We start from the raw sequence: 576,716 nt of genomic DNA, 5'->3' as shown, positions 1-576,716 counted from the left end.
CAAAACTTCTTTGGAGTACAAGAGTTTTGAGGAAATCTGGCTAATGAGACCAGAGCACAGGAAGCATGCATGAGTTTTCCTTTCTTTTTACCTGCAAATAAATGCAGAATAAGTAATCAAACAAACAACAACAAAACGGGCATGAATTCACCAGGAAGGATGATATGCACACTTGTCTTGGCTTCTGTGTCAAGGGGAATGCAAGGCCTTTTGTAATGCAATTATGTGCAAGAACCAGGATATTGTAAATCTAAAGTAGAAAGTATGATAAGCATCGCTGCATGGGTTTATCGGCTTTGCCTCACATTTAATGTCTAACCATTACAGTTGTGTATGGTCCACACTCTTTTTCAATCCTTTTTTAAGGTAGAACTGCCGTTCTTCTCTCTGCAGGTGTGCTAAATCAAAATGTAGCTGTATTCACCCCTGTGAAAGTCACTATACCTACACTCTTCAATCCTGCTTCAGCTTGAAGATCTTTTCGATGGCAGAGATAAAACAAGTTACTCCCCAAACAAATTCTAAAAACTACCATTAAAACATCGGCTACACAGAGTACTCTGTAGCTGAGGGATACCTCTCGTGAGGGCCTGGTTCATCAAAATCCTGAGCTCCCAGCTCCACATGCAGCAGCTCCAGGAGGAGCCTGCAGAGTGCAAGACTTCCAAGTTATTCCTGTTTTAGAATAGCGAGGTGAGGTGTGTCATTTTGAATGCGAGTTTTCAAAACAGAGCAATGTTGGCCTGAATCAGTGGTAAATCTTTTCTTAATTTCTGCAAGCACAGACTAGAGAACACAATCAGGCACTTTCCAGGTTTTCTATTTCATGTTTTTACAAATTCCACAAATAAGCAAATCTTCTATACACAGTTACACCAGTAACGACTTTTTGGGCTTCAAGTCTGCTGCATACTTCCCACTGCTGCTCAGCCATCTGTGACTGAATGAGCTCTTTCTTCCCCACCCCTTCTCCACCCTCATTGTAGTGAACAGAAACATTGGGATACACGCAGTGCTATGTAATGCACAGCATGCCAAGTTTCCACTGAAGCATTCACACCCAGCCAAGGACTTGATTCTTCTGACCCTCCTCAGGCAAGGAAAGCTGCTGTGGGATCACAGCTTGTCATTTGCAGTATGTAACACTCCATTTATTCCCAATACCCAAGTATAAATGGGTTGGGACTTCAGTACCACTTCAGGGTTGCCATGTTGGACCTAAAGATGCTTTGCTTCTGCTGTGTTCAGTTTCTAGACTTCTTATTCCTTTGTTCAGATATAGGTGAAGTGGCAGAGAGGAGAGAAAAAACAAAGCCTCATAAACTTCTTGGACTAGTGGTCAATGATTAGTCAAGCAATTAGTTGAGACACCGTAACTTACAGTACATGAGAACAAAAGGCACAATTGGTTCTCAACAGAACAAGGATCAGAGGAATACTTATACCTTCTGTATCCTATCAATTTACTCGACCTTTCCTTTTACAAATACTATTCAGACAAAAACGTCAGTATTGCCAACAGCACTTTGACTGTGGATAGATAAATGTGTTTAAATGTTAAAATTAGAAGAAAATTATATATGGAAAGCATATATTGCTAAGTGGGCAAGCCCCACAAAATAGCACTTAGGGAGAGAAGGCTTTTAACATAAGAACTGAGAGACTGGCTGTGTCCAAGAACTGTGACTCTTGAGCTTGTATATTCCACAGGAGGTACCTTCCATCCTTCCCTGACTTCAGAGATTACAAGGTGGAGAGGCATCTAGAAATCACTCAATACTCTTGATCTTGAATGCATTATATGTATTCACAAAGTGCCAGGCAAAACAGAAAATTCTTCTTCTTTCTCTCCAAACACATATCTAGCTTACCACCCTGCAATTTCTCATATTTATACTCCACCTTGTGTAATCAAAGGACATGAGAACTTGCGTGAAGAACCATCATAGAAAAAATGAGTGTTTCAAGATGTGCTGGTGGCTACAAGAGTTATCTTGTGGTTTGAAGCCTTCCAAATGAAATATGACTGACAGTATTAGTCAGCTAACAGATTTATCTGGGGGGAGAGAATCAACAGAAAACCTACGTAGCACATTTATGCAGTATCTCTCCTTTTTGAATTTTCCTTAGAGGTTACTTTTTCATCTAACAAAGACTGCTTTAAAAGCTTCTATGTGGTCTAAGGGAAAATTTTAACAGAAATTCAAATTGGTGGTATTTCAGGTTGTTGGATTAGCAGAAGTAAATCAAATGTGTTGAAAACAAACACAAATAGTCATATATAAGAGCTGTCTGCATTGCAGCCCTTACAGTGAAGACTGAGTCTTGGTTTGGGCTCTTGTGCATACACCTGTAACATAAAGTTGCATCATGTTTTAAACTAAACTTCCCAGGAAGGGCAAATGCTAACAAAAATAAGAAGGAGGCACTTTTCATTCCTGTGCTGTTAAAGCCTGTAAAAAATTTAACCATCCCAGTTGGTTACCACATCCCTAACCTGAAAAATCAAAGCTTTGTTTTAAATGAATGAAACCACTTTGGCACACAACCATATTATAGCAGTATGATACATGCCTGAATATTCCTAAGAACGCCCTCAGAGGTACTCTGTGAGCAGAAATATTCTGCAGAGGGGAAGATGAGGGAGTACAAAGGCCCATTGTGCACACTAATGCAGAAAAATGAAATCAAATACCATTCTTAGCAAAAGCAGAGTGTCTTCTGAGCAAAGGCTATTAAGTGTGTCAGACTGCAGGATATTTTCTGGACATGGCTATTATGTTAAAACATACTGAACATGTGTCACTTATAACCCTGCCCTGGCTGTAACATCACAGCTTGAGAGGAAAAATAATCTGGTGTATCAATTCTTTGTATCAAATACTCAGACACACTTTTCTTCTCACTAAGCCGTCACTTCTCATTTTTAAGGAAGGTTATAGTAAGTTATAATTAGTATTTGCTGCCCTGTCAACTAATTAAATATAATAAAAAGCTTTCTGTGAGTTTAATGCTAACACAGTACAATTATAGCAGTTTTGAATGCACAGTGCCTGAACTACAGGTTTTGGTATGTACTCCCCACCTTTTACGACCTAAATTCTCAGGTTCAATGTATCATATGAGTAGTGAGCAGACACTGCCAAAGACAACTATTTCAGACCTGAGTATATGTCAACACCAACACAGTCCTGTACTTTTTGAGAGGCCTCTACATCAGCCTCTGTGGGGAGGGTGGAAGGAAGGAAAGCCATCCAGTTTCTTGCTTCCACTTTTCTTCCCCTTCCCTTCAGGATGAACCCTTGGTCAACTTTTCCCATTCATTAGGCTTGGCTGCTCTGAGCATTTTTTGTAAAAAAAGATGGCTGATATTCCAAAGCCAGTTCCAACCTCATCTCTTTGCCAGTATGAGAGACATCTTGAGGAGAGGGGGCAGACTGCAACTGCCCTGTTTGCACAGCTCTGGGACTGATTCTGCTCTTCAAGAAGCAAGAGTTGCACCCTACAAGCGTTTGTTACCCAGGGAAGGAAGATTGCTTGTGAGGCCCAGAGCAGGGCAAAGTGATGATGGAAAACATGTAATGCACCAGCACTTGGCTGATATAGCTCCTTACCCTCTTAAGTATGTGGAAGAGCTTTAAACACATTAAAAAGGGTGAAGGGCAGAGATCTGCTAGGATATTGGTAGTTACAGCTCTAGGCACTCAGTTGTTGTGCCCATGGCGCACATTTTTCACCCTTTCCCACTCATACTCCTCTCATTGCCTGTCGTGCCCCTGGAAACATTCAAGGTCAGCTTGGATGGGGCTCTGAGAAACCTGATCTAGTGGAAGATATCCCTGCTCGTTATAGGGGCATTGGACTAGAGACCTTGAAAGGACCCTTCCAACCCCAACCATTCTATGCTTCTGGGTAAGGTAGAAACTAAAAAACAGCCCACAAAATGAAAAGACAGTTAATTAAACAAAAATGTAGTCTAAAAGAACCAATTAAAATGATGAAAATCTTTAATTTTATTTAAGTATAATTGTACGGACACGTGTATATACAAATACAGATCTTATGGGGCAGGGGGTTTGGGTGGGTTTTTTTTAACATTTTCTTTTAAGTTTATATAATGTAAGCATTTCAAAAACAGCACTCAATGAATAAGTGCAAAGAAACTGCAAAGCAGGGCAGTACAAGCACAGGACCACACTGAGCTGGACTTTCATACCCAGATGCATACACAATGAGTGTCTTCAATGGGGTGTCAAGAGTAAGCATGGTAAGCGGATTTCGCACACTCATGGGTAACCTCCAACATGCCAGCATCTATTAAACTGTACAGACAATGGCAGCAAGCCTATTGTAGGGAGATTTGTCTCACATCTGAGAAGCTTGAGGGCAAATGCATGGGAAAAACTCAGTGATGCCAGACCAGAAACAGATCTGCCCATTCACAGCTCCAAATTAAAAAAGGAGGAGGGTGGGGGAGGAGGCAGGGCAGGAAGAGGGAAGAGAAGTGTGGAGGGTTGTACATTAAAACTGGTGATTACAAAATCCAAGTGTAATGAAAAGAGGGGAAGAGTTAACACTCTAAACCTCTGAAAGTGACTGAACCACTGCACTCGTAAGGCAATGGATTAAGTTCGGTTTTGAGGGCTAGGGGTGGGAATCAACAGGTACAAATACAACCATTTTCCTTCCACAATTATAGAGGAAAGGAAACAATCTACTCAACTACTCTCAGTACCTCCCAAATTTGTTTCTAGTTCTTTTGGAACCAAGTACATACATATATCGCACATGACACTGGCAAGATCCTTTCTGGAAAAAACTATTAATGGAAACAAATCCAGAAGGAAAGCAGGAGGAAAAAAAATACAAATTAAAAAGAAAGAAACAAACAAAATAACAGAAAAGTTGTTATATCCCCAAAGTCTTTTTAGAAACAAACATGATACAAAAGAACAAAACTAACACAGAAATCACAGGGCTCCAACATAAGACCTTTAAACACTGAGGACAAAACACTGATCATCAAAAGTCATGTTGTTCCAGGTCTTGACATTGTGAAGTCTTGCAACAGATGAACAATTTTCAAAGATGAGTCCTGTATGCTGCAGTGTCATGGCCACTTGTCTCTCAGTTCTCAGCCATGATCACACTTGATGCTTCAAAGCTCTGTCTTGTAATCAACATGTGATTTTAATATCCTGAAAGTCTATTGTTCTCACTTACAAAAGACATAAGAATCAAATTAATACTTTATTATCAAACACTATATACAACAGAGGTTGCTAATAATACAGAATTTAAAGAACATAGCTTTAAGTTTTACTTGTCTTTCCTTTGCCATCCAGGTAGGTACAGTACAAAACAATATTCTAAACTAACACGAAATGTAACCTTGTCTATTGAAGGATACACAGTATCCACTAAACTGACTGATCCCTATTTTGCCTGCTTCACATTGCAATGCCCTTGGCAGCCAGAAGTGCAGGTCATGGGCATAAGTAACCCACCTAGACTGGGGAGAATCTGTACCTCAGACTTGAGCTGAGGCAGATGAAGGGTAAGGGAGCAAAAATCTTAATTTTCAGCAACATCTGCATTTAAAGTATCCAGAGGTTTGCAACACAACACAAAGCCCACCATTTATGTACTTGGTATGACTGGGATTGCCTAATGCCATCAAGTATCCAACTGGCAGTGCCTGGAACGCTACTCCCAGCCATGCTGAGCAGCCTGGGGATCATCGCTTGTGTAGTCCCTCACCTACACAGCAAGGCTCTGGGACAATATGAAGGAGTGAGTTTCACCAGGAGTAACACTAGTGACAATCCTTTACTGTAGGTGAATGTATGTCTTCAACTCCATTCAGAGACAAAGGATGACCATTTCTACATCAAATTTGCACTACTGGCATGATTGCCTGCAATTGCTATAAATTATTTTAATATGGTTACACATCATGCAATATTATCTGTACTCTGGTTAATAATCCATTTGATAAGGTGCATTCTGATTAAGTTCACCTCATCCAAAGCTTTTTTAATTCCTACCTACAAGAAGTATTAGTGTGTGTATCAAGTATATACACATTAAAGAGAGCAAAGTACCAGACAGCCTGTAATGAGATGATGACTTCCCTCACTGTTTGGACTGTGTATCTTTATTCTGTGCACTTCACACTAAGAGCAAATTTCCTGCATTCCTCCTGTAAGTATAGGCCCTGCATTCATGAACATGTATGATATCAGGCAAGCCCAGGTCATAGCTCAGAATGCATAAAACCTCCTTTTACATCTCAAATTTATTTTCCCCTCTCCTGCCTCAACTTCTGGAAGGCTTTTCTTCATTTAAAAGTAAAAAGCCTATGAAGTGCTGTCCACTAATGGCATCACTCAATTTTGTAACGACAGACAGATAATTAATATAGGAAAATCTTGTTTTGCTTGAATATGCTCCATGTTTTGGTTCACATTTAACTTAATTACCACAGTTTTTGTCAGAAAAGCTCTGTTTCAGTCTGGGTCTGAAATTTCACTTATTATGCTTAGCAGTCCAAATTTCATGGCAACCTAGCCAAAAAATACCCCAAGGCTTGCACTTCCTGGCAAATTACTTTTTAAAGTTTTGTTAGCCAAGGCTCAGATTCCTTAAACAGGGTCACTCCTAATTTCACCAAACAAGACAGTCCCATTTCCTAATTGCATCAAGGGTTACTGCTTCTCTCACATGTTTAAATAGGACAAGCATATATACTCACTCTCAGCATAAAGTATATCTAAATAATGTATTTTCTATTCTAGTGGATTTTTAAAAAAATATTTTGTTAAGTCTTTGGGAGCCCATCTAGTTTATCTCCAGTTGATAAACACGTTTCCTCTACTCTTCAAACTGTACTGGAAGGGGAAAAGATAAAAAATCAACATTGAATTCATATTCCACACTTCTTTTCTTTCCCCCCACCAAACAACGCTATTAGACTGCCCTGGCTTCTTCTACATGTGATTTATTCCCATGATTTAGGAACTTACAGGAGAGACAAATCAAGAGCACACTGGAGATCCTGTGTCCCAAACATGTTTCCTCTGGCCACCGATGTCCTCTTTTAGCATGTATTAACACCCAGAGCAGCATCCAAGGCCATCAGCTACTAAGTCAGCGCTGGGGAAGGTCACTTTATCCTCAAAAGTGCCTCTGCATTTCAAGAAAAAAATTTAGCACCACGGTGATTTGTTTTAAAATAAAATAATCCGGTGTGCATTATCCCCTTAAAACGAAATAACAGAGGCACTCACACCCCCAGTGAAGTTTCCTAAATCTGACCTTGCCTGCTGTGTGCTAACATTCCTAAATTCTAACTTTTTGCTCTCACCAAAGACAGCATTTCTATTTGTGAGCACAAACTTTACTGTCAAAGATGTTTCAAGACAGTCCTGTAAGAAACATCATCTTCCCCTTTCAGAAGCCTGTTCATTTAGAAACTTCTGGAGGAAATGGTGTTATATTACGTTTTAACATCTCCCCTCCAGTCCTGACATGGTGACACAATGCCTTGCATGACCATCTTACAGTGCTGAATGAGAAGGCATAAATATTGTATCACAGAGAAAGACTCTCCCAGGTTTTCACTCACTTTCCTCATTCCTCACTGACTGCATCTGCCACTACACTTCCTCGTCCACATATGGATGACACAGTGAGCTAACAGAGGTGACTTCTTAAAGGAGAATGCAGAGGAAAATAAGAATCACTAGTGTCACTATTATAGTTTGGCATTTTCATTTGGAGTCCTTTTATTTATATGGAGGGGTTAAGAAAGTCACAGGGTAGGTAGGGGTGGGTGCTGAAGCTAGTTATCCCCTTCAAATTTTTGCTGAGTTCAGGCTAAAAGGGAGAAGAAAAGGGAAAAATAACAATTTGACATCTGCAAAAACAATAAAGTCCCTTTCCTGGGATGAGCATTTAGGTGGATCTTTGATGTTCCAAGACCCTGATATTTTCTGTGACAGGTTGCTGGAGCATACTGTGCTATAATATCAAAAGCACTGCCAGGAGGAACAATAGAGTTGCCAAAAGCCGACTGGGTATCCTTGGTGTCTGTGCCGCATTCTCGCCACGGGAAGGCTCGGCTGACTCATGTACGGTATCATCTGTTCAAACAGAAAGCATACATTCCAATGAGATTTTGCATCCTTAATAAACTCTCACTGAGCCGACAACTGTAAGTAGATTTCAGTGCCTTTATGAAATAGGGCAATGAACCTTGTGCTGTCATTGACTTTCACAAGCGTGTAATACCTCATTATGTAACCAACTTGGGGCCAAGTCCTGCATTTCTTACTGGCAAAATTCCCATTGAAGACCAGAGGAGCAGGAAGTAAGTCTGATTTCAGCAGATTGAGGAATGAAAGATTCCTCTTCCATTAAAACATTGTGGCTCTAACTTGTGATGTCACATTAGATAGCAACATCAGTTGGGAGGTAGCTAAATAAAAACACCTGATTTTCAAAAGTGTTGCATATTCCCAGAATTAATTTTGCAGTTAATCCCCTTATTCAGCTACAGATTTTGGCTCCAGAATTTGAAATGACAGCCTGTAAGACCAAGCATAGGCCCCCCTTCCAAGCAAAAAATGTCCACTGAAGTATGTTGCATGTGGGGATGAGCAGGAGATGTAAGATCATTCCTTCTTTCTTGAAAGAAAATTTTAAAGGCTAACACATGACAATAGCCAATTTTATAGAATACATACTCAATCTGGAAAACCTCACTACCTTTTATGGTACACAAAATAAAGATTTACATATATGCTGCTAGAACTAATGAAAAAAGAACCAGCTTAGTTAGGAAAACATGCTTATGCATTAGAGGCAGAAGAAAACACAGTAGCAAATATTAAATATATGATACATAATAAAGCTCTGTTTAGTTTTTGTAAAGTTAAGATCAGCCTAAAAGCCACAGCTTGTAAAATAGAAAAGGTAGGCGAAGTCAAAATCAACTTTGGTGTTGTTATAGCTGTGGTATTTTTCTCTGCAAAGCTCTCCATATCCTCCATATCCAAAGCTATCTAATTTAGCTATTCAAAAAGCAATCAGTCTGAGGCTTGCCATAAAAAGTCAGCGCTTGTTTTTTGTTACTAAGTGAAAGAAAAAAGCCAAACCTTTTTAGGAAGCGTGAAGTGACCTCAAAATATATTTGTAAGTTTATTTTAGAATGCCTAAGTTTCCAGCAAAATTAATAGTATCTCACCTACTTATGCATAAGCTCCCCATTTTATAAGAGATGTCAATGTGTCTATGATGTTTTTGTCCCATAGTTCCCATCTTAAAAAATTGCACTGCCATGATTACACTGGGTGAGACCTCAGCAGTTCCAGCTGGAGGCACTAAGGGGAGCAGGAGTCAGGACGCTGGGATCACCATGCTGCTTTGTCACGGAGCCTTTCGTGTTACTTGGCTACAAGCAAGCTCCTTCTTTTACACGCCCTTGACATCTAGCACAAAATCAGTGGAGCACTTAGCATAATTTGGGTTAATAGGCTCTTCAGCCCCAGCTCAGTTACACAGCAAGATGCACAGTAAACTGAATTAGCAATTTATCACATGTACTTTCTCCAGCACTAATTGATGTTATAATCACATAAGGCTTATCAACAAGTTTCGCTGCTGCTCAAGACAAAAGTATGAAAAGCAAGCACTGATTAACTCTAAATTTGTTCATGTTTGTAAGAAAGGGACATCTCTTCTTAGTGGTGCCAAGCAATAGCTTAAGAGGCAGAGGGCAGAAACTGACGCACAGAAAGTTACACCTGAAGAGGTGGGGGTGGGTGTGGGTGACTATGCACTGGAACAGATTGTCCAAAGAGGGTGTGGAGTCTTCCTCACTGGAGATACTCACAAGCCATTTGGACATAATGGAATAATATGGGGACCTGCTTGGGCACTGAGGTTGGATTAGATGACCTGCAGTGGTCCCTTCCAACCTTAACCATTCTGTGATTCTGTGGCATCAGTGAGAAAGTCTGGCTGGAATGGCTTAAGTTGCAGCTCCATACCGTGCACGGCAAGGAGACCCTCCCAGGCATATTGGGCCCAAACAAGGCCCTAGTATTTTTCCTACAGAATTATTCCAAAGGAATCTAAAAATATAGTGAATGCTGGCTTCTGAAAAGTGCTGCTTTCACTGATCATCAATACCAAAAGTTGCTTCACATTTCACTTCTGAGTTACAGTCTTGTACTTTGGTGACACTGCAATGAGAATACAGTACTTCACAAAAGCTTGCTTCTCAAGTAAAACATATTTAAGAAGTAACAGGGAAAAAATACCCCTGTGTTAATTGTCAGTTCTACCTCCTTTCATATAAAGTTAGCTCTTCCCAATTTAGAAACATTTACTCACTGCTGATGAACTAAAACTACAGAGGAGAATGATGTGTATCACCTTCTATCTCTAGAATTGCAAGTAAGTCTGAATCTCCAACACTGAATGTCAACAATTTTGGCCTAATTACCTCAATGAGTCAGCACTAAAACACAATAGGGCAGAACCAGTGTGTAGCAGCAATAAATCCTCATTCTCTCTGACTATCAGATACTGCAACAACTGGAACACTGGCTACTGCTGAAAAACTCAATGAAAAAGCACTAAGCTAAAAAGATTAGTTCTCTTAAATGAAAAATATGGAGATATTCTATTATGCCATTTTTATAAAGCCATTCTTCACAGAAGAATAAATTTCCATTTAACATTAAGGGATTCCTTTCGAGCAATCACCTGGGTTTTCTCTCAATGCTGTCACAAGGTTTCTGCACTCATATATTAGAACACATGATTCATCTGCAGTTACGGAAATCACTTTACAAATATGATTTTCCTTGGAGGTGCAGAGTCATAACTGCACAGTTTTAAGGCTTGAAGAAAAGTTCATTTGAAACTTTGAAGACAAGTGATGAAGAAGAAAAGATTCCTGAGTAAAATCCAGAAAGTAACTACTAAAACTGGGAATACCAGCAATATAGAAAAAATTATTTTGACAGCCATGAATTTTTCAGATCACACAGCCTTACATGACATGCTTCAGGTATAACTTTCAGATATGCGCAGCTGCAATTTTTGTTTAAGGACTTTTTGGTTTTTATTATTAAGAAGAAAGAGACAGGGAGGAATAAGAATAGAGCAAATTACTTCCACTGCTTCTGAGAGTGAAATCATTGTAGATCTCTACAAATTTCTGAACAAAACCAGTGAAATTACAAGGGTCCAAAAATCACACAGATGGTGATTTTTACAAGAAAGATGACAGTGAGTAATCTGCTGAACATGACCCTCCTGCCTTCCGATTCTTCTGTCTACTGTGGAAGAAGACTGTGGCAGGCTAGGGGAGAGCACAGAAGCAGAAGATGCTCGTCAGAGACATGTAAATTAGTACACGACACAGAACACATGCAACAAGATCCACCAAGGCAGCAGCAACCCTAACAGGCCAATGACAGAGACATGTGACAGCAGTTGGCACATCTCAGAGTGACTGATTATCTAATGGTCACTGACCCAATTAATAATGCAAATATACATTGATGTCAGGAGTGGGAATTTTGTGGTACCAAACCTTCTCATTAAAGTTATTATTTCCTCCTGGTAACACAAACAGTATTTCATCTCAGACTGCAGGATGCTCTTTGTTTGATTTTGGTTTCCTGGTCTGCCTGGTGCTTTCTAATTATGTGCTTTTGTGATGATGTTAGCTAGGTGTAGCCATTCAGTGGGAAGTGAGCAGCAGTGCTGAAACAAAAACTTAGGAAGTTTACTAAAATGAGGCATGTATTACTCAGATGATCTCTTTTGCAAACAGTATCAGACACATTAATTAGACCATGTTCACCAAATCACAAATGTAAAAAGGTGCAGAGAGTTTCAAATTCATAGGTAGAGACAGTGAGAGAACATCCTAGTGTCTTCTGTAGAAGAGTGCTGTTAATAAATTTATAAATCTAGCCAATGTAAGTGCACTATCCTTGCATTTAGATTTACTTAGAGAACATCTTTGATTTTCAGACTCCAAATTTTTAGGAAAGATCTGAAAATTATTTTAAAGAAAAAGAATAAATTCTATTGTTTATCCATAAGTAAACCATTTAAATCAGCTAAATTGTAAAAGCTTTATAATACTTATGTATAACTAGTGAATTTTAATTAAAGGATCTGCATACAACAAAGAGCAAAAATTAATGTTATTTCATATGCAAAGAAAATGTTGCTTGATATTCAAATAGCATAAGAGAAAAAAACCTTGGTAATCTGTTCTTTGGGGTATGTACTAAACGATACGTGGGCAATATTTTCTGACATGTTTTGTTTATTTAACTGTTAATTTTAATTATTGAGGCTTTAATACAACATGTGAGCAGTCCGTAGGTACACATAAAATGAACATGTATACCACTACTGCAAATACTTTTGTTACATACCTACCTAATTTTAACTTAAGCTGTTCAGGTTATTCCTACCCCTAGATTTATATACACTTCTATCTGTCACAAGCTTGACACCAGCCACACAAACAATACACATGCACTTTCCACACAGAGACACGTTAGTTTGATTGATGGTGGAGGTTAATGTAAGTTTGCCCTGGGCAGATGAGGGGCATCCTTATTCCTAAGGCAGTGCTTTGCAAGAAAAGCCCCCCAAAACTTCAGTTTGTTTCAATAAAGTAGAAGAGAAATTTGTATTTATGTATTTATCTATATACCAGTGTTTGTAAGTGTGTGTAGATGCACATAGGTGAAATAATACTTTGCCTAACCAAGTATACACACAACTATATATAATTTTAAAGGACTAGTTTCTTTTTAAGCATAAACTCAGTTAGTTGCATACCTGTATCATGCACTGGCATTAAACAAGTGGTGGTCCTCTTTTTCTGAACATCTTTTTGAAACCACATAATACATGAAGTATGCCCACTGACCTTATTTCTAAATCTTTGGGTCCAGTTAGTAAATAGAGTGTGTTGCCAGCATGCTGGGTGCTTGGCTTGGATGGGCCAGTGGCTTCAGGATACTGGTGGAAGTTTTACACTGGCACACAGCATATTTCATTAAACCATGTCACTCCAAAAAAACAAATAAAGCAACATATTTACTTCCCTGCATTAAATAAGGATACAGGAAATATACCAAAAGCTGTATTAGCACTGCTAGAAATGTGCAAAAGCAGAGCAGTTGTACCATGCAAAGCATGCAGAGAGAAGAGGAAAAAAAGTACTGAAGCACCAGAGGGATACACGCATTTGTTAAAAGAGATTCTCTAAGCATACTAACCTGCTGGTTCTAATGAATTTTCTACTTTGTCGTTAACATCGAAAACACGATCATGAACACCTATAGTTTTCATACAGCTGTCTATAACAAAAATAGAGATAACAGCCAAATATGTTAGTGAAACACCCTTACACTCCCCACTTTCCTTTTTTCCTCTCTTTTTTTCTCTCTATTTACTATATATAATTAAGCATATTCATATTTTAAATTCCGTGGCACTTGTCCAAATGCCAGGATAAGTCTTCCATTTGTACACAGTTCAAGAAACAACAAGTTAGCAACTGCCAAGTAATTAAAACAAAGTTTTATGAAAAATGATAAGAAAATACGATGAGAATCATAACATAAACATTGCTGTATGTACAGAACAGATACAAGATTTAACAGTAAAAAAAAAAAAATCTGCTGTTTACTAGACCACATGGTAAAGCATGCACTAGAAAGGCACCCTTGAAAGCTTAATCTGAAGAACTTACTTGCTGGTCGCACAAAGACCTTAAGCTTTAGGCAGGATCTCCTTCCATTGTCCGGGATCGCAGAAGCTGTAAAATGAAGAAAAAGGAAAAATAAGTGAAAGAGTAAGAGACTGAAAATCCAAAATACCTTTTGTGCTAAAATAAAATGTTCTTTATCTTCCCTTCATCTGAAGGGCTAGACACACTTCAATCCCTGAACATAAGGAACATAAACGGACAAAGTAGCTTGCTTATCCAAAAGCATATAATAACTGCAGATTTTATTCAAACTAATTTCTTTATTATTTTACATAGAAGAAGTGAAGCACATGCCATTTTCAATATTTCATTATCTCCTTTCACCTTTCCACACCTTTTTCTTGAACGTTCGTTTAATATGGTTTTTGCTATAATGCATGTGTCCGTACCGAAAAAAATAACACTTCAGAATACAGAATACTCAGAGAAAAGCTAGCCTTGAAACACTATGCCATAGACTTCAACAACCCAAAAAGAGATGAAAAAACAAAATTACACCAAAGATGACAGTGGTAAAAATGGAACTATGTATATACATCCAGCAAAGTAGAAATATACACCATTAAATTTTACAGCACTCAGTCTCCATATGCATCTGTCTTTGTTGAGAAAACATTTATCTCATTTCAGTCAAAACATGATTCCCCACGTTATACAACTAAAAAAACCAAAATTAGTTTATTCCTTCTTTCTGCCCTCCCTCATTATTTCCCATTCAAAGTATTTAATTTTTAAGAATACTTACTGTCTTAGGAGGAAAAAAGTAAGTGGAAATATGTCTAGCCCTAATGCAAAAGTCACCCACAAAGGTCTAGTGGCAGCACCTACTTATTTTCCAGAAAAAAGTGCTGTTGTGAAAACTTCCTTTCTATAACCTTTCTTGCCTCAAAATACAAGATAATAGGGAAATATGCCTGCCTGTCACCACAGACTAGTATCTCTTGAGCATTGTCTGCCAATATTTACACACTGGTAAGTTTCCTCAATATCTGCAATTCTGAGTGTACGTTGACCCACAATTCACCACACACAACCAAGCAACTTGACTTGGGCATGAAGATTTTCACTTGTGAAAGACCATTCACATTTTTTTTCTTGAAAGTTCCTCAAGAAATATTGCTAAAAATATTACCTGAAGCACTGCAGAGTAGTTTTTATTTCATTGCATTCAAAATCTATGTATTAGGGCAAAATGAGTTGCATTTTGCATTAAATGGCCACTACTGCAAAAGATGACTGCACTGACAAGATGTTAGCTTCTTCTGCTTATCTTCATTTCATTCATTTTTATAAATTCTGTCCCTGTGTGTGACAAACAACTTAAGTGATTTATACACAGACATATGAATCTTCATGTTAAGCTCACACCTGAATGGCTCCTCAATTAAATTAAAATAAATTTCCTAAATCTTCAATTATGTGCTTGCTGGGCAGGCATCAGATTTTTCCTAGAACTTACCAAGAAGAACTAGCAAATTCAGTAGAAACACAAAAAAAGGAACAAAGAATCTAATACAGCTCATGTTGTGATTTTGCATCTTGAAAGTCCTTGAAAAATTGTTCTCTTTTAGTCCTTCTTTACTCAAAAGACAAAAGTATGTAGGAATGATGCTTTCCCTCCACAAGGCCAAGCAGTTAAGAGTTAACACCTGGCTTTGACTGTAGCATCTTACTAAGTCAGAAAATTTCCCTCTATTGACATTTACAGTAACTGGAATGTTATTTAGGGCACAATATTTGCACTTTGTGGCTATCTCCAGAAAACTGTGTCCTTTCGGTGGCCCTCATGGAATATATGCAACTGGCTAAATGCTTTGTTAAGACTAAACGGGCAGTTGGTAAATTTCTCAAAAGATAAGAATCCTATAGTCATTACCAAATTACTAGGATAGAGGTGAAAATCACATTTGCAAGATCAGACAAAACTGAATCCCAACAGTAAATTTATCACTGACTTTTTTTTCTGCCCAGAAATTATTTCAGAAGTGCATTATGGCACACATTTATTTAAAGGCAAGATTTTGCTTTGATGCTTGCTTGCTCTTGCTCATGTCCATAAAATAAGCATGTTTTGTTTATTTAAACTGCTGTTTATTAGAATACTCTGTTAGTCAGTGACTAACTAGAATAGCACTGAGTAGCTAGGATAGCTAGGAGCTAAAAATATCCCATTTGGAAACAAAATCTAGTCTTTCTGGAAAAATAGAAAATTAATGCTTTGTACTCTAAAGTTCATATGTGCACATAATATTTGGACACACTTAGAAGCAAGTAACAGCTAGTGATTTGCCATATTCTTTGGAAGAAAAATATTAAAATCCATTCACTATTGAAATATTTTCCACCAGTCTTTAAACTGGCTTGCAACTGTAGTGTATATAATGAAGAATTGTCCTATTGCAACCATAACAGTTGCACTTAAATCATCATTCCAGAAACTGACACCGTTTTAGTGAGAAATATGAAAAAGTGCTTTTATTCTTTCCAGAGATATTATGTATTGTCAATGTTTGCCATAAACTCAGAAAGATTCCTCTTTAATCAGTGTTTTACACCTTCAGAAGGAATAATAATGACTACCAAAAAAAATCAAGTATCATTTTTCAGCACTTCCATCTTCCTTAACAACCATGACCATGGTGGTGAAGAGATACATTGCAACCTCTTTGCCTTCCTGAGAAACTAAGTGCTGTTTGCCAAGATGCATGACTGCAATCAATTTTTTTCTTCCTTTCTTTTTCTTCCTCCCTGCCTCCTCTTCCTTTCTCCCTTTCATCTTAAAAGAAAAAATATACACCAATGGCAGTTTTTGTTTTGAGACCAGATGTATCACCCATTGGAAAGAGGCAGGAAAGGAGAAAGAGAACTGCTCCTTGTCAACTGGGATCTGTGAAAGCTGCTTCTCAGGTAAACCATTGCTGTTGTTACTCTATTCCACTGAAATTAGCTACAGTATAAGAAAATATGTCCTTTCTAGGTGGTACAACGAGAAATTTCACTTTCCTTCCTGAACAAAATCAGGTTAGCCCCTAAGGCTTTGCTATAAGGCTTTTATATTTGCCCATTTTAAAGGTGATATTAGCCATAAAATAGAAGCCAGTTCTGAGAGCAGGAAGACTCTGGTGCTAATGGAACCTGTCCCAAGTAACACTTTCGATTTCAAAAGCTAGAATTCCCAAGGGGGAAAAAAAGGCAATTGAATCCTTGCTGCAAAACAAAAAAGAAACCTTTGCAAAAACTACCTTATTAGGAGCAATATAGGTGATATCCACTTGTTTTATCATGTATGATATTAGACTATAAAAGATCTTACTGGTTTAGTTTGTGTCAGGAAGAATCACAATTGAAAACTGAAGAGGAGCTCTGAAGTGTTGCAAGTTCCTACACATCATTATGATTCCTGTGATACTTTCCACCTCCCCTGCCCTACCTCACCTTTACCAGCAACTTCATGAAAATCTCTTGGATCTCTCTCTTAAAGAAAATGTTTTAGACTTCATGGTTACACAAGGACTTGGGGTGAGAAGAAAGTGAACACAAAGACATGTAGTTAGAGAAAAGTGAACACTAAAATCCCCCTGAAATCACATGATACATGAAAACATCTCAATGATTATAAAAATAACCAGTTTGGTCTCTTCATTATTTTTTTAAATAGGAAAATTCCACAATTGAGGAGAAATTGAAGTCATGAGCTCTGTATTATTCTGAAGAAAATTCCATCTACATTAGTTGAACTAGGAAAAAAAACATACAATGAACTACTGCACACAGGACTAGGTCCAAGCTGGATCCAAAAATGGCCTATAAAGACAAATCAGATGGGAAAATTTCTCATCTCTGAACCACTTCTGGTTACCATTTTTATATCCTGTAAGGAAAGGAAAGAGAGAGATGAAAATTATTCTCTCCTCATCTAGAGCCAAACCATAAATATTTCAGTATTTGCTAGCTACATTTAAATATAAAAAAAAATTATACAACTCCCTGTCCCTCATCTCACTCCTAAGTAGTTCTCGGCTAGAAAACACATGGTACATTATTAATAGATAAGATATAAATAACAGGTTAGGTACTTCCTCAGCCTGGTAACAATTAGCAGAGTTATTCAATGACTGCAGAAAGCTGCAGATAGAGAACAAAAAAGTAACATATACAGAAAACAGTTAGCCAGTTCAATTTACTACCATAAATCCCAAAAACTCATTAAAGGAATCATCAAGATATGGACCAATCAGCATATAAAATAAGCTAATTAAAATGTAAACGTAGAAAAATAAATAAATTAAAATTTTGAAAGTAACTTGGTTATCAGGACCTGCTATTGATGTGACAAAAGCTGTAATTATTTGCGTTCCGAAGAGAGGCAGCAGTTTGGCTGGCAAATACCTGAGGCTAAGTTTCTAACCTAAAAGCAAGTTATCAGAATGTCACATTTAAAGTGTTTCAACCATCCTATTTACTGATACTTACATGTAGTTACCTCTGCTCACCTCCTCACTCATTCTTAACTTTCTAATTACAGGCTTTCACTTTTCCCTAAAATGCAAGTCCTGATATAGAGAAAAAAGGGAATCACAAATGCAGTTCAAATCCTCCTTTAGAACTACAATGACATTTAACATTCATGGCACAAGCCACTGTGGGCCTTATTAGACAGGGAAACTGGTTCAGTTGGAAATATCATTCCATTAATCTAAGGCACTCCGAGACCACTTTTGTTTAGAATGGGGGGACATCAGTAAAGAGCATCCTTCCCGCATGCAGAAACACAACACCCTCACTGTGCCTCTGCAGATACTCTGCAGATGGCAATTCTCTTACTATTTTGTATTTCAATTTCTATTACCAGTTCACTTGGAGTATTCTCTGAAGGATTATAAACCACAGTTTGTGAAACACAGGAGACATGTCTGTTCTGATTGCATTTTTGAAAAACCTGATGAATGTTTTGTTCTGCTCTCTGCTAGGAAGTCCAGCAACAGGGTCTCCTCAAAGGGAAGAACTGAGAAATAATGACGAGATCTCACCTCAATTCATTGCAGATGTATTACTACCAGCACCCTCTTTTACACAAACTCTGGCACTGATAAGTGCTTCCCAGCCACAACCACTGAACATGGTATTGGTATTGAAGTATTGTTTCAGACTGGGAAGCCAATAGAGGATTAATTCTGAACTTCCCAGCACAACAAATCGAGACGCCACATGCATACAGCTTAAGTAAACACACTAACACTGCCCAGTCAAAAGGGTTGCACGTATAACTTCTGTAATCACCTGGAGAAACACCTCAAAGAGAGAATCTGCAGTAACCCACTACACAGCATGCTGGGTGTCGTAGATTGGAAACTTAAGTTTACACAGTCCTTGCACTCTCTTAGGCCTGTAAGTTACAGACAATCTCTTCAGGAGAAAATATTTATAGCTGTGATTTGCCTCTAGCACTTTTAGGCACAATAGCACTCCCATTAGTCAAATCCAATACCCAGATAACCTTATGCAACCTGCAAATCGTAACTCCACCAACCTGAAGTATGTTAACATCCAGTATCCTGTATCAGCTACAGAGCTTTAGAAAGTTTTATTTTTAAAAAGAGTCATCCGCTTCTTTCTTTGTACAGAAATGAGTATGTGTGAGAGCATTAAAAATGCAGTTTTCCATTACGATTGCCACAGGCAATATTTCTCAATTTGTGCAAGTCAGAAGGAAAAAATAGCCTATTAGTTGTTAGAAGAGCTCAGCCTTTCCCCTGTAGGTTTTCATGTGATTTACCAGACAACACAAATGTATGCAAATTAGCCAGGTAAATGCAGAATTAGTTATTAATATTCTTCTCACAGTTTAGATTGAAAAAAAGTTACAAATTTGCATAAATGGTACAACTGAAAAAGTCAGCTAGAATTAAATCAATCAATAAAGCACTCCTCTGTGTGCATGCATGAAGTAAACCCGTATGTAAGGACAATAAAGAATTTTTCAAAATTATTAATCAAAAAAGAAGTTATTTGAAAAGATTTATAGGTAATTTTCTCCTGTACTTGTTTAAACAAAAAAGTATTTAAAAATAGATGAATACTGGTCCTACAGAAACCACTTCTTTCACCAATACTTTAGTTTAAATTAAAAGTCTTTGCATGCCTGGTCTTTCATTCCAACCCACCAGCAAAACTTTGTTCTGTTAGCACACATGTGACTCCATTCTGAGAAAAAATGTTGAATGACCATGACTTAGTCATTCTTCAGACCTAATAATTAAGCACAATTCCTCAATAAATCATGACTAAACTTGCTGGTAGCTTTGTTACAGCCAATTCTACCATCTCTGTATTTAGTAATAACCAAGATGAGAACACAAAAAAAAAAATTACTGAGCAACTTAAGGATTCAGAAATCTCAGGCCAACACAGAGACAATCTAAACTGAAAAACCCCTTGACCCAGGACTGCCAACAACACTCATAAACTAAAAAAAAAAAATTACTTGAAATAGAAACTAAATAAATGAACAAACAAGCACGACAGTTGACAGCTAATACTGCCCACGGCTTAATACAAGCAAAAGTACTGTAGATACTAGCATTTCCAATTGTGTATTTTAAACCCCACACCATTAATAGGACACCTAATACAAATGCATATTTTGCACCACTCTTGCATTCTCAACTACATCTGTATGAAGTGAAGGTAAAAGCACAGCACAAAAATTTCATTTTTGCACTGATCTCTGTATGTGTGTGGATACATGCCTACACACATACACAGAACTTATATTCTGCATTTCACCCAAAATATAAATGACAAAGTGTGTAGCATGGAGGAAAAGACTTGATAAAAGCCATGTCCATGATAAACAGATTGTGAAATGCTATGTTTCTTTCCTAATGTCTTATACATAATTTGCACTGGCATTGCACTGTGTAAACACACTGGATTATTATGGCCTATCTCACAAATGAATATATTTTTCAGACCTACTAAAAATAACCTAGCAAATGGAAATGAGTTGCAAGACAAATGCTATTTTAGTGAGAGTTCTTGGAAGAAAGCAACACAGAGTTACTGTTTCTGCGCTTAATGCTGAATTAACTGTCCCATTGCAACTACTTGGCCAGGAGTGATATAATTTTTCTTGCATTTTTTGATCCACTGCAGCTTATATATACGGTTGAAGGCTGCAGAGACTGAAAATATGTTTCATATCAAAGTCATACCAAAAAAATCAAGCCATGTGTGTTAAGAGATGTAAACCTTGGACTTCCAGTTTTATTAAGCCATTTGTTTAGTGTTTCCTCTTAGCATGGTCTAGCCCTATGTCTCTCTCAGGAAGGTCCCTTTTCTCCTCTAAGGGGGGATTTACTATCAAGCCTTGTCTGTTGCTGACCTGGCTGGTGTACTGGAGTCAGACTTTTTTAGTGCAGAATATCAAAGCAACCCAAGCACAGTTCTTCAGTGCTGGACACCACCAGAGGTGAGCAGCAGCTAAGGGCTCATATGAGGCATCACTTTGAATACAGTCCAAAGGCTTTTTATAGCCATACTTTTATCATCTGTCCTCCCAAGTCACTGAGTCCAGTTGAGTTCAGGAAAACCTCAGTGCAGGGCAGCCTGTACCCTTTACACCTTCAAGAGTCCGACAAAACAGATATTTCAGATGCTGCAAAATCCAACCCTGCCTGCATTGTTCCTCTGAACTGAGCATTGAACCAGTAAGAAATCAAGGCTCAAAGTTCTTTGCAAAGACTTTTTGCTTTTTTCATAAAAGCAAGAACATTTATGTTTAGAGTGAAGCTGTCATCTAGCTGCAGCTTGAGCTTCTCAGAGAATCAGTTTTACTTCTGTGGTATTTCTCTCATTAAAAAACAAACAAAGCTCAGCTGGAAATAAACGAAAGCATATTTTACTTTAAATGGACTTTTAGTTGCATGTAAGTTCCTGTAAAATATAAGGAGGTAGGAATGAAAAATAGACCCTATTGTTGCTTCCACATGAAATATTTGCAGGAATATCTTTCATATAAGAAGGTTCCTCTTTCATAAATGCAAACTGTATTACATACCTTAAAATAAGTGCTAGCATTTCTGCGCTAGCCCAATATAAATGACTGATGTCATGTTTTCTATTGCAACAAACCAACACTTATTAACTAGAATGAAATAAAAACCTCAGATCTCATTACTGATTTCTGTGGCATTAACAAAGCCAAATACAGTTATTGTACTACATTAAGACTGTATTAGAGCAAATTGCAAATAAAACAAGTTAATACTATCAAATAAAGCACTTAGAGAAAAATATATCCTCCTCTTACTTTCCATAAGCTCTTTTGTACTTTGATTTTCCATTGGTATCACTAGGAATAAAATGGTTTTCTTCAAGCAGGCTATCCATTTTGCTAATTTCCATCTCTAAGAACTAGACATAAGTAAATCCTTTGAAGAGACATTATAGTCTTGTTAGTAAAGCAAAGAAAGTAAAGATCTTTTTGATCTTTAAAGCAACATGTTCACCCACATGGAATTTGTGGGTATTGTATCATGTTACTAAACTCATATACTTTAATGGACTTCATATTATCCATTACTAGCTTTACCACTGCTGACACTATAATTAAAGCAGAGGGAAGGATTCTATTCTAGTCCATCTTCGTGGGGTTGCCACCATCTTCAAAATATTTAGAAAGTGTTCTATCTTTCCATGCTATACTTGTAAATTATGTCTCTTTATAAAACCAAAAAAAGTAATTATAAATGTATTTTTCTAGGGTTGTGAACACCTACATAGGCGTGAAATGTTACTTTTGCTATTCACCTATGCAAAGTGTTTATGTCTTGTGGAGGAGGGAGAAGATATAAAGGTAGGAAAAGATCTTCAAGAAGTTTCAAGGGAGGTTTGGGAAAAAAGCACAAAATAGGTGTTGTATTTTGTTGGTTTTTAAATTTAAACCAAACAGTGAGAATAATGCAATTTTGAATGTGTTTGAGTTCACATGAAGGCCCCAAAGTCTGCAAACATGCTCCTTAGAGATAATACCTTTGTTCAAAAGATTTCAGAAAGGATTTTTCTCTTAGCGAAGTTCTAATAGCACCTTGGCACAAGCTTCACACAGATAAACCCAAATTTGTGCAGGATGGAAACCAGGTATGAATCAGGAAAGCTAAAATTTGGAAAACACATGATAGTCCAGTGTAATTTGAGCTCGTATCCTGACATGTCAGGATTCTCAGGGAAGAGACCTTTTTCTTCATTATACCTACTACAGTGGGGTCCCAGGCCACAACTGACTACAGACACAACAGATGCCAGCACTGTGGTAATAACAGTACACCTTTATCCTGTGAATTCCCAGTTTGTTCAAGACCTGCAGAGGACATGACTACTGAACATTCAATCATTCAATCATACAAGCCAGAAATTAATATCTAGTCCTTAGAATGGATATCAACCTTCAATTTGTGACCTTTACCATGAAAAATTCAGGAACGCATCCAGCTGAAGTTTTCTCTTTAGTCAAAATTTGTCCAGTGTAGGAGGCAATAGCACTTTTATTTAGACATCTACATGCTTGCTTCTGTCTTCTACTTGTCTAGCCTATGTCCAATGCCACAGGTCTTACTCATGTTTTGAAATCCATATTTCAAAAAGTCAACTTATGTGAGAATAACCATAGGCTCTTCAAGGAGATCTTGTCAGGAATTTGACATGTCCCATCTATGCCAGAAAAGGACTGTAGTCTGTTGTTACTGTGACTGTGGGAAAGTCTAAGACACCCATGGGAGAGCTAACCTTTCATTTTATTCTGCCACAAATTATTTCCTTCTGCGCCTTTTTTTTTTTTTTTTAAGAATAATATATACCACAGGATGTTTAGCCCTATTCCCAATGATCATTCCCAGATGAACTCAAAATTAGACATATGTGTACACTTTTCCATAACTGCGACTTAAAAGCCCTGGTGGTTTGGAAACAATTTTAAAAACAATGAATAATGCATCAGACTTGAAACACACGGGTACCTCTTGAGCTTTTCTCCTCCTGAATGCTGTAACAACTGTTCTCAGAAGAGAGAACTCTACCTCTCTACCAGAAAAGGCCCTGTTTCACACTAACACCATCACCAAGCAGATTGGGAAATTCTTATCTCTATCTTCTATATGCTACTCCCTGATCTAAGCAAACACCACAGCACAGAAAGCTTATTTCTCTATTCTTTACATGTTAATCAGTTAAGGAACCAATATAACCAAACTGTGAGCAGTTTCTAATGGTGTTTTTCATATGTAGCTAAGATAATATATATGGAAAACAATACAAACAACTTACTGGAAAACACAAAACAACTTACTGGAAAACCTTGCTGACATTTATTTAACTTCAAAAGAGATGGACAAAAATTCTGCCAAATTAAGTTCTCTCAACCACACAAGTGTCCATCATTGTTCAATTTAAGTGTCTCTAATCTACTGTGTGTGGTGTCTCCACTCCTCGGAGTGCAAAGAGCTCAAGCCTCATGTTACTAGGGTAGCCCTGCCAGTCCCTATCCCACTTTCTGTGATCATGAAGATCCACTTACATTTGCATCTCAGCTCCAAGGTAATCTACTGAATATAGTTCTGGTAGCTTGGCAGGGTTTCATGACAGTGTGCACCAGTTGCTTCTTTCCTCTCACGTTTAAAAGATGGTTCCATGCCCTGAGTTTCTTCAAAAGAAATCTGGATACACTGCCATTTACCCTAGTTAGGAAAAGAGTAATTGAAATTCATGAATTTTGTCCCTGAGTTATTGCAGCTAAACCTTCAGAAACTCAGAAACTGACAATGAGACAAACAAAAAAATCCAAGTCTGAGATCACATCTCTCACTTAGGGGTGTGGGGAAGCATCATATATGCAAATACATATGTGTCATCTGATCTGGAGTCTTCAACAGCAAGGGTAGCAGATGCTTTCATACATATCTATGAATTATACAATATGGTATTGTTGGCTTAAAGGCCAAACAGACCCCTGAGTATGCCTATGCAGATGCTGCAGTATCAGCTAAAGCAGGCCAGGCATGCCTGCTGCTTGCCCATCCCACTCTGACAGCTGCCTCAGGCACCAGGCATCCCAGAGCGTAGAGGGGTGTGGACTCCAGCACACCCCAGCACAACATCCAACCAGGACAATGGTAAACCTGGGTGCCTCAAGGCCTCTTCCTGAAACTGCATTCCCAGAACCAATGACACAGAAGGTTTGTTCTTGTTCTGTGCTCCTAGTTAATTTTTAAGATCTCTATAAACTTCCAGTTCATCTCTTAGGGGTCACTGAATAACTTGTTCTTTAGCCAAGTAAAAGTGCTTGTGGTATACTCCTGCATTTTTCTCTTCTGCCCTTGTCAAATATCCTGCAGAGACAAGAATATTTTTTCTTGGATCAAGATGGATTTTTTTTTCCTGAAAACCCACAAGGTGTGTAATCAAAGCTGGCACTGGAGCATCCTAATTATGAAACCCAGCAAGGAACTTTCACACACATTTTGTGGACTTCAGATTTCTTGTTCACAGAATATTTTTTCTGAGAAAGAAGAGATCATGAGAAAAGTTCAGGAGACAGAACCCAGACTGGCAGTAAATAATTTTTCACTTATGCCTTTAATACCATGGTCAAATTAAGAAAAATTGATCTTGTATTTGTAACATGTATTTTTGAGAAAACATCCTGAACTCGTTAGACATAGAACTCACATGGGGTGGGGGTGGACAATGAATGTGGGAAGGAGGAGGACTTATGTTTTTGTTTTGTTTTATTCAGAAGAAACATGCATCTTCATAAAATCATAGAATGCTTTAGGTTGGAAGTGACCTTTAAATATCATCTGATTCCACTCTCACCACCACCCCTCCATGGGCAGGGATATCTTTCACCAGACCAGGCTGCTCAAAGCCCCATCCAACCTGGCCTTGATCACCTCCAGCAATATCCACAACTTCTCTGGCCAACTTTTTCCAGTGCCCCACCACTCCCTCTGGGTGAAGAGTTTTCTCCTAACATCTAATCTAAACTTACTCTCTTTAATTTAAAACATTTCCTGCTTGTTAGGACACTATATCCACTTGTAAAAAGTCCCTCTCGCCTTTGCTACAGGCCCTCTCTAGGTACTGGAAGGCTGCTGTAAGGGCTCCCTCCAGCCTTCTCCAGGCTGAACTACCCCTGCTCTCTCACAGGTGGGGTGCTCCAGGCCCCTTGATCATCTCTGTGGCCTCTTTTGGAATTACTCCAACATATCCTTCTCATGTTGCAGGCCACAGAGCTGGACACAGTACTCCACATGGGATCTTTCCAGCATGGAGAAGAGGAGAAGAATCACTTTCCTAAACCTGGTGGCCATGCTTCTTATGGTGAACCCAGGAAACAACTGGCTTTCTGGGCTGCAAGCATACATTGCTGGGTCATGTTGAACTTCTTATCAACCATCACTCCCAAGTCCTTCTACTCAGGGATGCTCTCAGATCCGTGACTGTATTTGTGCTGGGAATTTTCCTGACCCAGGTGCAGGCCCTTGCACTTGGCCTTGTTGAACGTGATGGTGTTGGCACAGGCCCCCTTTAGGCCTGTCACAGTCCCTCTAGATGGCATCCCTTCCCTCAAGACCATCAGCTGCAGGTGTCATCTGCAAGGTGCTGAGGCTGCTCAGGCCCCACTCTCTGTGTCACTGACAAAGATGTTAAACAGCCCCTGTCCCAACACTGAGCCCCAAGGAACACTGCTTGCCCCTGGTCTCCACCTGGATATCAGAGCCCTTGAAACAGAGCTAGAGAAAAATAGCAGGTCTGAACCGTTATCAGTGCTAGCTGCTCTCTGCTGAGCTGAAGTGACCATTTTCAGATCCTTTCAATCTGTGGTGAAAAGATCATTACCATGCTAGTCCCGGGAAGTCAGTTCACCTGCAAGTAAGCTCCTTTGTTATGAATATGGAATAGATGGAACGAAATCTATCTGCTCCATAGGAACAAAAACACTTACAACCTAGCTCTCTCTATTAAAGACTCTACTTAGCTCCTTTATAGCACTGGCTTTCTGTGCACTGCTGTGAGGTTTTGACTTTATAGAAAAAGGCACTTCATAAAAGCAATAGTTCTTAGTCCTAAACCAAAAGCAGCCTAAGAACAGTAGAAGATGAATGCTGTGTTTAACCCGCATGGCTCCTTGGAGATATGCAAATATTCAATTACTATTTTTTAAAGCTACGAAAAGGATTCTTTCTGAGGAGGAAAGCCAGCCATATGTTGCAAAGGTTGTGCATCAATGGCAGTGAAGTACATAGACAGTAATAGGCTACTTACTCTAATAAAGGTTGAATCTATGTTATTGCAAAAAATAACATGGATTCTTATTGCAGATGTGTAACTGTGGATCACGATGACACTTCTGCAAAGAAATCTGTATCAGTCTTTCAAAAATTGACCTTTTTTGGCAGGAGACAAAACACCAGGTCCCTATGAATACAAGAAAAGATTTAATGTGTCAATTTGTCTCCAAATACTGCACCATATAGGACTCTAAGACTTTAATAGAAACTATATCAATATTACAATTAACTCTGCAAACTGAAAATATGCACAAACAGTAGGTGAAATTGACGGATTTACTTACTGACTCTGCTCATTAAGCAAGTACTTGTAAAGGATCTGTCACTTCTCTTACCATCAGAACAATGACAAAAGCTTATTCCTAACCACACATACACTTAGATATTGTTTACATCAACTTCTTATAAAAACTCATACAATGAAAGTCAGAGGCCTCCTTTAGACACAGGTTAATATTTAAATACATTTACTATCTGGCTGCTTTTACAGAATAATTGAAGTAAGGAGTTCTGTGGCAGAATCCTTTGATTCTGAATAAAACAAGTCTTCAAGCAAACCTCCCCCCCACCAGCAAAGGCACAGCTTGCCTGAAGTCATAACCTTTGTTGGTGAAAGGGAACTGGCCTTGAAACAGATCATGAAGCAGATGTTTTATGCCAAATCAGAGTCTAGGGATACACAGGCGACTGCAAATAAAAGTCTTCTCCTGTCTGTTCAGTCATTTCAATTCCCTGCAGCGTGAAATATGAAGTTGCCAACAAGCGGCCAGTGCACTACGCAGCACAGCAGGGAGAGCAAGTGCCACAGATGCACCAAGGGCTGGAAAACTCCTTCATTAGCTCTGCTTTTGAGCCCAAGCCTGAGCAGTGACACACAGGCCATCCAAAGAAAGGCGATGGTGCTTGTAAAGACAAGTTTCAATCAGGTCCAATTATAGAAATTTTGTGCACTTGCTTCAGGGAGAAGGAGTCTTACATGGCTGTGCCACAGGTCACGGTCATTAGTGGCTCACAAAAAATGTGAGGTCTTTGAATTATTTTCTTAAAAATTTTCGTGCCTAAGGCACGCGAGCTGACAAAATACCCATCTACAGGCTCACAAAAAAAATCCCATCAGCTTAATGTCTGATTCAGGGTTCTGCTGAACAATTTGTGACAGAAGACCTACAGGAAAGCCTGTTGTTAAAGCAGTGGGCTCCCTCCACACCAGGAGAACGTACAAGCCCTGCTGCCACCACCTCTGTGGAGGTGGCCCTTGAGCAAAAGGCCAAGACAGGGCAGTATTCCAGCTCCTTCTACTACTGGTCCTTCCATCTAAATATTTCTATCTGATTAAAGTGTTACCTGTCTAGAGACTCATACACTAGAGAGATAGATGTTTAAAATCTATTTTTAAGACTTTTTTTCTTCTTAAAAGAAACCTTGTACTTTCAAGTCAGTTTCCATCCACATCAACATTACAATGACTCTTCTATGTGTTTCTAAGTTAAGAGATGCACTTTGTGTTTAAATGAAGGAATAGCTAACAACACAAGAAATCTTAGTCCTTGATTATGACAGATCAGAAATGGGGCTCGAGTTGATGATAATATTGTATTTCCACTTAAAACACACAAACAATACAAAAAAACTGGTAAAAATACAAACATACAATCCAAAAGAACTACTGACAAGCTTTCAAGATGTTTACAATCCACAACAGAAAACACATCTTCAGAAGAACTCTGGGCTTCATGTGCACAACATTTTAGAAATCAGGCCAACTATTTAGATACCTAAGTGACAGCTAAGTACTTCTAAAATTATGACTCAAATTGGCAGTGTTAAACACTTCTAACAGATGGCCCATGATGAAAACTATTTCTTTTACCTACTTTGGACTGCGATCAAGACTAGAGTAGAGGACACATATGTGGAATTTATACCAAAAGAATTACAGAAACTGCATTTACCCTGGGTTTACGTGGTGGGTTTAGTTGAGTTGGGATTTTTTTCTTTGTTTTACTTTGGTTTATTTTGTTGCTGTTTTTTTCTTTTAATTATGTGTTCAGGTGTATTTCAGATCAGTGTCCTAAAGTCTAGATAGAGTCCACTTAAGTACAGATGCACCAAAACCAATGTCATTTTCTGAGGTTCAAGTCAAAATAGAACACGAATATCGAAACATCTGTATGCACCGTTGTCAGAATTTTTTTTCAGAAGCCCAGTTAAAAGAAATAAAAATAATATATATTTTTTGTATCCAATATACATACACAATCTCTATTTTCTTTTCAAATCGGAAGTAAAACTGTCAGTAGGAATTTATGCCTATAAAATCAAAAATCTATTTCTTCATGAAAGGGCACAGAAAAAAAATTAACACTTTTTAGTCTTCTGTCCCTCCTTGCCTCACAGATAGTTATCATTTCAGAATCTGCTTTATTTGGCCTAAAATACATTTTATTAAGAGCTAAGGCAATTTCATGGGACCTTCTGTTACTGTTTTATTTGTGTGTCCTTCATTGCTGGTTGGTTTTGGGTTGTTTTTGTTGTTTGGGTTTTTTTAAGAATGTGCATGTGCTTATAATTTCACCTCATATTTATAAGAGTGAAGTAAATTAACATGTATATGTTAATACACAGAATACCATATGCTGTTCACAAGTACTTTGAGGAAAGGCATACATCTCTGTGAAAATCCAGCTGTATTCACACATATACTACGACTGTAACTTTAATTTACATTTCTAAAGCATAATGTTTCTCATTCTCCCAGTCAATACAGTTCCAAAAAAATTTCCTTCCTTTTCTTTCCACAACTTTAATGAGGCAGCAGGTTTCTTAAAATATTAATTTTTGGATTAAGATTATATTTCACTCAAAATATTCTGTGGTCCACTGAAATGAAAAAGTCCTAGGGAGAAATATCTCTTCTCAGATAGATTAGCATATTAAGAAATATTCTCCCTAGGCAGTCCTTTATAAGGGCTTTCCCCAACTCTTAATGTACATATTTTCAAATTAATCCACAATTTGGTTAGAAGCAATGCTATTTTCTCTGATAAGAACAAGCAGTTGGCATTTCCAGCTGGGGAAACACTAGCTCAAGGGTCTGGGAACCTCAAATCACAGCAGACACTGACCACTGCAGGTAACTGCAAAGCCACTGAAGAATTCACTTTGTCCTTCAATTAAGAAGGCAGAAATAGCATGGTATGACAGGTAGTTGGGTAAACTCCAGGGAAAATGAACATTTTATATTTTGCATCCCAAATATTTGGGTGGCAAACTTTTTAAGAAGTTTACATAACTCCTTAAGGAATCTGGATCTTATCTTGCAGAGATTGGGTCCTTCTGCCATTTTCTTTAACAGGACAGATTTCAGTGGGAATGTCTCTCTCTGAGGCACATTGATTACCACATTTGTAACCAAGAAGGGAAAGAGAACTAAGCACAGAGAGGAAGTAAAGCTAAAGACAGACACAGCTCTACCCCAAGAAGTGTCACAAACAGTCTCCTACCTCAAATAGGGCTAAATTAATCTTTAATTTTGTTTTCATTTTGTGAAAATGTGTAGTGGTAGTGGTTATGCCACTTCAAGACAAGAAACAATAGCTGGTCAGATCAGCGCACAGAGAATGATAATCTATAATAATCTTCACTGGCATTTAATATTACAAATATCTTGCGCTTGTTAAAACATCTTAGTTTGTGAAAATTAGCATTTTTATAATCACAACAGCTATAACCTTTAACACATAAAAATTATTTTTGTCAGAGATCTAACCAATATCTCCCAGAGATGTTGTGGAGTCTCCTTTACTGGAGATATTCAAGAACCAACTGGACTCCATCCTGTTTCATGTTCTCTGGGATGATCCTGTAGAGGAGTGAGGCTGGACCAGATGAACCACTGTGTTCCCTTCCAACCTTATCCTTTTTGAGATTCTGTGGCTCTATAAAATGACACTGTTTTATATTATAATTGCGTAAGTATACACGTATATATACACACACATATGTGTGTATATCCATACACACACACATGCTAAATTCATGGTAAATATAGGGAAAAAGGTCATTCAGTTGAGAAGAAAATGTTGTTACAAATATTTAGTCGTTTTGGAAGAACAGTATCTCTAAGACAACACATCCTTAGGTTAAAAAATCTAGTAACAGGTCCTATGCTTATATTAAGCCAGGAAGATAATCAAGTGTTCAGACCCAGCATATTCATCAGCTGCCCCATACTGATTTTGGGGAAAGAGAGTGCACATTAATGCTGTGACACAAGATTTCAAAACCTCCATGGATCAGAATCATCTCTTTACATTTGAGGTTGAACAGAAGCCTTCCCTATTACATTTACTATTAGCCACAGGAAGTTTCTCAGGGGAATAGTACTACCTCTACTGATTTTATCATGCCCTTTTCTTGTGAAATATTTCACTGAAAATAATTGGAACCTAATGATGCTTCAGAAAAGTCTCTACACGAAAGAAAGAAATAATAGGAAGAAATGTTATGTTTGAGACGGTACTTTCTTTTCACCGGATCCTTAGACATCCAATGGGAGCTGTCAGAGCCACCAACCAATTAATTTTCTAATCTCTTTGTAATGAGTTTTTTTCTCCTTCGACCCTTGTTTGTCTCCTTTGTAGCAAACAAAAGATTTTTCATTTATGCTTTGATTGTCTCGATTTTACACCATCCTAAAATGCAAAAGTGGAAGCAAAAATGGAAATAACCATAACAGAATAAAATATAACATGGCTCTCTTTTAATACCCTGGAACATGATAAGCTCAAAAACTAGTATGCTAGGAAATTGATTTTGTGTCGGAAACACGTGAAAGACTGAAGGTCATGTTGGCAGTCTGTCCTGCATTGCTGTTAAACCCTGAAATATTAATTTTGACCTCTTTCTTATCATACTAGTAATTTCTTCACACCCTGTACCAAGTTCATGGACTAATCCTACGGTGCTCTACAGAACTACTTGCAGAATATGAAGCGGTCACCTGCACTGCTTTTTCCTGGAGGACTCATGAAGCAATCTTAAGGAAAAAGAGGCATGATATGGGCAAAGAAAAAAGAAAGCATGAAGACAAAATGAACCAAAATGTGCTAAAACAGCAGGCAGACAGACTTCTCACTTCTCCTATTGGAAATTTGGACTTGCCAAACAATTAAGAAATGTGGATCTGGTTTGTTTTTCAACCTCATTCTGCTTTGTCGATTAGCCTGTTTCTGTTCTTAAATGAATTACACCATCTTGTGTCTCCACTGTATGATTTTATCAAGGAGGTGACGAGTCATGCTGGCAGCGATGGTCCATGTTGAAGTGGAATGCATAGTAAAATACAATTTTCCTCAAATAAATTGCCAAAACTGTTAATCTTTATCTAAATGCCCATAATAACCGTTTTGTTCTCTGTGGCAGTTAGGGAAAAAAAAAGTCTTCCAAAAATCATTCTGGCAGCCAAGCTGCTTGTTCATAAAACCTGGAGAAACATTTGTGATTAATATAAATCACTAATTTCTCTTTTAATGCCTAAACGTGACAGTGACTAATTTACACAGTTTTGCTTGAGCTGCCACTGAGTATTTCAGGTGGGACCGGAAACAAAAAAATGCAGTTGCAATGCTGGTGTATGTTTCTATGGAAAGCTACCACAGGTGCAGGCACTACAGATGAGGAACCCTATCTCTGGCAATAACTTTCAACCACACTGGCTGATCTGCTTGGGCCTAAAATCACTTGGGACTAGGGGAAAGTGCCGGCAGTGAAACCGACCCAACACTCCCCCCTATTATAAGCTGGAAGTGGCGCATTTTGTGCAGACATGGAAGTGTGTAAAAACAGAGAGGGGGCTGTTGGTTTTGCTACCTAGTCAGTAGCACTTTTCAGTGCTGCAATGAAAGACTGCTAGACGACTCCTAATTTAATTTTGATACTCAGCATTGCAACAAAGCATGTGAGCTGGAACTTGGGGTACTTTGCAGCACATCTCCAAGCAGCTGTCAAGGAGATGCTTCCTGCCTCAGAGGCAGCCTTGCACACATCATTCAAGTGAGAACCAGGTAAGAGAGGTTTCACACTGACACTGGTGAAAAATCAATAATATCCGTATTTTAAGGCTTCAGACAACTGGTTCGACAATTAATATCTATGTCTTGCTATAAATGTATTTAAAATGTATTCTTACATTAATTTGAAACTCCAGTAGCACTATAATTTACCTGCTTATACTGAACTGATAATAAAATAACTTTAGAAGTCTGGTAAAATACAAGAAAATTTCATAAAAGAGATTGCTAAACAGAAACCTACCCATATCAGTTGCTCATGTATGAACTACACAGCACTGTTATCATCATCATCCTCACTGGAACATACTTTTATTTCTTAAAAAACATGTTTTGCTTCTGAACCTCTCTCTGAGAAAGATATTTTGTACCTCACTGATATGCCTGTGGACTTCTGACCATGTCATTCCTCCCTTCTATTTTTTGATGTTGTTTACAGATAGAGCCTTAGGAAGTCAGATCCCAGCACCAAGAAGCACCAACAGGAACTGTGTGAATAACTTTATGCCCATGGGGAAAAAAAAATCATGATTTATCTGTGCATCACTAACCAGAACCAAAGGGTTGCTAAGCCCTCTTCAAGAGGACAGGCTGCATTCTTTCACAGTCCTGAAGGTCCTGGACAAAGGCACTACATTTAAGGCAGACAGCAAGCCCTGCTGCAGCTGCTGTTACAGATCCTGGCTTCAGTCCCAAAATGGGGCTCTGTGCTGTAGGATAACAGTGTAGTCTTCAATGCCTTACACCTGAACATCTCCTGCAAAATCTCAAAATATTAGAGAGAAGTAGTCCACATACAATTACAGGTATTGAGATAAAAGAAGGTGACCCAGTATTACCAAAAGCAGACGTGTCAAAAAAAACACTTAAAAAGAAACCCAAGATCATATCTTCACAATATCCTCACCTAAAACTCTTAAGACATAATGTATGTGAGTTAAGCTGTCCTGGTTTATTTTTGCCTGAACACATTTTGAACACCACTATGACTGAATTGTCAGGGCTCTTCAAATTGATTAATACATCTCCATTCTGATTATCCTTCAAATAATTAAGATCATTTCATCCCCAGAAGATCAGCAACAGAAATGTTATTCCCCAGATCCATCATAAGGAGCCCGGTTACATGTGTGTATAGAGCTATGGTACAAGTGAGATTTTGATACACCTTCAAGCCATTCTTAACTCCATAAAGTAGTGTTGTATCTAGCTTGCTATACCACTTGATACTTTAAATATTAAATATCCATGATGTAAAAGGAAAGCCAGGGAGACTTTAGAGGCAGTAAAAATCTCATTTGGCCAATAGTGTGGATGACCTACTGCTTTTCTGAGGGAAAGTGGAAACATCTGACAGGCTGAAAAGATTTTTCTGTAATTTTTCAGAATAAAGCATTTCTATGTGCTGGTAAATACTCTAGTGAAAAAAAATATTCATTCTACATGATTTATACTGACTTGCCAAGTATCTTGGAGATAGAAGTATTAACTGCATGTGCCATTTTGAGCCCAGAGTCCCAGTCACCTTGTCTGAAGGGTACACATTGCTTGGAAACAAGAAAGTTATTGAGAATTCTATAAAGTTTTCCTTTTTCACAGCCTCTTCTAATATCAGAGGGTTAGGTAGATTAGAAACAAATTTGCGTCTTTTAAATTTAAGTATTAAAGAAAATAGGGAGTTGAATGTTGAATATTGACTTGTGAAACAAGATCATCAGCCAATTGTTCAGCGTGTGGAAGCATTTTTTCATTGAGGGAGTTTGGCTTTGGTCTAGTGGTGGCAGGCATGCATATATAATCATGTTTGTATCATGACACATACAGTATCACCCAAGAAAGTGCTCCCTTGGTGATTTAGTCTGAGGAACAGGGAGGTTTAACATGCAGATGACATGGAGGCAATGAAGTACAACACTGCTATTCCAAATGTCACTGCTTTGCTATTTTCATTTCTGTTGGCATCTGCTCCATGTTACAAAATGCATACTTCCAATACAACAGCTCATTAAACACGTTTCAGTTTGCTCAGAAATCAAGTTAGAATACTGTTACAGAGTTATAAGTTCTCAGATAACTATTAATATTACTCTCCACTTCTATGAATCCTTTCATCCACAGAATCCATGTGCTTCAGCTTATTAATCTCATAACATTCCAGTGAAGTAACACTGCAATGAGTCTCACCCACCAACTAAGAGCAGCCACCTCTGAGATGTTAAGTTGTAGCTGTTGAACATCAAAACTAATTTAAAGTAAGGAATGATGAATAGTCCATCAGGATTTAAAGAGCTGTGAGCAATTAATTCAATTGTACTTCCAGCAGAACACTGAAATTTAAACAGTTACTTTTAAGAAAATTTCAATGGGATTTTTACAAGAATCACAAATGTAAAAAAGTACAGTCACCAGGAGGGAACATTTAGTCACCATTTGTCTTAAGGCAGGTGCCTCACACACAGATTCATCAAGTTCCTAATGCTCCCTAAAGGTCGTTTAACCAAGGTCTAACCAGTCTATCTTTCTAATGCTTGTGATTTGATGATCAGGTAGCATTCAATACATGCTTTATTTTTCTGCAAAATGAACTGGCCTTTGTCAATAAGCTTAGATGAGAAAGAAAAAAAGATAGGGAAAAGAATACCCTGTCATTCATTCTTTCTGTGGTCACTCCTTCACCATTTTAATGACAAAAATCAGTACTTCAGTAGAAAGTAACACGTCACTGATCTTCACAGAGGGGTGACGACCTTACAAAATATGCTACAGACAATGTTCAGAGATGCAAGGGAAGTATAACCTCGCCTCTTTTATTTTTCTGTTGCTGTCAGGACCTTAACGACACTTCAATTTTTGAAGCATGTGAATCCAAACCTCCTTTTTTAAACTTGCTTTCTGAAAGACGTTATTCCCTTTGAAAAACTCAGGCAATAGAGACCACTGCTTCCATGGGTTCTCTCTTCATTTTCTTATATGGATTTCTCCCAAGTCCCAAATTATTCAACAGCTTTTAATGTTCCCTTTGAGGATTCTAAGAGCACAACCAACGTCAAAATCTATTAGACACTGGTGATTATTTCTTCTTTCTTTTAAGTAGGACCAGTACTTAATCTTTCTGATGCTTTCTAAGAGAAGCCAGTCCTTTAATCTACACACTAGGCTAAGCATGAATCCCCTTTAAAGGTCACCTTCCTTGTCCGTCTAATGTTATCACAAAAAATATTTTTTAAAGTACACATTTATCAAACCCTTTCGATTGCTTTGATTTCATTTAGAACATCTCAAGTGATTCTAGTAAACCGGCTATCAATGCAGGATTCGTAATAGAGTGGCAAGTCTGATCCCACTGCTGTCAAAGCAGCATCAGTGTTTATGTTGATCAGGACTAGACTGAAAGGTTAATGGGGAGCCTGGCAATAAAGAATGTTTATCCAAAAGAGAAGTGCAATTAACATGCTAAAAATGTTTGTGATTCTCTCAGCATCCTTTAATAATGTTCTTTAGTTAACCTTTATTTTTCAGTTTTTGGTGCAAACCAGGATATATACAAAGAGAGAATTCCAAAAGTGATCATGTTTTCAAAAAACATTGAGGAAATGTAAGTACCAGCACTACCCAAATTAACTACCACCTGTTGAATTGAAGACAGGCTGCCTTTTCACTTACTGAAAGACAAATCCCATCTTCACTTTCAAAGCAAAATATATGCTATTTAGGTCAACCATTTGACAGATAGAAACAATTTTTAGTAAAAGTTTAGCCTACAAGTAAATAAAGTGACTTCACTCTTCCCAGTATAAGCTAAGTATGGTATGACAAGACTTAACCATCAATCTGCTCTACTCATTTCTCTAAAGCTCACAAAACTCTCTAAAGCTAAACTTTGCCCCAAGTCAAATCTTTGACTTTGACAGATTCAAGTATTTACAGATTCAAGATGGAAAAATATCCAAACCCGGTCTTTTAGAGCATGTAAGTAATTGGCATGAGAGGACAAAAAGCCCAAAGAGTTTTCTGAAAAATTTTTTCATACAAGTCTCAGTGAAAAGATGACTGCTTATTAAGAAACCATATAGTCTAAGTCCTGGATGATTTAAAAAAAAAGTAATTTCTAGAGTAATACCAGTTAAATATTACTGTGCTACCCTAGCTGGGATATGACAACAAAAGCACTGACTGGCTTCCTCTAAAAAAGTAAGTATTCTAAGTAATCTAACGGAACTGTTAGCCAAACTGCCTATAGTAACCTTTGATTGATTCTCATGATTCTCTTCAGGATGCACACGAATAGTCCCACTATTTTCTTTAAAATATCTCCTTTTCCAGCAGGAGTTTCCTCGGGTAAGTCAGGCTCAAAATCTGAGAAACAGTGTTCTTATGCCCTCAGACAGCACCTCCTACCAAAAAACCTACAGTCAGCAGCATAAAGTGTTGTGCTGATGACACCAACTGGTTCTGACAAAGCAAGATTTCCAGGTTTATAGCAGGATGATAAAAAGAACGAGAGGCATAGTTTTTTTTGGGGGAGGGGCTCACTTTTATGTTTTCTGATAAGACAAAATTACAGTTCACAGTCTTTCTGTTCCTGGTCCCACTACATCAAACTAAAGCTCTAGCAAACGTGGAGATCCCCAAATCAAATAACCATCTTACAGTGAGTTGTGCCTCTTCATGCAAAACATTGATATCCACTAATATTAAGCTGGTGCTCGAGCAAGAGCAATGAGACCTATGCAGCTATTTAATATCATTCTTTTCTGGGCACATGAAAAATACTTGTTTTAGTAACTGTTAATCAATTACAATGTAAAGATTTCTCAGTAGTTTTTCTCCCATATAGTATCACAGGCTATTAAACCTTGCTTCTGCAAAGTCATCTTTCTTAATTCTTGCTATGCTGAGTCCAATCCTAAAAGAACAATAGCAAGCTGGCAATCTGGAAGCTTCCAGGGTCTTAGTCATATTGTCAGGTCTGTGCTAATTTCCATGAAAAGTGAACACTGCACTTCCTACGTTAACTGCTGGTTTATACAGGGATATGTACAGTTCTTCCCTGTGAGTTAAGACTATTAAATTCTGTGAATAATCCTTCATTAAAAATAAATCCATAAACGTCCAGCAGTAGCTGCCAGCACTGGTAGTTTCAAGTCCTGTTGCATCCCCAGATATTCAGTGGCTAAGACACCTGGGAGAGCATTTCAGTACAAGTTCTACCACAAACATTCCAGATGGATAGCAGCGAATATGCACAAGGCAAGTCAATGATAATAATTTGAATTATGCTTACATATTGAGATAAAAAGACAGTAACCCTCCCAAAAATCAACCTGATCACGAAACATGGAATTATGCAGGACAGAAAAATTGATAGAGAATTGTAGGAGAGACTAAAGAAAAGTAATAGCACAAAAAACCACTCAACTCTTAACCACTCACAAAACATAGTAGAAGGGGGAAAACAGAGCAAGTTTAGCTTAACTGTCATCAGGGACTGCTACTGGCTCAACAAGATCTCAGTTAGGCATTTTATTAATACAACAAGCTAACCACCTAATTAATAGGCAGAAGTAAGAGGTGTAGGTATTAAACCACTTTTTTCTACTACTGTTTTTTCCTTAAAATCCTTAGAATCAGAGAAGCCTCCAGAATGATTGTCCAACCACCTGGCAGCTCTTAGAGAAAAATGACAGCAAGATTCAAACAGTTCCACAGGCTTTGGAAAATGGTGAAGACAACTTCAGAAACAGATGGAACCAGCTAACAGAAGACAGACAATTTTATATTAGAAATAATGCAAATCACAGGTTTTCCTATAGAAGAAGCAGCTACAACAGTCAGGATGGAACGTCATTTGAATAAGAACCCTCAGAATCAGAAATTTCAGGAAAAGAGGGAATTAGGTCAGAGAAGCAAGGATAATGGGGAACAAACAAAACCACCAAAAAAATCGAGGGAACAGGTAACAGCAGGTTTCTTGGGAATATATTCTGTGAGAAAAAGGACTATAGGATGGTTAGACATTATTAAGAAGCATATGTACAACTGAAAGAACAACTTTACAAACTGCTTCTTAATTTAGCCATAAACACATGAACTATTTAAAAATATTATTTATAACCATAATTAAATTAAAATCATAACAGCACCCTATCCTGATAGGGTCACAAGCAATACAATTTCACCACAGCTTTCTCAACTGACAATCAGTAGCTTCATGCAAATAAATGGTGGTAACAAAGGCACACTGATAATGACACACTAAAGGCGAGACAAAAAAACAGCATAAGCACTTTGAAATAAAATAAGAAAGACACATGCAAGAGATCAAACTAGAAAGAAACAGCAGCAAAAAAAGGTCACACAAATAAATTACAGGTTTTTAACTTTTAACAGGATTTTTAAAACATGAGGGAGCTCTTTTCTCAAGAAGAATAGAAAAAAAACCCCGCAAGTTATGTCTAGATATATAAAAAGTAAAGCCTGCTAACTGCTAGCAAATATCATCAGAATCTCGTGGAGAACAGAAGAGCAGCAAGAGATCTGTGAATAAGAGCAAACCTACCTTGTTGTTCAGTATAAGCATATATAAATGAAAAGATTCACAGTGATCAAATGACTAAATAAACCGTATACATCAAATCTTGGAGGATATGATAAAAGTATCTATGGTATTTCATCCATAGATAACGATAAATCACTCAGTTCTCATCTGAAATAACTGGACTAATGACTCAGAGAAAAGCATATCCTACACCTTAATATTAGTAAAACTTTTGACAACACATCATTGTTTTCAAGAAAAGAACTATGTGCTCTAACTTAAATAAAACAGAATAGCTTGGTTTGGCAAGTGAGGTCAGAATTCTTCAGTAATCTGTACCAGCCTGCTTCTAGCCACATCTTCCTTCTTTTTATTTCAACAGCCCTGATGCATACTTGCCAAATTGTCACTCACACTTTTACTTAAAACATTAATACATTATCTGCAATTAAGTTAAAATAATGGAAGTTATATGCTCATTTTGAAATATATAATTATGTAACATTATACATTTTGGGATTTTTCCCTTCCTAGCTTTTGAGTTCATCTCACCTTGCACAATACCTCACCTTAACCTGAATACCAAAATTTACGTTCCCTTCCAAAGGACATTAAAATCATTGTCACAACACTGTTTTGTTTCTGCTCTCTATATATTTCATTTGCTTCTGTTTTGGTAGCAATACTATTTTGTTTGTTTTCAGGCTAGCATATGCTAACCTGAGATGAGCAGCTGATAAGAACTAAGTAAAAATTTAGACTTCAGGTCAGATCTATTATTTACTTTCCCCAGCCCCACACTGTGCACACCCTAACTAAATAAAAGTTAATTTCTCTGTAAATATTTAATAACCTTTTCTTCTTTCAAAAGCAAACTCAATCAGTACTTTTTGATTGCATGACTCTAATGTTGAATTCACTCTCTCAGTGTAAATTTGGTATCAGATGGGTAAGATTTTTTTCCTTGCATTATCCTAGAATGAACATGCAAAGAATGGAGATCCAAGTTCATCTGAGCAATATGTGAAGGCAACGGCATAACAAAGAATGATGGTATTTTCCAAATGAACAGTTTAGACAAAGAGAGAGTGATTGTTCACAAATTATTTAATTTTCTGAATATAATGGAAACAAGAGAGGCAAGCCACATCCTTAAAAGGTAAACTGGGAAGATTTTTGACAAAGCACCAGACAGTAATTAAGCTAACCAGCCACTTCATATTTCTGTCTTTTCAGAGGTCTAGACTACACAGCATATTTTGTAACCCTTTGATAGAACATGCCAGACTGATCCTATACAGTCAGTTTTCCCTCTCTGCTGCAGAGGTTTCAGATCTGCTGAACAAAGGAAACCTTTCATGGCAAACCAGTAATTTCTTTAACATGCAGATGCAGAAAGGTAACAAAAGTGGTCTCCACAGCCTGAACCAGGACCTGCTTACAATTTTGATGAGGGAACAAGGAATAACACTTTACCATCTTCTATCTTCAGTATAGACTAAGAGAAAAACATTCCAGGATGGACAGCTGTGGCTTGAGGTCTTCATATTATTGTTAACTTATCGTATAGTGCTTCCCTGAAATTCCTGCAATGTCAAGCTTGTTAATGCCCTTGGCAGAGCTAAGGATGAAGGAAAAAAATATTTAAACTACAGAAAAGAAAGAAAAATGCTTTTATGTCACTAAAACACAAATTTAATTTCAGCTAAGCTTAGCTTAAACTAATACTTTACATGTCTTTGCTATTTTTTTTTATATTTTACCTTTCATTTAAAAAAAAATTCCATATGAATGCAGTTTGATACCATAAAGCTCTTTAAATTTTAAAGTTCTACAGAACAATTGTTTTGAAGGGAGCCCTTGACAATTAAATGAGTATTATAGATGTTTAAATGCAAGTTATATGATTTTTAGTGACATATTGAATTTGAGTATAAATGACGAAAACTAGGCATAAGCAACCTGGGTGCACTTAAATAACAATGTCTTGCTTGAGAGTTTAATGGATTCTGTATGTTCTAGCAATGAAACAATTAGACAGCCCAAGCTGAGGTTTCTCATATTTTTTTCCTTCACTTTCATGTTTGGATTTCACCTTTATTAAACATTTATCTTTGTTTCTTTGTTAAAAATTTAGAAAACAAATTATTTTTTTCAGGCTTGCAGCTGCTTATGCCACTCCACTGCTACATTTTATTGAAACCTTGTTATGATAGACTGCATTCCTTAGCTTAACTATTCCTGCTTTTTTGACTGATGATGCTCTGGAACTGAATTTAAAAAACTAACAAAACAAAACAAATATCCACAAAAAAATTGCACTGTTCCAAGGGAGCCTGATATCAGAATTTTGAATTACACAGAAGTGACGCAAGTAGAACTGGGCCTACACAATACAGATTTGTTTATCCTTGAACATTACCTACTTAACTCTGATATGGTTATACTATTTCTCATATCAAACCCCAGTTTTAAAAACATTATGTAAAATATTGTTGTTAGTATTAGTCTCATTATTGTGCTTCAGAAAAAGAACAAGACACAGTTTTTCTGATGAAAAAGCACCACTCATTACAGGTTTTTACTTGATGGAAGAAAGTAGTTAATGGGAAACTACTCACCAGGATTGTTATTTCCCTGTAGATTATGGAAGGGAAAACAAAAATCTCAATGTTGAAGAAACAAGGCTGAAAACAGGGATCATACATACTCAGTTTCTCTGGTGAAATGAGGTGGAATGACTGTTTCACAGTAGAAACACCAGCTACACGTATGAAAGCTATATTTATTGGGATCTACAGTGTATCTAAAGCTTTCAACTCTGTAGTCTAAAACTAAAAACAGGAAAAAAGTAAAGCTGGAGCAGTCAAAACTTGTTAGGAGTGAAAGCTACAGGTACAAAATTAATTGATGAAGTAAGATCTGTGTTGGAAGTGTTAAACACATGAGATAGTTGAAACTATATGACCTGCACAGTGGAGTCAGGGAATCCATTTGCTTAACTCACTGTGTTTTAACCTCCTGGTGTTTTCACTTCCTTAGACCCACATGACGTGTGTCTCTGGGTGCCTGGAGCAATCCTGATGCAGGTCTCCTCACCTGCTTGTGTCCTGCTCCCAGAGCACTCCTATTGCCATGCTGATGGAAAGAGCTCACCATGAAAAAGTTGTGGGGGGAAGGAAGGTAGAAGAACAGAGCCACTTGGCTAGATACTAGGATTGTTTAGCCTGAGAAATCACGGCTTTAAATACCACTGGACTACTGACATCAGCAGCATAGTATCACTTAAGAACTACACAGACCTCACTTTCCTTGGGTGATAAATACTACAGAGACAAGAATATTTCATCTAAGCAAGTAAGAAAATTGAGATATTCCACATGCAAAGGATTAATTCTTTTTCCTCATATTTGGGGACAATTTTTATCCTCTCCTTCTTTCCCCAGTTCTCCACCTCAGAGTGCTGAAATAAATGAAATGGTGCATTTTGCTTTAAAAGTCAGCTGTGGTTCAGTGAACAGGCTGGCATGCTATTTCATGTGAGAAAAGAAGCTATGACTTAGTGTCATTTTCACAAGCTAGTTTCCTAGCTAATGTATCTGGGGATAGTTTAAGCCTGCATTCACTGTAAGACATCTGCATTATATACCATTTGCCCCTCTGTATTTTCACAGAGTTTAGGTGAAAAATCAGTTGGGTTTCTTATACCTGCTGTGGAACAATAGTAAATCTCTCTATACTCACAGATGTAGAAATACTCCCGGCCTGGCCTGAACTCAAATCCCAGCGAGAAGGGTGTGAAGAGCTGAAACTTTTCTGAGAACTTCAATGGTCCATTTGGGGAATGCGGCCGATTACACTCCCACCTCTTGAACCCTTTGGAAGTGTGATCACAGGAGCTGTAGCCATCAAAGTTCACCATGTACAGAACATAGCGTTCGGTCTTATCTTCTGGCACTGAGTCTTCATAGTGAGGGCAGAACACATCCAGGTAGTCATTGATGCAGACATCAATGTGGTAGTCACCTCGCTGGAATCTGAAATCACAGGAAGAGTTCAAAAGTAAGCACGGTTATCTCAGGATGACCTTGTTGCAGGGTCACATTCTCATAAAAAGGGCATCACTAATGGCACTTCATTTCACTCCAGTCATGCAGATTCACTCTCAAAAATTACCCTTACAATTCACAAGAGCTATCAGAGTCTTATTACGCAGGAATACGATAATACAACCTTTTCGAAAAAGGTTTTGCTCTATTCTTTCACAACATAAGTCTGTTGTTATGACCCACCAAGTTACAGACTATCTTTCCCTATGACTTAGTGAACAATAAACAAAGAAAGTGTCTGTCTTACTTGGTTGAGTTATTTTTTAAACTGAAGAAACAAGAAGCAGCAAAGATGCCAAAATTGTGTCAGCCTTCCTAAATCAGTGTCTATATAAACATCTGCATATGCATGAAAATAAATAACCCAAACGTATTCTTTTCTCTGAAACAGGCAGTAACCACCCCTGTGCTGAAAGCTGATTTAACTGCACGTACTTATAGTTACTACAAGAATACAAACAGGTTACTCCTTCATCATAATAAGCAACAGTTTGCCAAGATGCAAAGAAAAGTCTGTATTGCTTTTTAAAGAGATTTAAAAATCAGAGCTTCTCCTCTGCCAAAAGTACACGTTGGAAATGTTGCTGTGTTCGAATAAAAGGATTCTGGGATACAAATTATCAGCGCTCAGCCTAATGTGACAGATCTGAATGAGTGCCAGCTGAGAAATGCAGTGCAAGGCACCAGCCCAGATGCATTTTATTATTGCTGTTATTATTACTGATGACTCCTTAGAGATGTGGGATTCTTGTTTGTTGGGGGTGGGGAGGATTTCCTTGTTTCTCCCCTGCATGTTTCACTTACATTACTTTTCTAATGCCTGCCATAGTGTCTGGAAGAAACAATGGGGACAAATTCACTGCCTTCATGGGAGCTTATACCATGATGGATTTAACGACTCCATAAACCAGGTCTGTGCATTCATTAAACTCCCTGGGGCAGCTAAAGAAACCAACCACTGACCTACTCCACTTCAGGCTGACTGGACTACTTGTAGCTTCTCTCTTTCACAGCTGAAGTTGTCAAGTGTACCACAGAGCAATAAAAAGGCCATGACAAATTTAACAATAATACTTCTTTTTAGCTGAGGGGCATATTTTAAACACCTGATGGGCTTGAAATCTGCCATCTGGATCCTTCTATCTAATTTCAGAGAAAAAGCAATGATTTGCTGGCCCTCCAAGGATAAATTCAGAGCAAACTACACGGTTTCATATCCCTACAATAATTTAACTTCAATAAAATAGCTTTTTAAAGTGGAGAAACTGAATACGCATCAAAGCATGATGTATCTGTATAATTTCAGCCAGTGCACAGCCTCACAGTTCCACTCTGTAACATGTAAAAGCCTTTTTAAACCATAGGTCTTCCAGGAGAATTTACATTTATCAAAATTGTTGGTCAAGATTTATATTTTTGTACTCCAGTGCTTTCAAAATCTGTCACCTGAACAGGTACTGTCTTAACACATTTGCAAAAATGTGTTGTTTTCAAATTGGCATCTGTTCTCTGAATCAGTTAGCAATATGCCATTTCTTATGGGTAATGAAAAAGAGTGTAAGGTACAAATAGAAAAGCTGCATTCAGGCAAAGATATCTCTATTTATTTTTTTAAATTACAATTTTAGTAAGTAAAAATTGATACATACTTATATATAAGTCTGTTTGTGTGTGGACAGTTGGTTTGTTTTAACCATGTAGGTGACAAGTAATTCAGGTTTCTCAAGAGGCTCTCAAGGTTACTTCTTTCATCAGCCTGTGCCTTCACCATAATGCCCAATTATGGTTCTGTGAGACAAACTATATGCTTCCAGAATAATACTTATGTAATACATTCAAGAGCAGACTGACCCTCTCTACTATTAGACTTTTACAACACAAATAACCCTATGTGAACTGCTTTTCCACACTATTTTAAAAGTCAATAGAGAGCAATAAGAACTTCTGAAATCCAACTCATCCAGGCTCTTTAGTACACTGTAATGAGATGAATCACACTTCCAGAAGCAGCTAATTCTCTCCTTTAACCAAAAGGAGAGTCTACAGAGACACTTCCCAGACAGTGTCTGTACTGTAAATAGCTGAATTTGAGGGGAAGAATGCAACTGCACAGCCCATGATAATGGAGATGATAAGTACAAGAAGACAAACAACTATATGTGTGATCACACATTAATACCAAGTTAGCAATGAAATCAGACTTGTAATCTGCACCAGTGAAATGGTGCAAAAAAAGAAAAATCTAACCTCATCTGACTCCATTTTGGCAAAGTTTCCTTCTGTATTCTTGTTAAATAAACAAAACCACAATGTAACTATCCTCTTTGATCACTGGTATTTTAGTAGATTCCTTCTTATTTCTTTTTTCCTAAGTGTTGAAACAGTTGTGTCTTCATTCATTCTAGTACACCCCAGACTCTTAAGTACTGCCTGCAAAGCAGGTCTGAGATGAAGTGCATAACCAAGTCCTTTTTATCCCTGCATCTTGTCCTCCCCATTCCCCTGTTCTCTCAACAGTTTCATTCCTCAGTCATCTGCCATAGCTGGAAGTGTTTACATTTATGTATCTATAAAGGGAAGGAGATTGTGCATATTTTAAGTGATCTAAACTGGCCTTTAGCCAATATTGTTGGCACAGGAGTGAACCTCCTCCAGGGAAAATACGTACTAAGGTATTTTATCAAGCAGCTCTGGGTGAAGTCTCTTTACTCCAGGTTATTAACCAACTAAGAATCAGAGAGCAGGTATTTATTTCCTGTCTTGCAATATCCTAAAGAAGTCAGTAATCAAAAACTCAGCAGGTATGTTAAAGAGATGTAGAACTAATTTTATGTTTCCAAAAGAGGCTACATCATCTCCAACTTTTCTGTTAGAGTGAACTGAGACCATTCCTGTTTCTCCAGCTACAAGCAGCATGTTGTATTTACCTCCTCAAAGAGGAAAGGTAAAGTCTCCTAATCTGAACAGAAAAGGAAGGGATGGCCATGAGTAACTCACAAAAAAATTCATCAGCTCAGCCCTCAAAACTGTTAAAGGAAATACTACATAAGCATTTCCAAGAATTTAAAACCACATTTGAGTGGAAAACACTTAACATTTCCAGGCTGAAAACCTCTTACTTAGTAGTGTAATGCCAGGTTTTAGAGTGAAATAAAAGTTCCGTTTCAAATTAAAGCACTGATCAACATTAAGCCATCTACATACATTGAGAAGCAAAACATTTAAAGGGAAGATGGAGTCCATTAACAGACATATTTGCAGATAGGACAGCAATAGCAGATGTCCTGTCCCCTTTTCCAGTTCCATTCCAAACAGAAACCTTGCTAGCAATGTTACTGCTGTACTTTCCCAGTTAAGTCTTCATCCTGTTCTGGCAGGTCCTCACCCAGACTCCCATGCCTTCTGGAACCATGTGGTTAACAGGGTCTTTATGCAAAGAAGAAACTATCTCTATCGAGATTTTGCATAACAGAACATTGTGTTGTGGTAGAAACCAACAAAAAGGCTTCTCCAATAATCAGACAGAATCTACACACCCTCTTGCAAATAAGGTCATTTGTCTCCATGCACACAGCTATTCTTCAAACATAATTAACCTTTGGTTTTTGTCAGGTGGCAGTCAAAGAGTGTCTTGGGAAGTTGCAGATTACAAAGCCAATTATTAGGCAGTAGCATTATAAAAGCAATTTTGAAGACAGAGACAGAGAGTTAAGTAGCTTCTACACCTAAATATTTCCGTAACCAACAAAGATCAGCTTGCTACACAAAACTTGAACACTGCTTCCAGTAAAGACTGTCCAAACAAAATTTCTGTGCTAAAGTGCCACTGGTGAAATATCCAGGTATTCAGGGTGCAGAGAGAGAAATTCATGGTTATTTTAACCATAGAAAAACAAGACTAACAAAACATTTTTTAAATAATTAGTGCCTTCTGTATTCTATTTATCCATTAAGAAAGGGATAGTACATGCCCTGTGTGCATGCTTCTCTTCATAATTTAAATTCTGAAGCCTAAGTGACTAATCTTGAACTTAATAACTTTGCTGGTCACTGAAACAAGAGACAATTTATTTTAACAGATATTTAAAATGCAATAACAATTTTGTTTGGTTTCTCTCTTTCTTCCTTTCTTTGTTGGAATAAACACTACAAAAATCCAGTTTAAGAACGGCACAAATAACATTAATTGCTCATTTAGATAGATAAAAAATTTCAATAGCTTCTGCTTGTTGCTTCCCCTACAAATCCTATTAGTTATATTCTATTGCCCTTCCTGTAGAATTGACATACCAGATGCTCTACTTCAAGATAAGTGTACTGGAAAATTTGCCTTTTACTATGTCAACCTTTCTTTATTTGGAATATGTTCTGTCATATGCATGAAGCAAGGCTTCACTGTGAACCGAAAAGACTCCAAATAACTTCTCTGACAATAAATGATGAAATTCTGGTTTTCAGTCAGGTATTGGAAGCGATCAGATGCAAATAGCATTTTGATGCCATATTCTGATGCCTGGAGTCTGCACAGCCTGTTAGCACCAATGTGCAGAGGACACTGCCACTGCTGAATGCCTTGCCCCTGTTGCCCTTTTCTGAAATGATAATCTGAAATGTAAAACAACATCAACAAAATTCACTGAACTGATTTATTCTTTGGGTAAATACAAACTACAGTTACCCACAATTCTTCAGAACAGCACAGCAAAACATTATTTGTCCTGTTTCCCAAGGAAAAAGGCTTCTGTGAGTAGCACATGCATACCCCTATGAATGCTGGTCACTCAACTCCTCCTTTTTTACGTTTATGGAGACTAAGCCACTTTTTAATCGAATTTAATGGAAACAGTGGGGTTTCAGGGGGAAGTCCATTCCTACAAATACCATGAAAAAAGCAGGCCAGGTGAGAAGATCCCGTAAGTATCCGATCAAAGGCTGAATCTCCAGTAGGTTAAATGTTATTAGACAACATAAACACCTCTTGCAAATGCTCTAGGCACAAGAAAAGCTTGAACTGGAAAAATACAGAAATAGATAGAAAGTTTTTTGTCAACTAGTTATGAAACTATTTGCTTAAATTATTATTAATAGAGAGATGAGTATAGGTAGTTATTTGCACACACAACAATACATAAACCCCAAACATTTTCTGGAAACTGTTATCATCATTTAAAAGGACAACATTTTAGCTGCTCTTAAGATGTGATCACGTAGTTATTTAGCATTCCACGGCACTGAGCTTGCCCATAGATTTTGTCTGTGTTTAGATGGCAATTATAGTGCACTAGGACCGTTCCAAGCTCTACTCACATGCTGTGACTGGAACACAGCAGCATAAATTGTGCCTTGTTATTCTTTTACACACTTCAAGCCCCCTTATTTCAACCAACTTAAAGCTGTTAAATGTGATGGGGGAAATCTTGTGGTTGTTAATTATCTGAGGGGTTGTGGGATTACGTGTACCATTTTACTGCAGATAATTTTAAAGATGCTATTTCTGTGCTATGGAAAAATAACCTCTTTAATGCTTTTCTGCTCTTTTTACTGGCTTTTGTCATAACATTTCATAAACTCTGTTCCCATAGCTCTGCTGACATCAACAATGATTCTGATGCACAAACAATGAAGCAATCAAAGAGCTATTTTAATTTTAGCTCTATTCAAACCAAAAGAAAATTCAACATTTTCCAGATGCTAAGAGAAGTGTGTTTGCTAACAGTAGCAAGCCAGTGACATTTTAGATCTCTAGCAGGATATTGCTACCCTGAGCAAGCAAACAAAAAAACCGTCTAATATAAAGAAGCAGTCCATGACCTTTCAGTGCTCAGGTTACAGTTTCACAAGTTAAAACAAGTTCAAGACACCATGAAAAAACACTATGTAGGACACAAAATCAAGGCTGTTGTTCAATAAAACAGTATTCAAAATTGTGCCTAGAAAAGACTGCAAGCTAAATACACAATGCAGAAAGAAACGTATTCTCTTGTCATTAAGTCCTCTATTCAATTAGCATTTATTGGAGTAATTAAATACTGGGAAAGGATGCCAGGCTAATTGTTAGATTATGATAATTACACAGCTTTGCTGTGCTACAGCTGATCAAAATAAGATGTGGTCACACGCACTCAGCTAAAGCTTCTCTGCAATCATCAGGCTTCCATGGGAAACTTATTACTATAATAAGGCCACTTATTACTAGTTCATTATCAATCAGGCAGAGAAACTTATTATTTGTACCCTTCCTTCTACTCTCCCACCCACTCTGCCGGAACAAGCCTCCCAAAAGGTTGCGCCCAGATCTCTGCCTTCATCTGGCTCCCTTCCATCATAATTACACAGCTGAGCAGAATCAGGCTCCTGCACTTGAAAGAGTTCATCAGACTTCAAATTACTGTTTCACAACCGGCTGCAAGCGCCTATCACATTTCCTGAAAGAGCCGAGTGATCTCCCTGCATTTCACTTCACAGGCATATGTGGGAGATCCACCTTCCCCTTTTAATCTTGCTATGTCCGTCTCATCTGGGAGATTTTTCACATTACTTGGGTGGGTCCAAAAGCAAAAATCAGAAAGAAGGGAGTTGTACTAAGATGGACTTAATGGAGAAAAAGCATCAGGTTTATGTGGCTTGTGTCCCTACAGAATCTCCTGCTTTTCCCCTTCTTACCAGCCAGCAGTACAAGAGAGGCATTGTGCCTTCCTGTTTGTAAGGCTGGGTTTTTTTCTTTTTAAAGAACAGGGTTCTCATCAGCTACCATTTTACCTGGTACTTCATCCTGCCTATTTAATGGAGAAAAACAAGTGATTTACTATGGGGACATGAACATGGGAAAAAACATGAAACAAATCAGTTTGACCTAGCATTCAGGTTTTTACAGAAAAGAACTCATTAAGCGCTGAGTAACTCAGAAGAGTCATAGAATGTTTGGCCAGAACGAAAGAAATACAAAAAAAAAAAAAAAAAAACCAACTAAATTCATGAAAATTATTTTTACTCTGTGCTGATTAAAAAAATAAACCTTTTGAAATGTCAGAAGCACCTACTTCTACATCAGCAATTGATCTGGAAACTTCTTAGATATGCCAGGCCAAGGTTTACAACACTGATAAAATAACTAATCAAGCTTCACTTTCTGAAGCTTCTTTTTTCACATACTTTTGAAGTTTACAGATATGCTGCAAGTGACCACTTACAAACTTTTAATTATCTTAATTTCCAGAACTAAGAAACCTCCTCAAAACAAGTCTGATAAAAGTCTTTAGGATTCTGGAGAAAAAAAAAAAATTCTTTTCTTTTTTTGTGTTTAATAAAGCCTGATTGTCAAAAACTTCCTGAAGTGCCTTGGCTGAAACACATCATTTGCAAAACAAAGAAAGCCTACATCCAGAAGGAGTCTTCTATTAGAATCATGGCAAAAAGACTGCAAAACACAGGAAGAAAGGAATAGGTTTTAATGAGAAAGGGAAATGTCCTATTTAAAATGTACAAGTTCTTTGAATGACATATCCCGTGTTAATTCCATTCACCTGAGAGACCTGAACTACCTTTTTTTCTGGTTCTATTGGTTAACAAAAATTTCAGTTGCATCATAACGGTTAACAGTGACAATTAATTTAAAATATAGTCACATATTTTATGTATTTTCATGAGTTAAAGGCTCTTTAAGAAAAAAATTCTATAGAAATGTGTTTACTCCACTTATGGTTAATAATTTCCCCTTACACTCATTACTATGTTTGTTTGTAGAGTTGGGTCCTTTACTGACGTTTTATAGCTAGCACAGCAGAAAGCTTTATTTTCAATGATAACTCAAACTTTAAAAATAGAAACTAAATGCTCTTCCATGGGTAGGTATGAGGAAGGGAATTGACAAATCAACATTTATTTCATACCTATAAATCTGAGTACTCCAGAGATTCTCAAGTACTGCAGCACCCTCCCTCACCCACTTCATATCATTCTGGACCTCCTAATCAAAGAGCTGGACAGTCTTCATGCTGTTTATTAAAACTGTTTCCTCAGACTCTGCTTTTGTAAAATTCCTTCAAAGCTGGCACACATGACTTTCACCTGATCTATAAGAACTTCTCTTCTGCTGCAACTTGTGAAGAACTTGTCGCATCTGGGGGGCAACAACAGTCATGCTGTTGATGATAAGGGTTATAAAGGGGTGCAACATGTCACAGCACTGTTCCCAATGAGGTCAAGCTTTCATCTCCCAGCTGTCCCAACTCTGATAGCTTTAAACCCCCTGGCTACAGTTTCTACCTGACTATTTATTTTCCATTGCTGTGGGCGTTTAACATGCAGAGATGGATGAAGAGAGAAGGGAAGCAAAGGTAAAGGAAAAGCTACTGTTCTGTCAAAGGCATCACTCAGATTTACAGGACAGACTTCGGTGTTGAAGCCTGGTAACATTAGCTGAAAGGTACCACACCCAACAAGGTACTACAGGCAGCCTGAGATTTGTGTTTGGAGCCGCTAACCACATTTTGAATCCAAAATATCTGGCTTGAAGCCAATCTTTGTTAAACTGATTTATGGACACAAGCTCATTACTTTCGTTCACATTAGTACTACTCTGGAGTTCACCAGCAACATTTATCCCACTTCATCTGAGGTAAAATAAGGAGATCTGGAAATTACTGCTCACATATTTTTAAATGCGCTCATCAATATCCTGCACACATGACTCTACATTTGTCTGCTTTAGGCACTAACAACATAGAAGATGTCAGCTTCATCTTTTATTCCATGATTTTGCTTGAAAACACAAAACCTACCTCAGCCACCTCTTGCCTATACCAGAAAAATTGCAGTTTGCTGATTCATTTGCTTACATACCTTTCTTAAAAAAGCAGCCAAGTTTTATCTGAGCTCTGTTGTACTGACACATACTTTACTATCAGTCACATTTGGGAGAAAATAATATTTAAGAGTTTAAATTCTTAAAAACCAAAATAAAATTAACCACAGAAACCCCCCACAGGTAGGAATACTACTGAAGTGTCTGAACTGGAATCTAGCAACATGTGTTGACCATGTGTTGACCATGTGTCTAACCCAGAAGACAGAATCTATCAGCCTTGATGGAATGTGATTCTATGAGTGGTATTTGCTAACCCTGCCTGAGGCATGTGCTGACATCTGTTAATGGATATGGAGAGCAATGCCCTATCTGCAGAAAGGTCTTGCTTCTCACACTCACGAAATGAAAGGAAAGAACATTTGCCCAACAAGCATGTTGACCTGCACACTGAATAATTGAGATAAACGGCAGTCAGTTTCCACAAGGAAGTATATGTAGCGCAAGTCAGCTTCACAAATTTTCTTTCTCACTAATACATAAAAAGCAGAGTGATGGTTAACTTGTATAAACTTAAATCTCCATCTCTTCCATACCCCCAGGGAAAAAAAAAAAAAACTGCATCAATTTGAGCCAGTCAATATATATGGGCAGCATTTGAGAAGAAACATACATTTTGATAAAATTGCTTGTCTGTTGCATATACCTACACTTGCTGTAGTATAGAAATGCTTTTCTCTGACATTAAGTTAAAACTGTTTATTATTAATCTCGCAATGTGTAAACAAAATAAATTTTAAAATATTTTGCGATCAAATTAGAATTTGGAGACTCAGACACCCTAATAACTTGTAACTGGTAAAATCTGCAACTTAATTTCCCAACATGCAAGAGTATAAAATGAAACTAACCCTTGAGATGTTTCACAGTATTTTTATGTTTAATAAACTGTGTGTATTTTAACAAGCTCTGGTCATAATCCCCATCCTTCAGCTAAAGTGAATGAATCCAGACATAATATAAAATAGCATGAGAAAAATATAGAGGAGAAAAAAGCCCCCAGATCATAACAGACCCAGGAACATAGGAAATTTCAGTATGAAACCACAATTCGCTATTAAAATTAATAAACTATACATTCAAATACATTATCAAAAGTAATTTGAACTTATTAACATAAAACCCAAGTTAGAATAGCTAAAGAGTACATAAACTTGTTAGCAGAAAATTTGCTATCCAGAAAGTGGGCTTCAATCAATTAACTTATTTTTTGCTGTGTAATTGTCTTGTGTCTATTTAAGAGGCCCATAGAAAAAGTATACTTTTTCCTGACATGGAAACAGCATTTTAGAGGAAGTTCTATGGAGAAATACAGTAATTTAACCTTGTTCCTTTTACCCTTCCATATTAGTCTCTCTTTTATGCTGGGCAAACTAGCAAAGGAACAACTGGAGTTTCAAATTACAGATTGCAGGAGCACAAAGTAGCACCTTTATTAATAATGGTAGAAATTTTTTCTTTTCATTCCTGTAATTTCTTCTAAAGACAGCATATGGATATAGAATTTTCCATCATTACTCTTGATACATACTGTCTTTAAAAACACCCAAGAAATTACAAAGATTATGATCTGATGTGAACCATTTTTTTTTAACTGAACAAGACTGAGAAACCATGGAATTCAATGCAAACTTTATATTATTCCTCCCATCCCTTTTCAAATTATGAAGCTCCCATAACATGATTCCTATTATGGAGTTTTGGAATTCTTATTCCTTCAAGAGTGACAGAAACAGTCTTTCAATATGTACTAGTAAAGATTGAATTGGTAAAATGTGCAAAACCTGCTCATTTACTTATATATATGTGTGTACCTTACTGACATAGGAGAAAAAAGAAAGAAAAAAATCCACAACTCTCAGATCAATCAGACATTTCAGAGAAGTAAAACTGAAGCTATGTTCTTAATTTCCCTGTTGCATTTTTCTTAAAACTGTTTCCAAATTAATCTTAAATGAATTCTAATCTTCAACCTGTAGTGAAATCTCCTCATTCACACCTGAATTATGATCATGTCTGCCTGAAACATTGTAACTATTTTTCAAAGCACAGACACTAAGGTTTAGGATAAGAAGCAAAGAGTATCACAGAAAAATTAAAATAAAGATTTCTTTTCCTGCCCTCCCCCCTTCTTCACCCTATTTATTATAAAGGCACCAGAAGGCAGGTGTGAAGGAGGGAGTGCACAGGTATGGCAAAACCTTCCCATATTGGGAAACCTTTACATTCTTCCCTAGATGTTAAAAATTAATTACTGAGCATACAAACGATTTCTTGCTTTCATTCTTACCCTAAAATACTAGTTCAGCATTAAAGAAACAAAACAAACTCAAGAATTTAGTGTTCACAGTTCAATCGGATAGTTAGGGCATAAACACATAATCTGGTGCTAAGGTGTACCAGATAGACAGCTTGTGTGGGCAAAATCCCAGTCAGTGCACATCAACATGAAAAGCTAGAGAGCAGTCATCCTGGGCCAGAAAAACTCACATCTAGACCAACAAAATACTCCCAACACTGGCCAACAGAAGATATCAAGACTACATTAAATAAGTCTTATGTCCTCAGCATAGTCTCACAATAGCCATCTTTTGCATAGTCAGAGATTTGGGCTCTTCATGTTTAACAAGAGTGATGGATTTTTCTTCATCCGTTGGTCTGATTATCTTGAACACCAGTAAACTGGTCTGTGAATCCTTGAGTGGTACAGGTTGATTGCCAAACAGAAAAGTATCTACTTCTGTGCATTTCTGGGCCAGAGCCCTGACAATTTCTACCAGACATTCAAATTGTGCCATAATTTTCGTGGTAAAGGAAGTAATCTATAATCTGTGACGGTGCACTGTTGAAGAACAAGTGATAATCATTGTTCAAAGGATTAACATTTGAACACTTTCACCTTTGCTACCTGCAACAGTCAGAGGCAAGAGTTTTCCTCCTGAACCCCTCGGACATAAGATTCCTTTTTGAGGAGAAATTTACTTATTAAAGAAAATGTAAATCTTGTTTTCTGTTATCCCAAATCATTGATCACAATTTAAACCAAAATAAACAGTTTATGTAAAATATGTTAAAAATCTCTGTTCAAATGCATCTAACCAGGTCTCCAGGGAGTCTTCCACATAAAAAAAAATTCCTAACAAATGAAGGCTGTCTAGTTTTCTACTGTCTGCTAATATAAGTAGCTAAGCTAATACAAGTAGCTAAGGATTGACTGAAACTGAATTCAGACCTCACGATTTGTCCTTTCATCTTGTACATTCTGACTCACAACAAAAATAATGCAGCTGAAAAATCCTGTATCACATTTCAAAGACATCTTAGACTTTTATATTGTCTAACTTGTCCTATGCTTTTACGGATGCACACTTCACAATCCATTTCTTTAGGAACACTCTTCTTTTGTTCAAGCTTTCTCTTTAAGGTTGCTGAGAGGTTATCTATGCCTAAAGATGTGTTGCAAGAAGGTTTACTCTGAAGCAAACTTGGTTTACACCTGCTTTTTCCACCACACAGCAAGAAACATCTGTAGAGAAACCAAATTCCTTTCTTCAAATAAAAAATCTTCTAAATTATGCCTTCCAAGCTCCCAGGAGTCAAAGGTAACAGAAACCTTTAAAGTTCATCAAACTTGCAAACATCATGCTGCAGATGGGGGTCATTTGCTTTTGTTTCCTAACTTTTCCCTTCATAGATTAAGCAGGGGGAAAAAATCTTAATTATTTTGTGCATTAAATGTGTCAAATTAAATACAAATCATGAGTTTAAACACATTATAAATAAGTTTTAATTTATTAAGACTCTAACTTAAGTATAATAATGCATCTATCTGCATTAGCTTTTACACCAAAGAAACAAAGCAGCCTGAATCTTCAAAATCCTTTAAAAAAAGCTTAATTGTTTCTTGAACTACAAAAATAAATAAGCCAACAAAAAAATTACTGCCTTTTGGTAAACTATTATACTGTTTTTGATGAGTTGTTAAAACAAGTTGTTTAACTGGTTTTTTTGCCATTTCATTTGAGTCATTTTGCCTTTGTTTATAAACTAGTTCTGTTAATGATCAAGCATTCTAAGCTTTTTACTGCATTTTCCCCCCTATTCACATCTTGGCATTTTTTTTAACTCTGGCATTTGAATGCCCTTAAATGTATGCTAAGAGATCTTTTGTTAGGTTACAGAATGGTCTGAGTAACAACGCATTAAAATTTATTCTTCATTTAAATCATGGCTATGACGGATGTAAAAAATACATCCTGACACAGTAGCTCCAAAGTTCCTAAAAGGTTACAGACGTGACTATTAAGGTCCTCTGTTCTAATAAGCAGCTCTCTTCAAGACAGCAATTAAGCTGATGCTTTAGAATTAAGCACACACAAAGCTGAAGGATTTAGGTAAATGATTAAATACTTTCCTGAAATGAGGCCTAACTGTACAAAAGGCACTCAACTAAGTAGTGAATCTGCATGGACTAAATGTAAAATTATTCATTATTATGCTGATGTCAGAGGAAAACTACCCCAGCCAAAGAAGAATGTGTGAACACAGCATTTTATGATATGAAACATAATAACGAAGAGCTTCATACTGAGAATCATTTATTACCAATATTATTACAGTAATTCCTCTTATGCCTTTAATACTCCATCTCCGGGAAACTGAACTACAGATATCTTAGCGGTCAATACTTGACTCTTAATCCACTGAGGGAAAGGGTTAAAAAGCTTTTACTTTAATGAGTGGGCACCTTTTATAGCACAAAAAAAAAGTTCTTACTGGGATTAACATTTTAAATATGGTTCTTCAGTCCATTAGAAGGTCATGACACTACCACCACTATCTCCACACTAAGCAAGATAACAAATGACCTGAGACTTTATCAATACTCTATCATTGATCTTTACCAGTAATCTGAATGTAGGTGGCAGCACATAATTCCTATGTGTTCAAACATTAAAGCTTAATTCACTTCACCCATGTAATTTTCTCGCTTTTACCTGTTGAGACGATGCTCTTGATTAAATACTCAGGCAGCAAAGGACTAAAACACTACTGGCTCCATTAGTATCAGCTCTGTGTGTGTGTGCTGTGTAGAAACAGACTGTTCAAATGAGTGTGCTGGTAACACATGGGGTATGGGATATCCTCTCTCGTTAACGCACTACAAATGAGTAAATTTGCGTAAAAGCTAACTGAAACCTGTTCCTCCTTTCAAAGTCAATTATTTTAAACTTCTCAACCTGAAACATAGAGATCATTTTCCAGTGCAGCAAAAAAGAGATGACTTCTTAATACGTTGGGGTTGATTGGGTAAACAGTTTTCTCATTTCTGCAGCCTTAAAATTAGATTTTTTTTTATCTGCTGAACATTGTTATTTAATTCTTCAAAATACATAAAACTCAAGAATCTTCATTCTGCTGTCTAACGCTGAAAAAAACAGCCACTGTTTCCAAAATTTTATTAAATTGCAGTGGTAGCAAGTTCACATAGCTACGAAATAGCCACTTAGCAAGCTGAGTTCTTCCATCAACAAGTACAGAAAAAGAATCATCTTGACATGACTAACTACTTTAAAAAATAAATTACATTTGGTGTAAAACTCCCAGACTGTCTCAAGAATTAATTCTTATATTGATTAATAATGGAAAGAATCTGTATTCTGAAATAAAAAAGTAAATCTTAAACCCTTTTTGTTTTTTATACTACAGAAATATTCAGAAATTTACATTATTAGTAATAACTTAGATATCAAGTAGACCACTTGGGCAGATAAACTCGAGAAGAATAGTATCAGCTGTGTGCAAAAATAATACAGGAGAACCAGAATTAATGACTGAAGGAGGCTGCAGGTAGAAGGAGCACATTGCCATTTACAAACACAAAGGCTCACGCCATGACATCTTCAAGTTGTATATTTGATTACACAGCTGACTGTTTAAATATATGTGTTTATGTATGAAAATAAATGTTACTGATAGAAATACAGAATTAGGTACACATTCACAACACATGCATGGTATACCAAAATAATGTCTACAATTTCATGCTACACACGAGGAACTAAAACTCTATTGCCTAGGCTAGTAAGCTTTCTCTTTTGAACAACAGTTCATGCCTTCCGGAATCAGAGTAATATAAATAAGCATGAGCGCAACCTACCACTTCTGTAGAAGAAAAGAGGGTCTTAATGACAACAGTGGAGCAAAACAGGTATTACTCAAATACTTGTTGATAGGATTTAAGAATGCTCAAGGCCATCTTATGCTTAGGGCCACAGGAGAAATCAGCAGAGACCTAACCTAGCTAATTGTCTGCCTTGATTGTGATCATTCTGATTAGAAGAATAATCAGCTCTCAGCAGCCCTTAGGCAAAAATGCCAGCTGAAGGTTTGTTTTTTTTTTTTCCTGTCTGATGATGGTGCACTGCAGAATGAATGCCAGATCACATCATTAAACCACTCTTCCAAATATTAAAGGCGTTCCTATATGAACAAAACCAATAATTCCTGTTGTAATTAGCTTGAACATTCTCCTTCTGTCATGTTGAGATTGCATTCATATACACCAAAAAAAAAAAAGGCTGGTCTCCAGTTTTTCTTGGATATGGAAACACAGTCACACTTTAGGACTGAAAAAGAAGAGCTGTATCATTCCAGAAGTCCTGGACCAGCAAAAGGTTATCTAAGGCTTAATTAAATTATTGAGAGTTGGCTGCATATGACACAGAAAATAATTTTAGTTCTTTTGTATTGTTGCTTTGAGTGATTTTTTCTAAATATGTTCAACCATAATAAAACATCCACTTTCTTTTCTCTCATTGACTACCATTTTTTTCAGTACATCAGGAAAACCTAAAGCCAGTCATATTCAAAACAGATTTTATACTGTGTTTTCTCAATACTGCTCTCTTCTGTATTATGGGACTTTTAGTTTCTGACTACAATAATTTTACCCTTCTATTAGTTGCTGCAAAAAAAATTGTGAGTATTCATTTGAATGCAAAGTAATAGGTATTGACAATTACATTCCCAGGCTAGTAATTTTAAGATGCACATTTTGTCACTATTTTTGTACCCTGGTAGATTAGCTGATTTAATAACTTCTAAAACAGTTAAGCATATCACACACAAAGAGCTTAAAAGCAAAGGAACAAAGGAGCTCAAAACAGCTTTTCATAATGATCTAGCTGTAACACACACAAAAGGAAAGCCTTAAGAGCAGCTTTCAGTGCTTCAGTTATGCAATAAGACCTAGGCATCCCTTCACAGAGCTGACTCAAAATGTGAACCTAAAGCATGTCTTCAAAACAATTATCTACAATGTGATACCGGCCATTTCATAAGGGAAAGCAAAGTCTGAAACAACTGATCTTTCATGTCCTCCCTTTAAGAATGTCCACATTAATAAAATTAAATATCTCATTGACAACAAGTCATAAATGTCTGAACAGCAAAAAAAATTAAAAGCAACAGTCACTAAGTACATTTGACACCTGAAGGTAATTACATGTATGGGAATCCTGACAGGAGCGATTTCTCCTGTGCCCATTTTGAGCTATCTGTCTTCTAGAAAGTTCACCGAAAGAATGTGTCAAACTGTCTATTAAAAGGACAACCAAAATATGCAATAAACACATCCATATTTTAGCCTCTGACCCTTGAAAGCCAGCACATTTTTTACATTCTTCTAGTCAGGATAAACAAGAATCAGCTAGCTGTGTGTATCTGTGCCCAGACCCGCTTGCACGGCTCACAGGTCTGGTCCAGGGGGAGATGTGCAGAACCCTTACATTTACAGCTGTCAAGTGTACTGCCAGAAATAATTTAACCAAAGAAGGAATGGGTAAATGTGTGAAAGAGCTTACTGCAGGCCTAGTTTATAGATCCTCGATGTGTCAGGAGACCATATGTCTTTGCCAAATAGAAATTTTCTTGAAATGGCAACTGTCCCCAGCACTCAGAATTCTGCACAAGTACCAAAAGACAGGCTTTTTCCCAATCCAACTTCCTCCAGCTGTCTCTCCTCAACATTGTAGTTGGGGCTCAAAGTATTCTAGAAACAGAAACTTTTTCAGATGGCTCAGTGTGAGCTGCTCATTTCACCAAGACTGCTAATGAACTGTAAACCCAACATTTTTGGTTCAGTTAACACTGGCATTCCAGCTCCCATAATATATGACAACACTGACTTACTGAAGCAAAACCTGCAGTTTTGACTCTTCTGTGTAGGCTTCACCTGCATAGTTTTGTTTTGTTAACAGGATTTTCAGTTCATTTTTAATGCATATATACGCACACTCACATCTTACACCTTACCTTGGGATAAACAAACATATGTTTATATATATTACTACAAGTACTCTTGTAGTAACTTTCCGATATGAAATCCAGTAAGCCACTCAACAATACTGTAATCAGAACTAATAGCTAATTAAATCAACTTTTGCTTGCATTATTGCATTGCTTTTTAATTTATTAACCTTGTTGATGCCTGTTGGTTTACATTGATGTGACTGACAGCAGAAGTCAAGGGAACTGTCTGTGCTCCTACAAAGCCTGGCAACTGCCAGAATCTGAGCCAGCCTTGCTGAGCCAGATCTTGCTGCTCTGTTTATCACCTGGTTCCCAGTCTCCAGAGAGGTGCTGGTGGACCACTTACGCGAAACTGTTTGTAGCCCTCTCCTCAACTCCAAAAATTGGTCTCTGGGCTAAAGGCTTTCTCCAGCCCCAAAAAAGCAGTGTGCAGTAGTAGGAGTGCACAGCAACACTACAGACAGCAGAAGAGCAAGCTGCTCACAGAACTGCCACATAGCCAGGCAAGGTTCGCATGAAGAAGCAGAGCATGAAAATGCACTACTTTCAAGGTTTGTAGCGCTCAACGTCTGTTTCAGCTGAAAGACACATCCCAGACCTTTCAGTACCCATTAAGACTGCAGAAGACTTAAACATCCTCTTGGTACAAATAGTAAAAGTCTCAGTGTAAACAAATGTTCCTATGAGCTTAACCAAACCACTTGTGACCCACAAGTAGTCTCATATAAGGGTCAGTGCAGAGGAGTTTCCTTACTCACTGACTTATTACAGCTTCAGGAAACAACTTAGGTGTTTGCACTCTAAATCCCCCTTGTCAGTAAGGCTAAGATTTACATCAGCAATAAACATTCGGCAAAAATGATTTGGATCGGGCTGGATGGGTTCCATCCAGTATCTGCAAAACTCTCACATTTTTGTTTACAGCCTGCCCTGATGGATTTTGCAGATTAACATCAAACACATTCATTGACAGCAGAACAGCTGTGCTGAGTTCTATTGTTTCGCTATTTGCAGCAAAGGCCTGTAAGATACTGTGTTCCTAATCCTAGGATAGAGACAATAGCTAGCTCTACACTCTTCTCTGTTTTAGTCTGAAGCTCTGACAAATCAAGGCTGTTATTTTCCATGCAGATGACATTCTCCAGAGCAGGGCTCATTTGACTTAAACACAGCTCCCACAGCAGGAAAGGTAAGCAACAGCAGACAGCTTTTAAGGCTTCACCCCTCTAACCTACTAACTGGGAAAGTGAACAGAAGCCCTTCACCACACCTACAGACTTCTCGGCAGGATCTTGAACAGCCAGAGGATTTTACCTCTCAGCCACTTAGTACTTGACGGGGTATTACTCTGAGTGAGACCCAGTAGGTGATGAGCACCAAGTGTCACGGCACAATGATGAGATTGCTACCACAGGGGCTCCCTGAAACCCAGTTTTCTCCTGAAAAAAACCCTAATTTCTGCACAACACTGGCATAAAGAAGCAGCTCATCAAGGCATTTTGAGACACTGGAAAAGAAAAACACATTAATAAACACATCAAGTGAGACCCTACTCTGATTATCCACCTTCTTTCCTTGTCCATTATGGCTGACAACAAAAGGCAGGTAGACAGCCTCCATGAGAGAAGACAAAGCACCAAGTGGTAGAGAAGGGACCTGAACAAACATGATCCAGTGTTGGCCACATAATAAACTTCCTGTGTGCAGTCCTACCTCAGGTTTTCTCTGCTAAAAACAGCAGTATATCACTGCTGTGGGAAAATAACCACAGATGACTGAGCCATTTGGATACTATGAGGACATATAAATATCCTATTAGGAAGATGAGAGGAGCAGTACAGCCAACTTTCAGATTTATCTGCTATTCCTACAATTTCAACATTCAGTTTTGTTTTCAGCAATGCAATTTGAACAGCTGCACCGACAGGAGACTTGCCAACATCACAAGTAGTTTCTGCCACCTGAACTTCACCCAAATCTCTTCACAGAGTCAGAAGATAGAGAGGCTCTTGCATCAGACTATTTCCTTGCTGAAGCAGTCACCACAGGTTTCAGCTGAAAAGAGCTAGCTGTATCATGTAGGATGAATAAATGTGTAAGAATTATTGTTGTGCAAGTAACTTTTCAGTTTGAACAAGAGAAGCATTTAACTCTTATAATTTAATTAATATTTTCTAAAATTTAAATTTCCTTTTTAAATGCTGAAATGACTTTCACCTCTTGCAACTGGTTTCCCTGAAACCACTCAGTGAATTGAACCTGATTTTGTGGATACCTTTAGTCCACCTGAATCCAATTATTAATTATGATTTTCATGCAAAAAAGACCAGCTGAAAAATAGTACTCTGTGAAAAAATTTGATTTTCTTCCTCTCTCAGTAAATTCGAAACAGACGTTTCAGGAGCAAACATAGTAGAAGCCAACTCTTTTCACAAGAGGCAGTAGTCCCCTCATACAAATGGAGAATGGGTGAGAATATAATATGAGAAACAACAAACTAGTGTTTGGGATGCACATTAGTGTGTGAACATAATACATAAAAGGAGAAATGAGAAGATGGAGCCTAAGATTATGTTAACAAAGGACTAGAATTTGCTGTCACAGAGATCAATTTCAGCTGGGCAAGGGCTCAGAGGTCAAAAGGAGTCCAAAGCATCCTCCTCCTCTTTCTCCACACCTGCTTCTGCACTGTGTTTCACCCCAGAAGTGATACCTGGGGCTTACATCTGCCCCAGCTGCCTTCCTGCTTCACGGCTAGTGATCCCTCCAGAGGGCAGCAGCCCTCCCTTCCGTGCCTCTTTTCCATTCCCTCCACACCCCCGGCTGTGGCTTTAGCTCGATGTCTGGGATCCAGCCGGCAGAACAGCACTGCTTGGTGGGCAGGAAGAATGGCAGGGGAATCCTTGCTGCCTCCCTGCAGACTGTATCAGGTCTCAAGGATGTGCTTGCCAAATGCACGTCACCAGGCATATGCAGCATTTGGCAGTTCTGCCTAGAAACCTGGCTGGAAGAGTTTCTTCCTCCTTTAACCTATTTTATTACTATTACTTTATTTTGTTTTTAATAACTGCATAATGTTTTGTTTAGGCACTTTACAGCCCTGCTGCCACACTGTAAAGTCTCCAGTGTGCACAGTGATGAAATGCCTCAGGGAGCTAGTTTTCAGAACATGAGGTAACATCAGCTTTGTAATTTAATTCCCAGTGCATTTAGCACCTTTGAGAATCAGAAATAAAATCAAACGAAGTTTCAGAGAGCAAGTTTCATCAGGTTATGAGAGGAAAAAAAAAGAAGGGGCAGTGAAGTCCGTGCCAGAGAAGAAATGCAACAGAGGTGGGTGACAACGGCCAGTGACAAGATATACTGGAATTTGCCCTCAATGGATACATTTATAGCATCAGCTGCCAAAGGTCAATGAATGCACCTGTGTACTTTACAAGGAAAGCAAATGGGACAAGGCAGAGAGGAACAGTCACTGCCCTGCATCTAACACACTGACATAATTACAGAAGTCCTTCTGACATCCCTTTCTGATTGATTTCATATGCTGACCTTTCAAGTTGCCATCTTAGTTCCAACTTGTGAAAAAATATTCCAGAGATCATTTAGGAAAAAGAGCTGGACATTAAGAACGTGGCATTATCACAGAGCATGCATTCTGCAATTCCTAAACACATATAATGCACCAGCGACACCTTCTAGATTTCTTTTTCTCTGTAGTTACTAGGCTTGTAACAACATACTTCTTCATTCATGTTATAAACTGCATCTCAACAGCACAAAAAATACAATAGAGTCCGGGGTCTGGCAAGACTGGCTTGCCAAGTCAATGGCTTTGAACTGAATTACATCCAATAAGCAATTACAACCAGGCATGGCCCTTTTCTGCCAATCAGACAAGATAGGACCTTTTCCTACCCTCATTTAACTTTTTACCTGTTACAAGGCAAAAGGAGTGATTTATAAAGAACTCAGAGCTTATCTGCTTTTTGACTTAGCACCTGCTTTGTAGATATTGATGAGACAAGAAAAAACCTTAAAGTGGATGAAAGAAGTCCCCACTTCTGTCACAAAGAAAGAGGTTGTGGACTCCATCCATTTTTTGCCTTGCCTTCTACTACTGCAAACTGAATATTTTTGCTCATAAGAGTATGCAAACTACCCCTAAGTGCAAAATGGATACAACACATAGATATGTTTTATGAATAATGAGCTTCAGTTGCAGCCTGTCACACAGAAGGCATATCAGCATAACCGATTTTTTGAAAAGTTGACTGAGTAAGGTATAATTCAGCGAAGGAAAAATACAAAAGAGAATATCTACACTTGGTATAACATTCCTTTGCATTTTTAATACATTGTTTGCTGGGGAAAACAGTAATTGAAGTTACATTGAATCATATTCCCCTTACAATTAACTCTGATCACTTCAAATGAAAAACTGGAGTATCTTGCCCACGTAATCTTTATTACCAGCCAAGTCCAAGTCCTTCTAAAAAGAGATTGTTTGTTGGTAAAAAACACTCCAGAAAAAGCAGTATATCCATCTAAATATATTCAGTTTTTAAATTTCCAGTTATCTAGATCATCCAAAGGTATTTTGAAACTCAGATAAGTCAGACAAGTCATTACTCAAAATGAAAACGGTAAGCAATTGTATCATTCTGTACAATTCACAGGCTGTGCACAATGGACACCAATTTATTCTCAGTCAAGAATGTAGTCCTTATACACAGTCATGGGTAGTATTTTCCTTTGACTAACCATTGAAGCTGCTCAGTAGAATCGGGTGACTACTGCCATCCCTAAATTACCTAAGGTAAGAGGTAAATACTGTGGGTAATAGAAAAGACAGGGTAGCGTACCACGTATATTTGACTTCAATATATTCACTTGGGTTCATAAAGTCCTGCTAGATATGCATTACCACAGCTTTGTCAGCCCTACGTTGGCTCCAGAGGCACTCAGCAGACACTGAGTCAATCTCTCAGGTCTTAGATGCATTAGATAAACTTGAAGGCAGGACAAGTGTCTTTTTTCTAGCTTTTAGCCCCTTGGTAGCTCATGGGTTTTAAGTACTGCCTAGCCTTTCTCCCTCTCCATTCCAGAAGAAAATTCCCAAACCAATGGGGTGACAATGGCCCATGGTGGCACAGATCCTTATCAACTCCCTGCTCTGCAGCCCAGCACAGATCTCCCATTGCCATGCACGGCTCACGGTCTGGCGCTGGGTAACTGACATGACTGGGACCCCCCAGCTTCAGCACCAGGAGACCTGCTTCCCCCTTCACCTCCTGCACCTCTCAGAGCTTCCCAGATAGGAGGGCACAGCCCAGGCCCATGCCAGGTGCTTGTAGCTATGCCTGCATCCGGGCAATGCCACAATGACTCCTTGCTCGTCGTGCGGCTGAAAAGCATAGTGACAATAGAACCCAGGATGCCTTCTTAGGCAGCAGACAACAGTAACAATCAATTTGAAGCACAACAGACATTAAACAAGTACAGCAAAAAGCTGATTAACTGATTTAATTAAGCTGATTTGTAAAAAAGTCAATTATCTAATACAGTCAATACCTTTAAATAACCATCTAACTTATTCAATGGCTCCTGCAAGATTGTATAGTAGAAAGTTAAACTAAGTTCTGAATTTCTCACCGAATACTTAGAGGTCTAAAGAAAGCCTAGAAATTGAGAAGGAACTTTCTGCTTCAGGTTACATGAATTCCAATGTGTCCTACATACTGTAACTTCTTGATCAACTATTTCCTGCAATTATTTCCTTTTCAAAACATTCTTTTTTAGGTTTGCCTTAATATACCTTGGATATATCAGGTGATCAATGAAACTACAGTAATTGTACTTCATGCTGAAGATCTTAACTGCATGCAGTTATTTGACAAGACAAAGACAGAAGCATTTTAGGTTCACGTAGTAAGCTTTTGGCTGAAGCATCAAGTCTTGAATTGAAGAATGTATCAAATAAACAGAAAACAAAACATCTGCTCCACTGACGAGTTGGTGTTAGTACTGTAAATTCAACTGCAAACTTTGTTCCAAGCATGCCACCCACAATGCTGCATGAGAAACAATTTAATACAGAAGGTCTGAACCTGTTTCCATTAATATCAGTGGGAATTCTATCACTATCTTAAACTAGATTTCACAAAACCTCTTGCTTCTTGACTGCAGATTAAGAAATAAAATAATTTTTTTAAAAAATCAACATCTGAGTAGCTAGGCTTTCAGTTGTGATTTTTCTGATGAGTCTCACATGTGCTTTTAAAGCTCTCTTTTTTTTTGCTTTTTTTTTTTTTTTTTTTTTTCAGGTTTAGAGTAGCCTTTGGTCACCTTACAAAACAGAAACATTTCTGTTTACAACAGAAAACTTTTGTTTCTACTATGACAGCTTCAAGAAATGGAAAACAGAAAACCAATATAACCTAAGAAGTTCATTTGAAACAGCTGGACACTAACACTGTGCCTAAAAAACACACAGTTTTCTTAAACAAATACAAGGAAGTATTAACATTGAATTGCTTCCCTTGCGGAGTGGTCCCCTATCTGTATGTTTGAGAGTTCGTGTTGCTTTTAACTGTATGACCTTTCTCTGAACAATCCCAAAAGCCTCTTCCCAGCCAAAAGTTTCAGAAATGGATCGAATACCTCTTAAATCACTATGTAGCAAGGAAGTAGATTAAGCTAAAAGTATGTTTTCTAAAAAAGCATTCAGAAATAAAATCACTAGGGCTTAACACTGCAGACAGTGTAAGAATGTAATATTGATATAAAACAGGACTGTAACCAATGGAATTACTAGATCTAGAGAATATGGCTGAGAAAACTCCTGCCAGAATTAATGTACAAATGATATAGCTGGGTAGGTTTCCCCACACAACAGCTGAATATATGCTTTACATAGTTTTATATAAATTCACAAACCTCTCCCCATCCCATTTTTCTCCTTTCTTTTGAGGAAGGGGGAGGGGAGCAACATGGAGAGAAAAAGGGAGCGAGAGGCTCTAATCTGAAAATGCTACAATTGTGCACAACTCATGATCTGTTTTAAAGGTATAAAGATGCAGTTATTAAGCTATATATCTGGGAATGAAGTGTTTATCTGGCAAACCTCTTCTAAGCACAGCAATAATTTTCTTATGCAAGTTCACTTTCAGTAAAGCTTCAAAACAGGAGGGAGTTTAAGTGTAAAAGAAAGTTACTCAAAGCACACATAAAATTTAAAGAGCACTGAAGAACTTTAAGTATGAAAAGCTTTTAAGATACAGTAGAAGTAATTACTTGCTGATACAGCACCAGGAGGAAATTTATTACACACGATTTCACTGAGAGACAAATAAGAGGCACTCTTGCTCTGGAGCAAGTTACCGCAAATTGTTTTGGTCCTGGCTTTGCCAATAAAATGCTGCAGCTTTCCATTCCCTGCCTGGTATGTAATTTCACTTCTTGACTGAGATAATAGAATGATACAACTCAGGTTCCCACCACACTCAAAACTTCTAAATTTGGAAAGGAAAGTTGCTGCAGGTTGCATCTCCTCAACCAAAGTGAAATAAACTTCAGCTGAAGTACACTTGCTTCAATATCTCAATTATTACTTTCTTCAACAGAACCTGGAATTAAATCAAATACTGTATATGGCAGGCAGTTGTTTCACACAAAAGAAATGTACAGCAAAGAGATAAACATCTGGAGAACAGTTTACTGTTTCTCATTCCAAGCTCTTTTGTTTAAGGGATGAGTGGCATTTCATGGCCACCTGTGTCCCCATAACTCAGATATAGTATCTGTAGAACTGTTTTTTCCATCTTTGATTTCAGTTCATGGAGTTGTGGGCAAAACAGCACCAAAAGGTTTATACTGGTGACCCAAACATAACCAACCCATGTTTTTCTTCAGTGACCATTTTATAATACACATTTTTATTTTTTCCACCAGCTGTTTTTTTCACAAGACAAGCAGGTGACATGTATCCTGTCCTAAACCAAGGAATGTTGTTGAAACTGTTGATTTTTAAAAATACGGCTCCTTTTTTTGCTTGCATTCCTTCTACTGTTTAGCATGGTCTTACACTGACTTAAGAAATGAAGTGACACTTCTCTCTATCCTGCTTCCTATTCCCTTGAAAACTTCTTCAGGTTCTTTCTCCTCCTTAAAAAGAGAGAATGAAATGCCACAGATTTAAGATTCTCTTATGATAGCTATTTAAAATTTAAAACAAAACCTTAGGCAAAGAAAATTCATTGAAGTACTCTTTCTGCGAACATGGTTTAACATGTTGGCCAAGCCCAGACAGTTCTCATGTCATAGTAACTACAGAGAGAATTCAGACTGCTCCAGTTGAGAGCACATGAAGCAGATAATCAAAATACTTATCAGAATTTGCTCCTAAGTAAATTCACTGAACTTACTTCAGAAAAAATTCATTGAACACTTAATCAAGTAAAGTTCCCATCAATTTTTATTTCTGTTTTTCTAAGGGGACTTCCACTTAACAAAATTATTTTGTCAAAACACATCAGCCTCACAGCTTGGGGACAGCAAAGAATGTAGAGAAAAGCCAGAGCAAGGTCATGGCAAAACAGTCCTCCCAGATTCCAGGGAAGGGAATGCATACCCATGCTCTTTACCCTCCCTACCTCCTACGTGGTCTGCAGGACAAAGTAGCACAGACCACATCATGTATCTTGTGACTACAATAACAGTTACAAAATTGTAACTGGGGTGCAGAAAAAGAAGTTGAGAACAAATGAATGAGCACCCACATGTACAAGCACACATTCTATAGGTAGGGAATCTCAGACTCACATCGTTGTTTAAGCGTTCATAAATATCTAGTCAAGGCCTTTGAACAAGCCTAAGCACAGCCAAAGTAAAGCTCAACATCCCAATTAGATATGTTAATTCGAATAAGGAAAGCCAAAATATGCTTGCGCTGATAATTATTTTTTAACTTTTCTTAGCAGGGCTCATGTATCTTTTTTGTCCATTAGGATATATTGCACTGACACACACAGGCACACAGAGGACATTCTTCTAGGACTTGCTGTGACAATCACCTGAACAACTGTGAAGCCAGCACAAATTATAATTTGCATGGATGTCGGAAGAGAGTATTTCAGCAGATGCAACAGTACAGCACAAATCATAAAAAATTAGGACGAAAAAGAAATGAATGCTTGTTTTACAGACACAGATTTTTTTCCAGACTGCAGAGTAGACAAGCACTTACTAGAGGATTAAATCTGGAAAAATTTATGGTGCTTGTTACTTAAATTCTTATTTGATCTCTCACGTGGTTAGCATCTACTTCTCAGCTTTTCATACATATATTCTGTAAGGTTTGCTAGGTTGTTGATATGGGATTATTTGCCTTGCCTGACTTTCTGATGAGAAGGATGTGTTTTACTATTTCTCTTCTGGTCTCTGCTGAATTGCAGTTGTGTTTGCCTTGAAACAGATAACTAATATATATGTCAGGTGCACAGCTAACATAGATTAGATGGAACAAATATATCTACATAAAATCTGTCTTGAATGATATTGAAAGGAATATTAAAACACAGATGTTTATTTATTTAAGTAGGAGAACTCTTGAAGATGTTTTTTCCCAAAGCCTAAAAGTTGAAAACCAGTTAATACCAAATAAAATGAGATTATAAAAAAGATTTAAACAGGCAAGACAGATATGATAAAAAAAAATTAAAATTTTATTTTAAACAATCTTCCTTAGGCAGAGAAGGAAAAAGTTCCTTTTAATGACAGTATTTTTAGCATGTACTTCCAAGAAAAAGAGAGGAGCAGATGTTTTTGAGAAAACAAACTAATGGTTGTATTATAAGAACAGAAGAAAATTAATTCTATAGTTTCTCACTTGTCAGTAAATTACTTCTTAAGACTTCAGCTCGTGCTAGAAGTGATCCTTTCACAGACATTCCAGAATCATAATCATGCCAATCAACATTATTTAGAGGAGTGGGCTCACGTTCCAAAGGTGCTTTTGAAATACTCCAGTATTCAACTATCACACTCCTACGTTACAAGGAGTTCCCTGGGGTCCTACAATGAAAGCCCTCCTCCACCTCCTCCACCTCCTCCTTCCTTTTGCACACACATGTATTTTGTTTTTTGGAACCAACCTTGAATCAGCAGCTCTGACAAATCTAAGAACTGAAATAATATGTTAAAAGCCAAGATTAATCATTTGTACTCCAACAAAACAGAACACAGATGTGGTGTGCTTTAGTGATTTAGTGAAAATGGACCTAAAGTATATAGTTGAAATAAAATTAAATACTAGTATGCACTGCATTATGGAGCATTGCCTCTAGACAGCTAGTAGACAAAACCATTCATTTATATGACATTAATATCCTCACAATACAATGTCTGCAAATCTCCTGCTGACAATGGAAGGAAGTGAATGGAAGGAAGTGAATAAAAGCAAGTAAGACAAGGATGGGTTTCCCCTCTCTGTTTGTCTTTCTTGTTCTGTTCTGTCCTGGAAAGCTCTGCTCCTTTTGCAGTTTCCTCATCTCATTTATGGGAGAACGTCCTAGTGAAGGAAATAAGAACACGCACAACAGAATGGAACTCTGTTCAGGGAACCTCTTGAAGCAATAGAGTAAGGCAACTTGAAGCAGAAGGAAAGAGTTTCTCCAATCAAGAAATCCCCTAGCTGTCTTTCTTTCCACTTACCTTTCCAGTCTCCCTATGGCCCTCTGTCAGGCTGGACAGAAACAGATGAAGTTTATTTTTGACAACTTTTCTTTTGAAATAGCAAATAGAAGAGGGAAATACCAGTGACTTGTCACAAATTTTTACTCAGTACTAGTTTGGCACAAAACTTCCGCCTTAGCTGGTCCAAACAACAGTAATGCACTGTCCACAGACTGGCACAATACCATGAGCAATATGCTGCTCCACTGTCACATTCTGAACATTCTCTCTACTGTATTTAGGTAGTGTTAAATATGTGTTGCTTTGCTGTGCCTCTACTTAGACTTACAGACATTTTCCTCTTTTGCTCAGTTTTACCAGACAGAATGTCACCTGAACCATCCTCAGGGTCGTTGCTAAGGTTGATGAGATGATCTTACTACTTTTAACTGTTTTAACGACCAAGCATACTCATCCCTTCAATACTTTCAAGGCAAGTATTTGCTTGCTTTGATAAAGTGATGTTGTGACCATTCTTTCTTTCTACAATACACCTGAATGCATAAATGTTGGTGCTCAGTGGACAGTCTAAGACAAAAGGTTGTCTGTTTTCATAAAGATCTCGAGTCTGATAGAAAGGAACAAGATGCAATCAAGTAACCTGGAATGGGAAAACTACAGACCACAACTGTCAGCTTGACCTTTCCCCTGTGCAATTTTTCCATTCTTCCTAATATGTCTTCCAGCACAAGACAGAATGCATAAACAAGACAAAGAAAGCCACATCCCTTCTCTGCCAGTGAACACCATTATATACTTCTATACAATAAACAATCTTGTCTGTGCAATTTAGCCTCTAAAGAAGTTTGACTAACCAAAATACAATAGAAACAATTTTCAAGGAGAAAAAGCAGTATATATCTAAATTACACCTTCCCAGCAAGAGGTCATATGTAGTTCTTCCTTTATACAGTGATTCCAAAAGCTATTTCAATGTAAGAACGTTCTCTAGTGATGAAATATGAAGAGATGATGATTTCCTCAAATTAGGAGGACATTAACAATTAAGTGTTAATGTGAACATTGTTACATTAAGCCAATTATAACTGTATTCCATGAAGAGCAATAGGAAATAATTACTCTTATTCTCAAGTGATAGATCTAAGAGAATGAGAATCCTAATCTTTAATTCATTAGAAGGGCAGTTCTCATTTCCAAGTGTAAGAAAGAATCAGCCTTTCTTTATTGGAAAGGTAACTCCTATCTTTCATTAGTGAAGTGTGCATGCACCTTCACTTCTGTTTGATAATATCAAGCAGCAAGGTGAAGACATTTTCTGGATACCCAGCCATCTCCAGGTGCAATATCCTCCTCATTAATATTGTTCACCTCTTCCAGGTGCTTTTAAATGCAAAGTTAACCCAGAATCAAGGAGCAGTCATGTTCATATAGCACAAGAGATTCCCCATGTGTGTGGAAATACTCCCCAGTTGATGGTTCTCTGTCCCAGTCTGAGAAAAAACCTTAAGTGAGAAAAGGTGCATGACATAGCACACATACCACTTAAAATCTGCTGTACAGAGAAGTTGTCTCATAATAACTGGTATGCTAATGTTTGGCTGTCAATGATCTTTTCTATCTAAATCTTCCAAGAAAAAAAGAATGTCACAGTCCTTTCCATGGGATAATGAAGCTTTGATAAATTACTGGGGGTAGAGAAATGCAGGAAATCTTATAATCTTATTTCTGACTTTAAACAGCAAAGCAAGCCTAATTGCATTGTTGGAGCCAAGCAAAACAATGCAGAAAAAAAAAAAGAAATTGGGCATAATGGCATCATCAATGCCTCTAACCACCAAACAGATACTGAAATATTTCCATCCTCAAAAGCCTGCATTCTTTGCTGACTTTTATATGCTATCACTCCACACTCTTCATATTAAACACAGAGGTACTGGTTGGCTGTAATAATTAGGAAAGCTTGCCAAAAAGATGTTAGCACAAGGAATGCGTCAGGTGACACACCAGTGCCTCCAAGGACCCTGGGACCTGTCAACCCCTGTAACTATATCCTCCTGGCCCGTCACAGTAGAGTTAATTAGAAACATCTGTAGTATAGAGATCAAGCAGAGGCAGTGGCAGCGGCTTATTTGCACAAGAAAGGTACAACTCATGTGGGAGGTAAAGAACGTGGAATCACAAACAGATACAGATCAGTTGCATGAAACTGATTGGTTATCTGAGATATATGCACTTCTGAAATAAAACTACCCAAGTAATGCAAATGCAAGACTGATGAAAAGCCTTAACTGCAACACCGGCAAACTGACTTACTGGAATCTTTACATCGAAGTCTCCACTAACATGCAAAGCGCCATTTATCTGTTCAGCCACTGTGTGTCTGCTCCACATGTTCCTCTGAAAAATGAACTATATTACCTTCACCTTATATTTTTGCTGAGGACCTTATGAAAAGCTAAAAATGGCAGTTTGCTTAATCAGAGTTCATGCTGCACTTCATGGCAAGCAAGTTCCTTTAATTATGATTCTCTCCTTCCAAAATGAGATGTACTTTGGAAAAATTCTGTTAAAGGTGAAACTACAATTTTTTGTTTGTCCCATTCCCCAAGTACAGATATTTCAGTCTATTGATAATGTACCGCAATTTGGGGCTGTATGAATAAATATTATACACCAAACAGAATTCAAAATATTCAAGTGGTAAAATAAATTTATGGCTGGAAGAGAACTTGGCAGAGTTGTGCACATGCACAAATACAACCCAGAGAACTCTGCATTCCTACAACTCCATCCTCCTACTTCCCCATTAGAAATCAAGACCTTTAAATAAATTAGTACAGGATCACTGCAGATGTTTAGGCTGATCCCTCCTCTTTCCAACTACAGAGTATTTCCATGCCTGAGCACATAAAAACTTGTCAGAGAAAACAAAAAGCGGAAAAAAAACCCCCATCAATTTTGTTTAATCTGTAGGACACATTATTAAAGAAACAGTGGGTGCAGAATCGTCAATATATGCACAAAGATTTGCATAAGGAAACCACATGATTGAAATATAAATCTGTAAACAATATTTGGCAGGCTTTTTCTGAAGCACTCGTGCTCTCCTTACTTTTAATTCAATATTCTGCTGAGCCTTGGGCCCCCAGCAGATCTTCCCCAAGCAAGCAGTTGCAGTTGTTTATGCTATTGTAGCCCCAGAATGCCTCACCCTCACGAACTGCCTGCTATGGTGCGAGTGGTGGCGCATGGAAACACTCCCCCATGAACCAAACTTGCACACTTCGGGCATCGGGCAGATCTCAGGGGCTGTCCAATGAAGTAAGCAACGGGTCTCCAGCGCATGGGCTCCTTCTCTCACCCCCACTGCTGCACCAGGGCTGGCAGAATGGTGTGACAACCAGCACTGCACAGCAACACCACAAATCCTCAAAGCTACGTTTGTTGAAGGTGGTTTGTTAGAAATACTGATTTCCCTGAGAAATTTTGTGAAAAGATGATAGCCCCCAAAGTTCCAGAGAAATGTTTTCTTGCTGGCTGTGGTTGTCCTCACTCCCCCTTGTGTCCAGCAGTCTGACTTCAGAAAGTCTTCTGTTTCAAAACTAAGTCCTAAGTCCATTTTGGACTTACTCTTTCAACTGCTCTTTCTTTTCCTTTCAATCCAAATTTCTGGTGTTCAACTACTTAGAAATTAAAAAGATTTGCATTACCACGTCCCTAAGGAACAATTTATAGTCACAGCAATTAAAAAACTAATTATCTGATTTTGACATGTATATGCTTAAAAAAAAGGAGCTATTTTTTTTTGTTTGTTTTTAATAAAAGAAAGACTGTCTGCATTTAAGAGCAATATACAGAGCTGCATGAAATAACAGCTGGAAGTAGCCATGTCAGTGGTTGGTAAAGCTGGGGAGCTAATAACTCAGGACTGCAAAGGCTTACCTGCTTTGGTTACTGATAAGTCCAAGTTTGAGTGTTACTCAATTCTGTAGCACAGCCTGCAGCAGCACAAAACTGCAGAGTGGTTGAACAGAATGCAAAGATTATGACTTCCAGTGTTTCATTTTCATCCAAGAAATGGCATCAGCAGTTCTCTGTGGGTAAAATCTCACTAGTTTATTCAAACTTGGGAGTCTGTGGCCCTAAAATCCCTGGCAGGAAGTCAAAAAGGACCTTAGTATTTGGATATTTCTTTTATATTCTATTACAGGCAAGGTACATCGTCAAAGAAATCCAATAGTGTGTGCTAAAATGTCATAAAGCTTTCTTTTTCCAGATCATTTTTGCTGATCTGAAATGTCTGTATCATATACCACTGCAAATAGACTTAAACCAGCAAGGATATCAGTGTGTGACTTAATAGGGTATCTAAACAAGACACTTGCTGATACACAGGCTACTGAAAGCGAAGATATACAAAAGCAGCAACAGATTTTTAAGGGGTTTGTTGTTCTGTGCTTTAGGTTTTTGTGTTTGCAATTTTTGGGGGGAGGACTAGAGAGGTTCCTTTTAGCAAAAAACCTCTTTCCTATGGAAGGAAAATCTCTCTTCTCTCACACCATCTGAGACTGCTGCATGCTTCAACTTCTTTCAAAACCTGCGTCTGTGCAATTACTACAAAACAAAAGAGCTACTGTTTATGTGTTTCTTCTTTAACAGTAATTAGAAAATAGGCATATAAAACATTTTCAAAACATGCAGTACAGGATGCGTTCCTGACCAGAAGAGGAATTAAAATTTTGTCAGCTGTTCAATTACACAAATTTCTAATTGCAAAAATAATTATCTAGATGTAGCCATGCTGCCTAAACATTTCTAAATCCATTCTCTTCATGTCAAGTTATGGCTGTGTCCACACAGTGTAGGTTGAGATCCCCATGGCTTCCTAACTCAGTTTAACAAGCCATCAATTAAAGGCAGATATTTAGAGGAAGCAAAAGTGATTGGTTGCAGAGGGATTTCTGGACATTTTAACTGATACCCCTTGAAAATACATGAGAAGGACTTCAAACACAGAAAAAAATGACTGCCAAAAGCCTGACAGATATATAACGCCATGATAGAAATACTACACATTATGTCATATCTAATAACCCACTTGCACCACATTACACAGCTGGTTTTGTTAAACTGCAGAGCCAAATACAGTCCCTTCCCTCTTTCCTTCTTCCTCACCTCAAACTAACAAAGAACAAAATCAAACTAGCAGTTTTGTGGACACTACCTCTATGCAGAACACAAGTTTTACCCTAACCTGGAGTTACAAAGATGAAGTAAGTAATATTCTTGAGAGGGAACTAAATGTTTAGTTGCTTTTCCAAAGCCATTGAGAAGGGGCCCAATTCCCAGAGGTTTACCCAGAATAATTAGCAGCAACAAACACTGGTATGATTCCAGTGTGCAGGTCAGCCTATGAGATTAGTCAAAAAGGTTTTGTAAATGTCAGAACATATCTACACAGATGTATGGGAAACAATAAAAATTAAAAAGACTATATAATGGATGAAGCCAGAACCATCAAGTAGTTAAAAATTTCTGAGGATCCCACAACAAATACATTTTGTGGAAAGAGTCATGGGAGTCAGATGGCAAAAAAATATATAGCACAAAAATCGCAAACTTTTAGACAGCTTGTAAAACAGCAATAATGCAGGAGGGAAATGGTAAACACACTAACAAGGGTTCATCAGTCTTAATAAATAGGACAGGGTCACACGGGTTTACTTCTGGAACCCATAAAGGTCCCTAAGTATCTAATTATATCTGAAAAAAAGCCTGAGGTTTTATTCCCTTCTATTCCTCAGTAGATTAGCTCATTCTTCACCAGATACCATTTTAAACTGAAATATATTCCTTTTAAGAAGCTACAGTTTGTTTCTTATTGACATGATAGAATACTATGTACCATATGTTCTTCCAAGGGAGTACTACTAAGCAATATTAAACACTACAACCTAATGGAAGGAACACAAAATGTGTTTCTTAGAAGTACACAACAAAATCAGTCATGGAATTGGGCCATATAGTAGCTCCAGATTTTGAAGAAAATGTCAGATTAAGACCAAGAGCTTTCACTCCTATATTTCTTTACTCCCAACTACAATCACATCTTTTCTATCACCTTTCCAGGGAAAAGATGGGGTTATATTGTCACCTTTACAGGGAGGCAATTGTGCTCCTCACTAGGCAGATACTTAGTTCATTGAGTCTAACATAAAACTGACAAGTGCTTCTTGTTCCTGTTTTTGTAAACAATGATTTTATAACAATTCTCAGGCTGGTAACTTCAGAAATTATAAGTAACAGAAGGTACCTTTGTGACCAACAAAAACAAACAATGTATAACACATCTGTAATTGCAGGGTATATATGTAAGGAAATGCGTTGTAGAGGGTAATAAAAATAGCACTTTGTTCTGACTGTGGTGCTAATTAGAATCTGATTTGCCTATTTAAAAGCCATAATTGAGCAGAACCCATGCTAGCAAGATTCCCAGGCTTGTTTTACTTTTTGGGAACTAATGTACTGACCTCGACAGCTAAAAAACAAAGGAGCAAGTGGGAATAAGAGGTCTGAAACACAAACATACCCCTGCCCTCTGTTACTTTGCCAAGAGGTGAATTGTGTTCAAGCAACATGCTTCTTTGCTGCAGATGCCACTGCAGAACTTGCTAGGTACTTCTGATGCCAAACAGGACATTACCAGGAAGCTTTAGAAAGTAGGACACGACACAGTAATCGATTTTGAGAGTGTCTCTCCCTCCTCCCTTCCTTTCCCTGGTTCCTTTTTTCCTTTCCAAACTCATCACTATGTTTTTCAAACAAACCCCTATTCCACTGAAGTATACTTAAGAAATTCAACCTGAAGCACATCAGGCAATTGCCACCTAAGACATAGCATTTGCAAGCAGATTTTATTCATGAAAAGCATTAGGAAAAAAAAAAAAAGCTAGTTAGACAAGACTTCTTTTCATAAGTAAACATTAACAGCTTCCAAAATCTACACTGGTTACATACAACCGAATGTCACGTGTGTCCCATGGAATACAAAAATCATTACAAAACCCACAGGAAAATGTCAAATCCCCTCCTCCCTTCATCTTCAGATGCTGAAGCCTCATCTAAATGATGCACCCACTATGTCCTTATTATATTATCTCTGCTATATATTCAATGCCCCTCAGACATTACTTAAAAGCCCTTGGGCTATTGTCTAAATTGAAATGTTCATTGTCCTCCGTATTTCAGTACTATTAAAAATACAACCTGTAATCACAATGGGATTTCTCTCTCCTCATTTTCTCTAAGCAAAACCATTCTTATACCTATGCAGGCACCCCCAAGCATTACTCTCTGACATTCTCATCTGAGAGTTTATGTAGTGTTCCATATGGTCATATCCCACATAGTCCTATACTCCTCAAAAAGAGGAATCTATATTGTTGTACTTTTGTAGGGTGGCAAAATCCTGGGTAGTCTGCTCGGTATCAAGAAGTATCTTCTTGCAAAGATGACAATACTGGGCACCTCTGATTAAGTGTTTAGGTATGGTGCACAACAAAAAAAATTTAACAAACTAAATATGACATATCATGTTACATTTATCAAATTATAATGATACATAATCACATTTATTAAAGCTACTAGCTTCCTAGTATAAAGCCACTTCAGCACGCAGACAAACATGTTCTAAAGAGTATCTGGAATACTTGCATGATTTGGCCTGCTACCCCATTTACGTGTCAACTGATAAAGACAGAAATCCAGAGCTTCTGAAACACTTACTATGCCTAACGCCTGTCACTGCTATTCCCCGTCCAGCCAGCTTCCCGCCACGCACACAGTCACAGCCCGTTCATTGTCCCCATTTGCCTGCCTCTCTCCAGTCACCCCAATGCTGGCTGAACTAATTAGCAACTTGTCAGCTCACTTGTGAATAGCTTAGCATGGAGCTGGGCACAGGGCAACAACAGGCATCCCTCTGGGCCTCGTCACGACATCATTTCAGCAGTGGAGCCTATGATAGCAGAAAATGAAGCTGGTATTTATACATGGCATTAGGAGGGGGCCCCCCTGTATCAGGCTTAAGATGACAAAATGTCAGCTTCAATCATCTGACAGGCTTTGGTCTCTCTCTGTAACCTCTTTCTTTTTGGCTGCTCTTTTTTTATATACACGTATGACAGTAACAGAAAAATAAATTGAAAAGAGCACTGAGGCAGGGTGTATTTCACGCACTGGTGCCAGTGTTTCATATCTCATGAACCTCGGGAAAACAATTCATTGAACTAATTAGTTTACAGTGTTTAAGCAGCTTGTTTCCCATCCTTAATCTTCTTTATGTAATACTGTGAACAAAGCCATATTATCTTCTGATTTTTTTCTTATATAGTTCAACAAATATGATCGCTTTTTTTTTTTTGTAGAGATTATGTCATTTAGACCTCAAACTACCCTCCTCTCCCTTACTTTTTTCTTTTGGACAGAACAACATAAACAGCACCTATTGTTTTCCACAGACCTTCAAAATTATTCTATCTATATGGTTGGGGTTTTTAATATTATCCAGCTAACTTAATTTCTCATTTTTAGCTATCCCTCAGAAAACAGCTGTGTTTCCCTTCCTGTGAAAATAAGATGACTTGCTCTTCTCCCTCATGGGTCCAAGAAATCACAGTGTCCATAGTTTACAATCTTTGTAGAACTTGCTTTAGAAAGTATTGGATAATAATTAGTTAAAAAATAAACCAAGTAAACTTTTAAATCTGAAGCAGGTCCATCTTTTACTTTCACCAACAGTGATTGGTTTGAATTAGAAGAAAACATACAACTAAATAAATAACCCCTATTCATGAGCCTGGAAGCATGTCTGTGTCCTAGTCTTTAAAAGCATCTTTGCTGATGTCCAGGACTGTGTGTCTGAAGCCAAATTAGAAAACAGCAGTGTGGATTATCACTCTCCCTATTTCACACTGGGGCCCAAAAAATGTGAGCAAATCCTTTGCGATGTTTGACCCAGTAGGGAAACATTAGGAAACCTGCAGGAGGACAAGACACCACTGTCCCCAACTGGTCATTCTTCCTTTTGTCATTACCAGCAAAAACCAGCCAGATGCACACTGAACTGCATCTGCATCAAGCCAGTGATGGTAACTTCAACCAATATTGAAGCTGGGTTAAGTTAACCCAAACTGAAAGCTTAGATTTTCTTAGCTAGTTATATTTTCATATATGTTCAAGTCAAAGCATATGTTCAAGTGTATTAATGGACAGCTGGGGAGAGCAGCTTTTTAAATTACTTCAACAGGGGACATGGGAGGATTAGATTTTATGCCCAACATATACAGACAGGACTGGACTTTCTGCAACAAAATAACCACTATCTTTTTAAAATATGAAAAAGGAGGCTGGGAACATGCCTTTTATCCACTAGTTTAAAGGCATGTTCTACCACTAACATACATATTACTGGAATAATTTCTCCCATGTTATTTCTGGTTTTATACAAAGGCATTGAAAACACACAAGACATTCTGGAAACAAGAAAGCCACAAGGCGAGGGAGAAAATATATTCTTCTGTACTTCTAAAGCATTTATCTCTAAGAAATATGTCAAAAGCTTCAGTGTTTAGCTGGTAAGTGCCTAAACCTTTCTTTGACATTGCTCTCTCACAAGGAGGTGTCATTTTTGAGTGATCAAATCCTCTCCTCGGACATTTATTTCGTGCAGATGGCTGAAGTCCACGTGGTCAGCACTGTTTTCCTTTCCAATTTTTGCTTGCTTTAGAACTCTCTGCTGTCCTCCCATGGTTGTCCACATTAAAGTTGATTCATGATATCTTTAGTTGTCAGATTCCCAGCAACTCTTAATTAGTATGAGAGGTGACATTGCTGCAGCTTCACAAGCACATGAACACCATTGAGAGCTCTGTTCTGTGGTACTCAAGGAACTTCTCTCTCAAGGTCAATGCTTGCAATTCCTCCGGGAGCTGGCAGCTTAATTTAAGATACCCAAAATCTCCCAGATTCTTGGGGATTTAGTAGGGACTGCAGACCACTTGTATTATTTCTGAATGCCTGAAATGTTACAGGAACAAACTTTCTAAATGAATGAAAACCATGACAAATACAAATGCTACATTAACTTCCATTAACTTTCAATTTTGATCCTAAATTACTGAATTAAAACTTTGTGGGTTGCAGTTTTCCTTAAAAATTTTCTCTTTAAGAACATGTGCCATTCCAGAACTGTCTAATGTTAAATGTATGCAGACTTTTCCAATCAATACAGACTGTGGCTGGGAGTAATGAAAGATGAAAAACTGAAAAGTTGCATTAAGCACAGAAATCTTTAACCCTTTATTTACAGGAAGATTCTGCAAGTGTCTTAATTTCTGTCCTCATTACATGGTCTTGTTTTGTACTAATTAAATGAGGAGTGAAGAGGCATGAAAGACATCTAATTGTTTCCACTTCCTTTCTCTCATTTAAAGCAAAAAAGCATTTATTTTTTCAATTTAGGTCTAATACTTAGCAATATATGAAGCAGACCTGTCATTACTCATAACAACTCATATTCATATCCATATCCATCAATGTACCCCAACATTCTCTAGAAAGTTTTAAGGGCTAGTTCACAAGGACAGAGAAGAGTATTTTTGCTAAAAAAAAAGTCTTTGTGACTCATGGAAGCAGATAAAACAGGCAAAATTTTGATGTTTGCAATACTACTTAAGAGAATTAACTGCATCAGCTAAGACTGGAAAAAAAAACAGTTTGGCAAATTTTTTTTTTCTGGTCAGCAGGAAAATACATTCTGTAGCAAAGAAGTCAATAGGGTCATCTTCACAGATGAGTCTTCAGCATATTTTTTCTGATTTTTCTGCTCCTATTATTGTGATTCACAAAAGGTTGAGGCATCATATTAAATGTATTCAAGTGGATGAAATATTCAGAATTTCATGCGTTATTTCTCATCTTCATCTCATCACACTGTTGATGAATTAAGAGTAAGTACCTACATGATTTACTGTGGCTAGAAAACCTCCACGCAGATGTAGAAGAGCTCTCCGTCCTCTTCAGTTAAAGCCTAGAAGAGACTTCTCATTAAATGGCTGTGTGACAGAAGTCTACTGTTCCTACTAAATGTAACCCCTCAACCTTAGTGATCAACCAAAAATACCGTTTAATCGACATTTGGCTCACCTCCATGTTTTGGTGGGGTTTTTGTTTGTTTTTTTTTAAATCACTATCCAAAGTCTGGATAGATTCTTTGTGTGTGATATCACTACCTTTCCTTGAAGTAGGAAAGGTTTTCCCTTTTTAAATTTTTTTTGCCTTTTTTTTTTTGTGGTTTTTATCAGATGATATCTTGCTCTGACTGCACCTGCTCTCAAAGTTTAAATCATAGCGAATGCACTGTACCTGAAATTCTCCCAGGCCAGCAACAGCCACTTCTAACACCTTCTCCTTGACAGACAGTGGTCTGCTTCAAAACTTATTCCAGTAAAACTGTAATTACTAAAAAGACCTATAAATAGAGATTAAACTGACAAATCATATTCCAAAGTGAGTTGTTAGTAAAAGAGATGCATCCACCCACAGCTACAGTATCTACTCTGATCCAATGGCGAGTTAGGAAATACAACATAAATTGAACGACGTAGAGTGCAATTTACTGACAGGATGGATTTCAGCCTGGATTACACTTGGAAAGAAAGCCCAAGTTTTTCCCTAAGAAATCCTTTACACAGCTCTGTTTTACAGATGTTGTGCTATACCTTCTTTCCCAAAGGAATTCTCACTTTCTTTTCACACTCATACACATACACACCTCTGCCTGCAAGGGCAAATACTACAAGCTCTGCTTGCCCTTCACTGGAGGAGATCTTCCCCCCAGCACTGCAGGACTCTTTCACTTTGCACATCGTCAGCAGGTGAGGCTTCTGCTGCCAATTTCAGCTCTGAATGGTTTCTTACACAACTCAATTTTTATGCACACATCAGTAAATCCCTGGTCACTAGTGGCACGAGCAAGTAAATGCAGCTCCTCAGGTGCATTATTAAAAAACACAACAGAGATATAAAAAACGTAATTGAGAAATAATTGAGAAAGACTGCAAGGAACTGTTACTTGTCCTCTCCTGATGCAGCTTTATCACAAAGCAACACCACTGGGGTTTGCACTCTGTGTTTGTGCAGATCAGATTGTTAATTACTAATCAGGCTGGCTCACAACTATTAGTCAAAGGTGCTTGTTGAACGCCAATAAAAATCTCACACTCAAAATTATCTTTAGCTTATTATAGTTTTACCCACAAGAAAAAATAGATGCTATGTATCTTCCACAAAGGATTATGGAAGCAAAACTTGTTGCAAGATGCCTTAAAAAAACTTATTTAATTTGAACACAAAAAATTCCCCTCTACTGCTGTTCATCACCTATCTATACAGCTTCATTTCAGCTTTTCACTTTGTATCCAAAAAGTATTTGCTTTTTTACAGCAATTATACAGTAAGTCTTGCTTCTCAAAGCTGTATTTTGATCTTTAGAAACATTATGAAACCCACCAGTAATATATCATCTTCCCTTTTCCATAAAGTCCCTCTACTGAAAAACATTATCACAGAGAAAAAGACCAGGATTTACTCAGATGAGAACAACTCATCGTCAAAACTGAGAGCCCAAAAGATAAAAAATTAAGTTGAAGTTGCTGCTGTGAATTGTGTTTCTGGTTGAGCTGATGCTCTGAGTTTTTTCAAACTATTCCAAAAAAGTGATGGCTGGTATTTTTCCTATCTTGGTGAAAATTATTAGGTCATAGTATCAGTGGTGGATAGTGTAGGACTATTGCATGAACCTGACTACTTTTACCTCCACAGTAGTAATTACTGTAGCTGAAAAGAGATTGTAGGTCTCAGGAGTAAAGGAACCATAAGCTAAAAATATTGAGACATAAAGAAAGTTTATCTAAAACAAACACACTAAGAAAATATATATGTCAAACACCTTACATTTCTTTGTATGATTGTGAATAAGAATAGTCTTACAAAATGTTTTAAAACTGTATGAATGGAAACAGACAATAAATAGGCAGTCTTTTTACTGGAAGTGCTTGATAGCATGAATGTAATGAGCTTAGTGCAGTAAAAATATGGCATAATTCCTTATTGTGCCAGTGAGCAAAAGCCACAAGAACAACTGTATTTCTACTAGCCATTACCTGTGGCTTCAGTCAATGATAACAATGTTCAAAAATAGTATTTCTACCTTAACAACCAATGAAATATAACATAATAATCCAATATATATTTAGATATGCATGCACTTTTGGTGTTTGATTGTAATAAACCCTCTCATTTTATTGTTAAAGTAAAACCTATTTTGTGAATCAATTTAGAATATTGTGACCTGTTTTATGACAGCAGGCACCCTGGAGTTGCTAATTCAATGTATAAATCTTTGACCAGAAAAATTCAGGAGTAGTAATTCTGCAAATTTATTTTTTATTATATTGAGTGTATCAACTGTAGACTTTGCTCTCATATTTTCCCCTTCTTGAGAACATTTTAAAAAGAAAAAAATGTATCAGTATATGAACATGCTGTTTCCCAGTTACTATAGATCCTTTTGATTCAATGAATATTCTAATCTTTCACCTTCTTTATGTCACAAAATGAATTGGAAGGATTCAGTTTGACTCCAATATTCTGTCTTGTGGTATTTCATATGATTGAATCTGAACTGTATGTCTTGCATATGATAGACAGCTGAAAAAAGAATTTTGTCTTTTGAAAATACCAAGCAAGCATGTTCTGCTTAGAATAACTTAGAACCTTTACAACGCAATTTAATTTCCAAGTTACCTCTTGAAATATCTGGACCATCTCACTCAAAAGACACTCTTGTGATATAGAAAAAATATTTGCCTTAGTATGTGAGTTAGCTCTAAGATAACTATGAAGAAATAATATTTTGTCTTTTTGTATGTGTTTCAAATATTTCAGAGAAAGGCTGAGCAGCATGCATACCAAGCAGGTATTTCTCCCAGAAGCCTGCACAGCACTTAGAAAGCGAGAGTTGATCCTTATACCACAGCCATCATCAGTAGTAAGAAACAATTGGGTGGATAGAAATTTAGCCATAGAAGCACTTGTGTGTTTCTACTGGGAATGCACAGGTGCTTGTGACAGCAGAAACCAGTTGTGAAATAAATTTTGAAACCTTATTACCCTTGATCAGTGACAGAAAATAATCCAGCTCTTCTCTGGTCCTGCCTGTTTGAAAAGGAGAGGTTAGGAGAGCAGATGTACTTATGTGGAATGCAATACCAAAGACGTGCTTTTCTTTCTAACTGCAGCTGCACAACTTATAAAATTACAGAAGGACGCAACAAGAAAAACAAAAAAATGGTGAGGAAGCAGCCATCACATCACATCATATCACATCCAAAACAGTAGGTGAAAAGGGCCAGCTAGCTGCCTTACATTTATGAATCTGTTCTCTTTCTAGAATGTAACTATTCCAACAGCTTTGCAAAAGAAAAAATAAATATCTCAACTCTTTGTGAGAGGTACAGTGTTCTCTGTGTGGTAAATTAATAAATTACGTAACTGCTTGTTAATTACATCCTTCCCCACTCATCATCCCAAGTATCCCTGCACCATCAGAAGCATCATCTCATCGTGTCATAAAGGAAGATTATATGATCACTATAATTATTATTTTCCAGCAACAATGACAAAAAAAGCTAGGTAAGTACTCTTATTTGAAGCCATCAATGTGCAAAGAATCATAATTAATCTTTATGTAGCACTGCAATTTCTCCTCAACAACTTAAGTATTGTCATAATTACAGGTCCAAAACAGGAACCTCTTGGCTCTGCTTGATGATTCTCTCCTGTGCTCTTCTCCCAAGACAAAGCACCAATCTGAGAGCAAAGTGGGGAAAAAAATTGAGTTAATACAAATGAGGGCAAGACTAAGGTAGGTACTAAGGTCTTGCCCTGAGCCAGAAAAAATGGTTAACCTTAAGTAACTCTGTACTGGGCTGTTAGAAATCAAGACAAGCCCCGTGACAGGAGCAAAGCAAGGATAGGGCCAGAGACCAAGGAATGGACATTTCAGTCTGTATTTGCTCTCACTTGTGACATTCATTTATTTAGTATGAACTTTTGGGGTTTTTAAAAGATGGTTTACAGTAAAACACTATTTAGAGTAAGCTGCCAAATTAAACCTCTCTTCCTCCTCCATTCCTCTCCTTGAAGATCAACTTTATCTACAGAATTCTTATCTTAAGTGAATACCTGATAAGAAAAATTAAAGGGCTCAGCAGCACAATGTGTTAAGTAATTGGACCAGCTCCCACATGTCTTTGTCTCTTTGCTAAATCTCCTCTGTCTCTCAGCTAAACCAACCCACTCAGAATATCAATCACACCTGAGGCTGAAAATCACTGTTGAGCAAAAGAAGTAATAGTAATAAAATTTTAAAAACCCAAACACACAACAACAACAACAAAAAAACCCCAGTTAAACAAAAACCCTAAGCCACCTGCTACAAAAAACCACACCATATATGCGAGGGCATAATTTTCTCTTTTTTCACTATTTCATTCCTTCATAGGCTTTTCAAAACCTTCTAATATATGGTAGTTCCCCCCGAAGCTCAAATTTACTTTGTGCCAACTCAGAGGTAAGTACCTAAAGGCAACCTCTTAAAAGGCATCTCTCTGTCAAGATAGCCACTGTTATAAAAGGAGTTATTTATCCAGAAAGAACATTACATTCATATTTATCTGTATGAGGATATCAAGTCACGCCACTGCACCAGAATAACCAAAGAACTATGGCTATCACAAGAAATTCCTGTACAAAGAGCTTCAGAATAGCATTAATATTTTGGGATTTGGTTCTTTTGGTGTGTTTTATACTGCTTCCAGAACAACCTGAACAGGAAAATTAAATTAACCTGTTTTATTCTGTAGTAAGAATGCATATCAGTGAGCCAAAACCCTGTAGACACTCTCACAGCTGAGCCAACAGAATGGAAAGTATGACTTCTCCTCCTGCAAAAACTCAGCTAAGTTTTCCTGAATGGCCTAAATTTGGTGCTTTTTATATCAGTAAAATTCCTTGCACAAAAAAATCTAGCAATGTCAATTGATCTTTCTCTATATATGTAAAACTGATATGCATTCTGAGTAAGAGGGGCTTATCTCATGACTACTCAGAATCCTCCACAACACTTCTTTTGTTAAAACTTTGTATCAGGTGTTTAAGAGACTGCAAAAAATGCAGAGGACCAACTGTAAAACTGTTAATATTTAGCAGGCTGTAGTACTGATTTGATACATATTTATTTTTACAACAACCCCAATCAAGTTTCCACATTTTCACAGATAGAAACCAGACCTGAAAGCTACTCCATAAGCTTCAGTTAAAATTCTCACTGAATTTCTCTGTACAAGAACTGTGTACATCTTACCTATCCCAGTTTTTTAAATGAGGGAGATATCAGTGGGGAGAGAAGAACCCCCTGGTTCATAAAAAGCTGTGTTTCAGATGACTACATTTGGAGCTTATGAGGAGTTCTCTAGTCTGCATCTGGAGCAATACTTTTAAAGAGTCTGTCCTGCACGAAGAATTCTGCAATCAAAGAAATATCTTCCTAATCGCATGGGTAAACTGAGCAGCTGCTTCTATCTTCCTTGAGTCCCGTCTACATGGAAAAATTATTCCCAAATATGACAGGTTATGAATTTGAAGTGCAATAGCTGTTCTAAAACAGCTACTCACAGGACACAGTTCCTGCAGTCTAAGAGCATTCTACATTCAAAAAGGCTTTAAATGGCAAGATTTTTCATGTCCTCCTCTGAATGCCCCATTGAGAAGCCTCAAGGGGTGTTAGACTGTGTCTTTTCTGAAGTCCAGGACTACTCATACAGACTGCCGTAATCAAGCATTACAAGGTGAAGCAGCCAATGGAAGACACTTCCAAATATATGCGAAAATGACAACATGGGGACTAAAATACCAGTTTCAGTGTCACAGAACAGACCTAGAAACAGTGACAATTACAATAGAAATACGGCACTTTTCTAATGGTATATTCCTTCTCCCTCTATTTTTCAGTGTGCTCTGTTTGGAGGAGAAAAAACTTTACTTTTTTTCTGCTGGCATATATGAATTATGTTACCACTCTAAAAGTCATACATAACAGACCTGATGTTCAGGCTTGCCAGCAGCTCCACAAAAAAACATAACAGCCATTCTAGTTTTGTAACATTTTCTCCAGGTTACAACTTCAGCCTGCAGGCTCTTTAGTAGCAGTCTAATGCTTGCATCTACTTTAAATAAATAACTGTACAGCTTATACTTCAGAATACCTGCTGACCCAACATGGTATACAGTAGTTCTCTAAATCCCATTACAAAAACCAAATGCTGTTAGTGCTGAAGAATTTTGTTTCTCACTTGCCATCTACTACTCACTTGTAGGGTCAAGCAGGATGTTGTTAGGGAGCACTCAACAGTATCCAAGTTAATTCATATCAAAAAAGATGTGGTAGATAGGAAACCAGAAATTTATATATAGCAAGAAAATGTAATCCTCTTCGCCTATTTTCTATCAGTACTTGTTTGTACTTCTCTTTTCTGAGGCATTTTCTTCACATGTTCATATCACCCATACTTTATGTCTTTTGTGGGGTAAAATTCCTGACATATTTTCACCCTGAAGCTGTGATCATTATCTTTTGAAACTAACAGGCATAGACAATGACAAAAAAGTCCATAAACTCTTTTACTTCAAGTAAATGCTTGACAAAAGTTTTAGCTCAGATGTATGCTAAATATAGAGGTATCAACTAATGAATACACCAGGAAAAACAGGGGGTTTTCTGTTTTTAATTAAAGCTTCCATAATGGGGAATTTATTTCTTCCACACTCATTCTTTTCCTGTCAGTGTAAGCCATTTTTTTTGCAATGCTTTATTTCAACACAGGAGAAAAGATATGAATGCCCTAAGGTGCAAGTACTACCAACACAGATGGATCAATCTTCAAGCACAGAATGACACACAGATCACAAAGGAGGTAAACCACAAAAAATATCTGGAGAAAGCTAAATAAACAAAAGCAGGTCAGTGACTCAGTTCTGTGGTGCTCCACAGCCATTCTGGTAGAGATAATTTGCCTGGTGAAATCATCCTGATCAATAGCTCCAAGGCAGCTGTGAGTTGGCTCTGTGACAGTCTATTGACTAAAGCCTTTCTTCTTTTCTTAATTCAAATGGCATATTTCTGCAACCTGACTCAGGCAGCAAGGTCCCATCAGCAGATGTTGACATTATCTCCTCCTGATTGTAACAGCTTATCATAAATAAGTAGTCTGCTTTTTGAGCATTGTTTTGGTTGGGTTCTTTGAAAAAAAGGCTACATAGGGGAATAGTGGGAAGAAAGAAAGATTATGATTTATAGGTTGGTACAAAATGCATGTTGACACTTCTGTCATGTGTTTCCATTATGGTGAAGAAATCAGGATGCCATTAATCGGTATTTTCCAACATGACCAAATGCCCTTATGTTTTATTGTATGTTGCCACTTCATTCAACAGACCATCTTAAGAAATGTACAAAACCAATGGGTTTGTGCTGCTGCTGTCTCCTTACATTTCTAAAGTATCTTTCTTTTCAGTATCAAACTGCCAGGCATAAAAGCTGAACTCAAATATGCTAGACCTTTACCCCTGTTTAAGGTCAATGACACATGCATTGTTTGTTTACTGTTTTACACTGTCTTAATAGTCAAGAACTTGAGAGGCAGACCTGTGCTACATCCATGATATTTAAATATGTCAAAATAAGTGCCATGCTGCACCATGCAACCTTGACGCTACTGTATCGGAAATGAAGACTGAATTGCAGTTCTCTGTCACCAAATGAGACCAGAAGAACAAAGTACTACTGAACATCTCTCTCCAACAGCCAGCTGCCATGACCTGGAAAAAAACAATTCCTTTTGATGCAGCTAAGAGTCATTTTAAGCATGGCCAGGCGCACAGATTTATTCAGATGGTTTCATGATTTAGGCTATTGCCTACAGAGACCTTCCAGAAAGCTAGTGAGCACAATTTCATAAGGATCATTAACTAGAACTGACCCCAAATACCACAGTTATATCTACAAAGAGCTCAACCAGCTCTATTCAAAAATCACATAATTTTTATGTTGACATCAATGAAAGCAGAGTGGGATTAGTGGGGACACACAAACTGAAGAGTCACATGCACAAGTGCCTTGTTTTGGAGTCAGTGAGTACAATCAAAGCCTAGTACCCAAATGAATAAAATGAACTGTTACAGAGATTTTGATTATTTCTCTATTTGCTTGAAGTACAATCTGACAGCAAAAGCACATAATCTAGCAAACTGGCATCTAGGTTTAGTGTAGTAATTTCTTTTCAAATCCCAATTTGATCGGTAACATGCTCTATGACCCAGGATGATATGCTCTGTTTTCCTCACCCCATGTCTTGTGCCTCTCCTGCACATTGCCCAGCTCTCACTTCAATGCTGCACACTAGCCACAAATTAATCCAGTTTATGATAGCAAAGAATATTGTTAAACAAACAGTTCCTAAGAATTTGTGAACATAGACTTTTTTTTTTTTTAATTACTGGCTATCATAATTAAATGTAAGATTTTATTTCATTAAGAAAAATGAAAAGGATATCAAAAAACCACCAGCACCAACCAACACATGTAACTCTCAACTCACTTCTTCTGCGGACACTATACACTTGAGCAGTTTCTGCATGGAATTACACCTTGTGTAGTGCTACTGTGTCAAAAATTGTGTTCATTTACTGGACTAGGGCAATCCTCAATGAAGATTTAATCTTGCATTTTTTAAATTCCAACATTAGAAACAGAACTGTCTTAGCCTATTCAGAAACACCAAGTACTTTCACTTCCTCCTCAATACTGAACTACTGACAGGTGATGCTGAATACAGATCAGCAAACTTTACTCTGTAGTCACCCATTTTATATTAAATATGCAGTCATAACATTTTTGTCATAAACCTACATTGAACACACATTCATTAATTTTATGATATCAGGAACTTCTGGTAGCAGCATAAGAATTAGTGACTCTCATCACTTACAGTTTCTTGAAACAAGGATACTTGGTTCTTAAATGTATGCAGTGGACATGGTACAGAAGGGTTTTGATGGATATGCAATTCCTTCCTTGTCTCTTTCTCCTGCCTTTCCTGGTTCAGAAAAGCTGAGAGCAGACTACATGGTTCATCTACAAAAACTGTAGATCAAGTGGAGCTGCCACAGCATACTCTGTTATCTGTGCAGGACAAACATCAGACTGGTAAATTTTCCTTTCACCCTTGCTGACTCAGAAAGGGATTTAAATGAAGCTGCTAACTCTAATGAGCAGCACACTGCTGGCTGTCTGAAGTGAGCTGCACACCACTTACAATCAAACTGTAAACCAGTCATTTCACTTCACTGATCTTGTTCAGGTTTCCTAGAGTTTAACAGACAACCCATTATCTAGTCCATCACACTGCCTGTCCACCTCTCCCCTCCAATTGTTTCAAGACACAGGATGAAGCAACTCCTGCTATCTTACACAACCTGTTTTCCAAACCTCCCTGCTCAGGGGAGGCTGTGGTTCACAGTGGACTGAAAAAACCTTTATAACAAAACAAAAAAACCAACACAACAGCAAACTTAGATCACCTTTGCATTGTTATCAACATCAAGCAGTTACAAATTCTCCAGCATAAAGATTTCTTAAACATGATCTCCTAAAACGGTGTATTTCTTCTGGCATCTTAAGTAAATTAACTACCGGTAACCTCAGTATAAGAAATGGTAATAAAATAACATAGCTTTGACACTTTGGGATTTACTTATTTTGGTATGAATAGCAGCTGTATCCTCTTATTTGTGATGGGAGTCTTTTGACAGCCCACTGCTGCAAAGCACACACACAGTCTTGTGCAATTTGGGTAACAGCACAGAAGAATCAGGCCTTTTATTCTGTTCATATACAAAACTGTGCCTTCAGAACTCTGTCTCTATCAGACCCCAGCAGAAAGACGTGATGAATGGGCCCCAAGAGAGCACTTCTCCTTGCCTTCGGCTCCAATGGCTTGCAGGCATATGACACTCCATCAATACCGAGAGCTGGCAGCTTGAAAGGCGGGAAGGACGTTCACTGATAGCATGCATCTGCTTAGTAACAGCATTGCTGCTCCACTCCTTTTCCCATTCATTGCCTGCAGGAACGACTCCATTGAGAGGCTCACCATCAACAGATGGTCCCAGGCTAAGGTGTAATCAGGAGCAGCTTGCTAAATTTACCCCAAACAAATAGAATTTTAGGCTTTTGTAGATTCTGGAATGATTTGGGAGCTTGGGTGGTACAGAGAGTGTTAATGTGAATACATCCCAAAACAATGATCTAAAGTTGTCAGTGAAAATCAGCTCTGCCCTGAAGTTGCATATTTATACTCATGCTGCTTAGTGCCTCAGCTTATACAATAGATGCTTATTTTGAGAGAATTTTTAGCTGCATCCTAATTAAGTCATTTACCTCCTACAGTCTTCTTTTCCCCTCAGGACATACTCTGCTGAAAATGTTTTAATGCAAAATCTACACTTCCATCACCTTCAGCTCCTGAGTATTTCATATGTTGACTTTTTACTCCATTAAGAAAATAGAAACTACTATTAAAACTGAGCAGGTCCTTACCAAGACAGAAAATAATTTATAACATAGAATTGGATGTGTATATGCCTTGAAAGCACTATTACCTCTAAGTTATTTGTTGTTTTGTTGAATGCAACATTTAAGTTTGGAATCATGCCCTCTTACAATCTACTAATAGCAATCCAAGCAGAAGCAAAGGAAAAAAGATATTAATTTCAAATACAAGTTCTGTATCAAGATTTAGTATTTTAATTTACAACTACTGTGTAGAAAACTAGTAATGTATTTTTAAACGAAAACTTATACAATTGCACCAGAGAAAAATCAGTTATATTCCACAGACTGGCAAATGCATAAAATAACACCTAGCACCCTAGCCAGCTGCACTAGTAGAATTGCGGATCTAACCCCAATGAAAGATTTCATGTGGTGACTGCATGCAAATTAATGCACGTTTGTTTGTCAAATTCATTCATAGCAAAACTGACTAGAATCTTAGGCATCAATTTGCTCACTTTCTTGTCTAGGTGACAAAAAACATGGCATATGAAATTTATGAGTGTCATTGCTGAAGATGACATGCCAGTGCTGCTTCGAGGTTAAAAACTACACATATGAAATATGTAGTTTCATGTTATCCCACCACCTTCAGATGGCAAAATACAACTTAACAGAGAAAGCATAATAAAATCTCACTTCTTCAAGCTATCTTTGAAAAAACTAAGTAACATTTGTTTACCTTGTAAAATTTAGGCCATTTATAACATTAATGAAAACAACCTCCTGAGGCTGTAGTCCTTCAGCAATGCAAGGCTTTCAGCACTTGCTTAACTAAAGGGGTCCCTATACTTCTGACACAGGATGGTGTACTGCCCCTAATTGTACCAAAATAACTGATTTTGAGGCTATGAGATGGATCCTGACACACGTAGTGATTTGGTCAAAGAAACAGCAGGTGGCCCATAGCAGAGTTGGTCTTGTCCTTGATCAACGCCTTGATCCATTTCATAGTATCCAACCTATGGATCTCCACAACACAGAATGACAAATTACAGGGAGTTCTCAGCAGTCAGCCAAGAAGCAAGAAACTAGGACTAAAACCAGAAGATCTGCCAAAACCCTTCACACCATGGAGCTGTGGTTTAGGGAAGAACTAGGCTGGCTTGTACATCACAGCCTTGAAGTTCACGTAAACGTTTGCACATCCACCTGCTTAATCCCTTTTTAGCACTGAGGGATTGCCATGAAAAGTTCCTTCTCAGTTACCATTTCTGCATGTAAAGCCTTAGGTCAGAAATTCTGTCTCTATAGACCAGAAACTCCTGCATAATTAAAATCGTAGTTGCTACACATACTTGCACTGCAAATCACTACAACTATGCATTTTTTTTAAAAGCAACCTACACAAGTTTTTTTAATCTTTGCCAAGATCACAGCTATGTTCTTCTTGAGTTTAGTTATATAATAAATAATTAGTTAGTTATACAATAAATATTTCCCAATGTCAGAAATATTCTTAAAATCAAATCAGAGGAGGTACCTAGTACCAGACTTCTTGTTATCTTATAAGATCTTTACAAAGAAGTAGCTGCAAATATTTAAAAACAGTTGAGATCTAAGTGCTATGATTTCACTGATAATTAAAGTGTATCAGTTTAAAGTCTGGGAAACGCTTAAGTACTGTGAGAGAAAAGGTGAGTTGCACGCCAAAACCCTCACAGAGCCTGAGGTCCTTCATGAATACCAGAGGCACACCTCCTACCTCCTAGTGAGCTGCTGAAAAGGAGATGCTTCCAGAAGAAGGTCCCAGATGGGCAACAACTACTACCATCCCTCACCCCACAGCTTCACTGGTGGCTATGATGGGTTACCCTGCATGTCCATTACAAACAACACATGGTTACATAGAATTCCAGCTTTGGGTAACACGACCCTCTGTGTAAAAGCAAAAAGTTTTCTATGCATTTCAAAAAATTTATTAAGAGTTACCACGATGTTAACAGCCAGTGACAAAGACAGCCCAAGTGAATGAAAAGGAACCAGGAAACAGACACTGTAGGAATGCTACAGTAATGCTTTTCAAAATAGAACAGATATATTCTAGAATAATAAAAAATAAATCTCAGAAGTACGTCTTTCCTGAGAGGTATATGTTTCAGATCATGTAACTATGTTCATTACTGTATAAGATTTTCTACATCTATCATATGTATTTTTTAATTACTATTAATGTTCTGGGTTTAGAGCAAAATTCGTTTTATATGGACAGAACTGGTGAATACCTACATTTGGAGAAGATTCTGCAAGCTGGTATCTGTCTGTACCACCAGCATTATCATACAAATTTAATGGAGCAAAGTAAAAAGACCAAGCTCTAAGTCTTACCACTTACTTGAAAAAAAAGGTAATAAAGTAATAACCTCAAGACTGCACAGAGAAGCCTGAGATGTATTGTATATAAACTGCAGCTTCTGTACTAAATCCACCTAGGGAAAGTGTAATTTGTAAACGCAAAACCTAACATCCATCCTCCTGATTACAAAATCTAGATGATAAGGCTATCCCATAAGTGACTCTTAGGTGGATTTTTCCATAACTTGTGTCATTTTTCTGTTACCAGGTCAAAAAAGGAAATTAAAGTGTGCTTAGTGATATTTACTAAATTTGGCATTGAATAATTTTCCCTCTTTCACCTTTGTAAATCTGTTAAGGCTAGCAAGCCTATGTAACTGTTAAAAACAGTTTTTACTCTTTGACTAAAGCGTATGCCAATATCCAGAAGCCAGAAAATTGCACAGTGACTTATTGAAAAGCCTTCGATTTGAGAAAGTAATTAAACAAACTGGCCTTTTCTCTGGGAAGTATGGCTTGGCTTCATAGCCTTGGATAAGGAGACTGCTTAACCTGAGGTGCTCCACTGAGCAGCTAATAACAGAGAATCTTCCAATCTGAAGTAAAATAACTATCACCAGCCTTGTATTAAGTTCCTGGTAGTGGGTCTGCCAGCAACACACTGCAGCCTCTGGCAAATTCAAAAGGCCATTCCCGTGCTAAAGGTGCAGAGGTTTCCCTTTGTCCCTTCTTAAGTCCGTGAGATAGGCGGCATTTAGGAAGATAAGGAATTGCCTAATGAAACACCAATCTCCTTTTGTTTCCTTAGTTGTGGGAAGCATTTCTTAGCAATGTCAATCTCTCCTTACTTGCATTCCCCGAGGTCTCATATGTGACAGAACCCAAAAAAGCCGGAGCGGAGCAGTTCTTCTACTCCCCTCTCCCGCCCTGCCTCCGTCCGCAAGGCTGGCCCCCGTTCTTTTGCGCGGCACAAACCCAGGATGCTCCTTATCAAAATGCAGCGTGCGAAGTGTCTCTGCGGTGTCTGGAGGACACCTCTGTCCCTGGGTGGGGGCAGATGTCCCGCTTGGGGCCCTGCGCTGAGGAGGTTCTTCCCTCCCGCGGAGTCTCTGCAGGCCCCGGGTCGTGAGGGCCCTGTGCCACGGCCGCCCCACTCCGGCACACCGACAGCTCCGCGCTGCAAGCATCAAGCACAGGCTTTACTTCTTGTTCTCTGTTATCCTGACGTCAGTGTAAAATAAAGGTAATTTAGGCCCAGGTTGTAAGCAATATAAAAACAGAAGGAGAAAGCTGGCACCAGCAGCCTGACTTCAGGCTTCAGAAAGCCTGTGAGAGCCTGCCAAAACACAATCTTAGCTGAAGGCATTAGCACATCTGAGACCCCCCCGGATGCCTAAAAACAAAAACACAGCAAAACCAAAAATGCTCTCTGGCAAAGCCACCGCCTCCATCTCCTGGTGGGGTGTGTGGGGCAGAAGCAGAGCCTACGCACGACATTTGGCTGATAATGTGGGAGAGAACAGTAACTACCAGCCCAGATGAAACCAAGTATGACAAGTTCAGCTTGCAGCAAGTCTGTGCAGCCAAGTTATAAATCCCTCAAATAGGGTCTCATAATGAAAATGTGAACACTGTCTTAATAGATGAGCACCTTGACCTGACAGAAGTTTGGCCTCCGTTCCCCTGCCAAGGCAGCCTTGAAACATAGAGACGAGCTCTCCCTCCCTCCCAGGACGACGTGTGGGGATGCAGGAGGGGGCTGACGGATGGTTTTGCGGACAAAGGAGAGAGGGGTGAAGAATAAACTGCAAATTGATCTGTGCAGCAGAATAAAAGCAGGATGTGGCAAGGTACACCTAGGTCAGTGTCACACAGGTGCAGGCTTTGGAATTAGTTTCCTGAACATCTGCAGCAAACATAAAAAACAACTGCCAGTACCAAGGAGGGAGGAAAGAACACATCTCACATTGCATGGATCAAACCAATCAAGAAAACGAGAAAAAAAGAAAAAAAAAAAAGGGTTTTTTTGTCACCATCATATTCACTGGATGCTCTGTTCCTAATTTCCTAGTTTAAGCTGTGTGTTTTGCCACATCATTAAAGAAAATAATAATCCTTCTGCTTTCCCTGAAACTGTTTGAAAACATCCCCCTGTCGAGACCTTAACAGAGCCAGTATTCCAGACCTAAACAAAGGAGGACCATTGCACAGGGCTTCTGGCATGCCCCTCCCCAGCACCCCGCCGCCAAGTGCTTTAGACTAAATACAAATTGGAGTCCCCTCCTAGGAATCCACAAAGATCCATCTTAACAAAATGTCCATGTACGTGATAGGCAAGGAGTAATTTGTGTGTTTTTCTTTGCCTAGAGAACGTCTGGAAGAAGAAGAAAAGGTTACTGTTTTGCCCATAATTATTTCTCCTCCCTCTTTTATCCTTGCTATTCCCAGGGTAAGCAGAGGGAAGCTCATACCATTACCACAAACTGAATTAATTTACAAAGCTTTAATTTTTTCACTTAGCTGTGTACAAAGCAAAAGTACTGAGGAATGACCATTCACATGTGAAGACCTAAATTAATTTGCCTAAGAACATGAGTGCCTTCAGCACTTAGAGAAATAACACAAATGATTCTCTTACCCTGACAGGAAAACAAACTCCTTGCTCTAAGAAATGAAAGAAAAAATTACATATCCTAAAAATTCTTCAAACCTGTTTATTGAACCTGATGCATCCCAAGTGACTGACTGCCTTTTAAAGTTGAGAATATTTTTTTTTAAAGTACACTGGCTTAAAATTTTGACTTTGTTACTTTTCCCCTCATATAGCTGCTTCTGCCTTTCTTAACTACTTATTTTAAATGAAAAAAATTACCTCAGTTAGAAAAATCACAAAATCCACAAGTGTTAAAAATACGTATTTAAAAAAAAAAACATAAAGAAACTGTTCTGCCAAAATGAAAGGAATCCCACAAAAGAGTGTTTTAAAAACACAAATCTGGCTTAGCTTTCCAACAGAAGCTGGTAGAAAAATTTGTACATTACTTACTATAAAACAAAACAAACCAAAAACAATTGAAGGAAGTACTAGGGATAAAATAACTGCGCTGTGGGAGGAGACTGAAAGCAAAAGTTATTCAAATTACCTAGTGGTTTGGGGAGTTGATATCATTTTCTCCTTAGAGATAAAATCCTGGGGACTGAACAACTTGGAATAGTTCACAGCTGCTCTGAACATGAGTCTTTTTACAGAAAATGTCAGGGAAAGAGCATAAAAAATTTAAAAATCCTGATGCATATAAGTCTCAATTAATAAACTCAAAGAAGCAGCAAGGACTACTGTTATGCTATAGGCACATCTCCTCCACAAACAATAGCATGCTTTGAAGAGTCCATCTCCCCAGCTTGGTTCAAGTCTCCTCCCCACTGTCAGCCTGACCACAACTTGTAACTACAGCACCCTCAAAGCACATAGCAGGTTCTTCAGAAAGTTCCCCTCTTCCTATACCAGGTGTAAACTTGCACACATATGCAAAAATATGTGTGGATGAGGCAGCCACACACTAGTTAATTTGATATTTGCCCAGTTTTGACCAGACAGTACATTTGCACTCGCCTTTCACCTTCCTTTCTCAAACCAACTAAAGGCAGCACATATTTCCTCATGCTGTAAGAAATCCAGCACTGATAGCGTACTGCAGTGACAACATGACACCACTACCGGTGGCAAAGTATCACAAGAGAAACCTGCACTAGCTCAAACAGTGCAATATGTCTGAGCAGACCAATCCAGGTGGACAAGGATCTCTCCGTTTCTGCAGCCAGAGCTGGCTCAAACATCTTACTGTATCCCAAAGATCAACCAAAGATGGTAAAGAGGGAAGGTCGCTTTGGAAACAGAGGCAACATTTCTTCGCACAAGCCTTACCCTGTTGTGCCTCCCACTTCCCTTATAACATCCTGTCTTGCATAAAAGACATTCATTTGATAGCAGTAACAGAGCTGTGGGAAAAGGCTTTTTAAGTTCAAGAGTGGAGTAAGGGTTGAAGGAAGACTGGAGACAGTGGGGGGACTTCTGCGTCATATGTCTTAGTAAATGAAGCCAGGGGACACTTCATGCTGAATTTAAGCCTGGGAAAGACTCATCTATGGCTAGATTTGTCTTAAAGGGGGTTTTGTGTGTGGGGTTTTTTTGGGTTTTCTTGGGAGAAGGGTCTAGATGGGTGGTTTTATATAATTAAAAAATGTAACTAACCAGAATGCAAAAAATGTATACAATCTGGATAAAGGAATTTTTAATGAGGGCACTGCAAATGACATTTTCCCTCTACTTTAGAATGCTGCAAATAGCAAATTAGCATATCTCAGAGTGGAATTTCTGCTATGGGAGACATGAAAGGTTAACTGTCTAAAGAGTAAAGAATATGTTTGACGTCTATTTAGAAAAGCAAGAGTCTTCTAATAAAAGTAGAGGCCCCACTTGATGCTCCTAATTCTCCTTCAGTGTTTGCATACACTTTCAAATAATTAGAGAACTCACTCCAGAAAGCCTAACTGAAAAATAAGTAAAAAAAAACCCCACTGCAGACCTCAATGCCTTGTTTGCTGGGCTTGTTAGAGGGCTGTGGAGGTCACAGTGATTGACAAGCCTTTGGTGCTTGTAGGAGAGCTGCTAATGCAAACACATCACTGGAAAGGCAAGCTCTGAGTACTGACCATGCCTAAAAAGAGATGGGCAACCGGTAGGCTGAACAATGTAACAAGCAAACCCTCATGAACTTAGGGCGGCTGAAAGACTGCCAATTACATTCTCCATCAATTAGTACCAATTAGAAAGCAGGAGGGTAAGATATATCATGCAAATAAAGATCTCCCCCCACTTCCAAGGCACTTTCATAAAGCTAGCTTTGTTGCCAGTTCTTAGCATGCACCTTTACTGCTGCACGCACACGCCTGGGCTCCCACATGGGAATTTGCTGTACTTGTTACCAGAGCAATAAAGTTGTCGAGAAAAGCAAATTGAGCAAGGGTACACAGGCTTGAGTTTCTAAATCCTTCCATAACCTAAGTGTTAAAATTGGGGTTTCATAAGGTGTGACAGAGAGAGGAAACCATAGCCTCAAGCCAGACAAGGCTCCTTCCAAGCAGATCTCACCCTGTGCGCTCACTGCAGCCATGCACAAACACGGCCCAGTGCATCACTGGAAGACCAGCAGGTCTCAGTGGCTCCCATTCAGTCCCTAGTCCCACTTGGGCAGTGGGAAGGAGAAGAAACACTACTGGGGAAGCAGATGATTCTCCCTTTTTCTAGCTCTTTCTAAACCATGTCTTGTGGAGTCAGTGGGTTCATTCTATGCATGGTAAAAGACAGCAAACTGCTTCCACAGGCATGCTTGTAACAATGGTTTATAATGTGCCTCCATGGATCTGACCTTCTGTGTGTGTGCCTGTTTACTTCTGCAGCTGTTTTAACTTTTCCTTGCAGTTTTGAAGGCATGGTGTTACTCATTAGGTCACACCTCAAGTTGAATCTAGAATCAGCTAGCACTTTAAAGACAGCTGTGTCTGTTTAGCAATGAGAAAACAGCCCTATTCAGTGTTTAAATGTATACCTTCAACAAACAGAACTATTGACCAATAATATTGACTGTGCTTTTCAAGCCTTACTGAGTGTCTACACAGGCTACAGGAATAATAATGTAAGTGTGATTAAAGCTTCAACAATGGCAAGTTGCAAGGAAAAAAGAATCATTGTTATTCTATTTTACTGAAGTCACCTTAGGCACCAGACTTGTAATAAAAATAATACTTTGATCTTAACACTTTCACTAATACTACTCAAGAGTATTTTACAAAGGAAGTGGCATCACCGTTTACATATTACATATACATACCACTACTGCACAAAGAGCTCCTGTTTGGTTTTTTTCACGCAAATTTCAAGTGCTTTTGTGACAAATTGAGAAAAAACTCAAACTACTAAAATCACAGAGCCTTGGCACAGTTATCTTCCAAAGAACTACCTCATCTTTTTCCCATTCACCAGGTGGCCTTGTCAGTCCAGAAAGGGTCTGGGGCATGGTTCAGTATTGGAGACAGTGGGAGCACTACTGCTGTGTGACTGGACTCCGTGGGTAGGGCCTCTTCTATTTCATTTCACCCACTGTTGTGAAAGACTTGTGTGTAGTTCAGGTGTGATACAGAAACAAAGCAAAGGAAAGTGCAGCAACAAAGTTCCACAAAAGAAAACATAAGTTTGATACTGTGAGAAAATTCATTCCAGAGACACCAAAGTCAGGGGTTTCTTATATACTTTTTTTAAAAAAGATATTGTCAGAAAACTTGGCCAGGTAATTATTTTTTGGCAAAACACAGGCGTTCCTGGAAAAGTATGTAACATGAAAAAAAAAAAGAATAATATATGAGTGTACCTCTTAAAAGTGAAATTAAAATCTTAAGTAAGTGCCACAGTTATTTCACAGACTTGCTAAAAATGGTTGGGGTTAAAGAAAAACAGCATCTTGCTTAAACAGAACCATTTGGATATTTTCTTTGAAAGCAAAAACAAACAAAAAAAGGCCATGCCTGAGAAGCATTCTAATATTATAGCAGCTCTGGAACCGAAACTAAATGATACCAGAGTAAGGACTGGTTTTCTCCTTTGAACTCTTAAGTACTCCTCAGCTTGTGTCAGGTGTGATAAAATGAGTGCAACTGTGACAAAGCACAGTGACTCACTTACCCAGTCGCTCCCTATTTCTCATTCATAGCTTGTTTTTTTCTTCTTGGAAAGAAAGAGGTGCCTTCCATTCATCTCCAACATGGCACGAAGTATTTCAGGAGGTAGAGGGACAGGATGCCACCAGGACAACACAAGTAAGCACAAAAGACAGATACAAAGAACAGACTTCTTCAGTGGCATATTTGTCAGATGTTTCATAAATCACAGCGTCACTGTATTACAACAATAACTGCTCTCTTGGAACGTACTCCGGGTTATCCCTCTCTGTATGGGCTAGTTGATATAGCTTGCAAATTCCACAGCTGGCTTGTCACTAACTACTATAAATGGAATAAACCAAGAGATTGTTCTTCAGTTCTTGATATGCACCAGTACAGACAGCTTTCACAGACACAGACCACATGAGGTATTACTGGCCCTGATTACCAGGTTCAAGATAATGGCTCAAATCACAAGACCTTCCCTCATGAAGGTACAAAGGCCTTTTTCCTCTGTGTGCTCCACACCACAGTGACTGCCACTGACCTGCCCCACTGTGCTACCAGGAACATTCTTGCCAAGATTACCACCTGACTCTGTTAAATTTTAAGTGGTTTAAAGCACATTTTTTTCAACCTAACTGCATCCAATCTAGTTTGACAGTGATAAACGATGGGTGGGGCTCATGATACTTCTCCTAAAAGTTCACTTTTATTTCAGCTCCATAGCATGAGTAATCATGAGGTACGGCAGGATAGTTATACAAGTAATCATAATGTTTTTATGTTTCTGAGTAAGGCCTTGGTTTCCCCTCCTCCCAAGCCTCTGGCCCACACCGTAGGCCATAGCATACACTTCAAAATATTTAACTATATTTAGCTGGTAAGCTGGTTTAAAAACTGTAGTTTATGAGGAAAACTTACCTAGATGTACTGAGGGAGCACAGAAGAAGAATTGAGACAAAAAATAAATCCTTCCCATATTGCAGTAACAAAAGACCAAACTACTTTGAGGCAAAGTCATTTTAAGAAGTCCAAACTTTCATCAATTTCTGCAAATTGCATTTTTGAGTTAATTTTTTATTTCCACTATACTTCTGTTGTTCTCCAAATCTTGGCTGCTTATTTACATATGTGGCAGTCATGTTGGTGCAGCTAATTGGATTCACCATTCCTTTTTGAGTACTTCATTTCTGGCCTGTCCATTAATCCCAGCCCTTGTATCTCTCCCTACATTTCAAGTCTTTGAGTAGCTTCAAACAACCAGAGAAATTTGTCTTTATTTCCAAATATGAAAAAAAATCATTCCACATTACTTTAGTGTTGAACCCAGCCCAACCTTGTCATGCAAAAGTAACAGATTTAAAGTCTGATTTCTTGTAACCTTTTGCAGCTAGAAATTTCCAAGGCACAGCAAAAGCATCACTTTCTAATCCCTGGATAATATAAAGATAATGGAGATTTTTTTATTATTATTTATTTATCACAAATCCAAGTACAGTAAGCTCATGAGAAACCAGGAAAACCTCTAAAATTATGTAAAATTTCTTTCACGTGACTAAAAAATACATGACTTTGTCCAATATCTGAAGCTTCTCCAGAGCCACATTATTTAATTCTGGTAGCAGTGTGGCTGACAGACATGACTAAAATATTTATAGAACATACATACACTTAAGCATACCCGTTTAAAATTAAAAACGTTAAAGTACAAATGATGCAAACTGAAATAGATATTAATGTCTCTTATTCTTCTGACATTACCAAATGACTCCTGCTTTGATGTGCAAAGTGGTTTTAGATATCATTTTATCCTATTTCTACACTTAGTAACATTTGCGCATGTATTTTATTGGGTATGTAAAGCAGGTGGACTAGCTGAAGGAGAATACAAACATATTATCTGTGAAGATGACTTGCCAGTCATCTACTTGAAAAAGAATTTTTCTTTTTAAAAAGAAAGACAGCAAAGACACACAATCAGTTATAGAAATTTCCTCAGATCACTTAACAAATGTTGGTCTGAACTAAAAATAACAGCAACTGACTGTAGCCATCATACTTTTCAAACTGAACAAGTACTGTTATATATATAAATATGTATATGTGTATATGTATATATAATTCTACATATGTAGAATTATCTTCTATGTACATATAATTCTAGGGAATGTGTTAAATGTCTAAATTAACTTTGTAACAACCTTAAGCTTGTGCAATGAACATCTTTTTGTAAAACTCATGCCAGTCTTCCTTTTTTCAGTCGCTTGGGCTAACTTATGTACCAACACGCTTAATATTACCTTCCACACTGCCATTACCCAAGCACATCCCCTCAGAAGATTCATACATTTTTCAAAAACAAAACACAAAATCCAATTGCCCCTACACAAATGCAATATCCAGAGGCTTTTTCCATTCCAAAATCAGAAAAAAAAGTTACTTTCTATATAGGGGAGGTGCAACGAGAAGAAGCTTGGTATTTTAAATTTTTCTTGGAGCTTGAAATTTAGATTTTTAGAAACATGCTCATCCTACCACAGCCACGTGAGTGACAGCAAAGGCTCATTGCACAGGTCAAATGAAGCATGTCTGATTTTGACATGGTAGAGGAAGTGAAGCATACCAGCTACAAAGTTTCTGAGACTACTATGAAAAGTCAAAAGGCATTCACATGGATTCCTTTTTTCATAAGGATCAAGCCATTAGATGTTTTTCTCAGGCACTTAAATGTGCCTACCACACAGAGAGCTTTGCAATGAAGAATTTTCCTGTAAGTCCCAAAACAAGATGCAACATTAAAAAAAAGGCCAAGTGCTTGCATGTGTATGCGTGAATGCAAAACATATGCCATGGATTACATCACTGGAAGCAGCATGTCCTTGTTTTCAAAGGTAAGCAGAAGGAAATCTCAGTTGTACACCTGCAGACCAGGCTTTCTGCAAGGATCGATGCTTCCAGAGAAGCATGAAAGTAGCCCACAGGCCAGGCCACATCGTATTTTCTCAGCAAGGCTCTATCGGCAACAAAGAAGGCAAAGCTTATCATGCTCAGTGCCCATATTCTACAAGCTTGCTGTAATGTTCCAAGGGCTTAAGTGCCCTTAATCTGCCAACCCGCTGCTTCATTTCTTCATTGAAATAAATCCCTTTGTAATAACAAACGAGACTTGCTACTTAGCCTGTATGCAGATGAGGAAGGACAGAGCTGCTTTTACATCTGGCTGCTGAATGACAATCCATACAGATAGCATGGACTGTTTAGGGATTACAGACAAAATTAACTAAATATGTCTCCCTATTTCTCCTCTTCTTTATAGTAAGAGTTTTTTAACTCTTACTATAAGAGAGTAAATCCAGTGCACAGTCATTCAAAGTTACAACTTTCTCGATTTTCAGGAACCTATGTCTGGACTCAGAATGGACAGAAACAAGGAATGAGGAGAGGGGTTTCAGATTATATAAGTAGTGCCAATTCCTACAGTCCTGACGTAGGCTGTCAAAGGCATAAGTCACTTACAGAGTTCAGGATACCCTACAGTTCAACAGCCTAGGAATGCTTTTAAAAGTTGGCTCTAAAGGGGAGTACAGATGTTCACTGTACCTATCAGAAATAAAAGGAAGAAGGAGATGAGCAAAAGCTTAACATAGAAAAAGGGATTTCCTTAGATGACCATTTATAAATTATTTCTTTTTCAGTAAACATAGAAATAAGGAAGTCACAAAAACCATATTGGAATATTTTTTAAAATATTTTTTAAGCTACAAAAATAGCCTGAGATTTCATTTGGCAAGGGTACAGAGCCCTTGACTACATCTGTGATTTCTGTCATGTGGGGCAGGTGGGGGAGAGCTGGCTGTAACTGCCTTCTATCAGAGGATACTTTCCTCCAAATTTGGCCAAACCGGCACAGGGGCTTGAAGACAAAGAAGACATTCACTTGTGCAAAGATAATAAAGAATTAGTTCCAAAATGCTAAATTGTCCACTTTGAAACAAATTACACAAGTTTCATCTGTAATTTAATAGCCCTAATATTTTGCGCACCAACAACTCAAAATTAGTGAGTCACTCTTGCATAATGTATGCAGGCTCAGAATTAAGTAACTTCAAAAGCACCGTAATTAAGAAAAGCATGAGCAAACTTGAGAGGTAAACTTGGGTTCACTTTCCTTCTCTTGAGTATTTATTAAGCATTAATATAAAGACTTACGCAGATTATCAACCCAAATTTGTGTTCTGGAATTTCTTTCCATTCCTGTCTTTTCCTACGACAGCACTCTGATTTATTATCATGTTTACAGGAAATAAAAACATAAGATTTTTAGCTTAGTCTTTATTCTTTCTTAGCAGACTTCCTAAACTGTCCTTCAGTGCACTGCCTGTGTACCAAACTTACTCCCTGCAGTCCATAAGCACTAAAAATACTTAAAGATTTTTTTTTCTTTCATGTCAAAGTTGGAAAAAACTTCACTTTCTATGTAGTGAAAAAACTTCACTTTCTATTCAGGCTTTTTTATTTTTACTTACAAGACTGTTGATTAACAAGAGTTGTGATTGCTGAGACAGATGCAAACACCTTACGCCTTTGCAGTCAAGAACAGCCCAGCTTCTGAAGAGCAAAACTGGACAGGAGAATCAAGGATGAAGGACCTATTTCCAAAGGAATCTGCTGTCCATCTTACATATACCAGTATCACTGAAACCAGGATTTACCTATCTACAAAAATAAGCACTTTAATTCAGCTTTAAGATGCCATTTTGTATATTCCAACTCAACCTGTAAACAAAATAAATTTAATCTTAAAACATTGTAACAGTATTTGTTTGCTAAGGGACTATGTAAAAAAATTGGGGGTGGTCAGCTTAACTTCTGTAGTCTAAACATAAAAGATGCAAACTGGTTCAATAATGGGCCACAGTGTTCAAAAAGAACATTTCCTCTCAGTCAAAACAACATATAAAATCTTATGAACACAATTCACAAATTCAACCATCTTAAAGAAATGTACTGTAAGCATAAGAAGCAGAGGAACTAGAATTGTGTTGCTGAAACACCAGAGTAATACACATTTCTCCCTTCCTGAAAATCATAATTAAAAGGGTTGACTTTAAGAAGTAATATGACAGGCAATAACTTTAATCCTGCCTGTATATGGTCTTCTTTCATATGACTAGATTAGAGCTGCCTAATTATTTCAGTAATATTGTTGTGAATAGACCATGTGAATGATGAAGACTTTTCATTCAGTCCCTGCTTCCAGCTCTCTACCACAGGAAAATTCCTCCAGTCTTCCAGCCTAAACCAGTATGCAGCCGCTAATTCCTCAGTATCCTCTGGGTTAGTTCATGCACTTAGTGGCATTTTAAAAAACAGAGAGATGCAGGTTGGAGTGTAGCCACACATGCAGAAATGCTAACACCACAATGAGATGAAATAACCCCTTTAACCTCAGTCAGGTGCAGTTGGAACAGCACATCTACCCTACCTTCCATATATGCTACCTAGAGTTTAATGTATTATGTGTTTCCTTCCCTCCCTACACTTGTGAGTCCTGATAAAAGTTCTGGTCCATCATATTTTATGTTCTCTATTTTGATATCTGCACTTACAGATGCAATTACACTGTTTGAATATTGAGCACTTTGCATCTGGAAAAGGTTTAGAAAAATACATGGGTGGATCACTTCCCTCTATGATCAAAAATTATGATTTGATGAAAATTCTCATATGTATAATTATCTAACAGCCAGCACAGCTGAAAAACTTTGAAAAAATGCAAACATTTTTCCAAGCATACTGATCATTATCTTAAATAAATTACAGGGGCTAGATGCTTGTTGTAATGCTTGTGTCAGAACTCACAGAGTATGCGCCAGTATTTTATAGAAAAGTCCAACAGGTGCCCCCTTCTCTACATCAATTTCTTCATCTTTTAAGAAACATAAAATACATTCTCTCTAGAATGAGATGGCTGATACTGCAAAAATATTCATAACCATATCCACCAGAACAAAATACTGTTCCATTCCAGTTAAATTTATGTCTCTAAAATAAACCAAGCCCTGGATGAAATATCACTGCTTCAGGAATAAATTTTGCTACCACTACTCAAGTAAGATATTGAGGCATTACATTTTTTCCTAATGATTTTTGTAATTAAATTGTTTACTTTTTCAACGTTCTCAATTGGTACAGTGATATCAATCTAAGAAAGGCACATTACTGTGAATCGCCCCAATTACAGTATTCTAATGCGTAGATTTAGTAATGTGTGATTATTTGACTCATTGTCTTCAATCAAACTCAGACCTATAGACTATATAGAGAAGGTGAATTAAACCCAAAGCCATTAGTTTAAAAGTAGCAGATAATTTTTTATACTAAAGAGTGCATTTTAAAAGGCTATTATATGCTCCCAGACTGGAAACATCTCATTAGAATGTGATATTTGGGGCTGTCCTAGAATTTTAGTTTCTAAGAGCTCAGACATGAAAGCAATCAAGCCTGTACTGCTATATAATAGATTTTCACTGTGAATATTAACAGACTCTCAACTGTGACACAAATTGGTAACATGTATTTTAAATCTGAACTCTGATGAAATTTCTCAGTACAGCAAACTTTCTGGAGGGAGGAAGGATGTGACCAAAGCTGTAGAGCCAGTGCACACTGAACTCCCAGCCTCCCAGCAGGGGTAGAGGAAGGGCACAGGAATCAAGGTGGTTTTTTGCTCCAGTGAATCAAGGAACACTTTCTGGCCCCCTGAAATATCACAAGCATCCTAACCTTCCTGAAAGCTGCAAATGCAGTGCTTGGGAGTCTCTTTCTCATCTTAAAAGGCAAAAGTTCATAGTGTGTATGGCAAAGACTGCAAAAAATTCTTCAGAATTCACAGGCTTGCTTCTCTAACAGTGACTCCTTCTTCTACACAGCAGATCTTACAGTTTAATTGTACCACAACTGAGAGGAATGGGGCAGTTCACAACTCAACTACAGACTTCAGCAAACATCATTGCATTGAGACTAATACTCAGGCAAACCTTTTCTCATAGTCACGAGGGGCTAGTGTAAACACAGGCTGCCAGAGGCTGAGACCCTCAGAATCTGCTGTGCTTTAGCCCAGTTTAAAATAAACCTCAGGAAGCTAAGAAAAGGATGTTAGTAGACATATTAAAAAAAGAAACTCAATCAATTCAACCCAATCCCCCCCCAGCAAAAAGCCACAGAGGCAGAAATTTCCACAAGCTCAGAAAGTACTGGCAAAAGCAATATTTATTCTGCACTTGGTGCCAGGGCCAAAAATGGCAATAGCCAGATTTTCTGGTTTTACCTGGAGATATCTAAAATTCTTGGACCCATTTTTACTCAGTTTACTATCCTTTACCACACAAATAGCAAGTCTTAAATTCTCTGGACATTTTTCTGTTGTCCTGTAGATAGCTGTGCTCTCAGAGCATTGGGAGTTTTTGTCACTTTCCTTTGCGGAACACTGCTCTCACCTATAGCACATTAAAGATTGAAGATTTCCCAGTGCTTTTACTTCTTTCAGAGTGTTGTCCTGTGCACTCAGAAGATAAAGAGTCAGTAGCACTTGTCATGGAAGTTATACACTGAAGTTAGCACATGCAGCTGGTAGGTCCCATACATTGAACTGGAGCTCCTAAAAACAGCACTTGTAAGTGTCATTAATCATTAAGCATGTCCTGCACACAAAAGATAAAGTAAATACTTATCAGATTTTGGAGGAAACCCTGATCACTTCCATTAACAAGAGTATCATCTTTCCAAAAACAGCAAAAATGTTACACTCCAGCAAGTGACCTCTGATGTCATCAGAATAGTCTAGGCTTCACAGTCACTGGTGCAATTAAGTTCCCTAAAATGTACCCAAACGTTGAGACGGATGATACCTCCAGAATAACTTCCTGAGTAATTTGCCCCAATTTTTTCTTATTCCTACTCTATCAAAATTTGACTCCACAGAACAGCACATTATCACAAATAAGCATGGACAGTCCTTTCCATTTTTAAATTTTTTTGAGAATAAAAATGACAACTGAAAGTCCAAATAAGGTAAATGGAACATTATTTCTCAGGAGAACAGAACTGAAAAGGGGAAGCATGAACAGAATAAAAACAGTAGAATGAAAACAGGATTTCTTGTAGTATTTATAACCTGTGAAAGGTGTATGTTCCCAAGAATCATGATCAGAGCTACGTTATTCTATTTTGGAAAATATTCTTATAAGCAAATAAAATTGGTTGACCCAAATCTGCTACTGTCACCCAATATAATGTCAAATCATCACTACAGGGAGACTGTTTTGAAAAAGGGTAACATGAGGTCTCTCACAATAAAGTCTTGAATTTTAAATAGATCTTTCCTTGCCATGGGAAGCTACTGATAAACAAAAAAACCAGATAACTGCAGCATTCCTTCCGTAAATTACAGGATCGTATTGAACAGCGCAGCAAAGCAAAGAATACTGACATGTCATAATTTTCATGCTATATGCTGCATGGAGCAAGTGTGCTCTGCAAGGTAAACAAAAACTTTTTGATTTTGCACTGCAGTCATCATTAAGTGAATTTATCTGCAGCCTCTTCTAAGTGCACTTGCAGAACATCACACAAATGCTTCCAAAATGCTTAGCTCTAATAAAACTGTAATAATGATTTTATTTTGCAGCTGAGCTAAGGTAAGCTGGAATGCAAGCATATAAATCTAAATTGAATTTTTAAATACTTGTATTTAGGACTCCTTTTGAGATTCACAATGAAAACTCAAGTCTGAATTCCCGATATGGAGATTTTAGGCTTTTAATAGTCATATTTTTCTTTGCTCTTCTGCCATGAATTTTGTTTTGCCAATATAAATAGGTTTTAGTAATAGAAGAGGGATTACATTTAAACTTGTTAAGCCTCTTTTAGAAAATAAATTCTGCAATATGTATAAGGATCAGTAATAGTTCCCATGGTAATATTAAAAAAAAAAGCTTCATATTTGCCACTTATATAATTACTAAAAGAAGCACCTTTCATGTATGCTTAAAATAGCACCCAAGACAGTATTACACATAATAGTCTAAACTAGCAGATATAATGTTGACATGTAAAATCTTGGTTTCACACCTGGATTTATTACTTGCATGCTTCTTTGTTTTCCAGATTACAATGCTGACATCCTTTTTTTTTATGTGCAAACTCTTATTAAACTTACTAATTAGAGTGGCACTGCAGAAGTAGATGCATATTACCTAGAAAACAACGTTGCACTCACCTGAAAAATATACTCCTGTTCAGCTGAAAAACAAGCCAAAATCACATACAAAAATACCTCACTTTTATTATTCCTTTTTTATACTCCAATGAATCCACACTCTAAACCATAAGGAAAGGCAATTTTTACTGGATATCATGTTTTTCATGAGAAAAATCAGTGTAAGTATTCTAGTGTCTCTTTAGCACCATTCATCTCTTCACTATAAAACCATTGCAGGGGTCTAACTCCTAGACAAATTTACCCTAAATCTTACTTTCTCCATATTTTTTAACAAGAGGAAGTTTTTGGATTTTACTAGCCGAGTTTATCTGGTTAAGGGGTTTGGGTGTAGGTGTGTCTCGGGATGGGGTGCAGAGAAACATGGAGGTGTGTTTGGCTCTTGTTTGGGTTTTTGTTTTAAATGAAGACATTTCATGATTTAAAATTCAAAACCTCTGGCTCAGTACTGCAAAATACTGCTTTACTGCTGTGGGAAAGGGGTGATTTTTGCTGGGACTGTCTCTTCAGCATCTCATATTTAAGATCATCTGGGTGTCTGGATAGCTCCAGTGTCATATTTAGCATTCAATTACCACAAGCATCTATAAACTGTCCCATCCTACTGGTGGGGGATGGAATAAATTAGTGTAATTTCTATTTTACCAGACAGAAAATTGAGGAACAGAAAATTAAGTGGCTTGTCCAAGCTTATGCATGAAGTCTGCTACAGAATGAAAAGTAAAATAAATTATTTTCAACATTATTCTAGCCAAAGGACCCACACCACCATCCTTCTGTTCTGAGTATAAACAGTTTTAAAAATGAGAGTGCAATATGCACCATGCATATCAAATGTACAAAACTGCATCCTGCAGCCAAAGGGACGAGAATACAGTGAAAAAGAGAAAAATCACAAGAAGGTTGTCTTTTCAGAATGTGCTTTCACACAATCCCTGGACCTTAAAAGCATGTCAGAGGAAAGAACTCCCAGAGTTCTGTGATGTCTCAAAAATCCATACATAACCCAAATTTGTTATGCTAGGAAACCATTTTTGTTCACATATTTTTTATTCTTTTTAAAGTGTGTCACCACATTCCTGTAAGATAAGTAACAATGGTGAGTGAGGCTCCTCAAACTAAGGGACAGCTAAGAAATATAGTGATGGCAAACAGGTAGACCTCAGGCATCCTTAGTATACCATTAGTATATCAAGTAGGCTCAGGACATGGGGGTATGGAGTATGGGGACAGATTTGTTTTAGGGGTCCTGGATAAGAAATATTATTGTAGAAAGGAGCCTAAGGAATTTGCTGGTGTTTAGAAGGTAAACTTAAAAACCAAAGCAACATAATGTGAACATTACATAGGACAATTACTGGTGAGGAGCCCAGTCTGAAACTGAGCAGCCTGTTGGTATATGTAGGACATTTCACAGGTTAAATCACTCTTGCCATTTGGGTAACAACCTCATCAGCAGTCAAACAGCAATGCTGAAAATTAATGACCTGCATCCGACTGCCCAGTCAAAGTCTACTCTTCATAAAAATGTTCACATTTGAGAATGGATCTAGCAGGTGTCAGTTACTGTAGACTATTTGAGAATAACTAATTTTACCTAGAAAGCATTAAAGCAAAAGGAAGAAAGGATCACATTTTCAGTCCATAATTTGTAACGCAGAAGATGGAAGGATTTGGACAGAAATGTAAGCGTAAAGCATGAGAGCTCTTTTAGACTCAACTCCTCAGTGCAGAACAAAGAAAACCACATACTGGGTACAGCACTTCATACAATAACGCATACCAGCTAAATCATAAAGAACAATCCAGACGTCTTTACAGCATATCATTGATAAGAGTACACAGAAAATTGGATGTTCTACATCAAAATTATCAAGCAGCACAAGGGAAATTAAAACAATGTATTACAATTAACACAAAATACGCTAACCACATCTTTTTGGCATTTTGCTGACATCAAACTATTTAAACTGCTTAAGGTTCAATGATACCATATAATTATTAACCTATAGGATGAGGAGATACAGAGATGTTTTCTCACCTTCAGCTGTCTGCCAGGGAAATCTTTCTCCTGTGATATCTTCATAAGCTGACCTAACTATACTGGAGCATTGACTTTTAGAAAATTCCACAAGATGGGGAGTGTCAGAACAAAACTGTGTTGTTCAGCCCTCTGCCTGGACGTTATGCAGTACAAAGGGGCCATGGAGAGTGTCGTTCCAAAAGATATCACCAGTCATGAACAGGGAAGGATTTCTGTGATGAACATCAGGAAAGATTCATTTGACAGCCTATCTCTGTCATTTGCTTATGTCCTTCACCAAAGTGAGATTCCAGCTGGAAAAACTCAGTAGGAGTAGCCTCCACCTTCAGACACAAGTGGGCTCCTGAACAGTCACTAGACTCTGTCACACTAGCTATTAACAACTGCTCTGAGAGGATAATTTGTCAGTCTGCTTAAAGAAAACCGTTACTTTCCTTGGCTACAAGAGAACTGAAGAGGTATCAATTCTATTTTAAAAAAAAAAAGCACAAGGATCTTGTTACCTGTATGCGAATGTATCTTCCAAGAAAAACGTGCTGCCTACAAGGTAAAGATGGTTCAAAGTAAAAAGGAGAAACATAGTAAATTTAGCAAATGAGAGCAGCTAGCATCTCAAAGAGAGCTCCTGAGATTTACCTCTCTGTATTAGGGGTGTAGGGTAATGGCTGTTGTATTGGACGATGTATGGCTTGTAGATCTATGGGGGCCCTTCTCAGCCGAATTCTTTAACAGCTGATATGACAGAGATGTCAGTTACCCAAATGGACAGCACTCTCTATTGATCAGTGCTCCACTTAGCAATCCCATTTGTCATTCTTTTGCCTCTGCCCTCATCTACCCAGATAAGCAAAGAAGCAGGCTTTAAAATAGTTAATCCACCTATTAGGCAAAATAAGCAATTAAAGCACCTAAGGCACAGAACCCTTGGTATATCTACCTCATCTTTCCCTACGACAGGCAGGCAGAACTGAGAAGCAGTCTTGGTATGAAAGAGGAGATAAAGAAATGCTGAAATCACTACAAACTCTATTTATGTAAAGTGTCATGTTCCTTTCATGGATTCTCTATGAAATGATTTTGTTTCTCTCAACAGAGAGCAGGGGAAAAAAGCCAAAACCCCAACAAAATAAAAGTGACTACCTTACCTAATAAACCAGTGAATCACCTGGGAAGATTCCACTGCCTTTAGTTTGATTTATGCAGTTAGACTACAGTTGCCCAGTATTCCAATATACACAGTACGTTTGTTACACAGTTCTCATATGCAAGATTAGAGTAGACATGAGAAAAGCAACACTGAAACATTTAATGTTCTCCTTCATAGTGCACATAAGCGCCCATGTCACGGAGACAGAAGCTTTTTTTATTCCTTCACTGAACACAGTAACAGAAATAATTAAACATCTTCCAGACCTGAACTGCATAGTCATTAGAAAACAGTCAATGATTTGAACCACCACTAGAGCTCAAACTGCACTTTGCCCAGGCTTTCCAACCCATTTCCATTCGGAAAGCCTTCCATATCCAGATTTCCCCTGAGAAATGTTTTACGATGCTATAAAGACTGTCAACCAGAGACGAGAGTTCCCTGGCACCTGAGCCACAGACAGAACTATCAAATAACCCTTAATTGCTGCATGACACTGGGTATCTGAGGTTGAATTCTGATCTCCAAATATTATCCATGCAACTGCCTGCAGAGATAAGACTGATATGATAGCAGCAGATAAAACCAATTAATATGGGGAACAGTGAACATATCAAGACCCTAACTTCCACCATAAAAACAGTTTATGAGAGAATATAACAGAACAAAACACACATGTGGCAAGATGCAATGTGCTCTCTGCTATATCCAGAACACAGCCTAGGATCTAAACTACTTCTGCATTGGAAGGAGGCATGCACATAGCCGGGAATAGCATAGTTTGAGTGAGGGAAAACACTGCATACTCAGGACTAAACACGGTAGCTATTAATAATTCTATAAAAGCTCCTGGATTGCAAATGCTGATACCAGTAGCACATGTAAGTTCATTTTAAATTTAGGAAGATGTTTACAGCTCCAGCCACCAGCATGAATATTCCAATACAACTGCAGGGCATGTATTTTTCTTTTGTCTCACATCTCAGCAAATTCGTCTTTCCATTCATGAATTTCTTCTAGCATCTCTGTCTGGTATTGTTCTTACCCTAATCTTCTTCATGATTTATCTCTTATTGTTGCTGCCAAAACCCCCTAATAAGGCTGTAAGCTTTAAATTTTTACACACTCAACAGCTAAGAAATACAGCAAAGATGTTGCACATAAAAGGCAGAGCAAATAAGAATTTCTTAGTAAGCACATAAAATTTTGTTCATTTGGCAGAAAAAGGCAGATACACTAGAAGAGAGAAAAATGGGAGGGTTGATATAAAATCTAACTAATGGATCCCACATGGCAAAACTGTAGTTGACTGCTGGAAACTAGTGTTAATAAGGAGAATCTGGTTAAATAAATCATGGACACTAAGAAAAAATCTCAGCTTTAACCAAAGAAGGGTTGAAACCTAGAAATATGCTGCTTAGAACATCTTCCCATCTCCACCTAGTTTCTTTCAAAATTCATTTAGATATTTGTAAATCACTAGGAAAAGTACTCAGTAAACAGTAAAACAAATAGGAAAATAAATACTTTAAAATTCATCCATCCATTATTTTTGTGGTGCCACTAATCTCTATTTAACTGTGAGAACCCCATATAAAAGTGGGAAAACTAGTAGAATGTAAAGTAGAACAGAGTCCTGACTCCAATTTTCTTGTCTTTCTGATTATTTCACTTTCTTAATACTGCTTTTCTGTGATGGTGATTTAACCATTTAATAATGTTATTTAAACCTTGTGAAGTGATTCTCCAAGTGACATCATGTAGACAGTCTTAAACAAGCTGCTTCAGTCAATTTCAGAATTAGAAAGCAAGAATATGCACTTTTTCTCCCCCCTCACGCACACCCTTAACAATACGTCAACTTAAATACTTAAATAAAACACTTCCCTCCCCACCCCCCACCCTGAACTTACCTGTTTTCTATAATTAAAGATTTTGTTTGTCCAAGCCTACCCAAATGAACATCTGGACATCTGCTGCAGCCTTCATATTATATCTCCCTGTTACTCACTTTGTGAGCATAACTCACCCAGAAAACAAAAAAGGAGAAAAAAGAGGGGAAAAAGAAGCATGTTATAACTGGCCTTAAATTTAAATGAGAATGTTTCTAAAACCTGATGGCATTGCTTAAATATACCAGTCATCTCTTCTCACTTATTTTTAGCCTTCAAGAAGCACTGTGCCCTTTCAATATCACCATTTCGTTGAGCCCACAGAAATTGAAACTCAGATGAGAAATGAAGAAAAGCTTAACAAAACTATAACTCTATTATTCACAAATTCATGTCACGTTTGAGTTACAATTTTGCTACTTAGTATAGTTGACTTAAAATGCTTTCAGGTATTTTTAGGCCATTTCTAAAAAAAAATCTGCTTTTCCCTAAGCACCCCCTTTTATCTTAATCAAAATAGTAACTTTATTCCTGTCTGTAGGGGTACAATTCCTGAATCACAACATTTTCCTCTCTTAGTCTGCTTTGATGCTCTGGTGTGCTTCCTTTGAATCAGTGAAGTAATTTTTGGATCACTACCTCTTTGCTCAAAATATGGCAAGCAGAAAGTCTTAGCGGCCTGTTCCAACTACTTATTTCATGATTCTAGTTTTTTTTATGTAACTACAAAAATGGTTGGTACTAAGTATGCAGTGCAACTCTGTGAGGAACACAGTATTTCAGATAAGTATACTACCTCTTTTCTGCATTCAGCCATTGCTTGGCATCTTATTGAGATCAATGGCTCGCCCTTGTTCGCCTCTTCTGAGAAATTAAATCCTCCCTTCAGAGCAAAATGGGTTTCAGGAATGAAGATCATTTGGCTGCTAATGCTTCCATATTACTCTCTTATGGGGGGGGGGGGCACAACTCAGTTTGTCAGTTCTACTCCTCTGTAACAATAACTGCAGGTTTTGCACCTTTACTGTTCACATTCATTTTGAAGTTTCCTCTCTTCAAGCTTCTCGCCTTTCTGCCCTTCTCACTTGTTTTGATATGGCTTGCACATTTCCTGCTATTACAATTAACAATACACATACAGAAACAATAGCCACTGTCACAACACTCACAGTTTCAAAGCACTCTCCAACTTGCAAGACATAATACACAGAGAGGACACTAATGAAAAGGCTGAATTTCAAATCCCATTTATCCTGAAAAGGTCGTGCCACAGTGAGATGTCCTTGGGAGATTGCTGGGAGACACTGGGCTCTTTCAATGTTGTGGTGACCATTTTCTCAGCAAGAGAATTATGCTTTCCATGTCTGGACTGTTTAACGGTGCACACATGCTAATTTAATTTATGTTTTTAGGAGAGCTGAAGCCTTTACAGAGAAAATGCAAGGGGCTGCAATGCATGCACAAGGGATTATGCCTGTCTCTCAAGAGCTAATGGCAGAGATGCAAGAAGCAGCTGCAAGAAGCATCAGTTCAGTTTCTTGTGAGTGTTCTTAATTCAAGGTCACTGTCTTGTAAAGAAACTATGCCACATGGAGGAGGTGTTCAAGAAAAATCCCCCTGGGGTTTATAAATATCTTAAAAAGAGTTAGACCATTTATACCCTAAATAATTAGACTAACCCACACCAAGTACAGATATATTCCTACAGGCAGTAGTTGTGCTACTGAAGTTTTGTTATTTGAATATCTTCATGCCATCAGTGTTCAAAATAACCTTTAAAAAAATCAGTCTGTAGGTTTAGTCACTTAGTACACTTAAAGAAGGTAGCAGTCACAGCTATTACACGAAATTTCAGACTAAAAGACTCATTAGCTATCTTAGGGGCATGAGTAGTCATTCCACACTATTTTAGGAAGGCTAGGAATTTCTGCGCGCTGGCAGATGGCCTCACAGACTGAGATGAAACAAGAGAAACAAGGGAATTTCAAAGAACAATATAATTTTAGACAGATCTTATACTACAGATTATTGCCTATGATGAAATACAATTCCTGTGCATGTGGGTATAAGCAGAACTACAATCACGCACTATCAACAAACTACTCTTTGCAATTACAACCCCTGAATTCAGAGGTCTTGTAAGTAGATTGAGACAATAAACCTCAAGACACACCTTCAAAATGCCTTACTTGAGAGACTCCAGATCTTCTTGAGGCTCCATTCATTTATTATTATTATATTCCTAAGTTTGAAGAAAGAAGCCTTGTATGTCCCAGCTCAAGGCTAAGTCTGAGCACTGTTATTTTTGGCCTGCATTACATAAATCTCAGTACAATACTGGGCATGTGAAGACTGGTGTAAATGATGGTCAGTAAAGTAGATACCAAAGTATGAGTTAATGTGATTTTAACATATTCTATGTTAAAATTTCCATATTTTTTAACAATCCTTCTTGTCCTCCTCACACAGACACTTCTGTCAGTATCTTCCCAAGTTTATGCCTCAACGAGGTATTAGTCAGAGGGCCTGTACTACAAGTCATCACTGAAAGAAAGGATAAAAGAAGAATCACAGTGAGAAAATGCACTTTATATCTTAATTCTTCCATTTTGATAATAATTTTCTTCTGAAAGAGCAGTTTTGTCTACGTTTTATGACTGGAAAACCTGTAGGAAGTAAAAACAAAGGCTCTCAGGAAGTAAAAAATTCTTGGACAAAATAGTATCATGGTATTGACAAAGAACACTGAACATAAAATATTCTTTTTTATGTGGTTCTCTAAGCACATCCTGAGATTGTTCCGCAGAGGACCAGAAGTCTCTATGTTCAAAGGGGATGCAAAAAAAAAAGGAAAATGCAGCTTACAGGACCTGGCCAAGTGAATCTAGGAATGGTAAACTCAAATGTATATGAAAATCCTACATCTTGCAGGCAGATGGAAGAAGACACACCTTCTCCTTTGACTAAGGAAACAAGAATCCAAGCAAATGTTCTCTCAATTACCCAAGAGTATGATTCAAAAACACTTAACATATTAATGCAACAAGACTCAGAAACTCAGTGCAGCAGATTAGAAAATAAGATATCTCAAATTCACATCATGAATGAGTATTTTTTAATGTACTTCAATTAGGTATCGTTTCCTCCTAGGAGAGGCAAGGTAGCTTTCTTTACTGTCAATATTTGGGACTGAAGACCTGAATTCAAATTGTTTTCCCTGCTCCATTCTATCTCACTCACTCACATGCCACCAACAAAAGGGTGAATGTTGTGAGTTTGTTTATGTAACAAACTTCAATGGAACTCACTCAGAAAACGTCAGTCAATCTCATGCATAGATTCCAGAGGGATAGAGAGTTAAGACTGTTAGAAGGGCAAATTCAAATTTTCATTGGTGTACCCCATGTCAAATTAAAAAGAAAAAAAAAGAAAGAAAAAACAAGAAAGGAAAAAAAAAGGAAAAAAGAAAACTTAAAGCAAGCTGACATCTGGCAGTTTCCTCTCAAGAGAGGTCCAGTATGAAAATAGCTGGGGCTCTGAAGAGCAGAATCAGCATGCACTGGCAAAGGTGTCTCTTCAGCACAGGTGTTCTCCGTCTCTCACCTTCCTGAGTACAAAACTAACTTGCACATATAAAAATAGACAGGAAAAAGAAACAAGCACTCCTAATCTCCAATCTCTTGCACAAGCACCAGCAACTGTGCTATCCTCCACCTTATCTCTACATCTAAATGGTGGTGGGGAGGGGGAAGAAGGATTTTAAAGAGCTCTTACATGGATTTTATTAGGAAAATATACACAGTCTTCAGGTATATGAATTGCTCTGGATTCTGCCTATTTTTTCAAATTTAGGACCGAAGATGTTTGAGCATGGCCTCCTCAGTAATTCAAACCACAAAACAACAAGCCAAATAGCATGGGTGATTCATCTGCTTCCATAACAAGAGGTCAGTTACTATTCTGCAGATCGGAGCATGGTATCTGGAATTACAATTCGTTTCTTTATTCATTTTTTCCTCATTATTACTACAATCCTGGCACCAGGACTGAACAATTACATACAGAACTAACTACTGCAACTGAGAAATACATCAGATCTTTCAGCAAAGACATTTACATTGAAAGTAACACTGGAGGCAACATCTACAAAGATATTCCAGTATTTCTCACCTATAAAACTCAATTTTTCATATCATTCTTATTTGTCTAACTTCCCACAACTGGAATATTTCTCTTGGGTGTTTTAAACAGGAAAAAATCCTGACAGAGGACAGTACAGATGGGAAGGCAGAAGGAAGGATAGCAGAATCCATGCCCATTAAAAAATGCTTCCCTATGGAGCCTGGCATGGATACTCCCAACTCCCACCACTACCCTGCTGTTAGAAGGTATCAAAGCCCGTCAGCAAATCCCTCCCTGCATAGTGTTACTATGCAAAAGATGACAACCTGCTGATGTTACCATTTATTCAGTTAGCTGAAATAGCAGAGAATTATGGGGTGAACTACAAATGCCAGCATTCCCAATGATCCCTGACACTTTGACTTGTTATGAAAGAAGATGCATGTGAACATTTCAGAAGAGTGTTAAAAATATTTGTCGGGTTGCAAAGTCAACTTCTCAAAGTTACGAAATGCTGTAAAGTTGCCATTTTACCTTGGTCCCAATCTGCATCTACTATAATACAGTCCATAACGATGTGATTGTGGTTCTGTTTGTTCTAGGGGACTCCTGCATCATCAACTCAACATGAGAACAGTCTGTTCAAAGAACAGTTAATTTTTTTTTTTCAGGAGAACACATTTCAATTAACAGATCTGAGGGTATTTTTCCCGTTGAAAAGGTATTGCAAAAAAGAAATGCCAGAAGCTTCTCACTACCTCTTACTCAAGAATTTACTTTGGTTGCAAATATTGACAAACCTTACATTTAACACTTCTGTCAGCTGAAGGGTATTACTAACTGTATGGTATAGAAATGGAATTGAAGCAGAAAAAGGTTAATGCAAGAGTGACCAACAATTTGGGCCTCCTGATTTGCAATGTTTCAGGGTGTTTAGCACTTTGTCACTCAAGACATAGTTCCCATTGACTACAACTGCACCTGTGAGAATTCACTGCTTTTGCAGATCAGATCCTGTAATTTCAACTCAAGCCACACAGCAAATCAGGAACAAGCAGTTGGCAATCATCTGTGTAACATCTAGGTCAAGCCATTTGCCTAAAACCACAGAGAAATTTTTGAAAATGTTGACTTCTCCCAATAAATCATATTCTTCCTATGCCCGCTGCGTCCTAAGAATTGGTGGAAATTGGATTTTGGTGATAATGTAGCCTGTCATTGTACCACTTTCTGTCCAAGAGGATGCTCCTGCAACTAATTCTGTTTTCTAAAGGAAATCAATAAAATAATAAACCACTCAACAGAAAAATTTCTAACCAAAGCACCATTTTTACTTTTAAAGAGAAGGACACAAGAAGACTTCAGATAACCCCAAGCTCTTGGCTATGACTATTAATCTTTGTGAAGTCCTTAGATAGTAAGGTGAAGAAGAACAGTAAAAAAGGCAAACGACAGCTAAGATATATAGGGGTAGCTAAGACATATAGGAAAGAACACAGGGACAATTTGGTTAGATAACTAATTTCTTTTCTCTTTAACCAGGTCAAACTAACTAACAAAAGGTAGAAGACATAAGGGAAAAAACCAGCAAGATTAAGAACTCCGATCAGTATATACATGGCACTTCACACGTGTAAACTACTTTTAAAAATTAACTAATTAATCCTCGCAACCTCATATTCCCATCTGATGCAGACAACTATTATAAATCTGCATTTTACAAGAGGAAATTAGGGCACAGAGATTAAAAGCTGCCTTTCCAAAATGTCCATTAATTCTGCGTGTCAGTATGGAGTGCCCAATTTGAGACATTGAAAAAGAGGACATAAGATATTCTGAGGAACCTCAGCTCCTGAGAAAATCAGCATCAGTCATAAAGAAGCCATCTGAGAAAAATATCTGAAGTTGGAAGTGTGATAAAAACAGAAAAGCATTAGAATTTAGAAACTTTTTTTGAAGAGATTGCTATTAATACACAAAAGTTTGAGGCAGAGCTGGGCCTGATAATAGTTTAAAACTGAAATTAATATTCGTTCATTAAGCCAGCTAGCATTGCGAAAACCTCTGAATGAAGCACCTGTGCTAGGAAAATAAACAATGTAAGGAACAGAGGAGGAGGTCCAGGGAGAAATGAAAAGAGCTAAGTTATGGCCAGTCAGCACAGTTCATCCAATGCAGACTGAATCTGGAATTTGTTGAGTTGGAAATGCAGGCAAGGGGGAAAGCTGGAATGCTTGTACACACCAGAAGCCTTTCAACAGCAATGAGAAGTACACAGGTCCTGAAATCTGGCATCCACAGCAGCCTCCTGGAGTCCCCACTGCTGGTCTGACCACAGATGAGCTTCTTCCTCTGCAACCTGCGTGGGTACCAAACCACATCCAACCCTCTCTAGACATGAAAAGATCCACTCCTCAGAGATTCTTGTGATTACTTGCAGAACTCCAGGTTTTAAAATGGGCAAAAGAAGTGTTTGGAAGAGAGCAAGGGGGGGGGGAGGGGGGGGGGGCCTGTGAATTTCAAATGTAATTCCTTTTAACCGTCTGAAAACTGGAGTTCAGATGAAGACAGCACAAATAAACCCCTTGAAGGAGTCTATTTTCTTATGGACAGGCACAATTCCTAAAAGCCACACCCAGAAATTCAAAATGTTCTCTTAATTTTTAAACCATGGTGTCACACAAGTTTGCCTGTGATATTTACCACTTGCAATGAATGCTCTACAATACATGGGTAACAAAGGCAGCTGATGGTGTGCAGCAACCTGAATGCCAGCCTTGGAACATATGTTCTTCCCTGTCATGTAAACCCCTTCTTCACTTCACAGTAAATGAGAAAATAAGGACTATGCATTGAACCTGTCACGTTTCTTACCGCATCAAAAACACGTCTTCCACAAATATTAACCTTCTGTCATGGCATCAGGTCTTGGCATGCCAAACAATGCATGCCTTTTGTGATCTCAGCTGCTAGCCATGTATATTTACTCCATCAGCTACAGCATCAAAAGCCTCATCTTTGTGTATCTTCAGTAGAACATGAAATATAACTGTTGTCAAAGAGGTTAAGCAGATCAACCTCCTTTTTGGCATAAAGAAGAAAATCATTATGGAATAAGAGTTCCATACTGCAGAAAGTATTCAGGCCTCTATGAAATGAACAACTATGTTTCTGGTGTCTAAAGGAAAAACATACAACTTTTTCTAAGCACGTTTCTTAGACCAGTCTTGTTTGTAGAGCACTGAACACAGTGTGCTCCCTCATCTGCTATTCTGACCAGGATATTTCACAACAACCCCTCTTACCCCCTCCTCAGTCCATTTACAGGGGTTACAAAGAACTAAATTTCTGCTCTTAGGTCTCAATAAAAAAGAATGTCTGCTTTCAAACCCTGCCATTTCTTGGAAGAAGGACAGGTATTTTATCTCAGCAATTCTTACTGAGTACTGCATCATTCCAAAGGCCATTGTTAATTACTTAAGGCTGGGGTCAGAAACCTGTGGCTTGAAAGCCACATGTGGCTCTTCAGGAGCATGTGTTTTGCTCTTCAACCCTCTGACAGCAGCCCACAATTTTCAACAGCACACAAGCACAAAAGGAGGGTTTTTCAGCAAGAAAGAGCCTTAATAGCTGTGTAATCAGCACAGCTCCAGAAGTTCTCTTCTGTATCTGCTAAGAACAAATCAAACTTTTGAAAGACAATTTTGACAAGTAACAGGTTAACTCTAGCCTGCTATGAAGTTTACTAAAACATTGATATGCACACAAAGCAAACAACAAAGTAAGTCATCATAGCATCAGCTTGATAAAACAGTAAGCAATACTTCCTAAAGAGTTATAATTCTGTATGGTAGGGATTTCGTTTTGTCTAAAAAAAAACTAAAGCAATACTAAATGTTCCTTCCCTGATGCCACTATAGACTGGTTTGCAGCAGAGACGCTTCAGTACAGACTCAGTCTTTGACATCTTTTTGTCTTGTACTGAATAGTGTTTCTCCAAATAAAAACAAACTTGCCTACACACTCACACACACACACACATAGGGAACCAGGTTTTTCTTTCCTCCTGTAACTTTATGGAGGGCAGTTAATGACTGGAAATTAGTGGAGAATGGAGGGGCCAGAACAGGAGAGAGATATAGTTTGTAAAAGCTGCCCTCCAACATTGGTACTGCTGTTCAATTCATCCTTGTGATCAATTTGGTTGTCTCTGGAACATCTGCTCACAAGCTGACAAATGATGAATCCCGTCTCAGAATCCATAAGCAGAAAAACAGCAGTCTGATAAACAGCTAACAGAAGAAATATATACACCTTTCATAACGAAGACAAATCACTTGTTCTCACTAAGTGCTTCCAACAGGAACCCTAATTCTGTATTTATTTGCAGAGCATATGTACTGTGTCCAAAGCAGTGCATTAAAAAATATCTTCAGCAGCCAATTGGTTTGATTACATTATTCTTCCCCTGTGTAACAACAGCTCTGAAATTATAATATTAAAAAAGCCTCTATGAAACAAAACACTTAACAGTATTTTGTGGGGTTTAATTTTCTCATTCTTGCTGTGGAGTAGGGGGATTATTGTATTTAACCCTTTTCTCCAAAAAATATCTACAAAATATCAAGGTCACCCAATAAAGGCTTTCATGCACTTTCTCTTAAACACAGCAGTTATTTTTATTAATAACTCCAAGAATATACTGCAGGATTCTCTTTGGTTTAGATCTGGTCAGGTGATTTTCTTGACACTATGGACACTAAGTAAATTGCAATGCTCTTCCAAGCCAAATGATGGTCTTTTTTTAAATCTAGGATGTTGATGAATTGTTATTTGCCACGGCCTAAGCAAGCACAGAACACCATATCTATTCCTCCTTCTGTTCTCTCAGGAATGATGAATGGAAAAATGAAGTAGGAAGAGCTGGAGACCAGCCTGAGCTGAAAAATCTAGCAGATATAAGCAGGATAGTTTTAATCAAACTGTGAAAAAAAGCAGCAGTATTACTCTTTTAGTTCTGTCCTCTGATTGCTAAAATAGAACATGGGAAATATTGCACTGCATTTCTCTGTCTGAAAATGGTTGCAAATAGCACAATCACCCTTCACGCTCTGACACACAGAAAAAAGGACTCTTTTAGCACAGGCAGTTTAAACCCTGACTTACAAGTTATGACACGCTTGTAAAGTCACCAAAGATGCTGGAGTGTACACAGATTCATTAGTTTGCAAGTGCAAAGGAATATTTATCTACCTTGGAGCAACTGTATGACTTATATCCTTCCATCTAGTGCCCATACTGTACGTATTCCGCACCGTAATATTTACTCACAGACCATGGATAATAGAAAGCAATTATCAGATATGCAAGATTTCATCAATTTAACAGGAATTGCACAGTCCACTAAGAGTATGCATCCCTCTAATTCTAACACAGACTCAGATAGACAGGCTTAGAGATGGGTTCAACACGCCACTAAGATGGACCTGGAGAACCTCGAGGAGTGGACCCATGTGAACTGCATGATAGGGCCTGCACTTGGTTCAGGCCTCTGGTATAAGCACAGGCTGGAGGAGAAAGAGATTGAGAGCAGCCCTGCACAGAAGTTCTTGGGTGTGCTGGTGGATAGAAAACTGAACATGAGCCAGCAAGGTGCACCAGAAGCCCAGAAAGTCGACCTGGGCTGCATCACCAGCAGAGTGGGCAGCAGGTTGAGGGAGGTGATTCTTCTCCTCTCCTCTCCTCTCCTCTCCTCTCCTCTCCTCTCCTCTCCTCTCCTCTCCTCTCCTCTCCTCTCCTCTCCTCTCCTCTGCTCTGCTCTGCTCTGGTGAGATTCCATCTACAGTACTGTGTCTTAAGCTGGAGCCCTCAGCACAGGAAATACATGGACCTGATGAAGCAAGTCCAGAGGTGGACCCCAAAATCAGAAGGACAAAGCCCCCCCACAGTGAAAAAAGCTGAGAGAATTGTGGCTGTTCAGCCTGAAGAATAAAATGTTCTGGAGAGACCTCACTGCAACCTTTCAATACTTACAGGGAGTTTGTAAGAATGATGGGGAAAGACTTCTTAGTAGAGCCTGTAGTGATAGGACAATCGTTTTAAACTATGAAAAAAAGGCATGTTCAGACTAGATATAGGAGTAAATTATTTAAAAACAGGGAGGTGAAACACTGTTAGAGATTGCCCAGAGAGGCTGTGGATCCCACATCCCTGAAAACATTCAAGGTCAGGTCAGATGCGGCTCTGAGCAACCTGATCTAGTCGAAAATGTCCCTGACCATTGCAGGGGACTTGGAGTAGATGACCTTTGAAGGTCCCTTGCAATCCAAACCATTCTATGATTCTATCAGATAAGACAGACCACTGCTCAGCAGACTGGTGATGTTGTGTAGCAGGCCCGCAGTCTCTGGAAGGCAATGATCTGACTTCATCCAGTGTCTCTGCTTCATGGAGGATAAAATCCTGTGAGCACCCGTTTGTTCGTGCTGGATGCGCAAGTTTCTGCTGTGGTCAGAAATGCCTTCCAAGGTATGATCTCTCAAACACAGACACCCAGCATGGAGGAGCAGAAGATGCAAATTTTGTGTCACCAGTATCAAGAACTGTATACTTCTTTTTGTGTCTTCACTGAAGTAAGTGACTATACAGTAATGGCATGAGCCCTTACATTCCTTGAGACATGGGACTATGGAAAATTTAAACTTCTCAACTGCTGTAGCAATTCAGAAGCGATACAGAAGTTGCTAGCAGCAACACAAAATTATACCAAGAAGTTCCTCAAGCCCAGTGACAAAACATGTAAGGTCTCCTATCAGCTGACATACCTCAGTAAATACAAGAACTAAATTGGTGGTCTTCATCCATGCAGACATGTACCAACTCACAGGAGCTACCATTTCTTTTTAAATAATCCTAAGCACTGCCCATAGTCTTCTGCAAAAAGTCAAGACATGAATAAACTTAGCTTCCACTTCCCTGATCCAAGTGCTTTAAAAGCCAGACAGGAAAGCTTTTCAGTGAGCTGAACCTTTTGTTTCAGTATTTGGGATTAATGTAGTCTGTGAATATAAAACAGAATTCAAGAACATCTCTTGCAGCTTTGCCTAAACCCACCAACCCACTTCAGAGGTACTTCTAGAAACATGTCAACAATTGGTTAACTTTTAACAAAATTGGCCGTACACACAATATATATAGGCATGCAAATAGTAAACCAGTTTTTCCTGTTGTGACAGAAGTCACAGCTGCAAGTTGGGCATGCAATTTTATATAATTGAGTTCCAAAATCCTAACAGAATTGGGGTTTAGATGGTCGAGCAGTTAGATGCATTTAAAAAGAGTTTAGCACACAAGGAAACCATGAAATTCTTCACAGACTGCCTGTATATTTTAGCATTGATTAGTACCAACCACATAGTTCAGTGCTCCTCCATAGCAACTTGAACATGACTTACTGAAGTTAATTCAAAGTTATTAAAACAGATGTGTGTAGTGCTGCACAGTTATAGAGTTCTCTCTAATTACAATTACAACTGAAATTTCCATTACACAGATGATGCTATGCTAAGATGACATTGTTACTCTGCTTCTCTTCCCACCCCAACATCCTGTCTATTCTGTCAAATAAAATAGTTTCAAGGTTGTTTTTGTTTTTCCCTTGCATGAGGTTAATAAGGATTTTCCTCCAAGAACTTCCTGCACACTAATAAATTTCTCAAAACTGAAAAAAATACTATGAATGGAAAATAGGATTTCTACAGAACAATTCAATAATAAAATGTTTAAGAATTCCTGGAAGAACATAAGCTGGTTTTCTTTTCTACAACAGGGAACTTGAAGGCTGGTTTTGGTTTTTTTTAAAGACAGATTTAAGGAAACACTACTCCCTTTAGTGAAGTACAACAACAGGACAGTGCTACTATTTAGGCTTTGGCTGTGTTTAAAACACGAACAGAAAGTAAAATAGACTTATTTTGCCTTTTTCCTACTTCACTACATTTGTTACCATATTTCACTATGGTGGGATTCTGCTCCCGCAATCACTGTGCCACAAAGGCGCCTGAAGTCATTACTCACTCTGTTAATCACTAATAGGAATGGGGAAGAAGGGCCAGAACACTTTCACATTACAGCCTCATATTGCTCAAGGGGAAATAAATAGTCCAAGTGTCAAAAGAGGATGAAATATAAAATGCCTTCTTTATAAACTTAAATTAAAGGTAAAGCTGTCACTTGTTTTTAAGCCTTAGCTACCCTTGCAGACTGCATTATCCGTAGTCCATTGTACTTCCATAGCACTTCCTACTAATTATTTCCATCATTTTTCAAAGCCTACAAATATAAGAAAGTGCTTAAATACAATTATGTCAAATTTAAGCACTGTGGTGTCCCCATGATTAGCATCATTGCTCACACAAGACCAAGCAGTAAAGTTTGACCATAAGAAGCCAATTCAGTTATGAGTACAGAATGTGTTTATTTTCTACATGCTGCAGCAGTGTAAAGAGCTTCTTCCTCTTTGTCTTCCAAATAAACAAACTAAAGGAAAATGTTGTAATGGTAAAAGCACTGAGGTAAAAATACTTGCATCTCCATTCCATACATTTACAGCACAGTTTTCTTGCCTCCTTTGTAGCCCAGTAGCTCTGTTTTCATCTCTTCTACTGGGCAATGTAAAACTGTGCAGTTCAATACCCCTGTTTCAGGGACAGAATTTTCACAGGTGTCCAGGAGGCAAGAAATGACATTTCTTCTACAATAAGGAAAACTAATATGTTGCATCAATTTCATTCAGGGAGAATTGAAAACAGATCCACATGTTCCTGAAGGACAAGATCAAGACCCATGCCCACTACCTTTCAGAATAAACACACCAAACTCATCTACAAACCCACAGCTTAAACCATGCTGCTCACACATGGAGAGCCTCAAGTTCCTGGCAGACAGTACAGCCATCCATTTTCACTGCAACTCACAGAAACCCTTATTGTTACCAGCAATGTTTTCCTCTTTTTATTGTGTAGCCAAAAGTTGCTCCTTCAGTACAAATTAATAGCACGCTTGGGATAGGAAGGGCTTTGGGAGACCATTACAGGATTTCAACATCATTTATGTCATCACCATGTGGCGCCTCCTTCACAAAAGGGTAGGGCAGCAGGTTGTGCCCGTGTGCTTGGAAGACTGTAATGCTGGAGATTTCGTTTGTATACTCAGATAGAGGAAACACTTGCCTTTACTGGCTTTAAAAAAGGTCAGTGTTTGATTTAATAAATTCCCTGCCAAGAAAGCAGACTCCATTCTCAAAGGTTTAACACTAGTACTCACTGGGTGGCTGGGTGTCTCAGAGCATTGCTAGCAAGCTACAAAGGCTTTAACATCTGTGGATTTCCCCAGTTTGAAACCCGCCCAATTCAGCTGTTTCTATACTTAGCAGTCTCTGTAAATATATGAGAGATGAGTTTGGCAAGCCTCTGTTCCAGCTCTGCATTACAAACTCATCACAGTATCCTATAAATTCAGAGGTTAAAAACCCACCTATGGGGAAATGCACATTTTAAATTCAAGTTAATAAACCTGTCTTCCTTGTCTCTGTAAAACATATTGTAGTTTTGTTGCTTAATATCCAAACCTTTGCCTGTTCAACCAGTCCTATTGACTTACTTCAGAGAAACCACTCGTGGGTTCAGTCATACACATGCTAAAACATTTGCATGATTAGGCTAAAGTGACTAAATGTGAAGCAGACTGTCAAAACAATAATTTAAAACTCAAGTGCATAACACTGCATGCAACTGTATATAAAACGGAAAGAAAATACTTACAATCTCAAAGAAAATTGATTTAATAAATACTATAGCAATAATAAAAATAGCAACTACACAAATGCAGTAGTTTGTAATTTCAGAACATCACAGTGAAAACAAATCATACTGATCAGAGACAGCACCTATGTGTGGTAGGTATTTGTTCCTAAGGCCTTTTAATGGAAGGGTTACAGTCTCATTTTTTTCCATGCAGAATATGGCTCACACTCATGTATTCAAATTATATACAGATGCTACCCTTTTGTTCCTGCCCTCATGAATCTTGGAAACAAATAACTTATAAATAATGTATTAATTACAGTAGCAGTGTATTCACTCAGATCCACCTAAAAAAACAACAAAACTCAGAACCAAATATGTGTGCTGGTTTAATCTCCATAAATATTTTTTTCAAGTGTTGTTTCCTCAGTAATATTTCATGTCCCCAGGATGATTCATCCCTCTCCAAAAAAGTAAAAATCAAGATAGACTTTACCAATGCAAAACAATGACATTCTGTATGTACTCAAATATCATGGTACTGAAGCAGTATTTTAACACTGCTCTCTGTGCCACATCTATTATGAGACATGGCTCCTGGTTGTCTGTCCTAACAGTCAGGCTGTTACCAGCATGCAAGATGTGTGTGCTCCCTCTGTTGGCTACCTTGCTCTTTGGTAGCAAAAAATTCACATGAAGGGAAAAAAAGTCTTATTTGGAGGGAACACTATTTTAAGTTTTTGTCTAGGACATGAAAAATTATCTCCTATGAAATGCGGAATGAATTCAAAAAGAGAGACAACACACAAACAACTAAATGTCTGAACTTCACTCATCACTTGACCAGGCCTTAAATTTTTCAGGCATAAATATCTGCTCTCAGAGTTTTGTTTGTCTAATGAATTAGTGACATGTATTACTAAAACCATCAGGTTCAGACATGCAAAAATTTTTAGATGTCAAAGTACTGGTATATCAAACACAAAAACCACTATGAAAAACTGTGCAGCTGCTTATTTGCTTGCAATTGCCAAAGTTAAGACACAAAAGCAGATTTGGAAAAATACTGGACTATCTATGCATATTCATAGTATGTCATACCAAGAAACCTAAATCATAGTTTCTGTAAAAGCAAATATCCTTTTAAAAGGTTTTAAAATAATTCATACTTAATAGAAGTGAATGCCAACAGCTATTTCATTCAGCAACACAAATCAAGCAATTATTCTGGCTTGGTAATTACGAACATTCAAAGGGTTGATACTGGTCACAATACTGCCTCCACTTTCTAGACAGGTAATTAACTGGTATGATGTCAGCAGTTCAGACCTCTTTGCTCAGTAACACCATCAAATAACTGTATCTTGAGCACACCAGAAATGAAGGCACATCTCCTGCCGAGAGCCTTTGCCCGGGAGCTTCTGAAGCCAGAAAAGCTCTCCGGCAGGGGAAAAATAATAAAGCAGGGAAAGACTACAATGTAAACAGCGCTGTCCTGCAAGGCCACAAGTTGTTAAACAAAAACATATTAGGTAACAACAAGGCTTAGTGAGCCACTGACTTATTAGTCAACACAGGGGTGTGTGGCTGGCTGGAATTCCCAAATCAGATTGTCTGCCAGACAGTCAATTCCATTACACTGCTCTGATAAAACCTGCAAAACCTTCAGACAGCTATCCTCCTGCAACATCTGGCAGGACATCCAGCAAGCAGATCTGTGTGGTCCCAGGAGCAGAGGTCTATTCTCTCTTAGCTTTCTAGCTGGTTTCATTGTGACTTCTTTGTTTCTCTCACCCAGGATAAACTGAACGCCAGCCTGCAGAGCTACACTGGGTACCAGTTGACATCCCTGACAGAAAAAAAAGGTGCCACCTAGACCATTATTGCAACATTGTACTTAAAATATCAATAGCTTTAAGCCTTCCTACCTTATATTATCAGCTCAGTCATCATTAGATATTGCGGCTGCTGTACTCAGTACTGTTTAAAACATAGGAAAACCAAGCCATAGTTTTTGCCTGCTGAGGAACTGGTCTGTACAGAGCATTGCTGAGGAGTGGATATGAAATACAAACATATTTCTCTCTTGACAGCAATGAAGTGAAAATACTTTGGTCTTTGTATGGCACACAAAATGATAATAGATCCCAGCTAAGACTAATGGTCAGAAAAGCTTGTCCTCACACTGTAACTTGCAGAGATGAAGAACATGCATGCCCTTGACACTAATCAAGTTAAGGTATTCTCTCAGCATAAGTTTTGCTCTATGGGGCCCAAGTGTGGGTTGCTAGGGTAAAATCCGCATATCTGCTCAACTCTTTACATGCCAAAATGGATGGGGGTTCTCTTTAGCAGAACTTTCAGTACACATTACTCTGGCAGAGGATATACCTCAAGGCCAGTAGAAAGCATCTCTGTAACTACTCTTTTAAAAGTGTTCTGCCTGTGGTACTGAGGAGCTTTACAAGAATCCAGGCTGAGGGCACAGAGTTGGCATGTCTCTCTTGAAAAGGTTTTGGGGAATGATGGCAGAAGACAAGAAAAACCCTAAATCCCAGCACTCTGGAACTAGAACAGCAAATAGGTTGTAACTGCCACTTGTTTCTACTTTCTCCTCAGCTCTGAGTTCCACATCTGCATGTTTCTTGAAGAAACATAAGTACTGCATTAATATTTATACTGAGCACTTTAGACAACAAATACAGAAAGTAAACACAGCCATCTAGGCATCCACCCATGCTATATGCCATACTGAGTAGTTTTAAGCTACCAATATAGAAAATGATCTCAAAGAGTTTGCCAGCTGAGAGAGTAGTCTATCAAATATGCAAAAAAATAGCATACAAATAACATGTATGACAGTCACTTTGAATCTGGGATTCAAATTATTATTCCTCAAATTACATTAGCCAGGGAATAGCTTCCCTCCAACAATTCCTGTCTTTTATTAAAGAACTGACATAATACAGCAACATTTCTTTCAATAAGAAAGAGGATATGAGAAGGTCAAATGTAGCTGTGTGGGGGTTATGCTCCACGGAGTTGTAATAAGGAGCATCAATGTGCTTGTTTCCAAAGATTTATGAAACCAAATGTGACTAGGTACTTACAACCATGACTTAAAGTGTATTTAAAAAGAAGGGTAGAAACATGGGTCCAGTGCCATTTGCACTTTTCAGAAAATACATACACCATGAATTCTTAAGACTCCTTAGCCCAAAACCTAGTAGTAATCTGTGGTACTGCTGATCCACCTGTGACTAAATACAGAGTAACTGTCTCTAAAGGAATTCATCAGCATGAATTCAAATTAAATAACATGAAGAATAGAGAGAATATTTTCTCTCAAAGCAGGCCAAATAAATTATTGAAAAGTTTTTTTAAAAAACAACTCTGCTGAAGAGGAAGGCTTCTGTAGTCATCTCTGCAGTCTAATGAGTGGAATTACTGAGAGAGAGTGTCAGTCGTATTTTAGCTCAAACATAAACAGCAAAGATAGTTGCTGATACATCTGGAAAGCCCATTATCCTTTAGAAAATAAACTTATTTAAATGTCGAACTTCAAAATAGAAAAATCCAGAATGCTTTAAACTGAAATGCACACATATATAGCTTACCTTAACATACATTTTGAAACTGACAAGATAAGTAGACCAGCTTTTGATATAATGTATTCATATTGGTTCTAGTCACTAACCAATTACTATGAAGTACTTTGAGATACCAAAAAAAAAAAAAAAAAAAAAATCTGGAAGATGCTATATGAGATTTACTTTAAATTCCACAGGTATCTAGCATTAAGGTTTAAGTTCCCTGAGCTTTTTAAAAAAAAATTCTTACATTATGAAACAAATGACAGTACAAATCTATCTATTCATGAGAAATCTATCATGCCATAAGAAATATTTGTGTAATGGGCAACAGGAGAGAATAGGGTGCTCAGCTCATATCCTGCATCAGCCCCTATGATACTGGCCTGCTTTAATACAGCAGCACAGAGAAGCCTTACTGCTGAACAGCATTGCTCTGACTTTGAGAGCATACCTGTGCATATCTGCAGTATCTCAAAATCTAGCAGAGGCAAACATACCTTTGTAAATACTAGAATCATTGGCAGTTAACAAAAATGTAATATACAATAATTATCACTGTACAAATACAAGTTATTGTAAAAGGGCATTTCTGTTTTAACTACAGTAAAAATACAAAAATGGGATCACAGAATAAGTCACCCCTCAAGATCTAAAAAATTTATTTGTCCTCTGATAGCTATCAAGTGATTATGTATCTGATACATTTTTTCCTAACCACACCGAAAAAAATAAAGCCAAACAAAAAGCGAACAAAACAAAACACCGAGGAACATCAACAACAAAATAAATGAAACAAACCTTTCAGAGTAAGTGAACCAAATTCTTATGTTTAAACAAAGGGGTTTGAAATAATAAACATTCTCCTTTCCTTCACTTGAGACCATGCTGGACTATTTCAGTAGCTATTTATATCTTTACTACAAAGAACACTTGACTTATAAAATAGGTTCACAATCCCTTTGAGCTGGCATAGACCCACACTGCTGCAAACAGATGTTTCTGCTGACACAAAGAAGAGGTAATGAGAAGGGAGAAGATGGGAGAAGAGCAGATAGCCTTTTGCAGTAATAACAAGACTTTGCAGATGGAATTGGTATGAGTTTTCCATATTTTTTTATTAGTCTACCTAGGGAATAGGAATTATAGTTCATCACTGATCAAGATTAGTATTTTATGCCTTTAGTGCACCATCAGGGTTTCGACATGGTTTTCTGCATTCTGGTTTCTCAGCAAGTGATAAGGAGACTAGTAAGAGCTTATGATAAAATATGAGTGGTCCAAAATAATTTATGGATAGAAAAGAAGATGCATCTGTCAACAACCTTAAGGATGAGTGCAGTCAAGAACTTGTTCTGGTGACAGAAATATCTAATAGTGTTTGCTATCATACTGCTAAATACATCTCAGTCAGTGACAAAAACAGCCTTACCCTATTCAACTCATATATTTCTCCTTAAAACAAGACTAGATTTAAATTTGGGATAAAAAATTCTGTACCTACACAGGTGGTGGTTCAGGGCTGGCATGGTTTCAGATATCCGTGTCCTTCAGTTAGTTCTGGAGTAACTACAAGGCATGAGTCTCTAGCATTTTCAGCATTTCAGAAAAAAGTGATGCTCACTTGGTCATACAGGACCATCCACAAACTATTTTCAGCTAGAGATGAAAATGAGGATACACAGAAAAAGATTCTAAATTACATCTGAGAGTAACAAAGCACCAGGTCTCTGCAATTCTTTTTATCTACTTCCTCCTTTTTCATGACTTCCTAAAGGGTGCTTCTTGAATATCAAATTATGAATATGATAGGGACAGCAAGTAATGTGAGACAGCCATTTGTTTAACAGGGCTAACCCCAAGCCACTAGTGCTTGCACAAGCTGTTAAGCTCTGTCATTATACCAGAGCTTTCCAGAGGCCAAGTGCAGAAGGGTCATCTCTCTGAGAAACTGTATACCCTTTACGTTGCGTTTTGCTCTCTGGGGTTAACTGTAATGTGACCTTCAGAGTGACTTGAGGCTCGAGGTTGGAAAAGTACAGATGCTGCAGCAGATCTGAAGAGCAGCAGTGGTGTGAGAGGAGTTCCAAGGCAAAGCCACGAAGAAAGTCCATGATGCTGCAGGGCAGACGCATGGCCCCCTCAGCCCCCACCTTACGCCGCAGGCTCTGCGTGCTTTCTATGCACAGAAAAGGAAAGGAAAGACGTAATAAAAGCACATGTGATGCAAAAAACAAAGATTATGAGGATTTATGAAAGAAAATAATACAAAGCCTGCAGCTCAAGAACTCAGGCTGCACACTTGAAATTACTTTCAATTTAGCTAGGATGTTGTAGTAATAAGACAAAACCAGAAAAAAAAGTATGCACACTTGATGCTTTGTATTTATTATAATCTTCATGTAAATGCCATGGTATCTTTAATTTTCTTTGCTAATACAATTTCTGGCCTTCCACAGTGAAGTCTGTGTTTGTCAAAAGTACAATTTTTCCATTACACAAGATTTTTTAGCATCTCAGTGTAAATGTTTAAACAAAAGATATGGGAAAACACCATTCAATTGCAGTTTTTTGATGAGGAGAATATCATGCTTTTAACATGCCCTTTAAAATGTCTTTTAGCTACTGTTTCAGTTTATGTTCACTGTTATCATAAACTATAAATATAAAAATTACGTGTATCTTCTGACTGGTTGGTATGTGTCTGCTTTCATGCATGAACCTAAATAGAAACTGCTTCTGCTCCAAAGAATTTGTACTCCAAGAATCCCAAGAAACAAAGGGGCTCAAAAGCTCTTCATCTATCACCCCTTTATGTCCAAAGGTCTTGAAGAGAAGGGAGGAAAAGGACATCAATACCTTTCTCTTCAGACTCAGCATTACAAGCATAGCCCAAAGAAATATAGTAATTACTTTTGCCAGTATTCCTGACTTGGTTATTGGGCGTTTGGGGTTTTCTTTCCCTCTCCTAAATTATAGAAAGAGAATGTTTCAAAATTGCATCAGTTTTCAGAAAGGAAAAGTAAAAGAGAAAAAGAAAGACAATACCAGAATGCCTAATGCTGGCCATTCACAGGCGACTTTTAAGGAAATTTTAGGCACAAATAGGTATGGAGAAAAAAAGTTAATTATAAATGGCAGTGTACAACCCCTATCTAAGAATCCTGAGGTTTGCAAAAGGAAAGGTTATCCCAAAGTGTAACAAAACATTATGCCTGAATGTCCCTTTCTCACACGCCAAAGGGTACTGCTATTGTTCCCCAGCAAGGCAGACAGCTGGCACTGCGCTCTGAGCGCCAGCACGGCTGTAGCCAGCAACTCATTTACGACCCCAGCATCAGTCAGTCAAAGCAGATCATTTAGCAGAAAACCTCCCAGGCTGGTAGTCTTCCCATCCCTTACTCCCCCCACATGGCAGCAGACAGGTCCGGTCAGGCCGCACAATTCCCGGCCTTCAAAAGCCCAACATTTTTCATGCTCATTTGAGAGGTTCTTTCCCTTGGATTCAAAGTGTTTTTACAAACGTGTTAGTGGGTGAGAGCTTTCTATTCTCACGCTAGATGTGATTAATTTGTGGCATTCACGTGGCTAGTTCTGCACAGACAATGGGAATGGACTGGCTCACACCCCATCTACAAGCAATTTATGCCACAGAAGTTCAGACTTAAAGAAAAAAGTCTTTGAGAGTAGCAACTTTCCTGCTTGTTATGGATGGAGCTGAGTGAAACACAATCAAGCATTTCTGCAAAAAGAAAGAAGATAGCTCTATTACCAATAGCACAATTATTATTAAAACTGACCTGATAGAGACAGAAGAACCTTTTTCTCATTCCTGCAGATAAAAACAAAACACTTTAAAAAACCAAGACCTGATTCGTAGATTTTCTTGAGTTCATCCAGCAAACACTACACACTAAGAAAGCAGGGACAGGAAACCTGCATAAAAAAAGTTTTAACCCAGACACTCAGATCTCCCTCTTTCATTTACAATTACAGTTGCAGAAGCACATAGTAAAATAGCAAGAGGAATATTTTTTGAATCCTCTTCTCTTGGTATATTATTCTAGCTAAAGCCTTCAATGACAGTCCTATGCAGTTCTGTAATCAATCTCAGGGCTTACTTTTGATGGACTAAGATAATAAGAACTCACAAGCATCTGCAATTCATCTCTGTCAAAGAATACTTGAACTTTCTTTACTCCAGTGTACCTTCTGTACAGACAAGTGTTGAAGATCACCTCTCAGCCCTCCCAAATAAGCTCACTTGTACCATACATCAGAAAGACAGCACTGAGTGAAATTCATACATAGATACATAGATATGAGAGTGCACTGGACTGAGATTTTATCTCCTATATGTATGCATTTGCTGGCCTAACAAAACACCCGGAGTGCATTATCAGATGCATAGGGTAAACATGCATAGATTCTAACCTGCACCAAAAAAACAGCTCTCAGTGTTATTCATAAAGCAGCTTCTTTCAGTTCTTCTGCATGTCTAACATAAGCTAAGGACATTGCACACAGCACTCTCAGACCATGCTGCCTATCATTATTAGGAGTATTTAATTGTTTGCTGCCTCTCTGGAAAGGTTTCAGAGAAAATTGAAATGCACAAAACAGAAAAGCAAAAAATAGGCAAAGAGTAATGGATGTCTACTTAACCATATACCAGCATGTGTTTAAAACTAAATGGACCAAATTGCAAAGAAGAGCTGATGTATCCAAAATGCAATATCAGTAAATGGAAGGTCCTCTTAATGTCTATCAATTAACCCAGTACCTTAAAGTCAGCAATTACATACGGAAGCACCCCCTGCAGTGGCCTTGAATTTGTTTCATAGCCAATGATATAATTAGTCCTGATTAATATCCCACATTGCACATCAACAGTATCAGCAAACCTGAATGATCTACACTGCTGCTGCCACAGGAAGCCTTAGTGGTCTGATTGGTGCCTTTATCAAAGCACTCTGCCCAAATGAGATTGAGGGCTGATTTGGCACCCACACTGCCTGATTTATTAAGAGAGAAACTGTGCTGCCTTCCATGTAATCATATTAATCCCTTGCATCAACTAATTAAAACACAAAGAAAGATTTTACTTATGTGTAAGCAATTACAACAAGTTCCTGGTTGACGTCCAAATGGATTCATGACATTAATTTGTGAACAACAAGGCCTTGTGTATTAGGGAATTTTGGCCGATGAATTTACACGCAGCATGCACATTTTCATTAATTGTGAACACATTAAAAAGCAACAGGTGTGAACCTTACCTAAACTGAAGAGTATTCACAGATTGTTTCTAAAGAAAAACAAATAAAGCTTAAAGCAAAATAAATTTCCAAGGATATACATAAAAACATACAAAGAAACCTCTGCAAGAATAGCTAATTTTCTGCTTCTACTAAAGTATGTAATTTCAACTGCTTTGGTAGAATGTACATTTTGCTAACATTAACTTCTTGGATTAAATTTTTCTGTAAGTGAAAGTGAGTGACTAATGGTAGAGCTGGTAGCAGCTGTTATTGGGGATCATTCCCAGTTAAATGGAAAGTGGTCTGTGCAAAAAGCTTCATCAAAAACTGGGCAACCTGCTGTGTGGCTTCTGTTCCCTCTGGTTTGCCTCAGTCAGAATGGGAAGTGCTCCAGCATGAGGGATGCATATAATCGGACATGGGGATGGCACACAAGAACCCACAGGGTCAGTCATTCAAGCCAAGGCACTCAGAGATAAAGAAACACACTGTGGTTACAAGCTTGAAGTACACCATCAGTGAACGTTTCACTGTGCAGATGGCTTGTTGTCTGGGTACAGCATAACACATCTAAAGCCAATAAAAATTACTTTTATTTCATTTTGTTTCATTTAATTTCATTTCATTTCATTTTTAGTATTTTTATTGTTTATTTATTGTGTTTATTGTTATTATTGTTTGGGGGGGGATGATGCTAAATTATGCCACCCACCTTACAAACTACCAATTAAAATATAACAGCAAGCAAATGTATGCCAGCACTTTGCTTTCTGAGTAAAATCATCTGATAATCCACGTTCCCCTCCACACTACAAGAAAAAATACCGTGGGATTCTCCTGCTAGAATTTCTAGCATGTTTCAAATGCAAGCGCAGTCAGTGATTCTCATACTGAGAATCAGTATGAGAGAGAAAAGGGAGTGTACATACACCCTTGTGTGTGGAGGAATACATAGCAGAGCTACAAGCTTCCTTTACTTCCGAGAAATGAAAGGCTTGACATATTTTAGCAACTGCATAACATAACTTGGGAGTATTACTGTCTGAAAAGTAATGGTTGTTCCCTAAAGATGACATTTATTATTCATATACAGCAATTTCCCCACAGCCCAGCAAAATCTCTGTGAGAGCAGTACCATAGAAAACCTAGCTAAGGAAATGTATTTTGAACACACATATAGTACTAAATATTACAAAGAAAGTACAATTCCCTGGCTTCAGTCAGGAGCGTACCAGTGTCTTTGGAGAGAGCAAGAAGCAGTGGTAGGGCTGGGGTTGGGGTTGGTGAGGGGAAGAGGGGAGGGAGAAGGGGTGAGAAATATAGAGAAAAAAATCTAGAACTGCTTCAGTGCAGACTAATTTAGTAAAAGGAGAGAAATTTAAACGGATTGTGTGAACTCCTCCTCTCTCTGCTGATCCGGTACCCTTCCCACATCTGTCTTTAATTGCCCAGGGCACGTCCTGCTGTCTTCCTCAACATTAGCACTCTGCCTTGCCAAGAAATCCTTAACCTGATTGGCTGTATCTTGATCAACTGTACCACTACAAGACCTTACACAGAGATAGAAGAAAAGAAAATGGCTCAGTAAAATAACAGACTTTAAGGCGCAATACTGTTCCAGCCCCAGTTCCCTGCAACGTTGGTGCAACCCAAGCTGGTAGCAGCAAGGGGCTGCAGTCCCACAGGAGAGCAGAGCCATAGCATTGTGAGAAATACACGTTTCCTTAACAGAAAACTATGAGCAAATGCTGAAGTTTTATAGGCAAATATTTATGAGTCATGAAATAATTCTACATCCTGATAGACAACTTTAGAGCACATTATTTGGAGTTTTTGCAATACAAAGAACTATGAACATAAGAGTTTTGTATCTTACTGTCCCTTCCATCACACACACTCCTTCATTCGACCTTCGCACTTAATTCAATCCTCCCTTTTCATATTGTTTTGTGACTGGGTTTTGACAAAAGTATTTTGTAGCAACAGTTTGGTGCAGCACCAGAGTGGGGCCCCTTTTATCAATGCCTCTGTACTACCTCAGGGTTTTGACAGAAAATCCTATGTAACACAGGCAGTGAGCTTTTCCGGCAGCACATTCCCACCATCAACTGGAAATGCTTAAGAAAATCTACCAGTATGTTCCACTTGGCTCTGCCCACTCCGACAGCAATGCTCATGCTGGAAACAAGCACCAGGCAACTTACTCTGAGAGCTGCCACTGCCATCCCTGAAAGTTTCCCCTCTCTTAACTACATTACTTCAAATGTGCCATACCAGGTACTGGGGGCAGGGGGAAAGCCTCCTGTCTATCCCTTGTGGGAGAATATGTCCCAGGGTAAGGAGGTGCTGGCTGTTCTGGGAACCTTTGCCCTATGACTGCTCTCCCCCACAGAAAACATCTCAAAGAGAAAGTGCAATCTACAAGTGAGTGGAGTCATAATGACTAAAGCAAACAAGAAATCATAACAACCATTAGTTTGTCTGCCCTCGGTTTATTGTTCTGCTTTAGATAAGGCACTAGTCATATGGGGAGGGGGAAAGGGAAGAACAAAGTAGTAGTGAAAGCAAGTATGCTATTCTCTTGCATACACTTAAACTTCTGGCACAATATTCTGGATGCAAAGTTCCTGGCAATATAACATGATGGTTTCCTTCTACTGGCTATTATTCTCAGCATGCAGCATTAAAGTCTGCTTTCTGTAATAACAAGTCTTTGAGGGTTTCACTGGTGAAATGTTCTAGACTATCCAAAAGTTTAAAACAGAGCTCATGGTTTCTCCTTTTTTTTTTTGAGGATGGAAGAAAAGCTGTGAAAAATTTCTGAAAAAACAAAAATCAATACATATCAACTTTGGTAGCAGCAGCTGTTGGCAAGTGTACCTTCTTTGAATAAAGCTGTCAATAAAGCTAAGAGCTTAAGGGCCATTTTCAAGGCAGTTACCTTCCTGGACTAAAAATTAATGATTATACACATTCTTTGTTTCTGCCCGAACATTTTGTGTTTTCCTGTGGTAATGAGCAGAGTCAAGCTATCACTTTTATGTGCAGTTTGCAAGCACAAAGAAGAGGAGTGTGATATGATGGGAAAACTACTCCCCCCAGCCTGCCTCCTTATAAAACAAACAAACAAAAAGCAACAACAAACACCACGCTAAATCCTTCTGATAAGGGGGAAAAAGAAAACCTTAATTTGCTTGACTGTGCTTAAGGTTGTTAGAGGAGTCATCTTCACGTAACTACCACACCAGATCCTGACATGCATCCAGAAATTTGAAGCACTAGAATTATATATGGTGGCATGTGTCAGGCCATTTCACTGCACCTAACAGTTGTCTCCAGCTTCATTTCAAGCTAATTAGCCGAAAAAGTCACTTGAGAAAATTCTCCCCTTCATGGGGATTTCATGGTAAGGGCTCTAAAAAAAAATCATCCCCCACTACAGAACTGAGGAACATGGAAAGAGTAAGAAATGCTGCACTAAATTGAGATGATCAACGTTTATTACAAATCAGTCAACACTATCAAGTATTAATAGGGCAGAATCAAAATTAAGAAAAAAAAAAAAAAAAAACAAGAAGAAGAAAGAAATCAATAAATTAGTCTGGCCAATGACAAATCTCATGGGCTTAACTTGATATGCCATTAATATGAAAAGAATTTGACAGTTTACATAAGGAATGTGACCTGGTGCCAACAACCTCTGGCTTCTACATTTTCCAGATGGCAAGAGATTAGGCTAAAGTCTTTATTCTCATAAGAAGATTTTTTTCCTCCATGGAAAAACTATAAAGGACAATTCTGTTCCAAATTTCAAGTCTCCTTCACAAATGTCTACTCAATTCCAGGCCTGAACTAATGTCTGTTAAAAAAAGTCTTTGGGTCTGAAGTTGTGAAGAAGAAAAAGAATAAAAAAGAATTAAGAAAAAAAAGACTAAGTTTAATGCTAGCCTTTAAAAGATATATTGACAAAAGCACTGGGGGAGAGTTTGGACTGCCACTAACTTAAAGAAAAAGGTTGGCAATTTTCAATTGTGGATGTGAACGCCTACTTGAGTTTGATCTTGATGGACTTAAAACAGGGAAAAAGCTAAGCCTACTTACATATTAAAAAATGCAGTTTTGTTAAATTCAGTATGCACCGTTTTTCTCACTTTGATTTATACCACCATTGACAAAGACTTTGAAGGACATTCCTGTTTAATATGGTAAAGAGCCACAGCACAGGGCATTGTCTCTGCTTTGCAAACGTTAATATGAAAAATCATCCCTTGACAAAGCATGACACTATTTTTCATTAATCCCTGAAATACAGCAAAGAGGGAAACTGGAGTCTTTCATTGCCTCTCATCCAGAGGAAGACATGGATGATTAATCAAAGTGGTCTATAAGGTGAAAGTATATTGTGTGAAATGTAACTTTTGCAGACAGAAATTCGTAGCCGATCAATCAGACTAAACATTAAAAAAAATAATCAAAGCATATTCTTCAGTCCCCAAGGTATCAAAAAAGTCATCTGTGAGAGTTGTTCACTTCTCCCTTCAACCATCAGAAAGTATTACCTCATTTTTTGCTTTACTGGCATCACCATAGTAACCCTTTCCTGCAAGTAATATTCCCCAAAGGCCACCACCCCCTCCAGCACATGCCTTCAACACCTCGTATCTTTGTGCCTTATAAATTGACTAGTCTCTGAAGACTCACAGTAAATTCAAGTGCTGAACACACACCAAACCTCAGCCATTAAAGGATCATCTCCAAATCTAAGCTTAACAAGTGTTCTATACAAACCAGATTTTAAAGTGATCAACATTTTGGCTCAGTCCAAGGTGTGGAGAAACAGAGTAGCTATTACCAAGACATTGTTTCATTAACTAACCCCCTCTTGCCTCCCACCATTAGAAAGTCATTTTACACATGATCATCTTTCATTTTCAAACACTTAGATTGGTAAAGATAAATTTATAGTACTTTCCACATTACAATTGTGTCACTCAGATTCACAGACTAAAAAAGTCCAGAAAACATGTAACTTTAGAATGTTATTTAAGGAAGTGAGCTAAGAAGATTACATCATAGTACCAGGTTTTCCTCAGCGGTCTAGGGGAAAAAAAAATTGGATAATATACCCAGTAATCACTTTATAGGCTTCCTTTCGAAGGAGTAAATGATACAGTTTTGTTTGTAAAATATTTTGAGGAATGGTCAAATAATTAGTGTTAGGGCTCAGGGATGTAAAGATATCTGCCATAAAGTGTTCTCTTACAAAAGACAGCAAGGTTTTCTTTAGCCAAGGTATTTTACTATTTTGCACCAGTTCTGAAATCTTCTGTGATTATCAAATTAGATAAATGAGGGGTTTGACACACTCCTAAATAACATTTCTTTTCAGTCCCACACTTGGGCCAGCCTTGGGCTACACTGCAGCAGGAGGAGACAGTTAATCCTCCCAAAGACTTTTCCCCACATCTTCACAAGCAGAGAGCTGCTCTGCACCAAGTAAGAGGAGTAAATCAGTTTCATGATGATTCAGAAATAAACTTGCTCTTTGCCCATGCTGCTGCTTCAGATGACAGCCACTCTGCTACTCTCACTGCACCCATGACACCTTCTCTGCTTTTTCAATGCAGCCTGGTATCACCCTAGTAAGCCAGGGAAGGTTTGTACACCTTTACTGGTAGAATTTTGTTTTAAACTCAGATTGCTGGAACCAAAGCTTGATCATTTACTCTAAAAACCCATTAGCTGTACCTGTAGCTGAAGGCAGCAGAACCTTCTGTAAGAATATCAAAATAGTCTTTTTGTTGCTTTTGAAAAGCAACTGGGGGAACAATCCCTTCAGCTTGATAAACTTTTGCTGAAAACATATCATGAAGCTCTTGATATTTCTCAAATTCTCAGAGACGATTTGATTTGATTTGGTCAACAAACAAGGAAAACTTAGAAGAAGATTAATTCAGCACAGCAGAGTATGGAAGAAAGCCATGAAGATCTAACTGCCTTTTAATGTTCAACTTACTTATGTTGGCAGCTTCTTTTTCTGCTTTCAGTAATATACTATCTGCCCAATATTTCTCAATGTACTTCAAAAAGACAAATTTCTTCAGATTCTTATGAAGACTTAGCTCCCTCTCTATAAATAGTGTGCTTTAAGTTCTTGCCCTTTTCCTTCTCATGTATCCCTCAGTTTCTATATATATACAGTTTTGTTTTTCTTTAGTTACACTGTACTGCATTTTCACTCTGCTCTCCAATTCATAACTGTTTATTTCACATTTTTCAGACATACCCAGCAGAGAACTGCAAAACCAGAAGACAAGGAGTCTGGAGTACTCTGTGTCTGTTATGAATTTTATAGGAAGAAAAGATCTGGTATTTGACTACTATTGAAGGAGTACTAGATTCTAGGGATGAGTAGGACAGCTGGAAATTCCTTACATATATTTTGCTTTCCAGTTGCAAAAAGCTAGTCTCTTTTAGGATGAAATCAGAAGGTTTTATTTTGACAGGAAGAGCTGTAGATTGGTTTGTTAAAAAAACACCACCAAAATAAAACAAAACAAAACAAACAAAACCAAACAAATCAACAACAAAAAAACCTACAAATTACAGTTCTACAAAGAGCAGTGCTAGTATAGTATAGTCTAACAAAAGAAATCTGATAACTCAGTTTATCAGTGTGATTAGTAATACACTCTGTGATGCATTATTCAAGTACAAGTCCTATGCAATCTAGACAGCAGTGCACACATTATCAGTAACAGCTAACTAAAATAAGTAACATTAAAAGTAGCAAACCTCAATTTTCTTTTGGTAGCTTGTGGTGCTCCTTTTAACAAAAGCCACTTTACAAGTATCTAAAACAAGTCTCTTGTTTTTTATTTGAGCAGGGGAGCTGAGGGTGAGTCAAAGAGAAATATCTTTACGGTCCTGGTAACAGACTGTAACAGGAATATCATTAAATAAATCCTTGCAATTTTGTGTCCAGTGGCTGAGATACCTGTGCAGTGTACATTGCAGATACAGAATTCTCGTCCTTTAATCAAAATGAGACTGAACAGCTGCAAGAGCAACAGAAATTAAAATGTATTTGGACACCATTCTTGGTTTGTCTACTTCTTCTCTATGCCAGTAGATGACATTTTCCCCAGATGGTATACTAAATTGTGTCCACAGATCAAAAAGACCACAGGCCAATCAAACAGGTTTTCACCTTTCATTGCCAGCATTTCTTTTCAGGTCACAAAACCTAAGCCAAGATCCTCACTCTCAAAGCAGTAAACAGCATTCTTGTTTCGTGTCTCCTTCAAAGTTCATCTGAAGCTGTAATTCATATTTGGCTATTGTTTTCTTGAACAAATGAATCACAAATATATGAACAGTAAGTACCCCTCTGGAACTCTGGCAAAGGATCTGTGTATTTGTACATAGATGCTGTTTACCAGCAGTGTTTTCAGTAAGGGTGAAAAAAAGCACATCTGTCTTTGTCTCAGGGATAGTGACTCCTATTTATTAAAACCTCAAGAGATAATGTTCACAGAACCAGAGTTGCAATTTGTTTAGTAGCACTTGAAAATTAGAGCAGTTCTTCACAACAGTGGGACTTTTCTACTATGCGCCTAACATTCCAGATGGACTGCATCCAAATACACTTGTCCAACACAGAACAAGAAAGAATATCATTACAAAATATAAAATGATATCAGCTTGGCCTCTCCCTCCTTAAATTCAATCTGAGCACAGTGTTTTGCCACCTTTTAGAAAGGCAAAGACATTTTATTTTAAATTGCTGAGCACCATAAAGAGCTGCTTTCGTAGATACCTAAAAGGAGATATTAGTTGTTTAAATGTTTAAAGGTGTCCCTCAGTAGCTTCAATTACAGAGCTCATCCCTCCTTTCTGAACAAAGCCATATATCTTGCCAAAAGTTAAATTATATCATCGACGGAAATCACAGATCTTGTTTACCATCCAAAAGCTGAGAAAAATCTCAGCATGCTGGAATTTAAAACAATCCAAGGGCCTCATTTCAAACTTGATGGCTATGCCTTTTAGTTGGGATTTGGCTGGTGCAGAGGGTACGGACATCATATTTTAAGTCTAGATTTTAGATATGCCTCTGATTAGAAAAGGATTTTTCTCTTTGTACATACAAATATTCTGTTTTTAAAGGGGTGTGCCGGTTTGGACAAATTTGGAGGAAAATACCCTCTGGTAGAAGGCAGGTTACAACCATCCCTCCCCCATCAGGTTCGGGAAAAAATAAATTTCCTCAGAGGAAAATGAAAGAGAATAAAACTAAAGTGAAAGAGATTAAAACTATTTATTTAACAAACACACAGGAAAAGGATAATAATGCTAAATAATAAAACCCCTCATTGTGGAAAGAAACCTGGGAAGATTTCAGAGTCCTTCTGTAGGTGTGGTCTCTCTCCTCTTTGGAACTGGGTCGGTGTGGGCCCACCTCTGGGGCCTTGGTGGAAAATTCTCCCGATGTGTTCTGATGTTGTAACAGTTCAGAAGAGAAGAGGGGAAAAACCAAAGTTCCAGGAAAACAAAGTTCAACTCTCCATCTCCCTCCAGAGAAAAGAAGCGAAAGCTGGCTGAAAAGCAAGAAGGGTGCTTCCTTCGCTCTTGCTACCACAGCAGGACACAGAGGAGTGTGTACCTGTGTCCTTGAACAACTCTTTGGAAAAGTTCACTTGGTTTTTTCTCTCCCCACTCTCGGGCTCAGTTTAAAGGCACAGAAAGGCACAAAAATTAATTTCTGGGCATAGAGCAGTGATAGGGGATACACATCATAAAGTCACCCCAAGACAAGGGGAAAAAAACAAACAGTGCTACTCCATCCTCTTTATCAGACATCTGTACTAAATATTTTGTAAAACTTTGGTCAGTTAAAAGACAATCCTCAAACTTGGGAGAGGCAAACAAATTGATTTTGCACAAACCTGCACACATACTGGAGTAGAGTGCTTGGTAGCCAGCTAATCTGAGGGGAAGTTAAGGTTCTCACTTCAATGGGTGTGCTGTCTGGCAGAAAGTAACAGGCAGCCCTTCTACCTTCAATGATAACCAAAGCAAAATGTTTTGTTCAAGGTCAGCTCATTTTCAAGCTTTCTCTGTGCTCAAACAGATCAGCTGCTTCCATGCATATCTTTGAAAGATCCCTGCAGTGAGCTGCAAAAGTCCTTCAAATCCTCACCAGACTAAAACTGGGAACTCAGGATAAGGGGAAATTGAAAAGGAGCAACAGCAAACCCCAGGAGGCTTGAGGAGCAACAGCTGCACTCTACCTATCTGTTTTAAGAGACATGGTTTCTGGTCTCTTGCATGATATATAAGACTGTATTAAACTAAAACACTGTTGCTGCTTTGTTCAATAATTTTATATGATGGTTTGCTTCTCTCTTTCCTGCTTATAGCAACTGTAACTTGTGAGAAAAATAATGTTCTTTGTTAATAAATCTTTAGTTTTTAGATGTTCAGAGAGGCATTTAAAGCATATCATTGACTAGATGGAACATAAAAAACATTTTACATGCTCTGGCAAGGCATTCAGCAATATCTAAGTTCTGTCATAAAGAGGACAAAATCACAGTTCAGAAGCTGCAAGAAAGTGTTTAGCACACTCAAAAGTTTGACAGACACATGACAGCCAAAGTAATGCCTACTTTAGAAGGTCAATGAATTTAAAAAGAAAAATTAAAGTTTATCCATATAAATACCTTTCAAAGGTATTCATCTCTAGGTCAACTTTGTACTGAAGTTCTATTCCCCAGCTGTTTTGATTTCAAAATTACATTCATAAAAATATAATATTCAATATTTAATCTGCTTCTACTACTTCTTTTTTCTCTATGTTTTGAGTGGTGTAAAGATCTTTAGTTTCAGAAATTCCATTGTCATCAAAGTATCAGTATCTATCTACTGATTTGCTTTAAGAAGAATGTGTCTTCATAGAGTGTATCAGTATCTCTGAGTTCAGAACACACTTTGGTGAGGAAAATATTTCATATCCCCACTCCTAAAGAGAATAAGATATGTGAATTAATTCACTAAAGACTTTGCATATACACAGCAAAGCACATAATAAGACTAGTCAAACATCTCACAAGAGCCCTAGAAGTTTCTCCTCCTGTTGTTTTAACTCCTTACACCTAAAAGAATGATGAAGTTTTAGAGAACTATTCCCACACAGAGAAGAAACTTAAGTGTCTGTTAAAAAATCAAAGGAAGTTAAAATGCTTCCAAATCTTATTCTTAACCAACATTTTAACTGAATCTCCACCTCTAGTATTTCCTTTTTTATTAATCTAAGCTGCCAATTGCCAAAAACCAGGCTAGCCCACCAAGGAAACACACGGATTTCTATTTGCAACATTTTTCTGCACTTTCTTAGCAACCTTCAATACTGTTATTACCAGAATAAAAGATCTGATTCTGTGCACGACAGAGCCAATACTGCTGCTCTTATTATCCAAGCTAATCTGTGCACACCCAAAGTAAAAACAAAACAGAATAAAAAATTGATTCTCTGTGAAAGTATCGACAGCATTTCTTCCATAGTTACAAACAGATGCTTAATGACTCCTGCCTTGCAAGTTTATAAAACTTACAAAGCAATTGCAGTAACGCCAGGTGCATAAGTACAGACCAAAATTAGCAACAGAAGACAGCAAGCTGTTGTTAACAATTTTGCATAACACTAGAATAGCTAGAACAGAACTAGGCTCTTCTGAGCTCCTTGCAAAGACCTCAGTGATATCAAGCAATTTGAAAATAACCCTTCCAGCACAATGTTTTTCTACCTTTACCAACAGTCATGCTCAGGACTTAAATTAGGCAACTTGCTCCCCAGATCGGTTCAAAGACACTGTTTCCAATTGAATTGGAAATTTTATTGCTTATGGTGCATGCACTCAATTCTAAAACAATGGCAAGCTTAACTGCTTGAGATATTCTGCTCTGGAAAAAGTAACTTCAGTAAAATCATTGCTTCTTTCCTTCCATATTACAATGGAGAATTACATTACAGACACTGCTTGCTGTATTAAGAAGTACGAGAGAAACAAAACAAAGCTCATAAACAGCCATCCAGTCATTTTAGGAAATAGACAAAGAGAGTTCTGGTTTTAGGACAAACAGTTTAAGGAACTTACAGCCAGCATTCCTTTTATGGTTTCAAAGAATTAGAGGAGTCCCCAAGTTATATTTACCTTACTATAAGCAAGTAGTTGAGTACTTCCTGAGGTACAGGGTAATTATTTTGTATTTAATATAACCCTGAAATACCTCGGTGGAGAAAAAGAGGTGCAGAAAGTATTTATCATGTTCTTTTCACAGCTCTTCATTATTTGGGTAAACAAATTCTCATCTTTAGAATATAAAATGGAAACAACAGCTGAACCACAGCTCTTCAGCTTGCCAAGACCTACAGTACGTGCCAGAAGATTAAAATAAAATAGGGTTAGTAAAGTTAGAAGCTTATCCAAAATATTACAGCAGAAATGCTCCATTTCTTAGTTTGCATCCATTTTCATAGGAGGAGGGAAAGGAAAGAAATTTCTTGGGACAATTTACATTTGCAAAAAGGGTCAAAATGTAAACTGGGGGGCTGAAAGCCACTGTTAAAAAGAATTGATCTTTCACAGAAATCTCTGTGAATTATGTGAATGCTGTTGGCTGAACCCGCTTAGAAAACACTGCCAATCAACATGCAGCTCCTCAGCAAAAAGAAACTTTCTTCCAGAAATGTTTCATCCCAAGGGAAACTCCCACCACAGTACAGCCCTGGAGAACTTATGTACTAACAATCACTAGGAAATGGAATCTGGAAAAACACCACTTTCAGTAGGAAGGATGACATTAATCAGGTAATAAATCAATGTATGACCCCACTTAATATGAAACACATTTATGCCTATCCTAAATTACACAGTTAAGGAGCAAGCTGATCCAGTAATATATTCTATGCTTTTCAATGAGCTGCTGCAAGTTGGCACAAACACATCATTACTTCAGAAATCCTACAAAAAGCTTTGCTTCTTGCTAATCTTTTGTTCCTGAAGGCAGAACCCCAGCTATCACTCCCAACATGCAAATCACAATGAAATTTCTGTGGGTTTCTTTTCTTCATCATTTCAAATGTGCAAGCCTTCAGTTTTTTTATAAACTTCATTCTCAGATAATTTTAGAAGGGCGTTTAAAAAAATTCACATCTGAAAGAGTACTAAGAATGAGTAAACTCTTTGTAAATCCTATGAAATAAGATTCCCAAGACGAATTGTACCTTTTACTGTTTTCATGGATAAAGATTATTTGGAGGAGGAAAATATTCAGATACACTGTATACTTTACAAAATACAGATTGTTAACCAGCTTCACACATCAAACCTGCAGCAGAAACCCACACATCAAGTTCTGGTCTATCATTATATAGATGCAAAGGGTAAGAAAAAAGTTAGAGATGACATGAACCCCACGCTGCTCAATCAGGTTCTCAAGGGTAAATTTGCAATACGTACAATTTTTTATCCAACTCACTGCTGCAAGCTAAGTCACAGCTCCTGGGACCTCTCCTAAGAGCCAAAAAGGTACACTTGCATCCCAAACATCATTCCCACAGAACGGTTGTAAGACGGACTTTGAAGAAAAAAGGTCTCTGCAGAAGCACTGATATCCTAAGCTTAAAACCTCTCTAATAATGCAACAGGTACAAACCCCTCAAAATATGTTACCATGTAAGGCTTTTTTTCTTTAAAATGTATCATCCTCAGCCTGATCACCAACCAACCATGCTTAAAACACAAACCCCAAATTGCTCAAAAACAGGACAGCAAACAGAGGTAGGAGCACCAGGAGCAGAAACCTGTTGATTTGGACTTGCAGATATGGAGAGACAGCAGCCAGTGTTACGCTCTGCTTGACTGAGCAGGAGGCCAGCTCTCCTTTTACTTTTGTCCTGTTGTGTTGCCCTACCCTAAAAGCACAAAAGACTCATGAGACAGGACAAGATATTGGAACTGGGGAGACAGAGGGAAGGAAATAATCCCATGCAGATTTTTCTCTGTTTTGCAAGTGACACTCAAGTTCTCCCTATATTCATACTTTCCTTATCCTGTTTTCACTGCACTGACACTAATCCGCCTTGAAATTGGCTGATTCTGCCCAAGCCATGTTTACAGGGAAGCAAGTTTCATCTGGTTGTCCTCATTCAGGGACCAGTTTCTGCTCTGTGGCAGGAGAGATTATTAAAAACTGTATATTACAAGCACATGCTTTAAAGTGACTCAGCTTGGAAAGATAACTGTATTATATCAGCCTTCCACTCCCTAGGTCACAGAGAGGGAGAGGTAGCAGTAAAAATCTCAAATGGAAATTGCTTTCTAAATATATTATCCTCCATAAAAGCCATTTACCAACTGCTAGTACCCACAAGACAAAGGGAAAAGATAAAGAGTACATGTGACATAGCAGAGTAGGGAGCAGTGTGGAGGACTCATTTGTATTATCACACTGAACATTAACCACAAGTAGGAAAAAAAAAAATGCTCCCTGTTTTGCACAAACATCAATTACATCTAGTAATTTCAGTGATCACTCTTGTGAAGCACTAATGCATACAGCATTCTGGCTTTTATGGCACAGGCAGTGTTTCATTGTCTGTCTCCGCATCAGAATTCCCTTTTGTTTGGGAGAGAAGAGGAAAACATTTTATTTTCTTCTATGATAAGTAACATCTGCAGCCTCACATGAGGCCCGAAGATCACATTACCTAAACCTGCTAGCTTATTTCATGGCAGAGAACAAGGATCATAGAATCATTAACATTGGAAAAGACATCTAAGATCTAATCTAGCTGTTAATCCAGCACCACCATGTTCACCACCAAATCATATCCCCAAGTGTGACATCCACGGGATCTTTGAACACTTCCAGGGATGGTGATTCCACCACATCCCTGGGCAGCCTGTTCAAACACCTGGTCAAGCCTTTCAGTGAAGAAATTATCCCTCATATCAAATCTAAACCTCCCTTGGTGCAATTTGAGGTCATTTATTATCATCCTTTCACTTGTTACTTGGGAGAAGAGTCCAACCCCCTCCTCACTACACCCTCCTTCCAGGGAGCTGTAAAGAGCAGTAAGGTCTCCCCTGAGCCTCGTTAGCAAGGCTAAACACCTGCAGTTCCCTCAGCTGGTCTCATCAGACTTGTGCTCCAGACCCTTCCCCAACTCCGCTACCTTCTCTGGACATGCTCCAAGAAGGACTCCAAGGTCCTTCCTGAATTGAGGGGCCCAGAACTGGACACAGCACTCGAGGTGTGACCTCAGCAGTGCCCAGCACAGGGGGACGGTCACTGCCCTGCTCCTGCTGCCCCACTATTGCTGACACAGGCCAGGTGCCCTTGGCCTCTTGGCCACCTGGGCACAGCTGGCTCGTATTCAGCTGCTGTTGACCAACACCCCCAGGTCCTTTTCCAGTGGGCAGCTTTCCAGCCACTCTGCCCCAACCTGTAGCACTGCAGGAGTGGTTGTGACTCAAGGGCAGGATCCAGCACTTGGCCTTGTTGAAACTCAGACCTTTGGCCTTGGACCATGGATCCACACTGTCCACATCCCTCTGCAGAACCTTCCTGTCCTGCAGCAGATCAACATTCCCACCCAACTTGCTGTCATTTGCAAACTGACTGAGGGTGCACTCAATCTCCTCATCCAGATCATGATAAAAATATAATAGAGGGTTGGCCCCATCACTGGGAACCCCACTGGTGACCAGCCACCAGCTGGATGTAACTCCATTCATCATCACTCTCTGGGCTTGGGCACCCAGGCAGATTTTTTACCCAGTGAACACTGAACCTGTCCAACCCATGAGCAGCCAGTTTTACCAGGAGAATGCTGTGAGCAATGGTTTCAAGAGCTTTACTGAAATGCAGACAGACAACACCACAGCCTTTCCCTCATCCACCAAGCTGGTCACACTGCCATAGAAGTAAACCAGGTTGACCAAGCAGCATCTCCCTTTCCTGAACCTGTGCTGGCTGGGCCTGATTCCCTGGTTGTCCTGAATGTGCCATGTGATGGCACTCAAGGTCATCTGCTCCATGATGAATTTTATACAAGCATACTTCAGTGCAACAAAAACACACTTTTCCTCCAAGGGTTTAGATAACACCTTCACGCTTTACAAGAACTCCAGTGAACTCCAGTGGAAGGTATGAGGGGCACCTCTTGCATTTGTTGAACAAGGAAGTAAATCCTTTGCTGTTGTTCCCTCATTATCATTTAAAACATTCTAAAATGACCAGCTTTTACATCCTTGTTTATTCATCACTTCAGCAACTACTACTAATCCCCCTAAAAGCAGGATTTAATTCCAAATGCCACCAGTCACTTTTGCTGGGGGTCATCCCCACCACAACTTCTCCAATAACTAGGCCAAAAATTATATTAGCCTTTCTCAGCTGCTAATTACCAATTTTCTAGGCCTATGATATAAGTCAGAAAAAAAAAAGTGTTACTGGTTTGCTTCCCATCCATTCATCTTACCCAAAACAAGGAAGGACACCAGTCACATCAGAGAGCATTAATCTATGCCTTCTTGTGTTCTACATTTCAAATTAGACCTATTTGTAATTTTCAATTACAAATAAGAAGTACCTAAAATTTAAAAACCAAACTATTCCTTTATTAGTTCAACAGCTTTTCACCCTTCTACGCTATGGAGCTGATATTTCTATGCCAAAAAGAAATCTGTAGTTGCTAGAGCAGCATCTTGAATTCAAAAATATAAACAAAGCAATCGGTTGCCTGCACATGCACCATATTCCTGTCCAGGCAGACTTGCTCAGTTCAGTAAAATGGGCAAATCTTCAGCAGATTCTCGTCAAATTCAGGAATAACAATCTCAAACTAAAGATGGAAGACACACCAGTCCAAATCCTGAGAATAGCTTCAATTTAGATGATGTAGAAAGGTTGAGGCACTTTCTACTTACTCCCTGACCCCCAAAGAGATATTTCCTAAAATTATCAAAATTTCAAGAGGCCCTTAAAGACAGCAAAAGACAATGGAGAAAGGGATGAATACAGCAACTTGACAAAAGATCAGCAACAAATACTTTTGACTAATCTGTGAATGGAAACAAATATACTCTGTCCACTGAGGCCTGTTAGATAAAGAAAATGTACTGCTCAGTGTCAAACATCCTTGTCCCAGGGCTCTGCTTGCAAGTGTGTGTGCAATTTATGCTACACAAACAAACCTACTGAGGAGATGCCTCATGGCTCCTCTACCACTGGCAATGGACTCAAAAAAAACCCCCTATAACCAAAAACTTAAATGTGGTCCCATTTTTAGCTCGCATAATAAATTGCTGCTTTCTGAAATAGATGTCAGCATGTAAATTACACAGTTGTGCACACTTTCTCAGCTACATCAAGAGTTAATTAAACGGCAACACAGCTAAGATTATTTCTCCAATACCTCAATATTTGAATGGACTGGCACTGCAAGTATACAAATCAACTCAGTCTGCACTCCACAAACACACACTTCTTACTCGTTTTCAGTCACAGACAGCAGTGATTTTTGATTTTTATTGCTGCCTGTCCCTGTCAAGAGCATGGCAGGCAGCATGGTAGGGAACCAACTGAGATGTAAGGTAGAGAGGAATAAGTGTACATCATTTTCAACTGCAAAAAGGGTATTAACAGTAATTAACAAGCATTTAACCCACTTTGCTCCAGAGCTCCCTGGCCATTATCAAATAATATGAAGCTAAAACCTCTGAAACAGATCCAAACAAGAACACAGACAGGGGCTGAGCACTGTAATTCACCACTGCAGGCAGGCAAAAAATTACCACCTTGATAACAAAGGACTGAGGGCACCGACAGATGTCTCTGGCAAACCATGCTGGGACAGCTGAATACCAGCTGCCAGCCTGCCCCTCAGTTATTGAGCAACCTCTCAGCCATCTTCATACAGCATCTTCAGTGCACTTGCTCTCCTCAGCAGCTCAGCCTAATGCACTGACTTGTAAAGGGAGAAGAGGCACATGTTCCCTTTTAGCACTTAGGTACAAAGCTGGTAACCTCTGGCACAGGGATAAGTGAATACACAACATTGAACAGGCAATAATTTTGAGTGAAGGGGTGAAGCAGACTGCCAGGGGAAATAAGCTATTAACATCAACCAGAGAAGAATTGCTAGGCTGCAACTCTCCGTCCCCCAAAACTCTGATTTGCAGGAATTGCCTGATACTCATGCCAAAAATCATCTGTCATGTTGCACATTCATTCCAATCAACCTAGAAGCGAAGTATATTGCACACGACTGCAGACTCTGAGGGGAAAGAGAAGCTGGGGCAGAAACAAAGACAACCACCCACTGGATGATGTGAGGAAACACCCACAATACAAGACACATAGCCAGCTTCTAAAAACAGAATTTCAGACAGTGACCATATTATCTAGGTATCAGTGGATATTTAGGAAACAGGTATTCCTAAAAAGCAAGTGATTATGTCCAGCAAGCAATCTACAGATGTCCTTATTTTCTTTCTTCTTGCCAACGTAGTATCATTTAAAAGACAACCAGCGTAAGCCTAGATCAGAAGAAATGGATGATGGGCAAGCAGATGAAAGTAAGCTTTACCTTCAGATAGTTGCTATGGGCTAAGTGAGAACACAGGGGAGAAAAGCAGAGAAAGGTAAGAGTATGTGTGTGTAGGGAGAGAGAGAAGGAAAATTTAACCTTGTGCCAAAGACTGCAATGTGATTATCTTGTAGCTGCAGGTCTTGTACCTGAAGTGACGTGCACATAAAGATCAGATCCCCAGTGCTCTTCGCCCTTTGTGGGAATATAAATCATCACTCAATCCTCGCATTGTATTCATCTTGGTCTATTCAGGCTTTCTTTTCAGATTTCTTGAGACAGAAGGCCAAAGCTGCCTGTTCATGCCAAATCCACTCTCAACTAAACACCACTATATATTCTTAGGCATTTGGTTTATTATACCAAGCAACAAGATTCTAAGCACTACAGATTTAGAAGAAGCCAGAATATTAAAAAGACTTTCATCCAGAAGCTATGGATATTTGGGCATTTTCTGTATGGAAGCTCTAGTCTGTATGGGTTTTATTGAAATACAGGCATACTTCTCTTGGCAGGATAGCATGTAAGATAGTATGTCTTGCTGTAAGGCAACAGAAAAGCACTGGCAGGACTTGCCCCACATGATCAGCTTGCCTATCACTGATGGTAAAATGTACACTGAATGAGGCATAATAGAGGAACTTGGCTTTAAAATTGTTGTTAGAGTTCTCTTACACAGCTGGGCGATTTTATGAATATGGTAATAACTATAACCTTTAGAATTCAAGACAGGAACAGCAGATGGAACCTAATTAAGAGAGAAAAATTATTAATTCATCTTCATAAGCAACGAGAAAGGCAACAACTCTTTGCAAAGGGAGGTCCTCTGTGTCATTTAATAAATGCAGAAACAGCCAAGTAGACCAGGGACTCTATGGGAAACAGCTACACCCTGCACTGGAGGCCAAGATCTATTACTTGCACTGAATAGATAAGAAACAAGAGTAACAATGAACAGTGGCAGTTTCCTTCACCATACATGACTGCTGTGGTCTGACTGCATCCTCAGCTTTAGCTTACACAGAAAAAAACATGCAGAAAATTGTGTTTCTTTCAACTTTCACTTCAACTTCATGAAAATCCCTGAAGAACTTGCATTACTCTGTTCTTATAGATAATGCAAGGCAGTGGACACATGTCTTTATGTCCTCTCATACAGCTTAGGGTACAAGATGAAGTAGGAGGCAGGAGGAGGCTTTTTAACAACTTGGGTAGAAGAAGGATTTTTTTCTTTCTGCTGCAAGAAAGGACTGGGAAGGGGGGGAAGTAGATGAGGGGCATAAATACCATCTTAGAAAAATCTAAAGAATAGGTCCAAAGCAAAGATCCCAGAAAACACCCTGTTCTCTTATTAAGCTCTGTCATGTCAAGAATGAAACTCATACTACATTTCATTTGTAAAAATGTTAAGATAATTCAAGGTGGGGGTGGGGCGGATATAATAACAGAGCAGAAGACCTCATTCCCAACTAGGTGCCTCACATTCATCTTCTCCAAAATTAGCCTGCAGTATCTGTACCTTTTCTCACACTTTAGCACAGAAATTAATAAATACGTAGCGACACAGCTGATGTATTCCTCTTATTCCAGCAGTGCTGAGTTCACTTCTAAGGAAACTCAAGAGAAAGTAATGATTCAGCTGAGGTAAACGCATGTAAAAACAGGTGAGAGATGACAGCCACTCAAGGCCCTTCCTCCATTCCAGGAAACATTTTTCTAATTGTCATTTCACCAAGCTGGCAGGGGGAGACTAAAAACAGTGAAGCTAAATACATACACACACACACACACACACACACACACCACGCAACTTCTGCTTCTGTTTACTCAGTCCTTATCCAGGCCCATTAAGAAGCATTAGCTGGCGATGAAAGGAGTGTTCTGAAGGCATGCGTTACTATACCCAGTTGGGCAAATAGTGGTGCCAGTGATACAAATCCCATAAACTGTGTATTGTTGATACTTATTTCAACACCTACCCCTGTGATAGTAGCGTAAATATAAACCACCTCCTCACAGTGGCATAAATATACACGTTTGTGTATGCACATTGTGTGCGCATGTGGTGCGTGAGCTGTTTTCTCACTCTGGCGCAACATACTTGATTTTCTGTGCCTTCTTATTGCTGCAGGTCCCAACTCCAGCAAAGAACTCCTCCTTCCCAGCCCCCTCATCAGTTCTGCCCCCCTCCCTCTCACTTATACTTCCTTCACCTCATTAGCATAAGTAGGGAAAATAGGACATAACTCACAATGTAACTGGTTCACTTAGACATAAACGTCCAATAGAAATTAGAGAATCACAGAATATCCTGAGCTGGAAGGGACCCACAAGGATCACTGAAGAAAACTGCTGGCCCTGCACTGAACAGTCCTAAGAATCACATCGTGTGCCTTGTTTGTTGATGTCCTTTATTAAAATCCCACTTCTTTGACCAAAACAAATACTGAAACAGTTGCAAAATTCACTGTGAGGGCAGAGAGAAATTTGGTGTATTTCCACTTAGCCAGTTGTCATGTTAACAGAAACACTCACAGCAACTGATATGAAATGTGTTAGCTTTACCAGTCATGCCAAATAGGAAAAACAAACAAATAAATTCCTCTTTAAAAGTAGAGTAAAATTAAAAATTGGTACTTAACAGTGCACAGCATACAGAGAGCACACCTGCTGTCTATACGGAACTATAGTTCAATAACTCAGCTGCCCCCACCCCAGAAGACACCTGTATTTGCCCCTAAGCTCAGCCCTGCACTCGCATCCCTGCAGCCGTCATCACAGACACAGATCCCTGTGTTTCTCTGACATTTCACTGGGCAGCCCTGCAATTTCATTTAAAAAACACACGAGGCACCTTATGCCACCTACAGGCTCTACTTGCTTGCTTTCTCTGAAACTCAGTGTTTATTTAAGCTTGCCTCAGTCTGCCTGTTTTCAACCCTCTGTGCAAAAGCTCTCCCAGAGGTGTCCTGACCCCAAGCTTCCTCTAACCTGCCTTTTCCCTCTCACAAGAGCTGGCAGGTGTCAGGGTCTGTTTCTGCCATACATTGCTCTCCTCACTTTCAGCAGAACTAACTTTTCCTGGCAAACACTTACAAGCCCCAGTTAGCCCTCACTATGTTGCTTTTCTACAGCACTAATGTGAGGACTAGCGTTTATTTCACCTTTTAGGAGCCTAAGTCTCCCTTGGATCCCACTTTTCTCTGAATTTCAGATGAAAACAACAGGACTATTTGCTTGAGAAAGAATTAGGTGTTCAGAGACAATTGCATTATTCTTTATCAAAGCAGAATTACTTCACTATTAATTACTTCCACATAATAGAAATTGAAGAAAATAAAAATTAAGACACACAGCTCAATTTCTTCCAATGTATCACTTTCTCTGAGAAGTCGGAGAACCTGAATAACAGTGCACTAGGTCCCAAGAGCTCCATTACAAAAATGTACCACATATCATTGTAGCAAGAATCATCTCTCTGAAAATCATTCTTATAGAAACTGCAGAGAAGATGAGGAGGAAAAAATATACCAATATGTCACCAAAGCTAGGTAGTAACAGAAAGGGTGTCTATGTAGACAGAGCTCCAAATTTCAGTGGAAGAAGAGCACCAGTAATAGAGTGATAGGTTTTTGCACAATCATAGGTAGCTGGTGAGATAGGTTTTACTCTAACACAGGAAGGCAGAGCCAATACTGACCTGCAGCTTCAATGCCACTTATTTTGGAGACCTCAATACAAAGTGTATTATTTTGGCATCATTTCTTGTTTTGGTTTGGGGATTTTTTGGAGGAAATGCCATGGGAATCCTTTAGATCTTTCCTAAGCATAGACTAGAGATGTTTTCAAGTGACATGATAAATTACTTTGTTGAGTCTTACAGGCAAGATAAGTAATTTGTACTTAGAAGAGAATAACCTAACTGGACAGGCGGGAGAAAGCTGCTCTGACATACTCTACACATCTCTAAGAGAAAGGTGGGTTACCTACCCTGCTCCTAGACATTCCTTTACATAAAAGAAGAAACATTCAGACTTTGAAGGGAACCACATCTTAAAAATCAGCAAAGAAAATCAGCATCACCATATTTGGTAGTTGCAACATTTGCATACTCGAACAGGTCTCTTTGGAAAGTGTGTTGTGATCTCATGAATTACCAGTAAAGTGTTGTGATTTTTTTCTTAAGTCATTCACCCCATGTATTTTTAATCTAAAAGGCTTTTTGCATGTACATATGTTAAAAAACACTAACAGGCGTCTGAAAATTTATCTCCTAGACATGCTGTGACCATATTGTCTTAAACAGATTTGACGTGGATATACTTTTCTGGTCCACATAGGCATCAAGTTTCAGTACCATTTTCCCTTCTTACCTCCAAAATAATATGCCCTCTTCTTCCTGTTTAAGACACCTGAAAGCTGATGGTCCATTGAAAGCTGCCTGAATTGGTTTGTTCTTTGTTAACTGCTTACTTTGGATCAAATGAAAGCAAAAAGGAAACGGAAAACAGCCCCACTGGGAGAAGACTCATGTGGGACAAATTAGGAGCCACCATAAGATTTAAAAGTCCGGGGGAAAAACAGGACTAACTGGAGGCAGCTGTTAGGATGTGGGTTTTCTGTTTATATTCTTCTCCTTTCCTCCCTTGACCCCCTAAATTATGAGGGAAAGTAAGCACGTGTATGTGTGTATGCACAAGCAAGAGCAAGTGAACACTGACTGATCCCTTTCTCTCCACACAGCACACATAAGAATATAATGTTAATTGTACAAGAGAGGCATCTCAGACATAGAAATAAACACAACTGGTAGAGCAACTTATTTAAGAAAAAAATTAACTTTTTTATTTATCCAAATATCATACCATATGGTAAAACTGCAATTTCCGAACATCAGTTTTAATTATTAAGTGAGTTACAAACTGGAACTGGAGGTCAAATGCTACACTACAGTTTTGTGAATGCCAATTCTGTTGCTGGATCAAACCCTCCTTGTATTCCATCGTCCCCTCTAAAGGACAAAACAACAACTGTTAACAAGGAACATTACCATGTACAAAACTGTTGCCTATCCAGAAAAAAAACTAACCAAACAAAAATCTCCATAGTCTGAGATTTTAATTTAACATACAGTAAGTAATGTATGCATGGTACTAAGAATCCAAATGATATAAAAAAAAAAAATTCATGCCCGGGAGGAATTCTTCCCTTTCACATCTTCTCATGGCTATCTCCCAACTTACTCCAGTAATACTTCTTGTAAGGCACTCAAAGAGAACAAGTTCAACAGCTATTGTTAACTAATAACTAAATTACTACTCCTGAGCACAACAGCTTCCCATCTTCACCTTCATGTCAAATCAGCTCAGGTCACTTTAGGGTGGGATGAAAACCAAAGTCACAGATAATGGAAGAGGAAGCAGAAGGAACCAGAGCTGACAATCTCCAGTTTCTCTGAAGAAAGCTCTGCTTCTTCCCATTTTACTATTTACTTCTTCTCTGCCTCTTGCCTCCATGCTTATTCCACCTATGCAGCCATAAATGAAAAGGCAAATTATCTGGACTTCAAACTTCCAGACAAACCAGAACTGCTTAGAAACCAAATTACACAAGATCAGAAACCAAATTACACTAGAGCTGAACATTCCTCTCAAGAAGGAGTACATCAAAAAAGTGAATCTGACTCCATAGGTGACCAACACATTTAGAGACAGAACAGGATAAAAAGTTTTAAGTGCAATCACAGAAAAACAAAACACAAGTGCCTGGTCAAAGCAGACAGATGCAATCAAGACTGGTTTTCCTTTAACTGTTCAAACGATTTAACTTTCCCTGATGGGAGAATGAATCAGAGACAGCTTAATAGCAGGCATGTGCTTTTCACAGTCCAGCTTTTCTGTGTAATTATATGCTTTGGTCATAGTTTGCCAGACTATTTTTGCATTAAGCTCCTCAACAGGTGATGCTAACAAAAACAATACTGTAACTATATGCCTTTCTGCAATCTAACATTCATGTAAAAGTAGGTTCTCATTTTGCTGTGAGCATTTACACAGTCATGTGCACAAAAAAAATGTGTCCTCCAGTGTCACTGGCAAAAAGTTCTAAGTCCAATATCCCCAACAGCAAGGTACTTGGGACCTCAGTTAGAGGCTGCTCCACCCAGTCTGTTACTGTTTGTGACTAAATATATTCTCACCTCTTTGGAAACAATTAATCATGTCTTTCAGTTCAGTCCTTAAAACAAGAAGATTTAAGTTAAAAAAACCTGAAGACAAAAACTAAGAAAAAGGAAGATTAGAATGATTTATTTTAATGTTTTGTTTTCATATGCTTTGTAATAAACACCAGAAAATATACCCAGAGTTAATGACTGCATTTTTTTTACCCAACTTCCGATTTCTCAAGAAAGTTATCTCACTCTTGATCCCACTGTAACACCCTTAAAGACTTTAGGCAGGAAAGATACTTCTCCTTGCTAAGAACACACATAACAAAAAAGACTGGTTTTCCCAGAAAATTACAGGTTCTTCTAGTCGTAACTACCATTCCTGTTGTTATTTTTATGATGCAGGAGTAATTCTAAAATACCTAAACCCTGTTTTTGTACTACCACTCTAAGGTGACAGCTAATAATCTCTGGGAAGAGACAGCAGCACTTTTCTACATACTCAGGGTGGAAAACACCATGCACTCTCAGTCTATTGTAGTACTATATGCTATTCATATAATACTAGTATGACATGAATCTATTCACCATCACATGGTGCAATATTCAACAAAGCTCTCTGCCACAAATTTAATTAAGAATTAACTGAGTCCAAAAAACCAGGATGAAAGCTAAGCCACCGAGCTATCCCTATCACCCTCAGGGGGAAAAAAACAGAAACCAAACACATAAAAGAAAGAAAGAAAACCCAACAAACCCTCACACAGCAAAACAAAACAATAAAAACCCCATAGTTGTCATAGCATTATTGTCACATGTATTTATTCTCCCAGCTGTTCACAGGCAGGAGAGGCTGTAGAGGCTGAAACTTGAAAAGACTTTGTCTTGTGACAAAGCAAATTTAAATATTTCTAGACAGCTGTGCCCATTTGTTGTTACATTAAAGCACCAATTATTCCTCATATGCATGAGATTAATCAGAAAAAAAGAAACATTACCTAGTGTCACTTAACGAAGGTGCAACAGGTGAGAAAACCAAATATTTTTCATGTGTCTTTAAATGGCCTTTAATTGGCAGTATCTTAGAGCAGCCTTGATCTCCTAATATTTCCTGCACTGCTTTTCCTCCTGAACCAAAGCAGAGTGAATGGAAGGGCTGTGAGTTCCCCCAGTGCTTATTACTCCTGTATTCCTTCACTGGTTTGAAGGCAAGAGAGAAATGTAGGAGCTGGGAGCAGACAGGAATAAGACAAAAATCCATAAATAAATAACTCCAAAAACAGTGCAGGAGAGAGCAGACAAAGCAGACATTAGCACTATCTTTCTTCATTGAACAAAATATCAGCAATGTGGATGGCAAACACGGCACATGTTTTTCTAAGTTACATCTACAGTACAGGGTTAGTGGATCAGACACTTAAAATTAAACTGCTAACACAGTTTTTTATTACCTAACTGTCATTTAGTAAATCTGTGCAGCTGGTCACCAAAAGCTAATCTGGAAAGAGTCCAAGGCTCAAGAATCAAAAAAATTCCTGGCTCCATGCAGACTCTGTCGAAGCACATTTGCTCCCCCTGCAACAGACTTCTCCTCTCAAGGAATATTTTTGTGCTGGCCTGTGTGCTGCACAGCATCAGGCTCTCCTCCCTCAGCATGCACCTCCTGCCACGTGATGCCTTTCAGTCCCGGGCTCTGAAATGTGACTCTCAACATCACTCTTAACCATACGGATGCCCAATATGGTGCTGATGCTTAAATTCATATCTACATGCTTAAATCAGACGCACATTATTTAAAATCCATTTCTTTCCATAGTGATTTTTTCAGTCAACACATTGACACGGTATGGGAGAGAGCAGCACATCAATCCCCACACCAGACAAAAACTGTAAGGATGCACCTAGCGGCTGCTTAGTATGAGTGGGAAGAAATGGGGGGGAAAAAAAACAAGCCAACCCTGCTTGTGAGTGAAATAAAGCCACAATGTTTTGCTTTACTGCCATGCTGTGGAATATACAGTACAGCATCCAAGCCAGGCTTCTTCTTCCACAGCGTGGCAGTAAAGAGAAGCAGCACAACCGCAACCCACCTTGGGATACAGAATGACTGGAGAAGAGCAAGGAATGGACTACTTTTACTACTACCCAAACAACAAAGACACAACTTAAAAAGGAAACTGATCATATCACTTACTGGAAAGAAGAGATTAGGCCTGCTAATTAAAGGCAAGGATCCCCATCTTCCAAAGGTTGCAGCTCTTCCTCCTTACCGTCCATCTGTTTCTGATTTTGCCTCTGACCAAAATATTCATTCCATTGAAATGCAAACTTCAGACCTATGCACAATAGCATCTGGGACAAATTACTGCAAAAACAAGTACCTTTCTTTCTTTAGTGTTAATCTAAAACAGTTATTAAAACAGTTTTAGCTAAAACCCTTGCTCCTTCACAGCAAATATTGAAGTACTTGGTACATGCATTACATGCAGGCCTGCCTCTCTGGTAGCTTCTGTGGACTCAGCCCTGTGACAACAACTCTTCGTGTTCAGCATGGCACCTACTAGTCTGAGTCCTCCTGTTCTCCTGCTGGCATGCCAGCAGCCTTGCTCATACTGTTTTCAGGACTGGGACAGGGCTCCAAGTCTCCACACAAAAAACTATTTTTCTTAAACAGTCATGATTTATCTCTGAGAATACTTAGTTCGCACTATTTCCATTACTAAAGTTCTCCTATAGATTGCAGAAATAATAATTCTGACAATTAAAATTAATTGCCTTTTACGCCAATGAGGACTGCCCTACTTCCACCTTCCTGGGGCTCTGACTCCTTTGATCTGTCCATCTCTGTAACAAACATGAGCTGCAGGAGTGGCAGGTTCAAGTAGGAACGAAGCAAATAATTCCTGAGTGGAACGAAACTGAAACTGGCAAGCAGCCGAGATGCTGGCCTGAACTGTTAAGAAAAAATAACAGTGATAACAAATAACAATTTTTGTAGCTACCACTCCAAACAATCCCAAAGAAAAGGGCGGCTGTGAAATTCAGTTTGAGATTCTTGCTGAATCACTGGCAAAATGGCTTTCTGTCATCATACAGTCAAACACAGTTACAAGAATGATCACAAGAAACATTCTTTGTAAAGAATAATGCTGGGGGGTTTAAAAGAATAATAAAAGGGGTTATTGATTCTTTTTGGACACAACTTTCTAGACAACAAAATATTTTCTTATGACTATGAAATAAACTAGTTTGTATTTACCTTTCCTTTATTTCCACTCCAGCTAATTAAAAAAAGATTATCAAGTTGAACAACTCAGAAGATTATGCTAAAAAATACAATTTATTTTGACAAAAGGCAAAATAAAGTAAAAAAAAAAAAAAAAAAGAAAGGAAAATAACAAAACGAGAAACATGTCCAATAAGATCAATGAGAGTAAAGGACATCTAACACACAAAATGATGGCCACATAAAAGAAAATAACAAAATCTGTTCAAAACATAGGCTTTATTTCCAGACTTAAATAGACTGATAAGGTATTAAACTCCACACCAAATTGTAATATTTTTATAGAAGGAAACAACATACTTTGACAATTTTCATTTGGAGAAAAAAAATGATAGCACTTTGTGCCAACTGTGCTGACTTTCAAAGGGATTTTTTTGTATCATTGCAATACTATAGATTCTTCCATTTATGAACATATAAAGAAAATATAATGCACAAAGAATTTCTGCCGAGCACAATAATCTTAGGAAGTATGAAATATTTTTTCTTTCAGGTTCAGAGGTTACAATTTCAAACTAGTAAACACTGCATCATTGGTATTTCCATATTTTCCAATAAATCAGGCTTTGAAAGCCTAAGCAGGGCAGCAAATACATGAACTGGCTTCACTATTCAAAGAGAATCTTTGTAACAAAGTCATGCTAACAAATCTAGGTAGAAAGCAAAACAACCCCTGAAATTGCTGAGCTATTAACTTTTACATCTTATCGTGTAAAAATGCTGAACCACTCCCTTTCCTCATTGCTTCATGGGTACTTCTTTCCCAGGATTTTGGGTTTTACTTTGCTGAGGGTTGCACAGAGGATAAAAAAAATGCATGGCTATCAGAGAGCTATGCTCTTAGCAAGAGTGCCACGAAAATGACTGGCTGCCATTTTCAATGCAGCACACAGGTTTCAGGCATTGAATCTAAGACTCCTAAAAACCAACTGCAACAAAACACAATTATATGACCAACCGCTGTCATCACCCACATTTTATCAGTGTTCCGGCTGGCACTTATACAGCGGCCCTGACGCTGTCGGCATTCCCCCGCCCTGGGATGGAGGAGGTCTTGGCTTTGGAGAGAAATTTCTGGAAGGGTGGATTTGGGACATGCTGTCTCTGCTGCACTCCCCAGAGCATTGCGTGCCACGCATGGCGCAGGTGCATGAGGAAGGCACTGTTGGTGGGTGATGCACCAGGCGGTCAGGGGGCTGCAGCACCAAGCCCACAGCCCACTCCCCACTCTGTCTCCAAACATTTCCATACCCACAGAGGCGTGAAAGAGGGGCAGCGACAGGCACGAAACACCAAAACCTTGCACGAAACACTGCAGAGAAGCTCCTAGCAGTATTCATTGGAAATTAACTCCTTACTGACTAATGTGATGTTCACACAAAGCCAAAACAAAGGGAGAAGAGGGAACTGACAATGGGCCATGAGCTGTAAATCAGACTCACAAACCGTTGTGGGATGGAAACACTGGAATTGAACTGCACAGAATAAAGGTGCAGGGAAAAAAATAATCTCTTCTTCAGTTACACAGATATTATTTTCATTTGATGGCTCACTCATTCTAAGGCATGTCTTTGTTCAGGACAACACATCACTACCACAAAGGCAAAGTGAGAAAAAGCAAAACATCTGCTCAGTCAAGAAGTCATTTTCTCCCTCTTCTGCACAAAGTGTTCTGCCTGCATTTTGGCTACAAAGAGAAGTGGAAGAAAATCAAAATAAAGAATATTAAACAGTGTGGTTTCAGCTCTTCTACTTCCTCCCCCTGATACACTGCCATAAAACCAGTGAAATTAATGGTCATGTTTAAAAAATAACTTGTGTATTTACAAATCACATTTATTTAACATCAATGCCATTGCATTATTGGGAAAAAAATGGTTTTGCTTGGTTTTTTTAAAGAAGATATACATATGCACAGAGATCTGAAGAGATGCAAACACACACACTCGGACAGACATGTACACATACCTACTTATGTACAATTTAAGGATCACAAAACTTGACTAACCATGAAGTCAAAAAACCAAATAATTTAGATATTTATTTTTAAAACCTGAAGAAAATACATGATCTAATAAAAACCCATTCAAATATTCTTTTGTCTAGTCATATTTTTAGATTATTTAAATTTTGCTAGGCTATTTTGTATGCATTTTTGCTCTGCTCACCTTCACATTGTCTTCTTATTTGATATTTACTGAGATTTAAGTGTCACATGGTTAAAAAAAGATAATTAACGCAAATTACAGTATAACTAAAAAAATTGGGACAAAAAGCCACCTGGCATAATGCAAAATATCCTCTCATAAAACAAAAGGATTATATATCTTCAGTACCACACCTTACTGAGAAATCTTTACATCACCTTTCTAAGTTATTTTGTCTATTATATTGGTCTATTCCCAGACTGTTTGCAATTAAACATAGGTTTCTTATTACTAAAAAGTGCATATTACAGGCAGTGATCCAAATGAGCACAAGAAAGGCTCAAATAAGGTAAAAAGTGCTTTTTAAAAAAAAATTCCATTAAATAAATGATCAATGATCTTTTGAATATGGCTTCCATATTTCTACCTAACATGACATTTCCCTTTCCTTAGTGAGGAAAAGGAAAAGACAAAGGAAAAGGAAAAGAACAAGGAAAGGAAAAAGGAAAAGGAAAAGGAAAAGACAAAGGAAAAGAAAAAGAAAAAGAAAAGAAAAAGAAAAAGGAAAAAGAAAAAGAAAAAAGAAAAAGAAAAAAGAAAAAGAAAAGAAAAAGAAAAAGAAAAAGAAAAAGAAAAAGAAAAAGAAAAAGTAAAAGAAAAAGAAAAAGAAAAAGAAAAAGGAAAAAGAAAAAGAAAAAGAAGAAAAAGAAAAAGAAAAAGGAAAAAGAAAAAGAAAAAGAAGAAAAAGAAAAAAAAAGGAAAAAGAAAAAGAAGAAAAAAAAAGAAAAAGAAGAAAAAAAAAAAAAGAAAGAAAAAGAAAAGAAAAAGAAAAAGAAAAAGAAAAAGAAAAGAAAAGAGGAAAAAGGGAGAAAAGAGGAAAAAAGTAAAAAGAGTAAACAAGGAAGAGAAGAGAAGAGAAGAGAAGAGAAGAGAAGAGAAGAGAAGAGAAGAGAAGAGAAGAGAAGAGAAGAGAAGAGAAGAGAAGAGAAGAGAAGAGAAGAGAAGAGAAAGAGAAGAGAAGAGAAGAGAAGAGAGAGAAGGAAGAAAGAGAAGAGAAGAAGAAGAGAAGAGAAGTGAAGAGAAGAAGAGAAGAGAAGAGAAGAGAAGAAAGAGAAGAGAAGAGAAGAGAAGAGAAGAGAAGAGAAGAGAAGAGAAGAGAGGAAGAGAAGAGAAGAGAAGAGAAAGAAAGAGAGAGAAGAGAAGAGATAAGAGAAAGGAAGAGAGAGAGAGAAGAGAAGAGAAGAGAAGAGAAGAGAAGAGAAGAGGAAGAGAGAGAAGAGAAGAGAAGAGAAGAGAAGAGAAGAGAAGAGAAGAGAAAGAGAAAGAAGAGAAGAGAAGAGAAGAGAAGAGAAGAGAAGTGAAGAGAAGAGAAGAGAAGAGAAGAGAAGAGAAGAGAAGAGAAGAGAAGAGAAGAGAAGAGAAGAGAAGAGAAGAGAAGAGAAGAGAAGAGAAGAGAAGGAAAACCATCACAAACACAAAAGAATGTGGGGAAAAGAAAACGGGGTATAAAAGTAATGATTAAAATAAAAATTAAAAATTTTCTGCCACCACAGAAGATAAAAACTGCCAACTGTACAGCAAAGCACAACGCAGTGCAGAACTTAAGTGACTGGGGAACCTTATGCGGAACTGCGACTCCTGATGTTTATTCTCATCATGATATTAAAAAAACAGAGTAACAGCCAAAGGAAAGGAGCTCCTAACAAACTTTCTTTTTACTATCCTGTAAAATGTACCCTGTGCTGCCAGAATCCTCTTAGAGGAAAAGCTGATGAAGAAATGAACCTTCAAGCACACATCAGACAAAAGACAATGAGGAACCAAACAATCACCCAGATTAAACCACTAAAAAGACGCCTTTTCCTTGTTCACAAGCTACAAAACAAGCCTCATTTTCTTCACCAAGTCATAAAAGAACATAAAACTGGTAAAGAAAATTTCCATGATGCCTAAGACTATATAACCCTAACGATTTTCCTCTGCAGTATAAAAAATTAAATAGTAATAATGGAAAACCTTGGGAAATGTGGAGATTTTATTAGTTTTATTAACTCAACAATATAAACTTGAATTATCTCAGTTTGCTTATTTCCTAGTTACTCATTTCAAAGTGCCTCTCAGTGCTAATGAAAATAAAATCTCAAGTGCTTTATAAAAGAAATGGGGTTGGCTGAAACGACTAGAGATTTGTATTTTATTTATGTTAAGATGTTTTCTCTTCATTTAGTAACTAAATTGTTAATTTAGCAAGCAGTAGTTACATTTTTATATCTCCTGTATCAGTAATGCCATCGAAATAATCAAAGCCAAACAAACAAAACCCCTAATTATTAAAGTAAATATTATTGGGCTGTTTATTTTTTATTTATTGTTACTAGATATTTATTAATATCAGGATGCTAGAAAGAGATATATTTAACCTTTTTGTCCCACCTCTTAGTTTTTTAACTGTATGGCACAGTGTGAGTATTTATGCTTAATCTCTTTTTTCCTCATCCATTTATTTGTTTTCCTGCCAGTTTGTGCTCCCAGACTGAACTAAATTAAAAAACTATTTTCAACTGATTCAGAGCTATTTAAACTTATTACTCCTCCAAGGATATTTTTACTTGAAGCACTTCAGAAGTTAAATTGCTAAGTTAAAATCAAAGTAATGACCCCAAGCAGAGATAACTGAGTTGCAGTGTAAATTCATATAAATAAAATTGGACAGAGAGGCATTTCCTGCTGAAAGATAGTGTCTCGATTTAATCTTGTGCTGGCACTAAGCATGCCTCATGGTTCTAAACAGCCCATCACTTGCATTAAGATTATCACATAAGTGAATGAGTACCAAACAAACCCAATCAGAACTTTGCCCTCAAAGCTGTTAAAGTCTCCAGTTTCCTAATATTTTCAGACCACTTGAGTGACTGGCTCACAAAACATAGGGATAATTAAACTGACATGAAACAACTGCCCTGTTTAAATCCTAGGGGCAGTTTGTCTAACCTTCTGATCCCAGGGGAACCTACAGCCACTCAAACACCTGTCTGTGGTCACTATCCTTCATGAAGTACTCTTCCCAGTCTGTGAGACCATCCATCACATGCACTATCATGGATTCATATTTTACTGTCGTTTATGACATCCAGAAAATGCAAGTCTTACATCTGCAAACATAAAACAATTTTGTTGTGGTTGGATGCCCCACCAGCATCATCTTTTTGGTAAGAAAACCAAATACTCTAACCAAGTCAAAACATTCAATACTTATTGTGAAATGTCTGAAGGACAGAGAAAGAAGCAATTCCAATACCTGTAAAAAGAGAATGTGCAAGTAGTGTTACTTTTCCTGCACTGAAAAAAGCCAAAACCAAACAAACCCAGCAACAATTCTCTTCTGCACATTTTTCCTGAAAATAAAAGAACTTACATTTTGACTATTCCAGTGTCATAATCTCTAACTCCCTTCAACTTAGGACCAACTGAAAAGTGCCTCCTTGGGAGTTTCTATCACTATGGAAAAAAGACCACTCATCTAAGATCTTCTCATCTGAGAAATGTTCTGGCAAGACTACATTGTGAATCTTCCAAACACTGATAACATTTGCATGAGGTCCTGTTTTATTCTAAAAATCAGTTCTTTCGTTTATAGGTCGCTTTCTGAAACTTCAAAATGACTTGGCACTCTCTGGAAGGATTTCAAAGGGTCACTTGATTTTCCTCTCATAGCACATTCACCATATTAACCACACTTAGCATAACAGCATCTGCGCCCACTTTTATTATTTCTCTGTGTGATCCAGGGCTTCCATTTTCATCCTCAGAGTTCAATCACAGTTTTTCACACACTGTTCCTGCCAAAGGACAGAACAGTGCTTACCTTTTTTACCTTAATTTTTTTTTCCTTTTAAGCTATATATTCAGATGAATGTCAAGTGCTGACTGAGAACACACTCCATGATGATCCCTATTTTCCGTTAAAATACCTTCTTAGTTTTGGATTTAACTCCCTGCCTTTTCAGTCAAAGTTATTTAGGTGGCTTCAATCAAGCATGTGATTAGAAATAATAACTCACAAGCTGTGAATTCAAAAAGATCAAATCTTTGCCAAACTGTGCAAGTGTGGCAAACTGCTACCTCTACTCTCCCACTTCTAAAGAAGATACTAAAGACTTCCCTCAATAGACGCAATTTTTTGACCTTAAACACTACACTGTGACTTAAAATTCCCAATTCACATAAAGGCAATTAATACATGTGTGTCTTCCCTTCATTGAATACCACCTGTTAAACAACACTGTTGAAGTAGCCGCAATCAGAAACAAAAAATGTGGGGAGACTTTCAGATAATTTTTTAAAGATGAAACTACCCACAAGGCAGAAAATTTTTAGTTTTCAAGTAAAAATCTATCAGTAATTATGCATAATAAAATAAATGTGTATTCGTGACATTAATGATATCTTAGTTTATCTTCAGTTACCATCTTTCATAATGGACTGATCACTGCAAAATACAAATGTCAAAAATGGCAGAGCAAAACTTCACAAAATTGCCTCTCTAAGACAGAAAAAATGCAGTTCGTTCTTCTCCTTAGGTTCTCTCCCTACAAAACAAAAGGTCAAAAATTAGTCTTTCTTTCCACTTAACTAAATGGAAAGCTGAATTCCAGTGTCTAGCCAGCAAGACATTCAGGTATTATTCCACCTGGTTTGTATCAACAGCCTCCAAAGAATTACCTACCTTTAGAAAAATCTACCACGTTTGGATCAGCCATAAGATGTCTCTTGTTTCACCCATCTCCTTTACCAAATATTTCCCACTCTTTTACTGATACCAGAACACAAACATGGATTTAAAAATCATTACTTGGCAGCAGCACTCAAGAACTGCCAAGAGCCATGCTCCAACGTTAGTTTTTACAGCTGAGATTCCTGGCTGAGAGAAGTTCGAGTGACTTGCAATAGTTTACTCAGCTATTCATCATGACATCTGGAGGTGCTCATGGTTGGAAGATGTTACTAACGTGCCAGCAATCCTAATATATTGACCCACAAATACTTTTAAATATTGTCCTTTCTGAGGTTTCTTCTGTGCATGTGAAATATCCTTTTCAGTTTCCAAAGAAAACTTGCCATAGAGTCGTGCTCCCCCTACTATTCTGTGTCAGGAGCAGCCATGCCTACTGTCTCAGGCCAACAGTCCAAGGAAGCAAATCTCAGACTGTAAACACTGAAACCTGTCTGAAATACATCTCACACCTAAATGTCAAAACTTCAGATGAACATGGGAGACAAGGAAGGATTCGCCTTCACCTAGTAAAAAAACTACTTAAAAGGAAAAACTGAAGCCTTTTGCTGCATTTCCTTTAAAAAGTGAAAATAAAATGCCACACAACTCTTCTGAAAAATTGTAATCATCTTTTCAGAACTGTCCTTTAAATCAGAAATGGCACTGAAAAAAATCTAGATCAACTCAGAGGATGGACCATATATGAGGTATCTTCCCAATCAGGATTTTTATAGTAAATTGAATTACTTTTTTTCCCTTAAGCTCTTCCCCTTTCTTATGCAAAAAAAAAAAAAAATAAGGGAGTCTATGTTCTTGTTTAGCATATAATCTAAAATGGCTTTAAAAATGTTTCTGAGGACAAGAGTCAGAAAATTCTTGAATATAACTATGAATATATGAAATGGTAACTAGTGTACTTTAATAACCCAGTTTCTGTTGTAAGACTCCACTAACAATTCTGTCACATAACCTATGTCCAGTGAAACATTTACCTCCCATATGATTTCTTTATAGGAGCTTTCCATCTGTTTGTAATTTTTATTGTCTTCACAGGAGGTATAGATAGGATCATCAGCCTAAATTTAACTTATATCTAGAAATAGCACCACAATTTTAATATTAATCTAATTTTAAAAGTTATTATTTTAACAATTCTCCAGCTCTTACATTTTATAACATATAACATTTTCCCACAATTCCTACTGTCCTACAAAAGGGATAGCAAAATTTTTAAAAGTCCTCCCAAGCACACTGGGCTCTTTTCAAAAGCACCTTACCACAGCAGGTTTTCCCCCACCTCAAAGACTCAGTCATGCAAAACTACAGAGCTATAACTTGTTTTTATAGAAAAATAAGAAGCAAAATAATTTTTAAAAAATTAACTTACTTTAAATATATCTAGGAAAGCAATTTATTACTCCATAAGTGAGCTGTTCATATACAGTACCATCAGTACCATTTTTAGCTCTAATCTATTACCCGCAGCTTTTACATTTATTAAAGCAAGTGCAATGAAAGACTATTTTTAGGGGATGAAGGGAGGACAACATGACATGTTCAAGATAAAAAGTAATCAAAGCATCCAGATTTCTTTATCTAAAACTCAACTGAAATCCAAGAATATAAGAAGGAGAACAATTCATCCTAGAGTTTGACAGCTATTTTATACAAATTTGGAAAATAATCAGAAGAAAAGAAATTGAATTATTTCATCTGCTGCCCAAGCTTTCCCCTTAACAGATTAAAAAAAATTTGTTTCAAAAAGGTGCAAACTGCTTTTGCCCCTCAGTTATATATACAAAATAAATGACAATTTGGGACCCCAGAATCCATATACTTTTGAAAATATTCTTTTCTCTCTTAAAAAAGGATCAGTAAAGACAAAGAATAATGGCGATTTCATTACACAAATTATTTTCATAACCAAGAGTTTACTTAATCTTGGTTAGTATGTTCTTCTTTTAGAACACACATTCAATAATATTTGAGAATAGACTATTATCTGACTTCCTTCTGTAAGTGAAAAGGTATTTTTATCTGATTTAATTACCACGTCACATTTTAATTACAGCAATTCCCACATTCCCATTTGTTGTCTGTGAGTTATTAAATATACACACACTTTTATGCTCACTTCTTATGAGAAATAAAAAGAGAAAAAGAAATCAAAACACTAAAAAGCAGTTAACCTTAGTGCAGATGTAAGAATCATCAAGGATGGAGGACATATCTTGTCACACCCTTTGTGCGCCTCCGGTTTGGGGGCAGGCGGAGAAAGAGTGACGTTAACTAAATCATGTGAAATTGTGTCAATGTATTCCTTCTACTACTCTTGATCAGTAATTTACAACTGCAGGACATTTGTAAATTTAACAGCCCATCAAAGCATTTGAGTGGAGTCAGTCCTGAGTCTTCATTAAGTGAAATTAAACATAACTTTCCATAAAGAACTATGAGTAAGTGGGCAAGGCTGTGAGCAGCTATCTCTACAACAATTTATAGTTGCAAACCTGCCTTATTACTTCCAAAAACATTTTAAAAAAACAGTTGACAGCTACAAAAAATACTTCATGCTATAAACAACTCTGGCACAAAAATCTTTTATGTCCCTGAAGGATGCTCTAATTCTTCCTTCTCCAGTGGAAAAAGATAAGCTAAATACAGAAATACACCACCTCTCTTTATCTGCAGGATAATATTCCCCACATGTTTTTCTCCCCAGCTATTTATGTTCTTTCCATGAGCACAAGTCATAAATAAGGCCACTAAGAATTCAGGTAAATGCCATGAAACTATCCGGACCATCCAGATACAAAATCCCCTAGAAACAGTCTACACACTGTCATATACATGTCCTCCACCTAAACACATCTCTGTCTCCACAAAATCAAGCACAGAACTACACTGCAGGACACAAAACAAAAAAATAAAACTACCAAGAAAGTAAACGAGGAAAACTCAAGGTAACTATTCAAATGCACATCTTAGACACAAGTTTTGGAGTGAACTACTATAATTTTTAAAGCAGGGAAGAAAGCAACTGTCAGCTTTTGAAATTCAGCCTTTTTCTGGAAGTATCTGTCTCAGTTTTGGTTTTTTGAGGTTTTTGGGGTTTTTTTACTTAGAAGGTACAACAAGAAAGTAAAAAAAAAAAAAAGAGTAACTTTTGCTACGCAGATGTCTTGAGATTTACACCTGAGAGTGGATTACACCAAGCAGCATGGGAGATAATATATGAAAAATTCATACAAGAGATCTAAAACAACAAAACAACCCTAAGGATTAAAATTAAAAAGTACATTTAGATTAACTTAATGGGAGCGAAGTATTTTTTAAAGCCTCTGCCTCCTGCACTGTGAGCTAACTGCAGGAATGGCATGGCAATTCCGGCTTAATTTCTTTTTTGGGCACCAGCATGGCCCTCGCTCTGCAGTGATAGCGTGCAGAGGGCAAGCCCTGTGCTCACGAAAGGATTTGATGCCTGAGTGAGCCCGAGCAGTCAGAATGGCAGTCGGGAGGTGGAGACACCATCTTAGAAGTACAACTCTCGGTCCCTCCTGACTCACTGTGATAGATGAGTGGTTTGGACACCCTGCACGGACCCCTCTGGGCACAGCACTGTAAGGTCTTGTGGTTTATGTATGGTATGTGTAATTGTCTTGTGTGTTACTGCTCCAGATAGACTGGAGTGAGTTGAACTGGAGGCCACAGAGACCATCACAGCTACAGCACATTCCCTGCACTAGACACCTTTTGAAGTCCCTTCCAGCCTGCACTGTCCTGAGATCCAAGAGCTAACCATCCCACTTTTGACAGCTCATTAGCCATGTCCCAGGCTGAACTCGGACAAGCCACCCCAAAGCACACCTCTCTCACCAAACCAAAAATGGCAGATTTCACAATATACCTCACTATTAACTCCACTTGTAAATATTGTCTACTATTTACCAAGTAGTAAACATGGTCAGCGACCTGCCACCACTGAGACACACAAGTGGGGTGTGGCCAGGTGGGATCCACCCACGGGTCCCAGGAAGTTATCACTGAGCCGCTTTCCATCATTAATCAGCAATCCTGGTAGGTAGGTCCCAGTTCACCTGAGGCTGGCAAATATAGCAACCATCTAATAGGGTCAGAAGGAGGATCCAGGGAAGTGCAAGATTGTCAGTCTGACACTGGTGTTGGGAAAGGTCCTGGAGCAGATTGTCCTGAGTGTCATCATGCAGCACAGACAGGACAACCAGGGGATCAGGCCCAGCCAGCACAGGTTTAGGAAAGATAGGGACTGCTCAACTAAGCTGGTCTCCCTCATGTAAAAGTGACCTACTCAGCGGACGACAATGGCTGTGGATGCTGCCCGATTAAACTTTAGTGAAGTATTTGACAGCATTTACCACAGCATTGTGTTGAAGAAACTGGCTTGGACTGCTCAGGGCTTGGACAGGTGCAATGTCACTGGGTGAAAAACTGGTTGGATGTCCAAGCCCAGAGTGGTGATAAATGGAGTTACATCCAGTTGGTGGCTGGTCACCACTGGCATTCCCCAGAACCCAGTGTTGAGGCCTGTTTTATATCTTTGTATCTTTGTCCATCAACTATCTGGACAAGGGCATCAAGTATACCCATGGTCAAATGGCAGCAAGTTGCGCTGGAGTGTACCTCTGCCTGAAGGTAAGAAGGCCCTGCAGAGGGTTCTGAACAGGCAGGATCCATGGGCCAAGGTGAACAGAATGAGTTTCAACAAAGCCAAGTGTCAGGTCCTGCCCTTGGGTCACAACCACTCCTGCAATGCTACAGGTTGGGGCAGAGTGGCTGGAAAGCTGCCCACTGGAAAAGGACCTGGGGGTGTTGGTCAACAGCAGCTGAATACGAGCCAGCTGTGCCCGGTGGCCAAGAGGCCAAGGGCACCTGGCCTGTGTCAGCAATAGTGGGGCAGCAGGAGCAGGGCAGTGACCGTCCCCCTGTGCTGGGCACTGCTGAGGTCACACCTCGAGTGCTGTGTCCAGTTCTGGGCCCCTCAATTCAGGAAGGACCTTGGAGTCCTTCTTGGAGCATGTCCAGAGAAGGTAGCGGAGTTGGGGAAGGGTCTGGAGCACAAGTCTGATGAGGACCAGCTGAGGGAACTGAGGGTGCTCTGCCTGGAGAAAAGTAGGCTCTGCACAACTGCTTGGAAGGAGGGTGTCATGAGAAAGGGTTCCAGCTCTTCCCACAGGCAAAAAGTGACAGGATGATAGTAAATGACCTCAAGCTGCACCAGGGGAGGTTTAGATTAGATATTAGGAAAAATTTTTTCAATCAAAGGGTTGTAGAGCACTGGAACATGCTGCCCAGTGAACTAAGTCACCATTCCTGGAGGAATTTAAAAGACATGTAGATTCTATAACTCTATAATTAACAGTTTGATTTTGGATCAGTAAGATATGTAGTTCTACAAGACAGATTCTCTATAACTTTATGCTATTTAACTATTACAGAGAAGTATTAAAGGATCGGAGCCGCCTTCTTACAGTCTAACAAGGAACATAACTGGAACAATTTGATAATACAGAGCACATTTTGTTTCCAGAGAAGTAGAAAGAAGATTCTTTAATTAATTTCCCATCCTTACATATTTATAGCTACTAAATATACAGCTATCTTAAAAATATACATTAGATATGTACAAATTTATTTTTAAAATAACACATAGATATGGTACAAAAAGTTTCTTGGAAATAGAGAATAACTCAAAAACAAGACAATAAACCTTGAAGCACCATAATCCTAGGACATAAAGGATACATTAGGAAAACCACACATATTAGTAGCATACATCCGAAAATACTTCACAGATTGATATATCACATTTTAAAAACTCTTAAATGAATACCCAGCTTCTTAAATTGCAACTACTTACACTTGCTGACTCAGTGAGTGGTATAAGAGACTATGAGTTAACAAAGCAGACTACATATCTGGATTTTAAAGTGCCGGCACAAGAGAAGTTTCATGACACAACCTTTGATACTCAGTTTGTCACCATTGCCATTACACTTCTTCATCTGGGATGTGAATTTCTGCCACCCCTGAATCCTTAACTAAATCTTTAACTAGAGGACCAAAACTCAAGACAACATTTTGAATAAACATTAAAGGATGGAAGCCAAGGAAAAACAGTCTTTTCTTCCACCTTCTTTTTCAAAGCCAGAGGTAGATTGGAGTCTTGGTTTAGAGACTAACATTCATATATTTGTGGTATAGAAAGAATATTTAAAAAGTGAATTTGTACAAACGCATACTAATTTATCTGTACAAAAAGAGATAAACATATAAATGGTGCGTAACAATCTGAAAACACTAATTTTATTCTGGGACAAGAATAATTGCCAGTGGGAAGGTAACTTCAATGAATTAAAATTCTTCAAAATATTTCCTAACAGACAAAATGTACAGCTTACCATCATATCTTTACAGCTCTTGTTCAACACAGTGCCAAGCAAACAGATTGTTTGAGGAGTTTTCTTCCTCAGTGCCTCATTATTTTTTGCTCAGTTGTTGCCTCCCTAATGTTATGGCACAAGACTTTCCTATAGTCATTATTTTCAACAGGACACAGGTTCACTTCATCAAAGCATATTAGGGTATTTTATAGCACCATCATCAGAGAAGCTGCAAGGATTTGTGCTGCTTCATTAAATGTTACAAGGCTGTGTTTCCTGTATGAAATATAATTTTGTACATTTTTTCTTATTTGTATTATCATAACAATCCTTACAACATTTCCTCTTTTTTTTTTTTCCATTTCTTGGTGGTTTTTTGTTTGGGCCTTTTTGGCAGAATTAATATAATAAATATTTACAAGACAAGGTTATTAAACATAGGGATGAAAAGATTTGGGATCTCTGCACAATTCTTAACAGCAAGGGGGGATGAAACATTTATTTTCTCTACTTAGAAATAATATAAGTTATTAGACACTTTATCATCTGAAGAATTGTCACAGAGTGAGCATTTAGCATGCATGTACCAGCATTAGCACTACCCCTGTGTATCAAGGTAATACAAGCCAGCGTTAAATAATGGTCGGTTACAGCACGCACATATGAAAGTATAAAATTCTACTTAGTATAAAAATGCATAATCCATTCAAGTGCATCATGACATTGTGTTTATGTCAGGGGCTCCAGCTATTAGAAGTGCACCAGTTTCTGTCAAAATACAAGCGAGGTGTACAAATGTTTCAGTATTTCAGCCATGCATCCCTTGTCACAATATGTCCATTTCAGCTACACCAGTAGTGTTTACACAGGCTGCAGTCCTTGTTTTCACAAGAGTGAAAGTCCTGCTCATTAGCACTATTCATTGCCAGTTACACAAGAGGTCTACTTGCAACCATACCACGTGGCTAAGCACTACTTGCCTCAAAGACAAATAGTGTTACCAAAAGAAAATATAAATCAGTGTACCTAGAGATCAATAATATAAACCAAAGCAACTTGTGACTAACAAAGCAACTAACTTTTTACTACAACCATCTTGCTTCTTTCTGTAGTGAAATACCCTTTTTTATATCCTAATGAAAATGACCAGGAAATGCTTTGGTGATTAAGACATTCATCTAGATAAATTAGCAACAGAACTGATGCTGTTCCAAAATAATTTGAACTTTTTACAGATGTTATTAGATACAGACCAAAGCCCAAACCAGCAATCAGTATTGTTTAATATATGGGTTATTTTTCATACTGGAGAAGTAATCATTCTTCCGCTGTCACATCATCGTGCATTATCATACACACATGTACCATGTTGAAGGATCAGAAAAATAAAAGCACTGACTTAATATTGAAAAAGCCCAACGAAGGGAGGAGAGGGCAGAAAAGAACCTTTAAAATTACTTCATATTTGTAAATCACATACATTCTTTTAAAAGTATTTAAGCATTTCTTTTAAAAAAGAGATATTAAGTTGCTTTATAAATTAGCTGAAGTTTTTGGACATGATGTAATTGATTTTTTCAAATAATTGGGTGTATCCTCTAATGTACTGGCATTCAACGTAGTCTTAATATTACTAAAGTCATTACAAAATAGGGCAGTCTTCGAATTATTTTTGTTTGTGAAAGATTCCTGTGTGTGCTAAAGTAGTCTGAAAGTCTGCAGCCTTTACAATATGTACCTGGCTATGGAACTGTCCGTTCAAGAATAAACTAGCTTTAATCTGAACCAGAAGGACTAGGGCAAAACAGCCCTTTTGCCATCCACAGATACCTGCTATCGCACTATCCAAAATCACACGGGATTCACAGTAAACGCCTCCTTTTGGGGCATACAGAATTGTAATTCCTCCTAAAGATTTACAGATGTTATTTGTAACAAACTACAAAAGCCTCCTAGCCCTTGCTGGTCACGCAACTCGACTGAAGAAATCCTTTCCCCCTCCATGCCAGATCAAGCTCCTGATGTGATGCCTGGTCCAAGCCTGTTTCCCTGCCTTCTCTGGGTGGCCATGCGGGTGGCTCGGTCCAGGCAGCTGAGCCAGCTGGAGCTGCCTCGCTCAACCTTCGCATCACATTACTTCCGCTTTTCTAACTTTTCCACTACTGAGCACCATCAATTATGCACTAGAATAACAGAGCCTTGGCTCAGCAATGTAACATAAAGGCCGATTATGAGTGTAAATAATTTAAACACCTGCATGCCATGTTTCTTTTCGCAGTGATATGTGGCTGGTGGATGCAATGCATTCTTAGGGAAGGCTCAGACTTTTAATGTACTGACAACTCCCCCATTCAGATGATGGGGAGGGCCTTTCGCAGTGCTGCTAACACTGGTCTAACAATAGAGTTAATAAACAGAGGTTTGTATCTAGAAAGAGAAGCACTGAGAGTCACACATATGAGAAGATGCACATTTCAAAGTCTACACTCCAAAGAAACTGGCAAACTCTGCTTAGACCTCTGGTAACATAGACCCCCTCCCCTCTAACTCATTCACGGGAAAGGCTAAAAATGGGTTTTCAGATGGAGAATGCAATGTTCATGTTATAAAAGGCTGCTATAAAACAGCTACTTAAGTGAAAAAGAAAACTGCCTTTTTTAAGGAACAGCATGTTAAAAAAATTTGGTTTCTACTATAAACAAAGTTCATTTCCTCTGCTAGGCCATTCAGCGCACTGGTGGTGCCACTTAGAGAGATGACACCAAATTTTACAAATTGTACTCCTGAGAGTTTAATTTTGCTCCTAGTATGCTACTCAGAGTGATCTCACACCAGCCAAACATCATGCACCTGATACTTTCTTCAAAATGTGTAAGTAAAGGTCAAGAGAGGGACCTCCTCAGATAAAAATGGCTAAGAAACAAGTCTGTAATATCTGAATTTAAGTATATTCCAAGTTTTCTATATCTTTTGTATGACTCAGCATTTCTGTCACTAGCCTTCAGAGTAATAAGATGTGGCACACCTCTAACATATGCCATTTAAAAATAACCAGAGAACTGTTAAAAAAAAACCTCACAGTTGAGAGACATAGTTTTAGATTACATTCTTTTTTGTTTGCTTTGAAAATCCACTAATGATTTGGCATTGTAATGTAGGATACATGGAACGTTTCGGCTTGAAAAATACAGTCCGCACTCCAGTTAAATGAGTTTTGAACCAACAGCACACATCCAGTAACACAGTTCATAGTTTCATATCTGAGTTGCAGACCATGCTACACAGAAAGCTCCAAAATACAAAGGGTGAGGATAGCCAAGTGGACAAAATTAAGAATATTAAACTATTACATGTATAACTCAAATGCATGATCTCCAAAACTGTGGTTTGAAAGCTGTGCTGGGATTTGACCACGACAATTGAAAGAAAGGGGTGAAGGGGGGCAGAGGGTGCTGTTGCTTAAAACAGCAAACTTTAATAGCATCCATATGATTTAGCAAATCCATGTGGCCAAAGTCAATAAATAATCATGCAGCTACTTTCTGAAACAATTTCATTACTTGCTTTGAGCTAACGATTGGTAATTGAGGAAAAGTGTTTTCATATTTCCTCCTATTGGGTGCATCTTTGCTAAGTTCCTTTCAAATAAAGAGGCGGATTTGTGCCTTTATTGTTGCATGAATATTTCAAAGCAAGCTCTTTGGAAGGTTACTAGGTTCTTACTGCAATTTTTTCCTAGTATTGATCGATGGCAAATAGCCCTGTTTAACTCCTTGTGCGCCACCTTCTTTAAGAGCCAGCACATTCATTTGTAACAGACAAGAAGGCTCACCAGACTGCAGAAAAAGCACTAAATTCCTCTGTGGTGAATACTATATGCATGAAATTGTTGCTGTCTCACTGCCAGACAACTTGGAAATCTCCTTCATCAAAAAATGTGCAAATGGTATCAAGTATAATGTCTATTTACTGTTTACCCAGGAGTTTTATTTTATGCTGACTGGTTTGCAGCACACAATCTTCACAGAGCAGTTCTTTGCAGCCAGGCATTTTATGTGCCATAATGAGGGGCATTTTACAGAAACGGTAATTATCATGGATTTTAGGGCTTAGGTAGATGACAGCTTCATGGTGGGAGACTTTCCTACACTTAAGACAAAGTTTCTCGTGAAGTAATATAGATACATTTCAGTTTGGTTCCACACAGGCAGGCTGACAGGTACAGCCAAACTTGTAAAACCAGCCATCCATGGGATGGAAGGTCTCAGCAGCGAGCCAAGATGTAAGATAATTTTAATAAAGAAGGACTGCCGGGGACAACATCCCTCTGTAAGACAATTACCAGTTGTGTTGTATTGTACAGTATTAAGAACATTACTCAACACTTCAGAAATCCTTCTCTGGCCACTTCACTACATACATAATGACAGTATACTATTACATAACTTTTATGTATTTACAAAAAATGAGAAATAAAGACTCATTATACACTCGACCTCTTGTATTTTAACCACAGTACCCCAAAGTATTTTACTTTCCCAAGCAGGCTCTATCATTTAGCACTGTCCTTCCCAACTGTAATTAATCTGTTCTATTGATGAAAACGAGAGCAGTACATCCACACCCTGTCATTTGCAGGAGCATGTCTTGCAGGTTCCACTGTTTCAGGAAAGTTAGACTAGGAGAGTTCATTACAATTAGCAATGTTTACTGTGTTTATGAAATAGTTTAAGAAGCCACAGTCAACAGAAGGATTAACAAGGACGTTTCGTCCAGAGACATTTAGAAAATTAATTAAAGCAGCCATTCAAAATCATGTGGGCGGAGCATCCCTGTATGTGGGAGGGAAATACAGCCATGAACAAATCTCCTAAATTCAGGAACATTTAGATGCCTCCAACTCACTCTGCTCCCCACATCTACGTGCGTGCGAAAGTTTGCCTGCCCTCCTCATCTGTGAGAGTGCAAACAGCCTTTAATATTTCATTCTGCCCAAAGCACAGAGCGGCTCAAATTCAATACAAGGAAATGCTTTATCTCTTCCTTCACAGACTAATAATCCAACAAAACCAGAAGTGCCAGGGAGTCATGGCAAGTTGTGAGGAAATGACGTGCAGACACTTCTGAACAATTTTATTCCTGTTTACTGTTTGAGACACTTGGAGTGAGTAAACACCAATCAAGTGCATTTTGTTCACTGATGCATAAAACCAGACCCAGTATTGAGGACCCAACTGGTTACCAGAGTATTTTACTTGGAGTAATTCTTTGAAACATTTTTGCCCCTATCTTTTTATGTGGCATTAAAAATTTCTTCCCTCATTTTTTACACAAGAAAATGGGTTTAATTCAAAAAATGGGGAAAAAAGCTAATTTAACAAATCCACATCAACAAACAAATGGGAAACTGTATGTATAGAATGCTTTAAAACAGATTCTTATTAACTGCTGAATTTCACTGTATTTTTAGGATTGCCTTAATTTTTCCACATACTGAGACTAACACTATAATCTCATTTCCTAATGACATCTAAAAAAAATATTGTCCATTTACAGTGTATCAGATTGTGCTTCAGGACAGCACTTTGAACAGCATGGTCTGGATGTGCTCACGGAGACATTTAGATAGCAACACCCTTCTCCGTTAAAAGAAACCTAAAAACACAAACATAATTAAAGACATGAGACAGAAGTCCAAAATTTTAGAAGTTCTGAAGTGAAATTATTTAGTATTTTATTGCTTCCAGAATGTGATGCTGTAGTTAACCAAACAACAGTTGAAGGAAATATGTGTTAATAAAATGATTTATATTTGAATGTTAAACTATTGCTTACACTAGGAAGAGATTCAAAATTGCTGGATAAGTATATAAATAGTACCTACAAATTATGGTAATGGCCTATCAACCAATTTTTTGCTGGTTTTATTTTATCCAGCTAATCCAAGATAATTAGAAGTGTTTTCACAACTATTTCTGAAACTATTCAGGAATACAAAACACACAGAAGGACAGGAAATGTTGACAAATGAAAAGGTAACAATTTTCTTTATACATCTGCCTTTATAATACCAGGATCCAGGAATTATTCACTATTATTAACTAGAAAAACACAAAAATTCTAATTAAGGGTTACACATTTTTTAAAATAAAAACTGGAGAGAATCCATTCAGACTGTAGGAGCCCTTAGCTAAATGCCCATGACATTTAGAAAAGCACTATAATGCTGTTCTGTGACTCCATCAGACCTGGCAACAGTAGACACTGTCAGGTAAATTACTGCACATAGATTGTCTGCTGACACTAAAATAAAAAAAGTGAAAAGGCTAAAATCAGACACGTCATGCTGGAAGATGGAGAAAAGAGAGCAAAAATACTCCAGAGCTATATGCTTTTTATATGTTACAAATAGGCCTTCTACTATGGTATCAGTTTTTCAGATCCTTTATGGGCATGTATCTCTAGCATGCTTTGCCATGCACGAAGAATCCTGATAGAAGATAGTGGGTGAGAAAGTAATCTCTTAATGGCATTAAAAATTAGACCTTTCCTAGTATTGTGGGGAAATTAAGAGACCAAAAAAAAAATCTGGCAAAACCTTGAAGGCTGAGAAGTAACCCAAACGCTGAACATCCTAGACGTTGAGCATGATCTGAAGAACATGTTCATGTATCTTGTATAGGAAATATCACATAGGAGCTTAAATATTTATTTTGATCAATATTTGGATGTTGCAGCAATGCTAAGAGGTGATGAGACACACATGGCCCTTAAAAGAAACCAAAAGTCCTCCTGAAAATACATCATTCCTGACATAAATCACATATAGCAGAACCTTGAAATATTTTGAAATTTTCCAAAATTTTGAAATTATCCAAAATGATAATTAAAACTAGGAGCCCATTAAGCAACTATAACACTACATTTACACACAGAAACATAGTACCATTATTGTAAATAGTTCTGCATGTAGTTTCAGCCTGATTCATCTAAATAGTTTTAGCTTGATTCAACATTCATTCTTAGTCCAGTCTTCTATTTACCCAGTATTATAACAACCAGTGAATCACACTGATATCCTTGAAGAGCACAATTTATACTATCTGTAGCATTGCCCATGTATTTATGATTAAAATAAGAGCCTAGATGTTCCAGAATAAAACTACACATCCTGCAGCCATAGCTGAAATGAAGCAGTACATCCATTGGATCTCTCAGAAATGTCAGAGTATATACACCAAACTCCTTGAAGTACTGTTTATATATACACAAGAAATCTTTGGCTGAGGTTGTCCAGTCTTATCAATTCAAGCTGAACCTAAGAATCAAGTGTCAGTGTTAAATAAATTGTTCTAATTTATAATGCTGTCTCTCATGCAAATTGAATTTGAGGACCAAAAAGATAATATGTAGAAAGCTATTATTTCTTTAAAATGCACAAATTTTACTCACCTTATCCACTTCCATGATTATCCCAATTATTTCAATGAGCTGAAATGTCATCCTGAATTACTGTTACAAATGATTTCTTAACTGCAGCCATATCCCTCAACAAAACTACTTTACTTGAGAAGTCTTGAATATGCAGAGGAAGGAGGAAGAGTTCAGAAGTGTTAAAACAAACAGGAGGATCTAACTCTGTGCCCTAGCCATTGCCACACTTTCTAAAGTAATAATTATCATCCCGCTTTAATTTTGTTTAATTCTTCGAAATCAACATTTTAGGAAGCAGATTTTTTTGCGTATACATTATAAGCAAGCAAAAGTTTACCACCAATTCTTATCTTTTATTTTTCTGAGAGACCAGTCAAATACTCTTTTTAAAGTTTGATTTGCAGTTTCAGCCATTCCACAAATTAACTTGCTACAGCTTACTGGGATATGGGAGAAGAATCCTCAAGATCAATAACTACAGAATTAGTTCCATTCATCCAAACTATTCAGCCATAAGACAATCCAGTTATATGCTTTTTATTTAAGGCAATTTCTCTGTTTTATTACATGATGTATTATATTTTCTTATTAAATATGATCTAAATGAATGAAGTATTCATTGAGTCAAAAGCAAACGGGCAGCAATTGAGCTCTGTATCACAAATATTAACTTTAATGTGAAGAGGCACAAATTGGTTTTTCTGTCATCAGGGGGTCCAAAGATTAAAAAATTAATGTCTGTCCATCCAGACAGGGAACAGCTGTTCACCTAATAAGCCACATTTTCCACTTTTTGCACAGGACTGCAGGACCCAAAAGATATGACTGTACTGAAACTGGCTTTTCAAGTACTTAAGTCACGAAGGAGCCATCCTTGCAAAACTTTCTCTCCTAAGCCATGGCCTTCCCTTATTTCACTGGCTGAAATTTTATCCAAGGAAGAAGGCTTTTCAGAAGCCTACCAATTAATTTCTGTGCGCTTCATCTAGAAGCCATACCATACTGCAGGTAAAAGCCAACCTAAATGACCAATTCCTTTCAACTAAACTTTTGCCTTCTGTTAACCAGCTGTATTTTTCAAACCCGCAGCTACCAACTTGCTTTGCCTGCAATTTTTGTCCTCTGTTCCCAGTACTAAAATAAGAAGAGATCTTGTTCTAGTCCTTTCCAGGTTATTTCTTCCTATGAGGGCAGCTAAGAAATACTCCTAATAATCAGGGGTATTGTATTTTTAAATTACAAAGAGCAGCTGCCTTACAGTGAATAGGGATATGTAACCTCAAATTGCAGTTCTTAAGAGGTCACAGTTTAAATCCAGTTATGTATAAGAGGATGAGCAAACTTAGCTTTGATTAGCTGCAAAGTGATAGAACCCCCTTATTCACTTCCTTTTCTCCTTCTCCCCACTTCTCAACCTAACTACGAGGGGGGGGGGGGGAGGAAAAAAAAAAGAAAAAAGAAATAAAAAGGCCCACACGCTCTCTTTGCTCCACTGATCTGTTGTTTGGGGAAGGCTATCTGCCCATACACAGCCCCTTGGCCATCTGGGCCATGAAGAGCTCTCAATCCCAGCCCTGAATGGTAATTGTCTCAGAGAGCACCCTCACAGGCATTTCAGGCAGTGGGGCTTATTAAAATCCTGAAGGGCAGTAATCCCTGAATGCCACTAAAAAGATCTCCAGCTGCTACCATTTATGAAGTAGGCTTGACAAGAGAGAGAAAAGGAGAGGGAGCTGGGGGGAGGGAGAGAGGGAGGAAGGGAAAGGAAAAGAAGAATTTAGAAGAGGCAAGCTATCCAAATAGGGCCCCGATCAGAAGAGTCACGTTTTATCAGCTTATGCTTTCTTGCTCTGGTTCCCAAAGGTAGCTCCAGCCAAACCTACATTATGTCTTCCTTTTACGTGCTCCTGGTGGGGTGTGGGGGGATCATATAATGAGCATATGCTTACAGAAGATCTAAAATGAGGTAGGAAAAAGAAAGAAGGCAGGCAGGTGAGGGAGCCAGAAGCAGAACTGAGATCTGCTTTTTCCCAGCTGGTATGAAGAAAACGCCTAGATGTGAAAGCATTCAAAAATGGTTTTCTCGTATGTCTGTATCTCTCCCCCCGTAATTCTGAAAAGGTCTTTCATCTCATTAGGTTAAGCTGATTAATAAAAATTCAGCAGTTTGCCCATTGCTTCTTCAGAAGTGGTGAAGCAAGTTGAAAGATGCAGGCGGAAGGTTTTTGTGTTTGAGACAATAAGTGGGGTGACTTCTTAAATCCTTCGTTGTCATCCTCCATTAGAGATAAATAGACACCTTGGCTCAAATTCTTCAAACAAACACTACATTGCTACACTTCTTTATTTTCTATTAACCTTCATGAAAAGCTTTAACTCTACCAAAGAGCAGGGATTTTTGTGTGTGTGTTTTACAATTCACCAAGTAAGTGAAAGCTTTCTCTCATTTCAGCAATTATTTAGACAAGCTGTTGAAAAGGCAGTCTTGAACACCTATGTCAAATAGAGAGGCTGTGGGAAATTAAGAATATGAGCTGGCCAACTGCTATATTTTAGTAAGAAAATACACTCAAAACTGAAGGTGAATGTGCAATTTGCATATCTTCAGAAACTGCTATAATTTAAATAGGGTTTTAAAAAATATTGTAGCGGCCAGAATTTTAAAATTCTGCATTAATAAAGTTGAAAGCCTATGAATTAATGTCATTCATAATCTAAAGCCCTAAGGATAAAATTACACATCTGTTCACTAGCAGAAATTTATAAATTTTCCATTTTGAGGCATTATATTTGCAAAATCCATTTCTGAAAATAAGCATTCTTTCCAAGCATGTCAGAGGTCGACTGCTCAAGTAAAAAATCAGGTTTAAAAATCAAACCATTTCTGTTTTGTGATTATTCGTGACAGAGCCTATTATAAATTTTAAGTTTCTTTAAACTATTTAATGCACAAGCATCAAAATGTCTTAACAAACACATATGAAACCAGCCCTTCAGAATTTCATAATGTTTTAAAACGCTGCAATATCACCATACTTTAGAGAGGTGGCTGATCAGACAGGCACTTAAACGACATGTTCAAAGTATTTTAACACATATTGGACCAGAATTTCATTAAACTTTTCTAAAAATGTGACCAATTAGATTAAATATCATGCATAAATGTACAGATATATGAGTCTGTATCACTTTTTTTTTTATTCTCCATTAAGGCAGAGTGATAGACCAGATATTATGAATCTTATCTACTGAAACTTGCACAGGTCATTGTAAAACGTGCCAATTTTGATACTCTGTGAGTCAGAGTAACTGCAGCTTTTAGAGAGAATTCTTGTGTAAAATCAGCAAGCATCCTCTCTAGCGCTTGCTTTTTAAGTATGCTTTAGGCTTGTACATAACATGCACAGAGATAAAACAACCATTTTCATGTTCTGTTTACAAAAATGTCAGAGAAGTAGGTTGTTTTGAACTTTTAGTTCAGATAAGAGATTATAAATTACGATGGAGACCTTCCCAACCCTGTTAGATTCATATTTTATTATGCCCTTTTGGTACAGCCATTCTAAAACTTCACAAAAGGATACGTAATTATGCAAAAGAAAATGCCCAAGCTTGTTGTGGACTCTAGAGAAGCAAATTTTAATGCTTCAAAAGGAACCTTCACTGGTGCATCCTAAATTTTTCTGGCTGTAAAATCCAAATTATAATATTGAAATTGTTATGTTAAATGAGAAACAGGGAAGTAAGGGATACACACAAATGTGAAGAATATGGAAAAAATAGGAGGAAAATTACTTAGACATAACTGCTTGGCAATAACTGCATGCATTTAATTGATTTAATTAATAGAAATACGAAATACACATTCAGGATATATATCCATGTCATCACTGCAGGCAAAAGCAGCAAGTCCAATAATCCTTCCAGAGAGTAATTTAAATGCATCACAATAACAATATACACCTGTATATTGTCCTGAATTTCTTGTCCTGAAATATAGCAATGAAACCCAGTACTGGATCGTCAAGAAATAAAATTATTTTGCCCACTTACAGTACCATTGTTTGCTATTGTTTCTGACTAATCAAGCTAAGTTAAGCTTAGTTGCTCTAAACCTCATTCTTATATTTCTCATTAGTCACAAATGAACAGGTCAATAGAGAATCTGGTTAACAAATACAAAAACCCGTAAAATTCAACTACTTTCTGAAGCTGTAGCACAGGAGCAAAGACATAGTAACTGCGTTCAGTTAGGAGGTTTTGTACGTCCGTGATTCATGAATCCAAAGCACGGAACTAGCTGGGTACAAACCCTGTACCCTGGGAGAAAAACAATTTACCATTTTTTGTGATTTCAGTTAACTCATTGAAAGGCCAAACTGCCATAGGAAAAGGGCTGCACCAAAAAAATAAAAAAAACCAACAGGAAACTGCTTACAGTGAAGCTGAACTGAAAATCAGCACCTGCAGATGATGCGGGGTTTTCTTCCTTTGTTCTCAACAAAGACCTTTTTCGATGTGAAAGGTGTGAACTGTTAGCAGAGCACGAGGCACTGTAACTCATCCATTGCTTCAGTCCTCGTGGAGACAGAGATACTCCTAACAGGTCTTTGTATGAATTTCTGCTCTTTACAAATTCCTACTGTAAAATAAAACACTCTTGAGAAGATTTTTTTTGAAAAACAGCACTCCTCCCAGCCCTTACAGCATTTTAACTGAGGTCCTTTTAAGAAAACCCTGAGAGAATTAGATTTAAAAAAAAAAATAATAATAAAAAGATTGCAATAAATCCATTCAGTTTTGTAGTAACATATGTCCATTATAAAGTTCTGTTATTGCAAAATAGGAAAGGTAAATGTAGAACTTCTAAGAGAAACAGTGAGCATGACTGTATATGAAAGAGAGCATTTTGCATTAATATGGCACAGTTATTGTACTTATTTGAAATTTGGATAAATGTTTACAGAATAATAGAATCAAAAAAGTGTGTAGAAAATAAATGCAACTCAGGCAGTATCAAGTACCAATAACTATCTGGTTTTCAAACTGACTTCTGCTAGGATGGGAAAACAGCTGGTTAGAAGAGTAAAAAATAAAGCTGCATTATGGAGCTGTGAGGCAAATGCAGCATTGCAGAGACAAAAAATGTAGGACTTGTAAGCTTTCTAGAAAACTCATGGTTACAGTTGAAATTTTAGCTAGAGTAGTGAGGGAGTACCATTTTGATTTATTCTTTTTAGCACGAGACTGAAAAAAACATCACATGAGTACATTTGATTGGTCAATCTATTTTAGTAAATGCCAGTCAATTCAAAAAATAATGCCATTTAGAACAGTTAATTTGGCAAGTACAAAGAAACAATATGTAGTTTTCCAAGTTTAACAATAAACCGTTCCAAAATGCAGCCATTTTACGCTCTGTCATATACACATTCTTTAAGGTTAAAAAAAATATCTTAGGGCTTATGGAACAGAGAACTGTTCTGATTGTTGCAGAAGAAGCAACTCTGAATTTTCCTGTCTGTAAAGTATCAATCATACTATAAAATTGTTTTGGTAGTTGAGGAAGGGAGGCATAAACCCAAATGAGAACAGTATTTTAAAAAAATACAAAAGGAAAGGAAAGTGGCCCAGTCACGGGCCTCGCTTGTTTCCTTATACAGTCTGTATTGGAAATCACTTTGCATTTGAGGCATACACAAAAATTCTTTTAAAGTATGTTTAGCTTTTTCAGGTTGGTGCTTGTGATGCAGTGTTTTTAAGAAGAATATCTTTTCCAGCTGTTGCTTTAAAATCCAAGGCAGAACAAAACCTAAGATATGGTTAAAACTGGAAAAGAAGATGAAAATTTTTTAAGGGTTTAAAATACAGATTCAAAGAAACACAGATTCACTGCAGGAAAATTAATCATAATAATCAAAAAATCTTTCTCTTTTGTATATAACTACAAATGCCCTCAACTACATTTTTCTGTCTTCGACACAGATAAAGGATCTTGAACAGGACCTGACTATCAGCATATAATATTTACATAGGGTATGCTTCTCCTTAGGGGGAAAAATGATAAAAATATTTGTGGTGGGGTGACTACACAATACTTCAACCAAATAGATTTTATGCCTCCAAGTATTCTAGACACCAAATAAGCCAATCTCTAATAAAATTCTGGTAAACTAAAATTTCAGTCACACTGTTCCACAACAGTTTACAATAATGCGTCACCTGCCTATGAAAAGTCATCTTTTTTCACTTTGAAATAGTACTGCTCTCTATCAACTTGAAATACAGCGCCTTTGCTAGCTTTAAAGCTCTGAACTTCAAGTTTCTCATCAACAGCATTTTATATTTTAGGTAATTCCCATCCTTGTCTGAACTTCTACCCCACCCATGGAGACTGGGTTTCTTCCTGTTACGGTGTTGCTGGAGGGTGCAAGCAAAACACAGTGCAGACTCATTACTAGCACACTGTCAAGCACTTCTCCTTCTTAGATAAAGGACTAGTACAGTAACAAGACAATTCTATTCCTGTCTGAGGTGAAGTAAACAGAATTTGCTTTTATATGGATCCTTTCATATTCAAAATATACCAATATGCTTTACAATAATGAGATAGATATACTGTCATTTCCATAGTCTGAAATGCAGAGGGCAGGCCTTTGTCTTGCAAGTTGGAATAAAAGGAGGTCATGGGTCCTTTGAAGTTTCCTTAAATCATCTAGACTGAAGGACAGGATGGAATGGAGAACATAACTGAGACAAAATAGAAAGGGAGGAGGGCAGGTGACCATTGTGAAATAAATGTGTGTGACATCTCTTTCATCATATTTAAGGAGCACCGATCCAGAAGCAAAAAATTAATCAGCACAGAAAGATTTTTTTTTTTTTTAAGACTGGCAGCAGGTACAATGCTAATCCTATTTTTTCTTTGAAGGCTTTTCTTGGGCAGGAAGGGAGGGAGGGAGCTAGGAAGCCTGGCGAGAAGAATTCCACTTTCATCACAGCAAGTCAGGGATCTATATGCATACAGAGATTCAGTTCAGGTGAATGTAATGTAGTAGGCTGTACTACCCGCCCACTCAACATAAGAACTCATCCAATAATGAGGCGAAATATCCCGGCAAACAAGAATTTTAAAGGAACTTAGGAATAAATGCTTTTAAGAAATACAGAAAGGGGACAGGAAAGTACAAACAGATCAGATAGCTCCCCACTGACCCTTAAAGAAAGGGTCCGTCACCCACCTGGCACTGGCTGGCAGAAGCTTCTCCAATGAGGATGAACTGGCCAAGGAAAGCACAACAATCTGCAGCCTGTGTTTATTTCCAAGGAGTGCTTCCAAATGAATTAATAAAAAGTGGTAGCCTAATTAAACTACATCCTTTGCATTTTGCCTTTCTTCTGTACAGCCAAGCAACAGCTATGTGGAACAGAAAAGCAGTGGTTAAATTCTCCCAAATACTTCATCCATCACTGCTTTGATCAGAGCCTCAAACTGTGAGGCAGCAAGAGCTGCCCAATAATCCACCTTTATTGCTTACTTGTTCACAAAGGATTGAAGAATCTTTGGGAGGAACCATCCCTTAAAGCAAAAAGTTTGTACCTCTTCTCCACATCACACCTAAATGATATTAAAGCTACGTCCATCTAGCACCTCACACAGAAAGAGAATGGTTTTGGACACTCCACCCCTGCAAAGCTTTATGCAAGATATATGGGTACTTTATGCATAAAGTCTTTGCCCCTTTTTTGTTGGAGGCTTCCCATCCCTCAGCATTGAGCAGTTGCGCCTTTAGCTGTGTTCACTGTTTAATTTCCCCCACTGCCTTTCTTCTTCTCTTAACACTTGCATACTTTAGCCTTGGCTATGGAGTACTGACTAAGAAGGAACAATAGGTGCCTTTCAAGTCTTCAGAGTGAGCTTTGAGCAAGGCTCTGCTCAGGGACCCAATCAATATTTACTGCAGCTTCAAGCTACAGTTTCATGGCTCCTAGACCTTCCCTGGTTTTATTCTAACAAGGTGAAATTAAAGGCATAAACAGATTACAAACAAAAGTATTTTTTCTTGGAAATACTCATGGTCACGGAACATAAAGAAAAAAAGGAAAAGGGAAGGGAGACAAGAAAGATAAAAGAACACTCTACAATACAACAACTTATGTTTGAAGAGTAATCAGCCACTTATAATTAGGAAGGTAGTTTTTCCCCTAAAGCTGATTAGCAAAGTTTGAAAATCACACATCAGGGTAGCTACTACATGCAAATCCATTTAAAGTGATCAAAGTAAATGATGTTTGCAAAGAAACCCCACCTCATCAGCTATCTAAAGCTCTCATTCTCTTTGCAACACCTAGGTCATAGCATGACCACAACCTACAGCATCACCACAGATTATAGCAATGCATCCTTTTCAACAAATACTACATCCTGAAGTTTAAAAATCATAGTTAAGAAACACATTTTCAGCTTATCAAGTGAACAAAGACAGAAAAAAAGGTTAAGAACTGTCCTTTATCACATTAAGATCCAAAGTCACATGCAAGGTGCAAATACTTGCATCCAAAAAACTGGATGCTTCACAAGTAATGACAGTACAATTAAATGTTTTTAAATAAACTTTTTTTCACTAAAATTTCAGGATTATTTTTCTTTTTGTACTGCATTCACAATTCTATAGAATTATTCACCTGTTTCTAGAAGCTTGCAGAATTGCAGCAAAACCAACAAAATTAAAAGACGTGCCCCAGCAGAAAACTGAGGTTTCAATTTAGAGAATCTTATTTAGCTTCTCCTCTTACTCTCCACAACAATCCATGTGACACAAAAAAAAACACCCAAAAATCACATTTCTGACAGTAAAATACAACTGGACTGACAATCATAATTTACCTGTTCAAACTGAAAGGCAGCTATGTGATTTTTTGTTTAGAGTAGTGGGAGTCCTGTCTGAACATGCTGTCTCATGTTAGATTCCACTGAAAGTTTTGAGTCAAAGAGTCTGACAAGCTACTCTTATAGCAGGAAAAATTACAGCTTTAGCTTCAGATGTGTCAGGATCTTTTGAAAAAAAAAACATTTTATGTCAGCCCTGTGGTTAAAGGGCATCAACAGCAGAACAGATGCACCTTTCCACATTGCATATTCAATTTTCAGATGCATGAAGTTTTGATTGTTCAAGCTGCTTCATTGGCGAATGTTGCATTATTGTCATGGCATTTGTTTGATTTTTAAAATTTGTCAGCATCTGATGGACTTTTCTATTCCACTCCTCCCACTTTAAGGAAATTTAAGAAAACTTTAAAGGATGACAGTATAAAAACGCAGTAAAATTAAAGGAAGTCACAAACACACATACAACAGATGTAAGACTCCTGAGTAAATAAGAAATCTTCGTATATGAAACAGAGTTCAAAATAATAAGGTTATGAGGCTTCCAAGCCTCAAATAAGTAGGGGCACTTTTATACCATGTTCAAACTGTAACAAAAGTCTCTTACCCATCTTTTAAATTACCTTCTACTAACCTCATACACAAGGTGAAAATTTCAATTAATATATGAATAAATAAGTTTTACAAAACAAATATGTAACCATACTCAAAATTGTAGTTTGATAAGGAGTAAACATTCAGTAGACAACCAAAATAAAAGGTAAAATCAATGGGCTTTGCAAAAGTGGTAAATGAAAACACAGGGTAAAAATTTTTAGAGAGATTTAGTCGTTCTATTTTTCAAAACATCTTCGGACTACTAGTAATGTTTTTGAAATTTAGGGAGGAATAAAAAAAGAGAATGAGACATAGTGAAGCACAGTCAACTGAGCAGTTGATACTTATTTCATTCTCTTCTACTACTGCAACTTAAAAAAATAAAAGAACATTCAGTAAACTCAATGGAAATTTCATGCAAATATAGCACAGCATCTGGTCAGAGTATGTTACCATGCCATTTCTTTTACTCTGTGTTTATTAGATAAATACTGCAGAGTACTACAGTTTACTCACAATCACTTGTTAAGGGAACATTGCAGAAGAAGTAGTTAGTTATCCCATCTTATCATAAATCAGTATATTCCGTATTAATGAAATAGTTTCTCAACTGGCAATTAGTATTTGTGTAAACAATGTTCTTTCCTCTGATACATTATTTAAATAAAAGCATTACTGCACTGATACCAACTACAGTAGCTGGGAGTGCAGGAAATGCTCTTCCTAAAACCTATGAATTTATCTTGAGAAATTAGTATTTCTCTTCCTTCTCAAAGGTGGGAGTGTTTCTCAGACCAAAACCAATAATAAATCTATCCCTAACAGGAATCTCAAGTAACAGTACTAGTGTCTAGAAAATTTAACTGAAAACTACAGAACATTTTCACCTGACTACATCACATATTTTTGGGACCTAAGACACTACCAAGACTCATTTTGTTTCTGACATATCCATTACATTGTGAAAAGCAGACAACATTTTGTCTTAAGCGTAAGAAAATAATCTGAAAGAAAACTGTTAATTCTGGTAGACTGCATTAAACCTACCTAAGCTAATCTAAAAATTAAGTCTTGTATGCATCCACTATAATAGCATTATGAAGTAAATAAGCATGCAAACACAAAGAAGAAGCAATCATTCCTCCATCGTATATTAAAAATCAAGTACAGAAATCCTAATTGGGTACTGCAATGATCTGATTCACTCAGAGAAGTTACAAAGGCAAAATTGCTTTCATCAGTAACAATACATTACCTCCAAACTCCACACCTAAAATTAAGTGCTCAGGAAAGTCTTCCAAATGCTTTGTTCTGAAGAAGGCCATTATATAAGCACTAAATCAAGACAGCTAGTATGGAAAATGGAAAACGGACATTTCGTTTTACAGTAAGCCATAAAATGCAGTTCAGTCAGACACAAGATCTAAAAAAGTAACAATAAAGCGATGCTGTAAATCACTAAAAAAACTTTTCTTTTTTTTTTAAAGCTAACTATCATGCTTTGGAGTAGAACCACTGAATATGGAGATTCTCCTCATAAAGTGTTCTTTGCACTTTAAAAGTAAGTTTTATATAATTGAGATATAGAGAAAGGGTTTGCTTGGAATTTGAATGCAGTGAATAGCCATGATATAATGAGATGCAAGTACAATCTACCTCTGTAATTAATTTTCCTTCTTCACCCACACTGTCACTTGTTATGATAATGTGAATCTTAACCTCAATGAGAAATTTCATACCACCTTGATTAAAGATACTGCAAATAACAACATTCTTTTTATTTTGGTTTTATTTCAATAAAGAATATACTCTCAAAACCCTCAACCCTTCTGCTAATGAAGTTCCCATCTACAACAGAGATTTTTTGGGACCGATTTATACATCATGTTTTTAAGTGAGGATTATGCTATTATGTGTACTACAAAATGATCGTGCTCTGCAGAAACTGTTCTTAGTTTTTTTCTAAAGGCAGTTTGTCTGAGGTCTCTTTAAGATGTAAGTTCCTCAATAAAATTGTGTATGCACTCTTTTACAACATCTGTGAATTAACACAAAAAGTTATTAAACACTCACAAGACACTTTTGAAATATAATTTAAAAATCAACACATAAAATGTTCAAAGATTTCCAGAAACATTGCAGGCAACTCCCTACAAATACATGCAAGTAGTATTAAATTGGGCCCAATGTCTTACAACGGGATCTACCAACACAGAGACAACAAAACGCAATCAAATTTCAAACATCAATGATGGATACAGTTTAAAAATTAGAATTGGCATTTTTTGCAAGATTTTATTTTACTGAAAAGAATTTTATTTCATCAATACGCATCTTCTCAAATTTAACAGGGTCACATTTCCTTAAAGATGTATCTTCCTCTCATCATGCTCTGTCTCATAGCTGCTAGACAAGAACAAGTCCACTGGAAACCAAGAAAAATGTAGTACTTGATACTCCATAAAATGAAAATGCATAAGAATAATTTCTTCCTCAGCAATCCCAAACTACGGGGTCATACAACACAACAGGAATAACTGCTCGTCATTTTGGGAAAACAGTAATAAATTACATGGTTTATATATTAAAGACTTTATTTTTACACAGAGAAGTTGCATTCTCCAGGGAGTACTCTTTTGTAGAAGGCTATTATTCTAATTTCTAGAAAACAGAGACTTCTTTCCTGAATACAGTGATTTAGTTATTTCAGTGAGGGAATCATTCCATCCTATTTGGACATTCACAAGATCCACTCGGTCCATAAGGAGTAGCTCACCAAGAAGAGAACCATGTATTGCATCTACTGCTTTGGAAAACACAAAACACAAGTAATCTAGTGGTGTAGTACTGTATGTGATTTATTTTACCTTCATGATCTTAATTTTTTTTTTTTTTGGCACATACCAAACCATACTACACTATGTAGGGCATTCAACACCTCAGAGTTTCACTAATGTCTGTCTATCTGCTAACCACATACGATAAGCCAATTCTCACTTTTGAAACAGCTGAGAGCAAAACACTACTCATTCAACAAGGTTTGCTTTTACCCTCTTCCATTCCCAAGGGTATAGATCCCAAGTCTGCAAAAACTGTTCAAAAAAATTTTAGTCTAGAACTTCCATGAACCCAAGCAGACAAAGACCCCCAGGGTTCTACAGTTCCACCCTGCTATGCCCCCTCACTAGATTCAATTCACACAGATTGTGCAGCCTCACAAAAAGTGACAAGCCTAACTACTGGAACTCATATTCAGGAGAACTACACCATAAAATCATCGATACAGGAGCTAAATCAACTCCCATCCAAAGCAGTTCAAAAATCTTTTTATGTTAATAAGTTGGATACAAATACCTCCAAAAAACTGCAATAAAAATCCAACAATAGATAGAGCATTTAAAAAAAAAAAAAATCACACCTTGCAGCGGCTGTCAAGGTATACAGTGCAAATAAATAGACAGACTTCCATTCCTCACTACTACCCATCAGCTCTGACTGACGACTTCTACTCTTAAAAACAAGGGTATGTATGTAAACAATTTTCCTTAATCAATTTTAAGGGACCATTTTTTGGGAAAGTATTTAAGAACTTTCATGTGAAAAAAAGCTGAAATAAAATCTAAGGCAGTTAGGCACCAAGCAGTCTCAAAAATCCCATATGGCTGCTGTCTGCAACTCTTGGTACCTAAATATACTCAAAATTCTGGTTTTGAGGATATATTCTTTTTAAATCAGTGGCCTAAAAGAATGCTTAAATAAATTACTCATTTTTCAGGCTGCAAAAAAAAAAAAAATTAGTGAACACTGGTGTGAAGGCACAACTTCATTCTTTCAATGCCTTTAAGAACAGTGTTTAAGATAATTCACATTACAATTACGCTTTTATGCTTACATTTGGAAGTATGTGTGCAAGGATAAATGCAACAAGCACACATTTCATTGAAATCACTACTGCAGTACACCAAAATCCTAGCCTGATTTCGCTTAAGATAACCCGCACACTATAGGCTGGAAACAGAAAAAAAATGAACATGCAAACTAGCTGCTTTCACTCAGCTTTTTTCTAATCCAGTTTACTATGCAAGGCACAAGCAAAAGCATACAAAAGATGATTCCCACCCATTTAATAAATGCAGACAAATACTGGCCTTGATCGCAGCAATTTTATTGGAAAGCTCAGTTCACCAGAAAGTGTGCAAGACAGAATGAGAGAAAGGCAAATGTGGCTCAAAAGCAAAGGGAAAAGTGCATGCAACTTGGACATAAGTGAAGGGACAAATATAACGCTAGAATTAAAATCTTTGGAATAAAGAATAATAATCTTCCAAGTAAATATGACTTCACCAGGACTGAATTTCCCCAACTGGGCATTGTATATACATAATTTATATATATATATATACACACACATATATATAGAATTATTAGGCACACACTTCCCATGTTCTTTGCCCCCAAAAGCAGAGCTGACAATGGTGACAGCAGAGTGTGTAATTAGTTTTTATTGTTCCCCTGACAGCCATAGCTCTGCAAGGACCCCTTGCCTTTTCCATTGTAAATGTTATGGAAAAATACACTAATGACAGGCATTTAATTATGGGCACAGCGACCATGATGGGAGCTGTGCCAAAAGTGATTGGCAGCTTGGGATACCAGATATTCACAGCAATGGTTCTTTTTCTATCATACTTTGTAATCCAGATTACAGATTATGAAGGTAGAAGTTTTTTAAAACATCTTTTCTAAAGCCTTGGTTGTTGTCTAGAAATATTGTTATTAATTACCACAAGCAGACAGAAACAGACTGAAAAAATCAACGAAATGTTTAAATTTTTTTCATTAGTAGCATGAAGTTTTTTGAAAGAGGTCTATCCACTGACAATGCCATCAACGTAAAAGAAATCCCCACTGACTCCAGCACATAGCTGACTTTTTTTTTTAATTACACATAGTTACAAACAAAGAGATGCTACACCCTCTTAACATATCTTTATTCCGTATTTACAATAAACTGTTCCACATTCAGCTGCAGTTGCTGAGGTGCTTTTTCGCCTGATTAATTAGCAATTGGGAGACACGCTTTTTGGCAGCTTTTGTATCCCTATTATTTCTTTTGCTTTGGCACAAAAACTCCCTTTTGGGAGCACCAGTATTTGTACTGTACCCCACTTAGTGATGGATCACTAATTTTTAATAAACTAAGTCCCAGACGCACTTCAAAATTATGTAAAAGTGTATTGGAGCAATAACTGTAAACAAATAATAAAGAAATAAATAAATACATGGACCAGAGGTAAGAGCTGTTGCAGTACATAAAATATTAGCTCTTTTCCAGACTATACATGGAAAGCCTATCCAAGACATCACATGTAATCTTAAAATGTTGGTCTGAATTGGCTTTTAGCTGCTTGATCCAAATCTCTGCCTTTATCTTTAAAAAGCAACCAGCTAATGTGGATGCGCAATTTCCTTGAAGAATGCTATATCTGAATGTTCCTTCACTGTTTCTCATCCCTCCCCCACAACCAGATGAATGAAATTACTCTGTGAAGCAGATTTCTGTGAAGAATGACCACACAATTCTGGACCAAACGGTTCTAAGTCTATGTAGTAGTCACAAATCCCTGGCTAAGCCGAACAAAGCAACATTATTCCAAAGTGGTAAGTTTGGGAATATAAAAGTGAAGCTGTCTGGCTCTAAAGTGGTAACTTACAAATAGCTGCAGAATCACTGTTGGCTGTCCATCCCCCATCCAGCTGGCTCTCATATCAGTGACTTCAAAAATGCAGTTTGCCATTATGGTGGCTTAAGGCACTTTGTGTGCCAGTGCAATGACCATGCTGTGTGTGCGTGTCAGAAGGTCAATACTTTCAAATTCCAGAGTCTCTCTTTATTTCCTTCTTTTCTGGAAACAATAGGAAAGAGAGCAGGATTGATAGCTCCTACTTTGTTAACTTCTGCTCACCAAATGCCCTGCCTGTATGAATACATAATTATTTTTTGAAAAGTCTGATTAGACATCAAATAAAGAGGGGGAGGGGAGAAACCACAACCACCAAACAAAAACCCAATGCAGCTGTTTTTCCTGCTCATTAACAGCATTAATTGGTAAATTTTCTTGCAACAACTTTTAACAATTGCAAGAGACCCAAAATCATTAAAGCTGCTAGAAGTCCTTACCTAATGCTGATGAATTAGCATTGAAGACTGACAACTGTGCTACAAAGATCATCATCAAAATTAGCAGTAAGTAAAATAAAATAATTGCATTGTCTCTTCATAAAAAAAAAAAATCTGTATTTTATTTATACATCACTACAAAACCAACAAAATATTAGACTTTAAGAGATTTGGGGGACTTTTTTATGTTTGATTAAAAGAGTTAGAATGTATTCAGCTTCAGTTTCAAAGGCACAGGCTGAGAAAAGATACTAAAATTTATTTACAAATTTGAAACAAACTCAAAGTAAAAATTAAAACAAAAAATCCTATGTACAGTAATAGCATTATAATATCAATATTTATAAATTTCTTAGCAAGTCCCTGTGTGATAAGATAATGTGATTTGAATGTCTGCAAAGAGAAGGAAATTCTCCCGAATTGTGACCTGAATTTGAAAAATACTACTTTGAAGTCCACAAAACCAAAAAGGTAGTGCTTCATTGCCACACACCAGGGCACGGCTGCGGTGCTCAGTTACTACTGATGAACAACGCACACCATGTGAACGCGCCTGCTACTTCCAGCAGGCGCATCCACCCCCAAGCAAGAAAAACTAAGTAATTTCAGAGAGGAAGTACTATGCTATTTTAATGAATGAAGAAGGTCAATGCTCCACTGCGAACATTAATTATGGCACAAAATATATTCTGTCCAAACATGCATCCTTTTAAATGTCACAAGTCCAAATTTTATCTTTCAGAATGAAACAAATACGTTTTAGCAGAAGGCGACCAGCGTCAAAGTGAATGTATCTCATAGCCTTGGGGTTTTTTTGCCTCATCAGATGATTCATAAACAAATAATTTCTTCTCTACATTCTGCACCATTTCATCACTGTAATCAAAACCTAAAGATGGTGCCTATCAAATAAGATGGTTCTTCAAAAGTCAGATGAAAACAAACAAAAAATAAAGTTACTCAGTGATAAACATAAAATAAGATTTTTTTTATTGCAGATACTGCTCTCGAGCAGTTTAATATGCTGATCTAATGACGGAAAAGAAAATGAACATGAAAAATAACTTACTTACAGGTTTTGTGAGTCTAAGGTCCTTTTTTCCATGCAATATGTCAGCATAGATAGGTAAATTCTTCCTCTAGATTATAATGCAAGTGACAATAAGAATTGTAATTTTCAAGTAAAAACTGCAGAACCTGAAGGATTTGCTTTAATTGGTATTAACAATTCAAGCAGATCTTGCTAATTAACGGGAGTCTTGTGCAGCTTCTAGTTAGCTGATTTTTCTTCTGACAGCATTTTTACTGGTCATGCATTTGAACAGAAAATGGCCATAAAGCTCTTTGCATACTAGCTAACAGAACATGGACACCAAACTAAGCCTCTGCATTTTGCAGCATTAAAAAATAAACTCTTTTTTTCCATAAAACTGGGATCTAACAATGTCTTTTCATCAGCTTGTCAATAGTAGAATATGAAGGGTGCTTCCCCAAATTAAATATATACATATAATATATATATTGGGGTGTATTTTTCTTTTACTGTATTTTTCTGGCATTCTATGGTGGAGAAATACAATCTCAATCCTCACAGAACAGCAGGGGTTTTCTTACACACGTATTTTCACATACTTAATTTTAACACAAATTATTTTCTAAAATGTATAGGAATGGGAATTAGTGCTTTTGTAATGTAACAATCTAGGCTCAGGTTCCTAAAAAAGAGGATTTCAGATATCTACAGATGTTTTCACACTATAAAATAATACACACCATTTTAAATGAGCTCAACTATAATTTAGCTTGGAGAGACTACAATGAATAGGGAGAGTGCAAAAACGCAAGGAAGACTCCTAATGCGTGAATGATTCTATTCTTCCATTCAGCTGTGCTGAAGTACCTTACAGTATGGCTTACTCATAATAACTGTAATACCATCAGAATGCAATTTCAATAACTTGTCTGTTTATTTCAAACCAAACGTTTTCATTTCATTATGTTGGTGTGCTGCTGACTGACTAAATTTTAAGCACAAATGCAACAAAAACTTAAACAAAACAGGGCCCTTTATTCTCAAAAGTGAATTAGACCATTCAGAAGCACTGGAATATTAGATTAATCATGAGACTAAAGACATTTTTTTAAAAAATAATGCTCATAACTGGGTAGCAGAGCAAAGAGTGTTTATTGGAAGAAAATCGCAGATCTAAAATACTTGTAATTGCATTGAAAAAAAATTAAATTGAAAAACAGTAAGCCAAAGCAACAGAAGCATATCTCAAAGGCATGGACAAACTACTGTGTACTCATGGTTTCTCCAGGAAAGGCTGTGTCTTTGTTAGCATCTTCTCTGAGCTGTTCCTAGTGACCAAACTTTATGTGTTTTCTTGGTAGTCTAGTATTTCAACAATGCTGCAGTCCTCCACCCAGCAGCAGACTGGTGTTGGAAGAAGTCATGAGGCACTCAAATAAGCCCAGAAAGTTCTCAAAGCACACTCATGTAATCTTCTCTGTTTGATTTTACATTGGTGTGCCCAAGTGGTAGCTTATCTACCTGCCCACCTACTGACCTGGGAACTACCAGCGTGTGAAGAAACAGCAAACTGGGAAGATGGCCAAGAACTAAAACACAGAATCTACAAATAATTCTTTTATTACTGCTTTGAACTTTAACACTAAATACCTTAGCTGGAAGATTAGACCTGGAAATCTGATGGAAATTCCATTCACTTTCTAAACACTTCAGAGTTCAACTACAAAAAATACATTTTCAGATTTTTTTCCCTCACATAATATTCTTGATACACTGTACAGCACATCACCGCCTAATGACACACTTCAATGCATACATACACACATGTGTATATATATGTATATATGCGTACTTATATATATACACAAATATTGAAATTCATACATATTCTCATTACATATGCCATATACATTACATATGCCTCTCCATACGAATGCAATGACCATGACTCCTGAAGGACTAATTGCATTCATTCATTTTCTCAGCCCAGCATGAAGCTGGTAGATTGCTGGGATCATAGCAATAGGGGAGGGAAAGGAAGGCTCATCTTTATCTATCCTTCTCAAAAAGCATATAGGGCTAGAAGAAAGAATGCAATGAAGTGTCCTGACTACGTGCACTTGGAAAAGATTTTTTAAGAACGGTTTCATGAAGATCAGGTACCACTTAACAAGGTGCCTTTCATACAAAGGTGGAAGCCAGTGAAACTATTGTTCTTTGTGCAGTCTTTCCATAGAAGGTTTCAAACTGTTTCAAACACCCACTTTTAAAATAAACACCAACGTTCTTTTGGAGACACAAGGTGTTAATGAAACCATTGAAAGCAGAGAAAGTAGGTGTAAAGAATTGAAGGCTCAACTACTGATCTTTTAATTACAAGGAACCCGTCGGAGATTTCTTCAGCTCTCGGAGAGCAAGCTGCTGGATAAAATGCTCTCAAAATAAAAGCCATGCTGTTTCAAAATAGGTTTATATATACATATAATATATATACAAGTATGTATATGTATACCCCAAGTACTTAGGCTCCTATGCTTCCCTTGACATATGAGACTTGTACATAACACCAACATCAAAGTAAATACCTTGACTTTACCCTTCCTCATCCCCAACTTCTTAGTTGTTCTTAACGAGCGTAACTGCTTTCTTCCTATTCCAGCCATTTCTGCATGGCTTCCCTCAACTCTGCACATAGGCAGAACTGTATCTATATGGAAAACAAAAAAACAAGACAAACCAAACAAAAAACCAGCCACATGACCTCAGCACATACAACCAACATGCTATGGTGAAATCCACAAACATGTAACAGACAGCAGAACACTCAGACATCCATCCAGCCCATGAAAATGCTCTGAAAAGTGCCAGGTGTGCATGAGCTGCCACGACCAGAGCTTCTCAAAACTAAATCTGTGAATTTGGCTGGTCCAGGGAGGCACTTAAGCACACATCTATCCACACACACAACTGCAGCAGAACTTAGGCGTGTAAGGATTGAGTTCAAAGAAGTTAGATGCTTTTCTGAAACAGTGCCTAAATACTCAGCTGAAAAATCCACATAGGCTGAGAAATCCAGGTTGTGAAATTCTGGTCTATGCATAGAATTTTCAGAAGTATTCACTCATTTTTCTGTTTGCTGTTCCCAAATATCTATCTAAAAAAAAAAAAGCCTTTATAAATACTGACCAAACTGCGGTATCCAGTTTAATTATGGGAAATCCCCAGCTGAAGTTGAAATTCCTTTTCAGTACCTAAATTCTCTAATTACCATCTGATTTGATTTTATCCACATAAATACACAAAGAGAAAATAAATCAGCATCCTGTGTCTTTATAATAATTTTTTTAAGGATTTGATATACCATTTTCTTGTATAAAATGCAGCCAAGCCCAGTAATACTCCTAATAAAAAATATTTGCCTTCGTGAGACTAGAAGCTATGGCCTCTATGTATGACCAGAAACTAGACTTGCAATTCAAGTATTTTTAAGCACCCCGAAAGTAACAATTTATAAAGCTACATAACCTGACACTGAAACAACTTACAGGGGAATACCTAAATAGAAACCACAATCCTAAAGCATACTCCTGGCAAGCAGAAAAACATAGCAATAATTACATCAAGTAGTTCAGCTTGAACTGTGACAAGATTAAAAACAGTAGCAGGCACTAAGCAGGTCGACCGCTTTAAAATTTGGCCCTGGTACACAAAATTAGTTCTGAATTCTAATTAGAAGGACACTACTAATCAAGATTAAATTAATATGCTCCATTCCAAAACTGAGCATTGTATTCAGAATAATATTCCCTGATGATAATAAATTGCTGTTCCATATAAGAACACATATGCAAACAGTGCTGAAAGATTAATGCGCTTTATGATGGAATTTGTGTACACTTAATTCTAAGCCTACACAAATAAACAAATAAAAGAAACAACATTTTTGAGCTTACTTGAGGATTCATTTCCAATAAAAAGAAAAAAAATAAGGATTAAAAAAAAATTATTTTATTTATACTTCAAAATTTTAATTCCTAAGTATATTCTCTCCTGGAATTGGACTACAGCATTTACGGTAGGTGTATGTTGATAATTAAATACAGAATAAGGCACAGCAATACTTTAAACATTTCCAAGAACTGACTTTGACTCTGTAAGAATATACAACTTTGTTACTCGTACATACTGACAATAATGACCATACACTTTCTAATTGTTCTAGCAGAACTTTGGCAACTAGCCAAGACATATAATACGAATTTTGCTACTAGACTCCCATGATTTTTTATTTACAAAACATTGTTCACACCAGCAGCACTTATCAACCGGACTACTCGACAATTTGCTGATGTGCCTTTCAATAAGAATTAAATTTTTACGTATTTCAGTAAGTTGCTGGAGTCTAATACTAATAAAAATTAAACCATCAAACCAAAAGGAAGGACAATCATTATTAAATTCTTCAAACTTTAAATAAAACCTAAATTTAGAGTGCCTTTATCATTATTAAGATGATCAATATTTCATTTTTTTAAAGGAAATTAATTAGTTGTATGGCAGTTTGTTAATTCTGAACAAATACAATAAAGAAGTAAGTAAATCACAACGGTAGTATTTGTGTTTAAAGAATTACACTATATTTTTCCTCTAATTTCAAGTAGTTATCACCAAGTAAGCATCTCTGCTTACTTCTACATGTGTTCACCTCCTGGGTCTGCCTGTAGATGAAGATAAATCACTCCAAAGTTACTCCTGCAACACCGTTAACTGCTCTAAAAATTTTGATATCCAAAGACAATATTGCCTTCAGCTTAGGTTCTGAGAAAACAAATTCAAAAGAGAAGTGCTTTCTTTTCTTTGGGTCTCTTCCACCTACCATTCAGGTGTTTGCCTGTTTTTATGTAACGCTCGTGTTACTTGGAAAGCACACACGAACTGGGCACGCTGTATAAAACAAAGGAGAGTTGCATCTGCACCCTGCTCTTTCTCATATCTTTAATTCACAAATAAACACAACATGTTCAAATGGATACATCCATTGTGAGAGAGCAGCATTTTAAGAGAAGAAATGTTTGTTTTTAAAACAGAAGGTTTAGAAACATCTTAAAATTAACTCTTCCTCTGCTGTTTGGAAGAATAACAAAACTAAGTTTTCTTTGCAGTCTGCTGACGTTAGATGTTGGATTAATAAGAGATTCCATTAAAGTAGTGATATATGATTAAGCTTACTAGAATCCTTGTAAATATAATTCAGTGTATGATACCTACCAACTAGGTAAGCATTGCTTGTACCTTCAACTGTCTTTACCTATGTACAGTTATTGTGTAAGATCATCACACAAAAGACAGCAGAAGTGAAAAATCTTGAATCTAAGGCTATTTTTGCAGTATTTTAACTGTTATGGCAGCAATGTGTGCAGTTAGTCAAACCTATTTCTTTCAACGATCCTCCTTTCACTCAGTGGGATTTGAGAATATTACTTCATTTTTTTTCCCTTTTTCTAGCAGTTACATTTCATTTTGCCTAACAACAGAAAAAATCTCAGTTTTTTAGAGACAAGCAATTTTTGGGACATATGTTCTTTGATGGTGATGTGAGGTATAACTTTTCATCTTATTTACTCTGAGCAGTTTTTTTCAAGTAACACATGTAGAAAGAGGAAAGTGCAGAGAGAGGCATTTCAAATCGGAGATGCTCATCATACCCAAATATGATTGTTTCTGTTTCTTTGTCTCAAGTTTTTTGTGCCAACTATTTATCGCTGAGGCGTTGCGACCAGGAGCACAGTATTAAAGTGCTGGACAGACTAGCTAACCCTGGGCACTTGAAAATTCTGTCCATTAACTTCTGCATCACCTATTTTAAACCTGCTCTGGAATACCGAGTAGTGAAGTTTTCTGCAAGCAACACAGATCTATTAAAAAACATGACCTGTGACAAAAATCAATGTGCTAATCTCAAGCCAAACAGCAGTATCAGAAGCATAAAAAAGAGATAACCTAAGATAAAACGTCCCCAAATTTACTTAGACTAGCCTGACAGGTTTACGAAAGAAAAAAAAAAAAGATCCCTTTGACACGGGTGTTTTGACAAGGCAAAAATATTTAATACCCAGCTGACTTTTTATCTAAACACATGGATATCATTTGGAGCAGGACTGAAATTACCTGATGGTAAATATGAGGGAAAACTCCAGAAAAAGAAAATTAAACCTCCCTTTCCAGTGCTGAACTGCACTCAGAGCCTGGTGCTAGGAACCCTCCGGCGCGAGGGGAGCGGAGCGACTGCGCCAGCACCACTCGGCCGCGGCGGCGGGGACCCCGGAGATGCCGTCCGTGTCCGGCGGCACCGGCAGACCCCGGGCCGGGACGACATACCTACCTTGCTTCCTCACCTCCAGCCCGCCCGGGAGAGCCCCTCGCCGGGCGGGCAGCGCAGGGCATAGCCGGGCAAAGCCGCCCCTGACAACCACCTCACCCGGGGTGCCTGCGGAGGTCCCGCCGAGGACGCAGAGCCCTGTCCGGGGCCGGCTCCCCGCTACCGGCGGGCGCCACTCCCGCCGCAGGAACCTTTAGGGGCACCACTACCTGCGCCCCTCATCCCTCCCGAGCTCCTGGAGCAGGGCTGGCAGCAGACGCCGGCTGCCCATGCCCCGCCGGGAGGGCATCCATCTGGCTCCTGAGGGCCGGCGGCGGAGAGGAGAGGAGAGGAGAGGAGAGGAGAGGAGAGGAGAGGAGAGGAGAGGAGAGGAGAGGAGAGGAGAGGAGAGGAGAGGAGGAGAGGAGAGGAGAGGAGAGGAGAGGAGAGGAGAGGAGAGGAGAGGAGAGGAGAGGAGAGGAGAGGAGAGGAGAGGAGAGGAGAGGAGAGGAGAGGAGAGGAGAGGAGAGGAGAGGAGAGGAGAGGAGAGGAGAGGAGAGGAGAGGAGAGGAGAGGAGAGGAGAGGAGAGGAGAGGAGAGGAGAGGAGAGGAAGGAGAGGAAAGGAGAGGAAAGGAGAGGAAAGGAGAGGAAAGGAGAGGAAAGGAGAGGAAAGGAGAGGAAAGGAGAGGAAAGGAGAGGAAAGGAGAGGAAAGGAGAGGAGAGATCACCCCCGCCACCCGCCCACCGTTGCTGCCTGAAGCCCTGAACCTCCGAAAAATAAAAGTTTTACTCTCCGTCTTGCAGCCGGTCTCTCGACACGAGTCTCCGGCGCCGGAGCGCCGCTGTGCGCCCGCCCGCCGACCGACCCCCGCCCGGTGCGCGCCCGCGGCCGCCCCGCGTACCTGGGGTTGGAGCTGTTCCAGTAGACGGCGTAGCGGTCGGCCACCGCCTTGGCGCCGGGCTCCTGCCCGCGCACGCACACCCACAGCGCCGCGGCCGCCAGCAGCAGCATCTCCACGTGCGGCATCGCGCCCGGCCGGTGGCGCGGCGAGGCGGGATGACGGAAAAATAAAGAAAAGAGGGGGAAAAAAAAAAAAAAAAAAAAAAGAATGGGGAAGAAGGCAGGCGGAACCAAGCCGGGGCGCGGGAGTTGTGGCGTGAATAAATAAAAAGCGAGGCGCGGAGGCGGTGGGCTCCGCGGCGTGCCGCGCCGCAGCGAGAGGAGGGCGCCTGGCGCCGAAGACGGGCAGCAGGCGGGGAGGGCGATCCGCGGCCCCTCAGGAAGCCTCACCCTGGCAGGGGGTGGTGGGGGCCGAGACGGGTGGCGGCGGCAAGCGGCGGGAGGTGCTCATTCACCGGGAGTCCCGGACGGAGCCCACGGCACGACATACACCGGCCCGCCGGCGCGGCGGGCGGGCGAGAGCAGCCCTTCCTTCGCCCCCTGCGAGCGGCCCCGGCGGCGCTGACGGCCGAAGTGCGCGGGGATGGAAGGAGCGAACGAGCGGGAGACGGGGAAGAAGAGCGGGGAGGAGGAGGGGAAGGAGATCCTTTCCCTGGAAGCCCACGGCGAGTCCTGGCGATATATTAAAGGCCGCCGGCTGGGAGCGGGAGGAGAAGTGCCCGCAGATCTCAAAGTACAAAGTTTGTGTCTTCCTTTCTGGCCCTCCGTTCCCCGCAAATGAGCAACAAACAAAAACAGGGGGAAAAAAAGGGGGGGAGGGGAGGGGAGAGAGGGGGAAAGAAGCAAAAGCCCTGAGGAGTTTGCTTGCTGCGCTGATGGAGTTGAGGAGCCTGTTCTGCAGCACGGAGTGTCTTGAAGGAGACTTTGTGGAGTGGTTTTCTTGTCCTTCCTGTTCCTGGGCGGTGGATGCACCAAGGACTGAGCAACAGCCAAGGAAAAAAAAAAAAAAAAAAAAAAAAAAAAGCAGGGGAGTGGGGGCAGGGAAAAAAAAAAACGGCCAATCCAAGAAATATAGTGGCGTGGAAACCAAGGAGATGAAAGTAAAAAAAAATGTTTTATGAGAGGGCGTGGAGGAAAGCAAAATCTCGGAGAAGTGCAAAATCAAGCCTGCAAACTCCTCTGATGATGCTGGTCTTGGCTCGCCTCTCCTGCTCGGGGAACGAATGGAGCGATAAGGCGAGGTGCGGAAATCTCCTGATTCAGCCTCCCGGAGCCTCTCTGAGATAAAGCAGGGTCCAGTTCCGTGAACATCAACTTCTGCGGAAGGACAAAACAGTTTGAAAGAGCAGGGAGGGGGTAAGAGAAAAAGAATCCACCCCTCAGACGGCTACATAAGGAGATCGAAAAAAACCCAACCCCCCCAGATCTTCTCGGTCTTGCCCAACAGCTGCTCCCCTTTTCCCTCTGAAGCAGCAGCAAGAGCGGCAAGGAAAAATATACCACGCCAGCAGGCAAATAAATAAACTTGAATGCAGCGGCAGGCAGGGAGGGATCGTAAAGAGCGACGAGGATTGGAGGGGCAAAAGTCAGCTCTGGAAAAAAAAAAAAATTGCTTTATGGGAGGAAAAAAATCTTTAAACAGTCACGCCCCCTTTTGCAATGACCGGTCCCTTCACTGCGTGTAAATCCGACATCAGCAACCTGGAAAAGCTAGGAGCCTGGCGTGCTGAGCTGTCTCTGTGCATGCGTGTGTGCGACAGGCAGCCGCAGAGATCTATGCGCGGTATATCGAGGTACGCACGCACACAAACACACACACACGCATACATACATGCACACGAGAGGGTCAGATCGGGCGCCGGTGTGCACGAGGGATGAAGACGAGGAGGAGGCGCAGGCAGCCAGCTCCAAGCACGGGCGCTGCTGCTTGATCATGTGGGATTTTTGCATGCAGTTTACTTGGGAAAGGGGGGGATTTGCCTGCGCAGCCAGTCAGGACACAGCCTGCTGTTTGCTTACAGATTCCCTTTTTTTTTTTCCTTTCCCTTTTTTATTTTTTCTTCTTTTTTTTTTTTTTACACCTCGACCTGATTGGCTTGCAACACGAGAAGGGAGGTGTCATCCCGGGCTTCTCCTCCTCCGTGCCAAAAAAATACCCAACCCCACCTTCTGGAAACCTGACTAATTGAATTACTAAGACCTCGGAGTAGTTCCTGTGCAGCCTTACTGCTGAAGGTAACCATTTCAACGCCGGATGCTGCGACAGGCATTGCGCGGGATGCGGACGAGTTTCCGCCGGCCACGACAAACAGTGTGCCGAGAAATTCCATCGAAACAGCAAACTCCTTCCCCGCGTTCCCCCCGCGGCGGGGGTCGGCACGCTCGCCCCGGGCGACGCGCGGCAGCGCCGGTTCCCGCACACCGCAGCGCTGCGGGACCGGGCGGAGCGCGGAGGGACCTTCCGCAGCCGCGGAGGCGGCTCCGCTCCGCCACGCGCCGCCGCGGACACTCCGACACCGGCGGCGGGGCACGGTGGGCGCCGGGCCGGTGTTCGGCCGCCAAATGCCCGCGGGTGCGCGGAGGGGGCGGCGCGGCGCGGGCAGGTGAGCGGCTCCCGCGGGCGGGGCGGAGCCGGGGCCTCCTCCCGCCGCTCCCGCCCGCCGGCGTTGCCGCGGTGACGGCGGCCAGCGCCGCGTCCGTCCCGGCCCGGCCCGCCCCGTCCCGCCCCGTCCCGTGCCTGTCCCGTCCCGTCCCGTGCCTGTCCCGTCCCGCGCCGCCGCCGGGGCCCGCGGGGCCGCGTCCCGCCCTGTCCCGCCCGCCTGCGGCCGGCGCGGCGCGTTCGGAAGCGCCCCGACTCCCCCCAGCGGCGCGGGGCGGCGGCGCAGCGCGGGCGGAGCGGCGGCCGCATCCTGCGCGGGGCTCGGCTCTGCCGCGGGGATGCTTGTTGGGCTGTTCATTTCCCTGTGGTTTTCCTCAGCGTCGAGGAAGACACTGCGGGTTAATCTTCACCCATCGCATCACCCAAACTGCCCCCGATTTCTGCTCTTCGTCCCCCGCTCGGAAGTTAGTGAAGCGACGGAGCATGGGCTGGAGTTAAAAAGAAACAATCAAACCCCTTGGGTTTGTTTTTTTAATTGTTTGGGGTATGTTTTCAGTTTGTGTGTGGGGTTTTTGTTTGTTTTGTTTTTAGCGAAGTATTTTACGGTTTTCAAAGCTTTACTATTAAAAGCTGAAAAACTTGTCTCCCTATGGTCTTCCTTCAGCGTTGTTTACAGTATGTTGACATCTGCAGATTAATGTTAGTAGGGTACAAAGTACATCGGCCAAGTAAATTACCCAGGTATAACAGGCACCATAATCCCAAACTCGGTACATTCCTTTTCATTAAAAGAAGCCCAGCAATTCCGATTTTTTGCCATCTTTGAACTAAGTTCTTTTAGTAGGCATGGGCACATCCAATATTTCCTTAGTCTTTTTTGTCCAGCACAGACAGAGATGTGCCATTGTAGGAAGCAGAATAAATAATGCTTTTTCCCCCAAAGAATCTCCTCAGCCATGTTTGTAAGAAAAGTTCAATTTTTTTCTTTTTTCCTCTTTGTTCTGCTTGTGAGAAGTATCACAGGGAAAGAGCAAGGGGTCATTTTGTACAACTTAAAATACATTTTAATAGCAGAGTCAGAGCTTAATCCAGTATATAAAATGTCCTTCCAGGACTGCAAGGATTGTGGGTTTTTTTAAACACATACAAAGCTGTGAAAGGAAGGCAAACTAATAATAATTGGGGGAAGAAAATCCAAAAAAGACTGACAATAGCAGGAGTATATCCTTTGTCCCTGCTTTACTTAGCAAGCAAGCTGTAGGTGGCTGTATCTTAGTAGTTTATAAACAATACAGAGATATAAATCCTTTGGACTGAAGATGCAAATTAATTCCATGAGTAAAACAAAGTACCAGTTTAATAAAGAGAAAGTAAGAATTTTTTTTTACACCATAACCAGTTCACAGAAATCATCAAATATGCAGTACCCAGGAACAAACCCGCTTCTAGCCCACTCTCTTTTTTCATGATTACATGATTACACAATTATTGATGGCACGGTTGTAAAATGCTTCTGTATACCAATGGCCCCTGGCATAAGCATTCATTAGGCAGAAAGGTAAAGACTGTTAACAAGTGATTCAACGCCGGTGAAACTATTTTGAATACAGTGTTGAGAAAAATTAGTGTGTGTGCAGACTGGGTATCTGGAACTGCCTCTGACAAGACTGTGTAGCTGCCCCTGAATCCTCAGCTCCACAACACAAACAAACCATTACCATCCACTGCAGAGCCTGTACTTTCTCTGTGGCTGCACAGAATTCCTGTGGCTTGATGTGCTGTGCTGCAGCCACTACCTTAATTGATCACGTAGCTCAAAATAATTAGCTAAGCACAGCCTAAGACTTTGTCTGAAGGAAAAAGGGATGTTTCTGTAGATTTTCTTTCTTTGCTGATTGCCATTAACGGTTCACATTATTTGTATCATTGTCCAGCAATGCTTGGTATCTTGAACAGATACAAATGACTTATGGTGTTACAATGTAGGTAGAGTTGTTAAAGTATAATTTAAGTACGTGGCTTTGCCATTCAGAGATACTTTGTCACTCATAAAACAGAAAACAGAAAATATATCTCTGCATTATTCCTATAGCTTGTATGTGTAATTTTTATCTCCTACGAATTTGGGCAGTGCTTTAGAAGTAAAACTAACTGGTAGGACCCAATCCACCTTTTCCTGACATTAACTCCAGTGACTTTAAAGACATTCAACAGGCAAATATCATGGGCTTTTTCCTTTTGTTACAATGCAGAGAATTAAGACAAGCCCATTCTGGAAAAATGGATGCATATTGCGAATTAGTGAAATATATACCGGGGGTTTTTTTCTAAATTTTGTGGAAATGTGAATTTTTAAATCATATGTTCAGTATAATTTTATTAAACATAGCCAGGCAAAAAATTATATCTATTCCTGTGGTTGGTCTGTATTTAAATCATCTGCAATATTTCGTTAAAAGGCTGAACAAAATTTCAGCTTATTTGTTTATCAGTGGTTACCCTGGACCTGTATTTTTCAGGACCTGAAAGCATCATGCTTTCTTATACTTTTAATCACTCTCTGATTGCGTAAATATGTTGACAAAAATTATTTAGAAGCGATCTCAGCTTCAAGTTTTGCAAACTGATAACTGAACAGAATGGTTAATCATCACAAATTCTCTCATCTTTTACGGTAATCCTTGATACTGTAAGCTGTCAAAGAGTAATTCAGAACAAAACCTTAGACTAATTTCCATATGAGAAGAGTAGGTACCACAGGCATAAATAATACTGTTAGAGAGAATTACTGAATTCTGTATAGAGAAGCATGTTCCTAATTTGATTGCAAATATTCTCAACTAGAATAAGAGCTTTCTTTCTAGGTGATTTCTCTAACTTAAAGATATTTTTTTTCTTCTCAGACACATTTACCTGTGAGAGACTCTGTGAATGTACTCCCTATTTTTTTTGTCCTTTTTTTCTTTCCCACTAGGTAGAATAAATAATCTCATGAAAAAGAACATAAGGAAATGGCTTCAGACAAACCTGAACCAGGATTTACTTTTGTGTGTGAGTATTTTCAAGTTGCTAGAATAGAAAAATTAAATGAAGATTCTTGATATTCTATTTATTAAACTGTCTGGCAACTCCCTTGCTCCCCTTGCCCTCATTTTCCAGTCTACCAACCAGAGATAGATTATACCTTTACTCTGCTGTGATGTACTGAGGCTCAATAACTTCATGGGTTTGGATGTTCAAAGAAGCAAGTTTGAGACCCTTATATGAAAAAAAAAAAGAAAATGCCAGAACACAAAATACAGTAAAATTGAATTTTAGACAAATTTTAGAGTGGTATCTTTCTGAGATATTTTCAGGCATATTATTTTGTACAGGAATCATGCATGTTCTTTTTTGCATATGGTTCTTAAAAATTTGCTGTTGTTTTAAAGAAAATTATCTAGTTATCAACTTTGCTTCCATTTCAGTTTGTCAGTTCAAAATCCTGTGTGTCTGGCTGAGCTGTCAAAAGATCTTTAGCTCACAAATTGGGCAAGATCTCTTCAGCACATAACTATTTGAATATTAGTCTAGAAACTTCCAAAGTTTAATACATTGAGGAAAACTTTGAGAAGGAAACAAAATATTTCCTAGCTTCATATGGCTATTTCACAATTTTTTCCCCCCCAAAGCTTGCAAGGGAAAGAATTACAAGGTACAAGATTTTCAAAAACATAAATGGAAGCAGGTTATTTATCTATTCCTAGACACAGAAGTGTTGAAGTTAAATGTAATGTCCCCTCCATATATGTAGGTAATAACTAAGATATAGTGTGTTGCCATTCAAGTTTGTTGTTTGTTTGTCTTCATAAATACTTTTGCTCATGTTTGTTAAATATCTAATTATGAAGAATTTGTTTGTCCACACACTTTAGAGAGCTCAAAATTTATGCCTTTGTGAAGTTAAAGTGTTTTTAATACTGTCAATTTGAAACGCAAAATAAAAGCATTTGTTTCTACCCACTCAAGACCCTGTGTAGGGTTTCTCGCTCTACAAAATGTAAAGCTCATTGCACTGATTTGTCATTAATATTGATTCAATAAAAATAACTGAAATGGCTCATCAATAAAGTCGAAGCAAGAGAATCCATAGCCCTAGGATAAATATATAGCTTTCCTTTTCCCATCCACTTCAATTCCTAAAGACATTAATTCAAAGATCTTTTTAAAAGACTTTCGAAAGCAATTGCTCAATCTTAATTTATTACAGAACCAGGATCTTGCAAAACCTCCAATTTTAGTATTATCACTGCAGAAACAAACATTTAAAGCTTGTAGGTGCAAGAAAGATTAAGCACTGTACTGTAAAAATGAAGTATAATGCAGGAAAAAAAAAACCAGAGACAGTGGACAGTATTAATGTAGTTATTGCAAAGATTGCTGTTTACTCCTGCAAAAAAGGCTGTATTGAGCAGATAGGCTATACAGGTTATACAGATTATGTTGCATGAGCAGGCTCTCATTTCAGCATCTGTGCATCTCCTATGATGACAGGGCAGGACTTAAACCAGCTAAGGTAAATATTAATCCCGTTTGACCTTGTGATACTCCTAAATGATATTTTATGTTGCTTGCTGTTCAAATGCACATGCTGAGACTGCATTTTTCCAGACTCCTCATGATGAAAGGTAACTCTTCAGGATTCTTTCTGTGCACTGAGTAATTGCAGATGGTGGTCTAGAACATCAGTGTTTGCTTAGAAACGCTGTTTTCAAGCAGTCTTTTCAAAACAGACGGAAGGAGATTAAAAAAACAACAGACAAACAAAACAAAAGCCCCAGAAGACTAAAAGAGGTAGGCATGCATGCAAAACCAAACACTGAATTCAAAATAATATGACAAGAAACAGTTGTTTGTAGGTATATGTGGTTCTTGGTTTTGTAGTGTTACATCAACTAGTGGAAAAATCATTGATCTTGCTTGTGGGCATGATGTGGGTTTTTGTTTCTTGTTTAAGCCTTGTTGCATGGGATAGACAGCTAGGGTATTTTTTTGTCTGTGTCCAGATAAGTGAAGAAAAACAAGCTAGAAAATTGAGGCACAGGTGGACTACTGTTATTACCTGGAAATATGATGGAAATCCTGTACTTGATTACCTTCAAGCCCTATGTAGTAAACATAATTATCAATTTCTATTATTAATAGCACACTTTACAAGAATAAAAAAATTCACAAGATACCCTTTAATAATTTTCAGAATTTAATCAACATTCAGGATAATTTTCAATTTAAGTTTGTGCAACTGCAGCCATTATTCTTGCTGTTCATTTTACATATGAATCATAAGCTGTAAAATCATAAACAGTCCCTATTGTTGCAAAACCCTGTGCTTGCTTGTGCATATCTTTCAGTACATAGCAAAGCCTTGGACTTTGACACTGTTCCCTCATCACACAGCACCGCCCATCAACTAACATTACTCACATTAGTGAAAATGAATCAACATTAAAAAAACCCCAAACAACACAGCTGCAGAGTAGGTTACTACAGATCATGCCACAGTTCTGCGCTGAGTTAGCACTGGAGGCACTTGCCCTGATATGTTGCACAAGTAACAGTCTTATAGTCTAAAGGCAGCTCTAAGGAGTTTGCATGCAGAGGTAGCTGAATGGCACGAGACAGTCTCTCCATTCAGGAAACTTCAGATCTCCTACGCTAAGGAGACTCAGTGTACGTCACACGCTGGAGAGCTCTTTGCAGAGGAGATGCTTTCCTGACCAAGGGAGCAGACCCAACAGGACATAGTTGGATGCCGTGAGTGACACATGGCCTGGGCAGATGGTGTTCCCCAAGACGTCTGTCAGCACAGCGCAAAGGTTACCCCCGTGGGTATTTGGGTATTTGGTGCAGCTTCTCACCCACGCTGTTTGCTTTGTACAGCAACAGTTCCACTGGTTCTGCAGCCATGGAACAAGGTCCTATGTGCTGGGGAGAAAATCTAATCTGGTTGAAAGAACAAACAGAAACAAGACTGATATATATTATTGCACTTAATTAGCAAGAAAATTTGGAGAAGTCTGTGTGCAACTATGCACTTTGGAAGTTTTTAGCTGGAAGAAAGAAATTTCAGAGGTTTCAGTGATAAAACTCTGAAGAGTTATTTACTGTAGGTGGGGTGGAAGACCCCTGCAGAGTTTTTAGCTATACTGTTCAGACTTCAACAATGTTTTTAATTAAAAAGCCTGTTCTTAGAGTCATGTGACAAAGAGGAAATACACCCTTTCCTTTAGAAACTACATTTCTGAACAGTTTGCAGAGTAGTGTTTGAAGAGTGAAAACTAAATGTTTTTGAAATAGCAGATATCCCATTCATGCCTGGATACCTGGTGGGTTTTTTGTACTCCTGTATTTGTGTGAATTCCAACACAAAATAGAAAGAGAAGCGCTATCAAAGACATTTACAAACACAACAAACCACAACTTTCAAGACAGGGTCATGAGAGAAAGGGCATTTTCTTAACCCTCTTTATTCCTTAATCAGAGAGGTCCACTAATACAACACTTTTGTTGCAGATTTTGTATGCAGCCTTTTCCACTGCATGGTATACCAAGTTTGGCTGATTCTTGAATTCCAAGAGATTAGACTCAGCCAAGTAAGAACAGAGCAGAGTTAGCTGACTTGTGTGATCTATGCCAACAAAACAGACATCAGCTTGACAAATGCCAGTCTGATAATCGTCATGGAAAGCCGATGCAGAAAAGCAATAAGGTTAAAATTTTTTAGGACTGTTTAGCAAGACTTTGGTTGCAGTCTCATTGTCCATGAAGGTGTTGTGGACATAGTGGAGAATGAATTTATGAAAACATTACAACAGTTTGAATCTCATTGTCTGCTTTGGGCCAGTTCTAAGTGAATATTATTCTCCTTACCATCAGCTGTGCCATAGCTTTCTAGAGGACAGTACTGTTAGAGGAGAAAATATGAGAATTTTATTTTTGCAGACCATAATATCAAAAACTTAGATGAGAGAAAGTAGTCTTTTGGCACTCATGATCCCTCTTCCTTCATTATGATTTTTTTTCACAAGTTCCATCTCAGATGAGCTTTTGCACAGACTTCTCTGCTTAATGAAAATTATTCATTAAAATACTACTCTTTTAAATTGAAGTTACAGAAGACTTGTACAGTTAAGAAATTAATTTCACACCTTTTTGGCAATCATTTGCTTTTACTGTCCTTCATTTTGGACCTTGGCCACAGGCACTTCAAAGACATGCATCTTACCTTTGACATTGGAAAGGTGTTCTCAAAACTAATTTTTTCAACCCATTTCAAAGGGAAAAAATCAGGAGACAGTGGAATCCAGCTAACAGATAACTGGAAAACAGTTCTGAAATGTAGGACTAGCTTACAATTATTGAAGGAAAATGCCAAAATCAAGAGTTGAAGGACTAGTGATAAATCCTAAAACAGTAGAAGTATGATATTGAAAAGAATTCATGAGCAGACTTCTTAATTAGGAGGGATTATTAATGTCTTATAAAATCCACTGTATATTCTTAGATCATTTAGCTTTTCAGCATAAACAAAAGAAAACAAATAGTAATTGTCTTATACTTCTGAAATCCTTTTGTCCACAGGCATATGGCAGAAACAGAGTGGAAAATCACATTATCTAAAGGCTGCAGATGAAATCAAGAGATCCACTATCACTTAAAACCATAAAAAGGTTTTAATTTTGAGTGACAATTGTTGTTTTCTGCTGTGCAAATGTTGATGAATCTTCTCTGAGCCAAGAAATAAGAGTAATGATTAATTCTGTGTAACTATTAAACTTCAGAGGGGAAAGAAATGGAAAGAGGGGAAAAACCCTGGGGCAAATCAAACCAGAATGTGGCACTCTAAGGTCTGAGGTCAATAGTCAGTGTGGGGTTTTTTATTACTAAATTATCTAGGATTTGATTGGTTTGATCCTCCTTTGACTTGTAATAGAATACCAGAACTTTATCAGAAGGAATTTGCCACTTAATTTTATTGCCAGATATTCCCATTTAACAAGTCCTTGAGGTTAAATTCTGAGTTTGTCTACATGACCTAGTTAGCTGCAGAGTGGATGTTCTTTATTCAGTCAGAGTGTACCACTAAGGTTGCAACTGCTGCATCACAGTGCTCAGCAAAACGTCCTGCTCCTGGAAGGTGCTGAGTGAGACTGTCACACACAGAGCATATTCATTTCTCCTTATCTTTGGTGCAGTAAAGGATGTTTAGAATTTTTCAGGAATTAATCCAACAGGATTAGACCTAGAGTGGCTAAATCTTCCACATGTTAAAGGAAATTAGTGTGTTGTTATAGAAAATTTGTGTCCAGAATCCATACAAATTGTCATAAGGAGTGATTTACAAGTCGCTTATGAGAAAAGCTGTAGCAAGACACTTAACACAGTCTTGCCCATATTGTGCAGATCTGACACAGCACAGTTTCTTTTGCATGGCTTGTACCTGCAAGATCATGGTCCACTGCATAGGCTTTAAGACTTAAGGGATTCTTACATCTGTAGTGTAAATTTATATGTGCTATAGACAATAAATCAAGATTAATAAAATATATGATAAATTTTTGCTAGTAATGGAAAAGCTTACGTGAAAAATCAAAGAATATTGAATTGAAGTTTTACCTGCAATCTTATCCTTGCCTACAAAAATATTGTGCATTGTAGATCAAGAGAGTGTAGTACATGATATTTAGTGTAACTGGCAAAGCAGCAAAGGATAGCATTATAGCACAATAAATAACCCTATAGCATAAAGCCTAATATGACTCTTTATATTGTTAGGCTAAATATAGACCTCAAAACCTTTTTTGCAACAAAGTCCCTACATATATATCTGTAAAAGAGCACTTTTTTTTTTTTGGTCCTGAAAACCTTGAAAGGTTATAATCATGGTTTAAAATAAGTAACTCTCAAATTTTCTTTTGTGGTCATCAATTCCACTTCTCTAAAGAACCTCATAAACACAATGGGCCCAATGCCAAAACAAAAATTAAATGCTCGTGTGATACCCAAGGGAAGACATACTTTAACTATGAAGTATTCTCACAAGAAGCCTCATAAACTCTACATGAAAGTGAATGATCTAGAGTTTGTGCCATTAATGTTTGTTGCTTTGACAGCACTGTTTATCAAAATAACTACAATTTTCAAAGAAAGACTACTTAATTTTGACTGTATTGCTTTTCTGTTGGAAAGGACCTATAAATAATAAGTTCACTAAGTTTTGGGAGTAGTTTGCAGTCAATCTAGTTTGTTCCGCAGCAGTCAGTTAATCCCTTCAAAGTATCATCTATTCGTCAGTTCACTATTTTGTCTAAGCATAGATGGAATATATTAAAGCTATGTGGAAGCATTTAAAAAGAAAAAGGGCTGGAAAAGAAGAGTACCCTGCATGTCAGCCCTTTAGAGAACTGAAAAAACCAGATGTTTTGCTGTATTGTTTTTCTAAAATGCTTCTACTGTCCTTTCCCCTTTTCCTCATCTACTGTATTTATCTCTTTTTCTTATACTCATTTAAGAAACTGCATTTAAAAAGCAAGTCAGGTTACATTTGTCAGGTATAGCTGCACTCATATTACTCTGATATTCTCTAGCTGCTGTTTGCTTTTGTTACTTTTTGTTGCTTTATGAGAGTTGGCTGTAATTTGGTACCATGAATTTTAAATGAAGTGGCAGTTTAACATCAAAAGACACAAGTAGCAAAGGTCTCAGACTTGCACAAAGTTTCCACACACACAATATGCTATGGTTTATACTGCATATGCATAACAATTGTTTGAAAGTATTCAGCCTTGCTTGCCAATAACTTCTCAGTCATGTGTATGGACCTAGACCTTTTACATTTTGAATTTTTTATTTGGTCTGCTTAGGAAGATAGAGGCAAAATTCATCATGGACTTCAGTGAGATCTGGATTTTGCTCGCAGTGAGTAACCAACATAACAGCACCAAACAGAATATCTGCAATATTCAACAGAGTGCCATTAAATCTCAGAATACTGTGCCAGATCTCCTAGCATAATTTTCCTTTATTTGTAGCTAACAGAAAAAAAAAAAAAAAAGTATTTCAGAAGCTTGCAAATTTCACTTCTAAGTATACAAGAAAATTCTTTGATTTTTTGCATTCTGCAGGTATCAAGACATATCTTGCTCAGTCAAGGAGCGTGCAGGAGAATATGGAAAACATATGGAAAATACAGTTGGTTGAAAACAAAGGAAATCATTTGAGGCCATGTTTAGATACTCAGCATCTCAGTGTGTTCTACAAAGAGAGGTAGGGAAGAGTTTTGTCATCTTTTTTACAGGAAGGCCTGAGGCATTTGAGTTCAGTACTTTTCTAGAAGCATCTACTTCAAATTTTTAGATGAGACTTTTCTGTAGGTCCCTGAAGTTACGGTTGGCTATGGGTTGAAGATCACTACTAGCTCGGGCTGTTGCCCACAAATACAACTCTATGGTATCGCAGTCCTGAAAGCTATGGCTCCTTTTTGTATGCTTTCTTCTGCTGTTCTTGAATAGTCAACAAGACTTGCCTAACTGTATCATAGTTTCTGTAAGAGGCACCCCAATAAGAAAAACTAGAACTGTGAAATAATGCCTTTTCCAGCAGTATCCAAAATACTCTGCTATTAGGAACTGCATCAGTATTGAGGCTGAAGTCTGGGAGAATTTTACTACTTACAGTGAAACCAGAATTTTGCCAAGTTTAACGTGACATAATCCAGGCCAGGATTTATGGACACCCTGCATACTGATACCAGGCAGCACCAAGCTGTATTTAATCAGATAGGGAGTGGAAACTCAGAGCATGATGTCTGTGGTGAGTAGCTTCAGTAAATAGTGCCTTTTAATATCTGTATAAACATTTTCCACCATCATTTTAGACAAAGCAAAAGCACTGTACCCCCAACTTTATTAATATCATTAGTTGATTTTCGTTTTGTTAAATAAACTGTATCCTCTCCCTGGTATTTTTTAAATAACCTCTCAGCTTCATGGATCAGCACTCCAATCCCTCACCTCCTCTGTTCAGATCTCTTTCTTTGCCATTGCAAATACTTAGTCAACAGCACCTGACTGCCAAGAAGTTTAAAGATCAACATTGTTTTATCCAGAATATAATATGGTTGTCATAGTTATGAGTTCTCACAACCTAGATTTTCCACAACCTTTGACAAATTGCTTAAATTTGCCGATTCACAGCTTACACATCTGAAAAGCAGATCTAGTAAAAATTACCTCCTTTTTGCAAGTGTTGAGGGGATTAATTAATCAGTGTTTGTTAAGCACTTAAAATCCCTTGGATGAAAGGCACTAAATTTAAAATAATGTTTCAACACAGAATTTTAAATGTTAGAATTATTATTGTTATAGTTCATCTGATCTTAAATATTACAATTCCTGTAAATTCACTTCATTTGACTGTGTGATTGCTGAAGCATCTCTCTCCTCAAATAATGTCCAGTCTTGAATTTAAAGAAAATTTGATGGATGGACAATCTGATATCCCTGGACAGCTGTAACCTGGTGATACTGTAAAACTAGTTGTTACACAACTGGATCAAATTTGCCAAGCTACAGCTTTTATCCCTTTTGTTTCTTCTAGCTTTTGTCTGCTATGTATAAATGCTCTATTACACTGTATCTTCTCTTTTAGTTGATGCTTATGTTTCCCTCTGACTGAAGAATCTTTGATAAACTGGAAACTGAGTGACTCTGGGAACTCAATAATAACCTGCTTTACAGTTTTCCATTAATTTCTACAGTTCTTCAAAGAACAATTCCATAATTTTCAGCATTTTTCTGTTGTGTGTAATCAAACTGGATGCAAATGGACTCAGCAAGCCACAAGATCCTCTTGCTTCTCACAGATAAGTATTTCTCTACCTACACTTTTGAGCATTTTTATCTATAGCTATGAATAAATGTGAATCAAATAAATAAAGATTATTCACCCTGAAGAGAAAAGCAGTGGCTTTTAATGCAGTCTTTAACCTATTGGTCCGCCAAAATGACCAATGTTTTCTCTATTCCTTTGCTTGTACATTAAATAAAAGTACCATGAATGACCACTTTGCTACATTTTAATCCACTCAAGCATCATATATAGGAGTATCAGACTCTGTGTTCACAGGAATAACATGTAAAAATTTGTGTGCTCCCCTGTCACAGGGATACATATAAAGTTTTTGGGAGTCTATAGTTATGAGTCAGTAGCCTTTCTATGTGCCATACGTTTGTAGTTTCACATGCTTTAGAATTCCTGTGATCCCCAGGCAATAACAGCATCTTTCCAGAATTTCTTTCACAGAAACTTTTTTTTTGTGTCCCTATATTTTTTCCTTTGTTTCTTTCTTGCATTTTTACAGTATCACAGAATCACAGAATATGCTGATTTGGAAGGGACCCATCAAGATCAGGGAGTCCAGCCCTTTGCCCTCCACAGGACACCCCAAGTTACACTATGTGACAGAGCATTGTCCAAACCCATCTTGCACTCTGTCAGGCTGATGCTGTGACCACTGCCTTGGAGGGTGTGTTCCAGTGCCCAAACACCCTCTGGGGGAAGAACCTTTTCCTGGTATCCAACCTAAACCTCCCCTGACGCACCTTCAGGCCATTCCCTTGGGTCCTGTCACTGGGCACCACAGAGAAGAGATCAGTTCCTGCCCCTCCTCTTCCCCTCAAAAGGATGTTGTAGACTGCAATGAAGTCTCCCCTCAGTCTCATCCTCTCTTTCAAACTCTCTCAGACAGTATTTAAAAACAGTGTCCTTGCTTTCTTCCTTTGGGACCTTTATCTTTATTCTCACCTCAACAATGGATAAACTGCATTTTATTCAGGATTTTTTATTCTGCATTAGTTAGAACACTGTAGCCTGATTCTTTTCCCCACCCAAAAATATGCGTATTTCCCATTTAATAAAATAAAGTATATTCTTTACTTTGTCCTGTTTTTAAGGTAATGGTAAAGACATCAGTGACAAGGAAACCAAAGACTGTTATTTGAATTAGAAAGAAGCAGTATCATATGCATATAGAGTACATATAAATTGCCTTATATAGAAAACAGAGATGTACAAACTTTCTGTGGTGCCAGCCTTAGGGATCTTGCCAGTGAGGCTTCAAATGCCAAGAGATGAATCTTCACTTTATCTTCAGAAGCTATGCCATAATGTTGCAGATCTAACCATGAAGATGTTTATTCTGACATTTAAAGTACACTTGCTCACACTTTAATCTTATGCCATCCTTGCTAGCTGTGTCTATAAACAACTGTTCTTCCTTCATGGGATTTATAATCTTGCAGTGTATGTGTTTGAGTTTAACTAGAAGACATTTCAAATGAAAATTATCAAAACTAGTTTTGCCTTTGTCGTACTAGGTGGATGTTAGTGTCCAGTACTCTCAGGCCAGGTTCATTCAGAAATTCCACATGTGGACAGTTTTCATGTTTTAATACCAAATTTGCGTATCTTAAGATATTTGACGTTACAAGGGATTTTGATTCAGCAGAAGAATACAGCAGTGTACTGAAAATGCAACACAAGGATAATAAAGCAATTGCAGCACACAGCTGAATAACAAAAGTCTGATTCCCATTCCAGGTGTCTCTATGCTTACCATCACTGGGGTGATTGGTTGAAGCCAGCTCATACCTGCTGCTCTATTTGATGTTTGTTTTGTTGGTTCCTCACTTTTTATATTCCTGTGTTGGGCTGAACCACCTGTACACTTCTCCCATGCTGGTCTAGCTGTTTTAGGATGACATCCACACCTTTTTGATTAACTTATGGAAGGTCATTGACACAACTAGTTGATCCACTCAACTTTCAGAGCCACTGATTAAGCCAAAGGCCAGCCTCATTCCCTCTGTGTGTTGGGCTAAGTTCTACTTTCTTTACAGCAACTGTGGTCACCCCTTGTGTTCTTCCCTGAGCCTCAGGAACACGTCTTTGCCCATCTCCTCTGGGTCTTCCTCCATTGTGGGGGTTCATTGATCAGTTACAGTTGATGTGACCTGACCCTTAGTGATTTTTCAGTTATTTCTACAGACAGAGGAAAACAATTATGTTAAGATAGATGCACTTTAGCTAATGCACGAGTGAGGTCATCAGGAAGGAAAGCAGCAGGGATGGCCCTGGCTGTTACACACATATCACACCATTCTGAAGAAGCAGATAGCATAATAGAAATTCAGTTGAGAACTATACATTAGACTAAGTACTTCTAGCAGTGAAGTCAGAGTGCATTTGCCCTCCAGGATGGTTTTTATGCTTATCCTTTTCTGACACTTTTTTTTCTAAGTGTCTCTGACAACGCTCTCATGACAGGACACTGGGCATGTCAAACCTTTTGTCTGACCTGGTGCAGCTGTTCTTACTTTCTTAATGTAATAGAAACATTGCCAGGGTCACTAACTAGCATCAGTCAAACTTGAGAAGTGTTGTAATCCAAAAATCTTTTGAAATAAATACATTCCTTAAATGGATTATGGCCATTTTCTTAGATAACCTTAGACAGAAGAGATGAACAAACTAAGACTGATATGCTTAAAACGCAGTTAAGGTTTATTTTAATTCCTTTCAAGCAAAGATCTCAAAGTAAATACTGATCTAAGACCACAGTATTCCTCTGGGAAGTATGCTTGACTCGGAATTATTCTAATAGCTTTACAAACGCATAAATAGGCTAAATGAATTATTCCTCTAAATTCTGACAGAATACTGTTATTACATTTGACTTGAAGACCTAAGTAGACCACATACAAGCAGTGCCTGAGTGAATCAGTGCTACAGAAACACAGCTTGGAGCAGTTGCTATCACAGCAAGGTTATAAACTTGTTACCGTAAGATATGTGAATATATGTATTTATGTGTCTATATTTAAGTGAATAAATGTTAAAAATCTGTATTCTTGGATTACAGAAATCTGTGTTATTTCTGTAATTTCTGTTGGATGCAATCTATCATCCCCAGGGAAAATATATATAAAAAAGCAATGTAGGCATTACTGGCTTTCTGAGACAGGTCCCTCATCTAAAAATATATTGCAGGCATTGGAAAATACCATAATCATTTTTGTTAAATTTTGTAAGGTACCATTATTTTTAATGGTAGCCTAAAAGTTTTGTATGTGTTTTGTTAATTGTAGCTGTTTTTGTCAAACCATGTGCTCTTGGGGAATCTCCTACTAGAAATACAATGAGTTCTACATTGTGAGTGACAGTTCTAGATTAACAGGTCAGCAATGTTGTAAAAAGGTCGTTGACAACACCTCTGACAGATTGCTTTGAGTTTTAAGAGCTTCCATGTACATCTGGCTGAAGGACTGGGTGCTACAAAAGCTAAAATTTTCCAATAAATCTTGAGGAGACTAAAAAATCAAGTGGAACAGTTGAGTAAGTGGAATGAAGTGGAATAAACCCAATCTTCATGGCATGTTGCCACAGTGTTCCCAAACGCCTCCAAAATGAAACAAGGAAACAATGTGTGTTCATCATGGAGCAGCCAGAGAAAAAGAATTAAAGGCAAAGACATTTTGAGTTGCAAGGGAAATCAGATCAAAAGGGCTATATTCATATCACATCACTCTGGCTGCTAAGGCTTTAGCAGATTGTTGTGTATGACAGATAGCTTTGAGAACAAGAAAATCACTTCTTTTTTTTTTTTTCTGTATGTCTGTTGCCTCATTGCCTGCTGTGGCAGCTAGGTAATGGAGATTGCTTCATGCCCAAGTGGGAATGAATAGGCTACTACGTAAAAGTCTGTTGTGAAGAAAAATATTTTGGCTATCTTCATCTCAGAGCATAGTATTTTTGCAGAGATTTGAAAGTGGAGTCACTAGGTCTCAGGGAACAAGGTGATGGAGTAAATATGATAACAATATATAGTTCAGATAACATTAAAAATAGTATTAATCTGAGTTATTTTTGAGTCCTTTAGAAATCTCACATTTTACTGTTTCTCTTCCACCTGTGGCCAATCCATGGCAGTCTCTGCTGCCGTGCGGCCAAAAAAACCTACTACTTTTCTTGGGGATAGATGTTGGTGCTGAGACCAAGATAATTTAGTGTTCTTCAGTTGGCAGCATCTCACATTGTGAAGTTCCCACTTCACAAATGTCATGACAATGTTCGGCCACAGAACAGTGAAAAACAAATTCCTACACTTCTGTTTCAGGACAGGTTAGACAGATATGACACTCCAAGTGTAAAGCACTAATAGGTTCCTTTGTCCCTGCAGCAGTGTCACACTAGGTCAGGAACTGGGCCTGAACAGTGAAAAATGGAAGAGCTTGAGAACAGAGCCTTGGCTAAAAGAGTGGTGGAAACCAATTTAGCTGTAATCTGGAAGCTGTAAATTTAACTGTGATGGCAGAATATCTATAATTAGGAACAGGACAGGGAGGCAGACAGTATAGAAATAGCAAAAGAGCTAGCAAGATTTTGGTGGATTTTTCTGACTATGATGGATGATTCTAAAACTAAAAGAAAATTATACTAATAAGAGAGCCTAATTATTTTTATAGTGTGTGATCAGGTACCAAAACTAGGTCAAGACAAAAATAACTCAGAGAGTTTTATCTTACTAGCAAAAAAAAAAAAAAATCTACAACAACTAGTTGGGCCAGCAAAAGTACTTTCCAAACCAGAAGATGGTAGCATTAAGTCAATATGGTGTAATTTTGGCTTTCAGATGAAACTGTTTGGTGATCAGTAAGTGCAATTGTTGTGTGTGTGAAAGGGAAAAACTGGCATGAGCCCTGCAGAAATACCCAGCAACAGGTCATTACCAATTCTAAGAATACAAAGTAAACCAGAACAAAGGAAGGAAGCCCTGGGATTTATCTGAGATTTCCCCCATTAAGAGATGTGGGAGTATACACTTTGCTTATGCCATCTGCACAAGTGAGGAACTCAGTTCAGTGCTCCAGGCACTGCTATATTAAATATTGATAGGAATTCACTGTATAGTAGATTTTTCCTTCTAAGGAACTGCTAAATAATTAATGAGGAGTTAGGCCGATGAGTCCATCCTGAATGGGTAATTCTTTCAGTAACAACAGTTTGTTTGCCCCTTGAGGGTTCATTTTTTTCCTACCTCATACAACAAAATATAATTTGACTTCGGCTTATTATTTTGTAACATAAAAAAATATATATGAATTGATTACTGTACTCTAAATTATCTGAACACCTTTGGAAATCTTACCCTGCTCATAAATAAACAATGAACAAGTAGCTAGTCAGCATCTGTCTGATGAATTACAGCATTTGAAGCATCACAGTCAATGTGATCTAGTCAATAATAGACAGCAGCAAAAAAGATACAAGCCTACCAGGCAGAAAAATGAGCCTTTCTGTTACTTTTACTCATTTCTTCCTAGTCACAGTGAATAGATATACCACTGCACATTCTAAACCTATGCTACTACTGTGTCAAGAGTCTCAGTACATTGAGCCAGTTGTTGGCCAGCTGTGTGTTCATCAGCTGTCAGCTCACTGCTTCTTTGTCAAAAAATTAGAAGGAGGAAAAAAAGAAAGTACTTTCTTTCCTGAGGATTTTGTGTTTAAAGATGGACACAACTAGAACTGAGATCCCTTTATGTATCTACAGAGAAATACAAAGGTAGGAAACATTCCCTCCACAGCAAACTACTAATATTATTCAGTCAGACAGTGAAAGAGGCAAGTGATGCTGTGAATCCTCAGGAACATCCTCGTTTGGGAAAATGAATGTTATTTCTTTTCTGAAACTGACCTCAGGTGAGTTTTGACTTGTAGCTTGCACTAGAATAGAGAGGGAAATATGGGCAATAGTCACCAACTCAAATCAAATCCAAGTAAGTCTTCAGTCGCTGAATATCATCTGTTCTGTAGCAGACACATAGGTCTTGCTCCAGGTGGACAAGAGAAAAGCAAGTGCATGGAGACCACTGGCAACCTGTGCAGGCTTTCCAAGTCATCTGTCACAGGCATGCTCAGCTTTTCACAACATCTTTATCTGTAGAGTAGCTGTTCCTGCTCAGTTCAGTAGATAAACATGGGTCATTGGGTTGTTGATCTAATCTTTTTAAAATCCAGTAAGCATTTTTTAGGTACTCTAAGAGAAGACACAGTAAGCAGTATTAAGATTTTGTAGTTGTATGGAGGGGTGTTAGGATACAAAAATGTAGCAGGTTTTATGTAAGTTATTTAAACATTTTGCTAGAATGGGTAGCCACAATCAGTTCAGTGCAGCAAACAATTAACACTGCTGACAATGCAACACAAGGTGTGAGAGTCTACCTTGTAGCAGATAAACAGAATGATTTTATAGTTGGGCCACTTTCACTCCACATTACCTTAAACGATCATAAAACATGATCTACTCCATTGCACAAAAACTGCTTGGTATTTCTGCTATAAAAGGACAGTCCTGAACACAGAGCAAAAGCCAGGCAGACTCTGCAATACGCCTTAGAGAGACACAAAGAGAGGGACTGTCAGAACATAAACGTTTCATAAAAATAAATCAGTTCTACAATAAATAAGAAAAGCTGAGCATTGACAGATGCCTCTCAAGTTAGTGAGGGAAGAAATTGTTAGGCTTGCGTTTTTACATTTTACAAGTTATCCTGTTTTCCCAACACAGTATGTCTGAATATTAAAGAAAATAATTTATCTGAATACAATATACTATACCTCAAATATAGCCCTCTGATCAGTTCACTCCAAAGCATTACTACCACAAAATCAGAAGGGATGCTGACCATTTAAACACAAGTGCAGAAAAATACAAAAAATGCATATTTCAAGCCTAACAGGCCTTCTATCCCAGGGGAACCAATCTGAATGGAGAAAGTTTGTGGGTTTTGCTAGAAGTCCACAGGAGTCTGAGTTGTCTGAGCTGTCACTATAGCTACTGATCATGCTGACAGCACCCTTTTACCAAAAGGTGCTGCTTTTTAGTCTCTTCCCCTGTTCCATCCATATAGAAAAACAATGTTTGCCATTTTCTGTCACTGCAGACACTGTCTTCTGCTCTGTAGCTTTTCTCCTGCTGTGGCCTACATCGTATTTAACACAGACAGGAGTAAATTTGGCTTCTCATTCACAATTTTTTTTCTCCCTCATAATGCCATAATTCTACAGAGAACAACCTGATTACCCAGGAAACAGAGCACTACCCAGTAGGATGCGAGCATCTGCCTACAGTAAGACAGAGTGTGTGTAGCAGACAGGACCTTGCATTACCCTTTTAAGGTTATGATGGCAAGAGCACAAGATGGAATTAATCCTACTGGATCACACCAAACCATCTAGGACCGTGTCTTGTCTATGTCAGGGAACAAAAGCAGATGATAGGGGAAATTACTTGTAAACAGATTGTAAGTTTGTAAGGCACTTTTCCTATGCTGGTGCACTGTGATGCACCATAGAATGTGACAGAAGCTGAAGCTTTCTTCTTAACCTAATGCAGAGGAATTGGCGCCAAAGGGAGATGAAGTTTGTGTACTTTTTTCAGAGTTCCCAATAAAAATAAATAATTTATCTAAGTAATGCTGATGAGAATAAGGTGAGGAAGCTTCTGTGTTTACAGCTTCATGCAGTTCAGAGAGGACTATCAATAGCGTGTCAATAGCAGCTAAACCACTCTGCAAGTTACAGCAGTGATGGCAACAGCTCTTGCAGAAACTACAAGGATTTGTTTGCTTGCATAAAGGTACATGTTTCTACTAAGTCTTCACCAATCTTGCAATGGATGATCATCTCAGAATATGTGCCAAAAACAGTTTAGTGAGCCAAGCTTCCATGAAAACTATCAGACCCTGAATGCAGTGACATTTAGAGACTATGTAGCTAAAAAGCAGATATTCTGAAAAACTTGTCTAAGAAGAAGGAGGAATGCTAGTAGAGGTTGTTCTTTACAATGTGCTTGGTGTATTGGGCTGAAATGAATAGGTTAATAATTATGAAACATTTCTTAAAGAATATTTCTGAGACAGTGTAGGCTGGAGCAAACCTCACTCATGCAAGAAATACTGTGAATAAACTGGAGGGCAACAGAAGAAGCTATTATGAAGAATCCTGTGGTTATAGTGGTGTGTTGGGATGAAGCACTGTCAGTGGGACAAATAGCCAAAAGTGTTAAGGAGAGAAAAGAGAGACTCTGATACATTTTGGAGAGTAATGGCACTGGCAAGCAAGTATGCAAATAAGAGTGATGGACCTGTAACTACAGTGAATCCCATGGAGTATCTCCTGTAGCTCAAATACAGCAAATCACATGGCTCAGATAAAACCCATCCAAGGGTACCAAAGAAAATCAACCTTTGGAAATAATAGAAACAGCAATGAGGAAGCTGAATATAATGAATGTGAGGACAGAGCAAAAGAGGAAGCAACTGTTTTGCACTCAAGTATATTCTATTTGCAGAACTCATTGTCAGAGTGGGGTCACAGAATGACGCCCAGAAACAAAGCAGGGCTGGTTCATGCTGTGACTTGATGATAACTCTGTGGTTATCCAAGAGATAGGCAGTCTGCTCTCAAGTTTCGGTATGAAGAGACTTAACAGGGAGGGAAAGTAGGTTAGAAAAAATTGTCCCATGCCTCAGCCACCTGTAATACTAGTGGTGTCTACATCATAAAATTTGCCTTCTCTGTGGGATCAAGACTGGTCATTATCCAGAGCCAATTTCTGAAAGATAGCATTGTCTGCTAAAAACAGATTGTTTCTCTTTACTATGTTTCTCTTCTAAGTTTCTGATCTTTGATCATCTTCTTGATTAGTTTTCTCACAGCTAGTGTATTCTGTGACAGAATCTGCTGGCCGGTGAATCAAGTCTGTGCTCAGAGGCAAATGCATTCTGAGACCAGCCTGTGGTGTTTCTACTTTGGTGTGTGTAGCAACAGTCAGGAAGAGCAAGAGTCAGGAGAGATTGCAAGGTCATGTCTGGTTTCAGGGCTACAGTGTGAGCACAGCCACAGAGACTGAGTGGCACAGCATGTGCACCATGAGCACAGACTGCTTTAGGGAGACAAGAAGAGTAGGGGGATTGCACTATGTATAAAGAAGCTTCTTGATGGGACAGCACTGGGATGAAATCTTTTGGTAGTCTTTGGATCCAGACTAATGAACACTGGAGAAATAACAGCGAAAACAGTTTAGAAAAAACATATCATATGCTTTCAGCCACTTATAGTGATTGGGTAAAATACAAGATTTTTTTCTAAAGTATTTAGGGAAAAGGCCAAAGATCAGATGGAACTAAATCTAGGCCTAGACTTAGAGGTTAATGTAACTTTTGTAAGTATGTCAGTAGTAGAAAACATGGGCCTGTTGTTGAATGAGAAAGACAACCTAATTAGTAACAAAAAGTAGCTTGGTAACTAAATAGCAGATGGAAAGCAAAGGAGTTGAGTCCCATATACTTTAATGTAATCAGTAACTTGTATGCTAAGAAAGCAATTTGTAAATGATAGTAAATAAGGGGAAGAGATTATTTAGCTGGAAAGTTAAACCTTATTCTTAACAGATCTCATGAAACATGAAGATTGGTGAACAGGTATCTGATGCAGTTCAAGAAGTGTAAATTCTGCCCATGGACATAAAAGACTAATTAATGCACAAAGGTAGGCTGGAACTGCCTGGCTGAGTAGCAACCCTGATGTCAATGTCTGGAAGTGGCAGTGAATATTGTAGTGGTTTGGTCCAAAATACTCATTACTGTTTATCTTCTGTGAGATAAGAATTAGGAGAAATGCAAAGCAGGCACCAAACTTGAAAGAATATAAAGAAGTTTATTAACAGACCTAAAAGAAGGAAAAGAAAAAAAAAAATTATACCACCTTCAGAACTCTTCTCCTCCCCCCACCTTCCTCCCTTCTCCCACTGACAATGTAAAAAGACAACCCTTAAGATGTTCAGTCTGTTACCACTTCCATAATAACCTTGTTCAGTCCATTTAGAAAGAGAAGTCTCTTCTTGCTCCTGCTATGAAAACATTATCACAACGAGACAGCCGCCCACTTCCAAATATTGTTCAGTCCATTTAGGAAGAGGAGTCTCTCTGCCTGCATGTGAGTCCTTTCCCCCAACTTGCAGCTTTTCCCGCAACTGCTTTCGAGGGTCCACTCTTGAAGATTTTGGGGTATAATTTTAAGGTTGAGCTGTTCAGGAACAAAAACAGAGGCCCTTCTCCTTCCCTGGGAGCAAAGGGTCCTCCTCATCTTCATCTTTAGAACTATCTCTGGCAGCATCTCTAGGAACTGAGGTTTTCTCCTTTCCCATGTGGAGCAAAAGTCCTCATCGCTTCCATCTCTCCCTGTCCAAACTTCTCATGAAATTACAGCTGCGTCAGCATCTGCCTATCTCAGCGCAGGTGCTTTTGCTTACGAGTTGAACGCTCCACCCCCCAGATCTTCATGGAATTACAACGGGATACTCTGATGTATCATAGCTTCACAACAGAATTTCAGCTTTAAGCATCTCCTCTTTCTCTTCCCTCAGGTTTTCAGCTCTTCACAGCAATAAAAAGATTAATCTCACCTCAGCCTTGCAGCTGGAATTTTGCTTATCACAGTGGAGAAGGGGAGAGCCGAGCCGCTCCGGCTGCCCACGGCAAGGCAGTGGGGGGGGTTCCACGGCTGGAACAGGTCCATCGGCTCCAGGATGGCCGTGGCCCGGCCCGGCCTGGCCCAAGCAGGGCCTGGGCTGGGCCCGCTGGCCCCCACTCGGGGCCCGCAGCCACCTGTCCCAGCGCCGGAAACGAGAGAGAGCTTGGGGGGGGAGTTTGTCTATTCTTAAGTGTGGATCACAGAGGCGGTCACAACTTTAAGTGGCTTAAAGAATTGTCCATATTCAAACTGGCCAGCTGATAGGTTCTGTCAGGTCCCAGAGGAAGCTGTAAGCACCCCTTAGCAAGGACATCCCTTCTGGGACTATGCTTGCTAGGCTATGACAATATCAAGCAGAAAACAAGCCAGCACTGCAGATAGATCACAAATAAGGGGAAGTACACACTGCCTATTTCGAAGAGCCTGGCCAGCAGGTCAAGAGGAGGGACTATACACCCTTTCTTGACCCTTGTGAGGCTGCACCTAAAATGACGTAGCTAGTTTTGGATTCCAGATCAAGAACAGTAAGAGAAACCATATCAAACAGGAGCTACCAAGATAGGTAGGATCCTAGAGCACACAACCTTCAAAGAGAAGTCGAGAAAGATTGGCTTGTTCAGAGTAACATAAAGGTTATCTGATAGCAGTCTATGGCTGCTGGAAGGGAATTTGTTATTTCTTGAGCCAAACTCTTTCCTTTAGAAGAAAATAACATCGAAAGGAACAATGAACCCTTATTGCAATGAACCCCTTATTGCTGGGACATTCAGATTAAATGTTTGGGAAAACTTCCTAGAAAAGATGGTAAGTGCAGCACAGGAGTAGTGAGATAGTGTGCAACTTGACTAGGGAAAGTAATGCCTTACCTGATCTACATCTGGTGACAAATTTGCTTCAGGTGAGAGGCTGAACTAAATGTCTTCCAGAGGAAAATTCCAACATACACTGTCTGAATCAATGACTACCTCATGGTTTAGTATTAATTTCCTTTACACACTGTATGTTGTTTGTTTTCTACTGCAACAAATGGATGAGTTTAGACGGAGCTCAGATGCTACTCTCAGAGTATTCTTTTAAATCCCCCATGCCTTGAAGGAAAGACTAGCAAGTGAATTATGCTTCTGTACCTTGACTGAAGACTTATAGCTCAGGCTAAAACCTATTTTCATCTTGTTTTTTCTTGTATCCCCTTTGCCTGGAAAATGTACATGCTTTGCTTTGCAGCGTCACTTCATTTGATAGGATAGTCTTGAGTTAGTAGCAGCAGCAAAGGTCAGGAGATTATGAAGAAAAACTAATTGCATGCTATAAACAACCCAAATATTCTCCATTCTCCACCAGGGCTTTTATCAGCTCTTGTTTTATCAGAAATCAATCCATCTCTTCACAGTTTACTTGCTCATAGGATAAAAAATTAGAGCTTGCAGTAGTAAATATGGAAACTATAGCTATAATTCATCAGTCCTTTTATCTCTGATAAGCTTGTATCATTCACAACAGAAACTTCATGTATCTTGCATTTTACCAGTGAATGTGATGTTTATTCCTATAAACCATTTATACAGATAAACTTACAAAACTGAGTCCACAAACATATCTGGAATAATTTCCCAGGGCAGTTATACTGAAAATACTTTATTGGTCATTTTTAGCTTGCATAGTTTCATCCAGCCTCAGAACCAAACCTTAATCAGCTGGAAGTGCCTTTCATTTCAGGTTTTATAATGCGACAATATTTGGGCCTCTCTGTTTGAAAATTTGTATTGTCTTTTGTCTTCAAGATAAGATTTCCTTGAACTTCAGCTGGAAACCCAGGCTTAGCTAAGACACAGACTTTTCAGATTTTTAACAGTAGTTTTCAGGTTTTATTCATAGTCATCTAAGCTTAAAGCTCAGAAGAGTATGTGTGATTAACACACCAAAAAAAAAAAAAAGGAGGTTTAAACCATCCTCCACATTCCACATAAGGACTTTTCAGAAGACAGTTGTTTACCTAGCATCCTAGGACTTGTCTAGTGCTCCAGAACTGTGGTGATAAGATCAGACTCAATCTCTAGGACGTATAAAGGAAAGGAAAAGCAAAAGATAGAGCAACTAAAACAGAGGAGGACAGAGAAAGGAACAACAACCCAAAGAAATCTCTCTGGGGCTGAGCTTTGCGTGATGCAGTGGTGAGAGGTAAGGCCTGGCTCTACAAATGTTGGTTCCCCAGCTGACAACACTGGCCCAGTGGATTAACCAGATTTTTATTTCCTGGGCACAGGCTCTCATGGGCCCACAGGCAGACTACACCTGCTTGCCATGGCAAGCACCTTTTCAGCTACCTGTGCCTCTCTCTGGCCCCAGTTTGGTGCAAGCCCTGCTGCTTCCAGGCCAGAGGGTTGCACCAGTAGCAAGGAAGTGCTGTCTGCAAGTGGTCCTGTTGTTAAGTGTGGAGAGAAAGAGAGGGAGAGGGGACCTGTCTCTGAAAACCTGATACGCATGTTACTATTCTTTTCTCACCTATCTCTGGCTGTCAATTTCTTTTTACTTCTTTCTGTCTTATTTGGCATCTGCTGTTGGCTCTTTCTTTTTTCTTTCTATTTTTCTTTCTGTCTCAATATCTTTTTTTTCTATTTGGAGGTTATTAAAATTTAGTCTTTTCTCTCAGAGTGTAGCCCTACTTGCCCTGTCAAGAAATAAAATCATATTGAACAGAAAGGTTTTACTTGGAGCTCAGACAGGAATTAAAGACAGCAGTTTTAACCAGAACATACATAAACATCCCCAGACTTCTTGTACTGCCAACGTGAGCTTCCTTATTCATGTTAAGATATTGGCAATCTATTTTCAAGGTAGGATACATATTGCTTTGAAACTTTTATGTACGAAATGTTTTGCAGCACTGTGAATACCTCTCAAAGACAGAATCACATCTAGTCCTCTCACAGTCCTTGCTATCTAGCACCTACTTCTCCTTGCAGTGAATGTATCTCAATAAATGCCTAAAACTGTATTAAACATGTATTATTTATGTACAGTTACAAGGGAGCAGAAAATAAGTCTGAATTTTGCAGCGGGTTGCTGCTGATTTAATCAGTATACATTTGCAAACCAGTAAAGCACACACAAGATTTCCCTTCTGCCTCCTGCTTTTTCTTCATGTCTGTTGACAACATGGATAATGATGGAGCTGCTAATTCTCTGCTTGCAGTGCTTAATGCTCTTGCCAGAGCACTCATTACTACAAAGACACTGAGGATCAAACCCATACTGAGAGTAATCCAGCACAGCACCAGCTGAAGTCAACAAGAGTTGTGTCTCCCTATGCCAGGGCTGTATTTATTGCTAAAACCATCTCCAGCACAAAGATGTCTTGCCATGTTTATTCTGTGCCACCACGTCTGGTATAATCAGAAGAGAATAAGAGACAAAAGGTTTACACTGTTGTTTTAATGTCTGCCAACAACAAGATTGGAGATTCACAGCTTCTGAAGCCAGTCAGTTCGTCAAAGTGCACTTCAGCTGCACAAAGCACTCCATCTTAGCATTGCATCCAATTGTGCATTTCAGGGGATCTTTCAATATGCTCTTCTAGGCAGTGCTAGCAAACTTAGCAGTATGCACTCTTGCCTTACTTGCTGACTGGCTTAAAAAAAGAAAATTAAATACATTTCTCATATGGCTATAATGTGGAATTTTTCCACACCATTAAATAAAATGTTACTCTAGTTTATTGGCATTTTCTAGGAGAAAACATTTCTTAAGCTAAACTAACTGAGTTGTGTGGGACATTTTGCTAGTGCACACGGTATTTTTCCCCCAACACATATAATATTTCTGCTTCTGTGGCAGCCACTCATCTAAAGTAGAAAAGCAGCTGCCTCTCCATCTCTCACCAGAATAAACCAAGAGTAATTCTTCTGAAGTCAATGGAGGTAGAGCAGTGTACAGAATAGAAAATCATATTCCGCATGATCAGTCCTGTGAAAGAAAACAAGATGCAACCTTTTTTACAAAACAACCAAGTCAGAGAAACTTATTTCTTGGTGTGGTTTTTAATGTAGCTTGAGTGACAGACTAGGATACATAATATCAGTAGCATTTCATGAGCAATTAACAAAAAAAAAAATTGCTTATGATGTGCACTTTTTTTGCAGCAACAACCATGAGAAATAAATTCTTTGAAACAATAGTATTTCTTTGTTAATATATTATGCACACACCTGTGCATTCATGTAGGTTAACTGGAGGGCAAAAGGAGCCTTAGTGCAAATGTGATAGCCAGAGTAGAGCAAACACAAAGGAAAGTTATACTGAGACAGACAGAAAGGTTTAATGTCAGCCATTGGAGCTACTGGAACTGATACTTTGAGCTAGGGTTTCTTAACATTAAGGCTTCCTTCTCTGTCTTCCTGAAAAGCCTATTACATAAGTCTGGTTATTGGGTTAGACTCATTTAAAATCCAGCCTTGTGTCACCTATTAAGCTAACAGATGTAGATCCATAGATGGATGAATTACTACTAGCTTCAAAGATGTTTGGCTTGTGTAAGGGGACTGGGGTGCTGTATGATGCTTGGGATTTTTTATTTTCCTCTTGCCTTATCCACATGAGAAATACTTTGCTAGGCACTAACTTGCTTGACCTTTTTGTCTCAGTCAGGAATTTTCTATTAAAAGTAAAAAATGATCCTAACAGAAAGATACCAAACATCCATCGTTTAATCTCTGGGGTCCTTCAACCAATTTGAAAGTCAACATTGGAGGAAGTAATTTTTTTCTGTTTGTTTCAGCCTGATCTGCTACAGTTGTTTAAATTGGACTAACACACAGTTTTAAATTAACTGAACAGTAAAATAAATATATTGTGTACAGTTTTTATAACATTTACACAGAGGAATATGATTGTGTAAAAAAAATTAAAAACCATGATAGGGACTATAGAATGATATTCTTATCACACAATAAAAAAGAAATACATATTATACAAAAAAAAAAAGTATCCCTCTCTGAATTCTGGCTTCAACAGGTTGGAGTTTCAAATATCCTAGAGGTTATTAACATAGTCTGAGTGAAAGATGTACTTTTGGTCCTGTACAACCCTGCTTGAGATATAAAGAAATCATGTCCATCTATACAGACCAAGTTATGTGTATGCATGTTCACAAGAACATCTGTGCACATACTGAGACCTGCACGTGCTATAATATAGTATGGTGTTTGACAGGCCACTTGGAAAGGTAACACAGAATTCTTTGCTCGTAAAATGTTTATTAAATTATTATAATGACTTGCTAGGGTTTTGGCACTTATCTCTGTCCAAAACAAAGTCTCCAACACAGTCTTTACTCATTTTTTGGAAAAAAACCCCAAAAGATCCAACCAAAAAAAAAAAAAAAAAAAAAACCAAAAAAACCAGTCTTCTGAGTGAATATTTATTGGTTTGGACTTTAGAATCAAAATTTCTAATAGTTCTTTGGTGGGAGGCAGAAATCTGAACAGTTTGTTAGTATTTAGAAAAAACCCAAGTAAAAATCTTTGGCGACCCCAGAGAAATAAGTCCAGTGAGACTGCATTGCAGAATGCATCAACATAAAACTCGTTTGCTCATTTATGACTTTTTTGGAGTCTGGCAAAGAAAAGACCAGGTAGTTCAGCTTTATATTTTGTTTAGGATAAAATTTACCTAAAATTGCTCTGACAGAACTCTTATAATTACACGTGTTATGTTCATTTGCAGACATTTGTATTAATGTTGCCAGCTTCAGGAAAACCACAAGGCAACATGAGGTCTTGTCATTGCTCTAAAATGTTAAATCCTGTAAAACTAACTAAATATTGACAATGAGCTTATACAAAACATAAACATGCTAAAATATTGACATTCACTTCATTAAAGATCTCCCCAAGTAAAGAACGGTGCAACAGTGCTGTTCAGTGAAGGCAGTGGTATTACAGAATAAAAAGGTATTATCCCTGTTCCTAAGTGCAGTTTTAATTTGACCCTCTCTGAAGGGCCAGATTTTACCTTCACATAAGCACAACTTGCCAAGCAATTTGCTAATTGGGTGGACCAAGATTCCCGGGTTCCAGTCTCTCTAGAAACTGTAAAACAACAGCACCAGAAAACAATCAGAAGGGGGAGGCTTTAACTTGGTTCCTCTGGATTTATTAATCTCAGTAGTTCTTTGCTTGAAACAAGAAAACGAACAGGCCTATCCTTCTGCAAACTGAAACAAGTGCTGTATAACATGAGTCCTTCTGCCTGAGGAAAAAAATTGTTTAGAAATTCTGTTTCAAACTGTGGCTTGTGACATAGCAACTTTCCCGCTTTTGTCCTCTGCTTCTGATTTTCACTTTCAGAAATGAAAATGAAGAGTCATCTGTTGTGCATTAAATATTAATTTTTAGATGGTGCTTCCTGTTTCACTGTTTGCCAAGTTTTAAGAACAGAAAATTTATTCATCTTTTGCATTTCCTTGAGGATTTTGGAGACTTCCTCAGCAGAGGAGAGCCATAAAGAACTCTGCGACAAAAAGTAAGAGACACTAAGGAAGGTCAAGATTTGGCATCATGTTTGTTAATCCAGTGTTCCTAGCAAGCCAAGTCCTTCAGGAGTTTTATGAGAGGAAGTTCAATAAAGAGAAGATGGTGTGTGATCTTGGGATAGCCTGGAATTGCTATGGCATCTCCTCTGTTTCCTTTACTTTCTAAAGACAGTAACTCTTAGTCAATAAAATTGTACCAGGCCCAGGGAATTGTTCCAGCTCTGGGTCCCCATACAGCAGGAGAGCATGGAGCTAACCACAAAGTTCTCACTATGGAGAAGGCTTTCAAGCCTGTCAGTAAATTCACTGCCAAGACTTCTGCTAGAACAGCTGATTTTTTGGGAGCTCTGACCAAAATCCTTTTAAAATATTATTCCCAATTTCACTGACAGCACTTCACAGTGAACACACACTGTCTGCAGGGATTTTATTTTTTGGGGCTTTAGCTCATGTCCATTTTTGACCAATTAAGCTCGGCAATTTCTTTTTAAAATGATTCTCCCTTCTTTTCTAACAATCCCTCCACATACTGTCCTTGGAAGTTCTCAGAATAGTCAGGAAAAATCAAAAAAAGAATAAAGCCCCCAGTAAAGGAACACAAGGCACATCTATGTCAGAAAACTCTTGTTAGTGATTTCTGAACCACTTTTGTCACTGAAATTTAAAGCAAGAATAACAAAACCCTATTATAAAGGAGGACTGAAACATTGTTTCTCTCTTTTACCTCTTTGTATTATCATGTCACTCTGATTCAACTAAAGCTGCACAGAGGGAGGAAACCACGGTCTCAATCTCTCTGATTTTTGTAGCAGGCCTAATTTTAGAATCTGTTGTGTCAAGTTTTTCTAAACCTGTCAGTTTAATTTGGCAGATGCGGGTTAATGGAGACCTACTGAAAGCAGGGTGAAAGTCTATCTGAGTAGACGAACATAATTCATGACTTTCACAATGCAGCAGTAAAGTAATAGATAAATGTCTCTTCCTTGAAGTTGTAGCAGGAAGCTATAGACAAAGGTACCTTTTTAAGAAAAAAAAAAAGCACTAAAAAGGAAAAAACGTTAATGGCCATGGAAAGAAAAAAAATGCTGCTATGTTAGCTGGCCCCTTATCTTCAAATTCTGAAGTGGCAGCTGCAAAAAGATCAAGACAGGTAGGGCAGCAGAAGGCAGAGGCTTAGGCACAAAAAGCTTTAAATGGAAGCAGAGCACTTCAGGCACTATGATACAAATCAGCAGCGGCGGAAGAAGCCTTTCAAGAAAATAATTTAATATTTGTTAAATAATTTGTAAGAATTATTACAATATTACTTAGCTCACTTCAGCCCCAGACCGCCAGTGAGTCAGGAGTCCGGAAAATGCTGTCCTGACTGGACACTGGTCCATTTAGGTAACTTAATACATACATCTAATGTAGAGAGCTGAGGGATATTCAACTTTGTAATTACATTACATTAATACTATAGTGATTTTCATTCTGGTAAAAAAATTGATGAGCAAAAGTTCACAGCAACAGACCCCAGGACAGCAAACCCTACAAATCTTGTGCCCTATCAGGACAGTTCAAATCCCATTTGTCTCTCTACAATCTCAGGGAGAGCCTCCCCTCAGGGCTTCATGCAGGTCCTCTGAATTACTCAGAGACCATCAGAGGGTCCCAGTACTTCACATTGTCTCTCACAAGGAATTGGCACAATTTAAAGACTTAGAAGAGACTTGCTTTCCAAGAACTTCCCTCTTTACGATAGGGCACAAAAACCAGTACAGCCATTATCTGAAAGGATATTTGTGCAAGCAGTTAAAAAAACATAGACATCGTCTTCTAACTTGCTTGTGAAAATAGGAGGAAATGAGCTATTCTTCAGTTTTTGCTGGTACACTCTGTAAGCTCACCTGGAAAAGAAAGCATGAAGAGCTACAAAGGAGTTTCCTTGTATACACACTCAGAGGACTTGTCAGAAGCAGCCACAATGCACTCCAGAGGAGCTATGACGTGTATCAGACAGCAAGGCAGGGAAGAAGGGAAGGAAAGAACCTCCCTCCTTTATAAGAGCCGTCCTAAATTGCACTATTAAGTACTGTAAAAGTCAGGCCCTTTAATTTTTGTGAGAGTGAAGGAACAAACCTTTATACTCACAAATATAAGCTGCAAGCCAGCAGGGAAGCAAGGCTGACTAGGACAGGACCCCTCTGGAGGCTTGGAAAATTAGGCCCTAGGTATGTGCTTATCCATGCTGTCTCTGTGAAGATTTCCTTTGCCACAAAAGGGCATCTCAGTTATAAGTGTTGTTCCTCATATGCCCCAAACTGAGGACTTCTAGAGCACTGTGACAAAAAAAACCCCAAAGCCCAAAACCTTAGGAGAGAAGTGAAATACAGGCTTACCAATCTTAGTGCTTTTGGCAGTCAGCTGGCCTCCATCCATATTAAGTAGCTCTCCATCTGGCTTCCCCATAACGTGGGAAAATCCAGAACTGCTGGACAAACCCTGAGGCAAGGTGATAGCATGCAATGTGGTAATAACTAATATGCGTGAAACAGTTTAATCAGCTCTATGACTGTTGTACCATTATTCATCTGCTTATCATGAAAGACTTTGTTTACACTTCAGAGAATTCTGAACAACTTTAGATTTCCAGTGCCCTAGGTATGAATTGACCCTGCCATGCACAGAATCAGCATCTACTCAGCATGAGATGTTTCTAGGATATCAAGTGACAAAACCAATCAGTGAAAGCAACTTGGCTCACTAATAGAAGTTACATGCTAATGAATAATGTTTAGGCAATATTTTTGCTATGTAAGTCACTTTCATCCTGTGTTCAGCTCAAAACTCACTGGAATACCTCTAGTTGACAGTTTGAACCATAGAATTATATGGAAAAGGGCTGGAGGGTCTTCAGGAGGTCATCTTTCCACCCCCCATGCCCTAAATCTGAAACCCCAGGGATGCTAAGCATTCAAGAGTGATTATGTCCAATTCTGTGAGAAGTTTGCCTTTCAGACATGCTAAAGGGCAGAGGCCACCAAGAACAACTCTGATCCATTGTACCATGCTTGAGATATTCACTGTTGTGGGTTAAGGGTCAGGGTCTATCCAGATTATTTTCCATTGTTGCCTAAAAAGGAAAGGCCTCTCTGAATACTGAGAAAACCCTTTAAAGCCTTGGTTTAACACCACAGGATTTGCTATGCTGGATCATGACATGAGTTCCACTGAGAGTGGTTCCCCTCCTAACTCGACAACCCACAGCAGAGCCTTCAGAAGGAGCTCCAATGCATCGGTGTGCAAACAGAGGAGACACCCCAAGTGCAACGCAAAATGCAATGAACACACCAGAGTTGTCTTCTGGCTCACAGAGCTTCTATAATATGGTTATTGCTGTTCCAGTTTGCAAACCTGTAAATATTATAAGCTGTCATAAATCTATAAAAACTTTTCAAATATCCAGAGTAGTTAACTCGGGGACCTGCCACATCGGTGAACTCCATAGACTGGCTGTTCCCCAGGAGAATCATGATTTCCATGTTTGTGTTCTGAGTGTACTTGTACCTCCTTGTAATCTATCATGCCTTGGGGCAAAGGTAAAGAAAAGAGTTTCCAGTTTTACTATAACTTGCATAAATGCCTGACAATTATTTGAAAAGCTTCACATTTTTCACCAGCATGTTTCCTCATGACAGTTACACAATCTTTTTCTATGTGGTTTCCTCTCTTGTCTTACCATCCCTCCAAAAGGCTTTTTTTGTCTGTCTCAGGTTTTATGCAACTCCTGCTATTGCTCTCTTCTGTACTAGGTTTTACTGGCATCTGTGGGCCAGATGCAACAGAGCTCTAACCAATTCCATAAGCACTGGTGACGGTTCTGCGCATTTCCTCCAAAAACTCCAGCTTCCAAAGGATATGTAGGAGTTAAAGCAAGAAAAAAATTTAACCAAAGGGTGATCTAAGCCATGAAAACTGTCAATAGCACACTTGCTCTTTAAAAATTAATTGGAACAGCACATGAGGTTGTTTAAATCCTTGAAATTAGTGTAACTCTTCAGGGTCCTTAAGCACAGTTGGAATGAGCTCCCAGTCCTAGTACTTTACAGAAACTCTAGTTCCAAAACTTGATTAATCCCTCTGAGAATACCTGAAGCAAGATACATCTGCCACAGCTGGGCAAAGGTGGAAAAGTGACCTTTTCTGCACATTGATGTAGTATTTATAATACTAGTTTCCATCTCTTTCAGTGATATAAGTGGTTGTTGCAGTCCTAGCAATGATATCTCAGACAAGACTGCATAGTGTCTTTCCAATTCAGGGTTCCTCACCAGAAATCACAGGTTAGGGTTACCTTGGTTACGTGACCAGATCCTTAGGGGATACATCCACAGGAGAGATTGGGGTACATTCAACAATCAGTCTTTCAGAACCTTAGCCCAGGTTTTTTCTTGGGTTAAATCCTATTTTGCAAGCTTGAATTGAATGCAGGAGAAGAATTAGGCACCTAGGAATTTGGTCTAAAACTCTGAGAAATATTTGCTTAAGTGAAAGAGGAAATGATGAGGAAGATTTCAGGAATCCATTATTTATATCCATAAATAGACCCTGAGGTCTATTTCAAAGTCTCCCATGTTCTTCACATCCTGATAAAACATGGGCAAAACTATGTGAATTTGACACTCTGAATCTTTGGACAAAATTCTTTTAACTTTCTTGAGGAAAGACATATTTATTGAAGAGATGAAATTGCTCCTTGATAAATTTATGGCATATTAAGCTGTGTTTTCAATTTTTTACTAAAAAAAATTACCTGCTAAATTAAACCTAATTATTTTGTTATTTTCTGGAGTATATGCTAACTAAAAGAATAGTTCATTTTATTCCCTGATGAATTCTCTTTAGAAAAATTCATTGCTCAATACATCATATCTAAATTGTATTTTTTTTCTTTAAAACACTTTACCACCATTAACAAATTAATTTTTATTGCCCTTTCATAAATGGCAGAGTGCCATGGAACAAAAATCATTCCATTTTTATTTTCTGAACATTCAGAGCCACAGTATCCAGTATTGATGGTTTCAATATATGTCACCTCTATAGCCAGTTAATGGAAAGAGTCTTAATGATACAGCTCCAGTAGAAATCAGTGAACCTCTACTTCTCCATTCTATGACTGGAAGAATTAAAAAGTTATTGAGCTGACAAAACCAAACAATAATGAGGACTGCAGAAAAATCTGCTCTTGCCTGAAACAGATATGTTGAACCAGCAGCAATTTTGCATCCTGAAATGTTGTTTAATCTTAGAGTGTTGCCATGGAGAATTCCTGAGTTTATCTATTGAAGAGCAGCCCAAAAGTTGTCCCCTCTCCTGAAGGAAAGAAGTTAGGGGCAGTTGTGTCACTTCTCCTGAACATGACCAGAGCTTCAATCTCATTTGAACTCACCAGTTCATCAAACTGTCCTGGAGTCACAGATGGTGTGGTAGGATCCACTCCTGATAAGAGTGACTGGGTTGTCACAGGGGAGTAGATCAGGAAAAGGTAATGGCTAAGATATTTTAAACAGTTATCATAAAAACAAAAACATTAATTTATTGCTGTCAGATATCTATAAGCTAGACTATTTTTTCTCAAGTCAGGCCAATTTTGGCAGGAAAAAAACCCCAAAATCCAAAAAAAACAACAAAGAAACAAACAAGAAAAAACTAAAACCAGAACTTATAATAAACCCTATCCAGAATGCCGTAGAAGACCTGAAAGACAAAAACAAAAGTTGGGATGAGTAAAAATGTATACACTTACCTTCAGAACCAGTGTAGGAAGTTAATGTTGCTGATATGCAATTCATGCAGAGAGAGCTCTCAGGGTTTATATGGCAAGTCAATGGAACTTCTGGTGAAGAAGTCAAGGCATGGGAAATGTTGTGGGGGAAAATCAATATATTTTCCCGGGTAGTGGCTCTTCTAAAACTACAGAAGTGTATTTAATTCTTTTTTATAGTTGGTAGGTTCACTGCTTTCTTCCCTCCTTGGTAATATTCTATAAAACCCATCCCTTTTTCCCCTGCACTTCTCTGTGGCGTCACCCTACTCAAAACATGAATTGCAGATTTTCTCAGTTATTGTACTTCACTCTCATTCATTATCTGATCTGTGGAAAGCAAAAGGTACACATATTTTAATAACAAGCTTTCAGTTTATCAACAGACTTATTTTGTTCTTTCCTCCCCCTCCTCTGTACTATGGATGTTTTCATGATAACAATTAATAGAAGCAAAAATTTTTATGATATTGCCTAGGATCAAGTTTTCAGCTTTTAAAATTCAGACTATATGTATACAGATCATATTACCTCTGGGAAAGCTTTTATTAATCTCAACGTCAGAGCTGTTTCAACAAATCTACCATAATAATGAAAAGACATCTTATCACATTTTGCTTTCAGTAAATTTACTATTCTTTGATAAGGTTGCAAACAAGTGAGAAGTAATTGATCTGTAATTAGTGTGGCAACTGCACAAGATACACTGCACTGGGATTTCATCATTTTTTTTGTCCAGTGCTGTGCATCCTGCTCTGTAATATTAAATTATTTAGCTTCTCTCTTCAAATACAAATGGTTTCATGCATCCTCCATTATTTTAGGAGCTCTCCAAAGATGAGAATAACATTTAAATTTCTGATTATTTGTCACCAGTAGAATTATTGCCAAAGGGATCATTTTTGACACATGCCTTGCCATCTCCTTAGTTAGAAAGCCATTGTCTGCCCATGCCTGTGAATGGACGCTACAAAAGCCCGTTTGATCTCCACCCAATTATCCCTATTTGTCACTTGGCTGCACTAAGCTCCTGGTATATATGATTGCCTAGCTGAATCCTTCGAGAGCTGTGGTAACTATAGGGCACAAGCTTAGCATGCTGTGGCTGTGGCGCAGCACCACTACCATCATCGACATCACCGTTTCCAATTACTCAGGCTCTGTCTGCCACCCATTCCAAGAATATGCTGCAGGTCATCACATAAGTCCACAGGGAAAACAGTGGCCTTCTGACACAGTTTTTTATAGTGGAACTTTTTTGCAGGAGTATATGAAGCATAATTTTTTCAGTGCTGTGTTTCTTCTTAACTTTGAAGACTGGGGAGAAGAAAGTATCATGGGTGTTCATTGACCTGGGAAAAGAAGTGGCCATAGTTTAATTTATGTAATTGAAGACATAATTTCTTCAATAGATCAGGAAGAGAGAGATGGCATTACCCTTTTGTCGCTCAGCTTCATTTTCTTTTCATTAATAGTTACATTCATCAGTTAACCAAGAAGTCAAAAGGAGAGCCTGTCCCTTGAACTCAGAAGTGTCAGAACAGTTACATATTAGTTCATATCCAGACTCTGAATCTTTATTAATTTCTGCAGTATAACTGACACAGGAAAATGAGCAGAACAGAATACGAAGTGAACATGCTTCAGTGTCACTATATATAATGACATGATAACATTTTAGATATTAGCTTCTATTCAATTTTTTTATGCATTCTAAGTCTAACTTTTTCTCCTCAGCTGTATAACCAAAATGAGGTTTTTGATGAGCTAATGTGACTGATACAGTGTGTTGCTACTGTGAAACATAACTAGCACAAGAGCTTCAAAAATTCCTCTCAGTATGTATTTTCCACCAGCTAATTTCATTTGTTAATTGCCTTAACTTAGTCATGCCCCTTAAAGGGTCTCACAGTGTCATCCATAGTAACAAAAATGCCTTGGAATCGTTGCTTATTCTTGATCACTGATGCATTGATACCACCAGTCCTGCCCCAGCATAGTGGGTTGGTAACAATCCATTTCCATTTTATGCATGCTTTATTTTTCATGCTTGTGGCATTTACTGCTTCAGGTATCTCTTTTTGTAGCAACCCCCCTTGTGATTCACATCTTCCCATACTGCAGTTGGAGAGCAGCTAGCCATTGTGGGCAGTGTTTATTCCTGCCTTCCTCTGATAGCATATGTTTTGATGATTTGCAGGTTTCTCCACAGCCTGTTTTCTAGTAAAAATTACACATGTGATGAGAAATAGACATCTTCCCAAGTGCCTCATGAGATCTCTGTTGTGCAGAGCTTTGCAGATGGTGCTCAGCCTGGTGCCAGGTTTTCCATGAATGGAAGCAGCTAAGTAGACCTTGAGTACAAAATGTCTGCAAACTGCTCCTAATCTCTGCAGTACTGAAGTATGTTTTTCAGCAGTTGTCAATGGACCCCTGAACTTGTGACAGGAACTTTGGCAGGAATGTATTCCTGACATCTGTTAAATTAAGGAAAGTCCTAAACTCTAAGTACATTCATTTACGTATTTTACTTACTCAAATATTTAACATTTTCCCTGCCCATAATACCTACAAATCTCCCTCACTCTGATCTTAATCTCCCTTTTTAATCTCTTAGCTAAGCAGGAATTACAGATGGCAAATTCATGCATTAGTTTGCTCACTTGAACTGCACTTTAAAGTAAGAAGCAAGAACTTAAGCCATGGGAGCCAGATGTTTTGTACTTCCCGAAGATTTACCATGTTATGAGTTACAGATACTGTGGTATAGCCCAGGGGACAGCATTCACATGACTTTTCACTCACCTGGACTTTCTGTGAAATGAGACGGTGAAATGGAAAGGTGAAACTGGCGGGTGAGCTTTTTGAGCAAGTCTCCCTACACAGAGGAGTGAGTACTGGCAGCCTGAGTTAGTGAGATTTAAGTTGAAATTAACTTTAAATATATTAGTGAGAAAGAAAAAAGGAAATTAAAAGAAGCACTAATGACATATGTGGTAAAGCTCTTTGTAGACCCAAGATGCTTAGAATGTGGAATTAGAGGCAGGAGGAAGCAAAGCACTAAGGCCTGGCCGGTGTAAGCTCTTTTACCCTTTGCTGTCCCTTGTAGGTTTAGTCAAGCTCAGCCACACTTCAGATCTGGTTGCATAAAGTACCTGCCCTTATTTGACTTCTCCTGGACTCTGCTGCTCAGACCCATCATGGAAATCAAACAGAGGCCGAACCTCATTATGTTAGACTAATGGGGAACTGGCAAAGAGCCTCTGAACACTCAACAAAATGGCAAGGGCGGTGCACTGCGGGCAAGCACAGGAAGTCTGATCTAAGACCAGGGAAGGCTGTGAAGGCACCCCTCATGTCCACCCACTCCCTTTGACTTGTGTGGGCACTGTTGAGGAGCTGCCTCCCCTGCCTGGTGCTTGGGGGCTTTTTAACTGTGAAACCTTGACAGTAGAAATCATCCGTGAATTTGCCACGTAGTCTCCAGAGCCTGTACATAAGCCAGCAAGTGCAGCTTAAAGCTGTCAGGCCTGATCTCAGACCTGTTCCAAGGGGTGGTTGTTGGTATAAAAAGAAAAAGTCCGTTGTGTATTTTTTCAGAACTATGATAAGAAAAAACAGGTGTATTAATACACAAAGATTATCAGTTGGCTCAGGACGTTGGTAGTGACAATCGGGTTACTGATTTATATCCAGTCTGTTCAAATGACTCAAATTAACTACCAAGCAATGGACTGATGGGCTGTGACACAGGTTTAGTGCCCCTGGCCCGGAACAAAAGAGACAAGTGTTCCCAAAATTCCATTGCTGACACTGCAGGGTGCAGAAAGGAGGCTTCTGGAGAAGCTGTAAATGATTTGCACAGCAGAACGGGCAGGACAGTGAGTCTCTCTGCAGGCCAAGCAGGAGAGGACATGCGGGATCCTGTGAGTCTGAGAGAGAAGGGAGCACTGCCAACTCAAAGCCAGAAAAAGGGATACCTTGGGTTACCCTCTGTCACTGAGTAAAACCAAAATTTGATGAAAGACTGAAAGCAAAGTTACACACAAATTGTTTCCATAAAGTGAACGGAAGTGGGCTGAATTCTAATGAATTCACACAGCAGTTGCATAGTGGAATGGAAAACCATGAAAGCCCTACACATGCACACATACATAGAGCCTGCCAAAACAAAATGTGATCAAAGAAAAAAGAAGCAAACATATGGACAAATTCTTAGCAAGAGAAAAGCGTAGCCAAGTTCACTGACCTTTATTTTAATTTTCTTTAGTTCTCAGCTTTATGAGCAGTGCAGGAAATGGAATGTGCTAATCCCAGCTGATACAATCTTCAAGAAAGGTGCAAAATCTCCCCAAACTAGAGAAAATTGAATGCAGCCAGAAGCCTGTTTAATCTGCTCTCCCCCAGTGTCCTTCCAAATAAAGCTCTCCTGATGTTCTCTCAGGGGCCACCAAATAAGTCAACAAGGAACTTGCAGTGTGGCAGAGAGCTCGTTTTTAAAAATATATTAGTACATCTCATAGAAAGATCACTTCAAGGAGATGAGAATTTATTTGAAACACTGGGGGATATTTTTTCATATGGCAATGAAGAGCTCCAGGGATTTTTTGTTTCCTTTTTTTTTTTGGTGGTGGTGGTAGTGGGTGTTTTTAAAATTTATTTATTTTTTCATTATTATTATTTATGTTATTTTAATTTATTAGCTGTTGCTCTGTTTCCAGCATCTCTTTTATTATCACATCATTTGATAGCACCCAGCAGAGTAATAGGGGAGTATTGCTAGGGAGTGCATTGGCTGGGGATTTAAACTGGCTTCTGAAGGTTTATATTTGGAGTTCATCTTGTAATGTTTTCAATCTGATGCTACATAAACATGAACGGTGAGGGTAGAATCTGAAATTTTCACATAGTTTTTCTTCTTTGCATTCACAGACCTGTTTTCATCACAAAGTGTAAAATTAAAGTGATGAGGCTCCTTGTGAAATAGTAAATTTTACATCTTTTTTACAAACAAATGGATTATAGTAAAAAAATAGGTGAAACCCAAGCCAAAGACATTATGACAATATCTCACACCCAGCTTCAGGGAGTACAATAAGAGTATAAACTTTGGCATTTCACCCTGGAAGGTGTAACACTATCCCCTTCTTACTCACCCTGGTGGGAGTTTTACCACTGCATTTGTGGGCCCAGGATTTCATTCATGGTTCATGAGAAGCAGGGCTGCCAAATTGACTATTAACTTGGGCTGACAGCAGAGCTATGCCATACCTGTGCCACCTGCATGGGTGACTGTACTGTGCTTGAAACAGTCTCCCAGTGAACACTGACTTATTTAACCTTTGTTTTACCAAACGTTCCTGAGGACAAGCCCAGTGGGCTATTGAGTGGAGTTTCACTTTGATCATACATTCCCCCCACAGAGATTACCCAGTAGAGCTCACAAATTGCAGTGATGAAGCATCTACAAAACTCAAGGATATACACACGTTAGACTGTCTGAATCTTTAGCTCATGTCTTAAACTGCAGTGCAATTTCTTAATTATTAACCCTCTGATTTAACTATTATGTGACTGCCTATAGAAACTTTTGTCTAACTAAATTTTTAAATCAACATAAAATTTCAAGAACTTATGATTTAGCACTTTAGTAGACTATAGATTAAGTTTTTCTTTGATTTTTGCCTGGAGGTAATACAGTTTATTCTCTTATCATATGGGTGATGAATGATCAATCATCATACCAGTACATTCTAAAGAAGTTGTGGTTTAAACTGACCACTGAGCTTCTGATCAGCTGCTACAGTGGGACCACAGAAATAGAAGCATGATTTAAAATCTAGGTATTAGTAGCTAGAATAAGAGGGTTTAGTAGGAAGGATCAAGGTTTTCAACTAAATGTTCTCTTCATGCTAGAACTTTATTTTAAAGAGATAGATTTACTTTGGTTTATAAATGCCATAACTGTTTTTACCTAGGATATTTGGAAAAATTTGGAAACAAAAACATTATTTTTGTATTATTAGAAAAAATTTAAACATTTATTTTAATTGTATATTTTCCCCTCTGTTGCTCTGACTAAAATAAAATAAAATAAAATAAAATAAAATAAAATAAAATATTTTTTCTTTTTTGTTTTCATCTTCTCGTTCTTTTCTGCTTACCCAGTTTTCAAATATTCTGCAGTGTTTTCAAGTTGTGGAGCAAAAATTCTGCATCATCTCCATTCTTTTGTCACTCTGTAACCTTTACTAAGCATGAAAAATTATGGAATATGGAAAGGTAGAGGAAAGTAAAAATGGAAATACTACAAACTAGCCGGCCTAGACCTAGGCAAAAAAATGAAAAAGCAGAAGAAGGAGAAAAAAACTCCAACACCCAACATCTGAAGCTATTCTGAAAAAAACCAAAAAATCCCAAAAACTGAGTTTCGTGGAAAAAGTTTGAATTTAAGCATTAAATAGGAGGACTGTACCATATATTCTTTTCCCTTTGTAAGCTGCAATTGACAAGGTGAAAAACCATCTTCGACTTATATAAAGCAGCATGCTGAGAGGGTATGATGGCATTATAATGCTGCACACTGTATCCCTGCCAGACATTTTGGAGCTGCTTTTTTGCTATTTCTGTCACAGTCCTCCCTGTACCCTGCCTTTTGCTCAGTATGTTGGTGCAAAATTTTGTGAGGTAATATTTAGGGACAGCCAAATTATCTCTTGTTGCCTCTGACCGACATTATACAAATGAACAATTAAAACCAAAACAAAATTATTTTGGAAGCAAGCTAAATAAATTTTAAAAATATGCAGTCTCTCGAAGTAAATGGTAAAGAATATTAGTTCAGAGAAAAGAACATGCATATATCAAGGTCTTGCTTTAGTAGATAAGTCCATTAGCAAATTCAGAAAGGCTCATAAACCTTACAATGTCTCCCTGTAAAAAATGAAAGATAAAAACTGAATATATTGGTATAAAAGAGCTGCTATAAAAGCTGTTCTTTCTTGTGTATTTTCAGGTACATCAGGCTGAATTGGTAATGGTTTTCATTTTACATACATTCCCATTCATCCATACGTGTAGACACCCTGTGTCCACATTTGCATGGGCAAATGAGCAACTGTGCAATTAAAGTTGTATGATCTAGGCTCAGAAATATAGAAACTGAGTGTTGAAAAGTCTATTGCCTCTAAAGAGTATGCCTTTTGAAAATATGATGATAAACCTTCTGTGTTCCCAGATCCGCAGGAAAAACCCCCTTGTTCAAGTCATTTTGATAAATGCAGGAAGCCTTACCATTAAAGAATCACAGCCATCTCTCCTGGGTTTAAAGAGAGAGGATGCAACAAAAGCATCATGTAAATTGCATTGTCAGGACTGACACACACCTCTACATGCACTTGCTACAGTTGTTGAAGCTTTAAAAGTAAAGAAGGAAAAGCGAACTTGAATGAATACCCTAAGGTTTATTTAATAATGTAATAATTTTTCTGGCTAAAACAGAGTTCTAGAAATGGTTTCCAGAGCTAATAAAGCTGTACTCTTAATCTATATTTGTCTTCCTGGAGTTACCCTAAATAGGCTGTTTTCCCCTTATTCCTTTCCCTTTCGGTGATACAGAAAAACACATTTAGTCAGCTTTAGCCTGAAGACACATGGAGGAGAAACTGAGAGCCCTCCCGTTTTAGCAGTCTCTCATTCCAGTATCTACCACAGTCCCACTCTGGGTGTAGTGCTATGAATCTACCAGTCCATCTACTTTTACCTACTTCCAGCTTTGGATGTAGAGATCACTCTCAGCTTGCACTCTCAGCTTACCAAGCTGCAGAAGAGATCACCCTCAAATGCCTGTGTGTTGCTTACAAACCATTCAGCTTTGAGTGATGCATCGTCCCTTCATGTCCTGCTGAAGGGCACCTGTGACTGGTTCTGTGATGTAGGAACATCCTGTCCTTTTACAGCTCACCCAGCAGAGTTACTCCACCCCATCTGAGGTGCTCTTCTCCCTGCTGTTTCCTCTGTTCATCCATGTGTGAATACAGTGAGATCTGACTTGATTTTCTAGCATTTATACCCTCAACTTTACTGTTTTATGATGGCTCATTAACGAGTTTTACAATTAAGATATTTGTTCAACCTCTCCTTGCATGCTGTTAAAACTGTGCTGTTTTAATAGCTGTGAGCCCACAAGATCTGATCTCTGCTCAAGAATATTTATGTGTGGTAAGAGTATTCAATTTGCCAACAAATGAGGTTACAGTGCCTTGTAAGTCATTCATTTTGATGTTTATTTTCTCTGGAATTGCTCTCAGGGGTAGATCTTCCTTCCTGTCAAATGGCTCCACATTCACTTCTCACCAGCTGTTCTTCTGTATCCCTGAATGTTTCCTGGACTGAGAGAAACACATATTCCCTGATTTGCTTGATTGCAACCTGTGACAAAGAAAGCACAGCACAGCCTATGGCTTTAATCAGATGCTATGGGAGGAAAGGGAGGAATGCTGGGAGAAAAAGATTAACAGAGGGTTTTTTCACTTTTTTCCCACTGTTTCACCTTTTCCTTTATTTTTTTCTGTGGGTGCAGGTTAGGCAGAAGGTTCTAGAATAATTTCAATCATCTGGTTCAAAGGGCATCACTGCGAAGCACTGTGCTGGGCTGGCAGCAGATATTCCCTTTCTTTCACCTCATCTGGTTTAAACAGGCCATTGCTGTTTACAAGAAGACTTAAATAAATGCCTACATAAAGACTGCAGCCCCCACTGACAACACAAATAAAATCTCCCCAAGCTTAGCACTGAGGAAAACTCAATCAACTGAGCAAGGTCTGTGTGTCACATACTGGCTGCCTAGTGTAGCTCTGATTAACACACTCATATATTGCAACTAAGTCCTGAGTACGGGCTAATTCTTTGTAAATAAAAGAAAAAGAAAGTAAATGAGGACAACAAACCTCTTGCAATGCAAGTGTTGTATAAGCTCTGAGTCCCAGTTTCTGTGACTTTGTGCTGGTCCCATTTTATTTTATTTTTTCTTTCTGTGGGGCTTTTTGCCACTAATGAAAACAGAAGTTGCAAAGCATGCATGTCTTGATATCTTAATAGGTTTTCTACTCTACTGGGACACCTTAGCATCTTGAAAGTTTTAAGTTGATATACAGTGTAACAGTAAGAAATTAATTATTATTAAGGGTTAACCAAGGACCTGAGTGGGGGAAACCAATCCAGTTGTGTATAATTAGAGAGTAGCTACCATGTAATATTGAAGCTGTAAATAGCCCCAGCGGGGGCCCTGACAGAAGGCTGAGGTGTTTACAAGGCACAAGAGATGCTGCCTCAAAGTACATAATTCCTGTTGCCATAACTATTGCTGATATAATGGATGTGTTCATTAAAACCAGAGGATTATTTGTTTATCCATCTTTCTCTATTGCAGATCCTTCCTCAGAGGAGGGGGGAGCAGCTTCCTTTCAACACAAATTTATAGTACACACCTTTTTTTTTGCCCAGTCAGAGGAATATTAAAGGATTGCTTTATTGATTACTAACCAGAGGTCTATTCCCCACTGGGAAAACAAGCTTCTCCAAACTGCTTGCAAACAGCCCTGCAGAATCCAGACGGGAAGGAAATGTGCACACATCCATTTTTAGGCTCCCATTGGGCCTTGGGAGTGGCACTTACTAAGTCTTTGTCTGCAAGGCACATGCTGCTTTCCCCAGCAGGGCCATTTCACAGCTTCCTCTTTCTGTGCTCAGCTGGGCTGCTGGAAAACTCATCCTGGGCCAGTCTTGCGTGAGAGAGAAGGCACAAAAGTTACCTGAGGAGGAAGGAGAGGAACTGTCTCACCTGACCAGAACACCCATTACCTGTCCCCCTGCTCTGGTTGCAGGGAAGGGGTGAAGGGAGTCTGGAAGAAGGGAGACACATTGACCCTGGATGAATGGGTGAAGCGAGAAAGGTGCTTTAGTTTTTGTCTTTATTGCTCACTTTCCAAACTTACTTGAATAGGTAAGAAATTAAACTCAGTTTCCCCAGCTGGAACCTGGTTTGTTTTGGACAGTGACTGGTGACTGATCTCCCAGTCTTTTTCTCCATCCATAACACTTTTCCTTCTTACTGAGTGCCCCCATCCTCTTGGGGAGGAGGAGCGGGCACTTGGTAGCCACGGGCACCTGATCCTGGCCTGTGGTTCCAGAGCTCCTGCCCTGTCACTACACACACAGAGCTCTCTCTCTGTCCCCTCCTGAAATTCCAGCATGTGACCATGTGCAGCAACATGAGGAAAGATACCAGGAATACAACAGTAGCAGTACTAGGCAACTAATAATAACCAAGAAGATGGAGCATCCCTCCATGGGGTCTTCATGTGTCACTTCCAAATTGTGAGGCCACAAGTGTCTGGGGAAGGCTGCCAATAAGATGACATCTTCACAGGCCATGCTAAAGGCCTCATCACAGCTCTGTGCCCCTAGAAATGAAAAAGGGACTGATTTTCACAGACTGGTATTTTTGGATTGGCTTTAACCTAATCTTTTTTTTCATTAATACTACCTGAGGTGTGAGATCATGACTCGGCTTTAATACATATTGTGCATTTATCTCCAGAAGATGCTGCTCCAGGTGTCCTCAGGCTGGTGCCACTGCTAGTGTGCCAGAATGAATCACTTACTAATTTTAGAGCAAATGTGAAGAAACAGCCTGAGTTTCAGAAGGTGGCGATCCAGTGTTGGGATACTAAGAGAGCAAGCTTGCTGGCATGCATCCTGCAAGCACGGCGTGGGTGGTAAGTGAGCTCTGCAGTGGTCACTTTGAAATGAACTGTACTGCTTGGAAAGAGTAACTGCCCTACAGACATCTGTGGAACCTACCACCTGAACTGTGTCCTGTCAGAGTTTCCATGCACAACTGCATCTGAGGAAAGATTAATTTATTAAGAGGAGGCGCTTTACCCGTAAGAACAAGAACAGTGTCTTTCTCCTAGCATCATCATCTGTAGTCTAAATATTTCTTTTACCACTACTGCTATCCTCACCTATTGTAGGTCCGTATTTCAGACATCAGTCATTCATCCTGTCTTTGGTGTGTAACTTTATCCCCTTATACCTTTACACATACTCATTTTAATCAAATTTTAAAATATATTGAATTTCTGTCACATCAATATCAAAGTCCAGAATTAGAAAAAGTGTACAAAATTATTTTTTTTTTTTTGTTTCCAGTCTGCCTACCCTTTTACAGTGAAAGTTTTGTGCCTTGGTTTCCTGACCAATGTGAAGGCAGATCAGTCTGGAGCAAAGGCAGTGAGTTAGCGCAAACATCTTGGTCACCAGCTTGCAGGATAAACAGCAAGTGTGGCATTGGAGGCTGCCAAAGTCTCACTTCAAGGTGAGAAGGAAGCCTCAGTGCAACATGGACCAGCTTGGGATCTCAAAAGGTCAGTCTCAGCATCCAAAACTCTTTTTGCTCTCATAGGTTTGGGGTCAGGGGGGATATTTTCAGCTATTTTTAGTAGGGTTGGTTTTTTTTTCACCTGTCAGTTTTTGCACTTGCAGGCAAGATTTCAGCAGAGGCTCAAAACCTTTCAGTCTGCTTTGTTGTCTCTGCTCTCCATTGTCACCAGTGCATGATTGAAGAGGATGAGTCTGGAAGCCAAGGTTTCCAAACCTGATAACAGCTAAATGTTTTTCCAAATGCTTCCCCTATCCACATGTTCCAAGGTCACAACTGATAGAAATCTCCTCAGATTTTTCTGAGGCTCATCAGGGGAAAGCAACTCAGTAGATGTTTGAACACTGAGATGATCAGAAAACATTTCAAAACAAGCTAACACTGTGTTCTTAAATGCTTTGGAAATGCTACTGCAAATCTGCTCCTGGTCAAGTGGTAAGCATGTGTGCTTAATTTGAAGTATTGATTTCATGATCAAGCAGTATCCACAGTATTGATAGATGTCCCTGAATCAGGGCCTTAAAGTATGCAGTGCTGCTCTAATTAGCTACTTCTGTCATTTCACCATGACCTCTTAATTTTATATGATTGGAGTTTTACTAGTTTATGAAAGAATATAAAAGCGTTCAATAAGAAAGCAGTAAACAGTGAATCAATTCAGTCCATTCTCATGAGGGGTTTGATCCTGGGATATGCTGAGCATTGACAGTGCTTAGAGAAGTCAACACAGAAGCCATTGTACAACTTCAGGTAACTCGTCATCAAAGCAAACCATAAGATTTTCTGGTTATCCACATTTTCACATGCCAATAAAAATCTTAAAGCAAAAAATACAGCAGTATTGTCATTTAAAGGGGTCTTAAGAGACTGGAACATTTAGTATTCAGCAATAAATGCAGAGGACAGACACACTCTAGAACTAGCCAACTCTCTTGCAATATTATTTAAAAGATGACAGCACCAAGACAAATTCTGAAGAAATGCACAGCTGAGTACATTTGTATTAGGAAGCATGGAGTTTTAGCAGGCACAGCTCTTGCTAATTTTCAAAGAGGTTGTAGTTCTGTCATTGATCAGTAAATTGTCAGTTTCAGCATCCCATTCCATCCCAAAAAACCAGATGAAAAAACTCATTATATCTTGTTTACATTCAAACAATTACAGTAACCAGAAAACAACAATCACAAATTTGCTTACATATCATCCTGCAATTCCACCCCATAAAAAGATACAATTTAAAGGTTACCTTTATGGTATTGATACACTATTTCTACCTATAAATAAATTAAGTTTGTGAGATTAGAAAGTACAGTGACCTTCTTGAAACAGTGTAGGAAAGCAATTAGCTCAAGGTCATTTGCTGATCAGAATGGCTTAGGAGGATAGTTTAGTCCTGAGCTGCTGACCAGGACAATGAGATTTATATATCCTTGTTTGTAGATACTATGATATTTGTTTAACACGTCTGTCTGGATAATATTTGCACTGAACAAGCAGGGGAGAAAGGATAAAAGAGCCAAATGTCAGCTATTTTATGTTTGTGTGTACAACAAAAGGGAGAGTTTATAAATGTCAGCAACTGGTTTTTGTGTTTCACTCCTTCAAAACATCTTGCAACAAAAAAATTGGATGTGACAAGAAATTAATCCATATTGTGATCTAATTATTTTTGGAATTATGGGAAAAATGTAAGATGTCTAAAATATTTAATTGTGAGAAGTGTCTAATAAGCTAACTTTGCAGTGAACTTATAAGACTTTTAAACACTTGTGCCAGGTTTGAGATGCCTAAATAGCCAGAAGACTGTGGTTTTCTCTTTCAGGGGTATACATGGAATACACAAAAAAAAATTGTCTACTTCTTACAATCCAGACCAAGGCCTGGTCACAGAGTCTTCTTACTGCCATTGCATAGTCACAGGGGAAGGGGTTTTTTCCCAGGTAGGCTGGAGAGGGAGGGTGGGTTGGGGAACCCAGACTCCCGGGAGGGCTGGCAGAGCTGGGGACTGCTGTGCTGAGCCACATCCTTCTGCCAGCCTGGATGCAGTGGAAGTGGTGCCTCATTCACACGGTGAAGTCCCAGCTTTTGGGAAGTGTTTACACAGAAACTGATAACAGCAGAAAAAACCTGGCTTTATATTTTAAATCTCATTTAACTATCTTGCTTTTTCTCACTAAACCACCTCTGTGACAGATTACCATTTCAGGCAGTGTTGTTTGGAGCATCTATACCATGATCAAAAGCCTGTAAATACTTGTTTACACCCCCTTCTACTAACACAATCTGCTGTTGTGTGTTTTCATATCAAGGTGTAACAAGGCAAAAAGGAAATGCTCACCCAGGAGACTCTCCAGAGAGTTTGCCAGAAAATTAGATAGGCTGAGCCAACCTGTGCAAACCAAACTGAACTGTCATGATCACAACTACTGGCACAACCAAGTCATCGCTTGTTTAAGGGAGTCCTTATGGTTGAGTAACTCAGATATGATATGGAAATGAAGGAATTTTGCTCAGCTCCTTTTTGGGGGGTTACCTATAAGCTGTAACCAAGGAACACAAAATGAAATGACAGAAATATCAATTAATAAAAATCTGTATAAGATATCCTTTTCTTTCTGTAATGCATGATATGCAGTGCAGGGTTTTAAGATTAACTCATTGAACACATTTCTCTCTGGCAAGTCAATGCCTTGAGGACATCTGGGGCTGTGCAGGTTGTTGTCTTTCCCAGTAAAAGCACCCTTGGATCATTACTATCCACATAAAGTTCAACAAGGAAGGAGGGAAGGCAGAAGGAAGGGCAGAAACACTCAATACCCTGCTCTTTCCCAGCCTCTCACTTACTCAATGTGACCCTGGCTCCTGAGCCTCTGCTCTGGCCTTCCTACCTCCAGCCCCCACATACTGACCCTGAAGGCATCTCCCCATCCTCCCCCCGTGCTCCTCACAGGTGGTGGTCAGGTCTGCACCACCCCTTCCACAGCCTAAGGTCAAGAGTCAGCCCAATGTGACTCCAGCTGTGAGGCTCCCAGCAGCTTTCCTGGGTTGCCCACCTCTTTCCTTACACTGTGAGCAGCCAGTGCAGCTGCAGGCACAGCTGCCCCATCAGGGACTACTGTCTCCCATGCCAGGTGTGTAGTGCGGGGCATCCAGTGGTTCCTCCTGAGCTGGAAGTGCCCCATGGACCAGTTCAGCAGTTCCAATTCCTTTCCTGTCCAGTCATGTTAGCAGCAAAAATCATCACTACAAATTCTGTTTTGTTGGTTTGGTTTTTTTTTTTCCTCTTCATATTTTTTATGCAGATTTCAAAACTGTGGCAAATATTTTACAGCAGTGATGAATTTCTTATTACCAAATAATTGGTAACTTTCCACACTGTCTTTGATCACTTAATTAGGTCGAATATATCACATTTTGGAGAAAAATTAATGGAACTTATTTGCATCTGTGTTATAACTTGGACATAGTATAAGACTCCAAAAGAAGAGATGATTAATCTTTCCATGTTTTTGGCAAGATGATGTAACTAGCACCAAGTAAAGTCAGAACTGGGCTCATTGCTTTGTATCTGTCTGAGATGCTGATGTTTGTGAGAAATTCTTACGAAGAGTACGAGAGAAATTATGGTTTTAACGATTAACTACAGCCAGTTTTCATAAGTGGGAAGGGCTACCAGAGCTGCAGGCAAGAGAAAACATGAGGTCTGGGGTGTCCTATGCTTTCACCCTCATACCACTGATCTAAATGGCAGTGTTCTTTCATCAAGAGGTCATTAGGTCAACCAAGTGGTTACGTTCCTAGTAGCTTAATTTGTGTCAAGGGGACTGCATGTTTGTACAATCCATCTGAGAATACCATACGGTCCCACAGGCTTTCAGACAAATTTTGCACTTATTTAACTTGGTGTGGAGTAAGAGTGGGTTCTTGCCATTAGTGCAATTAATTCAAATATATATCATTATAATCTTCAGCAGCATTCACCTATTCAGAAGCATGCTCTCTCTCTATTTTGTGCACATAACTTCCCTTGACATTAACAGGAGGGGATAATAGACATGGAAATGTAAAGAGAGGTTAATACTCTTCCCTGTGACCTTCCCAGAGACATCATATTTTCTCAAGCTGACCTCTCATTATGCTGAAAACTGCAAAGAAAAAACCCCATGGTTTCTGTTGCTTTTTTTGTTCACTTCAGAGACTACAGACATCTGCCCTTAGTACATTCTGTTAATAATTATTTTGAATGTATTCTAAAAATCCACATCATTCCCAAAGAGGGGAAAAACACAAAAGAAACCCCAGTTGGTGAGGGAGGACAATGTGCAACATTATAAGCAGCGCTGGAGCTGCCTGCCGTGATTGCCACTCCGAGATAAAAATCATTCCTCACACTTTGAGACAAAAGTAAATGGCAGTTTGCAATGTTAAGAACCCCTGTGGAAATAAGATGAAATGAGACAAGGCTTCCAGACCTGTGAGAAAAATCAATCTGATGGAAAATTGACAAACTTGTTTAACGTGTCGGCACAAGATCCGAGAGTTGACCCGTAGAGACCTCCACTTAGGCATACCGTGAAGTTACTGTCAGTTCTCCTAATCTGTTCAATTACACAACAGGATCTCAAAGGGGACTTTTTACCAAACATCACTTTAAATTAACTTTTCTCCTTCGTGTTTTAAACTTGCAGTCCTTCCCCGCCTCTTTGCAGCAACATGGGTAAACTATTAAAAGCCCAGTTTCTTGTCAGTGTAAATGCTACAGCAAGATCAGTTTAAAATTTCAATTGGAAATAAAGGTTTGCAAGGTTTAAAAAGAGAAAAATGTTCATCTTGTTACATGCCACCAAATTAATCTCCACAATAATTTCTCTGAGGCAAAGGTCTATTGTTTTTCTGGTTTAGGGGATGAAGAAATGGTAGCAAAAAGCAGCACACCATCATTTTAATTCTATTAGGAACATGAAACTGTGCCACTTTTCACAGCTATGGGCCACAAAGTGAAACAGAGAACTATTCAAAGTGGAAGATATACTACTGTACTGAACTGACCCTAAATGTCTTTTTTTCCTTGGGGAAGTGGAATAGGATAGGGAGGGAAGATGCTAAATAATGCAAGGTATGAAAAAAATTTAACTTTGAAGATAGGTAGAGCAGAATTTAACAGGGAGAGTTTGAACTGCAGATGACCAAAGAAGAGAATTTGGGATTTTTCATCTTCATTATTTTATTAAATGCATCATTGAAATAAAAGATTAATTCTCCCCCAAATCTGTTATATTTGAACTGAAGGACTCTGAGCTTCAGAAAGCGCAGCAGGAATGCGGTCTATCAATTAAACTCGAGTGCCAAGACCCATTGACATTGATGGGTGTTACAGCGCAAGTGCCCAGAAATACTATTTGATAGGTTCATTTTCACAACTGCATTCTGTTGACCAGCAAGCTCATAGAGAACGCCACAGTAGCCACAGTAGTCTGTCTGCTATTGATTTGGAGTAGGTGTGGATCATGTGATGTATCTTGCTGCTGATGTGCCTTGCTCTTGTTGATTTTGGTAGAATTAGGCTCTGTATCAGGTTCTTTGCTGGTTTTCAGTTTTATAGTTTGATTTTTCTACTGAACAGATTGAAGGTGAGAGGCAAAAATTCATTTTATATAGTAAGGAATGAAGAATTAAATACCAAGATGAATCATAGTGAATTTTTCTGGGGGAAAAAAGTGCACATGGAGAAGAAATTGTATAGGAAGAGGGCAGAAGCAAACAGCTTTTTTTTCATTCAGAAGGGATTAAGTGATTTTCTACCATTCTTGTTAGAACATACTGGGGGAAGAAGGCTTACTTCTGTAACCACTTAAAATACAAGAGGCATCAAATTCAGAACATCTTAGTTTTGTTGGAAGTAATAATGTCATCATAGTGTCAACAGCTCTTGATAGAACAAAATACAACCAACTGCTCGAATAGATAGCACTTTAAAAAGTTCTGTTTAGATTAATACTGTGTTCTTGGTTTGAAGATTTAAGGTAAAGGTTAACTGTAATTTACATTAAATACCTACTTTATTACTGTGTTTGCACTCCTATCAGAGATAGCTCTATTTTAGAGAGCAATAATTTCTAAATGTTTTCTTTTGTATAAGCCACTGTTAAGGCTCATTGGAAACTTTTTAAAAAGTAGTAAGTATTAACTCTTTTCTCACTTTCTGACTGACCTGAGAAAGACCTTGTTGCTCTTTTCACCAGCCAGAACTTTATACAAGCTATGCTTTTCACAGGCTTTGAAAACTTCAGCCTCCTCAGAGTCTGCAGAAATTGATGTAGGTTAGACTCAGTAGTAGACAACCTGTGTTTGCGGATTTTTATTGCTCTCTAGCACTCTGTAGGTCCTCAGACTATCTACACTTAGAGGAAAAAATTCTGACCTAGGGAGTATGGAGGTCAGTTTTAAAACTGTAGCTGAGGCCAAGGGGGCCCAAATCTGTATCTCCATTTTGAAGGGTCATCAAATGGCAACTCCCTCAAGCCTGATCCCTTAATCCAAGAGCACAGGTGGCACATTATGACTAGTTATTCCAGCTAGCTCCTGTATGTTGCTTATTTGGAGAGTACAATAGGTAACACAGTTTTCAGAGAGGTCCTATGCATCTATGGTCACTCTTATTAATAAAAGAGAATAAAGTCAAACTTTGCTCAGAATTGGAAGGGTAGTATTTCTACTCTTTTATGGAAGCTTTTGGTGGACCTGAATGCTTTGTGACTTCAGCTACAAAGGAGATTCAGTATTACTGAGCATTAACCCTACCACTGATGCTAGTACAAATGTTAATGCTGAGTACTTAGTACTTAACACTAAGTATCTTCTAAGCAAAGGGCCAAGAACAAGGTGTAACTAATATGATAAATCTCATTAACACATACATAAGAACAGAGATCACTATAATGACAATGAGGTGGCCTCCATACTAAATGCTAGTGCAGTATAAATGGCTTTAGAAGCAAGTTTAACTGAGCCTTGAGGAGTGTGGTTAGAAAAAATACTTCAGGGGTGACTCTAGGCAAGTCAATACATTAAAAAACAGTCCCTGAAATGTAGCTGCCAGCAAGTTAGGCTGGTTGTTTGCAGACATCCTAAAAGGAAGCTCAATCTACATATCACTTGCTTCTCATTTATTTTACTTGTGCTTTCTGTCAGGAGAAAAGACTCTTCCCTTTATTAGACAGCATCAAACAAGGGGAGGGAAGGACAGAGGTACATGCATCAAGAAAGTCCTTATTTTTGCTTTTTTTTGATGCAAGCTTGACTTACAAGAGAAATTTCTGTGGCCTTTATCGTAACAGTGTATGGTCAACTTCTGTTAAATTTCCAATATGCCCCAAGGACTTTACTCATTTACATGCAGAAGCTTTTGAAATTCTTACCTTTTGTCTTTTACCTGTGGTTTTTGTCTGTTACATCCTGATGATGCAAAGAGTTACCCTTTAGTCACTATCTGTGTCAAGGGTGGATTTTTTTGTTTGTTTGTGGATTTTTTGTTTATTTGTTTATTGTTTGTTTCTCATTCACCTATTTCTCTTATTCCCACATGTTCACACTATGGCAATTTTATCAATTTATACAATTTTATCCTCTCCTAGGCACGCTGGGCAATTTCCTAGACTAGAAACAAAGATATGTTCTGATCTTACAGAAAATTTCTCTTCCTTTAGTGTTGCTGTTGTCACTTCCCAAACATATTCTGTCATGTTGGAAAAGATCCTACATAGATCCTATCCAAGGCATCTTTGTTTCTGCCAAGTACCAGATCTTATCCTTATGCCATGACACATTGGGCTGTAGAACATTTAAGTGTTAGATAGCTTTGGTGGGTTTTGTTTTGTTCTGTTTTTCTTCCTTTTTTTTGTCTCTGTGTGTGCTTTTAAAATGGATTCAGATGTGATATTTCTCTCCAGTTTTCTAGAATATCAACAAGACTTCATTGAAAAAATGATGGGTACAGACAGGAACATACAAAGGTCAGAAAAATAAGTTTCTGAGGGCTGGTAATAATTTCAGTATTTAACAGCTGTCTGCATTTGCTCAACTCTACCTCTGCTAAGGAGATTTCCACCCATGGAAGATTTACCCAAAATACTTATTTTTCAGAGGCAATTTTTTGAGCTTAATTTACTGCACATCCTTGCTGGAATAGTTCTCAAGCCTTTGCAGATGCAAAGTCACAGGGAGCTGCCTGGATATATATGATTTTACACGCCTTGCAGATAGCTCAGAGATGCAATTGCAAAATCTAGCTCTCAGAGACAGCTGGGAATTTGTGACAGTCCCTGAAGGACTTTGCATCCATAAACCAATGACTGGATTACACTGATCCATAAATGCATTTTTCTCCTATCTCTGGCTAATGCAATACAAATAATCTTCCTGCTGTTAACTGTTTCTGAAGCCATACACAAGACAACATAAAGGACATGGCATATATTCAAACAGAAAGGTCAACAGGTCATTTGCTCTTTATGCTAGCAAAAGAACTTCAATATCTGCAGTGTTGCAGAAAGAACTAAATGCAGAAATATTCCCTAATTAAAGTTCTGTGTTCAGAAAATTTTGGTAAAATGTAATGATTCATTCAGACCACAGAGGGGATTGGTGACAAAGTCTGGCCTAGAACAGGAAAGCTCAACTCATGAACAAGCTGTGGGGATAAAGCTGCCGGTTTATCAGCAGTTTCCTGCTCCATAAGAAGCCAGGAACCCTCATGGTGATGTTGCTTCCTCAGCACTGTACCCTCTGTCAGCCTGGCTCAGAACCCTTGGTGCCTTGTCACATCCCGTCTCCTTTCTTGACTGCCTGGCAGCCACGGAGAGGAGCTTTCCCTGGCTTCTGCTCTACTGGAAGGCTGGGAAAGTGTTGCTGCCCTGCATGGAGTGAGTGAGATCCACAGCAGCAGCAAGGGGCTCTGGGGCACAGTGCTGGGCAGGAGCAGAGCTGTGAGTTGGGACCCATGACACTGAGAAGCAGCTTCTGATGGATAACCATGCCCTGCAAACAACAGACGAGCCATGGGGCTATGTCTGTGTGAGTAAATTGGACTTGCCCAGGTCAGCTCTCTAGTGATGAGGCTGATGGACACAGGACAACTCATGCCTGTGCCATTAAACCTTCCTGCCCTCAGGAAGCCACAGCTGCATCCAGGGAACCTGAGGAGATGGGCATCATTCACACTGAACTTTTTTAAAGCCACCAGTCACAGGTGAGGAGCATTTCCATGATGGCCAGAGTGACCTGACCGTCCAGCAGTGCTCCTGGTACAGCTCTTGCTACCAGAAGTGCAGCCGCAGAAATTAATGTCGTGTCCTGCAAAATACAGTGCCTAGTCAAGGCAATGTCTAATGAACAAACTCTTCATTGTTACTTTCGAGACGATCATGAAGGCATTTGGACTTTGGACTTTTTCAAACTTCTGCAGGGTCATTAAAAAGTAATTTTGCATTAGCTACAACCATTTTGTTTGCTATTAAAGATTTCCAGGTGTATTTGTTCCCTAATCAGGAAGCACATCCTTGCTTTGTTTCTCTTCAGGAAAATTATTTTTTTTCTATTTTCTAGCTTTCTCATTGACCTCAATATTTGAACGTCTTTGAAAGACTCAAGCAAGGTGATTAACATTCACTACATTTCTCTCCAAGGAAAGGATATGAAGAACTTTGCTTTGTGTATAAACATTACTTTTCTACCTATTTTAGAGAAAAAAATACCCATCCCTTATAGCAGAGTTTAGTTTATATTGCTTCAGAGACCATCACCCACATAATGTGGTCCAGAGAGGTGACCAGAGATTAAAACAACTGCACAAGGACAGCATTTTAGTCCTTCAAAAGTAGGAACTGAGATGCTGATCTTGATTCAAGGAGAAGCCAAAGCAAGGCACCTGGGACAAGTTAACTGTGCGCACTGGGAGTTACTAAGAATATTCTTCCAGCTTTCTCTAAGAGTTGGTATTTTGAAAACACCAAAGGCTGTAGCAGTTTGCAATAGGGTCCATGATGAAAGCATGAGATTATGAAATTTTCACTCCAGAAGCCTTTATAATTTCATAGCAGCTGGAAATGCCCAATAATCCTCCTTGTAAAATCTTTCATTTTAAGAGTTCTAAGGTTTATTTATACACAAACACCTTTCATCAGCTATATACAGAAAGACCTGCCCAAATATTGAAGAGGAAACAGTTCAGCTTGCTGGTCTTGTTGATTTTTGCCCCCAAATAAATCTGAAACATAATGAATTAGTAAAACTTTATAAAGCTGAAACACTTAGATTTACCTTATATAATCCTGACAGCCTTTACAAAAACCCACCCCTAAACACAAATAAAAGGATTTTTGCCTCAGTGTCTTTTTAGCAGATGTCTAGATGCAGCTGTTATATAGACCTTTATTTCCATACTACCTTACTCCAGCTTGTTAAAGTATCTCCAGTCAAGCAACCACAGCCACAAGGGTGTGATTTAGCCAATTTATTCCTGTTAATCTGAGCCTAATGCAGACAAAGATCCAGAGGAACATCTGATCAACTTTTTGACAGGTTTTCAGCAGCTCAGGTAATCTACAATGATTGCATTTGTGGAAAATACATGCAAGGAGCCTAGCACAGGGAGGTGTTTTTGTAAAACAAGATTTGGAAATATAAGACCCCATAAAATATGAGTCACAAAATTTGACCATGTACCTACCCTGTTTAGATTGGCAAAGCACAGCTGCTATCACAAAGAATTATTTGGTTTTTCAGTGGTGCCAATCTATGGTAGATTCCACATGCTCAAGCTTGGAGCATCTCCCGGAGTGTCTGTGGTTTGAAAAAATGGTTTCACAACTCTGTTTCTAAGTGTACCAGAGCTTCAAACAAAAATCCCAGTCACCTATACTGCCAATATTGCAGGTTACTAAGGGGGAAAGCTGTAAGAAAAACTACAGGAGGCAAGTTAAGATTGCTTTAAATAGTTTTATTGTAATGGACTCTTTAAATGGATCGGCTTTAAAGTGACTCTCTGTTAATATGGGGTTTCAGAAATAAGCAGCATAAACCCTCACCTGCTTTAAAATACAACTCTTAATGTTTACAAGATCAGATGTCATCATATTCGTTCCATGCATGCTCTTAGCATTGTCATTTTGCAATGCATTATTTTGTTAGGAAACATTGCTTTACCAAGAGGGTGGTCAAACACTGGAACAGGCTTCCTGGGCAGACAATCGATGCCCCAAGCCTGTCAGTGTTTGAGGCATTTGGATGATGTCCTTTGTTGCTCAGCCCTGTCTGACAGTTGGACTAGATGGTCACTACAGGTCCCTTCCAACAGAAACCGTGTATCCTATCCTATCCTATCCTATCCTATCCTATCCTATCCTATCCTAATTATTTATTAGATGTTAACAGTCCTGTTTCTTTCCTTGCTCAAGACCACATGACCTGAAGAAAGCTTGCTTTGGGCTTCTGTTTTCATATAACCATCATGTATGTGACCTGTTGCTTTTCTTGATTTTGCTCCTGTCAACACCACAGTTTATGAAGCATCAGCAAGGCCATATTTATCTTGAGAATCTGGGTGGACATCACTGAGCTCATGAGGAACCAAGCTGAGAGCCTGAAAAAATTAACTTTTTTATTACTCTTAGTAGGACAATTTTCTCATTTAAAAGGGATTATAGCTTGTTTTCATAGAATCAAACAGTATCTTGGGTTGGAACAGAACTTAAAGATCACTTGGTTCCAACACCTCTGACACTGGCAGGGACAGCTTTCACCAGACCAGGTTGCTCAGAACTCCAACCTGGCCTTAATGCCCCCTCGATGGGGCATCCACAGCTGCTCTGGCCAACCTGTTCTAGTGCCTCACCACCCTCACAATAAAGAATTTCTTCCTCATATCTAATCTAAACGGACTCTCCTTCAGTTATAAACTATTTCCCTTGACTTGTCACTGCATGATCTTGCAAAAGTTCTTCATCTTTTTTGGGGGCTCCCTTCAGGTACTGGAAGGCCAGAACTACCTCATCCTGAAGCCTTCTCTTCTTCTGGTTGAGCAATCCCAATTCTCTCAGTGTTTCCTCAAAGCAGACGTGCTCCATCCCTCTAATCACCCTGGTGGCCTCCTCTGGACTTGCTCCAACAGGTCCATTTCCATCCTTTGATGGGGAGTGTGAGAGACCGAAATGTTAAAGGTTAATGACTCAATCAATCAGCCACTGGCAAAAACAGCAGGTGATTTTATGGGGGCAGATTTGCACCCCCAAAATGATGGGGAAGAGGAGAGTTTTTGGGTGTGTGGTGGCAAAACCTCTGATCTGCCTAAGAACAGCCCAGGTACAGAGCGGGTGAGCCAATGGGGGATGATCACCAGTGGAGAATGGCCACAACAAATCAACCTTTGTTTGGCAGCAAGCTGGGTTTTGGGCCACATAACGGTGAAAGCTGACAAGAAGCAGATCTGGTGAGGTGGGATAAACTTTTTATCGTGCCCATGTCCTCCCTTGCACAACTGGCTCAGGTGTAAAACTCCCACCTGGGGTACCAGGACATTCATATGTAAGCCTGAAGATACTCGTCCCATCTGATGGGGCATAACTGGCTCAACTACACAGTTTTGGTGTTTTTAAGAGAAATACACTTTGTCCCTGTTCAAAGATTACTAGAATATGCTAGTACTACACAGAGCACCTGTTAAGAAGGAAAGTATGCCAGTTTGGATTTGGCATTTCACGAAATTTCCCATTAATCTGTGAGCCTGGGCAAAGAGACTTTGAACCTGCATGGGAAACATCACAATAGCCATTCTCCCTGGTGAGCCAAATTGCATGAGAGCACTCCCCTCCACAAAGCCTTGAGGTGGTGAGAGATGGGTAGAAAGACCACCAGATGAACTATTTGAGTTTGTTTTAAGCCTTAATAACACCTGGATTTAAAGAGTGAATGACTGAAAGTAAACATTATCTGTCTTTCTCCTACAACCACCTACCACTTAATTAAGAAAGCACTTAAGAGTTTGTCTTAGCCCTTTCTGCAGGTTGAACAAGCCCATCCTAGAAATGTTTCTGATAAGACAAGTGCTGAGCCACAGGTTACCCTACCTTAACCATAAAGAATTTGAAGGAAAAAAGGACTTTTTTTTCTAGTAAAGTAGGCCTTTTGGAACCTAGAGAATCCAGCAGCTGCCTGTGACGTTTTGAATTCACTCTAAGTTTTGCATATGAGAAAACAGGGGTAATTTTTATTTTTACAAGAGGCAGTGGCTTTTGTTTTCCACCAGAATGGTATTTCCCCCACACGACATGTCAAAGATGAAAGAGTGTGCAGTATTATCTATTCCTCTAAAGCTACTTTGTAAACGGATTTATTATAAGGAAATTAAGGAGTTATCTGTGTCAACAGTGCTATTAGAAAAACATATTTCCATCTAGAGTTCTTATACCACATAAAACTAAAATTAATTAGTCACGCTGAGATCTATTGATTAGTGTTGATAAAACTGAGAGATGAATAGTCAGTAAAAGGCAAAACTACTGGAAGAGACTTAAGTGACAGAAAAGAAAAGAGATTACCAACCAGACCCATAATATTTTAAAAATCCGTAGAGTTATATTTTAGATTGAAAAAGATCTCTGGGTGTCATCTAATTAAACTCTGTCAGTCACAGCAGGGCCAGTTTACTAAGGATCATGTCCAGGTGAGTTCTACCTATTCAACAATGGAGATTTGAGACTCTCTGTTAGTACAGTCTAAGTACAGTTAGCAGCACAGATAAACAGAAAACATCCCATCTTTCTTATTTTATTAAAGTTTATTGCAAGATCAAAGGTCTCACAAAAAAATAGAAACTTACAAATTGTGTGAATAGTTTTAATGCACTCATAAAGAGACATTAAAAGAAAATTGACTAAGATTCTGTACTATATCTGCAATATAATTCACTGGCTTTATTCTTAAAATATTGTTGCCATTTTGGAGTAAATAGAAAGCATAGCATTACACATGTTCACAAGTATTTACCACTTATTTTAAACAAAATCTTTGCGATATATTTTTTTTCCAGAGAAATTAGTTCATCCCCATTTTGAAAAGTCTAATAAGAAAACATTCAACATCCTCACTGGAAGTAATGTGAGCTGATGTTTCTGTTGTAAAAAATTATGCTATGGAAATCAACAAACAGCTTTACAGAGTTATACAGCCATACTAAACAAGCTTCTATGTTATGCTGCATTAGGCCTTCTGGATTAGCAAAACATTTTGACAATAAAGGCAACTTTTCAGCTGAAGCTTAAGCATTTTATAGTTTGGATTAAAATGCTGTAACCTTTGAAAAACAAATATCCAGTGTTACACACCTGACAACATTCTTAACCAAATGGTAATACTCTAAAGGTTAAGGCAGCTCCAAATTGAAGCTGCAATGTTTGTATTTTCACAATTCCCTGCTCAAATTTAACTCCTTAGAATGCAGTGTGACAGAGAGTGAGAGAGAGGCTGCTTGGTACTTGGTTACTGTTCAGGGTTAAACCTTAACAGTCTCACAAAGAAAATCAATCATTTTATGTGTTTAATTTGGATATTTTCTTGCCCACACTGTATTAAGAAGCATCTGATCCTACAAAATGGTACTCGCGATGGGACTCATGTTTAGATGGCATTCTCAAGGTAAGCACTATTTGCATTGTGAGATCCATTCTAAAATAAAACCACACAGGAAATGAAAGGGATCCTGTTACTGATTTATACCCATTCATCTGACTGTTCCAATTCATCAACAGAACAGCATAGTCAGAGGAGGCAAGTTCACTTAAATAAAAATTAAAGTTTTTCAGCCAAATAAAATAATAATTTTTCAGCAAAATAAAATGATTTCTGATAGTTGGTGTACTCAGCTATTCTTTGTCTTCATGAAGTATAGCTGGTTATCATTGTTAGGCTAAGCACTGTTACTCATTATTAAAATGTCAAGGTGGAAAGATTTAAAAATCACTACAGCTTCTAATATTTAAAAAAAAAAGAAAGATGATAAGAAAATGGTAAATAACTGTAGATTTTCTTATTACTCTGTATCTTAAAACCTCTGGGGTAGATTTAGTAAATAAAAAGCATCAAGTTTAGTTCCCAGTTTCGACACAGGCCTCTGTTGATCAACTGCACTGGTGCTAGCACTGAGTTACCATTTACAGATCAAAGGAAACACACATGACCAAGGCAAAGTAAACAGAGGAAAACAAGCTTAACATCTATAACTCAAACTATCCAGAGAACTAGTAGGAATCCACTTCAAGAAATTTGCCAAAGGCTTTTATAACTTTTATGCAAACAAAACCACAACGCATTTCTAAAGTTTTGCTTCAATATTTGTACTTAGTTGTACAGTACATTAAAGTCAGTGTACAGCTTTTGCCATTTTACTGTAACCTCTGTAAACTCACAACTATATTGCATCGTATGAAAGGTTATAAACCCTTCTGCAATCCCCATTAGATCTACTGAATGCAGCAGAGTGGAACATGTTGGTACAGAAGGTTAGGAGCCAGAAGACATATTGGGTGTCCAGCCCATTTGATAAGCCCGCTCCAGTGTTCTCTTGCAATCCTGTAGCACAGTACTGAAGGTTATATGTGGATATTGCTGTACCAGCTGCTCCACTGTGGCCTCGTTCACCTGCAACACAAGAAAAGAACCTGTGATATGCAGAAAGTGAATGAAGAGGGTAACATTAGGCAAGCTAAAAAAATGGACAAACTTTGGACTCCTGGGTGGGCTTGCAGGATGGGGTTCCTTACTGTTGCTGTAGGTTTGGGTCCATTTATCACAAAATAAATATACAGAATGTAATGTCTGTTAGAGAATGAAAAAAAAAAAAACCAAAGTAAAACCCCATGCTTTGATTTTACTGTAAAGGAAGAAGTTTTACCATCCTGGTTTAACAGAGTGCTGCCCAGAGCAACAGATTTCTACCTTCAAACAGAAGCTATTTACTCAAATTTCAGACATAAGTTTAAAAATGTGAGATATTTTTGGCTTTGGAAAATGAAAACGGATTACATCTATTAATTAATTTATGGCACAGTTATGGAGACATTTACACATACTAAGTAGTAACTCCACAATTAACTTCACTGAAATGAACTTGCACTGTATGGTTGCTATCAACAGGCTTGCAATGAAAAGTACTAGATAATATGACCAAACATGGGGAAAAAAATACAAATTATTCTATGTTGCAGGTAGATCAATTACTCCTATATGTCCCTTCTTCCAAAAGGTAAAAGTCCTGCATGTCTTCACATACATCACTGGCAGAAGATCTTATTTTAGCCTTCTGTTGTGAGGATAACTCCGCAGAGTTGGGATCAATAATTAAAAACATACAAGATTGTTGGGTCTGGCATGTCCCTCTTAAACCTGAGACATCAAAGTTAGCCCCTTTATTCTTCATAAGACAAGGCAACCAGACAAGGCCAGCTAAACCTAACACCTTTACAATTGCAGTGCTGTGAGAGGATTAATTTGTCAATTATTTTAAAGATGATTGCAGTTCATATCACAGAGGTAAACAGCTTTCTTCAGCCTTTACACAAATAAAAGATTAACCTAAGAACCATGACTTCTAGTTGGCTCTCTTTGAAATCTTTGCTGAACAGATGGGCATTTTAAAATGCATTGATACTACAGTTACTGAACCACCTACATCAGTAGGATGTACAACTGACGGCATTGTTTGCTTTTTTTTTATCCACAGTGCTCCACATTCAAGGCCAAAACTAAAAAGCCAGGCTGAAATGTTTACTACCATTACAAAGATCTGTCTTGCGAATAATATTTTAAAGCACGGTAACCACAGTATCTAATAATATTTTTGCCCATAAAAGATAACAAGGAGAGCTTCTTTCTGAACAGTGATTGCACCCAATGACAAGGATAAATGAAAGGTTTAATATCCAGTTCTTCTACTTTGATAATAGATACACTCAATCTTCATTGGAAGTTTCATCTAGCTGAGACTGACTTGGATAGAAAACTGGTTTAACTTCACAGCACAAACTGTACTGCTCTTGCAAATTGCTATGTTACAGTAACATCTTCCAGCGCTGAAAAACAAGAAGTGACTTTTAATAAATCAAAATGAAATCAGAGATAGCACAAGTCCCCCATAATATTTGATATTTACAGCTGAATACATACTTGCAAACTGTAAGCTACAATTCACAGAAATATTGCTTGGAAGGGAAGAATCCCTAAAGTAGCAGTAATTTGCTACTTTATGCCTATTCAAAAAATAGTCAAAAGTCTCTTTTCATCAGAGTTATGCTGCAGAGACCCATCGCACAATCTCTCATGCTACCAGAAACTTATCTCAATGGTTAACTCACCCACAACAAAGATGCTTACAACAGACAGCTGCTCATTTTGCTCTTTCTCAATGGGAAACTTGAAGAAGATGCATTATTTATCTACTAGATAGCTGCAAATATTACTAGTAAATAGAAGTTATGAATTTACCTGTTGTGCATTATTTGTTAGAATAGCACGGATATTATGGCTTTAGAGCCAATGTCATATGCATACTCTCTGTTATAAGAAACAAGCAAGGTGAATTCAATGTAAAGATGATGTGCACACACAGGAAGGTACTGAATGATCTCCATATCCTGGTGTATTGGACTCAGGACATGTATAGTCTAGCTAGGTATAAGCTGATGTATTTACTACCAGGCTAACTTAAGCATGGCCCATGACACTCAAGAAGGCAGATGATGTTACAATGGTATCTTTTAGCTTTAAAACCTGTGAAGAAATCTATGGTAAACCACCTCGCACTAACTGTTTGTCCTAATTTTTTTCTAATACAATTATTACTAGATAAAATGATAGTTAATAAAATTGTTGCTATTTGCTATTAGTACTTTACTAAACAGAAGAAAGGAGCTTTTGGCATCAAGTGCCAAATACAGTTACAAAATAAACAGGAATATGAAGAAGGCAGATAAAACTATTGCAGAAGTGCCACTGCCAAAAACAGCTGTTTTATGACCAAAGCCTGAAGAGTAGAAGCTTTTCTCCATTTTTTACTGGAGCATTAAGTAAATAATTTAAATTATTAGTTTGATCCTAGACAATAAGCTCTGTTATAACTTGTTAAACAGCAAAGTAATGACAAATCCTATGTATCTATTTGGAACCGTAACATTCACAGAAATAAATTACTTTGAAAAACTGAGTTTACTCTCACGATAAAGGAAAAAATTATCTTACAAAGCTTCATGATAAATGATTGAATATATGTAACTTTAAGTTAAATATAAGTATTTTTAATCCTAAGAGAGTAAACAGCAAAGAGTTAAAAACTATGCCCTATTAAATTCAATGTAAGATTACACAACAAAAGAGGGAGAAAAAGGATCTTATTTGGCAGTGGCAAACCAACCCGGATCTAGAGATGAGAAAAAAATTATTCCCTATCAGAAGATTTTGATACCTTTTCTTTACCACGAGAAAAGTCAGGTCAGACACTAAAACAGTGAAAAACTTTTAGTATTTAAAACTCTCCATAGTGTTGGCACTATCTGACAAATATAAAGAAGAGAAATAAAATTTTATTCTTTGTTAACGAATGTGAAAAGTAATATCTAAGTCAACTTTGTTAGTATCCTTGTCATCATTTCCCTAGTGGCGGGATTAAGATGAAAAGAAGTCTTATGCCCAGCCATTAGAACACAAGCTTCTGTCTCTTTGTTAAGATCAGGCTGGCTGGTGATAAAACGAAAGTACTGAATGTCATTCCCAAAATAAGTTCATTACACAAACAGCAATTTTCCCTTCTGAGCTTAAACATTCTTCTTCAATGAATGAAAACTAAAAATCTCCACATCTTAATATGCTGTAAAATGCTATATTTTTCTTTCAGAGAACTTTCATTAATCTTCATCTTTTGAGTTGTCAGAAGAAAGACTATCTGCAGATAAACTACTTAGATTATCTAATACATAATCGTTCATTTGAATCTGAATAGCTCTTCAATTATATTTTAACACATAATGAAAGAATGCACCCCTTATCATTAAGAATGAAAATAATAGGTTTGTGCACACCCTGGTCATCAAACAAAAAAAAGAAAATAACAACAAAGACTGGTTTGAAACTTATTTTTTCTTTCTGAAATAAAAATTTATCCCAGGCCAAAGAACTGATTAAAAAACCAAAACAAAGGAGAAGATGGGTTACAGAAACTGGCAAGACCAAGTGGTATCATCTCTCTTTAACTCAATTAGAGCAGTTACTTAGAGGTCATAATTTTGAATACTTCTTGCTTAAAGACACCTGAACACATAATGCCTATTTCCTAGCAGAATATACTTGACTTTGTGAAGAATGTTATCTGGGGTAGGACCTCCTTAATTTCTTCTTTGTCTAATGACAGTGTGGTTGTACAGAGAGGATTTAAATATTATCAGTGCTAGAGAATATTTCTCATGTGATAATTAGGAGTTCATCTTGGAAAGAAGAACAAGAATACCCTTCACGTGAAATGGAACGCAGGCAAAAGGGTTTTGTGAGTGCCTCTTTGGAGAACTTTCATTTCACTCTGCTATGTACACACATGTACACACACAGCTATGTGGCTGAAATACAGAGAAAAATGGGAAATCAGTGCTCAACACTATACTCTCCTTTAGGTAAAATGATTTGCCCGTAACAGAAAGCCTGAAAACCCCCACCAATCTGTAAATATTTTTCCCAGAATAAAGTAACCAACACTTCTGAGCTGATTTTTTCAGGCTCAGAGTAAAGTGAAAGCTACTCACATTAAAATATTCATTCATACTTTGATCTAGCATGCCATATTTACTCATTTAGTCTGATTGCCAGTATTTACTGATTTGGTACACCATTCATCTGACACAGAACATCTTCAGAAATTTCTGTTATGCCACCCTTCCACAAGTTTTCATGAAAAATTCAAACTGCAAGAAAAAAATACTTATTAGGTAATTTTATTTTTTTTTCCTTTTAAATGTGCTGTGTCATTTGGTTCTAGTGATAATTCCAGCATTGTTTTCTTTGATTTTTAGATTCTAAAATTAGGGATTTCTGAAGATATAAAATTATTTCAAAGGGCTACGATATTTTTTTTTAAACTTTTTTTTTTTTTTTTTTTTTTTTTTTTTAATGTTCCTACAGCAGATCTTATTAAATTCAAAGGAGTCAAGTTTTCCTAATCCTGTTAAGGTAAATTAGAGATTACATTTGAAACCATCAGCCAAACTAGCTACTTCTTTTTAATGAGACTGATAGCTTCATTCACAGCTCAGGAACAGAAACAGAGGTTCGAGGTGCTTTTCCTAAACAGGACTTCCCTAGTTACTTTTCCTTAGCTTGTCTTTAGTTGATACCATGCCCTGGAAATCTTCTCTGGGAATGGATACTCTTTCACTAAATTGTCAAGAATTGCAAGATTTCCTACTGATCTCCAAAACTTCTCCTATGGGTGCATCAAGGTCAGTCTTAGAAGGCAGTTCTGACTCTAAAGCTATTAAAATGTGCCAAGAATGTCTGTGTTATCTAGAGCAATACTGAAAAGGAAGAGTAGAGTCATCACCTGAGCTGTAAGTTTTATGCAGCTCTACATAGTGAATGAGTATTCAGCATTAATCTAAAGAGTTTGAATGGTCTTGTTCAACAGCAAAACCTAAAACCCTTCACATCTTAGTGACTTCAGTTTAATGACCAACTCACTTGATAATTGAAAAGAAAAAGTTATCGCCACTCCAAGTTAATAACTGAAACCAATAAGCAGTTATATAAATAAAAAAGCTAAAGTTTGTAAAACTGGATTATTGCAAAGGTGCATCATTAGAACTTCATTCAAAAGCCTGCTTATGTCCCTCAGACCACCATTCAGGGATGATGGCTGAAATAATTTCTGCATAGTATCTAACCTAGCCCTTGGAAGGGACGGACATTGGCTGGCTGATTTCTGAGGCCGGTTGGTATCTCCAGTTACATAACTTTATAGGCCAGTCATTAATAAAAAATAACAAACCAATTTAAAATACTCTGAGTCAGCAACATCTGCACAGAAAGGCATTAACAACACATAGAACTGCTAGCTTAATCTTAGAAATCTAGTACTTGCTAAGAATTTTAGGGAAATCTTAGCAGGTGAGAGGTAACATTCAGACCAAAACATTTTCAGGGCTGCCATACAGATAGTTGGGCTAGATAATGGCACAAGTATTATCATTACATTTCTACATATAAAGAACCACAAAATCAACTTCACACAAAAGAAATGCAAATGGATTTGTCCCCAAAAGGCTTTCTGTTACAGCGGGGATTACTGTAACATGCATATATCAAACCAGGAGGCCGTGGAAAAGAAATATATATGGACAGACAGATTCTTGATAGCTGTTTCAGAGATGTTTATTTCTCCAGCTGCATGGCCGGGGCTCTGCCCAGGAACTGTCCCAGTCACGGGACCAAGGGTCCTTCTGCCCGCGCAGGGAACACAAACCAACCCATGGGAACGAGGCTGAGCAGGGACAGGGAAACCTCATGCCTCCCCCCCAGGGCCCCTCTCCCAGGACTACATGGCAGGGGGAGGAGACCCCAACAGCTTTCTTATAATAAAATTGACATTTTTGCTTATGGAGTGGTATTGCAGCATTAGCGGTACTGAATTGTGTGTGCTTCTGTCTCAGTACACTTAGAGCAGTATTGCACGAAAGCCAAATTTGTATGCAATGGTCAAAGAAATTACTTTATAGTCATTGTGTGTATCCATAATGATGGATTTGGAAAACATTTTATCTTCCAATTTCTCTAATGGTTTACAACAAAATCCAAAATATACACACTTGGAGTCATAAGCAAAACATTTTCACACAATCTTTCTCTTCTCTAAGTTGTACTTTGCTTCCTCAAGTGAGTGTCTTATAAAAAGTGCACTCTGTTTGATTTTTTTTCTGCTAATAGTTGAATGAATTATATTCTCAGGTGGCCCAATTATAACTGTTGCCTGTAGCCATAACAAAATTAAAGATTTCTGGAAATGTTTTGTGTGAAGTGCACTTGATCAGCTAAGGCAGACATATTCCACAGAGTTTCAGTGACTGCCCTTATGCCCAGGGGCAGAACCTTTGTTTAGGACTTTAATAAAATAACAGCACTACCAATATTAGCACAATATCCTATAGTCCAAATAAAGTCCCTTACGACTTGAGAAAAGAATGTATTTTGACTTAGAGGATGCTGTTATTAAAAAAAAAAAAAGAAAACCACACATGCACACACATACAAACACTGTATTTGTAGGTTCATAAATAATGAAACTGCCAAGTTTAGTCTGATGTGCTATTATTAGCATGACATTTGACAACTTGTGTTAAACCTTAACAAATAATTACCCATTTATATTTGTAAAGGGGAAGGAGTAGGTAAACAGAAATATCTGCTATCTTTTCTGCCATGTGAATTGAAATAAATGGAATACACAAATCTTCTCATATTCCATGGTAGCACTTCTGGAAGGATTTTACGAAAGTGTAGCAAGGTTGCTTGCTGGAGTATATCTACTTTACAGTTCTTGCTTAAATCTCACCTGAAAGGAATGAAATTCATTGTTGTGGTTGTTTTCTCATGTGAATGCTATTGCCTCAAACTGCCAGTCTGCTGCAAACTACCAACACCCATTTCAGATCTCTGTGAGGATGCACAGTTTTCTAGCACAGCCATTATTTCAGGGCTTTCTGTCCTAATCATTGTTGCCACACATTACTGAATATTGAAGCTGTGTAAGTAATAAAGGTTTCACTCTCAATTCTCTTTTGTGAAGGTTTATTTTTCTATTAAAACAGAGAAACCATTCTAAAGGAGCCTTTCAGTTTGGCTGGTTATTTGGTTTACTAATTCTGCTCATTTCATCAAACTTCTAGACCCCACCTACAGAATATTTCCAGGTAAAAATATTACCAGTACTATACACATTTCAAAAACTTTATTCTTTTAAAAATTGCAGTGAATAAAGACCCAGATGCAGTGAAATGACAGTGGTAATTTATATAGTGATAAATTTTCTTTCAGATTACTTTCTGCCTGTTGAATTAATAACACTGAATATTTTCCTTCCTATTTGACTACATTAACAATAATTTGAGCACATTACTGTAATACCTGTCAAAATGACGGCACGTAAAACTAATGGAGAAATCTTTCTCAAAAGTTGCCAGCTGGCAAAAATAACTGGAAGTTCCAGGGAGCAATGCTTCTAAAAAAATTTCTCCCTTATTTTTTCTTTTTAATTCATAAAAATGCTGACTAGTTCACATTGTACTCTTCCTTAATAGTTGGCCTTGTCATGATTTTGAATTGTTGATCAGCACCTGAGGGCCCATCTTTCTATTACAGAATGACATGGTCAAGTAGATGCTTTTTAAAAACAAGGACAGTTTCATTAACTCTGGAGGATTCCATCTGCAGCCCATTGCCATGGAACTGTTGCAGAGCTATCAGTGTGGACGATAAAAATCTTTTAGCAAAGAAACAGTTAAACTAGAAGAGCAAATTCTTCAGCTTGTATAAAAATCCTTTTTTTTTTTTTTTTTTTTATTTTAGCAGATGCTTTCGTTTACACACATAATGGATCTGTTATCCTAGTTAGCAAGGGGGAAAAAGCCAAAAGTAGTATTGTTCAGACTTTTAAAATTGTTGTATTGAAAACCAAAGTGAAATAAATGCTATTCTTCTTTTGTTGTGGGATAGCTGTGGTTTCCTTCTAATGGGATTCGCAGATTTCATGAATCTAAAATCTTCATTATTCATAGAGAGATGTATCAATTGCAGCTCCTACATTATACACATAAAACTTTAAAAAATACGGCAATTCCTTTTTAATATGCCGCAATGTAACTTGAACAAATTATAGTAATTTAACAGAAAAAAAGGGCTACAGAATTTTTCTTAAAGGGAAGGATTGGATATTTTCATTCCTCTTCAAATCACAAAACCATAATTTCAAATCTCAAAATGAACCCCATGGAATATAAAAGAAGAAATGGTAGCAATTTGGCAGGTTTTCTGATCAGGCTAATGATAGTTAGCATTTTCTGAAAGTGGAAGGCAAATTGCTGTGATAAGTATATTAAAACAAGCCATGGCTCTGTATTCTCACTATTCTGACATTGATTAGGAACAGTTTAGCTCAAAAGTATATTTGAAATTGCAAGATGTATCTCTAGAACCGAGGATATTGGCTCCTTTTCACTTACCTTCAGTTGCAGACTAGCTGCGTAAATTAAAAGCTTGTGAGTGACAGGTAAAAATGTTTCTCCTAAACAACAGGAGCTGTATTCCTGTTATGCTAATGATTTGCAGTCTTCACTGAATATGTATTTACAAATATTTCTAAAACAGGTTTTGAAGAAGGACAAAGTGATAAATTATATTAAAAGTCCACATATTGTCTAAAAATCCTGTTCTTACTTAAGATGCAAATGATTTGTTAACTGACCATTTTTATTTTTAGGAATCTTTCTTCCTCTCTCTGATAACATAAAATAGTTTGTCTTTTTGTCAGTTGTACTGACCATCAATTTCTGTGCTCTAATATCCCAGTAAAACTAGAATAGGAAATATGTGCTACAATTCATCTGAGAAAGTAATCTGGAATAAGCTACAGGCTTTCAGAAGTATTTTCATGGAAAGAAACCATGTCTTTTTTGAGAAATTCATCTCAAAAGATAGAAAAAAGCAAGGCAAAAAAAAAAAAGAAGAAAGCAAGGAATAAGGGCCAACATGATTTATTAACTAAGTTGTGTATCCTTTCACAGCCAACTTTGTTGGACTCTCTTCATTTCATTCACACATAGTGGTGAATATTGAATTTTGTGGCCTCTGTTTTTCAGTGTCATTTTTCTGCCTATTTTCCCAAGAAATGTCTCCTGCATTTACGTGGAACACTGCTGATAACCATTACAAATGGCACCACAGTTAGAGGAAAAGGATCTTGAAATATGAAAATTTTGCATGAGAAAAGTTGCAGGAAGATTATTGTGACACATTGCTCAACCAGTCAAGCTATCACCCAGAAAAAAAAAATCAAATTTTTAGCCTCTATTTCCTAGTTGATACCCAGCCATTTTCCCCAAGGGTGAAGATTGCAAGCTGCCGTTATTTAAAGCTGTTTCACTTCCTGTGAGAGCACAAGAAAGAAGTGATATAAAGACATCTTTCAAATGAGTTCTAGCAATACTTAATATAGAGAACATCACCCTCTTCCTCCATTTTTTAAAAATATGAAATACAAACTATATCAAAATAATTAATTAACTAGAACAAGTAAGATCTAGATCACTTTAGGGGTAGGAATGTACAATACACTATGTTCAGAAAAAAGAGCTTGAAACGTGCATTTAAATCCGTTATTTTGATGTAGGCATCATTTTATGCCCTTAGGATGCAAGTAAAGCTCTTAGGAATTCTGATGTCAGCGTTTGTGGGAGGAAAGAAAGTATCCTGTAACTGCCCACACCTTTCTCAAGGTACTTAAAGCAATTAAAGGAAAGGTTCAATTATCCTTTAAAATATCCCCTTTCCTAAGCTGTGATAAAAAATACAGAGCTACAATTAAAATTTGGTTAGAAGAACAAATAGTCATGTTCTCTTTCTGCAATGGGGAGCTAAGCTGAGGTGAATTGAATATAACCCTTATTATGCTTTTCTTGGTGTTTACCGGGGTGACAAACCCAGAGCTGCCATGCCCCTGAGCACAACCTTGGGCTGCAGCCCCCAGCAGCACAGCACTCCTCTGTGCAGAGGGACAGGGAGTTTGTGGTTCCACCCTGCTCCCACAGCACTGGGAAGAGGTGACACGAAGGAACAAAGCCTGGCTTGCTGCCACTGGGAGAGAAGCACAGCACAAACACAGGCAGCGACACTGGAATGCAAAACAGAAATGCCCTCCCTTTCATGCCTTTTCCAATTACAAACCTCTAAAATGTCCTGCTTAGTCCTTAAATAACTACTGATTTTATCTGTTACTGCTTTCAAAAGAAATGGAGACTCAGAATGGCAACTTTTTTTTTTATGGAACACATGACTTGTGCAGTCCTGAGTGCTGCCTGGTGCCTGCACAGACCCACACATACCCATGTACACAAAAATTTATTTGCACAGTTGATACCCTGTCCTGCGAGAGAGATCAGAAGGGAGAAGGGGCCTGGCTGCTCCCAAGTGTTCATGTTGGTATGCAGACAAGTGGGGAATTCTGTTGCCCAGAACATAGGTGTTTGAAAACACTTAGCGTCTACTCTAGATTGCTTTCACACTTTTGGAGGTCTGGATGATAGTCTCTCAGATGTATCCCATCTGATACAGAAAAGTTCCAACTGAAATATATGCTCTCATTATGATGACCTCATGGTAAAGTCAGCATTTTTTTATGACATTTCTCAACAGAATGTCATCTATTTTAAGGCAAAGACCATATTGCTCTTGTGGTGTGCATGTTAGATGGTAGGAAAAATGATAAAAAGAAAGGTCATGGCAATAGCAGTTTGATGAAAAATGAATAATTTGATTATTTTCATGGTGTGGATCAATAATGCTCTGCATCTACTGAAACACATTGCCTGGAGGCACTTGGATAATCAATGGCATAAAACAGAGACTGCCTTTAACCAGCCTTGCAGCCTCTCTTGATCTTTCTGGGGAGGACCCTTGACGCCTCTAATTTATGTCAAGTGCATATCAAAGAAATTCCAAAGAGTCTGGCTCATAAAGAGTGTTTTAGTGGTACCCATTTGAAGTCGACTTACATATGTTCCTTATGTAACTGTGTTTAAGTACTTCCCTTCCAAATGCCTGGGAATTCTTAGAAAGGCATAAAAGCTACCTGGTACTAGCATAACAGTCAGTACCTTAGAAAAGGAAGTCTGGTTAGAAGGGAAAAATCTAACCTTCTCTTCACTGCAAACTGACAAGAGTACAAAGACAAGAATTTCGGCCAACAGGGAGTGTAAATAAACCCTTCTGCACCACCCAAGAATTCTCTTTAATGATGTGCTCGACACTGACATTTTTAATTTAATAGAGCAGCCACTGGAAAAAATTAGTTCTGCATGATATTGGGAAGAGACAGTTGAGAACACGATTTTGTTCAGTAATTTCTCTGTTCATTTGCAGTGGAAAAAGGGAGTTGGCATCTTCTAGCTGCCAAAAATCCCTTAAGTCAAGGATACTTACTTCATTCTGTCTGTGGAGCTATTCTTCCCATCAAGGCTTTGCAAACAAGAAAATAATTCCCAGTGGTAGTCCCACTACTACACTGTTTGCTGTAACAGCGTCTACTAATTTCTTAACATCTTTTAGCTACCATACTTAGAATACTTGCAGATGCACACACACACTTGCAGGCACACAGTCAACAGTTCTTTTCTATCTTCCCTGAAGCTTTCTTAAGGAATATTTATTTTTTCCTTTTAGTAGTTGACTTTCACAACACAAAAGATGTTGCATACTCCTCCGTAAAGAACCAGAAAAGTATTTACCAGCAATTAGAGGAATACATACTGTACATGTCAACAAAAACTATATATAGCTTAACTTACGAGGCAGTAAAGCCTGTTTTCAACATCAAGATCATTGATTTTCTATAGCAGTTGAAGACATGATAAAATTATTGCCCTTATTAGATCCTTGTTGATTGTTCAACATTAGCTAAATTCAGAAAATAAATACACATGCAAAAGTGGTTAGATGATTCCAGGTCAGGTCTAATTCCCAGGGTCAAGTTACCCTTTTAACATTCTCTAAGTACATAATCTTAGCACAATCCATCAAAGAGATTCACACACTCTTTTTGTCAGTTGGCTCTTATAAAACACTAATGTTTAGGAGATTAAGTGGACTCAGCTTTGATAGACAGAGCAATTCTTCCAAAGTGCTCAACCTCCTCTCAAACTGGAAACTGCCTAAGGCTGGCTTTACAAAATGCTATTTCTAACTTTACCACTGACCTGGACATTATTATTCCTTGCCATTTGAAATAGTGGGTTTTGTCACTTTCTTCTATGGTGCACTGTGAGGGATGCAAGGTAATGGTTTGGAGCATGAAGTTTTTTAGACTAAAACCTGTTCTTCCATAGAGTGTATCCAACCAAAAACCCACAAGCCTGAGAGATGCTTATGATCGGCATCACAAGCTGGACATTTTGTTGATGATGGCTGGAAAAGAAACAACCCCTTCAAATTTATGTGAAGACTTGAGGTCAGAGATTCTGGACCTCCAGTGACTTTTCTTTTAGGTATTTCTGCTGTGTTCCTGGGCCTTTTGATCTCTTTTCTAAACAGGAACATGATTTCTGAAGGCTATATACGGGGGTGAAATGGAGATAGACTGCCTGCTCCTCTTTTCTTCTAATGGTAAAGTGCTAAGACTTACACACATTCTTACTATACTCCAAGTATAAAGCGATATAGTAAGAAACCCAGTATTTTTTTCTCTTTTTAGCATTATGGTTTTATTCAAATTTTTGTCCTTCTGTTTTCAAAAACACAATATATGAGCAAGAGCACAGATATATAGAAAATCACTTAATCACTCTTGAAGTAACACTAAAGATTTTTTTTCCTTCCTCTTTAAGAAACAAAGTAGTCTGTCACAGTTATAACATGATATAACAATTACTTTTAGACAAAAAATATTCAAAACTGTCAGAGGGCAGATTTTACAAAAAACTTGTGAGCACCTCAGGCTGCAAGTGTAACCCATGGGTATACTTTGAAAGTCTACATCAGCAAACATTTACAATACTCCCTTTAGTTCTCTAGGTGCCTTTTTAGCTGCATATGTGAACACAGCACACCAGAAGAACTGCCACAGTAGTGAATACGAAACCTTTTTGTTCAGAGAAACATAAATCCTGCTGCCTCCTTCCCTCCCTCCCTCCCTCCCTCTCTCCCATACACAGGAACACTCTCACAGACACACAGAATCAGGCACCAACTCAGGCAAAGGCTCCTTACCTGATCACACCTCATCAGTCCCAAGTATCTGAGGGATTTGCTGCGCTGAGCAATCTGGGTGGCTCCACGGTCCGTGATCTCTTTGCACCATCCAACATCCACCGTCTCTATTGTCATGCTGTACCGCCCAATGGCTATCAGAGCTGGAAAGACATTAAAAGCATGAAATACACAGCTCTGGAGATGGCAACCTCCATTCCATGTACACTCTGAATAATGCTGAAATTAAGGTTTGAGACGCAGTTGTCATGCACTTTGTAAATGACATTATACTTCATAATTCTGAACTATGTAAAAGCTGTCTCTTCAAATTAGGAGTACACGCATGTGCAACCACATACGAACACACGGATAAACATATTTTTCTATTAATCAAGATAAACAGACCAACTAGCAGACAAATTCTATACAAATTCTTGTAATTATTTTTTTTCAGAAGGATCAAGGATCAATTAATGAAATTGAAATAAATATAGAATAAAACCAATTCTATCTCACTTTTCAGAGAAAATAACTGACTTCATACTATTAACACTTTTTTTCCAGGAAAATAATATTACAAACACAGCACTGAGATTAACAGGACATTTTGAGAGTCAACATAACATATGGTTTCAGAAAACCCAGCAGGAAATCTCATGTCATACATTCTATAATTATATTCTAAAATCACTTTTTTTCTCATTGTTCATGTTGGTGATGTAAGAATAATGGTATGTCTCACTTTCATGTTTTCTTCGCAAACACTTTTCCAGTAAAAAATAAAGAAAGAGTTAAAAAGGTCGTAAGGAATTAGAAGAAAAATTTGAACCTTTATAAAAGGAAAGGAAAGAGGATCTGGAAATTCTGAATGGGCTGAAAAAAGGTATGTAAGAGAAACCACAAGGGATCTGAACCGGCTGGGAAGGTTTTGTCATGACATGACAGTGACACAAAAGATAGAAATCACTGGCACCCTGGTCACCATGGACTATAGAACTTTTCAGAAATATGGACTCAGGAAGTCAAGCTGGGATTTATTAACAGAAATTTTAGCAGTTAAAATCTCAGCCTAAGAAAAAAGGCCAAGGTTTCTGGTGCAGAAGTCAGCCACCTGCATATAATCAAGGGGTAGGATATTCACAGTTTTAAACTCCAGTTATAAGGCAGCTGTTGAAAAGGAAGGCGCAGGAGTGACTTATTCCAAGTAATTCATGTATCTTTAAAGAGATAATTTTTCAGCAGCTCTGAGCTGGTCTGCTCATGCTACATTCCCAAATGTCAGGTAACAAAAAAAAAAAAAAAAAAGGGAAAAAAAAAAAAAAAAAGAAAAAGAGGAATTATGAAGAGCTGGTAGTAGCTCCTGATATACAAGATATCGATCTTAGCTCATCAGCATGTAACTGAGATCTAGAAGAAGAGAAAAAGAACCCACCTCACCTTCCAGTGGTTCTGCAAAGAACTGTATTGACAGTGTACAGCAGTAAGGGTAATTTGATTATTTATAAATATCTAGGTGGACTTGGTTAGCAAACAGAATGAGCCAAAAGAGGCCACAAACATTCTCAGAAGCTGTGGAAGGGGAAGTAGTGCATAATTTCTTTCTTGCAGCAGTTTTCCAAAATGGACAATATTAACTGAATTTTGTTACTGACATAACAATATGATAAAAGCACCTATGTAGTTTCATTATGGTTTCACTGATTTTTGTAGGACAATACCAACTTCCTGGTCTCTTTCCAGCACATCTCTTGAAAACAAGTCCTAAATTTGCAAAATATAAACATATATATATATAGCAAAAAATAACTTTTTTACTTTTTTTCTTTTTACAGACACGTTTTAAAATATCACTGTAATAAAAAGTATGGATAGCCAGAAATTTTCTGCATACATTTTACAGTAGGAAAAGCTATAGTAATTATAGAGTATTGTACCTCCACACAAAATGTTATAGACTTGAAGTAGTGCAGAAATATTGAAAGCCTTCCATTACATTAAAATAATGTAGGTTCATTTAAATTATTTTTGCCAATGTTTGTAAAGTTAAAACCATATTTTGTTATTTTCAGTGCTTTATGTAAAGCCAAAAAAGAGAAGATAATCAACACAGAATACTTTTATGGAAGTGCCATTAAAGACCATCAGAACACACTGACAAAATCTGTCCCCAGATCAGCAGACATCTCTCTGGAAAACCAAGTATTTTGACAAGAGTGTACAATGTTATACTGAAGTAATCTATAACTACGGTTCATCTATCAAACACAGAAGGTATGCCATTTGAAAACACCAGTGACTATATTTTCTGGAAATTTCCATGTGTGCAACTGCACCCTCACAAGAACACTCTGGGTTAGAGAAAATTATTCCATTCCCATCAGCATTCAGCAGTGGGAGATAAAGAAAGACCATGAGAATCAGTGAAAATGTAACAATACTTTTCCAGAACACTTGCCTCACATGAAAAATGTGAGGATTATGCCTCTGTACTCCCATAAGTTCATCTGATCGGTCTTGTAGCCCACAAAACATGACATCCATAATGTCCTGTGGCAAGGGATCCAGCAGTTCAGGATTCTCTCCTCTTTCAAAAACCACCTTCCCTTGTGGGAAATGCTTCCTGGAAACCCCAACAGACTGTATTGACTAGGTCTTCCTTTTTGCTTCCTAACTTCTTCAAAGTACTCTGATATGACTGTGAAGCACAACCTCTCTTAACAAAAGCTGTGTCAGCTTTTCCAGGATATGCTGTATTTATTCAAGTGTTCACTAACTGCATTCCATATTGTAATTAACTTGTCTTATACAGACTCCAGATTTACCAGTTAATATTTTTCTGATCTTCCCTGAAACACCTTTTTTAAATACTTCTGCAAAGCAATCCTGTGGTAGTCAGGCAGGTTTAAGTGAAGGATTACACAGTGCAGAGAGGAGCTTGGCTATTGCATCCCCAAGTTCTTTTACTGAGTACACACACTTCTCCTGCTTGTATGAGCAAAATACTTTAAGCCACAAGTTTCAGCTAAGAAAATGTTTGCATTGCTCAACAGCTTTTCTTCCTCTCTGCATTTGCCCACAATAATCAGAATACACTACGATTCTTCAAAAGCGTGGCAGTAATTTAACAAGGAAACATGCAGCAAAACACTTACAAAAGTAAGTTTGGATTCTGCAACACAATCAGCAGTGAATAGTCAGAAATGTGTTTCAACACTAATGATAGCCAAGCTTAAAAACATGGTCAGCGATCAAGGGGAAGAACCTGACACACTGAAGTAGAGAAGGATACACAAAAATCCTCCATGTAGTTCGAAGATGTTGGCTTTGCCATATGAACCTCTCTTTTTTTTGAACATTTAACAAGGCATCCAATTCTTTTTTTTCCTTTTTATACTCCCATATATTTTGGCAAAAGCAAGATATCATATTTCTTTTTCCAGTGCTAGGTTTGTGGAATGGAAATCAACTGTACAGCTCCTACTCTGCAGAAGATAAAGTGTAATGTCTCCAACTGGAATTGGAAAATCACTGCTACAGCCTTGAGCTGCATCAAGCAAAACTGTTTTCTGGTTGTAGTCATACTTTGTGGTAGCTGAGAAGTTGAAAGGACCAGGTTTGTAGCAAAGGGTAGCATCTTTTACATGACCAGCTGGAATAGCTGAGAAAACCAGACAAATTCCATCCTTAGTGCACTACCACTAAGAGCAAATTTTAATTCAACCTCACTTTATTTTAAACTGATTAAATTAAACTGACACTGGTAAATGCATCTGCTACTACAGACAGCAATATCTGTCAGAGGAAAGGTCTCTGTTCAGCTGTGCATAACCTGTGAAACCAGTGGCTGCTATGTGGGTGTTGTCATGAAGTTTAAGGTTGCTACAACAGAAAAAATAACATACATACCTTTGGTATAAGTAACTGATATTTGGCCTACTCTTAATTTAATTTGAAGTTATTTTTATGCCTGGAAACAAATACCCCAGGTTTTGCGTAATATTACCAAATTCAACTGTTTGGAAATCTGGTGTATTGAACACAATTCTGTCCAATTAAAAATATTTTTTACTGACATGCACCCACTACATTGTAGAGTGCTTCCTTAATCAATAAATCCTATTTCAATTTAACTGAAAATAAACCTCTGTGAGGCTTAACTATGTTGCTGTTTTCTTCCTAATATTACCTAACATGCAAATGTACAAGCCACTGCATTTGGTCAGCCTTCGGTGAGGACTGGACAGAAGTGCTTTTAAAAATTAATTATGATTGATATCATCCTTACACCACGGCATTATACATATGTATGCATTCACGCAAAAAACATTTTTGCATTTTTTTTTTCATTAATGTCAAAAGCACTTAAATGTGCAAAATTAGAATTTCAAATTTCCAATCTCTCTAAGGGTTTTACACAGAGAAGAAATCAATCAGTTAACCAAGGATTACCAAGCAATAGTCTTCTTACAGAACTTTCCATTATATTTTCATTTTTATATGTATACATGATGAAATACATACATAGAATTAATACTTATCTATTAATGCCTACATAAAAATATAAATAAATTATATAAAATAATAGATGGTATTATCTTCAAATTTATTATACAGCCAAAAACCATTAAGGTGGCTTTGACAGTTATCTACTAACTCCTGGGGAGCCTAACTTATAAAAAAACTTTAGAAGTTTATGAGAGTTAAAATACCAATAAGCAGACATAATAAAAATAAAATTAGCAAAGAAACGGACACATTCAGGTGCTAAAAACACTGGTGTAACAGTTCAGCTTAGTGGACTTTGAAATATTTCTCTGCTGTTGTTGGTATTATGGAGTTACTCTCATTTGCCTGAGTTATTTAAAATACGAGTGGACAAAGCTCTGGAGAGAGAAGAGAATGTTGTACAAGACAGACCAAAAAAAGGCAACTTAAACAGTCTTTTCTATCTCTTATTTATGTTGTTCTATTGAATTAGAAACAAAAGAGATAGATGAAAATCATGCAGGTAAATTATAAACATCTGAATGCACAGATGCAAACGCTTGACAATTGTAAAAATACAGCTGAATATAGACAATACATTGCCAACTGATTTTAATATATTATTATATCTACAAATGGAAACTTTAACTTACAAATGTTGGTAACATCCTCTACAGTATACAACTGGTTAAGTATTGCTTATACATAGAAAATGCTTTTCTTTACAAATGCATGCCTATAAAAACTTAAATTAGGGCAAGAGAATTTTATTCTTCAGAGCAAATCTTGATGCCATAAAAAAAAGCTCGATAATTTTGCCCACAATACTAACAGAGCTCGCTTTGCCCCTGCAATGATGATGTTGCTGGTTGTCTGCCACGCAAACTACGCAAATCCTGCAGTTTAGCTAATCTGTAATGTGCAGAGAGGCAGTACATGCCTAATTCAATTTCCACGTGTCAAAAGGTGTTTAGCTGCCGCAACCACGCACAGCAGTTGAAGAAATCACTGTTTGAGTTGTCTGCTACCTTGCTCACCCAGCAGAGGAATCATAGCCCACAATTCATACTGCTTCTGCCTCAAACGAAAGACTCACTGCATGATACAACTTTTTATGCAATTCATTTATTTCTGTTTCAAATATGTAAGGTTATTTTGATGACTAAATAAATGTTTGTTCATCATGTCCTGACATAAATCATGTATCAAGCACTGCAGCCCTAAACTACAGGTTGTGCTGGTTCCCTAGTAAAAACTAATTCTGCTCAGGTTTTTGCACATCCAGCTGACAGGTAGCATGACATGGTTTTTAATTCCTTTATAATCAAGACCTCTCATAACAGCTACATTTCAGTGCCACCAGGAAATAGCAAAGCAAGAGAGACAGAATTTGTACAAGAACTGGACTTCTATCAGGAAACTCATCCAATTCCATTTACAGTCATGCACTTAAGTACATTCCTGGTTTTCATTGCAGTTCCCTTGAAATTAAAGTAAAAACATAAATAGAGGACATAGCCCTGAACTTCACTGTTCTCACAATCAAATGCCAATCTTTATTCCCTAACTAAATTCCCATACAGTACATCCACGTAGTAGACATATAGGGGAGCAAGCAAGTCCTTTCCCTATGGTACGGAAGTGATGTAAAAGGGAGATTGGTCAGTGTTCATTTAAAAAATACTTTACACTAGTGGTATTTTAATATTTACAGCAAGTGCTCACAAAACACAGTACCCAGAAAGGTATGGAAACAAGTAAATACTTCGTCTTCTGTAAATGCTAAAGAAGTTTAGAAACAAAGTTGCCCAACTTGAAAAGTTTTCCCAGGGGAATGCTGTATCACCTCTCAGCATGGCAAGCCTGCATTTTAACACACTTGGTGTATTTAGTTTGTTCCCTACTGTCTTCATCTGCCTCAGGCTGCTTGAGGTCTCCAGCAATAAATTTACTGTTGAAACTTTGTGCATAAGTGGCTTGGGCAACTTTTCTTGAGAATGAAGTATGGGACTGAAATAAAATGCAGAAAGATAGAGTGGCATGACCACAACCGGAAACCAATCTAACCAGATGCCTCAAGGAAATGATAAGGAGACAGACTGTACCCCTTGAGCAACTCTTTTATTCTCCAAGAGTTTAGGAAATCTGGTTAAATCTTTTCTCTCTGAAATAATATTTTGACCTTACTTTGGGAGTATGGTGGAAAATGACTCAACTAGTGATACTACTGTAAGTTTTACAAACAAAAGCTGTTTGAAAGTGGTAACACATAAATTTATGTATTTCTGGCTTAAGTTTTGAAAATAAAATCTGGTTTAAGTTTTGGAAAGTAAAATCTCATTGTTTAAAGTATTTGTTACCTAAAGAAATGTAAGGAAAATCCCCAAAGGCAAGAAAGTCCCAAGGACTGAAAAGACCTCCTGTGAGAGGAAAGATGACAGAGACACCTCTTACAAAGAAAAAGTATTTTATTTTATATTCTTTATATAAAATATATTTAATACAGGTAAAAAAAATTTCTATGAGAGTCATAAAAGTCATTGGTATATACTTAACTGGCTATAGTCTGATTATGGTGTATGGTTACCATTAAGTTGGTGCAGTATGCATTGCTGCACTCAATGCCATCTTTATTAACTGATACAAAGGGCAATTACTAAACCAACTTTTATCCTACAGATAAAACTCCTTGAAACACAAGGCAGTTAGAGGCTATGACTTCGCAAGTAAAATTAATCTTATTGCTTGCTTTACTTCTTTATCTTGGCTATTTGGTGAGACTGAAACTATGTAAAAATCATAAACATTTGTACAAAGGTTAGTAAAAAACCTACTTGTCCTACAATGTAAGCAAAGCTTTGCCCTAAACTAGAAATTAAATTGATATTATAGAAAAGAGTGATCTTTCAAAACTATCTTTAATGTTACAACTGTTAAGCACCTGTTTCCCCAAAAGTCCATACTAAGAACAAAGCTAACCTATGGACAGTCACAGAAAATGGTTTGTTGTGTTTTATACAGGTCTCTCAAGAAAAAATCCAACACTGACAACAATGAATTAATCATAAATACATCTGAAGTCTAAATAAAATCTATTAATGCAGAACATGAGCTCTCTGACTTTTCAGCCATTCCAGTATCTTTTACTCAATGCATACCAACAGCAAAAAACAAATGAAAACAAAGCATCCTCCCTCAAATCTTCAGTACAAGGATGCAAAAAGTACTACAAACTGAAAGGCATGCAGCATATTTACTTCTGTCCTGACTGTAGACCTCTCATAAAAATATTAAAAAATAACCATTTCAGAAATGGATTGCAAAAGTGGTAAGAGCTGCTGCTTTTAACCCCAAGGTTTTAAGATAAAATAGCCCCTGTGGACCAAGCTGCTATAAACCAGCTCAATTTTCACTTTCCTGGGGACACTAAAACAAAACTTTTTTTTTTTGCGTTATTTTGCACTGAAGTAATTTCCATCATTGTCATAGACATAGTCTGATTACCAGTGGAAGGCAGTAAGCTTGGCTTCAATCCCCAAGAAAATCGTGGAGCCAATTTTCCCTGAAGCCACGTCATAAGGACAGAAAGATGACTGGGAACAGGCAGCACTGATGTAGCAAGTGCAAACCAAGTCCTGTCAATCTGATTGCCTTTCTGTCATGAGAGAACTGACTCTGTGGACAGGGATATGTAAATAATTTCTTTTTATTTACATCAGGAGAGTATTGAGAAGAGGTGATATAGACTCTTGAAATTACTTCCTTCTCTTCCAGTCCACAGACGTAAACTTTTTCTTTTTTGGTCAGGTTAACAAAGACCCCAAAAATTAGATTAACCCTTTTAATCAGGACAAGGAAATTTAAATACTGCCTTTCAAAACTAATAATGTAGCTTGGGCTTATTTAAACAACACGTACCTAACCTCTGAGAGCTGTAACTCCAACTGCTATTGTATGCAGAACATTAGTAGCATTCAGATATGACAGTCACTAGTGAAGGACAGTGAAAACCCAGATCTGTAAACCTGAATGATCTGAGGTACATGCAATGCATTAACCTACAGAGGTCGGAAAGAAACAATCTGTTTTGAAATCCTGCATTGTTTGGGTAAGTGATTTATGCACTGCTCCTGAACTTCTGTGAATGCTTTCAAAAAGCTATACCTTAGTGCACTTCAGGAGCTATAGAGACAGTCACAGAAGGCAGAACATAAACATGGACAGATGTAAAGATCACTTAATGTTTTGCTGGAACAGTTTAAGATGATAAACTGGCAGAAACTAGAAAAATCACTTCGTATCACTTAGTAAAGATATATTTATTAGTATACGATTTTAGGCTATTAGATAATAATATGTCTATAATTGTACATATGTAATATGTACATGTATATAATTAAAAATACTACAATCACTTATAAACAGTCTATTCTGGTCAACAAGTTAAGTTTGTCAAGTCCAAATTTCACAGAAGAAATAAAAATCAGAACGCTGAGATGCTGGCTGTCAAAAAAGAATTTTACTTAGCTCTTAGTCACACGGGCTTGCTAGAGAGGGGGAAGAGTCAGAAGATGCTTTCCCAGAGAGGGAATTTAACGGTTTAGCCTGTTCAATTGTGGGATCAGGCAAGATTAGAGTGCACCTCTTTGGAGAACGACAGAAAGTAATCCTAAATGATGTGGGAACACACCCTTTTGTACATTTAGCTTTGTCCTTCTCTTCTAAGGAATCTAGCTACTGTATTCTTCTGATTAATAAATACTGACTGTGAAAAGCCTGCTTGATGGTCTGCAAATACTTGCTGAGACAAAGGATGACATCTGTGACAGAGGTCTATACTCATTCTGCCAAAGAGAGAAAATGTTGAAAACACAGGTCCTAAGATCAAGAACAACAGAATTATGCATTTTGCTCTTTTAAAGACGAGTCATAAATTAATCAATTTGAAAGAGTACACATCAAAAAGATTAAAAGACTGAAGGATGAAGAACATCTAATAAATGCATGACAGCATGTTACTTCTGTCACGCACTAAAGAATTTCACACTGTTTGATGGTAGAACAATAACTACTTAAATCATGATTCAGTGTAACAACTCCTAAGTTTTGATAAGCCTAGCAGCAAGTAGAATACAATAGATACAATTTTAGTACATAAAATTGAATCGAATTGACACAAAAGAGCCAAATAAATACTTATTAGAAGATAAAAACTGCTTACAAAAATAGAATTTTATGTACACAATCTGAAAGTGGGAGAAAATGGCTACTGAAAGTTTAGAATTTCATTGTATAACTCCTGATATATAACTGTTCAGTACCCAACAAGATGTTAGATATTTGACTGTTCACCTGAACACACAAAAAGTAAAAGACAATACTTTCACAAAATCTAACAGGCAGTAAATCCAAATATACCACAGAGCATGAGGAGTTACACCAGACAGGCTGTTCATGCACTTCGACAAGCATGCAGTACTTTTAAACTCCCAGAAACAAACCCAATGCCTTTTTAAGATATTGATACAGTATTTACTGTTCTCTACTTTAGGAGTACAGGTTCATAAGAACCACATAAGAATTCAGAAGAATCACATATTTATTTTTCTAACCCAGCCAATTCATACTCCCTCTCCTTACTCAATCTTCTTACAATATGGTAAGTGAAGACTGGAAAACTGGGATTCATGTAGTACTGTTAGAGTTGTTGTGTAATTATGTACAGTGGTATGCCTGGGAACTCAGAGCAGGGGCCTGACAGAACAGCACTGAACAGAATGAAAATAATTGCTGTGCACTTCAAGACACTATGGATTATGTTATAAAAAGGCAGCTATGTTTGAAAGGGCTAGGCAGAACAGAAAGTGAGTGATCTTATGAAATATAACACATTTTGAAAGAAGAGAAGAGCAGACAGGAGAACGGAAATTTAAAAAGTGAAACAAGAAAAGATTCCTACACATATACACATAGACATATCTGTACAGTCCACCCAAATACATGACTATTTGATCAGGTAGAATATTAACATCTTTATTAAAACTCTTTATAGCTCTGGAATTTCTTTCTCTGACACATTATGTTTCCACTTTAACTATTTCTTAGTTTCTTTTTCCTAAGTAAATAATAATAATAATAATAATAATAATAATAATGATGATAATAATGATAATAATAATAATAATAATAGTGTTGTAATTGAACATAGTGCTATGCTTTCCATGTGCACATCTGTAACACTTTGGCTGTGCAGTGAGCTGCTAAAAACGTGAACAAACAAACCAATGCAAAACCTCAATATATCTGATAAAGCATCACACATCCTGATTGTCAAATTTCTCTGCAAAAGACCTGTGTGTTTAATACCAGTCCAACAGCTACTTCCCACATTCTTGAGGACCACAGTTTGAAAGCTATTATTTCAAAGAGAGAAAAGCCAAGAAGTCCATAAAGAAAACAAAGAAACTATTCAACTTCAGATGGTGGTAGAAAACTCAAAATTAGGTCTATAACATACTGAAGAAATGCTTAAGCTTGTATTAGAAAAGCAATCTGAAAAATAGCAGCAACAATAGACATTACCTAGTGATGTGATTGATGTACTATTATGGCATTTCCAGAGCATTAAGAAAGGAGTCTGAAAAAACAAGATTCAGACAAAATAATCCATGTGCACCATCACTGCTCTTTCAACTGTTTCTTGCTTTTAAGATACTTTAATTTTGCTTAGAATGCCTTCATACAATAGTTTTGCCCTCTTACATCAACAACAGTTTTTACTTACGTAACTAACTCTGACTGCAATATTTAGAAAGTTTCACTGCAGATGTAGAGCTGGTCAGGCATCACCTCAAATCCAGTGTTCAGTTTTGGGCCCCTCACTACAAGAAGGACATTGAGGTACTGGACCATGCCCAGAGAAGTGCACTGGAGCTGGGGCAGGGTCTGAAGCACAAGTCTGATGGGGAGCAGCGGAGGGAGCTGGGGGTGCTCAGCCTGGAGAAAAGGTGGCTCAGGGGAGGCTTTATTGCTCTCTACAATTCCCTGAGAAGAGTTTGAAGCCAGGTGGGGACTGGCCTCTTTCCCCAAGTAACAGCAGGATGAGAGGAAGTGGCCTCAAGTTGAGCCAGGGAAAGTTTAGATTTGATCCCGGGAAAAATTTCTTCACTGAAAGTGTTATCAGCCACTGGGAAAGGCTGCCCAGGGCAGTGGTGGAGTCACCATTCCTGGAGGTATTTGAAAGACATGTAGATGTGGCACTCAGGGACTTGGATTAGTGGTGGACTTGGCAGTAATGGTTGGGGTAATGATCTTGAAGGTTTTTTCCAATTCCAATTCAATCAATTCTGTGATTCAAAACAGCATATGGACAGCTACAGCTATGGGACAGCACAGTTCTTCCAGCAACAACATTTTGAAGACAGTTATCAGCCAAGGTAATTAGTTTAGGAGCAATACATTCAGTTCAAGTATATGGTAACAATGTTTCTGTTTCCACTGTTGAGGGAGAAAACCTAGTTGAGCAGGAGAGGGTATGAAGCTAGGATATAGCCAGGGTGATATGAGCACAGGCAGTGATAGTATTTATTTTACAACCTTAAGCTTGTGCAGACTTCTTATCTAATTACGCCTGAGTACATTTGTAGATGAGTGTTTAAGACAGCCCTGGGAATAGCATTTGCTGTTAAAGGCCTTGCAGTGATCAGCAGAAGTGCAAGCACGATATTTTTTCAGGGAGAAATGAATCTTCACAAGCAGAGAAGACCGGACACCCACAGAAGGCATGAAGAGGGCTAATGCAAGGTCCAGATGACCCTTCCAGATGTGATCCCTAGTAGAATCACCTATGTATTTGCCAAAGTACAGTTTAAGCCATTGTCAAGATGTAACTTGATGTGATTTTTAAAGTAAAATAAAATAAAGTAAGATTGAAACACATGCTTTTATAAATAATCTGTATGTATTTATTTTACTTCACTGAAGCCTGGAATTGATATAATGCTTTTCTTAAAATTGCTGAGTGTAAGTATATTACTGAAAGTATCTTTAGAGATCTAAAAGGTATCCAAAAAGGACAATAAGGTTTGATGCAGTGGCTGACAGACTGCTCTGACTGTTTCCTATTGTGGCAATTGTTGCTCAGGTCTCAGATCTCAGCATGAAGTTACATACAGCATGTGCTGCAACAAATCTATATAATCAGGGACGGACAGATTATCAGCCTCAATTTTGCATTTTTTCTGTTTTTGTCAGCGTGTATCACTCCACAGCTCAACATAAATTAACTTTAACACAGGATTTTGTGTCTGTTAATGTAACATTTAATACGTTCCAATGCAGTTATATTGTTCTGCTTTGGAAAACGCAGTCCAAGAAAAGTGATGTAACTTGCCATTAACTTCATTATGACTAATGAAACTTAGGTTTTTCATATAAATCAATACAACTGGATGCTGAGAGTGAGCACAGCTGAGAGGGAGAAATGAAGGTAACTTGAAATGGTTCCATATTGTGAATCATCACAAGTTTGCTTGAAAAATAATGAAGGAACTACTTTCAGAGAACTCGTTTTGAAGATCCTTCTTGTTTAATATCCGAAATAAGTTATGTGTATTCTTCTATGAAAGCTAAAGCTGAGTTTTGATGAAAAAACCCATAAATTATCTGTAATTCCTTAAAGAGTAAAGAGTCAAATATTGACACCTAGAGTGCATCTCCAAGATGTTTGTAGCTGAATGGTTACACAATCTCTCTTAGAATAATAACATTTCCAGCATTAATTAGCTGTCCTGTATAATGAATAGAATGAAACTTCATAAAATGAGTCAAGTGTATTCACCTAAGGAACTCTTTAAACAGTAATTAGCATGATGAAATGCAAACAAAAAATGCTAGCTCCTAAGGGCTTGAAAAATACTTGTTTTATTAAGTATTTCTCTAGTGTACTTCACATTCAGGCATCTAATCGATCCCCTTAAAAATAAAGGCCATTTTTTTGGGAACTCTAGAGGAAAGCAGTTTAGCACAGTAGAACCTTTTCTCTCCAACAAAATCTAACTGGATCAGAAAATACAGGAGCGTTTACGCCAAGTAGAGCATGTCTAATTATTAGTACTACATTAAGAAAATGCCAAATTTAAAATATAAATATGGTTTCAACAGACTAAAAATGCTAAAGTAAATGCTTATCTAAGTTGCTTAGTGGGCTTTAATTTTTCTTTTGGCTCCTTAACATAAACACCTTCATAAACACGGAAGTTTTTCCCTTTTATATGGTTATGCAAGAATGCAATAGCTTACCTAATAACTTCATTCAGGACACCCTGTTCAAAAGAAAACTAAAAATTGAAATAATGAAGTAATAATGAAGGTTTTAATGGGCTAGATAAAGAATTGGCATGCATACAGACAATATTCATTTACAAGATAAAAATATTCTCCAATTTTGAATCACGTACTTATTTTTCCGAAAAGCAGAATGCCTTAATACCGAAGAAGACACTGCTTGTTTGCCAATTGGGATATAACCAGTAGCCCAAGTATGAGGTCAACCAAAGTTGTATATTGGAAGCTACACAGTTCTATAATAAGGTCTATTTGTGTGCCAGCCGTTTATTTTCATTACAGTTTGTGCTTACATGGCAATAACAATTTTTGATACACAAAGTATTAAATTTTCTCTATGCCAGTCTAAAAATAATATTAAATACATATTTGCCATAAATGATAAGCAATGTTTATGACTATTCTTGTGAGGAAGAAGAAGGCCCTTGTTAAATTGTGGACATGAATTACTCGTAATTGTTCAAATGACACTACATATCTTCATCTACATACACTTAATGAACTCATGCTTGTAAACTTAAGTGAAAGTCATCTTACTAATGATAGTGACAGTCACATACAAACACATTTTAAGCCAGACAGCCACTGGAAGTTCCAGGTTCTGGTACCTTTACTCATTAATAAAGCTTAAAATATGCAGTTGAAACAGTCTGATGAAAAACCTATTTGATCAACACTTGAGTCTTTCAGAAAACTCTTTGCTTTGCCACAGAAAAATTCCTTCCCTTCAGCAGTGGTATCACTCAGATAAATGAGTGCTGTTTTTTTTCTGTAAAAAATAAAGCAAAATCGTGCCTTATTTTCTGTAAAAGCAATCTTTCTGGGAGTGCTAAAGCAGTCTGTTCTATTATCAGGTAAAAAATTAAGCAAATTTTAGCTTATGGAAAGGATCCAAATGGTCAAACACTATCCAAATGAAGATGGGATACACAGAATCTTGTTAAGAGAGTGGCAAACATTTATCTGTAGCACATCTGCAGCAGTTTCAAAGTCTTTTCTTGATGCGTAAGCAGTCACACAGGCTGAAGAAACAAATTTGCTCCTTTCTGCCGGAAGAATAATTACTTTCAATAGTATTTATACTTTTGAGCAGCATGAATTTTAGAATTTTATGAGGAAGAAAATGCGGTGAATCATTTTCTGTTTCATAATCCAGAAGGGTAAGCAGTTGTGTTAGCATAGTGGTGACCATGAAAGCAAAACTAACTGAACTGCTACTAACTGAAATTTCTAGATACACGATCTCAGCAGATAAATTCACTCCTATTTGCCTTGTTTTCTGACAGCTTTTACAGGGTCTGTACTCCTTTACATTCATTACAAATGACTTGGTGTACAGTTGACAGGGTCCCAGTCCTTGTTAAACAGTGTGGATCACAAAATTCCAACTGCATCCATAAATAAAGGCAATGTGGGAAATACGTTATTGAGTTATTTCCAAACTCGTAATTAATTTCTATGCTGCTAAAATTCCACTACTACTGTTTAGTTGAATTGTATGCACACCAAAACTAGACCAGGCATGAATGAGACAAAACCAAAAGGTCAGTATGATGGCATTTAAACTAAACAGTTCCGTTTTTCTTCAACAGTAAGAGGAGAAAAAGAAGACAAACTTTTGCCAAGGAAGTATTTTTTCCCCCTCTCCCTGCTAGCCTCAAGATTCCATGAACATTACTCAGAAATATCAACAGTGCTGCTATAGATAAATTTCAACAGTGAACACACCTTTGTGCATGTAGTGTAAAAAAATAATTTTGATCCTTGCAATAGATCAATATATTTGTTTTCCTCAGCTATGAGCACTGCTTTTATTCTGGATGTCTTTTGTTCTATTATATTGCAGACAATACATCCCCAAAGCTGAAATGGACTTCCACCACATTTTGTTGTTATTGCTTTTTGCCTCAGTATGTCTGTCTTCAATCATAATGACAGTAATTGTTTAAAAAAAAAAAAAAAGTTTAAATTTCTTTTCATCCAAAACTGTACTTGTGCCAGAACTCTGTGCTTACAGCTGTAAACCTCTATCCCTTGTAGTTAAAACTTTTTTGGTTGTACAAAAAAAATATGATGCTGCCTAGAACCCAGTAAAATCAATTATTGGCTAGGACATTAGTCAGGACACTGCCAGATAACTGAATCTTCTGTTAAGTCTATGTGTGGTAACTCTTCTTCCAGACTTCTGAAGCCCCCCACTTAAAATATTTTCTGTCAGTTCTGTCTGTTACTTGCCTCGTTTCTTTCAGCCCATTTGTTGCTCAGAGTTGTTCTCAAGAGCACCATAACTCCTACTCTATTAAGTAATCATGAAAACTAAATGACTCCTCTGTAAACGGAACAGTAAAATTCAACACGGATTCAAACCCAAAAGAAGAATGAGTTTATACAATTAACTACTGATTTATTTCCAATGTAAATGACACTAAAATTAGGATAATTAGAAATTATTCATACACCTACGCTTTAATTTACTTTGGCAAACAAGTTATGTCCACAGATTTGTCAAGTTCCAGAATCATCCAGGAAATGAGTAAAAACAAGTAGCTGTTGGTAAGCTAGTATTTCAGAGCTGTGTGAAGTAATTCTAAGAGCTGTAACCTGAACAAAAGCCACAATCCTCTCTCATTGCACTCAACAACATGGCAGTGTGAAAAATTTAGGAAACTGAATTAAAGCAAGCCTTATCATGGAGGGGAAAAAGGAAAAAATTATTAACAGACAGAAAAAGTTTCATACATGAACATCACCCATAACTTTCACTAGTGGTGGGAGACACTACCTCCACTATGGCTGATAACCTTCGTTTACCCATTAACATTTTTTGCCATCAAAATGCTGTAAGCAGAAAGCTGTGGACCTCTTACTCTCTTGTTACTGGCTTATTCCTATCCAAGGGATGGCAAATCCATGACAATGAAGGTAAGGAAAGAGAAAAGAACAAAGGTAGCTGCAGGTTTGGAGACCTCACAGTTTTTCTACTATTTTGTTTTCCAGGTTCCACAGACTTTATGACAAAGCCATTCCCAAAGACTCTAAGAAGACTGAAATTCCAAGAAATTAAATCCCTGAACTGCAAGACCTCTTCTTCAGTCTTCCAAACTTTAGTGCACGCTAGGAAGAAGACACTTAACTTTCAAGTAACAGTTTCAGTGAAAGAAGCCCAAGCTCATGTGTCTTCTTGGGTTTTTTGAAACTGAGTGTTTTTCTGACTGATTATAGTGGAGAATGGCATTATCATGTACTATTAATGTATTTCAAATTCCTTTAATGAAAACCTCCCATTAAGATCTCAAGTTAGGGGTTTAGTCTTAAACTGTAATTACAGCTACATCACTAACACATAGTCCCTTTTTGTATAAGAATTCATTTTATTTTCCATACAAATAATATTTTTTAAAATAAATAGTCACTTTCTGGAATGTCTATATAAATAAAAGTAACCTTTTCTCCGATTTCTACCTGTAGAAGTTAAGAAGACCAAAATAGATTTTGTTTTCTTGGCAAAAATTATACCGAAAGTTTTGAGAATGGCAGATGAATTAGGAGACAAGTCATAACTATGTCATAAACAGATGGCCCCGGCAAGGGTTGATAAATAGTACAATAAGCAACAGACTGTTGTTTAATTCATCCAGTCATGTTCAAATATATATCTTGTTGAGTACCAAATTAGATCTTGGTTGCAATTTTGGACATGGTAAATGAGAAACAGAAATCTGAATTATACTAGGTAAAATTTCCCTTTATCTTTCTAATAGCCGTAAGTAACATCATAACACCTACAGAAAATAGTAGAGGCAAGATGATTGAGAGTTTCAAGAGAATTACACTGTAAATCTGCTAAAAAAATGCTTATAATGCAAAGTTTTCTTTTTTTTCCAAATGCAGCAAAAAATTATTCCATATTTCTATAATACCACTCAATTTATGACTGCATTACTTGCCCAAGAGAGAAAGAACATAGATTAGCTTTTTGTTATTATGATGCAGTAATTTTCAAATAGTTTTTTGTGTACTGCAGGAATTTGCAATACTTCTGCTTCACGGAAGACTCAAATATGGTATACAGTGATCTACACATATTTGTAGAACACCCATATTTCCATTATAAAATTTGCAGAGATCCACAGATAAAGGAAGGCTGAACACTACTAATGTGAATCAATTGCTACACTGATGTATATTTTACACTGGGGTAAAAAAGAAAAGAAATTTAAAAGAAAAGTGAATATTGTCACATTTAAAGCAGAAAATACACAACATTATACATATAAAATGCTTAATTTTAAACAAAAGCAGGCATTTCTAAATGCACACGTGTAAATGTACAAATGAAACCTGCATGGACATCTTAAGAAGATTAAAAATGGACCCAAAGAGTCATTTGCTTCAACTGTTGGCTGAAAATTTCTAAAAATTTAAAAGAAAAACACTTCCTGTCCCCATGCCTTCCACAGACACCCACTCCTTCTTTGAAAAGATTTAATAGACAGATAAAAATGTGAACTTTACATTTACAAAGACAGACATTCAATGGTTCATTGGGAGATTAAAGTCTAGGATCCTGATCCTGAGACACTGAATGAAATCATCAGTCTTTTCAAATGAGATACTGTAATATCTTTGTCTATTCTGGTTGTTGGAAGTTAGCTGTTGAACTAAAATTAACTTATAGGCCTGGACATGCCCAGAGAAATTTTATGCAAAAAATTCATATGTCTTACAGTAAAGTCAACATCTTGAATGAAGTTAAAAACTAACTAGAAATCAGAGCATGTTCTGGAGCATATATCAAAAGGTTTTGGGAAGAATCCAGTGGAGCAGCCAGCAGTAATTCATTCAGAATTTTACACCAGGTTAGGACAGCTTCAAGAAGGACACATTGCCTTAATATACTCTCAGTTCAATAGATGACGACACCAGTTAACAGGGTGGAGACCAAAGCTGGGAAAAAATCTGAAGCCTCCTCACCAAACATAATTACTGCCTGTTCACTTCGATTTAATCATTTCAAAGCAGAAAAATTTTCATATACAGAATGCTTTACTAGCAAATATTAAGCATAACCTGCTATAAAATCAATTGTCTTGGTGCTTCTTCTAAACTAATTGCTTTTTTTGAAAAATATCACTTTTATGTAGTCTAATTCAGTAGTTATGTACGCAGCCCTCTTCCATATCTCTATTATACACCTGGATTAGAAAGAAATTTCTATTTTGATCTCAATGAAAAGTGTAAACATGATTTTGATTATTTGGATTCCATTATAAACCAAAATGTAAGCATCTCTCTCACTAACTAAAGGCCAATGAAAGACCTTGAAGAATGGACTGCATAGCTCCAGAAGAAGAGTTACTTTACTATGTTAACCAATATCTGGACATCACAAAAACCACCTCGATTTAGGTCTGTGACCTGTTGTTTCCTCTAAATATCTCAAAGATGCCAAATACTTTCAGGAGCAAAGAAACTTCAGCTATTTATGTCTTATGTTAATGGGTCTGCTGCTCAATTTTAGAAAATACTTGTGTAGTTAAAAATGTCTTTAATGAGTAGTGTTTAACAATATCTTAAAAGAATAGATATTCTACATTGCAAGAATTCAGAGATAATTTTCAGAAATTATACGCACAGAATAACTAACTCTAAATCAAGTGAACTGCTCACCAGTTCAGACCAATGCTACACAAACATCCCAGTTATCTGAAACAAATAACAGGGCAATTAACCTGCTGCTGAGGCATATTTGATGTTCATAATGTCTTAATGTGTAACAGACCTCAAAAGCATAATCTGTCAGTGCTAGAAAATTTTGCTGCAACTTTAAAGCTGTGGAAATAGTTGCACAGACTCACTAGGAACTGTATGGCTTCCTTGTGTCAGAACAAACAAAAGGAATTTTTTTTCCAGACTGTAGCAATCTGCAATACTTCAGGCTCCCAGTCCACAGGGCCTGAGCACAGGTTTCACATTATTTACCACTTTTCTGTATTTTTAGTAAGTACTTAGATGATGCTCATCTCCCTAGAATATACAGTCACTGCCAATAGATTCAGAAAGTTCAGATGTAAGGCCTATTTCACCTCTGCAACCATTTGCAAACTGGTTCTACAGGGACTGTAAACTGTATAGACTAATGTATCCATTTTGACCTCTGAAGTATTTCAGCTAGTGAGCTGAATGTTTCAGCTGAATATTCACCGATCGGAGTATTTCAGCTATGTGAGCTACACTTACCTGAGCTTCACACATGATCATAGCAAAAGTGCGTTAACAATAATGCCAGGACATCAAAATCTACCAGTGAACATAGATAATCATGTTTGTCATAGTTGTCTGTTTTTTTAAATATATTTGTCCCTGAACTAGTTAGACCAAATACTAGGGAGTAACAAGTCAGTGCAAAAAGCACTTAATAAAAAAGCATTTAATATGATTTTATCACTTTTCACCTCAATGAGATGATGTTTCATAACAAAAACAGTAACAAGATTTGTTTCCTTTTTTTCCCCCCTTGTATTTAATAAATGCAAAATAAACTTTTCTTTAAAAAACTGACACTCCTCTGCCATGTGGGAAATACTTTAGTTCTGAAGTAAATTAACAGCTCAGATTGAACTACCATATACCAGATGTGACACAGAAGTGAGATGCTGGTCACTGCAGTGATGGTGCCACAAGTACAATTCCCACTGCAACAACTTGTCAGCTAAACAACATGCAGCCACTCTCAGTTTGCGTATTATATTATCAAGAAATTGATGCTGTAATGTATATATCAATATATATATATATCAATACATATATATCAATGATATATTATCAAGGAATTACAGTGTTCAATAAGCACATTAAGGACCCTTTCAGATAAGATAATTTCACAGAATGCTGTTCTCTTCATGCAACTTTACAGAGATAATAGTGGCCATTTCCATTTGGTTAAAGGCCTACAGCAGCAAAAATCATGGATGTGGTCAAGTGGAACTGACAGTTTAGTTTTAATGTTCCCCTGGGATTCAAGAACTCCTAGAAAAATCCTAGTGTGTAAGTATTTTGCATTTGTGTGTAAAGCCATTCTGTTCTAAGCATTATCTTTGGGACACAAAAATCAGAATTCTTCTAGCATTGATATTTTAAATTAAATTTTCTAAAAGAAAATCTATGCATGTAGACAGACAATGGCTTCAGCTGTCAGCAACAAATGAAGGTTATTCCCAAGGAAAAAGAAATTATATTCTACAAAATAATCTCTAAGAATAGTTACATTCAACATTAGAGGCTGGTAGGAAAAGTTTGAATCAAAGAGAAGTTTGCTTCAAGGAAAACATGAGAAATTTTTCATATCTGTTAAACATTTTTGTTCTCAGTCACACCTGTAGTCCATTCCCAGATGCACTGAAAACAGTTACTTAGTATGGCAGCAAAAGAACATATAATAGGCATTATCAGTCATTCAGGAGGATCTAACCTGTCATAATCTGAAGTTTCATTCACTTCAATGGCACTATGCTAATTTTCATGACCAACAACCTGGACCATTTTGTGGCTCCACTAAATTACACTAAATACTCTGTTTCTCTGAAGCACTGTCTCGTAAGGTTTTCTGCATTCCCGTGACACATAATAGAATATTTCTCATTACTGACAAGTAGTATTTATATATATATACACATACACATATGTATGTGTGTATATATATATACACCAGCATTTCTTTTCCTCAACAACCACTGCCATTAAAAGACGTTATCTGATCACTACAGAATCCTAAACCAGGAAAATTTGAAAGCTTGGGAAAATAACTTGAGGAGGACTGTGACAAGCAAATAATGGAACTGAAAAAAAATGTTACAGAACATAAAATCTGGGATAACTTTATAGATTTCTTGAAAAGTGTGATGCAGTTTTCAGGACAGTTTAAAGTCAGACACCATAACTTTGAATAATGCTTTGCCATGTGTAAAGGTTTAACAGGTATGTACACACTGCTCAGAGCCAGTTTCATTGAAGTGATCTCCAAAAGGACAGAGGAGATAATTGCAAAAAAGCTTCTTGGACAAGAAAGAGTTTATCCTTACACCTTGCAGTAGAACAGATTACATACAGACTCTTGGAAATCTGGCAAATTGGGTGAATCAAGACTGGGAAGCTGACCAACAGAGCAGCTAATGGAGAATATTTCTGAAAAATAGTAGCTTGTTTAAAACTAATTTTAGATGTGAACTATTACAAGGGCACAATTTGCTTATTTCTTCCTGGAATGCACTGCTTTTCATGACCTTCCTATATACAAAACTAAAATCTTAGATTTCATGTTGCATTTTAAAATTAAAAAGCTTTAGTATATCTATAACTGGTGAAACACATAATTTATTTTCAAATCTATTAAGAAGTATTATATTGATTTTTTCCTTAGTAGTACTATTTTTCTGACTGTAAATGAGACATGCAGTTTTTCAATGATTGTTTTTTCCAATGCAGTTTTTTCCTGTAATTCAGAATACTACTGAAATAAGATTTCTCCTTATTAGAGAACTAAAATCTGAATGTAAAATACACATATATTAAATGAAAGTAAGCTATTTAAATGAAATTGTGAGGGAATGGGTATGTCCTTTATAAAATAGCTTTCACAGATTAGAAAAATCATGATCTAATTAAATAATATTTTCTTTTTCTTTTATCCTTTTTTGATCTGACTGCTCTAGTTGCAAACTTGGAAGATTATTGTCAAATAGTTGCATTAGTAATAGATAAATAAGTATAATAATTTACAATCAATTTCAACAGCTTCTTTTGTTAACTTGTCTCTTTGTTAATTGTGTTTTTGCTCTTTCATTCTTATTTTATGAATATGTGTAGATAAAGACAGGAACAAAGTAAAAGGAAAAGATCAAGTGTAATGTTCAATGAAAAAAAAAGGATGAAAAATGTAACTTGTGAAATGTCTCTTTAGGCCAGCTGATTGCAGGGTAACTACCAAAAAGCTGACACACACATTTTTATTTATATCTGCTCAAAAGCAAGAAAATGTCAAAGAATCAGGATGAAGCTGATTTCCCTCTTGTGTATGTGCATAGGTTTTGATTATAGGCTTTTTCCTCAATTGATGAACTATTGCGTGGAGTTCTGAAAATCACTTTACAAAAATAGTGCTGTGTTCAGGGTCAATACCTCTCCAACAGTCAGCTATAAAGTCAGCTATAAAGTTGCCACTGATTTTTTTGGAAAAGAATGGGATCAGGTCCTCTTTATTTTGACTAGAAAGATTTTGAAAGTCTGCTTCCAGGAACAATAGAAAAACCCACATCTGGCTAATTTGTGTTATTCATTGATTTTTTTTTTTCTTCTAAGAGGACAAACTAAATGGGATTTTACACAATTTAAAAACTATCTTTCAATTTGGGAAAGAACATTAACTTAATCTGAGTATTTGAAATACTAATACATACTGGCTATACCGGCAAATACAGCTACTATCTGAAAATATTAAAAAAGAGAAATAACAAATGTAATTTTGAAGCTGATTTTCCCCATTACCAAAAGACCAAATCCTCATGGTTTTGTATAGTGCATTTGTTTTGACCCCTCTTCAAAATCCTCATTGTTTTTCAAGGTTAGCTAAAGAGCTTAGACAAGAGTCTTCCTGCAATACATGAAATGCATCTGGAACCACATATTGTCCCTAAAGCTGGGAGCCATTGCTGATACTCTTTATATGAAAAAATGTGTCCCTATTTTTAATGATAAAATATAAAAAGTCTGAGAACCTAGCAGACTTGAAAGTCTTCATGCACATAACTAATCCCATAACAAATTTCCACTACTCTTGTTTCTGGCATTTTTTTTCACTCTATCAGTTCCCTCACAGAAAACAGAAAGAAGTGAACCCATATCTAAATATAATGTTTGCACTAAGGCAGCTGACAGGATTCTGCAGATATGTGCTGTGCTGCACTGACAAAGCATTTGACTACCTCGGAACACTTCCTCATGATGCACCAAAATGAGATTTCAGTGATGGTAAGGGTTGTGAAGCACTATTCCAATGTAATCATGTAATCAGAGTAAAATGTTCTTGATTAAATGTTGGCCCATAGCATTAGTATCACAGGTAAAATATACCATCTAAAAGCCATTTCAAAAAAGGTGTTTTTTTCAGATAAGAAAAAAAACCAAGCCAAATTAAGTGTAATTTCCAAAACTTAATGAAATCTGTGACAGGGATAGGAACAAAGCATGGATTTCCTGATGTCTTTTCCCTAGTTTATCTAGTCTTTTGACATGCTGCTTTCTCTATATGCAATACAAACATAAAATCAAATTGAATTACATTAATTATAGGGCATTATTATAAACTGTTCATTGCTTTTCATGTCTTTCTTTAATAATTTCTGCATCTTTTGAATCAATGTATTCCACTCCAAGTTTTGCTGCAGAGTTCCAGAAAGGGAAAAGAGGAATCATAAAACACCTTTTTTTAATTCAAAGCTGAGCAGTTGTTCTGCAAGCACTACCACTCTTCCCACGCAACAGCATGAATTACACTTTTTCCACCTAGCTTTTTTTTCCTGACCTTCTTTGGCATTTAAGTGCAGAAAAGAAAGTATTTCAGGGCTGCATGTGTCACTCTCAGAGATCTGAAGTTCCGGTTGCCTGCAGGGGCCATTTGAAAACATTAGCGTTGTCCTGGGAAAAGCAGCCTTTGGACATACTCTCATCCATAACAAAAGAGATTCTAAATAATAATCAGTGTGAGAATATATTGTTTCTCTTTGACCACTGGTGTAGGAAACCTGGTTGTATCATAAAGTCTCATGAAGAGAAGAAGCATGTAGAGGCGAATAATGGGAAAATAGGATGCCTATGGTGCATGTTCAAGCTCTCAGGAATAGCTTTTACCGAGATTAAAAAGGGAAATGAAACTGAATCCTTTGACCAGCTTTTCAGTGAACCTTTGACTAGTTTTGCAGTGAAGTCAGTATACAGTAGCAATCCGTTCCACTCAGAGCTCTAAAACTTTTTAATGCTGTATTTATGTAAAACAGTTTTAGTTTATGATTTGATATGTCAAGCAGGAAGTTGGTTTAATTTTCACTAGAGATCTCTTTTCTAAACAACAGAAATAAAATTGCATTTTGCCTGTAGACACAGGCACTGCCTTTACATGAAGAGCAATTTTATTCCTTCAGTAAATGTTAATTTTTAAAAATGAACTTAGGTCAAAAGCCTTAAAAAATCATTGCAGTTTTTTTGGTCAGAGGCATTAAAAAAAGTTGACAGCAGCAGGATAGACAGCCCATGTTTTCAGAAAAAGGATCTCTTTCCTTTAGCAGTCTTACTGTAGATCTAGAATTACTTCTTACAGAAAGAACAGAGATCAATATATTCCTAGTTCTAAGATGAGTGCTTTTACATTTTAGTTAGTTGCATACTAATTTCTCTAAAAAGATAGTTTATTTGGCAAATATTTACAATTACATACTGTATATATAGCATATCTTTAGATACAATTCAAACCTTGTTTTGCCAAATGCAGTCTTTTATGGTTTATAAATCCACAGGTCATTTAATAGAGGGAAAAAATATTGTCAGTGAAAGGGAAAATCTCCTCCCCTCTCTCTGTCTGTATATGGTCCCTGAGTTTTGCCATATCAATAGTAAAAAGAAGCCCTATTATCAAGATTGAGCACTCTGAGGACTTAGAAGACACAATAACCAGTTTGGGTACTTTGTACTCAAGCATGTTATTTTTCTATTTCATTTTTTGGAAAGAAAGGGACTCGGGGATTGTATGTGAAACATTTATTACTGCTAACTCTTACATACCTCAATTTTGTGTATTTATAATACTTAATGTCCTGGGAGTTCTTACCAAAACAACACATTAACTACCAGCATCTTTAACAGTTTCAAGCACATGCATAGCTAAATGGTCTGCCTTCAAGTTCCCTCTAAGTACATAGTAAACAAAAAACCAAAATGTTGAAATGACTATTAAGTGCAAGTAGATATAAGACAGGCAGACAGTAAGAGTCCTGAGCTGTATGTGAACATCCACACGTATACAATGAGTATTTGGAAGAGGCTGATTTAAACAGCTGGGAAAATATCTATGACAAACATGCCAAAGTGTGCCACAACCTCAAACTGTTCCTCAAACCTTCACAACAAACTACACTAGAAGTTAAGAATCAGATGCTAACTGCATGTCTGTGATCAAATTGGATGAGCCCAGATCTCTCACGCTTTAATTTTTTTCTCAGTCATGCTGTGAATATATGTGCAGCTGCAAGATTTCACCGGAACATTTTCAAGGCTATTTCAGCATGGTAGCACCAAAAGAACTCAGAGTGCAGAATTCAGCACAAATGCATTACAAGTACTGCAGACTCCTCATCATGAACTTTGATACAAAAACAGAAATCCTGACAAAGTGCATCTGCTGAACACAAAGAGAGATGGATCATTCGTGTAATAGCTCATATTTCAAGCTTTACTGGGCAAAAGCCCAGTACCCAGCATGTACCGCAGAGTATCCAGAGCCCATTAAGAAGAATTATAGAATGGAAACTTAATTACACTAATAGACATTTGAGAGAAGATAATAATTTCGCATAAGACTTACAGTATGACAGCATTACAGATCTATTTTGAAATCTATAAAAATAAAGAAAAAAACCCCTTTATCTCAGGAAAATAATATACTATTTCTAAGGTGATCAAGAGATTGGTGTTTATCCTGATAAAAGAATATTTTAAGTCTTGTTTCATTTCTGCAGGTGGTAGTTCACGAGATGAGAAAACAAAACGTGAAATTCTAATCCCCTTGCATAAGGTCCTCTGGAAATGATGTCTCCAAAGAGCTGTACTACTCCATAATTACCATTACTTTCCCCTGGGAACCTTTGTCTAACAAAGGATCACTGGCCATTTTTTTTTCTTTTTTTAAACAAAACATAATGAGATTAAAGTTTTATTGTGCAAACTATGACAACTTCAGTGAGATAAACCATTTTTAATAAACACAGCATGCATATTCCTATGTATTTTAAAAGCGGACACAGAGGATCTATTGCCTTTTCATCTGGGGAATCACAGGTGCCTAGGACTAGCTTTGTTCATGAATACTGACAAGTATATAGGTGGATGATCAGGAACATATGTAATCATATTATGCAAGGGATATAAACATCGTTGTTAAAGCCACAATTTAAATTTAATTTTCTGGCATGCAAAATGAAAGCAGTCAAGCCTCTGACCTGAAAGATCAAAAGTACTTCACTCCCTGGCAAAAAAACCCACAGCTAGATGCTTGTTAATTGAGTCTTAGGGGATAGAAGATAAGAAAGTAAAAATTAATTTCCCTGCTTACTGTACACTGTTTGACTTTTGGATTACAAAATAAAGCTGAATACAGTTTCCCCAGCTATTACCCAAAGTACTTTACAAAAAAAAAAAAAATTCTATTTCATTTTTTCTTTGTCCAGTCCAAAGAGTGTGAACTCAACCCAAGCACAGTAAAAAAAAATCCTAACTGTTGCAAGGTATACAGCAACACTTAGTTAACACATCTCACAAAGGAAAAAAATTCACATATGACATCAGATTTTATTCCTCAGATATCTCAGATTTATTTTTGCACATGGAAGGACATTAGAGCTTTTGGCTCTACTTACCAAGTTCTAAAAGAATTCATACTGAGCCAGACTAAAGAAATATTGAAATGTTGAAAAATTTTCAACAATAATTTCAGAGATCATTTTCTTTGGATCAGCTTCCAGAATTTATATTTAAAAAGATCAAGGATTTCATATTATATGCATTACATTACTGCTATCAGTAAACCTACTGATAACAGTTAAAGAACACTGAGGATTTATTTCATAATTTACACAGATTCCTTTGGTGAAATCATTCCAGAAGTATATTTCCGATTCTAAACAAATTAGTTAAGTGACCACTTATTTGTTGTTTTGTTCACCTTATCATGGTTGAAACACTGAGAAGTTACAAAGTCAGCTGGCAGAGATTCCAGACCTCTCAGTTCCAAAAAGGTGACTAGCTTCCTGTCCCTGAAACAAAACCATCCTGAGTAGGACAAAAAATGAATCTTAAACATGATTTAAAGATATCAAAACCTGTCATAAGCCCAACTATGTACTCAAACGTTCAACCAATTTACTAAACCAAAATATGCATTTCAGAAAGTTGGATTTTTTCTTTTTTGCAAGACCCATGCTGCACATAACTAAGGTCATGCCTATGCAAGGAAAAATGCATTGACTTAACTAAACGGATTGATTTTAAATCCAGTTAAACTGGTGCAAACATCTAATGTAAATGCACTTATCCCAGCTAAGACCTCACTTAAATTAATTTAGCTTACTTCAGCAATTTATCAATGTTAGCTGAACCAATTCTAGCAAAGGTTAAGCAGGTTTAAGTGCTTCTGTATAAGGAGTTTGAACAGATTTAACTATATTGACTTAAAAAAATTTTAATTAAAACAGTGTAACGTCTCATATGGACAAGATTTAAATCCCCAAGGCAGAGAAGCAAAGCAGCAAACTGGAATTTATTCTGGCTTCAACCTAGGTAACAAAGGGTACAACAACCTCTGCTAACAAAGGGTACATAGGCTATGTAACCAGCTTTTGGGAGGAGGCACAGCAGCATCAAGACCAATTTCAGATGCCAGAAGATTTTGCAGGACCAGCAGAAAAAGGAGAAAAAAAAAAAAAGCCAAAACAAAATCCCAAATGCATAGTTAAGGATTGAGGAAACCTGGTCTGGGTATAAAATTAAATATAACAGAAGTACCATTCCAGCATGGCATTTTAAAAAGTCTGCTCTCAAAATGAAAACTTGCATATCTGTTTAAGGCATTAAAAACAAAAGAAAAATACTGGTGCAGTATTCAAAAAGGGTTTCCCTCTTTCATATCAATTCAGTCAGTCTTGGAATTTGCTGGTATGTATGTGTGGTAGCCTCATCACATCTATTTTAAAGTGAGCCTCACAAGAGGGATGACCAGTGGCAAAAGGAATCAAGATCAATTTTCTCCTGCCCATCAAAACCGTAACCACTGCACTCTTTTAAGCAAACTTTCATACCAGCTCATCCTTGGCAGTCTGGAGAGGCGTGGATCTGCAGAGAGGTGCAGGGCAAGCCCTCCACAGCTCCTGGCTGGGGAGCAAGTGCAGTCCAGAGGTGACAGTGTCCTACTCTGTCTGTGCTAACACATACACCCCTGCTCCCCCTCCTCGGCATGTGAGCAGAATCTGTGATGATCACAGCAGCTACAGCCACTCAAGGCATCTACACAAAAGCACATTCTTTTTTGACTTTATGATTCTCAACTCTGTTAGCTCAAGATTTTAAAAGAATTTACAGCTACTAGAATACAGAGAGCAGCTACAGCAGAGAGGCTTTCATTCCCATTAATCCTGATGCAGACACTAATCTAAACTCACTGCAGCTGGCACAGTTGTATGTGACACTTCCACTAGACTACTTTCTGCCTTCTCTTTCTGATTTTGCAGATATTCTTCTCTCCTTTCTGAAGTTTACTGGCATTCTGAGTCCATTTTCATGATTCTGGCTAAAAAACTGATTAAATACATTTTTCCCTTCCTGACCCCAATCCTAACTAGATGAATCAGCTAAGATGTTCTGTGTGGGATATATGTCTGAATCCCTCCCTTGACACCTGAGATCATCACCATTACTAATTGCTTCGTTTCTTCTGGTCTAACTTTTAGTATCCAAAATTATCTTTCCCACCAAGACATATAGCAAATGCACAACTAAATTAGAGACTGCAGAGACATTTAATAATGTGTTGCCAACTGAACTAGATCTTGTATTGCCTCTCAACTTTGAGGAGAATGAAAGAAACAAATGCAGTTAAAATTTCTTACAGAAAATTCTAAATTGCTGAATTTCAGTGCTTTAAAACAGACGTCTCTGAAAATACAGCAGTGTATGTTGATTAGATGATTTACTAGGATACAGAAGCAATTTCAAAATGTGATTTCAAGGAGGGGCTGGGTATTTTAAGTTGTATTTCATCAAGCAACTCTATCTTTAGCTAATTGCCCCAGAATTCTTTGCTAACTCTGGTAAACTGTTTCCAAATTATCAGGCAATTAAGCACAAGGTTAAGTCTAATCTCAAATACTATTGATATTACTAAGCTTGAAAGAAAGGACTTTATATGCTTATGATGTCACCAGGTGTTTTTCACACTTAAATGTCTTATGAACTGTGTGCCAACATAAAGCTGTGTTCTCTCTTTAAAGACATAGTAATAAAATTTAGAACAAAGTTAAGGATGGATTAATCTCATCTAATTTTATCCATGTAAAGTGAGAAGTCTGATCTTTGCTGTTTGTTTAACTAAGCTCTGAAGTCAGCTCAGTGGAGAGGTACTTCTGGAGATGCTTGAAAAAGATGAATCATCCTTGTGGACACAGGGCCTGCTCCTCACCAGCTGAAGAGGTACAGATGACGTACTCATGGCTAGCACAAGGTGAGGTGAACCCCACACTATCTGACTAAATATAGAAGGCAAACACAAGCAAATTGAACAATTACTTACATATTTTCTATGAAAATTGCTGTTATTTGCATATAGTTGTAACATATGGGAATGGTCGTAACGTAGACATGCCATACTTTTAAAGTGTAATTTTTATGAGCATAATTTATTTTGTTTACTTTAAACAAAATCCACATGACTACAACATGACGCTTGCAATACATATGAATCAATATGCAATAAAAAGCTTGCAGGTTTAAACACTTAAGATAGAGTTTTTATAAAAGGAGCAAAGGAGAATCATAACTTAAGATTCTTTCATAGAATTGTTTTTACTCTGTCCCTTACATTATTGTCATTTAAAGAGTTTTGATCACTTCAAACTCAACGTCTGCCAGCATATTTTTACCCTTTTTTAGGAAATAAATCTTTGCTTTATTATAAATATTGCTATATTTCATACTGCCATTCATCTTAGTGTAGAATTTGTATGAATCACTGCAAGACAAGCACAGAGAGCAAGCTTCGCATGACTAGTGTTTTGCTATCATGCCACCAAAACATAACTGTTTTAATTGCTACATGTTGCTATTGTCCAGAAAGTTGCTGCAGATACAAACCTCTGATGAATACATAACCCATTTACACAGCTTTAAAAAAAAGAAACACACACTACACAATGCTTGGCACTTGGGTGTTCTGTACTGGGCACAAACTAACACCATCAGACTGGAATAGGACACTTTTTATTAGCCTCACATGCAGGAACACCTTCAAGCACACCTTAAATCCTACGAATGTTTTTTCCTCAAATGGCTATACTTTAAAATTACTTCCATTACTGAAAACCTTAAAAACACTAATAAAAATATCTGATACAGATCTTTGATGAAAGTGCTACTAAGTTCTACCAGCAAACTTGATTTTGTGATCATCACTAACATCGCTGGTTCGTTATAATAAAAGTAGATGTGAACATGAATTATCTCTAAATCAGCCCTGCTGCAAGCTAATCACTGAGTGAAGTGTTTATAGTGGAGAAGATCCATCCTAGGCATGAGTAAGAATTTGTTGTACCTGACCACCACGTCTTTCTGAAGCACCTACTGTCTGTGATGGATCAAATATAACATAACAATGACAATACAAATTTAAGCCTTCAGGAATTTTTTAACTCAAAGATGGAGCAGATACTGCTGGGAAGTGCTTATGTTCCTGGCAGAGTGCAGTGTCAGGGCAGCCTGGATTTCTTCTCCTAATGGCCCAAGTCCACACCGAGGAAAACTCTTCCACTTCAGATGCTACTAACAGAAAATAGCAAGAAAACAAGTAACAGTCTGAGTCTGAACTAAGAAGGAAATAAATAAGGTGGAGAAAAACATTTGAGGATGAGAGGATTGGTTATTTGCCAGGTATGAAAATGGGGGAGTAGACAAATGCCCCATTAGATCCCTCTCAGTGAAAGGGCAGAATAAATGAAAGAACTTCACGAGTGGCTTAAGAAACATAGCTTTGGAGTATAACTGAGTCACTGTAGCATGAATCGCTTTATTTTAATGAATGTAAACAGATTTGGTTTTTGATGCAGAGTACAGTAAATACACTGCTATATAAATGCAGTAAGTTGGATTAGATACAGCTTATGAATTTATTCAAATACTCTATAGCTATGTTTTACAATTTGATAAGCTATGCCTTTACAAATAATCAATCTGTCTACCCTGCAGCTTTGAAAAAATAAACAAAACAAAAAATTGCATTACCAACATTAATAATCAGCAAGTGACTAAGGCACATTTTTCTATCTCCTTAGTAGTGATATATTAGTTTAATCTCTACAGTACTGGCAGTGCAATCCTTTCCATATGGACACCCATATGCTACATTACTAGCAACATATCTTCTAGGAAATAGCCATATGTTTCACTTTTAAACCTGCATAATTTGAAGACTTCCTTGTATTTTTACTGTTGTTCTTACTGTGCATTTGAAATACCTATGGGCATTAAGCAGCACAACAATAATTAATGTTATATTGAACTACAGTGCTACAGTTGGAAGTGCTTCCATACTCTTTACTGTTTTCAGCAATGTGTTTTAAAAAATGAGAAACACTTCTTGACTTCAGTGTTGACTATGCACACTTTCCTCCTCTATTCCTAGGAAGAGCAGTGAGTATTTATTAATGTAATACAAAGCAGATAAAAGAACATTCAGTACGTTGCATCTTGGTGCAGCCACAGCATTGCTCTGGAGTACTTGGGGAGTCTAAACATCCATCCTGCCTGTTGGGCCAGGCTCAAGCCACAAAAAACTGGAAAACTGTACTGTCCAGGACCAGGCTGGATGAGGATTGTACTCTCCACCCACTCTCCCTCCCCTTCACATCTGTCTGCTTACAGCACTCAGGAGTGTTGGCCACAAGAGCAGGCTCACATTTTGGCCAGGGAATCCATGCAACCCTCACACACAGACTCGAAAAGAGAACACAATGAATACAATACAATTGTACTCAGTTGAATGTGATTGAGTAAAATTTGCATGTTATCTTACTCACTCCTACCTCTCCGTAGCTCTGTCTCTTTCTAGAGACTGAGACACACTGTGGGTAGAGAAGAAGATACTGTGCTGGCTACTAATGGCAGAGTGCATTAACTTATAAAATTCCAGAGGAAACAGATGTCATGGGGATGAGCTGTTTCTGAGCCCTAAGACTCAATCCCTCATCTTGAAATCCAATTGCAGAGGAACTTCCATGTGACTGAGGAAAAAGTATGTCCTTGTGGAAAAGTAAAATAAGCTTATGGTCTTTTTCATATCACATTTTTTTCCCCATGTCTCAAATTATAACAGGTAACCAAACCCAAAACAAACTCATAATAAAAATGGCAGAGTTCTGTTAAGATCTCTTATCCTCTAGTAACTTTTGCTAGTCTAGGCATGGTAAGTATCACAGATTCACATAAGGAAAAAACTAATTAGGCTGCTATTGACTTTGTAAGATCTTTCTAAACACTTTGATTCATTGGTTTTGAAATAAAAATAAAAATTAAAATTGTCCAGTGAAAGAGTCTAATCAGCAGCTCTTTACTGCCACTTTACTGCCACATTTTCACAGCATGACTTTTTCTGTTGATAAACAATTGTATTTTTTGTGCTGTTTCAGTATTATGTCACTATTTCTTGCTTGATTTGTTCCCACAGAGAACAAAGAAAATCTGTTTATCTGAAGGTTATTTAGTATTCAATTCACAAAATATTTAATCTGAGTAACCTAAGTTTTTGCAGTTGCATGCTTACTTAAAAATACATAATCCTTATAAACTAATTATTATGCATTACTAAAAAAACTCTATCAAAATGTGGATTAAAAAAAGTCATCTAGCTATTTTTCAGTTGATTTATACTGTTGTTTATCCAAGTAAAACACATCAGGCTAAAATACCAATCCTCCTAAACAGAGAGCTATCTAGCTATCAGGTAGTGTATGCTCTTTCCTTTCTAGTGGTCACACAAGGTGAAAATTGTAATAAAAGTGCAGGGTATTAAGGGACAAGGTAACTTTGCCTCGTAACTGATGTCTTCCTCTATACTTTTATCCACTCCCTTCAAAAAGAAATATAGGTTTCCAATTAAGGTTGTGATTGTAAACACAATTAACACACATGCAGAGGTTCTACATCTAAATAACTACAAAACCTTCAGTTACTTTATATCATGTGCATCTTTCTGCATAATGAACATAGCATACTTCAGTGGGACTACTTATAGCAAGAAATCTGCAAAATTAAACTCTAAATATAGAAATTAAATTTATATAAGCCAACACTATATCAAACATCATTTTATTTCTCTTCTTCTGCCCTTGGTTTATGCCAGCAGCAGACGATGAATTTAATTTGAGTTATAGTTCCCACATTCATGTGTGTTTATATATACTAATTCATCACTACACAGAAAAGCCCTAAAGTATATTAACACAATATGTTATGATTTCAGACATCTGCTTTATTTGTTTTGAGAACCAGAAAGGATAAATGATAAAATATTACTACCAATCTCATTTATAATAACTCATTATTTTACTAAAATAAGATTGAAAAATATTTCTATCTAAAAAATATAGCCATAAAGAAGATTGGGTACAACAATGTGTTAACCTCTGATTTTGAATTTACTTATAGCCTGAGATCAATTTGCACCACATGTCTCCTGATACGTAACTGAAATACTTATTTCAGAAATAAAAATAATTAGCACAGAAAAAACAACAAACTTGGAATTTACTAGGAGAGAAATTACGGAGTATCACAGTTAGTAACAGCCTTTTCTGCCATCTGTTTTATATTCTTACAGTCCAACATACAAAACAAATGGAACATACTAACCTTCACTGTTACTGAATATCTCAATCCTGAATTAAAAAAAAATATTTAAAGTTTCAGTGCTTTTAATTCTGATTATTGTTCTTTCTCCTTAACAGCTGTGTAACACAATGTAAATGCCAAAATGGGATCTTTGAAAACTAGAAGTAAATTGACTTGCAGAGCTGACTACAGAATTAATTTACTAGAACAAAAGAACAGATTACAGCTTATAAAGACTGCCATGACACACTAATTTCCATATTTAATCATGTCACTGCAGGAAATTTTCTGTTGTAAATTCCAGGCTTCATCATTTTGTATAGTGCACCTACACATACTGTCAGCACAGTCACTTGGGGCAGGAGGACTAACACCAGACCTGCCAACAACCGGCACTGGGTCTTTGACCTGGTGCCCCAAGAGAACGCAGGGTAAACAAAGCACATTCAGTTCCTGCCTGTGTCAGTGTGCCCACATTTCCCTTCTCCTGACCTCCACACAACAACAAAATCTGAAAAGCCCAATGCCCCATTTCAACACGACCCGTTGTTTGATTCCAGTCAAGTGCGGCACAGGAGGAGTATCAAAGTTGCCAATTTCTCATGAGGTTTTAGAGAACTCTCTTCTGAGGATCCATCAATGCTCACATGGAGGAAACAATTGCAGTGTGACATCAGGAGCTCAACCTGAGCCCATAAATGCAAATCCAGAGGAAACCATGCTTCATTAGCAGTGCTCCTCAGAAAAATCCATGTACTGTAACATAGAAATATTAAACGGAACAGAAAAACATAACTAATCTGAAAGTTTCTTTTCAACATCTTTGAAGTGATGCACAAAAGAGTGGTATTTTTTCACGTCTCATAAAGTATCAGCTTGCAGAGGATGTATATCCTGTTTTAAATAACTTGGTCTTTTTACCAGAGTAAACAATGGCTCTGCAGTAAAGTACACAGAAACAGGTATTTTCTATCTTAAAATAATTTCAATATTCAAGCTAAGTGATTTTTACCCTTCTAATGTTCACATAACAGCAAAATGCAGAAGAATGGGTTAATGTTTCCTTGTCTTTCCACCTAAATGGCTTCCTGAGCTAGAAGAAAAAGCAGGTATGCATAAAGAAACACAGTGGATAACATCACTATTTTAATGCTGTTCTATGGTCCCACCAACTGTGACACAGCTTCCTACTACTCATAATAGGCCTGCACCTACACCACATCAAAGATCCATTTTGCATCTTTTCACATGGGGTGGTAGGTAACTCCCTTTGGCATGAAGTAATTGATCAAGTTTGGTAAAAAATAAGAAAGCATCATTTTGGGAGATGGGTGTGAACACAAATCTCAATCATCTTCCGGAATATACCATATTTGTACAAAGAAAGACACATAAATATCTTAAGTTCATCTGGTATTCCTATATGGTTGAAGCTATTTATTAGTATAAAACTGCACAGGGCTCTAAGACAGTATAAAGATGATTGCCATAAAAGTTGCCCTTTTCCCTAGTTCTGAGATATTGCTATATATTTCCTCAATAGAAATTACCACCATCAAACATTGTCAAAAACAAAACTATCATTTTGAGAACTTTATGTATATACGTTACTTATATGAATATACAGACACACACATGCACATACACATTTATATATATGTATGTCCTTCACCTTCATTTCCATCATGCTAGAAATATAATTTATCCAAGATGCTTAGCATTTCCTAGATGTACAAATCTGTTTGCCAGTTTTGCAGCTAGTTCACTCTCAAGAATTCTCTTGGTGCTGTCCTCAGACACTACATTGGGCCTTTCTCATTTAACAAATGTTTTTCCTTAAATTTGAGATATTTAGCATAGAAGTATTGTGCCAAGAATCTTATGAAGGTACAGGTAGTTTTATAGTTTAAAAATAATGTTGTATTGTACACACATAAATACATACAACACTTGGAAAATTATTAGAATTTTAGTAATGAGTAACTGTAAGCCATATTTCATGCAATAGTGATTCATGAGTCATAATCTGTGACAACCATCACATGTACATAAAGCCATGCTAGTTGATTAACATGCTGTAATTCCAGATGTCATAAATTCATACAGGCAATGTTTGAATCATAATGATGAGTTTCAAAACTGCTGCATTTTCTATTTATAGCAAACATACATATTTGAAGAACTGACTGGCTCCGAGGTCATATTTAAGAGCAGAGGAAGCCAATAGGACCTTGTTGCAAGCAGCACACAGATGGTACAGTCATACCAGACAACCCCTGCTTCAAGTCAGAGGTCACTGGCATAAAATAAACTTTACTGCTGGCTCAGGGCAATGTGTTTGAGAATTCTCACTCACTTTCTCAGTCCTGTTTTCCAGATCCAGCAACGCACTTTTGCGAAGGCTGCCACCTCTATTTTCAATGATGCTGATCACCCACAGTGATGACATTACGTTTATATGGAAGTAAATAAATAAGCATTCTTTTGCAAGGCACCTCCACTGTTTATAATTATTTATGTAATTCTAAAATGAAAAATTAATATGAAAGTCAAGATTAAAATTGGCTGAATTATGCAAGTGTGCATTTTTCTTATTCTGTGTACTGACAGTATATTCCAGAAAATTATCCAGACTCTGGTCACATATTTTTGTCAATTTATTTTTCTGTCCCAAAAATAATGTATGTCAATTCATGTTTCTGTTTGATTTCGAGATTCACTGATCAATTTTATCTCATTTTGCTTTCAATCTCACACACTATCTTCTCTAGCTATGAGACTGAGGGTATCATCTTTGCATCTTTCCACCTTCTCAGTCATTATATTTCTTTCATGTTCTTTGAGAATCAAAAAAAAAGCCATTATCTTCCTTATACTGATTTTTTCCCCAACAATCCTGTAAGAAAGATCTAATGTAAGAAAGATTTCTTGTATCCAGTAAATGTTTCCATACATTCAGGCACACTCAGATTTAAAAGAGTATCTGAAACATCAATAATTAGGGTTTTATTACAGGGAAGAGTTCTGAAGTTGTTTATTTCTCTTCAGTATTTCCACTGTCTGTTGAACCCAAACAGATTTTTTTACCAGAAACAGATAAAATTTTAAGACAGATTGGAACTGGACGATTTAAATATTTTAAAGCATAAGGATTAGCTTAAAAAAAAAAAAAAAAAAAGGCTCTTTAAACTGAACATGATGAAAAATCTCAACCAAGAGCATGATTCTCAAATAACTAAATATGCACCAGCCTAAAAAAACTGCATGCGACCCATGCAATAAAAATGTCAGACTTCTCTTAAAATCTCTTATCCTCCAGACTCTAGTAACTTTTGTGAGTTTAAATATGGTAAGTATCACAGACTCTCAAAAATTACCATTGCTGTCATGCTGAGACTGCTGTCTTTCATGTTGACTGCAACTGCTTCATTGATCCTTTGTATTTTCCAGTTTCATTTTATTTACCTCTGGCCTCCAGTTCTATACATGGAGCACAAGCTCTGAAGGGTAAGGACCACAGGGAGTCTTTTGTTCTGTTTTTAAACAATGCCTAGTGTAAGTTGGATTCCCCAGTTTGCTGCTAGAGATTTTACAGTCACTCATGGTGCTGTGATAAACAGCGCAGTAACACCGCAGATTAAAGACTGCTCTTGTGCAGATCAGTATGAATGGGGACAGCAGCATCATGGTAACAGCATTACCACAGGTAGTGAAGGCATATCTTACACAGAGAGTAACAAATTCAATGAACTGTTTCAATAAACAAAAATAAATGCTTTCAGACGCTGCAAGTTTGTGTATTTTTTTATTATACTCTGCCAAACACACTCCTATGAAGCGCCAGAATCCAGCTCTCTACAGAGTATGGGAAACAGAAACCTTGTCAGCAGTACAGGTTTTAGAAGGAAAAAGGCACAAAATGCATTATCAGACACGGTGAGAGACTGGACAGGGTTTGGTGGTGGGCTCAGACCCAGCCCTCAGGAATCCTACTCTGCAGACGGATGTGCATGATCTATTGGCCTTAGATCACTGTGTGCACTACAGAACCACAAGCTCCTGCATGGGCCCAACCTGCTACCACAAGAGTTTCATAATACTTCCCAAATTATTTTAAAATCACATTAATTAAATGAAAAAAGAAAAAAAGAAAATAAAATCAAAGAACTAGCTATAGTATCTTATTAATTAATGAAGCCTGGTTTCCAAAGGATTTACGCTGTTGCTGATTTTTTAATTGCATTATGCTAAGACTTTAAAGAAAAACTTCTAATATTTTATCTATGAAAAGAACGAACATAGGAAGGAAAAGTCATCAATGAGTAAGGAACTCAACCAGAAGAGAAATGCTTACTGAGGATGAGGTACTCTGACACGTAATACAGCATTCACTCTTAACAATTAGAGCATTCATAGTAGCTATTTTTACCAGGATCTTTGAACATCTAATAAAAATTGACATATGCCATTTTAGACACTTTGCTAATTGGGGCAACTACTGGTGTTTCTACCTTTCACCCAGGAGATTGTTTTAATGAAATTTATTGGAACTTAAAACATCTGAGACTTATCTGAAATTTGTTGAAAACCTAAAAGATAAGTACATATGTACGAGAGCCAAAACAGATGAAAATGTGCAAGCAAACACAGAGTGACATGGAACACTGTAAATCCAAACACACAAAAGTTAGACAAAACTAGTACTTAGGTTAGCTGATTAATTTCATCCTTTATGCCTCCATGTGATGATGACAGAATGGTAATTAAGCATGAGATCCCAACAAACCCGTCACACTGAATGTGCAGAATAGATTGCTTGCCACTGAATGAGAATCAATTTAACATTTCTTACTAACCTCAAAATGTACTCTTATTTTTGCACACCATATGCTTTTATGCTTACAACCTAGGGACATGGTGACACAGCTACTGTGCCTTTGTTCTTTACAAAAACTATGATCTGACGGTATGTCCATAACTATACTTCAAGCTAGATTGAATTGTATTATCATCACAATTTTACACATAGGAACTGAGATGCAGATTAAAGCCAGAAATGGCCAGAGGGTTGAAACTATCAAATAATGCTGAAGTGCCTGGCAACAGAAGTTTTCACCATACCTCATGAGAACATTCTGACTTCACCTATGCACCCTAAAAACAGTAGGTCGATACACTGGGACACAGAGGGGCCTGTAAAAATCTAGATTCCTTGTCCAGCACCACACAGGAAGCCTCTGGCAGAGGCATGCAGCAATTCAGCTCTCTGGCAGAGCATTTGGCTGTCTTATCATGACACTATGCTTTCTTCTACAGTCTCCAATTCATCCACTACATATTTTCCAACTTCCGCAATAAAAGAAGCAGATGTACTACAGACAACAGCCTCATTGCAGCCCTAATGTGTCCCCAGTACACAATTCATCCTGTTTAAAGGAGAGAATGGAAAGCATTATGCAACAGATATATAAAACCTATCATGCAATGTACACAAAATAACCAGGCAACTAATAATTCAGAACTTTCTTCACCAGTGAATTGATTCTAATAAACACTTGGAATCTTGTTAAATACCCTTTTTTTGCTATGTTTCTTTTTTTTTTTTTTTTTTTTTTTTGTGATTTGTAGAACTATAAAATTTAAAAATCCACAACTACCATCAATGGCTGTCATATAAACATGCAACATCCTGTTTCTCCTCCTTGACATTAAGCTGATACAAAATCTCTGGACTCTGGAGGAATATGCTCTAGTGAGCATAAACTTATTCATCCCCTCCCCCCTGCTGTTTTCTTGATGTTTCTACCTTGTGTTTTTTCCCTATTTCATTGACTAACTCCTGATTCTTATTTCCCAACATTTTCTGCCCGTTCTTCCTTCAAACTTTTCGAACTGTTGCCTTCTTCTTTGTAGCTCTAACATCCTTCACTTTGATTTTATCCTCCTCCTCTGTTTCCAGCAACAACTTTTTACTTTTCTCCGTGAATTTGCCTGCATGCCTTCTCCCTTGACCTCCACTTTGAATGTCTCTGATCATTCCTCCTCATTCCTAACAATTTCCTTCATTTTGGCTTGCCAGGATCCAGAGTGCTGGATGGAGGAGTGCATGGTGCACCGGAAGTATTTTCTTTGCTGGCTTCCCCCACTGGACAAATGGCTGGTTACTTTATAGTTGCCAATAGCAGCTGAGAGTCCCGATAGGCCTGTGCCCTTTTTCCAGACAATTTAGATGAAGAAAGGGATACATAGTACCCACTATAAACCAAGCACTGCCAACCTCTGACAAGTACTCTCTGAATATATGCAAACATATTTTACTACGATTTAGGCATATGTGGATGAATTTGTACAAGGAGAGTAATTACACTAGTATGACCCTGACTTCAAACTTTATTTAATTTCAAAGTCATGACAGCTAATCAATGAAATTATTTTATTAATAGTTCATGTGGACAAAACAACCTAACAATTCTTGAAAACTGCTGAACTGCTTGAACAAATATCTTTCAGAAGGTTAAACTGAAACATATATCTCGCATGGAGAAATTATTCCCAAAAGTGTGGACAAATTGCAAAGGAATTCAAAACAGGTATCTAATGAAGAGTGCCAAACAGTCACAGCTATGGAACACACTATCCCCTACAACTAGAAAACAATTTGAACTACGTTATTGATAGTATTACTTATTGAATAGAAAAGAGGTAGAAATTTACCGTATGTTTCTTACCCATCCCTAAGAAAACACTTACTGTCATGTAATTTACAATTTAGTAAGTTACATTTTCGTATGATACAATTGAGGAATGTAATAGTGAAAGGCATTGTCTTGAAACAAGCCACTAATAGTACTTCACCTCCTCTAAAGCTCATTTGAAAGCATTAAAACGTGTTGAATCTCCTAAAAGGAGTAACTGCAGTTGAAAGCCATTAGTGTGCAACGCGACAGCAGCCGGCCTAGGAGATGAATGAGACCATCCTATTGATAAGGTCGCAATCGATCTGAGGCAGACTTTTTTAAATTAGTAAAATGTTGCAGCACTTTAGAAAGTGTCACCAACAGCCCTTCTCCATGAAAAATGCTCCAACTTGTCAGAAAACTGTAATTTATTACTTTAAACAGAAAAATTGCCTCATAGTGATAGAGTATCATCTGTGGCTTTCATTGAAAGTGAGCTTAATTTTCTGAAGATAATATTCAGATCTGTACTTTTAAGTTTCCTCTCTAACTACTCTTACAAAGATACTCTTCAAGAGTCATAAGAACTACTTGAAAATTCTAGGATAGTGGTGAGGGTGGTGAGGCCCTGGCACAGGTTGGCCAGAGAAGCTGTGGATGCCTCACCCCTGCCATTGTTCAAGTCCAGGTTGGATGGGGCTCTGAACAACCTGGTCAAGTCAAAAGTGCCCCGTGGTGAGAGGGTGGTCTTCAAGGTCCCTTCCAATGTGAACCATTTGATGGCTCTAGTAGACACTCAGATTCAAAATACACTAAATATAATTATTTTTATGTGTATATATATACACATACATAGATACATACATATGTATGTATGTGAGTATTTATGTAAAAAACGTGATCGCTAACTTTAATTTCTTCAAAATAAAAAAACTGTGTAAGGAATGCTTAGAACAGCCTGGCCTTTCAATCACTTCCAGTCCTTCAGCACATAGGATGGAGAGGTGAAAACTGAAAAGGACCATGACCTCATGGAACTTAAAACAAAAAAGTAGATGCTCATCCTTGGGGCCTTTCAAACAAAGGCTGCTCCTATGAGTTGCAAAGCACCCTTATCCTCCATTGTATGTCTCTATGCTCACACCCTGGCAGGATCTGAAGTGTTGAGAGCAATATGGTAATGATGTTCACACAGACACTGTGAAAAAGCAGATCATTTGAGAAAGAGAAAAGCATAAAGAAGTGGAATACTTCAGTTTTTTAATGCAAATTGACCTAACTTTTTTTCATAGACTTTAGAAAGAATTTTTCCCAAACACTACAGCTCCTGTTAAGCTGGTGCTTTTCAAGTTTCCTTTAAAAATATGTTTTTGAACACCAAAGAAGGATGAAAATGCCAATGACCAAGGTCATACAAGGACACAGTTTCTGACTGAACTCAGGCACTAACAGTGAATAAACTCCAATACATTAGTAGACATAAAAGCTATGGTGCAAAGCATGTATTCTGGAATAACAAAACACTAACTGTTTACATGTGAAAGAGAGAATAAGCATTTAATATAAAATGTATGTCTACTGCCCCAGCTGCATTTTAAATTCTCTCTTCTTAGTGCTGAGACTTTTCAACTCTTCATCTAAGTTATTTAAAAAATAAACCTAACTCACTAAATCACAGTTCCTTAATTGTTGCCAGTCTCAACTGAGAAATGGCCAACAGCTGAGTCAATATAAGACCTGTTTATTGAAGAGGAACAATTCAACAGCAAATAAAAGCACAATGGGATAAACTTTTTCTTGAAAGCTTATAGTGTAATTACCATTTTCATGATACTTGATCTTTGCGCAAATCCTTTAAAAAGGATAAAAATATCCGTACAGCATGTGGCATGGGTACAGGTTATACTGTAAGATTCAGATATGCATATACTTGGAGCATATTTTGTCTTAAAGCTAAAAGAATTTTTGACTGAATTAGGAAAAAGCACAGAAAGTACTCCTACAATTAGTAATGAAGAGTGTACTAAAACTAAGACTATAATTCTAACACAGCTTCCTGTTAATGTAAGGTAACAGCAACTGTAGGCTGATAAAATAAAAAAGTAATAAAATTATAAATTTAGTAACAGTACCATTTACACAGCTACAGTGCATACTCTAAATACTTTGTTAAGTACTTTCAAGAGAGTAAGCAGTGACATTATTTAAATTTCATTATAAATACAAAATGTGTAAATAACACAAAATTAAAAATTCTTGTGTAAACAATTGAACAATGTAACATTACAGTATAGCATTTACTTCATCATGTCATAATTTGTTAGAAAATAGCCTGACTGGTAGCAGGCTGGGGTTAGAAATAGTCTTCCTCTACAGATGTTATTTCCTTTTTATATTCTCGTGAAGCATGTGATCCTAGTTATTCTTAGATGCAAGATTTATTAGCCTATTAGTCTGGTAAGCAAATTATGTACTTAAGGACCTGAAATTCTCATTTTTAATTAGCATGGTAGCTTTTGTCTGAGAGCAATAAAAATTAACTACAACTAAAGAACTCTTCATGTGCAAGTATGTGTTCTGCATGCAAGCCCTACAAAATTCATTCCAGTGATGTTCTCTGTTGAGTGTCTTCTAACAGTCAAGAACCAATGAAGCTACATTGTGGCTACAAGGTGAAGTTAACAATTTATAAAAACAGTAAGTGTTTCTTAAATTCAGACTCAAGAACTAAAGTAAATGGTTTCAAGGGAACTGTATGTTCCCTTAAAGTCAAGCAAATATTCAAATGACAAATCAAAACTATTTTCTATTGCAAAGGTGTGAAAGAAAAAAAGTATCTTGAAATCATCATCACAGACCTGTTGCTTTAGTTGCCTCTTAAAATATGGGAGCCTGGTGTGAAAGATCTTAATCACAATAAAATGTCAAGTGTACAGGATGTTTGCTGTACAGAGTCCTTCAATTTCAAAGAACTATCAGAATAATAGTAAACCCTAAAAATTACCATGTAACCAACAGCAATAATAATAATCATAGTTTGAGAGAAAAACTCTGCCTTCATATGATAGTGTATCAGTGCATGTTCAATATAAACTGCATGTTTAAATGTTATAAATTGCACTGCAAAAGGTACAAACTTATGAAGGAACTAGGACACTTGTCACCAAACTCAAATATTTTGCTCTTATCCACATGTCACAGAATCATGATGGTTCCCACTCACTCTTCTGATTCCATCAATCTTTGGTCCTTTCTGTACAGGGTCTCAAAATGCAGATGTTGCAAGCATCCAGCTGGTTTGCACCCAAGTTCCTTCCTGCATCTAAAGGATGCTCCAGACTACTGATCTCCTCACCCTACCTTCCCAAAATTACTCCACTGCACAAAGGGTCCAAGTTTGCTTGATTAATCTACTATGATTAATTAACTGATGAGAAAAACTCGTTCTAAGGAAGTACAAAACCCAGTGGACTCCTCCAGGGGCTCTGTGGCAGAGGGAGGAAGACAGGACCAGTCACAGTGCTGTGACTACAGGAGTAGGGCTTTAGAGTGTGAATGCTCAGAATTCAGGTCAGGTAACTTGCAGAGTGGCCCCGTGATGAATCCCACCACCACAGCGCATGACAGGAGCTTGGTCACCTGGGTGGAGTCTCCTTTACACAAGTCCTTTTGCTCTATTAGGGAAAATCTCAATAGGACATTTGCAAGCAGTTTCTGATGGGACTTCAGAGTTCTTGAAGGATGCACGAAGACATTCTTGTAGGGCTTCACTACATCCCTATGTAGGCAGCTCTGCTCTATGCCTCTCTTCCATCAGGATGAAAAGTACCTGCTTCCTCAGGATCCCACTACAGTTATGACTGTATGACAGCAAGCTGTCTAAGCATTTGGAGGGGGAAGATGTACGACTCTTAAAAATGCAGAAAAAAATCCTGTTAGAAAAAGAGTGTATCTGCATTTTGCCTTGAGAGATGATGGTTTATGAGTATCTGACATAGTTCAACTACTGACAAACAATAGCTTTTTCTGAAACTGTATAGGTCTTATCAACTGTCAGCACTCCCTTGACTTTTTGTCCTTTTATAAATGTGGAGGATGTTAATTAAACTCATAAATAAGGTTAGTGAAAAAAATTATTGCAGTAAATTCTACAAATACGAAAACCACAAATTAAATTATTTAAAAAGTTAGGAAAAGACTGCATATTTTCCCTAAAAAAATATTTAAACTAAATCATTCTTTCTAATTAACAGAAATGCAGAGCACAGATAAAACCTGTGAAGACAAGTCTTTCCTCAGGCATCAAAAGCTCTCTTTAAACACAGTGTACTGATGAACTAAGTAACAAAAAAGGGGGTTAGCTGTAGCTTTTCTGTTTTCTTGCACTGATATGAAGACGACAGAATATCTAAGTAATTGTTTACCACACAGTGTGGGGTTGCTTTGCTCCTTACTTATTCATCCCTGCAAGCCTAGTATCATGACCTGAAAGACCTCAATTTACACAAAAATAAGGCACTACTGCTTTTACACAGGTAGCCCCAGTTGCAACTGTGCAGACAAGAGTTTTAAAACTCATAATCTCTTCTTAGGTGGATTTGGTCAGGGATGACTGGCTAATTGGGGGAAACACATGAAAGCACCTCAAAATCCAATTAGCACTTCAGTGCAATTAAACAGCTTTGCTATTCTGTAGAGACATGGCTTTGATCTTGCACTGAAAAGTGTCCTTCCTTAAAGCTGATGTTTTGATTTTTTTCTCAGTAATTAGTGCTAATTGTAAAGCCATTCCTGACATGCTATAAACAGAGTATTTTGCTGTGTTTGACACAATGACCTTAAATCAGTGTTCTTTTTTGTCTATATTGTACTGGTTTATTATTGGCCTAGCTACTTTACTCATTATTAAATGCACAATATGTAAAACGTGTTAGTCAGATGAAACAAATTACCTAGGCTTAAGAGCTTTTATGGATACCTTTACCAGTGTTATTAAAACTTTGATTCCACTGAAATAGAGGAGACAATACAGAATAATAATAAATTACGACTACAAGATTCCGCTCTTTCAAATTTCTTTTCTTTTTCATTCTGAACTGGAAAAGATGAATTTTGATTTATACCTGGTTTTGTTTTCAGTCTGCTATAAGAGGCACATTGAATAATGAACTGAACAAGTAATTCTTATTCCACTTGTCTTAACCACTCTTCCCTCTAAGCTACACTTCTTATGGCTATGAGTTTACTGGCCGTATTACTGAGCTCTGAAAAAAAAGAGCTACTTGTAACATATGTTTTGATCTCAAATGTAAACTCATTAACACAAACATATGAACTATTTTATGCACTAATTTTATACTTTATGGGAAAAATGTCCCAGCACTTTTCCTTGTTTCATTTTAAGGAATCTCTCACAGACACAGAGCTTTAAAAAAAAAGAGAAAAAAAAGTACCCCTATTTTTTTTTGTTTTAGTTCCCAATACTGCAAAGTAATATTTTGGTGAAGATACCTATTTACATTTTAATTATGCTACAGCTGCAGTGTTTAGATTAAAAGATTTGTTAGAGATAAATACTTCTATTTAGATATGAGACAAACTTTCTGACAAACAGAACACCTTTTTGAAAAAACAGTTCCAGCCGTCCTAAAGCATTTGTGAAAATGTCAGTAATTTTTGTTGGCTTTTTGTATACATGGAGTTGTCAGAAAAGCAACCGGTGGTTTCTATTATTTCTTCTTTTCCTTGTCTCTCTTAATTCTGCAATTCAAGAAATCACCACAATACAGAAAACACAACTTTGAAGTCCACCTGACTCTGGCCAAGAATTCAAAACAGAACTTCTTACACTCTCAGATAATAACTTGAACACTACCATACATACAATATTCAACTTATGATCTTTCTCAATTCTCCCCAGTGGGATCTGATTTGTATAAAATGCTTACACACTAAGAATGTGTTTAGTTAGCTGTGAAAAATAGTGATTAATCTTTAAAAAGGAGTGAGAAATCCAGCTTTGGGATATGAGGCAGAAGCCTCCCTTTTTCTGGTTTTCATACAAATACCTAGAGGAACTGATGTACAACAACACCACAGCATCTAACAGACTTTGTTTTCTTTCACTTCATTAAATAAAAAAACCCCTATTTTTGTCTTTTCTGTGTCAGGAGTTGAAAAAATATCAATTAATTCATAATCAAGGCCATAGTCAGAGCATGTGTTAAAAGTCAGAAGGATTGTGACCCTCCAGAGCAATTCCATTACTCTTCTCAGTTTACCACAGTCCTTTGACCTATGTTCTTGATGTCCTTGAGACAAATTTCACCCTGCTGTGGTTATCAACTTGTTACACTACTGAGATTTCAGTTTTGGCAATCCAAACTTGTATCAACAATTAAAAGAGCTGAGCTGAGCCCAAAGTAGCTGTTGCTTTGCAATGGCACTAAGCATCACACTGCCATGTGCCACCGAACAGAATCAGAGGTAGATGCGCCTCAAAGTGAGCCAGGTAATTTTAATGCTGTTCCCACTACATAATTCGAAACAGGCTACAGAAGTTATTGTTTTAGTAACAGAGTTAAACATACAAACCTCAAGCCACAGGATCAATATTTTAATGATCTATTTTCAGGGTTGAAGAAACAATTATAAGATCGGCTAGATTTTGAGAAAAATATTCATGTTAGCTCAGAAACATTTTTTCAATCTCCAAGATTTGAACAAGTGACTAAACAGTCAGCTAAACATTTATCCTTTAAAAAAAAGACAAAGCATTTCATACTGAGGTTACTCACAAAAAAGGCAGATCATATTAAGGCCTAATCCGGCACTTTCTGACGTCAATGGGACTCTAGCCATTGGCCTCGATGGGAAAAGAAGAGGGCCATTAAAATATAATTTTACTTTTAGTCAGTCTTAATTATACAATGATGGAATGATTCATTCAATTGTTTGATTCATAACATTTTAGCATTTATAAACATGATTAAAACAGCTTTGAGATACTAATTAAATTTTAGGAGTATCTTTTAAAATAACATTTACCTATTAACTCTAGTAACAAGCATTAGAAATAAACCTAAATGGCACACATTCAGTTTAGAAGCTAAAGGTGCGTCACTACTAACGACATATATGTTATATCACTGTTTTAAAAAATCAAAGGCTTTGACAGAGTAATGACGAGGCTGCCAGCAGTGCACTCCATCCCATTAGAGAGTTTCCACTTCTCCTCATGCCCTCACCTTCTTGTCTTTTTAGCACCTTGTAGCAAACTTATAAATGGCAGATACTGAGACTAAAGCCAAATTGTAGCATTAGAAATTCTGTGCAAATATGAAGAGAAGAAGGAAGTTCTCCCTTTTCACAGTGTTACTACCCAGTCCAGGTCTTCACCGTTAAGGGTGTTTGATGATCACCAGGCACTTTGCAAAACATGTCTCTGAAATCTCAAGATTAGTTAACTCTATTGACATGCTGACTTGCAAGGTTGGTAACCAGCCACAAACAACATTTTTGCCTGCTAACGACACCAGGAATTAGTCTTCACTACTTTCCAGTCCTCTTGCTGACTATAGTCAAAATGGATTCAAAATAGGTAGTGCCACGTAACAAAAGTGAAATATTCTCTTATTAGACGGATCTCTCATTAGATAGATGGTACATAATCTTGGTATAAACAGCTGTATTATGCAATCTAGCGCATTAAATTGAATTGATAATTGGCATTTACTCTGGAGCCTTTACCAAAATCTAACAGAACAAAAAATGTAAGGAAAAGGGCCTTTTTCTTAGTTGAGTGGCACTGCAAGCAGGTCTAAGAAGACCAAGCAGGACTCAAATACATCTTGGTAGCCAAGAGATTCTCAGAGGAAGAGCAAAAACACCAGTGGTATTCTACAAAAATTGTAACTAGGCTCTGCAGGCCACAGGAGGATAAGGTCCCTGCTGAGACCTACAGAGGGGTGCCCTAAAGAAGGGGTTACATTCATCTCAATGCCACTTTTGTCACAAAGCTGGTAGGTACTAGCTCATTAGATTAGAAATAACTGACCAAATACTGTGAAATGCTTAATGCTGTAATACCTGCATACTGTAGAAAATTCCGTAGTAGTACTGGGGCCTTGAAAAATGGTAGAAAAAGCCACATACTGCCCAGAAAATATCATAATATTGAATTGCTATTTAGTAAATGAGTAATATGTGAATGCCAAGAAACAAACACGAGGAATGTAGGTTATAAAGACCTTCAATAGCCTCTCCCATATCGTACCAGGACTTTCCAAAATGTAACACTGCACTTGAATGTCAAAAGTCAGGTATTTTTTAAGCCTCAGAAGTCAGATCTTTCTGAATTGTCAAGTGGGATTGATGCCTTGAGAGGCTACCTAAAATCAAAGACTAGACAAGAATAAGGGAATAAAGGTAGGTATTTATTTGAAAGGCCTTCAAGGGTACACCCTGGGGAGCCAGAGGACCCCAAGATGGACCCCAGGTCACGAGCTCTTTACACTTTTGTAAGTTTGGTTCATTTGCATATCAGGGTTAATTCTCCAATTAAAGCTTCAGTTAATGATGTAATTTCCCCCAGTTTTCCACCCCTTTAGAGGCTTTTGGTTTTATACTTTTTGGGCCTAGGACAGTCAGAGTGTCCTTGGAGAGCAGGCCTGGAGAGGCTTTTTTACATCTACCTAGCATGAGAGAGCAGAAGTTAACAGGCTACAAGAAACTTCAGAGTTACACACTAGGCAGTACAGAATTTGAAAAATATAAAAGTTAAAACCTAAGGCATCAGGATGCACACTGCGGTCTGCCAACTTTTGCATATCCCTAAACTGATGATCAGGCAAGCCACAGCCTCCATGTCTTTACAGGAAGCAGTTTAAAGATGAGGCTTTTATCTGTGAAAACAATCCTGGATTCCTTAATTAAAAGTCTGGCTGTAATCAGTCACCTATCGTACCTACATCGACAATGGGTTTAGTAAGCAACATTCTCAGGGTAAGCACTCCCTAAACACTGAATGGTATTTTTTCAGAAATATTTCAAGGTAAAATACAGAATGCTCTTTATCATATATTTAGTTAAAAAGCATAAGAAAAATGATGTAAATAGGAGAGGTATTTAAATATCTGCATTTAAATATGCCCGTGGAGAAAGAAAGAGAAGCTCCCCAACAAACACCAGAGTATGTATTTCTGCCAGAAAGAAAAGGGAAGGTAGATAGATGCTATCTTAAGCATCTATAACTGCTGTAATGTTCTGGTATGTACAGCACCACAGTTACAGCCCAGACATGTTTCAAGAGCACACAAATACACTTCTACTTTTTACTTAACAACTTCCTCATGAGAAAAGCCCCTCCATGTATAAAAATAAATGCTCTGTGCCACTCTTGAATAGCTAAGGAATGTCATGCACCACCTTATTAACATTTGCAATAGGAAAATATGATGGAAACAGGAGGGAATAAAGAAACTCTCCCCTTTCCTCATATTGCATATTCCTTCCTGTACTTACTCAAAGGCAATGGAAAATATTTTAGAAAGTAAATAAGAGTTTAAGATCTGTTTTGCCATGTTTTAAGTCCTACTATTTGGTATTCATTCATCTTTTAGTACCTGTGGCAATGGGTAGGCAGTGAACTGTGAATGCTGCCCTAGCTAGAGATTAAAGAATTTCAGTGTGTTTGGACTGTTAGCGTGATCCATGTTTTGATAAGCACTTTTATGCATTCCATGCATTCACAGTAGTTTTATTTAACCAACAGCACCAAAAATGAAATGTTGCTTTCACAGATTTAAATTGTATTCCTAATTTCTAGGCAAATGGTGTGTAATACAAATCACAGGTATAAGAACTTAGAAAATATGACACGTGCCATGTTCTAACTTAAAAACATAAAAAAATAAGCTATGTTTATGCTAAGTCATATACTTGTTTAAGTGAATTTCTAGTGATAGAGGATACAACCTTGTTTTAACAAAGGGAGTGACCAATTACACACATAGGCTTGTCCCACATCTTTAACTCTCTCATAGTGTTTTTACATACTTACCTGGCTACTAAGCTGAGGAACAGTTGAATCTCGACCGAGGAGGAATAAAAACCTTGTCCTCATGAAGGCTGGGAAGCAATTTGGAACACCTTTGCATGCAAACACATTGATACTTCTTGGCCACACTTCCTAACCCCAGAACCACATGATAGTACCTGATCCTCAGCACTTTCACTTCATGTCCCTAAACGTAAGACGGCAATAGCTATATGCTGCTCTATCTCCAGGTCCTAGTTCATGATAGGGACTTGCTGGAAGTAACAAAAACTGAACCAATATAATAATAAATGTCTGCTGTATTCAAACTACAGATTACAAAGGAAGATATTATTTGAAGCTTCTCTTTCAGATTCGAAATAGTGTTAATAAAACTTTAGGGCATGATACCAGGCTTATTTATTTTCCCATGACATGTGCCAGAAAGAGTATTACAGGAGACTACACTTTTCAGCTGCTGGATTTTTTTTTTAAAACAAAAGAAGCTTAACTAACTGAGCAGTCCACTAAAAATTTGTGAAGAATGTAAATAAAATGTAATACAAAGCAACACTTTCATCTTTTGATGGCTGGCTACAGAGCACATATCCAATACACACAAATTCACCCCCACACTTATTTTATCTATTTCCTTAAGTAATTCTCAATGCATTTGATGCCTGAATTTATGTAAGACACTAACACTTACAAAAACAAGAAAGCAGTGGCATGTTTAATGCACAAATTTGTGTGGATTTGCTTTAATGCAAAACAATTGCAGAGTCATTGCTCAGCCATGCTGTGGTCTGACATATGCTCTACCGCATGTTTGTCAAGCCACACTAAAGAAAGCAGAATACGATGACAACATTATATTTTATGCCATTTGTGTCCATCTGAGAGACAATAATACAAGGATCTCACAGTGGAGGTACCATTAGTTAAACAGCAGCTTTTTTGTTTATGTTTCTGTAAATGTATGTTTGATTTTACAGCTCTAAAGCCCCTCAGTTCACATTTAAGCATCAGAAATATTGCTACGAATTTTAGTATGTTCTAATGAAATGATAAATGTTTTAACATAAATCCAAAGTTCAGAGAAATATTTGCTGCATGCTGTATGTATTTCTACAACCAGAAGGTCTTTTGAAATCACTAGGTTCCACCCATCTCAGTTTATTTCAAATTGCTAGCCAACTGATAGACCCCACAGACAACACTTCTGTGAGTTGATCTTAATTGCCATGTGTACAGATTATAATGTCATTCAGAAATAGACCACAATCTATCTTCCTATCAAATTTAATGGATTTCTAGAAAACAGCCTATACCGAACGGGTGATGAATTATACTAATGCCCTGCACAGCCTTTCCAGTTAAAGTTCTGTCACATTTCCATTATAAGATGTCTTCACTTTCTACCTGCATCAGGCATAAATTATTACATGTGTAATTTTTGAATGTTAGCTTTTAAATAATAAGCATCTAGAACATAATGAGATTTAGTAACAAGCAGTATTAATGTGAGAAGGATGAATTTTAAAACTCCTCTAAAGAACTACTAGCTCCTGACCTAATCATTAAGCTGTCAGGCACAAATCCTTACAGGAACACACATTTTTCAAGAACTACCGCCATCTTGATGGTGACATTCTTTCCATTTTCCTTGCATAACAATTTTCTCCCTGTTTTTGATGTAAGGAGATTAAAGCATTCAAATACAGGACTGAAGCTAAGCTGAGGCTCCACACCTAGAGGGGGATTCTCCAGAAATAGAGCATCATCAGATAGAAGTCCAACTATTGCTAAAAAATCTGCAATTTTTGACATTTTGGGATATAGACATTCCTTAAGTAGCCGGGACCATACATATTTACCTCAGTTGTAAGAATATTCATGGGAAAGAAAATTAAAGTCTACAAAAGATTCCAATAACTTATAACATTAAACGTTAGTGAAAGAATCAAAAAGGAGACAAACTGAAACAATTCAAACAAGATGCCTACTGCTACAGTTTACTATCACAGCCTTAGGACACCTAAGAACTTATCTTGAATTCTGGCATTTATATATCATGGGATTAAATCAATTGAGGGTTCTTTGTTTGAAACTCAAATCTTGGTGAATTAATACACAATAAAAAGGTCACGTTAACACTTCTGGCTCAGCTGGCCTAGTTAGCACACGTCCCTTGCAAAACAGGTTATACATGCAACAGTTAGAATCATATGAAAATACTGCATCTTCATTAAAAGTGGAGTTAATTTTTACAGAACAAGATGCGGGAAAAAAGTACTAGGATGCTAACATACTAAAAAACCAAAGTAACATTTCCACTTCAGTAAGCACTGGTTAAATTAATCCTAAATATTCAGTGTGATATATCGAAGATTATACAACTACTGTTAGGTTTTTTGTGAGACAATGACAGTATATAATACATAGAGGGTTTAAACCAGGACATGAAAAGTTGTAACTTCTCTCTCACTATACTGCCCTTCCTCCTTCATCCTAGAAAGATAATCAACCATGGAAGTAGAACAAATTAACTTTATTATGGAACCAGAACAAATTAACATGAAGAATATTATAACTCACTGTGTCATTACAGCAGGGGTACAAACCAATTCCTTCTCAAGCAGTTTTGCAAATGTCAGGTTTCTTGTTAACCACATGGGCAACTTTAAATCAAAAGTGTCAAAAAGGAAATGACTAAAAAATAAACCATTGCACCCCAGATTCACATGAAACTAGGTCTATCCATGTGAAACAGGTTTATCACAAATTCTTGTGACAGCATAAAGATGACTGATAAACTTCAGTGACCAAACTAATTGAAAAAAAGATGTTTCAGTCTTGTGATCAGATTTCTGTTTTTGAAAGATTGCTACACACCTCTGTAGCTGATATGTAAGGGTGTTTAGGGATGATGAGCCATTTGCTTTTGGCATCAGGCTGTAGTGGCACATTGCCAGCTGTCTCAAGAGAAAACTAAAAATCCAGTACATGAGGTACAGACGGTGTAGCTATTCTTGGGTTACCTTGGAGAACAGTCTGACTGCTCTGAAGTCATGTCATTCCTTGATAAGTTTCAGACTGTCCTAGCAAACATCACAGTTTTGGTCTCTGGAGCTTTTTTCCTTCTCACATTACCAATAACACACTGATGTGGTAAACAGCACTACTTAATGTTTTATCTTTTATTGACATACCGTCAACTTCTTCAGGTTTATAGACAATCAATTGGTATTATACATTATTTCTTTGCTTCAAAAAAGCAGACTGCTAGCAAGGTTAAAGAGAAAAGTTATTTCTCCAGCTTCTAAGTTATTATATATATACACTGTATGTGCACATCAGTCCTATTTCCATAAAAGAAAACCCCAACAATATGAACTGCATTGAGGATAAGTATGGACAGGCTGTATCATTATAACCTATACCACTTACAGCAATAATATCAGCAGTACGTGCAAAGTTACTGGTAGAGCTGGTCAAATGTATACATCAAAATGCAAAGCTACAACATGCAAAATCTACTAGAATCAGAATAGAAAGGATGCTGCCTACAGAACCCCTAGATATACTTTTACAATAACTTCTGGTGCCAAGCAGCTACTTGTGTATAGTTAACTTGTGCATTGTACTTGTTTGCTCATAAGCTGCTTATTCAGGTATTTCTCTTGCTTCCTAGTTCTTCTAGCATAGTCTCTTAATCTTTTCCCCATAGGAAGAAACCAATGTAAGTAGTATTCACAACACTGATTTCGATATTTTCCAATATATCCTACAGGAGAAAATAAAAAATATCTCTCAAATGGAGGAATAGAGCAACTTAAATAGATGGTCTGCATGGGACACAACCAGAATAAATGGAAATGATTGGTGGGATGGGTTGGTTGTCTTGGTTAAAGATGATACATACAGACAAAAAAGGAGAATTTTAGCTTGCATGAGGATTCATGGGTAGAGGTATGTTTGTATGTATGTGTGCATGCGTACACAGGACAAAATATTCAAGGACATAGCTGTAAAAACAAATTTTAAGATGCTGTAGAAAGCAAGCCATGAGGTGACTGCATGCAGTGTGCATGCTTGCATGGGTAGGAGGGGACAGAATTACCTAGTCCATACATATTTTTATTCTAACAATGCTGTTAGACATTATTTGTAAAGCATGATGTTACCTCGACATTTTTGCAAAGCTGTATTCCAGTTATGACTGCCACAATAAAATACCTACCTATAAAAATTATGAATAGAAATTATGAAAATTTATAGGCAATATTTGGTAAGATCTGCACTGAACTCTATCACTTGTTGAAAATATCCTCCACTCTAAAAAAACCCAACCTGTCACACATCAAAACCAATATTCAATGAAATAAAAATCAAGATAGAAAACTATTGTGTCTTCTACTGAGTTCAAGACATCTAAGCACAGGTGTCTATGTTTTTATCTTTGCTTATTAACTCTGTTTTCTTGTACCTCAGATTACATCATTACTTGAAAACATACATGTCAATAGTTGCTCTAGTCCACACACCACATTTCTTTGCTTTCTGGCCCAAGAACTAAATGCTTCTATTACCTGCCCTGTGTTTGGGCTGCATTTTATAATAACAAAATTTATAATGTGAAGAAATGTCATGAGGAGACAAATCATCTGGAGCTTTGAACATAACTTGTTCAGATATACTTACTTTAGGGCTATTAACAAATACCACCAATAAATAAAGAAGCACCACACATAACTAGTAATATTCTTACATGTAGCAAATAGAAGCTTTAATTTCAGAGAGCAGTTAAATTGCATGTAAACCTATGTCTTTTTATAGCAGCTGCTACTTTGCTATTTTCCTGACCAAGGATGCTCTCCTGAATTTTGTCTGAAGTAAACAAAGTAGGACTGTTAACGTTGGGTTGTGAACACGGTGCATGAAGACATTTAGCTTTAATATTTTTTTCAACTGCTAAAAAATCCTGAAAACAGCTTGTTGTCTTCAATGCCAGATAAATTGCTACCTCAGTATAGAACATTTATTTGTAAGAAAAATGTTTCCTGCAATACTAGAAATTGGTCTTTTTCCTTGCTAGTTCAACAAACACTTTTCTACTTCCCTAAATCATAAGGTAGAAATCTGCTGAAGAATCACTGCACGTCTGGAAAAACGTTCCATTCATTGAAGTATCTCATCACAATTACCAGACTGCTTATTTGATAAAATCATCATCCTATTTTTCAATTTAATACATCTGTATTCCTCAGAGACTATAAGATATTAAAGTGATGAAATCAAAACACTGCTGACCAGTTAAGTCACAATTCCATTTTAAAGCTTTGTTTACCCTTTACCCTAGCATATGCTGTGAAATCTGATCGCAGAAAAAAAGCCCATCAATTATAAAATAATGCTTAAAAAAATTCTTTTAGGCAATTGAAATAAAAAATTTAGAAAAATGCTTCATTCTCAATCAACTGTATCCTTTTGTATCCTCTCTTCCAGTCTTTGCGTAAAACAGAAACATAAACCAAAAACATTCCTTTAAAAAACACAACAATTCCAACTTACAGAAGACTCATTATGTGCTACGACTAAGAGACGATATTAAATTGTTTCATTACATACAAAGAAGGTCAGACTGTTTCTTTGAACATGGTCCATGATATAGTATTGATCCAGAAGGTGCAGGAAAGCTCTACAATTCTTCTGGTTTGCCAAGCTAGGAAAGCTATTTACGATAACTAAATTCATACCCTCAAAATCATTCAGGGTATGAATTTAGTAATTGTACTTTATACTTCATTAACTCCTTGAGTAGACAATTATCCTGCATCTCCAAGTCTGCATAACCAGTCTTGTCCCACACATAGAGAACGTAAAGCATTTAAAGCTCCTTGAATAGCACATGGAAAGTACTAGTAACACCAGAGGACATATACTTTCCATTATGTAAGTTACAAGAGATATAAATAACACCAAACACCAAACTTCTATTCTCTTTCTTTCAGCCAGGGAAAAGTACAATAAAATGAAAAGTGACAGCAGTCAATTTTGGAATCTGCTTTTCCTAGCAGGTAACATGAATGGAAAGAAAATTCAAAAGCAGTGAAGGTAGATCATGGAATCACAGAATGGCTTGGTTCGGAAGGGACCTTAAATATCAAATCATTCACACACTGCTCCCATAGACAGGGACATCTTCCACTAGACCAGATGTCTCAAAGCCTTGTCCAACCTGGCCCTGAAAATTTCCAAGGATGGGGAAGCCACAACTTCTCTGGCTGACCTGTGCCACAGCCTCACCACTCTTCCAGTAAAGAATTTCTTCCTAATACATAATCTTAAATCTGTTCTTGTTCACTTTAAAGCCATTACTCCTTGTTCTATCATTACACACCCTTGCAAAACTCCCGCTGTTGCTGCCTTGTAGCCTCCCTTTAGGTAATGAAAGGCTTCTATAAAACTGAACCCCAGCACTCTTAGGAGGAGACACATAGGAGAGGCGTTCAGACTGAACACCTTCACGGCTTCTTCTAGACGTGCTCCAACAAGTCCCTGTCTTTCTCAGTTTGGGGGGTCCCAGAGCTGGAGGCAGCTCTGCAGGTGGGGTCTCACCAGAGCGGGGCAGAGGGGCAGAATCCCCTCCCTCCCCTGCTGCCCACGGGGCTTTGGATGCCGTCCAGTTGAGCTGTGAGCCCAGCTGCCCCATTCATATTGAGCTTCACCAGCACCCCCAAGTCCTTCTTCCCAGATCTGCTCTCAATCCATTCTCTGCCCATCCTGTGTTTGTACTTGGGATTGCCCTGACCCACGTGCAGGACCTTGCACTTGGCCCTGCTGAACTTTGTGGGGTTCACACAGGCCCCTCTCAGGCCTGTCGAGGTCCCTCTGGGTGACATCCCCTCCCTCCAACGAGTCCACTACACCACATAGCTTGGTGTCATCAGTAAACTTGCAGAGGGTGCTCTGATCCCACTGTCCATGACACTGACAAAGATGCTTAACAGTGCTGGTCCCAGCAACAGCCCCTGATGACCACCAGGTCTCCACCTGGATATTGAACCATTGACCACAAACCCTTTAAGTGCAACCATCCAGACAACTCCTTATTCCCCAAGTGATCCCTCCATCAAATCCAGATGTTACAGCACTATTTAATTTTTTCAATCATGTAATATATTCTATATTGCCTCCTCCTCCTCCCTTCCCTCCTCCATCATTCTTTAAATACCTCTTTCTTTTTCAAAACTTTTCTCTCAACTTGTGCTATTATTTCTGCACAGGACTAGATCACACACTTCTTCTGACCTACTCTGGTATAAAAAGCCAAAAATCACTCTCAACAGAGACAGCAAACTGAATTTTATCTTTCATAAGCTCCTTTAGTAGACAATTATTTTGCATCTCAAAACATGCATAATTTCTCCTTCTTACCAGAGGCAATAAATGAGCAATCTAGGAAATGGCAGTACCCACATGAAGAGTGGCTGAGCGGGAATCAAACATGCAGCAATAGTGAGCAGAAACAACAACCTGACAAAAAAACACTCTGTGCAAAAATAAAAGACTAGAAACAGAAAAATGTTTTACTTTACAGAGACAACCATGAAATCATGGCAGGTAGGCTTGGATTTTTATTCCAAGGCAGAGGGACTTCAAAACTGTGCTACCACTGCAATATAGAAGAAGATATAAAAATCTGAAGAAGATGAATTTTCAGGTTCTTCCAATCCCATCACTTAAAGCAATCTTACCTTTCAAGTGTAAATATCACAAGAACTCATTTCATCATTGATTTTGTCATAAGTCTGCAGGAAGCCAAATAGTTACAAAAAGGAGGCATCTTGGACTGATAATTAATGCAGAACTTTGCATGAAATATCAGATGTCAGTTTTCAGGACAATAGAGAAACACTTAGGCAGGATGAATGACTGCCTTTGTGCTTGCATAGCGAAGCCAATGTCTTCAACTATGAAAATGGAGTTTTTCACATCCAAAACACCATGGTTTTTCTCATGAAAACTGTCTGCTTCTTTTTATCATATGTCCTAATGCTTACTTATTTTGCTGGCTGAGAGGGATTTGATAAGCTTCAAATGATTCTAGTCATCTATGATATCCAAACCCAAAACTTCAGGAAGCCAATTTCAACAAAGCAGAAAAAATAAATCCCTCTCTCTGCTGCTCCTATTTTTCAGTCCTTTCCTGGTGACTTCTCTCTGACTAATGCATTTGCAAAGCTTCTTACATTAGGCTGTGTCCATTTTTCTTTCTGAAGTGGTGACTGCAGGTCAGCTTGCCTAATTTGGAATCTAAAGCAGACATGTATTTTGTGCATAATTTTCCCTGTTTATTTGCTGACAGGCAGTTGGAGGCTTACCTGTGCCTAGAGGACAGAAAAGATGTCTCCTGGACCTTGATACCCAGGGAATTATTTCCCGGAGTCCTTTCAACAGAAAGTTTTTCCTAGTATTTCACATCTTCCTAAAAAAAGTTTTCCCTTGCTCATGAATCAAATTAGAAAGGAGCTTTTTGTTCTCTATTTTAAGTATTAGAGAAACAGATCAATTTGTGAGCTTTCTGGATCACATAATTTTTATATTAATTTTTTATTTTTAATCTTCATTTCTCCTTTAAAATGTCACTCTGACTACTTATACTATATAAGAACAATCCATACTTTCATAATTATATAAAATAGCTCCAAGTATATTAGGTATCCCTACCACAAATGAAGTTATTTTCCCCACCTAACTTAGTTTTATGTAATTTAAGCCTATGCTTTCTTCAGTAAGAACAATGAATTGGTGCCAAAGATTCTAGACAGAGCAACAAATATTTTGTCAATCAATACTGGTCTCTTGGTACTCAAACACTGTTTGGATAGACAGAAGTGTTTTAAAATGTCTGCTAGCTAATTCCACTTTTAAATTGACAACCATGATACTCACAAGATGCTCACGAAAACAGCTTTTAAATACTGTATGACCCATACAATATTTCTGAAATCTGCTTAAAAGTTGGATGCCCAAGAGTTTGTACAGAACCCATAAGTGCTGCATTCTAATTTTAATCAGATTACCAATTTTGTAGTCACTAAATTCACATGTAAATATTTAAGCTAGATCTCCACACCTGTTATTCTTTTGTTGCTTGCAAACAGAAGCAAACGCCGAGTTCAGATGCATTCTGTCCTCATTACCACAGCTGAAATGATTTTGCTTGTTTTTACTCAAAGAACCAAGATGGAAAACAGGCACTTGGAAAAGGTAAATATGAGTACCAAGTACTGAAAGCTAAATTAGACATATACTTGGAGCTGGAAAGAAGAACTTAGCTTTTTAAGTTTTTTTCCCCATCATAAAGAAGCCACTTTTGAATAGGGATTTGTTTTTCTTCAGAATAAATTAAAACCAAGAGCACGGGGCATATCTGAAGAACAAGAGGATTAAATCTACAAAAGCTGAGACAATTTCCAGTAAATATGCAGGTAACAATGGCAAACTACAGAAACCATAATGTGGAAACAACAACAAAACCAACTAAGAGAAGCAGAAATTCTTACTCTTCTATGTATTTGCTAAACAAGCATGTGTGGTAAAGCTGATGTTTGATTCCACTGTAAATGGAAAATAAAAATTGATGTTTTATTAAAGCTCCCAATCTCAGAATATAAACACACTAGAAATTCTTCATATTTGGACACACAAAATTACCTATTAAGATTATAGAATCATTTAGGTTGGAAAGTCCAAACATTAACCCATCGCTGTGAGGTCCACCACTAATCCATGTCCCTGAGTGCCACACCTATGTGTCTTTTAAATACCACCACTGCTCTGGACAGGCTGTTCCAGTGCATGACAACACTTCTGGTGAAGAAATTCTTCCTAGGATCAAATCTAAACCTCTTGTGGCTCAACTCAACACTGTTTCCTGTTCTTCTGTCACTTGTTCCCAGGGAGAAGAGCCTGACCCTCACCTGTTACAACCCCTTCTCTTTTAGAGAGCAGTAACTTCCCCCCCACCCTCTTTCTCCAGGCTGAATGCCCCCAGCTCTCTCAGCTGCTCCTCATCAGATTTCTGCTCCAGACGTTTCCCTAGCTCTGTTCCCTTCTCTGGACATGCTCCAGCCCCTCAAAGTCCTTCCTGAATTGAGGGGCCCAGAACTGGACACAGCACTCGAGGTGTGACCTCAGCAGTGCCCAGCACAGGGGGACGGTCACTGCCCTGCTCCTGCTGCCCCACTATTGCTGACACAGGCCAGGTGCCCTTGGCCTCTTGGCCACCAGGGCACAGCTGGCTCGTATTCAGCTGCTGTTGACCAACACCCCCAGGTTTTCCACAAGACAGCTTTCTGGCTGCCCCAGCCTGTAGCACTGTATGGGGTTGTTGTGACCCAAGGGCAGGACCCGACACTTGGCCTTGTTAAACCTCACTCCTCTGGCCTTGGACCATGGGTCTAGGCTGTTCTGATCCCTGTGCAGAGCCTTCCTGCCCTCCAACAGATCAACACTCTGACTGAGCGGGTGTTTGATCCCCTTGTCCAGATCACTGATAAAGATAAGTGGCACCAATTCTGAGCAAATCTAAAGGGCAAGTGTAGCTAAAGACAATGTGAATGTAAATGGTTGAATTTACAATAGCCATGAAGAACGAAAAATATTAAAGAAAAGTGCCTTTGTGTAAATTTCTGACTCCAATATCCCACCACTTCATGACAATTAGCCTCCTGGCAGTATTTGCAAGAGAGTCCAGGACTTCTTAACATAGATCTGACTCTGAAACCTTTTTCCTAGCTGACTAGAAACAATGATCACCTAAAGCATGTAATGAAAAGGAAAGCTTTGGAATATATGATTCATTGTCACAAATCGATGCCATCTTCTAGTACTCAGTCTTCATCTGTAAAAGAAAGAATTTATTGTAATAGAGATAAAGTTGATTTAAATGTTTAAATTTGGAGGCAAGAGGATGTGTTTACAAAAGCACTCTTTCATACAATGTTACTGGTAGGAACAGAGAAGCTGAATGGGTTGGGAATGAACATTACTGCAAAGGGAACAAGAAGGATAAGGGTACGTGCCTGCTGTGTGTATTCTTTTCCCCAAGCAAATGGGTGGCCTGAGCAACCCCAAACTCCTCTGAAGATCCTCTCCCAGCTCAGAGCATTATATTCCTTCCACTCTAAAATCCATATCTGTTGTTTCTCCTTTTCTGAGATAAAATTACCTATGCTTTAATCTGTGAGTACTTTCTAGCCCAGGGGTGCCCTATTCGGCAAATTTTTGAATGCCTGACCTCAGAGCTCCCCATGTCACAGCCTACATTCCTCTTGCTGAAATGACATCCTAACTCCATGTAAGCCAGTCAAACTGGGGGAGTGATCAAACCCCTGGACCCCTCTTCTCCTTTATTCCCAAGCGCCATCAGTACCTATTACTAGGTGAGCATGCTGTCTTGCTTGGGCTCTCTGAGAAAAAGTGGTTTATCTATTAACATTGGAAGAGATTGAAAATACCTGTACTGCAGTTATGAAAACATTAGGAAAGAGAAAAGAGGCCAGGTGTAGGTAAGAAGGCATCTACAGTAGCACTGCTCATACAAAGTGACTGAAATTCAGCAATACACATCCAAAATTTGCAACAATCAGAGTTAACACTTGAATTTTTCTTTTTTTTCTCCAAGCATTCTGGAACATAACAGCGAAGGCTGCTGTCTCCAAAACAGATCAAGGTTGCCTCGAGACTACCAAGAGAGTTGAAAGGTACTATAAACTCTGTCTTCAGCGTCACAGAATCTGAAAATGTTTTACATAATCAATCAAAACTTTGAAAAGAAGAGAGAAAACATTTTCTGAGCTCCTAAACCGATCAAGGTTCCAGCTGACAGCAAAAAATCCAAGGATTTTTTCCCTAAACCATAGCTGCACGTTATTGCTGTGACTGATTGGTTTTATTTTGAATTCTTTTGCTTTTATTCCCATACATCTAAAGCTGCTTTTATTCCCTATGTGATATCATCAGATCTTCAAGATTTAAAGTCTATGTCAGCAAAAAAAGAAAAAAAAACAACCAAACTCAACAAGGCTTTCCATCTTTCACAATCTGATGTGCACCAACTCTCATTCAACAAAAGACCTGTCAGTAGCTCCATTATCAAGTACAGTAATAAGCTTAACTTTTGTGTGCAATTCTAAGCCACTTCCCATAGGAACTACACAAATGCTTCTTTGTTAAATCTTGATTCAAGATTATGGACTTTTTATCTGCAAACTGCGAGGTGCTTCAAAATCTCGAGTACTGGAATCTTTGGTAATCAGATGAGTGACAATACACAAACTTGCAACTGTGATGATTAGAGAATCATAAGCATCTTACACGAGGAACAGAGCAGAGATGTGTGGATAGGTAATTTCACCCACCTAAAGGAAGAGCTTTGTGTACACATGCTAAAAAAGTATTACACAGTTTCTGTATTTTATCTGAAACAATCAATCTTTCCACAAGATCCATGCAATTAATATATCTCCATGAACTGGGGAACCAGCTTCTTGTGTGATAGGTTCTATCTTCAGACCCCACAGCTTTCAGACTGACCTTTAATTTTTATTTATTTATTACAATTCCACAGTGTGGGTAGCTACCTCAGTGAGAAGATTCAGGCACTTTGTAAATCTGAAAAAGGTTTTGTGCCTGTGCATTTCATATATATGTCCTCACTATTGTTTACAATTCAAGTATTGTTATTTCTTTGTTTGGCACTAGCAGCAATATTTACAATTGCATGAACAGAGGTAAATGTAAGAGGGTACACTTAATTTATACAGTCCATTTCCTTTCCATTAGAGACCTTCCTCTTCCTAAAATCAAATTAAATGGTATTATGCATTAGCAGAAAGTAATCAAATTGTACTTTATTTTACTAGAAAGACTACATTGTTGACCTTTTTATTTTGATTAAAAAATAACAGGAATGCATGTGGAATTTACCAGTAATGTATCTGACTTATGAAATGCTCAGCTGCATTAGAAGTCAAATATGTAAAAAAAATTATTTAAACTGCTATCTAACCTTTTTCCTTTCCCTTAAAGACACCCTTGTAAGATGCGTGCTATGTCTGTATTCTAAAGGCAATTTTTCAATTACGACTATATAAGAAACAAACATAATCCAAGGTGTTTTTCCTGTGTGCATGTTTGTACCTGCATGTGCAGTCCTTGATAACCAAACACACATGCAAACACATGGCTGGTGGCAAACCCCTCTACATAAGATCACAAAAAAGATTTTGTGCAGATACAAAGCCAGTGCATCTTCAGTCTCTTTTACAAAACCTGTGCAAAACCTTACTGGTCATAAATCATAGCTTAAAAGAAAATATGGATTGCAGAGGGAATAGCGACCACAATGAATTAGGTTTCCCTCAGTTTGCAGTCTCTGTTAGTTTTAAAGTGTACTTGTATATTTATCGATTAAAGGACAAAATACATTTCTTCTTTCCTTCATTTTTCTTAGCAGTTATGTTTGATCAGAATGGTTTCTTAATCCTCCTCCTTTAATTATATGACAAGAACACAGCATGGTAGAGAAAACAAGTTCTGTTTACATAGAACTGTTGAACTACACCTAGGAAAAATAAGAACCGATATGCTTAAACTTAAACTACAAAAGAGAAACAAAAGAGATCATCTTGGTAGCCGAAGTGAAATCTGTGGGTGTTATGTTTTCTTTCAGTGACATATACAAGTATCACTTCAGGGATTTACAGGTAAAAAATGGACACTTCATGATTTTGATCAAGTAGGTACTGTTTCACAGCTGCCAAAAGTATCCCCTAAATAAAGCATGTCTTTTTCACTGAAAATTCCATATCAACATGTTTTTCCACTTTCTTGGCACATACAGGAATAGTCCCACGTGCGCACGGAAAGAACAAAGTCCTCCACGCGTCATTACAGTGCATGGCCTCCAAGAACTACTCATAGGCTCCAGTGTCACCAAATCCAACACAAAACACACCCACCACCATAATTCTGACTGATGAAAGTGATGTAACTGAAATGCACAAATCGAAGAACAGGCATTGAAATTTTGATTATGTTACTGAGCTCATTTTTCCTGAAAAACATAGCTCCAAATACCTTTTCATTAATAGTGTCATCATTCTGCCTGGCCTATCCAAAATTCTGAAGGATACCATGTTTCCAATCAGCAGTTCTGTGTTCTTCTGTCTGAGTCTCTAAAATGTAGGTACAGCAGGGCCACTTTAGGACATCATTAGTTATGACCACAACTCCCCAAGGGTCTGAAAATAGCTTCCAATTGCTTAGAGTACTTCTGTCCCTCTTTGACATCAATAAGAAAAACTGGTACACCAAGTCAGATAACAAAGTTTTATGGTGGTGGAAGAAATGAAAAAGAGGCAGGTGTAGACTAACCATAAAGGTTACATTCCACTGATATTTTACACTTCACAGGTAAAAAAGGTACAAACCTATGCTTTTAGGGAAATAGCAGAGATTCAGATGAAAAGTTAGAGAAGCATAGGAGATGTACAGTACACGTAATTTGGGATTTGGTGCACCAGACCATCAACTGGTAATTATGCTATGTGTCCTTTTACCAGGCAGCCACAGTTAAACACTACGGTTTCCTTGAATTCACTTTCCAGAACAGAGATGGTACCAGCTAAACTGGCAGGTTAGGATGTTAGAGCACTTATTGCTGCTCAAATATTAAGGAGTTTTCTTCATTGTGCCTGCTTTCAAGACAAAATGAAAATTAAAGAAATTGTGTTTCACCAACATGAAAATGTAGCAATATCCAAATAGCCAGAAAGGGGTTTTACTTTTTTCCCCAGTATCCCCCATTGGTTTAAAACAAAGCTGTAGGCAACACTGTCACTGATTTTTAATGACATTTCAATGTTAACTGCAAAAAGAAAACAAATATAATTAATTCACAAGGCATTTGTTTTTTTCTCTAAATAATAAGTTAATAAGTTAAAATGTAATGGTAAAACAAGTGCTTGTGGCCTAAGGAAAAATTCAGTGTGATAAATACGCAGCATAAAAAGCTCCTAATAGGAAGAGCCATTGGTTGACTAACCAAGAAATATAAAGTTATTCTTATTTGTTAACACTTGTTAATTACCCTTTTTTATAAAGTTTCAGGTTCATTTCACATGCAAAAATAACACATTTTCTTCTTCCCACAAATCAAATACTGTGGGGTAAGATCTGAATTGTATTGATAGTTATGAAAAGCTGACTCACAGCTCACCAAAAGATATAACAAGGTCAATGACCACAGTGTAGCCTGTGAGATTTAGGTTGAGCATTAGAGGGGAAAGAGTAAAAGTCTGTAGCAGTGTAAATGAGGCACTGATAAAATGTCCAGAGACACATGGTGGATCCTCTGTTCCTGGAGGTCATCAAGAAATATCCAGGGAGAGCCACAGAGAGCCAGAGTGGACCTGATCAAGGGCTGGTGACAACCCCACCCTGGGTGCCTGGCTGGACTGAGTGGCTCAGACAGGTCTCGTTCAATCTAAATTTCTATGATTTATTGATTATATCAAATTAATAGTATGGTTAATGCTCTAATGCAAGACCTAGACCTTTGAGAAACCCTTACAAACAATAAACAATGATGATTTCATACTTGGCATTTTTTGTTTACTGGTTGCTTGCTAAACTTCAGGACAGTAATTTTTTTCAACTAAATTGAGAAAATACTTCTGTTTAAGGTGCATTAATTCACATACTCATAAAACAAGATGCATGAACTAATTAGCTGTTTAAGAGAACACACATTTTTAAACATAAATTTGACACTAGACAATTATTAGTGATGTAGGCCTAGAGATTTAATCAAGGAACATACTTGATTTGTTACTTGAAGCAGAGAGAGATGATTTTACTATATCTTCAAATTAAAATGATTTACACAAAATGCAACCTATAATCTCAGTGCTTTCAAAATTTAGTAGTATGAAAAAATTCTTTTCCATTTCATCTTTGTTTGAATATCCATACATAGCAAAAGTTCCATGTTTCGAGAGCTCCTGAGTTCCTAAAAGATAATGGAGTTGCATTATGTATATCATACATTCTATTAAAAAGAGTTTGAAAAACCCCAACAAAACATTGACCTGGAGTGCCCCCCCCCCCCCACCCTCCGCAAAAAAAATCCCCAACCAACAATGTCGTCAGGTTACTGAAAAGTTTTATAAATCTGTACACTGGATCATTATGCCTGGATAATAACATTTAAACATTCCCATATTTGTACTTTTTTTAGAAGTATCTAAACAGTTTGACATGATGGAATATATTTCACTTGCGTATTACAAAATATGTAAAAATGAATGGAATATCCCAAACTGCACATTTTTTAGAATTTCAGATATATTAAATTTGCCTTCTTACACTACTCAAGAATCGTCTCTAACCACATTTATTCCTTTCTCTCTGTACCAACCATCTTGCATATTACATTTTTGGACATACTTTCCTACTCTTCTGTATTAGGCATCTTGTAATTAGAAGAAATATGTTTCAGTATGTATAGCAGAAATTAAGGGATGATGGCACCAAGCCAAAGAGAACTGCAAATAAAGCAATCTTGCTGTCTGAGTGTTCTGGAAAGATACTTGGCATTTCAAAAGCTAAAATGATCCCACTTGACTTATGAGAAACTAAAATACCTAATTTAAAAGCTACTTTGAGACTAATTTTTTTTTTATAGAAAACTCTTCAAATATTTGAAGTTGACCAAAACAAAATTTTTATGTCAATTTATTAATTTTTGAAAGCACAGTGATTACTTGATTACTTATAAAGTGAATCACATTCCCTCCATTGGTGACAGAACAGTTTCCACACTCTGTACTACACTCTGAAGAGTTTACAGTTTACAAAGACAGCATGAACTTCTTCCTATAATTCATTACAGATGTAAAAATGAAATGCTTTTGTCATAACAAAACTAACCCAGAATCACATTAAAGGAATGTAGAGGGGAAGTACCACTCATTACATTTCACTAACTAAATTAAAATATTTTTTGGAGGTATCCTCTCTTTTTAGACAACTTGGTAAAAAACCCATGGTATTAATTATTACGTATTTTGTTCTTGAGTTGTAATTCATGTTTCAAACCAATATGAATTAAAAATAATCCAGTCCCTACTACTTGATTTTTTAGTATTTGGCCACAGATCCAATACTTACATATAACAGATCTATTAATGCACATTCATAGTGAGACCTCAGTAATATGTCAAAAGGCAGATAGGTAGTAAAGGTATAGTTTTTTTTCATGTTCTCCTTCCAATTGTTAAAAACACTTAACCATTGAACTGTTTTCACTAAACATTTCATTTTTTAAATTAAAAAAATAAAGCCCTAAACCAGTATTTATCATGTGCTGTAGTATTAGCAATTTAGTTTCCTTTCTATTCTAGTGAGCAGAAATCATTACAGAAATCATTAAAGAATATTTTTTTTAAAACTTAAGCATTCAAAATAACTACACTACTCTACAAAGCACTTCATTTAAATTTTTTATGGCAGGCAGACAGATTATGGTCAAAATTAGACTTTCCTTGAGTAATTTGAGTATTAGAGGAATTCAACAAACCAAGGGAACATATAAAATAGAATATTGAAAGGAAATTCTTCCACCAAAAAATGAATGTTTTTAAAGATTTGACTTAGTTTGAGCAATTATGATGAAACAACTTTATTACTTGCTAAGAACTTTAAACAACAGTTTTCATGTTTAAGAACTGTGAACTTGTTTCTCCCTTTTGGACGTCATCTGAAGAAAACATTCACTTTTATTTAGGCAACACTGTAAAAATGCACTAACTTTAAAATGTAATTTGTAAAATATGTTTTATAGTGCAGTAAAAAGGGGGATCATAAAACTAGCTCCTAGAAGTTGAGAAATAAATTGCAACTGCAAACTATCAGTCACTGTAAAATATGGTGCAAATCTTTACTTGTATGATTACATATATCAACAAGACTTCTGTATCATAACCCATTAAATAGAAAAAGACTTGGTACATTCTTTTTTTCTTCTTCTTTTTGAGTTCTGTTTCTCTCACTTAAGAAAATACAAATACTGCTTTAAAATTTAGAAATATGAGAAGGAATGTTAAATAATCCCCTCTGAGACTAATACTAGGTTTATAGGGATAAATTTAAATGCAGTAAATGTATGGATTTTTTAAAGTATAATGTTAATTGCTACTCAACAAATAATGTGGTTTAGGGGCAAATTTTAAACAAATTCAGAAGTCCAATGAACTAAATATAAAACTGGACTATAGCAGAAGTGTTAATGTGAGTTGCAATTGGTGCTTATCAGAAAACATTACATGTGTTAAATATTTAAATTAAGTTATTCTATCCAAGCCAGAAATAAATTCATACTAAATAAAGTTTCACAATTGTTTTTGTTAAATAAATCTACCTCTGACTGCAAATCAAATGTTCCATTAGAATTGGTATTCTTCCTTGCAGTGTGACATTAACAGACAGCGTTTGAAATGAAAATATAAAATGACAGTACATTTTGTTGGTAGTCTTAGGACGGGCAAAATCAAAATTTTATAAAAAGCAACAATGTTCATGATATCATCATAATTGCACAATTATGTAATGTAATCATTTATTTGCACTTTAAATCAGTCTTGAGCTCCAAAGACAAATGTTTAGATACACTGCTTTTGCTGTGTGGTAGCTCACTGGAGAGGCACCCAGCACACAGGGTGGTGTGGCACTGGAGGAATAAAGCTGTAAGTTACTTCTTTTGGTCACACAAAAAAGGAAAATACAACTAACACAAGAGAACAGAAGTCAGATTCTGAGTTAAATGGAAGTTTGGTTTTATATTACAGTCTCCTAACACAGTAAATAAAGCAAATGATTAAACAAGAACCTGAAAATGTATTTCTGGCAGCACATGCAGAGGTTGTGGCCACTTCAATTTTTGTTGTATCAGAAATATGTGTCTTGGAACTCAGAACTAAGATGCATTTTTCCTGAAGATTAACTTAAGCACTTCTCTCAAGTGATAAAACAGCACAAAATTAAATTTTCTATTATGACTGATAAATTGCTGCCAAATTTCTCACCAAATAATTGAAATAACAACATAAAGCACTGTGTTTCCCACAGAAAAACTTAAATTAGAATAACAGGACCTGTGGATCTCTCTACAAGACAAATCAAACCTGAAGTACAACACATCTCTGTTTGCCACATTTAGAACAAGCAACTGGGAACAAACTGTGTACAAATCATAGGCTTCTGCTCTGTTGATCATGACTATTTAAAAGTGCATCTACATCCAGCTTCCTCCAGCTGGCTATTATACTGCATTATTTTTAAGGGTACAGGTTAAGGGAGACAACCCACCTTCCAGTATGACAAAAAACAGTTTGAAAGTTTGTCTCATCTCATTGCTCAAACGGAAAATCCTTTATTATGTACCATAGGACAAAGGATTTGACTGTCTGTTATTTGAGAAATACACTATTGCAGTAATTTGTCTCGCTGTATGGGTCTTGAAGATGCACGGTTGTATCTCAAATCAACTTCTAAAGAAAACTGCATGCCATTTTTGTGGCATTGGGAATACTGATAAAACTTACACAAAAAGAAAATTTGGGTTTTTGATAGTTATGAATTATATATCGTGCTGACAAGATTGTTCAAGGGCTCTTTTCTGCTTCAGGGATTACTTTTGATAAAGTTTTATTTTGACTTTTTCTTATTAATGATTTCCACAGATAGGTGACTAAAGTTTTCTACTCACTCCTGAACATTCCTAAACATTCATAACAGAAATAAAAAAGATTTCTTCTGATAGGGTTCCAATCCCAAAATACATCAATATAGAGCTCTTTCCTCATATTAATAAGTCTCTTGGTTTCAATGTCAATGGATCCCTTATAGAAACAAAATTAGGTGTCAATACCTGCAAGATGCTATAAGAGCAACTACTCCAAATTAAAACAACAATAATAAATATAAAACCAAACAAGTTTTAAAATGTCCTAACAAAACCTCTACACTGTAATTTTTCCTCCTAGCTGAAGGGAAATTTTCAGAAGTTTTGAAATACATGAAATGACTCCAACTTCACCCTGCACACTCCAACATAAACAGTAATGCCATCATAATGGAGGAAGAGACAGTAAGTTATAATGTGCATTGTTGGTTTGTTAAACTATGTAAAACTCTGAAACTCACCTCTATTGCTAGAATAAGCTTTCACAGATCCTCATAATTACCAGGGTTTCTATGGAAATATTTGCTTTGGAATTCAGAAAGAGTGAACATTTTAATACAAAAGCAAACAAAACCCCCTTACCAGCTGCTAGATTTTGTCAAAGGAAGTAAGTATCATTAATACATACAACAGGGCACAGATTGCTTGCCACCTACTTGCTCTTCAGGTATTTTAATTCTTACAGTCTACTGGAGTTTAAGTTGCAGCCTATGCACAGAAAACATATACTAAAACCAAGCAAAGAACCTTGAAATTTGGCACTAAACACCAACAATCCTGCTGATTTACTTCAGTGATTTCAGGTTTCTGAATAACTAACAGAACAAAAACTAGAGAGAAAATATTTTTGTGAAAAGGAAGAGAAAAATTTTATAAGAAAGCAATATATATGCGTATATATAAAGTAGTTAGATACTACCATATACTATATTACCACCATTTTATACGAACATAAACATACATATATACGTGACATACACAACACCACTAAAGAAGGTAACAGAAGCCCTGGTCCCTAAAAGATTATCTGTACATTTTTCTACAGGCATAAACATAATTTTCAGTGTGATTACTGCTTGCTCGCATTGCATCATTAAAAGAGTGCAAAAGAGAAAGCACCACACACAGGATAGGAAAACCTAATGGGGGAAATATTGATTCAGAGAAGAGAAACTTGGAACTCAATACAGCAGCAATTTCAAACAATTTTGAAAGAAACAATGAAAGTTGTATTTATTTAAATGATGTAAATTGAGGGAGAGATTGCAAACCAGTAATGGGTGAGGATGAAATATTTTAAACTCAGAAATCTATTTACCACCTGTTCCGTTCTGTCTATCCATAAATGCTGCACTTATCCCCCCCAAAATGTATTTGCCTTCTGAGTTATACTGTGCAAAAGACATGGTGTTTTAAAAACAGATTTTAAAAGGCTAATATTAGGAAAGAAATAGTTTTAGTGAGATCAAGCCTTAGAGAGATTTGCTAATCCAAGTGAGAAGCAGACACTAAACATTCTCTTTCGTGAAAATACCCACAGTATGCTTAGTCTTTATGATTTACATGACAGATGGTAAATACTGGAAGGAAAACACAAGCAACTCTCAGTAGGGCAACCCTATTCGTTAATAATTAAAATATTCTATTTTAAAATAGAAAGCCTATGTATCCTAAGTATTTAAACATTAGAGTTTAACAGTATCTTGGGAAACTATTTTAACATTGTTAGTGGTATCTCACTTCTCAGAAAAGAATCCATAATCCAGTTATGAAGAATAAACACAAGTTACAGTTATGTTTTTTTCTTGTGACAATTGGACTTGATTCAGTATAAATGCTATCTTATTCCTCCAGACTTCTACTTGTAATAGCTATGCCCTATCTGTAACATTTTAATGTAAAAACTATATAATTCCATTATAGTTTCTTGAAACTAATTTTTTTGCTTCAGCAAACACCCTCAGAAGAAGAAAAACCTTTAAAAAAAACCCCCATGTGTCCTCAGAGACACTAAATGCATCATTAAATGCTGAAAACAGGCAGTATGAGAAAGGAATAGTAACCATTTTAGAAAAGAAAAAGGCTACATAGCTAGAGAGCTCTTTTTCAATACTCAAAATCTTAAAGTTATCAGCAAAAGACCACAGTTCATCTCAGGTCCTTGTGACAAGCATTTCTTCTGAAAAGCTTTGTGCAATTACTTTACAGCCAGAAATAGAGACTTTCTAAGTTACGCAAAATCCGGAAGTATTAGGTAATGGAAATTCTACAAGACAACTATGAAGACAGCTGTCATCTTCTGCAGGTTACTTGACAGGAAACACTGTGAGATCAATTTATTCCCCGCATTCTGCTAACTGCACTCCTAGTAATGACCATTTGGGCACTTTGTTTTTTCAGAAAGTTCTTCAGTGATTGTTCTCAAGGCACAGCTGTACAAAGTGCTGAATTTGAACACTTTATTTCAAACGTTTTTCAGAACTGACTTCTTTAGGGGTTTATTTTTTGGGGTGGTGGTGTTTGGCTTTGTTTTTTGCCCCCCTATGTTCTGTTAGTGGAAGCCTACAATTCAAAGCTTGCCTTGAAATTCTTTTCTGCACCTACAGAGGAAACACTGGTCTGACTGTTTTCTAAAGTGGAAGTAAAGCATTAAAGACTTTTATGTTTCACTACTGCAAAGAATGTGGTTGTAAAGTAATTCTTAGCGAAAATATACACTTAACATTACTGCAAGATCAGACCCTTAAAACATCTACTCCTGTTTCACAGGCTAGTTTCATCAAATCTTTTTATCTTTGAACACAAAATCTCACTTTTGTGTTTCAGAGCGCATAGCACTCTGCACTATTACAAACTTGATAAGTAATAATTTGCTTAAAACAAATTCCCAGCACTAAGGATATCAATAAAACCCAGAACTAAAGCATAAAATCAAAGAGACAGTTACACAATTCTGTGTGTGCTTGCTGCCCTAGCTCACCACTCTACATCTTCACATCAACCTAATTCATTTGACACACAGTCTCCCCACAGCTGAGAAAGTCCCGCTTCCTTACCAGTTCTCAGGAAAAGCTTAAATACAAATCCCGCCACATTTAAGTAAAGTTAAGGTTGTGAAACAAATCAATAAAAGGCAGGAAATTCAAAGATAATACTGACAATCCATGCTTAATTCATGATTGCTTAACAAAAGGGCGAAACGGTATGAGGAACTAATGTTTAGCTTTAACTTCACTCTGTCTGTGTTCTTGGGCAAACAGGTGTTTATCTCAAAGATTATACTAATTCAGTCTGCCCTGTCAGTCTAGATGCATTCTAGTGATTATTTAGCATTTAACAATGTGTTGGATGTAAAGAAACTTTTAAACTAATTGTCAGCATCCTAGCATCTTACACTCTAATAGACATCATTAATTAAAAATACATCTTGAGAAAATTATGCTGGACCAACCTAAAAAAGGTTATAATAACATAATTTATTTCAGAAATAAACAAAGCACACTTTTTGTATGCAAAAATACAAAATTATTCATTTTGTAATGCAACATGAAATAGAGAATATTTTTTTTTTCTCATCAGTTAACACCTCTCAGTATGTACACATATTTCAATTCCTGTTTGAATCCTAATCTGTGTGTATACTATAAAGAATATTTTCCTGGTCAGAAAAATGTCAGAAAAAGGAATGCAGCCTATCATTATTAGAGTGTAGGGGGTTTCATTTAATCTTTTATGCTTCCAAGTAAAACTGAGTATTTTCGTGTGCTTTAAAAATACTAATTAGATAAAAAACATGTATGCCTGGTAGTTTTGTATACTACCTAGCCTACGCAGAAATAAGAAAAACAAAAGAAGAAAATTAATAAAATGACAAAGATCACAGTTCACATCCTTCTCTAAAGGACATGAAATTACCTCACACATACATACCTTATTGAGTTAATTGCAGGACAATAATAACAGGTTTTGCTTTAATTATTTTCTTTATTTACTGAAGTTGTTATTATTGATGAATTAATGTATCACATGATTAAAAATTTTGCTGGAAATTAGCAATTTTACTTTTTTTTCCCAGCTGAGTTACTAAGCAATCATGATCTTTGATCCCAGACATCAAAATTCCTGCCACTGAATAGTTTCAAAGAGGGTTTTCATAATCGTGCCTCCATACAAACCTGGTGTCAAGATTTTAATTGTTAAAGCAAGGACAATTCTGTGTTTCACCCTTGAATTATTATTCATATTTCATAATGGATTATGAAAAAAAAAGCACACTTGCACAGGACTGTGTGCTCCCACCCAGTTACAGCCTCACAGAGCCTCAGACACTCCCTGGTGGAGCCTGAACAATTACATGTGTGAAGTTGTTAAGTCTTTGTAAGACCACAGGACACCACCTAAAAGATTCCCTGAGAAGTCAAGCACATGCTCCTCAGCTGATTTCCTCTACCTGACAAAATACAAAGGTACTGAGGACATGAGGGCTTCAAAAGCCTCTGAGGAGCAGTGGCTGCTCTTCTCCCCCAGGGAAGAGTGACAGATTCTTTGATAAAGGAGGTTCAACAATAAACAGAGCTCTCAGCACTGTAAGGGGCTCACTTTTTAACTTGCCAGCAACAAAAACAAATGAGAGAAAGTCTTCAACTGAACTGCCAGAAAATAAATGAGAAAAGGGTGATGCCTGGTTCAACCCTGCAACACTCTTGTTAACCTAATTAACATTCACTTGCTATCACATTTTTAATTGAAGGAAAAATTTTTACTTAGAAACCATAAATTATGCTTCCAAATTCTACTTTGTTACAATTTGTTTTGCATTTTCAGCTCAGATGTTAAAAGCAAAATTTATTTGTCAAGTTGGCATGCTGAGATATGCCGAAGATTATAATGCTAATCAATTAAGTCAATAATGTATAAAAAACGAGTCAGTATCTCAGCTATTTTACTGGATCTTTAAGAGCAAAAATAGTCGAATTTTTAAGCAAATAGTAAAATGTAGTAGCAACACTATCAATAGAAAATATTCTCAAAGTCCCAGTAACTGAGTACAATGATGCTGAGTGACTGCATTATTGACAGATGGGCCTTAGTATAGAGAAGTCAAGAGAAGCTCAGGTTGGACAGAGCAAATCAGCCAAATGCTGTGTTTATTCTCTGCTCATTCATTCTCTGAAACATGCTTTTCATCTAGCTACGGACACTTCCTTTTCTCTCTCTTCAATCTTTCATAAGCAAGGTTTTCTCTATCTTAGGTTTCTTTGCTTCAGTATTTCAGTTGTTTCCCTACTTTTGGGAAAAATCATGTTTTCCTCAGAGTAACTGCACTGAATGAAGGGTGAAATCAGTTTGAGAAATTACTGATCCTCAAGACATGGATTCCATTATGCCCGTGATAACCCTTTCCACATGAGTTGTCAAAGTCAGAAGGGACAAGAGCAGGGCCTGTAGATTCTGTCTGTAGTACACAGACAGAATGGACAAGTCTGCCTTCAGACTCTGTCCTGCACCTCTCGCCCTTCAGCAGTGACAAGAAGCACCTTCATTATTATCACCTTGTGTTCTACAAACAATTCCCCTCCCTGAATTTCTACGAGACATTTCACAAGTTCAGAAACTCATCTTGGACAAGTGGCGTCAAGCTGAGAAAATCTGTTTTTAACTCTGGCAACGTCTGTTCTGCCCATGGAAGTACAAACAAGTGCGGACCAGAGGAATGGGCAGTAAAGGCCCATGTTCCCTCTCCTCTGCCATGCTCCAAGCTCTGCAGCTGCAACAGCTGTATGGTGGGCTTATGTTCTAATACTGTGGACAAAAGGTAACAGAACAACACACCCTGGAAGGCACAACACAAACTCCAGTGAAGTGCAAAATGTGAAAACGAAAATAGAATGAGTTTGCAACCACTGGAATGATCATCACTTTGACAGAGTAATTCTTTATTAAAAGCTAGGGAGTATAAAGTTTAAAAAAAAAAAAAAAAAGTGAATGAGAAACAGAGAAACAAAATAATCAGCAAGCCTGAAATAACATCTCAAATACACAGTTTGTACATCCTGCTGAAATCTAGGCATGTAAGTGGGAGACAGACATTTGAGAATCTGACCTCATGGCTTTATGGCAGAAATAAGTGTCTTATTTAAGGTCAGTATCTTATTTGAAAAAACTAAGATAAAACAAAGCAGCCTTTCCAAACAAGTCCTAGAAGTTTTCCTCTTCTAAATACAAAATATGTCTTTCTATGAGGCCTATCACACAGGACATTTAATTCCTAAGGTGCTCCTCTCTATTTTATCATAACAGCATTTTTAAAGGATCATCAACCTCATTCAAATTTTATGGCTTACAACAGGTGACCAATCCACATTCTTGCTTGCTTAGTTATGCTTTTACAGCATCTAGAAACACATATATTTTTTTGATTTTTCTCTCAAATGTTTTCCTGGTCTCCAGGACTATTAAAAAGGGACCCTACCCAGTCTGCCCAGTAATTGCCAATTCTATAAGAATACTTTGCAGCAAATACATACACTGACGTTCATACTTCTAACCACAGATATTTTTAAGCATATCAAACACTTTTTATACATTTTCCTATTTTTATGGATTAAGGTTTTGAAAATTTTTATCTCTACATTTCCAACACTTTCTGTAACAGTTCCTGTGAACTCTGGTTCAATTTTCACAAAAATAAAGATATAGATATATTACATACCATAGTCTGTGATCTTACAGGATACTAAATACAGTTCTTTCAGGTTCCGTCCTTCTCTGGCAATCACCTCCACACATCTGGAAGACACAGTAAAATTACTGTTATAAGACAGTAAATCACTTTTAAATATCAAGAGTACAATCCACAGGTAAGATGTACTGTATCTCAGTTTCTTCATTTTGCAAATGCTCCATACATTTCACTGAAAATGAACATAGCTACATGTTTACACTGGAGAAAAATATTATTTTAAATTGAATGCCTTTATATGGATATTCCCCTAAGTCTAATATGTGAGCTGCTTGAAATGTATACAGACTAGCACTTTGGAAAATTACACAAATGTGGATTTCCATTTCTTTATTACTTTGGAAAGTTTCTGTTGCAAATTTTAAGCTTTGACAGCTTTCTTCTAGGGAAGAACTATAAATGCACTGTAATGAGGACAAAATATAAGAAAATGTAATTTTAAATTCATGTTTGTATTTCTTCAGTGATTACCGCATGAGTCAGCATTCATCAGGTCATGAAATGTTACACGATCATGGTGTTCCAACACATCACTGGAGAAGCTTGTATAGATGAGAAAACAGCTCATTAATTTGCCTTATGATAACTGTGATGAATATGCAATGAAACACAGAGGTTTTTATGTTAGTCTTGCTGCTTGAATTTTGTAAGCAAAAAACTTAATACAACTTAACATATGAAATTAAATAGGAGTTTATTATGCACTTGTGACCAAACCCATATTACAGTGCAGTATTTCCAACTGCATTGTTTATAATACATCACTCAGAAATCACAGAATCATAAAATACATTTTCAATCTATAATGTAGATCAGTTGTTCATTAGATCAGCTAGCATGACCATTGTGCTATTTTCTACATAGATACATTTTTTAAAGTGTATTTTATTGGATAAGTTGTTAAGAATTTCTTCTGATCCAATATATTCGACTTTAATTTTCAGGTCAATTACCCAATCACTTACTCTGACACTTAAATCAACCCTTGAACAGTACACAAAATTAAATTACTTGTCAATTTCTAAGAAAATAAGTATTGCTGAATTTGTCATACTTTTGAAAGATACACCTAAACCTTCAGGGACCTTTTTCTTCCACTTACCACCTCCAATAGATTATCTCCCAATCTGATTTAACTGTTCATGCTGGCAATTTTAGATTTTAGAAGCAACCACCTAATTCCTACAATAAGACAATAACTGAACAACAGCCCTTCATACCTATTTGTTCTCTCTCTGCTTCCTTCCACTACTAATAAACAGCACACTTCTGATGGAGTACCTTAATCACAGTTCCTTTAACACTATTATAAATATTCAACCCTGGAAAACTGTGAGAGCCTGATATTTAGAAGTTTTTTGCAATTCTTGTCATTAGGTAAAGATTGCCTTACCTCATGAATACAAAAAGAAAAGAAAGAAATATCTACACCAGGACTATGCTTTTTAATACAAGGTAACCTCAGAACTACGCATTTTCCTAAAATAAGATAAGAGTTACCACATTAAACACACTCTATGTACATGGAAAACTTCTTCTCTTCCTGTAAGACATGATTTTGAAGAACATACTCATCTTTGTTAACTGGCTTATTAAGATAACTAGGCCATGAGAAAATTTTTTTTGTTATTTATTCGAAAAAAATATTTCCTAATAATGAGATTTTATTGCTATTATTGGTAATATGAGTAAACAGAAAATCATCATCATATATTTTATTAGCAGTATTTTCATTAGGCATTTCAGCAAATAAGATATAATTGAAGAGTCAATGGACACTAAGGTTAAAAGAAGCTTTTCTTAATTCTCAAATGCATAATTTAGCAGAGCAACCCTATTATGAAACACTTCTTACCTTGGATAAAAATTCTGAACCCAGAAAAATATTTTGAAAATTGTATCTAATGAGTCTAAAAGTTTTCAAATTATTTTTGCTAATTTTTACTCACTGAAAGACAACTAATCTAATAAAACTGAAGTATAACCATCGGTGTCTAGAAATACCACCACCAGACAGTCAAGATGACATTAAAGACTACCTAATTTTCTCTACAACTTCAGTTGCACACCTTTTCAATCAGTCAGGGTCAAATTCATACTATCTGCACAAATGCAAAAGCACTTGACTTGTGTGGCCCTTATAAATGCCTCCTTTAATCCCTCCAGGTAGTGCCAGCTCTAAGGGTTAAAGTTTATCCAAGTGGCTTGAGTGACTCCAGTCCTGTTCTCAATGACATCTTGGAGTCTAAATGAAATACTCTTCACTTTCTTCTACTAGGAAAAGAAAACCTTCACAGTCTTCAGCTATATTCATTAAACACTGAAGGAAAAAACCAAAAAGAAAAAAAGTTTAAAAATGGTGCTTTGACTCCCTCTTTTCTTTCTGTTTTTTGAAAATATGAAAATCACCTAACATCTAAAAGAATGAGGTAATGGCACATCTAGTTTGGAGGGAAAAAAAATTATACATAGCTAGAATACTGAATTTATGAGCTTCTGTGTGCTTTCTATACCTTGCATAAGTCAATCTAATTCCAGTTTTAGTTTCTATTATCCTTCCTATAGATCATCCTCATGTAAATCAATCTGCAGAGACAGGAGAAACACTTTATATGGCCTCATTTCCCTCCGCTCTACAGAGGGTCACACAATACATAATTGCTAGTAACAACTGACTTCTTTACAACATAAGGAAAAATAAGGGTAGTTGTGTATTTATTGCTTTTACCTTTTAATCTTTGTTAAACATGACAGCAAAGAAAAAGGTTAAAAGAACAAAATCAAATTAACCTTTTCTAGAAAGCAAGGATCATCTTAATTCTGTTGTAATAATCCATCAAAATGATGTCAGATTATTGTCATATCTATCTTTGGAAGTATTTGTATTTATGATGTTGCTGAACTAGACAACAAAGAAGCCTAACCTAAAAAAAAATAATCAGCATTATACTGGTAAATAAATGAAGAAAAGTTATTATTTAAAGCTGTGGCAAATTACAGAAGTGAGCAAACCAGAAAACTGAGCCCCATAAAACTTAGGGACTAACCCCTCTCTGTCAGGGACATGGTGGCAACAGCTCTGTGCCAAGGCTGAGAGAACTTCTTAAATCCCTTGACCCAAAGTTACTGAGCAGGCTTTTATCAGCTATATTAAATGTATTAAAATATAAACAATCTTCCAGAAAGAAGAGAGATTTTTACATTCAAAATAACTTATTACCAAAAATGTGCCAAGGAATAAAGAAATACAACTGGAGTTAGAGCTCTGCTAATATACATATCTGGATTAGAGCTGGCCAAAGTTAAAAATCTTTTCACTTCTTACTTTGCAAATGAATATCATTTAAAACTATGTAACACATTAAAATATCAAAACAGAGAACATGAAAAATTTTAGGAAGACACTGCTTATTTATTAAACCTGAAAATATTATCCAATAAATGCTTACACCAAGCTTTCCCTAGATCTACTCAATATTTTATGAATGCCGTTCTCTGATAGACTGTTAGGCAATTCAGTTTTATTGCATTTGATTCTAAAAGTAAGAAATTAATATCAGATGCTGTGAAATTTACAGTGCAATCAGAAGCCAGGAAAGGGCAAAAAGCACAAACTGGTTTCACATAAAGCAGCCAATCAAACAACATTGAAGAAATCAAGAATATAACTAAAAATGTACCTACATACGACTAGTTCAAAATAGAGTTATATATTATATAAATATATATAATATATATATTAATTCAAAATAGAGTTATAAGACCACAGAAGTCTGTAAGATAACTAGACATGAGATAACTGAGCACTGTGACGCTGAACATATCCACACTGAAAACATCCCAAATATCATGATATTCAGAGACTAATAAACCTAAGATTGTCTCTTACTGTTAAAATTTCTAAAGATGTCTTTCAACTTCAAAAACGAAAAAAATCTCAAGGTGAAAACAATATAACTATAATGTTGCTCAACTTTCAGCAATTGCTATCAGGAGAAAACTCTCCATCTGGATTACAGAAACTACAAAAATTTGTCCACTAACACATACTTGTTATACTGCTCTTCCCACCTGGTTTGTAGACATGAAAAATTACTTAGGTCTACAAAGATTTACTGGTATAAAGCTTCTCTGCCAACAAGTCTCTTCAAAAGTAACAAAACTGCATGACTGAAACACAGGTATGTCTACTGACATCTCCAAATTTAGGCCAATATTCTTGATAACTTCCCACATACAAATACGTGCAATGTTTTCTCAGAGTCAAGGTTTATGACTTCCCAAAATATAAGAGTTTAAAAATAATAATAAAACTCCAACAAACCAGAAAAAAACAAGCAATATGAAACCCCGTAATTTTCTTCTCCTAGCCAATTGATCCCTACATTCTTTGACCTGAATGAAAGCTTAATGTTAATGAAGTAAATGGCAAGCTTCTACCTGTAAGAAAAGATAACACATATCCCTGAGTTACGAAAAATAATCGTGTATATATATATAAATATATATATATATAGGTGTGTGTGTGTTTATATATATGTATTTTATATGTGTGTGTATACAAACACAGAGCTATTAAATTTCTGATCTAAATCTGAAAACATTGGAAAATTGTATTTGTGGCAACTGAAAGGAACTAATGAGAAAATATGAGTACAGTATTTGTGGTGTAAGTGGTCCTGGGAGACCTTGTTACAGTCTGAGAGGCTCCTCAGCCCTGAACAGAGCTAATTGGAGTTGCCATGTATTGGTTATGAGTCTACAACTTGAGGGAGTGAGTGAGCTTCACCCACTGAAGAGGTATAAACCCCCACAAAACATTAACATACCACCTTGGTAAGGTTCAAAGACTTGATTGCAAGTCTTCTGTGGCATTTGACTGTATTCGTCCCTAAGTGGTCAAGTGAACACCTTGCTATCCCTCAAATCAAAACCAACAGCACTACTGGGAAGCAAGAGGGAGCTTGGAAAGAACAAGAACACTAAAATATACCATGGAAACCATAAACCTCTGAGGAAATATATAGTGCTCCTCAAAAATTAGCATTTCAAGCATTATATTCAGGCAGAAAAAAAATAGCTGCACATGTAACAACACTCAGAGTCATCAGTTTTGATGACTTAAATTTTCCAATGGAAGGCAGTAATGCAATATAATAACCAAATCTCTCCTGTAACAAAACGAAACCTCTAACCACAGAAACATATATAGTCTTAAGAAATTGATGTAATCTGAGGCCCACTGCACTAGGAAAGAATAATTTAAAAGCTAAAATAGTGAAAATACTAACGGTTTACTGACAGATCTATAAACCCTTGTAAAACCTCTTAACAATAAATTATGAACTTAATACCCTGATGGATACATATTCTTGGTTCAGGATTCTCTTTCATTGATCATTTTGTTTGCATTATGAACAATAGATATCTTTCAATATGTTTGTTTTCTAGTAATTTATATAAATAAGAGGTATGATTTTTACTTGTTTTTCAGTTACCCTTGTACACAGAACTGCCATTTTAGAATCACATTCAAAATACGTATTTTAAAATTATTTTTCATTTCAAGACCAAGAACTGAATCTATATGAAACAATATTAACCACAGAGACAGCAAAACAGGTTAAGACTTGTAATCAAAAGCACAAATGGAATTTGAAAAGCACTTTCTATCTGGAGCCAATATGCAAAGTGTCATGAGTTATACAAGTTAACAGCAATTCTCTTAGAGCAATCATTAAGCTGTGATTAGCAGGGAGGTATTCTTTAGAAAAATCAATGTAATTTAAAATTGGGTTTGCCAAACAGTTTTGCCACTTACAGCACAGGAAAACAGATAAGATTTTTTTTTTTCATGCTGGAATTCACAAATAGCAGAGGTGAGGGCAGCCAAGTCCCACAGTGTCTGCTTGTGCTCTGAGCTAGTCAGGCACATGCAAGCTCCAGTCAGGGAGCTACACAGATAAATGAATTAGCTCTGTGCTTAAGCTATTACGCCCTGTCTTTCAGCAATAAATATCTGTTTTCAAATATATATTAGTTGTCTTATCTAAATTAAATGCCTCCTGTTACCCCAACTGAACGTAAATCCAGCAAGCAATTAAACCAATAAAGGAGAAATTTAGCAAATTGTTTAATTCCACTATCTGATTTTTACATGTAGTAGTATTCCAGGTGGCCTTCAGCTCCTTTCTGACTTGGAAGAACTAGATACCGTAACAGATTTAACAGAAATAAACAACTAGGAAATATAATCTTACCCTGAACCCCCCATAAATCTGATTTGCCACAGCTAATCATGCTTAAGCCTGGAAAACAATTAAATGGTGTCTCTTATTTTTTTAAGAACTCTAAAATATTTTGGAATTCAGATTTCAAATGAACAGGCCTATCTGATACAGCACTTCAAATGCAACTTCCTACATCTATTGTGGCAACCTGTCTACTGGCAAAAGAAAAACCAAGGAACTGTTCACTACCAGCAAGCCCATGCATATTCCTTAGTAAACATTGTTTTGTATTATAAAAACAAATAATAGCGTCCTTCCTGAACGGTTTCAGTGGTGCTTTCCCACTAAAATACTGGCAAAATATTTGCATTCCTGATATGGTACTGTTGAATTACTCTGCTACAGTGGTCAATAATTCAGAGTCCTAATGGCTGTCAGTGACAAGTGATGTCTTTCAGGGGTCCATATTGCGATCAGTGTTATTTTATATCTTCATTAATGACACAGATGAAGGGATCGAGTGCATCCTCAGCAGATCTGCAGACGACAGCAAGCTGAGTGGTGCAGCTGACACTCCTGAGGGATGGGATGCCATCCAGAGGGAACTGGACAAGCTCGAGAAGTGGCCCATGGGAATCTCATGAAGTTTAACAAGGCCGGGTGCTGGTGCTGCACCTGGGTCAGGACAACCCCTGGTGCCAACCCAGGCTGGGCATGAACAGATCCAGAGCAGCCCTGCCCAGAAGGACTTGGGGGTGCTGGGGTGAGAGCTGGACATGAGCCGGCCATGGGCACTCCCAGCCCAGAAAGCCAAGTGTGTCCTGGGCTGCATCCAAAGCCCCGTGGGCAGCAGGGGAGGGAGGGGATTCTGCCCCTCTGCTCTGCTCTGGTGAGACCCCACCTGCAGAGCTGCCTCCAGCTCTGGGGTCCCAGCTCAGGAAGGACATGGAGCTGTTGGAGAGTCCAGAGGAGGCCACCAAGGTGATCAGAGGGATGGAGCAGCTCTGCTATGAGGAAAGGCTGAGAGAATTGGAATTGTTCCGCCTGGAATAGGGAAGGCTTTAGGGTGATCTAATTGCAGTTTTCCAGTACTTGAAGGAACCTCGTAAGAAAGATGGAAAGGGATTATTAACAAGGGCATACAGAGATAGTTAGGACAAGGGGGAATGGCTTTAAACTGACAGAAAGTAGGTTTAGTGCAGATATTAGTTTAGATATTTACTATGAGGATGGTGAGGCACTGGAAGAGGTGGGCCAGAGAACCTGTGGATGCCCCATCCCTGGAAGTGTTCAGGGCCAAATTGGATGGAGCTCTGAGAAACCTGGTCTAGTGAAAAGTATTTCTGTCCATGGCAGGGGCGTTGGAACAAAATGATCTTTAAGGTCACTTCCAACCCAAGCCATTCTATGATTTTATGGTTAGTGTACTGGTGTAGAAGAATTGCTTACATACATATTACTTCCTCACACAGTGAATGTCACAATGGCTTTTCCTAAGACAAATGTAAAGGCAACTGTCATAATGTTATCTGCTTGCAAATGTAAAAATGTACATATTTAGAAAATAATGACTGCACAGTAGCTACAGACAAGATGGAGAGTTTGCAGACTGTAAGTTCAATTTCTGTGCAAATAAGCAAATCCTTGTGAATTCAAACAAGATCTTTGAGGTCCCACTGCCACAGCAGCGTACACAGAGGGTGAGGTGACATTCAGACTCTGAATATGTGTTATGGCTGAATCTTTAATTGAAATCATTTAGTAATGATGCTACACACGGAATGAAGTTCAGAGACAGACCACCACATTTGCTGCAAGTTCAGAGAAGTGCAAAGGAGAAGAAACCGTCCAACGAAGAAAACCTTGAAGTATTGGTGTAACTCTCTCTCCCAGTAAAATCACACAAGGGCATACACCAGCTCAGTTGCACTACTTCATGCATGGGGAGACTGGGCTTTGAGCATTGGTGGATTTAATTATTCCTCAGGTTTTAGAGATTACGTTTACATGCTTCAGGCCTCAAGGTGTTTCCTGGAGTTACAATGGCCTCAGTTTTGACAGACTTTCTTTTTTTTTTAAGTAGTCTCATGCTAGTCCATTAAGACTTAGTATAGAATAAGAGTAAAAATGGCCTTCTTTTTTCAAAAGAAGCCTCCAAGTTTAATAGCAAAAGTAAGGAATGGCAACTGTACTGCTGTGCTCTAACTTCCCATAAATGTTCTTTAGAGTATGCTTTTAGAATGCTTGGATAAACTTTAAGATAGTTCCATAAAAATGAAGAAACTTCACCTGATATTTTGAAAATAAAATACTGTGTTTATACAGCTCTGTACTTCTTGATCTCAACAAGGAGTACACACAGATGAGAGAATATTTCACCACATTCACTGCTTTACTTTCATACCACAGGGGCTGACATACGCTTCACTGAGCTTTGCACATAGGCAGCTAATCTTATCTATTGGGATTTACCCTTTCAGACCCCTTTGTAGCTCTGATTTTTTTTCTAATTAAAAAAAGAACCCCTAACCTCTACCAGCAATTCATTAATGTACACTTTTAAAGACTACCTTTTCTTGAAATGATACTGTAGATCATGGTCGATGGGTCATGGGGACTGAGAATGGATTTCATCAAAGCTATCTCCTGCTAACTTAAGAAAAGAGCAAAACCTCTGCCTCAGTTTCTCCTTTCCAAAATGGAAACATATTCTATAAATCTATTTTTTAACTGAGTTGTAAACAGATGTGATTAAATATTGCAAAGGCTCAGTTCATAAACATAAAGTCCCTATAAAAGTTTGATAAATATTCTCCATCTTATTCATGGGAACAGCAGTATTGCTAAGAGTTATGATCTAAATTTGTATGAGATGAACAAGGTTTACATGGGTAATTTCTTCCATTACACAGCAGAAAAAGTCTTTTACATGACATAAGGAAGCTTTCTGCAAAATAGTCCTATCATCACATCTGATATTTCTCCTCTACTGCTGAAGGACATTCAAGTTTGTAGTGCATTTCTGCTTATATAAAGCGATGATAGAGCAGAAGAAGAGCCAAGATAATCAAAGAAGAAAAAAATAAAATCCAGTACTCATCATAATTCATGTATCTTTGGAATTGATTTGGGGTCCATTCTCTTTATACTTTAAGAATTAGAGCAAGTTGGTAGATCTGTTACATTCATTTAATTCTGCTGAAGTTAGCAAAACTGATGAAAGAAAAAATCAAGCTCAATGCATTTTTGGACAAATGCTATAAAGAAGAGAGATTACAGAATGTGAGTAATAACTGAGTTCTGCAGGTCTCACCCAAAGGGCAGCATCACAGCAGCAAAGCTTGTATGAGAACTTTGGAATACTTCATACATAATAGCTTACTGGAAATATTTTAGCATACAAATTTTAGCATAGGAAAAAATCTCCATGCCTGCTAAAATTATAAAATTCTTGACTTGCCATGAAATACTATCTAAATCTTGATAAGAATGCCAAGGTTCTTAGAACTTCACTTTAACTTGGAGAAAATGCACTGAGATAGCAATGTCTTTAAAAACAAACAAACAAACAAACAAATGAAAGACCAAAAAAACAACCAGCTTAAAGGCAAATTCCAGAAGCTCTTCATGAAATGATAATGAATTCCTTTCCATGTGGCTGTCTGGCTAGCACTTCTGTTACAGGTACACTGCTTGGAGAAAGAAACAGAAAACAAGCTTGATGATGCTCTATATGATTTGTATAAAGCAAAATTGCCTCCTTTTAGCTCAGAGAATGTACGAGTAAATATATTTATTAGAAGCTGAAAGAGTATTATTTCTTTCTATGTATCATGATCTTAACAGATTGCCAATTACAGTCTCTAAATGCAGATTTTAATACCACCTAATAAAGCACGAACTTCACCTAATGTTATTCAATTCTGAAAGTACTTAACAGGGTAACTCTTCATGTAATCTTACTGGAAAATAATCTGTCTAGAAGGAATATTAGGATATATTGTGTCCTTTCAAACTGTAGTGAGAAAACACGGCAGTTTTCAATAGCTGGAATTTTCATAACCAAGAAATTATAAACACATTCAGAAATAACTGAAGAAACTTTTTTCATTCCTTCCCATCTTACGGCCCTCTGAGTCTTGTTGATATGGTTCTGATTTTGCTAGGAATTCAGAGGGCTAGTAATTATTTATTTGTTGTATCACAGCATAGCTTATAGTTTTGTAAAAGAAATAAGACTTAGTGTTACCTGCCTGCACTTATATCTCAGTGTTGTCTCACCGGCTACCCCAAACGCTATCAATTTGTTAGAAAGTAATAAATTGCCACCAAAAAAACCCAGAAAAAAACCCCAAAAACTTAAGAACAAGTAGAAGGATTGCGACTGAAATTGTATGAATTTGATTTTTTTTGTCCTAATTTTTCAGAAGCATTTAACAAACCCAATAATTCAATATCATCTTCTAGCTGAGTTCTCAGTTCACTGATGTATCTTAAATCTTGACATACTAAGTTTAGATGTCTTCCCAGCAACCCTCAGCTAACTCTGCACTGAAACAGAACAGAAACAGTCATGTGATTCCTTAATGGCATCTCAGCTATGGCAGTGATTACTATGTTCTACTGCAGACCAACCACAAACAGGATCAAATGATTTCTTAAAGTGATCCAGCTATATCCACAAAAGTGTAACTGTCTAAACCATTAGAAATTATGCAGTTAATTAAAATCTACATATTAAAAAAACCTAAGGAAATTTCCATGTGTTGTATTTTTGCCCCTTTGAAGAGTTCAGGCAAGAATTCTGTGATGTATTCATAAACCATTATACATAACTATAATTCCATAGATTTTCTAGCAAAACATTATTAATAAAATATATGGAAAAATCTATGAAATCACCTAACTGCAGATCTACCTTTCCCTACTTTCCCATAGTAATATTATATTGCATTAAAGAACTAAACTTTGCTGATAGTTCTTTTCCAAAGAAAAGACAGTGTTAACCTATCAGTCTTAGCCCTAAAATTTAGCAATCACTTAAATCAGGTCAAACAGAGTTGGAATTGTCAGCCCCTCTGTGCAAGAAGTCATTTCTGTATAAAAGTAACACAGGCACATTTCCCCACTCACCAGGGAAGTCGGGGGAAAAGCAAAGTAACTAGTGTGTGTGTTTGATGGAAACAGTGGGGGGGAGGAAAATGTTACATATTTTCCATATGTGCAACTTTGAGAAATCACAGAAGGAATAGTACTAAGATGTAAGTTTGCTCTGCAGTTTTTTAGACAGGTATGCAAGGCAGACAGCAGAGCATGCTGGTGGTCAGCCAGAGCAAACACACCCACCATCCAACACAATGTTTCAGGGTTTTATGAACTCAAAACAGATATTATGTGCCAAGCTGTTCTGACATCTACCGTGTTCAGAATTTCTCTGGCTACCACCACATTTACTGGGGTGGCAGCAAATTAGAAAAAAAAAACAAGAAGAAATCTCTGAAGTCCATTCAGAATTTTAGTAATAAAATCTGTATTTGGAGGACACCTTGTGTTCTTTACACTGTACGCTAAGATATTCACAGGCAATACTGACAATGATGATTGAAAAAGATTATGTTCTCACTCTCTTAATTCTGATTAAATTACTAGTTTTCTAATTTCACATGGAAGCTCCAAGCATTTCCTGGATTATTGGCAGAACACATAAAGGAGTTTGTAACTCATTGCTGGACACAGTCGTGTAACATTTTAATTCAAATTTTCATCTAGATAAAAGCCTTCTTTATATTTTTACTAACTTGTCTGTACCTAAGGCATGGTCAGTTTGAGTTTCTATTTGTCTTCAGATCCCAACATCCACAGGAGGACTGAAACTTGTTTCCTAATTGCAGGATTGGAGTTCCCTTAGGAGGTACACAGGCAGCCAAAGCGATTCACAAAGCACAAGCAATGTGTGTATACTGGATTGAAAGATAAGTTTCTACCTGTTGCTCCAATTTAATTTTTTGTCTAGTACTTCAGCAGAAGCACATAGGATGAGTCTGCTTGAGAATGACTCCCCCCCCATGGAAAAAAAATGTAACATTTCTCCACAAATCATAAATGCAAAATTATTTGCCGTGGCAAGTAGTTCGAAATCTGTAAGTCCACATACAGATTCTCCAGGTAGTGGCCTCAAACATTACTAGGCCTTCAAAGTAGTTCTTTGACAGGATTAATTACCTCCACTACTGGTTACTTCAAAGTGTTGACAAGATCTTAAACATTTCCTGTACCAGTTAGCATCCTAATGTGCACATGGAGACGTGCTTTAGTTAACATTTGTCTTGGACACAGCAGGTAACATATAGGATGGCAGACTAAATCTGTTGCTTGGGACCACAAATGGAATGTATTAACATTATTTAATTGCCTGAAGATATGTATCACTTTCCTCTAAAACAAACAACTACCAAATCATGCCCCAAAAAGCAGAACAAGGCTCTTCATATTCTCATTCTACCCAGTCGTCATACAATTGCATGAAGTTTTCAGTTAAGGCACTTCATTAATAAGTGGAATCCTAATGCCTTTTTTGATTTTAGCAACTTTGGGTTTAATCCTAGATTTAGAAGAGTTCACTTACTATTTCCTCCTGCTATCTGGATGAATTCTTCAAGTATGTGACTAAACTTCTGCTTGGTACCTATACAGCTTTTTGTTGAGAAAACGATGAGAGTAGTTCCGCTTATTTCTGTCATAATAAGACCAAGGGAAGTTATCAGTAAGCAGAGCTCATACACCTGGAATTCTTCTCCTTTGGCTTTAACATGATCCCCATTTCCTGTTTGACTTGATGTGTGGCTCTGGATGAATTATTCACTGCACCCTAGGCACCTCAAGACATGACTTTGTTTATCGTGATGAAACAAGGAATGAGCATCTTCAAACTAACTCCATCCCCACTAATCTACTGAAAAAAAATTACCTTCTCTGTGATGAAGTTTGGGACAGCAGTTGAGGCTAGACCAGTGTAAAATAATGTTTCTATGCTGGGTGGAGCAGTAAGTGGAACTAGCAGATCATGGAAAACCAACATGACATCCTCTCCTGTGATTACATCAATCAACTAACACTAGTCATTGGTCAATACTCCTCAGTTCAGCAGGAGCCCACAGTGGTCAGACAAGACAGAGACCATCACAGGCACAAAGTAGAGAACATATTTGTATCCATACCTTTAATTTTTATTTCAACCATCATGACATTCATTTTTTACCTGCACCTTGTGAAGAAGTTTTAGAAGTATTTCTTACAAATATGTTGCTTACATATTTGAATCTCAAAAAGTAAGATTTCCTGAACCTTCCAAAATTGCAAATAGTGCAAAATGCGGCTGACTGTTTCCTAATGGAATTCTCCTATTGTATTTTTCTTGACTCCCAGTTACACTTTGCATTTTCACTTAAAAAATTATGAATCTTGGCTAACAAAGATTCCCTTCCACTCTATACTACAGTTACAAGCCCACTGTCTCAGCAAGGTAAAAGAAGGAAAAGATTTTTCAATCGAGTGTTTACATTTCATTTGAATGACCTCTAGATGTGGGTTAACTTGTTTTCTTAAAGATTTAGGTATTTCAGATAACATCAAAGAATCAGCTATGATCACTGCAGCACCAAAACATCTGAACCATAGACTACTAAGCAAATAATAAGCAGACATCAATTTAGACTAAAATGATATTGTTATGCCACAGTTTGCTGTCTTTATTATCTTCTTTAATGCTAAGTTTTTCAGATACAGGTTTTTGTATGTACTGTAAATATTTCAAGGTAGAAATGTTAGAACTTCAGAAATGTATTTAAAAATATTTTAATGCATTAATATTTCTAAATAATAACATAGACTGAAACATACCCAATACACAGTATCTGCATATTTTTATACTTATGTTAATGTAGGTTTTTTCTGTGTTTTTGGTATAAGAATATAAAAACAGTAAAATAATGTGTCCAGATATGCTGTAAAGAGGAAGAGCTTTTACAAGATCTAATTCCAACAAAAAGTTAGCCTTTACTATCACCTGCAAACAAAGTACTGCCACTTTGTGTACATAAATTAGGCATTTGTGAATCTAAGCCTGTCCATAAAACAATGCTAGTTTTCTCTTAAGAAAAACTCCCACAACTGTGAATACAATATTTTGTTTCATGTCAGGGATGGACATGGTTGTAGTCACACTGTGACTACAGCACAAAGAGGTGCAAGTGATATAAAAAGTTGACAAGAAATGTTTTTTAGAATACTCCTCAATATTAATCAGAAGTAATCAATTTCAAATACATACGCTTTTCAGTCATTCTGACTCAGACATTCTATAGGATATTACAATAATTAGAGGCAGTGCGAATCTTCAATACACAGTTCACCTTGATTTCAAGTTCAGATAATCAGCTATTATCGATTACTCAACAGTCAGTGTTTAAAACAAGTTAGCCCCTCTTTAAGTGAATTTTAATTAATTTTATCTTGGATATAAACAAAAGTTGCTAATTTATAAATTAGAGGAACAACATTTCAGTGAAATGGATGCAACACAAAAGGTATCTTAAAATAATCCATAAACCTTTGTTATTGTAATATGCTGTTAGAACAATAATCCACAATCTTTAGTATGATTCAAGAAACTGAGATCATGCTAAGCCCTTGCAAGTCAGACAGTTCTAACTGAAATATGTAACTCTTCAGTTGAACCCAGATTTGAAAACCTTTGTGTCCTTTAAGAACTCTGTTAGTGTGGGAATCAAGAAATAGCCATAATTCTTGCCCACCAGTTGGCATCAGCTATAATAATTACCACCAACTCCTAACAGATTATTCTGAACCCCTCTCACTCTCTTATAGTGTAAGAAATTATGAAAACACTGTCTGTTCCTGCAAAAAATACAACAGTGATCACAGTAATCTCAGATCTTGGTTACTTGTGTATCTCTTTTGTGCCTCTAAACTGGACACAAAAATATTTTCCCTTTTCCCCTTAGTCAGTTTCTTTTTACCAGTGGTAACCTGGTGATTTCTAAAATGTCTCTGCTTTTCAGTGTGGCTTGTCTTTGTGAGAAATGCTTGGACAAAGCTGGATAACTTTGCCTTCACTGCCACCCTCTGGGCTCCTTACTTCAAAAATAAGACTGAGCCATGGCATAGAGATTTCAGGATGGTTTGACATACACTATCTTGCACACACTTATTAACTGTAATACTGCCTATTGCACAGCACCTTTCTCCTCAAAAAAGATGTCTGTCAAATAGCTTTACAGGTCTGTTGGTTACATTGCAGCACAAATTTAAAACCAAGAGCAGTTAAAATAATTTAAAGCCTAGAAATAAAGATAAGCCTATACTACTTGAAAATAATTATATAATCTAAATTTTCACAACTGATTTATGACTGCAGATGAAGACATGTCCTACTGCTAAGAGCTTACTATTTACATTCTTATTTCAGTTGAAGTATCAAAACCTCACTAAAAATCCAAAGTCCACAGGGCTCATTTTTATTTTACCAAACCACACAGTTTCACCACCATAGGTCCCCATACTAAATATATGCTCATGATACTGTTTGTTGAAACATCTGAGAAGCTTAATTGGTTTTTTGGTTGGTTGGTTTTGGGTTTGGGGTGTTTTTTACATAAAACCAAAGAGGCTGGGGTAAAAAGAGCTCTCACAGACTTGGGCTGCAGCACAGGAACAGCTCTTGTGATGGAACTCATTTCTGCATCCATTTCCTCTAGTTGTCTTAGATAATCACTGTGTGCTCTAGCATATCCCTGGACAACAAGGCAATTAAATCCCTACAAAGGTGTCTGTAGCCTGAAATGGTTTGGAAGGGTTGGCAGGTAGGAGCTCCAGATGACTGAAGAGCTGGAATGGGAAACTACTTATTCTCTTTTTGCCTTCTCAACCACGATCTTCTTTCCCCTCCAGGGTCCACTATGTCAACTTACACTCAAAATAATTTTCATTTGTACTCATTCAGACTAATTTTGTTTAACATGTGAAATGACAAGTTAAGAGTTTGAAGGTTACTATGGGTGAAAATAGTGATGTTTGTCAAACACAGTGGAAAAATAATTTTCAGGTTATGTTCACACAGTGGGAGTTCTTGATTTCCTACACTTGGAATTTGGAAAACTTCTTTAACCAGGTAGGTCTATTAAAAAGAGTTATAAAAGAAGAATTTATATCTACAATCAATTAAATGAAAAGTCAGGCAGATGGATAACACGTAAAGAATTAAATTTTTTCTCAAGAAATCCTCCAAGTATTGAAGTCATGGGGAAAAAAAACAATGCTTTGCAAACATCCAAGAACTTTTAAATTATGTTTTTCCTCCTACCATAACAAAATAGAGTATAAGAAGAGCAACAAAAATGAATATACTCCCTGGTTTATACATAACATGGTTCTAAATTTTGTTTATGCCTTGTATAAAATGATTCAGCAAAACCCCACTCACTCAAATAACTTTTCATAGGTCTCTCAACCCAACAAGTTCAAGGAAGACAGAAGTGGCCACTAATCTTTATAAGCACTCAAGCAAATGTCAAAGGCATATAAAGTTTCTTAATAAGCTGCTCCTAAGGATTCTCAAATACTTCAGCAGTGGTCTTTGAAGACAATCACAAGAATGCAATTAACAACTTATTATCATACTTCGTAATCCCCTACAAATGCACACTCAAATACTGGCATCCAAAAGGGAAAAAAACAGATGAACACAAATAATTTGCTTTCCTCTTTCATAGAAAAGAAAGTAGGAGGAGAGATATAATCCATGGAAAGCTTCCAAAACTGCAGACCTAGGTAAATAAAACAGTGTAATACATTAATCAAGTGACAAAAAGAAGAAACAAAAAAGACTAAGACATCAAGGAAAAGTGCATTTTCTAATATAAAAAATGAGTTAGATAAAGTTTTACATAGGAAAAAACATTTGAAGAAAATAATGTTTAAAACAATGCCTTCGGAAACAGTACTATTAAAAATCAAAGATAAAACCAAATCTTTTAACTTCTATGTTGAATCTACCAGTCAACAACCCAAATGGTTATACCCGATCTTATGACTGCTGGAAAAATGAAATTGCATAAAAATATTGTCAATGTAGATTTTTCCCCTGTAATTATGTATTACATGCATATATATTTCCCAAACATACTGTGAAGCTTTTTTAAAGATTTCATGGTTATTTGAAAGGCCTTATACAGGGCAAAAAATAGTTGCTCACGATTCTGTCTCAGCTTGTTATATCAAGCATAAATACGAATTTAAAAAAATATGTAACACCATAAAGCACCCCCCAAATCCACTATATATAATTCCAGGGAGAAATAAAGAAAATATCCTACCTTTAGGGAATAATGAAAATGGATTTACAGGTCTCATAAAGAAATTGTTGTAAATTAGATACCTTGAAAATAAAAAAAACCAACCAAGACTTTTTAATGTTGAATTAAGCTCTTAATTCAGTAACAGCTCATGTTTTTGGAGAGCAGTTTGAGCTGAGCATTAACTTTAACATCTATGCTTGTACATGTGACTACATTTGCAAATAGATACACAGCTTCTCAAGCATCTTTATGAATAAAGGCCAGATAAATATATGACCACGTATGATCATTAAGTACCAAATTTTTTATTAAAAATGTAAGTTGCTATACAGTGAAATGGAAGAATTTGTCACGTGACAAGGAGCCAAAAAATAAAGGAATATGCACAAATGAGATGCATAACTAAATCTATCTGAAGAATTTTACATGAACTTGCCTTCCTTTGGTATTTATCTACACGAGGGGCAGGCAGACAGACTTTACATTTCAGTTTGAAACTTAGAAAATTGCAGAAAACTGTCACATAACAGCACCCTGATCAGGTTTTTACCATCATTCAGTTCAAAAGTAAGATTTCCTCCTAGTCCTCCAGAAAGATCTCTCAACACTTCCTCAAGCCTTTCATGCTGACACTCATGTTTCAGAAAACTGTAGCAGTGATCAGTAGCCACGAGCAGCTGAAATTCTGAATCTTAAAATATCCAACAGGAATGCAGGACAGAAGAAAATCAGTCCAGCTTTCCAGAATAGGTAGGAAGTTCAAAATAAATGATAGAGGATGCTATCTGTAGCAGATCAAAGGGCTTCAAGCCATGAATTAGATGCTGCCTGCTCCATACAGATAACCCTTACATGGAAGGATGAGCATCCTTTAAAATCCTCAAGAAAAGTCAGTAAAAATCAAGATTCCAAATGAACCTCAGCACACTGTGTATCATATATTTAGACATGTGTCAGAGCCAATAATAGTTTACTGCAGAAGTAAATACAGCAAACATGATTTGCCTTCCACATATGGCTTTTTTTAAAAAAAATCACAGCCTCTTAACATCAGTTCATTTATTTCATACAGGAAAAATACAAACTCTTTGCTCTTTCTGCAACAAAAACATCAATGCAATTCCTTTTAAGTGTATTGAAAGCAGATGCTTCAGCTGTCTGGTTTTTATAACTAAGATAAAATATGTTGCCTTATGTATAAAAATAGGAATATTTCTAACAGTATGGTTATTTGCCAGTTGAACTAAATAGAAAACCTCTTGATAGCAGCAGTTTAAGAAAAAGAAAATTAAAGATAATTCAGCTTACAATGCCAAATAGGGAAACACTCTTGAGCCACTTTCCATGAATTTCTCATATTGTAAAAATATCCTTATATTTAACAGTACAGTGGCTATTGTCAGAAGTCAGGAATGCTCTTTTCCAGTGGAAAGAAGAATGAATAAACCCTCGTATAAGTCATATTCTCAAACTGTATTTGAGAATGGGACTGGCTTTCATTAGAGGAAGCCATATAAAAGAAATCAAGGATTTTTGGAGAAAACTGTTATTCTAAGGAGATCCATTTTGCATGAAGCCGGTATTGAAAACATCTTGTTTTCAGGGTTTCATGGTCAACCCATAGAAATACTGTAAGTTTCAAACAGGTCAGGGTACATGGAAAAGCATTACCTGAAAAAAGTGGGGTATCCATCTACAAATCTTTACTTTTACATATTTTCTATCAGGGCTGTTGGAGATTTACAGCTATCTTGAGCTTTGTGTTTCAAATAAGACATTTTACTTTAGTCAGAACACTCCTAGAAAACTAAAAATTACTCCTGACATCTTGTCAAAAATATTTGCAGTAGTATTTTGTCACAGATTTTCAGCAAGAAATATATTTTTCCCTTCATCTATCTATTAGGCAAGTGTTTTGGTTCTAACCATCTAAATTTTTCTTCAACATCACAGAAAGAATGGACACAACTCTCACTTTTACTCCCACGCTTAACTCTTGTTTTGTGTTGCACACTCTGATGCAAAGATCCTTTGGCATATGATCCAGGGCACATGTCCTATGCATATTTTCCTCTCTATTTTCTTCCCTTCTTTTAAAAGTGGCTTTTTTTTAGTTTGATTCCAAACATTTTTTACTTTTCATTACCAGAAAGGACAACAATGCCTCCAGCCACAGCCAGCTCAGAAAGTGTAAGGGTAGAAGTTATCCACCTAGAAGCCCAGGGTACAGCAACCCACAGGGTACAAAGACAGGTATGTATCCAGGTATTACAGGTACCAGCATCAATTACCTTTGGTACCATACAAAATAATAACATCTACACAGGAATATGGGACAACACTGAAGGCCACTGAAGACACACTAGTATTAACCAATACAAAATACATTCAAACACAAAAGGACCCTAGACCTTCATCTAGAGACCTCAGTCTGTTTAAGAACCATGTTAGAAAAAGAAGCATCCTGGATTAATATCTCCTTCCATCAGGACTAAAGGCTCCCCAGCCTATAAATATGCTGAATGCCATCCTTTTACTTTTTTAACTATTTGGCCATACCAATGAGTTAAAAACATCCAAAAAAGCAGAGGCTCTTTTCAGCTTTTGACCAGCATGCTACTGAGCCTGCTGTATTCTTTTCTTCTCACCTTATCACCTGGCTGCTTGCCCTTTCTTAAACAAGCTCTGGAAGAAGCTATTCAGTTCTATGATTCTATGATATAAAATGGGTTAGAGTAGAAAGATGAGGAAGATAACTGCTGACAAGTCTTCTCAACAGACATACAAAAAAAGAATTCCACAATTTGACCTCCAGGGCCTCATGGATTTACTCTGTTGCTGGTTCAGATTCATGATGAATGATAAAGAGGTTTCTTCTGCCCAAGTGAAAACAAATATACAGTCCATCCAGCTTCATACCGGAATGACCAAACTATTCATCTATACTCTAATTAGCTGGAACATAAAGAACAATTAGGTGGCTCTTTTCATAAAGGAATATGGAAAACCACCCATTAACAACTCGGACAAAAGCCATTAAATGTTCAGATCCTACATGAGGAGGAGAAACTGTTTTCTTCTTTCACAAGTCTTGGAGAACCTACAGAAATCCTTAACACTGCAGTCAAAAACCTCAGGTCTGTCAACCACCTTGACTTAAAAGCCTGAAGAATAAAGCTTGTCAGGAGACTAGTAAGACTGCTTACAAAGAAATTCTGAACATGTCCAAATCACAGCTGCAATTATCCATATATGCATTAATAATATATTATATATATATAAATATATATGCATTAATAATTTTTTTAGAAGCTTCTAAATGTAACATAATGAAAAGTACATTACCATCTTAACAGGTAATTGTAAGTAAGAATAAGAAGGTATCAGAACAAAATGGTCACAGACCAGATGCAACATCATTTCTGCAAAATACAACATATTCCCTGCCAAAGAAGCAGAGAAACAATCAACCTATAGGTTCTTAACCTTAGCAACTCCTCTAAATGCCAGTTATACAAGTGTCTTTGGATTTGAAAGCTAACTCAACTCCTTGCACCCAAGTTCCTTATGCTCCCTGAAGACCATACATGTCAACTGTAAGTATGTTCTTTTGAAAAAACAAAACATGCATAAAATTAAAATATTGAGGATTAGGAATTGAAATAATTTGAACATGAAGTTAAAAGACAAGCCACGTAAGCCAGCAAGAACCTCACGCCGTTTAACATACTGAAATGGTCCTAGCCTGTCCTTGATGCAAATTTAAAGTTAAAACCTGCCTCTGGAGGAGGGGTTACTGAGGTTCTTGTTAAAAACAAATCCCTTGGGCTGGAGTAGAGTGAAAGAACAGGTCTGTGTTTTGAATTTAGCACGAGCACCATGCTGGTAACATAGTGATGTTTTAGTTGTTGCTGAATTGTGCTTACCACTAGTCAAGCTCTGCCAGTGTGGAGGTGCACAAGGAGATGGTTGGGAGCACGGCCAGGAGTGCTGACCCAAACTGGCCAAAGGGATATTCTATAGCACAGAATGTCATGCCCAGTACATAAATGAGGAGGAATTGACCAGGAGGGGCCCAGCGCTGCTAGGGGGCAGGCTGGGCATCAGTCAGCGGGTGGTGAACAATGGCATTGTGCTTCACTTATTTCTCTTGGGTTTTATTTCTATTTTGTCGCCTCTCTTTTCATTTCAACAGGAATAACAGAACAGCAGGAACAGTAGTACTGTAGAACATTACTACTACTACTACTACTACTACTACTACTACTACTACTACTGCTACTGCTATTTTATTTCAATTATTCAACTGTTCTTACCTCAGCCCCTGGGTTTTGCCTTTCTGATTCTCCTCTCCATCCCATGGTGGGAGTAGGTGGGGGTACAAGCTGCATGGTACTCCAGTTGCTGACTGGAGCTAAGCTGTGACTATTTTCTACTTCTACATGGTAAATTGGGCAATTTTTGTACACCATTACTACTTAAAATGCATCCCAAAGCATTTAAAGTGAGACGAAGCTCATAAAACAAAAATTTTCTCTATGGAGAAGTCATCCAGCTGAGCATGGCAAATTTACAATGCAAATGCTTACTGAAAAATATCCCTATCTGCCAGTAAACCTTCGTTCACTGAGTTAACCAAAACCAGTGATGCTTCTCTGATATTTCAAGAACTGCTGCAAGTACTCTGCATGGAAGTCCTTTCCAGGTGAAGGTGGCATGCCAAACAGATGCCTGAGCATAACATCTTGGCTGAAGGGCTCTCTATTGCTGTGGGCATATTTGGATGGCCACCATGTTACTGAGAGAGGCATTCCCTCACTTAGACAGCATCTCTGGCAGATAGATGACTGTCTGCAGCGTGGCTACAGTGTAACTGGGTATTTTCCCTGAAGTAATTGTGTCATACAAGTCCCTCTTTGTCGCAGCACACAGGAGTATGAGCTGCTGAAACTCATAGTTAGAAAGCATTGGCTATTTGGCTAATCTGGACAGGTTTTTAGTTCTGGGGCTTGGTGATTCATTTCCCTTTACTGTCAAGGGAGCAGTTAACTACAAATGCATTTGTTAAATTAATGCATCTGTGAAAGCTGCTGCAGCTGATTCAACAGCGTGTAAACTCAACCCCTCAAAACATACAGACACTTTGTAATACAGTCTACACAAACCAAAGTGAAAATAATTTCTAGTAGAACATATTACACAAATGGTCACATTTAAAGTAAATATCAAACATGCATGTGCTTTCACTAATTTCTGTGATCTGAGAAATGCTGCCTTTTCTCATTTATACCTCAATAAGCTTTACCATCAGCATCATCAAATAGCTGCACTGGGAAACTGGGAAACAAAATTCTGAAGGAAAATAGCAGTTCTGTTCAGCTTACTTAGCTGTTAAAAATTGGAACCTTAAAGCATGAAGAGAAAGGGCAACCAGGTGCAAATATGGCATATTCTCATTTCTGGTCAAGGGACAATGCACTTACTTTCTGACCCAGACAGAGGGCAGGTTACAAAGGGCCAATCTTGCCATAAAGACTGCACTGGTTAATACAGATTATACAGGTTAATACTGGCTTATACATAAATCATCAGGAAAATAATTTACATTGTAACTTTTTTTTAGCTATTAGTCAATTATAGAACAGCTATGAATGATTATTAAATCATTAAAGAACACATTAAAAGAAAGTAATATTGAAGTATGATCAAACTAGAAAACTCTAAGAAATAACAGCAGAATATAGACTCTTGTAAATGAAAAAGAGTTTATATAACCTAACAGCATAATTGGAATTTCAGGCACATGTGTTTGTAAAACAGACATCAATATGAAAAATTTTAATACAGTTCAGTTCTCCATTCTCAGAAAATAAAAATTTATTTAGACCCCTGCCTTGCAACACATCATTACAAATATCTGGCACAATAGCAGAAAACCTGCAATCCTACACTTCAGATCTATCTTTCATACACTGCTGGGATAGCAGCAGCATTCAGAAACTGCCCCACTGAATAGTGGTGTGAGTTAGCAGGGGAAAGGCCATAAAAAATCGCCTAGAGATCATTTGAGGAAGAAAAATAGATATACTAGCAATTTTCAAATATCACTTTCCCTCACTATGTATAAGGTTTTATCCCATGTCAGAAGTCGACTCAAATTTTTAAATGTTTTTAAAAATTTACAGATACTTCAATATCAATAAAAGAAGAATCAAGTAGAAAAATCAACAGAAACAGGGTACACAACTCTTGTGGTCCAAGTGATTACCTGAGAGAGATACTCTGCTCATCAGTGCAAAGAAAAAAACAACAAAACATATACTGTATAATATGAAAAGCTGAATCTCTCTTTTTGGTGATTAAAATAGTAGCTGCTCTGAAAACAACTACTTCGTGACAAAAGATCAAATTCTTGAACTTTCTGGACTGCTTGAAAAATAGAAACATAATTCCATATATCCACCCTCATTTCTCCCTTTTGATTGACTTGTTAATAATGACTTGATTACCAAGCAATTAATATAAAAATTCATTTTTCAATCACTGAAAGCCCAAGAAAACTAAATGGTATAATCAGTGTTATTTACGCTCGTATGTAGAATGCTCAATAATTTGCTTTTTGGTCTGATTAAACCTTTAAAGTGTGGACATAAAAGAATGCATAAAGAACAAAAAAAACCACTGTTTGCCTGTACCCTCTTTTATATTGTCATGATTGTAAGTGTATCTTGAAAGAAGGACAAGACAGATATAAATCATCAAAACATATAATTATATGACAGAAAAAAAAAATTAGAATGAACCTACAGAAATGTATGAGATTAGCACCTTCAGTTAACAGTACAACTACTTTAATAATATAACTATATTTTGATTTATCTCATATATCTGATTCACTGATAACATATGAAAATGTAATGTTTTTTAGATTAGGCATTAAATGATAAAGCTCTGTTCTAGCAGACATTGTTTCTCAGACCATCTCACTGGGTAGGGGCTGGAAGTTTTCTTTGAGTTATTTAATGACAGGCATTGTAAGCAAATCCACATGGCAGGATGGTTTAATATTTTTCTTATAATAAAGCTACTTTTTAAGACCTGGATGCTACAGCTGTTGGATTCTTGAATGCTAATTGAAGTGATTTATTAGAATAACTACCTAAAAACATTTTTCATTCATAAATTTTTCATCCACACAATTTAATTCCTGTGTCAGCAATATTTGAAAGCATTTAATGTTAAGGGAGTAAAGAAAATGAAACCATGAAAGAACAAATGATGACAATGAATTAAAAAATACTTGATACCAAAACACCAAGCATGAAGAAAATATTAAGAATAAACATGCAAAAAAAGTTTGCAACTTTTTTTTCACATAACTATTTATAACGCTTTATTTTTGTTTTTCAAAAATTCCAAGATTTCTCCAAGATAAAATAAGCAGAGGAAAGCTGTAGTCTAAACCACAAAGGCACTCCCCTGGCACTCCAAACAAACAAGTGAACAAATTAAAACAGGAAAATTAAGAAGCTTATCTATTTTCAATGCTGACAACTTTATTATACTGTGTAAATAATTAAAAAAACCAAACCCAAAAACCAAAACAAAAAACACCACCCAAACCCTATTTTAAAATAAAATATCATATTTGTTCGGTGTTACAGACTAGTGAGTAGTTGAGACATTAGAGCCTTTCCACTTACCAGCTTGGTAACTACTGGTTTCGTAAGTAAATTAGTCTGAACTGATCAATGATGGCAGAAACATACCTGAAGAATAAATACTAAGTCCTGATTTGCCTTGTGCTTGCCTCTACATACAGCTTCCCTTTTGCAGAGACCCAGTCTCTGTAGTTAACACTCATTTGTGCCTGCATTTCATTCAAACCACAATAAAATCATTCATACTGAAATCACCACAGACCATGCTTGTTTATTTATTCATGAAATGCTTAATATTGGAAAGCATGCATTACAAGACAGACTAATGCACAGGAAGTTTGCCAGGGATCATGAGTACTTCCTCATTAATCTCCAAAACAAGATTTAAAGAGGCAAAAGCACATCCAAGTTGTTCCCTGTCCTTCCACTGATTTGATGAATTTTGCAGATGAACCCAAATTCTTCCGTCAACAGCACAGAAAGAAAACACACACACACACCTACTAATTTCAGCAATTTACCTGACCTCTAACAATCCTAGACACCCACAGCAGTAACAATGAAGTATCCCTTCCATACCTACTTCAGTGTTTAAATTGATGATTACCAAAAACATTTATGGGCAGCATGACACTGCCTCACCGCAGCCTTTCCAATGCTGCAAATCAGAAAAACAGGAACAGAACACAAGGCAATAACCTGCCACAGTGCCAATATCAAGTGGTAGTACATGAAGCATCAATAATAAAGAAAAACTTTTATAACAAGAAGTAAATCTGACTTGCCTCAAGAATGTACTGAAGGAACTTGCTACTTCCTGGTGTGATTTTCTCCAAGAAACTCCATGTGTCGTCTTAACTTGTTAAGGACCACAGATCAACTAAATAGCTGATTTTGCAACTTCCATAATTAAATGTTAACCATAAACTATCTCATATTTCACATCTCTTCAGAAAATCACTCTTTCTCTTTTGTGTATTTCTTTCTACACCATGAGTACCCGACAGAATACAGTACTTCTAATGGTAGAAAATAATGCAAGAGTCGGTCAATTGGTTCAAATTCTGCTTAAAAGGCAGTTTTGTCCCCTTCATATCTGCAGAAAACATTTTTTCAAAGAAATCTAAATAATTTTAAGTTCATATATAGTGACTCCGTGCAGGGAAAACAATCTTGATGCATTATGCAAACTTTTATTATATGTTCCTCAATCTGGGATGAATAATTCTATCAATTGTATTTTTCAGACTGGGGAAAAGAGATTTTGTTTAAATGTTAAGATGCATTTAAAGAGATATGTAGATACACAATCACACTGAAGCGCACATCTCAAATTATTTTGTCAGATTTACTTAAAATGTAATTACCTGGACCTTTGCATTAGAAAGAAAGCTATTCAATATTGACTGCCAACATGTGATATAAATCATGAACAAAAGTTACTACAAAATATTAAGCATGTTAAAAAAGATTAGAAAATGCTGTTTTGTGGATTTTAACCAAATCTAATGCTCATCTGAACACAGCTACCCACACACTCCCAGCAAATAAAACAGCCTTTAAGCTTTATCCTAATCATTTTCTAATAAATGTAAACAATAAGAATGCAATTAAATGTACACTGGGTTTCATGAATACTTTGGTACGTATAGATATATTTTCCTAACTCCCAAAATATAAAATGAAGTTGAGGTTCCCCCTGCAGAGTGCAGTGAAGTGCTGTGCAGACATAGACAGGGCTCCTTGGGAGGACAATCAGCCACAGCACCGGGCTGCAGTAACGCAGGATGTCCCTTGCTCACCTGGAGCACTGCACTGTGTCATATAAATATAGATTTCTCCACCATTTAGTTACAAATTGCCATGCTTTGATAGCTCATACCCGAAGAGAAATGTCAGGTGAGGAACTAAAAGTACAGATGCAACCAACAGTGTTTGAATCCTGGCTTCCTGCTTGCTAATTTGATTTTGATAAGCCTGAACCGGTGTTATCTGATGAGAAAGTTGCCTGTTCTGCTGATGATCTCGGGCATGATGACTTTGCCTCAGCAGAGCTCTTAGTTCTTATCAGAGTTGGACACTCAAATTGTTTTCTCAATTTTTCTGTCCTAATCCAGCTCTGGCCTCAACCTTTTAATTTTATTTAAATGCAGTAATTTAAAAACAAGAGTAATTTTTCACCTGTTTTTGTTTCTCCTTGTAATTTCTTTGTAAGAAGAGGTATTTGCATTTCATATTGCAAATACTAAAATACCAGCAGAATTTCTTTTAGCATTCTTCCACTTTCGCACAACCAAGGTGTGGAAAATCACTGCTGTACTGCTGAGGGTGTAGCAAAAGGGGAAAAAAAGAGCAGGGGGGTGAGAAAGTGGAAGAAAATAGAGGGGTGAAGGCAGAGGAGAGGGATGAGAGCGAGAGTGAGGAAAAAGGGAGGGAGCTAGTCTGTGTGATAGGAAAATGGAAACAGAAAGGTTGACAGCTAGAGTAGCAGCATATATTTAATAGATTTAATATAATATTAACAACTACGTGACTTAAGACTTCTGATTACAAGCTACTTACACACCTGTCCTGCTCCACTACACTGGTTTTCCAAAATTTACTTTAACACATCCCTGCACAAGCAACTGACAACAAAACTTGTATCAATCACATCCTTGTCCTTTTTGGTTATGAAGGTAAACTTCATATTTTACACACGGCAAAAAACTTTAAATATTATTTTCCCACTTTTCCTAATTCATAGCATGCTCAGAAGTACTTAAAGAGTTCACTGGCAAGCTTTCGATAATTAAATATAATTTATTACTCATGAAACTATACTATAAAACCAAATTGCATCAACATGTTTTCTGTCTAAATATATACAAATTTAGACTCCAGACCAAAGCAGAGAAAAGGAACAGAACAAAGACTGGTAAAACATTTCAGTTTATTACTGACCATCCAAGAGCCAACAGCATGATACAAGTGAACGTCACTCAGCATTGTATTAATAAAACTAAGATGTAAAAGGCACAATTGAGGTGCTTCACACTGCCTTCTGCCTGCAGCTCAGGAGACTCATTTCCAAAACTGGCAAAATCAGCTCTAGATAAGACCTTAGCAATTAAATGTCAGGTTGAAGGAATTGGGCTTAGGTGATCTGATACCAAGTCTAAGATGAAAACATGTAACAGATTCCCTATGTGTCAAATGAAGCTATTAAAAAAGACACCGAGATATTGTTCTGCATGATCTTTGGAAGAAAAAGAAATTATGTGTAATAAAGACTGCTTTCTTTATGTCCCCCCACCTTACTGTCAGAACAGCGAAATGCTAAAACAGGTTTCCTAGGAAGCAACGTGGTATGAAAGGTTAGTGACAATTTTGTGTTGGTGTCCTAGTACACTCAACTGCCTCAAAAAGAGAATGAATTTAAAATAAATTACTGGTCTTCCAGGTTTACATTTTTATGATCCTATAATTTTCATAAAGACTTCTAATTTAACCTTTAGAAACTTAGTAACTGCTTTCTGCCTTCCTTTCCTTATTATGCAAAATGATGCTTAAGAGCAAAAGCACTTCTGTAAACTTTACTGAAGTGCAACATATTCATTTTTAAATCTATGTAACATCTGAAAAAACTTACCTTGCTTAAATTCACAAAAGAGTTCAAATCAGTGGATATTTTTCTCCTTTACAAACTAAAAGAATATTAAAAATCAGTGTAATTATTTCTAAAGAAGCAAACAGTCTTCAACATTAAATTATCAGATGTCAAATAAACTGGAACAGGAATACATTGGTGCTAAAAAGTTAAAGCTTTCTATATTTAAAGAGTATTTGGAAATCAGCTAATGGACAAAACCAAAGTAACTGTGAACCAAACTGCAAATGTTTTACTGGTTTAGTTAAAGTCTTTCTTTTCCAACTGACAGATAGAGATTAAGCAAAACACACATCCATCAATACCATTGTAGCTGAGTCACAGATCAGGACTGTGCTAGTAAACCATAATCAATTCCTAATTAACATAAAAGACCTATCATACACAATTAAGTTCAACATAACTTGGAATGAACACAGCTTGGAGGAGGTACATGCAAGAACTAATGCACACATATCCACCTTCTTATCTGCTACTGCTTGCATCCAATTTAGCATTTTTGGTTTCCAGCTCAGTTCAAACGAAGTGCTCTCACAGGCTCTTGTTTCCCCATCCTGAAAAATCCTTCAGGACACTTTGTGCTCAGTCATTTTTTCCTCTAAAGGTTTTGAACACGTGCTGGCTTAGGGATTTCAGTGATCAAATTAGTGATGCCTTCTCTTTCTTGTAGTTTTATTTATGGTGATTCCAATTTCTAATTATTTGTCATTATATCCTCTGTTTGTGGGTGACTGTGGATGATTCTCAAATTTCCTTCTGCGCCCTTTTTCATTCTCCTATGCAAAATAGAAGTCTGAATCTAAAAAATATTATTCAAGGGAGATGGCAATACTTTATTCTGCATAATTTCTTCATTATTTAAGGTCAGAGGTTTCAGTGCAGCATTGTCTCCTCCCTGTCTCTATCCACAGAAATCGTTAAAATGCTTAGTTGCTTGTTTGATACCACTCCCAACACGTGCTACGAAGTGCCACCCTCTGTCAAATTGTATTGTCCTTCAAAACAACCCTCCTCCTTGTAATTTTTGTCTCCTTTGTCTTTTAAAGATGTCATGAGGATCTACTTAGCATGGATGTTGAATAGCTCTGATAAATAACATCCCTTTTTTTTCACCAGCAGCATTGGGTACTATGCCTTTTTTGTATCTCTTTCCTTCACCTCCCATCACACTTTCCTGTACTTCTTATATGTATGTGATGACAATTCTGTACCTGTATGCCAAGCAGCCAATCTCTTCTGTTTTCACCCAGTGCACAAACAACCCTGGCCCCACCTTCTTTTGTTGTGACCTGTCTTACAACAGTGAAGCATCTGGGTACCAGGGTCTCCTCCTTCTGGAGATGGTAACAGTGCCCCTTCCCATCTTCTCTAGCACAACGTCACAGGGGAAATGAAAAAAGCCAAAAAGCTGTCCCTGCAGTTATTGTAAGGGTGAGGAGGCAAACAGTGGCCTTTGATTACACCTTTCCCAACAGGAAGCACCTTCCTTCTGCAGCAACTCCGGCTGCTACGAGGCAGGGAAGTGAAGATGACAGAGGAAAAAGAGGGGCAATGTGAAAAGCTGCTCTCCTCAGGTCTGCTTTCCAGCTATGTTTCATAATGAGTTCTGTACTTTCTGCATTTGTCTGATTGAGACAAAGTTTTTAAAGTCTGGAATGATGTGTTGGGGTTTTTTGTCTTGTGCAGCTTTGAGCAAATTGCCACCACTTAAATATTTAATATCAACCATCATAGCAACAACAAACAATGATAAGTGCACTCTATGGATACTGAATCTCTTTGTAGGGTCCCCTAGAAATCATTAGGTGTCCTCCTCGATAAATATTTAATAAAGATTTGATTTCCAGGCACTTCCACTGTCTAAAATGTTCTCTTGAAAAGCCTGTGAAAGCACACAATTGTTAAATGAAGACCAAAGAGGGAGGGATATTACTTCTGCACTTTACAAAGTTTGAGCACTTCATGTCAAATGATACATGGTGTTATTACAGTTCTGTCTTGAGTAATGGTTTTAATTTTATATTTCGTCAATGGAGACTGACCACTGTGCTGCTAGTAGAGGGTTAGAAGTGTCTTATCTGGTTAATATTTTAGACAGAGGTAACCATCCTGCAGCTTACATGTTAAAAGGGTAAGTTGGTGCACCAGATGTATAATTAAGAGAAGAGACCTTAGGTGGATGAGGTGGCCTTTAACCAATATTATTTTTAACATTAACTCTGGTGTAGAGATGAGAAGTCAAGCCCAGAAAAGCCAGAGTAAAAATCAGCATTTTAATGTTCTACACAAACATGTTCAATCTCAAATGTAACTCACGTGCATATCTGAAAAACATGCACAATCTTTGGGGTAACATTGCATCAACCAGAGAAGATGGTATTCTATTTTTCTTTTTTTCTTATATACCAGTGTGATATTCTTAGGCATGGTGGTAGAGAAAGTTCCAGGGATACCTGAAGCATTATAAGTTTAATAACCATAGAAATAAATCGTTTCGTATTTATTTTTCTCTTCCTCTGCACTGTGTATGAATGTTTAAAAGTTTGAAGACAATGTCTCTGAAGGGGTTTCTGAACACAAAATAAATGAAACTACTTGGTTAATATCACATTAAGACTTCCATAATTATATTATGTTTATTACTGTGTACCTATAGTACTCAATAACAATAAACACAGTCATTTTGCTCTCTATCATCCCATTTACTATAACTTTCAAAAGGTTTTGGTTTTTTTTTTTTATTGTTTCTTGCTAGTTCTGTTGCATGAACACCACAAGCCATTAAGAGCTTCCTCATGCATTCCCTTCAAGGCAAGAATTTATCCCTTGAAGCTTTAAAGAGGGGTAAAAGGAAGACACTAACTTGGGTGCGTCTCCCACAGGCAGAAGCTGTCAGGGGAAACTCATTACAAACTGGAGGAAAAGAGTGCAGGAAGACTAAAAAAATGGCTTTGGAGTCCTGGTAAAGGAGAGGCTGGTATGCCTAGAGGTGACTGGAGGACCAAAGTTCCTGCCTACACAGACAGCTCCTTGGGATCTCTCTGTTCTTCACTAACCACCGAATTTGACAAGCTCAATATAAATTCTTACAGCCTAGTTGAAAAACGTTTTGCCTCCTCACAAGCACATACATATTGTTATACACTAGACAACACTAGAATTACTCAGTACATTGAGGTTATTTGAATCACTCTGTGCCCTGCTGTTCTTCTGTACATTTTATCCTATCTGTCAAATTCACCATTCAAATTTTATGCTCCACAGGTCAAATACCTGACCTCTGCATGGTCTTTAAGGCTAATAATAAAGATAAAAGCAGTATCAAGTAACAGTATGAAAAGACTGTATTTGCTTTGAACATAAGCAAACATGTTTCTGGGAAGGAAAAGAATAATGACACACTTCCACCTCCAGGTAAAACTCACCGTCCTTGTTGAGTGTAGTGTGGAAATGTGACCTGTCAAAGGTGTACCAGTTCACCCCCGACAGCCTCTCCCTTGTACCCTCACCATGAGCATGGCAGTGCAGTGTCACTGTGATTACCCCATGGCACACTGTCCCCTTGCTGTGCCACGAGCACCTCAGGAAGGTCCCAGGGTGCTGCACCATGACAGGCAGGATGGAGCCCTGTTCTGCACCTGCAGCAGCAGGAGCCTTGTTCACACAGGCTGCAGCACTGCTGAACAGCTCTGCAACATTCCCTCCTGCCCCATCAGTGATCCTGCTAAGCTGTCTATCTGGGAATCAATTTCTCTGGCAGGGATGCTGTCATTAACAGACAAGGTTTCCTTCAGAAAGTAGGTTGGCAGAAGTATGTTGAACCACCGGCAGTCTACTCGCCATTGTTTTAAATTTCTGATTTTATACAAATACATAGTGCTTAAATATATAGACACACTTTTAATCCTTCACAGTGTCTTTGAACTGTAAAGCAACCCAAATCTTCCACTGAATGAATTTTTACAATCCAGTCTCTGTAATCTCTAATTCCTGATTTCACAAAGTTTAACAAGATGGAGCTTGCATTACCTTTAGTAACAGTGCAGAAAAATATTATGCTATAACTGAGTTATTGTTTGAAACACATGTATAACTTAGTTAGAAACCACTTACTGTACCATTGTTCAGCCATATTGACTGGTTTGTTGGACAGATCAGTTTTACTGTGTGACTAAGACACACATAATGGTTTTATTTGATTTATAATTTAATTCCACGCTTTGATATATGTAAAACATCCTGAGGATATCCTTTTCCTAACATTAAAGGCCTCTAAATTCAAGCAGAATGACACCCACTTGTTTCAATCCTGTATTATCTAATGGCAGAAACCTTTCAATAACTAAATAAATAAAAATAAAAAATTCCACTTAAAAAAACCCAACTGGTTGCTATCTGGTGTATAAGAAAAAGAAATTCCTGTAAATAAGGGCATTTTAAAACAGGTGTTATTATAAGATTGAGGTGGAATATTCTTCTATATAGGTATGTTAAAATTAAGATCCAACAGCATTTTACTTCCCAAAGCAATTAAACACAGATTATCTAGTATGACAATTTTAGTTTTGCCATATTCATAGAACTCTAGTAAAATAATCACTGAGTGCACTATGTTAGGCTGAGAAATGCATAGAAAGTTTGCTATGAATCAACTGCAGGGAAAAAAACAATTATCTACAATCTCTTAACTGAAAAAATACTTCTTTTATTATTTAGGAGATAATTATTATATTTACTTCTACATGAAAAAGAAAATGCATTAACACATGCTATGTTAAAGACAAATAATGGCTTTCTTAGGGAAATGTAAATTTATGACACTTCACTAAAGCTGGAATCAAAGGAGCTTTCTAGCTGTATTTTCACAATATTAGGGCCATCTCACACAGTTGTTGAATAATTATTTCACATAGATTCCATTAGTGAGATCAGCCCCATCAAAAACCTTCCGCTAACTTGAATGAAATGCCGCATTCTTAGTTATTTAAGGTTCTTCATCACACCTCCATCACTTAGGCGACTGGTTGCTGATTTTAGAGAACATAGAATCACTTAAGTTGGAAAACATCCTTCAAGATCATCAAGGTCAACCATTAACCCAGCACTGCCAAGTCCACTACTAAACCATGCCCCCAAGTGCCACAACTACATGTCTTTTAAATCCCTTCAGGGATGGTGACTCCACCACTGCTCCGTGCAGCCTGTTCCAATGCCCAACCAACCTTTCCCATGAAGAAATTTTACCTAACATCCAATCTAAGTCTCCTCTACCTCAAGTTGAGGCCATTTCCCCTTGTCTGTCACTTGTTACCTGGGAGAAGAACCTGACCCCCACCCTCCTCTCAGGCAATTGTAGAGAGCAATAAAGTCAACCCTGAGCCTCCTTTTCTCCAGGCTGAGCCCCCTCAGATCCCTCAGCTGCTCCTCATCACCCTTGTGCTCCAGAGCCTTAATGCTCTGCTGACCTTCTCTGAACACAGTCCAGCCCCTTAATGTGTTCTTGTGGTGAGTGGCCCAGAACTGGACACAGGATTCGAGGTGTGCCCAGCACAGACAGCAGTGATTAGGCTTTTCTATGCAGTAAGTTATAGTATTATCTTATGCTGTATCTCAAGTGGGTTTAAAAGGGTGGAAGTTATGGTAGTAACTGTGGACATCAATATTATTTTTGTCCTGAATACAACTTTCTGACTTGGGAGATAAAAAAATTAATTTTCAACTTCTAGAAACATTTAACTTAATGGAAAAATAAAGCAAACAAACAAACCACAAAAAAGGTAACATGAGCAATATTCGGTTGAAGCCATCTGAAGTACTGAATCAGAGTGAGCCAGGACTTCACATTTTCATTGGAAGAACGTGCTGAAGAACAACATCATGAATCAGGCTTTTTGTGAGAAGCATGATTTGAATTAGGTGACCTGATACTTCAGTCAACTGCAGAAGCCAACAGGCAATTGCCAAAGGGTTTGCAATGTGCTCACACCTATTTTTGACAAAGCAGGCAACTGGAACTGAGGCTTTTTAAGACACATTTTAACTAGAGGGCTGAGAATATAAAGTTGAAGTCTACCAATGAAAGTGATCTTGAAATAAGAGTTCAAATCAAAGTCACTCTAAACTTGCTACATTTCAAGTTTTGAACTTAGTGGTCTCCTTTCTCTTTTCCCTTCTTTTTTTATTAAGAAAACAAAAACACTGGTGAAACAAGTAAAATTTAACAGAATGAGGAAGAAAAGCAAGAAAAGCTGTTGCAGACAAAGCATAACTCCTCATGCTCTTAAATTCAGAAGCGATTAAAAAGAAATGGATACTGTATCAAATGCATAAGCATTAATAGACTGAGAATTTAGGGACAAAATCAGAAAGGAACAAGAACAAACTGAAACAAAACCAGCAAGGGACAAAAAATACAAATTATGTCAAAAGTATGCTCAGTAGTTAAAGGAAAACTTGGGAAAAGATTGCTAGATCATTCTATTGCTAAGGAAATCTGTTAACACATGATTCTGAAAGACCAGAATTAAATGCCCTTTTTACTTCAGACTTCACTAATGTTCTCCTATGAATAGATGGTTAACTCAATTACAACAATAACAAAGCTTCAGACTGACCTGGATGATGGACAAAAATATCTTTAAAACAAAAAGAAATTTTGCTTCTCCTCAGCAGTGAGGTGAGCAGTTGAAGCAAGAAATATCCAGATAATGTTAACATAAGCTTTCCACCGGTGAGAAAATAAGACACTGCAATAGATTGTCTACAAATAAGATGAAATTAACAGGAAGGGATTTTTAAAGACCAGATACAATGAATAGTTTCAACTAGAGAACTTTAAGCCGCACTTTCTATGGCTTTGTGGCAATCTACGTGCAAGCGGCTCTGAAAAACCTCTGAATAGCGACCACTGCCATAATCCGGAAGACGTCACAGGGTATAGAACACTATGCTGCTTCTGAAGAGGTTTCAGTAGTTTGACCTCCATCACTTGAAATTTTTATAACACTTCCATAACCACTGCAATTTTCTGGGAAAATCATAGAACGCATAGAAGCACCTCCGTGATTGTGGTTTAGTGGTTTTTTGGTGTGTTGCTTTTATTTTTTAAACTACTCACATTACTCTAGCATAAGGTTGAGGATGGAGAAGAGGAAGCGTAAGAGAATTCAACAGAAAAATGTGAGTCAGACAAGAGGTAAGTAATATGCTGAGGTATAAAATAGCAGAGAAAATACTGTAAACAGTTCTTTCTTTTTTCTACAACAGAAATTCAAATGGCAGTATTATTTTCTTCCATGTACTTTCATGACTTTTATGTCTTTTATGTATGAGAATATTTTGAATGAGCATCTAGATTATTATTGTCTATTATTTTAGAGCTATTCCACATCACAAGTTAAAAATGACAGGTAGGCAAGGTTCTCATGCAGTGTTAAAGAGACGAGCAAAATGCCTCATTGCAGTTAAGGCAGAGACAACTGAGTGCAGCTCAACTAAGTGACTCCCATGTTCATTCCACCTGACCTCTTTAGCAAGGAACTCACCACAGTTGCATTAATCTGAGCTCCCTAATCCTTCAAACCCCCATGGTCTGAATTTGCCTTTAGAAAAATTCCCTAGATCAGGTCAGTGCCAAAAAGCCAGTCTCACACAACAGTTACTACTCCAAAAACTATTTTCATCCTGCTCTTCACTCCCTGATAAGCAGCCACGCAGTGCAAAATGTCCAGTACTTGCATTAACCTCACACTTATTTTTGCCTGGTCATAAACTGCAGCTGCAGGTCCCAAGCTTCTGCAGCCCACAGGCCTCAGATGCTCTCTTCTGATTGACTACTGTAGCTATTTGAGTTTGTCCCTGAGCCTGTCCCTGAGAATTTTTCATCAATTCAAATTAAGAATAGCTGCAGGGAGACAACACTGATGACTGGACTTCCTCAGTAGATTCTGAGGAAGCAACACAATAAGGTCCATCAGTGGTGCTGTGCAGAGTGCAGTAGGATATGTTTCACTTTTTTTAATACCAAAGTACTACTGCAGTGGGCTGAAGAACCAGCACAGCACAGTGATGCTAAAGTATGAAAAACTACCTGAAAAGCTGTGGCAGTGAGACATGTAATTCTACAAAATCTTGTAAGGTCACCCTATGAAGACAAGGGTAGGACCAGGTGATTCCCACAGACACCTGTGACATAGACATTTCATGATTCTGTACTAAATTCAGAAGAGTGACCTTCACTTTAACTGTCTGCCTTGTTCATCAAATACATTATGTAAAACAAGCATTCAGAAAAGTTTAAATTATGTAAAAAAAGAAAGTGCTACAAGTGTTGCTTCTGTATTTTACAGTGGTAAATAAGGAGCTGAACAATTACAGTTTTTTTCTGCTGTGTTTTTCAGTTGTGATAGGGTTAAATAAGGTCACTAGACAAGCAAGTGAATAGCTGAAAGACTATGAGCTCATGCGCACATCTTTAGTATAATGTAATGAAACTACAAAAGCTAGGAGTTTTGAATTTGTCAGAGGAGCATCCAGAAGTAATTTGTAAATAAAAGAACTACCAATTTTCCAAAGACCAATCTTACAAAAGGAATTTCTCATCAGCTGAGCTATTACATGAGTGATTTCAGTGGTTGTAGTCCCAATCCCTCCAAAGTTTTGTTAAATCATTGCCAAACTAGTTGCTGTTTGAACCTGAGATGTTCATACCTCAAGGTTCTACTGGGGAAATGGCAAAGTCATAAAGATTTCTGCATAGTACCAGAGCAACAGATTCCAAAAGATTTTCTCATCCTGCTATTCCTCTGTTAGGATCGCACATACTTATTTTTGTTATGTAGCATTGAGAGGAAATATCTTTTAGATAGTTATTGGCATTTCAGATTGACAAAAACTCCTGTAGTGTACTCAGTAGGAGTAACTTACAGAAAACATAAAACTACCACCATAAACACTTAGTGACAGCATTTAATAGCTAATTCAATCACTGAAACTACAGATTTAACTCATCATTGCATAAATGTAGAGATTTAACTGGTTATAGCATTAAAGTCTGAGAATTGTTAAATATGTGGTACAAACTATGTTACACAATAATGAGTGGGTACCCTGTTTATCACAGGTGTAGACATGGGTCCAATTTACATGACAGCTACTCAGAAACGACTCAGGAGAACTCTAGAAAGACTAATTAACTTTGCTCAAGAAACAGTGTTGTTCCTATGATGTTGCTCTTTTTCGCATTGTGCCCCAAGAGTAAACATCCAATTAAAATAGAAAGCCAAGATATTGATACTGAGCTCAAGACTCAACTGTTTATTTTTTATACACATATTAGGATATATATACCTCACTGTAAGCAAGTACTTCATGTCTGCTGCATCACTGAGAAAGCAAGGAAATGTACTGGTTTTGAAAATACGTAGTAAATTCTATTTGGAAAAAACCTGAAGGGATGAACTAATTATCCTGCTAGTCAAAAGCCAAGTCAATTTAATTAGGAAGATCATTACTAGCACATAAATAAAGCTTCAAAATTACTTCAGACACACTTAATTCTGTGCTTGTGCTGGTTTTGGCTGTGATAGAGGTAATTTTCTTCATAGTAAGTATCAGGGTGCTATGTTTTGGATTTGTGCTGAAAACATGAGAAGCAATAAAGACTCTGTGTAAGCACTCCTCAGCAATAACTTAAATAGCCCTAGAATATCAACATTGTCTTCAGCACAAATTCAAATCATAGAACGTTATGGAAATCACAGCCCCATAATAGCTGCTGTGAAAACAATTAACTCTATCCCAGCTAAAACCAGCAAAGTAGCATGTACATGTCAAGTTAATGAAGAAGAAACAGTTTCAAACCAATGAACATGGTTCAATGAAGTATTAAATACAATAGCTCATGATCTTTCTACCTAACAGTTTTAAAGAGTCTTTTTTTTTAATCAGAAAAAGCTTCTAACCAGGAAAGGAGATGTTCTTTCCCTTGAAAGAACAAATGACAAACTAGAAGAAAAGACCAGCATCCTGCAGCTCCTTAATAAGAGTTGCATTTACTTTGCATCTAAACATTATTTAAGGCTAAGATACATGACAGGAATGATTTGCTTAATTTAAAAATGCATTTGCTATGAAAAAAAGTTAGAAGTTATTACAATAAAAATAAATTCTATCAAGATGAAGTACAGAAAAGCATACTTGGTACAACTAAAACAAAACAAAAAATCTTGTATCTGACATACAGTGCTATCACAAAAACAGAGAAAGAAATCTCCTGCAACAAGTCCAATGTAATCTGAGACACAAGACACGGAAGTTTTTCCTGGAAGTTAGTCTGGGAAAACACAAAAGAAGAGTTCAGTTGCTGCTAATATGCAGCCAATTTTAATCACTGTGACTGCTGCTGCTAAGTTCACTACCAACCTCACGATGAGTGATGCATATGGTGGACTACTATGGTTCCTTAAGAATGACAATATAAAGGAAGTTCTCTGTGAACTTTCTGGGAGTTAAAACCTTTCATTAGCTATCTGAGGATATCTGCAGAGTAGCTATTGGATTACCTGAAGCAACTTACCTCACTTTGTTTTCATTTCCTCACTTGTTGCTAGAATATATACTTTATATTAAAATAGCTGTGAGACACAATATTTAATTCAAATTTTACGTTAGAAATTGTTGGCTTCTAAGTAGATTATAGCCTATCCATCTAAAGAAAGTCTTACTGTAAGCTGTTACTTAAAAATCTGAGCTGAAGATACCTGAGCATTTATTCTTTGATAAAATTAGAAAAGATTATTTGCTCCACGCAATTGAAAAAAATGGAATTTTAATGGGTTTCTAAACACAATTGATACTAAGAGCAATACTTGATCTTTTTTGCTATACATTTTTCCATTAAGTGGGAAACAGAAAAAAATTAATCTCTAAGTAAGCACCTGAAGTTCTGACCTTTAAATTCAGTCTATATGCTAATCCCTCCTAGTTAGGAATCGGTTCCCCAAATCATCAATATGGAACACTAAGCATAATCCTGCTTTCAGATTCAAAGAAGTAACTTGGCAAACATAAAAGTTTTAAAACTAATTTTTGTTAAAAAACATTTGAAAACTCAGTATTTTAAAGAATTCCAGCTTGCCACAGAATTTATCTTTCATATTCCTATACAGTCACTTTCTTCTATGCTATCAATAAAAACTAACACTGACCTTCCTCCTAGAAGGTTAAACTTCTAGCTTCTGTTTGAAACGCTGGAGTGCCTTTTCTCAGAAGAAATGCTACATATACGTGCCGCCAGCAACGAGAAAGAATACACTATTGCTCCGACCCTTCATTAGTCAGAGGATCTTGGCAACAGCAACAGTGCTTATATACGGTGTCTGCATGAAAAACTGTTTTCAAAGGTAACCTTGCCAAGGGCTATGTTCTGTCTTGGCAAAAGGAAGCAAACTTTACTTTTCTACCAATCAGTTCACTCTGCATGAGAAACAGGTGTTATGATAGGAAATGGGACTTGGAGCAGGAACAAAATACATTTCTCTAAAGTTTAGTTTGGAAAAAATCAGAGATAATAAGCCTGCAGGGCTTACATGTTTTTGCAAAATGCAAATCATGAAAACTGGTTAAGGGATTAAGTGCTCTTTTTCAAAAATGACCATGGAGATTATAATCATTAATTAAAACCATGTAAATAATATTCTGAAAGAACTCTTCCTTTTTATCTCATAGGTTTCAAACAGACTAATGGTAAAAGATTTAGTCTCAAAAGAGCTACTCTAATTAAAAATAAAAATTTAGCATAATTAATAAGTGTGATTAGGCTTGCAATCTCACCACTTGGTATAACATTTTTTTAACAGAGAAATAATATTATATTTTTAAGTATCATTATAGCAGGCATATACAATGGATTATACCCTTATATGTACCCTTACATATTTTCAATCAATTTAATAAGGGCTGGTATTAAAACTTTCTGTTCACTCATTACTACTACTTCTTAAAACATGGCATGTGATGATATTTCTTCTGCTCACTTTGTAAGCCTTCTGTCATTCATCTGTACTGATATATGATCAAAATACACAAAACTGACAGACTTAGTAAAAATAATTATAAAAAAAAATTATCCATACACCACATGGATTGTCTCTATATTCTATAATTTCTCTACAGGAATATAGTGATGAAATATTGCCCTCCCTACTCAAGCTTTTTTTTAAAACTTCGAATTATTCTGGCAAGGAAGAGATAGCTCTTCTGTATGACATACTGAGGCCCAGTTAAGATATGCTGTCTTTTTCATGAAAACAAGATGGGAATTCCCTTGCTATATCTTGAAATCGAAGATGCTTTTAGGAGTCCTTAACTGTGTTTCCTCTATGTATAAAGATGGATGATTTAATCTTTTTGCAGAAAGTACAATAAAGCAGAAGTTAAGAGCATATTTAATGATCAAAAATATATTGCACTGACATTTGAAGAAAAAAATGTTTCCTAAAAAGAAAGCTTGAAAAGTTTAAATTACGTTAAAAGCTATGTTCCAGTTCTTGAAGTGTATTGACAAACTGAGTCTTTTAAAATGTGATTTTTTTTTTTTCCATTCCCAGAAGAGTAATTGTTATCTTGCAGCATTTCACAGGAATAAGAATGGTAACACATGGTTACAAACCCACAGAGCACTACAGGCTGGGGCAAAGTGTCTGGAGAGCTGCCTGGTGGAAAAAAGACCTGGGTGAGCTGGTCAACAGCATCTGAACATGAGCCAGCTGTGTCGAGGTAGCCAAGAAGGACAAGGGCATCCTGTGGCCAGCAGTAGCAGGGCAGAGACCATCCCCCTGTCCTCGCACTGGTGAGGCCACACCTTGACTGCTGTGTTCAGTTCTGGGCCCCTCAATTCAGGAAGGACATTGAGGGGCTGGAGCGTGTCCAGATAACGAAATGGAGCTGGCGAAGGGTCTGGAGCAGAAATCTGATGAGGAGTAGCTGAGGCAGCTGGGGGTGTTCAGCCTGGAGAAAAGGAGGCTCAGGAGGGACCTTATCATCTCTACAACTGCTTGAGAGGAGGGTGTAGCCAGGTGGGGGCTGGGCTCTGCTCCCAGGTAACAAGTGACAGGACGAGAGGAAATGGTCTCAAGTTGCATCAGGCGAGGTTCAGATTGGATATTAGGGAAAATTTCTCCATGGGAAAGGTTGGTCAGGCATTGGAACAGGATGCACAGGGAAATTGTGGAGTCACCATTCCCAGAGCTACTCGAAAGGCATATGGATGTGGCAACTTGTGGACATGGTTTAGTGGAGGACTTCACAGTATTGGATTAACAGTTGGATTCAACGGTCTTGAAGGTCTTTCCAACCTAAATGATCCTATGATTCTAATAATATTTTAAAATGTACGTCAACAGACAGCTAATAACCACCTTTGACTACAAATAAAACTATGAACAGCTGAATTTTCCCCCTCGTCACTTCACAGTAATTTGTGACTTACACTTTAAAGAAATACAATCTAAATAATGCAAACGCAAAAGGCTTGCATTGTTTCTCAGAACTGCTGTCCTGTTCTATAACAAAGTAAACAAGCATGCCAGTTGTTCTTTTGACACAGTAAGATGCAAATAGAACACACTGCTGTAAGGTGGCAAAAAATATTTCCTTTGAGTTTGAACACAAAACGCATCTTGCAACTTAGCTAAAAGCCACAGACACAACTTGCACTGCTACGTAGTTTTAAATAAATAACAGTACATGCTACTGCCCTTAATAATTTAAGGGAAAATCTAAAAACTTTTAATTTCTTGCAGGATTATTTTCACAGCTTTTTATAAGTTCTGTTCTCTTGATGTGTTTTGATTAATAAGAGACTACAGAGAGAGACCTGTAACCCAAAAGGACAAACATACTGTAATAATGTCCACAAGCTTTCAAACCCTAAATTCTGAGAATGTCTCTATTTTGAACATCACAGGGCATCACAAGGGCATTGAAGTCACATTGAAGAAGAGCAGGTAGAACAGAAAAAGCAATGCACCTTCTTATATTTGGTTTTATTTTAGATGCAACTGAAATGCTCTATGAGCTAACCCAGCTGAATTGTTCGCTGTAATTTAAATAAACATGGAATCAGAATCACTGGGCAACATACAATACTCCTAAAATAATCATTTCCACTTCCATTTGTGCTCAATAACAAAGAACAGATTATTAGATAAAGTGGAATGCACAAAAGACTCAGTATGCTAGCATTACTTTTAAACAATCATATCGGCAGCCCATTTACCAGAAATGGTGAGTAAAATAGAAGAAATATTTCATGGTTTTTTAAGCAATTTACAGTATTGTACTGCCAATCTGTAACTATTCAACAGCAGACATGTACCCAGCATAAACAAGTTAAAAGTGCCTCTAGAAATTTTTAAGCAAAAATGAATTATATACTCTCTGGTGACAGTTTGAATCATCAACAAAGCCTGAGAAATTAAAAACTTGGTAAATGGTTAGGAAAAATATGAGTAAAATGCAGTGGCATTAGCAACACTTCTAAAGTGATTTTATGAAAAGAAAAATTTCACATAAATGATTCTTCTTCATTCCTAGTTGAAGGTGTCAGGGACACATTTTTTCCATGACACACATGGATTGCCACCACTGAGACTACTTCTTTTTTTTTATTACAGTGCAATCAAATATATTTTTTTTGAACTCCACAATACTTTAAACTATGAGTTTGAACTCTGCAAATGCTATTTATATATTTATGATTCCAAAACGTAAAAAAAAAAATCACTGTTTTCCACTCACTTTTGGAGAAACAAGCTTTGCTTTCAAAATAAAAATAAATCACCTATAGAACTTTTTACCATAATTTTTTTGTTCACAAATAAGTAAATAATATAATATTTAAAGCCTATAAAGAATGTCACTTTGTGTGACCAAGAAGAATGTTTAAATTCCCCTCCTCCTCCCCATATTCATTGCACTGATCCAACACTTCTAATTTTGCTTGACTGCAATTAAATAAATTTGTCAGAACAATTTTTGGTAGGTGTGCAACTTCATCACAGTTCTTTACCTTCACAGAAGTTTAATCACAGTTGTCTCCTATTAAGTACTTTATCTATTATAAAACACAAGCTTATTCACTGAAATGAAAAGAAATTCATGGCAAGAATTCAGAAAATTTGAGATCTGAAAGGTGGACTTTAGAAGGCAGTTGTGAGATGCTAAACTTGTGGAAGATCTCTAAATATGACCAGTGGTCTTCAGTAAGAAACCCCTATAAACACAAATTATTAATTTGTCTAGATAATTATTCAACTGTAAGAATTTACACAGCAAGCACTGTAAGGCAATTATAGTTTTGCTCAAAGCAACGAAGTCCAGCAACATTTCCTATGCAACCAAAAAATACTTGAGGCATGTAACAATATAAATGTGTCTGTATGACTTCTGTGCCTCAGCCACTTATTCAGTAATGCTCTGGAGAGTACAAACCATATACATTTTGTAAATGTGTATGTATTTCATGAAGAAGTATTACTGTTTCTTGTAAGAAGAGTTCCAAGATGCTCAAATTCCTCCCCTTGATGACATTAGCCCAGAGTTCATAAGTTATGTATAGTAATGATTCAAGTTTCTTTAGATAAATTCAGTATCTTTTCTATGATCTAGGGAGTTCTGCAGAAAGACTGACACTCTCCACAAAGAATTTTATGACTGCAGAATCACTGAACACAATAGTAGGTCATATCTGAAATGCACAGTAAAAGGACTATATTTGTTACCTGACTATTTTCCTCAATTATCCTTATACTTTTAAGTTATTAAGCTCAGGGGAAAACAGAAGCAGTCAAGAAAATGTTCAAGAAGAATTCTAGAAATAAAAGTCAGATGAGTTCTCACAACCTTAGACAATCACATCTCTTTCATACAGCAGAATTTTGTTAGAGGATGGGTTCTTCAAATTTATTCCGAGGTAGATTGGAAGTCTGCAAATTCAGGGCTATTCAGCATATAAATATACTGCAGATTACTTTTTTAAATTACAAATTTTATTTTTTCTACAGAATTCAAACCACTATAATAAAAACTCCATAAACTTCTGTATTAGATTCTAGCAGACAGTATAGTTAGATGTAGTATTGTTCCTAGTTAATTCTTCTGATTTACAAAGTGACTTTTGAACTATATAAAGTTAATTTTCTCTTGAACTGCAGGTGCATCCAGCAGAAAGTGGAGAAATAATTACTGAATTTGAAAATAAATTCATTTTTAACTTGCCCTACAGAAAGGGCCATGGAAAATGAAAACCCATATAGTATCTGGACAAATTGAAAGGAAACAGAAGTTACATAAACACTAGAAAGTACATAGTTTTGTGTGATCTAGAGAAGATTGACAATTCCCTTCTTTTTTCTTTCAGGAACATATTCCTACCATTTGAAAGCGATATAGGTTAACACCCACACTGACAACTTCTCAGCCTCAGAGAGCACACCAGATTATTTCTGTGTTACTGTCTGGAGAAATGGGATAATAAAGATCCCACACAGCACCCTGAACAGCAGTCTGACTAACCTGTAAGTTTTGAACTTACATTTATCAGACAGAAACTAGAAATGGAGCTAAGAAATACCACTGGTAAACTAGAAATTAACTGAGTCTGCTCACAGCTCAATTAAAAATGGGAGCATATCCTACCAATTATTTGGAATGTCCAAACATTCAGTTTTCCACAAAAGTCCTTCATTTAGTCTAAACCTAAAAAAATTACTTCTACAGCATCAAACAAATATAGTTCAGGTGATGTTTGAAGTTGTCCTTAGTAAAACCAGTTTATCAGATGGTTAGAACATTCAGATTTGATTGTGGTCATGTGTAAAACTTGAAAAGTGAGAAGAAAACTAAGGCAAATTTGAGAAAGCTGAGTTGTTTCTGTAAGTTTAGGATATCTAAATCTGTCAGCCTGAAACCTCCATACTTTAGCTCCATTCAAAGCCACAGCTCTTCAGCATTCCATTTCTGGAAAAGGCCTTTGAAATGTAACTACAGGTATTCTATCTTACAGATTGGATTCTGGACATTCTCTAAATTAGAAATGGGAAAGAGGATTCTATGCTTAAAACTCCAGATCAGAAAATTTTGTACTATTTTATAATATTGTATATATAGGATCTACTGATGACAACATCTCAACTGAATTCTTCATTTCCTCCACTCTCTTGAAAAAAGCCATGACAGTAAGACAAAGATGAAGGAATTCCACAATTAATCCAATGTTGTGACTGAAAAAGCTGATCATCTAGTTCAGCTTTCAGAAAGGAAAGTTTCATTAAGTTTACATCACTTATGTGTTAATTCATATATTTAAATTTGCACTATATGCAAATACAGCATGAGAAAAAAAGTATGCTTCAGTAATCCACTGTTTAAAACAAGCAAAGTTGAAAAGAACTTGAAAAATACTATTTTCACAAACAAAATTCATTCTTGAGAGGCTCAGGATAAGTACATACGAATAGATTAAGGCAGAAATTCATATAAGCTATTAAGGGCTTCTTAACTTTTAAGTATTCAGCTTTCAGCTTATTAGTAACATTTCCATTTTTATATTTGACAAACATATTTGATCCAATTATAGAAAAAGCAATCAGAACTCACAGTAAAAAAAAAAAAAGACACTAGAAGCTGCTATTCACTTACTCTTCATTATGATTTTGCTTAATTCTGCAGGCTTCCAGGATACTCCTTGAGAAAAGGCAGTGAGATTACTGTTCTGTATCACATTTGAAGATGCCAAAAAAAATCTCCAAATCCATTATTTACAAGTAAGCAACATGTTAGTTTTCATTACCCAGAACTTCTAGTGAGTAAACACAGCCCAAATGAACCATCAGATTGGTATAACTGAATTTCATACATCTATCAGAAAATGGAAAAGAGAATAGAATACTGCACACCTTATTTAGTATTTGAATGCGTGCAATGTGGCTACTGTTAGGTTTCCTGGATGCATCTTCATGTCCTATGGGGAACAAGTGGCATTTAATTAATTTGCTGGCAAAATAAATGTTTATACAACTGACATGATTTGTACCTTATTGTTTGATTTATAGCCTATTGACTTCTCCCCAAAGATTAGCCTCTGGATCTGAAAATGAAGTTCAAAATATTTTAAATTTTTTACATTCCTCCTTGCATCACAGTCCCTGATTTGCATTCAGTCCTCTGTTAGGCAGTGAGAAGTTACAGGTCTGTGATTACAAGGCAGCTTATTGATGGCTCAATAGCATTATCACACAGTCTACTGCCCTCTCCCCTCACTGCCAAAATCACATGTACAAGTAACACAGGCAGAAGAGGCACAAAGAAGCTGATACTGGTAACACAAAAATCACAGACTTAATAGTCTTGCATTTTGAAATGAAGCACAACTTCGATTAAGAAAGGCAGAATCAGGACTCAAGCAACAGGTTTAATTACACATTACTAATTACACATTAATTACTGGCTCAATCCTTCAAAAGGTGCTGCCAACTAGAGGGTCAAGATTAGGAGAAAACACAGAAACTGGACACTTCAAAGGTTGAGATGTTTTTTTCTTTAAAAATGAAAATAAAAAATTGAAACCTTGGATAACACTTTAATAATTCTAAAATTATTCTAATCAATTTTTTTATTAGAACAGTTCTTTTTCTCATAGTGCATATACAGTCAGGCGAAAATTTACACACTAGCATTATCTTTCCAGCTTTGACAACAAAACCAACCTCAAACAATCACTAATCTGAAGTCTTTCCATTTTCAACAGAGCCATTTGAGCAGCAAAAACTGCTTGAAATTCAGTAACATTTCTTACTGTTCCAGAACAACCTGTTCTGCACTAGAAAGAACTGGAGAACTTATACATATAAACAATTATGTGCAAACAGTGATTTTCATAGCACAGACAAAAGCAAGCCCAAAAGGGTTAACAGACTAAAACCTGATTAAAGAATAGCTTAGTTTTCAACTGTCTGAAGTGAAAAATAAAAGTCATGATGTCCTTCATTATTAATTTAATCTTACAGCATTTTTATAATAATTTCAATTACTTGTCTTAAGCAATTACTACGCATCAATAAAAATGAAAACTGAGAATTTGAACTAATGTAGTAGTATTATAATGCCCTCCACAACAAATTATAACACTAAGTTAGAACGAAATCATCTTATTATTAAATTTCTTTCTCAGAATATTGTATCATCTGAACTACATCTAAAATACATATACTTGACCATTAAAATTTCTGAAGTCTTTACCTGTTCAGAGGCTTGACTAAAAAGTATTCAAAAGTTTGCTTAAATCTATGCTAACACGTTGGACTCACTCTTAAAAGAAACATTGTTCCTACTCTATTCTCAATTTCTTTTTAAAGAAAAGAACTGTTCATAGAAAGGAAAAAAAAAAATCTACCTGCAGATACTTCAAAACTGCACAGATACAAGCTTCAATTCAGCCTTCATTATATATATTTTTTAAATACATTATATGCTTCACAATAAACAGCCTTGGCAAAGATATACTGAGCTTACTTAAAAGATGTTATGTATTCTTGTTATATGAAGACTCAAAATACCCTAAAAAACCATACTTTATTGCAGTGATACAAAATCAATGACCCTAAATTTGAGCCAGTGTTAAGATGTATTGTTATTACAGAATAACTTACTTTAATCACTCATGCCTGTTAGCTAAATTTTCAATCAAAGCTATGTTTTGCTTTTCCATGAAGAATCTGCATTGAATAGTAAATACAACAATTTCCATAAACTAATGCTAAATGCGAAGGCCAGTTAATTGATTTTCGGACCATTCCCACTGTAGCAAATACTAAATGAAAAACCTAACAGAAGAACCAGGACTTCATGATGTAATTACAAATTTAATAATTTTTGCCTATCCCACTTCTTAGAAAGTGTACAATTGCTGATCCGTTTATTGTGCCCTTTAAATATTTAGTGGCATTTCAACTTTTAAAATCTGCTTACTTTTAAGGTACTTTTCACTTGTTAGTGAAAAACAAGTGAGTTACTTCATTGCATTACGTTCCAAATTATTTATTTGATTTTAAAATTATCATAAATTAACTATGAAAATTAATGAAAATTAAATGTAAATCATCATTTCTCATAACGGACTTTCACTGTTATTGAAGGACACACATCACGAAGTGTTTGACTGATGCAAATTAGAAGAAAATAATTTTATGGCTGTAATATGAAATAAAACTGCTAGATTCAGAACTCCACAATTTTTAACATATGCTTAAGTAAGAAAGAAATATTTTTATATTATTCTTTATATATACACTTTTTTTGTAAAAGATAAGAAATTTTAAAAAGCAATACTAAGGAGTGGCCAGTACATAACTGTAACAGAACTACAGACTAGAAGGCCTGGATCTGCTGTGATTTTGACTGAGTTCACTAAGTCTGAAAGCACTGGGAAGCTGCTGAACACTGCTCATACAGGTACAGCCATTCACAAGAAAAAAAAAGGATGTGGGAAGAGTACAAGGAGCTTAAAAACAGATCAGGAGATACTAGCTAGGAAATGGCTGAAATTGCAAAAATGCAATTAAGAAATATAGCCATTAATTGAAAAAACATGGGTCAAACACTTAAGAAAGCATAAGGAGGAACACCAAGCATCGTGGATTTACAAAAATATGATCCTACATTGATCTATGGTTTATTAGGGGGTGAAAACAGGCAAGCAGAATGTTTAAGTTCATCATTTTTCAGCAAAATATTGAATTAAGTACTTGACTTTAAGTTACTGCACTTACACTGAGGCTTGCTCGTTTTGCTGATCAGAAAATATTTTACCAAACTGAGTTTACACCCCTTGAATATGACAAGGCAGTGCATTACAGGAGACCAGAGAATCTCATTACTGGAATTTTGAAAATTGATCATAAATACACAAATAAGGTTATTGTCTTATACACGTCATTTCCAGTATGGAGTAAAAAAACAAACTTAAGAACTCATGTCTTACACAGAAAAACTGAGGTAACTGTAAATTAAAAATCCATAATCACCTTCATCATTAAACTTATTAGAAAATGTAGAAGAGAACAAATTATATTTTGGGTGCACTTACTTTTCAGTAGTAGTTCAGTACTAGAAAATGAAGTGCTTTAACTCCACCTAACTTCTAGAATATGAAAGCTGTCATTGGGAACCTAAACCATACCTATTAGTCCGTTACGCTTTACCTCTGCAAAGCATTCTCTATAAAGCATTAACTACATAAAATACTAACTTAGTGCATTCTGTCATTCCACACTTTAATACTTTCACCTAGTTCAGTTCATTCTATTGGTTTTTAACTACCTAACTCCTTAGCTGATACAGGGTGCTTTGCCTGAACTATAATTCTAAAGCAAATACATATGACACCTAGAACTCTAAACTTAAAGTAGTCTCAAGTATACTATTATTTGCTACTCTAAAATGTGGGAACATTCAAAGAAGGAAAGGCAAAAGCCCTGATGAATCATTTAGTGATATGGTACAGTGTGGTCTGACATGACAAAAGATGTTTACTTATCCTCTACTCCTCTAGAAGAAGAGCCTCTGTTTCTGGTTTTGTATGTGAAAGTTTATTATTTTGTTTCTTCTTCATTAATATCAAAGTTCCTTATCATCTCAACTCAATGTGAGAAAAGTACTTAGAGGAATGAGCAAGTGTACAGATCCAAGTCTTTGAGATCCAAGTCTTTGTTTGACAGTATGTACATTTGTATTTAATACTGTTGGTTCTGTGGGTACTCACTAAGTCCTTTCTACCTTGTATTATTTTCTTTCAGTTGTCCCAGACGTTATAAGTGCACTTTTAGTGTAATGACATTCTATTCTGGATACTTTAATCCTGCCAGGGTGTCATATTGATTCTCTTTGCAATGGGACATACATGTGACAACACGTAACTAAAGGAAAAACACAAAAAACCCAATACCAAAGACTCCATTCTCCACACTTCACAGCACAGAGCTCAGCTAAACTTGCTTTTGAACTCCTTATGATTGCTTTGCCCTTGAAGGGAGCATTTGAAAACAGTGTATCACTCCTCTGTACCTAAAAGACACTGAGCTTATTTGCATGGAAGTTGCTATGCATCTCAGGTACAATGATATTATGTAGGGAATTACAGACTTAGTATATATATATACACAGAAATTCACTTACGGTCTTGCACACATGCATGCAATGCATTCAAGTATCTAAGAAAATTTTCTTAGAATGGGCAAATGATTCTGGTCATTAATAATCATGGTTTTTTTCTGTTTTCACACCCTGCCAAACCTTTACATGTTTCATGACAATGGAGTAAAGGAATGGCTTGTTATGAAGCCTAAATGCTTTAAAAAGAGGATGCATCATTTGCTCCCTACACTCATATGCTATATATTATCTCCCTTAAGCAGATCATCTACTGAAAACAATTGTGAGGCAATGTAAGGGTTTATGTCTTGTAGGCAGAACTGTAAGATCTTTATGTGGTAAACATCAATGCACTCAGTGGGCAAGGAATTATTGCATGGTGTCTCCTGTCCCAAAATACCTTTAGAATTTTATAAGTAAAATAGCACACATAAATCTAGATTGCGTTAAAACTGTATTAACAAAACAACTGAAAGTGTCTTTTCTATCCTAAAATATTATTCTATAACACCATCTTGGCTATATAACTGGCTTGGTATGAAAATGTACTGCAGAAAAGGTTTAGGAGGTGTAAACACTCAGGCACTAATTTCTCTAATTCTCAAAGGAAAGTATCTTTCCTAGTCTCATCTACTCCATGTAACTGTGGCACACTAAATATAAAATTCTAAATCTTTCTGCATGAATCAATTATGCTGTACATAACTCCCTGAGCAGTATTTAAAAGGTAAAGAAATGAAAACAATATTCCATTTGCTGACAACAGAAAATCTAGCCAATACAGCTTCAGAAAGATCATAATTTTAAAAAACCATAAATACTTCTTTCCCACAGATGCAGCTCATTCAAGAAAGCATTCCAGCTATAGAGGTCTATTATATTGGTTCATATCTTGGGGGAGAAAAAAACAAACAATAAAACAAAAAAAGCCCAAACGCTCTTATTCATTGAACTGTTTGTATGGAATGGAGAAACACATAAACAACAATAAAAGAGTAACTAGCCAAACCATCCAAGCTAAATTCTCATGCGTATGTCTCTAGAGAAAATGAACCCCTGTGAAGGGGTTAAAAAAAAACTTTAAAGGACTTCTCACTACATGAAAAAGAGTCAAGCTCTCAAAAATAAGACAGTATTACCCTTCATGCTCACTTTCTGTAAAATGGTTACATACTCCTGAAAGTTTTTGACCTTGGAGACTGAAGATTTTGTCCAGCTATGGAGAAAAATAGAAGAGTCTTCAAAGGAAGAAAGACACAGTTTTCTGATACCATTATACATTTCAAATGAGCTCCCACACAACTTCTATGATCTATACAAATAACCGGAGAGACCTGAGAACATAAAATAAGAGTCCAATGCTAAACAAAGATAACTCATACACACAGACATTTACATAAAATTTCAATAAATCTACCTCAGGAAATTCAACACTTCATGTAGCAGACAAAGGTATTGGCTCCCAGTATTCTTCCTGAAATTGGAAGACGCTTTCCTCTTGCAAAGAAATGGAATAAAGTATGTTTGCTTAAATCCACTGATAATTGTTTAATGTTCTTTATGAAGCAGAAGAAAACCAGCAATTCTGCGTAGGTCTTTCCTACAAGAGAAATAGGAGCAGGAGCTCCTGGAAATACTCAGACACAAAGAGAAAACATACAGAAACTGGAGACAGGAACAGGTAATATGGGAGGAATACAGAAACACTGTTCAATCATCCAGGGATGAGGGTAGGAAAGTCAAAGCCAAAAACTGAGTTGAGTCCAGTTGAGGATGTCAAAGACAGTGGAAAGGATTTCTCTAAGTACACAGAGAACAAAAGAAAGGGTAGAAAAGATCTGGGCCTTCTGATGAATGAAGCAGGGGACACAGAACATGAAAAAGGCTTAGGTACTGAACGCCGCCTTCTCAGTTTTCATGAGCACGCCTTGATGAATCCCAGCTCTGAGAGACCAGGGGAAAAGTCTGGAGCAAAGAAGTTGTACCTGTGTTGGAAGCTACATAAGAGTACTTAAATAAACTAAATACAAATAAACATAGGGGTCTTGACAGGATGCACTTGAGTGCTCAGGTAACTGGCAAACGGCACTGCAAAGCCACTTTCAGTAACTTCTGAATGATCATAGCAACTGTGAGAAGTGACTGACAACTAAGGAAAAGCAAATGTCACTATCTTCTAGAAGGACAGGAAAGATGATCCACGGAATGGCAGACTGGTCAGCCTGACCTTGATCCATGGGAAGATAAAGCATCAGCTAATTCTGGAAACCATCAGCAGGCGTAGGAAGGACAAAAAGATCATCAAGAATAGTTACATAGATTCACCAGGGGCAAGTCATGCTTGACCAACTTTATCACTGTCTACAATGAAATGACTGTCTTGATAGATGAGGATAAAGCAGTGGATATTGCCTACCCTTGACTTCTCCAAGGCTTTCAACACTGCTTTCTGTAAGATCCTTATCGAGAGGCTGGAGAAGCACAGGCTGGATGAGCAGACAGTGAAATGGACTGAAAAGTGACAGAAGGACCATGTCCAGGGAGTGACAGTATCTGGCACCCCATAGGCCAATATTGGGTCCTGTTTCACATATTCACTAAATGCTCTGGATGATGGCATCCCAGAGAGAAGAGATCAGCACCTCCCTCTCCACTTCCATTCCTTAGGAAGCTGCACAGAGCAGTGAGGCCTCAGCCTCCTCTTTCCCTGGACAAACCCAGACTCCTCAGCAGCTCCCCACAGGGCAGCCCTTCCACCAGCTCAGATGCCCTCTTCTGGATGTATCCCAGTGCCTTCACATCCTCCTAAAGTGTGAGGCCCAGAACTGCTCTCAGTGCTTCAGGTGAGGCCTCACCAACACTGAGTACAGTGGGATAATTCCCTCTGTTGAGTGGCTGAAGAAAATCAAGAGGCAAAGACACACCTGGGTCTCAATTTTCTTCACCAACCATTCAAATTTATCCAACAAGCTTCACTTTTCTCACTTGCTGCTTTTCACAGTATCAGACACAGAAAGAAGACACAACGAGAAATTATATATCAGAAACTGCAATTACAAACAAACATGTTCCTTTTCTGCTTTGCATGCACGTTTCACTATAGCTGACTTCAAGTAATGACAGAGTCAGACTCAGATTACGGAGTGAAGAGCAATAGGATTGTTTTGCCAAACATGGCATCTGTTTAGAATCCTTTTGTGCTGAAAAGGTATTTAAAGCCACGCATGGAGTTCCAGCTGATCATTCTGCAATGTCCAGATTAGAGGTCTTGCAAAGAGTCCTTTCAATTCCTGTAGGCTTCAGTGAAATCCAGCAGGACTTAGTGTTTTGTAGTACATTGAAACAGTAAAAATAGAAACAAGTATGCCTTAGCAAAACCTGCTGTTTCTCTCAACCATTTTTTGTGGTAACATGTAGCAGAAAATTTCCAGGAAGTTTTGCTGATATACAGCTCAAAAATGCTGGACATTTGTAGTCAAAACAGCTTTGTTAGGGGCTTATTATAAAATCAGAAGCACTGGAAAATAAATGGAGAATTGAAAGGGTTAAAATCCCACTGGTTTTAGTTTGTCACCTTATCATAACTTGCTCTGAAGCAAAAAAAAAGAAAAATTTTCTGGTGGTTGACGTCTCACTCATAAAATCTCAAGTGCAATAAAAGTCTAAAAAGCACAGCTGAAAGTCATAAGTTCCACAGCACCATTTTATTCCAATGCACTTCTGAAATTTAATGCGATGTTGATCTCTTATATCACTTGTTAAAAGAAGCAACAGGGAGACACTTCGCTACACAGCTGATGATGATTCCAGCTTCAGGCTTCAGAATATGAAGTCATACATTCAGAAAAAACACTTTCCAATTATATATTATTTAACGGACAAAACATACCAAGATTATTTACACAAAATGCATAATCAAATAATGCCAGAGCAATGCTATCACAATAATAACTGCTGCATCCATGTTTAATTAATATGATTTATAAGAAAAATTTTCCTATCTGGTAACTAACAAGATGGGATCAATAAATCTAAAGAGTTTTCCTGGATTAATTACATCTCTTCTTTATTATAAAACTAAAAGCTATTTTGAAAGAATACACCGACTGATAAAATGAAAGATGAAGGCAGGACTTATTTTTCCATTACGTGACATCTATCACATGTTTGCTGTGTGACAAATATCTTAACTGTCAATCAGATTTGCAACCAGTTAAAATTCACATAGGCACTGATCCCCTAGAGTCCATGTGAAATTTATCAGTTTCCAGTGGAATGCCACAGAGATATTGCCATTTGGTGCTGGAAAAATCATGAGCTGGAAGAATTTTAAGAGCTGGTAGCAAAACCTACCATGTAGTACAAGACTGCCTGTCAACCACAGACATGCAAGCCTTTTGTTTTCCAATGTATGCAACTTGAGGCACAACCCAGTTTCTGAATAAAAACAGACTGGGATATCACCACAGAGGCTGATAAATTTTGGAATAACTATGGCTTTGTCAAACAGTAGAAAGAAAAATTGAATAAGCGTATTTGATTTCCTTTGGTGAAGGAAATTACCTATTCCAATCGGTGCTTTTAGTCACCTGTTTTAGTCTGCCAAAGAAACGCTGCATTCATTGAGTTGCTACTCCTTCGTTTAATGATTTTCCCCAGTTTTGACCAATATTTCTTTTGAGTAGTCCATTTTTTACTGGTAGAGAAGACAGTACCTTCTGTCTTGTGTTGTAATTTAGCACATACTCAAAATGACTAGAATATAATCTTTTGCAACAATTTAGTCAACCTGCAGAATTTCAGACTCTACCATTCTTCTTGTTTGTCACGATTACTCAAGCATAGAGACTGACTTTGCTTGAAAAAGTCATAATAACTGAAAAAGTTGCATTTTTTTTCAAAACTAGCAATAATGCCACCTCACAGTGAGAAACTGGCATTCAGACCTGAAAATGCAGAAGTTAAATGAGTTTCCAGCTAACATACAGCCTTCATTCATTCTGGAAGCAAGACACCAAAGAATGGGTCTCAGTTGTGGTACTGGCAATATAAACAAGCATTACACAAAGCTTGGCCCAGGACTGTTCTGGCAAGAACATTACTCACTCAAGTTAAATCAGGTACCATAACTCTTTTAGAAATCCTTTAAGGAAAACCAACATTCTAAAACTGGTTTTTCTACACACAGCCTTTCCAAATGATCAAAGTAGCCTTCATCAAATTTGCGGAGAAATTTTAAGACGGCATTAGAGCTATGAGATGATCCACAGTTCTCAAAAGCAGTGAAATGTCTGCCATGCTTGTTTAAGTAGTTTGATTCGTGCTAGAGAGTGAAAAAAATCAGGCACCAATGCACATGGATGATCATTTTTTCATGTAACTTAGTCCAAGCGACAAACAAATGGACCAACACAGAGTAACAAATATATCCTAAAATACCAGTCAGTATTGTGTAGATTAGTATGAGTTTCATTTGTACTAGCCACTGAAAATCAATGTTTTTCACCATATTTCACAATTTCTTTTTCCAAATGTCTCAGCTCAGGTTTGCTGGAAGAGTTTGGTCAAATTCACAAGCACACTAATGCAACCTAAACAGAAAACCTGATCATGTCACATACTCACTGCAACTGACCAAGTTAGCACTGCTGGGACAGCTATCAATGGTTAGAAGATGCGCAACATCAAGATACTCAGATGAGTTTTTCCAAAGAGTAAGAAACAGAAAATCTACAGTGATACAGGTGATTGAGTAGAACAATAAAAATAGATCAAACAAAGAGAAGGGAGCTGTACTATTTTTTAATTGTAGATGTTACAGAATGTGGTTTGAAGAACAGTGCCATTGAGAAGAATGAACAGAACATCAAACAAGAGAAGAATTCTTAATGCGAAAAATTGCATGTGTCAAAGTGCAGTAAGAAGCTGGAAAAGTATACAAAAAAACCCTGATTTCAGCATGTGTATGTTGATCAAACTAGGAAAGCTTATTTAAATTACTACTCAAGAAAATCTCTTAATCTCAAAACACTAACCATTCATGAAATATCCAAAGACCAGAAACTTCTGAGTTTAACAGCACAGAATTTTATAGGCCATCTTCACACATGTAATTTTGAGAAAGCAAGTGGAAAACACTACTGTGTTGTGAGGCAAGAGAGAAAAGAAGTATGAGCAGCAGCAGGACAAGCATCAGAAAAGCCATCATGACACGAGATGCCTAAGGTCAATTAGAAATGCAGAAAGGATGACAGGAAAGCTCATAGCCTGCAGCTAATACAATGGCAACACGAGTCAAAGCCATAGCTTTGGGAAGGTACAGACACCACACAATTTCCCAAGTGAGTGTAAAAATATTTGGTGCAATGCACTATGTACTGACAAAGAAATATCTCTCTCTCTTGTGTTTCCAAAGAAACTGTGAATATAGGCAGGTACCTCATGGCTTTTTTTTTTTTTTGGGTGGTGTACATATTCCTGGAAAGACATCATTCAGGGCAAACATCAATAAAAACGATGAACCATATGACAGCTCTGCAAAACACTTCTAGCTGTGCTTAAGCCATTTAAAAGTTGCACTGATGGGTCTGATTTTGACCTCTACCAGTGTTGATCTCCACTGTGGGAGCAACACACGAACAGCAGAGAAACTTGCCAAGACATATGAATTCCAATTATAAAAAGCATGAAGAAAAGACAGAGTAAACTACAAAACCTACTTAATCTAGACTAAGTGCACTAATATAAGAGTAAAAAAATTTGGGAGAGGGACTAATGCAAGGCAATTATTAGACCCATATAATGCCTTCTGGAGGCAGCAGGCTAATACGCTTAAGCCACTAACATCAGTAAATAACCTGTTTTGTTCCCATCCTTTTTCTCCTTATGCCTGTGCCCCAATGGATTTACAACCTAATCATGCAGCTGGGCCTACAGGCCTCTTCTCTCATCCCCTCGTTTCCTATCATCTTCTGTTGTTAATGTATTGATGGCAGTGAAGAGAAGAGAAAATTCAGCTTAAGAGTTGATATGCCAAAAAATTCTCTATTTTCAAACATGGAACCTTGAAACCAGATTTTAGCAAACCCTACCTAACCATAAAGCAAGGAAAGCTAAAGCATAACTTCTTCCATGGGAGTTATGAAGACAGCAGCAGAGATACAAACATAAAATAGGATATAATATTAGGTGTAGCAGTACCTACCAGCACCTGTCCAACTAGAACACCAGGATACTAGCACTGGACAGAATCACTTTGTCTGGCTTTCTTGAAAAACCTCAGAACAGATTCATTCAGTACTCACTAAAATCATGTATAATTTCTGTTTTGTCACATGGATGCCAAGCCAGGCTGTCACCAGGGCCCCAGCCTGCCTACCCTTACTCCTTCAAAAGAGGTCAGAGAAGAATAGATTTCATTAATCTGAGCTCCCCCTGCTGCTGCCTGTCTGCACAAAGCCTGTCTGCAGGGTTGCCTGCAGTTCTGGCATCATTCAGGCCAGCACAGCTGGTCTGCAGCTGGCAGATCCAGAAAGCAGATCAGACCAGAGCACACGCACTTGGCAGCACTGCCCTGTCTTTGCTTATCATTTAAAAAAACAATAAAAAGCTCAGGTTTCCCTGGGCACACACAAAGTAATTGCTGGCAGTTCCTCTACGTCTTTACAGGTTTTGGTGGTAGCTGTGAGGGACTGAAATGTTGAAACACACAACGAATGTGCACAGGTTTCAGGCCAAATATATCTAATTATGCATCTAGCAGGTGTCCATTTTTTGTGCACAGACTTTTCCCCTGCAAATACTTTCTCGCAGATAAAAAAGCGTGTGTGGGCGAATCTTTTGCAGCATTGACTTTTCATCCTTAATTGTACAAGTTAGTCTGAGCCAAAAAAGTCAGCAACTCAGCACTGTGAGCACAGACGGAAGTTCAGAATGCCTCTAGACAGACTCTTCTCCTTTGGCACGTCCCCTTTCCCTGTCTGAATATAAAATAAGATTAATGTTATTTTACTAAAAATTTCTTGGAAAGGTAAAGGGGTGTTATTCTAAACTAAGAAAGGTCAAATGACACTGCCTAAGAAGCAATGAGAGGGAAGAAACAATGTGCTCCAAATCCTTTAAGTATCTATATCGATGAAATGTCCCAGAAGGCCTTGGAAACCCACTTACAATCCCTAAATGCTGTACTATCAGACTCTTTTCCAAGTATTTTCCAGCTTGTACTCAAAAACAGTCTTAACAAAGTTCTAATTAATTGTACTTTGAAAACTTGTTATTTTATTTTTATGTTACTGGGTACCTTCTCTGGAAGATTTCTTTTATAAAAGAAACATTGATCTGGCCTAGAATCATGTTGTGGCTGTATGATCCTTATACAGCAGATTTAACATCACTATCTCATGGTAAGATAATAGAAAGAATACCTAGAATTTTAATAATCACAAATATTTCTATTTATTTTCATATTTCTTGGCAATCACATCTTTCTTATAAGCTGTATCACAACTTCATGGGCAAAGTTAGAAGTTACCCTGTAATTTTAACTACTTTGCAGTCAATGCTTCCTTCCCTCTCTTTTCTTGGAATTTTCCCTCCCACTTTATTAGAGCAGCAGGAGAATCTTAAGAGGTTTTTAATGAGCTAAATCTGTATTCATGTCCAGAATTATAAGTAAGTTGTGTTTTAAACTTCCAAATGCGTCATTATCTTTTTTGCAAACCTACTCAAAGATAATCAAGAAACAATCTTGGTCCACAAAATACTATGCAAGTATTTTTTTAAATGTCTGTTTGTTACAATCTGTTGATTCCTTTTGCTTCTACCTTTAATGGGCAATTAACTGCACGTTAAATGCAGCTACTGCTTTTTTGAAATTTGAAGAAAACAAAACCCAAACTAAAGAAAAGCTATGCATTAGTAGTTTCATTTTAGTTTGCTGTGTTTTAAAGAATTAAAAATGAGACCGTATGATGGCTAAATGAAAGGTATGTAGACAGATTACATTAGTACACAGTACTTTGTAGAGAAAATGCAATATTAAACAAAAGGTTGATACTTTTTGTTCATTTAAGAAACACTAAGGTCAAGGTAGGACATCATTTTTTTCTCATTTGGAGGGTTCCCTAAAATTATTTTGTGTCACATATTTCTGGGCCACTTTATTCCATACAGCAACTTAGAAACTTTTTGGCATTGTTATATTGAGAAGCAACAGTAAAACTTTCAACATGCATTTCCAAGGAAGTTGCTAAATTTCATTAGGTTTCATTAAAGGTCCAGCTCACATTAGCACATCCACCCCAGCAGGCAGACAGGTTCCACTACTGGGAAGCCTGGCAGCTACCAGGGGTGCTGCTGGCCAAAGTCCAGTCCAGCAGTGCCCCAGCTGCCCTCCAAGGCCCTGAAACACCCCACACTGGTGGTGTCACAGCTCAGAGAAGTAGCTGGTGAAGAAAACATACCAACAGCAGCATGGCTTAACTGCATCCATAAAAGTCAGGTGTCTATAAGCCTTTGAGCTATGATTTTATTGTCAATACACACATTTTAAAATGACAATTGGCATATTGCACTAGCTCCAGTCATTTTTCAACCAGTATTATGAAATAAAAACAAATATTTGCCAAGTAATTATACGCTATCTGTATAAAAGGTAACTCTGAGATAAGATTTCAGTGTTTTAATTAAATCAAAAATCATAAGTATTGTATCAACATTACTTTTTAAAAAAAAATTTTGGAAAATAATATGAAGAAAATTACTTCTGAAGAAAACCTTCTCCTTTCCAATGCCATCTGGCACTGAGATTTACTGAGAACCCCGTGCAGAAACACTGTTAAAAAAAATCAGAATTTTTGACTTTATTATAGGGTCGATAAATTAGGACATGAGTGAACTGGGAAAACAGAAGTGACATAATGTAGATCTTATGAGAACTGAGAAAAAGTGTGGCCACAAGACTTAGGCCCTGAAGAAGCGCATACGTCTGGATCTTGTAGAAACAACATGCATTTGACTTCCTTTGTCTCCACGGATTAAAATTCAATATGCTTAACTGGGTTTTAATGCGCTCACAAGCAATATAACTTTAATCACTATAAATGTTAGTACAGATATTACACAACCACTTTCTTATCATTGTAAAGAAGTTCTATCCTGGAATAAAGCTTTGCAAAGTGCTTAAATTAACATCAGCGATCTTCTTTCTTAAATCGGTTCAGCGATGAAATAGAAAGTTGATTTTTACATACTCCTCACAATAGCAGTTTCATTCAAATCCATTTTTTCAAAGATGAAATACTGCAGAAAAAAAGAGATATAACTCCTTCCACTCTACCAATTTAAGAGTCAATTCAACAAAGTATTTCAGCATACGCTCAAATTAATCACATGAATATATCCAAATGAGACTAGCAATATTTTAGCAACCAAATAAAGCACAGGATTATTCATGTACTTTTTTTGAAGCAATTTTCTGATGTGCAGTCACAAGCAAGCAGAAAAAACAACATTGTTACTTCAGATGAGGGAGCTTAAGCTTCTATCAGGCATAGCAGTATTAGAATCTCTAATTGAATATATGTCCCTATTATGACAATCTCCCAGCACCCATAAAGTTCTTGGCTCATCACCTTTTCATTAAACAAGTGACCCCCACTGTTCTTACTTTTTCACACTCCCTATAATGATTATCCATGGAGTTACCCAATGAAGTATAAATGTCTCATATGCAGCATCTTCAGACAGTAACAATAACGAGCAGTACAGGAGTATCTTGCTAAAGATTGTTTGGAAAGTGAATTTATAGTAACAGGACCAATTTATTCTCCTGGCACTAAAAGCCCTAAACACAATGAAACTCTGGTATACTTTCTTTCTGTGGTAGACCAAAGGTTCCTCTTTGCAATACATGGGACCACTATTTTTAGTAGATGCATAGCAGGAGGCAGGTTCTTGTTGTGCTTTTCAAAGAATGATCCAGTTCACTTTCTGCTCAGACCTGATTCATCACCTTCACTTTTGGGGCTCAGGATAAATCTCTCCTCAGCTTTTGTGTTCAAAAGACTTGTTTCCATTTTCACTATGCAGAGGGCATGAACAGATGACTGCTGTTAGCATGGTAAAAATTAGCTAGTTGAGGAGCATACTACCATGTGATGAGCCCTTAGCCACCCAAAGCAGAACAAGTTTGCCTAATACTCCATAAGCACTGAAACAATGAACCTTTTCTCTTCTGTACTGCTAGGAAATACCAGTTTGTACATGATCAGCTTACAGATTTCAATGACTAAAGCACGAAGTGATTGCTATGGAATGACAGATAACTATGGGGCAGCAACTTACTGAGTATCTAGTTCCTTCCTAGATGTTTTAACAATCTCTTTCTAATAATCTGATACTACATTTTGGTATTACAACACATACATCTGCACCAGAGGATGTAACATATTCACAGAAAGGTAACAGTTTCAATGTTGTACAGTTCCCTACTTACACGTATTATGTTTTGTTTGGGGGCTTGGTTGTTACGGTGGTTTTTTTTTTAATTATTATGCAACTACAATTACATTTAAATACTAATTACAATTTATTGGAAAACCCAAACCAAGCTCAGGTAAATGTAGCCCTAAAGAATTTCTATATATATTAATTTCCAAATATAGAACAGATGATACATAAAAAGCAAATAAGTACTATAAAAATATAGGGGAAGAAGAAGACATCACACTTGCCATCTCAATACCAACTCCTATTCCAGAGTTCCAAAGACAGCATTAGTTATTTTTAGTACTGTCTGGATGAGTGGAGAACGGTGGATGTTGTCTACTTGGACTTCAGCAAGGCTTTTGACACTATCTCCCATGATATTCTCAACAGCAGACTCAGGAAGTTCAGGCTGGACAAGTGGACAGTGAGATGGACTGAGAACTGGCTGAACGGGAATTCTCAATAGGTCATGATCAGTGGCATAGGGTGTCATTGGAGGCCTGCCATTAGTGGTGTCTCGCAGAATTCAGCACTGGGCCCAGTATTGTTTAACTCTGATGAAGGCTTAGAGTGCACACCTCAGCAAGTCTGCTGATGATACAAAGCTGGGAGGAGTGGCCGATACCCCAGAGAACTGTGCAGCCCTTCAGAAGGACCTCAACAGGTTGGAGAGATGGGCAGAGAGAAAACATCTGAAATTCAGTGAAGGCAAATGCAGGGACCTGCACCTGGGGAAGATTTACCTCAGGCACCTGGACAGGTACACTGACCTACTGGAAAGCAGCTCTGAGGAGGACTTGGGAGTGGACAAGAGGCTCTCCATGCGTCAGCAGTGCGGTTGGGGCCAAGAAGGGATCCTGGGGTGCTTTAGGAAGAGCATTGCCAGCAGGTCAAGGGAGGTGATCCTGCCCCTCTACTCGGCCCTGGTGAGGCACATCTGGAGTGCTGTGTCCACTGCTGGGCTCCTCAGGACAACAGGCAGGGTGCTTCTGGAGCAAGTCCAGCAGAGGCTTCAAAGATGATAAAGGACTGGAGCATCTCATGAGAAAAGGCTGATGGAGCTGGGCCTGTTCAGCATCAAGGAATGATGACTAAGAGAAGACCTCACCCATGTCTGTCAGTGTCTGCAGGGAAGGGTCAGAGCATAGACCAGGCTCCGCTCCATGGTACCAAGTAATAGGACAAGAGCCAAAGGGCAGACACTGATGCACAAGAAGTTCCTCCTGAACGTAAGAACTTTACTGTGTAGGTGACTGAGAACTGGAACAGATTGTCCAGAGAGGTTGTGGAGTTTCCCTCACCAGAGATATTCAAAGGCTGTCTGGACATAATACTGAACAACGTGCTCTAGTATAGCCCTTCTCGGGCATGGAGGCTGGACTGGATCCAGCAGTCCCTTTCTGCCTTAACCCATTTCCTGATCCTGTAATAAGGGTGAAGGATACATAAGCAATCCTGGCAGCTTTTTCAGGGAACTTTTTTATCACTAAGTGTCAGTTAGAAGAAGAGTCCAAAAGTATTTCTTTATCTGTAATAATCAATAAATATCCATGACCAGAGAATAAAGAACATTAGAGGTTTTAATAAATTCTGTAAATTACATCCGCAAGCACAACCATCAATGGTCTTCGTAATCCCTTATTTTTTTAAAGAAAGGTGAGGTCAATTAAAATTAAGTGCATAAGTTCCAACTTTTCCGAAAACATAAATAAAGTTACTGGTCTATTACTATCCACCTCTTCCTGTAAAAAGAAAAAACTACTGGTGCTACACACATCTTAACTGAATAGAAATAGCAAATGTTGCAAATTGAAAATTAGTGTTTCCCAGTATTTCTTGAAGAAATATGTTTAATTTAGTTTCTTATCAGTTCTAGTGTATTTCTAATGTCTTCAAAGTATTCCAATAAGCATTATGTAGTTTTTATTTAGGAAAATATGTATATCTGTAAATCATACTATAAGCACTTACCCTGCATCAGTTTCATGCTGAACATTTTGTCTTCAAATTTGCTTTCACAAATTACTTAGGTTACTTGACTTTCTTCCCGAATTTGTCTTTTCCCATAAGAAAAACTTAAATTTTAATAAGTTAAACACAAGGCTCAAATGAAAAGATTGCATAAGATATTGCTTGCATAAAACATGAAATAGAATCATGATTATACCCAGTGAAAATGAAGAATCTCACATTTAAGTTGTTAAAGCCATGGGACAGTACAAGCTATTCAAGGCAGCTCTTTAATAAAACATGAAGGGCTTATGCCATTTTGCCTAGCTCAACTTGTAATCTCTTAAAAGCTCTTTAGGTTAATTACATCTAAATACCATTTTTTTTCCTGAGAAGTTACAGAAGCGATACACAATATGTAAAGAAAAGAAGATGGCCTGTTTAATGCCCTACTAATATCCTAAGGCTTTAACAATAATTACATAGAAGTACTGTGAACCAGAATTTATGAGGCTAATCACTGTCTGAAGCATACATTACAGGACAGTTTCTTTAAATGGTACTGTTGGTTATGTAATACCCACTACAGCCATTGATTCAGTTACACGAAAAAAGAAAAAAAGAAGCTGGTATATGAAGATAGACAAAATAATTTACAGGTATTCTTGCCTGAATTTTGGCAGGCATGTGAGTGTCTCAGGAAGTTGCAGGGGTCTATTTTAGAGCACCATGATACATTTAAAATTAATTTAAAACCAAAACAAAAAAAAAACCTCAAAAATGGGTAGAAACTGATCTGGATTTACTAATATAAAAACAAGAAAAGAGTTTTGTACAGTAATATATTAATTAAATACTTCCACAAATGCTCAGAATGTGCATATAGTAACTATGGAAAAACTGTGAATATTTTTCAGGAATAGCAGTCAAATGAAATTACCCATTCTACACATCTGAAGAAGTCTGTATTAAACTCTTGAGTTCTGTGGCACAGTACCAACAGTCAGTCTGTGGATATTCCTTCCTCCCAGAAGACACTACTACTACTTTCTGAACTAGCTGCTATTCAACTTAGATTATCTTAATACAGAGAGGTTAGCAGTGATAAAGTCATGCAGCTACTGAGATCCTGATACAAGTGACAAGCAATTTTAAAGTTTGTGACACAAAGATCCTACAAAACAATTCCTGTTTCTCAGGATTTTCAAACAGCAGTACAGTTCATAACAATGAAATAAGTGCACTAAATCAATTTGAAATTTAGTAACTATCTAACACAGTCATATCATTTATCAGTCATGGTCACTTGATTTATTAAGTATTTTACATGGTCCCCCACAACATCCTTCTCTCTAAATCAGAGAGAAATTAATTTGATGGGTGGACTGTTTGGTGTATGAGGAATTGGCTGGACTGTTGTATCCAAGGGCAATAGTCAATAGCTCAGAGTCCCAGCGGGCATCAGCAACAAGTGGTGTCAAGAAGAGAAGGCTCCAGAGAGGCCTTACTGTGGCCTTTCAGCACTAAAAGGTGCTTACAAGAGAGATGTGGACAAACTTTTCAGCAGGACTCTTATGATAGAACAAAGGGTAATGGTTTTAAAGTAAAAGAGAGTTTATTTAGAGATAAGAAAGTAGTTTTTTACAGTGGGGATGGTGAAACACTGGCATAAGTTTGCCAGAGAGCTGGAAGATGCCCCATCCCTGGAAACATTTGAGATCAGACTGGACAGAACTCTGAGCAATCTGATTTGGCTGAAGATGTCTCTGCTCATGGCATGGAGGTTGGACTAGAAGTCCTGTAAAGGTCTCTTCCAACCCATACCATTCGGTGATCTTCATCTACACTTGTCTGCAAGGTGAAGGACAGGCTATGGACCAGCTGGGTGGAAAAAAGTTCTGCAGAAAAGGACTTGGTGTCTTAGAGAGCAGAAAAATGCACAAGTCAGCAGTGCACTCAGGCAGCAAGGAAGGTCAACATTATCCCTCCACGATGGTCTGGGGCTGGAGCACAGGCCCCGCTGAGAGGCAGAGGGGCATTTTCAGTCTGGAGAAATGGTTTGGGGGCACCTAAAGCAGCTTCCCTGTACCTGCAAGGTCATCAATAAGACAAAGTGAGGCTCTCAGTAGTGACGCAAGCTGGGAGAATGAGGAAAAAAAATGTGTAATTTGAAACAAGAGTTTCAAATTGGAGGTCTGCTTTGGATTTTTCCTCATGAGGACTGCCGAGCAGTGGCACAGAGAGGTTGTGCAGACCTCATCCTTGGAGACTTTCATATTTAACTGTCCTGCTCTGGGCTCACAGCTGATCCTGCTGTGAGCAGGGCAATGGACTAGAGACCCCCTGAGGTCCAGGCTGAATGATCCTATTCTAATGACATTGTTTGTAGCAAGCCAGTGGTTTCTGGAAAATTTAAAACGCGTCATTTACAATCTGGGGAGAAAAAAAAGCAGTCAGAACACACTTTCCTTTGTAGTTCATTCTAAGCCATGTTATTTAAATTGTATTTCATTTCAGGTGTAAATGTCTATTTTTCAAATGCAAGTTATTTCACTCTTATTTACAGATTTTAAAATGTTACCAGCTGTTATCTTGACATTCTTCTACACTTTTTTTGCAAGTCAATTGCCTTTGAATTTTTTTGAGTTGTAAGACCACATTCCTTTACTTTAAAAATATGAATATGGGATCTGTTTGTCACACTGTGATATTATCTTTTTAAGGGTATACGCAAAGATTAAATAAGTTTCTTTACCCTAGTCCTTTTCAACAAATGCTGTTCTGCCACGTTCAGATAGTGTGAGTTCATTTTACTCTTCATAATCCCTAAATCTTTTTGAGAATCATTAGTCTCAAAGGTGTAACTCTTTTCCCATTGTGCAGGTATATTCTGCATTCTATGTTCCTAAATATACAATTTTATATATGGCTATACTGAAATGCATTTTTCCCAGCATGATGTTAGTTCACTAAAATAATCTCGATTGCTTGGCATCAACAGTCTATCTTCAGTCTTATTTACTACCTCTCTCCTTGAAACCCAAAGATTTCAACAGCTGTAATTTTATATACACCTAGAAAATATACATACAAATAACAAATGACTGCTGATCTCTCCCCAATCTCTTTCAATATATGACACCAGCCTAGGTTAAAATTAAGAAACCAAAGTGCACAGAAAAAGTAAGATTCTAAAGTGAAAGAAAGATGATACTAACTTATTTCTGATGGATATAAAAATTGGATTTACAAATATGAGCTAGACTTGTCTTCAAATTTATGAACAGATGAATATTTCTTAGCCCCTCTTTTGCTGCTTGAGAAAGAAATGAATGTGACAAGACTACCCAGGAAGAAGAAACCTCCCATGAAATCAAGCGTCGTGTCCCTTGCAGCGGAATACTACAGCTACAAATCTCAACTTCTGTTAAGTATTAGAGAGTCCCCGGTGCCACAGCTGAAAATGACGCATTCTGACCTCTGTCTCCAAGTATTTAACAGATTCTTATTCCTCTTCCTTGGAAGCACAGCAAATATAAAAAATGAATACAGTAAATCTCAAATCTATAAAATACTGTCTTTATAAATAAATGATACTAGACTCTACTCCACTTAGTCTTTTTTCATTATATTTAAAAGAATCCTGCAGAGTTACAAATACGGCAAGTCTGATGTATGGTAGCAGATGCTTAAATATTAAGATAGATACTCAAACCATGAGATACTGAAATATAGCTTAAATTCAATTCCCAATTTATACAATGAACAGTTTCTCTTCACTTTATTGTGAAGTGCTTTGTAGTAAATATTTGAGACCTTCTAATTAGTAGTCCTTAAAAAGATAGATTTCCCTTCTTATATTGTAAAGGAATAAATGGGGTCATTGAGAGATTAAAAAAACAAGGCAGTAATAGTAAAGCCTATACAGCACTCAACTCTGATACCTTATTCACAGGGCCATACAGTTTTCAAAAATATCTCTGCATTTCTAAATCTTCTTTTTTTAACCAATTTATTATGCAAACAAATATATAATGTTTCATTCTTTTTCTTAAATATAAAACTAATTCTGCTTGCAATAGAGGATGATGCTAAAAATAAAATCTCTCTTTTTCATGTACTTGCTACTCGGTGTGAAACTAATTAAAACTTTAAGATTCAACTACTCTTTCATAAATTTAGAGCATATGCTATTTAACAAAGAATATTTAGCAAAATGTGTGGGTCAAAGTCGAATTACTGGATATCCCATACAACACTGTTTCAGACTGTGAATTTCAGTGTCTCAATCCATCAATCCCTCCTCAAAAGTCCAGTATCCTGCTCTGTGTATCAAGAGCTCAACACAAGCACAGAAGGTATCTGGCTTCCCCCTCTTTGCCAAACTCAGAAACACACTTACATAATAGAAAATTATTTTAAAAGGTCAATCAAAGCCTCCAAACAGCAAATATTCTGCATATTCTGACCTATCAAAGGTTATGAAATGACAATCAGTTCAACAGCTTCCATCTTGTCCCTTGTTTTCCACACAACAGAGAAGTGCAAAGGTCACAGTGACTACAAGCCCAGACACAATTCTTCTCCCTGCACTTTTCCCTCCACCATTTTAGCTTTCTGCAGAAAGTACAAGGTTTATCTGCCTGAATGTTTGACTCTGTAATCAGATGATAGACATCAGACAAATGGAATAAACAACTGCCGTTTCAGATGCAAAGTAAATTAATACAAACATAAATATCTAGACATAGAATCTAGCCCCACATACTCTCAGTTTATTCTTTATTTTGAAAAATAAGCAGGAGAGATGAGACCTTCACTCCACTCCCACTTCACATTCACAACACCTGCAATCCTGAGGCATAGCTCCCACTAATACAAGCTCTATTAGATCTCACAAGTTGTTTTTTTTAATCGGAACAAAGACATAAACACAAACAAAAAAAAGATGATATCTAGAGGCACACAGAGTTTGGAAACAGAGATGATCATGGCCTAGCTACCACTGATTTGTGCTATCAAGAAGGTTTCCCCATGACCCTAGAAAGAAAGTGATAAAAAAAAAACTGCATTGCTTGGCAAAAATGTTGGTTCAAAACAAAACAAATTATGGGATGCTGAAATAAGCTCAAAGCTTAAGCTCTAATCAAATATACCAAGGTCAGCATGTGGAAGAATATACAAAGAGCCTGTTAGGACTTGCAGTCAGTGTGTTTTTGAATTATGACTATCTACACACCTGGATAAGAAAAATCAGTTGACTGTTCTTCTGGGCCCAGCCACAAGCAGCTGTCTATGCCTCTGTCTTTTGTTACTTTTCTACACCCCCTTTTTTAAACATGGTGTATGGGTATTTGCTGTTTTGCCTTCTAGATATTTTTGAGACCTTCACAGCCATGAATATCTCTGTGAGTACCTCCAGCAAGTTGGTAGTGTATCCCAAAAGCAATTCATCTTCCAACAGTACATTTCCATGTTCATATTTCCTGTGTTCCCATCATATGTTAACAAAATAACTCTTTATGTTAAAGGCATAATTGAGAGGTTAAGTCAATTTCTAAATTGCTTTTTAAAAATTAATATTGATTCAATGTCCCAGTTCGACATACACAGCTCTGTTAGGTGGTTCTTACTGTGGTCTGACACAGTGAGAACCTTTTTATTAGAGGTATAATGAAAGACTCCACTTTTCTCTTAGGGTATTTCCAGGTATAAGTACCAATAAACAAACACCCTCGTTTTGTTGATTATTTGAATAAGAACACAATTTGCACATAAAATTTTACCATACCCTGATAGTCCTTGAAACATTTTTTGAATTAAACCAATTTCTTAGTGCAAAGCACATCTTCAGGACAACCTATAGAAACTTAACCACACTTAATAGAGCTGTCAGAACTGTACTTATACTGAATTATTCTTATAACCAACCTCTGTTTTATGCTTGTACCCTGATGAGGACCAAGAGTGAAGGAAAAAGAGCAGGGAAAGAAAAGAAAGTAGAAAAAAAGAGTGTCACAGTTAGGATACCACTGCACTCTTTTGTATACGTACTATACCACCAAATTCAGCATAAGTATTTCAATATTTGACATTACTACATTTGTTAAAGTTGATGGCAGCACTATAGCAGCTTTTGTAGCTAAAGATCTTTCTCTGTCACTCATTAGCTCTTAACTATGAGAAAATAGAAGGGTCAAATTGCACTCTGGCATATCCATTTCTATTCATTAAAGCAGCCAGGTTTTACTGCACACAAATCTTGAGAAACATGAGACAATGAAAGAACATGCAATTAACAGGGAGTACTTGAGGTTATCTCTACTCAGCAGCACCAAGTGCCTGTAATAGAGCAAGTCCACTCTAATTCCATGAAGGATAAGATTTATGTATCCTAGCACTTGTGTTATACGCTGATGAACAGCACAAAATTGACATAATGGTTCTTCAGGGCTACAAAACTTGTTTTCTTTTGCAGTTTAATTGACAATGACTAGATTGACCTTTTCTCTATAATTGTAACTACAGTAGAGCAATTAGACAAATTGTCACCTCTAACGTTTCCCACACATAATATGCAAAAGCGGAAGTATCGGATTCTTAGTCACCTTTTCATGCTGATGTTACAGCAGAACAATATTTTACACTTGCATGCATGAGTGAAAGCTGGAGTGAAAAAATTTGTTTAAATCATATATTTCAATGAATGAAGTGACAACTATGTTAGAAATACTCTAAATCCTCCAATCTCCCAAATACTGTGTCCTAAATAAGCATGTGTCCTTCACTATTACCATAATAATACTTTTTTCCTGACAATTCACACTTTCACTTATATTTCAGCTCCCTTAGAGCTCCTGTATTGTAAGCAGTAGAAGAAGTAGTAAACTAGATACTTTTATACAGACATTCCGAAGCACCTGTGCATCTCAAAAATACTCAGCAATTCATAACGGTTCAATTTTACATCAGATAATTCAGTATTAGAGCTGCCTCCTTGGTTTTCATTCCCTCTTTCTTTCTCTGCAGGTATTTACTGTCACCTCCAAAGATGAGGTGACAAAATAAAAACCAGAAAACTCTTTGTGTGCTGTGCTATTATTCAAAATGCCTCTGATTGTTAATGGGAAATTGCAGAGAGTCTTGTTTTAGGAAGGGATTACTTCACAAGATAGAAATGTACAACTACCAGCAATGTTGAAAAACAGTAAAATTAATCTCTTGTAGAATGTGTGTTACTAGGATTGAATCCTGTTTTAAAAAGTCATGTTACAATTAGCTTGGGAAAATTGTATCAGTTTTTTAAGACTCAGTTCATAATATAGACTTTATAATATATTATGAAGTTTCACCTAGTATTTCTAGAATAGGGTTTGATCTTAATGTATGACTAAGTCTGGACACTGTACATTTATCAGTAAAACTTCTCTTATGTTCAAACATACAGCCTTCATGGAAGATTCTGTAAAAAAAATTCACTTTGATGTTCCTGCACAAACTCTGCATAACATGCATGAATATATATACCTTTATATATACAGACATTATCTAGTATTAAATACTTCAATGCAAAAAATATCTTGACATTTTAGGAAAAATTAAAGCATTCCATTGAATGATGAAACCTTTATAGAGAAAATTGTAAAATATCATCTCACTGTATGCATTTCTTGTAAGAATTTCTGTTTCCGAAAGTGGAGGGATTTTGTGCAACTTTTGTTTCCAGACATTTACAAGCATACCACTATTGAACATTGGTTTTTAATTCGAACATAGCTGGGTTACCTATGTAAACTACACCACCAGTGAATTTTAAAATACTGTACACGGAGAGCTAATGCTCAGCCAAAGTACCCAAAAATTATTTCTTTTTCCTGTAGCCCTTTTAAGATGCAATTGAACAACATACATGAATCTTATATCAGCATATGACTTGCTATAATAAGTTAATTTGATGCAAGTTTCTATTTAACACCACTGCTATAATTTCTTGCTGAGAAAGACTAATTCTGACAGGCAATAGGCAGTATATGAAGAAGGGTGAGTGTTTCTAAGGTCTTCTCTCCTGATAAAATGAGCAGCATGCAGCACAATTTGCAGTCTCAGAAAGAGAAACTTTACACTGCTCTGCAATACTTTTTTGACCCTTTGAATGCTGAAAATAATTATGTAAAATGAAGCTTGAAAGGGAAGTGCAATAAATAGCTTGCTGAAATAAAGCTGAAGGTCCAGTGACAAATTCTAGCTGTAAACTCATTTTTTGAGCCCTTGTGTTAGGACCTGGGGACTGCAAAAATATGTGTTGGAAATGTCTAATCACCTGACCTGTATTAATGTGTTAATGAGACTGTAAATGAAAGGACCAGAGATCAGGACAAAAAGGACCAGAGATCAGGACAAAATCTAAAGAATTTGTTAATACTTCTGTTAATACTTCTATCCCAGCAGTTTCCATTTTGGCAGCCAATTAAAAGAAATGCTTCAGCAAGGTTTTTTTAAAGATCTGTCATTCACTTACACTTATAATGCAAAATTTTGGAAAACTATTTTATGAAAAAAGGAAAAATAAAACCAGCTTAAGCTCCACATATTCCTTTACCTTCTAAAAGGTTCATGTTTTATCTTAATGTATGATACAGTACAGTACTGTACATTCATGGTCTTGAGGTACTTGGAGCAGTACTTGAAGAGATCAATCTATCTATAGCTGTTTAAAAATAAATACTAACTTCCAATTTTTATGTGTTCCAATTGGTATGCTAGTAAAAAAATGCCTATAACAGTGAAAATGCAAACTCTAACTTTTGTACTGCTATTTACAAAAACTGTGCTTCACCTTATTTCATAAAATTCATAGGTGTTCAAATTAATAGATATATGACTGTATCACCATTTAGACCAGGGCTAATCAGGAAACATCTCTGCAAACTTCATTCAGCAAATATTTGACAGTATTGACTACAGGGATACATTTATTATACAGAAAAACAATTAGTCAAAACAATGATACAAGCAAAAATAAAAGTTTATGTGCTACTGAAAATTCTTCTAAACTACTTGTTTTACAATTTCACCTGAAATGTTTAAGCACATTTCTAACAGCCCTCAATTCTGTGGTAAGATGTTTTCAAAACATGACTATGTTTTAATCAGAAAATGAAATCTGTCAGGGACACCAATGAAGAATTTTTGTTACAGTGTTCCAGGATAGTAACCTATAGTAACCAGGATAAACAAAACATCTTTTAGAAGAGAATGACAAAACAAACCTCTTATAGTAGGAACCTTTACCCCTTTTGCTTAGAGCACATGTTTAGAACAATTGTTTAGCATCACAGGTAAGGAGATACATGAGTGAGATACCACTAAAAACCTAGTTTTTACTTGTATTTCAATTCTCTTCTCTTGACTTCTGAATGCTAAATGCAAAACCAAAACCAAACCAACATTATTTTTCTTGGAAGTTTATACAGTTCTAAAATAGAATGGATTTTTGTGGTTTTATGCTGAATTGAGGGTTGAATATAACGTGAAATTTCTCAGATACTCTTGCTATTATGTAAAATTAAGAGTGTCCATTACAGGCAGCTCCAAGCTACAATAATTATTGGCAGTTCTGTTGCTACTGTCATCAACAAGAGACCAGAAAGAGGCAGGAAAGCAGTCCAAATGGAGACCACTGAGCACAACTAAGTTACACAGAACGTTTTCCTTTTTTTCTGGTTGTCTCAGGAGAGTCTAGTATCATTTAAAATTCCTGACACGCTCTCCCAGGCCAGAAGATAATTAATGGATGAAAGCTCAAGCATGCACTTTTTATTTTTACCCTGCTGAAATGCTAAAGGATGGCACAAATTTTCTAAGCCAAATTCTGCTGGCTAATAATTATTATGCCTGAAAGTAGAAATGGGACTACAGTTTGCAGTACAGATTAGAGAAACAATTTCTTTAAGCAAGTGTAGCAAATAGATATGTATTTCATACATGCATGAAATATATCACATATGTGAGAAAAGGCATTCTCTAAACACAGTCTATGCCAAAATTTAAAGGACCACTGTAAAAGAAATCAAAATTACTACATACAGATGTGTAAAAAAAGAAACCACTGAAAGCTATCAGCCAAAGGAAATACATAGATTGGAAAAAAAATAGAGCCACACAATCCTAAAGGTAAGACCTTCTGCTTTTGAGTAATTTATTCACAGTAGGTAAGTATTTTCAGTATCTGAAAAGACTGAATAAATATTTGAATGCCATCTGACAGGCCTTACTTAGTAACCTTTTGTACACTTTTCAGCCTAACAAGCAAATTGTTATGCCTTGTTGATAAAAAGCTCCCAAGAGCAGCATGGAAAAGCAACTTATGCAATAGAAAGGTATCTAGACTTCATGAGTAAAATTTACCTGAATCGATTCAAGTAAGGACATAAATATTTCAAGAGTGGGTATCTTCTCACTGATAATCAAAACCATAAAAAAGAAGTTTTTGAGATCCTAGATCAATCAATGTATGATTTATAAACATGTTGAAGATATGTTGGAATGAATGTATTTTATATACCAAGCATAGAATTAATTAAGGACTACAAAAGGCCTTTTGTCTCCTGTTAGTATTGTGCAAACCAAATTTATCTCCAGTATCAAATTTAATCCAGTATGGTTGTATTTTTTTTCCCTTTTATATCAGCTCATGCTTGATTTTCCAGATTAAAATAAACTGTGCAATTTCAGTAGCATTGAAAAGGACTTTCAAGGAGCTTAGAAACATGAATTGGCAGAAGTGCATAACTACTAATAAAGTTAAGCTAATAGCAATATGTATCAGGAAAAGAATCAGAGGAGGGCAGAACAATTAATAGATAATCCACTGTACACATCTGTGAATTTGAAATTCGGTTTTATAAATTAATTCCCACTGTTCAACAGTAGATGGACAACAAAAATTAGCCTTTGGAATTTGTTCTATTCTGTACTGGGCAGGGTCCACAAGCAGCTGATTAATCTTTCTTGCAGCCAGGTTTTTTAGATGCTGCATGCAGCCTCAAGTTTTGAAACAAAGAGTTTAGCATCCCCAACTCCTGGTAAAGTCTGTCTGAAATGTACTGTGGCTCCAACCAAAGAATACTACTGATTATGTTACTCCTGAAGCAACAAATCATAGTAATCCAGACTTAGAAACTTGCCTAGACGTAACTCTTAAGACTTCCTTAAGTCTTCCTTCAGTCTTAAGACTTCCCTAAATAGGAAGCATTAATTCATTCAACACCTTTAGTACACCTATTCACAAGCAAAAATCTGTTACCACCCATCCAGAAAATATATAATATATGTATGGGCATATTTGCATACAAAAAATGAAATAAAAAGGCAAAAGTATAAACTTCAAGATACATTTTTTGGGAAAGAAAAGTAACAAAACATAAATAATATCAAAATCATTCCAAAACTGTAACTGCACTGATCTTGAAGGTGTACTTTAACATACAAACTTTTTTGTGTGAAACCAGATGAATCATGTATGGCTTGTTATTTCGCTGACTTCTATAAAATGTTCATTTAGAAGTACATTTGTTAATTTTATCAGAATGGAATTAAAGTATTAATCATTAATGACTTGTCATTTCTATTTGTGAAAACTCTTTTTCTAAGAGTGAACAGAAGACAAATCTATTTCTTTTACTATTAAGAGACTTTAAAATGCTTCCCAGGTAAGTCAATACTTCATTGCAGCTTGCCTTCCCTCTGTCTGTAGGAAACTTAAGGAAGAAGTTAGGAAAACACTACTGGCAGTGGTATGTCTCCAGATGATCCGTTTTATTAGGAGAACTTCTCATTTACTAGAGATCCATACACTGCAATGAAAACACCTTTACTAATGACAAGCTGGCAGGTCTTGGTAAATCTGGCTGGCTACAACATGTCAAGAGGTAACAGGATCTCTTTTCTCAGTGGAAAGAGAAGTACTGTGGTATAGAACTAAGCAGATCCAAGAAAGGAAAAGTGTCTCTTTCCCTGAGTAAAACTAAGCAGCTAAGCACAGATGGGATTTCCATCAGAAATAACGATCATGTCAAAGGCAATAACCACCTATAAAAATGTTCTAAGGTAATTCAGAAAAAACCATGAAAATTTGAAATACAAAGCACTAAGTGCTGGTAAACTATTTTAACTCTGTCCTTTGGAAAAAGGATAGAAAGTCCCATTCACTCTCGTTCTCTCATGCTCTGGGAGATGTTGCAAGGACAGGGGGGTGAAGCAAACACAGAAAAAAACCCATTGTCTTTGGAAGCCATGTTTTCAGTTTTGTGCTGCAAGGGAGCAGACTATGGATCTCAGTCTGGAGTGACTGGAACTTGGCAAATTTGTTCCAATGCACAGTATTTGGAATTGCTCTTAACTCTCTGACTACCACAGACTTACAACCATCTGCTAAATGACACAGGCTAGATAAATTAGACTTAACCAGGTAAAGTCTGAAGTGGAGGGAAAATTAAGACAAGAAATAAAACAGAGTAGAAGGAGTTAATTGATACTGAAAAGACATGGAAAGAATGAGGGCAAAATACAGATTGCTCCCACTCTTCACTATAAACAGTAAGAACAATGATGATGATATCAATGTACTTCACATTCCTTGTGGACCTTCTTTACTACTTCCTTGACCAATATGTTTTCCAGAATCTGGAGATAATGGTCTGTCCAAACATGTCATGACAAACTTTGAAAAATCAGAAGTAAGCAAGGAAGATGGCTGTTATGGTGAACCTCACTTTGTCTATCTCCATCTATCTTAACCAAAACACAGACTACCAGAAGTTAGTATGAGAGTCAGAGAATGGTTAAGTTTAGAAGAGGCCTGGAAGGCAACTAGAATCCTTGTCTCTAAGGAGGAAGACTCTACAGCCTCTCTGGGCAACCTGTGCCAGTAGTCAGTCACTGTCACAGTGAAGAAATGTTTTCTGACATTCACAGAGAACCCCCTGTGTTTCAGTGTTTGCCCATCACCTGTCACTGGGCACCACTGGAAAGAGCCTGACTCTGTTCTCTTTGCTCCCTTGCTCCATGTGCTTATGTACATTGAACCTTCTGTTCCCCAGGCCGAACAACCCCAGTTCTCTCAGCCTTGTCCTCACAAGACAGCTGCTCAAGTCCCTTCATCTTATTTATGGTCCTTTGCAAGACTCTATCCAGTGTGTCCATGTCTTTCTTGTACTGGGGAGGCCAAAAGTCGACACAGCACTCCCAGCATGCCAGAATGGCAGAAATTATAAAAGTTATAAATGAGATATAAATGTTTTTGACACTGAAAAATTCAGGCTATATTTAGTGAGTGGGCTGTCTGTACAGAACTGTGAGGCCTGGGAACACTCTGCCACTCTGAAACAAGCCAGCTGAGTCCTAGCTCCCTTCAAGCACATGGAGGTGGGTATTTACCAGTTTCTTCCTTACTCCATGAGACTAAAAACTAGATGCATGGACTGAAGGAAATCTCAGACTACTTCACCATGGTTCTGAAAAACAGCAGATCACAATCACAAGGTATGAACAGAAGTTTGTAAGATTTCAAACACAGAGACACAGTTTTAGCCTTTTTAAACTTTTATTCTTTGTGTTGCTGACTTGTTTTTCACTGACTATACCCTACAGGCATCATCATGATCACCACTTTAAGTTACTTCTTATTTTCCTCATTACATTATTACTGCACTTCCAGAACTACCAAGTTATCCATTCTGTTAGCTCAGTTTCCACTTCATCACTATCTTCCTCTTCAAGCTGAATACAGCTTCTCAAAGGTACGTTAAATTCCCATATTCATTACAAGTCAGTACCTATTGGTTAATCTTGAATTCTAAACACAAAATACCCCTACATTTAACATCACAGAAAATTCAGAATACACCAACCTTCTTTGGTTTTAACAAAAGAAAAGCAGGGATGACAGAGTAACCTGATCAGGATTGAAGATAATTAGCATGCAGCATCTGACACATTTCCTGTTTATATGATTACATGATCCCACCATAAGATGAGTTTATGCTCACCCACACATATACAAAGAAAAAAATGCCCCAAAATTGCAAAATTTTTCATATTGGGCTTAGAACCCATGCAGCTGGAAACAGCCTAAAGCGAATTTAAAACATGGTTATGTTCCTTTTGAATGGTATTTATACTGGATATACGGACAGACTCTAAACAATACAGTCAGTGCAGTAAATCATTGGGACAGCCATTCCTTTTTCTCTCATCTTTTCAAGTACTGTGTCTATTCTGACTGCATGGTCAATTATAGATTGAAACCTCAGAATATAACAGTAATTGCAATAAAAATTACATCTTCTTTTCTGAGCCTTAGTAGGTTAGATTTTTTTATTTTTCTGTACTACTTTAAATTATAACACTGGAAGTATTTTATCTGTACAAGAATGATATATATACCCAAAACCTTTCAGTTTTCATGATGCACTAAGGAATCAGATTTGTAACACACTGTCATTTCCATGCCTTCAGGGAGGATTGCACTTCCTTAATTTCTGTAAGGAATGTCATACAGAAAATCATCAAGCCACATTTTGTGTCAAGTCTGCCATTTTTAATTATTAGCAACCAAGTTTAAGAAATTTCTCCTTTGGTTTAACAAGTGCATACCTATCTCCCAGAATTTTTTTTTATGCCACAACTCATAAAATTGCTAGGCTGATGCTAGTCCCTTGCACTAAATTACTAACTAATCACAGGAGATATTTATCATCTCAAGTTTTTTACATGAGAATTGTCAGACTTAATCACCCTCCTCATATTTTCACTATTTACAGACCTTCATTTATCATATATTTCAGCAGTGTGACAACAGTGGACTATTTTCCCCATTTTTCAAGTATGTTAAGACAGATAAAAGCATGGCAAATCATGACAAGAGCTTGAAAGTTTTACTGTCTCTCTGATAACATCCATTTCCACCAAAAAATGGTTCCTAAAAAACTATTTATTTTAATACCAGTTATAGAGATAAGTAGAATTAGCAGACTAGCGCCTCAATAAATGGAAAGTTACACTTAATTATAAAAAATGTATTCTGGTTTTTATCATTGCTTAAATTCTGCAGATGGTACAAGAGTGATCTGTTCTAAACAAATGTTTGTAAAAATTAATTTCTTTTGTAACAATGTTGAAGAAACAGTTCCCAGAAGCCTTTATAATGTGGGTTCAGGGCAGATTAATAGAAGCTGAAAGGATGACTAACACTGATAAGATCAATGATTTGGGAGATAATTGCTGAGATATGTGCGAAATCATACCCCACATTCTTTTTCCACTGCACTGAGGAGTAACAAAACATTCAAAAATATATGGCCATTGCTTGATTCTGCAGGAAGTTCATCTTGCACTCTTGGGCATGTAAGGTGCCATGCTCACACAGTACTGCACAACAAGAGCAAAACTAAATTATGTAAGATAACACTTCACTGAAATAAGGTATGAATGAGAACTCCCAAGTCTACCAAAGGAAGCACTGCAGCACAAATGCTACCTCAGTGTTCACAGAATCACAGAAACTGAGTTGTGGGGATCCATGCTTGGAGCACTCTGGTCTTTATGAACTGTACCCCATGGAAAAGACCCACACTGGAGCAGTCCTTGAAGAACTGCAGGCCACGGGTAGGACATACACTGGAGCAGTTTTTGCAGGAGAGCAGGGAAGTGGGGGAGGGCGTGGTAAGAATACCTTAGATGGCTGCCAGGTGCGCAGCAAGCCACTTCTCAGCAGGACTGGAAAAGAAAATAAGATGAAAAAGGCTTGTAGGTCAAGATAAGGATAAGGAGATCACTCACCATGTACACAAAATGGACTTGGTTTGGAGAAACTGATCTAGTTGCCAATTAGAGCAGGATAATGAGAAATAAGAACAAATTTGAAAACACCTCACCTGCTACATTTTCTGGGCAAAGTTTACTCCCAACTCCTTTCTCTCTTCTCTCAGAAAGGGTATGGGGAATGTGGATTGCAGTCAGTTCACAATACTTTTCTCTGTTGCTCCTTTCTTCTCATGCACTTCTCCTGGTCCTGAGTGGGTGTTTCATCTCACTTTGTCCCACTACTCTGCACTAATCACAAAGGGGTTTTTTTTCATTTATTTTTTCATAATCATTAAAAAAAAAAAAAGGAACACAAGACCCAGAATTTAAAGTAGATAAAGAAAACTGCCATGCTTAGGTGAATTCTTTGTCCAACTTCTACGCTTTGTTCTGAATTTAAAAAAAAAACTGACAGCCAGTATCAAATCATTTCACAAAACATCTGCAGGGTGAAGCAAATTTTCTTCTAAATTTAATTTAAAAGTATGACATTCAAAAGAGTAAGTGATTTTAAAAGTAAAATTAATTTGTGTTACATTATTTAAGTTTTTATTGAGTTCAAGTTTTTAATGTAGCTGACTAAACATCTGAAAAATATGCAGAGAACTCTAAGGAGATCATCTTTCAGATAACTCAGAATAGATGAAACTAATTTAGAATTAAGAAACGCTACTATTCACCTAGAATGATTCATGACAAATATCATATAAAAGTACAGTTATTTTCTGGAAGACTCTACTATATCCACAAGTCCAGATTATACAAAATTACAGGAATAAGTATCAATGCTCTTGAAGTACATTCCCACTTCAGTCACATCTAAGGTGATGAATACTAAAATCCTATATTAGCATTTTAGTCACCACAGTTAAAATGGACATTTTGATTAAGGAAAAACATAGGCAAGATGAAAGTTTTGAATTTTCACTTTAGAAGCCATTTCATTAAACTAATTTCTACATCAAATACACAGAGACTTTTAATTTCAGGAGGAGAAAACTTTTTCTCTTATTTTTCCAGAAAATAATTCTAGTGTTCACTAATCTTGCATTTTATTAAAAATACACTGTAAGAACTGAGCTACTATTGTGATGCTCACATCTGCTAATGAAATGTTGGGGCATTCACATATACCAGCAGCTCTGGGACTAAACACAGTGAGCTAATCTCCTGCTGAGAAAATCTACAGCACTGTATCCTCTACCCACAACGCGTCCAGGTCTCATCAGATGCTCTCAATGCTGATTACATGAGTTTACATGAACGCACAGTAGGCAGTCAACATAAAATTTTAAACATTTCTCTAATGTACAGAAGACCACATTAACAATTTACTCTAAGTAACAACGTGGAAACCCCAATATTCTCTGTGCCGACAACTACGATATCCAGGCCTGAGTAATTGGCAGTGCATTAGTGACCCAGTCAAATAAAGCAGATGGAGACTCTCTGAAGGTGAATCCTCCTTTCTCCTGAATCTGCAGCTGTACAAACAACTTGATTTTCAGGCTTATGGTCTGGTTACCAACCATTACCATGTTTCCACTGAATTTCTTTTGTATATTGACTTTCTGACTACTCTCCTTGTGAAATGTCTGTATTTTCAAGTTCCTCCATCCTGGACTCCAACCATAATCCTCACCAACAAATCTTAATCAGGACAGTAGGGGGAGACTGTCCCATTACACTGCCTACTCTGGTTTATCCATAGTGGATTTTCATGGAAACACAAAAGAAGAAAGAGCAGCTTTTCAGAAATGGAATAACAAGACTAACTCCAGGTTTTCCATCTGTGCTAACAGCCCAGGGAGGTGGAGATTAATGCCTCTCTTCCCCCCCATCACTAATCAGAAGTCCAGTGGTGGTAACCAATGCCACCACAAGGTCATTACAAATTCTCAGTTGTACTGTGGCATGGAGATATTGCATATTAGCTTCTAAGTCGCAACCATAACTTGCTTTCAACGATGTCCAGATGCTCTGAAAATCTCAGCACTTGCTATCAAAGTCACCTACAATGTGTGCAATAAATTACATGAAAAAATACAGCTCTCTTGAGACATTATTACAAGAACATGTGGCACCACCTAGAAGGGAAGAAGAACTAAACTTCCTAAATGGTAGTGAAAATATTGTCCTTTGACTGCAAAACCAATTGATAATTCTGTATTGCAGGTGGAATCTTCTGGGTGACTGGCAGTGCCATGGGACAAAAGAAACTCACTGCACCTGTAAATAAAGTTTCTTGCCTCATCTGCATTATTCCCTTCTTTCTAAGAAGAAACATAGATACAATAGGGGCTGGAAAACATCCTCTATACAAATATTACACAAATATAAGGAAATATTTTAGTAAGTGGACGACTGAAGCAAGTAAGAACACTCTTTAAAACTTCATCATCACTGCACAGCTTTTAAATGTTTGTCCCTAGGTGAATTATGTAACACAGAGGTTGAAGTGAATTGCAACTCTCAGTCCATAGTGATAAGATTCACAAAAAAAGTTAGATTGTCTGCTGTTTGCTTCCTGATCATTATGGATATAATAAATAGCAGATGTTCCTCAAACTATTAAAAAACCCACACACTCCTGAAAACTTTACCAGCACATCATACTACATTTCCTGAATCCCCCATAAGATTTATTTCTAGATGTTCTATTTTGACTTCATCAATCGAAATTCAAAAGAACAAGGGCAGTGACCATAAAAACAACTTCAAGGTGATAAGGTTACTTAAAGCAAGTTTCAGAGTATATTATTCACTTCACCATGTACAAAGAACTCAATCCTTTCCAATTGCAAAGACTTGATGTAGTCTACTCACGGTGCATATGAAAAGAATTTGCAAGCTCGGTTTTGTTCATATTTGAAAGAAGAAGTAGGATTGTTTCTATAACAAACTTAACCAATATGAAAAACAGTATATGAAGCTTTTGAGTGATCTGTAATACTTACAGAAGAAATCATTATGATAGGTTACTTTAATAGGTCTTTTCTGATCTTGCTTAACTCACAACTTTCAGAAACTTTTTACAAGTCATCAAAAGAGACCTCTTTTCCCTTCATTTTAAAACTGCCAAGAGTATCTCAATTGAACATACTTTTTCCGTTAGGTAAGAGTAAATTATTTTTTTTACTGCCCCGCATAAGCTTTCTAGATGCATATGTCCAAAACCAAAAAGAGCTCTGATCAAAACACAGAAATAACAGTCCTCATTAATTCTTGCATATGCAGAAGAACCACAGCACCAAATATCTTAGCAAGTGCCTGCCAAGCAGAGCTCTTACACTCTGAAAATTTCAGTTATTTAAGAAGAAATGTAATGATCACAGGATTAACTCTAACACCATGTCACAAGCAAGAAAGGACTGTAAGTGTTCTAGAGTTACACTCCTGCTTATGGAAAGAATTGTAATGGATTTTTAGAAGCAATCATGAAATCTAAAATAAAGTTTTAAAACCAGTGACTTATTTCAGCCAAGCAATAATCAACTGCCTTTAAGACAGATTTAGAAGACACATCTGTATGTTACAGGTATTTTAAAAACTTTCTAGTTTTCTTTCACACTTAATAAGATGCACAAAAAAATGTCATAGAACAGTTTCCCAAGGTTTTAAAGAAGCCCCAGCCCTCAGTATTCTAAAGTGAACAAAAAACTGTCCTATTAAGTTTGAAAGGATCTGGAATACAAGTCCTGTGTAGTTGGATCTCACAAGTAAACCCGCTTCGTAATGGGGTGGCGAGCAGGGCAGAGGTGGAACTAACCTTTACTCTGAAACCAGGAGTCAGTAAAAACATCAGACTGCTACTATCTCACATGCGTTGGAAAGGTACCAAGACACAGAATCTTCTCTGACATTCCCTCTGACTAGGAGCCACTCAGTGGCATCAAATAAAAAAAAAGAAAAAAAAAATATTAAGCTTGAATAATTAAGAAACTAATTTACTGAGTTTAAACTAATTTGCATTTAAACCCAAGCACCTGAACAGTCCTCTGAGCTTCTGAAGGCTCGCTTTTATCCTCAAAGTCGGTACACTCAAAATACTCTGTTAAACTGGTGTTCACCTCAAGTAAAGTCCTGTGGTTGTATCATGTTCCTTTTATATAATTTTCCACTATTCTCAATTGATCTTTCAGGAGGAGTAGAGGAAACTACTTTATTCAGTTCAGACTAGTATTTGGAGTTCCATGCCACTTTTAAAATAGGAAAAATATTTGAATTGTCAAATAACTGCTTATGAATAAGATTTGCAGAGGCATTCATTATTTTCTAAATTCTCCTTTTTTTTTTTTTTTTAACTAGAAGCTAATTCAAATAGCTAAACTTTAATTGTTATAGTAAGTCCTGACAAGTATGATCAGAAAAAAACATGAAATGGAAAACCTTAAGAAACAAAAATAAACAACTAAAAGTTACATACAGAAGCAGGTTATCTGTCATTGCTGGAAAGCGTTTCCTTTTCTTGCAAAGATTTACAATTCTTATAATTCATATTCAGTATGAAGTTTTAGAGTAATATATGTAGAATTAAAAATATATATTTATTACTGTAGTAATTCTAGTAAAAGATTTTCAAGAACAGTTTGACAGCAGTTTGGATCAAACTTAGCAGATTGCTGTACTCAAAACATTCAAGCAGACGGGTATATGTTTCTAAGTACTTTAATTAAAACCTGAAAACTGCGTGTTTTTTTAATTAGCATTTTTATTCTTATTATTTTTTTCTAGCTTATCATAGAACTTTCCATTTCAGTAATCTCATTCCACATACGAAAATAAGGCCCTACAGACAGAAAGATCTGAGGCAACTAACTGCTTTCAAAACCAATTAAGTTGCATTAAAGGTCTGACCTAAACCAACAAATGCAAAAAACTGTCTTAAGGGCTAAAAGGAGTCATGGCAAAAGTTTACTGGTACTTTCTATTGAACACATTGCAATTTTATTACTTTTAGAACACTACACTTTCACCAAAGTCTGAGCTCATCTACACATCACTACACCCTTAATGACTTTTGAAAGCCTTGAAAGCATACCTTATTAAAAAAACCAAAAAAGTAATCATGGGAAAGAAGTACAACTGCTAGAACACATTATTCTGGTTTATATGAAACTGTTTTAGAAGCCCTCTCTGTTAAAATGTTTCTCTCCTTTCATTTAAAGCACCAGTTATAATGAAATAGTCCAGTAGAAGTAATTAAAAGTATTCTTTCCTGTGTACCCTCCAGTACTGACTTTGCTCATTTTTTTCATTTTAAAAGAAAATGTTCACTTTTAAAATTCTCAGTATTTTTCATTTTTCATCTGATCTGTGATATAACTATACATAATCTTTGTCCACATACTTAATGCTGAAATAAATTATTTGATGAAAAGACTGGAATACAGCAGGATAGGAGGTATTCTGGTCAAAAAGAAAAGACTAGGCAATAACCCAGTTATCCTTTCATTCTCATTCTGCAGTTCTTTGCAAAAAACCCAAAACTAACCAAACCAAACAACCTTGTTGCTTTCTAAAAATACAGGAATTCCAATGTTTCATTCGCAACAATTTTTTTTTACTTATGTAGTCAAATGTATGTTTCATTGTTTGTGTGCATATAAATTTGTCTAAATCCTTTTGAAGTAATTGCAACTGAACATTTCAGTGACCGTTTGTACAGAGCACATTCTCCTGAAATCTGCATGAAACAAATTAGTGATGCCATCCAGTCATAACTAAACTTTTCTCCATTGCAGAAATAGGCAAACACTCCACAAAATAGGTGTCTGGATGATTTACCTAAAACAAGCAAGAATAAGCACTCAGCAAACACCATTTGCTTTAATCAATCTCCTCCAACCCCCAAGCCATGAGGAATTATTCTCAACTAACACAACTAGTTAAATTTGCATTACACTGCTTTTGGATGCTATAATGAAGTTACCTGTCATTAATGATCCAGTTCAGACACAGATTGAGAGAATTAAGGTTTTTGCATCTCTTTACTATTTCCATCACGGTTTCATTATCCAGTTCTGTGATATGACGCAGATCCAAGCTTGAAAGATTTCTTAGCTATTGAGACAAATATGAGAGAAAGAAATAATCTGAAATTCATTCACGTACATAATTGTTGAAAAAACTTAATTCTTCTGGAAATTGCACAGTATGTGCAAGCTAGTCAGGAAAGATACAATTACTAGATCTTTTACAAAAACCGAACATACCAGAGATATTCACAGAACTCAGCTTGAGCAAACTTGTGATTCAGGCACTCAGCTACTACATGAAATCCAGACACTCTCACTCAAGGTGAAATACAACCTACAATAAGGGCCTAGGAGTCCCTCCTCTTAGATAAATGGAGTGTAAGATATCAAGGTAAAATATAAACTCATTTAGCCATAAGAAAAATAAAACATGGAAGGAGGTAAGACAGCATATTTGTGCTTTGATTCAAATGAATGCAATTAATGACTCCAGAGTATCAGGATTTCAAAGTAAACAAATAATACAAACTCCCTGGAAAATACAGTATTTATACTGTAGTCTCACCTGCACCATTATCAATAACAGATTGGATATTCTGAACAACAAAACATGGGAGTCACAGAACAACATAATTAAGAGTTATGCACTGATTAAACTGATTTATTACTACTGTTAATCATTCTTGTGTCCTTCAAAAGCAAACCCTTTTACTACTTTTATGAGCAATGGATGCAAAAAAAAAAATTTTTACAGATTTCTCCAGTATCAATTTAGTCACAACAACCTCCAAATACTGTTTGCTTTTTAAGTTGTCTGAAATAATCTCTGTTATACTCTGCAAAAATAATTGCATTAGGCAATATTGACACATTAATTAAATTTACTTTCCCTGTAAGAGAGAAAAAATGATCCTCATCAGTGATTTAAGTCACTAAGGATTTGATTAGGTAAAAGCATACAACTGAGATCACATAATTGGTCCACTTCAGTAGTTAATTATTAAATCAATGTATTTAGGGTGGGGGAAAATGGGGGAGAAGGTGGCAGCATGGGGTGATAAGAAATAAAGAAAAGGAAAAAAAGAGGACTTCAAATGTAGCTTCTACAGAAACTGGAGTTTTGTTCTTTAAGTTTTTAACAGTCTCTAAACTAAAGCTGGAGATACACTACATACCGTTCCCAAAAATTCTGCAAAACAAACATAAAATCAAGAACCCTGACCTCTCTGAAACAACGGCAAGGTATGACTACAGAATCTAGGACAATAATATTCCTATTATTATGATACTACCACAGGTATCACTGTGGAGATACTCGCTGTATTCCCCCTGAAATTCTGATAAACTTGTTTGCATATTACAAAGCAGAGTATATAGTGATTGATGTTGTGTTGGTAAAATAGACGCCTTTTACAAGCTTGGTCTCTTCTCATTCCATACATACTGCTATTGCATTAAATTTAAAAGACTTATCTTCTATGTGCCCCAAAAAAGCTCATAACCAATCTCTCATTTTTTCCTGCATAAATTACAAGAAGGGGAAGCTTACAGCAACTGTAAATTTCCTCACCTTCATAAAGCTATTCATATTAGATATTTCAGCCTTTACACCATGCTGGCAATAATGTGGACTATGCCTATGACACAGAAAATACACCTGCTGGACAATTCAACAATAAGTATGTTCCATTACATTAAATAACTATGGAGACCTAAAAGTCAAGTAGAAAATCTTCCCACTTAAAAAAGCCCCAAGCTTTCTTTCACAACAACATTCTTCTTATGAGAAGATGACAATACTGGTGATTCTTTCATCATTATTATTACTTATGGACTAAAAACCACAAATTTTCACTGAAGTATCAATGCATGGAGAGAGGTCAGTGCTTCTTTTAAAAGTGCCTAAAAATCATGGTTTCAAATAAGGTAAGAGGTTACAGTATATTATCTACCTCAATGATGCAATGACGAATACAGCAGAAAGCATTTGTGGTTTCCCAAGGAAAAAAACTTTGGCATTGCATGGGTGGAGTCAAAAGCTAAACTGAATTCCTAGTATTCCTGTCCACTAAATTAATAGGGTTTTCAAGGCAGATTTTGTCCTTTACCATCACAGGAGAATGATCATTTCCTCATTGCTTCTTTCCTTCATACTAGTAATAGTCTATCATTATATTCAATATACAGTAACTCAACCATCACTTGCCTTTTTTACTGTCACATTCCTTCATTTTAAACAGCCTCCCTGACACCTGACCTACTTGGTAGGTTAATTCTTCTTTTTTTCTCATGCACAACATACTCGATGCAGAAAACCTCTATGTCTTAGAAGTTTGAAGAGACTGCTTCAGATTGATACACATTCAAGTATAATTTGGTCTCTACAACCTTGAAATTGCCACTACGGATGTGTGGATGGTTTTCAAGACCTGCAGAACTGGATGCACACTCCCTTTTGAGACAATTCTGGATCAATCTGAATATGACAGTGAAAAGAATACCTCCCTGCCTACTTAAGTTAGAGGTATCAACTCTCATTCCTGGTGAGAGAACTGTTATAAATGTGTATGCAATCATTTTTCATTTTAAAAAAAATAGATAGATGTACCTTAATGAAAAATTTCCTATCTTATATTTTACCTGAGAAGTAATTTTAGGGGGGAAAGGCTACAATCATTACTATGATTCAATCAGTACTATAAAAAAATTTGAAGAGAAAAATACATCAGTCTTACATTCTCAAACTAACCCTCACAGCTGAAATTAGTGTGATATTAAAAAGAAAAAGCAAACTTTGCTAAAGAAGACAATTGAAAAACAGATGCTAGACTCTTCAGTGCGTTCATAAATTCTGAGATTAAAATAGTGTACCTTTAAATAGCATTTTTTTCAGCAGAAAGAGGAAACTCTGTGACTTAAATACTCGATCTTATGGAATTAGGATGCATAATTTTTTTTTTTAACCAAAACTAATTTTGTTCATGCAGCAACACCATTTTACTGAGCAATTTCAGGGCCATTCTACAGATATTCAAACTTTTCTTGAACTTTTAATTTTACAGCTTTTCAAATAAGCATGCATGAGCAGAATTTAAACTTTGAACTCAGCTACGTCAGCCAAAACGTTTTAATTGAAAAAGGAATATTTAATATTACAAAACACACAGTGCAAATAGTAGGCAGAGGGCTTAACATATGAAACAGAAAATAACAGAATTTTTAAAAAGCAACAACGTTTAAACTAATTTTGTGTGATACATATAAACACATTTTTGCTGAAATTACTGATTATTACCTATTACTTTTGGATCTCAAATATTTTAAAATATGTTAAAATCTTTGGGTTTTTAAAATACTTTTGTTGGTTGGTTTAAATGAAATTTTATGCCAACTGACGTATTTTAAGATTCAGAGATTATCATACTGTTTGTGTGACTGTCATGCAACTAATAAGATTTCTATATTGACTACTGAAACATGTAATATTAAAATATGTGCAGTGCTTTAGGTAATTGAAAATTACTATTACCATTGGGATCATAGGTAATTTTTCAGTGTGGGTGTATCAACTCCTGTGAATATTTAGATGTTATTGTACTGAAATTGCTAATATAATGGGTACACAACTATTTTCCCCCTGCACACTTTCACAATTCCTGTAGAGATAGGCTGCCTTAAAAATCATAGAAGAGAATAGAATCACAGAACCATTTAGGTTGGAAAGAACTCTAAGCCTGAGTCCAACTGAAACCTAAAACTGCCAAGTCCACCACTAAACAATTCATGTAAGATTAATCCTTTTCAGTATGACAGCCAAATTATTTCTGAAGGAAAGTGCTTATAAGGACTTAATGAGCTTTAAACTCGCATCTTTTGCTAATTAAGCTTAATTTTCTTGACACTCTCTGTGTATACATGCCTTCAGGGAATAAACTGCTCTCGGACTTTAGTCTCCCAAAGCAAATGTATAATCACAGGAAATGAAAAACAGCAGTGTGAAGAAAGTTGTAAACCACATTCTTTTTATTATTCTGTCAATAGAATCTATAAACTATTTTTTAAAATGTCATGTGCATTAATTTTTACTGAAAAGCTGCTATAACTGAACTACATGATTGAGATATACTGTGATCCTAGAACAGTAATCATACATGGTTTAAAGAATTGGAAAATGATTGAATAGCTACAAAGGAGACTATTTTCCCACAGACTGATTAAATGTTTTGCATATTAACAAGTTTTAATTTAAATTCTGAGGTACTGTGAAACATTAAGGTCCCATTGCTTAAGAAACAAACACACAATCAAAAACTGTGTTGTAAGCACAAAGATTTAATTACCTCTAGAGGAGGTACTTGCACATAATATAAACTGCACATATAGTATTTGTGCTATAAGACTAATTTCCAGTTTATAAACTCTAAAAGTTGCTGTAGAATTACATTTTTGCTGAGTTGTAGTTTACATCTTTATGTTATTTACTGTCAAGTACTTCTAATGATTTTTTTGGGGGGAGGGGGAATTGGAAGTTTCATAGATACACAGGACACTGAAACCCTTTGAACCATGCAATCAGTCTTCTCTGCAACATCTTTTTTACTTAATTTAAAAAAATGGCAGTTGGGTACAACCATCAAATTCTTCAAAAGACGTTCGCTTACACAGCACCACATCAGTTAAAGTATCAAGCCAACACTCATGAAGAATGTCCCAGAACCACTGTATTCAGAAACCCCCACTTAATGACTTTTTCCTGTGATTGGAAGACTAATATTTAGAAGGGCATATTACTAAAGGCAAACAGATTGAAAAAAATCATATTCCATCTTACGAAATCCAGTTCATTATACAAATTGATTAAAATACTGTTTTCTCTATACCCAGCAAAAGAACAGCAATCATGCCCTTAGTCAGGAAGCTTAATGATTTTCAGATCAGAAGGTATGCTGAAATACTACCATAAAAAGAGCATAAAGCAGAACACTTTGTGTCAAAACAAATCATCTACTAGAAAAAAACCATAATTTACCCCAGTTCAGAAAGGCTCTTGCAAAATCAGTCCTGTCATGGGTAGATTATCATTATGTATCTGTCATACCGATGATGTCTACACTGAATGAGCCCTAAGAATTTGCTCCATAATTCTGAATTTTGATTGACTTCATACCGGACACCAACTCAGGTATCACTAAGTTGGACTGGACATGGGTAACTATTATGAGATGAAGAAAAAGTGAAGATCCCATTATTCCAAAAATAGTTCTTGGTTTAACTGTCTTCATGCATTGGTGATTAGCAGAATAAATTAGAATTTTTTTTTCTGCCGAGATTCTGTACAAGGATTCATACATAATTAGGTGTCTGTAACAAACGTTATCAGACAGTCTGTCAGAAGTACATGGTGTAGAAGCACAGAGTTATACTTCTACAAAGCAATTACCCTTGCATATATATCAGAAACCAAAGGAAGAAGCTAAGGAAGTGGCTTGGTAATAAAATTATATCTAGATGTCAAGATTTGCTGATGCCAGCTGTTAAAATTCTATTACAACTACAACAATTAAACTGCTGAGAAGCAATTACCACAACAGGGGAGGAAAATGCCACTGCTCGAGGTCAAAGACGTAACATCAAAAACTCACTACCTCACTACTACGAATACAAAGTTTCTTATTCCCACCTCGTTAATGAAAAAAAATTACCCTTCTGGTTGTTCTGTCTTCAACACAATGACCTAGTGTGCACAAGCACTTCCCACATTTGTGTAGATCTTTACACCCACAGGAGAAGCATAGTAAAAAACAATCAGGGATAAACTCCAGAGAGACAAGGATGTGTGGAGGGGAGAAAGAGTGCAAACAAGAAAAAAATCATACATGGAAAGCTAAGTAAATAATAAAGTTATAAAAAAAAAGATAAGAGTAAGTGGAGATATGCTGAAAACAAAAGATAAACTACAACACTACGCATGATCTTCTCCACAGAAACAGTGTTGATAAGTGTTGGACTAAATACTCTGGTGTCATGGAGGAGACCATTCACTTCTTTTGTGACTATGTTTCACACATTACAACTCTAAAGGAAAATGAAACACTCAGGTCATCAGAACAAACCACTGCTTTCAACTGAGTCTAACTGTGAATTGCATATAAACACACTCCTCTTTCCCCTCTCTTCCTGTGTACGTACATGAAGTGCCTCTCATCTTACCCAATAATTATTATTTACTTTATCTGACTTTTTTCAGTTTACAATAACTTCAACGAAAAGAGGCACCAGTGTGATGACATGGTCTTGCTCAAAAAAAGCAAATTTTTTCTTGACTGTCATTCTGTTCAGTAGAAAAATAGTGAAAATAAACCCTGAATGTTTCTTCTTTTTTTAAAGTATCCAACACTTTCTCTTCCATACCCCACAATTAGCTATTAAAAAAGCTCTGCGACACAGCAGCACTGTAATTTAGAATTTTTCAAGTGCCAGTATTTTTAAAGAGAGCTAACATTACTAGGGGGAAAATACAGTAATAATAAACCACTCAATTTTTATACATCCATCAGCATCAAAGCAATTTCACAACCAAGGCCACTGCTGTTATCTCCGTTTCGCACACAGGAAGGAGGACAGAAGGCAAGTAGCTCTGCACAGCCTTGAGGGACACACTCACAGGCCATGGAGAGCAAAGAGCACATTCCACATTCTCTAGGAATGCCAGACTGGAATTATTACCAAACACTTACGAAGCACAAGTTAAGTACTCAACACAAAAGTAATCACAGAAATACATGATGGTTAGAACAAAAAATCATGTCACCAACAGATGAATTCTGGAAAAGACATATGCAGCAGATAATGTTACTACTTGCTACTGGCCTTTCTAAAATGCCTGTCCCCATCTTTCTTACAAACCCACTTGAAGTACTGAAAGGTTGCGGTAAGGTCTCCCTTGAGCATTCTCCAGGTTAAGCAATCCCTAACTTTCAGTGTTGTCACATCACTGTCTTTGCAGAATTCACAACCTACAGGAGTTGTACAGATACAACTTGAGGGAAGGAAACTGAAATACCCAAATCTCAAGTCCCAACATGCACCAATTACTTAAAAAGTAATTACATACTAAGAGTCTAAGCTGCCTCTTAGATATTTTCTGAAAGACTGTGTTCAACAGGATTGCTCCTATGTAAATCAGGATTTCTAATAATTTATTATTATTAAACACATGAAAATCAGAAATACAAATTAATCTAAGAAGTCAAGATCTTGACTCTTCTTCAGTCTAATAAATGTGATTATAAAGTCACTTTGTTGAAGGATAAGACATATAACATCTATTAAATACTCAGTCTAGGTCAGAATAATGCAGTAACCAAAACATGTAGCTGAAAAGTGATCTTTGTGGAAATTTCCCACAAAGTGTCAGACTACATACACTGTTTATGTCAAATTTCTAAATTGTGCACCTCCCATATTTATGTTGTGTATATATAACCTATAGTTATACAATTGTAGTTTTTATAAGACATGAAAATAATTTTATCATTTCTTTCTCCCACAGATATGCACACCTTTTACTCATCACTTCAATACACAGTTCTTTCGAAATGGCATCCTTTGAGGTCCTATAACTTCACCATGCAAATTAATTTCCCGGGCTTATTTCGTTTTGCATGTGTTCCAAAATGCTTTCAATTCTTCTGTATCTTCAGCTAAGCAGCTCTAAAATGATGAAAGTAATTTACAGATATGCTGAATGGTTCTGTATAACAACAGGAGAGCTTCACAGCTGCATCAAAAAAACCTTTGCTTTCATCAGGCACACTCCATTTTCATTAAATATGCTCTCTACTTCCTACCTCAAGATCTCTTTAGCCATTTTCATGTTTGCATGATCCCTGGACTTACTTTCAGTTACAAATTTTAATTAGATGGTGTTTGTCCACCTCATCCAAGTCATCCATTTTATTGAACAATTTAATTACTTTCTGCAGGTTCACTCAAGTTAGTTCTTCCACACATCACTCCTCTTATGCAAAAGAAAAAGGAAAGAAAATAAAATGTATCCGTCACACTATCTGTGTAAAATAAGAAGATGAATATATTCAGAATGTATGCACATGGGGGGGTACACTGTTGCAACCAGAGGTCTGTGTAAATCTCTTGCAATAAGAATTTTGCACTTTTAAATGGAATTTTGTTTTGTTTGTGATAGAATCAGCCACAATTTTGCATTTTGAAGAGTTTTGACCTGAACATCACTGTTAGTTGTGAGAAAATGTATAATCTCATAAATATATTTTTGGTATATGTTTTTACACAGTGACATCTGAATGTGACTGCTCAAATAATGCAAAGTTCACTTAGTCACGTTTCTGTCCATGTCAGTGCTATAAATCATACACATAATCTTATCCTGGCTGATATCTGTGACATGGCTATAGTCAAATACACTCATGACTAGCAGAAAGTATTTATGATACTTACATTGGTAAGGTGAATGACTCCTTTTGAAGTAACAGAGCAGCCCATGAAACCAACATACTGCAGCTCAGGGCAATGTTCAGCAAAAGCTTTCACTGACTGATCTGTCACCTAACAGAAAAGATAAACAGGTAACAGTTGAATAGGTGGTATAAGCACATACTTAATACAGCTTAAGAAATTTCTACATAATGTTGGCAAGCTGCTCATTTAGACTTTTAGTATTATTATTACCACTACTATTATTTATTTCAAGAGTTTAAGAGAAAACATTGAGTATGCACAGTTTGCAAGGATATATACACACTTCTGGCAGAAGGCAGAGAAAGCAAGAAACAAGGCAAGAGAAGATGATAGCCACAAATTCAAATCTTATTGTCATGTTATTTATGTGCAAATAACCCAAGAGACAATTCCATCCACTATTTTCATAAACTATACACAAAATTCGTTATTGTCATCCTGTACACTCATGCTATACCCATCATTGACTCTGCAAAGAATTTGAATGGTGTGCTATCTTAAATTTATATTCCTTTTCTTATATTCCTTTTTTACTAAAACACAGCTATTGAAGATTTCAAATTAAAGGTAATATTACATCTGTTTCTCACATGAGACTTGGTAATCACAGTGGTAATATACCACTGTGTCAGTTATCAGCCAATAGGAGATGTTACCTAGTTTATTATTGAGATTTATTTATTTAAACAACTATTTTTCATCTATAATTAAGTTTGTCTAGTAAATTTAATAACTATAAAACAAAATCCATTGTATAAATGCATTGCTTTGTAAGTAGACTAAATGACCAAAAGGAACTTCATGAAGAATGTAACACTGATGTTAAGTACACTTATGACACCTACACACCTTCTTTTAAACAACTTAGCTTTATTTTTGGGGTTTTTTTTTTCCCCTGAGATACATATATTCCCAGTGCAAATGGCAGTAATGAAAAACTATATAATGACCGTGGGACAAAGCCTGTGTTTTCCAGCTACACTGCTCAGGAATGTCTCACCGTGTCTGGAATCATAACTCCCGAATGCTGAGAACATTCAGAATTTCTAAGGATGTCTTCCTGTTACCACAGAACCCAAAAGCAAAACAAGTTTTGAAATATCTAGTGCATAGCTGAGCCCCAGGTGAATTCATATAGAAACACTATTCCTGCTGTGCTGTGGATCACCATTACCCAGAGTTCCAACCTGCCCGACATGTCACTTTCCTGCAGCCTGGCAGCATATGGTGACTTTGGTGAGGACTCTGGCAGAAAAACTTCTGAAAAGATAACCCAGAGATACGGGTTTACAGGCCCACTACCTCATAAAAGCTGTATTGCTCTGGGGTTACTGAATATTGTTATAGACCTAGTGCATCTTCTCAAAGCAACAATTTCTCAATGAGCAGAGATTTTTATTGCTGCACATCTGCCAAATAAAAGTAAAAGGCAAGCCTTTTAGGATTCTGTATTTAGAACCTGATTAAATGCAAAACAGGCCAAAAGGAAAGGAAAAAGGGTCAGCTGAACAGATTCAATCACAAATTGGGTGGTGATCATGGGGTATCTGCAGAGACCCATGTCTCAGGTCTGCCTGCATGAACAAAAGCAAACCAGTGTAGTAAGAAATTTCTTCTTTGATTTGATCTGACACAGTCTTACATTTTTATTTTTGCACACTCCTCTCAGATAAGGACCGCCAACTAATTACCAAAAACCTTTGACAAACATTATCACAAGTCAAAGACTTAGAGATTTGCAGCTGCCATGATGCTACCAGCACCAAACCAGGGCTGAAAAAAAAAGTTTATCTCCTCTAGAAAATAAATTAAAACCTCTGATTCAGCTAATGATCTTAGAGAAGGATTCTGTTACAATGTTAGTCTGCTCTCCCTCCAGAAGATTCAAGTGTAATTCTCTGTTGCAGACAGGTTTGCCACTACCTATCAAGAAAATGTAGTAATGAAAAATCCATAGCATAAATGCCCAATATCACAAACTCATTACAGAGCTTAAACCTTCAATCTACAAATGATTTCTTACTTACAGCTAACATTTAGGTGCATAAAGACTTTGAAAAAGGACACTTTGAATGCAAATTTTAGAATTACTGTGTCTTAAAATACCTTCTTTACATACTATAGTATTTTCTGCAATCTAAACAAAACCTGTGGAAAAAATAATTTTAATAAAAATTAATAACAATTGATTATGACCATTTTTCTTAAATAGTTTACAGATTAGCAGTGAAGCTTTTCAGTGCTTGTTAGATATACAGCATCGATCTAATCAGAAAACGATTCTTCATTATCTCTGTATGCCAAGCAAGCCTCATGATTTTCCAGTCAAAAGGAGTATGACATCACCTGATTATGCTTTACAATCACTGTGGTAGTTTAGACACATATTTTGCTACTGCACACAACAATTTGTTCTTAAATCTTGACTTATAAATAAAAAAAGCAGTTTCTGTCTTTTGCTGTCAGACAACAAAATTCCACAACCTGCAGAAGATGACTTCAACTGTTATTGGGAAACACTGTAAAAATTGTCACAATCAACATGGTAACTTCCTCTCAGCATTCTTTGTTATACCAGTATCTATGAATTCATTACTTCTTTTTCAGACCTATGTCATTTATAGCAATTGATTTTTTAATAACATGCTTCCCGTTCAGACAGCCTGTAATGAAGACCACTTGATATTCTGTTTGGTTAAACACTTTTAATATGACTCGACTCTCCTATGATTATATTAGTTGGGAAGGAATATATGTATATGTATTTCTATATTTACATACACACACACACACACACTTGCAATTTCACTACAATGGCTTCTCCCAAGAGGAATGTAAGAGACTATAGATGGAAACACTAGACAAAAACACCTGTAATCTAAATATCTGCTAGAAGGTTAAAAGGTAAAATTTATATTACGTCTTTTTGTTCTTCTTTTTGCAGGGTTTGGGGAAAACAAGAACATATAGTAATTTGGAGTTTATTTAAAAACTTACATGTAAAATGATAGTCAAATTGGAAATGATAGTAAAATTGCCTAGTCTTCAGTCAGAATAACAGATAACTAAATCCTATCTGTGCTTATTTATATATGGCTCAAAACCATAATGATACAAAGATTGCATGCAGAAGCTTTTTTTTTTTTTTTATTAGACCTATTTGTATTGAGGAGAAAAAATTAGGTAAATTTCAGCCATATCTGAAAGAGTGATATACTGAGATGGGCTGCCCAGGAAGGTGGTGGAGTCCCTGTCCCTGAAGGTGTTTAAGGGAAGACTGGACATGGCACTCAGTGCTGTGGTGTGATTGACAACATGTTTGGTGAAATGTTGGACTTAGTGACTCCAGAAGTTTTTCTAACCTAACTCATTCTGTGATTCTGTGATACAGAAGCAACAAAGTTAAATTTAAAGATCAAGGATGCTTCTAAGACTGAAAACATCTATTCTTCTGCTTAACTAGGCTTTTTTCTTATTCATCATCTGCAGTGTGCAGCACCAATGGTTTCTATACAAACTTAAACTTTTGTATTTAGCTCCAACACGCAGCCCAGGTCACTATTCCTATCAGAAGCAGGTACCAGAAATAGTAACCTCTTTTACTGTATGAAGGTGTTTTTTACACTTGCAGGAGATGATCTATTCAGCAGAATGAAAGACAAGTAAGTGAGTGATGAAAAAAATGCTGGAAAATTAGCGGTGATATATATGCAATGATTATGCACCTTAACAGTGCCTCTTTGTTATGCTTCGGGTAGCTGTATGTTACATCTTCACTACTGAGGAGATAGAACAGGTACATAAAATGTGTAGTATAAATAAGGCTTCTGTGAACTAACAAATTTTTAAACAACTGACATTCTGATGTATTATACAAACAGACTAGACTAGCATAATCTAAAACTAGAATGCCATAAAAATATACTGCAGTTCTACAGAAATGACCCTTGTCAACAAAGACAGAAATTCACACACAATTCTATTATATACCACAGTATTGTTCTTCCAAGAATCGTTAGTAATTGGATTGTCTAGTCGACCTTCATTGACTTTCATTCATCCTGTCTTGCTTCATGTTGAGCTTGCTTTGAAAAAGTAATATAGGATGATGAGGACAGATTTATAAGTTATGCACTAAAGCATTGTGAATGGGAAATACGCTGCCTAGAACTAATGGCACAGATTTTGCTCCTATCAAAAAGATCTATGATAAGTGAGATATGATTTAATCATTTTCTTTTTATGTATTGCAGCCTATTATATATGAATTCCAGTTCTGCATTGTTTTACAGAAATTCAATATTTTGCCTACTCTGAATTAGATGTTTATTTTACATTCTATTCAATAAATGAAAGTGCAAAAAAGGAACAAGCAGAGATGATAATTTAATAAGAAAGACTGAGGTACAATAATAAAAGCCACCCAAATTCCAACTAAAAATCATCACAATTAATAAACACCTACAAAATCTCAAATAGAAGAAACTGAAAAAAGAGATAGGAATATAAAAAGCAACTGGCACAAAACTAATACCTTGTTCTCTTGCACTGCACTTTCTGTAACTAGACCTTAACGTGCCATTTTTTCCATGCAATACACATAAATAAAAGTTGGAAAAATGTGTAAAATATTCCTCAGAAGAATAAACTCTGCTAGAGTAAAATACGCTGTCATGTAAATACAGAGTCAGTCATGAAGGTAAGTATGCACTACACAAGCAATAGTAATGGAAGAAGAAACCCCTTTTCTCCCAATTCCTTATTCCTTAAATTTTTTGTCCATCTTGGTCAGACACCAGCTTAAGCAAACTTTTTTTTGGGCAGCACAGGAAGAAGAGGAGAGTCAGGGAGGGTTTACTAAAATTTATGTTTGAAAAGAGACTAAGTTTCCAAAAAGCTCATCTGCCAATTCAGTCCTAGAACTTTCTTGCCTTACCTGTGCATTATTATCTGCTACAGATTAAGGCCCACACGCCACCCACTCAGAAACCTGCCCCGCATGATGCACGTGGCTACACCCCCCAATACTGTGTTTAAGGTATCACATACTCAGTGTGCATTTCCCCGGTTTGTCTTCCCTGAAATCATTGTGTGCCATAACCTACCATAATGTGCAGCTAGGCCAAACTCTGGTACGGTTTTGGTTTAACTCCTTTTTACCGAGACTTCTTGAACACATTAATTTCACAAAATGCAGGCAAATCACACAGAGCAAAAGCATTTACCAGGGACTAATTCAGATCACAGGTGAACTCAACCAAATTCACAAGTGTGCAATACATACCAAAAAAAGAAACATAAAGCAAAAAAGATTGCTCATATACAAAAAATATCTACTGTAAACCAAGGCAGTCACGCTACAACTGTTCTATCAGCAGGAAAGAAATTAAAATCATTACATGAAAATCTAAAAAAAAGAAAAAATCACAAATCACAGTAATGAAGTAGTTTTGAGAGAAGATGCTTGAGTATAGGTATGTGCTTACATAGGTACTTCCTACATAGCTTAAAATTTGCCTTACTATCTCTGTACTAAAATTATCAGATGATGCCTCTTTCCCACAAAGGGAAAGATGACCTTGCCTCTCTTTTGACTAACATTTGTAAAACTACTTTTTAACAGAGGGCGAAAAGAAAGATCACAATATTACCGTAGAATACTGTTAAATTTTACACAGTTAAACTAAAGCATATACTTTAAAATATTTAAGATTATACATACCTTCCTAGTCCAGTGAGTAGGAAAGCACAAGCAAATTGTTATAATTTAACTACATTAGAATTCAAGTACAAATTCAACTTCATTTTAAAATCAATTTCCACAAGAGGCTGCAATACTCAAAGTATTTACTCACAGATTTAGTCATATGGTTCCACCAAACAAACCAGGGCACTCATTAGCATCTGTTCCTAACCATATTTTAATAATAAAATTTATCAGGAATACATTATACTATTAGATTGATCATGAATATAAACCCAACTCATTTTAAATTAATGGTAATTCAGCACAAACTTAACTTACAAACACACAGAAATAAAGATTGCTATATACAAATAAAGGGCTCTTTTGGTGTACCTCCCTCAGAAAACAAACGGCAGGAATGGTGGAATATGAAGTTTATGTTTCAAAGATTTATTTAAAACTTTAACTGGAAAGGACCTTTCCTATTCAACAGGACTGATACACTGCCTGCTTTCCACAAGCATCAACTTAAATTATATTTGTCATAAAAGCTGTGACAAAGTAATTATTATTGGCAAACATGCATTTAATTCATAACCTCATATTGCAATTACAGAAAACTGACAAAAATAAGGCATGGATAATCTGTCATCACGCTCAGGTTCTTAGGACACCCAAATTTCATTAGCGAACAGCACAAGGCAAGGCTCATCTTAACTAACTGCCACAATATATTTCTTCACCTTCAGCAAATGCAACCATTTGCTGAATCAAAACAGAAATTCAACAACTTCCAGCTTTAACTTGCAGTAGTACTGCCAATTTCTACTAGCACCCAAAAGAGAAATATAAATATTTCTATTCCTTCATCTTTGAAGGAAACGAACTGAAAAGGAAATGATCCCTATTTTTTAAAATACATTTTTAAAGATTCAGTTAGATCTTCAATCTTTTCACAATCTTGGTTTTTATGTTTGAGCGGTTTCTTTTCATTAGAAAAAAGATCTTTATACAAAACATATGTGCGGTCTTTCATAAAATAAAACATTGCTGCTTACTAATGGCTGCAAAACATGTTCCGTTATTAACTGAAAGGAATTAATTAATCCATCAGCACAAGTGACTTTTTACAAACAAGTTAAAAACAGAAATTCTTCTAAAGTATTTTAACATCAACTTAATTTTTAAATGCCCTGTGCACCCCTGCTACCTCAGACCTCATGAGAATATACTCGCTCTGAGGCATTTTGTAACACTACACTACCCTAGCCTCACATTTGAGGGGAGGGGAAGAGTAAAGAGGATTGAATTGCTGTCCTTGCCTTCATCCGTATGCATTACTCCAGGAGTTAGTATCACTATCTGCCCATGATACAAGAGGAAAAGACAGATGAGAGTGTAAGGACTGAAGAGTTGAAAGGAGCATTTTATGTTATGCTTACCAGCTGGCCTCATCACCTACGTTATGGCAACATCAACTTATTCAAAACACCTTAAGTATGAAAAAAACCCCAACAATTTTGCAGTACACTGAATTCAATACTCAAGGGCATAATAATTTTATAATTATGTACCCTTTTAGAATGCATGTGGATTTACAAAGTTTCTCCCCAGTTTTTAAGAGGATTGAACAACTGGCTATAAAGACCAGTGTTCCTGTTTTATCTTGATAATAGTGAAAGCGTATACAAATCCTTCTTAATTACTCCAACATGATTTTTAGATGCAGAACTCTAACTGCCTCCATTAAAGGCAGCACAAAGTATTCCTTCCATTTCTGTAGCACAGAGTATTACTTTTAATCTTATTTTCTTTTTTATACTGCTGATATGAGTCATCACAAGATGACTTGTTCTCTTTTTTTGGTCTATTTTATCCAGCAAATTGTTTAGTACTAAACAAAACCACACACTTGGAACATATTTAGTTTGAAATAATATGTAACTGTAAACAACTACTATCTTCAAACAGGTTTAAATATCTGGGTTAGAAAATAAATTCTCAATATAAATTATCTCTGATTCCCATTATCTCACAATTTTATTAACTACAGTTTACATGCATTTGTATTGAACAAGACTATCAGCACACCCTAACTTGTTGCAAAATGCAAATAAAATTGCAAAAACAATTCTTCATCTTAAAAAATACTGCCATCCTACCAAAAGAGAAAATTTCTTGTCAAAATGTGTTTACTCTGGACTTGGAAAACACTGCTTCCAAAACTAAACATCTTTCATGAAATAGCACATATACATAACCTGATAGACATCAAAATGTCAGGAAAATTACAATAAAAAAGAGAGAACCCACTCCCATATAAATTTTGTAACAAGAGTCACACATCAGGAATACTGTATATTCACAAATGGTTAAAGGAAAACTGAATATTTCTCAATGTACTTTTTAAGCAGAAGAATGCATGATAATTCTAAAAATTAAAAATAATATTAAATAATATTTCCCTTTGCTTTTCATAACACTCAGTCAAAAAGACGAATGTGTCCACATGCTAAGAAATATGAAACATGCAAAGAAATGCTCAAGCATTTTAATTTAGTATCATTCTGAATACAAAGGAAGAAAAAATTTCCATTTAACCACAAAATAGGTCCATGGTTTAGTGGTCTAGTGGCTTAGTATTTCCTCCTTGTGAAAGAAGTGTATGAATAAAATATTCATCCTCTCTGGAACAGAAAGTGACTTTGCATTACCCTCACTTTTAAGGCCCCCAGAGCTATACAAGTATACTTCCTATTCTGTATTATGAGTAAAAAAATCCCACAAAACCCCAGTTTATTTGACAGCTTTACTGTTCACCCTAATAGAATAATCTCATTGCCACCTAAAATCTTTTTGAAAGAAATTAACTTTTATTTTCACTTCATCTGTGCAATTTGATCTTACACATTCCCATTAAATTCATTTACTCTGGCAAATATATCTGTTTACCACAACTTCAAGGCTTTGAAAGGGGCTGGAAGATTATTTTACAGTACACATTCATTTAACAACTGTTTTACGCTCATACTGTGTCCCTTCTAAAATGGCCTCACAAGAGCATGGTTAATGCTCACAAATAGTGGAGGTCTTGGCCATTAAATATTATATAAATATAATAATAAATAAAATATTAAATACTATTACATCTATTTTTTTTTTGTTTATTCCAAGAACATTGTCCTTATCACAAATAAAACCAAATTTCATTTCTCGTTACTCTGATTACCTTCTGAAGGCCTCCTAGATGCCTAAATAAACCCTTTAATTTCCCTGGTCAAGAATCTGAAAAATCCATGTTTCTTTCATTAAAAACACCACCACCTCCGTAGCATAAGTCTCTTTTGTTGTCACATCCCTCTCATAGGCAAAACTAATCTATTATTCTCTCAGTGTTTTTATTTCATGTGAAAAACTTAAATACCAACTTAGACAACCCTCTCACTGCTATCATACAATACCAACTCAGAACCAATTGTTTCTGACAGATTCTCACACATTAAAGCTTCTGTTCATTACAAAGAAACAGAACAGTATGAAGGTACTGTAACTCTCCTTTTACCCAAAGTTACTATATGCATCACTGCGGTGTGGTATGCTACAGGCGTAAGTATTCTTCATATTCTTCACTAGGTCTAAAAAAGCTTCCTCAGTGAAACAGAGTGTTAAAAAAAGTGATTTAAAAAAATGAAGCAAGCCAAAACACTAATATAAGAGTGATGTATCTATAACCAGATCCCTTCATCTACTCAACATAAGCATATTCCCAGTATGCAATTCATTCAATAACACAAGATTGTGACATCTACATAGCATTAATATACATGATAGTGGTAACAGAGCCCCTGTAACCTGAGGTTAACACACACAGACAGCAAATACCTGGTACTTACTTAAGCCTGGAAAACCACCATAAACTTTAAGAGGAAAAACAGGTTTGATGCCTTGGCATCAAATGTTCATTTTAGGAGTTGGTAAATACGATTGAAAAAGTAACCTTATCATAAAGGAGCCTTTAAAATCACTTACAACTCTCCTGCCATGCACAAGGACACCCTGCCCAAGACCAGGTTGCACAGGGTGCCATCCAACCTGACCTTGAACACTTCCAGGGATGGGGCACCCACAACTTCTCTGGGTAACCTGTGCCAGTGCCTCACCACCCTCACAGTAAAGAATTTCTTCCCAATATGTGGTCTAAACCAACTCTCAGTTTGAGTCCATTGCCCTTTGTTCAGTCACTCCATGCTCTTGTGAATAGTCTCTCTCTTTCTTGTGAGCCCCCTTCAGGGGCTGGAAGGCCACCATTAGGTCATCCTAAAGCCTTCTCTATTCCAGGCTGAACAATTCCAATTCTCTCAGCCTTTCCTCATAGCAGAGCTGCTCCATCCCTCTGATCACCTTGGTGGCCTCCTCTGGACTCTCCAACAGCTCCATGTCCTTCCTGTGCTGGGACCCCAGAGCTGGAGGCAGCTCTGCAGGTGGGGTCTCACCAGAGCAGGGCAGAGGGGCAGAATCCCCTCCTCCCCTGCTGCCCACGGGGCTTTGGATGCAGCCCAGGACACACTTGGCTTTCTGGGCTGGGAGTGCCCATGGCCGGCTCATGTCCAGCTCTCACCCCAGCACCCCCAAGTCCTTCTGGGCAGGGCTGCTCTCGATCTGTTCATGCCCAGCCTGGGTTGGCACCCAGCAGTTGGCCTTGTTAAACTTCATGAGATTCCCATGGGCCACTTCTCAAGCTTGTCCAGTTCCCTCTGGATGGCATCCTGTCCCTCAGGAGTGTCAACTGCACCATTCAGCTTGGTGTCATCTGCAAACTTGCTGAGGGTGCACTCAATCCCTTCATCTGTGTCACTAATATTTAATAGCACTGGTTCCCGTGCCCTGTCCCCTGAGGGACACCTCTTGTCACTGATGTCCATTGGGACTCTGAGACACTTATCATTATCCTCTGGATGACACATCCAACCATTTCCTTACCCATCTAACAGTCCACTCATCAAATCCACCTCTCTACAATTTACAGAGTAGGATGTCGTACAGGAACTATGTCAAAGGGTTTACAGAAGTCCAGATAAAAGACATCTGTAACCCCTCTCCCATCTACTGGTGTAGTCACTTCAACAGAAAAGGCCACCAGGTTGGTTATTTTAAAATAATATGAGTGTTGTCTCTTATAAAGTTAAGGTGCTTGGAACATTTAGTAAAACTAGAAAGTTAAACAATTCTTGTTCAAATCGCTTCTTCAAAGTTTGATGGATACCATGTAGTTGTAATGAGTGGGGAATCTCTTGTAGCAGTTGAAAACATAAGGAAATAAATACACATGGTTCATGTAAGGGGATGTATACACCATACATTCTATACTATAAAACACAGTGAAGATGCCTTCACGACTGCATCACATTTTTCAAGCAACTAACCTTGTTTTATTTTTCAGGTTTCATACTAGCCATACACAATGGAAATACAGTATGACATCATGAAGTTGATATAATCAGCTGCAATATTTACCTACGTCTGCCACCAGCAATTATCTAGATTGTTACTGCAGAAACTGCAAGTTGGCACAAATACCAGAAAGCTTTCTTACAATACCGCCTCTAAGATACTTCCACCCTATGGCATTCCACAATTTACAGATTCATCTCCTCCTCCTCTTTCACAAGCATAGAAGGACAAGATTTCCCCAGATTTTCCACTAGAGGCCACAGGTGCAAAGATCTGACTGCCCAATGCACCAATACAAATTTCATAGAGAGAACTGTTCAGTTCTGATTATGCAGACTCTAGTTGAATCATATGGTCACCATATGTTACAAATGATAGGATAAATACATGTTAAGGTGGGGAGAAGGAAAAAGTCTGAAGTTGCTATGGTCTTCAAACTGAAGCACAGGATTAAGAAGTTTTTTAATCACCAATGGGTCTCTCATGTCACACAGGAAACAGGAGAAGAAATAAAATAATTTCCTGCATATTGTAATAAATACAAGTTAACACAAAGACAGAAGAACTATGACTACAACTGTATGACTACAACTACAACTAAGAAAGTCATATCATAATTAAAATATTTCTTATACTTTAATAACTTTACTACATAAGGAGAAAAGGGAGAAGGTATTTTACTGAAAAATACTAAGTTAATCAAAGCAGGATTTTATAGCTAAGCTCACAAAAATAACAAATCATTTAATGGACATTATCATTCACTGGGATACCACAAGAGCTTCTTAAAATAGATATATTTACATATTACATAATATTTACATATTAGTCTTCCTGGGTAGCACACATTATTCAACATGAGCCATTATTTTTAAAACAAATAAGAAAACAAAACACAGAATGTCACTCAAATTTCAGATACAAATATTGTTACTGGCTGGAATTATTTCAATCTGTCTCTTAGGGAGGACAGAGAATACAGAAAACTTGATCAGCCCTGCAGATTGCTTTTTGATATTGTAAGCTGTTAAAACAAAATTACATTCTTCCCCTTCTAAAAAGAAAAAAGTGCAGGAAAAAAAGGTTTCTTACAATATAGGTTAATAGACATGGTATTTTACCTTTATTACTGGCTAACAGTAATATTAGGTATTAAGTATTAGGTATTAGGTAGCCATGTTTATTCATCCTGTTGCAAATACTAGAAGTCTTCAAGTTTCATTAATGAAAAATACATAATATTCCATACTATTCTAGCATACAAAACATATAAAGTCAGAGTACAAATCCTAACTGGAGGAGACATTTTTTTAAAACATCTGTAAAAAGAATCACAACTTCAGATGCTCTTGGGAAGTGTAATATAAGCTTACAATCACTGAAAATGAGAAATATTGCACAGAAGTGGAAATGGTTTCAGTTTGATTTATATATGATCTTTACACAACAAAGCTCCCACTAAACAGAAATACTCAATAATAAGAAGCAATATGAAGGGGTTTTTTCTTCACATTTTTTTTACTTGGTGAACTGCATGCATTACCAGTAATTTAATTTAAAATAAACCTCTGGTACATTAGTCTGATCAAGCAGGACATGGACATATTCTATCAATCTGACGCAGAACCAGCTTTAAGGTATGAATTAGTTAAAAACCTGAAATGCATCAGACATGATGAAAAGACAGATAGGAAGAGGATGTGATTTAATACAGTTCTCTGGTTTACACGTGTATGAAATACGATTGTTTACACGTTTTCTGATCTACTCAGCACTGCAGCCACTGGACATTCAGGCTACTCAGCACAGGCACTATTGGAACAGGCTGGACATCAAGATTCTCTTTAGCAGCTTTAGAGTCTTGTCCGTACATTTACGAATTGGTACAGAGCTCTACATGAAATTTTATGGTAGGAAGTAAACATGTTACACATCCTGTGAGAATTATTACATAAATGGGACTGGACTACAATGACAAGTTGCAGGAAAATTAGTCATTAAAATGGTAATCTGCATTCACTACTGTGATTGACTACTTCATTACAATCACAGTTTGATATCAGCAGGAACTGGTAGGAGCAACCTCCAAACACAGCAACAATAAAGAAAAAAAACCATAAAGCTGCTAAAATAGAACTTTAATATTCATATACACAAAGACTCGGATTCAAAACATACTTTGGTTAAAAAAAAATTGATATTGCGTAGATACACATACACATCCTTGCATATACTTCAGTGGAAATTTAATTTATAGATTTTAGCAGACAATCTTCTCCAGCCCAGAAAAAAGCAAACCAAGTGGAAGTTCTGCACAGTCTATACTTTATTCCTTGTACGTCTTTCTTTGCTTAGCTGCAAATGATACACTACTATGTCTAGTGACAAAAATTTAAAACATTAAGGTAGAAATTAAGGTATAATTTTTTTTTAATGCTTGCACTAAGAAACACCAACAAAAACCCCTAAACTAAACAAAAAAAAAAAAAAAAGCAACTTTTGCTTTGTCCTAATCACAATAGCAAGGAAAATCCATTACTTCCAGAAGGCATTAAAGGAAAGGTGTTTATAGCTGGTAACAGACTATCTACTCAAATTCTTCATAACAAACATTTCTATGAGTTGCTTTTTTTTTTAACAGACTTTTTACCATGTAGATTTTCAGAATACAAAAGTAGAAAGATCTTTTTGTTGTGTTTTATTTGTTCTCAGAATATTTAAAGCAATCTTGTTTTTTTCTTCTCTGAAAGGGCATCCAATGAAGCTCTTGGTGTTCTTTGGTAAGAAAATCATACATAAGTTAATATACCTTGGCATAATTTACATTGCTAGTTTTGATCTATCAGAGTTAAGTCTGAAGAGGCTGGCAGGATGCAGATGGCAAAAAGAAACTGAGGATATGCAGCAATAAGCACAAATAAAGTACAGTCAGGGAGGCACTTAAACATATTAATGATATCCATTTGCCTTTTTGTCATCTGGATTAAACAATTTTACAATTCCAAGGCCAAAAACTAAAATAGGAAGACAAATCATCTCATAAGGGCCCTCACTGGCATGGAAGAAAACAAAGGAGTGAGAATCTACAGCTTCAACACATGCACACAGATACAGAAACTAGAAATGCAGCACGTTGCTCTCTATCATCAGATCGAGGCGTAACCTGAAACAGGCCCAGAAAATCATGGCTGAGACATTACAAATGGTATTAGAAGAAACTAGGTGATGATGATATGAATGTGAACATGAGTTAGATTTGATATTTTTTATCCTTACATGCTGTCTAAAGGCATACCTGTTCAGATTACGTCAATCTGTCAGTGCATACATGCAATTCAGAACAGCATCTTGTTAATGAGAAATCCAAGTGGGACTGCTGTGCTAGTTATGATTGGAAGCAGGCTGCAATCCTGATTAACCCCAGTGCAGAACCCAGTGGCTGCTAGGCTTGTGTGAAGCCTTGCCTGCTGTGTGATAATGGCACGACCAGCACAAGAGGGTGCTGAAGTTCACCAGTTTAGATTTAAGAAAAGAAAAATGAACCCCTGCTTGCTCTTCCCACTGCTCAGCACATTGGGAAAGCAAAGATCACAACTGCTGCAAATCTTTAGGTCACCATGGAAAAGGAAAGTAAAAAAAAAAAAAAAACCAAAACCAACCCAAAACGTAAGCACCAAGCAAGCAGGTAAAAAGAAAAAATATTATGAAACATCTTCAACTTTGCTTAGATCAGTATGTCAGTACATCTTGGTTTAAAATCCCAGTAGGCAGCTAGACATCACACAGCCACTCACTGAATCCTTCATGCTGTGGGACAGGGAACAGAATCAGAATGGTTGAAGTGAGAAACTTCTGAGCTAAGTAAACAAAATTTAGTTTAAATAAAAAAGAAAAAAAATAGTAAAATCAAAACTAAGAAAAACAAATTTTGTAAAGAAACCCAAACCAATTGCTCACAAGTAAGTAAACCAGCAAGCCCCCAAACACTGGTGGTCTGGCCAACTGACGGCGGACACAAAAGACTGACACCCAAAGATGGTGGCAAGCATCAACACTTACAGCAAAAACTCAGCCTTTTTAAGCAGTTAGCCAGTTATCAGTTTATATAGTTTTAAAGCACAAGCAGCTTAATTCAACCAACCACCACCACACACCATGATGTACACACACAATGGTCACACAGCATGTTTTTCTACCCTATGTCTCTTCCCCACAGTCCTTCTCTACTTAGCCAAAGTAACAGGCCTGAGCCATGATTTTACAAAGGCAACAAGGCCTTCATTTTATAAGGCTTTACCTATATGCAACAGCCAACCACTTTACCCATCTAAGTTGTCTTGCTGAGCATGATGCCATATGGCCTGGAATTTCCCCCTTGGTCCATTGGGGTCAGCTGTCCTGGCTCTGTCCCCACCCAGCTCCTTGTACACCCTCCCGCCTGCTCGCTGCTGGGGTGAGAAGCAGAAAAGCCCCAGCCTTAGTGCAAGCCCTGCCCAGCAATAATGAAAACATCCCTGTGTTATCAACGCTGTTTCCAGCACAAAACCAAAGAGAGCCCCAAGCCAGCTATTGTGAATTTCACTCTAACCCAGACAAAATTAGTACACAGTATTATCACAAACTCTCATTTTGGTTGAAGAAATTCAAATGTTTAAAAAAAAACAGAAAACTCAACTAAATAAACCCTAAAACCACCACACCTTTAAACAATAAACCCAATTGTAAATAGACACATAAAACCTCAGACATATTAAGTCATTTTTTTGAGTCAAGGTTGTAGACAAGATTTAAAAAAAATAAATAATTGGGTTTTTTCCCTGATTATTCTAACTTTTCCCAATGTAACACTCTTCACCCTACCCTTCTATGATGGTATAATACAATTACAAGCAGGAAAGAAATTTTTTTTATGCCAGAGCTGTAAAAAAAGCTATATAAATCAATAAGGGAAGATGAATCATTATTTTACTGAAGAACACACAAACTATTGCCTGCCTCCTAAACTTTCTGATGAATTCCTTCACAAATCAGCTGCAATTTTGTGAAAACAGCAAACTATACAATATCCAATGTTCTGCATAATCAATGCATCTTCAACATTTCCAGCTTCTGGCAAAGCAATCAATTAGGTCAGCTCTCAAACTATTGTCAGTAGTGACCAAGTACACTGTTTAATGACTCCCAGTTGTGCTGCATCAGCAATTTTTATTTTCTTTTTGTTGAGGGACAGGGGAGAGAGACAGACTGCAAGAATGAGTTCTCCCTACACACAAGTATAAACAGAAGAAAAATTATGTTATTCCTATTCCTAATGTAATATCTGGAAAAGTGTTAGAAATGTATTTTTGATTCTCCATCTAGTCTTTCTCCATCTCCAACTCACTCTCCCATCCTCATAACATCTACAGAACCAGCAAAATATAAATAAGGCCTCAGGCTTCTCCATGCTCTCCTTGGCAGCCTCTTTCTTCAGAAACAAACAGAATGACCAGCTGGACAACGATAAAAGTCACCCCTACCTTGCTCCTTTATCCTTGGATAGTTAGACCCTTAGCTGTCTTTGACTCATTACCTTGAAATGAGACTTGCAGAGCCAGTGTTTGGCTCTCATTAACTCAATCCCTCTTCTCCTGACCTCTAGTATAAATTATTCCAGCAATTACCAGAATACATTTTAAGGAAAGAAAAAGGATGCAGAAGCAAATGAAAAACCTGAAGCACACATTTATCTAAAGCAGGCCATGGTCTACTTAGCATCTGTATTTTTTACAGCCTTTTGGAGGGGTTTTCATGGATGAAGAAGATATGGCATCAAATATTTATATGACTAATGCCTTTCATGGAATATCAACAAAAAATTATTAAACTGAGGAAGGTGGAAATTAAATACAGGAATTTAAGGGCAGAAAATTAAAAACAGCTATGATGGAGATAGCAAAGAACTAGACTGAAAGGAGAATAGTTGAGCTGGGTGGAGTGAACAGTTACAAACATTTTGTATAACAGTCTTGAAATAGGTATTACACAGTTTTATCAAGAGGGACATGCGATCCCCAAAAAGCAAAACAGAACGAACTTTACTGCTGAAGTTGGGAGTATAATCAACACAGATGTAATAACTGCCCTATAATGTATCAGGTAAAGTCTTCCTAGAAGAGAGAAGGAATGTAATTCCACAAAGCATTCAGTAAAAATATGTAAAAGCTCTTTGTGATTCTGTTCACTCATCTTTGCAACAGACAAATGTAGAAAAGAGGCACCAAAATCATGGAATTGAAGCAAATGAGAGCACTGTTTATCAAAGATCTGACCTCTCACCTGAGGTACACTAGGAGGTGACAACATAAGGAAAAACTATTACTTAAGCATAGTTATAACTACAACTCTTGAGTGGAAAAGTCTTGTAACAAAGATTTGAAACTCAAAGTTTCAAATTTCACAGCAATTCAACTTTCTAGTATTAGAAGTGTAAGCAATCTATTTATTGGATCGAAACAGATATAAGCAGCTCTAAATAATGAGATTAGCTATAGAAGCAAATCATGGGACTTCCTGACAAAATGGGTCTCTCTTCCATATGTTTCCATATATTCCTACACTAGTTAGAATAATTAGCTAAGTCTCATAGACTTTAGGAACATCAAGGTTTAATGAGAAAAACATAATTGTAGTCATGGATGCCAGCAAATTTGCTCAGTGGTTTTTACTTTTCTTTACTCTTCTTAATGATTTGAACTGTCAAATATTCCTCTAGATCACAATGAGAAATCCAATGAGAAAGTAGATCAGTCTCAAATATAAAAACAGAAGTAAACTCAACAAACAAACAAACAAACAAACCAAAACCAAATGACACAAAACCCCTACAAAACCAACTGCATCCACCAGGCTGGAACTCTCATCCAGCAGTCAGAGTGACTATAGACATATATGCTCATTGTTATAAAAATGGATAGCGGGGGAAATACCAAATTTGGTATCTCCCCAAAATATATACATCAAAATCTTATTGGGTAATGGTTTGCAAGGGAGTGCAATAAGGAAAAAAACTGCTATGAAGGAAAAAACCTTCCATATCCTTGCTATACATTGAAAAACTTACATTAGAAAAATCAGAATGCATCCATATTAATAAACTTCTTGTGTTTTCAACTGAAGTTTTTTATTTCATGAGCTCTTATCTAAGGAATGCATTTTTCTACCAACTGTTATGAACTATGGTGGTAATGTTCTTGTAAGAAATAGATCCAGTAAGTGCCCTGTGCAAACACAGTTAACCCGAGGCCCATGGAATGTACTTTAGCGGGGTTAAATCATTTAGCATTCCTGGAAAGACAGGAAACCTTAATACTTGACAGTGACTGTCACTAAAAGAGCTATTTCCCACAAAGTAAGAACTGTTAGCCTGAAAATGTGCCCTACACAAATAGGAAAAGGTCTCATTTTGTAGCTGGTTTTATTTCCTGTCTCACTGCATCACTGCACTACAAAAACCCTAGGGAACTGGACATGCAGTTTACTCAAACCACTCTTGTTGCTGTAAGAATATGAAAACAATATCCCATCTTCACTATGAAATGACCTTGATGGTCTGTATAACATTTGTCAGACTAATAAAATTTGTAAAGATACTTGCTGATATGATGGATTGCATTCTTCACTGCTCCGGTTACCTCAAACTAAATTGCCTGTCATTATAATGATGGCTTCTGTAAGTGCAGTTTCTTAATTTGTTCCTCAGTCTTTCAACAGTGATTTCACAATAGACTTAAAGTGTTTATGGATCAATAATGTGCAAGAATAAAATACTGCATTCTAACAAAAAGTATTTGTAATCTTTCTGCTTATAGTGTGCCATGACAGAGCATTAGCAGAGAACGTAATTCTAAGTAACAGGAAAATAACTTCAAACCTAGTTCACAAGCATCCAGCACCATGAACAGACACAAAATCCTACAGATTCTGAAAAGGACCCAGTACTGGTGATTCATGGTTTATCCAATGGATGAAAAAGAAAGTGAAAAAATTAATAATAAAGCTGTAACTAACACATATCTTCTTGACATACCTGATCGCAAACAGTCTGTCCTGCTGAGCTACTCAAGCGTGCCTGACCTGTGTTTCCCTCACACTGAGTTCAGGTGGAATGCATGATGCAATGATAACCAGCAGGGCTTTGAAAGGAGCCAAAAAATATTCAGAGAATTTACTCTTTTGGCTCACAGACATGATAAAAATGTCTGTATTACTTTCAGTCCCTGAAAACAGCATATCTTAATTCATATGGGAACACAGATAATCAGGCCATGCTGACAGCTTACTTCAGGATAGAGTACTCAGGAAGCAATTGTATCTCTATGTAGAACAGGAAATCTTCTGCACAAGATCAGGAAGCTCTCTCTGACAGCCAGGTTCCTGAATGTCACAGATCCAAAGGATCTAAAAGGAGCTCTCCTCAAAAATTCACACAGGTAAAGTTGAGAGAATTGACAGGAAATTTCTCTGCAGATCAACTTTGTTTATTAAAAAATGAGCCCAAAAGAAGGCAGCCTCCAACAGGAACTGAAATTTGAAGAGGTTCAGGCATGGAAATTACTGGTTCGTACCTGCTACAGACACTGCTCCAGGCAAAAACGATGGTGCTGCACTGACTTCGGATGGCTGCCAGACGTGCACCCAGTCACTCTCCCACACCCTCTCCTTAGCAAAATGGAGAATACTACACGGGAAAGCTCATGGGTCAAGTTAAGGAGACCACTCACAGTTACTGTCACAGGATAAACAGATTCTGTTACAGTGGGGAAACTGCAACATGTATCAAACGACGAGGCCCGTGGAAAAGAAATATATATGGACAGATTCTTGATAGATGTTTCAGAGAGATGTTTATTTCTCCAGCTGCATGGCCGGGGCTCTGCCGAGGAACTGAGGCAATCACAGGACCTGAGGGTCCTTGGCCGCACAGGGGAACACAAAACAACCAATGGGGAACGAGGCTGACCAGGGGCTAAAGAAACGCCGTGTCTCCCCCCCAGGGCCCCTCTCCCAGGACTACATGGCAGGGGGGAGGGCCCCAACATTTCATCCATTTATTTTTAACAAAAAGAGATTTAAAACTTAACATTGAAAACAACTGGATAAACATGAGATAACAAGGACAGTTTCAAAACAAAACAAGAGACCCTCCTGAGTCTTTAAATGTCCAAACAGATTCTCTGGAATATCTTAAGGCTGACAGAAGGGAGACAGGACTCTCCGGGCTTGCTTTGGGGGGAAACTGAGGCAGGAGAGGCTTTAATTTCTTTCCTCTCCCTTTTCATCCCCCCCTCAGCATCGGAGAGGGAATTGTATAGGGAAGCCATGGGGTGAAAAATGGATTAAGGATAAATTGGGGATGGGGTAAACTTAGGAAAGGGTTCATACTGCATACAGGGTAAAAGGGGAAAGTAGGTTGTGGGTAGGGAAGTTGCTGGGACGGATATTGTTTAGAATTTTGTGCATAATGGCTGCCTTTGACGGGAATACCTCCAGGCCCAGTAACATTTGCTGCTTGTAAACCCTTCCTTCCTTGCACTATATCAAATTGTACAACCTCCCCATCTCCTACACTTTGCAGGTAATTTTTAGGGTTATTCCTTTTAATGGCAGTTCTATGGATGAATCTCATGTTAAAAATCCATAGTTGTTTTTGACATTGTACCATTTCACAGTTCCTGTGATTTTCGTTGCTATAACTTCTCCCATCACATGCTTGCGTGTTTAGGGTGGCTGCTTGTCCCGCGTGGCTGCTGCCTCGCCAACTCCGATGTCTCGGCCAGGCCCCCGCGTTGCGGCTGCTCCGCGCCCTCCGAGCGGCGCTGCTCCGGCGCGTGTCTGGGCTCTGCGCGGCCCCGCGTTGCCATCACCACTGGCCCCATGCCCTGTGAGTGGTTCTGCTCTGCCAACTCCACGCTGCTTTGAGTGTGGCCCTGTTTCAGCTCGGCGCTGCGCGGCTTCTCGTGTCGCTGTGGAAACCGCCGCTTCTCCCTCCGCAGGGCTCTCCGAGCCAGCTGCTCAGAGTGGCCTGCCACGCTGACCCCCGGTTCCTGGCTGCTCATGGCCCATGGCACCTGTGGCACCTGCGGCATCGCTCCCTCACTCGCGGTCGCGTGGCCGGGGACCCCGAGACAGGGATGGGGTCCGCCATAAGGTGCGGGCTCCCAAGGGGGCCGGGCGCATCCAGCGCAGGCACCACCACTGGCACGGCTGCAGTCACGCACTCCTGGCATGGCTGCCGCTTGGTCTTGGCCATGGGATTATGGCCATCCTCTGCTTTAGGGGTAATGGGACCATACAAATGCTCCTGAAGAGCTTCGCTGATTACAAGGGATGCACGGAGAGGTTCTATCACTAGTGCATGTTCTGTTTGATCCTTTATCTCACACAAGATCTCAGACCAAAAACACCTGTGACTGGTTCCAGGAGGACCAATATCAAAAAGTAAGTCTCAAGAAATATAAAAGAAATTTTTGAAAAGCCAGTTAAAAAAATGTTCTAGATCTCTGGGAACAAATACTTTCCTGTTTTGTTGTTCAAGTATTCCTTTAACTTCTAGATACATTTCTTTCTGTGGCTCAGAGAGCCACATTTCCCACGATTCTTCTACAGCCCAGAGAGAATATCCAAACCAAGGCGAGAAGAGAGAGATCTAGTGTGGTTTTTACTCATGAATTTTCTGTCCTTAGGGATCGGTGTCTTTCCAGCATTTTTCCACCATACGTTACAGCATGGATACTGCAACACGTGTATCAGACAACGAGGCCCGTGGAAAAGAAATATATATGGACAGATTCCTAATAGATGTTTCAGAGAGATGTTTATTTCTCCAGCCGCATGGCCAGGGCTCTGCTGAGGAACTGAGGCAATCACGGGACCCGAGGGTCCTTGGCCACGCAGGGGAACACAAAACAACCAATGGGGAACGAGGCTGAGCAGGGGCTCGGGAAATCCTGTGTCTCCCCCCCGGGGCCCCTCTCCCAGGACTACATGGCAGGGGGGAGGGCCCCAACAAGATTCAACTCTTCCACCTCCTCTCCCCTCTGAGGGAAGTAGATGAATGGGGAATGGGGGTTGAGGTTAGTCCATAATAGCTCTGTTATGCTAATACTCCATCCTCACAACTCTCCTCCATCCCTCCTACTGGATACAGTCCTTAATGAGCTTCTCCCACATGGCTCCATTCCACCAAATGCAGTCCTTCAGGAAAAGACTGCTCCACAGCCACAGTTCTTGCTGGAAAACCTGTGGGCTCCCCTTCATAGGCCACGGTTCCAGGAGCTTGCTCTGGCATGTGCTCTCCATGCCTGCAGCATCCTCCACAGGGCGCCACGTGGAAATGAGCTCCACAGTGGTCTTCAACATGGTGTGCAGGGGAATCTCTACTCCAGCATGTGGAGCACCCCAATGCCCTCCTCCTTCACTGACCTCGGGGTCTGCAGTGCTCTTCCTCACACTTTGTTCTCACTCCCCTCTCACATTCTGCTGTGCAGTAGCTTTATGCTTTTCAAAGAATATGCTTTACCAGAGGTGCCACCATTGCCAGCATCTCACCACAAGCACACACTGCACCAAAAAAGGAACATATAAAAAAAACCCAAACCCTAAAAAGAACCCAGTAAACTGCTTGGGATTTTAGGTAGGAGCAAGATAAAGATTATCATATAGTGGATCTGAAGATGGCAACTAGATGTAGACTTCCCAATAGTGACTACTTCTGTGTTACTGTTTCTCATCACCTTGGGGTCCAGGAAGTTTAGATTCAAACCTGTGCCCTGACACAGACTTTTGGATTTTAATATACAAGTGTATTCCATATAAGTCACAATTATAGGCTCGTACTGCTAAAACCATATTACACTGCTTTGATATTCACTAGCCAAACTCCACGGTTTTTACTAAAAGTGCAGTATTATTCCACTACACAGACATAGATTTCATTGCTTCAGATTACATACTGATGCAAAGCAACGTCATGAAAGAGTGCAAATCTCAATTCCACTCCTTTGTTTTTACCACTGAAGCACTACTTGAGATTTAAGTATCATTCAGTTCAAATCACAGTATCCTATTCATTAATATTTTTAACTATAACTTCACATCCTTCAATTAGGCTCCGCTAAAGGTTAAAGCAGTAACTTCAGAAGCTGAACTACAGAAGAAAGCTGAGTTGCCCATAAAACTATGAACAAACCCACTATTAAAAAGGTCTTTTAAAGTAGTAGTAATTTTTTACTTTTCAATACATCTTATCTCTCTCCCCTTTAGCACTTCTGACCTGTGTTAGATGAAACTATCTATAGCACTGAAAAGCTTTATATAAACCTACACACAAAACCTCAGGTTAAGAAATTCTTTTGTGCTACCACATAACGGCATCGAGTTATAAAAATATATACATTATATTGTAAACTACATCATATATATATATACACACACACACACACTATTCAGGGAATATACATATTTTCAGACAAGCTAGCATGTGGCATAAGAGATGTTTAACTCTGTATTAATTTTCCAAAGCAAGTTCCTCAAAGGATTCCACTCTTTCTATTGTGATCACAATTTAAAAGAACCTGCTGGGTCCATGCATTCTATCCAGAATGGTGCAACAAATGTCAGCAGGCACATACAAGCTAAAGCATAGGCAAAAACAAAAATCAAACAATTCACCTAAAATTTCTAAGTAATATGGTTATGCTAAAGTAACTGAGTGGAAACACATTTGCTAAGTACATCACTGCAGGTTTGCTCAACATTTTTGAAGCTTAAGTCACTTAGCTTTTGTGCATTTTGTCGTAGTTGTGTTGCTTTGTAGAAGCTTAAGTCACTACGTCCCTCTATGTTTACAACTTTCAAGTGCTTGCAGATAACTGGTATTGTTAAAATATGAAGCTCAAAAGCACAAGTAATTGAAAAATTAGGACTTCACTGAAATTATCTAAACAAGACTATATTGTGCTGTGCCTGCTAAACGTGCGCCCAGATTGTTCAGAAAACTGAAAATAATGTTCTGATTACTGGTATTCACCAACATCAGTGATAATTTCTGCTCTTGTAACTAGATTTCAGTGGATACCCAAATAAATGCCTTTGACAAAAACAGAAGAAATTTCCAATTCTGAAAGACAGACTGTTGTAAACAGATCAATCATATCTCCTTTCACTGCCACATATACAAGGTGAAAGAACACAGACCTGTCTTCTTACTTGCAAAACTTACACAAAAAGACATGATATAGCCCCAGGGAAGGACTGAACTACTTTTGCCTCATCATTAACAACAGCAAGGAACTAGGAATAACAACAAATTTTTCTTCTGAAAAAAAATAAAAAGCACAATTTCTTCCTCTTGTTCTTAAAATCAGCTGCAAGAGTGTACATGATAAACAGACATTTTCTCCCAAAATACTCAATAGTATGTAAATTTCCTGGGCAACACAAGAGCACATCACAGATACATGAAAAGCTGCTGGATTCAGATAAACTTAGTTTAGAGCCTGTTCTCAAGTGCTAAATTGTTTCTGGGGAAAAAAAAAAGGTTCTTAACCCAAAATCCGTATTGATATTTTGCACTAACTTTCTCACCTATTCCTGTTTCGAACACAAACTCCTCCAACATGAAAAATACAAATATTAAGAAATAACCATTTTTGCTTGATTTATTTGGGGGGGCAGATTGGGTTGGGTTGGGGGGGTGGGGGTTGGGGTTTTTTAGTGTGGTGTTTCTTCCTGCCTCTCCACCTGCACTGTTTCAATACTTACAGGTTTATAAGAAAGATGAGGAAGGACTTTTTACTGGGGCCCAGTAGCACAAGGGGTAATGGATTTAAACTGTGAGAGGGCAGATTGAGACTAGCTGTAAGGAAGACATTTTTGCAATGAGGGTGGTGAAACACTGGAACAGGTTACCCAGAAAGATGGCCCATCCCTGGAAACATGGAGAGTCAGGTTGGGCTCTGACCAACCTGCTCCAGTGGATGATGTCCCTGCCCATGGCAAGGAGGCTGGTTTAGACCACACTGAGAGGTCCCTTCTAACTCCAACCATCTCATGGTTCTACGATTTTCTTACAATAAAAGTGCCTAAACTGCTGTTGCTACACTGTTGCCAAGTATTTCCTAAAGTGAAAAAAATAAAGGTTATTAGTAGAAATACTAATAATGTGAGAGGCTTACTAATAAGGAAAACACAACCACACAAAATGCCCTTAATAATTATAGTGTATGTTTGAAGTCAGTATATATTTGGGCAAATAAAACACCTGTATTTTTAACTATTTCATAATTCAAAAATCTACTGTTCCATTCCTGGCTATAATTTAAATAAAATATATTCATGTATATTACCATATGTACATGTTGCTACATTTTGTTTAAAATAGCTAAAATGAAAAGACATTTGAAAAATTAGGGCTAAAAATCTGACACATAGAAGTTGAAGGCATTAAACAGTGAAAAATATTTTTTAGTCACAGCTTCTAAGTAATGCCTCCAGTTACTTCGTTTTTCAACTACTATATAAAAATATACTAAATAATTTCATTAACTAAAACTGAACAAGACTGACTAAACTCTTTTCCAGTATGCCTTGAGATGATCTCTGAACATAAAAGGAAAGAAACATTAAAAAGCATCAGATAAAAGTAACCTTAAATATACAGCAGCATATTAAAGAGCAGTATCACTAATAACAAAATTATTCCACACATGATTAGCTAAAATCTCTATTATAATACAAAAGGACAAAAACTACTTTCTTGTTTACATAGCAGTAATGCAATGCTCTTCCTCTTTAGAGAAGTATGACAATGAATCAGCAACTTTAACCGCATACAAGGCAAAAAGAAAATTTTCTGGTCTCTTCAATTAAATAAATTCCAACTATTAACGCCTCTAACATGGATGATAGAAAAAAAAAAAAGTGAAGTCATTATTGCTTTCTGAAACAACACAAATTGAATGTTACATAAAAGTGTTTCTGTCACTTCACATTTTAAACTTAACTTACAATCCACTATCACTAGCTTACTATGCTTTAAGGTAGCTTTTGGTTATTCAGAAATATTATCTCTTATCCTACTAATGCTGAGTCTCCTGAACACCTTTCAATGTCTGAAAAAAAAATTTTTTTTGAATTCCAAATGGACTTATTTCTATGTTTGTTAATCCTTTCAAAATAACTCTACCTTTAAACACTCTTTCTAAACAGGTCTTACTCAAGTGTCCACAAATTCTGCTTTCTCTTATTTTGTCAGCTACTGTGTCCAGTGCATTTACACCGCTTACAGTCCTGTAATCCCCTGCATCATGCAAAGAAACATTAAAGCAATCCTGAAGTTGTGCACACTAACAGGTGTGTGGGTGTGTTTTACAGCTGATTTTGGGATTTTTGTCCTTCAATTTTTATTTTGATTTGCAACACACAGTAGCCCCTTTTACTGACAGGTGCTCATATTGAAAGTTTTTTCACTCAGCTGTACAACATTGGTTAAATCTCCTACATGCTCCATATTCAGTTCTTGTAGATCACTGACAGTCTACATATCTCACTTCAGTTGTATCTCACTGTGAAGTTCTCTCCCATGACTACTGTACTCCCAGAGCATATTTCCTGCTCTCCTATCTCCTTCAGTATGTTCCATGCAGCCAGTGACATCATCCTGGTCAAGGTGTCAGTAACCAGGGACCATAACAATTTTTCTATAACATGAAAACTATTTTTCTTCTGGCTCCCACTTTAAAATAGAATTCCCTTAGTGTATAGAATAAAATTTAACTTCAAGTTCAAATCATTAAAAAAAACTTCACACCACATTAAAAAAACCAACTAATGTTGAAATTTTGGCTAGAGATCTTCCTAAATAGATCAAACTTTAAAAAAAAAAAAAAAACACCATTTCCCCCCCCTTATTTTCTTACTGCAACTGAGATTCAATGAAAGCTAGCATACATATAATCTAAAAGCCTTTCTTTACAAAATAATATAAGAAGAGTTCAATTAACAGACTACTGGAAATATGCACCCTGTACTCCTAGGTTTAGAAACAGCAATCCATACCAGATTGTCTTGGATTTCATAGCAACGAATATAAAACAAATATATAATAAACGTAAAATGTTTATAAAATATAAACATGTAATAGACATAAATAATGATTCTGAAGTGCATCTCCTTTAATGCCCTTCATTCTTTTCTGCCCTTATTTTCACTGTTCCCTCGCTTTCACTGTTCATGAAAACTTTTTAAAATAACCCTACGTGTTGGGTTGACCCTGAGTTGATGGACAGTCTTTAAGACCAATTACGCTTCTCACAATTTACATATTTAAACCGCACAGAAAGGCGGGACTTCCCCTTTTTGTCGGAGCTCGCCTGCTGGAAGGTGGGGGGGCTCCGAGCCTCCAGGCCCCGCCGGGCCAGGCCGGGCCGGGGCCACTGCCCCTTTCCCCCTTCCCCAACACTGCGGCACGGACCCTGGGTCGCTGCAGGGGGACTGTCCCAGAGCCGCAGGCAGCTAAAACCAGCCATGGACTGCCACAGCTAAACCCATCCAGCGCGGCTTCTGGGGACAGGCGGGTCCCTCTCCTCTCCATGCGGAGCCGGCGGAGTCAACGGGAGCCGGCAGAGCCTCCTGTCTGCAGCCAGCACACTTCGTGCTGAACTGAAGAGGACACCACGCAGCCAGCAGCACAAAGGGAGCGAGGCTTTCCCCACCGTAAAGCCTGAACAAGGACACCCTTCAACATGGTGGCTTCAGAGTCAGAGAGAAAGAGAAGTGAATCACGTAGGACAGAGCTGAGCATGGCAGCGGGAGAAAAGAGGGCGGTGCCGCGATTCTGGCGCGCAGCTTAAAAAAACCCTTCTTGCCTGCCGTGGTAAGAAACTGTAATACCACAAACTGTTTGTCTCTTTAATCCATTTGAAGAACATGGGGGGATGGAGAATCCTCGTGTGCCTGTGAAGATTGTGAAGAGTGCCTATGCCAGGCTATACAGAAGTAGTGAGAGGCTGTTAGAGACTTGTGGCGAAGAAAAGCCTTTGTGTGCAGGCCAAAATAACTTATCCTTAAAAAGATGAATAACCCCATGTGATGGCCCATGTTTTGTAGTATGAAAGAACTGTGAAATTCTTCATGAGAGAGAGATGTTTTACACACAGCAGATTGTTTGTTTCCGGGCGGGTCTGCTGTTGGTGGCAGTTTGGGAACCACGTGCAGCTGAAGAAAACCCTTTTTTCCTTAAGCATAAGAGAGAGACTTTTCAAGAACTGCAACACTGACTAACATCCCATGTTCTGTTATCCCTTGTGTGAGCTGGGTAAAAGGAGAGAAGTGCTGGAAAGAGGGGGGGGGGGGGGGGAATTTAATTTTGTTTTGTTTTCTCTTTACTTTTAATTCTGTTAGTAATAAAGCTCTTTCATTGTACTGCAACTGTTTAAGGTTTGTGCCTGCTTTGCTTTTCTCCTAATTCTTATCTCACAAAAGGAAAATAAGTAAATAATGAATTTTTTGGAATCAAAACCACTACACCCTAGCATTCAAAAAGGTTTGCTATTGTAAATTCACTATGAATAAGATGTATTTATGACATGAAACTTAGATTTATAAAACCCCACTTGTAACTTAAAAATAGATTGTTCTCCCCTGCCCTGAAGTCACATACAAGTAGTACACAATGCAATTCTTGCTCATAAACTACAACTTTCTATGCTTACACAAAATTGCTGGACATCAAGGTTAAAGATAACTTTTCTTCAAATGCAGATGAACACAAATTCAAACTCTTGAAACAGCTTTATACTCATGGGAAGTAAAGTGCTCCTTCTGTAAATATGAAGTCTGAACCAGAAAAACATGTTACAGTCATACTTCAGAACTCCAAGTAAATAAGTAAATGTACTCATTATTAATGTACTTCTTTAAGCTTGTTTCCAAAACATTACTACAATATCATGACTGCAATATCTCTGAATTTTTATTTTTAGTAAATGAAATATTTTAAGTTTAAATTTAGAAGGAAAAAAGTCACTTACAGACATAAATGAGAACAGAAAGCATACAGTAAGAATTATAAACCCCACATCGTCCTAAAAACTATAGTTTCTTATTTAAAATCTGTATCTATTCTAATTAATACAATCAAAGTTTTCAAACTAAAAATGTTACTTACAAGATCTATTTTTGGTGTATTTGAGATAACCAACCAATAAAAAACCTACACTACCTATTTATTAGCCATTGATATAGATTAAGACTTTGATGCAGTTCTTAAATGTCAGCAGCAGGGAGAAGCTACAAATTTCTTTGACACCTTACAGAACAACACAGATTTTTAATGCCTTTTTTTTTTTTTTTGACACACTAAATGTCAGCTTAGACTTACTCCATGCTGCACTACAGGTATGTTGAGACATATTTTGAGCACCCAAAGACACTGCACTAGTCATTTACTTCCTTGTCTCTCTTTAAGAGAGGAAATACATACCTCTCTAACACAGATGCCATAGCTATCCAAGAAAGGGAAACATTTTCAAGCTCATGGTCTGCATATTACATTTCAAGTTTAATAAAAGACAAGTTTCAAAAATAATACTTATATCTTACAGTATCCACTATTAGAAACATTAAATAAACAAAACAAGGTAGTCAATATAAATAGAAGGTACTGAGGGTGGCGGGGGTGTAGGCTGTTTGTTGTTTCCTGACTGTTTGTATTAGACAATGAAAAATAAATGCAGTCTGTTGCATCTCTTGCCAACAGTATACCTAAATACAAACAGACACCATCTGGAAGCCAGTTAGCTAAATGGAGCCACAGCCAGCAGAGGGACTACGTGCCCATAAACACCTTCCTGCTTTCAGCCCAGAAAATGCAGTCACATGACCTAAAACAAAAGAGACTAGCAAAAGATAACTAAGGTAAAATTAGGGGTGGAAGGTTACTGTAAAATGTCAACATTTGTAAAGGTTTTTTAAGACCTCAATAAGCATCTTTTATGAATGGATAATTGGAAATAAGCACATTGAGTCAAGCACACTGCCAAGAACTCAAGCTATATCCTTACTCTTCTAACAATCTTGAGATTCGAAATAGGAAAATTAAATTTTTTCTTCATATCAGGTTTAAATATACAAAGCAGAAATTATATCTGTGATTTTCTGGAGAGCACCATATAGAAAAATGCAAAAAAAATTTGCAAGACACTGATAGTGTTGCATGTTTTCTCAATCCCTTGTTTTTCTGCTAAAATTAAAGATAATCTATGATTGTTATGGTGTCTTATCCCAAACAGAGCTAACTACAAATATGCAAACCAAAATTCCTAGTTTTCTAAATTCAGACTGCTTGAATTCTACCAAAAAAAAAAAAAAAAAGGACATTTACTCCAGAGAGAAACATTTTTCTCCAAATCCAAATGTGCATCTGATTCAAGACAGGATAAAAAACTGTAGCCATTGAGTATTTATTTTATAGTGACCCAAGAATGAAGAAATTTTTCTTATTGACATCCAAATTTCAATAATTTAAAACAATTTCCAAGCTTTGTATTTTCATCACACTGTTTCATTTCTTCTCTCCAGAACAAAAATCTTATATTTGCAGTTCTATTGACTGAACTACTGAATGTTGAGCAGCTGCTCCTCTTTAAAAAATAGAGAAGAACAAAAGAAACTGGGGGACATATATACTGTACAGTCATATGTGAAGGCCTCAGTTCTTCCCATATTTTTCAAAATGTTATAGAAATAATAAATAATATCAGATATTTAAGCTCAACTTCATAATGGCAGTACCATCCCCAAGGAAAACTAGAAAAATTAAGCACTGAGAAAAGACTTAATTCATTAGCCTGACTGACCTTCTAAATTTAACTGAAGACATTTAATAATTTTTTCCTGGGATAACTCAAAATCTAATGCTTCTGTTCTTCAGAAGGAGGAGAATTTGAATTATCAAATAGGTCAAAATTTTATTTATTCTTCTTAAAAGAATATCTACACGCTTCAAATTTCACAGAAAAGTGATTTTCACAAGTTCACCAATAATGAACTGGCTTGCTGAGAATTAAAGACATTTCTTTCAGCCATGGAATTAGTCTTGTTTGATATTTTTTATGCAATACTTAGTTACCTTACATAATGATCACAGAATGAGGAAGAAGTGATAGGACGACGCTAAAAGGCAGAGCAGTAGGTGCAAATCTGAACATGCTGGTTTCTACAGATATGCAATCACAGACTCTGAAGTCATAGTGAAAATAAAAGGCTACAAGTACATTTGTAGGTAGGCTGGTGGCAAAGGGTTCTCGGGCAGGGCAGTAAAAAAAGTATCAGTTGAGTGACTACCAACATAAGAAAAGAGGGGACCTGGTCTACATCGACCTAACATGCTAGACCATTTCTCAACCAAAGGCTACCTTCTCCTCCTCAAAAACCTACTGAGTATTTTCTGCAGTTAAGTCCAATGTCAGCATAGTGCACCCTATAAGTATTCTATTCAGCAACTGTACATTTTGAAATTTCACAGAGATGTGTTGCACTGACTTCGGCGGCTACCAGATGCCCACATAGACACTCTCTCTTTGCTCCTCCTCAATAGGACAGGGAGAGAGAAAAAGGTGGAAAAGCTTATGGGTCAAGATAAAGACAGCTGAAGAAGAGTCAAAAGGTCACCATGAAAGCAAAGCAAAAAGAGGAGTTCTTTCAGTAATTCTAATTGTCAGGCAACACCCAGAAATATTTTAGAGCCACAGTACGTGTAGAAATTACTTGGGAAGACAAACTCTGTAACTACAAATCTCCCTGTAGTCTCCCTCTTACCCCCATCTTTATTGCTGAGGATGCAGCACGGAAAAATCCTTTTGGTCAGTTTTGCCACCTTTCCGAACTCCATCCTCTCCCCACCTCTAACCCACACTCAGCTTACAGATCTCTGGAAGGGATGGGGTTGGACATAAAGCCTTGACTCTGCACCAGCACTTCTCCAACATCAGCCAAAATACTGGTGTGCTACCAACACTGTTCAGCCATAGATGCAAAGCTCAGTCCGATATTGGCTGCAATGAAGAGAGTTACTTTGGAGGCCTGTACCTAATGTTCCCCAGGCATCAGTACTGAGTCCAGTCTTACTCATCAGTAACATGGATGAAGGAACAGAGTGCACCCCCAGCAAGTCTGCTGATGATACAAAGCTGGGAGGAGTGGCTGATACCCCAGAGAGCTGTGCAGCCATTCCAGTGAAACCCGACTGCAGAGTTGGACAGAGAGGAACCCAGTGAAGTTCAGCTAAGGCAGGAGCAAGCTCCCGCACCAAGGGAGGAACAGCCCCACACATCAGTACAGGTGAGGGGTTGACATGCTGGAAAGCAGCTCTGAGGAGAAGGACTTGGGGGTTCTAGTGGGCAACAAGCAGACCTTGAGTGCCCTGGGGCCAAGGAGGGATCCTGGGGTGCTTTAGGAAGAGCATTGCCATCAGGTCAAGGGAGGTGAGCCTGCCCTTCTAACCAGCCCTGGTGAGGCACATCTGGAGTGCTGTGTCCAGTTCTGGACTCTCCGGTTCAAGAAAGACAACGAGCTACTGGAGAAGGTCCAGCAGAGCCTACAAAGACAATGAGAGGACTGGAGGAAAGGATATCCTAACAGCAGGTATCAAGAGGATGAGGCCAGGCTCTTCACTTGTGCTCTGGACATGATCAAGGGGCAGCAAGCACAAACTGAAATACAGCAAGTTCAGTATGAATAGGAGGAAAACATTCTTTACTTTGAGGGTGGCAGAGCATTGAAACAGGCTACCCAGAGAGACTGTGGGATCCCCTTCTCTGGAGATGGTGAAAACCCATCTGGGAAGAGATCCTGTGCAAACTGTTCTACGTGAATCTGCTTTAGGAAGTGGGTTGGAGTAGTTTTTTCCAGAGGTCCCTTCCAATCCCAACCATTCTGTGATTCCATATGAAAATGCCTACTGACATTCCAGTTTCCATGCTTTTCTTAACTCATGTTTCTACTACAATCTGAAAATATTCAGCATGCCTAAGACATGAAATGTTATTTAGCATCGATGATTCCTACAAAAAGCATTGCTGCAATGTTTTTTCTAGTCCTGAAATAAAAGTTTAGATACTCTGTATCTATTACTCTTTTATTACTTAAACTTCTGCAGTATTTGTAATGATTAATTTCAGGGGGTTTACTGATATTTACCTGCTTAGCAGAGGTTAAGGCAATAAATGGTACAATTGATCTGGAACCTTTGACAGCTTGTCACTCAACTGTCACAGTTTTCTGATTTGTGTCAAAACTTGTTTGCTCGAACCTTGACAGATGACGGGAGGGTTTGAAGAGTTATGTCGATGGCAAAATGAAGCTCTAATAGAGAAAATACTTTTGAATCATTACAGAAAATATCTGTAAGTGTGCTAATACTGAACATTATACCTGTTATCATAGGTAACTGAAAGCATGCAGTTCAGTAACACCTGTCACACATTTTTATCTCATCAAGTATAATCATCTACTTACCATCATCGTCATATCTTCAACTACAGCTCTCGTCAAAGAAATATCCTGCATTTCTGGAAGGCCCTATCAAAATCTGAGGTTTTGTCCTGGACTTTTTCATTCTTTCACATTCTTATGTGTATGAATTTTAGAGCAATTTTCTATCTAAGGCATTGCCTTGAAACCATAAACACTAAATACATTTAAGCTGATGTGGAACCTCACTGCCAAAAACAGTTGGGGAGAACAACTCAAGAACTGTAATTAGGGTATCCATGTATGCATTGTCTGAAGTCGACTCCCTCTATGACATTTCTAAAGAGAAAACAGCTATTTCTTAGTATAGTTCTGCTTACAAAACTTAATGTTGAAAGTAATTTTACAAATGGAAAAAATAGTAACACCCCATTTCTGGGACATGTATTTCTGCCTCTACAAAATTAAGGGGTTTTTTCCTCAAGAATTAGGACGATTATAGAGTAACACACACCAAATCATTTGTTTCCAAATATTCTGCGACAAGTATTTCAAATTTTTGAGTTACACAGCAAATAGGATTTATTTCAATTATTTTTCTGATAGTCTATTGTTTGATGCAATCAAAATCTTGAGTGAAAATAAGAAGATAAGGACATTTGAATCCATTGTATTAGACTATTATTTTCCTAAAAAAACCAAATTCATATACCTTTGTCACAAAATAATATAATTTGTCATTCTGGTAGTAAGTTAGATCATATTATTACTTTAAAATGTCTAGTAAACATTCAGTCAAAACCTGCTACAACAGTGAACCAAGATTTAATCTATTTCTCCCTAAACTGACACAGAAATAAAACAGTTCTTTACAACAGCAACTATCGCCTCTTTGTGAAGCATTCGATCTCACAAAATGCTCCTGGCATGAATATGAAATAAAAACTGAATGAAACCCTCGATTCCTTCCTGGACCTATTTATGAGCCACAGAGTCCCAGCGTATTAACAATACACAACCGTTGGCTCTTGGTGCTTTTACGATGGTAACATTTCCTTATTTTATTGAAGAACATCTGAAAAAAAAACTTCTCCTGAATATTAATAAGCTGGGACACATCTACCTCTTTCTGTTTTTCGTTATGCTCCCTTTAAAATACTAAATCATTAAAATCACAAAGGGAAAAAAACCACCACTCATTAAGACAGAATAAGTTGGAAAATTTAAAATCTTTATCCCCATCCTTCAGCAGCAGATTTTTCAGCCTTTCTTTTCCAAACTGCTACAGAAGTGAAGCTGAAAATTTTGTCCTGATTGCTCCCAACCTGGTCACCCTGACTGCTGGATCCTTGAGATTTAAGCCTCTCCCCACTTCCTCCTTAGTTCAACAGTAATGTTTTTTAATTAGTCAGTTACTACTTGTGAAGCATCAACAACTCTGAGTGAAGAGGAGAAGAAAAAGTTCTGCCTTCAGAAAAGCATATGAACAGGGGAGCAAACAGTAAAACGCTACCATTGGTCACGATTTGAAATATAAGTGAAAAGAAAATATTGGCTAAATTCCTGCTAATACAAGCAACACCTGCAAAATGAAAATTAATTAATAAAACACAGATGGAGGAGAATTTGAATTACAGTAAAATAAAAAATGGAAATAAATAAAAACAAAAAAATAGAAAATATTACCTTTTCATTTAAGCATTGTATCATAGTCAATAACACTAAGAAAGGTTACATGCACAGTGTTCAATCAGGTCTCCCTAATTTTTGACCAGTCAAATTTGCCACTAAAGAAAGGATTTGATTGTAAACACATCACACATTCGAAGTATGCCACCATTTCAAGCTCTGCTGCAATGGTGTAAAGAATCCTACCTTGTTATTGCCAACTCTACATAGAGTAAGTATGCTGTAGACCAGTAAAATAACCCATATCACCTACCACTCTTACCTCACACAAGAATAACAGCTTGGTTTATCAGGTGCACAATTTCCCTACACTATTTTAAAGGTCTTCCTAGCCACATCTGCCTGATCTTCGCAAGAGCATGATAAAGTGAAATGTGAAAGGATTCTTCATTCATGCTGCCAAATAATCACTGACTGATAGCTGAAGTTTTCTCTCTCAGTATTATACATAATTACATTGTAATTTTTTGAAGCACAGGTTAAAACCTGAAATGCACATGATATTTTAAAAGACACAGCTTGTTAAAGATTTTTTCCTATCTGCTGCATGTTTACACTGTGGTAGACTGATAAGTTTTACACTTTCTTTCATCTCTGCTTTAAATACTTCCTTCTTATATCCAGCACGTTTAACTAAAAACATGTTCTCAGCTTAATGCAAATTTTGCCATGACAGCTTCAGCCACAGAGAAGAAGCCACACACATGGTGATCATTTGCAATACACAAAGAAATTACCCAAATTTTATTTTAAGCAAAACAACAACAGCAAAAAAGTATTGACACAGAAAATTTTTAGAAACATCATTAAAAATGCTCTTTAGGAAATATTTCTTAATTCTAAGATTTTTCACTGTGAACGTTTATTTAGCATAGTACTTTCTTTTCTCTTTCACCCTGACTGAAAATGGCAGCTAACCATTTGAACCATAAGCTGTCAGCCTGCACTCTTGCTTGGCAACCACGAGTTTAAGACCACCAGAATTTTAGCACTAGAGCACAAATGTATTAATGAACTTCTTGCAGATGACTTACAAGAAAAAAATATATTATTTCAATCATACAACCAATGTTTTGGTAGGCACTATTCCAATTCCCTGCCATGATTGTGTTGCAGTTACAGTTAGTTCTATGCTTACAAGAACAAGAATCATGTGTGCAATTCCCTGGTTGTAAAAGACATAAGCAGAGGTAAATGAATCCCTAGAATACAAATGTGTATTCTAAAGATCACATTAATTATAGCTATTCTCCAAAGTGCTTGAAGAATATACTTTGAGAAGACAAAAGAAGATTTAATACTTGCGGGCCTGAGAATCTAAGACATCAGAAAATGTCTGTGTTTCATGAAGCTTTTCATTGTTTAATATTGATGCACTTCAAGAGGATTAACTACTACATATTTATAGAATACTTAAAAAATGCAGAGAGTTATCTAAGAGCTAGGTATTATAATTCAAAGCATTCTGGCCAATAAGCAGAAGACAAGATATTGTCCTTTTCAAAAAAAAAAATTAAATGCATTAAAAAAAGAGGATTTTCAAAATTACTGGACTTCAGTTCCTGGAAGGAAGTTCTTAATTTTTTTTCATTCCTAGAAAGATTTTTTTTTTTACTATGCTTCTCTTACATAAAAATATTTAAAGAGAGACACACTTTGTAGACTTTGGTTTCATCAGAATAAGTTAAACTTGATAAAAATAATTTTTTTAACCACCTGTCAAAGTGCTTCAAGAGAACAACAACAAACAAATCTCAGTTGACCAAAACTACTGAGAGTTACTCACAAAATGACAGTTTTAGCTATATACAAAATTAAAGAGTAATGAACAATGTAACAGTTTTCTTTAAGATCAGAATATCAACCACTAGAGTAGATTAAGAATTCTTATATCTATCCCACTAGCATAAAAATAACTGCCTCCCATTACAGTTTTATAATCACAAACACTCCCCCATCCAGAGAACTAAGCTTAAGAATCTCCTCAAACTGTAGCAGAAGCACCTACTCACATAATTTGCCTTTGACTTTTCCTTTGTCAGATACTTAAAAACACAATAAAATAATTAAATACATTCTAATTTTCAATTCCAGCAAGCTGCAATTAAGGCTTCTATTTTTTTCACATTTAAAATTTATTATATATTTAACAGCACCTGAGTCCTCTATCATTTCTTCTCACGTCAATGTCCTTACAAAGCAGACTGCCAGCCACAAATACCACAGATTTTCCAGCACCTATCCTTTCTTATGTTCAGATGGTTTGCTTAAGTTACCTCCACTCTTTCCTATATTTCAAATGAGAAACATCGAAGAACAGAGTGATTCAGTCAGTAAAATAACTGGGGGAGATGGGAGGGAGTGGACAGGGAGGGAGAGCGTAGGAGGCAGGTGTCTAATAGTATTGTTACCTTGATTATTAGCATGATTTGTCCATAGATAAGCTACCACTGCCCACACCTCAAAGATTTCTGAAGACTTTCCTAAAAGGCTTCCTTATAAAAGAATAATACCTCCCACTTCATTGCAAATTATACTTGTTACATAAGCACTTTCAAGCTTTTGTGGGGGTTTTTGTTGTCTGTTTCTTGAAGTTGCCATTTCTACAAAAGATTATTCTTCCTTTTCTGGCACCTGCACGTATAGAAAGACAGCACAAAGAATCAACCATTTCCTCTGTCAGAAGTGTCATTTCTCCCACCATAAAGTCATACAGTAAATTAGCGACATAATAAATTTATGTATAAGAAACCAGCTACTACCCCCATAAAAAGCTTCATTTACTGAAAACAGTATGATCAACTACCAGTCCTAAAGGGAGAGCTTTCAGAACTCCTCATCTATTTAGTTGTTTCACACTCTTTACAGTCATATTTTTTTAGCAAACAAATTCTCCCATAGAGGGGAGTATCACTGAACATTCTATAAAATGTTTACATTCTCCCATCTTAGTGATCCATTGAAAACATCAACATCATTTGCTTACTAGCCTTAAAATTACACAAGAAATTTCACATCCATTTTTTATCTTTAACAGCCCTCCCCAAACTGCCAGAAGAACTATTCAGACACAATTCCGTGACTACAACACACCATAGAACATGAACTGACAATCATATTCTTACAACCTCCAAGTACTTTTTCCATTCTGTTTATCCCTACTCCTTTCTCGAAATATTTCTTAATATAATTAGTTATATATAAATAAAGATTAATATTTGAAAGCATAAAAAAATCTTAGTCTAGTTTCTTATTCTTGCTAATAATTATTTAATCACTGATATGTAAAGTTCTTATCCCTTACACATAAAATCTGGAAGAAATAAAAATCATGCTTTTGATTTTCAAAATTATTTCCTATTTTTTAAACATTACTCTATTTATCAAGCATTACTGCCCCACTGTAATTTATCCGTCTTCACCAGTGAGAAAAAGTACTGCTACTCAACAGATGAATGGATATTCCAAGTATTTGCCTCACTAGAATGAGTAACAGACTGGGCTAGCAAGAATACAACAGCAAGATGGTAGCCAGACACTAGAGCAGGTTGCCTGGAGCAGATGTGGAATCTCCATCCTTGCAGATACTCAAAACTCACCTGAAGCAGACCTGAAAAACCTGCCTTGACCAGGAGGCTGGACCAGGTAGTTTCTGGAGGTCAGAGGACTGGGTAACTTCTGGAGGTCTACTTCAATCTATATGATTATATGACAAACAATTCCAAGACTTGTATGATCAGCTTATTTTCCCTTAGTGTTACATACTGACAAACATTTTAGCATATAGTTTAACAGCTATTCTTACTCCCAGCTAAATGAATATATTTTCAAGGCTAAAACATGGACAATTCACACAATACCTTCCATGAGGCTTAAGTCTCAGTTTCAAAGGAGGCTGAGAATACTCCTGCTCTTCAAACAGTTTATGAGGTAGCTCTTAGCTAATGTTGCGTCAACAGGGAAATCAATGCACAAACGAGTTAGGTGATTTACACAAGACTTCAAGAAAAGCTTGTTTAATTTGGAAAAATCCAGCATTACAGTATGTAGAAAAGCTTATCACAGAGAAAGAACAGACCCTTCCTCTGCCTTGATATTCTACAGGATTTTAGCCACGTTTTACTGGCAATGTAAAAAAAAAAAAAAAAAAATCCCTTCAACTTTCAAGTCAAATATATTTATTGACCACTTCTCTTCAGTACTAAACATGTCTTACACACATGACTGCCTGATATAAATTGCAAAATACTATTTTGATATGTTAGGTAGTATTTGAAAATTTAAATGATGCTTTAAGATACCTTTATGTCTTTCAAATGATACATACACAAAGGCAGCGAGAAAATGAAAAAAAAAAAAAAAATTCAAACAAACTCTTAGCATACGAGCTGATGCGCAACAAGCGTTCTTAATTAATGAGCACGAAAAACTAAAATGAGCTCTCTTTTTCCAGCAAAGTACTCATTTTCTTTTTATCAAGAGCCATGTGTATTCACAAATCAAGGGAACAGAATAAGCTCATTTCAAGGTCAACATGATGCATGCTTAAATTTTGTTAGTTGTAAATACAATATTACTATCAAAAGCTGACGAAGTCATACATCATTATGTACACTCTGACAAGTTCCCTGATATCAATTCAGAATGACAGATACATTAATCACATTCTAGTTTGACAAATTGCATTGAAAAATGTGACTCGTAAGTACAAAATTCAAGAGCTCAGCCATCTACATCAGATAATGAAGATTCAAAGACCTCTTTTCATCAGTGTCATTTGATTAGTCCCTCTTCAAAAACGAGCCTTTTTCTTGTGATTAGGTGCTTTCTTTTATGTACTTTTTTCTTTTTCTCCAGATTTATTATTATCCATATACTGAGATAAAAACAGTGAACAGCAAGGTGGCAATATGTTTTGTTTTCTCTGAGATATAAACAGAGCAAATGAAGCTACTCTATTCGAGCACTACGTGGATCATGTAGTGTAACACTGGTCCTGAATAAAATTTTAAAAAAACTTGCTCAAACAAAACACCCAATATTCAAAAGCAGACTGTGAAATAATCATGTAAGGATATATTTTATTTCGTACAGCCTGACCTATAGTATTAATTAGTTCATTTTACCTATATTGAGTTCCTCTTATCTAAATGAAAGTAAACATATTTTAAATAACCTTCACAAAATACTGAACCTAAAGGGAGATGCTACCTACACTACAGAACAAAAGAGAAAGGAAGACCTAAAAAAAAGTTACTTGGATATTCACAGCAGCAAGATAGTCTATCCTACCACAGGAGAAAACAATTCCGTACTATATATACAAGAAAGAGAAATGGTGTAAATAACAGTCTTCCACTGCTAATGATCCCTAGATATAAGAAACCACCCAAGGTATTATGACTCCATTTCTCTCATTAAGACACCTTAACCATTCTTCTCAACAGTTATGTTGCTAAATAATGAGCATACCAAATGTTTTGCAGCTATAAAAATTTTACATTATATGCTTTAGCACAAACAGCTGACTTCTAATACAAAGCTACCATGCTTCAAACCTCAAACTGTTCGCTTATTACCCCTCAAGATTATTTTTGTAACTTAGGAGACAGAAAATATCCTGATATTCTTTCCATTGGTACCTCACATAGTATATATTAATTTTTAATGCTTCATAAAAACTACTATATAAATTAAAATATTACTAAAGAATAAGCTTTACACAAGTAAACTGTGTGACGACAATGTATGCTGTCAGTAGAAAACCACCTTAAAATTCCAGAGTACAACAATCACCCTGTTTCACAGAGCCACAGCATGGTAATAACAGGCTAACTATTATTACTTTTATTTTAAAAGGACTGCATTTATTATATATTAAATTTCAATTCTGAAGAACAATCATATAATGGCTAATCACAAAAAAATGTCAGGAACAGAATCAAATTTATTAAGCTCTTCTACTACTGTTCAGAATAATTTGGAACAATTTTAAAAGGAAAATACCATTTAATATTAACCAAACAGTAGTAACAGTAATTAGCTGCACTTCTGACTCAAAGGTTTCTCTTTATTATATAAAATACACTCTTTTCACTAATTTAAAAATATTTTCTTTGTTACACATGCAATTTACAGTGAATAAGAGATAGTTCACTGAGAAAGATTGCGGTATACCATGTCTTCAATTTAGAAGGAAATACAGATGCTCATAACAATCTTTTCATATTAAATTGTACACATGCACGACCAGATGACTTGCACTTATCCCCAAAATTTCCCTTTAGAATAATTTATTTGAAAGTAAATGTCAAGTCCGTGCATTAACTTACAAATTCCCTTTTTTCTCAGAATTTGCTACATGTACAAAGCTTACAATGAAGGTAATGCACACACCCACCACATGTGCATTCCTGTATTGAACTCACAGGTGATGGGGACTCAATAATGTATTCAAAATACTGCACATAGATGGCTTTTCCTGTCTTCAAAAAACACTGTATAAACTTAGAAATTAACTTAATCTGTGGCTGCAAATGTTAAATAGTTTTCGTTAACAGATTTACCTTAATTTCTACATTTAATTATACATCTGACTGTATAAAACAATGATTTTCTGTTATGTGAAATCACTGGCACACTCACACCTCTTATAAAACAAAATAATCTTAAATTCAGTAGTTAAAATGCCCACATATAGAAAATATTAGGAAGCAGAAAGTTATCTGTACTTTTTTTTTTAGATTTTACTGCAAGTATTGTGGATAGATTGTTAATTGCATTTTTTTTTAAGACTTAGTATAATGGTATGATACTGGCAATTTATTGTACAAACTGAAAAGCAGAACAAACACCGTGCTGAACAGATGTTGTTACACATACCAATATTTTGAATGCCAGTCGGAGCTCACTGCTATTAAAAACACAGATTATAACATTGTAATTTCAATCTTACCCACTTCACAAAAGGCAGAAGTAAGTATAATGAGCAAAAAGTAGCTTTTCACTAATATTGATCTCCAGCATTGTAATTGAAAACAGGAAAAAAAAAAAAAAAACACAACTCAAGTTTTTGACAATAATCGTACCGTTAGATAAGACTCTCATAATCTGCAAGTTCTTTTTGCTCATGGGGAAGTTCAGTAAACACAGTAACATTAATGTCATTAAAATAAATAAGTAAAATAAAAACTAAAAAACTTTGGAAAGGAAAAGTTGAACACCAACTAGAATATGTTCTGTGTAGGTAAGTATGTTCAAATAAAATTTATTAGTTGTAAAATAACTTATTTAAATTTTAAAAACAAGCATCTTAATAAATTTAGCACAGCCTTTAGAGTCCCTGCACACACACACAAAAATAGAATAGTATTTTCTTGAATGATAAATAAAAATAATCTTCTAGTTAAAGCTGAAAATTAAGAGCATCGTACCTCTAATGAAAGCTTGATCCTAAAAGGCTACATGAAAGAGGCTTAATAAAAATATTAATTTTTCATGTAGCTAAATACAGTCTCAGAAATTTCAAAACATAGAAAGCAAACAGGAAAAGTGGACACAGGACATTTCTCTCTCCATTATTTTTTTGGTATTCTGTTAACACTTTTAGAATTCAACTTCAAACTAACATTTCTGAGCTAGTAAATACAAAAAAGACAGTAACATACACCCCTTTCAAAGGATTTAATTTACGTGTTCTTTACTTTGTAGACATTTATGGTGTGACTTAACAACACAAAGCAAACATTTCTTACTTGAGCTGCATTATTTACGTTCATTACTTACCAGAATTGCCAAAGAAAAGCTGGAGCCTTGTTTGATACGTCCATAATGGTTTAAGTGTAGATTACAGTTACAGAAGAACAAAAAGATATGGATTGTATACACAAGGCTAGTGTATGTCCCAGGGAAATGGACAAGAAAAAAAATCTTAACAGCTAATGTACATGATTATACAGTTCTATTACATCCATGTTTAATATTAAAATTATAAAACAGTAATAAAATTAAAACTCCAGGCAATAAGGATCAAATCATCGTAAGTGAACAATATGTCAAGTGAGATCTTACTAACATACAAGAAAAAGTGTTGTCTGTCACAAGAACAGCACTAGGAAGAGAGGCATATGTTTTCTTAGGTTTTTCTTCATTTTTGATAAAATCTTGCAAATATGAAGCACCATAATAACCCAGTAATATGAAAATGAATGTACAGCAAATTATACAAGATTGTAATTTAAGAACCTGCTCCAACCCTCTCCTGATAAATTACAGCTGAGAAACAAACATGCTTTGGTCATACTTTCACTGTTAACTTATACAAAAGCTTTTCTGGTCACGAAAGTGACCAGTACTAATTTGTAATTAAACATATTCACAAGGTGATGAACTAGTCACTTGTGAGGCAGCAGAACTTGGCACACTGGAATTAACCGGAGAGCTGCACGACTAATATTCTAGCACTGTATTTTACTGTAAAGTTTCTTAACTAATTGAGAAAATTTACTAATTAAAGAGTAAAAGCAGATTAGATGGTTGAGGAAAACAAAGTATTAGATTTCACTGAATTGATGAGCAAATCAGCTTTTAAAATTTCATCTACCAAATCTCACACATCTCCCACCCACAATCACTCTTTTTTTGGAACAGTACTAGTTTGCAACATGATTTTTCTATCCCTTACATTACTATAACTCATGCTCAAAATAAATTTAAAAATATTGATTTCCACATTTCCAACCATCTTCATATTGCAACTCCGTGTTTCACCCTTCTCAATCAATCCCTAAAAACTTCTTCAGTTATATTTTAGCAGTGCAAGACTAACCAGCAGATAACTGGTCATCAAGACCAGTATAGAAAAACAGTAGATGAGAACAAGCTACAGCAGTTATCTACATTAGCTATTTTCTGTTTTATTAAATCATTTCAGATTTCTAGTTGAGCTTTCAAATTCGGATGTGAATGATAGGTCTCAGTAATGTCAAACTATGTGCGGACTGTATTCATGGTGTATTATTGTTGAAAGCACAATGCATGCCACTTTTTTATTTACTACCTACTACCTTTTACCATTTTAGAAGTTCAGACAAATACTTGTACTTCAAATTCTTCCACATTTACTATAGTTTCATGCAGTAAACCTACTTCATATTGCAGCCAGTATTACAGGATAGTCTTAAATATAAAAAGGACAAAACAGACCATGTTCAAAGTAGCCAGTGCATATAGCACATGTGTAACCTGGTATTTACCATGCTCAAACACAGTCAGAGACTTAAAATGCTTTTGCATTCAAAAAATAAAATTTAAAAAGAAAAAATGGTCGTGATACTTAATAGTTAAGATAATTTATAGCATCTTAAGTATCAAAGTTAATTAGACGAGATCAATACTCAAACTTGCAATATATTTCTGACTTAATTTGTTAGGATTAGAACTTAATATATTACAAAATCTAGGCAGACCAAAAAAGAATTTAAGGTAACAGCATCATTAACCACAAAAAGGTTTTTTTTGAGTGAAAAACAATATAATCTAAAAAAGCAGAAGTATTCTTTCCCTTCAGAACAGTAAACAAAGACTTAAACATAACATAAAACCAAGTAACTTGGAGCGCATGTTAGCACATCAAGTGCAGGATTTCTTACAATTCATTTTCAGATCTACTGCTCTCCATTTTAATTTCCCTCATCTTTCTTCATAAATAATTTTTGTGATGTTTATTAGAATCCATTTTCAAAGTTAAGGGGATCTCTAAATAATTGAGTATTTTGCCACCTCAAAGATATAGCTTACACAAGCACAAAAGCAGACCAAAACAAGTATTTGAAGAAACTTTTCAAAAACGAAAACTACAAGCCACCCAGGAAAATTATTACAAGAGAATGAACAGCCATATGGCCTTGACATGGAACACCATTAAATGCCCCTCAAATTTCACCACCCTGATAGCTGTTTTATCATTACAAAGCACACTACCACGCTAAAATAAAATATTGAGAAGCAAATGCTACTCCATTTTGTGTAGCAACAAAAAGAGTTCCTTCCACACAAATAAAACTTCCTAGAGCTCAGTATTTGCTGCCATTTCATTTCTTCACCATCCCCTCCCCTATGATTTCGCTTCTCTCTTTTTCTTATTCCTACCTTTTGTTTTTCTTTTTCTTCTTCCCCTCTCTTACTAGGCACGTCTGTTTTGTCATCTGCTCTCATTTGTTACTTTCTTCCAGCTGGCAGCATGTGAACCCCAGGGCTGAGGTCCCATTTAGCCATGTCTGAGAATGTCAAGCAATTCCGGCTATGAAAGCCAGCTACCACCTGGGAAGGGATGGAGGGGGGTTCCAAGTCCACCAGAAAAGCCTGCCCAATAAAAGTCAGCCTCCCAGCCTATAATTATAGTTCCTCATACACAGATACTAGGGCCTTGGAAAATGTCCAAGCTTTCCTTTTACCCGCCCCTCCCCTCCTGCTCATTCTCTTCACTCTGGCAAACAGATAAAAAACTGAAGTGGTAGTCAACACTTTGGTACACCTCAAGGGTCTTATCTTACTGCCTGAATGACACCCTCTTGCAAACAGATGCCACTCCAACTGTGAAAGAGTACTCAAAAATGTGGAGTTGTTTTTTTCACTGAAGTAGAGAATGCTCAAACAGGGTTATTAAGATATACTGCAGTGCAGTTTCTAAAGTCAGTTTGCAGCCCTTTTTTGCAGTTGCAAACATCATCCTTATGCTAGAAATACAATCATTGGGGTGCTAGCTGTTAACAAAACACAGAGTTTAACAGCCCTTTTAAATTTACTGAAATTATGTTAGTACAGTCATTTTAACTGAATCCTTGAAAATATGTACAGGCTGCACATATTACTAATGCTGCCATCAAGGGAAATATACAGATATGTTCATCTCACTGTAGCAGACACCATTTCATCAGTTACACACACCCTACGCAATTCATGTGGAACAGAGGTATGCTGTCATTAGTCAGTAGATGAACAGCCGACACATCAAAAGTATATGTTTACAGATCAAAAGGATCTTCCTCTTTTTATCTGCAGTATTTCTGTTGTGCCAAACTCCAGTGTTATTTTTGCCACATTTAAAATTTCATGGAATATTTAACAATAGCTTGGAATATTTAACAATAAGCTCTGCCCTCCATTATAGGACCAGACTTTGTGCATATGTATTGCAGCAACACTAAAGAAAGCACACTGTGCCAGCTCAGTGGTTTTATGGAGAGAAAAAATCCAACCAACCAAAACAAACAAACACACACACAAAAGCTGAAACAAAGCTAAACAAAAATCATACCAAAACAAACAAAACCAAAACACCCACCAGAAAGCCCCAACACACAAAACACTAAAATCAGTAGGATACTACACAGGTTTTGCATTGGAGCCTTTGTTGAGTTATGTCCTCAAATACTCCAAAACACACAACGAGCTGTTATTATTCATTCTGGAACTGAACTTTACCAAACAGTGCCATGATGTCCTGTGACACAAATCTATCTTGTTCATAAAATGAATTCTATCACTGTTACAGAAATCTTATTGAAGTGAGTACCTAAAGCATCCAACACACATAGACTTGTACTTTCAGCATTAGCTAAGCAATAGCTGGCACAGGACGTGGTCTGGTTTTTGCTAAAAGGACAAAACTGAAATTGAAACATTTATAATTTTACATATAAGAAGGAGCCTTATGAATAAAAGCAAACCCAGTGGGCACAGCAGAACATCTCTCTAGACATCCAAAGTAATGAATCAGCCCAAATTAATAGCTCAAATTACACTCTCAAACTGTGATACATTTATCAGATATCAGCTCAAAAGAGTTAAAGACACTGTAGCATGAACCTACAGGGGAAGCACTCCATATTGTTTTCAAAAGACTACAAAATTAAACATCAGTCAGTATGCAAACTAATTCTGAACTCATTTAGAAAGTAAAACAATATATGCTTATATTACTAATGGATGACTGCACACATACCAATGCATAGCATTCAAATGACATTATGGCAAGCTTTGTGCCATGCAGTGAACTGGTGTAGAACAGAGACCATTTTGACTCCTTTAAATTTCTATTGTTCCTCTACAACAGCAATGCTTTTGTACAGTAAATGATATAAACAAGCCTTATACCAGATTAAGAGACAACCAGCATCTTCAAAAAAATCTTGAATGCATTAATAGTAATTATGACCATTACATGACTCTGACTCAGAACTTCAAACTTCAGAATACATTTATTTCTTCCTTTAATTTAGTACATATTTCAATAGTTATTTGTCTTTTAAGTGACTTTTCTAATACATTAGATATGTAGATGCATTTTTATTTAGTGTTCTAAATCTACCTTCCCCTCCAATTTCCTCTTCCCCCAGACTGTATCAGCTAAAACACATTAAATCTGGTATTTCCCTCCCCAATTACAACACTATAAATACAAGGAACCATTGATTTTGGACATGGATGGCCATGGAAGCCTCTCTGTTCATTTGTTTATTTTCAATGAGAAGAAATATTTGACTCAGATCCTTATAGCAATTTATTAGCTAAAAAGGCTGAGTGATTGACATTCTTATTCTTTCTGAGGTCTAATGTTTTCATTAGCTTGTATTTATGTAATAAGAATATTCATCTACCCTTTATCACAGAATTATCAGGGTTGGAAGGGATCTCTGGAAATGACCCAATCCAACCCCCCTGCTATGGCAGAGCCATGCAGGTGACAAAGGAACATTTCCAGGTCAGGCTGGAACATCTCCACAAAGGGAGACTCCAGGCTCCCCCTTTCCAGCTGTTCCCATGCTCTGCCACCCTCAGTGGAAAGCTCTACCTCATGTTGAGGTGGAACTTCTTGTGTTTTATTTTATGGCCGTTGCTCCTCATCCTCTCACTGGGCACCACTGAAAAGAGTCTGGCACCATCCTCCTTACATCCACCTCTGGGATATTTGTATGTATGCATTATTTAGTCGTATTTTTTTTCAGCTTTTCATGTATCCAAATTTCTCTAATGCTATCTTCCCAGAGATGCTCAGAGGATTTCAGTGTTCCTACTAAGATTTGTTCAGAACTTTAACACTGCAAAGAGTTATTTAGCTTTGTAGTGGGAAAAAAAATTGCAGGGTAAACAAAGCTAGCCAAACACAGAAGGCTGCTTTCTTTATAAAATCTGGGCCATTTCTGGTGTCTTTTTTTTGTTGTTGTTGGTTGGTTGTAATTAAGCTAGAGCTAAAAAATTTACACAGTAGCTATAGTAGATTCTATACCAATGCAAAGAAAAACTTAAAGTTAAAAAAATAAATAAAAGATAAATAGCCCATCTCCTACAGATGGGTCTTGTACTAGTTTTATTCAAATGGCTGCAAATCCAGACAGGATGTAGAACAAATGTAGGAAGACATTTTTATTTTGGCTAGGGTTTTAATTTTTGCCGATTGGAACATTAAGCTTTCAGAAGATAAACACATCACCTGAAGCTACATGTGAAATGATAAATCTGTTAGAGAACAAAAACCATAGGCAAAATGTAATAGTTTAAAATTTTTAGGTCAAAATGATTACTGGGAGGACTCAGATGGCACTGCAGCTGAAGCTATATCATACTTTACTGCTCACAGGAACATTAAAAGTGCCATTTTATTTAATAATAAAAACAACAGAAATAAAGTAAAGAAGGAGCAAATGCATAGTAAATTCATTCCCATTTATCTAGATTGCAACAGGATGAAAACCATATACTTTCTCTCTGAACACAAAAATGTATTCTGAATTTTTTTTGTGGATTTGTAGTTATTTTTCTTCATCTCAGAGATTAAAAGAACAAACCAAGCTAAACATGATTTTTCTCTAAAATATATTTGAATACTAGTTACTCATTGCAGCTACTATGTGAGCATTATTTTGATTTTAAACAACATGGTCACTTGAAATGGAAGACTCTAAGATCAATTAATGCAAGTGTAAAGCTTGAGAAGTTGCATGATGAAAGCTGAGATCAAGAAGAAAAAGCCTGCCCTAAAAGTACAGAATGAGCTCAGAACACCAGGTTGGGTTTTTTCCATAGTAATAGTACAAATATTACAGAGCTGCACAGGACATTTCAATTTTGCTTAGTTAATACTGAACTATGTAAAACTTTCCAAACTGATAATAAAACTGCTGGAGTATTTTTTAATTAGGTTTCTTTTTTTTATTTATCAAGGAAGATTATAACACACTTTTTTACTTTCTGAAATGCCTGGCAATATACACAGAGTCACACTTTCAGATTTAACAAAAACCACAACACACACTCATTAAGACAAAAATACCCTATATTCTACTCCTGGTAGACTCCACCTGCAGCGCTGCATCCAGCTCTGAGGTCCCAGCACAGCAGGGACATAAATATGTTGGAGTGAATCCAGAGAAGGGACACAAAAGTGATCAGAGGCAGGGAGCACCTCGGCTATAAGGGAAGGCTGAGAGAACAGAGATTGTTCATACGCGAAAACAAAAGCCTTTGGGGTGACTTCTGCTACCCGAAGGGAGCCCACAAGGAAGATGCAGAGGGACTATTTACAAGAGCATGGAACGACAGGACAAGAGAAAATAGCTTCAAGAAAAAGAGTAGGCTTTGATCAGATATTAGGAAGAAACTCTTTACTGTGAGGGTGGTGAGGCCCTGGCACGGTTGCCCAGGGAAGCTGTGGCTGCCCCAGCCCTGGAAGTGTTCAAGGCCAGGTTGGATGGGGCTTGGAGCAACCTGGTCTGGTTGAAGGTGTCCCTGCCCATGGCCAGGAATTTGAATCAGGTGACTTGTGAGCTTCCTTCCTACACAAACCATTCTATAGGGGAAAGGAGAAAGGGGAAGGAAGGAGAACGAGAAGGAGGGGAGAGGAAGGGAGGGGCGAGTTGGGAATCTTTTTTAAAATACAGAGAAAACTTAGATCATAGTTAGCAGCAAAAAGGACAATGTATTTGTTAAACTACAGAACAATTTCTAATAGTTGATTTGCTACAATTTTTTCAATATATACTCTACAAGATGTAGGCAGATATTCTTTATTTTAAGTGTAGAAAAATAAATTTATAATTGAAATGAGACAAGTATGCCTTCTAATAAAATAATTTTTTTATTACTACATAGGTGTATAAAGAAAGCCATCCATAATAAAATGAATTGTAAAATATACTTAACAGAATAAAAAAGGTACAGAAATGAGGAAATTATCTTAAGTACAAGGAAGTTTGCTTAATAAAATATATTAATTTACAGAATTATGAAACATGACAGCTACAAAATTACTTAAGTTTTACAGGTGTGCATATATATATGGATAAGTATTTCAGAAGTGGAACACTCTTTGTGAAACACCAAGTACAGCTTATTATCACACTTGAAATGTTTACAAGTAATCACTTATTGTTACTTTGTAGTTAGCTAGACTTTATATAACCTGAGTTATAGTAAAAGTCTCCACAGAAAGAACATTGTATGTTCTTATAGCATATGCTTCTACATCTCTCTGTTTAAAGAAATATAGTATAATTTAAATGTTTCAAATGTTTTAATGTTAATATTATTAGATAATATAATATTAATTAATATTATAATATTAATATGATGATCTAATATAAATTTCAGATTTTATCCTCAGTCATCAAAATGCAGCACCATTGAAGAATTCATCAGTGAGACTGGGCTAGAAATAGAAAACCCAAGCCCTGAACGTTTTACTTCCTACAGGAGTCTTTTGGACTTTTTTTTCAGCTGTGAAGTCCATGCCAGCATTACATAAGAAAGTACCTTCAATTGCCCTGAAAAAATGGGAAATAAAACTCTTCCTTCTCCCCTACAGTTTCCATCTTCAGTCATTCACTGTACATCAAAGGGAATCAGCGTAACCTGACACACAAGGCCTATTCCCCTCAGTGATCCGGCAGGTGCTGAGGCTAGACAGAAAGCCTGTTTTCCGCAGCCCTTTACCTTGTTTGATCACTGGTTACTTTTGATCTGACACTGCCCTCACACTAGTAATGACTTCCCCCTCGCAGAACCCACCTCGCATCTGTCACCCAGAATAAAGGGTATCACACTGCACCCTGACAAGGCCTATGGCCATGAGCTGTGCTGCCAGCGAGAGGCTCCCCAGCTCCCACCATTTCCAATTCAGTTCCCTTTGTTCTGCTGGGTACTGGGGCCAGGGCACCACTGACAACAGAAAGGATTATACACCAGCTGTGAAGCTGAGCCTTCATGAATTTATAGCTTTTCATCTCAGCTTCATCGTCTCCTTAAATGCAGTGAACTTCATGGTGGTTACTATGAAATACACAACCAACAAACGTTATGGAAAGTTTGTTTAAATCCTCTTTCCCTGTAAAAGAAAAGACAGCGAATGTCCTCAAGTTAAACTGGGAGGCACATTTTTTTCCCCAGCTATTATTATTAAAGTTTTCCAACTGATGTTGGAGGAGGTCACAAAAGGCCAGCTGGTTCATACCACCGGAAGGGCAGAGAAGGTGAGAAAAGCAGGATATGATTTCATTTTATTGACAAAAAGTGTTTGAGAGTTAAATGAGTGAATATAACACTTTTTCCTTGCAACTGGATGTTTTAATAGCAGGTAAAGAAAGGCAGAGGAGGACTTTAAATCAGATCACATTACTTGGAGAATGTACAAAAAAAACTATACAGGTTTTCACATACTACACAATAATAACATAAATTTCGGTTTAGTTTTGTAATTAAATGTGGTATTGCTGTACAAATTTCAGGGTAGTATATATTTGAAAGATATACAATCTTTTTTGGTCTGGAAGTCCAGTAAAAGAAGTGAAACTCATAGCACAAAGGATACAATCTTACTTTTCCACTCTGCATAAGCACAGATTTGCATGCCATGGGTCAGAGCTTAATATTAAATATTACACATTTAATACCCTAAATAAGAGGTTCATGACTTCCACAGAGTGTTGCATGATCATTCTTCAAAATTAATAGAAACTGAGCATATTAAAAGTATTTGCAGCATATTAAAAACATTTCAAAAAAACTTTTTGAAGACCTAAGTGTGAGTATAGGAATTCAATTATGTAAACTGTTTAACTTCCAAAACTGAAATCAGATATTCTAAAGAGTTGTAGGTCTAATTAACACTACACAATTCAGAAATCAGTACCTCCAGTCACTATTAATTTTTAACTAACTTCTGTTGAAAATTCAACTAATTTTTCCAATTATTGCCTCTCAAAAATAACACTTAAACTCCAGAAGCTAACTGGCCTCTTTTGAGGCCAGCTGAACTTCTCATGGCAAGATAATTATGCACAGCAATAGAGGACTATAACTTTCTGTCATCCCCACATGCATCCTAGAATAATCCTGAAACAAAGTGAAAGAATACATAGAAAATGAGGTGTCTCATTTTCAGCCCTTTTCCATCAAGAAACTCCAGGCCACTATATCAGCATTGAAAAGATTTACTCAAGTCCATCCTTGCAAGGTCACACAAAAACCATAACAGTTACAGGAAGTCACGACAACAAATGGATTTGTCAGAATTTGTGCAAGGCACTAATTGGGAATACCAAGGCACTGCAATTTCTCTTTAAGGAACATTTCACTGTATTTAAAGAAGCTGGCTACCTTAAGAAAAACAATGATTTTCATAGTTTTTCATGTAACCATAGTTTCTCGATAAAATTCAGCTTTCTCAAATAAAACAATCACATTTTTTCTGACAATTTAGTCTTGTATGTCAGTGTCTATACCTACATCATCTTTGTTGCAAATGGGTTTTTATTTAACCTAAAAACAGGTTACTAGATTAATATAATGGGTAAAATAATAGATCTTCAAAACAAAATAATACAGGGACGACAAGTATACAAAATTGTGAGAATTAAATTGGAACAGATCTCTCTCTGATTTGAATTGAAACACAAAGCTACAGAATTTAAAAGAAAATCATAAGGATGACAAAAACACTGGAAATACCTGAGGAAAATAAAACAAATATCTTAAATATTTCTAGGCTTATCTGAACAAAATATAACAAAATGTGCATGATCCAAACTGATGAGATATCTTTGTATATGGCAGCCTATGTGAAGCTTTAAATATAGCCTAGATGACAAATACTTCAGCTGTTCTGGAACTAAAGAAACGAACAGGCACAACAGAAAAAAAGAACAAAACTTAAGTTTAGCAATGAAAGACAAAGTAATAATTAGAAAGATGGCAGGCATTTAGAGCTAGACACTTTTCCAGAAACAGATTAAAAGTTCATTGAAATTGTAACTAATGGAAAAGATGACCAACTGCAAGCAGCAGCGACACATTTCTCTGTATGAGAGGGTATGAAGGGGAAAGGAAAGAACCCACAAGCCAACACCCTCCACATACATATCTTCCTGCTGGTACTCTACAGGTCACATCCTACTGAATAACTGCTTTGTGCAGAGCAGAGAAGATCCTACAATCGGCTCAGGGTGATATCCCCTTAACTCAGGGATTGTTGCTGATAATTTCTCTTCCTTGTTGATGGAAGTAGTAACACCCATTCTGAGGCATCCATTCTGATGCAAAAACAACAATCTTTTTGAAACCTTGTTTATTTTTACTAGGTGAGGATGCCAGTGTTAATGGTATCAGACAGATGAAGCTAAACAAACTGACCTTGAACAAGCTCGGTGTCAGTAAGTGAAAACTGAAAATAAACCATGAAAGTACGTAAGGCAAAGACAAAAGTGCTCAACAGAAGGAATGCTTCAGGGGGAAAAAAAAAAAAAAATCACTTCAGTCAACTTCAAAGGATTGCAATAACACTGAATAACAACAAGGGGAAAATTATGGGGTTGCATCATAATTGTAATCTACTACCTGAATTTGAAAAGGAGTTATGGTCTGCAAAGACAGAAGCCCTTGCCTCCTTCAAACAGTTTGCAAGAGAGAATAAAAAGAAAAAAAAAAACCCAAAATCTCTGTGAGACAAATAATAACTTTCAGCAAACATTTTCAATACCACTTGCACTATATAGAAAAAATGAGTCAGCTACTAAATGACATGCTATTTGTATAACACCTAGATTAGACTCAATAACAAGGATAAAACCCTTGCAAAATCATTTAGATTTCAGATGAGAAATGGTAAAGAAAAAACATGGCTATACAAAAATATAGTTTTATGAGTAATCAAAAAAAAACCCCATCTTTCATATAATAGTTTTTCTTTTTATTTTTAATCAAGGTCAGCATTTAATGCTCCTATTGTTAAATCCTCCATCAACAGAAGAGTCCGATTTTTTCTTTTATCTGGAGCTTTGGAATACTGTTTTTCTTTGCTTGACTGGAGAGCAGAGAGAGTTTTCAAAAAGATAAGAGACTCTAAAACCATTCCGCAGACCAACTTTGACTACAGCAACAAATAAACAGTTCCCCTTTAATATACAATAATTAAGTAGAGGAAAATTCACCTTTCCTGCCCTTACACCACACTATTCCCTGAAACAGTCCACAGTGGTCAGAAAAAACACATTCTTGATAAAAGGAATAGAATATTGAGGTTGAATTGTCAGCCTCCATCCATCGGAACTCATCACACGTTGGCAACACCTTGTGCAACTCACAAATAATGTTGTGTGTTGTGCCTTTAAAAAAAAAAAAAATTGACATAATTCTTCACCCTCTGCAGATGCATATAATTTACCCCAACTAACTTTAAATCTAAACACTTTATAAATTGATATTTTAATTATTTACATAAGTTTGTGTTTAGGAGGAGAACAAAAACAAAATGCATATGGCATACCAAAATACCTTTAATCACAACAGTAATTCAAAAGCTGTCCAGCAGCTACTGGATAGTGGGTAATTTAAAACTTCTCCATCTGTGTAATTCACCTCTAAATAGTCAAAGTATTGATTTAGGCTCATAAATTCACGCAGAAATAGTTTAAAAATGGACTGATAAAGACTTTTGGTTTAGCTGATAAAAATCACAGTATTAATACAATAGATTGGATTTCATCAAGGCACTGGAATACATGTAAATTCAGTGATAAGTTCATAAATTTATAAATGGTGCACCATCACTGAGTGACAACCTATCTACTAGTCATTTCTTAGTCTTTACTCTGCTAAAAAGATTTGTCTTTTTTAAAGACTGTTTTCTTTCTGTCACTGAAATCCATGGGTAAATGCTTATAAAATGTTAGCGTAGAATAAAACATGAAAATATCAGTGCAAACTTAGACCTGCAATCTATACGGCCAAAGTCTACCTATGGCAAAAGCATTCCTCAGCAATTAATTAATTTTTCTCATTATGTTGTATAGCTGTATGAGATTTCACTTCTAATGATGAATCCAAAACCATTTTTCACCATTCCTACCAGCAGACTCAATGTTTTAAGATGTGATTTGCCCTCCTCCTTTCATTTTGAGGAACTTATACGCCAGGGAACATGTTCAAGAATTAATTTTCCCAAGTTAGTCTGATGCTCATAATCTATTCCTTTTATTTCACACTCATCTATTACTTTGGTAATTTTTTATTTTAAAGACAAGATCATGTGAAGCACAAATTAGCAATCCTCTATAATAAAAATGGCTTACATTCACTCTCAGAAATAATACTAATAACACCAATGACTTAAATATATCCCAGAAATGGAAAAAAAACCAACCAAACAAACATGAGTTTGGGGAAAATCTGACTGGCAATCCCCACTTTTTTCCAGCAGAAAAAAGCCAGAATGGGCTGTAAGACTGGATGTATTTGGAGAGCAGCATCACTTAAAAGATAACTGATCTATCCTTTGATTAGGCTTAGCTTCAACTTTGGGGAGAACCATGGAAAAAGTAGGAGTGAAGCTTAACAGCACCCATTAGAAAGTCTCTTTTCAGTATCACAGAATACATGACTTCTGGGAAAGCAAGTTTGTTTAATCATCTAGCAGATTTCACCAGCAAGGCTTTTCCAGAGCTCACACTTTCTTTAATCTCCAAGCCATATTAACCAATTGATCATAAAATGATTACCTCAAAAGCAAACAAGCAAAAAACCCCATCAAAAATCCATCACCAAGGAACTTTATTTTTATTTTTCCAAGACAAAACCTAGGCATATTAGTTAAAGCTGCCCAAAAAAAAAAATCAGTGCCATCCACTGATTTTTACTATAGGGATGGAAAGCCTCTCAGAAAAGACCAAAGCAAGTCAAGAGCTACCCGCTTTCTTTATTTTCCCATGCTCCTCTCATAAACCCACCAAGGAACAAAGCATAGATGAGCCAAAGTAAACCAAGACAAAACAACACAAAACCACCATTGCCTGCTTTTATTTGATCCTACACTTAGAGCAGACCATAGCATGTAGAGAAAGAAGTACAAGGTAGCCTTACCAAACCTTTTCACACCCTGAACAGGAAATGCTCATCCTGTGCCAAGTCACGTCACCTTGCCCTATGTATATTTAAGTGATCCATCTCAAAATGAATTATCTTTAGCATAGATTACACATATATGCAGAAAATAATAATGTTTCTCTTCAAACCTTGGCTTGAACATTGGCAAGCTGTATTTTTCAAAGGACAATAAAACAGCAAAAGCACATCTGTAATACTGCTGTGGTTGTCCCTTTTAACTGGTGCAGAAAAAACCTGCATTTTAAGGATTCATAAGCAGATATTCATAGAGATTTCTTACTTTTTTGTGAAAAATGAGAACTCTAAACAGAAGATTGGCATACACACATACTCCCTAGCTAGAAGGAGAATTTATATCTAGAGTAAAAACAAGGGAAAGCTATATGCAACTGAAAATGTGAGGTCTTAAAATGGAAATTGTTATGTGACATTTACGCAGGTACTACAAACTGCAGTGACAGCAATATGAAATTAATTGGTAGTTCTTCAATAATATTTGTTTTCAGAATCAACAGCTGCTTAACAAAAATGTTGATTTTGTGGTGTACAACATTAGTAATTACTCCTTACATCCAGGAGCCTATCTTTTCTGCAAGACAAGAAAAGAAGTCAGGGGAAAAAAAAAAGAAAAAAAAAAGAAAAAAAAAAAAATTCAAGAAAACCATAATCATATGTCTTCTGAATACAATTACAAACAGGTTAACCAGTAAAAGCAGTAATAATTCCACCTACTATGTTAAGCAAAGGAAATAATTTGCAGTGTTACCTGAAAAAATAAAACTATCAGAAATTGAACACTACTTTTAGGATAGTCAAATCTGTCAGAAACAAATATGCCTGGAAAATTAAATAGATGGAAGACGGGTGCAGTCTCCTGTGATGGAGACTAACTAGTGCAGAAGTTGCCTGTCCTAGTAAACACAGCCATAGCACACCAATTCATGCATGGCAGATTTGATACATAAAGGATGGCATCTTTAATATAATTACCAGATTAAAAGAACAATTTATTTGAGGCACATATTCTTAAGCCAAGGTATCTAAATATTTGATCTACCTGTGGTCTTTTCCTATGCATTGAAATTTATCTTCTTTCAAAGCAGGGTTTCCTAAAAAGACCAGACACAGAAAGATCTAAACCATGTTTAATTCAAGAAGAATGTATTAATTTATTTTTTTTTTAACTGCCGGACAAAAATACTACATTTTTACTGGCAAATATTATTTGAAAATATAAGCCAAATAATATTATAGAATGAAATATTAAAATTCTTTTTCTTCAAATAGCATGCTAAAAATGGTGGAGCATTTATATACATATTGCACTAAAAAATTTCTGCAGAACTAGTAGCATCTAAGTGCAAACCAACTGGAGAGAGATACTCTTCAAATCAAAAGTGCTTATACCACCAAAACCAATAAGTTTTCAACTGTCTTCATGTACATTTAGTATCTTTAATCACCTTCTATCACCTTGTCCATGTTCAAACTTAAAATTTATTGCTAAATGGCAAGTAGATATTGTTCTGCACACACAAAAACACCTACACATTACAAATCATTAAATTAGTGTCACATGACACCATAATTCTATGCATTACAAAGTAAATAGCTTAAAATTGACAAAAACAGTCAAAATAGGCATCTGAGTTTAGTTCTTAATTAAAATATACTTGAAATTTTCCTTACAAGTAAGAGCAGGAGCTTAAAATATGTGTTTCGATATTCTACTTGTGCCTACTTTAATGTACAAACTGCACTATCATCATCTTCATAAGATTAGAGGAAATTACTAGCAAAGCAAAAGTTAGCAATAAAAAGAAAGAACTTACCATGGCAGCTTTTTGCATTACCTCACCCAGGTTTTATTTTGAGAAGGTGTCGGTTCACAGATATATTAGACCTGTTTCTACAGCCCAAGAATCACTACCGCCATGCAAAAGTACAAGCCAAGGAACTAAACCATCAGTACCTCACCATGAAATCCATGATATCCCCCTGTTTCTACAGTACTTTTCAGTCCCAGGACAGAGTGCTTTAGAGGAGAGGAAAACAATGATCTACCTGAGTATATGTTGTAATGCAGCCAAACTGACACCTGCATGAAAACAACAACTAGGCCACTGCCACAGTATCTGAAATGGCTGGAATTACCACTAAAGAAGTTTTGAATTGCCAGACAACTTCACCGACCACAGAATGAAGCATATAGAGGAGACAGGTAGTGGCCTTTACAGGATGTGACACTCCTACCAGATATAATCACAAGAATTTTGTTGCCTTACAACAACAACAAAATTACTTCCTTCAAAGGATGATTGTGCTCCAAATTTTCCATTTGTATAATAGAATTAGTAAGAAAGTAGTGCCATTCAAGTTTAAAATTCACTGTCCACATAGCTTTTCTCCCAGCAAAAAAATAGCAACAATTACTTATCTCTACAGGCACCGCAGTTTGACATTCTTTCACAGAGGACTAGTATCACAATCGAAAAAACAAAAGATCAGCTGTAGCAACCCCTCCATAATAGTTTATTTGCAACACCTTTCCCAAGTGAGAGTAAAAAAAAAAAAAAAGCAAAAAAGTACAGAACATCTACAAGATGTACATACTGCAAACACCCATACTATTTCTAACTCATTAAAAGCACTCCAATACTGAAACTTTGTGGCAAATACTTCAAAACCTGGGGAAATTGTAGTCCATGAGCGACAGGAACAGTACAGTGCTTTCCAGACTCCACAGTGCTAAGAGACATCTAAAAAAACCCAAGGACATTAGCTCAAGAATGAGCTCTGTAGGAAGAATAAACTTTCTAAGGTATTCTGAGCCACAACAGACAGTACTAAAAATGAAGGAGAACAGTATTACATAGAGGTGTTCTGAAACCTATAAAGTACAAATTTCTGAAGTGTGCACCATTAAGATATTTTCAGAAATGCCTAAAACCACAGAAATTATCAACCACTATTTCATTCCAGAAATTCCCATATTTCTGCAATAACAAATATATTTAAATAGCCTTATGTAGTTGCTGAAATCATCCAATTTCAAGACTACAATCACAAATCTCTCACTCATGTTATACAATATAGTTATTCTCTACATGGCTGAGTAATCCTCTGTATTTTCAAGAGGCTGCCCAAGATTAACAGCAAACACTCTCCCACCCACCAAAACAATCCCATAACTTCAGTGCAACCAACAACTTTCATTTTCACGTATTTTAAATAGCAAATTTAAAAAAAAATTAACAAACTTCAAGACCATTTTAAAGAAAACTATAAAACTGCTTTTATAAAAGTATCTTTCAAAAACTCCAAACACAAGCAGACCTGGAAATACAAGAAAAGAGCATTGTGCAGATGAAGACAGTTGCAAAGCTGACATTTTATGCAAAGCAAACACCTCTTTTGTCACACCTACATGCACATTGCAAAGCCTGAGAGCAGTGAACTGTACCTCTGGCACAAAACCGGGGAGAGTGTCAGCAGGGTAACATCTCCAGACTCACGAGGCCTACAAACAAATCCTCTGGGCACAGGGCACTTGTGTTCCTAAGGGCCACAATGGCAGAGGCACAGCCACACCTCTAACAGCAGCACTCCATGACTGTGCCATCATCGCTGTAAAAATGCAACCCTTGGAAGCAGTCAGAGGAAGTCTTCTGGAAAACTTCCATTGGTGATGCATATTCACCCTCAATGAAGCTGGCCTATTGACCCTTTTACCAAATCCAGTATTTTTTGCTTTTGAGAGGGAGGAAAATAAAAATACTTTATGAAAACCTTACCCTTGGAGGTTTTTTGTTCTTCTCTATGTTTAGGCAGAAGAACATTAAAAAGTAAGTCCTTCCCAATCACATTTGATCTTTCTCACCATGATTTTATAATCTAGATTTTTTTTTTTCTGATTTACATTTTCATGTTTCAGGCAGAAAATATTCTTAAACTATACCTGTAACTTTGCCAAGCTGGTAGGAGATAGAGCACCAGCACAATCTTCTCCACTGCCGTGGTTTAACCTCAAGCAGCAGCTCAGCCCCACACAGGCAATTGCTCAACTACCCACCGGGGGATGGGGAGTAGGGTAACAGTGAGCAAACACAGAGAGATATACATCTATAAATCTAGATAGAACAGAACTTTCTAACAGTTATTACTGAAAAATAAAAACAACATTTTTTAAAAAACTATACAAAACAAGGAAAAGGAGGAACACTAAGTTAAGAACTCTGAAAAATACTAGGGCAAAGCTACACATAGCTCTGACAAGCATAGGATGTTAAAAATTAGCTACAATAACTACAACAGTCTTTATGTCTAAAGTTCAGACAAATACAGTTTTTTAAACATTATCATTCTGGATAAAAAAAACCAAAACAATGACAGTTGAAAGGCCACTGTAATTCCTAGGATGAAAGAGCATGAAGTGTGTATGGATGATAAATTTGCAATTTAAGTGTCAATCCAAGTATAAATGAAAAAATTTACCCACCAGAGGCACTGATGCTGCAGTTTAAAACTGGTAAGAATTTAACATTGACTCAAAAAAGACAGTATTTAGGATCGTTTCAGTAGTTTGGTCTCTGTGCCCATTTAATTTGCCCTGTAACACTGCCTACCAATAACGTAGCATTTTGGAGAACAGAACTACCTGGAAGGGCACCTCCAGATACTCACTAGAGAACATGTAATTATTTACATGCTCCCAGATACCAGTCACTAAAGAAAGATGAGGAGAGAGAATTTAGACATTTGTAGGACTTGTACCTTAATGATTTGATTTCTCATACTGCAAACTGTAACCTATGTAAGTTACAGTGAAGTTCTTTGGGAAACAAAAGTGTTTTCACACAGCTTCAGAAATCTGACAAGTTCATTTTTCTAGCTTCATAAAGATAAAAAAGTTCAACTGGAATTTGCTGGAAAGAAATTATATAAACAAAGATGCCTGCCTGTCATTCATTATTTTTACATAATCTTGTCTCTGTCATATACAAATAAAAATGTATTTGTATTATCTTTGATTGATACAAATTACTACCATTTTAAAATAATGATACTGACAGTTTTAAGGGACTTGCTTCACAGCATCATACTTACGATCTCTTTCAGTAAGCATCACAGCTCACTGGGAGAAATATTATCAGTTTTGATTTATTGCTTATCCTTGGTTGAAGAGTCTTACAAAGTAAAATATGGGTCAAGATACCAACTTAACAGATGAAGAACCTACAAATGATCCATCTGGAGTTTGCCAGTGGTCTCTTTGACACAAGATACCACCAGATAAAAACAAATAAACTAAAAAAACAAGGAAACAAACAAACTACAGAAATTTCACCTCCATTTAGGTAACTTTAACATCCAGCAGCATATATTTTAGTGGAAAGATTTTTCACTCTAGTATCATGGAACTCAGTTTGTGACTGAAGTACTGTAATAATATTTGGACCAGTGAACCCAAAGGATAAAGTATCAAATGAATAATCATCTCATAATGCTGACCAAAAAGTAGAAAAAAGTTCTGCACTTCCACTATTTCATTCCACCCCTCACTTCTTTGTAAATTATATTAATTTACAGTATATGTACTACATTTTTATACTTAGAATGTTCATTAAAGGTGGTAACAAATTACAGCCCAAAGAAATGTTTAAAGTGGTATAATACCTAATTTTATATCAATATCAAAACTGAAAGTTTTTTAAACAGTAGAGTAGGTACAGCCATTAATCAACCACATGTAACCTAACAAGAGTCAAAAAGTACAATTAATGCAACAATACAGATTACAACTCCAGCTGTTGGTTGCTTTTAAATGTGTACACACACACACACACACTGTACATGTCAAGTAAACTCAATGTTCAAATGCAGTATCTGTCTAAAAAGAAAAAAAACAGAAAATAAGCAGAAAGTGGTGAAACCATACAGCTGACCTTATTGAGACATTTAAGAATTACTCTGACAGCAATCCTGGCAGCTGAAGGGAACACAGGGTCTGTGGAACCAACACAATATTCAGAAATTATCTGCTGTGCACTGGCAATTCCCTATAGCACGGGCCGGGAGCTCCTGTCACCACTACAAAGTCAATGCCGCCACCTAAGGGTGACAACACCGCACTGTTATTTACTGACACAGAAAATAGAAGCCTGACTCCTGCATTGTGGTTCTAAGGCCTTTACAGCAGATACATGTAGCTGATTTATGCACACGTACACAAGCTTTGCTTTTTCCCTTTCTATTAACGTCAAACTCGGCATAAACATTTCACTGCAGGAACAGTATTATGGAAAATACCCAGGTCAAAACGCAACAGATCTAAACAAAAGAAGACCAAAAAAAGACCCAAAAAAATTGAACTCTGAGAAGTAAGGTTCTATCAATTAGCTTTCTAAAAGATTGACTGAATCATTTTATGTTGTTAAAAAAATTAATAAAGTGTTTCAGAAGAGCTTGTCAAAAGACAAACTTCTGTAATGTTTTTACTACCAGACAGATGTCTCATATGGTTCTTACGAAAGCATGACTTCCCATACCTCATCTTAGTATCAGTATAGCTGTTCAGCACATTTTTAAAGTGTTGACCCTTACATTTATGGTACATTAGGTGGTTTTGGTGCTTATGTAAGGTGTTTAAGAAACTAAAATACAAGAGGGACTTTATCATTACTAGGGCGTACCACCAGCATGCCATCTGCACAAAGTTTTTGCTTCAGAAATCTCCAATTTAGTACTCGACAGAAGGTGAAACATCACTATCCAAAGGTGTAATATACATTGTACACAGCAGAGAAATCAATCTTGGTATGCATGGAGTCCTTTACTGTGAGGGTGATGAGGTACTGCAACAGGTTGTCCAGAGATGCTGTGGACTGCCCCTTCCCTGGAAGGGGACAAGACTGCATGGGGCTTTGAGCCACCTGGCCTACTGGTGTAGTGGCAGTGGGGTTGAGACCAGACCTCTTTAAGGTCCCCTCCAAACCAAACCATTCCATGAGTCCTTAATCCTCCCGAATATGTATATATATATTTTTTAGCAAGCAACTAGTTATTGAGAGATGCTAGTTATTCAGCATAAACAAGTCCTACATAGAATGAGCTACATGAAGTTATAAAGCTGTGTGATTTATTGTGTTGCTTGCCTAGCATCAGTAGCTGGATTTGCTGCAGACTTAGGCCAAAAGCTGTGAACTTAGACCTAGATATGCTTTCAGCCAGAATAATTAATTTGCTTAGTCATCTTCCTAGGAACTGGTACAGTGCTGTGTTTTAGCTTTAGTATGAAAAGAATATTGATAACAGTGATGTTTTGGTTGTTGCTAGGCAATGTTTGTCCTAAGACTAGTGGTTTTTTTAGCTTTCCATGCTCTGCCAGTGAGCAGGTGCCCCAGAAAAAAACAGAAAATAAGAAAGCTACAGGTGTCAGCAGAAGCTGTAACTCAACAAGACAAGCAGTCAAGGGCCTGCCTGTGTGGTGGACATGGAGAAAGAATCCAGTAAAGTGCTAGAAGACAACAAGCCAAAACTCACCATTAGAACACGGCCCGAGAAGAGAGTGTAAGAGGTGGGGGCATAAGTCATAAGGGTATAACTGCCTGGGGTTTTCTTTGCTCTGGGTCCCCCTTTGAAGGCACCCAACCTTAGCTGACCTGATGCTGCACCACTCTATTAAACCAGTTATTTTCATAAATCCAATGTCTGAGACTCTGCTGCAGCAAACCCAAGTAGCGCCTGAAAGAAAACCAGCAACAGGGTCCTGCTGAACATGGGGGTTTAATTGTAAAAATAGTAATTGAAGGGGGAAGTCTGGAAAAACTGCAGCCCTTTTCAAAACCTCAAATAATGAAACAAAGTAGTTCAAAAGTATTTTGGGAAAGTATGCCTGAAGAAACATGGGAAAACAATTCTTTTTCTGAAATTTCTCCAAGCAGAAGAACAGTTTTAAGCAACTGTATGTAAAAAGTGAAATAGCATATGGAATATATTGTGGGGAATGGAAAAAGGACAGGGAAATTACATTATCTGGAATATTTTTCAAAAAAAAAAATCTTTCATTTACTTGTTACCATTGAAACAAAGTAAGTTATTTCCATACATTTTAAACATTTGACAGTGTGCCGTTTATATGCCTTAAAATAGTGACTTTCTGCCTGAAACAATTTTCCTAGGCTAAACTCAAAGCAAAATACTCTCTCCTCCCAATGTTTGTGTCACAGGGTACAATGCTGAAGTAAGCGTTTCACAGATGACAAGTACAGAGCAGGAAGGGAAATGCTTCCCAAAGTAAAAACAGAAGTGGGGAGGGGAATATCATTAAAAGACAAAAATAAATTTATCAGATTACACAACGCTGATTAGCCAGAAAATATGAAAATTCAGTTTATTTTCTCCTATGCGTCTTATAATAAGTTAATCCCGGTCAATGCTTTAAAAGCATATGTTAATTTTAATTAACATATTTAATTGTGTGACAAAACTGTAATGTTTTGTTTAGTATATCTTAAACCTTTTTTACTGAAACTATTATTCACATATCTTAAGCATTGTAGTTTCTATCAAACATAGCATCATAGTTAACTTGAATTTCAACTCTTATCTGCTCCAAACTGCAAAGGTAAGCAGAACACTTACAGAATACTCAATCTTAAAAAATTGTTAAATAGACACCTGTAAAATATTTACTTTAAAAGTGTTGTCACGTATCAAGCATACTGGCAACTGGGCCAAAACTTGGTTATCTTGAAACTGAGGAGTCAAGAGTCTAATAAAGAAATAGAAACACGGTCAAGTGAGAATATAACTGCCTTAAAGAACGTATTTGGAAAACATCAAACAAATTATTTGTCTTTAAGGATCTACTTCATGACATCATTTTATTGGAAAGGAAGAAGTGGTGCTATAACAGCTACTATAGTAGCCCATCTATTCCTAAATGAGCTTGTAAAAGAGAAAAGAGAGCTAGGGAACAAAGTATAGGGGTAGGAATGCTGTGATTCTCTTATGGTATCTAAAACTGCACCTCACTTTATCTTTAGAAGCTGTCTCTCATTATCCATATCTAGTTCACCACAAAAAAACCACAGACACTGGGTGGAATAGGGAGAAACAAATATGTAACTACCACCAATGTTTCAGCAACCATTGCATTATAATTTTAGCCATTAATTTACCCAGTTAAAGAAAAGCAATTAAAAGGAAATAGTGTGTTAAATCAAATTAGTTAAGCGAAGAAGGTTTTTCTTCATCTCTACAGTGAGCTCCCAAATCTAGATCTACTCTATTCGTAATAAGGAAAGCAGACAGCTTGTGCCAAAGCTTCTGGAGATAGCCCTTCCCTTTGGGTGCACTGTAGTCACCGAGTTCTCCATCTCACAAAACCTTTAATACCTTTTAGGTATTAATAAAAGCAGTTCAGGTTAAGTACCCCCCACTCAGGGAGAGTACTACGTGTTAGTGGGGAGCAGTTCTCTGACTTTGCAGCTGAAGCTAAGTCTCTCTATGTGCTCTCTATGTGGGTGGAAAGATAAAAAAAGCAGTTGGTGCAAAGATAACAATGAAATTAACCTGCTCATCTTTCACCAGCTTCATTCACATTAAACATTCACATGATGCAAACACAAAAGTTACAGCATACCAATCACAACCATAAAACAAGTCCAGACAGTCTGGTTTTGTCCAGACAGAGCTATAATCTGTTCTTCCATTTACACTGAAATTCTGTAAGATTATTCAATTGTATCAGACTGCTTGGAAGCAGATCAGGAGAGACAAGACAGTGGCATACTTCCTAAGTCCTGAAAAGTTATAATTTTTTTTTTAAAACTAGGTTCCCAATTTGGCCAGTATGCTTCAGAAAAGAGGCTAAGCATATAATTATTCCTTCATTCAAAGACCAGAGGAAAAATAAACATGTTTTGAAGAGATACAATTCCCAAACAGTTATGCAAATAACAACAACCTTCTGTTGTTAAGTTAGCCATGTAACGTTAACTTTTTCCTCCTACATCCTTTGTCCCATTTATTAATTGCAGTTTTCGCTTATTACCATGACATAACCAGCACTTCAAAGACAGGAAATGGTCTATTTTTCTATGTAATGTCTAGCATATTCAACAATCAGAACATAATTCTCCTTTCTCTCTTGCTGCTCAGCAGCCTGATAATGGAGTTACTTAGCAACAGATGAAGCAACTGAACTGTGTTGCCTGATCCACACACATTTCACTGCAAAGTAACACTCACAAAGGCATTACTTAGCTGATGGTTGCCTCTGCCTAGATATATTTTTGAAGTGTAAAATCCATTAGTGTGAGACAAGCCTACATGAAAACTCAACCATCATGTACTATCTGTAATGCACTACACATTTTGAAATTAACAGAAATTGCCTGTAAGAGTCACACACATGATTTTGAGCACCTCTGAGAAAGGAGTAAACAAGAAAATACAAAACACATTATTTACATGGATGATATGGCAGCTGCTTAAAAGGCAGGGATAGGAGTCCTCTTTCTATAGCATACTGACAATGTATGAACTTCAAATACACAGACCAAGCCCTCATATATCATCAAGCACACTTTTCTTGCCACAGAATATTTTGATTTCACAGAATGAATACTTACTCATTTTGAAAACACACACATACGTATTTCCCCAAACTACCATCTTCACCAGAAGAGCAGGATGTAATATGTGCCACACCAAATACTAAGGAGATTTTTTTAGAAGGGAGAAAAGTAACCCACAGAATTTGACAAACCATTTGCCAGCCATTACTCCCTTTTAAGATAATTCCACAACTAAACAATTAAACAATTCCTGTATTTTTCATTTAACTTGGAGTGTGAAAATTTCTATTTTACAACTGCATGAGACCTTCTTAAAAGCTATCTCAGTTCATTACACAAAACTACACTGCCAGCAAGACTTGAAAGTCTCTTGCCCCTAGCAAGGGGAAAGCACAGCAGCTTCTTCAGCTTTCTCATCTAGTGGCATTGTTCAAGTGTTATTTTATTCTAAGGATTCAACACCCTGGAGTTCATAACAGCTTCACAACTTATTTCATGTGTACATATGAAGATTTATGAAGCTGAATTTTAATTTTACAGAGCTATACCAAGTGTGCCACAAGACTTTCTCTTCCCCCTGAAAAATTAACGATGGGTGAGAATTTAAGTACAATTAGGTACTAAAAAAAGAAAGCACATTCATGAAAAATTAGGCAAAAATTCAGTTTTGATAAGTCACTTGACAAATTACTAGAAGGGACAAAATTTAGAGAAATTTCCTATTCATTTGACAGAAAGTATTTTTGTCTTATTTCTAATCAAAAATCAGTGATACATTTTCAACAATGAAGGCAACCAAGTAGAGTGCAAGTAAAGAGCACATTTCACTATTGCCTTAAAAAAAATTAAGATACTTCCTATGTTCCATTTCAACTAGGAACTTTGATGACATTTCAGATATTAAAACCACAAAGTCTTTAAGTGCTAATAACTGCAATAACAACTTCTTAGGTAACATTTCACACTATAAAGAGAATAATAACTTCAATGACAAGAACTCTAAGATGTATCTACAAGGAAAGCTAATACCTTGCCTACATATTTTCCAATGATCAAGCAATTACGGAGATATTTAAACACACATCATTCTTAATTACAATTAAGCAATCTTTCACATACAATTATGCAAATCTTGAAGGTTTTACTCTTCCTTTCAAAGATAAATATCTGGAATTTACTTACCTTTCTCCTTCCAGAGAAGAAAGATGTTTTTTCTTCCAGTCTTCTCAGAACATTTATTTCTCTTTCTTTTTCTCATTTAAAGTTTTTTATGTATTAAGGTAAGTATTAGAAGGACTAACTTTGACAATATTCAAGATTTTGTTCCAATACAGGAGGAGGGACACACCCTTTTTCTGCATCTGAACTGTACAGAAATCTCAGTTTACGTCTCTATCTCCTCTTTTTCAACTTTTTACAGTTCTGATCAAAACCAATAACTGGCTGCCTTTTTCTTTCTTTGTTGATTTCAGAATGGTTTTTTTTTTTTAATATAAACCAAGCTCAAGCATTAGCATTTCTTTGTCTATTTGAAGCCAAATATCAAATGATTCTTGAATACAAGGTATGCTGTTTTCTTACAATTTATTTGTTCCAGTTCAGCACTTTTGAAACAAAGGTTAAAACCGTGATGTTAGCTGACAGTTAATAATCCAACTGCAAGCAAGTTTTACTACTTTCTTGCAAGAAACAAATTTTAAAAATAATATAAAACTTAAAAAACGCCTAAGTCAGTGTTCTGCTATACCATTTACAAGCTACTGTCTTTCTACACTAGAAACCATCATTTCAGAGACCGCTTAGAATTAGGACACAAGATTGTTTTATTACTCCTCAACAACTTCCTTCTGCAGGCACAGGCACACTACTCTACTTTATCCTGATGAGAAAGTGACATATTTCAAGAAAATATGATCAGACTGTATCACTTGCAATCAAGAACCCAAGCTCCAAATAACTTTCAGCTTAGCTAAGTTCGCACTTTTTACTGCACTTGTAGAAACAAAATAAACATTCCATATGAACTAAATATTTTCCTATACAAACCATGCATCTCCCAAACAATTACTCCTGAAATGTCATTTTAAAAACAAGTTAATACATTGAGCTTAACTTGTACTTTGCATCACCCTCTGAGCCATCTTTGCAGAACTGCAATTTTCACAGCCAGAAACATTTTTAAGCAATTCACTTGCAAAAAGCAGCCATTCTAAAGAAAATTTTAAAAAGATAAAGAGCAAGAGAAAGCTTTGACAATCAAAATGCCTCAAGAAGAAAAAAATCAGGGTAAGTACTTACTAATTTGTTTTCTTGCATATATATTCTTTGCAGCTTCAGACAGCCTTTAGCTATAATGATCATTCCTTCATCCGAGATCTTGTAACATTGCCCAAAATGTATGTCTTTCAATTCCCTGCATTTTGAACCGAGCTGCAATTAATGAAATCAAAGGTAAAATAAACAACAACAGGATTTGACTAAAATGAAGAGATGGGAGAAAAGAATTTTTTTCTGCTTCTCCACCCCCATTAAAAATTATCTTTCTTTTCAGGCTTTGAAACAGTAAATGCAAATAAGAAAGATTCTAACTACATACACGACAAAATGAAGTTGCTAACTACAGTCAACCAAATGGAGCTAAGAGCAGTACATAAGAACTAAGTTATTTACTGGGTGTATATGTAGCTAACAATGCCTTTATGCTCAACAGCATATTTGATTTACCCTAACTCCTAAATACTCCTTTAACACTCTCAGAAAGTTGATGAAACCTTCCTGCACATCCAACAAATAAAGATCTTAGTCACCTTCAGCATTCATGAAGCAAAAACGTGTTACTTAAACACAGGTTTCAAATAGCAACCAAGCTCAGGAAAATTGAATCCAACAGAAGTGAGGTATAGGATATCAAACTGCAGACTTAACTACAAAAGGGATCATTTAATCCCTGGGTATTAAAAAGAAAAAGAAAGTATGTGCAGTGTCTAGAGAACAGCATTTACTGCACCAAAAAAAAGTCTCCGTACACCAACTTTTAAAACAGAAGATTTTTTGTGATTTTAATTAAATCCTGAGAAAGGGTATCTTCTTCCACTTGCTAAGCTGAAATATACTAAATTTACAGAAGAAATTTGTGGAATAGATGGTTACCTGCTTCAGGCCTTCATCAGTGAGTCTGTCTTGATTGCCCACATGCACTTTCTGAAGAAGAGGACACTGAGAGGCGACTGCAATAATAGAGGTGTCAGAAAGCTGTTTACACCTGTAGGCAGTATACCTTAGGAGCCCAGGACATTTAATTGCTAATATGCATACTCCTGTATCAGATACATTGCGACAATCAGAAATATTGATTTCAGTAATATTCTGGCTTCTTGATGCTATTTTTTCCAACAGCTCATCGGTGACCTGCAAAGAAAAAACAAATACTCACATATAACTTTTTCCATAAAGATCTTTAATGTCCCTAGGACAAAAATGGTTGTTTGTAAGATGCATTTCCATGAGCTACAGGGAGAATTAAATTATACCTTTACAAATACCACCTATGGCTGAATATTTTACTGTAATTGGTTTGGTTTTGGGGGTGGGGTTGATGGTTTTGATAGAATATGGACAATTGGGGGAAAGCTAGTTCTGACAGACTACGTAGACTGTAGCTAGATAGTTTCGTGATAAAGCTCACAGAGGGAGAGGCAACAGCTAGACAAGTACAAAAAAATATGGGCAGCTGCAGGAATTTATGTTACCACAAAAAGAATGCCAAACAGCTGCCCAACTTGACAGAAGTTCTCAAGTATCAGACTGAGCTCCAGAGTTAGGAGGGTAACCACAGACCTACTCCTCTTTTCAGCCATGAATAGACTATCTGTGATGTCCAGGTATTAGAAAGATAAATTACTTGTTGGTAGAATTGACTTATTAAGGTTTAAGGCTTGATGTGCTTCAATGACCTCAGTTCCTAGGGGAGGTTAACAAAGCGTGGGGAGAGTGATATACTACTGATAGTGGACGCAAAGAATGCAGAATTTACAGACCACAATGACATTTGGCAGAACTCCCTAGATAAGGAAGAAACTAACAAAACCAACTCAGCAACTGGGCTGAATCAGCTCCAACTGGGTAAAAGGCGATTCTGGCAAGGGGGGATGGCAAACACCACAGACCACCAACCCAAGAAACACACCAACACAAGAGGAAGACGGAGTATGTGGACTAATTAGCCCAAGAACTGAGGGAATCATTTAACCAACAGAAGGTAGACTACTAACAAATAACAGAACTATGTAACTTGTAGCCAATGAACATTACTGCCTTTGTTTACTGAAATATATGTGACTTCATATTGATAATAATTTCTGTCCTATGACAAACATGTTAGCTTTCATTCTATTATGTTCGGTACTGGTAGTAATGCTGTATGGAAGGGCAGTGTTTCAATGTCTTAAAACTTTTGGTTTTTTTCATTTTAATATATTAGCAGGTATGCTCGATTAAACCAAAGTGAGGACTGTTGAGGAATACACTCAGGGCAGGTAGCTTGGGGTGCAGCTGCAGTGGAGCTCAGGCTGAGCTCTGCGTGGCACAGCCAGAGGCAAAAGGCCATGAACTGGTGCGAATCCTTTGCAAAACAAAGGGCACAGAGACCTGTGACACAGCCAGGTGAGGACACTTGGAAACGCAGCAGGAGCCAAGGGCACCCAGATGTACCCAGGCACAGACTGTGAGGGCATAAAAGCCCAGGAGGTTGGGGTTGCGGGTCCCTCCTCCTCCAGCTTGAGCTGTTATTCTGTTGCTGCCCAGTGATTACATTATTTTAAGGACCCAGAAGTTTGAGACTCTGCAGTGCGAAACCTGAAGTTGACCCAGTAAGGAAACTTGTCTGACTGTGTGAGTGTGGTGTGTGCAGGGCATCCATCACCTCCCTGGGGCCACAAGTGCAGGGGGGCTTTGGTCCCAAGTGGGTGGTGGGTGCTAGAGTGGCTGACAGAGCAGCGTCTGGACACGCTGCAAAGTTGCCTTAATACCTTTGTAAAAAACCATTCCATCCATTTTGCATCTATACCCATTGTAGTTAGCCAAAAGGACAATAATCTTAAAAGAAGACAATCACATAAAGGACGATTCGGAAATACTTATCCATCACTTGGCATAGATGAGATTTATCTTTAACCAAAGACGGCAGGAGAGCAACACGAATCCCTTTTGGCTTTTATCTTATACAGCTGAGGAACAGTCTTTGCTGCAATCAATCTGTTTTTCACTCATAGCAAGTCAAACCTTTTTTCTTGCTCTTTCATCAGGCAGGTGTTAAGATGGAAAAGAACTGTCCTGGTTTTGCCTGGGGTAGAAGTAATTTTCTTCACAGTGACTAGTATGGGACTGTGTTTTGGATTTGTGCTGGTTTTCATATTGCTGAACAGGGATTGCATAGAGCCAAGGCTTTTTCTGCTTTTCACATGGCCATGCTGGCAAAGAGGGTGGGAGGGAACACAGGACAGGCGACCCTAATTGACCAAAGGGATATTCCAGACCATGTGGCACTGTGCTCAGTGTATAAAGTGAGGAGAAGAAGGAGGAAGGCGGGAACATTTCCAGTGATGGGGTTTGTCTTTCCGCATCATCGTTCTGTGTGATAGGGTCCTGCTCTGCTGGGGATGGCTGAGCAACTGCCAGCTGACAGGAAGCAGTGAATTAATTCTTTGTCTTGCTTTTTTTGTGTATGTGTGCGTAACTTTTGCTTTCCTCATTAAACTGTCTTTAAACCCATGAATTTTGTAGCTTTTACTCTTCCAGTTCTCTCCCCAACCCTACTGGTGGGGGAGTGAGGAAGCAGCTGCCTGAGCCTTGACTGCTGGCTGGGGTTAAACCACAACAATGACAAATTGCAAAGAAAAAAAATCCTTCTTCAAACGCAACCCTCCAGTTGTTATTTCTCTGTACCCTGTATTTTCATGAAACTCTCAAGATACTATTTATAAACCCCTGCAAGTCACCACTCAACAAGAAACCTAAGGGCGGTGGCGTTTCCAAGGAGCAAAGTTACCCTGTACAATTTAAAGCTCAGGTCCTAGGGATCTCACTAAATTGAATCCACAAATATTTCATTCTAGGATCAGCTAAAGGCCTTAAAGAAAAAAAAGAAAATTTGTTAAAACAAACAGAGCAAGCACCATGTATGTGACCATTCTTTCAACTACGGCATCCTCAGAAATGCTCATGTTTGTCTTTGAATTAATAAGAGGTCTGATAGTTCCAGACCACCTGATGCAGAGTTGAGACAGGTAACCCACAACCCATGTCATAGAGCACTTGTGCTCACACTGTTTCACAACTGATTTCAGAAAAAATGCACTATATTTAAAGGAACCAATCTAAGGGTCCAGACATTTTCAGCTAATAGCAGAAAAATCTGCGAAAGTACAGGTGTCACCATGTTACGTGTTTCTTTTGTTTACCCCTAGTCAAAAGTACAAGTTCTAAGAACAAATTCTTAGTAATCAAAACAATTCTTCCACAATGCTATTTTCATACCTGCTGACGACTACTGAGATCCAGTTGCTTCCAAAACTGAAAATCTAAACAAAGGTCACGCCAATATTTACAGACTAATGACACTGAAAGGCAACGCTCATTCAGAGATAAGTTGGAAAATATCTGGAAAGAAAGAAAACAAAAAAATTGTCAGATGTAATCATATTTTAGAGACAAAAATATTTTATTACAAATGCATGTTGTAAAAGAAAAGTATTAGCATGCATTATAACACACAGATCTAGTACTTGCCTCCAGCTTGATTAGTCAGACAATAACAAAAAAACCTACATCCCACAAGAACTGACAGTATTAGTAAATCACATTAGCATAACCAACCATAGAATATATCCTACTTAAGTACTCATTTCATAGACTAAGTTTCAAAATTGCTTCTGAGATGGCACACCTAAAGAATTACAAATGTTATTTGCAAGCCATTTAAAAAGTGCTTTCATTCCCATCCTGAAATGGATGGAAAATCTTTCTTTTTATTTTTTAAACTAAACTGGTAAGAAGAGTCATAAAGGTATTAAAACATCAAGTCTTGTGGGAAGGGGGCACGGAATGGTAGAGCAGATTAGCAGAGTAAATCAGTGTCACAGAAGAGAACTTAAACATAAAATTAGCCTTTTATACCCCAAGGTTTTGAGCACTGTAGCAGCTGGCAAAAAAAAAAAAAAAGAATAAACTGTAACTTTATAGCAACCTCATAAATTGCTATAACATGTATTACATTAATCCCTGTCTTAAAAGTACTGTTGCTTACTAATAAATATAAAAATGAGGTCTGTGAAGAGTTCACATGAAGGTACCCTGCCACCACAAATGAACTTAAATCTACATGTGATCCTATAATGGGAAAAGGCAGTAGTGGCATTATACCTACACAGGAGTACAGACCGCAAAACATTAAAAAGTCCTCCCACTGATCTGAGGACATCAAGTACTAAATAGAAGTACTATTGCCAATCTCAGGCAATTTTCTCAAGAAAATCTGAAAATATTGGACAGTATCCATAGGAAAGCACTGAAGTCTAGAAAATATGAAAACATTCAAGGAAACTACTAGGACTGTTTAGTCAAGGAAAAGGGATGGCAAAGAGGAAAACACACATGCAGGAAAAAAGGAGTAATGAAGCATTGAACTATAATGGTAACTTAACAGAACTCTGGTCATTGGGTGGTCTTTGGAAGAGACTAGACAACGAACTGTCAAGAATAACAACCATAATTGTACCCTCTGTTCTAGGGGATGGCTTATCCCAGCAGTTTTAAATACATATATCCCTACAAGAACCCTTGATGAAGCAGAGCTCTAATACGAGGGGAGGAGGTCAAATTCATGACACTATAAATGCTTGCAAGATTTATCATTCCCCTCTTTTTCCAGCAATGAGAAACTTTCAATCTCTTATGCAAGACTCCTCAGTGTTGAAGGATTGTGCGTGAACCGCATTTCCCCACAGGCCTTGCTTGGCCATTACCAGAGTCAGTGTCTGCTTCTCATGAGGGAACCAGTTAAAGACAGCAGACAGAAGTGCAAACAAAACAACCAGTGTCTGCTTTCTTCCTGCAGATCTTGTCTGTACTGGCAAGACCACGCACAGAACCAGAAGGTGGCTGCAATCAGCACTCAAAAAATACCATTGCCCTCAGTCAAGCAGAAAGAAAGCGCTGAATAGTAAGTGGCAATCTGGCATCTGACATTTCTGCTGCAAAAGAGTAATTCTAAACATTAGAAAAGGTGATAGTCTGATGATGCTCAGTAATTCTAAGTTATAAGAGCAGTAGGAAATTTGAGTTCCTGCTACTGGTATGAAACAGAAAACTGAATCTTCTAACAGTTATAAAAAACTTAGAAGAGAACAAAGCAACATGATCCACATGATGTTTAGACAGACATTTGACTGACTCCAGTTAATATTAACAAAGGATATCAAGGTTGGCATTACAAAATACTTCCAACTAATCTTTACTCAAGTGAGAAATAAAGTATGTTTATTTGTAGAAATACCACCTTTACTTTGAGAAACAACAGCTTGCGGTTCTGAAGAACATAGTAAACATGAAATAGTAAAGACTGCTGCTGATACAGCTGCCACTGTTAAAATGAAAGCCGCCCATAAATAATTTTTGTATTTTATTTTGTTTATACTGTGTTGGCATGGCATGGTTTTGAGAGTAGGGGGGCTACAAAGGCAGTTTCTTTGAGAAGCTGCTAGAACGTTCCCTCACATCTTAGAGAGCCAGTGTCAGCCGGCTCCCAAGATGGACCCATGCTGGTCAAGGCTGAGTCTGTCGGTGATGGCAGTCGCACCTCTGGGATAATGCAAGAAGGAAAAAAAAAAAAAATTCATCAAGCAAGTTGCAACCAGAGACGACAGAGTGAGAACATGTGATGAAGAAGGAGCAGCAGAAACAAGATATGATGAACTGACGGTAACCCCTATTCTGGTACTCCTGAATGGCGGGGGGAGGTAGAGAATTGTGAATTAAGTTAGGCCAGGGAAGGAGGGAAAGGTTAGGAAAGATGTAGGTTTTACTTCTCATTATACTGCTCTGATTTGACTGGTAATAAAGTCAACCAATTTCCCCAAGTTCAGCCTGTTTTACCCAGGACAGTAATCACTGAGTGATCTCTCCCTGTCGTGAACCTTTCCTCATGTTTTCTCTCACCAGTCAAGAAGGGGGGTGCCAGGGCTTTGGAAGGGAACCTGGTGTCCAGCCAGGATCAACCCAGCACACTACCATCCCAACAAAAGCTGAAAGCCCTCACAAATCACAGACCTACTGCTAACCTGTTACTCCCGCATGAAACAGCTGTAGCAACCACAAAACAAAAAAGAAACAAGTTTGATTGTGTACTTGACACAAACAGTACTGCTGCATAGAAAATACTCTGAAAAACGTCCAAAAGCATTTGTAGCCATGTTTTAGTCCATGCTGTACTCAAGTCTAGAAGCAGAGACAATTAAGAAGTACAGGTGCTGCAAACTGACTTCTTACAAAACAGTGAGTGAGGCCACCAGGACGAGAAGTGATACCAAGTCTTTGCAGAAGTCCCAGCACACACAGGAGTAACCCTGTAAGCTACACAAGCGGTAGTGCTCAAAAACAAGGTCTTGCCAGTTTTATTGTCTGTAGTAGCTGTAAAAGTTCCAGCTATAAAAGGATGCTGAATAATGCCATGTAAAACATCAGCTTCTCTTCAGAGCTCGCAATTGTTAAAAGACGACGTATTGAATTACACTAAATGGAACTTAGTAGCAAGGACTATACTATTCCAGGTGGTGGCACATCACCCTTACATTAAGGGATTAGCCTCATTACTGGTTAAAATACTACACTAATGCATAAAATGCTTTGACTCACTTTGATGACTTCAGCACCCTTTAATTCAGTATTATTCTCTAGATACATACTGATACTGTGGCAGCTTAATTTTCCTGACTTAAATTTTCTAATTCCCAAGGATGTATAAACACAGCTGGAATCTAAAACCGTTCCTACCCACAAGGCTGTTCATTTAACTCCTGCTTATGACAGAGAACTTTGAAGGCAATGGTTCTACTAGTTAGCACATTTAATTCCTGAAAATTGTACTCAAACATGTACACTTTCATATCCACCATTCAATTTGTTCCCCCTCAACTCTGCCTAATCCCCCTTCCAAACACCAGAATATCCTTCAGCACTGTAAAGGAAAAAAAAAGTCTAATAGCTTTTTCTAGAACCATTTTACATTTCTTTTTTCCCTCTGTTGGCAAAAGGCAGGGGAAGAGGTAGCAGAGTTCTGGAAAACTCACTCACTCACTCTCTCTAATCTCACCCTCTTCCAGCTCAAATTCCTAATGCAGATGTCAGTTCCTCCTGCTTCACCCTTTCATGTCATTGTTAAGATCAATGTGTTTCTCTTCCCTTCAATGGATGCAAGAGAATCTCTGAGCCTTCAGGCTACATCCCATTCAAGGATACCCAATCTTCCCCACTGACAGCCTTATCATACCTTCCAGACACAGTAAATTCTTTAACAACAAGCTCTTGCTTTGAAATAAAACTGTTCACACACACTCACTGAAGACCAGCAATGCCTTCCTTGCCTCAGTCTTTAACAGCAAGACTGGTTGCTCTCCATGTACCCAGCTCACTGAACTGGAAGACAGGGAGAGGGAGCAGAATGAAGTCCCCCCCATAATCCACAGGGGAATGGTCAGTGACCTGCTACATCACTTAAGACACAGACAAGTCTACGGCACCAAACAGGATCCATGGGCCCCGAAGGAGCTGGTGGAAGTGCTCACCAAGCTGCTTTCAATTATTAACAAACAGTCCTGGCTGCTAACGGGGGCATTTCCAGTTGACTGGATGCTGCCAAATGTGATGCTCATCTACAAGAAAGGCTCGAAGGAGGATCCAGGGAACCACAATGCTGTCAGTGGTCCTGCATAAGGGTATGGAGCAGATCATTTCAAGTGTCATTACGTGGCACATACAGGACAACCAGGAGTGAGGCCCAGCCAGCAGTGGTTTGTGAAAGGCAAGTCCTGCTTGACCAACCTGGTCTCCTCCCATGACCAGGTGACCTGCTTGGTGTAATGAGTGAAAAGCTGTTAATTTTGTCTGCCTGGAATTCAGTAAAGTCTTTGACACAGTTTGCTTTGACACAGCACTCTCCTGGAGAAACTGTCTGCTCACAGCTTGCGTGGGTGCACTGTTTACTGGGTAAAAAATTTCGCTGGACAGCCAGGCCCAGGGAGTGCTGGTGAATGGAGTTACACCCAGTTGGCCACCAGAAATAGTGCAGGAGCAGGACCAGGGCAGTGACCATTCCCCTGCACCGGGCACTGGTGAAGCCACACCTCAATCCTGTGGTCAGTTTTGAGTCACTCACTACCACAAAAATCCTGAGGTACTGGTGTGCGTCCAGAGAAGGGCACTGGAGCTGGGGCAGGGTCTGGAGCACAAGTCTGATGGGGAGCAGCTGAGGGAACTGGGGGTGTTCAGCCTGGAGAAAAGGAGGCCCAGGGGGGACCTTAGCATCTCTACAACTGCCTATAACAAGGGTGTAGCCATGTGGGTGCTGGGGTCTTCTCCCAGGCAAAAAGTGACAGGACAATAAGAAATAGCTTCAAGTTGAGGCAGGGGAGGTTTAGTTCAGACATTAGGAAAAATTTCTTCACTGAAAGGGCTATCCAGCACTGGAACACGCTGCTCAAGGCAGTCGTGGAGTCACCATCCCTGAAGGTTATTTAAAAGACACATAGATGTGGCACTTAGGGGCATGGATTATTGGTAGACTTGGCAGTACCAGGTTAATGGTTGGATTTAATGATCTTAGGAGATGTTTTCCAACCTAACTGATCCTACGTCAGAAAGAAAACACAAAAATGCAATGCCCAGGACAGCAAAAGTCAACTAACAGATATAGGTAGTTTTCAGTCAAATCACATTCAATCTACTGAACTCAATTCAAACAGCCTTCTTTTATGTTGATAGATACAACCATATCAATCCCTTACAAGAGAAAGGCCACATTGATTTACTTTTAAACAACAAAGCACAGCTAATTCCACAGTACCCCACCCGAGTCAATCCACCATTCTGAATCAGGTGATGTTCAATTGATTTTAATTCAGCTAAACGAAGTCCTTGCACAGCACAATTCCAACCACCAAAAAACAGTGCCTGACCAAGTTTTGGTGTTTTTTTCAACTTTCTAGAATATTTTGTAAGACCACGGATGAGAAAGGGAGAAAGCAAATGCTGATTAATATTAGTGAAGTGTCCAACCAGAAAAATGAGAAATAAAGTTATTCTGTGCAATTCTCTCCTTTACCACCAAGTCCCTGCATAATGGGCTTCAGACATTACACTCTTAACACTTCCCCACTGTTTCTACATATGCTAGATAGTTCAACCTGCATGTTCAAAAAAGACTGCTTTAAACATCTGTGCTAAATGTTAGTATTTCAGCATTCAGCAGGAACAGAGGAAAAAAACAGCAAAACAAACAAAAACCACCAAAAAACATCCTATAAATACCTTTTTTTAAAAGACTAAAGATCCGCTTTAAAATATCACAAATCCATGTAATAAGTTTATTTAGTGTGTCTTTAAATATTTGGTAATTTTGGCTTTAAATCAAGTTCCTCAAAGTGAATCAAGTGAAGCAGATAACTGCACTTTTAATCAAAGGAAATAATGAAAAGTCAACCACATCCATGCAAGTTACTATGAAAAAAAGCTTGGTAGGAAAAAACTGTGTATGTGGTTGCTATCACAGTATCCTCAACATGAAGTTTTCTAAAAAGTAACTCACATCACCCAAATCAAATGTAAAGTAAACATAAGCATAATTCTAGAAATAATTTTAACCTATCAAAAGACAACCTTAATTTTAAAAAAAATATTTTTAAAAACCATAATCAAGGAGTTAGAATTAATTTGCACAAATTAATTGCACAGAGTAAAGAAACTTTTGCCTCAGCAAAGGATGCAAGAAAATTCAGTTGACTGCTAATACCAGTCTTTAAAAAGATACTCCTAATTTTAAGAATAAGGTATACCTCTATGAACATGAACAAAATACAGGCCCCATGGCAGAAGAGACTGTAAAAGGTGAATCTATGCATCTCCTATTTCTGTCCATCATTTTCATTTGAAAGAAATTGTTTCATTTCTGTGACTGAAGCTCTCCTCTATCAATAAAAAACTTTTGTATTCAAGAACAGGTATCTATAAAATTGTTTTTATTTCACTGTATTAGGTAGATTCATTTGAAACCAAAAAGCTTATGGAATTAACAACAGAAGAACAATAAAATGTACACTCAAACATTTCATGGTGCCTAAGTAAGTTGAGACACTCATTTTTGGAAAACTGCTCATTCGTTTCATCAACTTTTTTAGCAACTAACTAAAATTTTGTTAACAAAAATATTTCTCAAGTACCATTTGACAAAAAGAACATGCTTAGTGCGTGACATTTTACTATGAACTGTAAAATACAGTATTTGCTAATTGCAGGCATAGAGCAGTTAAGCTACCAGGGAGGTTATGTTTATTAAAGGCTGCTTCATTCTATTCAGAAAACTCAAAAATCATATATAAGAGAGGAGGAAGGAAGGAAAGACAAGTATCTGCTTTGTTTTCAAGAGATTTCTTCACTTTGCCCACATAACTTGAAAAGAACAAGGGAAATATGAATGATTCTGAGTTGATGAAAGATGTGAGCACTGAACACACACACCTCTGAAAGGAGCCTCAGTACCCTCATGAAGGAGATTAAGTTAAAAGTGCTCTTGTGATTAAGTAAATTGTGCCAGCCAGGAAAAGCGATGGTGTGATTTCAATCACAGCCAGTATTCTCTTGGCAAGTTGCCATTCACAGCAACAGTTTACCAGTCCCCTACTTTCAGTCACCTGAATTTTTGCACTGGATTTAGTGACTGTACTTAGAGAATGTCTTTTCAGGCAGCTGATCCTAAGGAAAAGTTTTGACGCGTTAGATTGGTGTCAGATTAGCCAGATGAATTTACTCACCCTGCAATCGCATGATCACTCTACAGAGCACAAAGGCAGTGGCAGGAACATGCAGCCAGAGGTTACAAAAGGAGCCAGACACTGCCCTTACCAGACACTTACTCACAGGTTGCCTTAGCTGCAAGGCAAAACACAACTTCAGCTTCTGTCTGTGTGAAATGACTGTCTTCCTAATGGAGGGGAAGAGTCCTGACCAATAAGCAGAGTACCTTTATTTGCAGGAGCTCACAACGTTTTTACTCCCAGAAACCCAACTGTTCTCACTAAAAGACACCAGGTAGTGCTTCTGAGTCACCATGCCAGTTTAAAAGCAGAGGGAGACATTAAAACAAAGCAAAATCTGTGAAAGATCAAACATGGGTCAGGCAACCTGAACAAAAGAAACAAATAAATGAATAGGGAACAAAAGCAGAAGTTACATTTAATTTACTTTACATTCCAACACAACACAACTTGTAAGCTGTTAGTTTTCTCCATGCAATAACACATAGTTTTGGAGATGCAGAACCAGCCAAGACAACACCTAAACAACATTAGGGAAACTTTCACTGCCTGTGAGTGCTAAGGGCTCTATCCCTGTCAGAAAAAGCAGAAATTTCATTCCAAGACATTTCTCCTGCATCACATAGCTCATTCTGTGATGTTAAAACCTACAAGCTTACACAAAAGCCACCTTCTCAAACACATCTCTGCAAAGCAAAACAATTGTTTTTATAATTATGCAACAAATCATAAAATTTATTTTAGAAATTTATCATTGAAAAAATGAGCATATACTGTCTTCTTTTTAGTTACTACTCCACTGGCACACCTTCCCTTCACAACTGTGCCCCTCAACTGCATTCCAGCAGCTCAGTAACAGAACAGTGAACCTCAAACTGATTCATTTCCCTGCTAGAATCACAGGGCGACAGTAACCTTCATAAAAAAACAAAAAGCCAAAAAAACCAAAAGAAATCCGTAACAACTACACTGCTGTGTTGATCATTGCTAAAAAAAAAAGTTCAGGCAAATTAATAGTGGAGTTACAGGACATTTTACCTCCCAGCTGCAGCCACAAAGGTTCAAAACCTGTTCCATGTCTCTTAGTGCTATATTTAAAATACAGTTTGAGTTGAGCAGATTCAACACAAACTTTAGACAGGATAATCTGTTCAGAACACCAGCATACGTAGGAAGGAAAGCTAGTATTACGAAAGTGACTCAATGAACTTGAGGATAAAGTTCAATACAAATGACGTATTTTGATGCCTCTGCCTCCTGACTAGGCAAATAAATATTTTTAAAAAAATTTTTAAAAAAGAAAATCACAGTGCAACTATAACATGCACATGCAGTCTTTTCAGGAATAAATGCCAGCATTCAAAAATCAGAGGACAAAATTAAAGGTCTAGCTCTAGTCTATCAAACCCACTTCCTATTACTCAGATTATCTTAAATTCAGAGCTAGCAGTACAATGACTGCAGCAATGCATTTTGTATCAATCAACATTATCATAAAAAAGCTTGTTAAATTATCATGGCAACAAAAGAAAACCTGTAAGTTATTATTACAAGGGAAGAATGAAAAAAATAAGTAAAAAGCACTGACTAAAGATACAAGGAAAGGAGTCAATAGTCTTTCAAATAATAGTAGCAATATATATGAAAACCCTACATTAAATAAAATACATGCACACTTCTCTTCCCTTTAGAGTGGATTAGCCCTAAGCCAAAACTGACAGAATCTCTGCTCCAGGCACGCGCTCATGCTTTATAAAAATAAGATCAGCAAACTGAGAAAGAGGACCTCAAAAAGAAGACATCATCTATTCTAGACCCTTTTGTTTTGAAGCAAGTTTGAGCACACCCCAACCATTCCTGATAATGCCATTCCTCTTGATGTTTAAAAAAGAATCAATAAATAGAAATCCCAACTTGTCACATAACCTAAGAAACAGGAAACCACTTTTGTTAAAAGTTGGAAAATGATACAGTGTAAGAACACTCAAGTATCTCACCCAAATTAAGGTTATTATTTCCTTCTATACGACAAGGGACAGGAACACAGTTGAACTTCCTATCAATTTTCTCTTAACTAAAGATTGCATCTCAGTCTTTTATATAAAGAAGTGTCATTCAATTTGACCAGAATCTTCCAGCTACTGTAATAGGCCATGTTTTTGATGACCTCTGGCTCTCCTCTGATGCCCCTCACATTTGTGTGTGGGTTTTATAGGGAGATCCCAGTGCCCACAGCCTAATGCAGTACTCTAGCAGAGGCTTTAAAGCACCAAGCACAGGAGAGAATTTCCTTTCTGTGTTTTACATGCACAACTCCTGTTAATAAACTTCAAAAGGAAATCTGAAGTGTTTGAATTGGCTTTCTCTCGTATGCTCACAGTCTGCAGACCATTTTACACCTTTTTTGATTAAACAGCAGCACTGCAAAGAGGTAATAGGTAAAACAGGAAGATTTATTTATTTTTCTATTTTATTTATGCTTTCCAGGAACAAACAGCAGTGAAACTTCAATAGGCACAGATTTGTGACATGTACCACAAAGTTTTCAGAACTTAGTCATATGTCACGGAAGATTTTGTAATTTTCTGTACTGCATGCTTAGAAACAGGTCCCTGTTTGTTGGGGTTTTTTTTTTCCTTCACACATGTCTAGGACACAGTCAAGCTACTTACAGCTGTCTGATCTGTAATTCCTTAATTCCCCTGGAGTTTTAAAGAGAATGGCTTCAAATTACCCTTTAGTAAAAGGTAATCACCCTCCTCTACTAAGACTAAAGATGACATTTTGCCCACTGTGTAACATTGTTTTCTCATATATATTTCAGCAGCCAATGAAAAGCAAAACTCAAAAGCCTGACTATGAAACCACAATTCTTTTATCACTTCATATTGACCAGGATACGTCTTCAGCAGCCAGGAAAACAGGATCAACTGGCACACTGCACCATGAACCTCCCAAACCACTACAGCCCATCTAATGATCTGCAGGCCAGTTTCAGTCTGACAAACCCCACCTTCCATCAAACCCTTAGCTTACAGGAGACTGAACCACTGCAAACAGCAAAACAGCACCCCAGCAGACAAAGTGGCCAGTGGCTTAAGGAGTCCCTGACGTATTTCTTTGGGCTTGTCTTGAGGCCACCTACAGACACTCCTGACAGCTGCTCCTGTACCAGCACCACTGCATCAGGAGGTCACAGATGTAGGAATCAAGAAAAAAACCAGCAGGATCTGTCTCCTGATGCTTCCCAGGATGGAATCTCTTGTCCTTGTATTAAGGTTTGTATCTCCTTTACCTACTGTGAAAAGCTCAGTAAAGATTTTCAGTATATTTGTCTCCCACCCTCTCATAATAAAATGACACCTTTGGAGAAAGGATTATATTTAGGATATTCTATCTGTATCAAAACCCATCATAAGAAGACACTTGTAATCTGTTGACAGGATGCCTGGTTAGAAACCTGAAGTTAAAAGTTCCATAACAGAGTAGTATATTTTGGAAGCAGCCAAAAAAACCCCAAACAATGGAATAGTTAGGAGAGACAGACATACAGATAAAGATACACATATCTTGTGTATGTGTGCATATATATATACATATATATAAAATCTCAAAAAACCAACACAAACCCAACTCGTTAGGACAACTAAGGATTGAAGGGCAAATTTGGGGGTGAATAGGTTGGCTCCTACCACAATGCTGGAAATAATGGCCTATTTCTTCAAAGACATTGCAGAAGGAACTGGACTACAGGGCAACTATAAAGACAAAAATCACTGGGGAAGGTAGATGTCTGTCCTGATTTCAGCTAGGATAGAATTCTTCTCAGTCGCTGGTACAGTGCTTTGTAGGTGGTACAAAATAAATGTATTGTGCATCACATGGATCTCTCTTTCTTGCTCCCTTTTTTATACAAACATTGTTAGTAGCATACTTTATTTCTATTCAGTTATTAAACTGTTCTTATCACAACCCACAAGATATACTTTTTTCCCCTCAGTTCTCCTCCCCACCAGTCTGCAGATGCAGTGAGTGAGTGGCTGCCTACCTAATTTCTAGCAGGGGTTAAAACTAAATACCTAGTTTGCAAAAAAAACCCAACCGAACAAAAGAACCCCACAACCTTGAAAGTACAGGTAAGAATAAAATACTGTGTCTATATAAAATAGAGAAGAGATTAAATAACATTTAAACTAGTCCACAGGTGAAATGGACATGACATCTTTCATCATCAAAGTTACGGTGATGCCTTAGGTTTTAGCTTTTGTACCTTTTAGATCCTGCACTGCCTAGTATGTAACTCTGAAACTTTGTATAGCCTGTTAGCTACTGTTCTCACATTTTGGTTAGATGTAACAAACCCTCTCTGGGCCTGAACTCAAGGACACCTTACTGTGAAATATGTAAACTGAGCCTCTGGACAGGGGGAGCAAACTTGGGGTAATTACATAATTACTTGAAATTATAATTGGGGAATTAACCCTGATATGCAAATGGACCAAACTTATAAAAGTGTGAAAAACCCGTGACCCAGGGTCCATCTTGGGTGGAGCACCTCTGAGGCTTTTGATTCCCAAGGCATACCTTCGAAGGCCCTTCAAATACCTGCTTTTATTCTCTTAATCTTGTGTGGCCTCTCTGTTCAGGTAGCCACTTCAAGGCATCAATGGCAGAGTTAGACATTGGTTTTTTTTGAAAAAGTGAAACTGAGTACTAAACATAACCACAGAAAAGTACTCATACCATTGATCAAAAAGTATTTCAGCTACGCTAATCTAATAAGTCCAGTTTCAAATCCTAAAACCAAGTGTCAAAGAAAAATGTTATTTTCCAGTAACAGTGGCAAACAAATGTATTCCCTTCTAGAAGAACTACAAGACAAAGTTTCAATTCTACAATCACAGATGAGATTAATTCAGATGATAGTTCATGAGTTTTTATTTGCCTAGAATTAATTTGCATAGAGCATCTATGAAATATATCATTACTAAAACACTCATAAGTATTAAAAAAAAAACAACAACAAAAAAAAACCTCAGACCAACCAAACCTCACACAGAATTAGTGTTATGTGCAAGACAGACAGATAAGTAGGTTGTTACTGTTTGAGAACAAAAGAGTAAAGGAAGTATTTTCTACATTGGATGTACAACTAGAAAATATGAACACCAAAAGTCATATCTCACACTCCTCCATTACTATGTCCTGCTTTAAGTTCTGCCATCTGACCTCTGAGAAAGTCCTGCAATCCTAAAAACTTATTCCCCAAAATTTATAGGCACACTCTTATCAGACTATAGAAAACATCACCAGCTCAGTTTCAGCTACACTCCTCTTTTTAGCTAATGTTTAGCTGAAGGAAGTCAGCACAGTGGTCAAGAGACTAGATTAAAAACAGAAAGTAGTTCCAAAAGAGAACAGTATTAAAGAAACAGAAAGACAGCAGAAGGGACAGGAAAGGTGAGACTATTCCTTGGATATACAGTGTAAGAAGTTATGAAAGCATGTAATTCAAGAAGGCTGCAAATACTGTGGAACTACTAGGGCCAAAATTGATCCACAATACACAGCAATAGAAACCGTTTAATAATCAACACTGAAAACTTGTCTGTGTAGCTCCAACACCCACGGAAGCACTAAATACAGTGACAGGCCCCCTTGGCGAGTATTACACCAGTGATGCAAGTAAAAGTCAACTTGGGAAGGGCACCTTACGAAGTTAACGGGTACAGCCAAAACATTTACGAGGACAGCTTCTGGAGCTGAGTTGTGTGTCTGCACCTCCAGGTAATGGCTCACAACGCCGTTTACAACGGCGGAACAGGACAACAAACAGCGAACAGGACACAAACAAAACCCAACAACACCCCCACAACCCTATCTATCTCCACGAAGCCCGGCACTGAGACCGCTCCGGACCGAGCCGGCCTCCTCCGGCTCCCCCCTGCACCGAGTCCGCCCGGCGACACCGGCCTGGCACAGTCCCTTCCCACATCCTCAAAGAGAGGGCTGGCCCGTCCATCCCCCCACCCCGACCCACCTTGAGGAGGATGGAGGGCGGCAGCTGGTTGATGTCCGGGGTGGGCGGCGGCGGCAGCTCCCGGCAACTGTCGCCGGGGTACTCCAGCGGCTCTTCGCAGCCCGCCTCGCCGCCCCGCTCCTTCTCCTCCTCCCGGCCCTGCTCCTTCTCCTCCTCGGGTGCGGGAGGCGGCGGCGAGGCGGGCTGGCCCCCGCCGCTCTGCCCGGCGGTGCCCCCGCCGCTCTCCCCCGCGGCGCCGGGCAGGGCGAGCAGCTGCGGCTCCGCCGGGCACTGGCAGGCACCGGGCTCGGGCTCGGCGGCAGCGCAGCGCGGCTGCTTGCAGGGCGGGCAGGCGGGCAGCCCGGCCCCCTTGCGCTTGCACACCATCTCGGAGGAGACCTCGCCGGGCGGCCCCAGGAGGCCCCGCACCGGCGAGGGCAGCAGGCCGGAGAGGAAGAGGCGTTGGCAGCGGCCCGGCGGCTCCCAGGCGGCGGGCGCCAGGCGCAGGAGGCGGCGGGCCACGCGCTGCTCCGCGACGCTCAGCGACACGTAGGGCGGCGGCAGCAGCGGGTCTCCGGCGGGCAGCGGCTGCTCCGGGGCGGGAGGGCTAGCGCCGTGCACGATGAAGCAGAGCATGCAGGGCCCGCGCAGGAAGCAGCTCCGGCTGCGCGGCGGCACCTTCCCCCGCGGGCGGCGGCGGCGGTCCCGGCTCAGGCTCCTTGCCTCCTTCGAGAGCAGGTGGCCCATATAGGAGGGGAGGCGGCGGCAGCGGAAGGGCGGGTGTCACCTGCGGGAGGCGGCGCCGGGAGCTGACATGCTGCCGGCGGGCCGGGGCAGGAGGTGGCGGCGGCGGCGGCGGGGCTGGTTCCGGGACGCCGAGAGGGAGGGAGGGAGGGAGAGAGGCAGAAGCTTCCGCTACCGCCGGCCTGACCTCCCCCGGGGAGCGGGGGCGGCGCTCCGCGGGCCGGCGCTGCTGCCGCCAGCGGCCGCGCTGGGGCGGGAGGAGGCTGCGCCGCGGGTGCGTGAGGGTGGGTGCCTGTCGTGTGCCTGCCGTGTGTCCCTGTGCGTCACTTCAGTGCACTCGCCGTGTAAATGCGGGTCGACAAACTGCATACGGCACGTACGCGTGTCATATATGCGTGTATGCGTTATCACGGAATCCTTAAGGTTGGAAGGGACCTCTGGAGATCATCTCGTCCAACCCCCTGCCAAGGCAGGGTCAGCTGGAGCAGGTAGCACAGGAACGTACCCAGGTGGGCTTGGAATTTCCTCAGAGAAGAAGACGCCACGGCCTACCTTGTCTATTGCTCTGCTACCCTCAACGTGACGTTCTTGTTGAGGTGGAATTTCCTGTGTTTTAATTTATAGTCATTGCCCCCTGTCCTGTCACTGGGCACCACTGAAAAGAGTCTGGGACCATACCGTTGGCACCAGCCTTGGAGATATTTATACACATTACTGAGAATCCATTTCACTCTTCTCTAAACTAAACGGGCCCAGATCGTGCAGTCTCTCCTTATAAGAGAGATGCTCCCGACCCATCACCATCTTTGTAGCCTCCTCTGGACCCCCTCCCTTAGCTCATTGCCTTATATATGCATACATAAGATGTATAAAATACATGCATATTTTTGAGTAACTGAAATAAAAGGTTTTTTGGGTTACTCCTTGTAAGGAAATATGAGAGGATCCCTGCCCACTGGTCTCTACAGCAGGACAGTAGCTGAGGTTTTGTAGTGGCAAAGCAACACAAGCTGAGAGACCACCAAGAGCAGTCTTCCAAGTTTTCCTCTGTCAACGCCTTCTTCCCACCAACACTCTCCGTAAAATAATGGTTTTCTACTGTTCTAATTCATTGTACACCCAGAACCAGGGCTCATATGGGATCTCCAACTCCCTATGCCATCCTGGAGACAGTCACCTCTAACTGGAGTGTATTGAACCTCTATGTAGGTGCCCAGGTGTGTAAATCCTTGCTGGAGGCTGCACTGTTTTAGTTAAGACTCTGCTTAGTGCCTAGCAAAAACGATTTGTTTCAGCATTCAGTTCTAAACTGTTGACTTAGCTGTGTAGGCTTAGATATATAGTTTAAATATATGTGCAATTTTGTCTTTAGTAAAAGGTGTTTGGGGAAGGAGAAGGCAAGTTATAGCTAGAGTATATATGGTGCAGTAATAATATTAAATAAAAAAGGGCACAACAAGAAATGTACAGTATTTTATTTTGTGCAGCACATCTTTTGGCCTTTTGCCAAGGGACGAGTTATGTTAGAATTAAAATACCCATGCTGCTATTATTTTTGTCTGCTGCCTCTGTTATTAGTCTTCAGCAGCTCTGTAAAAATGTGTTTCCTATGAGAAAAGTACTAAATATACCTTTGGATAAAAGTAGAGCAATAGAATATTTTGTTTGGATTTACAAATCAATGAGATTCATCAATACAAACCACAGCAAAGTTTTGCAAAAAAATTGGCAAAGGCCTTTTCTGCTCTGTTGGGAGAATGGGTTGAAAAGCAGAAGACAGCTGGAAGTAGCTCTTGATGAGACTATGTGAACAGCCAGTCGTCCTCTTACATGGACTGAGTTTAACATTGCCTGCTCTGCACTTGTGTAGCCCAGGTGTTGCTTCAGGGCTCCTCCAGTTAGCAAGGTAATGGACATGAATTCACTCTTTGTGCCTTAGCCATAGGTTTGTGGTTGCCCCAGCTGCCTGCCAGTGGCGGGTCACACACTCCCTCTTCCCACAGACTGCAAAATTTTATGTCAGTAAGGAAAAACAAAGACAACATTAAAAGAAGATGGAAGTCCAAGTCAAATCTTCAAACCAATTGGAGCTCAGAATAAATGCTGGCTGCCTTCAACTTCTCCAATGTGTGTCCTTCCCACACAGGCCTCAGTATTTCAAGAACTGCTCCAGAGTGGAGCCCTTCCATGGGTCCAGAGGTCATGTCAGGAGCCTGCTCCAGAAAAGCCTTCTGATGCAGTCACATGTGCCTTTGGATATCCACCTGCTCCGCCATGGGATCCTCCATGGGCTGCCAGTGGTTCTCTGCTCCACCATGGACTCTTCCACGAGTCACAGTCCCTTCAACTCAGGTTCACACTGGAGTTCCAGCCCGTCCAGTATGGCAGCACAGGAGCACAGCAGTGCCCCGGCCACCCCCCAGCCCAGGCACTTTGCCATGGCTGTCACCAAAGTGTTCCCAGGCACAACACACTGAGGTGACCAACAGTGCAGCTGGCAGCAAGATCAGAACAGCCACTGACATGCACTGGACTCCAACAGACAGACAGGAAAGCAAGCCCCATGGAAAGCACAGCAGCCTGCCAATTAATAGCTAAACAGCAGTAACAGCTACAAATTCAGTGTAGCACATTCCAATCAAATCTGCCATGATTTCAACCCTTCAATGCACTACACTGGGTGCCAAAACAACTGACATGTTTCTTTTTTTCATTTTAATCCCTTGTTTTCCTTCAATTTCATTTCTTCTCTTTGTTTTGTTTTCATTTTATTTTTCTCTTTTCCTTGCAATTCATTATTACTACTACTATTCCTATTTCTAAATTTTTAAACTGCTGTTGGTTACCTGAACCCATGAGTTTGTTTCTCACTTTTGCACTTCCAATTCTCTCCCTGTCCCACTAGGGTGGTGGAGTGAGAGGGACTGAGTGAGCAGCCGTGTTTTTCTTAGTTGCCAGCTTGGGTTAAACCACAACTTTGTTTGTCATAAATATATTTGGTATTATTATTTTCCCTTTCAAGTAGATCACAGAATCCATTAGGTTGGAAAAGACCTCTGAGATCATCGAATCCAACCTTTTACCAAACACCACCATATCAACTAGACCTTGGCACTTAAGTACTGCATCCAGTTTTCCTTAAACACCTCCAGGAACAGTGACTCCACCACCTCCCTGGACAGCTCATTCCAAGGTCTAATTACCCTTTCTATGAAGGAATTTTTCCTAGTGTCCAAATTAAACCTTCCCTGGAGCAGCTTAAGACGATATCCTCTTGGATATAGTCACTGGGAGAGGAGACTGACCCACACCTGTCTACAACCACGGGTCAGGGAGTTGCAGAGAGAGTGATAAGGTACACCCCAAGCCTCCTTTTCTCCAGGCACCCAGATTCCTCACCTGCTTCTTATTAGATTTGTGCTCCAGACCCTGCCCCAGTTTTTTTCCCTTCTCTGGACATGCTCCAGCCCCTCAAAGTCCTTCCTGAATTGAGGGACCCAGAACTGGACACAGCACTCGAGGTGTGACCTCAGCAGTGCCCAGCACAGGGGGACGGTCACTGCCCTGCTCCTGCTGCCCCACTATTGCTGACACAGGCCAGGTGCCCTTGGCCTCTTGGCCACCTGGGCACAGCTGGCTCGTATTCAGCTGCTGTTGACCAACACCCCCAGGTCCTTTTTCACCAGGCAGCTTTCCAGCCACTCTGCCCCAGCCTATAGCACTGTATGGAATTGTTGTGGTCTTGTTGAACCTCAGACCATTGGCCTCAGCCCATCAATCCAGCCTTCCAGATCCCTCTGCAGAGACTTCTTGCCACCCAAACTGGTGTTGTCTGTGAATTTGCTAATGGTAGACTCAATCCCCTCATCCAGAGCATCAATAAAGATGTTAAAGAGAACTGGGCCCAACACTGATCCCAGGGGGACACCACCAGTGACCAGATACCAACTGGATCCACCACCATTCCCCTCCACCCACTGGGCCTGGCCATCCAGACAGTTCTTAACCCAGCCAAGAGTGCAAGCTGTGGGCTGCCAGCTTTTCCAGGGAGATTTCATCACAGGCATTGCTGAGGTCCAGGCAGACAACATCCACAGCCTCTCCCTCTTCCACCTGGTGGGTCACCCGGTTACAAAAGGAGATCAAAAAAGACAGAAGATTTTTCCATTGGTTTTATGCCACTCTTGTCTCAGAATTAAATACTTTGTGCAGCTGGGCTACTGTTAGCAGACATAATGTGTATCAGAAGTTACAGTATTTCTGAAGTTGCTGCATGTATAAAATTTTTATCTCTGTAAGTAGGCAAGTTCCAAGGCAATGATGCTGTCACTGCCTTGAGTGCCATGGGGGTCATGGCACCAGGCAGGGCAGGACAGGGCCTCACCAGCTGTGACCAGAGGCAAACTTTATCCACATCCCCATTGTTTTCAAATATCTTTATTACTTAAACCTGTGTATTTATGTACAGCTGTTTCCATCAAGTAGATCTTCAAAGTTCCCCAAAGATTTGCAGTATCTGTATGCAGATGGAAAAACTCTTTCATTTGTTTTCAGTCTCCTATCTGAAGTTGAAACACACTTCTCCCAAAACACCACCCACATCAATTTCTGAACTGTGCAATTCAGTCTAATCAAGATCTCATTCAAAAAGTGAATGGTGTAAGTACCATAACAAAGCTTGGGGGTTTTTTTTAATAATCTAGGCAAAAATTTTGAGATACAAACATAGAGGGAGGGTTTAGATCATTTTTCAAGATGGTACACTGTTCTTTTTCTAATAGCCTATGAGAGCTGACCAAATTTTAAATTACAATGGTGAATGATAAGAAATACAGAGAAGAAGAGGGTTCCTCTGGTCTATGCAAGGGTTTCAACACTGAGTGTCACTGTTGCTTCATGGAAGGGAAGCACAGTAACCACCTGTTGTAGAGCAAAAGCAGAATGAAATATTGCATGACCAAATATCAGTCTTCACTACATTAATGTCAGAAGGCAGATATAACTAACAGTTCATTTCTTCATTATCACTACTTATATTTAATGAAATTAGAAGTCATAAAACCAGTAATGCGAGACACCTGAAAGCTACTGAAGCTTACTCAGTGTAGGAATTAAGCAGTAAAATCCCCTCAATTTATGATAGTAAGGGTTTATTACACACATAGCAATAGATGATGACATTTTTCAGTGTTATCTCTGTGCGTATTTAAATAGGCCACAAAGACTGGTGACCCAAGATTAGTACAGTACTTGATTTTGAGCTGCAAGGGAACACAAGAATTTTTTTTTAAGTTATCATGTTATATCTAGTCCTGATACCCCTTAAGTGCATGTTCATCTGTATTTCAGGACTGACCTTTAGAAAACTGGGTCTATAATTTTTGGTCATATTGCCAATGTTGAGAGACATTAGTTATTTAACTTAAATAAGTAAGTTTAAAATAGAATTCACTTCATTGAGTTATAACACTATGTGATTTAGTATGTTTATTCCCTTTGCATAATTTTGCTTGCTTAGCATCAGTAGCTTTGCTGTGTTAGGAATGTCATTGTGAAATAGATGGAAGCAAGTAGCAGAATTTCCATCCTGGGTTTAGAAACAGATTAAAAGTTCTTTTCTAAAATCCTAGTTGTTTCACTATTGTGCTGGTTTTGGCTGGAATTGGCTTAGGTTTCTTCACAGTAGTTTGTAGGAGGCTGGGTTTTGACTGGTGGCTGAAATAGCACATGGATATTTTGTTTATTGCTGAGAAGGTCTTGCACAGATCCAAGGGCTTTTTCTGCTTCTCTCCCCATCCTACCAGTAAACAAGGAATTGGGAGGGGACACAGTGGGGGTGGGATACCCCAGACAACGTGACATCACATTCAGCAATGAAATGGGGGGATGATGAAGGAAGACAGAGGGACATTCAGAGTGATGGCATATTTCTTCCCAAGTCACCATTGAGTGATGGAGCCCTGCCTTCCTGGGTATGGCTGAACACCTGCCTGCCCATGGGAAGGTGTTCTGGTTTGGCCAAATTTAGAAAGATATCCTCTGAGAGAAGGCACAACCACCCCTCCCCCACCAGGCTCGGGGGAAAAAAAAAAAATTTCCTCGAAGGAAAGTGAAGAAGATAAAACTATTTATTTAACAAACACACGGGAAAGGAAAATAATGTTAAATGGTAAAATCTTTCGCTGTGGAGGAAAAACCTGGGAAAGTGTTCGAGTCCTCCCTTTGGTCTCCTCGGAGCTGGGGCTGGGCCCAGGGCCAGGCCCTCTGTGCCCGGTGGAAAGTCCTCCCAACGTGCTCTGATGTTACAGCAATCAGGCAGTCCAGTAGAAAATGGGAGAAAATCCGGAATTCCAGAGAAGGAAAAGCAAAGTCTAACTTTCAGTCTCTCTCCAGAGAACAAGAAACTGAAACCACTGGCCAAAAGCTGACTGGAAAAGCCACAAGCCGGGTGCTTCCTTGCTCCCCTGACGCGGCTGGGGGGAAAAAACCCCCTGCTATCTTTATGTGACCTTGAACAAGCTGCAAACTGCTTTGAGAAAGTTTTGCTCTGTTTTTTCCTTCCCCCTCTCAGGCTCAGTTTAGAGGCATAGAAAGGCCCAGAAATTAATTTCTGGGCATAGGCAGCGATATGGGATACACATCATAAGGTCACCCCAAGACAGAAGGGAGTGAATTCCTTGTTTTGCTTTGCTTGCACATTTACCTATTAAACTGTTACTATCTCTGCCCAGGAGTTTTCTCGTCATTACCCATCTGATTCTCGCCCCCATCCCACAGGAAGCAGTGAGAGAGGGGCTGTGTGGGGTTCAGCTGCTGGCTGGGGTTGCACCATGACACTGCCCTTAGTCTACATTGGTATGAATGGAGATCACTCAGTTCTCCATTCCTGTACACTTACCATTTTATCAAGCTCAAAAGTTGCACCACTATGGACCAGTAAGGTATTGCTGGTGGAGAGTAGATCTCAGCTGTGAGACTAGACTGGGTTAACCTGCTTCCTGGATTATTCTCACTTCTGCTCAGGCAGCGTACTTGGCATGGAGAAAGTACCCTTCCTCCTGGCTGATTTTGCTACAGAGGAGAACATCTAGTTGCTGGCAACAATGGGGAGAGAAACTGTCCATTGTGCTGCTCTGGATGAGCAGTGATAAGAAACTTCAGGCATAGGAGTGAGGAAAAAGGGAAAGGAGGAAAGACAAAAAAGGCGAGAGCAGTTATCTTCCTTCAGCCTCTGCTTTCAAATATGCGTTTGGAAAATGGCAAGACGGGCCCCCTCTTACAGTAAGCCCAGAGATAAAACAATTTGAGGGGACTAATATCTTATGGCCCTTATCCTGAAAACTTAGAGACTCAAATCTTAGTCTGTGCAGTATGGGAGATTTGTGCTTGTGAGGATTAGGTGGAGAAATGGGGGAAAAAATTTTAGAAATCATTTTATGTTTGATGAATTACATCATAAAATTTCTAAACATACTGTTCTTCTGGAAAAAAACATATTCTTTCGAGAGTGGGAGGAATACTTTAAAGGATAATTTCCCTAACACCAAGCCTGCATATGCAAGTATAGAAGAATTTTCCAGCCTAGAGATCAGAGATCTCACACCTAGTAACAAATTACAGTTTTAGACATAGCACGAGCAAAAAGTGAAGCATCATGGAATCTGTAAGGACATAATCTAGAATTTGATTCTAGTCAAATTCTGATTTAATATCTTTTTCCTTTTTAGGATATTAAGGAATGTAAAAGCCTACCTAATTTTAACTGGCCTGCATACTTATTTGAAAATGGCAGTCAGTCAGGATCTGGCTGTTCTTGATTTGTTTTTTGCTGGCTGGTGTTCTGTTGTGTTTACACTAAATACATTATTTATGTATTATTAAATACTTTATCCATCCAGTACAGTAAAATAGCAACAGCAGTTCACATTATGAAATAACCTCTTTTTTTTAAATAAAAGTACCTGATTTTGTACTCTAATAAGAGATTTTAAAAAATATGTCTCAATGTTTGTCATGGTTTAACCTCACCAGCAGCCCAGCCCAATGTCCCTCACGACCCCACCAGCAGGATCAGGGAGAGAATTGGAAGGGTCAAAGCTACAAAACTCATGGGTTGAGATGCAGACAGTTCAATAGGGAAAGCAAAAGCCATGTGCACAAGCAAAGCAACACAAGGAATGAATTCCCTGCTTCCCATGGTTGGGCAGGTGTTCAGCCATCCCCAGCAGGGCAGGGCCCCATCACACTGATGGTGACTTGGGAGGTCAAACCCCATCAGTCCAACATCCCCTCCTCCCTCCTTCTTCCCCCCGCTTTATACACTGAGCCTGATGCCACAAGGTCTGGAATATCCATTTGGGCAGTTGGGGGTCACCTGTCCCAGCTGTGTCCCCTCCCAGCCTCCCAGGCAGCCCCAGTGTCCTCACCAGCATGGCCATGTGAAAAACAGGAAAGGCCTTGGCTCTGTGCAATCCCTGCTCAGCAACAATAAAAACGTCTTGTATTATCAACTCTGTATTCAGAGCAAATCCAAAACACAGCCCCATACCTGCCACTGTGAAGAAAGTTATCTCTACCTTGGCCAAAATCAGCAGTGTTTAAATGAAAGGCTTGGCTGCTTACTGATACCTTTAAAGTTACAGTCTTCATTGCAACCATTGTATTGTCTAATTCTTCATGTGATTCTCATGGTTGAATGCAAGCTGTGATTCTCATGGCTGAATCTCAATTTCAGGGCACTTCAAGAGGAAAAAGAAGGTTAATGTCACTGGTCTGCTGAATATTTGGGTAGTATATACAGTGAATTATCTATTTGCGGGGGTAATTTGCCTTTTCATATTTGTTCTGCAGATATAATCATCTGCTGTTCAAATGTCACCGTAAAGCTTTACTTTGCTGGAAGGTAAAAAGCATAAATATGATGCATAATTTCAACCCATTGAATTGCAATAGTTTACAGTCTGCTTCCACAATGACCTGCCTGTGTGTTGGTAACACACAGTGCGCATATTTGGAAGTGCTTAGGAGTCAGGGTCTCTTGTATGGCTGTAATCTTAACTGCCTATCTCTCATTACAACAAGGGAGACAGTTGAATGTTTTCATTCATGTTCTGCCCAAAATAACATCTAAGTGTGTTTAGGTAGTGGTAACCCTATTTCCAAAAGTAGAAGGCAAACTCTGGAGATCCTCGTCATATCTTATACAGGGTATGAATCTGAAAAATCTTCGAAATAACATGGTTTTTGTTTGTTTGAGGTGATGACCGCCTCAGTAACTAAAAAACCGTCGAACTTGTAAGCATGAAGTATGGTCTGCCTGAAGATGGCAGTATTTGATTTGGAAGAATGAATTCTGGAGAGAAATGCAGCTTTGATCCTGTTTTATTATTCATCATACCATGGCACCTAAGTGACAGGCTGTCAATAATTAAAGGGAGGGTAGGAGAAGAGAGGGCACATGTTTCACAGTCTTCTGACCTGCCATAATTTTTCTTTCTCTCTCAGCATAAAGATTCTCTACTAAGTGTGTAGTAATAATCTATTTTCAGGCATTACAACACTTGCATTCAAGCCTCCAGAAATCCTTACCTAGGAAACCCCTAATTTCATTTTTTTCTTTGCTTTTTAATAACATGGTAATTAAGATTTGCCCTTCCATGAGGTGATGATGATAAAAATATCAGCACTATAATGTTTCCATTTTACAGTTTTTGTGTTTGAGCATACGTTGAATTTACAGTACTAAAAATTATTTTGTTTCCAGATAGTTAAAGGTTAGCTATGAACTACCACATTTAAGTTACAATTTTGTGCAGCTACAAAAGGGCTACAACCTTAGGAGAAAAAGAAGTAGATAACTTACTAATTATTCTCTCTAAATTTCTTGTAGCAATTCACAGAATAATTACAGTAGCAAGTTTCTTCTTTACAGGAGCATTATGTGAAAAGTCATGTGCAAATAAACAAACAAACCAGCACAAATCAAAATAGAAGTTATCTTATACAAAAATCTTGGGCTAGTCTTATTTTCAATGTATTTGTGGAAATCCAGTCTGTATTATGCATGTGTGCTTTTTTCACCATTTCAAGTAATGAATTTAAAAGGGTTACACGAGTGTAAGAAGCACTCTTTGTTGCTTTGATTAAAGACTGCGCAGTACTCCTGAGGTCAATACGACTCATAAGTGGACATAATAACTACAATGCTCCTGGCTGCTAACAGAGTTGAGAAATTAGTTTCTGGTAACATGGTAACCTGTTACTATTTATGATAGTTGCTCCCAAAGTAGAATTGTGATTCTCAAGCTGGGTATTGAGTCTTGCAAGATCAGAAGGATGTTAACTAGTGGGGTTCCACAGGGCTCCATTTTAAGCCCTGTGTTCTTCAACATCTTCATAAATGACTTGGACAAAGGATTTGAAGGTACACTAATTTTGCGGATGATGCAAAATGGGGAGGAACTCCTGACTCCCTCAAAGGTGGTGAGGCCTGCAGAGAAATCTCAACAAACTTGAGAGCTGGGCAATCACCAGCTATATGGAGTTTAACAAGGACAAGTGATGGATTCTGCACCTGGAATGGGGCAACCCTGGATGTATATGGACAGGCTAGGAAATGAGAGGCTGGAGAGTAGCTGCAGAAAGGGACCTGAAGGTCCTGGCTTATGGCAAGTTGGACATGACAGCAGTGTCCTAGATGCCAGGAGGGCCAGCCATGTCCTGGGGAACGTCAGGCACAGCATCACCAGCCAAGCCAGGGAGGGGATTGTCCTGCTCTGCTCTGGGCTGGGGCGGAACCACCTGGAGTGCTGGGGGCAGTTTTGGGTGCCACAATGTACAAAGGTTATAAAGCTATTAGAGAGCATCCAAAGGAGGGTCATGAAGGTACTGAAGGGTCTAGAGGGGAAGGCATAGGAGGAGCAGCTGAGGTTACTTGCTCTGTTCACCCTGGAGGAGGCTGAGGGGAGCCCTCCTTGAGGCCTTCAACATCCTCACAAGGGGTAGAGGAGAGGCAGACACTGATCCCTCCTCCCTGGTGACTAGTGACAGGACCCGAGAGAATGGCCTGAAGTTGTGCCAGGGAAGATTTACATTAGACACAGGAAAAAGGTTTTTCACCCAGAGGGTGTTTAGGCACTGGAACGGTAACTTAGAAGCTATTAAAGTAATTTAAATGTGTTAGAAAAGCTCGGAGGAATTTTTAAAAACTGTGAAGTGTTTCAGGGGCTGTCTCCCACACAGGATTCATACGTGTACTTTTAAGAGCAAACAAACCATGTCACACCCATGCCATTGCCTTTTTCGCCATATAATTCTAAGGAAGAGAAGTGGGAAAATTACATTGTTGGAAAATTAGATTCCACACAGGCACAGACAGAGAATACAATCTGTCTAGGTATAGGATGTCTAAATATAGAAGTAGATGCCAAAACTTTCTGGGAGCAACACCTGCCAAGATAAGATTCTCTGGGGTTTTTTATAAAAATATGTGGGACAAGTTAGAGGATTCTGTCTTGATAACCCCCAAGATAGCAAGTAAACAGTCCATGCTAACTTTCCATGAAGATGGATGTTCGAAGAATCACTCACAAATAAAATTTTTAAGAAATCTTTATGATAAATTTATAAATTAATAACATTGTTCATATCATAATGTCTTCCTTTCATGTCTGGATTATTCTTCATCTCTGTGTTCTGCCCACAAATGTTTTTTTCAAGCAGCCAAACAACAGAATAGCTGAAAATAGATGACTCACACTGCTCTATTATTCTGCCTAGTTAGAGTCTGTCTATTAGGCTGATGGCATAAACTTAAAACCTTGGCAGATGTATGTATATATATTAAATATAATCAAGAATGGATAAAATATTTTTGAAAAGGTAGTCTTTGTAGCAACCTTTTTTAAGCAGTGCCAACTCCCTTCAGTCTTTGTCTTTGAAGAGAAATTGGGGCCTTTGCCAGAATTCGTGTTAACTACTGCTGGCAGAAACCTACAGGCAAACTTGCCCTTTATCTGGAAGTAGCAGCTGCAGCACCAACATTTCAGAGAAACTGTATCTCTCAGTGACCTCTCAAGGTTTCATCACCTTGCTCCCCTAAGAGGAATTCTGTTAATCATTAGTATTTGGGCAAAATACATGTCCCTAAAATTAAAAAAAATATCTAACAGGCAAATATAAAGAGTCAAGGAAGATGAGAGGCACCTTGGCAGGTTATAATAATGTGATTGTTAGGACAGTTTCAGCATTTTGCACATTTTAGTAAGAGGGGACATATCGCTAAACAGTTGACCTATACTGAACGAAATGCACATATCTTCCCCATCAGTATGCCAGGGAAATGCATGTGATACGTATTATGAGATCAGCTAGCCTAACCAGGAGAATGCATTTCTCTTTGGGTTCCATGGTGTCCCATGGCTGAGGGATGGTAGAGAACAAAACTAGTTGTATTAAAAAGGCCATAAAGCAAGCTTTGTATATTTCATGTGCACCTTTTAACCTTTCCTACCAGTGTGTTTCCAAAGAGAGGTAAAGATTATTTGAAGACATCAAGGCTCTGCCTTAGCATGGAACTCTCCCATTTGCTGTTGCAATACTGCACTCAGGTTGTTGCGTGTTGGATAGATATTCCCAACTCATCAGGTTTTATCCATGTACAAAGTCCAGCATAGCTCTGTGGGACTTTGGGTTGTAAGGTCAAGTCCTGAATTATGTACTGAAATAATTCTCCTGCACTAGAAGTTTAAATGAGGGATCTTGCCACAAAATGCCTTGAGTATGTAGGGACCAACAGAGACAGTTGTGGACAGCTGCTGCCTTCCATGCTCCATGCGGGACTTTGCAGATTTGGCTGCTGATCCACTTTCCAGATGCATTTGTCTAACAATATCTGGCATGTGGGCATGGAGTGAAAAGATCCTGTGATGCAGCCGGCTGGCATTAGCTGTTGGCTGTCTGTGCCTGGTAAATGGGATCCCAGGCTGGGAGAAAACCTGCAATGCTGCTTTCAAGGAATTGAACAGAGCCAGAGGCCTCTCTCCCACCTGTGCATCAACACACTGTAAAAGATGTGCTTTTTTGCTGCGTAGGCTCAACTTCTCTGTCAGAGATATACTGTTTAAATATACAAGGGAGAATCTGGGGAGAAAAAAAAAGATTGTGAGGCTTCCTGTAAACTAAAGGAACAATGAGATAGAAATAAGTGAGCATTTGAACAGCTTTTCTCCAAGTATTAAAATAGGAAAAGTTTAGCTTATTGATATAGGTTTCCTCATAAGAAAAAAAAATCCACGAAACAACTGTCTGAAAATGTTATATAGAAAATGCTATTCTTGCTTTAACTGCTCAGGGTGTTGCAGACACCTTGAAAAATTCTTTAGGTGCTTCAGAGGATTCTTGAAAACTGGTGCCCATTGTAGATCTTGATCACTTGGGAAAAACATCTAGCCTCTAGTCTAATGCAGGTTTTGAAAGTGTGTCTTGGGCATACAAACCCAGACCATCAAAGTACCTAAAGAAAGAAGTAAATCCATTCTTTCACTGTCTGTGTAAATGAAAAAGTACTCTTTTGCGCATCTGAACCCTGCTAGGCAGTGCCTGCTTTCTTCTTTGGCAAAATGTACGTATAATACTCTTGTTGCAATCCATAAAGTACAGTATATTCCTCTTCTACCTGTGTGTCTGTTGCAGGAAACTGTCCAGCTTGCAGGCAAATATCATTCAGAGGATTCACAGAGAGGTTGTTCCATTTTGCAATACAAGCAAAAAACAGCGTGGCATGGCTATGGTGGGTGCAGGAAGTGTCATACCATCATAGGAAATCAGTAGCAAAATAACTTCATGTCAGTTTTTGCAAGAACTAGGGCATATGCTACCTAATTTTGCAGAATGACATGACTTCTGAAATCTAATATTTACTCATTTTCTTCTCAGAAGCATACACACTGCCTTGTTCCAAAGTGGGATTATTTAGAAGTAATTGCACAAATTGCTTGTCACATACAATATTCCTTTCCTGCTTGAGAAGCACTCTCTCAACTGCGGTTAATTTGGACAGTAGTCCCTAATATTCATTAATTAAAAACCAGTATTCCCTGTGGATTTTCTGGTGTCTAATTCTCTGCTTTGTACATCAATATAAATTTGAGTTGGTTATGTTATGTTTCCTAGTAAATTTTCAGAATGAAGTTCTTTACTCACGGAAATGCTTTGGTCATGATATATGTGTTTAAAATTAGCTAAAGTCACTTTTCAGTATAATTAACATATCATTAAAATGGCCCTGTAGTGTGTTATGCTCTTCCAGAACATTTTGTGCACTGACAAGTCTTTGGAAAGAAAACATATTATTTTGACAGGTGCCTTAGATGTATCATGAAAATTTCTGTGCAGGGGCTAGCAGTACATGTTGGAAGATATCTGCATGAAATCAAGTTGAATTAGTTGCATGAAGTGTAGTTACATTGAATGGGGTACAAATGATGGAGGGACTAGTAGGAACAGCTTGGTGAAGCTGTGGTTTTGAAAATAAGAGAACCATAGCCTAGAGTAAGGATCAAAAGAAAGGTGCACTTGGCCTGTGTAATTTTACTGGTTTTCTGCATTGTCTTCTGAGTGCTTAGATACTTATTGATTTAGGATTGTCAGTACTAAGGTGGGCTACCTAGTGCAGTACAAGTTGATGTTAGATAAGTTCTACTCCTATGGGAACCTCTACTGGTGAAAAGTCAATTAGTCGTACCTGCAACTCCTCAAGTCCTCGGGTGTAGTAGTATGTCACACACAAAGTTTCTTTCTAAGGCATGTGCAGTTCACATTCAAAGCATTTTTTTCTAAGAGGAATATCATTTCAAGTTTAAAAAAAACCAAAAAAAAAGGCAGCTTTACCTTTAAGTTATGTTAGTATAATTAAAATCAGAGGCTGCAGATGAAAACTTTGATCTGAATGCAAGAGAGCAGTGAAATACCATAACTTGGTTTGCTCTTTCCCGTTTGAGCTGGTGCAGCTCATACAAGTACACCACTACAGAAACCCAGTAGGCCATGAAACTTGGATTTCTTGTCAACCAAAGTATTTTAATGTTTCTTCACAAATCAGACGTTCCATTCTGTTGTTTGCTATCATTTGACTTGCTTGTTCATAAGATAAACTGCTTTTCCTATTTAAATGTAAAAATTTTTCATATGCATCAATGAGACACTTTTTGTAACAAATAGATGAACTGGAAAAGGGATTCCTTGGTAGTGGTTACCTAATACATATCTTTCAGGAGTTAATTGAAAAGGTAAGCCTCCCCTTCTCTTCCCCGTAGTCCATATTCTCAAACAACTTTGCTTAAGGAAAAGCCTTAATGTTGGCACTGGCACTCACAGCCACCAGTAAGAGAGGGACAGAGGGCTTTTCCGCTGCCCTGGCCATTTGGAAATCTTAGCCAACACTGAAATAGCAATGGCTTCAAAACTGCAGGGAAGAAGGAAAAAGGATAATGTGAGCCCTTCCTGAGTTTACTAAGCGAGCTATACACAGCAAGTACGACTCTTACAGGACAAGGTGACTTCTAAAGATTAATGAATTCTGATTCACGGTACCATGAAGAGAGAAAAAAACCTGTTATCTACATGCACAGAAGGGGAATATGAGGCACAGACAGGATAAGACAGCCTATAGTCACATAGGAAAGCTGTGACAGAGTAAGAAATAGGATACAAAATTTGCCAGTGATTTCCCATGATGTACTTACTTACCTCATTGCCCCCATAATGGGGGCTGGGAATTAATTTAGTTCCACATCTTAATACTCATAGAAACTCATGTGGGGGAAGAGAGGTGAGGTGTCCAGGACTGTCATGCTTCCCTGAATAACACAGTCTCTGAGAAAAATCCAAAAATGCTGGAGTGTCTTAAAATGTCTGATATGATTCGACTTCATTAGGATTAAATGTTCTGAAGACTTCATGATGCAATGTGTGTGAAATAATTTGGAGATGAAAAGAGAACAGTTTCCAGTTTGAAGAGATTTATTTTGAGACTTCAGACAATTTTACATTACTTTTTGACACACAACTTGTGATCTATCAGCATGAAAGGCTTCAGACTATAAAAAATCGAGTTTTAATTAATATGTAGATGGAAAATTATAAACCCACCCTCCTCTCTCATCTGCACTGTATTTGATTTGACAGCATTTTAAAGTCATTACTGGAATTTTTTTTTTTTTACAGTGTTATATCAGTATTTCCCAGCTTTTGATTCACAAGCAAAGTATTACTCACAAGCTCTGAAAATAGCACTTGTGAACAAACGAATCATTCGTCCTTGCAGCCCACACTGACTGGGAGTGCAATTAGTGTGTTGCCATTATCATGTTACTTGCTCCACATTTTCCCAAGGATCAAGTAAAAGTTGAAGGCAACTTATTCATAGGAGTAAAACTGTTTGAAAAATTAGCTCTAGTCTGGACTTGGAGACAAAAATTGTAGGGTTTGACTTTGGCGGTCTTCCAGATGATCACCCAGCTGCTCTTTCACTTCCCTCCCCAAATCAACAGGAGAGAAAATAAGATGTCAAAGCTTGAGAGACAAGATTAAAGACAAGGACATTATTTACCAGTCACCATCATGGGCAAAACTGACTGCACCAGTGCCCAGGCATGAGCATCCAATGGAGTAATGGACTGCATGATGGAGAACCTTTTTGTTTTTCTGTTAGAAGCTGTACTCTGTACAGTTTGTGGAAATAGTGCATGAAATTGTCATAAATGCCCATTTAGAATAGTGTAGAATAGAACAGAATGGAACATAACAAAATAGAATAGCATATTTCAGTTGGAAGACATGTACATCCAATCCAATTTTCTGACCATTAAGGGCTCACCCAAAGTTGGGGTGTGTTACAAAGGGCATTGTGCAAATACCTGTTGAACACTGACAGACTTGGGACATTGACCACTTCTCTAAGAAACCTGTCCTGTAGTCCAACCACTCTGTCAGTAAAGAATTGCATCCTAATGTCAAGTCTGAACCTCTCCTAGTGCGGTTTTGAGCCATTTCCAGGCATCCTGTCACTGGATCCCAAGGAGAAGAGATCAGCACCTCCCTCTCCACTTCCCCTCCCCAGGAAGCTGCAGAGGGCAGTGAGGTCACCCCTCAGCCTCCTTTTCTCCAAATTGGACAAACCCAGATTCCTCAGCAGCTCCTCACAGGACAGACCTTCCAGCCCTTCCACCAGTTCTGTTTCCCCTCTCTGGGTGCATCCAAGAGCCTTCACATCCTTCCTAAATTTTGGGGCCAGAACTGCACACTGTGCAATCCCCTCTGTTGGCTGTCTGTGCTGTGTCTGATGCACCCCAGGATGGGGTTTCCCCTCCTGCTGACTGAGGTGGAGCCATCTGTCCACCAGCACCCCCAGATCCCTTTCTGCAAAGCTGCTCTCCAGCCAATCCTCTCCTAGTTCAGGTTTGTGCCTGGTGCTACTCTTTCCCAGATGCAGAATCTGCCACTTGTTAAATTGCACACCAGTGACGATTAGCCAATGTTCAATCTATCTAGGCACTTCTACAAAGCCTTTTGTCCCTCAAGAGAGTCAACAGCATTTGTGGTGCAAATGCAAACATACTTGTGGTGCATCCAGCCTCTGCATTCAGAAAATTGATAAATGTGTGGAATAGAACTGTCCCCAGTACTGAGCCCTAAGGAGCACTGCTGGCGACTGGTCTTCAGCCAGATGTTGCCCCATTTGCTACAACACTTGAGTGCTGCCTTTCAGCCAGTTCTTCACCCAGCTAGCCATGTACCTGCTCATCTCACAGTTGGGTCACTTCTCCGGAAGGATGCTGTGAGTAACACAACAAAAGCCTTTACACAGCAAAAGGTATCATCTGACTCTATGTACCCTTTAATGAATATTTCTTCAGTGTCTTTAGTACTCATATCTTTCAAGACAGATGGACAATTTGCAAATCAAGAAAGTTATAGCTGGGTACCTTACTGTTTCGCAGTCCACACAGCTTCTTGCTCTGATGGCAAGTCCTTCTTTTAAGTAATTTGTGCAGCTGCTGATTCATTTAGAGTCTGCTGTATCTTGACAGCTGGTGACATTCAGTGTGGTGGCTGAGCCACAAAAAGGAAGGCATCTCCTTGCTCTGCCTGAGGTTGCTCTGTGTCTGAAGGGAAAAGTTCATACCCTTCCTGTGGGTGTCTGCAGTGTAGGCTGGCACAGGAGAAGATGATGTCAGGCTACAGGCTACAGGTGAAGAGAGGTGACAGAGCGAAGATTGAAACACTGACTTTCCATATAGATTTGGAGAGTCCTGAAAGTCCGTGGAAGTCAGGAGGCAATAAAAGTTTTTAATCTCAATATGAGCCTAAATGAGATTAATGCCTTGCCAGGCAAGTGAACAAGGCAAGGAAGTATTCCTGTATGAATCCTTTAGCTACAGTCTGTCTGCCTTTCCTCTGTGTTTTCTAAAAACTTTGCTCTATCCTAGTTTGTGCTCAAATGAAAGACAACCTTAAACATTCAAGAGCACTTTGTTGTACAGGTGGAGCCATTCCAAAATTCTCATCAAACCATTTTCATTGTACTTGTATAGGTTATATATTAGTTGCTTCTGTCATCTTGCTGATGTCACAGTGCTTTCAAAAAAAGGCAATCATGTCCTTTGTTTAACATGTATTAATTATTTGTAGTCTGTTTTCTGAGTGTTTTGTAAAACATTTTGAAGCGACTCATTACTGGGAAAGGGATATCATTAGCGAACATACCAGCTGAACATAACTGAACAGGATGATCTCATTTTATTTATAGCTTCACAGATGATAGAAATGAACACCACAGGCCGGGGGTTAACACCAAATTATTTTCTACTACATTCAGTAACTCACAGTGAATTAAAGTAGGGATCTATAGACCAGAAAAAAACCCCAACCCACCACCCTTCTATCACGTTAAGCCTTCTTCTTGTGTTATAGCTTTTAAAAGCTTCATTTCTCTCTGAAAAACAAACAAAAGGTGGAAGGAGAGCAAGAACCCAAAACCTGAATCCCACTCCAAATCCCATTGACCATAGGTGCTTGGTAGGTCTATTGCTGTGCATACAGCACTGCATTTCTTCTTTTTTTTTTTTTTTGTATTTTTGTGGGGTTTTGTTTCTTCTGAGATGTCATTCCAGTTAGCTGTATTGCTTAAAGTGCTTTCTTCCTTGCTTATGTGAAACATCTGTGATGCTTGGGTCTGCTGCACTCTTTTTCTCCTATTTTTTGCTGGTAGGCCACAGTGACTGCAGGAGGACATCATAGAGGATAGTGGGGGACCAAAAGGGAGTGCTAAATGTGACCCAAAGTTTGCAATTGCGGAGATGTGCTTGCGTGGGCCTACTTAGCAAGGTCTGCCTCCTGCTATGAAAGGAAGGTCCAAAATACTGCTTTTTTTTCCTTTTCAGTTTGGAAATACTTACTAAATCTAAACCAAAATCTGGGAATTGGTTTCCTCTCCATACATAAATTTGATACAACCACCAGAAATACGAGTACATCACATGGGATGCAAACATTTAATCAGGGAAGTTATTTCAACTGAACAACTTGACACAGTTTATTTACTAGTTCTCATCAGAGCTTATTATTAATTAGAGATTTGGCTTCCACTGAATTATTAAGAAAAATATAAAAATCCTGGGCTAAAGTTTTTTCTGGAAAATCTGTGTGCCCTATTCAGTGTCCTCACACATCTGACACCATTTTAACGTCTCCCAGAAAGAATTTTTAATCCAGTTGAGTGTTTCTTGCACTATTAGTAGTTCATACATAAGGGAATTATAAAATATCAGACAGATGCAGTGTTGTGCTAAGCAACTGAAGATAAAGATACTAGTGTCTGCAAAAATCCAGATCTACAATCATTTATACACTGTCAGCCTGTTGGACAATTTTTTTTTGACAGAGCTACAGGGCTTTTCTTACAGTGAAATTATTTTGAACAGATTTGTTTGCTTCTTGGCCTCTTCCTTTGCCTTCTTCCATCATACTGTCCTAACTTTCAAGGTTGCCAGTCTTGGGACTAGGAGCAATTCCTTGGGACTAGGAGCAATTCTATATTTAACTGCCTTTTATATTCTTCAGGAATATTACTGTTGTGATTACCTCAAATTAAATCAAGCTAATTTTTTTCAAAGAAAAAGGATATGGGATTGATCTATCTGTCCACAATACCGTTCCTCACAGTTATCCTTTCTTTACAGCTATATTTTCCGAGAGTGTTCCAAATACAAAGCAGAACGTATACATTTTCTAGACCACCATTTGCAGTTTCTCTGTCGGAATCTCAAAAATCTGTTATCAAAGCAATGCTATCATTGACTTACTCATGCTGCTGCACGCATATGATGCATGTATAGTACAATAGCTGACCCAACAGTTTTGTTTCATGGGGTACTTCCATTCTGTTGAGAAATTCAGAGGTAAATCATCAAAATGTTACAAGATTACAGGAAAAGCTTCAGCTCTTTGATGTTACCTCTGAAAGCTGTGGATGTAATATCCCATGGCACAGGGGATACTGTACCCTGTGCAGCCAGTGCTTAAGGTCAAGGGCACATTTGTGCCCTGTAATGTCAGAGGTGCTAGGTAAGGAATACAAATATATTTTCTACCTGTGGCAGGGAGTGTTCAGTGAGTTACACCGATATTTCCACCAGTTAAGCTATAAAAGTCAAACATTCGCAAAATAATCAACAAGGACTTCTGTCATGATTTTAAAGTAGGAGCTAAGGAATCCTATATTGTTTCCTTATTTGCAGTGGCCATTGATTTGGATGTAATTTTCCACATGTAACCTCTGTTTACCTTTTAAGTGTATATTCACTGAAATTTCATTTCCATACTTTATTTTAAAACACATTCACAGTGAAAAATGCTTTATCACCACATCTGCCTTAAATGAGTGTTAGCTTCTCTTTAAAGAATGATGGGGTTTGGTATCGACTAAAGTGTCTTTCAAGAGAATTCCAGTTTTCGTTAGGACTGTTGTGGTTTAACCCTAGCCAGCAATGAAGTGGGCTGGGAAGAGAGAACTGGAAAAGTGAGACAACATATGGGTTGAGATGCAGACAGTTCAATAGGGAGAGCAAAAGCTGTGCACACAAGCAGAGCAATACAAGGAATTCATTCACCACTTCCCATGGTTGGGCAGGTGTTCAGCCATGCCCAAGAGAGCAGGGATGCATCACAGCAGTGACTTGGGAAGAAAAACACTGTCATTCTGAACATTGTCCCCTTCCTTCCTCTCCCCCAGCTTTGTATGCAGAGCATGAAGTGACACGGCCTTGAATATCCCTTGATCACTTGGGGTCAGCTGTCCTGGCTGTGTCCCATCCCAGCTCCTTGTGCACCCCCAGCCTGCTCACTGGTGTGGTGAGAAGCAGAAAGTCCTTGACTCAGTGCAAGCCCTGCCCAGCAAGAACAAAAACATCCCTGTGTTATCAACACTACTTGCACCACAAATCCAAAACACAGGCCCACGCCAGCTACTGTGAGGAAAATTAACTCTATGCCAGCCAAACTAGCACAGCACTTTTCACTATTTAATTTTTAACTTTTTTTAAAGTGTTTAGAGTCATTAGAATAATAGTTGCTTTAAGCTTAATTATCTTTTTAGAAGATTCAAACTTGGGTTTTGCATGCTGGCACTGCATTTTTAGGTATGGAATATATATAGTTAAATTATGATCATTCCCCCTATAGGCAACCACTAATTTTTGGCTTCAGCTCTGCATTTCTGCATATATCTGGTAGGTGAAAAACATGAGACTTTGATGTCTAAAAGGAAAAAAGCTTTATGTTTAGAAATTCTCGTACAGCTTTGTTACTGTCCGCATAAGAATACTTAGGAAGAACCAGAAGTTTAAATGGTCAGCTTAGAACTATATGAAAGATCATATACTTGTGTCTGGGATTGAATCCTGACCTCACTGAACTGAATAAAAAATTTGTTAGTAATTAACTTAAAAATTTATTTCTTCTCTGTGAGTTTGTTGCCTGAAGTCTAACAGATTCATCTTGAACAAATGCTCTCATTTTAGAGAGACAACAATTTGCACTTGTAACTTACACGTAAATATAGATTCCATACTTAGTTAAAACTCAGTGAGAGCAGCTGCTTCAGATATGGTGAGCTCAAGGTTAAAGCCATATTGCATTGTATGAGACATTTTGATGAGGCATTTGCTGTTGAAAAAATCTGAGAGAACGTAAAAAGGACAAATTCCAGTTTATAATAATATTGAGCTTTATTCCCTTGTGATAACTGGAGGTTATAATACAAATCTGAGTGAGTTTGCATATTGAGTAAAGCCATCTTTAATTGATGATGGGTAAAAAAAAGGTATCAGTGGAAGAGTTTAGGCAATTTGAATTGCAGGATCAAGATACGTTTTTGATCTGAGTCAATTCCTTGTATGGTAATTTCTTGTAATGGCTTTTACCTTAGAGGAATACAACCTATAGCATTATGTTACCCAGCAACCTCAACTTTTCAAAAAGAAAGCCATAGAACTATTGATCTGTGGGGACAAAGAATTTTGTCCTTTTTCCTGCTTCCAGAAAGGGAAGGATAGAATTTTACATGAATACAAAAGGAACTTTTGCTGTTCATACAGTCATTATCCTTCTAAAAGAACACCAGTCCAATACTTATATTCAAGCAACTGCAATGCCATTTTACACTTCACTTAATGTGGAAGATTTTAATAGGAAAAGGTGCAGTAAGTACTCCTTCATAACCAGCCAAATACAGTTTCAAAGTAACTGTCCCCCAAGAGTGCAGAACTTCATGGGTATCAAATGGCTGAAACTATACAAGATTGACTTACTAAGATTAAACATGGAATATATAACTTAAATATTGTGCAGTGTCATTTCTCTCAGAGGTCACCTGCATGCTGATGTCCTGAAGTGGAAGTGCAGCTCCTCAACAGCAGAAGGCAGTGGAGCTCAGGAAGAGCTGCCAGCAGCAACAGGTGCTGCTGCTACTCCACAGCGAAATCCTGCCCCAAAATGCACAACAGCAAAGGAATCACAGTACCTCCACATGTGTTGTGTGTGAGGGTAGTATGGGCATTTTACAAAGATTGCAAGGTATTTGTTAACAAATTCTCATTAATGGATAAAGTATTGTGCAGTTGATAGGACAGGTGTACTCCAGCTGCCTTTACTGATTTGAGCAAAGTAATTGACGCAGTAACTCTTCTTGACTCAGTATAACAGATGTGAGCATTCTTTCTGCTTTAACTTGTTAGTACTTCAAGAAATATTTTAAAAATTTCCATGTTATGCACAAAATAGAAACCAAACACATTACATAGACTCACCTTCTTTGTTAAGGGGTCCCTCTCTCCATCATTCAGTTGGCAGTAGATACTACTTGTTTATCTTTTAGATTCTAGATCTTTGCTTTCATTTAGAGATTGAACGTAAAAAGTAGCCTAAAAATGAATCTTTCTAGTAAGAGGAGTTACACTCTTGAAGAACAAACACAAATGCACACAAGAGAAGCTGTGGGGAAGAAAATATTAAGAGGAATTTAAGTAGAAAGATGTGATATCTTTACAAATAACCAGGCAGGGCCAGAAGTCAATATCAGAGATGAAAATCAAGTGTCCCTAATTCCAACACCAGGAAAAGAAGAAAAATCTGCAGAAGACAGGTATTCAAAATTTACAGCTATTTTTGAAGTTAGGTTATAAAAAGTTAGAATAAAGCTTTGATGTATAAAATTTCAAAATAATATTAATAAAATATTTGCAAAACTGGCAAAAGCTGTTTCTTGGACTAATAGCCTAAAAGTGCAAAAGCAAAAGGATACATTTACAAGATGATTTAAAGACTTATATGTTTTTTCCAATGCAACTGATAATGTAGAATTAAATGTCTTAGTTATCCCATCTGTTGTATGTAGAGGATTAAGATCCAGTAGAACAGGAGTCACAGAAATCAGTGTCCTCTTAATATACTTATCACACTGGGCCTCAAATGAGCAGCAGCAGAAGAGCATCTGGTACCTAAACCCTACTGGAATATGTGTGGTGGAGTACCAAGAAGCTTAGTGTTATTTAGATTCAGGTTCTGCTCATGCCTAAAAGTTAGAAGTTACAGCTGGGAGGACGGAGCTGGTGAAGGCTCAATACGATGAGATTAGGCATGAACTGAGTAGCTGTCTCCCAGACATTGTGTTGGAACTTGGATCCAGAAGCACCAGTCCATTTTACCTCAGGATAAAGTAGATACAAGTGGGGAAATATTCTAAATAAATCTTTTTGAAGTGAAGAGGAAGGGCAATTTAAAACTAAAAATGTGCATAGTTAGACTTTTTTGTGTCTCCAGCTTCTTTTCATTTACTTCAAATTCAGTACTTAATGCTGTTTTGTTTCTTTTCCAGAAATGAAAAATCCTGTCTTGTTCTATTCCCTCTACCCTGCGTTTAGTAAACAACAGGTTATATACCAACCTCTGTTTCTCCACATCAGTGATTCTATTGGTTAATGGCTCCAAGTGGAGGGACTGCTGGGCTACTGTAAGCTGTTTGGCACTGTTTGCTGCATGCTGACTTGTCAGCATCAGTGCTCCTTTGCATTAGGCTGAAGCCTCAAGTAATATACTATTTACATTCTGCTCTCATCCTATCCCCTAAGGGGTGTTCCCTTGAAGAGGTGAAAAAATCTATTTTTCTCTGTCCAGTAGTTTTCTTGTTATACTTGGGTTGCTAAAGTACCGTTCTGTACCTAAGTTCCCATTGAAACAAGAATCGCTGAAAATGAAAGAGCTTTTTCTTTTTCTGATAATGTTTAGATTTGGAGTTTATTCTGTTTTCACAACATATTCCAGCAACAGGTCTTAAAGCAAGAGAGTACAAAAATTCAATTAAAGGACAATTTGAGAAACTTACTTGAGTTCAGGTAAGTGAAGAAGGCCCAGAATTTCTCATTCAGCTATGATGAGCTCTAATAAGAATTACCTTGAATACACTACTTTTTTAATATAAGAATGACTTTACAAAGCTGAGTTCAGCTAGGCTGAGTTCAGCTAGGCTGAGTTAGGCTAGATGTATATGTAGAGTTATATGGAGAGGAAAAACAGGTAAAATGCATTCTGAGCAGGGACTCCTTTCTGCTCTTGGACATGACAAAACTGTTGTATCTTCATCAAAGAAGGAGCCTGTAGCCTACATTTCAGTAGTGTGAAATAATTTCAATGCATTTAATGTTCAGTCAGCTTCAGAATTGACGCAATTCTTTTCATTAAATTAATTTTCATTCTTCTTCCAAATGTAACCTCACATGAAGATCGTCCATGTAGATTTAAAAAAATTTTCAAATATCTTTATTGGTTCCATTTTCCTTTTTAAAGCTAAACTTTAAAGCAGTAGGCAGCAAGACCTGTCAAATACGTATTTTTTATATATAGCTAAACCAGAATATTTTCTCTCACTGGGCTTTGCTTCAATTTTCAGTTAAATCTTCTCCAAACTTTGTTTTGAAGTTATTCTTGCATGCACCTGTCCCAAGCAGAAAGGACGGAGACTCCTTCTAGTTTATCTTCCTCATTTTTTAAACTAAAAATGAAAAATTATTCAGCAGTAACAGCTAAGCAAAAACTAGTTCCCAGTCTCTACTTTAGTCTTTGTTGAGACCCTAGTTTTTGTCTAGAGCTGCTTTGATAGGTGTTCATAACTTTTCCTTCTTTTTTTAAATTTAAATAGGATAAAAAGATAAGTAGAGAATGATCATGTGTTTGAGATAGTGGAATGTACTAGGATTTGAATTATTTAAATTATATAAAGTCACAAGTGTAGAAAATAACTTTAAACTGCTTTAATCCCAGAGTATTGAATCAAAAATCACATTCTTGAAATTTGTCCTACACAGCCTTTTCTCTGGCATAGTTTATATTGATTTTTCCGTAGAGAAAAAATGTAGATTACAGGGAAAAATAATAATCATATCAAGGTGG

General features: G+C 37.5%; 2 protein-coding genes and 2 long non-coding RNA genes across 9 annotated transcripts; 1 reads left to right on the top strand and 3 right to left on the bottom strand.

Annotated features, from left to right (window-relative positions):
- Nucleotides 1-3,989: 3,989 nt before the first annotated feature.
- On the bottom strand, nucleotides 3,990-211,708 carry EFNA5 (ephrin A5). Of its 5 annotated transcripts, XR_005603802.1 has the most exons (6): nucleotides 211,549-211,708; nucleotides 43,519-43,811; nucleotides 13,799-13,864; nucleotides 13,323-13,403; nucleotides 7,026-8,144; nucleotides 3,990-5,218 (listed from the first exon to the last, which is right to left on the bottom strand). XR_005603802.1 is itself a non-coding variant. In XM_039566756.1 (5 exons), exons 1-5 carry the CDS (start codon nucleotides 211,671-211,673, stop codon nucleotides 8,023-8,025), a joined length of 687 nt encoding a protein of 228 aa, XP_039422690.1. In that variant the 5' UTR covers nucleotides 211,674-211,708; the 3' UTR covers nucleotides 3,990-8,022. The 5 variants fall into 5 exon arrangements, 4 of the variants coding, with proteins under 4 accessions (XP_039422690.1, XP_039422691.1, XP_010404026.2 ...); XM_039566756.1 differs by having other exon boundaries at nucleotides 3,990-8,144; XM_039566757.1 differs by lacking the exon at nucleotides 211,549-211,708 and adding an exon at nucleotides 210,670-210,976 and having other exon boundaries at nucleotides 3,990-8,144.
- A 1,477-nt stretch (nucleotides 211,709-213,185) lies between these two features.
- LOC104693203 lies at nucleotides 213,186-226,742 on the top strand. 2 transcript variants are annotated; one of them, XR_752503.4, is made up of 5 exons: nucleotides 213,186-213,340; nucleotides 213,659-213,782; nucleotides 217,121-217,197; nucleotides 224,310-224,451; nucleotides 225,835-226,742. It is a non-coding gene; the product is annotated as an uncharacterized LOC104693203 (long non-coding RNA). The 2 variants fall into 2 exon arrangements; XR_002046887.3 differs by having other exon boundaries at nucleotides 213,189-213,340; nucleotides 224,310-226,742.
- A 47,625-nt stretch (nucleotides 226,743-274,367) lies between these two features.
- On the bottom strand, nucleotides 274,368-550,859 carry FBXL17 (F-box and leucine rich repeat protein 17). Its single transcript, XM_039567060.1, has 9 exons — nucleotides 549,990-550,859; nucleotides 536,403-536,525; nucleotides 533,019-533,276; nucleotides 532,167-532,298; nucleotides 462,495-462,602; nucleotides 453,971-454,101; nucleotides 367,584-367,660; nucleotides 289,618-289,760; nucleotides 274,368-276,252 (listed from the first exon to the last, which is right to left on the bottom strand). The coding sequence occupies exons 1-9, from the start codon at nucleotides 550,713-550,715 to the stop codon at nucleotides 276,115-276,117; spliced, it is 1,836 nt and encodes a 611-aa protein (XP_039422994.1). The 5' UTR covers nucleotides 550,716-550,859; the 3' UTR covers nucleotides 274,368-276,114.
- On the bottom strand, nucleotides 543,953-545,079 carry LOC120411501. Its single transcript, XR_005603831.1, has 3 exons — nucleotides 544,988-545,079; nucleotides 544,156-544,286; nucleotides 543,953-544,064 (listed from the first exon to the last, which is right to left on the bottom strand). It is a non-coding gene; the product is annotated as an uncharacterized LOC120411501 (long non-coding RNA).
- Nucleotides 550,860-576,716: the final 25,857 nt, after the last annotated feature.

This window comes from Corvus cornix, chromosome Z, assembly GCF_000738735.6.
Source record: "Corvus cornix cornix isolate S_Up_H32 chromosome Z, ASM73873v5, whole genome shotgun sequence".
Taxonomy (NCBI): Eukaryota; Metazoa; Chordata; class Aves; order Passeriformes; family Corvidae; genus Corvus; species Corvus cornix.
This window is presented reverse-complemented; position numbering and strand designations above follow the sequence as displayed.

Coding starts and splice junctions, on each gene's coding strand:
- EFNA5 (XM_039566756.1), bottom strand. CDS start 211,673: ATGCCGCACGTGGAGATGCTGCTGCTGGCGGCCGCGGCGCTGTGGGTG. Junction 13,865..43,518: donor CCGGGAGTATTTCTACATCT/GTGAGTATAGAG, acceptor TTCATTTTACAG/CTTCTGCGATCCCGGACAAT. Junction 8,145..13,322: donor AAATTCATTAGAACCAGCAG/GTTAGTATGCTT, acceptor CTGTTTGAACAG/ATGATACCGTACATGAGTCA.
- FBXL17 (XM_039567060.1), bottom strand. CDS start 550,715: ATGGGCCACCTGCTCTCGAAGGAGGCAAGGAGCCTGAGCCGGGACCGC. Junction 367,661..453,970: donor AACTGGATCATTAATGACAG/GTAACTTCATTA, acceptor TGTGTCTTCCAG/ATGTGTGGAGGTGATTGCCA. Junction 276,253..289,617: donor GACTGATGAGGTGTGATCAG/GTAAGGAGCCTT, acceptor CTTGTGTTGCAG/GTGAACGAGGCCACAGTGGA.